The sequence below is a fragment of the Prinia subflava genome, chromosome 1 (genome assembly GCF_021018805.1).
Source record: "Prinia subflava isolate CZ2003 ecotype Zambia chromosome 1, Cam_Psub_1.2, whole genome shotgun sequence".
Taxonomy (NCBI): Eukaryota; Metazoa; Chordata; class Aves; order Passeriformes; family Cisticolidae; genus Prinia; species Prinia subflava.
The window spans coordinates 147,610,601-148,187,316 of NC_086247.1; the positions used below are offsets into that span (position 1 = coordinate 147,610,601).

The 576,716-nt window shown below is 42.7% G+C and overlaps 10 protein-coding genes and 1 long non-coding RNA gene across 27 annotated transcripts in view; 5 read left to right on the top strand and 6 right to left on the bottom strand.

The window, feature by feature from the left end:
- Window positions 1–25,297, bottom strand: part of GALNT11 (polypeptide N-acetylgalactosaminyltransferase 11) — a 48,004-nt gene extending 22,707 nt beyond the window's left edge. Inside the window, exons 1-4 of one of the 4 annotated variants that reach the window (XM_063416197.1) lie at window positions 25,213–25,297; window positions 9,214–9,546; window positions 5,392–5,515; window positions 4,046–4,212 (exon numbers count right to left, since the gene is read on the bottom strand). In XM_063416197.1, coding sequence (XP_063272267.1) covers window positions 4,046–4,212; window positions 5,392–5,515; window positions 9,214–9,508 — 586 coding nt within the window. In that variant the 5' untranslated portion in view covers window positions 9,509–9,546; window positions 25,213–25,297. Of the gene's footprint in view, window positions 1–4,045; window positions 4,213–5,391; window positions 5,516–9,213; window positions 9,547–14,444; window positions 14,621–25,132 lie in introns of those variants that run through there. The other 3 variants (XM_063416207.1, XM_063416190.1, XM_063416182.1) reach the window with 3 other exon arrangements.
- A 25,702-nt stretch (window positions 25,298–50,999) lies between these two features.
- On the bottom strand, window positions 51,000–53,527 carry LOC134560390 (uncharacterized). Its single transcript, XM_063416351.1, has 2 exons — window positions 53,033–53,527; window positions 51,000–52,681 (listed from the first exon to the last, which is right to left on the bottom strand). Exons 1-2 carry the CDS (start codon window positions 53,525–53,527, stop codon window positions 52,289–52,291), a joined length of 888 nt encoding a protein of 295 aa, XP_063272421.1. The 3' UTR covers window positions 51,000–52,288.
- Window positions 53,528–53,774: 247 nt separating this feature from the next.
- On the top strand, window positions 53,775–265,143 carry PRKAG2 (protein kinase AMP-activated non-catalytic subunit gamma 2). Of its 7 annotated transcripts, none has more exons than XM_063416251.1 (16): window positions 53,775–53,907; window positions 119,522–119,593; window positions 130,718–130,997; window positions 199,144–199,358; window positions 219,460–219,541; window positions 237,343–237,452; window positions 249,963–250,044; window positions 251,577–251,635; window positions 253,064–253,109; window positions 253,752–253,806; window positions 255,196–255,322; window positions 255,984–256,149; window positions 256,463–256,500; window positions 259,200–259,346; window positions 261,478–261,571; window positions 264,027–265,143. In XM_063416251.1, exons 1-16 carry the CDS (start codon window positions 53,812–53,814, stop codon window positions 264,056–264,058), a joined length of 1,701 nt encoding a protein of 566 aa, XP_063272321.1. In that variant the 5' UTR covers window positions 53,775–53,811; the 3' UTR covers window positions 264,059–265,143. The 7 variants fall into 7 exon arrangements, with proteins under 7 accessions (XP_063272321.1, XP_063272348.1, XP_063272329.1 ...); XM_063416278.1 differs by lacking the exon at window positions 53,775–53,907 and adding an exon at window positions 71,980–72,000; XM_063416259.1 differs by lacking the exon at window positions 53,775–53,907 and adding an exon at window positions 88,916–88,996.
- On the bottom strand, window positions 214,802–218,971 carry LOC134560394 (uncharacterized). Of its 2 annotated transcripts, none has more exons than XR_010082727.1 (2): window positions 218,834–218,971; window positions 214,802–218,436 (listed from the first exon to the last, which is right to left on the bottom strand). It is a non-coding gene; the product is annotated as an uncharacterized LOC134560394 (long non-coding RNA). The 2 variants fall into 2 exon arrangements; XR_010082726.1 differs by having other exon boundaries at window positions 218,830–218,966.
- A 3,624-nt stretch (window positions 265,144–268,767) lies between the features above and the next one.
- LOC134547917 (tetra-peptide repeat homeobox protein 1-like) lies at window positions 268,768–271,403 on the bottom strand. Its single transcript, XM_063392131.1, has 4 exons — window positions 271,324–271,403; window positions 270,591–271,147; window positions 269,028–269,122; window positions 268,768–268,833 (listed from the first exon to the last, which is right to left on the bottom strand). The coding sequence occupies exons 1-4, from the start codon at window positions 271,401–271,403 to the stop codon at window positions 268,768–268,770; spliced, it is 798 nt and encodes a 265-aa protein (XP_063248201.1).
- RHEB (Ras homolog, mTORC1 binding) lies at window positions 271,308–310,370 on the top strand. The gene is made up of 8 exons (XM_063416219.1): window positions 271,308–271,556; window positions 289,679–289,750; window positions 296,055–296,122; window positions 299,185–299,267; window positions 303,442–303,498; window positions 303,599–303,646; window positions 304,170–304,251; window positions 309,352–310,370. The coding sequence occupies exons 1-8, from the start codon at window positions 271,505–271,507 to the stop codon at window positions 309,442–309,444; spliced, it is 555 nt and encodes a 184-aa protein (XP_063272289.1). The 5' UTR covers window positions 271,308–271,504; the 3' UTR covers window positions 309,445–310,370.
- Window positions 310,371–314,791: 4,421 nt separating this feature from the next.
- On the top strand, window positions 314,792–324,771 carry CRYGN (crystallin gamma N). Its single transcript, XM_063421138.1, has 4 exons — window positions 314,792–317,067; window positions 317,526–317,774; window positions 319,508–319,653; window positions 324,563–324,771. The coding sequence occupies exons 1-4, from the start codon at window positions 317,047–317,049 to the stop codon at window positions 324,696–324,698; spliced, it is 552 nt and encodes a 183-aa protein (XP_063277208.1). The 5' UTR covers window positions 314,792–317,046; the 3' UTR covers window positions 324,699–324,771.
- Window positions 324,772–340,541: 15,770 nt separating this feature from the next.
- WDR86 (WD repeat domain 86) lies at window positions 340,542–362,618 on the top strand. Of its 3 annotated transcripts, XM_063416336.1 has the most exons (8): window positions 340,722–340,889; window positions 341,286–341,579; window positions 344,282–344,423; window positions 345,874–346,113; window positions 346,198–346,306; window positions 354,984–355,119; window positions 359,454–359,557; window positions 361,449–362,618. In XM_063416336.1, the coding sequence occupies exons 2-8, from the start codon at window positions 341,417–341,419 to the stop codon at window positions 361,665–361,667; spliced, it is 1,113 nt and encodes a 370-aa protein (XP_063272406.1). In that variant the 5' UTR covers window positions 340,722–340,889; window positions 341,286–341,416; the 3' UTR covers window positions 361,668–362,618. The 3 variants fall into 3 exon arrangements, with proteins under 3 accessions (XP_063272395.1, XP_063272406.1, XP_063272387.1); XM_063416325.1 differs by lacking the exon at window positions 340,722–340,889 and adding an exon at window positions 340,542–340,671 and having other exon boundaries at window positions 345,874–346,306; XM_063416317.1 differs by having other exon boundaries at window positions 345,874–346,306.
- Window positions 362,619–364,661: 2,043 nt separating this feature from the next.
- Window positions 364,662–378,954, bottom strand: NUB1 (negative regulator of ubiquitin like proteins 1). 2 transcript variants are annotated; one of them, XM_063416233.1, is made up of 16 exons: window positions 378,700–378,954; window positions 378,148–378,390; window positions 376,422–376,559; window positions 376,174–376,335; window positions 374,865–374,923; window positions 374,247–374,317; window positions 373,313–373,495; window positions 371,726–371,814; window positions 370,237–370,343; window positions 369,082–369,268; window positions 368,619–368,726; window positions 368,306–368,458; window positions 367,273–367,419; window positions 366,891–366,986; window positions 365,941–366,133; window positions 364,662–365,332 (listed from the first exon to the last, which is right to left on the bottom strand). In XM_063416233.1, exons 2-16 carry the CDS (start codon window positions 378,160–378,162, stop codon window positions 365,169–365,171), a joined length of 1,872 nt encoding a protein of 623 aa, XP_063272303.1. In that variant the 5' UTR covers window positions 378,163–378,390; window positions 378,700–378,954; the 3' UTR covers window positions 364,662–365,168. The 2 variants fall into 2 exon arrangements, with proteins under 2 accessions (XP_063272303.1, XP_063272306.1); XM_063416236.1 differs by lacking the exon at window positions 378,148–378,390 and having other exon boundaries at window positions 378,700–378,952.
- A 3,358-nt stretch (window positions 378,955–382,312) lies between these two features.
- On the bottom strand, window positions 382,313–388,174 carry C1H9orf152 (chromosome 1 C9orf152 homolog). The gene is made up of 2 exons (XM_063416375.1): window positions 387,755–388,174; window positions 382,313–383,130 (listed from the first exon to the last, which is right to left on the bottom strand). Exons 1-2 carry the CDS (start codon window positions 387,981–387,983, stop codon window positions 382,562–382,564), a joined length of 798 nt encoding a protein of 265 aa, XP_063272445.1. The 5' UTR covers window positions 387,984–388,174; the 3' UTR covers window positions 382,313–382,561.
- Window positions 388,175–400,850: 12,676 nt separating this feature from the next.
- Window positions 400,851–486,905, top strand: XYLB (xylulokinase). 4 transcript variants are annotated; one of them, XM_063416382.1, is made up of 19 exons: window positions 400,851–401,404; window positions 403,566–403,648; window positions 404,465–404,534; window positions 405,889–405,969; window positions 407,218–407,304; window positions 408,430–408,558; window positions 409,839–409,904; window positions 412,746–412,818; window positions 418,176–418,294; window positions 419,406–419,487; window positions 420,506–420,546; window positions 420,956–421,071; window positions 423,108–423,223; window positions 425,897–425,970; window positions 427,314–427,410; window positions 468,770–468,828; window positions 472,605–472,692; window positions 474,893–474,987; window positions 482,756–486,905. In XM_063416382.1, exons 1-19 carry the CDS (start codon window positions 401,360–401,362, stop codon window positions 482,837–482,839), a joined length of 1,605 nt encoding a protein of 534 aa, XP_063272452.1. In that variant the 5' UTR covers window positions 400,851–401,359; the 3' UTR covers window positions 482,840–486,905. The 4 variants fall into 4 exon arrangements, 3 of the variants coding, with proteins under 3 accessions (XP_063272452.1, XP_063272462.1, XP_063272471.1); XM_063416392.1 differs by lacking the exon at window positions 482,756–486,905 and adding an exon at window positions 477,910–478,221; XR_010082728.1 differs by lacking the exons at window positions 474,893–474,987; window positions 482,756–486,905 and adding an exon at window positions 454,986–455,092 and having other exon boundaries at window positions 472,605–472,681.
- Window positions 486,906–576,716: the final 89,811 nt, after the last annotated feature.

The following is a 576,716-nucleotide window of genomic DNA, read 5'->3' on the forward strand; positions in this document are numbered from 1 at the left end:
CACCCAAGGTCAGTGGTTTCTAACATTAAAGCAGAACTACTGAAGAGAAGATGGAGACAAAGACTGAAATAATAGAAAAGCATAAGTTAATAAGCTTATGGAAAAATAAAGAAGAATATAAAATGAGAACGAGAAACAAAAACTCAACTGAGACTTCACAGAGAACCTTGGTATAGATAGACTTTTGTCTGAGCATGTGCCAAAGTAAACATTATTCTGATGAATGTCAGCTCAAACATTAATGTTGCTGTTAAAAAGATTAATGGAATATATGTGGAAGTCAGAGCTGTAACCCTAAGGAGGAATAAGAACTTTCAGGCAGGAGATTCCCAGATGCAATTCCAAATGTTAAGATCTCAGCCTTTTCACTGCAAGGAAACGTGGTGGATCAGAAGTGAGAAGGTAACACACAGCAAGCATGATGCTAGAGGATACTCTAGGACAAAGGAAATTCTCTGGGGAAATAAAGACAGAAATCATTTGGATCACAGGAATTCTCTCCCCTCATCTGGAATAACGACATCATATGCCAGAGACAGTAGGGAAGATATCTTCAGAGAAAATCTCCTAGAAAATTGATCAAATAATCTCTAAAGTGCAATCCAAATGAGATACCCAAACAAACAGGGCACATTTGCAAACCTAAAATAAAATAGTGTTTGAATCATTCTTCACCTGATTCATTACAGCAAGTGAAGAACAGTGTACACCCGCAAAAACAATGGGCCAGCACAAAGCAGAAAAGCTCAGTTATCAAATTCAACTCTTACAGCAGCTGAGGCAAATAAATGAGGAAAGTTTCATATCTGCAAACTCCTGAAAAGAATAGAAAACAAAACAAAACCCACCAAAATAAAAAACCAAACCAAACAACAACAAAAAAAGAAAAGATGTCACATTCACACCAGGAGCTAAACCAGGTCCACAACACTGGCTTGAGCAGCAGAATGTAAGGATGTAAAGGCCAGTAGAGTTTTGACCCACACAAAATGGCATTCTGCTGGCAACTGGATCCATATCACAGATCATTCTTAACAGGCAGGTTTGTCTCAGACACATTTTGGGATTTTAGCTGTTGATCAGTTTTTGTGTGCTGCCTTTATGTCCACTGGGAACACTGATTACTTCTGATATAACCCAAAAATTGCTTCAATTCAGCCTGTCTGAGAAATTTTGCTCCAAAGAGAGAATTCCTCCCTTTTAGCCAGTCTTCAAAAATTACTTTAGGCACTACCTTCTTCCATATCTACACAACAAAGGCAAAATGGGCCCTAGGATGGGAGTCTGGAGTTATTATTATAAACTATTAAATTGGTTTTTGCAGACAATTGGTTCCTTTTCTGTTCTTCAGTCTCTCCTTCTACAGGAGAATGCCTCCAGTAACAGCCTTCAAAACACATCCTTGGGCTTTTCCATAACAGGTTAAGGCTAAATCAGGGACAAGGAGGTTATACCAGAAAAAGAAAGCCTGCCTTTCAGGGAATGGAAAAAAAATACAACAGTGGGCTTGGCTGAGCCATGGTAATGCCTGCTTAGCCAGTAAAACTGTTGATAACTGAGTCCAAGAAGCTTTTTGAGGCAAAACTAGGTGCAAAGGCCCAGGGTTTGCACAACAGCAGTGATGTGTGGCACAGCTCTCATATTTGCAGGTGAAGAACTAGAGAGAATTTCATCTAGAATACTACTTCAAAAAAAAAGGGAACAGAAGGAAAATATTTAATTAAAAAACAAAACAAAATGGCACAACAATCAAGCAATCTGCCCAAGCTCATGACATCCATAGCATAGCTAAAGTTTTTTATTTATTCCCTCAGTTCCCAAACCATCCCCAGTCCTCAGCTTTCTTCTGCTGTAAGAATCCATCCATTAAAATTAAGCACCAGCAAAAACATAGGATCGTTAGCAACAAGAGCAGTAATTCTGTGTTAACAATACCTCCTCCTGCCTTTGTCTTCAGAACATGTTCATTTGAAGTCAGAAAGACAAAAATAGCTACTTGAATGTTTTGAACTTAATTTGGTTCAAATCCACTAATTGCTTCAATTTAACAACAAACCAGAAGAGAGATGGTATTACTGCCTCAACACAGGCATCAATCAAACGCATCCTCACATTCAAAAGACTGAGTTTTGAAGTAAGGCAAGCTTTGAATACAAAACAAATTGCACAAGACACTTTATGGCAAGGCATATGTTCCCAAAACACAAAGCAAAACAAGCTTTTAAATATTACACATTCTTATCATCAAGGAATAGTGTTTGATCTTTGTTCTCTCTTGTATCTCGACATTTGATCTGACCTCAGAGAAATCAACTTCCAGCATAACAAGAGAATGCCATTCTACAACAGACATATCTAATCAGTCTCTCAGAGCAAGTGAGACCTTAAATCAGAAACCAAACAATGAGACCAAGGGAGCTATAATTATATTAAATAAAAATACAATCTAAAAATCATTTTTAAAATGCAAAAAGTTGTGGACTTGTACAGAGGTGAGCAGGGAACTTGCACAGTCCTGCTGGCAAGAACTGCTACGCTAACACATTCCTCAACAGGCATTTGGCTTTTGAAGGGCCAAAATGAAAGGCTTTTGCGGGGCCATGCTTGAATTGGGTGTCTTTCTCTGCCTTGTTTGTAAATCGAGAGAAAAAGCAGCAATCCTTCAACAGGAGCAAAGCCACTCTGCAGGGTCTGTCCCTCCAGGGCCCCTCCGTGCCTGCGGAGCCACAAGAGGCTGTCCCAGAGCCGAGCCCCGGCTGCCCGAGAGCCGCCCTGAGCCCCGGCTGCCCGAGAGCCGTGCCGAGCCCCGGCTGCCCGAGAGCCGTGCCGAGCCCCGGCTGCCCGAGAGCCGAGCCCCGGCTGCCCGAGAGCCGCCCTGAGCCCCGGCTGCCCGAGAGCCGCCCTGAGCCCCGGCTGCCCGAGAGCCGCCCTGAGCCCCGGCTGCCCGAGAGCCGCTGAGCCCCGGCTGCCCGAGAGCCGCTGAGCCCCGGCTGCCCGAGAAGACGCTGAGCCCCGGCTGCCCGAGAAGACGCTGAGCCCCGGCTGCCCGAGAAGACGCTGAGCCCCGGCTGCCCCAGAGCCGCTGAGCCCCGGCTGCCCGAGAAGACGCTGAGCCCCGGCTGCCCGAGAAGACGCTGAGCCCCGGCCCCAGCACGCTGCCGGCCCGAAAAGCTGAGCAAGAACCAAACCCGGCACTGTGCCACAGCAGTGCATCGGCGGGACTGCAGCCGGCAGTGTTGGTGTGCATTCACAGCGAGCATGGCCTCCCTGCCATCTGCTCTGAGCACCTGAGCAGCCCAAGCAAGGAACTGCTGAGAAAACCCGAACTAAGAACAATTGCTCCATGACCCCCACTCATCAGCGTGTGCAAGAGGTGAGATAAGGGTGGAGCACCCGGTGAAGGCAGGGGAAAACTGTGGCTGCTCAGCCTGGTGAAGAGAAGCTTGAGTGGAGACCTCATTGCAACCTTCGTGCATCTGAAGGAACCCTACAGGGAAGCTGGAGAGGGACTCACCAGGAACTGTAGTGACAGGGTAAGGAGGAATGAGTACAAATTGAAAGAGGGAAAATTCAGGCTAGATATTAAGAAGAAATTCTTTACTGTGTGGGTTGTGAGACTAAAATGGGTTGCCCAGGGAAGCTGTGGATGCCCCATCCCTGGAAGCATTCAAGGCCAGGTTGAATAGGGCTTTGAGCAACCTGGTCTAGTGGGAAGTGTCCCTGCCAATACAGCAGGAGTTGGGAATAGATGACCTTTCAGGTACCTTCCAGCCCCCTAATATTATTTGGTTCTATGATTACTAGCTTCAAAACCTGATTTTAAATATTAAAGCCTGTATGACACAAAGCTCATCAGTAAAGTGACACCAGTGGTAGAGAGGATGTCCCCTTGGGCATCTCTGGACACCACACATCTGTACTGGCTGGCACTCTGGTGATGGGCTGCAGTACAAACTGCTGCATCATGACTTCCACAGTTGATTTTGACCAGCCAATGAAGCACAGGAAGGCCCAGAAGTGTGATATTCCTGAAAGAGCCTCTCACCCAGCTCACTGTTGTCATCCACCAGAATGATCTCGTGCAGGAGGTGGGCAGGGGTGCGGTCCAGGACGCTGTGCACCGTGCGGAGCAGCGCGGACAAAGCCTCGTTGTAGAAACAAATCACCACGCTGGCAGAGGGCAGATCAACAGGGTAGGACTTCTCTCTGCATCTGCAAACAGGAACAGAGTGTTTGTCACTGTTTACAGAGGGGTTTCCACACAGCTGGGTCACTGCTGAAACTTCATCAATAACAAGCAAACATTAAATGTGTCGGAGGAACCCCTAAGGTGAACATAATGAGCCCAGACCTGTAGCAGCTATAGGAGGGCTCAGCAGAGTAAATTACTTTCCACATAATACAGACTCTCAGTTAACACTGCTGCTTGTTAGAAAACAGAGGGTATCATGGACTGAGGGGGGAATAAGAACCAGAGATCCTCAAGACAGAGAACAGAAGATAGTGAGGGCTTGTTTCAGCTGTCAAAACCCTCAGGTAGCTCAGACAGTTCAAACATGACATGAGGCTCACAAAAATGACACAGCTTTATTGGGCAGCTGCTGGAGGCAGGGTTGGATATCCCAGAAAACCTGCACTGGTGCTAAATACCTATTTACACAACCAACGTTGGGATTCAGAGGACAGATTAAGACACTTAAGTCTAGTCACTGCTGCTAGGGCAGTCTAAATAATGTTCAGCTCACCCTAAGGCTGTCAAGAGTGTTTTGTCAGCTGAAGAGCTCTGCATGCTTCATTAACTGCACTGACTGGATCTCTGCTAATTATAATAAAAGCAGAGATAACTGGCTAACAAGCAGTTATCTAAGCATCTAAATTTGCAAGATGAATCCCACTCAAAGCAAAAGATCATTCTTTCTTCTTATTTTCAAAGCTCATCCTTACTTTTAATAGGGCCAAGTATCACAGGTTAATGCCGTATGAAGGTGCCAGGCATGGGAGGATCCAATAAAAATAAGAAATAAGAAATGAAAACCCAGAAGTATAGAAGAAAAGCTTTCATTTGCTTAGAATGAGCTCAATTCTGGGGAAAAAAATCAGCAAGTACAATTCATTATATTCCAGAGAAACCACTAGAAAAACTGATGCATGCTTATTTATTTTTCAGTGTTGGGAGTTATTGTTACAGAGGTGAGTTGTCTCCCTCACATGCGCCAGGCAGATTATTGAAAAACATCTATTTTTTAATCGAAAATATTCAGAGCAGTGCACAACCTATCACATACTAAATTAAAATTAAATACTAAATTAAATATTAAATACTACATCAGGTGTAACAAGCCATTGAGCACATGAAACTATACCACATTCTGTCCAAAAATCAGCACCTACTTTGCATCTCTGGTATCAGGCACCTCCCTGTGGTATCCCAGTCGATTGCTGATAAGCATATTGAAAGCATGCTTCTGATAGCCCAAGTCTCTCACTTCCTGATCTTCTTCATTAAAAATCATTCCTGCAAAAGAAACATGCCAAGATCAGCTAACAGGCTCAAAAACATCGTTTGAAAGAAATCAAGGATTGAAGCATATGCTTTAACCTCTCCTAAACCCCATTAGGCTCTTAAAAATCCCCCTGGTTTTGCCAGGTATGTATTTATGCAACTATTTCTGCTCCATCTCACAAACAGGCAGCACTTACGAGTAGCCCTTGCAGCTGTAATAAAATTAAATCCCTCTCCAAAGACTGCTGGCTCCACTGTGTTTATTGCCTCCCTTCACTCATATGGCCTCTAATTCTTAGCACCACCTAAAACCAACATCAAACAAGCAACAGAGGATAGACTTTGGCACACAATGAATCAGCATCTATCCCTACAGGTGACGGGTCTGTAATGGGATTTTTGAGAGAGGAAATACATTTAGCATTGTAGAAAAATCCTCACCGTTCCAGTGTCATGCAGTTCTGAAGTCTGTGGTAACAAAAATAGCTATGCAAGAACTGTAAACTTTTTTTTATCTCACCTGGGACTTTGACAGCAAGTAAAATACCAGCAGAACTGCTGTTTATTGATTATTTTAGCAGAAGTGGCAACTGTTACTGAGCACTGCAGAAGTAACTGTTGGTAGTAGGAAATGCACTGTTATAAACCAAGATGAAATTTTCAATGCCATCCTGCCTGCCCCGACTTAGTGCTGTGGACTTCTCTCACTGAGCCATTCACTCACCAGTGTGAGTGAAATAAAACATTGTGGCACTTCACAAAACTCCATGAGGGAGAGACAGCTGGTGTCTGCCACCACCTCTGCCTCTAGCCACTTCTGCAACAAATCACATAAAGTGATTATTTTTTACTGTCTCTATTCAGCTGGCTGCACAGAATGAGATGCCTGTCACCTCTTCAGTTATTATCAAGCTACACTGAAATTTCACTGAAGTTTCAGTACAAGAAGTGAGCAAGGATCACATAAGTTATCTCCCTCCATTCTGCCCATCATCTCCATATCATTCAAAATCTGCAGAAAATAGTTAACACAAGGGTTCCTCATTCACATGCTACCATCCTTCCAGGAAAATATGTTTCATACATTTACAGATTCATTCAGATTGAAAGGGATGTCTGGTCTAACCTCCTTCCCAGAAGCAGGTCCAGCTAGATCAGGTTGCTCAGAACCAGTGCAGTTAAGTTTTGAAAGCCTTCAGTACATCCAAAGATGGAGATTCTACAACCTCTTATTTCCCTGTTTAAGCATTCGACCACCATCACACTGAAAATGTTTTTCCTCTTCCATAACTGAAATGCCCTTGCTCCAATTTCTTATCATAATCCCATGCACTCTGGAAGAAGTCTGCCTCCATCTTCCCTCCAGCCTCCTATTCAGCTGCTGCTGGCAGCAATAAAATCTCACCCTCAGCCTTCTCTCTGAGGCAGAATAAACTCAATCCTCTCAGCCTGTCTCCACACCTCATGTTCTCCAGTTTTCACCAGCCATGCAAAAGCCAGCTGAGCTCAAGCCTGGAGAAAATGAGTTGGGTTAAACACAAAATAGAAGTAATTTTTAAAGTTTGAAATGGAAAAAAGCTTCAGAACAAGTAATCCATCTGAGCCTTGAGAGCACAGCTGTGTCCCAATGACAAGTCTACCTACGGATACCAGGTGACATTCTGCAGGGAATTCCATGCACCCACATTCCCACCATTTACATTTACCACCCTGTGGCTTTTAGTCTCGAGTCCAGCAATGGCAATGCAGCTGTGATATCAAACAGCTCAAGAGTCAGTGCCCTGACATTTGTGCAGGAGCAAGTGGGAAGTGCTGGGTAGTATGATATCTGTGAGATAAAGGGGACACTCCCACACAGTGTCCTGGGACAGTGCTGCTCAGAGTGCTCCCACTGGGATGAGCTGTGCTGAGGGGGTGGGAATGAGGTCTGTTTGCAGTGGCAGTGTCACCACCCCATCCCTAAGAGCCTAGAGGGGATACTCAATCCTCTAATGAACCACATCCATTCCCAAAAGAACATCTCCAGCTGGTCAGTTCAGACACCCAGCTCCATTATTCTGGCATAATCAGTAGCACAATGTGCTGTGGTCACCTTAAAATGTTTTCTTCATACCAAGCATAAGTTCAAAACACATTCCAAATGTTTCATTCTACAGTCCATCCACAGCGAACCATTAACTACATTTTTCTGATCTTATGAATATATTCAAGGAGTGCTAATATTTTTAAAACCTTCTTATGAGGAACAGTATCAAATGCATGCAAAAGATCTGAAAGATTTCAGTTCTAACAGCAGACAGAAACCCTTGGAAAATAAGGGGTTTGCAATCAAAACCTCAGTTTAGGCTTACGTGGCTCTCACAGGTTAATGAAAAAAAGACAGATTGACCTACCAGATGACAGTTTGGTTTTGACTATCATACACCAACTTTCTTTTCTTTTTTTTTTTTTTTTTTTGCTTTGCAGGATCATCACTGTCCTACCCTAGACAGACTTCAGGAAGCTCTTTCCTAAAACACCTCATCTTAAGAGCTGTCTCCTGACGATTCCTGTAGAATTTATCCTGGCACTGTAACTCCCCTTGGCTTTCACCACCCAAACCAGTCACTTGGTTTGAAGATCAAAGGACTTCTCAGCTAAAAAGCTCCATTTCTTTCCTGGCCCAGACTGAATAGCTGGAAAGAAATGGCCACCTCTGGACTGGCCTTAACCTCACTTGGCACTCAGGCTTTTTGCAGTGAACTGAAAAACACTTGTGATGCCACAGGGCAACATGAACCGCCATTTCTCTAAGATATTCACACAGCTCTAACGACCAGCTCAGAAAGTGAAATTTGGTAAAGTTCTCTAAACTCACAAAGCTTGTGATTCACCATCTGTTCAGTCATGACAGGGGACTTCACTGAGAGCTGAGCATTGAACCCTGGCTATGAAGGTTTCTGTGCTGCATTCCCCAAAGCAGCAGCAGAAACCAACACCCCAACACTTCTGACTCCAGACTCACACCAAGTTTTAAGCCAGTACACAATATGCCTTTTTGCACATCTAAACACAGCAGTGAATATGCTGTAAGCACTAGAATACACGAAGCATTTTCATTTGGAACACAAAACTAAATCACCTCATTGATGAAACATGCTCTAGTGAAAAATACAGACCTTTGCTGGTATAAAATAGGCAGGATTTGGCTCTGAACATTGTCATCTCAATCTTGCATTGTAAGTTTGTCCTACATGCATTTCTTGTAGATTAAGTAATAATCCAAGCATATTCTCCAAATCAGCTGGTCCTCTTCATTGTTTATTGATATAAAGCTATTTTTAATTACTGCATGTAGCTAGAGTTTCTCTGTAGCTAACTGAAGCTCATGTATTTAAGCCTAATTAATACAGGAGTAAGATATGAAACAAGAACACACTGAACCTTCTGAAAGCAAGATGTAGCTCATCAGGGGCAGACCCTGCTGTAACCCAGTCCTCATCAGCACTCACACAGCACAAATGTAAATGCTAGGGGAGTGTATTTTGGGTTAAGGACTGTAGAATAAATTTTAAGTAATTCCTAATGAAGAGAGCCACGAGTACCGCCTGCATTTTAACAAACAAAACTTCATCATTATACACTTTCCCCTGAGAGTTGTTTTACAGAAAAATATCTCATTTCTCTTGTTGTTTTCCTAAGTTTGTCACCAACGCCAAAAAACCACTTACCCATTTCAGGAGAGAATTCGACCTCCCCCTTAACTGGATCCTGGATATGATTTCCAAAAGAGTTTCCTATCTTATTCTCTTTCTGTTGCAATTCAGGTATATGAACTGGCCCTCGTGTAAAACGGGGGTAGAATTTTTTTGGAAATGGCCTCTGAGGCTCCAGCCCCTTGATGGGCACATTCTTGAAGGATTGGTTCTCCTCACTGAAGTTGAAATAAACAAAGAGCAGAAGTGTCCAGGTCACGGATGTGAAGAGGCACCCATAGCAGAAATAACGAAGTGTGACACTGCCCATTGTACACTCAGCATCCTTGAGGGCCCATTCTCAATTACCTGAAAAAGAGTGAGAATACACATTTTGAGAGGGCTGCTCCCTTATACAATATGAAAAACACACTTGATAGGTTACTCCTCTGTTAAATGATTTTTAGAACTTAAACTTTAGGCATAGACCTTAAGAAGTAAATACCTTTCCACTCTCCCATTCAAAAAGTAAACATGACCAGTTTTCACATTTAATATGGATACCACTGCTTTAAACTATGGAGCAAACAATCACTAAGAGCCCAGTGACATACCACAACTAAAGGTAAAAATTATTAATTTTCCTCAGAATAGTTATATAATTCTCTCTGCTCTAGAACAGTATATTTCCAGTATGCCTGCCTTGAATTAAACATATAACTATATAATTAAATATACTATACACAGGGAATTGATTCTTCATGGAATTGTTTTGGCTGGAAAGGACATCTGGAGGTCACTTTGTCCAACCCCCTTACTCAAGCAGGGCCACTCTGAGCCAGAGGAGGTCCACGTGTATCCATTTTTGTAGCTCAGATCCTATCCTAAAGCAAGGAATGAGAGACCACAGATTCAAAAAAGCTACGTGGTTCACTTCTTCTTGCCCCAAATTTAAGAACAGACTTCATAAGTGACCCAGGAGTTCCAGACAACATGGGGTGCAAATGAACAACACACAGAACTAAGACAGTCACATTTACAGATAATCTTCTCCACAGAAAGCAGACAGAAGGGATAGGAAAAGAAGGAAAAGCTCTAAGGTAATTTACTGGGTTCCTCCAGGCCTCTGTAGATTCCAGAAAAGCTTTCATGTTCCCTGGAGGAGCTGCCTATCTAGAGCTGGAAGGAAGCAACCCAGACTGGAGTTTTACTTTAGACATCCACAAGACAATTTGCCCAAGCTATACTGAAAATTACTGTCATAAGCAAAACTGTGAAGCAAATGAAGCTGGTGAAAATATTTTACTTATGGGCCAGGAGAATTGGGTAGACTTTCTGGAGTTCCCCAAATCTAAAAAAGGCTCAGCAACCTCCCCCCACCCTGCAAAAGAAACCCAAAAAAACCAACCAAAACCAACAAAATCTCCAAACAACACACAAAGCCCCCCCACACTAACAAAAAAACTCCACACAACTGTATAGCAAAAACTGTACAGATCAGCTCCCCAAACTCAGGGGGAAAAAACAAATGTTGACTCAAAGAATTTGATTTCTTTCATCACTATCTAACCACAACAAATTCTTTGTACAGTAACAAAGAGTCAGGAAATGTGGCAGTGTGCAAAGGCACAGTGACAAGGAAATAATCACCTTTTAATTAGCAAAAGCTTTATTTTAAGAAAACAAATATTGGGGTGCGAGTCAATCATTTATGCTGATGCATTTTCGAACTACTCAAAAAGTCAGAAACTACCAGAGGTTTTCAGGTCAGTCTGGCAAAGAACAAACCAGAACATTTGTGAGTACAAACAAATTATTCCTTCTCAATATGGGAAACTATTAAATAAAGGTAGAAGCTGTTAATGATCCCAAAGAACATTATAAAGACATCATTTACTTTGGCAATATAACTCTGAGTCCTTAGTGACTTGCATCCAAAAAGAATGTACATCAAAATTCAAGCTTACATTTCCCAGACTGCAGCAGGCCATCATCTCCCGAGAATAAAATATCCACAGAGTAAAGCAAAAAATCAAAACCCACCCTTCTCAAAAATAATTTATCCATTGTTCTTACCATGTCAAACTCCTTCTCCTCTTCAAGACAACAATCTACAGAGCAGTTGAGCCCAAGGAGCTTAAAAAGGTCTTACACAGGGTTTAAATCTCAGGCTGACCCTGTGCATACAGATGAATTGCACTCTCTGTGAAACGGGCTCTAACAGTGTCACACAGAAACCTTGCTGCTTAACTGCAAAGCCATGAAATTAGTCAGGCACTGAATGCTCTGGGGCAGAAATGATTGAAGAAAATCCTCATTTTCACTAGCAGAATAGGTTTACCAGTTAGAGAAGTGCAGATGACCAATTCCCAGTGCCTCACACCCTGTGCTAACACAAGCACACCAAGGTGAACCTTGGCTCAGAAAAAGCACGCAAGGCTGCAGAGGAGCAAGAGCAGATAAACAGTTATATCCTCTCATTATAATAATTCTTCTTGCTCGGCAGGCTGCAGACAATTAATGCTTCTCCATAAAACAGGATCTGGGTGCTTGCCAGGTTCTTTTTGTGTGGCCACCAGAAGGTCATCTGCTGTAAGATTTGTCCAAGCCTATGTACAGTCCCTCAAAAACTGCTAGAGGTGGTTTTCCATTCACTGTGGTAACACAGATGGACAATCCTAACATGCACTGACACTTTGGGAGAGAACTGTCCTAGTAAGATAAAAATTGCTATAACAGAGAAGGAACCTTTTCATTCCAGAGTTGTTTAAGGGTACATCTACACTGCAGCTTGCACAGAAAAAACAATCTACTCTGGTAACAGTCAGAAGACAGGCACACAGAGCAGAACTCCTCACGGATTAAATACTTCCCCAGTTCCTTGCATCTCTTTCATAGCTCAGAGCTACACCTGCTGCTGTGGCACTTCCAGCCACAGTAAGGTTAAAATTTGCTGTGGCTGACATCAGACACACTCAGATTAAAGAGGAAGGGATGAACTGCTAATCACCAGAGCGAGGACATTGCTGTACACCCCTTCCATCACTGACCAGACTAAAAGCTCATGCTTGCCTACTGCTACAAAAGTTACCAATGCAAACCAAAGCTAAATAAACCAAGTATAATTTCCACCTGATCCTTGCTAGATCTGCTTCATCATCTTTTCCTCTCCTTCATCATTCTGGCATTTTGTAAAATGATAAAGATGTTGAAATACTGCATTTAAATCAAATGACAGAGCTTCCACAATGCACAGCCTGTGCCCATTCAGTACCTTGCTATTCAATCAAGACATTTGGTAATTTATTTGGCAGGAAAATACAGACTCACTATGTAGACCATTCTGAAGGCAGAATGGAAAAAAAAGTTAACTCTGTAAATGAAAAGCACATTGAGGCTTATTAGTTTACTTTATTCACCAACACATATGTATTTCCACAAACACTGTCCTTTGGATTTCAACCACTTCTACCATTTCAGCAGACAGAGTCAGATCTGTGTCAGAGCTGCACACTCCACTTTTAGTTTTAGGTTGACTGACTCCTTACAGATGTGCTTTAGGCCAGAGGAGATTTCATGTCAGTCCTGCTTGGGATCTTCCCTGAGGAACCAAGAGAACCTTTCCAGCCCTACACTTCTATGCATACAAAACACTATCACATGAATGCATATCTGCCCCTCCTCAACATACCAAGAAACAAGAACCCCTCCCCTCATTTCAGTGTGCAACAAAAAATAACCACTCTGATAAAGTGCCAGAGGGAGAAGGAGAGGACTGCAGCTGGGCACAAGGACACAGGAGGAAACATTCACTTCACGGAGCCTGACACTCAACCCTTGATTCTTACCTCAGTCATCTCCCTATCCATGACCTCCTTCCATGTAGGCACAGGGAATAAAAGTCTTACTCTGTCCAGACTCCTTTGCTTTCTTTCCAGTGTTGTGAAGTCTCCTAGGAAATTCATTTTGCCAATTTACCCAACAACTGTCTCAGCCTATGGGTGGTCATAACACTTCGATGAGTGTCTTAAACATCCATCCTCTCCTCCTTTATTTCTTCCTCACTTTTTTTTTTCCTTAAATAGAGAAAACCTGTTCCTGAATGCAGGAGATGCAAAGGACATGCCTTTCAAATCCAAAGTATTAGGATCTTTCTCAGCCCTGATACATACTGCATGAAAAAAACAGATTATATGTATTTTTAACTCAACAGCTAAAGCTCTGTTAATGCAAGCACAGCTGGCAGGTTTGAACAGTTACACAGAAACAACTGAAATAAAAAAAGCAGAATTGTATTATTCAAATAACTAATGGGCTCATAATAATAATTTTTACCTATGCAATACTGTAACAATGAGTTCAGTCACCCCCTTTCTATTTATTTATTCAAGTACAAACAAAAATACTAAACGCCACAAAAGAATAATCCATGATCTAAACACAGCAAGAAGAATTGTTTCACAATACAGTTCCTCACAAATTTTCCTGGAAAGAGACTAGGTTTGAGGGTCGATCATCCATCTCCCCTTCATTTCTAAAAAGCAGTACAGCTGCCAAAAGTAAAAAAAAAAAAAAACCACTTCAAACAATTCTCCTTTCCAAAAACTCAAGTAGTAAAGAACATCCAGAATAAACAGAAGGCATTTCCTTTCCCTTGGCAAGATGGGGGCTTCCAGAGCAAGTAATAAATGCTAACACCTTCAAGTATTTTACAGGCATTCATTCTCATGCCCTAGAGATGAATGGAGTTCATGACTGTTCACTCTGGTGTACTCAGGAATCCAGAGAAACTTCAACATAACAAACACAAATCACCCAAGGTGGCACAATCTCCTACATCAGGAAATTACAATCCAGTTTGGAGGCAAGAAAGGAAAAAACATATCACAGAAGCTGCCTCCATCAGCATCAGCTCAGAAGAGACCAAGACTGAAGGAACAGTATTCTGAGAATTTCTAACCAAATATTCAGCCTTTCAGTGTCTCTCTTTTTGCTCTATTTTGACTGTCATTTATTTATTGCATGACAGTTTTCCTTTGGCAAAACCTTGGAACTGAGTTTGCAGACTCACATACCAGAAATGCCAGGAGAAAAATACTGCTCTCTAATTTCCACAAATTCCAGTACACAAGTCTCAGTTCCTTGCACAAGTAGTAAATAATTGATTTTTTTAAGAGAACTATAAAGGTTAAATATTAGTAACTCAATAAAAGTCTCCTAAATGCAATCAATCCCAAAGCTGAGAACCTCTCCAGGAGCCCACCTACCAGACCTGAGCTGCAGTACTCTGTGCAACAGGCTTTCCATGTCACAGCAGCTTCTTTTAGCAGCCTTACACCACCACCATGCCCCTCATTTCACACATCAAGCCCAGGAATATTTCCATTCATTTAATAACTGGCCCAACAAGGATACAACTGTGTTCCCCTGCAAAGCCCAGGAGGGTTTGTTGTTAGTAACCTGTGCAGCTCTCAGAAACACTGACCCAATGTGTTGGCCTTGGATATTTTTAAAGGAAGCAGAAAATGTCAACCACAATACACAATATTTTGGCTTAAAGAGCAATATTTGCTACAGATTCTATGACCTGCCACTGCTTAAGCACTGACATCTGCTTGGATTAACCTCAACAGCTTTATAAACACACCTTATGAGTAGATATTTCATAACTGTGCCAGAACTCATGTTTGTCAGAGGTCAAACAGAGGATCAGACTAACCTCAAGATTTTCGAAATAGGAGTAAAAATTATTTGAGAAAACCTTAAAGTCTGCTTGTAGTTTTTCCAAGAACAGCTTTTCAATTAAAAAAACCAGGGAAAGACAGATACACGACTCATACTACCCAGGTCCCCTTCAAGACTACCTGTGTATTTTGGAACTATACTGAGGCAAGGAACAGATGTGTATAATCTTCATTTTTAAAGAGCATTCTACCAAAAAAAAAAAAAAAAAAAAAAAAAAAAAAAAAAAAAAAAAAAAAAAAAAAAAAAAAATTAAACGACTTTATCTTCCTACAGAGTATTAGGATAATTTGCTGCATGACCTTCTATGGATGCTTCTAGTTTTTACTTTCCTATTTTTTGGGGGAGCAGAACACAAGAATATAAAAATACTCTTCATGAATGCAACTTTGCTCTTTTAACTGCTTTAACTCCTCCTACATTTCTTGGCCTCCAAGATGTTACAGCTACCCATGAACTGGCTTCCCAATTTATTGGCTAAACCACTATCAAACAAAGCATTAATAGGAAAATGAACGAGTTTAGGAAGAAGTAGTGTATTACTGCAATAATAAACATTCATCACACAAACACAGATTCCATTCACACACCTTCTGCACTTGCACAAGAATTATTTTTTTTCCAGGCAACCTTTCTGTTAGAATCTCTCTCTTCAGGGAGAGTCACAGTTAATAGACCAGCAAGATGAAAAAGGGACTCCTCAGGCAGCTTTTGCTTCAGATCCAACACACATCACTAGGAGCAACATCCACTGAATATACAGCCAGAGCAAAAGTAATAGACACTTCCAAACAAAAGTGCTCCAGAATCTAAGCACCAAGCCAATTTAGTTCCTTCTTAAAAAACCCTCCTACAGGATTGTTTTATCACTAAATTGGATCTACCTAGCAGTTTGTTTTTAATTAAAAATCACCATTAATTTTTGACCTTACAGAGGGATGGGTGATTGCACTTTATGAATTAAGTGGCTTTTTTTGACAGAATACAGGCAAGTAACTACTCATGTAAAGACAGGTTGGGCCTCCAGGAAGCTAAATGGTGACATTCTGCAAGGACAGATGCCAAGTCCTGCACCTGGGACAGACAAACTCTGTGGCTGCTGGCACAGCCTGAGGAGCAGCTCTGCAGAAAAGGAGCAGCCAAGGTCTGGCTAAGGCCAGAGCACAGCCCTGCAGCAAGGAGAGCTGAGGATGGACCCACAGGAGCACAGGCTGAGCCAGGAGTGCAATTCCAGAGCTCCCTGCGACCACAGGCAGAGGACAACACCCAGGAGGGATTTGCCAGGACAAGAAAGGCATCAGGAAACTGCAGTGAGGTCAGTGAAAGGCCACCAGGACGGTCACAGGCTGGAACACTTGCCCTGTGAGAACTGAGGATGCTGGGCTCCTTCAGCCTGCAGGAGAGCTTTGGGATGAGAACTAAAATAGCAGCCTGTTGCTACCTACAGGGATATTACCAAGAAAACAGAGCCAGGCTATTCAGTGAGGTACAAGCTAGGAGAAAAAAAGAATTAAAAAAGACTAATGTTAAATCCTGTTAATGTTCAGTCACACCAACACTCATTCACAGAAATATCCTGTGGACCACAGGCTGTCCTCTTGCATAAGACCACTGTTCCCATTCATTTTAATGAGATGACACATAAAGATCTATTTTTAATTGGCCTCTGCAAGTCCCTTCTAAATTCAACTTTCAAAGCTTTGGGAGCCAACAGTTTAGTCATTTCAGCACAGATATACAAATCCATGTCATACCACCTAAAATAAATCCTCCTGGAATGAATACAAAATCTTGAGCAACATTTTACAGATAATCTTAAAATACCAACAATATTCATTATATTTTAAAGATAAAGAAAGGCACATACATTAGTTGCATGAACTGCTGAAGACCTATGAAACTACACTCTGAGTATATGAAGTGTGAAAAGCTTTAAGTGTTTTAGGACAAATTTTTAAATTAGCTTGTTAAGTCTTTACATTCTTAGCCCTCATTTTTTTCCCCAGTGTCAAATGACTCACTTGTATACTGATTTGTATTTCAGTTTTTGGGCTTTAACCAGAGATGTCTAAATATTGCATAGTACAATTTTCAAATCTGTGAACTACACATTGAAACACCTCTTCTAGGAACATAAATTTGCTTATCAAGCTTTTTGGAATTTCTCAACTCCAGTTAAAAAGCTTTACTTAGCAGGCTGCCATTCCAGAGTGTATGCAAACACTTTGGCTTTTTTATAATAAAAATGTGAAATTCCTCCTTTATCCACTTGCATTTAAAAAAAAAAGCATCCTTGAAGAAACATTCAAGTATCTTCTGCATTAACATCTTCCACTTCTTTGTCAACAATAAAACATATTGGGTTTTTCCCTAACTGATAAAGTATTCCTTTCTCCCCACATATTACTCCACTTCATAAAGTGAGAGTATTTCATGAGGGCTCTAATTCAAGGACAAAATTTTAATGGAAAAAACAGTTACAAGTTTGGGAAAGAAAAGCTTTTGTGAGTCAGGATTTCATGTTAACAAACAGCTGAAAAGAACACCAGGTTTAGTTACAACCAGTGGTACAACATTGCATATAGAAAAGTAACATAATAGTTCAGCCTGATTAGAGAAAACAAGGACTCTTGGATTAGAAATACAAGCTTACCAAAATCCTAGTTCTCAGTTCTGGGTAAATAAGTGCTATACTGTACACAGTTTCATGCTGCTGCAGTGTCCTCGTTCCCCTCCAATAAAGCTTCTTATTTCCCAAAGCACAACTAGAAGAAAGAAATTCTTACCTATCCTCCTGACAAACGCTCCGTAGGCTGCTGGGCTGGATGTTCCTTTAAGCCATCTGGCACACAAATACATGTCATGCCATTCCTGGAGTCCTAAAAATACCTTCAGCCTTTTTTGTTGCTAATAAATACTTTCTTTTAATTCAAACTGCAAGGTTTTCTTTTCATCAGTAAAACCAGCTCTGAAAGCCGGAATGTCTCCAAAGAAAACTGTAATGCATTTAGTAATAAAGCCCCTTCCTTCTTCACAGAGCTTAGAAAACAGCAAGGTTAAACACCCCACAAGTTGTTCCTCATTGCATCTCTCTCACATGAAAGATCCACGCATCTAAATATTAGTTTAACAACCCTTCAGCACTACATACAAATGCAGAATGTAAGAGAGCTTGCAAGGTCAACTGCACACAAATAAGCTGCTTAATACCTTTCCTAAACGTTTAAAATCTGCTTAGCTGTTCTTCACATTTTACGTCTGCAAAGCTCACCGAAATAACAACAAAAATGCAGATTCATGCAAAAGAATTAGATTAGTGCCACTTCCAGAGGAGCAGCTGAACTGTGGAACCCTCACCTTTTTCCAGAAGAGTCGGCACTAAAGCAGAGCAAGGTTACACAGGGAGAGCACATTGCAGCAGCAGCAGTGTCTTCATTCCCAGTGAACAATGAACCGCTGAGGCAGAAACTTTAACACTTTGCTGCTTGAGTCCTGCCTGGGAACGGGGTAACAAACACAGGTTTTTCTAGGAAAACAGGCCAGCTTGGATGGTCTGAGGACACCAGAGCTGCATTTGACTGCATTCACTACCCCAAAATCGTCAATATATTTTTCTCTCTGGAATTATTTTTCACATCTCTTTTATTATGTTTTTCAAGCTGATGCAGGATCCACATATCAATGCATGAATTTGGCAATATACACATGGTCGTTTTCCTGCTACTCACATAATCAATCAGTAACATTCTTTGTCATGACTAGACCACAGTAATGCTAGACAAAATGATCATTAAGTGGTATAAAATTTCCCTTACTCCTCATTTCCAAATCACTAGGAACTTCATAAGATTCCCACACTTTGACAGAAATTTTCTAGGTATGTTTCCTATTCATCTTCAGAAAATTTCATCAAAAGTGCATTGCGCTTTTTTCCAGTCTTTTACAAGGAAAGTGAAAACACATTTTCTAATTCTTTAAAAAAAAAAAAAAAAAAGACAAAATTAAAAAATTTTGTGCAACCCTTCTGACAAAAAAAAAAAAAAGCTAGCAGCAAATCTGTTGACAAACCAGACCTCACTGAAGGCCTTTTGAGAGGGACAGTGGTAGAAAGAGGGGTTGGCCAGTCTGTTTCATACCTGTCACTACTAACCATGGAAACTGCACTTGGCACAGGTTCTGCAGCAGCTCCCAGAAGAAATCTGCCATCCACCTGTGCAGAACTCAGTCCTGATATCAACAGCTGGATCCAAAAAAATACACAAAAGACATCTGCCAGCTCACACTGGAAACTCCGGAAGACTCCTCCTGAACATGTATAAAATACAAAATCACTGCTATTATGTTACTATTTGTACTAGACAGTGGGAAACTGCCTTAATGCAAATTGTTACATTGTTATCCTGCAGCATCAGATAACAATTCCTAGACCTCTGTGCCTACTCCTCACAAACCATCCAAGTCTACTTCATCTCTCTCCTTCTCCTTCTCAATAGGCAGAAATGTATATAAAAATACTTTGTTCAGGATCAAACCTCTTTATGAAGCCTCAGTAACTGATATAAGCATAAGGATTCATCTGTTTAAAAAACCCCAAACAACAAAAACCAAACACAAACAAAAATATAAACAATAGATGAAACACAGCCCCAGAATTAATCTTGAGGTTAAAACAAGTTACAGTTTAAATCCTTAGATTGCCTCTAAAGGAAAATATTTAACTCATGCTAAACTGCTTGGAGTTCTTAACCCTGTCACATTTCTCCATGCTGTTAAGGATGGCACTATCTTAGCGATTTCCTAAATGTACCATGTCCTGTGTTTTTCCATGTGAATGGCCATTGTTAAAAAAAAAGTAGAAGTGAAAAAGTACTAAAAGCATGAGTTGAACTTAATGTCCATCTGCATTTTCACATCCAGAAATAAATATTACTTGGAGTTTTTTCCTCCAAGCTTTAGCACAGAGTCCACATTATCCATGCCATTTGGAACTTTGATTTTTCCCCAGTAACAAATTCTGAGATGAACCAAGACTCTGCAATCTTCTTGCTTTGGATTCATTTTCTCATCAAAAGTTTGAAGTATTTTCTGCACACAGGTTTCTATCTACGTCTTTTATCTTCTCACAAATATCTCCAGACATTAATAAAAGAGAGGAATCCTAAGGATATAAACCTACATTGTGTTCTCTCCTCAACTCACTGACTGCACCAGGACAGGTACCAGACTGAGCTAAGGAACACTCTGGTGGAAGTATTTGCTCTGCTGCAGATTTTGATGAGATTCTCAGCAACTCAATGTCTCAGCTCTCTCCTCATGCACCAAGGCAAAATACCTTAATTGTTGGATTGAAAGAAGTCACTAGCAGGAACAGATTGTACACTGCCTGTAAGAAGAGCAAACTTCTACAAGTTATGCCAAAAATTAATTTTCTTAGTCTTTCATGCTTTCTCTGTCATCTTACAGACTCAATCTTTCCTTCTCACAAGAAATCCCTTGGAGGAAAGAGTTGTTGACCACTCCTTTTCCATTCCCTCTTGGTCACTTTTCTTCTACTTATCTACTGCCAATGTTTCTAATGCGAAAACACACTCGAGATTTTGATGTTGAAATAATGGATGTTGCAACAAAATGAATAGCAGATCAAAAATACATTTTCCCACTTCAGTAGGAGCCATGCCTCCCAACACTCTGCTTGCACAGAAGGTTAATGTGCAATCCAGAACTTGGCCATCTCTTGGTTCCTAGGTGAGGAGTCTCAACATGTGCTGACACCAGAGATAAGAGATTTGTGCTAACTGACAAAATTAAGGTATTCCAGCAAATGGAAAACTAAAGGAACCACTTCTAGAAAATATATTCAATAACAAATATGAGAAGTATCAATAGAGACAGTGGCATCCTTTGTACTTGGTGTTATGCTTAAAGAGTTGGCAAAATAGTCAAAATACCTACAAAGATTGATTCATAAGACGTTTAGAATCAAAACAGGATAGTTTGTGCTGCCTGGAAAAGTATCTGTGTTTTAATTAAGGCCACCTCCAAGGTTTAAAGCATCCAATTTAATCCTTGTCTGCACAAGAAAATCTGTGTCATTTAGCCAAGCAACATTTGGACGGTTTTACACAAACTAAAGAGACCTCCACGAACATGCCTCTAACATTCATTAAGTATTTGCTTAAATCAGTCTGGCACATAGCAACCCTTCACTGAGGTACCTTCCTTTCAGCATGTCTCTGCAAGTTTATTAGCTTAGCCTGTCAATTTAAAATCTGACTTCTTAAATGGTGCAGTGTCTCCACAGTTGAAGTCTTGGGAATGACAAAAAGTTATTGCAGGTAGGCAGTTACCCCCCAGACAGCCACTCATGCACATATTCCTTCCCTCCTGAGCAGCAAGAGGAGTTCCTTTTGTCCTTCTCCACGGCAAGAGAGGCTGGAGTACAAATGTGAACAGTCTCTGTAGCAGAGTTGGTAAAGTAGAACTTGTCAGTCACAGCCAACTTCAGTCTCAGAAATGCAGAACTTGCAGTGCCACCACTGCCATGAGACAGAAAACCACAAGAGCTCACCTGCTGCCAAGTGAATTTCAAGCCTCAGAGACCTGTGAGCACTATGGGGTAGTGGCTCTGGACTCCTCCCTGGCCTGCACAACTTCTCCTTGCTCACCCTCTAAAGCACAGAGCAGGCAGCACCAAACCCTGAGGTTCCTGCCCCAGGGGTCTCTAATCCGTGGTGTGAGCAGTGGAAATGCTGATTCACCCCTGAGGGCTGTGATCCAGCTGCAAACATGCAAAGGATCAGGCTGCACAAGGGCTGAGATACAACACACACAACGCATCTTTACAGGAACTTCACCCCTTACTCTACATTTCAGTAACACCATCAGTTACTTAATCTACAATTTAGCATATTTTCACATCTCAGGGAATAAGTTCAGAAGTTCCTACAACAAAATATCAGACATTTAGTATACTTTTAGTCAATTTTTGAATGAAAGAGTACAGTCAGCTTCCTAATTTTCCACCTTTTTTGCTGCTGTGTATTTCTAGTTTTTAAAGAGTTTTCAAACAGAACATTTACACTAATTCTTACACAATGCTGACTCACATGAGAAACATGCTGGAACGTGGCTGAAGGATGCGGTGCATACACAAAGAGAGCTGAACAAATGCTTTTACTCATGCTGCAAAACCCTGCTTGAACAGCACAGACCTTGCCACTGACACTGTACATTAACACAGTAGCTGCAACAGCAAATGCTTTCATCTCCATCAACCACCATATGTTTTGAAAAGAAACCTTAGATAAGAAGACAGTTTATCTGCCTCCCACACTCTAACAGGGATTGAAACAGACTTCACCTCTGTAATACTTTTTGAGAAAGAAAATGCAAATTCATTTCTGCACTTGAAATACGAGAACATACTTTTACTCTGCAAGAGCAAGCAGCATCTCTCCAAAATGAATGGTACCAAAGGAAATTGCTTGATTTGGGGGATACCTGTAGCTGCAGTATCATCTACCAGGCAGATGGAACTCTTTAGGAGTTGACAAACAACAGTCACAGAAAGGAATTATTGTAATCTTGGAAATTTTACTTTTTTCCCTACAGTGGAAGTCCCCTTTTACTTCTCTGCTACAAGATATCAACTCACAGCTGCCACAGTGACAGACTCCGCCGCTGGCTGCTCAGACTGCAGCTGTTCTAAAGGACCTTCAAGGAATGTAACCAAAGAACCATCCTGCCTGTTCTTTTCACCCTGCACCCAGTACCCTGTTCTTTCTCACTGGAAGATCTGAAATCCCCACTTTTACTGTCTGCTCAGACACTTCTAACCTCATCCATGTGATCCTACACCACATGCATGCCCTATATCGACCATTAAAAACTTGAGGTTTCCATCACCTATTGTGAGGAAGCTTATTTTTTGTAGATAAATTTTCAAAATATCAATAATTTATCTTTATTCCCCTTGCCCTGCTGTTTCCAGGCTTTCTGCCACCTAAAGTGCTTCAATCACACCTATTGCTATTTTACATAACTATGAAAATGATCAGACTCACCCATTCTCATAAACTATGGTCACAAAGAAGCTTTTCAGGAACTCTATCCAGTGTTACTCCTGTGCACAATGCAGTATTGATTTGCATCCTCTGGGAATGTGATTAGACAGTAGAAGCCAGGCCACAGGCCCTGAAATCTGCAGTCACACTCTCTTCCAGCAGAACAAATGCCACTTTGCCTGCTGGCATCCTCATCTGAGGCTGGGAGACGAAGGCTCATTAGAGCTGCACTGTTATTTCTTTCCTTCCCTGCTGCAGAAGAGCTCCTAAAACTCTGCAGGAGCTTATCTTAACCCAGAGATGAGGAAAAGCTTATGCAGAAGGCATGCAGTTCTTCACAGACAGTTCTACCAGGGGAGGGCAATTGCTTGTTAATCAAAAGCCTCTTATCTGGAACCACCTGGACATTTAAGCTGTTCTAAAATGAGGCCCAGGAATCCCAGCTGGACTATTTCACATATTTAGAGGTTCTCTAGGGGGTAGCATGGCAGAAACATACTGGCAGGAGGAGGTTGGTACCATCCTTTCCTGGGCACAGCCTGCACTTGGATCAGCTTAAGCTAATCAGAGATACCAAGGAATAGTTTCCTATTAAGATGACATCCACAGGAAAGGAAAAAAAAGCAGATCCTAGCTCATAATGCATGCAAGAATACTTAATATAATTTACAGACTACCAGACTACTCTTTCTAAGGAGAGAGGGGGTTTGATCTTATGTTGAAATACATTTTCCAAGGAAAAACAAAGCATGTTAGCAGAGTGCTGACAACCCTGCCCACCTGCACAATTACTGTCCTGGCACTGAGAGATTTCACCCTCCTTTTGAACAGAAAGCAATGCTCCAAATGCTCTGGACCAAATGGAGAAAACCCTCATTGTTTACAAAACAGCAACAAAGCCAGGTCGTGAGAGTTTATTTTTTTTCTTTGCAAGCATAGGAGTTGTATTTTAATTATATAATGAAGTCCTGTAGGGTCTACTACAGCTGCCCTGCAACAGATATTAAAAACAACTCAGAATACAGCTTGGCAGGAGTGCTATAATAGTATATAGAGTATCAGTGTTCTAATTACTTTCAGCAGCAGTTTTAAGGCTGACACCTGTGACAAAGTGAACAAAGGTGAAACAGCTGTCTGGAAAGGTGGATTCTAAACACGTTTGCTTCCAATACCACATTACAGCAGGGAATTCAGACCTGCTAAGCCCCCCACTGCCAGCAGCACAGGGCTTTTGGTGGCTTATTCAGATCCGTCTGTTTTCTTGCAAGCAAGGGACCACAGAACCTTTATCCTGCCTTGCAAATAACTTTGAGGCAGTCCATTTGCTTCAGTGTGTTCGGCTGCAGCTTTCCCTGTAAGCTTTAACACACACACAAAAAAGGAAAATACCACATGGCAATAATGAGCTGACTAGAAAAGCTGGAGACCAGCCACGAAGAATAATACATATTTGCTAAAAGGAAGAGAGAAGCCTCAGTGCTGCATATAAGTATACACTGAAGAACAAGGGGGAAGAAGAGCACGGGGAGCAGGAGGGGGGAAGAGGGGAAGGGGGAAGAAGCGGTTTTAAAATAAATCTCCCAGTCATAAAGAAAAGAAAGCTTTAATACTTCACGGGTCACACAGAGCTCCAAAAAGCGATGTCTGACCTCGCCCTACAAACGAATCAATGAACGGAGGCAGCGCCAGCAACATCAACACCGATCCTCACATTTCGGGTCAGATTTGCAGAGTTTCAGTCTACCTGTAGGCGGGCTGCTGCTGCTCGTTCACATGCATTTAAACACCGTAAGTAACAGTAATTACGTTATCTCTCATGCCGTGCAGCACAACCCGCTGCAGCTCCTCGGTCTCCCCTCGGGTCAGGTTAACCCCGGAGCCCTCAGCAAGGGGCCGGGTCAGGCCGGGGCAGCCTCCCGCTGTCCCCTCACCCGAGACCCGAACCGGGGCAGCCCCGCACCGGGGGCAGCCCAGCCCCTGCGGCTCAGGAACCGCTGCCTCAGGGCAGGCGGGAAAACAGAATCACACAATCAATTAGGCTGGGAAAGACCTCTGAGATCATCGAGTCCAACCTACGACCGGGCACCACCGTGTACAGAGAGCCCGATACCGCCGCTGAGCCCGACCCGCACCCCCGGGCTGTCCCTCACCCCGGCGCCGGTTCCCCCGCCGGGGCCGCCTCCCCTCACGGCGCCACCACGGCCCGTGTCCCGCGCAGCCCCGCACTCACCGCGGCGGCGGCATCGCCCCTTCGCCCGCCCCGCGCCCGCTGTGGCGGCGCTGGCGCCATGTGACCGCTGCCTCCTCCTCCTTCCCCTCCCCGTTCTCCTCCTCTTCCTCCTCCTCCTCCGCCGCCATGACAGGCGGGGCTGGGGCAGCGGGAGAATATGGCGAGACCTGAGGGGTAGAGCGGAGGGGCTGTGGGGCTGTGTCCTGCATCACTTTTGCCGAGCTGTGAGGGGAGTCAGGAATGCAGGGCTGCGGATGTGCGGCTTTCACTCCCCTCCTCCCCTCAGATTTGCTGTGTATGTCTCTGCTCATCCCACTGGGTTTACACGGTGTCTGGCAGCTCCTTTTCCAGCCTTTTCCAGCTCCTCGAGGTATTTGTTTCGGCCTTTTTGGCCTTAAATGGCCTCATGGAAGTACAGAGTCACAGCATTGTTTGGGTTGGATCTCTGGAGATGCCATCCAGCCCAGCCCTGCCAAGGCAGGTTCACATGGAGCAGGTGACACAGGACTGTGTCCAGGTGGATTCGAATCCAGAGAGAGGAGACTCCATGAGCTCCCTGGGCAACTGTTCCAGTGATCTGCCACCCTCAATGTAAAGAAGGTCTTACTCATCTTGAAGTGAAACTTCTTGTGGTTTAGTTTACCACCATTGCTCCTTGTCCTGTTGCTGGGCACCACCAAGAGTGTCCCAGCACCGTCTTCTTGGCACCCACCAAGATATTTACATGTATTAATGAGATCCCTTCTCAGTCTTTAGACTGAACAGGACCAGTTCCTGCAACCTCCCCTCAGAAAAGAGACACTCCAGTCCCTGTACTTGTCCAGGGACTTTGAAGGGGAAAAAAAAAGGTGTGTAGGTCAGGTTGATGGAGGATGTCTGGGCTGGCCAGCCATGGATCCCTCACCCGATAGTTTGAGTTGCTGTGTGGAATGTGAGGGGGGTGGTTTCTTCAGCTGGAAGAGGAAAATCTACCACAACTACACTGAAATAACCTGAGATTGGTGGTTAATGTGCTTCCACAGCAACAAGACTTTCATCCTCACAGGCAGGGAGTCATGCTGAATGCTCAGATCTTTGATATCCCGAGTAAAGGGTCAAACCACTGGCTTGCTAAACTCACCATAGCACAGACCCATCTTTATGCAGGACTGACTTGGCAGGTGTCATTTCTCCAGGAGAAGGGGTGAAACTGGAAGTTATGTTGGTTTTGTAAATCTTGGTGAGGTTTAAGAACAAACTCATTATCAGATTTGCACGACATAGTCAAGACTGGGAGCTTATTTTATAAATACCCAGATTACAGAACTTGAGCTCCTGAGTGACGCTTTGAAGATAGCAGATGTTATTTTATTGAAGTGGAAATTAAACTGGGTTGACACATCCAAGCCCATTCTTTGGTGGATATTGCCCCCAATATCCAGAGATTATGGCAAGGTGCTTTATAATAACAAAAATAGAGCAGAACCCAGAGCCTGTCAAAGAGCTGTAGCTGCAGCATTAGAGTACAGAGGGCAAAAAGGCAACTCTATAATCACAAGCTGCAGTGAGAGAAAAGGGAGTTACAGCCTGTGGAGTGGTTAGTAGGTGGATGGCAAGGACATAGCAGGGATCAGGATGAAAGCAAGGTGCAGTTCAGTGAGATAGCCACACAGCCAGCCCTCCATCAGACAGCTTTTCACAATTCCTGCTTCATAATGGCTAACATGCAGCTTTGATCTCTCTCTCATAATAATTTAGCCCAAGAACTGCAAGTGTGTGTTAAGCTCTTTCAGGTAAAGGCAACCTCATCATATATGCTATCTGTTTTCTGCAGAACCATTATCCTGGAAGTCCTGATTTGGCCAGTTGTTGCTCACCTTGTAATTCCAGCTATTTAATCTCTTTTAGTTGTTCTTGATGAGAATTCACCTGGTACTTGGATTATCATTTTATTAACAGAATTAATAAACCTGTACTTTTTAGTGTCATTTACTATAAGGTCTTTGAGACGTTTCACTTCTCAAAATTCCTTATAATGGTAATCTGTCCAGCCCAATTGCTTAATAAGATCTGTGATAACTCCTTAGTGTTAATTAATTGACCCACTTCCTATGTGCTCACAGCAAGAGACAAGAACTCATATAGAAGTCCTGGCAAGAAGCCATAACCCAAAGTAATCCTGTGTCAGTGTGGGTTGGGGTCAAAATTTAGATTCCATATGTACTCAAGCACTGAAATTTCGTTTCTGTTGTTCACATGTCTTGGACACAGAAATTATGCAAGAGAAAAAGACAGTCAGCTACAGAAGATATTCTTTAAATCCTGTCTCTTTTCTTAGACTGACCCATCCAGTTGGTGAAAAAGGAGGCAAATGTCCCCAAAACAGAATTAATATTTATTATTTTTCCAAATCCAAATGGTTCAGACCAAATTTCTCCAGCTGATGTGTAGTGCTTGCTGACCAGCTGTGATAGAGAAGAGAGGAGGAGGAAACTCCAAGTATTTCAATAACTGGGAGTACTTGCTTTTGGGTCAGTGGTTTCCTGTCACAATTGTTTGCCCATGGGCTGTTTGTGACTGAAGTCGGTCTGCACATCCCCTAGCAGAATTTCTAAGTGATTCTGGTTTTGAGTGGCATAGAAAAGATCTTGTAAGTGCTGGAGAGTTTATTTAGAGCGTTTGAGGAAGCAGGACATTTGTCTGGTTGCTCTCAAACCTCTTCCTTCCTATTGTTACTTTTGCTGAAGACCACTTGACGTGTGGTTTTTTGCCTGCTTTCCCAAGGAAATAAAGTCAAATGACAACTCAGAATATGTATATGGGTTTATCTATTCTGTTGTCTCTTCTCAAGTACTTCTGAAATCTTGGGCCATATGTATCAAATTTGTCAGTGGGTGGAGATCTCAAAGGGATTATATTCTAAATAGCTTTGCAAAACCAGATGTCTGAATAGGAGAGACTGTTATCCACCACCAAGGAAAACCTCACAGAACAAGGTCATCCCACATACTCTTAAATTTATTAGAAGCACTCAGGAAAGAATCTATGGATCTCTTGTGGCTCATCTATTGAAGGTATCAGTTCTGTGCTTTGGAGTGGATGAAAAGGCAAAAAGAATGTTCAGTACATTAAAATCAGAATACAGAACAAGATGGGAAGATTTGTAAAAATAAAAATGCTTGCACATCTTGAATATTGTGTGGAATTCTCCCTAAAGCACCAAGAAGGGTACAGAGAAAAACAATTAACTGATTGGAGATGTGGAATTGCTTCCTTAAAAAAAACCCCAACAAAACGTGGTTGAATACACTTGAATGGTTTAATTTGGAAAAACACCATGAAAGAATGTGAAGGTGATAATGGTCAAAAAATCTATTGTGATAGAGAAAGTGAATTCTGCGTTTCTTACAGCGTAAGATTTAGATGTCCTGAGTGAAATTTCCTGGCAATAAATTAAAAATCAACAAAAGAAAGTATATTTTCTCTTGAGTCACAGTTGTAAATTGCTGCAAGTGTATTGGAGAGGCCAAAAGTAAAAATGGTCTCATGAGTGGATTAGAAATGGAAATGAGAGAAATGTCTATTGAAGCCTCTTAAGCAAAATGATAATGCAGCTGCCAGCTGAGAAAATCTCCAAGTGAGGGGTGGATTCAGCCACCAGATTAAGGCACCTAAATTTGGTTTTTGGTGTGTAGGTGTCTCCATGTGAACCAGATGTCTGAGCTCCCCTTATACTCAGCAGAGAATTAATGTGAGATTTAGTTACATAAATGCAGGCATCAAGTGCCAGTGTAGGCACTGAGGAGTTTTCTACCTGGCCTCCTGCTCCAAGAAGCAGCAGGTACCCTAAAAAGCCTGTTCTGTCTGCAGTCTCATGTGGAAGCTGTTGATATCTCAGTGCCCAGCTGAGCACAGATGGGCAAGCTGAACCCTGCTCGTGGTTGCACACCAAGCTGCTCAGACAGATCAGTGAGTTCTGAACAGATGAAGAGCTCTGGGCTTCATCAGCTCTACTGAGTAGTTCTGTATCCACTGTAGGAGGAATTTGCATGCAGATGAAGACATTGGCATGAGGACACTTCAGTCTAGGTGTCAGAGCTGGTGGGCTTTGCCAGGCTGGACACAGGGAATATTGCTTAGCTTTTAATGCTGTTTCCTGAATTTCCTTAGCTAGTCAGACCAGTGAGTTGATTCAGCAAGTAGTGATTTAGGGGAAGAATCCAAGAGTTTATGTATGAAAAGCCATCCTAAAATACTCAGATCTGTTGGCAATGAGGCCTGTGTGAAGTATTAGTGACAGTGTTGTATCAAGGTGTATGGATATGGAGTGACATTTGGAACAGAGCTGCATGACTCCCTCAGCCTGGAAGATACCCAGTGGGCAAGAATTCTGGGGCAACCAGAGATACTGCTGCTGACATCCAGAGTGGCCACTTCTTAAGCCATTAAATCCTGTAGCTGAAAGGGATTTTTTTTCCTACAAAGGGAAATCAAAACAAATTTGGTTGATGACAGGCTTTGTACCCTGTCATCTGTGAGTGAGACTAGTTAGGTCTTGTTAGAGTAGTACAACTTGCCTAAGAAGAATTTAGGCTAAGATTCAGGGCAAGGAAATCAAAAAGAAAGATAACTAGAAAAGCCAGATGATAATTAAATGAGTTTTGGAATGCTGAATCAGTTTTTTCCTCAGTCTCTCATGCTTGAAATTAGTTACTTGTTGGAAATACAAACTTTTAGCATTAATGTTCTCTTGGGCTGATGAAAGTTCTAACAAAACAAGTCAGCAAGCTCAAGAGTTTTGCTTTTGGACGTCCTACAACAAGCTATGAACCTTTTTTCAGACTTCATTGGGCACCAGTTGTGCTCCTGCACATTTTCTATTTATTGACAGAATGCTTTGATAGTGCAATAAGTAATAAATAAATAATAAATGATAAATGATAAATAATAAATAATAAATACTTCCTTCTAGCATTGCTGGTGCTAGGAGGACATTGCATCTCTCAAATATCCTGCTCAGACAGAGATGAAATTAAACCTAATACATTACAATAAACAGGTTCTCTCCCTTTTCCCATACACAAGACACAGATAAGAACTACAAAGCAGCTAAATATATTAACCCATGCTAATGAAGCAGGAAACAAGTAGTGAGCTGGAATGATGAGCATGAGTGATGTGGCCCTAAAATCTGCAGGAATATGAGGAAGGAGCTATGAGTTGTGTGACCTACAGAGCCTGGGAGATTTCACAGATCCAAGGATTTTGCTAATAGTTGTTTTGTCTTAGCAAGGAATTGCAGCACTGAACATACAGAGTAGTATTGTTATACTCTCTTCAATTCCCTTCAATTTTTTGTCCTTCATTTTTCAGCCCAGATTGTATAATTTTTCTGTACTTTAACACTTTTAAGTTCTTTTGCAGAGTCTCTCCAAGCTGTGGAAAAGTTGTGTTTTATCTTTGAGTTGTTGCTGACTAAAATCCATCTGTTTTTCTGGTTCAGAAGTTCTCATTTTTAAGATCTGGGAGTGAGATGCTACATTTTCTAGGTTGTTTTTTTTTTACTGAAGTAGAACTTTCCTTGGAATCTGTGGAGGGAGGTAATTGGCTAAACATTCTGTCCAGTGTTGCTCAACTGTGCTCAGATCACTTCACAGGCTCTGGAGTCTGGGCCAGCCTGGGCTGATTTCTTTTCCACTTTGGACTGTTTTGCAAAGTTTGAGAATGAAAACAATCCCATAAACCCAAGAAAGCTCATAATTGTATTGGCTTTTTACCAGTGAACTGTATTACAACTCTACCAAGAGTTTCCTTCCATCGCTGTTTCAACTCCCTGATAAGAGAAGGAAAAAGTTTATTTGGAGAGGAGTTAGTCTCATTATCTTCTTTTTACAGATGTGGAAGTTAAGCACAGAAAGATGAAGTTGTTTGCTCCAGGTCATCCAACAAACCAGTGGCAGACAAAAAAATAGAAGTGAGTCCCTCACTGCTTTTTCTGTTGCATCACTCTGTCTTCCTGTTTTGATGAAAACTTTTAAAATGTTATTTTCATAGGTAAGTATGTGAGAAATATTCAGACTTCCTGAACAGTCTGACAAAACCTTTAGTTATGTCACATAAACTGAGGTTAGATAGAGTTCAAACAGAGCCTAGGACTCCAAGCCTGAATTGGGGCATTTCTGTTATACAGGGGTTTTTTTGGTAATTTTTTCTCATAGCAGGTATAATCCTTCATCAAAAGATATCTCAGCCTCTAGCCCCAAAACTATTGTACAACAGGATGCTGAACCTTTTTCATTTTCATACTGCAGGGTGTTTTTTTGCATTCTCAGGAATGGGCTTTCACTTTCCTGGAACTGAGAAATGTGTAAAAAGGATGTATGTGTAACAAAGCAAGAGTGATTGTCCAGTAATATTCAGTTTCATTTTTGATCTATTTTTCCCATTGGTTTTATAATATTCTGATTTGTACTAACTGGGGGTAATTCCTGCTTCTCTGAACCAATTTTAATCACAGAGTGGTATCCTTCTTTTTTTTTTCTATCCCCTCCTCCAATTTGTCTTTCTTGTCTGTTTGAATAACACATCCTAAAAAAATTTCACAACTTGACAATATTCATGAACAATCAGACAGTGATTTACAAACTTGTACTTTAAATCATTCTTCTTTTTCAGGGGCCTGACATATATTTACAGTAAACCTCATCTTTGTGTTGTTTTTTTAAAGAAGATGTGAAATTCAGTAGTTGTGTTTCCTACCTTATGCACATGTGAAAAACTGCAGAGGAAATTATATTCCTATAGCTAAGAGGACAAGAATTAGGAGACATGACTGTCCCTCAAGGCACTCTCTCCATAAATCTGGATTTATTTCTTGATGTCTTCATTTGTTATATACAGTACGTTGATAAATTCTTACTCCCACAACCTGGGCCTCCTTTTTCTGTTTAGATGAGAACTACTTGCAGCCAAACAGTTTCTTGTTGGAAAATTAAATATCACTACAAGCAGAGATGCCTGACCTCTCTCTGAATTCCCAGGGAAATCAAAAGCAAAACAAGAAAAATCCCCATCAGCAACATACTCTTTGTTGCACCAGCTTGTGGTTTAGCAGAGAAATATGTTAAAGTGGCTGTAAAAACCAGTATTTCTAAAATGCAAGTTTTAGAAGTGTCATAAACCTGATTTCAGTAAATGATGAAAACAAAAATAAGTGTTCTAATTGGTCTATACAGTACCCAAGAGCTGTGCAGTTACATGTAAGTTTACTCCTTAATTTAGCATGAACAAGATTGGTATGATTAAAATGCTCAAGGCAATTTTGGGGCCTATTAAAGTAAATGAATGACTGGAGGAAACCATTATTTCACTATCTGAAAATGTCAGGCTCTGAAAGAAGTGAACTGCCTAAGGAAAATGGTGAAATTGGAAGATAAATATCACAGAAATCTATCCTGAATAGATATTGTGCTGTTCTAGGGAATAGCACATTAATAGCAAGGGAATTCTGTGTGAGCTGTGAGATGCCCCCTGGTGTATTTCATTGTACATGGTCAGAGCAGGAGAAAACACCAGGACAGAACATCTGAAGTATTGACAGAGGATAGGAAAGTGTAAAAGGTACAGGAAACTACGTAAAGACACAAAGCTGCAGCAGAGGGATTGGTATCAATGCCATTTAGCATCTAACTGCCATTTACAATAAGAAGAATTGGCTGTGAGCTACTCAGATTTAGGTAACATTTTCAGTAGTCAGCGTTAGAGGATGCTGTAGGGTGATGGGGATCCAGCTGGGGAAGGGATCAGCTGCATTTTATGGATGCTGTGGATGGAAGAGAGGTTGGAGAGGCTTTGGAGAGAGAAAGGAGTTCCATTCTTCACCCTGATGTCTCTTTAATAGAGAGCATTGTGAGGCTTATGGGGATCCCCAAACTTGCCTGTGCAGCCATGTGTCTGAACTCCTCTCACCACAAATCACAACGTACTTTGTCTTCTTCCTACAGCTAATTCTACTTGTTTGGGGCTGCTATGAAGAGGAAGAAGCAGGGAGGGGACAGGAGAAAAAGAACTATTTCAGCAGAGGAGAATGGAGGAATCAAAGGTACTGCACCCAAGAGGAGGGCTTTAGAGGGTAAGGATTTCTGTTCCTGTCACTGGGGTCAAAACTCACTGGATTTCAGGTAGAATTTTAAGTAAAGCAGCATTTGTTAGAGAAATGCCAGTAAGTAGCAGTAGTATCTTGAATAGAATAAGAAGAGAAAGAAGTGGAAATATTTCAAGGTCTGAGCTTAGACTGGTAGGCACAAGGAGGATTTAGAAGAGTCGGGATTTTTTTGTCAAGGAAGAGAGAAGAAAATTGTGGTTGGAGTGAGATAAATTTGAATTCTGTTGCCTGCAAGTTGGCAGTTCTAGATCCTAGGAAGTTGTTCTGTCATGTTGATTATCCAGGACTTTTCAAGAAATAAAGTCACATAAACCATAAGGACCTAAATATGTGTACACATACTTAGAAGAATCAAAAGCAGGTGATTCTAAGAGTTTGCGGGGGAGCTCCTGCACTTTAAATTACCTGTTTATAACTGGATATTTAGTATTTGGGACTCTCTTCTGGAGGATGACAAAATGTGTTTGTTGCTTCATTCAAGAAGAAAAAGAGTATTATAAACTGTTTTCATAAGTAAATTAATCCCAATATCAATCCTTTTTGTGTGCCCTTGTGACGGAAAAAAAAGAGTATATAATTTTGTATCATTAAGAGACAATACCAGTGGTTGAGCAGGTATCTGATTTTAATGTCTACATATTTTGGAGGTTTTTTACTAATGAAAGCTTTGGTTCTCTTGTGGATGAAATAAGTGAGGACAGGGAATTGAGGAAATGAGGGCAAAATCCCTTTGAATAGATCAATATTGGCTGTAACAAAATTTCATTTCAGCACTTCATTGCATAAATATCTGTTGTAAACCAAACAATCCTGGTGGTGTTCTTACAGCCTTTTTGCCAAAAGAAAGAAAATTAAAAATTCAGCTTTTATTGTAATGAAAGCCTCCAGTTCTTATGAGCACAGAAATAAAGCCTTAAAGATTTGACAAATACATAAAATGATGGCTCATCCTACAGAATCAAATTAAAAATAAAAAATAATTGAAGAGACAAAGGGAAACAGTTATTTTTTAACAAAGCCATTCTTCTGATTTTACAGAGACCAACTCCAGGTTTTGTTGGTGCTCAGGCTGGTAATGCTGAGCATAAGTCCCAAATATGTTGTCTGGCAGTGCACCAGTTTGAGTTAAACCAAAATATATTATCCATTCTCCTAAATGCAAGCTTCTGCTGCACCAGATTTTGAAACCAAGTTATCTGAGAGTTCCAAAGCAATACCAGATGGTGACTGTGGGTTGGCCGGAATTTGCGGTCCCTCTCGTCTTGCCACATGTTTCACCACTTGCAGTATACTAAATTATATCGTTCAGTTATTTGTCTTCTTGGCTCAATATTCCCTTTCTTTCATGTTCTGGACTGGTGCAATTCTTCATGGTTTCACTAGATGGGTCCCCACAACAGTGCACTGGGGAAGCAAATTGCTGTTTAGCCTGAACACACTCAGGTAACTTTATCTCCCAGTCAGCTTTATTTAGCTTGATTTTCACTTCCTTTGGCAGAAGTTCACTACACCACGTGTTTTGATGCAGTCTGGTGATCAGTGTGTTGGGAAGTTGTCATAAAGGGGCTGGTTCTTCACTGGGACTATTGCATTTCAAACTTAGCTGTTTCAAATTGAATTTCAAATCAGTGTAGGGTTTTTGATAGCCAGTTAGGTTCAGTCCCATCAATTTTTGCAATTATTTTACCTTTCAAAGGGTGATGAAAAGCTGGTGATCAGCAGCATCACATATATCCTTCCTTTCAAAAATCACATCATTACTAATGCTTTGATAGTTTTTATACTAGTCAAAAAGAAACAAAAAATCCTTTCCATGTATGTGAAGTATTAACTTGATGCTTTAAAGATCTAGAAATAAAGCAAAACACTTTTAAGACGGTATTAGTATAGGAGGTAGTATAAAGGCTGGTCTTTACTGGAGGCCTCCAAGGGACAGACGTGGAAAAGTGCCCACCCTACATAGGGTGGATACAGTTCTATAAATTTAGCAAATCAGCATAATTGACAAAAAACACCAATTAGAAACATACATGATGAAATAATTCCCCCTTTTTGGTTCCACAACTTCTGTAGCCCCCTTTTAGATAGGAACTGAACTTTTTTTTAATGAAAATGTATCTCAAAGAGTTATTTTCAACCTTGGCTCCCAAAGAGCCAAGATAGGATAGGGGCCTTGGACCCATGGGCTTCGGAGCCTCTGGAATGTGTTTTGTCTTTCTCCCTGTCAGGGTAGGGAAGAGGTAAGGAAAAGTACTGGAGCTAGCTACGAATACAATAATAGGCTACAGAGCTACAAATACATGTGAAAAGAGTATAGAGAGTATATAAAAGCAAAAAAAGGCAAAAAACAATTCAGCATCAATTGACTAGTATTAAAAGAAAGACTTTTTAGCTACAATCTTCAAAAAAAAAATTTCCAAGTGTTTTATATGTGTATATTTAACATGGAAAAATATTTACCCCCTAGACCTGGCCAACACTAAATCCAAACAATGCTTCAGATCTCTGTATCCAATAATGACCCATAGAGAAGAAAAGGGAAATAGTATATTAAAAATATTTTTAATGTTCATGGTGCTCTGTCTCAGATTGTGTCTTCACCCTGCAAAGAGAGAGGATCCTTTAACCTGCAGGGAGCTCTGTACTGTCATGTCCAGGCTGTTTCTGACATTCAAACTTAAACCCATGGCTCTTTATCATGTAGTCTGCAACACTGATTTAACTTAGAATAGTTAACCCTTACTCTGGGAGACTTACCTAAGGATAACTTCAGTCCACTTCTCTTATTTGACACCTACAGAAAACAATCAAAGCAGACAATGTCCATTATTGTGAGGTTTGGGATTATTTTTCTTTGTCCTTTGTTCCCCTCTTATCCAGGCTCACTAAGTGAATCTATTTAATCTCCTTATTTGACCTGATTAGACAATTCATGTGGAAGCCTATCAAGAAGCACAAATTTTGATTGAACTAAAGGTTTTATTCCTTGTGTTTTATGTTTAAAGGGCAAAGAGATGTTTAGAAAATTCTTACTTTATGTATTACAGAGATAAACTGAAAATTAAAATTGATTGTTTTCTTGCTCAGTAACCAACTTGCATTAGATAAAACTCAGAATCATTATTGACTATATTTAAAGTCATAAAAGCTTGGTTTTTCAAATGGAAGATGGGAAAAGCTGTCACAGTACACATAAACATGGTAGTATTTTATGTCAGAGATCTGGCTCAAAATTCATCCTCAGGAGTGACTATAACATCTGATTTCCTGTCTTTAGCAAGTAGGCAGATAGAACTTTCTGTCTTTTACCCAAACCAGTTTTAATAATCTGCTTCTCCTCATTTTGATGGCAAGACCCAACTTGGAAAAAAAGAGCTTCTGTACTGTTATAGTTGACTTGTCTTTAAATGATAGTTATGAGTTCTAGTGGTTCTCTCTCCAATATCAAAATCGCATCAGTTACAGTCCCCTTCTTCAGCTGGGGTCCAAATCTTTCTCTAGTGCTCTAGGAATCCAGGGCAATGAGGAGTGGTGAGAATCCCAACACAACCCTGATTCAGATTTGGAAAGAGCTTGTGTGTCTGAGTCTGGAGACTTGGTGTACATAGAGGGATCTCTGCTCTCCTGGATTAGAGTGACCCTTCTGTGTCCCTGGGCAATGACCGGAGTGGTGGCAGTGCTCGCCATTTCCACTTGCAGAGTTACAGACCCCACAGGCAGACACTGTATGAGGCTGGTCTGCTCACACCTACCATCATTTCCTCTGGGAAAATGGCACCAGCGTGTAGCAACTTGTCTGTTCGCATGTGGGCTGAGCCTCCTGAGAACGCAGGATTTGGCACCGTGCGCCAGCGAAGTTCAAATGTCCCCGGGCTAAGAGCTGTTGACACCTCTCAGAACAGACATATAAAGTACTTAAAGCAGTCTTGGTGCTGCCTTATCTCAACATTACCTTCAAAACTTGTTATGATTCCCAAGTCACCGAGTCACCGTGACCGGGGAAATGTGCTCACAGCGAAGGGTGTTAACATTTGCGTTGTCCCACTCGTCTGCAGGCAGAGGTAACAGCGCTTACAGCCTCATCGGGATCCTGGCAGAGGCAGAGCACACTCCATTAAATGCTGATGTCTTGCTGCCCCACAGTGGCTGTGTTGACAAAAGGAATAATCCCGACAACAAAGGCAGTGGTGAACATTTCAAATAGTAGCAGTTTCTCAGTCAGGTTATTAACTCTGCAAAGCAGACATGGCATTTGCACGGTTCTGTGTTTACTACTCTGGATTTCAATGCAATTAAGCATGGCTGGTGATGTCACACCTATGCTAGCACTGATGGACCTGTCCCTCCTTTAGAAGACGTAGTATAGAAGTGCCAAGTATCACTCTTGTAATGAAATCAGGGGAGGTAAATACACCATAGAAATATTCCAAGGCTTCTTGAGAGTCAGCAAGCAAACTTTGGCTACAACACCAAAAATCTGAGTTGTTAACAGAGAATTAAAGTGGTAGGCATCCTCTGGGCTATATAGCAGGATTTAACAAATACCTGTGAATGAAACGTTCAAAAGGACTCCAAGGCAAAGCTTGACTGCAACTTGGAGTGTGCACAGAGGGAAAAGAGAAAGCAGTCCAGGATCATGTTACTCATCTGATTGGAAAGGGCTCTGTTTTCAGTGCTGCCCCCAGGGCTTTACCTGATCTGTCCAAATAAGCCTGCCCTTCCCACCCTGCAATCATTCATACATAAACAACTCTAAATACTTTTCTGACTGTTCTGCCAGTTTCAGCCCTTCTTGCTTATTCAGTGCCTCTCTCCTGCCAAAACAACAAACTGAGCTCATGTGGGTTGTGGTTGGGGGCAGAGGCAGGCAGCAGTGGTCTGCCCATTTCCTTTGTTTTCAACGTTTCTCTTTGGCCTTTCCTTGGGCAGAATCCAAGGGATGGATCATTGCTGGTTCCATCATGATGCAGACGGAACAGACATCACTTTTCAAACAATGACAGCTTTATGAAGCTTAACAATCTCAGCCAAAGTCTTGATGCTATCATCAGTCATGTCTTTCTTCCCAGTCCCTGCAGGTGACTGCAGCTGGCAGCAGATCTTTTGACTGTCAGATTCTCTATGTTATCTCTTTTGGACCAAGCCTTTAAATAATTGGACAGGAAGATCTGGGAAAGAGATATGCTATTTCAAGGCATAAATAACATGATGCTGAGTGCTACAGAAAGCTTTTATTTAATTTAGTTCATTTTGGTTAAAACATGGTCATCTGGTTTGGCTTGCAACCATGAGTTCTGTAGATTTATGCTCAGTTTCTTCTTAGACCACTGACTGTCATGTACAAATCATTTCACTGTGCCTCCATTCCTCAGCTCTTCAGTGGGAATAAGAAGATGTTCTTGATAGGATAAGGAGTTTCTGTGATTTTCTAGTAAGAGAGATCCGTATACATAACTGAAACACGGGGCTGAAATGCCAAGAGTCTTTGCTATTAACAACAAAGAAATGTGGAGAGCACTGCTGGTACCCTGCCATCAAATCGTGTTTCACCCCTATGGAGAAAGGCAGACCATGCAAAATTAAAACTATTTAAGCTTTCAGAGATCAAGTGAACTTAAATTTTGGGTGCTCTGTCTGACAAAGTCCCTGTGATGGTGACAGTAACAAGGAAGAAATGTTTTGCAGTCAGGGTGGTGAGGCACTGGCACAGGTTGCCCAGAGAATCTTTAAAGGTCCCCTCCAACCCAAACCATTCTAGGATTGAGTGCTTTAAAGAAGTTTAATTCTTCAGTTCCTTTTAGCCAATTGTGATGATTACTCAGAGAATCATTTTAGGTCACAAAATATCTTTGATAGGGATCAACTTCACCTTTTAATCTGCAGATATTAGCCCAAGGCTGTTTTTTTGCTTCCAACATACCAAAAGTATTTACCTAAATGAAAAAAAAAAAAAAAAAAGGAAAAGAACCTCGACCAAGGACACACACCCATTCACATTTGCCCTTTTTTTTAATTCTCCCACCCTTTTTCACAAAGGAGAAATTGCAGATACCTGGCCTTTCCTGGAATATAATCTGGAAGGTGATTTCATTTTTGCTGTGGTAAAAGGAACAGCACAGTCCTAGCAGCAACAGCATCCTGCCAGCTACAGCTGCCACCAGAAAATCAGCAGGAGCCATGAGCCTGAGGATGAGCAGTTCCCAACAGCTACAGATCAGAGGCAGCAAAGCAGCATTAGATTGTTTGACCTATGGCATTTTATGATCTTTACTTGCTTCCCAGAATTCTGGGAGGCTCTGGATTCCTTGGCATCTGGCTGAGCCAGGAAGAAAGATTAACTGAAGGACTGTTACTGTTTTGTCTTGGGTGAGGCCTTGTGGGCAGCCAGCTGTTTTATTTTGTGTATTGCACAAAAGGTTCCTTTAAATCTGTGTGTTCTAGGGATGAAGGCTTGGAAGTGAGAGGGTAAACTGGGATTTTTTTTTCTTTACACAGCAGTCTTCACTAGCCAACATTGTTGGCAAAAGCAGACAGAAGAGAGAAATTCCCTCAGAGGAATGCTCATGCACACTGCCCTGTCATGGAAAGTTTAAACCAGAAGGGTCAGTCCAGTATGGTGCTAAGGGCCTGATTATAAAATCCCCTTGCTGCCTGTCCCTGCCTGTTGCAGGTCACTGCTGGAGCCATGTAACTGCTGAACATATTTGAGTTCTGAAGGTCAGGATCCAAAAGTCTAATGCTGTAGCTGGACTAGAATTACCATCCTTATGTGTACACAGGGAGCTCTGCTGACTTCAGTGGGTTTCTCCATAGACAAAAGTGTTCACCTAGAATTAATGCTTATCAGTTTGCAGGTAGTAGATAATGGGTGTCCTCCTGCCAGGGGACAGCCTGAACAAAACCAGGAGACACTGTGGGCTCAGTGATATTTGTGTAAACCGCATGCAGTGGGCTTTCTTAAATCATCCTTTTATAGTGCCATGTTCTTGTAACACAGTCCTTACTTTTTTCACATTTTAAACCAGAAAAATTATTGTGTGCTCTCTGCAGTATAGCTCTTCCTGCCAAAGCTGCCTTGGAACAGAAGGAAAAGACAGCTTTGCTTTTCCAGCTATGGCTTTTTAAAACATTTTTGTCTGAATCTGTTAGGCTCCCAGAGAATGTTCCATGGATATGTAGCATATTATGTTATTGCTGCAGTCTATCTATGTTAAACCCTTTATCATTCCACAGCCCTTTGAAATAGGGAAAGCTTCTAAGTCCTGGTTTACAAATGAGAAAACAGTAGCACAGCACTTAACCCCTGTAAGATTTCTCTTGGGCAAAATTCCCACACGGGAAGTGTCTGCTGCCTTCTTTGTCCTTGCCTCAGCCCACTAATGTCAGTGATGTGAATGAACCACGTGGGATTGTGTCCATGCTGGAGACAGGGGCCAAGCAGATATTACCAGACCTGCTCCCACATATTTCAATAAAAACTGTGAGCACAGTACTCGGGAGAAGTGGGTCTTAAGTGATGTGGAGTAGTCACCCTCTAACTGCTTGTAAGAAAACTGCCAGGGATTTTGCTATTTGTGTGTAAGTCTTGACCTGTTTTTTTCTTATGCAGTAATGAACAAAAATTAAAATTGATAAACATATTAATAAGTTAATTATTAACTTTCTTACAATGTTGGCCTTCAGATTGCCATTAGGAAGCATTTAAGCTAATAGAGAGGTCTCAGAATTCTTATTCCAGCTTCCTTGCACATCTGTCTGTCTGCACTGATCAAATCTTTGAGGTTTTCCCCACAGCTGTTAAGCAATAGAAACTTTAATAGCATGTGTACATATGTTGTAGAGCTAGGCTAAAGTCCATACAGCTAAAGGAGATTCAGGTCTCAGGTTTCCAGGTTTATATATAGATTTTTTTCTGATGCAACAAAATGAAAAACAAACCCATATAAAGTATGTGGGCCTATCCCAAGCTGGTGAACACACTTCAGACCCCAAGACAATGTAAACAGAAAAGTGCTTGCTACATTCAGGCTTCTGTCTTAGATTCACCCAGACAGTTCCAAACTGTTTTGGCTTTTCCTGACAAGTTTCTGGATATACTTAGATATCTCACTAATGTATTAAATGAATTATATAATACTAGAGAATCTCACTAGTATAAGTTGAGAGGTAATTTATATTGTCAGTGTAAAAACTGGCATTGTAGTGGTGACCCTCAATCTCCAACCTCTCCTTTCCTTTACTGCTTGCCACTGCTTGGACTAAAACTTGCTGAGCAAGCGTAGCTTTTTACCCCAGGAATTTTTGCTGTCTGCCAGTGGCTTGGGCTTTGCAAGGCAGTGATACATTTCCCTTGTGACTTGAGCAAGTCCCACAGTTGGTGTGCAATAAGTATTCCAGGAATTTGCCATCTACCCCCTAAGGAACACATCCACAATGCTGAAAGGAGTGCTGAATTCATATGTCACTTGTGTAGAATTTGTTTTACCACTACAGAAGATATGAGGATAAAACAATACTTAAACCCACAAGATTTTCAATAATGGAAAAAAATTGCAAAAATATACAGGATGGGTCACTTATGTTTGTCAATCAAGCCCTTTCATAGCTGTTCCAACATCTCGTGCAGTAGGAGGCTGACAGGCTGATTAGTTTCTGCTGTCCACATCAGACTTGGCTCACCTAGAAAAGTTGAGAGCTGCCTTTTTCATGTCCTAGTGATAAAGAGGTTACTCAGAGTCTGGAATAGCTGTTCCAACCTGAAGCAGGATATCTTGTCACCTACTCCTGATAACACTTTCCCTTATCTCTTACAACTGGGTACTCAAATTAATGAAGGAGATAAGGTCATTACTGTACTCTGTAAAAGCCTTCTTTTCCTGTTGTACAGTTTGATTAGAACACATTCTTGGTTTCAGTTTTGAATTGGTTTTGGTTTTGGTTGGGGTGGGTTTTTTTTCCCTTACAGGTCCCTTCAGACAGGGTGATAATTTTTGCAAATCATAGCTTATAAATATATAATGTGCAATTCATAAATAATAAATAATTAATAGAATTCCATTTGAAACTGCAGCTGAAATTTGCTCATTTTGGGGAATTTAATGCAATTAAATTTTTAACAATTTAATGAAGATAAGTGGATGGCAAAAATGGGAGTTGAAGTGTCTGGAAGTTTGAAGTTTCTAGGAACTCTTAATTTCAAGGGCCTTTTTCTTCCTTAGCCCCTGCTTAGCAGAGAGAGGGGAGAGTTTAGCCACCAGATATATTAAACACAACATTCAAGGGTTCTTTGTTTTTGTGTAGGGTTGTGTATGGGCGTGTAGAGCCCTCAGACCTTTACACCTCTGCTGTAACCCTTCTCAGGTGTTTTTCCTTCGGTGTGACTTTGAACTTGGTGCAGAATAAACACAGTCCCAGCACAGTGTGAAGCCCTGTAACACAGCCCTCCTTGCATTAACATTGCCTGGACCAGACATAACAGCACAAAGGTCAGGCAGTGACTGTTCTGGTATAATTTTCTTTATCTTATCAAAAGTCCCCCAGTGAGCTGGTGAGTCCAGACTGCTTCTTGGTCCCTGCTTCCTTGCCTCAGTCTCTGTCTTCAGGCTGCATGAATCAGTTTGCAGTTCTCTGGCTACTGGTTTTTAATTATCTGTCTATTTTTTCTCTGGTCTTTTTTTTTATCTTTAACTATATGGTAGGAATATTTTGATTCACAAAACTCTCACTTGCCTTAATCCATCTCAGAATAAAACATTTCTCTCACACATTTTCCTAGTTCTGTCTCTGAATGTAGCCACAAAAATTTTGATTGCTGTGTGTACTTACCCTGGCCATTTAGAGTTCCCTGCCACCTCATTTTCTATGCACAAAATCATATTAAACTTGTTTGCTGTTCCCCACTTACAACTTCTACATCCTCAAAATGATAATTGGATATTAATTAGGAATTGCAGTTTCACAGGGACAGTCAGAGCTTTGGTCAGCACCAGTAGCCTGAAGCAGTGGGTTGTAAACTTGGCCTATGACATTTATTACATCTCTCTAAATTGAGAAGTGTCCAAATCACAGTTTAAGACCATGACAGACAGTTTGGCCAGACTTAAATGAGGCCGATGAGTGCGTGTCAAATGCCAGCCTGGGACTACTACAAAATAAAAATCATTTTCATGTGTTTAGTTCCAATTTTATTTCTCATGATGTGTGGCTACTGGCTCATTTCTTCTCAAAGGCCTGTCTTTGGCCACTTACTTTCCAGCTGACCTTATAAGATTGCACTGTGCGTCTGAAAAATCAATTTTAAAAGAACTGAAATACACTTCTATTATATATTAACACGTGTCCTTGTAAAGAAAGGCCGTGATCTGAGTATGCAAAAGCTAATAATTGACCAACTTGTGGTGCCATACTATTTGTTCTATTTATTTTCTTTGCAGAAAGTATGCAAACCCTTTGCAGGGACATTAAAAAAAATCTGCAGAACACCCACACCAAGTTTAAATAGGCACATTTTAAATGTTGAGCAATGATTATCAGTGTATATCACCAAGGCTGCAAAATTTCTCTCTTCTAACAAAAGAGAAAATTTAGATTTTATAGTTTAATAGTAGTGCATGAGAAATATGTTTACTTTGGCTTATTGTAAGACTTAAAAAAAAAAAGCTCCAGATCTGATGTGATAAAGGCACATGAAACGACAGGTTTGTGGTTTTGTGTTACAAGACACAAGTTCAGCATTTGACTTGAGGAAGTTTCTGAGGGCTCCATGAGGCACCCAGCACTCACTCAGTGTGTCTGCAAACCACTGAACACTGAAGCTCAGCAGTGATATTTGACTCAGAGCAGAAAGTCTGTGCTCACCTGGGGGGACAGAGAGGACAATGCACTCCTGTGTCAGCTGTAGTGGCAGAGGGGACATGGCCTGGAACGATCATGTCCAGCAGAAGATGAGAACTGATTTGCCCTCCACTCTTGTTTGCCTTCCTTAACTTGTCTGCAGCCTTTTGTACTCCTTTTCCTCCAACAAGAATTGCCCTGTGCCCTGGAAGTATTTCACTTCCACAGATTTTCTACCACAGGACTATTTCTTCCCTAAGCTACTTTCATCTACTCTTTTCTTCCATAGAACCATCAGCATAGAATAATAAAATACCCTGGGTTGGAAGGGATCTTAAAAAACACCCAGGTCAAACCTCTGCTTTATGCAGGACACCTTCCACTAGAACAGGCTGCTCAGAGCTCCATCCAATCTGGCCTTAAACACTTTCAGAGATGGGGTATCCAAAACTTTTCTGAACAACCTGTTCCAATGCCTCACCCTCCTCATAGTAAAAAAAAATTTAAAAAAAATTAAAAAAAAAAAAAAAAAATCAGTTTGAGCCCCCTTGTCCTATGAGTACATGCTCTTGTAAATAGTCTGTCTCCACGTTTCTTGAGGGCTCCCTTCAGGTATTGGAAGGCTGCAATTAGGTCACCTCAAAGTCTTCTCTTTTCCAGTCTAATTGGCATGATTTTGAGAATAATTTTGAGTTTCTGTGCTCATGGTGGTGCCACACCTGTTTTGGCTTCATGGTAATTCCATGTGATGCCAGAACCTCTGGAAAAGTCTCATAATGTTCAGAACTATTCACAGTCTGTAGGACTGAGGTTAAAATGAACCACTCTTGCCCATTCTCAGTAATTTTTGGGAGAACTCACCTTTCCTTCCAGACAAGGATATATATTCTTGGAAAACATCAAAGGACTTGGAGCAATTGAATAGTTAACTTCTATTCCCATTGTTGTAAGGGAATAATGGCCTTTCACCCAAATGAGTACATTCTTTAATTCAGTTTATAACTCACAATGGCTGTGAGAGATGAGCTAATCTGTGGTGCTTTCAATTCCAGCTTTGTAACTTCAGAGCACCATGATTTAAGGGTTACTTTATTTTTTTCTCTGATTAAGAGTTAAGGTGGGGGTTGTATTTAAACAACGTCATGACAGGGCAAACCCAGCCCTGGTACCCAGTTGAGAATTGGACACCAGTGTTTTGGTAGTCCTACCTCATTTGGCCTAATTTTCAGATTAACATTTACATTCCAGGTGGGAACATATTCCAATCACCTGTTATTACCCTGTTATCATATTGAATATAATCCCTTTCATTAATATATTGCCATTATATTTTTTGCCCCTGTTTCTCCTTGAAAATCTATTCCAGAACTTAATTGCTCTTATACATAAGAAACAGCTTTCAATCCTAAATGTTTTCATTACAGGGTTTTTTAAAAATTTGTTTTATTATAGCAGCTTTAAATTTCAGCTTAATTGATTTGGCTGAGAACACTCTCAGAAGTCAGGCTGATGTTTTTTGAAAGAGCTTATAAATCTGTGATTCCAGTGCTCTCCAGTTTTCTTCAAGGAGAAAGTACATGTCTCCTCCTGCCCAGCACTCCTTTGATACCAAGAGCTTTTTATTTGCTTAGAACAACTCTTCAGTTTTGGGAGTTCCTTTTAATTTTGCTTTTGCAGCTTGAAATATGTAGTGTCTCATAGCAGATATTAAAGAGAAAATCAGCACATACTACCCAGGAGCAACGTTGCCACTAATTGCTTACCCAGAGAATAAATAATGAAGCAGCTTTGCTGTGAAAAGAATTAATGAGGGACATAATATTTTTATGGGTAAGAAAACTGAATCATTCACTCAACTTTACCATTGAAGTTGTAAATTTTTGTGTGATCGGTGATAAATATGTGTGTGACCTTTGATGTGTATTTGTTTGGGTATTGGGATTCCCTCAGCTTCTCTTTTAGTGTTAATGAATAGAATGCACTAAAAATACTTTTCCTGAACTTGCCCTAATTTTATGAGACATCAGTGCTCTGGTAGGACTAAGCTTTTTACTAAGGGATTACTGTCAGATTCTGCAGAGATGAATGGCAAAAGTTGTTCCCTTATCTACAAAAACCTTAAAATAAACTAAGTTTCCACTCCCAGAAGTGGAAGTCTTGCTGATGAGTTGAATGACAGCAAACCTCACAGATGTGAAGAATAGCATAAATGTTTTATAAACACCAACAAGTAATTTCTGAATATTAGCAGCCTAAGAGTGGCATTTGACTATTCCATTAAATCAACCACCTTGTACCAAGTATTTTGTATTTTATTTTGGCAGTTAAATAATATTTGTTGAATATGGATCCTGAAGTCTTGATAAAAACAAAGCTTCTGTTATGGTAAGATTGCAGGGTTAGCCTCAGCTTTAGTAATTAATGGCCTGCTTCCATCAAATTTCATATGGGATGCTTGAGACTGGTTTGAGATATATGTGCCACATATGTTTATGTCTGCATATCAGAAATTCTGTATCTTTCATATGGTATAAAGTTAGACCTGTTTATGGTGGGTTTTACATATGGGTTGCCCTCCTATATTCTTAATTAGTTATGCATTATTTAATTACCTTTGCAGTGTATGCAGTCAAAACACAAATGTGTTACAGTCCTGATTTGAAGTCCCCAGACACAAAATGCTTGCCATTATAATCTTCTAGATATTAAATATCAGTTCAGATATTCATAATTCTGATAAATTCTTAATAACTGGTAATTTTATTAATTCAGATAATATTCAGAATGTTCAGTAAAGCTTACTACTGGGCAATCAAAATACCTTCCACATGATCAGCCTTGTGCCATGGGCATGAGTGGGAACTGTGTTGGCCACTTCCTATGAAAGTGGGCTGCTGATAGGCATTGAAAAAACTGAGGAACAACTGTAGTTCAGTTTTCAGAGAGCCCAGGCATGCAGGGAAGCCAGGATCTAACATTTCCATCCTCTTGGCACAGGTCTGAGCTGCACACCTCAGATGGTACAGCAAGGCTTTTAGGAAAACTCTTCCCTCTCAGACAGAGCAGCCACGACCAGGCTTCCTCCTGGCAATGATCCCTGGCTGGTGTTAATTCCTGAACCATGCCTTGGCGTGTCCTGGAGAGCTGCAGACAGCCTGAGCCAAAGCTCTGCAGGGACTGTGAACAGTTTAACAATCAGGACAGCTCCAGGACAGTGCTCAGGCCTGTGTCCTGGTGCTCTGGTTTGCTGGTGATGACAGTTCTGAGCCACCTTTCCTACATGTCACCTTTTGTCCTGGGGAGATGTCGTCTTGGATCTGCATGAATTCACACTAAACACCTGCTCATCGTGCTTGCCTGTGCCCATCACACATGGAGAAGCATAAAAACAAATCCTGCAGTACCTCAGTTACAGAGTAGACAACTGGGATCAAAAATAAAAGATCATGGCATTTAGCAAACAAGCCTAGTTTAGAAAGACTGTGCTCTCAGTACAAGAGAAATACAATTTATTGATGAAAACAAGGAGGAGTTGCCATTCACCCCTCATGCTTTTCAGATGTTTGGTCCTTGTTACACAAGTTGTGCTATCCGTGGGTCCTGGATACCAAGGTGTGCAGCCAAGCAAAATTTTGGTGCATTCTGAAGCAATTGTGCAAAGTAGGTTTCATTTGTTCTGCTCTTTCTTCCTGTTTTTATTCAGTCCTCTGCCTCATCCATAAACTGTCACCTTCTCATTGATTCTTCACACAGAATGGGATTTCTGGGGCTCTCCTGTTATTAGGTAATACCATGTGAGAGAACATGTTTGGATTGTTTTACAGCTGTTGCAATTGTGCCCTCCGTAAAGGGAGTCTTGGCACTGGCTTTGGCTGGAGGTCAAGGGGAGAGCACTGCCACAGGTGTGTTCTGGGACACTGTGTCACCAGTACCTTGCACCATAACAAACTTGAAGCTAAATATGCAAAATTTATTTTCTCGGGACCTTACAGACCATCCTGGAGTCGACTGCTTATGATTGCTCTGGAACCTCACCTCTTTTTGCATCTGCACCACCAAGCAGTAACACACTGATGCTTTGTGGCAGGTTCACCCCCTTCACTCCAGAAGGAAAGTGGTGTTCCTGCCCACTGTCCTGTCTGCAGCCAAGCACACTCCATGCCAAGACATAAATTCTGATATTATCACACAGAGAAGGCTCACAGAAAGTGTGTTTATAATTCTTCAGCTCTCTGAATTCTTCCCAGTTCACTGGGAAGAAGATGGAGGTACTTTCATATTTGTGCTGCTGAAAACACTTTTTGTTCTTATGCCCACACGTATCTGGTAGAACCTTGTCTCTGCCTCCTTTAAAAGTTCTTTTAGCTAATGTACTGCATTATGCATATTGTTGGAAAAGAAAATGAAAAGCAGACTCCTCTTGAATTCTATCTGTAATTTTCTGTGTTAATTTGCACTACTGACAAAAATCACTCAATATGGGATATGAATCTTTTCTCACTGGTTTTGCATATAATCTGTTATATTAAATTTTGATTGAGGTTATCTGTCTAATTTGTAGGCCTATATATGTAAATCAAAAGCTCCAAGTATTGTGTTTGGCTAACTGCCAGAAATTCTGACTCACAATCAGTAGAAAACACAAAAGAAATGTTCCTGTATCAGTAAGGAGGAAATTAGCTACATTAAAAAGTCTTTGTCAGTTCTTCTATGACTCTTAAGTACTAAGAAAACTTGAGTGATGCTGTTCAGGATCATTCCAGTTAATGAAAATTTTTTAATACATAGAAACCAATATAGAAAAATAATGTCTCATAAGGCACTTCAATCTTTGGAAGGCTCTCCTGGCTCTCAGAACCCACAGAGGTTGTGCGAACTTTGAAAAATCAGCCTCAAGGTCTTTTATCATTCTTTGTCCCTGTTATGTTCCTGGAGACCTTCTGGGGACAAGAAGCTCCTCTCATTAACCTCATTACCTCACCTTGCTTCAGCCACTCAGGCTTTCCTGGCAGACTTGCAACTTCTCCTGCAAATTTCCCCATGGAAGGCAATTTTAATTGCAGTTTTGCTGCAAACAATGCAATTTAGCTGTCTACAGGAATCTCCTCATGTTGAGCCTATATTCTACTTGACTTGAAATCTGCACTGAGTGTCAGCAGGTAGCAGGTGAGAGTGGGTGTGGGCAGACAGATGTCAGGGCTGTGTCCTCTCTGGCCTCTGCAGAAGACTTGTGCAGGGACTACTGCATCCCAATACTGCATCAGATTAATTAGATTGTACTCGTAATTAAGTTAAGGAGCCCTATGCAGCAGTGTCAAATTCAATCTGATAAATGTGTTGAACAGAAACCAAGCAATTGACTTCAAGCGTGCTCAGAGAACTGAGAGGCAAACTGGAGAAGAGAGAAAGAAGGAGAAAAAAATCAGAAGGATGAGAATGAGAGGTGAAATGTGAAAAGAAAGGGACAGACAGAGGAGGAAGTGCAGAGACCAACATGGACAAATATTAACATAAGAAGAGAATAAAGAGAAAAATAGCTTTGATTAAGGATAGTTAATGCTGGGATACTGAATAACAGCCAGGCAAGGTCTTGGGCTTCCAGATTTCAAAATATCATGATTTTGAAGAACTTGTCTCTAAATCCTGCAAACGTTTTTAAAAGGTTTGAAAGTCCCAAAACCAGAATATATGTATGCATATACTTAAGAAATAATGTGGTTGACCTAAGAAATTACAATATTTACCCTGGCATGGAATACACACATTATTTATGGTAGGAAATTTAGTCACCCAAAATGAGACTTCTGCAGGGTTTTGTGCCTAAAATATACCTACAGATTGCATGTGTGAAAAATCTACAATGAATGCTCACAGTATGATTAATATAACATCTGCAAAGAAAGAATAATAACTTTTTTCAGATAGCTTTTTTCATATCATACAATATGTATGATATTACCAACAACAAACTACAAAGCAGTACCAAAAAATGCTGGTTTTAATAAAGATTTAAAACCACCAACAACTCACATATCTCTCCCCATTCATCATTTTTTAGATATGCTTTTTCAGTGAAATTTAGTCTTTAGAAAATCTCTACATATTGCATGTGGAACATCAGCACAAAAGTTTGCTGGTGACATATTATTTTCCTTACAGCAACTATAATTGATACAACCAAGGCTCAAAGCAAAGTTTTATGGCTATTTTATAAACTTAGGAATGTACTCAGGAAAATTTATTATAGCAAAATTGACTCAACCTGTATTTAAGGATTAACTAGGGCAAGTCCTGTGGCAGGGTGTAGCCCAAAAAGTGCTGCTTCTGCTGAGTTACAGGTAGGGCTGAGTTACAAAGGGGAGCATTCAGGTGGTGTAGGGGAGAGGCAAAGTGTGGCTGGTGTGTTTGAAATGCTGTTCTGCTTTGCTCCCCTGAGGGGCCCTGAAACTTTGAAGTATTTGGGTGATAAATGCGATGCCCCATCCCTGGAAATGTTCACAGCCAGGCTGGATGGAGCTCTGAGCAACCTGCTCTAGTGGAAGGTGGAAAGGGGAAGCCCATGGGAAGGGGGTTGGAGCCAGATAATCCTTAAGGGCTCTTCCAACCCAAACCACTCTGTAATTCTATGATATTCTCCAAAGGGTTTTAATACCCATTTATCCTTGAAATTACTAATTTAGATGCTTACTTGCATCTGAAAACATGGTTGTCGGTAGTCAGATCGATCAAAATAACTTTAGATATGATTTAAAGTATTTACAGTGTTTTGTTATATGCTGCCTACGTTTATCCATGAAAGATAAAAAGCAAAGAGGAATAAAAACATGGTGCCCTACCATCTGAAATAATTGATAATTATTTTATAGCAGGGTGTTATTAATACTTGATTTTACAAGGAGTCAAGCTCCTGAAGTTTAGCAGCTCTAGGGGGATTTAAGCTTTGTTATGTTGTTTGTTGCAATTTTTTGTGGTTTGTGGGGATTTTGTTTGTTTTGTTTTGTTTTTTAACATGTCTCTAATCCTCAGAGCTGTCGTGAAAAAAATTAAAAATATGACTGGAGGATCAAAGGTCATACTTGAGATCTTAGAGGGTCAAAGAAAAAAAAAATAGGATAACCCTTTGTTGTGGTATTCTGAAAGTTATAATTATGCTTAAGGCAATATCCTGATGGGGGGAGGTTGATTTGTGGATTTTTTTTTTGGCTTGGGAGTTTGGTCATGCTGCCTTTATGTTACTTTCTGAAACTTATTTTACAATAGTCACAATTATTCATACAACTAATCTAAAAGAAAAAGAATTAATTTAGACTGAAACTACTACATGTAGAAAATAAATTATAATATTGTGGGAAACAATTTTGCACAAACAAAGGACTATTTACATGGTAGATTTTATTCCACCTTGAATGTTTGTGAATTTAATGAAGAATGGCCAGGAGATCTGCTTGCTTGTGATACCCATTGCTAAAATCCTTCTAAAGAAATTCTACCTTTTCTTCCCTAATTTTTTAACTATCAAGACCACAGTAGCTAGAAAAACGTTGTGATAGTTTTTTCATAGGCATGCTTATTAGTAATTTTTTCACTTCTTTATTCCAGTCATTCCCATATTCCTTGGCAACAGCACTTTGTTGGCAGAGTTTATATAAATGTTTGGAGAAAGCAGGTGTTACAGACCCATCCACATCCCTCCCTGACCTGGTGTCAGTGATGTTAACCCCTCTTTCATTTTCGGGTCTGTTTCCTTCCATCACATCCTGTAGAAACCTACAGGACAGCTGTCTATTACATTAAAGAGGTCATATTTTTATTTAATTCTGTATGTTTTTAGAGATGTGGCTACAGGCTTTACACTCGACCAAGCTTTGCACCTGCTAAATACTGAGACTTCAATAAGGAGGGAAATAAATCTGAATTCTTGTATTTATTGATGATAACCACTGCAACCCTGTATTTTTTCAGAAGATTTTCGAGGAAAAATCAAAATCTTCTCTCCTCAGTCGTTGTTTTATAGAACCCCCAAGATTTGTTGGGAGTGATTACAGTGTAGGCTTTGTGACTGCATACACGCACATCTTGGAACCCAGGGAAAACCTGAGTTCAAGTGCTGTGATCAAAGGTCTGCAGCTGTAAGGGGCTTGGTGTTATCCTCAGATTCAGGCAGTGTAAAAAGGAGCAGAGACTGGCAAAGAAAGAAGAGCCACTTGTGAAACAAGCCCTCACATTTTGATGCAGAATGTATGCTTGTTCAAACCACCTGCTGTCCCAAAGCAAGGACACCTCTCTGTCCCTGCTCCCCAGACTCTCAGCCGTGGTGGCAGCCTGGCAGCAGGGGTGGCACTGCCGTGGGTTTGCTGTGAGGCAGCAGCACAGCCACAGGTGATGGATGTTGGAAGCTTTTCCTTCTCGGAGACCCGGTGACGCCAAATCCACCCGCCCGCCGGGGCCGAGCCGCCTCTCCCGCTCGGCTGAAAGCTGCAAGCGCGCTGAAGGCTTTTTGGAGGGAGAGAGCGGAAAAATCCACGTTCAGGAGCGGACTGCGGCCCTCCTGGGCTTGGCACACGTTCCGTGTCAGCCCGGCGGAGGGAGGGCAGCCTGGGCTTTAGCCCAGCGGGAATGAAGCCTGGCGGGGCCCCTCCTTGCCCAGCGCTGTCCCGGGCCGGGCTGCGGGGAGCGCGGTGGGAAGCGGGGCCTCGGGGAAAGCAGCCCTCCCTCCCTTAGGGCACGGCCAGGAGAAACCCTGCGGGGAGGGAGGCGAGGAGACAGCCTGGGAGGTCGGGAGGGAGAGGAGCCGCGCCGCCTTTGGGCGTTTTTGGCAAGGTGAAACCCAGCCTTTTCGCCCACCTCCGCGCTCCGGCAGCCCGGGGAATGCCGGCACGGCTCCAGCTCCTCTCCCCTCGCCAAGGGGCCCGCGGGGCGGCCCGGGGCGAGCGGCAGCGGGGGGAAGCGGCCGGGCTTGAGGGAAAGTTGCGTGGTGCTGCTTTTGCAGCTCCTCAGGACCCTGCGGGGGCTCCCGGAGAGCCCGGGCACCTCCTCCCGTCCTTCTGCCCTCCTTCCCTGCCTCCCTCCCTCCCCGGCCGGGCTCCCCGCGGGACTCCCCAGCCTGCCGGGAGCGTCGCCCGAGCGCCCTCCCCTTTTCGGGTTTGTGGCCTTAGAGTGTTTTGGGGGTTGGTTGTTTTTTTTTTTTTCTATTTTTTTTTTCCTCTCTTTCGGTGAGAGTGCGGCCGGGCTGGGCGAGGGGAAGGAAACTTTCTCCCCCTCCCTCCCCCAGGATGCTCCGGATATTTTTGAAAGGGCGGAAGAGTGAGAGAGGGAGCAGCGTTTGTGAGGGCATCTCATGCTCTTGCGAAGGTCCCCCCTGACACCTCGCTGCTGGGATTAAAGCCCGGAGCTGGAGAAACTCCTCCCCTTCCCTCGGCTTCTCATTCTCCCCCCTCCTCTTGCTTCCCCCTCCCCCACCCCCCCAAATTTCCTAAGGCCATTAGGAAGGGGGTTAAAAAAAAGAGAGAGAAAAGAGAAAATAAGGAGCCTGGAGTAACTGCGGCCCGTGGGACGGTGGGGAGAGGTGGAAGAGGAGCCTCCCTCTCCAGATCCATCGCTCAGCACCACGCTTGGGTGAAGGCATGGGAAGCACTGCCATGGACAAGAAGAAAGATGCCTCCAGCAGCAGCAGGAAAATCTCCAGCCACAAGAAACTCATGTTGCGAGTGCACATCCCCGTAAGTGGCTCCTCGCTCTTCCTCCCCTTCGGCAGCTGGCGTGGCTCAGGCGTGTTTTCCTCTGCAGGGAGAGGTTCTCCTGCGCCGAGCTCTGGAGCTTGGGGCGTGCTGGGCTGGGGGTGCACCCCGGCCACTCCTCCACATCTGGGGTGGGCTGAGGAGTGGGGTCCTGGCCCCCCGTGCAGTGCTGGGAGCCCAGGATGCCGTGTCCGTGGCACGGAGGAGTCTCCTCACTATCCCAGAGTCAGAAGTGACTCTCACTCGCTGCTGCACAAGTGCTCCTGTGCCCTGGGCTGTGCGTTTGTCTCAGTTTGTCTCAGTTTGTCTCAGTTTGTCTCATTCCCTCTCAGACTCGCAGCACGGTCTAGCAAAAGGTCTGTTCACCCCCAAGGCTGGTCTAAACATTCCCAGGTTTGGCTCCGGGAACTGTCCCTGCCTGTGGCTGAACCAGCGTTTAATATGATTCTTCCCTCTCTCTCAGGATTAATCCACTTCTGAATTTCCCAGGGCTGTGGAACCCAGAGCTGGCTCAGGTTTGGATCTAAGCAGTCTGATCACTGCTGAAAGAGCAGGGCAGTCCAATTCGCAGTGGAGCAAATTAGTGAGCTGTGGACTCTGTTCACCAGCTCTATTCTGTATATTCCAATATAAAGTAACATGCAAGAAATTACAGATACAGAATAACCACAGATCAAAAGTTTCTATTTCCAGTGAGTACTAAAAGCCTGACTGGCTCCGTCTTTAGAATTACATGCCTTTCAAAACTTAGATTTCTGGTTTTCTTTACTATTAGGATGTTTGTGTGATCGATGTAGTTATCAGTTTTCTATTCTCAGTCCTGATGTACTGTTGGTTTCAGTGCTTCTGGCAAGAATTGATAAAGTCCTTTTATCTTTTCTGTTGTTTTATTACGTGTTGGTGTTTGGAGTTTTTGTTTATTAGTTTGTTTTAAATCTCATTATATAAAAGTGGGAAACAGCTCTACCCGTGTCTCTGCCAGGCCACCAAGGAGCAAAAAGATATTTCTGGTTCTAAGATTTTTCCTTTGTTTTAGGAAAGAATAAGAAGTCAAAGCAAATTTATTAAGTGTCTGGAGTGTGTGGAATAAAATGGAGGAAAAGTACATGACTCTTCTGCAAATTTAATTTTTCTCTGGGGAGGAATGCAAGCCCAAGAGCCTAAGCCAAACTTCTGGAGCTCAGAGTGCACTCAGTACTAGAAAAAAAAGGGTCTGTTTCTGCTAACATGGGTGTTGGCTATGTATTTGTGACAGAAGATTTTAGGCAATAAACTTCACCATGGTGCCAGTGATACTTCACAATAGGGATGTAAAATACCAGCAAATAAAATGTACCACACCAAAGCACCACTCCCCCTGTGCTCATTATTCATTCCCACCCTGCCTGCACTGTTGCCTCTGCCGTCTCTTTCCACTGCCCCCCACCTCTGACTCAGTCTAGCCAGAAACTCTTGTGCAGTTGGATCCCCACTGCTGCAGGAGCTGCATTTTCTGCCCACTGCTGAGGAGCCATAAGTAGTTTTGGAGTTTCCTGTGCTTCTTGCAGGATTTTACAGCATCCACTTGGTGTTTTTGAAATACCTGCTGACCACCAGATATCTCTGACCACACCAGAATTTAGAACAATTTTCCTCCTTTTATGGTGTGAAGCTAACATGAAAAAAAAACAACAACTTAAGGACCTCATTAGCACTAAATCATTATTGACAGAGGAATGCTAATGCTTTTTCCTAATTTCCTCCCTAATCCATAGACAACCTTTCTTCATGAGTGTTGCCTTAGTTCTGTCTTGAAACATTTTTAGTAGTAGGTCATAATTTTTCATGTGCATCATCTCTTGGCTTTTTGCTGTGCAGTTTGTCACCTGGGTAATGGTAGTGACTGAAATAAAAGCTTGCAAATGCCTCATGTTGCACTGAAGTCCACATAAGTTTTGTTGCTTAATTGTTGCAGTTGGAAGAATGTCAAGATTTGGTAATAACACCTTCTATCCCTTCCTCTCCATCCCCAAAATATGACCCTTCTCTTCCATTCTGCATCATTCTAACATTCCTCTAATGGACTGTTGAGCCCATGGTTGTACTCATATTTTCAGTGGTTTTCTGTAATCTGCAGAGTTTGAACATAGATGTGCTATAAGAAAGAACATTTTTTGCATTCTTCTTACTTGACAGAGGAATCTGCATTTGAAAAGGTCTGTTTAGACTGTTTTTCTTCTCTTTTATAAGTTGTCGTGGCTGTTGTTTTGAAGCATCATTCCTATTATTTCAGTGGCGCCTGTCAGTGTAGCTGTAGTTGTCAAGGGAGCTTTCAGCAGACAGTAATTTTTATTTTGTTCATCCTCTTTGTGTTTTTGTGAGATCGTGTTTATTGCTGAGACATGTAATTCGTGCTCATTTGGATCTTCAGATTAGGAACAAGAGAAGAACTAGCAAGGTCTGAGTAGGAGGGGAGAGAGGAGTGTGTTCTGAAAGAGAAAGCAATGGGACAGAGAGGTACTGCTGTGATGCAGCCTAAAACATATTTATTGTTATGCAGAAATGCTGATGGAAAAAGTAATATATATTGGGGAAAAAAAAAAGTGAAGGATGCAAAATACACTATAACTGGGTTAGAGGATTGTGGAATGATAGGGCTTTCTGAAAAGAAAGTTGTATGCATTTCTACCCTTTCCTACATAGTTTCATTGGTTTGGGTTTGTCTGTGGGAAAAAACAGATCAGTTGAAGAAAGCAGGTTTGTGGCTTGCAGCACTCCAGGGCATTTCTCAGGTACACTTTTCTCAAGAAAGAATAAGACATGATACAAAAAATCTGGAAACACTCTATTTTCACCTTCTTTCTGTGCTCAGTGTCCTTCAGCACAGGTGGGTGGTGCCCTGCCTGTGCTTCTGGGAGTGGTGGTGGACCACTAAATTCCTGCAGGCTGGCTTTCCTCGCTGCTCTCAGTTTGTGTTCAGTAGCCAAGAATAAAGTAGGGGCCACTGTATTGTGTAGCATGGCAGGGGGGTGTTTGCTGAATGGCTGGGATGATGGAACATCTTGTTGTTTGGTTGTTGTTTTCTTTGTAAATACACAACTGACTTCAGCTAGTAATTTAGATGGACCAGAATATAATTGCAAGCGCCTTTGTAAAGGTCATATCAGCCTCTGTCTGTGCCAGCAGCACATTTAGAACTCTTGAAATTAGAGATGCCTAAAATGGAAATTTCTGGTCCAAATATCTTTGAAAGCTGCTGCAGATTTAAATAGAAACCTTTGCTCTATAGATGCATCATATCTGTAATATGAAGACATTAGCATTATAAAATTCCTTTTTAAGCCATTAGAAGTTAATGCCTGCACATTGCTTTGAACATTTTTGAAACTCTATTCTGAGATGGGATGCAATTGTCTGCTGAGTAGGAGCTCACAGCAGTGAGATCAGAATGTTCTTTTGTCATCTTGCAAAATCGATCCGTTCTAATGTTAACGTTGCCATTGTAGGTCCCTGATGCTGCAAAAAAAAAAAAAAATTAGATTCTGCTCTTGTTTACTTTGAATTTCATCTGGGATGGTCCAGTCAGTGCTAGCAAAGTTATATTGTATTTACATGAGTGAAACTGAGGGCAGAACCTGTCTCAAGAGCTTCACTATGCCAGGTGCCAAGCACCTGCTGCTCCCAGCAGGTGGGAATTGCAGGAGCTTGGCAATTCCTTGGATTTTTCCCAAATACATCGCAAGGTGACTTTTCATTGAAATGAACAAAGAAGTTTTTTCACAATAAGCACAAAAATAACATCTGTGAAAAAGTATCAAAACACCTTTCAGTTCAGTGAGGTGGCGCTTGCCTGTGGTACTTCAGCCCTGACAGCAGAGGTGATGCACTAGAAGGATGTGCTTGGAAATCGGGATCCTTTCTTTTCTATGCCACACAAAGAAACATCTCTGCACAGTTTCTCTATTTTCTTTGTCAGCCTTTTTGATTTTGAAGAGACTCCTCAATGTCAAAATTTATTGCTGTTTCCAGGCTTGGTGTTATGCCGGGATGCCAGGCTGAACATCAGATGGCTTAAATATTTCTAACCCAGTAGATGACAATGATGTTCTGACAGCTACTGTTGGCTCAGGCTCTGCCCCTCCATCTTGCTTTCCACACTTGCAAAGTCATTAATGGCTGCATGCCTAAGAAATCACTGTGAAATGATTTTGTTCTGTCACAGATTTTACAGGGTGCTTGTTGTCTCCTGGTAATTGCAGGGTAGGCTGGTAAGAGCAGCACTTCAGTCTAGCAGTTGCTTTAGGAAGCTGCAGATGGGGAATAATCTAGTGAATTCTTTCAAAGGTGAAAAGAAATCATCTTCCAGTGTGATCTAGGAATGAAAGAAATGTTTATTTCCTTGGGAAGAGGAGGTGAAGGGGGAGAGAGACAGAGGAGAGAGAAATGTTTCCCTAAAACTAAATCTGCAACTATTCTGCCTCTTGCTCTCACAGGGCAGGCTCTGAGTTGTCCTGAGCCTCTGTGGCCTTGAAGTTTAAATTTGGATTCCTCCCTCAAGGGCTGATATATTAAGACAGGAAAGGGCAAGAGGTATTTACTTAGGAGTGTTGGGATGGTACTTTGGATTATCTGAAGGATTAAAAAAAAAAAGGATTCATGTTTACAATCATAATAGCTGCCACTGCAATTAAGGAAGCATTAACCTTTTTGATTCTAAAGCATAACAGAAACAGACCATCAGCACATAGAAACATGTTGTGTCTTACGAAATATTGCTTTTCCTGGTTTGAGATTCTGCTCCTGAAGGGTCTCACCCGTCCTCCTTTATTTATACCTGAGCCTGTGAGGACTGTGGGCTCAGAGTAATGTGAATTTCCTTGGTGAAATAAGTTGTGAATGTGGAAGGACCTTGCAGAAATGTGGGTGGTGAGACTTTTGGGCTCAGGGAAGTTTACACTGTGCTTGTATTGGGAATTAGTGGAGCAGAAGAAAAGTCATGCTCCAGAGGAATCAGGAGTGAGGTGGGGGGTAGTGGTCTCCACCTAGGAGGTTCCAGCTCCTGGTCACACCCCTACAAGGCTCAGCTTGTGCTCAACTTCATCACGTTGCATTCAAGGGAGCTACTCAGATGTGACTGAAACCAGAATTCAACCCACACTTTGTTGATGATATATGGACAATCATGGAATTAGGTTGGTGTGCCCAGGTGCTGGCTTGGCAGGGCTAATGGGAGGAGAAAGGAGGCAAAACTGAGTCAGCATTGATTGCCCAAATTGTGGACATTCATGCTGAGTGAAGTAACACATGTAATTCTTATCCCTTTGAAGAAAAGCCGAATTTCTGTCAAAAGGCATCCCATAGACAGGGAATAATGAAAGAGCAGAGTTGGTTACAGGAGAAATGAAGCATCAAGGAAGTCATCAACAGCAGACAAGAGATGTCACAATGTGGGCTATTATACCCTGGACTGATCACCAGGCTTTGGGAATTGGCTCCAGGGCCTGATGTGGTTGCAGGGCTGCTGTCTCAATGTTCTGCTGTTTGCACTGTGGACACACTGGAGAAAGTGTTACAATCTCACAAACAGGGAGACCTGTGCATGTCTTCAAGGGCTAAAAGAAAAAGATTTCAGTCTTGAATGGAGTGTGTTTTCTCTCCTGAAAACAAAAACTTATGTACCCACAAATATACCATGCCATCAATAAATATAAATTATTATTGATGATGTGGTGGTACAGTGCTGTACTGCTACTGAACTATTTCTCATATGAGTGATATGCTAAAACACCAATGTATGTTAGATATGCAGAATTATTTTTGGGTTTGTAGTTGTAGAAACTGGAGTATAATGCTTCAGTTTAGTGTTTGCCTCTGTAATACTGTCTCGCTTAAGTTGCTTGCATATGAAACCTTTAAAGCATGAAAGCATTATTTACACAGTAGGGAACTGAAACATAATGCCATACTTCAGTTTTTGACACTGAGGATTCATAAAATGGTTTATAACATCCTTCAAATTTTCATAAAATTCAGCTTGACAGTAAATTACATTATGTAAGCATGACCCAGTGGGATGCAGAGCAAATGCATTGCAGTGTGAGTTTCATGGTTGTCATTTATTTCCCCCACCGTGACTCTTCAGACCTTATGGTCATTATTGCAAAGGGTGCCTCTGACTTTCTGCTCCAAAAACAGAACCAATGTCATCAGCTGAAGACTTAATCTATTTTTGTGACCAGGGTGAGAGAGCTATATGCCTTTTTTAAGCTGCTGGACAACATATTCATACATCTGGGGGTTCATTAGGAGGAAGTGTGTGCATTATTGTCTGCCATGTTATGGAGCCTTTATCTTCCTTTATGTACAAGAGCCATTGTGCAATTTTCGGTCAGCTTTTCATGTCAGTAATGCTGCTGGAACAATGAAAATAAGAAAATACATCTGCAAGTGAAGAGAGCAACCTCTCTGAGTGGTCAGAGTACTGCCTGACAGCACTACAAAATACAGGACTTTCTTGCTCAGTTGTGGATTTACGAGGGGTCTTTTATGAATGAAGTTTGGGTCTGGTTTGTGGAAGCTACATGCCTGTTGATTCCTTCAGAGAGGTTGGAAATGTGTTTTCTATGGAATTGTAGAAATCAGTACTTGTTGAGCTAGATTAGGGGTAAAATCTGAGCCCAAGCATGAAAAAACTTTTTCCTGAAGACAGGCTCTCCATAGAAATGGGATAGTTTTAGGGATGTGGTAGACTAAACAGGTGCCATGAGCATTGCCTGTTGACTATCTAGTGGAAGAAATGGATTTTTACCATCTTGCCACTTATTTTGAATGGACTCTACAAGGAAATCTGAAAAGAGGAATTATGTAGAGATTGCTCAACTCAAGTGTGTCACAATGACTCTATCAAGGCTACCTAGCCTTAATCCTTGACAAATTTCCACTGACACAGGACTGTTCTATGTTTGTAAATAGATGTGCATTTAATGTGTTTGTTAGGCCTGCGTTGCCTTGCTTTTGGCCATGTGGTCTTCAAAAGGTGTAACTGCAAGCAAGTGTTTTTATAGAATCATGGAATTATTAAGGTTGGAAGAGAGAGATCTGGAGGTTGTCTGGTCCAGGTGTTATTCCTGACCCAGTGGTCAACTAGAGCAGGCTGCTCAGGACTGTGCCTCATCAGATTTTGAATTTCCCCAAGCGTGGAAACTCCCCAGTTTCACTGCTCTGATGGAACACATTCAAGCAGGTGAAAGTTCCTGGAGACAGACTATTGTTCAGCCACTACACAGGCACATGGAACTGAACTCCACAGTTGGTTGGATCTTGTTGCAAAAGCCTAGAGCCAGTCTGAGGAGTGAAATTGAATTTGGCTGGAAGGAGTGTAGAGACTTCTGAGATGGGTACCAAAACCGTAGGCACAATAGTCCCAACAAGACTTGAGAAAGGAAGGAAGAGGTAAAAAAAAAGGTGCTTGGTCAGTGTTACCATGCTGTGTATGAGCTTTCCAGCTTCTCAGTAGTTCATTGCATCTTCTGGAATGTGGTTTTCATCATGCATTGTCATTCCTTTTGCATAAATTCATTAGAGGGGGATTTGCTGTTACTGAGTATTAATCATATGTTGGAAGTGTGATCTAAACCAAGAAGTGTGAGCATCTCTGAACTTTCCAAGAGGAAGGTTCAGAGATAAGAGCACTAAATCCTCAGCAGTCCCAGTCTCTGTCTGCTGTATGGCCTGAGGACAGAGGAGGGGTAAGCTGTGCATTGATGAATGGCTGAGGCTTGAGGTCCACAAAAAATCAACTTTTAAAGTGTCAGTGTGCCATACTGAAACACCAGAAGAGCTTGTGGAATCTTCTTTCCATCCATGGCTGAATGCTGTTACATGCCTGTACATATGTTAATAAAGAGAGACTCTCTGAAGAATTTCAAGCCTTGACAGATTGTATTGACTAGAGGAGGTGCAAGGAAACAACTTCATCCCTGCAGCACTGATATTCAAGGAGATGCCTGGAGTTTAAGCAAGTTTTCCCATGTTGTACAGGAATGTGACACTTGGACTCCTGAAGTTTTCAGCCCCGTTTCCCTTACCTCAGCCATAAGCCAAACCTTCTTCTTACATTATTTGTTCCATAAGGATCCATGTACAAACTCAACCTAAGTCAGATCCTTGTGTAACATTAACCTAAGGCATCAGTCATGGAAAGTATTTTTCTTTTTGCATTTTGAAAATATGTGTGAAGTGAAAGGATTCCAGGCTAATGCCTACAGACAGTCATGCCATGTCCTAAAATAACACTATTAGGACTCTTGGCGGCCTGATCAGGACAACCAAGGATTGAGGATATTAGATAAATTAGAGGAGACTATTTTAATTTCCAGCATCAAAAGGGGTACCAATGAACGTGCCTGATTATCACATCCTCCATGTGGTTCATGTGGTCGTTGAAAGCTGTGAAATATTAGTCTTTTGTTTTCTGTGTAGCTGGTGGCACATCAGCTGTAGAATTCTTGAAACAAGACATCTGCAGCTCTTCCACATGTAGTCATCTAAAATGTCAAGAAAATGGAGTTTGGGTACATCTGAAACAGCTCTTTACCAGCCATGTTCAATCTGCAGTAGTCTCCAAAGAGTTTACAGGCATTCTGTCTCCTTCCCTGAATTCCACTGACTTGTCCTTCCAGTTGCTGGAGCTGGGCATTCTCTAGTGCTGCTGCCAGCTAAAGCAGGAAAGAAAACACCAGCATGGTCTCAACACCATTCTTCCACTTCACTCGTTCCACTAATCCTAGATCAACTCTACATTTTTGTGGGAAAATGGGGAAATTCTGCCATTTGAAAAGTTGAGCCAACATTATTGATAAACATAAAATTTATAGCCTGAAAAGAATGGGAAGTAGAAGATGTTATTCAGCTGTTCCCTTTGCTCTTTATTTAGTCACTTGATATTCAGGGTAAATACTACTTTAAGATACTTCTTTTAGTTGGGTGATAATTAATTATACATTTTCCTTATATTTTTCTATGTCTTTTAGAATGACTCTACATGCTTTAAGCTGCGCAGAGGCAGGAGAGTACATGCCAGCATTTTTTCTTTATAAAGTAAATCCAGTAATTCAAAAAGTGCAATTACTGCAATTCCTTTTTTTTTCTGTATTGTACTAAGACTTCTGGCTCTTTTCACTGCTGCAGACCTGTGGACATGTCATCAATTGGCATGTAAAAGTTTCTGTTAATGGAACTCTTCTGATTTTCATCTGTAAAACACTGGAGTCAGTAAAAAAGGAAGCATTTTCCTTAACCATGCACTGGGATGGGCTCATCACCATTACTTAGACAAAACTGTTCTTCACCCAGTATTCCTCAGTTGTCCTGGTGGACCTCAACCATTTCCCAAGGCAAAGGAAGCTGCTGTTCCCCAGCTGGATTTCCCAGTAGATTGTGTGCATCCTCCCATCCTCCTGCAATGCCAAACAAGGCACATTGGCTTACAATGCCTCCCTACTTAGCCAATTTGTTTTATTTTGATTGTCAGATAAAATGAGTGGTAACTTGGTAAGCCTTGGTAACTCACTTGCTTTTGATGCCCATCTGTCTGTAGTCTCAGATCCAAAAATCTGCAAACAGATGACTCAAGTTTAATTGAAATGCCATTCACAAGATTAAGCCTTGAGAAAAGAAAATGGGTGCTAAGAAGGCTAGTAGCTCAAAGAGATGGGATTTTCAAAGGAATTTAGGCATCTTAGGTTCTTTAACAGTATTTGAAGATGCTGCCAGTTCATTTATATCAGGATATCCTTAATTACAGTTGAAAATTAAGCTTTACATCTTTCAAACTTTCAAGATGCCATTCTTCCCTCTTTGCTATTTATACCTGCATTACAAACAAGCCACTTTCCTACTTTTCCATTTCCAGTAACATTCTCTTGTGCCTGATAGCTAAAATGGAAAAAACAAACAAACAAAAAATACAACAAAAAATATCAGAAATTGGTTTTTATTTCAGTGGAACAGAGATTGAAAGTAATACTAGGAAGTAATTTGGGAAGAGATAAATAGCAGCTGCTCTCCTGATGATAAGGACTGAAACTAATACTGATACTTGGTGCATTGCAATCTGTTGTGACATATAATAAAATCTGTGTATGTTTGTCTTACATTTGACTGAGAGGGACCAAGCATTACACATGATAAAGACTTCAGAAAGAAAATTCTTTTTCAGCGTAACTTGAGAAAAGGCTGCAATCATTTAAAATTGTGAGAGGATTTTTTTGTTTATATTCTTTTACCTGGGTAAACTTTAAAAGTTTTGTGAGCTACTGTAGGCATTTAATGTGTTCAGACTCTCTGTGGGTAGTTATTTCAAATTTACTTTCAACTATAAATATTTAAAAAATTTTAAAAATATATTTCACTGCTGTAATCTCCATAAAGCGTTTTGCCAGCATGTTTATGAAGAAGGATTTGGGTTGAAGTAACCAAGGAAGAGGCACACATGTAAAAGCAAAGGCTGTAAGATCAATGGCATTGATCAGTATATGCACTTTAGTGAATGAGAGTTGGGACACACAGGCTGAAATCTGGGGACGTGTCTGGGGATCGATCACCTTCTTTTGGAGGAATGGTAAAATCAAATTTCTCGACTTCAGCAACAAAGTGAGAGAAGATATTAACTAACACACTCTATATATTTCTGAAAGATCATTTTCAGAGAGCAATGTGTTCCTTTCTGTGTGTTTTATGGTCTTGAATATTCTGTGCATCTGACTAGGTTAATTTAAAAAACAGGTAAGGACACGAGTCCTTACCGACCGTATGAAGTTCAGCAAGAGAAGGTGCCGGATTCTGCACCTGGGATGGGACAGCCCTGGATGTAGGGAATGAGAGGCTGGAAAGCAGAAACTTTCTGCCACAGAAAGGGACATGGGAGTCCAGGCTGAATGTGAGTCTGCAGTGCCCTGGAGCCAGGAGGGCCAACAGAGTCATGGGGGCCACCAGGCCCAGCGTTGGCAGCTGGGCAAGGAGGGGATTGTCCCACTCTGCTCTGGGCTGGGGCAGCCTCACCTCGAATCCCGGGGGCAGTTTGGGGAGCCATATGACAGGAAAGACATTAAACCATTAGAGACCATCCAAAGGAGGGCAACAAAGGTGATGAAGAGGTTTTGAGAAGAAGCTGTGTTAGGAGGGGCTGAGGGCACTTGGTCTGTTCAGCCTGGAGGGGACTGAGGGGAGACCTCACTGCAGTTGGAGCTTCCTTGTGGGGGAAAGAGGAGGGGCAGGCACTGATCTCTTCATTCTGGTCAGCAGTGACAGGATCTGAGGGAACAGCCTGAAGTTGTGTCAGGGGACGTTTAGATTGGATATTAGAGAAAGGTTCTTCATCCAGAGGGTGGTTGGGCACTGAACAGGCTCCCCAGGGTGGTGGTCACACCACCAAACTTGACAGAGCTCAAGAACTGTTCGGACACCGCTCTTGGTCACACAGTCTGACTCTTGGGGATGGTCCTGTACAGGGCCAAGAGTTGGACTTGATGATCTTTGTGGGTCCCTTCCAACTCTGCAGCATATTTTGTGATTCTGTGATGAGCAGAGCCTGTGTGTGTGGAGGGAAGCTGCCCTGTGTGCAGGTGTTTGCTCTAAACTGAATACATTCAGTGTGTATAGACAAGCTGGCAAATTGCTCATGTTGCAATGAGAAATGAGCTGTGATGGAAAATAAAATAGATGTTTAATTATTTCAGGGGAAAACCCCACGCTATGCATATCCTGTGTTTTCCTGTCACAAAACAAACAGAGCAACAAGCTTGACCTTTAGGCTGTTTTGATTTCTGGTGGTTTTTGGTTTACAAGACTTAAGTAATTTAAAGTTCAATCACCTGGGCTATTGTGCTGAGGGATTAACACACAGTGACTTGCATCCTACTGTCCCAGATGTCACCAGGACTAACTTCTTCCTTGCCCCTGTCTGCTTCCCTGCATACAGCCACTGCTGTAGAAGGCCCCCAAGTCATGTCATGTCAAATAATGCATGGTCTTCAGAGCTCACTGGGGGAGAGAAAACTCTGGGAACAATGTGAACAGGCACAGCCAGGCATTTCCACTAATTGTTGATGTGGATGATGGAACACAAAAGCAGAAGAAGGGAGGGGGGAATGGAAATGTGTCTTGGTGTGGAAACAAATGTGTAAAAACAGATATGCCTGGACTTGCTCACTGGGAATGCAAATGTAGCACAGGAGAACTCCCACGACAGGAATCCTCTGCTTTAGTCTTCCCCTGCCAGATAATTTTAGAAGGTTTCTTTTTTTATTTATTTACCTGTAGAGACTTCTTTGGCTATTTGGGGCTGTGGACTTAAGCAACTTTAAATTGTAACAGGTAGTTGCATTTTACTGCTGAGCTAGCTTGAAATTATCTGTTACTTTTTCGGTTCTGGTTATTTGACATAGCCTAAATATTGGAAATGGCAAACTTGAATTACTTAAAATTAAAACTTGAATTACTCATGTAACATGGCAATGGTATTTCAAAATATCTCCTGGTGAAGTAGAGTTAAATATCTAAGTAACTCTTTTCCATACTGTGTACTCTAATTCAAAACAGGGTGGAGTGATTTCCAGATCAATGGTATAAAATAAGTAAAATAAAATTACATATTTGGACTGGGGAGAGGGGGATTATTCATAGTGACAAAATAGAATTTCCTCTTGAGAACTGTTGTGCAGAAATATCTATAATGAATTTCCTTAAACTCAGAAACACAATAGTAAAGACAGTGATGAAGAGATGACCATTTGGTAGGATGAGCCTGAAAATGGCACACTTTATAGAATGGAAGCTATATGGAATTATGAGCAACTGAAAATGATGTTAGTAAGTTTAGTGAGATTCATAAAGTAAAATTAGTAGATTTATGTTTCATTACACAGTGGAAGTTTTTGTACACAGGTAAGCTACCAGCCCATGCTGGGCTTCCTCATCCCCTGGAGAAGGAAAGGTTTTTACATCAAGGAAGCAGAAAACACAAATGATGCACAGGGCACTTGCATGTTCACCTGTGCCTGAAGGATCATCCTCCCTGTGCTGAAAAGCAGATATTTCTGCAGTGAGATGCAACAGCTGCAATTAGAAATCAGCACAATGCAACTCAACTGGTAGAAATCCAAATGCTTACTTTGTCCATTTACTAAATGAATTGCAAATGTCTGACTGAGCTGAGAACTATTATGGAGGCAAGAGGAAAGGGAATAGCCAGCAGAAACACCAAATTTGTTGATTATATAATGGATCTGTCATTAGTAACTTGATCGTGCCAATGCAATTGCTTTTTCTCCAAGACAGAGACTTGTTCTTACCAGGACTGATTGAAAAGCACTCTGATTATGCCAAAGAGTGCTTTAAATGGAAAGAGGGAGATGGAAAACTATTTAACAGTAGAAATATGATTGCTGATAGCATTGCAGAAAAGTGACAATGCAGAAAGATAGCATGATTTTATCCAATCAGTTAGACTGATCCTTTTTTAGTTAAAAACATGTGAAATTCGGTGCTGTGAAAGTTATCACAAGGATAGCTGTAAGGACTGATCATAGGTCAGACTGAAAATTGAATTCATCCTATGAAATTCATCACAACAATCCATTGTGGCACTTCTATTTTGACAGGCAGGATTGGCCTCCCAGCAATTACTATTGAAAAATATTTATCATTGTAGTGTGGAAATCTGACTTCCTGGCACTGGGCTAGGAACTTCATTTCACAGTAATCTCCTGAACATCTTTCCTGACTAAAGCTGATTCTGAGCATGTTGGCAAAATATCTCATTTTCTCTGCCTTCTTCCCAATCTTCTAGTTTTCACATAAGGTTTTTTTTTATTATGTGCCCATATTTTTGTAATCCTGTGATTTCCAAAAGCCACTGTAACCTCCACACAAGTAGTATTCATTATTTAAACTTCTTTATTGTGCAGATGATGAGACATTGGGACAGATTGTCCAGAGAGGCTGTGGAGTCTCCCTCACTGGATGTATTTCAGAACCATCTGGACACAATCCTGTGCCATGTGCTCTGGGATGACCCTGTTTGAGCAGGGGTGTTGGACCAGATGTCCCTCTGTGGTACCTTCCATCCTGACCTGTTCTGTGATTCTGTGAATATTCCCTGAGCAGTATTCCTTAAGCCAAAAGCACTAGCTGCTATCTCTAGATAGCAAAACCTACCACAGAATATGAAGAAATCAGGCTCACAGAATTACATATTGAGTCTTTATGGGAAAGATTTTTAGATTTGTTTCCATTCCTGAGATGTGGGCAAACTTTAGGGGTGAATATCTCATTTTTCAGAATTTGGTGACTTTGCTTGCAGGTGGAGTACTTAGCACTAATGTGTGCCACAAGGTTCCTGCTGTTTCATGGAGGATACCCATAATTAGCATTTTAGGTGATTTAAAAATTCTTTTATATGGCTTAGGTAACCAGTTCAGTGCAGAGCATGGAGCAGCTGCACCTGCTGGAGGAAGATTTCCAGCATTCTGAGCTGCTCACCACTAGATATGCTGAGTGCCATTCTGGTGTTACTTGCCTTAGCAGGAACACTGGAGCTGCTATGGGCAGTGGGCTTGGAACTGGAGACACTCTTTCTGCACGGGGTGGAAATGTTAGGATTTCATTATGGCTCTGCAGCTCAGAGGGATGGGAGAAGGAACCACCCAAAGTATAAATGAGCAAAATATGGTGTGCCAGAAATATCTCATGAATTGATACCAAAATGTCAGTATTTTTGGTTTTAATTTTGCAATAAGTCCATTTGACGAACAACCAGATTTCTTCTAGTTGTTCTGCTGAGAGCTTTCTCTCCTTGCACACACAAATTTTACAGCTCTGCTTACCACAAGTCTTACCACATGTGAGAGGATAGTGCAAAGTGTCTGATATGAGAGAGCTGTGATGGAGATGGGGGAGTGAAACCAGGGCACTGTGCTAATATTTGTGGCTAATGCTATGGTGCACCCTCTCTGCTATTCTGATTGTGTTACAGCTGTAATTCTGTAGCTCTGGTCTAAAATGGGGAGGCAGGTAAGAGGCTGAACTCACTGTGAGCCAGGAAACCTAAAATATCTCTTTTGCTTTTGGCCAGATGCCCAGACCAGAATAAATACGTTCAGCCTTTCTCTTTCACATCCCCATTGTAGAAACAGAATACAAAAAGGCCAAACAGAAATCTGACAGACCATATTTTGTTTATATAGAGGTTTGGTAACTGTATGAGATGAAGAGGCAGTTATCAAGCTAAGTCCTGTACTTTGTATGAATTTATAACAGCCATTTAAATAAAGTATGCCTTTGTGCTCAGGCTGAGAATTTGTAAATTCAAACTGTTTTATGCGTGTTTGCATAATATATGAGGGGGGTTTATGTGTAGTACATAGACTTGCCTAGATGTTTTTCTTGTTGGAATGATCATGGTGATTTAGTTAATGTTGTTTTCTTTTCTAAGCATCATCTCAGAACTTATCACAATTTCATTGATAGAAAAAAAACCCCTTTTATCTGTCCTAATTTGTACACTAGGCCAGTTTGAGGGAAAGGCTGACGTTTCCAAGAAGCTTCCAGAAATTCCAAGAAAGGTTTATTTCCATCTGGTAATTAATTAAAAGTAGGCCTTAAAACTTCCTATTTTCCTTTCTAGGATACTCTGTTTCTCAGGCCTTTCAGCACGGCTGTCTGTGAGTCTGTGAGTGATGGTGTGTCACTTTACAAAAGTGCTCAGAAAAAGATCTGTGACACCAGTGGAGGCACAGGACTTTCCTCTGATGGCTGGGACTGGAGTTCTTGGTCTGGCACATTGGTTGGGCTTCACAGGAAGCTTATAGCTTTGGGAAGGAAATTTAATTATATGTTCTGGCAAAAGCCTCAACATTTTCTTGCTCTTTTTATTGTTGGGAATTGCATGTAAAGCAATATTTCTGTATTTTATGTATAACTTCAAAGCAGAGTGAGCACAAATGTTTGTCTCAGCAAAGTCTTTTCTAAGTGCATGTATTCATTAAGCTGACCATAGAAATACAGTCAAACATAAGCTCAGCTATTGCTGGTAATTCATTAACAGATTCATCTAAAACTTTGTCCAAAGCTTTAGTTTCTGAATCAGGTCATGAACATCTCATTTCCTCACCAGTCCAAAAATGTGTAGTTGATTTGGTGGTTAAAGCCACGTTTAGCCAGACAGAGCAACAGTGAAACCTCCTAACCACAAACTTGCTTTATCTTGAATCCAGCTGTGCTTCTCCTCCACGTGTCAGGGCTGAGGAGGAAGAGGATAACCCTGAAGTGTGGAACATGGCAGTCTTGACCCTGACACCCTGATGGCTTTGTTCTTCATCTTGAAGGGAGTGTGTAGCCCAATCCAGGCTCTCACTCCACTGACCTTTGGGTGGTTCATTACTTGGCTGGGAACAGAGTGTGTGGAGTAAACTCTGGAGCTGATACAAACTTTTGGATATGAAAAGCCCTGAAGTGCTTTGGGAGTTATGTTTTGTCATACATGACTGACATATAGATTGCTATCTGAGATATCTGTGGCAGCGATCATTAACTGCTTTGCTGGTGTTTAGCAGTGGTGGGAACATTTATGCTGGAATTCAAGGAAGTTACTTCATCTGGACTACATGATAGGGAGGGCTTTGCCAAACAATGCCAGGTGTGGAACAGAGTTTAGAGTAAAAATTCATTTTCTGAAGGAAACTGTTTTGAGATCCTGAATGAACACAAGAAGTTTACTTCTTTGTGTCTGGAGAAAAAACATGGGTTTGTTCATTCCATGTAAACTCAGTTTCTTCTCTAGCACTTTGCCTGCCTGCACTGGCTCTGGTTTGGTTCCTGGTGAACCAGGTAACATCAGTGCCCTAACTAATCTGGAGCAGGAATGTAAGGTATCAGCAGTCATTGAACTTTCAATTTTTGAATACAGGCAAGATCCTGATTTTCCCCAGTCTCATCAAGTTATCCATATGGTATTCAGTTTATCCTCTTGCAGCTCTTATCAGACAAGTGTGCCTTCTAATATCAACCTCCTGTGCACTCAAGGTTTCACTTACACCTTAAACACCAGGAGACCTGCTTTATTTGCTCTCGCCAAAGAAGTGGACTTCTGGAGGATATCCAGGGTTTTATTGAACATGTATTTGATCCAAGCATTTCTTTTAAAACTCTCCTCGAAAGAAAGCCTGGGGAAGAGCCAACATAATAATCCTAATGCACTGCCCCCTCCATGTCTTTCCTTCTGCAAATTTCTAATTGTTTAGGAGAAATGGTTGATTTAATGCTGCCCTGGAAGTATCATTATTTCTGATGTGAAGCTTGGAAAGCAAAAATTTAAGAAGTAATTTGCCTAAGACTATAGCATTCTGGAAAGTAGAGCTCAATGGCTCCCTAGTCTTACATGTAGGCTAAAAACCCATCATGCTTAAAGACCATTGAAGATAATTCAGCACTGCAGATGTCTTGGCCCACTCTGCTCCTGATCCTGCACAGCTCTGTGTGGAGCTTTCCCTGTATAAAATTATCTATAATGGGGTTCCCTTTGGCCTCAGGAGTTTACCTGTGATGAGGTCTGTTGGCCAGACTCCTGTGTCAATTCATTTACTGCCATTTGACGAAGCCAGTTTGACTCACTTGAAGCAAAATCAAAGAGGACCGTGAGCCTATGGCTCCCTGTAAAACCTCCCTTGCCTGCCATTCACTGTTGTTGTGGCTGATGGAAATAAGCCAGTGTTAAACAAGGGGTGGGAAAGCATCGCCCTGCCTTAAACTGAGTACAGCTGCGCTTTTGTTACTCGAGTTCTTTGCGAGGGCAAGCAGTGTTTTGGCATGCTCTGGGCTCCTGAAAGCACTGCTGGGGCAGCAGAGGAAGTTACTCCCACTGCTTTAAAAGGCAGGTCAGCAGAGTCCCAAAATTCCAGCAGCTGAAGCCTCTGGAGAGCCGCGTGTTCCCCAAGCCCTGGGGAGAGCTGAGGAAGAGCCTGTGCTGCCCTCACCGTGGGAACTGAGCTTGGACCTGCAGGGACGGTGACAGATCGCTTCAGAGCTCCCCCAATGAGGGTCTGTCTTTAATAACTGTGATCAAAGAAATAGGCCAGGTGGCTGAGGCAGGTGAAAGTTGGGACTGTGGTGGTGGCTGGTCAAATGCTGGAAATACCAGTGCTGTGTATTTCTAGGTGGTCTTTCCCATCCATTTTCAGGAAGTTGGCTTTTTTCTTTTCTTTCTCTGTCCTTGTTTACTTGTAATTTCACTTTTAGAGCTCTTCCTTCCTCTTTCTGGGCTTCTCTTTCAAGTCTGTTAAAAAGAAATTTCTTTAAGATTCACAGAAACAGTTTGCTTGTTTGTTTTCCCAGGCTGTTCAGTAGGTTACAAAGATAATTCCTCCTTGTTGATTAGTTTACATAGGTAAGATCCTCTTGATTCCATTTTGGAGTAATTATATAGCTCTTCATCAAAACTTGGGGCATTTGAAACTCTTAAATAAGCAGCTGGTACATTTTATGAGCAGTAGCCAATGTTCTGTATATATGTATGTGGGTGTGCCAGCACACACCCATATTTCCATGTGTATTTTTTGCATTTAATCCTTGGGGCACATCTGATCTTTTGAGAAGGACCGGAACCATGGCATCAGGGAGCGAGGATTTCTTGTGACACATCTGGTATGTTTTGATGCAGGTGTAGCCAAAGAAGATGGTTATCACACTCTGAACGTGGAAAAGGTCACATTCTGACATGTAGCCACAGGTTATGGACCAGACTCTTTCTAGATTTGGAAAACAGTTCAGAATTAACCTTTCTGAATTGTCATATATTTTTATGTTGACCCTCACATTATAGCTAGAATGTCTCCCGTGTCTGTAGCCTTTTTTCACTTCTCAGTCATTAGGCATCAGAGCTGTTTTCCTTCTGGAGATCACTCAGTTATTGGGTCTCAACAGGAGGATCAGAATTTCTTGAGTCTAGAAGAAAAATGCTAGAAATAATTATTATTTATTTCCCTTCTTCCTCTAGGGCATGCATAAAGCAAGAAGGAACCTTCTTTAACTTGGCATTTATTTCCTGCCTCCTGCAGGAAAACCCTTCAGGCATTGCCATCATATCTTCCCTGCAATAACCTTCATCAGTTTGCAAACTGCTGATGTGTCTTGCTCTCATTAGAGCTTTCCTCTAGAACATCACTCTTCTTCCCCTTCCTAATTTCCAACCTCCATTTATGCACAATAATTTTCCATTTTCTAATTGCACCCACAAAGTGTCCTTTATCTCTTCTCCCTTGTTGATGTTTATGCACCTTCTGTAACTGTGGAGAAGGGTCACACACATGATCAGCTGCCAACTGCAGAAGCCCTTTAGCAGCCAAGCTCCTTCAGTCACGTCCCTGGAGAGAGACTCTGTGTTCCTCTCCTGGTCACAGCAGCCTGGTGCTGCACCTGTTGCCAGCTGAATTAACCTTCCCTGAGCACATGAGCAGAACTGCACACATTATTCCAGATGAGCTTCTCACTGCTTATATATATCAATATGGGATTAAAGCTTTTTATCTGTTCTGGGGGCCTCCTGATGCCTGTTTTGAACTGTGCTTTATCCATAGCAACATCACCATGACAGCTCCCAGTTAACCTTTTGAGACAGGTACTCTTCAGTTTGTCTCTATGCAGCTGTTGAGTGCTCAAATTTTAGACAAAATTATAGTCCTTGAATACATAAATGAGGGATTAAGGACTAAAATCAAATAATTAAATTGAATTGATTAAATTAACCTGATTTCTGTTCTTCCACTTGTTCAGATTATCCAGTCCTTTTCATGAGAGATCCTCATGTTTCTCTTAGGGAGTGAGCTCTGTATCTTGGTATCATCACCAAGGTGCCTGGCGTAGTTTAAACACACTGTTGTTGTTTACCCAGATTTTAGGAAGTTGTTTCATGGAAAGATTTTTGCTTCTCTTTGCACTGGGGACCTGAAATTCCTTGTTGTCCTCCAAGCTGCCTGGGGTGCCAGCAAGAGAGAGCACAAGAGACTTCCCCTTTTTCTCAGCAATTTTAGCTGGCACTTGAATGGCAAAGAAAAACAGCAAGAGGATGTAAAGGGGGTAACAAGGGTTTTCTGGGTGCAAACTAAATCTTGGCACAATTTAGTAAACAATTGAGCTGTCTCCTACAGCTGTCTGGTTTATTGCTAGGCCAAAGCTGGGCAGAGTGTCACAGAAATGGCACAAGACAGACCAGGAGATCCTACCAGATTTCCTGGCCATAGTGACAGATCTTTGTGATTCAATATTATATTTTCTTTTATTTGACAAATAATGTATTTTTCCAAATTTTCCTTCTTCATCTTAATTTTAGCTAAAACTTAGCTTGAAAAAATTTATACCATAAGGGAACATCTGTCATTTTTGTTGAATTACAGCCCACTAAGACAGGAGTTGTTTTCTAAGTATTTGTGTAGCTACAGATTTTATAGCCTACAGACCTCTTGTTGCAGAACTGTGAATGAAAATAGATCAGTTTTGTGTAGGAAGGCAAAGTAATTATCTGACCAAGTTGTTAAGACAGTATTTAACAGGTTTACATGTTTAGTTAGGACTACATCTGTCATCCTTGCAGCAGTAGTATCTGTCCAGAGCTTTAAATATACAGTGGAGAGAGTGATTAGAGCAAGTGGATGGAATGGATGTTGGGTGGTTTGACTAAAAAACGTGAGCTTTGGAGCTAAACCTGCTTACACTTTGTCTCCCTCTGTTCAGGGTAACCTGCATTCCACACTTTTATTATTAATGGGGTGCATACTTCTTGAAAGGAACTGAGCAGAAGTAAAGCAGAAGTTGCTGAGATTCCTTTTCAGGGTCTTCTTCAGCTGGCTTGAGATGCTGATAATGCTTGGAATAATCTTCGAAGTTTTGTTTCCTTTTTTTAATGCTACATTTTATAAACTTTTCTTATTCCATTTCCCTTACCTATCTCCTTATATTTTAAAATTTTATTTTTGCTATCTCTTTTCTCAGTTCTCTTTGAAGGGTGTGAGCTGTCCTTTTTCAGTGGTGATATTCAAGGGAGATAAAAGGTTAATACAAGATCTGGGCAAATAATGATTCATTTTCAGCAGTGCTACCAGCAGAACTGGCCTTCAGCTGCATTGTGTGCTGTAAAACTGATGACTTACAATTGGCTAAAGCTGACGGTGGGGCTGGAACAGCTGTGGTACAGCAGGGCAGCAGAAACTTGCAGAAACAACTGGTTTTGTTAAACTGAAAAGGAATGTTGGTTTTGTCCCCTCTTGTGTAAGTAGGTGCTCTGAAGGTTTTCTTATGCTGTTAAATACCTGCTGAGAAGCAGCAGGATTTCAAGAACAAGCTGTTTGCATGTATGTAAGCCTACGTAGTGAAATGTTTAGATAATTGATTTGGTAATGCTTAAGCTTCAGTAAAGTTTGGATTTTTTTCTTACGGATTTAGATTGTGGTAAAATTGCTGGATGAACAGCCCTGTAGTAGTCCACTTATCCAGGGAGCAGGTCCTGCCCAGCCCCTGGCCTGGCATTTCCTTTGCCTCACCTGCCAAGATTCCCTGGAGAGGATGCTGCTGTCTGTCCACCCCACCCCATCCTGTGGAGGTGGGAGAAATTAAGCTCTGCTGAAAGCTGTGATAGTTTTGTGTTGCAGACTCTGGACCATACAAAATTCAACCAAGCACAAATTCATCTCCTGGCAGGGAAGCTGATTTACAGGGGCACCGTCAGGGAGGGCATTTGCTGTGCCAAGGGAACTGTGTCTGTGTAGCTCATGCTTCTGGAGAGAAACCAGCTGCTGCTCCTGCCTGTTATTCCTACCAGCTCCTCTTTCTGCTCTGCTTCTATTAGGACCAATGTTCTACCAGAGAGATAGAGCTCTTCTTCTGGGAAAAAAATATTTTCTTCTGGGAAAATACCCTGGTTTGGCTTGGTTTTGTTTTTAGCACTACCTAGAGTCCTTTCATCTGTGCTGGTGATGTTCCTGCTGCCTCCCCCGGGGCTGCAGCACGCACCCTGAAATGCGTCAGTGCGTTGCCATAAATGCTGAGCGCTTCGTTGTTCCCTTAATCCGTGCTGACTCCGGCGTTTCTGGGCATTATCGGGAAAGTGCTCACCTCGCTAGCAATTACACATGGTCCACTGGGCTTCATGTTCTTGCCTGCGTCACCACATGGAGTGGTGGTAGAGCTGGAGAGATCTTCCCTCCAAAGACAGGAGAAAACAGAGGGGAAGGAAGAGCCTAAGTGGCTCTTCTTATCAGCAAAAAAAAAAAAAAGGGGATTTGTTTTCGAAGGCTAAGCTGCTAATGCTGAATGACATAAAGAGATAAGAGAGCTGCTAAGTCTTTGAGGAGGGTCGTGGGGACAAAGTGCGCTCTCCTAGGAGGATACAAAAGACAAAAGAAAAGAAAACCAAAACAGTCATGGAAAGAAAAAGTAAGCCACTTCAAGAGGAAGCTTAGCAGAGAAGATGGGCAGCAATCAGGAAAGTTGTGATGTCAAGGAAGCCAGGGCCAACAGAGGCTGGTGAAGATCATCCTCCACATAACAGAGATAAGACCCATAAACAGCAGGAGAGAAATGTAAAAGGTAAGGGCCCTAATTTTCCTCACCTTCCTCCAAGCTATTTCACTTTAGCTGCACTGTTTGAAAGAGTTACTGCATCAGGATGGGTTGTTCCCATATAAAGTCTCCTGGCTTCCATTGATTGGTAACAAATAAGCTTCCAACACCAAAGGTAAAAAATATCTTCTACTGATGTAATTATTTCCTGAAATAGAAAAAGTATATGAAGTAGCAGAGAATATCTAAGACAGAATGTCTTTCTCAAGGGAAGGTAGTGAAGAACCAGTAAATGGGTTTGAGTATTTAGCTGGGAATTCTAAGTTACCTTCAGAAAACATAAAAAGAAAGAAAAAAATATTTGCAATGTGATGATATTGGATGAACAGCCTGAAGCAGAGGTGGCAGAAAATCTGACCTTTGCTCTTGGTTAAGTAGCCAGCAGATTATCTGTGGAATGAGAAGCTTCCAGTAAAGGCTGTGATGAGATACCTTTGTGTTTCTGATAAGCTGAGAACTTTTTCAGAGTCAAACAGGATGCTCTGAATAATGTCCAGATTGTTGATGTTGTTTTGAGAAGGACATGGTGAAAAGAACTCGTGGAAAAAGCAAGACCAGCTGACCTGAGGATTCACCAGGATTTCTGGAATAAGTGATGTCTGTTACGGAGCCATTTTACTTCATTTCCTAAGGATACCTGGTAATACTGGAAATGGAGATCTAGCACAGCACAGCCATCCACAGCCTTGTGTATTTTGGTATTTCCCCCAGATTAAGTTTATTTTAGTGGACTGAAATTTTGACATGGGCATGATCTATCCTTGCATCTTGCCATGGATGTATTTTGCTATATTTACCATCTGAGCTTCTCGTGTGCTGGACAACACAAAGCAGGGCTGCTTCAAAACATAATAGTCGACTTGTTATTAGTAGCTTGTTTGTTTGTCCTCAGGCCTATTTATAAAAACAGCCCCAGGCAGGGAATTCTGCCAGCAGTGCAACCACTAAACAATTACAGATCTTTTCTCGGAGCTGTGTTTTTCAATCTATGCAATAATTCAGCAGCAAACCGTAGTCACTGCTCACAAGTAGCCATTTTTCTGTGTGGCACTGTTTTTGTTGGTTTTTAAAAAACAAAAATAGGGTCTAAAAAGGTATCCCTGTTAATGCTAAAAAAATACAAAATTTAACTTACAAGTATTGCTGCCAGGTTACTAAAACCAGGCCCAGTATGATATGCAAAACTCAAAAACAAGTCAAAGTGGTCAAGTAGATATTAATCAAAAATTATAGATAGGCTGCAAACTTGAACAAGAATTCAGGTGACTGGTACTTGTAAAGAACCAGGCTTCCCATCTCCCTCCTGTTAGGTTTAAGAAAAACAAACAAAAAACCACCAAACCAAAAAAAACCCACCACCACCAAAACCCAAAAACAACTCTAGGGAAGAAGATGTATCTAATTTTGAAAGGACAGTGTAATGTCTGTTTTTATTGGTGCTGTGATACTTCATAGAGTTCAATTCACAAGTGTGACAGGTGGTTGATTGGGTTTGCATGGTTAATGGTGCAATGCAGATGAGAAGAACTCTTTAATTAATGGATAGGAAACGCTGGAGAACAAGTGATAGTCCCTTGGTGGCCAAAATAGGATAGAAGTTTAAACATTTGGTTTTGTTCAGACTACTGTAACAGCATAACAAGAGTATTTTGTGAAAACAGCCTGATAAACAAGTCAGTGAATGAGTCTGGCAAGTCTTAGGAAAGGTGGGAATGGTCAAATGAGATTTTAGGGGAAGTCCTCTCCAATGAGATAACTTTGCACAAGGCTGGGTCACTTCTCTGTACAAAGTTCAGAAGTCATGAACCAGAACATCTCTGCTTGGAGAATGTGGGTTTGTTAACCAGATTGGTTGTGTTTCAAGGGTTTGAAATGTTCTTTCTGCACTTGAAATATGTGTCTGTGTTTGCTAGATATGACGCAAGGTTTTGGCAGTTTTGCATTTGATTTATAATTTAAGCCTTAAGGAAGACCTGTGATTTGGGATTTAACCCCAAATCACTATGAAACTTGTTAGGTGTTTAGATATTGGGTTTTAAAAACTGTTATTTTATTATTATTTTACTTTATTCTTCCTTGGAGGGAAAAGAAAGCTAATCAGCCTGGCTGCTACCACAGAGAGGTGTGGCAGGGACAATTTGTTCTTAGATAACTTAGGTCTGCTTATATAAATACACCATTCAATCCCTCTATTGATGTCTGAAGATTGAGGCAAATCATGAACTAGCTAAAAAATCAACTGCTGTGCAGAGGACAAGGGCTGGAAATGCAGAAACCCAGTGTTTTCCTGTGTACCTGTGAAAATACAATCTGTTAAAGGTATGACCGAAGCAGAGCCACTGCATCTCCAGGATGTGCAGCAAATTGGAGGGATATGGAGCATGGCCGTGGAAGCTCAGCATCATCTGCTGCTTCTTCTTCACAGCAGCATGGGAATGTGCTTGAGAAAGTTTGTATTTTAGGAAGCAAACTCCATCCCTGTTCACTCCTCAGGTTAATGAAGAAAACTCAAATATGTTGTGTTTTGGGTGTCATGGCTCAAAATTGAAGTCAACCAGTTTCCATCACTGGAAAGTGTCTATGAAGTGTCTTGAACTAGGACGTATGGGAGAGGGAGGAATCCTGTAGCATTTGTAGAGGCTTTTCTCCTATGACTCATTTACTTTCTCAAATGCAAACGAATATATTATATTGTATTAAGGAGCAGATGCAGACTTTAACAATAAAGTTTTAAGTTCTGCAAAATTAGCAACCTTTTATCTTCTTTTTTTTTTTCTTCTTTCCATCCCCTCCCCCCTGCCTTTTGCCTTGTCTTTTTAGAGTTTAAAAATGGGGAGCAGCAGAAATCTGGCTTTCAGTCTCAGTTCCTCCTTTTTGCACAAGGCCCCTGTTGGATTGCCCTGATCTCCCTCCCTGCAGATTATTAAGCCACTCTTCTTATAAAAGGTTAAGATCTGATGGTGTTGAAACCTCTTGTTTACAATCATTGCAGAACTGTAGTATGGAAATTTCCATCTGCAGCAAGATTTAAAAAAAAAAATCCCTGCTGTTTTTGTGAACTTTCGGATCCAAATAAAGAGAGAGTGGTTGAATCAAGCATGTTAATTCTGACTAGCACATACAGTGTGTTCAGCTAAAGAGGTCTAAGCTAATACCCCTATACTCTGAAGAAATTACCTTCTGCTCCTCCAGGAACCACAGTCTCACTGGCAGAGGTATCTAAACTGCTCTGATTGTATTGAGTCCTCTAAAGTGCAGTGCTGCCTTCCTCAGGGGGATATGATCAAGTTAAGAAATACTGACTTTGTTGCCAGCAGTGGGTAATTTTCTTGTTATTTAGGTCTTTCATCTGTTTGGGTAGTGACATGTGCAAGGGTGTCAGTACTTTTGGAGAGTAGTGTTCATAGTGCAAGATGCCTGTGACAGATTGAAGTCTATGATTTGATTGTTTTGGGAAGGAAAAAAATGACTTGTGGATCTTACATGCCTTTTGGAGAAACCATTTAAGTTCTCTAAAAGCAACAGCAGTGCTGTATTTCACATACTGTGTTCTATACATTTCCAGTATTACAAGGGGTGTGATTTCACAGAGAATTTGGATTTCCCGTATCAGTTCAGAGCACACACAAATAAAGCACCCATTGCCCTGCAGCCACAGCTGCCTCTCCTGCTCCTCCCACAGCCCAGCAGGGCAGCAGTTGTGCAGTGTTTGCATCGGGCACAGAAATGCACTGCTTGCATTTAAAACTTGTTCTGAAGACTCTGATATTTCCTCTTAACACAGCAACAGTAATTTAAATTCTGGGCTTAAGTTCCTGGCAGAAGCAGATGACAGAAAGCAAACTTCATGACAAAATGCAGAATTGTGGTTTTGGGAAGAGGTTTTTTCCTAAGTTGATGCATTTCAGTTGTGTACATGTGAGGCTTTGTCACTGGGCCAGTCAGAGAAGGAGCATTTGATACATTTGTGAAGCTGCTCCATCGCTGCAGAGAGGCAGGAACTGACTGGTCCCTTTCTGGTGGGCTCACTGGAGCACCCTTGGCCCCTGAGCTCAGTGATTTCAGCATCTTCAGGCTGCTCTAAGTGCCCGTGTTTTCACATGAGAGCAAAACTGAGGGTGTTCCACTTCCTCCTGTTTTTCTTTTGGGACAAGTTATAATTAATCTCCTCTTGCCTTTGTGAGCCCTAAACCAAAGCACTGCATAAGTAATAATAATTAAGGTTAATAATTCAACACTACAGTGATTTATATTTTCAGAGGCCTCTACCAGCATTACTCTGTTAACTGTCACAACATTTCTGCTGTAAATGATCTTTAGGTTCATTTTTTATGTGGAGGAACCTTTTGCTGATGTGCAGGGCTGTGTTGAAGGCATGAGGGGAAACAAATGATGGTGTTGGGATGGATTCCAACTAAGCCTTTTGCCAGAATAAGGCAGGATGGCTTGAGTTTACCTGGCAAGGGAGAATATATGATAATGCATAACCTGTGTACCTGCTGGGAAGAGCAGGCATCTCCCCAGGGCATCCAAGGGGGCTGTGCTGTTGGTGTTTTCAGCTGTGCTCTGACAGCTGCAGGTGCTTTCCTGTCACACAGTGTGGAAGGTGCCTGGCTGGCTCTCTGCTGTGTTGCTCACTTGCAGAGGGGTTGACCTTGTGCTCATTAACTTGCTGGTGCAGGGCACGCTGGAACAGTCAGGCAGGATTTGTCTGGGGGAATGAGGAAATGCTGTAAAAATCAGGATCAGAATTTGCTTTTAATCTGACTGCCTTTGGGCTGCCAGTCTCCACGTGAAGCATTATCTGTGGCACAAGGAACGCTCCAGTGATTGCTTTTAGTCTGCTTTGGGGGTATTTTGGTCATGGAGTTGTTCCCCTGGCAGAGTCCCTGTGGTAAAGGCAGGTGGACATCAAAAGGGAGAATGAGGATATGCAGAGGAAATGTCAGTGTGAACAATATTCCCACCTCAGCACTCAGGATCTGCATCTCTGGATCAGGTCTGCCCTGTCTCAGGGTACTTCTCTAAAGGATGCTCTGCAAGCTCCTGTGTGTCAGGATACCACCCTTATGCCACTATTGAAGTTGGGCCATGGTCACTCCAGCTTCACCAGTAGTGGGAAAGGCAGTGAAGTGGGAGGGAGCTTTCTGTATTCCCTGCTATTTCTAAAGTCACAGCTTCAAAATCAACAGGAAAATCCATTTCACAGCCTTTTTTCCCAGACAATTCCATTGTTTTTATTTACATCCACAATCTTCCTAGTTTGTATAGAAAGAAAAATCTACAGTGAAAGAGAGACTATCTTAAAAATAAGAAAAATCCCCCCAAGGTCTGGAGGAGATCACAAAAAGTTTTCCAGTTTTGATTGTTGCAGAGAGATGCACTTGTAAGGTACATCTGGGTCTGCTTGTGTGGCTTTGCCTGGTAAAACAGAGGCATGTCAGAGGCAGAATCCTGGCAGTGGTTAAACCAGCGGGGATTTTGCCAGTGATTTTAATCAGAGCCAGAATTTCACCCTAGGTCTATAATCTTGTGTAATCTCCCTTTGAAGTCACATGGATTTTTAACCAATGTGTTATGTAACACCAAAACAGTTCACTATCCACCCAATAATGTCTGTTTCCCTACGTAAACGAAATGTTCCAAACTGTGTTTTCCAAAACCTGGGATAAGGTTGACTTAAAAACCTTTCCCCCCTCTGAAATATTTATTTTTGTGAAATATTTGGTGTTTGTAGAGTCCCTTTGAAGCTATGGCTGTAGTCTTTTTTAAACTCCTTGTCTGACCTTATAGCTAATCACATTTAAAACTTGATGTTTGGGATAAGATTTATGTAGCTCCCTTCCAACCTGAACTATTCTCTGATCTCACAGTCCTGCTTTAGATCTTAGAGAAATGCCTTTTAGGCTCATCTGCTGATTGAGAAACTGATAGGCAGCTGGAAACAGAGTTTGTCCCATTAAAATGAATAAAATTATAAACACTAATAATTCCTTGTAAGATTTTGAGTTTGGGTTTTTTTCTCTCCTTATTTGGGGTCTGTTAGCCAAAGACCAGCTCTAATGAAACCTGAGGAAATTCCATTTCCAGCTTATGTAGCCCCAGAATTTCACTCTATCATCAATGCAACATCTGGGATTTTTAAGACTGCAGGTGTGTCTTGAGCCTGCTGAACTAAAAGAGAGAAGGTGATATGAAGATATGTTCAGTACAGAAATAAAATACTTCCATGTCAAAGACAATTAGAGAAGTATCACACAAAACCACTGTTTGGAGACAAGAACCCCTATGTAATTTTGAAAGGAGTTGTTTCTTTCAGATCTTAAAGATTATGAATATTTGGATTTTCAAGACAAGAGTGGCCAAAGCCCAGTGCACCCTGGTTGAAGTTCCCTGTTGACCCTACTTTCAGTAGGAGCTGGATCTAAAGACTTGGAGGTTCCTTCCCCTTTGAATTGTTTTATGGCTTTGAATCATGCACAGATCTCCTTAAATAAGCATTAGTAAATCCTTGTCAAAAACAGACTATAAATTATCAGATGACAATGCACAGGTTGTCTTTCCAGTGCATTTTGGCTTTAAATTCTCTGTTTACACAGGACTGAAAGCTGGATTTTTACTTTACTTTAATAAAAGTCAGAAGGTGTATCAGTGACAGGGGCAACTCTTAATTCCTGACCTGATGGCCTGATAATACAATCTTCCAGGACTGAGGAATTGTAACCTACATCTGGGAAGATTTTATACTTTGCAACAACAGCATCTTAATTCATGTGATAAACGCCAATAACTCACTTCTTGAAATTTATGAAAATTTAATAAAGAATAAAAATTGGTTACAAAAAAAAATTAATACAATAATAAAAGTTTAAAAAGTTTTCAGAGACAGGACAAATAATGAGACAATAAGAGCAAAGAAGGTAGCCCGGGTCTACCGTCCCCCCTCCCTCTCAGACAAAGGCTGTGAAGGAGAAGGGCCCTCTTTGGGAGGAATGTCCCCTTTTTGAAGACCAAAATTTCACGATTGTGCAATCTTTATCTTAAGACAGACCCGTTTGCCCAGAGTCCCCCTTCTAATCCTGGGCGTTCAGGAGTTGGGCTTGACCAGGTGGTTTGTGTGGATTCAGTCTGGGTTGACCAGGTGGCTTCTGTGGATGCAGGGAGATATGCCTCTTGTCTTCTGAAAGTCCTAAGGGGGGGTCTCTTCTTCTTGTTGTAACTGTTACCTCTGTTGAGAAACACCTCTGGGCCTCTCCTTTTTTTTTTTTCCTTCTTGAACTAAAGAAAATATCTTACACACAATTCTTTTATTACTAAAACTTAATGCTAAAAACTACATTTACTATATTATTCAAATGTCAATACAGCATAACTTTTCTACCTAGCATTATTGTATATAGTAAATATCTGCATAGAGCCACACACACAACAAGCCTTTTTCACAATTCACAAGTGAAATTGCTGTTGACCTGGTTCATATACACATATTTTAATTTTAAAGCAGTTAAGGAAAACTTTCTGGCTGTATTAATCTATTTTTATTGTCAGTTTAATGAGTTACCTTTTTTACCTTATAGCAGTACCTTGGTGGTTTGGCTTTCGTTAAAAATAACCGGCTGACAGTTCCTGTTTCTTTGTGCCTTCTTGTGTGATTTTTATCTTATTTTTTTTAACTGTTCATTTCCTTTTAGTTCTTTTCTTGAAAAAAACCCCTCTGCCATTGCAGATCAGTCAGGTTTGAATGAATTTGCAAGTATCTGACTCAAGCTAAATTTGCTGTAGAGCACATCTTTGTAAAGCCATGAATTTTCTTTGTTGAGGGTTAACTATATAATACTTTGATTTGAATGTTTCAGCCTGGGAATTGTTTCAAGTGGTGGATTAAGAGGTTTGTTTAAAGTACTTAGGAATGCAGGATTTGCAATAGCAGGTGAAATAATTTGTCAGTTATGTATGGTAACCTGCCTCCAGCAGTTGTCAGGCTCTGAGGCCGTGGTGAAAATCTGTTCTTTTCCTCAGCATCCCTTGTACAATTACTGGGCTGGTTACTTGTGTAATGCAGTATAGGATAAGTGTGGGAAAACAGATTGTGCTTTTAAAGAATAATTAAGCTCCTTACACTGCAAATTTGACCCATATTTTAAAATTTCAAATTTGGTACAGAAAGTTTCAGACTGTGAACTTGGGTTTTGTTCCCCTCCCCCCAAAAATGGACAGCAGGCTTTACCCAGTTTTCTAACTTTTCTGAAGTAATGTGTTTTTCTATAGAAGTCAATATAGTTGAAAGAAAAAGAATGCATTAGGCTTAGTGATATATGCAAGAACTACTTTAAGAAAATAATTGGTAATCAAGAGATGACCAGAATTACAAATCTGTGAATCAAAAGTTTTTTAGGCCGCATAATAAGGGCCGCATTTCTAAATAAGAATATGACCAAGGGCTCAGTACCACTTCTGGGATTCATCATTGGTAACCTGAGAGTTAAAATCTGCATCTGATATTTGGGAATTGGGGGCCAGAGAAGCACTCCCTGCTGTCATGACTGCCAGCCCTGACCTGTCACCACAGTGGCCTTTCCTTATTGTCATCCTGAAAACTGCTTTCATCAGGGACAGAAAGATGGACATATAACAGTATAACCTCTCTGTCTAACTCCCAAATGACAGCCAAACAGGAGGGTTCAGGGATTATTTTTTCCCCATTTCTCTTTATTTTGTCTTTTCAGAGAGTGCAGGCTGTAATCAGTCATGTGGCTTTTCTTTTGCATCATGACTGTCAGCACCTGAAGGAAAATCTTAAATTGCCAAGCACTGCTATAAATTGGACAGGTTGCTGCATGGCTGGCTGGGCATTGTACCGTGCCTGTGTTTCTCCAGCTAAAACAAAAGGAATGAAGAATTGTGTTGAAATGAAAGCTTTACATTTCTGGCTGCTTTGAATTCTCTTTCTTCACTTCTACATTTGTAACAAAACCCTTTTGAAGACAGTGTTTACTACTTTGATACTAATCAGGGCAGCGTTTCTGTATCTTGAAACTCCAAAACTTGCTTAATTATTAAATGTCATACTATGCCAGGGTCATGTTTCACCCTTGCACTCTCAGCAACTCTTTATTATATAAATATTTTCACAGCAAGCTCACTGTGGTGGAACAGGGCTTTCCTCAATGTTACCCAGAGAGCGTGTGAAGGAAAATCCATGAGCAGCAAAGCAGACAAGGACAGTGCTGGGGCTTGGTGTTACTGAAAGCCAGTTCACCTCTTCCAGCTCCAGTCTGCAGGCAGTTCCATAATCCATGAGAAGAGGAAGCAGGGTGTGTTGGCTGAGGCACATTAATGAGTCAGGAAGCTTTTTGCTCTTGAGCCTGTGACTGACGACTTTACGGGCACTCTTTGTGCTGTGCTCTTAGGAAACTAAATGGAAAGTGCTTTGGGGTTTTGCAAGAATGCTTAGAGGTAGCTGAAGTGTTTGATGAACAGCCTGTGTGGAATCTTAGCCTGCTTGGAGCATTTTGCAGAGTAAATACAGCATAAAAAAGGAGATCTGATCAGAAAATCTGCTTGGCCTGTTTGTGAGTTGAACCTTGCACTTTTTCTGGAGCTCTCTTTCCTTTCTAGCAAGATCCGTGGGTCTTGCTGGAGGGAAGGTACAGTTTCTGCTAAAATAATGCCGTGTTTGTGGTGCCAAACAAGAGGACTTGAGACACTAAGGTTGGCATCTGCAACGCCTTGTCCATTCACAGTGGGAGCAGAGGATGGCCTGACTCCTGTCCACCAATCTCACCTGGAGTTCTCAGTGCACAGGGAAAGTGGATTTGATGTGTTTGAAGGGGCAGGAATGGCTATCAGTATGTATGTGTTTGCTCATGTGCTTTAGAGGTTATTTTCTTTGTTAATTATGTTATTCATTGAAAACTATAGATTTTGCATAGCGTCCCATTGGTGAAATGTTGTTTGGTATCACAAATTGAATACCTAAGCACTGAATGAAAGGAAAAAAAAATTACATATTTTGTTCTTGTAAGAATATCTAGAAGACTGCAGCATGTGAGAGGGCTCTTGGGACACTTAAAACCAGGACTATTCAAATATATATTTTTCTTTCCATTTGTTATTTGGGGTGAAGGGAAACAGATCTAGTGTGACAAAAACTGTATTTCATTCCTGCTGTGAATCATCAGATTGTCTGTCGTGGGAGAAAATAATTAAAACTAGAATGGATTCAGCCTTTATGAAATCAAAGCCAAGCTCTCAAGCCCCATTGTTGTGACACACCCTCTGGAAGGTGGCTTTCCATTCTGGATCTTAGGAGGTCACTCAGTCCAGGCTCTTGCTTTACAGCAGGGTGGGTGTAGCTGGACTGGACTGAGGCCATGGATGGCAGATAGGTCACAAAAATCCAGCAGGATCAGTGAACAGAGGGAATGGCTGCTAAAGCAGCAGATGGTGCTTCCACAACCAACCCTCCCATCCTGGCCCTGCACACACAGATGTTCAGGGGAAGCTCTGCCTCTGCTGAATCTGGATGGGAAGGGGAGATAATGCTGCAATTTCCCTTATTCAAGACAGCCCTTTCCATGAAAGTGGAGTGCATGGGATGCTACAAAACTTAGATGCAACCTCCAAAGCTATCAGACCATCTCTGGCTAAGCTCTTTTTGATAGAAGCCCTTACTAGAAAGAACTACCACCTCCCAAAGCAGCAGGTTCTCCATCATCCCTTGGCTGTCTTTTAAACTTTGTGGTCCTTTTGACAGGAAATTATCCCTGCTGTCCAAACTAAAACTTACTTCCTGGAAATTAAGTTAATTTATCTTTGTTCTTGGTTTAGTGACCATGGAGAGTATTTGACCACTGACGTATTTATTATTTGTTTCCTCTTTCCTAGTCTGGGAGCCTCAGTTCTATCAATACATAGACTGTTTGTGATAATCCTCCTCTGGTTCTCTGGACTGCTCCATTTTGGAGCACTGTGTTTTGAAGATGCTCTGGTCAAACAAGATCTAAAATCAGACTCACAGAAATCTTATGGAGTGGAAAAATTGCCTGTAATGCTGTCTGACAGCTCTCCTAATGTACCATTTGGATACATTTGGAGTTTTTTTGCAGTTTCATGTCACTGACTCATCCTGAGTAGTTCTCCCTTTTAGCAGCCTGGCTAATAGCCAGCTGTTCCCTGCTTCATATTTAGGTGTTGTCTCCCTTCTCTCTCTAACCTGTTGTAGTTTAGAGTGTTTCATTTCATGGATGAGGATCTTTTCTTGGTTTGCAAGATCACACTGGTTACTTCTACTGTCCCTAAAACAGCTGAGAAATCTCATACAGTCTGAATAAAATTATTTCATCATTACTATGAAGTATCTTCTCAAAACAGTTATCCAGATGATAAATAAGGCACTGCCTACAACCAGACCAACAGTGATGCTAAGCAGGAGATTTCCAGCCTTAGTGACAAGTTACTAATTCCCCTTTTGAGGGCTTTCTGAGAGGGGACACTCCCACAGTGATTTTATATCTGTAGCTGATTGCTCTAATTTGGTTATGAGAGTGTCCTAGGTGAGAACATAAGTTTTACAGCATTCAAGGCATATCACATCTATTCTTCCTTCTTGATCCACAGGCCTTTAAAAAGCTGCTTCAGATTATATTAGATTAGTTTGTAGGAGTTGTTATTTGTAGATTTATTTGAAACCTCCCTGTGTAAGATATTTATCTTACTGTCATATGGCAACAATTCATTGGTCCTCCCAGTATTCCTAAATGACAGGATAATTTTGTGCCTTCTACTCATGTAATTCCATCATTTAGATAATCAAAAATACCAGTCTTAGAGAAGAAAACATCAGTGCAGTAACACTTTTTTAATATATATTTTTGGAAACTTTTGTTTACTGCCTGTATAGAAATTGAGAAAAAAAGAATGAAAGATTTTCTCTGCAGACCTCAGTGGCCACGTAAATGACAGTATGGCTGTCATTTGAGTGGGCAGAAAGTGCTTCTCATGTTGGTGGAGAGCAGAGCATTATTTTCTTTGGAAACAGAAGTGTTCGAGAAGCTTCTAGACATCCTTTTTTTTTTTCTCCTTCTGTGCTTGAAAATGACCAAATGTTGTATGATTTATTATTATTTTGTGTTATTGTTGCCAATCTTAGACTGCTCTGTCATGCAACACAGAATGCATCTCTAGAAATATTCTCTGCTCTGACATCTTACAGCATCTGTGTGTAGGCAATTTTTTCCTGAGTAGCTTTATTTTTTAAGGTTTGAGTAATACAAATGTGCCATTTTTAAGTTTTCACAGGTAAACACAGTGACAGTCTTGAAAAGACTCTGCTGATTTGTGACCTGGAGGGTCTGGGATGGAAACAAACCTAGGAAGGGGCTCTGGTGAGCAAAGGAGAGGAGAGCAGTCCTGTGCTAAGCAGGTAGGAAAAGTGGGGTTTGTGGAGCCCAAAGGTCACTGTGGAGTCTTTCCCTGGGTTGATTCCAGCTATTTGTGGTTAAAAAACCCCTAAACAAAACGATCTCAATGCTTGGCTGGTAGTTTGAACAGTAGTTTGAACTGCTTGTGTGTGTGATATGAACTGCAGAGCTATCCTGGCTCTGAAAGCTGTGTCTTGCTAATCAAGAAGATTCCCAAAAAGCCATTTTCCAAAATCTGCTGGTCCATTTTTTTCATCTTGACAAAGAAATAAAGGGCATGTGTATGTATTCATCTCTCTGGGCAGTTTCTCAGCCTTCACTGAATTATGAGCTTTTATTTTAGCTTTTTTTTTTTTAAGTCCTTAATTCTGTAACAGTCCCTAATCCTCACCTTCCCAATTATCCAGGTGTGACCATTTTTACTTTTAGAGGCAGCCCTGTTAGCAGCAACTCCAAACACATGATGTTTAAATTTATAAAAAGAAAAAAAAAAAAAAGGGGCACAGAAAGAAAAATGTAAGTACAAATAAACTTGCTTGGGAAAGAAAGCAGCATCACCGTGGGCAGTAAAGAAGCTGTTGAAGAGGAACAATGTGGCAAACCTGACATTGATGGGATTTAAAGCTCTAATCACTTTCTCTTGCACATGAGTCTCGTATCTGTTGTTAACTTTAATGAGACTTATGTGCCAAGCCTGCAAGGAGAATTGGCCCTTAATTGTCCTCACTGCCAAATTGTTTCATTAGGAAGTATTTCCATGTCTTCCTGTGGAAGTTTCAGCAGGCAGTACTGACACAGACACAGCGCTGGCAATGAGGAATTCTCCTCGGATCTGGGAGGAGAGAAGGGAGGAGGTGGGAGAAGATCTAAACCTTGTGACCTCCTGCTTGCTCCTGCAGTGACTCTGCAGGAATGGCTTTCTCTGCTTTTCTTTCCTTAGCTTCCACAAAGGAGAGTCATTTGTCCCTATCTCCCTGATGGAGCTATTGGGAGGATGAATTAAGACTGTAGAATTCTGGGCATGAGAAGTTTTATTTAACCCCACCAGCATTTTTCTGAACTTTGATGGTAATCTTTGCCCTACAAATATTGTATGTGATTCCACAGAAATGAATGCCAGGTGAGCAGCTTCACCACATTTTGCAGTGGCTTAATGGGTATGTTTATAGTAATGATCTTATAAACCCAGAGTAATTGAAGAACAAGACACAAATCAGTCGCAGCCTGGAAAATCCTAATTTGGGGCCACTTTCTGCCTCCATCTGCATAACATTTTAAATTTGTTGCTTTTCATTTTCATGCTAATTTACCCTGTGTGTTTCAGAGACTACTTCAGCCTGCTGGCAGCTCAGGAATGGGAGCAGAGCTGCTGCTCCTTGGCAGCAGGTGAATGCCTTGGCCCGTGAGGAGCCGGCAGTTCAGCCTGCAGAGCTTTTCTGGGGGAGATTCCTAACTTATTTTCAAACTTCTGAATAGCATTTTGGCTTCAGAGTTTCCTTCTGCTCCCAGCACCCTGAGGGTTTGTCTGCTGGCCTGCCTTGGCTCCAGAATTCAGATCTTTTTGGCTTGAAGGTGGCATTATTTAGAAATTACTCAAAAACCTTTCAACCATGTAGGATAAACAAAGAGAACTGAATTACCATTTTAAGGTGTTGAGGTATTACAGGAAGGTAGGATGTTTATTCTGGAGTTGTTCTTAGTTGCCATAGTTGATACAAATATTCCTTTAGTTTTATGTAATACTATTTGTGGTCAAAAATATTCATGGATATCAGTAGAGAAACATGACCTGTGGAGCCTCCATCATTGGCAATGTAATACAGACTCTGGGTTGCTATTGGTATTAATATATGATATTTGTTGGCAAACAAATTTGAGAGTTGTCAGTCATTGGGAGGTCTGCTGTGGGTCATTTTGGACTTTCTTGGCTCCTTCACTAGCAAATCTCAATGTCATTTGAGATAACATTAAACTGAATTTTCTAAACTAACCCTGCACTCTTTCAAACTGAAAATGCAATTCCTGTGAGTTGAGCTGGTGACAGCTCTTCAGCAAAAACATGTATTTTGTTTTTCACTAATTACAATGCTCCAAGATCTCCTAAGTGAAACATATTGAGTTATATATGGGCTGTCAATCATGTTTTCCTTTGCTCATGCTGCATTCCTACATAGCAAAATAAGCTAAATTATAGATTGTCACTTCCTTTAGAAGCTCTTACAAGAAATGTGCACATCTCAGTTGCTCAACCTCTGGCCAGTAATGATGCCTATAAAGCTTTACATGGGCGTCTGACGTGTTTTTCTCAGCTTGTTTTTGTGGATATGGATGGTAACTTTGGGATTTTGACTTGTTTTTCTCATACACAACTTTACTGAGGTGTTTGGCTTACTTCAGCCCCTGAAGAACAAAATTTATCTCATAGGCTTGATCTACATGACAACAACACTGAGAAGAGATGTAATCATGCTGGAATATGTGCATTTTATTCCTGTTTTGCCTTGGGATTCCATGCATGTCTCTTCTGTTGCCTGTTTTCTTAATCTCATCTTGTTCCTTCAGTGAAAGCAACAAATCAGAAAGTTTTGGTTAGAAGAAATAGCAACAGAGTATTGAAGTCAGTTGAAATATATTAACTGTTAGTACTTTTGGGATGACACAGTGGCATTATCCTAGGGATATTATGGATGTTTTTTCCCCAAGGGCATCTTTGCATTCCCACCTGGGCGATCTGGTTTGGAGCTGTGAACTTCTTATTGAAATGTTGTACAGCTACAATACTGGGCCTAAAAAGCTGAGGTTGCTGAGATGTCTTTGATTTAACCTTTCTCTGTGTGTGATACAAATCACGTTCCCTGAGTGTGGAGAAAGTCATTTCAGTGCTCACTGTGAGATCTCGGGGTGTGTCTGACTCCTGAAGAAGTTCCTGGTGCTGCCTGGTGTGATGGGCTGGGAATGGGACAGGCTGCCCTTTAGAGCCTCTGTGAAGGTCCACACATCCCATCCATGCTGCAAAAATACTGGGTCCCCTTGAAGGGGAAAAATTCAGCTTCCATTCCCTCTCACAGTGAGTCTCACAGGCTCATGGTTGTTGGGATTTTTTCTTAGGTAAACTGGTGAGTGATAAATCATCTGCTTTTTTTTTTCTTCTTTTTTTTTTTTAAGCTAGCTTGCAGCTGATTTCCTTCCTCTTTCTCTTTGAAGATCTGAACTTTTCTTTTGTAGTTGTTTGTTGAACTTCTGGCCCAAGGTCTGGTACAGTTCTCAAACTTTAGCAGCTCTGTGGTTACAGAACTTATTCTAAGATCTCAGGAACTGCAAACTCACGCCAGAAAGTAAACAGCTCTAACAGCAGTACAAAGAGCAGGGCTTTCTTTATTCTTTTAAATGTGCACACAGATTGGTGATTACCAAATATCCGCATCAGGTCTGGGGCCTGAATTGCTTGGGCTGATGTTTGAGATTTCAAACAAAAACTGTTCATGATTAACATAGTGCAAAGCATGTATCTGTTTCCAGTTGTTGTCTTGACTAGCCTTTTCACAGAGCTTTGAGCTTCCTCTTTGGTCTTCACGAGTTACACAAGGACTTTTCAGTTTGAATTCCTCAAGGAGAGATAAACAGGAGGCAGAGAAATCAAACTAGACTGGCCTTGCTCTCAGTGCCTTGCTATTGGATTTCATAAACCATTTGTTTAAGCATATTTGTCTTTAGTGGTTAGGGAAACCATCTCTGGGGTTGCTTTAGTTGGCAAAGGTACTGATCTGTAGAGAACATGCTGTGCATTATGTATGCCTAGTGCTGTTTTGTGGACTATCACAAATCAAAGAAGATTTGTTCAAATTTCTTCAGATGCTTCTGGCTACCCCAGGCCTTTATATAAGAATATGCAAGTGTTGAAAGAATATTGGTAAGGGTACAAAGTCAGTGCCTCAAAAGCTGAAAAATGTTTAGACACAATGTTTGTCCAACTCCAATTCAGTTCTTTTCTGCATCCCATTAGGATTTATAAATCTGTAGCACTGGAGCTGTGCTAAGGTACCCTGGCAGGTTTTCAGCTTTCCTCATTGCCCCTGGGATACTGCTGCTGTCCCCTCTCTGGAGAGGATATGTCAGTCACAAACTGTAACATATTTTCCACCAAAGGACTCCAGGCAGCTTGGTGAAGTGTTGTCTGATAGAGTGCAGGCCCCATGTAGATGTTGTGGCAGATGTCAGCCTTGTGCCCTCACCTGTGTTCTCTCGGGTGGAAATCAGGACCTCTGTTTCAGCCACTGAATGCCACCCTTCACATCTATCTCCTATCCTGGGAATTCAAACACTGGGTCAAACATTGGCATCTGTGGTGAGACACCTGAACTTAGCTGTCTCAGTCTCAGTTGTCTCAGTCTCCTGCCCATAATGTCACTTTACTGAGTCCTGTTACTTTCTTCAGGAGGAATTGATTCTGTTTAATGTTTTGGAGGTGGACAGGAAGTGAAGTCTCTCTTGCCCATTCCCAATAAAGCTGGAAATAAAGTCTCACTCACATCCTGTGCCTTCAGCCACTTTGCACTGTCCCTGCCTCATGTCTGCTTCTTAATCCCAACTTCCATTCTGTGGATATCTGAACTCAATTTCTGTCTCCTTGTCCAGCAAGTATTACAATCTGTTCTCTACCTCTCAATCCCTTGCTCCTTTTGAGATATTCTCAGATACCACAGCTGCTTACTTGTTAGTCTGGCCAAATTATCTCCCACATTTTCACTCCCATTATCTGAAAAAGCTCAGGTTTTCAGTCCCACTGCTGCCAGCTCTTGTTCAATGTAAGTGTGAAAGTCCCTGTATAAAATAGTTTAATTTAGGTTCATTTTTGTATGGAGAACAGAAATGTTTGCCTTATGCAGTCTGTCCTGCCAAGTCATAACTCTTTGACCCAAACTAAGGAGGAGTTAGAAATCCCCCTCTAAAATTGATCAGAAAATTGTTTCTTATGTAGAAATATTCTCAACATTTTTTAGGAGTGGCTTAAATATTTTGGCTGAAATTTTCTCAGATAGTTCCTCTTCAGGCAGACACAGCTTTGGAAAACTTCTGCTCTTTCTCATTACATTTGGCAAGACTTGAAGGCAACTTAAAACAGGTTGTTAAAATAGCAATTGCAAAATACTAGATTCAGATGCAATCCTTGTTTTTGAGCATGTGGCTTTAGCTGAAGCCATACATCAAGCTTATGACTTTACAGCTAGTTTTCTAATATATTAGAGTCAGTGACTTGCTGTGCAGCTTTCTGAGTAGCTGACACAGAAACTACCTCTCAGTGATTTTCATAAACTGAAGAAATTTAGTAGTGGGGTAAGATCAATATGGACTGTCCTGCATTGTCCTGTTACCTCATCTCCTCAATGGAAAAAAAGAAAAAAAAAAAGTAATGAAATTGTCCAGAGAGTTTAGCTTAAGCTGCTGAATGTTTGTGGTTACATCTGGAGGAACAAGCTGATCTGGTGGTTGCTTAGGACAACAAAATGAATGTCTCAAAAAATCAGTGTGCAGTGGCACTGGTTGCCATGAGCTTGTTGGTGGGGCGTGTGTGGGGATGTTTGTGAGAGACAGAAACTTGGAGATACATCCCTGAAATGCTGTGTTTGCTTTTTGTTCCATGGCTGATGCCAGTTCTTTCCAAGTTCTCTGTCAGCACTGGGAGTTGCCATCTCCAAAGGTTTCATGCTACAGAACATTTATTACACCCCATACACAGGGACCCAGCACAGTCCAGAGCACATCACAGCTTTAATGTAATGCCACTGAAACCAAAATCCAGCACCATGATGTGCTGCAGGAAAGGGGCTGCAGTAATCAAGACTGCTACCAGCGTTTTATTCTGAAATTTACTTTCCCAGCAGGAAGGATTTGTTAGATAATTTTCTGAAGTGGCCCTGGAAATGGGACCACACATAAAAAGATGAAAAGCAACCACACAAAGCACTTTCACATTAGGGCAGAAAGGAAGGAGGAAGAGGAAATTCTTTCTGTCCTTAACACCTCCATTTGTTTTAACCTCGAGCATGTGAATCACCTTTTCTTCTCCCAGTGATCCAGTAATCAGTTCATGCAAGAACATTATGTTTGTCCTTTCAGTACATGAAGCTCAGACTTCACCACTGAGTTAGATAAACCTCTTAATTTTTATAAAACTGAAGTGAGGAATGGATTCAGAAAGGTTAACCATGTCATAAGCCAGTGGATGTTGCTGGTGCTCACCTTTCTCTGGATGGTTCTAAAGCACTCGGCTAAAGTTATCACAGACAGGGTAAGGCTAAGACATTTGAGGGATACTGGCTGGACTGTCTTTCAGCTGGGATGTAATCTAGAGTCTGACACAACATCTGGATCTTCACTGACTGGAGTAGATGTTGGACTTGGACCTGGAGAAGGAAATTCCATCCTGGAAATGCACTCCAAATATCTCCTTGGTAGTAGGAAAAAATAGGTGTTCCTGTAGGCAGCCATGTATCCCCATACTGTGCTCCTGTTGATGTTAGGAGTTGCCCTGGATGACTTTTTGGACAGGATGCCTGTTAGGAATACGTTTGTACAGAAGAAAGGGGAATAGTTGTTATTCTTGCCTAAAAATAAGCACAGTATTGAGCTTCATAATGAATTTAAATATAGTCCAGTCAGTGGTCACTTCCTTCCGTGACCTTGAAATCTAGCATTTGAAATGGTGTTTTCCAAGCAGCTGGAGGGGTTTAATTTTCTTCTTCCAGATGCTTTCTGCTTCCCTTCTTCCTGTCCTAGAGCAAATAAACCAAATTAGCTCCTTTTCTACTGATGCTTGAGATGTAGTCAGTGTATTACACAAGTCTGACTTCACAGCATAGCTTCCAAAGGCAATGAAAGGCTGCACTGCAAAGTTCAAGTTAGATATATTTCTTTTATTCCTTTCCCAGAAACAGTCTCTGCTGATAAGCTTCCAGTGGAAATCTGAACTGATGCTCTGAAGAGAGGTAATCAGACTCTTAACACCAAGAAATGAATTCTGTATGGAAAAACCTTTCGTAAAAAAGCTTTAGCTGAGGTGGAAGCCAGTTTATTGCAATGTCTGTGTGCTGTCAGAGTTTCAGCAGGAGGTCCCCAAGGTCCTCCTGCAACTTGTTAAATGGGCATATTTCAGAAGCATTAGAGTGGAAAGCTGAGGGACTGAGAAATCTGTTTTCAAAAGCTGCTTTGCAATCAAGAGAGGTCCTGGAGAAACAAATATCTTGAGCTGTACGTGGATGGAAATGTTTATTCTATTTTAGGACATTGTAGCTGGTATATTATGCCATGCTTATAATGTTTTAATTCAAGTACTAGGAGAGGGTAAACCCAGGAGTATTTTGTAGCTGCAATTCCTCCTTTTTTTTTTTTTTTCTTCCAAAATAGCTGACTACTTGTGCATTCTTAAGAAATTGCTGCTAAATAACACACACAAATAGTAATTAACATATCCTAAAGCAAATAAAAGTCTCTTTTTGGAATATATTACAGGCCTGTAGGAGAGAATTATCTTTGGCAGGAGCTACAGAGGCATCCAACAACAAGGGCAAGGTTGAGAGCCTTTCTGGAGTTGTTTGCAAAGCCCTAAACCACTGGCTGTTTGTTGATCAAGATCCAAAGCTGCTGTTTGTCATACTTAGTGCTGGTGTTGTGGCCAAATGATTTCTCAGGTTTCTTGGTACTTCCTTATTTAATGCCATATTATTATCTTTATATCAGAATTTCACTAAACAATACTTGTTACTGTATGTTCTGTTAAAAGGTGGTACTTGTGAATAGAGCGTAGTCTAAAAAAAACAACAAAGAACAGCCAGGAGGGGAGAAATGAAAACAGCAAAGTTTTTGGAACAGCTATTCATGATTTTTTCTTTTCATGATAAATAAAGATTGTGGTTGTACCTGCTTGTTCTAAACTGATGCTCCTGCATTATGTGGCTGCACAGCCTGGTGTGGAAGAGTGATTCTTGCTGATGAATCAATGGAATTATTATTATTAGATCTGATATTAGGTCTATCAGGTCTCATTATACGTGCCATAGCAAAGCACAATTTTGCCCAGGTCCGTGTGGGGAATTAGCTCAGAGATTGGGACTGGGACCCATGTCCACCACCCCTGTTCTCACTGGAAAATGTGTATAGGCTCAAAAGTACTGGAAAAGGAAGAAAAAGACATTTTATGAAACACGTAAGAATGTGCTTTGAATTACTGAATGTTGCCAAGAAACAAGATTTGTCTCCAACCTTCAAAACAGATGATCCTGCTGTTTATGGGATGTGTTCCTGTTCAGAAGCTGCTCTGGTGCTGACAGCTGGAGGGAGGTGGTTGGGCACTCACAGGGGGATTCCTGTCAGCTCAAAAGCCTTTGGACTTTTGTTACCCAATGCAGCACTATAACATAGTGATTAAAACCAACACTATATAAATGTGGTATTTGAGGTGTGGAATTGGTCCTTCCAGGAGGTTTTCAAGATGTGACTGGGCAGGGTGCTTGATAATCTCATCTAGGCTCCCTTTCCATGAAAGGTTGGTCTGGATGATCTTTTGAGGTCTTTTCCAACTTGGGCTGTTTTTTGTCTTGGGGAAAGTTGGATCAAATTGGTTGATCTTTTAAACTGATATGACATAATTAATGTTCTGATTACAGTCATCAGTATTTTTTCAGCATAATTCATAGAAGCTCCCCAAAACAGGTTTGTAGTGCTGCCCCCAGTGAAATCTGGGGCATTTGGGGCAGGTTTGGAAGCCCAGATGTGTGTGAAGTACAACTTCAGTGTGAGGAATCAAACAAGTGATGCTTTGTGTGTAGGTTGTAGTTGTGGCTGCTATTTTATTTGTGTGTTTCAGTCAATATTGTGTCAAATGTAAAAAGTTTTTTTAAAAAATCATAGCTTTTTCTTCCAGAAAATGCTGAAAGTATTAAAAAAAATTAACTCTTCCTAAACAAACCTAGTCAAGATATGATGGAAGAGAAAAGACCCATCAGCCTTCAGGGCTTGCTGGAATTTATCTACTGGGAATAGAATGTGGGTACCCTGCCAACCTCAGCCACAAAGTCATCCTTCATCATTTAAAATGTAGATGTAACTAGGAGGTCATGGAAGGTGGGAAGAACTAAAAATATTCACCTGCAGCAGTAGTTTTTATGCATATGTCTGTATTTATATATATATGTGTGTGTGTTTTTTCAGATAGATGTACATATATTCACATACATTATTACTCTTATTAACTAGGCTCACAGTATGAGTAAAATTAGTTGAGTGACAGTTTACACCCTTTTTTTGTAAGGTGTAAAGGTTACAGCCTTTTAAAGACTTCCCCTTTTAAATTATTTCATGAACCTTTTAAGTGAAAAAAGCCTGTTTCATACATGATTGCTTTATGTGCAACTTGTCTTACCTTTAAAAACGCAACCCGAGAAAACAAATAATCAAGTTAAAACCAGGATATTGCAGAAACTGACATGAGTGTTTCTTCTGATGTAGTCATTTGTATTTGATTTTTTTAAATTTTGTCTGTTCTTTATTAGTTGGGTTCTTTGAAATCAAATTGCATTCACTCTTCTTTAGGCAAACTTTGTGTCAGAGTGTATTTAAAGTGTTGCTGTCCGTGGTGAGAGACTTCGAGAGCACATTTCTCTTTCTGGTGTGGGTAGATTATTTTAAACTATTATTTATGTGACCTAATTAGGAAGCAAAACCTAAACTTGTATATGCTCTTACTTGCATGTTTTTATTGTTTGTTTGGTTGGTTTGTTGGTATTTTGGGGGATTTTTCTGTAAATAAGTCCCTGTGGTGGTAATCAAATATTTGATCTTAAAATACCTTCCCTCTCACTGGGTGCATCCTATATCCAGAATGGTGGCTAAATAAACACTGGACTCTTATCATAGATGGCTTTTATTTCACAGCTCAGCACCACAGGGCTTCCACTGTGCTTGTGGATGCCACAATGGGACAGTGGGGCTCTGCCTCAGAAAAGCATTTTGTGGAGGGGATGTGGCTGTGCTGGGAGGGTCCCTGAGCTGCAGCAGCAGCAGAGGGGACCTGGTGCCAGCAGCCCTGTGTGACAAGTCTGCTCTGACACCAGCCACGTGTGACCAGATGTCCATAAAGCAAGTGCATAATCACAGCTAAAGGACCTAAAGGGTAGAGAGCAGCTATTCATCCCTTTGTTATTCAAAAATCTATCACAATATGGGAAAAAGACCTGCTATCACAATGAGGACTAAAATAAAAGTGGATTTTTAATTGGAATTGTTTACTATATTTAGGTCTGAATAATGTTATTATATTTTATTATTTTAATATTCTGTTAAGATTAATTTCTGTTAAATTTGAATATGGTTTAGTTTAAATTTAGGTTAAATTTAAATTTTGCTCAGGGAAATGGTCCATCTGTATTCCAGAAATCCCTGTGATCATCCCTAGTTACAGTGTGAAAGTCTGACTGCTCATTCCAGCAGGAACCAGTGTAATACTGTGGCTGTAACTATTCTGGGGTGTTTGTGCCAGTCTGCAAGTGTTGATGTGGCTCATACCCGTTACATTCAGCCCCAACTGCTGCATGTCTCTAAATTAAATTGACTGGATAAACTCATTTACTTCTTTTTTGGTTAAGCTGACAAATTCTTTCTGGTGAATTTGTAACTCCGTGTCAGGTTTCTGCATCACGATGTATTTAAAAGTATTTCTTTTCTGGCAGTGCTGACCTACTTTAAATGCAGCAAGGTGCTCTTACCTCCTTTTTTTTTTTCCCAACAGCCAATTGATTCCAGCAGAGATCTTTGTACTCCAGCTTCTAAACCTTTGATGACATTTTAACTGTTCATTCCTCTATGTAGGCAGCCACTTTATCCTTTTCTAGGTGAGTCCTTGCTTCAGTACAGAGTTAATGGTTACTATTTATTGCACATCTACAAAAGGTAAAACCTACATAGCACAAAGTTGCTACGTGCACAGAGTGCTTTAGAAAGCCCAGAATCCCTGGCCTGAAGAACATATTGTCTCTAGCCAGGCTGTTCAAAGGTGTGAGGATGTGGGTAATTCACCTGGGCCCTGCAGGCACGGGGACAGCTTCAATGAAATGACCCAACATCCACCACAACAGTCGAACCTGAGTCATGAGGGTCAAAGAAAATAAAACTTGCTATGAGCGTGCAAGGGCATCAATTCCTGGATGGGTGTGCTGTGATGTTATTGTAGTGGGATGTTTTCTTTTGAGTAAATAATTAGTGCTCTCCTGAGAGCTGCAGATGTGCTGTAGCATTATATGTTCTCCACCACAATCTCTAAGCCAGTCTTAAAATGTTACAGACTGCTCAGGTGTGGCTGGGTTTATGGGCACCTAATTACCATCACCTTTTTCTCCTTCCTGCCTCATTTTTCACCCTATTCCCCTGGCTTTTTTGACACTGAGTCCCCTATCCCTGTGGCTGCCACAGCCCCCAGGAGCAGTGAGTGTTGCCAAGGGTGAGAGCACAGAGCAGCCCAAAGGCAGAGATTGAAGAGGCAGCAGCAGAGCTGAGGCATCTCCATTCATCCATGTGGCCACTGCTGTGTCCTCATGGAAGTGCTGGTCCTTAGAGATCCCACTCTGGGACCAGCAAAGCTGAAAGCCATATTGCAGAATTCACATTTTTATAGATCCCAAAAGCCTTTGCACACAGATCTAAAAGGATTTTATGCTGAAGTGCCTGGTTGGAATTCTTACCCATAACCCACCAGATCCTACTTCCCTGTGGTTTTCTCCCATTTCTGGATGCTGCAGTAGCATTCTTTTTTTGTCTCGTGGGACTATTTCTGGACCACAAAGGGTGTCTCTTACCCAAGCTCTTAAGGGATGCAGTAGAAGCAAGGTAAGACTCATCCTGTGTCATTCAAAACTTTTAAAATTCAGTGCCTTTGCAGTGAACAAAAGCAATGGGGGCTCTGAGCTAGTCCACAGTGTTTAAATCTGATCATCCTGGATCACCAATTGTTGCTGATTCAAAACCTCCCAGAGCATCACTAATACCAGTGTGGCAGCGAATGAGGCACCACTGAGTGACCACCAAGTTCCTGACATTAATTTTGCTCTCTGGTTTATTCATCCTCAGAGACCAGGACATCTCTGAGGGGTTTCACCCCCACCACAGAGGATTATAGTCCAAAGTGTTGGTCCTTCACTCACTGCATTATTGAACATTGTGTCCTGGCTTAGACTTTGTAATTCCTCCCAGGCACCCAGAGGCCTCCACTGACCCCAGACACAGCACAGCTCTGCACTGGCACCTCTCCAGAAGTGTCTCCACCCTTTTCCACCCCACCATGATACAGGAAAGAGGCTCCATCCCTCCCTCTGACAGGTGGGAAGGGCAGTGGCGTCCATGTGGAGCAGGCACAAGGCTGCTCTTGTGCAGCCTCCAGCACTGCCTTTGTATGAACACCTCATCATTTCAACGTCATTTACATCTGGATATATATGCAAATACAGAGGGGAAAACCCCTCGGTGTGAGTCCTGCTGAAGAATTAAGTTTGAGAATGCAGCTCTCCTGCTTTTGGTGCCTGAGCTGGCTGAGGCCTCCCTGGTGCAGTGTGATCCATCTTCATTGCAGAGGCTGGCAGGGTGCTGCCTCCCCCGGGAGAGATGGGTGATTGCTCACTGGGGTTGGATGTTTCTCACAGGGATGTTCTCCTTCTGGCTTGTCAGCAGTGAGTCAGGAGTCCCAGCTACTGGATTCATTGCTTGGTAGATCATGCTGAAAAATTGCAAGGAAAAGTTTGTGGCTGTTTGAGATGAAAAAAGGAATAAATTGTGGATTTTGTTTGTCATGGGTTATTTTTCTCTGCTCCTCTCTCTTTCCATTTTGTACAATCTCCATCATCCTGCATTGCAGTTTTGCCTGATTTGGGTTGGGTGGACTCCACAGTTCATCCCTACTTCTTACTCTTGAGGCTAAATGTTTTTGGTTTTTTCTTATACTCCCTTTTCCAACTCTCGCAGATCACAGCTTCCTTTTGCCCAACATCAACTCTTGACAGACCACTTTGGGTGTTCTACTAAGAGCTGGTGTGTTTTGTGCTGCAGTTTAGGATTGTTTCTTCCCATTTCATCTTTCTCTTGGGCTCTGGTGGTCTCCCAGCTGCTGCTGTGGCTTTCCCTGCCCTTCCAGGGGTTGCTTCTCTCATCTGAACATTGCCCAGGTGCTTTGGCTTCTTGGCTGGAAGCTGCACATCTCTGTTCCACATTGCTTTTGGTTGCTGCACTTGCTCAGTAGAAATGGGGATAGGGCAACCATGAACATGATGGTTGTGTTAGCTGTAAAAAATATGAAAAATCTTTCTTAATTGCACACTGGACAAAAGCCCTGCCCTGCCATGCAGAGTCTGGCTCACCATGCACTTCAGTAATTGCTGTATCTGCTGTGTTCTGAAGTGATATCTTCACAGACAGAAGCTCCATTGATTTCAAGGCACTGAAATCAATGGAGCACTGCCTCATAAGACAAAGCAAACTATAATGGAACTCATCTAATTTATGTAGTACTTACAAACCCACCATATCTTGGTGGAAAATTATGGAATATAAATAACAGCAACCAGTAGCCAGACATTTTCAGTCTCCTCTGGGAAATGGTGGAAGGTTGCTGTACTGCCAGTTAGAAATTTATGATACTTTAGGCTTGCACTTGGACCAAAAAGATGAAATAGAATTGGTGTTTTGGAACAGTTCAAGGAAATTGTGCAGGAATTATGTGCAGTCAAATCTGAAGCTGATTGAGCAGTTCTGGCTCTGAATTTTGAAAACCAAACTCTTCAAATGGAAAGAAAAAACAGTACAACAATGGCTGTTTCAGCTGGGCAAGGAATTCTGTAGCTTTATGCTGGTGAAAATGTGACAGTCATAAATCTGCTTTGCTCGAAGTTTGGTCTTTGGGCCATAAGTGAGAGTGTGATTCACAGTCCAAGACACAAGCAGGTTTTGGTGATTTGTTTTCCCTCCAGTGTTGCTGCCTGGTAAAGTGTGAGAATCCTACAGTCAGTCCAAATATGTGGATGATCTAGAAGTGCTCTAAAAGGAACTTTTAAAAAAACCCACATGTATTTATAAAATGAATAATGACTGCTGAGCTTGAGATGCAAGGACTTAAGAATTGGGGGGGGAAATATTGAAAAGATCTGAAAAATCTATTGTCATGGAAAGTTGATCATGTAAAGCATTTTCTGGAACCTCCTGAATTGTCCTTAATATGTAAGGAAGCAAAGAAATGGCTGGAGTTTTCGATCCCTGTTCACAGAGACTTCTAGAACTTGTCAGTAAAGTATGAAAACATCATCAAATAACTTTATTTGTGAGATTTCCCATATTGCACCATCTTGTGCTATATTATGTGCTCACTGCTGCTTTTAGTCACTGAGCCTCAGCATCTCTGATAGAGCACAGGCACTTAAAATCCCAATGTGAAACAGGGTATTTATTCAGAAATTAGTTGGTTTCTCTCAGATCTTCACCACTTGCTTACACAGCCACATATGAGCCCAGGTATTCAGTGTGGGACTATTTAATAAAAATATATAAATATTTACATAAATGTGATTTGGACACCTCAGGCCTGTAGATTCAAGAATCACTTGGGCTTCTTTGGCAGGACACATCAACATAAATGCAAGCAGTCATTAAATAATGGTAAGAAATGCTAGCAATAAAACCTCCCTGCCCATTTTTCATCCCAGAAGGGTGAAAGAAAATGGCAAATTATTCAATGTTTTTAATGGTTGTCAGAAACTGGACAGAATCCAAAAACTAGTTCAGCAAATATTTATGAAATGGTATCTAAACCATTAACTGTTCTGCTTATCTGAGATGTGGTTGTGCAATCTGTTTCATACTCCTTATCCAAAGGTGGGGGAGGAAAAGGCATGTTTTTGAGGTAGAATTTGTGCCAATCAGACTTTCAGACCAGAAACAGTTTTAAGATTATTTAAAAAAAAATAAAATTTAATAGGTCTGGATCATAATTGACATTGGGTACGTCAAACTGAGCCCTGTGAGTGATTTGAAAGGGAGGATTTAGGGATGTGGGACATTTTCCTGGCTGTTTAATGCCCCCTTTTATTTGATCTGATTGCTAATCAGAATAATCCTTAGAAGTTACCTATAGAGAGAAGCATTTGACCTGAACTGTGCTTTGCAGGAGAACTCTTTTTATTCCACTATGAATCCAATCTTCCCTTTTAGCCTCTCTAGGTCAGATTCCTTCCTTTCTCCTACAGCTCAAGGAGGAGAGACAAAATGTGTTTTGCTTGCTCCAGCTGGTTGACTGGTTTTTCTTGTACCCCTTAAACAGAATTTAAGAGGAAGCTTGTTTATTTTCCTAAACTATTTGTACATTCTGCATGCATAAAATATTCATTTAGCTGGGGAAAAAAATCTTCTAAACACCAAATCTTTGTGCATGTTTCTGTTAAAAGGGGGTGCCAGTGATCTTGTCTTGAAAGGATTCAAGTAATATCTGCCACTTGTATGGCATACAAATATCTGCAATTTGTATGCCATTTGTACACTATGTACCATTTTCAGCTTTTTGTGCTCCTGAGGGGCTTGTGTTGTCAGGGGCACTTAGCACACCCAAGGAAGGGAGAGCAGTGGATGGTTCCTAGGATGTGCTGTCTGCCTGGCACATGAGGGATGTCACCTGGACCTCATCTCTTTTGCTGCTAAAGAAAATGTACTGCCAACCTCAGTTATACTTATTATTTCATGTGGACAGAATTTAGGTTGGTATTGGCTGCATCCTCCAGTGAATGGGATAAATAAACTGAGAGTGATGTGTAAGCCAAGTGCACTCCACTGATCTAATGGTTTAGTGACCTGGAGTCATTAATTAAAACAAACCCTCCATCTTGGGGAGTTTTTAACAGATCATCACAAATGGTGTTTTGAGATGACCAAGAAAGGATTGGTAATGCTCTGCAGCTCAGGATCTGGCCACCTCTGTTTCTCCAGAGAGGTGTCAGTTCATTGCACAGTATTTTGATGCCTCTGTTCAAGTATTGGAAGCTGCAGGGATGAACCTTCTGCCTTTTGCTTTCTTCTGCTTTGTTCTAGTGGAAGTGTCCTCATCTGAGCCAACCTTCGACAGCATCTTGGCCAAGGATGTGTCCCCATGGTCTGGGGAACAATTTCCCTGCCAGTAAAGGACACTGTGAGATTGGTTGGAGTAATTAAAGCTGAATGTGGTTATAAAAGAGGGATTTATCTTGATGAAGAAGAAAATTCAAATCCCCACCATCCCTCAGCTCCTACTGGGCACATTTACATTGCTTTGCTAAGCACGTGCTCATATGATGCCCTTTTAAAATAACAATTATCTTTTTTTTTTTTTTTTTAATGGTGATATTTTTGAAGATTATATTTTGTGCTCAAGCACTTCATTTTCCCAGTGAGGTCTTTATAATAAATTAAAAAGTCAGCCAACTCATCCCCTGTTCATGCTGCAGATGGGAAAACTTAAGCCCAGAGAAATAATGGACTTGATGATCTTAGAGGTCTCTTCCAACCTCATTATTCTGTGATTCTGTGAATGTGACTTTTGTGCAGCTACGAAGAGGAGCTGTGGTTGAGTGAGGAATAGGTCTGTTGTGGAGCAGCAGAGACTCCAGCCTTGAAAATGCATTTGCTGCTCTGTGCTGCCTTTCCCAAGGTATTCGATACCGATGCAGACGCAGCCTCAGTCATCTGAAACTTCTGCTGCTGAGAACGGGATCATTCCCCCCCTTAGCTCGCATTAAAAACGCCTGCGGTTATTTGAACCCTCCGCCTTCCCCCGTGCACCCTGAGCATCTCCAGCACCCCCCCAGCGGTGCCCGTGCCCTGCCCGAGCCCGGGGCGGGTTCCGCAGCCGGGGATGGAGCGCGGCGCCCGCGGCGCTCCTGGCAGGGAGCCGGGGAAGGGCGCCCGCCCCGCTCCTCCTGCGGTACCGCTGCATCCCCGCCATGGGAGGCACCCGCACACCCAGCCCTGGGCCCATCTGTTGCAGCATCGGCTCCAGTAGCACAGCCCGAGATGTTTAAATGCGCTTGCCTTTAGGGAAAAGCTTTCCGATGCAGTTCTTCGATGGACGTTTCCAGCCAGACTGCAGGATTTTTCAGAGCTGTAAGTGGGAGTGCGGGCTCGGTTGTCCCTGGGTTTCTCTGGGTTTGGTTATTTTTATTATGAAATTAATCTGTCTGAGCAGGGGAAAATAGGTTTTGCATTCATTTAGGTGGATGCCCGAGTGCACTGCAGGAGTCTGCCAAGAGGCAGGAATTCTTCAGGCTGTGTAAGAAATGCATGGTTCTTAGGTATTTTGGTTTTTTCACTGTGTTTTGTCTCTTTTGTGTGCATGACTGGCACGGGGCTGCTGTCCTGTTTTTAGAGCATTTAATTACAATAGATACTCCAAGGCTGAACAAAATGTTCTTTTATCTAGTTAAAGAATGTAGCTTGGGTTTGGGGTTGGTTTTGGGGTTTTTTTCCCCTTGCATAACTTTTCATTAATGTTTTGGAAAGAGAGATTATCATTTGGGGGGTGTTCATTTATTTTCAGCCTAAAACCATCTGGTCTCTGCATCCTGCAATGCTTGGTTTCTCCTGCTGCTCATCTCAGAGCCTCCTGAACTGCTGAGCAGCTAATTGCCACGGCTAGTCCCTGCAACCCCAAATCACAGGTTTGCAGGAACTGCTGTTTTGCTTAATGGTTTTAATTTGATATTTGATGAGGTTTGTCAGGATAAAGAGGTGTATTACTGGCTTCATGTGTTCCTCCTTGCATTTTTTCCCTTTTTACTACCAGAATTAGAGCTGAACTCAGGCAATTTGCACTGCAATTAATGGATCTGTGAGATAATGAACGTGCAAAGCGGATGAGGCGGCTCCATCCTGGGATGAGAGCCTAAAGGGTTTCAAGATCTTCTGTTAGTGGTGTGATGCTGAAGAGCAAATGAAATCTAGTCCAGTATAAGATGCAGGCTGCTTTGCCAGCACCTTGTGTGTTTTGTTTGTTGTTCACTGGAGAGATGAGGGTGTCAGGCTGTGGGGAGAGGTGTCACCCTCGGCTGTGTCCCCTCTGTGCGAGTGCTGGCTTTGAGCAGCCCCGGGAGGTGTGAGCAAGCCGGAGCTGCTGCAGTCGGGAGCCCGGGGGGCAGGATTGTCTGATGGAGGAGGGAATGATGGGCAGCAGCATGAAAGGGATCCTGCTGACAAGGGGCCAGCCCCCAATTCAAAGGGAGGCAGTGGGAAACCCAGCAAAAGAAGACTTGGTTGTACTTCAGTTTAGTACCATTTTATTACTGGGAGTGGAATACAAATGTGTTTGTTTTTTAAAAATGGCCCAGTTTGAAATAAGCAAAAAAGCTCACCACCCCCCAAAAAATCCACCCCATCTATCTGGACAAGGATGTCTGACGTACATCAAGAAGAAACTAGAAGAATTAAATGCAATATTGTTGCAAGTCTTTAAAGGCAAAACACAGAGTTGATGGAAATCACCTGTAACCAGAGTTTGCTTCAGGCAGCCAAGAGCCATCGGGTTTCCATCAGGAGAAAATCCTGCTGTCATTTCAGCCTGCTTGGCCACCCAAGTACAAGCTGATTTGAAGACAAGAAATATTTAGTCATCCTAAATTTAAAATAAATGTCAGTTTAAAAACTGTAAGAGCTTGCTACCATGTCTGTATGTACATATGATTATATATGCTTCCCATATGCATTGCCCTATATGAGACCATGTTTTATATGTGTGTAAAAATAGTGATGCCTTATGAGTTGAACCCTGTCACATCTACACCTGGGAGGACACAGGCACCAGGGCAGTTTGTTTCTGCTTCTCAGTGCAGGTGCCAGTGCCTTTGCTTTTAGAGCAGATGTATATTTTGATAAAGTTGCCCTTTCTGTGCTGGTGTAAGAGACACTTTCCTAATAGGTATTTGATGACTTCTAGTGCCTGATTGTGGTTCTAACTCAAATTTCCATTTCTACTAGACCTCAAAATAAGTGTTAATAAAACTTGAGTGTAAATATATTCTAATAGTTGTACAGCTGTTCAGTATGTATGGATAGAAATTAATGTTCCTGATAAGAAAAAATACCCAATATTTTTAGGGCCATATTACTGGCGTAAACTTAATTCTTGGTAGTAATGAAAAAATGAAATTGTTCTTCTGAATCAAAACTTCCCGCTTGTGGGTTTAATTTATCTTGAGGGAAAAAAAAAGAGCTTTGCTGTGTTCTACTTCATTTTGTTTCCTTCTTGGGTGCTCATTAATTTCATGGGAGGTTTTCAGTGATGCTCCTTGGCAGGGTGGGTGTCTGTGCCAGGCTGAGCTGCAGGCAGGGGTTCTCCCAGAGCCTTGGTTTGGTAATTCCAGTGTGAGCTTTATTTTTTTGTGACAAATGGGTTTGGACTGTCTGCCACATGGCTTGGAGCACCAGCCAGTTCTAAAATGGCCTCTCCCAAGCCAGGCTCATACTCTGCCCATCTGTCACCGTGTCCGGGTGTCCTGCTAGGTTGGAAATGTTTCCCACACTCTCCAAGAAGGATCAAATGCTTCTTGACACATTTTGATGCACAAACTGTCAGCCAAATCAGATGCAGATTTGCCAGTTTCAGCTCACCAGTGCCTGCTGGGTTTCAAAGCCATTGCAGAGGGCAGAAATGACTTTTGGCGTATGTGGATAATGAGCTTAAATTTTCAGTTGGGTTTCCCTGAGCGTGTGTTTGCTTGTCCTTTCTCCACAGCATGTTCAGATTGGTCCATTGTAATTGTGGTGCTTAAATGGACTCATAAAGAATAATAAGATGGCTAAAATCAGAGGACTCCTGCTAAAAGGGTCAGAATTTGATATGGCTCATTTGTAAGGTTTTCTTCCCTGCGCTGGATCTAAACTAGGAACTCTTTCTGGAAAAAAAAAAATGAAGTCACAGTCCTTGAAAACAGCCTGAAGTTTACTTGGGGAAATATCTTCCTCAAAACTTATAGTACTGCATGTACAATACTTAGAAAAAAAACCCTGGGTATGTGTCATTTCTTCCCTTCCCTTTCCATATGAGGATTATTTCCAAACTGGACCCACTGCAAAAATTTATTTTCAGTGGTGGTTATTTCTGGTGTGAGTAATCTCTTTGTTGTGTTCTTCTGTTTGTCTCATTGTTCACAAGATTTTCCAGATGGGTGAGTATTTTATCCATATTTCTTCCAGAGATGGTCTCTGGTGTCTTCTAATACCTTCTTCTAAGCAGAACTGTGATGCTCTTTGAAGCACAGACTTTAAGGAGTGACCAGGGCTGGGTGTGTGTGGGCTTGGAGTTGTGAGATTTACTATCCCCTGGACATTGCCAATTCTCGTAACAAACATGCTTTTTTCTCAGAAGTTGTATAGCTGGCCTGTTTTCTTAAAATTTAAATTTCTGGGATTTTTCAGTTGGACACGGTGGTTCCTTCATGTCACTCCACTGGGCACTCACCCCATCAGAGAATTAACCCTGTTTTCTACACAGCAGCTAAAGCTGTGCAAAGAAAATGTCATCTTAGCAACACTTGGAATGTCCCCAGAGCCCGGGGGGGTCATTGTGCTCCCAGTGCGGGGATGCCTGGAGTGCGTTTGGACAGCGAGCAAAGCCGGGATTGAAGGAGGGCAGGAAGGATCCCGGCAGGGTCCTGCAGCCCCCAGGGGAGCCGGAGCTCGTCGTGCTGCCGGAGGGTTTGCTCAGCCCCCGGGATGGAGCTGAGCATCCTCCCCAGGCCGGCGTTGCCATGGCTGCGCCGGTACCGCGTGTGGAGCCGGGGAAAGCCGCCGGAGCCGGGCACGCTCCGCGCTGCCGAGATCACCGGGGGAGAGCAGTCCCTGGCTTGGACAGCTCCCTAAATACAGGGGAAAAAATAAACCAAACAACCCAGCTTTATTCACCTTTGCAGACAGTAAAGGTGGAGAGGTGAGATGCAGGGTTCATTTATCCTAGGTTGAATCCTCCAAAGTTTAAGCAAGTTGTCCAGCATCTCCCATACCAGGGAAATGGGAGCATGTTGCCTGTTGGAGATGCTGGCTTTTCCCTTCTCTTTAGGCTGGATAGAAAGTGTGGGGTGATGACTTGTGACAGATATCCTTAATGCCTTCCCAGAGCTCATCCAGGAAGCCAGAGCAGGCAGTGAGAGTCTCATCACTGAAGTGCACTCATGAAGCCGTTCTGGACTGGATTTGCAGTTTGTAAAGCACTTTGGATTCCCACAGCATGAACAATGTACTGTAATTTATTAGCATTGGATGTCACTGCCAACTGAAAATCTAGGAATGGCACAAAATCCCACTATCCATTAGCTGAAAGTCAGGGGTGGGACCTAAAGGACATGCAGGCTGGGTTTGGGCAGTGTGATAAAATCTTCTGGGTTTTCTTTGAGAATTTGAGCTTTCTTCAGTCCCTGTGGGCATTTAATGTTGCAAAATGCACCTTTAAATAAAGAGTTCAGAGTGTGATGAATGAAGGCATCCATTCTTTTGGGAAAAGAAAAAACTAGTTTAGCTTACAAAATAAAGCATATTGTATTTATTGGTCTCTTTTTACATGTGGTGCTAAAGGTATAAGAAAAGCTGGCTGTAGCAAAGTGACTGTAAACTTCATAGAGGTGAAGTTGTTCTCTGCAGCAGCAGAGTGATGTAGGAAAATGCATCAGGAAAGCACCAAGAAGGGAATCTTTCCTCATCTTGCACACCATGTGCTGCTCCCCCTTGACCTCACCCTCAGCTCTTCAGCACACCAAGCACAGAATCATCTTGTTCTTCCTTTCCTTCTCTAATTTCCTCTTTGCTTCTGCTTTTTTTCCCTTTATTTATTTTTTTTTAGTTGAGGGACTAGGAGATCAGAGCAGGCTCCTCACTTGCCTGACTTTCCAGCTGTAAGCTTTCTTCTAATTGTCAAGATTATTCACGGTTATTGACTGACAAGAATGGAAAGAGGAGGCAACAGGCAGCTGTCTTCCTAAATGCAGTGAACTGGAAAAAATAGTTGCAGTTCAAGTATTTCTGGCAGAGATCTTTTGCCTGGTGTGAATGTCACCTTTTTCAGTGATATATATGCAAGAAGCCTGCAAGTCCTTCTCAGATAAGGCCATCAGTTGGGGGTTTTCGGTTCTGAATCTGGTTTGTTTTACTCTTCCTTGAGGACATGATTTTTTAAAAAGATTTGGCCAATAGAGTGGGGAAAACATAAAAAAATACAAAACACAGTGATTTTTAAAGTAGCTGAAGTGTGGAGATGACTTAGTAAGCCCAGTATGATACTTGCATTGAATCCCCTTCAGATTGTTTGGTCCTGTGCTGCAGCAATTCAAGTGTTTTCATTACATTATGGCAAAATCCTCTTTTGTTTCCTGCAGTTCTGCTATTTCACTGCAGCTGAAGTTGTTTTGTAGCAAATGCTGGCTTTTCTCTGCAAATGCTTTTCTCTGTGTCTCATTTATGTAAGACAAACTCGTAAGTATTGGAAAGCATAATGTTGTAATAAACACTTTTATTGGCACTGAGTATGTGCCATCCAAAGGGGAACATTTCCAGTCTCCTGCAGTCCTTCCTTAGAGTTGTGTGTCTTGGTTTCTAAATTCCCTCATCACCCACCTAACCACATTTTCCAGGACTGAGGTGTGTTATCTTCTGCTTTTACCTTGTGTTTCTAAACTTTGGGTGCTCTTGAAGGAAACGTCTTGCCGGAGAAAGGTTGTCTTTGGCTGAGCACCCAGGAATAGCACTCAATAATGGGTTTGTATGTGCATCGTGGTGGTGTCACAGGGAATGCTGGGAATTCTGGTTTCTTCCCTGGCATGCTTTCTCTGGCTGTTCCTCCACTTTCTCTCTCTCTGTCCTTTTTTTTAAGTGACATTTTGTTATTTGCACGTTCGCTGCGTTGTCCATCTGCTGTTGTAATAAACACTCTGCCAGTCGCTGCTGTGCGGTTCGTGGTGTGAAGGAGCTGACAAACGAGGCTGCCTGTGCCTGGGGATCCTCATCAGGCTTTGTCAGGGTGCCTCTGTGATGCTCTGTGACTTACTGATGAGCAGCACCCTCCACCACAGCATCCCCACACAGCCCTGAGCTCTCTGCACATCACAAACCTGATGGGGCTCCAGGCAGGGGGGATTCCATCCCACCCCAGGCTGTCTGTGCCCAGCTCATCTGCAAAGGCTGAATCACTGATGAGGTATGGTGGGGTTTCCAGGCAGGAGGGCACAAGGCTTGAAAGAAAACTTCATTCTTTCTGTAAACAGCATAGGAATGTTCTAGTGATTTAATCTTGAGATTGAGAACAACACAAAAAATAATCCCCGCTCTCTTGACTTTTTTTTTTGGTGGATCTTGTTTACAGCCCCAGAAACAAAAAAAAAAGTGAATTTGCTGTAGACTGCTGGAGACTAATGCCTGTCAGGGTGAGTTAAAAATTTCAGAAATTAAGAAGGGTGTGCTGGATGCTGCCAGTATCCCACGATCAGGATAACTCAGGAAGAACAGCTTGGGAAACCGCTGATTTGCAGGGAAATCACAGAATCCCAGAATCATTAAGTTGGAAGAAATCAAGTCCAACCCAACCCTAACCTCAACTAAACCATGGCACCAAGTGCCACATCTGGTCTTTTCTTAAACACATCCAGAGATGGTGAATCCACCACCTCCCCAGGTAGACCATTCCAATAATTTATTACCCTTTCTGTAAAAAACATTTTCCTAATATCCAGCATATATTTCCCTTGGTGCAGCTCAAGACCATGTCCTCTTATTCTGTTAGTTGCTGCCTGAAGAAAGAGACTAACTCCAAATATCAAGGACTGATTGGTTTCACGGCTCTCTTTAATCCCTTCCCTTTGAAATTCATAGTTTTAGCAGCTTTTTCTCTCCAAGTGGTGGCAATCCAAGCTGGAGGACCTGTGGTGAGAACAGTGGTTTCAGTAGCTCCTTAGGGCCATGTCCACTTCTTGTTGCAGCTGAAAGAAATGCCTTAGAATTGCATACAGGCTGGTTTTCTTCTGCCAAGCTTTCATATGTGAGTTTCTTTACACAGAATATTCAATAATCACCTGATGGATGGGGATTTTCACATACTGAGATCTGGGTTAGATTTCAGTGAGCCATTACTCCCTAACCTTTTAGATTTACATTTACTCCCTAACTCCTCCTCCTAATTTTAGACAGTGCCTCATTGGGACTGAATATTTCCCATTTGTTCCAGGCATGTCATTTAGGGGGACTTACCTTCTATTATTTCAAATCTGATGCATCTCGAAGTGCATACAGCTGGTGTGTCCAATAACCCCTGGACAGGGCTGCCTCTGGAATCTTCACACTGTGGACAAAATCATAGAATCATTAAGGTGGGAAAAGGCCTCTAAGATGAAAGAGTTTACTGAAACCTGCTATCTCCACCATTTCCTCTTGTCCTCCCACTTGTTTTGGTAGAAAAGACCAATCCCCACCTGGCTACAACCTCCTTTAAGTTGTGGAGAGTGATAAGGTCTCCCCTGAGCCTCTTTCTCTCCAGGCTAAACTTCCCCAGCTCCCTCAGCTGCTCCTTATAGGACTTGTATTCCAGACCCTTCACCATCCCCCTTGCCCTTTTCTGGACACTCCCCAGCCCCTCAATATCTTTCTTGTCGTGAGGGGCCCAGAACTAAGCACAGGACTCAAGGTACAGCCTCACATCAAGTCTCTGTATCTTTTTTCTACCCTCTCAAACTCTCCAGACCTACATATTTGGTTTCTTTGGTTGGTTTTTTGTTTGTTTGTTTGGGGTTTCTGTTTGTTTGTTTTTTGTTTTTGGTTTGGTGTTGTTTTTTTTTTTGGGGGGGGGGTGATTTATACAAATAGCCTTAAAAGTAATAGCAAACAAATAAATTGGAATAGCCTTGTGCAGTACAAATTTGTGGCTTGCACAAATCCAACCAGCTTTGTACATCTGTTCCTGCCCACTCCCATTGAGTCATACCGAGTCTTAGTCACCAGCATCCTCAGTCTCACAGTACAACTTATATATTTCTCTCCAAAACACATGCTACAGTCTAGATGGCACGGGGGAGTGAGAAAACCAAAGCAATGAGCAGCCTACTCCTAAAGGAATAAAGGAATGTAGCAAGTCTTATTATACTTTACTATAACTGGTGTATCAAAACAACAATAACAAAAGGACAGAAATTTCTGTGTCTGTCAGTTTTGAATCTTTTCTTGTGCAATAATGGAGTGATTTGATATAAATCCCCAAAGGCTTCTAGATAGGATTGTTCTCAGAAAAAGACAATTTTCTATTCAAGCAGAGCTACCAAGCTCTGCCCTCTATTCCATGGAGATCAAACTCTGGATTCTGCTCATAGGCTATTAGCATATGTAGCATATTTGCTATTCAGAGTTTTACATAGGCTTGTAATAGGTACAAATTCAAGGTTGATCTAAAAAAATCTGCTGGTGTGCAGAATGCAATGAAAGAAACTGTTCACAGCTGATGTTAATAAAAATCCTGACCTTCTTTGTCCTTGCTAGGATACTTGAAGTGCTCATAGCTCAGTAATATCAGCAGAGGAGGAGACTTTGTTAAGGTGTGATGCTGAGGAGTGCAGCTCTTAGCAATCTTTTGTGAGATCAGAGCTCTTGTCAGCACTCAGCTTAATTCCTCTCTATGTTGTTTTCTTTGTTTATTTTATTAAAGGAGCTGTCTCCCCATATTGAAAACTGCCTTAGTAAAGTGTCACCTTCTGCTTGAGTTATGTTGTAAAAAGAAGCTGTAATGTCTGGCAGGCATTTCACATCCTTAAATTTGGTGCAATCCTAGCACATATATAGAACTTGGTGAGGCAGAAAAATAATGCATCAAAGGTGACACCATCCGTAGTCAGGACTGCGTGATGCTACCCACACTGGGACTCTGAAGCTCTTTATAGCTGAGGAACCCAGACTTTCAGCAGAGGCTGCTTATGGGGCTACCATAAAGCTCTTCTGACCTGAGTCACCCCTGAAATGTGGCCAAAGAGCTGAGCATGTTCATGGGGACCCACCACTGTTACAGCTTTCACATCCCCGTGTCCTTCACAGTGATTCATCATGTTTGAATAGACAGCTGCAAAAGATGCCAGCAGGGAGCTGTTTGTGAAATATTCTTTTGATACCCAGCCCTGAAATTTTGGACCACTGTCGAGTGGGACCATAAAAAGGTCCTATTTCCACCCAAAATACATTGGAAATTGGTCTCTGGCCTGTCAGTCACAGCATGCCCCAGCCCTTGCTGGCTCTTTGGCTTCAGCCCTTGTAGAGAAGCTTTATCAGCCTGGCTGCCAAAGTAGCCTTGAAACTAAACAATAATACAATGAGAATCCTGTTTATTGTGTGTTGCTTACTGGATTCAAGGCTTTAGTGGTCTGTTATTTAAATATGCAGCCTCTGCAACAGAATTACTGTAAGCCTTCTTCTTACACCAAGGTCTCCAACTGCAGCAACCTCCAGAGCAACCTCCTGCCTTTTTGGCAGGAATTCTCCCCAGTAAGGAAAGAAACAGTGAAACTGGCTGGAAAAAGTGAAAAATGATTTGGCTAACCAGATCTTGTTCCTGCTATTTGACTGTGCTATGCCAGCCAATATATTTGCTTTCTGCATCCTCAAATGTGGTTGCCTTTCCTATTCTCCAAAACAGTTCTGAGAAAAGCTTCTTTGTTTTCCCAGGATATCAAAGAACAAAAATTTTATTCTTACTTCTTTTCACATAATGCCAAATATTCTGATATAAGAGATGTCTGAGGAAAAGGGGCTGGAATTAAGAAGGATCACCCTCTAGATGTAGGGGTAACCCAGAGCAGAATCAGGCTAGAGTTACTCTCACCTTTGGAGGAGAAATTTGCATGAAAAATCTGTAACCTTCCAGATATCTGTTGTTTGCCCAGATGAAATAGGGAAAGAAGTAGTAGAGAAGAAAAGTGCAAATGCAGACAGAATAATCCACACTTGCACTAGAAAATCACCTGTTGAGGTGGTGTTGTGGGAGATTTCCCTCCCCAGGGAGCCTGGCTGCTGACAGGAGCACTGAGGCACGGTTCTGCTGTGTCACAGCTCTGCTGTCCTCCAGGAAAAGCTTTGCTGTCCCTGGGGCTGTGTTCTTCAGTGAATATAACTGAAGCTGCCATGGCAACCTCTTGTAAATAAAAGTGGATTGAAAACAAAGTAATTCTGAAGTGACTTTGTGGCTGTAAAGTAAATCTAAAGTGCTTGAGAAGTCATTTTTTCTAACGGGATGGCAGGAGTGATGTCTGGCTGTCAGATGGAGCAGAGTGATGGGAGGACTGACTAAGGAGCACAAGCATGACAAGAAAGCCAAAAAATTTCCAAAACAGGCTTTTCATACTCCTAATTCCAGGTTAGCAGCACTAGGACCTGCTTTTTCTCTACACAGGGGTGATCACAGACTGTGATCTCTGTACAGGTTGTCTGTCCAAGGATACAATACAGGACTGGTGGACACAGGGTGTGATGCCATTCTGCAGCCAGGGCTCTGCACTCTGCAGGACTCTTCCTCCTACCAGGACATCACTCTGTGCCTTTGATGGAGTTTTAAATGCCTTGCAGAGCCATGTGGTTGTCCAGGGAGCTGTTTCCAAGTGGAGTAAAGCAGAGCTGGAGAGCAGGGAAGCTGTCTAAGAACAGCTTCAGCCCCAGTCACTGGCAGAGCAAGCCCTCTGTGTGTATCTGTTGGATCAGATCAGAGCAGTCACATCTGTGACAAGGGCAAGGGCTGCACCATTGGTGTGTCAAGAGTTCTGTGGTATTTTACAACGCTTTTGGAGCAGTTTGGGGTTTTGTTTTTTGGGTTTTGGGGGTTTTTTAGGAGTTAGTGTATCATCAGCTGCATCATGACATGTTTCTGGATGAAGAGGAACACAAGATAGAAATTGCTATCTATCTGTATTCTGCAGAAATATTCCTGAAGGGGAAATAACCACCTAATATTTCATTGCTTAACCAACAGATTGGAATTGAGAGAGCTGCGTTTGTAGCCTGGTATTTGATATATGTGTTTTCTCCTTCTGTGAATACAATTATATATAGAATCCTATGAAAGATTAAAAAATTGTTAGGTAGCAGTTACAATTATAGACTTTTTCACAGGGCTAAAAGTACAATTATTACCCACTTTGGAATGTTCAGCAGTGCTCTATTAACAAAAAAAGGTCTCATGCTGCCCAGAAAGCTCCAGCTCCTGTTATTTTGGCTTACAGCTAGAGATTTGTTCTGTATATAAAGACAGATGAAGTCACAACACCTCCATGGTATCTGAGAGTTATAAATCAGAATAGAGTTGTCATCTGGGTTTCATTATACTGTTAGACTTCAAACTTTAATATATATGTGGCTTTAAATTTGGAATTGTAAATGAGAACTGAAATTTAGCTTCTAGAAAAATAGTTTTATCTACTTACCCTCTCCTAGTTTTGAAGGTTTCTGCTTGAATAAAACATTTTGGTTTCATTCCTGGCAGTTCTAGATTTTCTGAACAGCTTTTTCAACCCTGATTAGTAAATAATGTGTCCCCCTAAACTTAGTTGCTGCCATCCAGTCTCCAGCCTTCCTAAACAGCTGCTTTCCTCCCTGGAAGTTACACCAGGGAGTAACACAGAGGTACTAATATGTGGAGCTCAAAGGAGGTTATTTTCCTGATTTATTCCATGGAAAATTACTTAGCACACATCAGATTCCAGCTTCTGCACTGCTGAAGATGGGTAGAGGAAAATGCTGGTAAATCCTTTGGCTAAATTAAACACAAGGGGATATGTTTTTGTATAACTTTCATTAGGCTCTTAAATATCTTCACAGAGATTCTTCAATTAAGTCCTGCAGTAGCCTATGAAATAATAATAATGATGATGATAATCTGTATATTGATGGTGTTTATAAGTGCCATTTATGGCTAAATAATTTATAAGAAGTAATTTGAATATTAATTTTAATCTCTTCTTTTGGTTTTGAGATGTTTCTTTATGGTTTTATTTGCAAACAAAGCTGATGTGAAACACAGATGCCCAGGCAGGAGGGAGGTGTTACATAGTTGAGCTCTGTAGATGGTTCCTATTGAATGTGCATGGATAGGGCTGGGAGCAGATGAATTTGTCAGGAATATGTTTGTTTGGGGCCTAATGGTTTGGGGCCAGCTTGGCCAAGACTGGCTGCTGCTTTTTTTTTTTTTTTTTTCCTCCTTTCAACTTGGCATGAATTACTCCCATGAGTTTCAGTTCCAGTAATTCAATATTTTGTTCCTTATTTTTGTTGCTTCTTATGTAACCAGAATATTTTCAAACACTTGTAAGAATTATGCCTGAGTTGTACACAATTTTTGAGCATATTTTGACTTTAGTATGATTACACACAGTGATGTGATTAGACCTGTGGCTGCTCTGAATTCCGAAGACAAGCCCTGCAGACTTCATGGATGGTGCTAATTTTAAATTAAGCTCTGTTTGATCACAAATTAGGTTTACATGAAATTGCTTTTTATTTATATTTTGAACTCATTTAAATGGATGCAGATGTGGTGGTTGAGAAGCACTGAATCATTGCATGGAAAGGGTGATGCCTCCCATCTGGGAGGTTCTGTGCTGGGGAGGCATTCCTGACATTCAGAACACCATTTAGGACCAAGACACAATTCTTCAGCACACAGCTTTAGGCAACCTCATGCTTCTGGTCATGGAATTGCTCATTATGTACTTTTCTGATCAGACAGATGCTAAACTTGACACTAACATAATTTCCTTATGCATGTAGAAAGGAGCTCTAAAAACCCTGTGGCTGGAACATGAAGTATCATAAACAGAACAGACAGCAGGAGGTGGAATATAATTGGAGTTTGTTTTTGTTAGTTAAAAATGAGCATGTGTGTTTTTCTTACTGCTTTATTGTCTTCAGTCCTGCTGAATTGGGTGCTCCTCTCCCATTTGTGTGAGTGAATTTGTTATTTCCTCCCTCAACACCGTGTCAGTTTTCTCTGTCCTTTTTTTCAGCAGTTACATGTTTCTCATTTTTTCAACAGTTACATGAACGTTGACATACTTTCATTCAGGTTGTGTTTATTGCCATAAATACTCTTTAAGACCATACATCCCACTAAAGGCAAGATAAGCATTTGCTGAGCAAGTAGATATGTTTAAACTATAATTTCCTACCAGTTTTTCTGTGGGATTTTGGTACCTCCCCTTGAAAGTTTTAACACAGGACATTTGGATTTGGCTGTGCAGGTGGTTTTTGATGGTGATGTGGTGCAGGTGCTGCTGAGGGCTCCCTGTTCATTTGTGACTCACATCTGACATTGTTTCACAGCCCAGGATCAGAGTCCCTGTTGTTTCTTGCCAGCAATTGCTACGGGTGAAGCAGTGTGCACTCTGGAAATAGACCTGTGGGCTTCAGTCATGGGGTGCTCTGATGGAAGGAAGAAGGCATTAATAAGAGACATCAGTTTTTCTTCTCTGTCCTTGCAGGATCTCAGCTCATTTGCCATGCCATTCTTGGACGGTGATGTGGAGAGCGCAGACAAAAATGCTTCTCGCAAGGTAGGACATATCCAAAGCTCCCCCTTCTTTGCTGTGTTGAATCCCTTGTGGTACACACAATTTGTTAGGCTTAAAAAAGCTTTTCATCTTCCCTGCCACACCATGAACCTGTTGGGAGTGATGCACTAAGGCAACTCCAGTGGCTTTTGCAGAATTTACCTTGACAGTGCCTGTGCAGTGTAACCTGTAAAGGGTGCAGGCTGCTGGTGGTATTGCTGTAAATACTGCAGGTGTTGTGTGTAACAGCTGTAAATCAGTGTGGTGATGTTGCATAGCTGCTCAGGAATATCTTTATCTTACAAGATGTGAGGTGGTGCTGCAGGAATACACCATGCCCAAAGAGGAAGATCTGGTTTTCCTGGAATTGCCTCCTGATGGCTGCTCTCTCTCTGTGGAGGGTTTAACTGTTCACTGTCCTTGATCTCGCTGTCCTTGGCACTGGAAAAATGAACTGCCTTCATTTGCTGAAGCCATAGTGGCAGAGCCTTCCTGTGAACAAAGTAGAAATGTTCCTCCTCAGTGTGGGATTAACTCAAGGTTATCCTTGTGAGGCATTGATTTGTTTTTGTGATGCTATTAAATTAAGCCAATGAAGTCACAGAGTTGGCTTGCTTTAAGAAGGATCAGGGCAGCACATTCAATGGGTGACGCTGGGGGTGGTTATACAGCCCCCACACAATCTTCAAAGCAATAAAAAGGGTGGGTGGATCTGTCATCTGTGGGCCCTGGCCTCCTCATTTTCACAAAGCACTGCAGTACAAGCTGGGCTGCTACACGGAACCTCCTGCCAGCCACGTTCTGGGCTCGGCAAAGGAGGATTCTCCTCCAACCCACAGACAACCCCAAAAGCTGATCTTCAGCTGCTCTGCAGACCAGTTTCACTAGTCACAGTATTTACAAGGCTGTGGACCTCCATGACCATTAAACCAGCTACAAGCCATGTGGCAGAGAGTCTGCAGCTTTAGTTTAAGGCAGGCAAAGTAATAAATACTCCTTAGTGAAGCTGAAATGCATCTAGAACAATAATAACTTAGCTCTGTTGACAGCATGAGTTTATATTCCTTTGCACCTCACAGCTAAGGACAGATGTTTTAAGAATTTCTGCCATCCATCAGCAGTTGAATATGTTTGTAACATTGGCCTTGTTTTTTTCTGTGTTGGACCTTTTAGACTGAGGTAGGAGTTGCTGATGCTGGGGGGAACTCTTGTAGATGACAGGGATGGTAAAATATACAGTGCTACCAAAAGGTGCCTGTTTGAAGGGTTTGGATAAAGTGAACAATGTGATGTTTTTGGAAGGGATAGTCATGCTGGAAGAAGGCAGGGGTTTCTGGCTAAAACCTGATTTTTCCACTTAGCACCTTCTTTCCACAAAGGAAGGTGAGAAAGATGCATGAATCTCACTCATGAGGAAATATTGTGCAAGGCTAATTGCCCTGATGGGCAGAATTACATTACATCATTTAATGTCTTCCACTCTACCATTCCTGAACCTTGTCATTTTCTTCCAACTGGTCTCAGGACTCTTTCTTCACAAAAACACAGAATCATTTAGGTTGGGAAAGACCTCTGAGATTATTGAGTCCAACCTTAGATCACCATCTGGCCATTGATGTGTTCATGTGGAAGGACATTTCAATAGTTGCCTCTTTTTTTGTAGCATTGCTAAATGCTGGGGCAAGTTCTGCTTATGGAGAGTGCAACTGACTTTGGAATAACCATGGACCTGGGTTTTAATATCTGGAGCTGTATTTTTAATTGGCATTTTTGACTGAGTAAGACCCAGGTTTTTCCCTAATATTATACTTAGAGCTCTGTTCAACACATGCAACAAAATGGTAAGAAGGGAGCTGGCAGTGCCCCATTTCTGATGAAAAACTGGTCATCTTTTAAAATCCATTGCCACACATATAATCCAATATGTCATTTTCCTCAATGAGAAGTATGGGATTTTTGCTGGTAGTGAATGATGAGTAGCATCAGACTGCAGAATTTATTTAATTCTAACTAAAACATTGCCAATCCCTATTGCTGATACATTAAAAAGTGCCCAAGTTACTCTTCAAGGAGGAAGGTTCTTCTTAGTTCACGTTTGAAATCACTGTATGGTGTGTAAGTTTGTCTATTAAAAGTCAGTATTTCATCAGTAGTTTGGCTTTTTCCATTCACTCATCATGCTGGAGACAGGCAATCCATCAGGGCTGCTTCTCTTCCTGCACTTAACTCTTCTGTCACCTGGGCTATAGATCAGGAGTAGTTCAAACCCAGCTTCCCAATCTGCCATTAATGTAATTCTCCGTTCTTTTTGAAAGGCTTTTAGAAACTGAATTAACATTTTTCACAGAAACTCTCAGCAGTTTACCATGCAAGTGTCTCTCAATCATTACCCTGTGACAACAATCCTCATTACACAGCTAGGAAATTCAAGGCTAGAATTATTTGTTCAGGTTCACGTAGGAATTTTTTGGCACCAGTGGTAAAGTGACACACATTTCCTGAAGTTCAGCCTTAATCACTCCTCATTAATATGTCTACTATTATAAATGATGTATTCTTCTTTCCTTTGTGACTAATGGCAGGAAGAGGATAGGGATAGTTTTCACTCTCCTCTTTTGAAGATAGAGAATATAATACTGTGAAGGATCTTGTGCAGAAATGTTTGGCAGGGTGTGATGGAGAAAGGTGCCTGAGACAGATGTTTTTGCCCTTCTTATTGCCAGACAAAATGCCTTAACACTTGTGTGAGTGGTTTTGGCTAAAGCAACTGGTATTGCTGACTGCCCCATGCTCAGAGGTGAGGCAGTGCAGAAATGCTTTAAATCCTTCCTGCACAGAGACCTTAGAGGATCATTAAAGACAGAAATAGAGACAAGAACAAAGTCTGTAGTCTGGGAGCTGAAAAGCAATCAGATTTACTGCATTTGCTCAGCCTGGGAAAAGAGAGTGGAAGAGGGGCAGCTTAGAGACCTGGAAAATCATGAGTGATTGGGAGCATCGTTCAGAAAATAATTCTGGTACAGTGTGGCAGGGCAGCAGTCAGGGGTGAGTGCCCCTCTGCACCCGAATGGCTCCATCAATTTTAGAGGTTTTAACACCTTGAATGTTTATAGACCTTTCATCTCAAATGTAGGTTAAAGGATAAGGTGTGGAAATTGCAGGAAACTGGCAACCATTACCTTCAGCTTAAAGCCCAGGGATGTGAATGATCAAAAAGGAAAAAAATTACACGGGAAACTTGTTTATGAGGAGTCAGCTAGCAAATTATAGATGGAGGAGGGAGGAGGTGGGAGAAAAGACATTTGAAGAATAATATTGATCCATTTCTTTATGGAAATAACAGAATTGTCACAAAAATATAGACAAAAGCTTGGAAAAGAAGTATGCATTAAAAATTCTTGTCTCTATGTGGGGAGAAAGCTGGTGAGATGTTTATCTTAGATTACAAAGGTGGCTCTATCCTATTAATAGCTTAAGTATCTTTAAAGAATAAGCTGTTAAAGTAAGATATTTTAAAATTAAATGCAAACGACTCTGATGAAACACTCTTGAATGAAGTGGCAGAGCTTTCTCTGCCAAGTGTTGATTGTGAATAAATCATGGAGCAGAGATGAAGTTTCTAAAGACTGCAAAAAAGGCAATTACTGTGTTAATATTTATGATGTTTGCAATTAGGGTAATGTACAGGTTTGTCAAACATTAGTCCTGAGCAAAACAATGAAATAGCTAATGTTGGCTAGTTAATGATGCCGTTATAATAGACTCATTTGGATTGAAATTAATTGTAAATGGTTCTTATTGAGCAAAGGTGGGGGTTTAAATGAATTATAAATTTGGTTGAGAAATGTCATAGCATTGGTGTCACATATATAGAAAACTAAAACAAGTCATTTTGATTTAAGAAACTAGAATGAGACTGAATAAACATGGAACCTAGTAAATGAATAAAAACCCAGCTGCTAAAATAAATTGAGACTCACCAGTGGAAAATTTTGTTTCTAGGCAGACAAAACATTCTATTGCTGTACTATATCATACCTTATCAGTGGTTTGAAAGATAGACTCATTACTGGTACAATTTATGGTTCATAGAAAAATGAGAGGGGAGAGAGAGTGGCAAGTTGAGAGTAGTAAATTCTGAGCAAGAGACTCTGATGCAGATGATGACTCACTTAAAACACAATTTGCAAATGAGCAGCCCATCTCCATTTGGCCAACTTGTGATCAGTCACACCCAGGAGCATCTAATGCAGACTTTTTGGGACGTCTTTCACAGAGCTTGGGTTGGATTTGGAGAATAGCTGTAGGCAATCAGCTGTTTGTGGACTCTGGATGTGACTCAGTGGTGAGAGGATTAGTTTGGGTTCAATGAACAAATGTACACTGTACAAGTGAAGGAATAGAAAGTAGAGGTTTTGTTCCCACTGTGTTTGGCACCTACTGACTGTTCTGTTATCAGCAATGCAGGGAAGTGTTGGTGAACTACAACCAGACTATTGGGGGAGTGACTCCAATACTGAAGGATTCCAAGGAGTGTTTTGTCTTGCTACTGTTTTTGTTTTGTCCAGTGACCCATGGGAATGGCACAAGCAACCCCTGGATAAGGGAGGAAAAGAAAAAAAGCCTATTTTCAGCCCCTCCTTCCTCATTCACTGGCAAATAAATCTCCTTTGGATTTACTTTTTTCACAGTTGTTTAATTGTCCACTTTTTATGAGTGATGAAGATGGGGAGCAAGTCCTGGATAGTGCCACAGCCTTGGCATGAGGCATCTGCAGTGGATGCAGGGAGCTTCAGGGCAGGGGGAAGTGTGACAACCACTGCACTGTGATGTGCACACCTCCATCCACTGCTTTAAAATAAATGTACTTCGGGATTTGGAATTGGACAGGGAGCCAGCCCTGCTCTTCCCTTTCCCAGTGCCTGTTTCTGTCTTTGGGCAGCCCTGCTCACTGCTGGAAGCTTTCCCCTGACCCTGTGTGCAGCAGTGCAGAGCTCTCCGAGCCTGCCAGAGCAGCCAGCCTCATCCTGTTGTATTTTAATCTGGGAAAGTGTCATTGTACTTGAGTTTTGGGAAGTGACATCTCTGACCCTGTAAAACACGATGCCATCTCAATTGGTACAGCTCATGCAGAACGAAGGGGACCAGTGGTGGTGAATATGAGCACTGGGAGAGCAAGTCCTTCATTACCTTTCAGTCTAATGAAGTCAGCTCTTGTGTCTCTGTGAGCTCTTTTGTTCCAGCAGAATGAGAGAATCATCCAATTAACTTTATCAAAGGGCTTTTTTGTTGGGATTCAGTGGAAGGGCAGGAAACAAGTGCAGACATCTATCTGGTGTATTGTCTCTAATTGTGTTTACTGTCCCTGTCAAGGATGGTGGGAGGTAATTCCTTTTCTGTTTCTTGCCTTTCAAAAAATTTTTAAGGGAAGAGGCAAAATAAAGGTCAAATAACTCACTGCTGTAAAAGCAAACAGAACTCCATCGTGCTCTGTAAATGTCCTCACTGTACAGGGTTGGAGAAAAAGGGACCAGAGCTCAGGAGCATTTTATAACTTTCACTTAAATTCAGAAGCATTTTGAAAGGCTATTTAGACTGAGCCCATTTGTATTTGACAGAATATCTTTTTCAGCCTATTCTGAGAAATGTAACTAAGAGATATGAGATTTTCCAGAGAGAGCATCCTCTGGGGCAGGCTGTGTGCTCAGTCAAGGATCTGCTGCTGGAGCAGCCTTGGCAGGAGGGCAGAGGGGATGGCTGGGAAGAGGTGCTGTGGCAGGGACTCAGGCAGTGCCTGGATTTCCACCACAGTCTGTGCCTGTCCATGGGCAGGGTCTTCTCAGCAGAGCTCATTCATTTTTCTGGGCAGAACACTTTTCCTGGGCCGAGCATTTTTCTCCCCTGCAGTTCAATGCTCCTTAAATTCTGGGCTGGGACTAGAAATTTCTTCTTAGAGAGGATTTTATCTGGTGAAAAAAGAGGGATCAGATTTTCACTATAAAGCAAAGGATCAAAAATAGCAATATTGGGAAATTTTCTGCCTGTGGCAGGGTTGAGATGGGTGGTGTGAGGATGACAAGAAACCAGTTTGTGGTGAAATATTAATAGTTTGCTATCTTAGCCCATTGCACTGGGGATTATCATATGGTAGTGATTAAATGTAGTGCACTTCAGTATTTCTTGTGAAATAAGATGAAGAATTGCAAGCCAGGTAAGAAAATAGATGAAGGAAAAGATTGGTATTGAGAGGATGAGTGCTGGATAGAGGGACTGGTGGGGTTTCCCCAACGTCATTCCTGGGTCTTTGCCAGTAAAGCTGAGACAAAAAATAGAAGCACAGCAACCAAATTTGTTCAAGATGCAAAGGAAGGTGTTTTTTTAATCATAAGGAGGGATCTTGTACAGGAAGACCTGGATGACCTTCAGGGGGGATAATTCTTAACAGCACAAGATACAAGGTTGTTCTCTTGATGTATATTAACCAAAACAACAAATAAAAGAGTTCAGGGAGTGTTCTCTTGGCCTGAAGATGAAGGGTTTGGGCAGAATCCTGTTGCAGAGCCCAACTCTAGGCTAGGGGAAAGGAAGAAGAGATTAGGAAGAGAGAAAGATTCCATCGTCCAGGTGAAATGACAGGGGCAGCTTTCATAATCTTATTCCTTGTAGTGAAATCTCCCAGAGCTGCTTGACTTGGAGCAAGTGCCCCACTATCACTTTCTGTTTCACTCAAAAAGTGGAATGCTGAGTCTGCTTGATGCTAAATACTGTGAGACATGTCTTGTTTTGTTGGTTTGTTTTCAACAGTGGAAAGTTCTGGATGTATTTCAGAACATGCCTGTGATCACTGTGTGTCCAACAGGGCAAAATCCCTCCCTGGTCCCCAGCTGGGGATCTTTTTGTGCTGTGAAACATGAAAACTGATATCAACTTAGAGCATTTTAGAGCTGCTTTTCTCAGTGCAGTGTGAGATAACCAGTTTAGCCTTGAACGAGTGCAGTCAGTCACTAGAACCAGCACTTCTGATGTAGAGCAGGACTCTGCTCTGTTGCTTCACCTCCCTGGGCACACTGGGCTAGGGTAGGGTTACACTGGCACTATCACCAGCTGCTAATTTAGCTCTCCTCCAGTTCCTCTGTTCTCTGCAGGCTTAAGGTCAGGGGCTGACATTTCTCTCCAGCATAACCAGTTTTGAGGTTTAAGGAGTCCAGAGTTGGGCAGAGAGCTCAAAGATCCCATTTATGCTTTGCACAAAGCCAACACAGGAAATGTTTTGTCATTAGTTGGTTGGTTTGTTGGCTTTTTGTTTGATTGGTTTTGGTTTTTGTTTTTGGTTTTTGTTTTTGGTTGGTTTTTTGTTGTTATTTGGTTGAGGTTTTTTTTTTTTTAATTAAGTGAACAGTCTTAGTACTTAGAAGAATTTTTCATTTTTTAAAATTAGATCTTATTTGTGCATGGATTAATATTGTACTTGCATTGTATGTTTGGCTTCCTTATCTCCAAGAGACCAATTGTCTGTTTGGGATAAAATGAGCCATATACCCATGAGTATTTATATTTGTTCTTAGGTGTGTTTCATATTTCTGCCCATTCTCTTTTTACAACTCCTCCTGGACCAACAGAAATTGATTTACAGTGCTTACTAACGTGAGAAACCAGGGTGTAATACTCTTATTCTGCTACTACAGCTCAGCTGGGGGAAGAGTTATCTTTCCAAAGAACATGTGGGAGTTTTCAGCCCACCTGCCTATCACAGCTTCAGGGAATGAGTCCAAAAAGCACAAAGCTGATGAATGATCTAGCTGTGTAACCTGCCTCTAGCATCACTGCCACAGTTGTCACACCAAGTCTGCATGGGCTGATGGGGTTTATTCCACAGCAAAGATTCTTCTGCATTTTCAGCTTTTGAAGCATGAAAATGAACATTATCTTATGACTTTTGGATATGCTGTGACAACTGTTGCTGCTGATTTTACTTGCAGAAGCACCTAATCATCTTTTAAAACTTGCAATCCATTAGCCACAAATGATATTCTAAGCAAGCAATCCTGTTGTAATTTCCAAAGCAAAATCACAAGTATTTACCCACCGTGATAGTGGGTGTAACCTGTGTGTAATTAACAGGCTGGGGAAGAATTCAATGTAGTAATTTTCTTTAATTTGGTAGCATGCACATGTGTATTTAGCAGCATGCCCCTGGTGCTCTGACAATTAATTAATTCATCAGCCTGGAACGATGGAGAGAAGGCAACTGGTTGTGATTGCAATAAATAAAAACACCCTGCTGCTTCTGCTCAGAATTTGAGAACAATTTGCTTTTGTGTCTGGCTTGCATGTACAAGGGAACACTGACCTTTTTGACAAATTGTATTTTGACATTTTACATCTCTAAAATTGCTTTAGTGTGTAAGGACACCACAGTAATTTTGAAGTGTCTCTTATCAGTGTGTCATTTTAACCAAACAAGCATGCAAAAAAATATAACACAAAGCATTAAGGGCAGTGCCAGAATGAGGTCCTTGGCTTTACAGATGTCATGGCTTGTCACTTTAGGAAAAAATATAATGAACTTACCATCCTGGAAACACACCTAAACTACAGTAGCAGTGGCAGGTTTGTATCATGATTAAAATAGGCTAGAAAATGTTCTTACTCCTCACTTTCAGGCAGGAGGTTTGGCAGCAGACCTATTTATGCCATGCAGAAGGAGGTGCCATTGTGCCACTTGGTTGTTTCTTGAACTGGGTAGTTGTGAGAAGAACAAGGTGTAAATCTCAGATAATTTACAAATGATATTCTAGTAAAGTTAATGAGCTTTTATGAGAAAGCCATCACTTTGGGACTGTTTTACCCATGACAAAAGTGTAATTTGTTTATGAATTTCCTATAGTGTGGTTATTATTCCAGGTCTCAGTTGAGGGACTGTGCCCTGTTATTCTTGATAAATACTCACTGGGAGACAATCTGAGTGCTGGAGGACTTGGAATAAGGAATATTGGACTAAGAAATAAGGAATATTGGACTTGGAATAAAGGAGATACAGTCCTCATGGCAGAATAGGTTTGTAATTTGGAATGAGTTTTCAAGATTGCACATAGAATCTGTGACAGAGCTAGGAGGCAAACCTGAGTTTCAGGCAACTGCATTAAGCATTTATTGCTTTTTTCACTGCTTTTTCTTCTCTTCAGTGGAGACTGTCCAGAGTCTGTTGTTGCTTTTGGTAGTTGCTTCAGTTAGAATTGATTTATCTCTTTCAAAAACTTCCCCTTGAGGGCAACTGCTCCTTTAATTCATCTGTAAAAGGACAGGTATGTGTTTGAGACATTTTTGCCCACTCTGTCAAAAGCAGGAATGCAGTTCTAAAAAAGTTGTTCTGTGTCTTGTCAGACATCTCTGTGCTATGCAGAGGAGCACAGAGCAGGATTCATCATCCAACCAGGGCTGTGCTGGCACACGTCTGTGCCCCTCTTAGTGACCCACCCTGTTTGTGTCCATCTCCCAGACGAGGTGCCACTTGCCCTTTAGGTTAGAAACCTTCCCAAAAGGGATTTATAATCTCTGCAGGCCTTTCTGCATTTCCACACATCAGGACCTGCTCCAGCTCTGTCCCATCCCAGGTGGAAAGAGGAGCTGTCTAAAGTGTGTGTGCAGGACACAGAAGGACTACAAAAATGGGGACCCTGGGTTATGGAGGGAGCAGCTATTTGGCCATTTTGCTGCTTGAACATATTTCTACAAGTGTTTTGGAGCTGTGAATAAATGTAATTTTGAAAAGAGGATTATTTGCATGGGTTTTAAACTTTGCTGACCGTTTTTGGTTGGGTTCATACACACAAGCCCTTCACCAACCCAAAGGAGAGCCTATGAGGTGCTTATGAGGTTTCCTTTCATCTAAATCACCCTGAGGAAAGATGCTATTTTCCCCTGAAATGACCCCCATGGCAGCAATGCCCTTACCAAACTGGGCTGACCCCAGCAGGAGGCATCTTCACAGGCAGGAGGTGCTGCCTGCTCCGTCCCTCCTGGTTTGTGTTGGGTAATTGGGCAGAGAGGAACAGGCATGCAAGGGGCTGTGGGCACATCTCCTTTGGCCTTGGCTAAAGCATTCCCTGGTGACCTGAAACCCACTGCTGCCTTCTGCCAGGAACAGAGCCCTTCATTCATGAGAAATGACCCCAGCTAAAACAGCAGCCTTATAAAAATTAAATAAAAATTATTAAAAAGCAGCCTTATACCACAGAACTGCTCTGTGCTTCCAGAAGGAACTAAATTCTCTGTAAAGCCCAGGCACGTGCAAATCCCACAGAGATTTTGGGTCAGCTTCTGTTGACCGTATGGGGAGGAGAATTTAATCTTAGTTCCTTTTTCTGTTTGTTTGTTTTTTGGGGTTCTTTTCTCCCCCTCGCTTGGCAAGCCTGCACAGTGCAGAGCTGTGCTGTGCACAGATATTTACACTGCTGGAAAGGCAGCACAGGTCCCAAAAGGGATACAGCTGTTAGAAAGGTCATATCCCAGCTCAGGTAATTAGCAGGAGAGCGTCATCACTCTAAAATGGTTCCTCTATTTTTGGGGTAGGAGTTGCAGTCCCACAGTTGTGGCTGTGGCTGGCGTCATGGAGGCCTGTCAGGCACCTGGGGACTTGTGTGCTGTGCTGAGTCACATCATGGCAGGGACATTTAAGTGCTGTGGGTGGCTGCTTAAATTTGTGGGGAGGACTTTGGGGCACCGTGTTCCCTTAACCACGATCATTCATTGCCTTAAATAAATTCATTGCCAGTCAGCTTTCATTTGTCCAAGGAAGGAAGAGGGGTGCGTGACAAACAAAAGCAGCAGACAAATTCCTGCATTATATGTATGATAATAAAATGTGGGCACACCTAGAAATGTTTTTGTGAAGTTCAGGGTGTCTTTAGGAGCAAGGGGCAGCATGAGGCCAGAGGGGAGGCACACACACCCCTGCTTGTCAGTGGAGGCAGCTGCTGGGGAAGGTGAGGTCTGGCTAGTCCCCCACCCCAACAAACAAGGGTTGGCTCTGTTGAGACAAGTTCAGAGATCCTGGGGGCCTGAACTGAACTGAACTGAATTAATGGAGATTTTTCTTTTTTTTCTTCCTTCTTCTCTCCTCCTCAGGTGGACGAAAGCTACTCAGCCGGCAGTCCTTCAAAAGGCCTTTTCTCAAAAGGGCTCCAGAACCGACCTTCCAGCCCCGTTTCTGCCCCTGTGAGATCCAAACACAGTCCTGGCTCACCCAAAACAGTGTTCCCCTTCCCCTACCAGGAGTCTCCCCCACGCTCCCCACGCCGAATGAGCTTCAGTGGGATCTTCAGGTCCTCCTCCAAAGAGTCTTCCCCCAGTTCTAACCCGTCTACCTCTCCTGGGGGCATCAAGTTTTTCTCCAGATCAAGAAAAAGTAAGAAATTGCTCATGTTATTTCAGGAAGATACACGGTACCCCTGGGCTTGGCCCATTCTTTACCTGCGGTAGTGAAGTAAGTGCAGATGAGGCATGTGCTAATTGTTCATTATCTCTTTCACTGACCGTGTCTTGGGGGTTTCTGACGTGCTGGCCATTAGGTGTGGCTTCTGCAGGGCCATGGGCACCTGCACAGGGCTGAGGATGGAGATCACACTCCTGTGCTTTATTAGAAATCCTTTGTCCATCTTAGTGGGAGTTTTCTGGGTGGTTTCACCGAGGCTGGTTGGATGTCAGTGCCAGGACTTGAGAACAGCTGGAGACATTCCTGGGATGTGTGCTGGAGGTGGGCACTCACATGGTGTCACCCAGGAGTTACAGGTTCTCTAGACCCCAAAGGGAATTTTAGCTGTGTTTTTTAATTGGTATTTATTTGCCCTTTTGTAGGAAGGGGAAGGGACCTTTCCTGGATGGAAATAAATTATATTTGTTTCCAGTCAAATGACCATTAAAGGGATATTTGAGCTATTCTGCAAGAATATGAAAGGCAGAGCAAACCCCTTGGCTCAGAGCACTTACTATATGCAGTTTCATATTATTATTATTATTATATTTATTAATGTTATTATTATTAATATAACATTAATTATATTGGGGAAAGATTTTAGCTTTTTAGCAGCCTGTGTGTAATTAACACACTGCTAGAACTCAGAAATGAGCAGGGTTGAGAGTGTGCTTCAATTTTAAAACTTTCTTACTGAATGAAGTTTCCCAGTGCTGGTCAACAAACCAAACCTGGTCTGCATCAGGGTTTAGTGGCTGTTGAAAAGAAGCAGATTTACAGGGGAAAGAGAGGAGTAATAGCTTGCTGGATTTTCAGATCACAGTGAGTTTTCAGTCTGGAAACAGAGGGAATAATGAAAAATTGTTGGCAAATCTTCTGTGACAATGTAGGTACAGAATTGGTCATGCATATATCTCTGTTGGGCTATGTGTTTCCTGCAATGTATTGATAGTTTTCAGTGATTTAAAATAGTAGAGAGGGACCTTCTAATTTTTCTTTACCAGAATTTCTCTTAAAATCATTGGCTTTAATCAGAACAAGTCATTTCATAATGACTTGTGCACAAGAACACAACAATTCAAACCCACACAGGAATTTTCTCTTTGTTTATCAGTACTGCTGAAGGTTCATTGAAATGGTATCTTTTCCACTCCTTGCCTCTCTCTAAAACACCCTCAGGAGATTGAAAGCAGGAGTCAGTGTTTCTGAAGGACTCAGAAAAGGCTGTGAACATCTATTCAAGGATATTTGTTCATCCCTGCTTGAAGTTCAAGTATGATTTTTACACTCCCCTCTTATTAAAACTCCACAATAATTAAAATCCATTTAAGCTCTCCTTGCTAGGTTTAAATATGGCCTTTAAATATTGTATTCTGCTGATGGAGTACACAGAGAAGGGGCTCTCTGCTGCATGAATAGCAGCAATTTAGGCTGCAGAGCAAAGCCATCCTGGGACTTTGTAATCAACTTATCTAAGCAGCCAGCACTATTTAAGTCCTAGCTAGGTACAACAGAATATTAAATAAAGGAATCTTCCAGGAGTCAGCAAAATCCTTTTGATAAGGTCACATCCCTGCCTCAGGAACAGGCTTGGAATGGGGCCATGCTATATTTGAGCCAAGAGAAAATATCCATGACCCTGCTGCTCTGGGAGCCTTGCAGGAATTGCACTGGGCTTGGGTCTTTTGTTCTTAAGGCAAGAGAGACAGCCTCTTGGAAAGGGTGTGCTGATTTTAATTGGTGTTTAAATTGATAACTCTTCTCTTTCCACAGCTTTTTGCAAAACAGAACATTTCTTATCATGCTTTCACAGCATTTAGCTCTCTTACAGTGAGTCTAATGTAGACACCTACCCTTCACTACTAATTTTATTCAGAATGTGCTAAACAGAGGGCAGCAATGAATTAGACTCTTGGAGTTTACAATATTTAATTAACTTTGGTAGGATTTTATTTAGCAAGACCCTTTCAGAACTTCCAGATAAGTATGGGTTAGCATTTCTTCTGTATTATTACATTTTTACAAGCAACACTTCTGCATTCTGCTACTTTGCAAATAGAGTAACCCCATGTACTACAGAACAGTGAGTTAATTAGTTATGTACTACTCAAAACAAGGTCTCTGTGGCTTGAACAGCATTTCCTGAGAGACAAGTCTTCTCAGACACTCCTCAGACCAGCTACCTCACACTTCTGCAGAGATGCTGTGCTGGAGAGCTCTGAGGAAGCTAAACCAGGACGTGGCTCCACATTTCTAAAGGTCCTTAAATGCTTCACTGCTCAAAATTGTCACAACCTATGTGATTAAAATCCCATTTTCTCCAACAGCTTGGGATACGTGTGTTAAAAGGGAATGGGACTCAGGTTGTTTTATCAGTTCTCAAACTGTGAGTGCATTGAGATCAGCTGGACTTGCTCTGTTTGCCTGCCTTTACATCCCTGCTGGTGCTGGATTAATTGCATTAAAATGAGAATCAGCTCTGTGCTGGACTGCATTCTGAGGATCACCAGCAGGTCCAGGGAAGTCATCCTGCCCCTCTGCTTGGCCCCAGTGACACCAGCAGTGCTGGGTCCAGCTGTGAGCTCCCAGTACAAGAAAGATGGGGACACACTGGTCCAGTAAAGGGCCAGTGCACTGGGCTGCAGCACTGGGTGGAGGGGGAGGAAGAGAAGGGAGGACAAGACCTTTGTGCTGTCTGCAGTGTCCTAATGGGATTATGACAACAGTGCCAGGCCCTTCAGGGATGCCCAGAAAAAGTGCAGAGGTCAGTGAGGGAAATGCCAGGAATGTGTAGGAAAAATGTTCTTGGAGGGGCTGCTGTGGCACAGGGGTCCAGAGGGGCTGTGAAATGGCTCCCCTGGCAGGTTTTCATAAATGGACTGGATTAGGCTCTGAGCACCCCAGTTTAAAGTTGCTTTGAGCAGGGATCAGACCAGAGATCTGCAGATGTCCCTCCCAGCTGTGGCTCTTCTGGGAAACTTTGTACTGGAGTCTTCCCTTTGGGTTTATAGCAAATCTGTGTTTTATCCACACAATCAGCAATTAAAAAAATATATTAAAAAAAAGCATCAGATAAAAGCTCACAGGGACCTGGGGTTTGTTTTTGTCCCCCACCTTATCTGAAAGGAGTCTGTGCTGCACTCCTTTCCCGTCATCATGAGCAGTATGTGGGGGAAAGTAGGTGCAGTCTTTGTTTGAAATAACATACCCCATCTTCCCTCCACTTCCTCCTCCCACACATTGTTCAAAACATAGACTAACCTGTTACTCCGCATATTCCTTGTTTTTCTTGGAAGCAACTTCTTCCTAGCTTGTTTTCATTTTAAAGACTATGTGTGGTATTCACAGTGCTTGCTTTCCCATGTAGTTGCTCTTTTCCCAGCTAAGTTATTTTGCCTTTTGAATATACACAGTTTAGGAAGGGCTAGGGTAGGACAATGTTGAAATGGAAATTGATTTGCAGATGTGAAATTTAAAATATTTTCCACTTCATGCTCGAAGTTTAAAGCTTTTGCTCTTCTTCAGTATTTTATCATTGGTTTCAGCTATATCTAAGAGCTCATCTTGGTGCCTCTTCCTTTTGGTTACCCCAGCTCAGTATCTGGTCATAACCCCACAGCTCTGATCTGACAAAAGATTGGCCTTGAAAGACAAAATACCTTCTCACAACATGTACTTGGCTGCCAGCCACTTCAGGTAGTTCATAAGTGCAGCTTCAAAGCAGTAAACTGGGGCTTCACATTCAGCATCCCACCTTGGCAGCAAACCCACCTCAGGCCCCTCTGGGAGAGGCTCTGCTGTGACCTTTTTGGGTGAGGTGTGTGCTTGGCCACTGGTGCAGCCCCTTCACTTTGAGAAGTTCACTGCAGAAAAATCCAAGACAGCTCTTTGCATGCTGGGTTTCTGTGCAAGTGCTGTGAAATTTAATTATCAAATTTATTTAATTTTTCAGTTCTTTTTTGTCTGAGAATTTCTTTGTAACAGCACTGTTAGACCGACAGCTGAAAACTGAATATGGGTTGGGGGTGAATTAAGCCTGGCTTTGGGGTGCTGCAGAGGATTTTCTAGTGCTGTTCCCTGTACTGTGGTGTTTGATAAATGCATCCCCTCAGTGCTGCCAGGTGCTTTCTGCAAGTGGAGATTGGCTCCAGCACCTGGACCCAGAGCTGGCTTCAGCCTGCAACAATCCAACACTGGGTGTGTACATCAAAGGACAAGGAAAAGTGACTGTGATTTATTGGGATGCATTGGAAAATGTAGGACCTGGGCATGACATCACAGCACAGAATAAGGGGTGGATGCCCTCCTGGTTTTGGCTGGGATAGAGTTAATTTTCCTTCTGGTGGCTGGTACAGTGCTGTGTTTTGGATTTAGTGTGAGAATAACGTTGGTAACTGCACTGGATTTTTGTGGTCAGGTTTTGGTAGGGGGGGACTACAGGAGTGGCTCCTGGGAGAAGCTGCTGGAAGCTTCCCCCATGTCCAACAGAGCCAGTGCTGGACAAGGCTGAGTCCATCAGCAGCAGTGGTAGCACCTCTGGAATAACATATTTAAGAACAGGAAAATATCCTGCACAATTGAGGATGTACAGCTCAGTACCACCAACAGCAGTGTGGGCACATGAGCAGCCATGGAACATTAAAATAATTACATTTTAATTGGATATGAGTGCATTAGTATGACCTCTAGCCTGCAGTAGGCTTCTACAGGGCTGACACTGATTTCACAGATTTTCTTCAGGGACAGCAGGAGGAAGGGGTGAGTGAAGAGGTGCAAGTTGAAGTTCGAGGTGCTGTGATAAGAGATTTCAAAATTGGCATTGTGGAACTCCTTCCCAGTTTGTTTTAGGCTGGCTCAAAAGTGCATGAACTGCTCTCATGAGGCACAAGTTGGGACCTGCTGCTCCAAGCCATGGTTGAGTCCTGGCTGCAGTGGGAAGGTGCTTCCCACGTGTGTCACTTCAGTGAGAGGTGCAATGCCAAGAGAAAGCAGTGACACCTCTCAGTAAAGCACACTGAGGTGATCCAAAGTAAACACAGGAGGATGACCTGCACTGGGAAGAAACACAATGCAGATGACACTTTTCTTGCATGAGCTCTCCCTGCACAGCCAAAACATGTACAAATAAATGAGAACAGCTTTAGTTCACCAAGTGGAAATCAGGGAGCTACCCCTGCAGACAGGCTAAAATCAAGTACCTTGAATATTTTATTAGAAGTAGATGGTTGGATGAAATTTAAGTCATGAAAATGTAGCTTTTCTGATGGGTCTGAGTGCCTCATTTGAAGGACATCAGAGCATTTTCAGTGCTGCTTCCCCTTCTGAAACAACTGGTTCAAGTAACAGAAATACTCATGACACATTAATGATGCTGTCAGTTTTACCAGCAAAGGAAATCAATTAAAAGGTTTCCATTGACCTAAAGCTTTGGGTTGTGGTGCATGGGATCAAGAGATAAATTTAGCTCAGAATTAAAAGTTGCTTATGGAACATTGAATTGAAAATTGCACAACTTTTAAACATCTTGATGCTGGTGGTCAGATTTGAATCATGGAGAATTTTCACTGCACTTGAGAACGGAAATGTTTTTCAATATAAAGTTTTAGTGTTCTGCTTCCTCTTAATACTTTTTCTCCTCCTGAAATTCAATACTATTAACTAAAGTAATCCATAAGGAGGATTCCTGGTGCTCCCATAATAATGGTCCAGATGGTATTTTTTTCAAAAGACTGTGAGAAGCAAGGCAGAATGGTTTTCATTTACCTTATGCATTCTATTAATTTATTTTCTTGTAGAACATCTCGTGGTTGGATGATGCCCTCTGTGAGAAAAGCCTATGACTGTACTAATTTTTACCCATAGATGGAGCAAGTAGCTCTCATTTGCAGTAACCCAGGCAAGAAATTGGGAAAACCCTGCCACACTGCTGCCAGATTAAAGGCCTTTGGATTGTGGCTGATCTCTGCTAAAATTTTTCTTCAAGCATTAGACTGAAGTTCTTTCCCTCCCCAGATTTTACTTTTTATTTGTGGTATTTAGGTGCCAGCTTGCAAAGAAGTGAGCTTAGCCCAGCACAGGCTGTTGTGGAGGGTTGGCTGCTGGGCACAGACATTTCACCTTCCCTTTCCTCAAGCTATTTCCCACCATTACTTTCAGGAAGGTTTTCCTGCAGAATGGCACCATGCCATGGAGTGTCCTTCCTCATGTCAGCTGCTGCAAGATACATTTGGCTTTTTCTTTGCTAAATCAATATATTCCTCCCATGGTCTTGGAGCCTCCCAGCCTTCAGACCACAGCTGCAGACACCCATCAGTTCCAGCCTGCCCCAGGACTCTGAACTGCTGAGGCTGCTCCATTTCCAGTTCTTCCCTGTGTTGAACGGGCAGGCAGGGGCACGCAGAGGCAAAGGGCAGGAGGAGCTTTGGTTTGTGGCTGTGACTGCTGTACAGGACAAGGGGAGCAAGCTGGGGAAGAACAGGGGTCCTCAGTCCAGATCCACCTTGGAAGGATGATGTAGACTCTTCCACAGTCATCCCATAAAACCTGGAAAAGGAGAAAAGCTGTTTGTCGTGCTTTATTCTCCAGTACTGGTGTGCAAGGACATCTAATCACCTTTTTTTCAAGCTTGCTTTGCCCTCAGAGGCAGACAAGGGGACCAGCACTGTTCATTTTGGTCTCATCTACACTAGAAAAATGACTTTTTGCAGACAAAATGTGTCAGCACTGCTGCAGCTAAGCTGCTGCAGCACATGTGGCCAAAGACCAGCCACGTTCAGCATCTTTTCTCCTGCCAGTGACTGATGTCTGCTGTCAGCAGCAGATGATTTGTCTGGTTAAAACGTGCCCATGGTGATTGTTCTTCATTTATTCGGGGATATCTTTCAATGTGCTTCCCTTTTCACCTTAGTTCCTCATGGTCAGTGCTGTCTGCGTAGGGGGAGTACATCCAGTATGCTTTTATATTTCTCCCCTCTCTGTCTAGGCAAGAAAGATTTTTTGGACTGTCTTCAAATTCCTAATGATTTATGTTCAGTCACTAAAAAAAAAAATAATTTTGTCAGTCTCTGACTTTCAGGGTATGGGACAGATCTGTGACCAGATTCATTCCCATGTTCTAGCTCTTTCCTGGAGTTTCAGCTGTAGAACATACTGCAAATAACCAAACTTTTTAATAACAACCAAATTATTATTTCTTGTGATATACGGACAAGACCTTAGTTTTATATTTGCTCTTTTAGAGACTGCTGCAGCCATAAAGAGGAAATAGAAACTGCAGTTTGAATATCTCCAAGGGCTGAAGAACTGCTGCTCCTCTTTGTGTCTGTTGATAAAAGTTGTCTGAAGGGCATTGCTGATGTGCAGGTGACTTTTGCACAAAGGCAGCAATATAAGCAATAGTAAAGCTAAAGAGAGTGCTTTGCTGCCTTTAAGCTGTCTAATCACAGGAAATCATTTGGAAATAAATTGTAGGGGAAATTTTTGTGATTGTGAACTGTTTATATTTAACTATCTGTATTTTATAGATCTCAGAATATATGTAGGGGCAGACCTTCAATTATAGTTATGTGCCCATTTTCCATTTTGAGCAATCATTTCAGAATTTGGTCCCTGAGCAAGTTTTGTTTATAAGTGCTAGAGAAATCTTACCTATTTTAGTGGGTTTGTTCACACATTTAAAAGTACTTTGCTTCTCCTGGTTCTAAGTGAATGCTTGTCATAATTCCACTGAAAAAGCATCATGCATCCAAGATATTTTACTTTGTGGTTGGAGTCTGGAGGAGTAATAATGACTTAAAGTATCAGATCCAAGTTTTACAGATATCATGAGTTTTCAGCTTATTAGATAAAGTGCTTGGAAAATGCCTCAAAAATGGGCTGAATAAATATGATAAATAATGACTCAAACGGTTTGATGATTTGGAAAAATATGTAATGGAAGATCACAAGGCAGAAAAATAATTGGATTGAGGAATATAGTGTGTGTAGTGGGTAAAATACAGTAAAATTACAGTAAAATACAGTTAAATCCCAGGCTCAGGCCAGCTCTTATGTAGCCCTTCTTGGGTCAGTGGGAGTTATGACTGAGCTTGGTCTGATTTTAAAAATAAAATAAGCCCCATAAAAATGATGTTAAATCACTGTGCATTGTGAGAGTCAATAGGGCAAGAAGCTGATCACTATCGTGTCTCAATTTATGGACTTTGTGAAAATGAGCCTTTGCTTTTTTCAGCCTTTGAGGCTGCAAAAACATCTTGAAGAAGAGCCCTGCTGATAAGCAGTGATTTGACTGAGAGGGTTTTATAGACTTCACACAGACTCTGCTACTTGCCTGCAAGGTTTTCTAGATCTGTTTGCTGCTTTCACATGTACATTCTCCCATTGACCAGAGAGCCAGCTGAAGGCAACATTCCCATTTTATGGGAAGCAGCCATGGGCAGGCACTGCAGTGTCACAGCTGGGCTGGTCTAAACCATCACAGGAGCCTCCAGCAGCTGCTTTAGCAACTCCTCACTTCCAGCAGCCACTGGCAGAGTCATGAGCTGGGCAGGGAGAACCTGGATCATTTATTTGGGTTCACTCAGGGGCTGGAACACCTTCAAGTTGTGTAGTGATCATCTGGCAGTGGAGTTGTCATTAGCCCATTTGATCTGTACACTAAATTTAGAAGCAGGTTGGTTGTTTACTGGGAGAAGGAAATGCGGAAAAACAATAAAAAGAATAAAGCTCTGCATGGTGCCAGGTTCAGGATTTTTTCCCCGTTGTCATAGTAAGTCAGATAAATATCAGTCTGAATTAGGAGCTCTAGGAAGAAGTCTTTTGTCCTTGCAGTTTGACAGAGGTGAAACTGCTGTGGAAATGGTGTAATTCCAACCTACATCATTGATCTAATTCCTGTTCTCCTGAATCTGTGTAGTACAGCTGAATCTTTCCATGCTGCTTTCTCTTTGACCAAAGTGAGCTCATGTTTCCTTTGTCAAAGCCAAGGAGAGCAGAGATGCCACTTTTTAAAATTAATTAGTTTAGGATTTTCTAGCCCAGTGAGTTAATTGAGTTGAGGTTTATTGTGAGTAGAATAATAAACACACCAGCTGGAGAAGGCTAGAAATCATGTTCTTAGTTTAAAATGACAGCCAAAGTCTTCTACTCGTGTCAGAAAACAGTTCTTGGGTCTAATTTTTGGACAGTGATCTATGAACAATTCCCATCCATCTGAACCTTTCAATAATTCTATTTGATAATCCATCAAAACTTCTGACAAGCTTCCCTGGCACAGTGTGGGACATACTGAATAAACACTGTGCAAAGGACCCAGTTCAGGTTTATAAAAGCATTTTGTTACTCACAGGCACTCACATGTTAGCCAGAGGTCCATGCTCCCCAAATTTTGCACCTTTTTGTGATTTTCCCTCTCTGTGCTGTGCCAGTGTTGTAGGAAATGGTTTGTGCTGCTAAGTGGGTGTGTGTGGATGCTCCACAAAAAAAAAAGTGCAAAGGATGGGGCAGGGAGAGAGGATTTGTGGGGGTACAGTGTGAAGCTGGAGTAAGCAAAAATGTTGTGGTGAATGTGATTTTGAGAGTAATGCCTTGAATTGAAAATTTTCTGAAGGGAAGGTTTTAGTCAGTAGAGTCATCTCTGATTATCCATCTCTGGCAATAACCTGTAATTGGTGTTCTCACACAGTGCTTCCCCTTTGGTCTGCTTAGCTATTAGAATTAATTATCCAGCTGAACAGCTAAACCAGTGCATCTACAGAGCATTGCTGGAAGATCCAAATGCCAGAAATTCACTTATTTGTGGCAGCCCTAAAACCAGCAGTGATGACAGCTAAATGACAACCCCACATCCAGCAGAGAGCTTACAAAGGTCCCTATGCTTGGATCTCTAAGATGGATCAGTAGACTCAACCACCCTCCCACCAGGGAGGGCTGGTTCTAGAAAGGGCACCAAGTGTTAATGAAATCCAAGTTTTCTTATTTTAGTTTTAAAACAAAACAAAACAAAACAAGCAAAAAAACCAAACCAAAACAAAAAAACAAAACAAAACAAAAAACCCCAACCAACCAACCAAAAAAAAAACCAAACAAACAAACAAAAAAAACAAAACAAAACAAACCACCAAAAAACCCAAAAAACCAAACAAAAAACAAACAAACAACAAAAAACCCCCCAAAAAACCCCCAAAACACACAAAAACAAAAAACCAAAACAAAGCCCAAAAAAACACCAAAAAAACCAAACAAAAAACCCCACCCCAAAACAACAAAAAACCAAAAAAAACCCCAAACCAACCAACCAACAACAAAACCAGCCAACCAAGCAAAAAAAAGGTTGTAGATGGGTTCTGATTTGTTGTTCGTTTGGAGTTTTTTCCATATAAACTCAATATGTTTATATGTTAAACTGTTGTGCCCTTTTCTTTTGCAGTTCACAGAGTATTTAAACATTCTTCTGTATCTAAAAAAAAAAAATTCTTGTCTTAGATGATGAAAATATTAATGTGTGTAGTTGATCTGTGAAACAAGCACTCAGAGCTTTTGATGATCAACCATCAAAGCACCTCAGCCCTTCAGTGAAATCATTTTGAAGCTTGTTTTAGGTTTCCTGTAAGCACACTTGACTGCTTGGCAGCTGTGCTGGGTTCCTTTGTAGTTTGCCCCTCGCAGCATCTCCTGCTGTTTGCACTCTCAGCAGTGTGTGCAGGGTTGGGAGCCCTGTGTGGGCGTGTGACACTGTGACACGGGGCTGCGGTGACAGCAGCGTGGGAGCAGCTGTGCCACACGGTGCCACACGGTGCCACACAGTGCCACACAGTGCCACACAGTGCCACACAGAGCCACACGGTGCCACACGGTGCCACACGGTGCCACACGGTGCCACAGAGTGCCACACAGTGCCACACAGTGCCACACAGTGCTACACGGTGCCACACAGTGCCACACAGTGCCACACGGTGCCACACAGTGCCACACTGTGCCACACAGAGCCACACAGTGCCACACAGTGCCACACGGTGCCACACAGAGCCACACAGTGCCACACAGTGCCACACAGAGCCACACAGTGCCACACAGTGCCACACTGTGCCACACAGAGCCACACAGTGCCACACAGTGCCACACAGTGCCACACTGTGCCACACAGTGCCACACAGTGCCACACGGTGCCACACAGAGCCACACAGAGCCACACAGTGCCACACGGTGCCACACGGTGCCACACATTGCCACACGGTGCCACACGGTGCCACACGGTGCCACACAATGCCACACAGTGTCACACAGTGCCACACAATGCCACACGGTGCCACACAGTGCCACACGGTGCCACACAATGCTACATAGTGCCACACAGTGCCACACAATGCCGCACAGTGCCACACAGAGCCACACAGAGCCACACAGTGCCACACAGAGCCACACAGAGCCACACAGAGCCACACAGTGCCACACAGAGCCACACAGAGCCACACAGTGCCACACAGTGCCACACAGTGCCACACAGTGCCACAGTGCCACACAGTGCCACACGGTGCCACACAATGCCACGCTGTGCCACACAGTGCCACACAGTGCCACACAGTGCCACACAGTGCCACACAGTGCCACAGTGCCACACAGTGCCACACGGTGCCACACAATGCCACGCTGTGCCACACAGTGCCACACAGTGCCACACAGTGCCACACGGTGCCACACAGTGCCACACAGTGCCACACAGTGCCACACAGTGCCACACAGAGCCACACAGTGCCACACAGTGCCACACGGTGCCACACAGTGCCAGCCTGGACTGCACCTCCCCGGCAGCTCCTGCAGCGCTGTGAAACGCAGGTGCCCTCCTGTGGGCATCCCCCTGCTTCTCCTTCTTGTGGGGATTGCCTGGCCTGCCTGGAAATGCCTTGGCTTAGGTTTTGAGCTGAGAACCTTTGACTGTACTTGCTGTTGTTTTGTTTTGCTGCCTTTTTTTTTTTTTTTTCCCCCATTTCCAAACCAATTAAAACATCAGGGACTAAAAGCATCCCTCTCTCCAAACTGTAATTTCAGCAGTCGTTCAGGAAATCAGCCTCTCCTCCCCTCATCCCAGTGGAGTTTGACATTGCCCTCAGGTCAGGATATGACACTCCATATCAAGGCAGACATTTAATTGCGTTGATAAATGCATGGACCATAATTAATTAATTTTTGGCTGGGTTTTTTACAGCCTACACACACGTGGGGTAAGCCATTAATCAAATACTCTTCAACAAACACTGTTATTTGGGAGTACAGAGCATTTCACTTCAGGGTCACTGTGAGTGTATCTGCTTCACTGACTGCCTGAGCTGGGCACAAGGTCTGGTGTCAGATTTGTTTGCTTAACCTCAGGATAAGGTTTCCACAGCTCTTCATGTTCACAGTATTTCCATGAAGCTGTTTCGTGGTGACAGAAGTGCACTTGGCCATAGCTCCAATATGATGATGCTGTTTGCAGTAAAGCCTCTGCTTCAATTCCTCTTTCACATTGAGCATCCAGAGGCCAAAACTGGCTTTAATCTGTGCAAAATAGAGGTGCATATCTAAACTCCACAAAGGTCAAGACCTTCTGGGGGAAAGGTGAAAGAATTTCACCTGAGCTAATGCTCAATACAGGAGCAATAGCAGCTATGGGTGTCAAATAGTGCCTGAGTGATTTATTCTGTTTAACACCTATATTAGTGCTGCCTCCTTTGTGTGTGGTAGAGAAGGGGTGAGTTTGGCCATGTCCCGTGCACCTTGAAGGATTTCTGAAAGACAAGAAGCACCAGTGGCAGCTGAAACAAGTAACCAGCTAATAGAAATGGGCTTTTGGTAAAGGAATCCTCAGCAAGGCAGCACCAGCCTAAACTTGTTCAGGAGTGAACCTCAAAAATGAGTGAGGGGTCAGCTGAGTTTTTCCATCTTTAGGAAGAAGTATTGCTTCTTGCAGCAAAGCTGGGTAAAACGTGTTTCTACCTCTGTGAAGATCAAATTTTGCTCTTTATGTGCATTTAAATAAATTGGATTTACTACGTCTGACTTTTTCACAGTGACATGGGGGAAGATTTGATCATTGGGCTCTGAACCCAGTGGAACAATTTCCAGACTTGGGTGCCTGAAATTAATAGTAAATTATTGCTGAGCCATCTAAGTCAGTTGATCTGAAGAAAAAAGCAAAGACCTCCTTAAAACAAAACAAATAAAAACAAAACAAGCAAAACCAAAACCCCAAACAAACAAAAAACCCTCCCCAAACCACCAAACCAAACCAAAAAACTAGAAATATTTTGGCTAATTTAAGCAATATTTGCTACTCCCCCTGTGAAGGTGGTGAACAATAAGCAATAGTTTCCTACATGGGGATCTAAATGTTGGGTTTTATCCTTAAAAGCCAGAGGAAACCCCTTACTTCTAACGCAATCAAAGGGATAAATAGTAAGTAATGAGGAGTATTGCTGATCTGACAATCTTATGTGTTTGCTGGTGTTCACAGAAATCTTTTAAACAAATGGTGGGGATTAGTGCAAACCCATTTGTACATCTGTCTAGATTTTGTTGGATCAGAAGCTCAGTCTGCAGAAAAATGGGTGGATTATCAGCAAATTCTTACTAGTGGCAAGGGAAGACAGGTAGGGAGAGATGTTCTAAATTTAGAGAAATGGCCAAAGCCATGGCTGTGGAGTGACAGATTTGGGCTTTGTTGCAGATGTTAAGAACATTTTTCTTTTTTTCCTTGTTTGTTGCAGAAACAAAGACCAAAAAAGAAGCTGAGATTTAGCATTTTTCTCAATTTTTTTGATGTACATAAAAAGTAGCCATGCCTTTGGGATTCCTTTGTGATAGGCCACATTCCCTTGAAGTTTGCTTAAGCAAAGAGGACTTATGCTCTGATATTATCCAGGCCATTGGAGTGAAGAATGTGTGAAAAACACTAGACTATGAAAATGCAAATAAGAAGATTAACATGTCATATTTCTGCATGTTATATGGAACATCTCCATGTAGCAATAGCCACACATATCCATGCTGCCAGATAAATCCTGAAAGAGAAGGCTCTCCTGATTTTGGAGTGGTCTAGGGGTGTGTGTGGAGCTTCTGTGTAAGGGAGATGTCATCAGAAGGGTTCTGCCCCATGCTGATGTGTTATTTTTTCATTAACCACAGAGTTTAGGGGTGGTGAAGAGAGTTGAAATCTCAAATATTTTTGTAAAGGGAGAAAGACTCGCACTCAAGGATGGTGGCTACCTTGGGATCATCCCCAGCCTCAGAGAATGGTGCTGGAGGAGCAGATGGCTCCTCCAGAAGGTGACATTTGGGGTAAGGCTCCTCATGATGTGTGGCTGTGCCAGCAGCTGGAGAAGCTGTGGGTGGCTGCAGTCCCCTCAGTGACCCTCAGGAGAGGCTGTGCAGCACCCAGGAAGCCACAGCTTAGAGAAGAGGGGATTGAAAACCCCTTGCAAACTGGCCTTAGGTCCGCTCTTGTTCCAACCACGGTTTCTTGGCATGGGTTTTGTTACTAAAGACATGTCACTGCAATTAAATGGCATTAAAGTCAACCCAGCTGCTGCTGAGGGCTGGCCAGAAGTCATGCTGCTGCTAAAGTCACCCATCATTTTGAGATGAGCTTTGAGGCAGAGTGTGTGGAGCTTTCTTTGGGGCAGCTGGAAGCCACAGGGGCTATCACAGAAAGCCCCTACAGCCCCTCTGTTTGGAAAGCTGGGATATGGAGACAGTGAACATTGTCAGTGGAGGAGTTTACAAAGCAGAATGTGTAAAAAATCTGTGCTGCAGAATGGGAAACATATCCAGGGCATGCAGCTGCTTCCTGGAGAGCCCAGCTACAAACTCAGGAAGGGGGAATGCCAACAGATCTACAGCAATGGTGCCAGGGCTTTAGCCATACTCAGCTCTGGTTTAGCTGAGAGAGACAAGAGAGGATCCAGCTGCCCTGGGCTGGGCTGGGAGTCTCACCTGAGCTTGGAAGAGAGAATTGGAGAGCGTGATTATCAGGACTCACACCATCATTTTCACTCCTTTATTGCATTTTGTATTTAAGAAGAGGTGTGCAGTGGGAGAAGGCTTTTCTTGTGCACGAGTTTGTGTTCAGTGGGTGCATCCTGGCACTGCCTCCATGCACTGACTTCTGCATCTTCAAACACATCCAAGTGCTCTGATGGTTCCACCAACATCAGACTTGGTGAAGGCAACAGCAAAAAGCATCACCCCAGAACGAGCCTGTTGAATTATCTCTACCTTTCTTTCCTCTGCCTTTTATTTTGTCCATTTCAGTTCTAAAGCTGAGAAGAAGAGACATAATTTTCAGGGCTTGTTTCTGCATCTAGGTTTCCTCTGTTTTTTGTCAACGTCAAGGTTTTCCGAATAAATTTTTTTGCCAGTGCTTAAATTTTAGGATTTCGAGTGCTACAACAGGAAAGTGTCTTCTCCTCCCCACAGAGCTGCTGAAGTTGACAGTGTCCAGAATCTCATGTCTGCTACCACTGTAATGAGGGGGAAAACAGGATTACATTGAATTGATGAACCTCACGTGTTCACACTGCTTTGTGCTTGGCATCAGCTGGGAAGAGTTATGAGATTGTGGTACCTGTTCTTGTTGCATTCGAGCTTTATTTACCCTTTTGAGATGATGCAGTCATGATGTTTAGTGTTAAAGTATATGGATTTTTTTGATGAGGAACTGGAAGAGGAAGGAGAGTATGCCCTTTGCTTCAGCATGGCTAAACTGAGTCCCCAGGGCAGAAGGACTCTGCAGGAATAAGGACCTGATGTTTGGGGTGGCATTGCTGAAAGACCTGCTTGCTTATTCAAATCCTGTGACATAATTAGATAAATAAAACAAGTGACACTCAACAAAGTATCTGAACAGCGCATAATTTCCTTTGGAAAATAACCCTGCAGGATGGTGAAATCTGCTGCTGTGGAGCACTGGGATAACTGCACATCATTCCTCACTTGGGAACCATGTCAGGGACCAGACTGGAAAAATTGTCTGCAGTGGATGTTTTTTACTTCTCTGTCATCTAGCTGCCAGGAAGAGGAGTTTAGTGCTGTATTTTGTATATCCACTTTGGTCCTGTTTCTGTCTCTGCATGAAGCTCTCTAAAGTCCTTCCAAATTCTTTACCATAAAGGATAATAAAACACTGCAGTACTTCATTAAATGGCATCCAGAACTCTTTCCCTCAAACACTAAAGCACAAATCAGATTGGGAACAGAACAGCAATAAAGGGAAAGACTGGGGAAAATTCACTTCCCTTTGGAGTAGCTGGATTTTTGCCATCAGTGAAAACCTGGAATCCATCCACTGTAACAAAAAATTAGCAGGTACTTAATAATGCTCTTTTTTTCCCAAGACTCCATGGATACCCACCAGTAGTGATTTACTGTAAGTATTCCATGAAAAGCAATGTTAAATCCTGCTGCCTTCTGCTTTGGAGGTCACGGAGAGACAGCTGAGCAAATCTCAGCAGTGGCAAATGCAGGGCATGAAATACTGTCACAGGGAAAAAAGAAGCCAAGTCTTAATCACATCAACAGATTCTCATATACTTTTGCCATGCTATTTTGTAAAGTATTTATATAACTGAAAGGATTAACCTGTTGTAAAAAAAAAAAAGGCTAGCAAAAATATTTTTATGACTTCTTATTTATGGCTTCACTATGGTTGAGGAATTAGTTTGCATTTGACAAAGCCCAAAAGTGGGAGAAGAGAGAGAAGGAGGGATCTGAATAAGGAGAGATATGTGCACGGATCTCAAAATATTAAAGAAAACCTAAAATCCCAAGGAGTTACTTCTGTCAAAGGCAGACACGCAGGCAAATCCAAGGCTGGAGCAGGACTCAGTATCCAGGCAACGTCAACATTTTTTATTAAGCTACTGCCAGTGCCGCTGACAGCTTTTGCCACTTTATGGCCACATTAAAAAAAACAAATGCCTGACATCACTGACATTCCTAGAAATTACTTTCTTGTCCGTCCAGCAGATGCGAGGCTCAGCAGCACACAGCACATGCACATCTTGCAAAAATTCTCAGGGAAAATCCTGGGATGGGTTCATGCCTAGGAACTTGTGTTTCTCTCTAAACCTGGCACTTTGCTTCCCCAAAGTTTCCTATCCTCTGCCTTGGACACAGATACTTGCTGTGCACTGGGGAAGGAATCTTGTTCAATTGAGCCATTTATAAGCAACTTCTGCCACTTCACCGAAAGCTGCAGGATTGGAGGAGCCCTTTGCTCTGCTAAGGAAGCCTCCATCTCTTCTTTCCTTGTTCTTTTTGCATGGTGCAAAAGCCAAGGAGGTAAATGAGGTTAAGAACTTCATTAATATGCTAAAAATGCTACTATAGGAGGGGAAGAAGCCCTTGATTCACAGCTTTAAATGGGTAAGATGGGACAGGTGGGCATAGAGCAGTGCAGCCTGGTGGGCTCAGTGCTGTAAGGAAAGGACACTGCTTTGCCATGTCCTTAGAGGAATCCAAGTGGTTCTGTGCTGGTGTTTTTAACACAGTGGAACTTTTCTTGGAGCTCAGCAGTTAAAACTGTTGAAGAGCCAGCTTCATTCTTCACTGTGGACCAACCCAGGGAGCACTGAGCACTCCCCAGGCATGGCTGCACGTTTTGTGCCCTTGCAGCAGAAAGCAAAACCTTCTGTCACCTCGGAGTGCCTGGTGACAGCAACCAAGGAGAGGTTGTGAAGACACACAGAGCTTCCCAGTCTTGAAGGGGGGCACCACAAAAACCAGCAAAAACTTGCTGCTGACATGAAGATGTTTAGCTCACTGCTGGCTAAGTAGTTAAGCACATTAGGAGGAGATGCCCAGGGAGCTGCTAAGCTGCAGAAAGTCCCCTGGGCTCTGCTGGTGCCCCACGCGTTCCCTCCCACGCTGGATTTGTGCAGGCAAGGGGGGTAAAGAGTGGGACAGGAGCATCCTCCTCTGCTTCCAGTGTCCCCAGAGCTTTGTCCATGACCCTGAGCAGATCTTCTCCATGTTTTGGTGAAGTTTCATTAATTAATGTAGTTTAAGAGTGTGAATTTTGTAGCAGGTGACTGTAAATAGGGAGGACTGAAGGGTGTAGTGGGAATTTGAAGGGCTGATTTAGGCTGGTGGTGTTGAGGGTTCTGATTCAAAGATCAGCAGGACCTTGCTAGTCAGTGCTGTGCTTGGCACAGGAGCTCATGTCACATCTTTTAACACAACCAGGAAAAAACCCACTCAGAAATTCATTTAAAGACATCTTGAGAAGCTCAGTTTTGCTGCAATGAGCCTGGGTTTTGCTACTGAGGCCAGTGGAAGTTTGGTCTCTTGGGTTGAGGGTTGGTGCTTTCCACTCTGCTCTTCCCCCTCTCTGAACAATTCCTGAAGACACAGCAATTTTGCTGTTTGCCTTTGAACTCACAGGCTTGTAATGGATATAGGCAGTAAATAAACAGGGAGGAAAGCCAGAAACCTGTGGTCACCATAAAAATCTACTTCATCTGCTGTGGGTCTTTATTTTCTTTAAGATTTTTAATTAACTTTCTGGTAAATAGGAGTAGAAAAGGGATTAGTCTAAGCATGAGACTCTTGCAGTGCAGAAACATCTGAAAACAGATTTTCATCTGAAGCTCTCACAGAGATGATGTGGGGTTTCCCTGGTTGTGCAATTGCCTCATAGCAGAGTTTAGAATAAAACCAAAGTCTATTAATGCCATACTCAGTCCCATTTCAGTGTTTCTTCCTCTCCTCCTCTGACCCAAAAGTATTTTATTATGACTGGAAGCAACCTACCTGGTTTAAAGGAATATGTGGCTTAGAGCAGTAATTTCTGTTTGTGTCTGTTAGCACAGAGGTTTTTATTTTATTTTTTTTCTCCAGTGACGTGCTTGCAAATAAGCTGAACATCGGATTTGCCAGGCTTTATTAGCTGCCAGGTGAAGATGGAGTGGGTTTTTTCCACAAATATGTAATAATAACAAAAATGTTCAGTCTGGAACTTGGGTAGTTTTTTGCAGGCTGTTTTAGGCAACCTTGGCTCTGAGAGCCAGAATTGCACCAGGTGGGAGAAAGCTCCTAGGCCTGTGTTAGAAATGTGTCCCTGAGAACAGAGGCACCTGAGAGAGGGAGTAAGGATGCAGGAGGCTTTTGGGGCACACCAAGAAATTCAAGGGTCTCTGCTGCTGGATATATCCAGAGCTCTGTGGCCATAACACAGAGTTTCTGCTTTGTTCCTTGATGTGGAATTTAAGAATTAGTGACATGAGAGCTACTGGGTAGAGTGCTTTCTACTTTAAACACTGCATGAACCTTGACAAGACCTGGGGACCTTGTGGCTCTCTACAACAAATTCTGGTCATCTGTGGTACTATTTTAGATCATTTTCAAATGACTTGACAAGGTACAAATAGTATTGTGTTTGACCCAATGTGTTGCTAAGCTAAGGCACCACTGAAAGAGATTCCATGATTCCAGAAGTCTCTCAGTTTGAGGCTCAATGTGTTTTGAGGAAGTGAACAGGGAGAGATGCTGGCTGCAAATTAGGTGTCAACTGGGATGTGCCTGGAATGGTCCTCTGATTCATAAGGGGATCCTAGAACATAAATGAAGGAAGAATTGTGTAAGGAGTGACAGTGGTATTGCCCCTTTCCCACTCTGTCTCTGGCTTTCAAGCAGATCCCCAAGGACACAGCTGACAGCCTTTTCAGTCCCTTCCTTTATCATTAGCTGTTGTGAAAAGTTTTAGACTATTTTTTCTCCTGCCAGGTATTGTGTGTGCAGCCTGGCAAAGCTGGCTTTTCCAGGAATATTCCCTTGCTGCCTTGTAGCTCCCAGGTTTCCAGCCCTTCTGTCGTCTCAAGGCACAAAGACTCAAAGCTTTCTCTAGTTCATGTCTGCATTGGTCCCAGCCAACCCACTGAGATTTTTCACACAATCCTAAAAATAACAACTCTGAACTTCACACTGCTTGGTGTTTTCACTCGTACAATGAATGAACAGGGAACTTTTCACCACCCAAGCTGTTCCACACTATCCTTTCAAGCATAGGATTGTGGCTCCCACAGTCACAGCAGCTTTTTAGCTGGATCCTGTGGATCCTTTTTTCCAAGTCATCTGTCTGCCAATTACACAAATTGGCAGAATCATCAATAATTGGGAAATACTTGGGTGGTTTCTAGATCATTGTTGAGAGTGAAACAATCCAGTTTTCCCTTACATGTCCACTGTGTCTTTGTCCCTTCTGTACCTTTGGAAATTGTTAAGGTGCCTCTGTACCCCCTCAAAAAGCTGCAGGGTTTGTCATTCTCACAGTGCTTTCATCTCTCTTTGAAAAGTCAGTAAGGTTTCTTTTGCTATCAAAATTGCTCGGTGTGATCTGGGTGCAAAAAATGTGGAACAAACCCTATTAAAACAAACAACAACAAAACCTGGAAAAAGAAACCAGGAAGATTTTCCCTTCCAGACCTTATGTGTGTGCTAATGTACATTTTTTCCTCTATATTCCCATCTCTTCTGGTATATTTGGAAAACTAATCCTAGTAAACTTCCTCTCTCTCTCTATATATATATATAAGATGGTGGTGGTATCTGGGGAAGTTAACAGAGCTGGTTTGCTGATTGTTCAGTTTATTATGACATCAAAGCATGCAAAGCACTTGACTTTATTCCTTTGCTTATAACCAATGATGCTTCTGAACCATTAATTTCTTAGAAAAGTAAAGGTAAAAAACGAAGACAGATTTGAGGTTTTTTTTCTGGATTTGTTTTCTTTGGGGTTTTTTGTTTGTTCAGGTTTTTTGTTTTATTTGGTTGTTTGGTTGTTTTGTTTTGGTATTTTTTGGCTTTGGGATTTTATGTTTGGGTTTTTTCCAGCTAGTTCTGGGGGTTTTGTGGGGGTTTTTTTGTTTGTTTTTGTTTTGTTTTGTTTGGATTGGATAGGTTTGGTTTGGTTTTTTTGTGCAGGTTTGGGCACTTTTTTAATCCCTTGCATTGTTTTTTAAAGACCCGAAGTCCTACTGTATTTTGCTAAGGATGTTTTGAACAAACAGATGAAGGGATTTGCTGCAATTCAACAAGACTGTGCAGGGGGTGGATTTCAGTGCAGTCCCTGTCTACATACAGAGGATTCCTTCCCTTCCTATTGTATTCCCCTTGATTCCCACTTGTGTTAAGAATGCAGTGTTGTAGGAATTTTCCCTCCTGGCATCCCTGCTGTGTTTAGTTCATCAGGATGGAGTCCTGTGCCATCTCCTTGGCCATAGATTTAACCAGGCTGGCAGTGGCTGTGTCATTAGTTGAAGTCCTTCCCATGGATGCCCTGGCTAGTCCTTGGGATTTTGTGAGCTTTGAGCTTGAGTTCAATGAGCAATTCAGCTCAGTGCTACAAGACCCTGCTTTCACTGCCAAAATAACATTGATGCAAACACCTATAGGTGACCTCAGTGTAGGTTTCAGGTTCTTCTGCACCATCACAGCACCAAGGAGCAGGAGAGGCACACAAATGCTCCTTTGCCCTTGAGACTCATAGGGAATGTTTCATTCCTCTGGAAGTTGCTGCTCCCTTGCAGCTGAAATATGAGGTGCATTTTTAATCAGTGAAGAATGGGAAGTCATCAGTGAAACTGCTGGAGCCAGGAATGGGAAAGGCTTCTCAAGCATTATTCATTAAGTTTTTCAAGGGTGGTTCCATTTTCTCTTCAGTCAGCATTTCTGTGTTGTCTCACAGGTCTGATAGGATGCTGCTGGCCACTGTCTCTAATTTATATATTTTATATACATGTAGTTTATATGTCTTTATTTCACCCACTGTGGCATAGCAATGGGTCATTTGGGGCTGACTGGTTTGTGTAGGGTTGACATGCAAGGACAGCTGAGCACTGGTGCTGACTGCTGCTAATTCAGGGAATTTTTCTCTTCTCTCCAAATAAATATCCAAAACCAGAATCACTGCAAGCCTATATTTCTGTAGAGTTGTGATGCTCTGATTTTTTGGTCTCTTATGATTCACAGGAGTTCAGCATTGGGATAGTTGTATGAATTTCATTTTTCAGGTGCTGGCCATCCCTGACATATCACTTTTTTTGAGTAATCTCTGTTTTAATTCATTTGCTGACATTCCCTTTGTGATCTATTCAGTGCTGGTTTTAAGACTTTAATTTAAACTGAAGGGGGTATTTTGTTCAGCCCTACAATGCCCATTTTAACTTTAACATCATTTAATCTGTTCCAATTCTGCATGAAAAGTGAAGAAGCAGTAAAGAAAGGAGGACAAGAAGAGAACAAAAAAGAGATTTGTGATGTTCCAGTGAATCCTATCTCTTTCTTAAGGTTTTGTGGATCAGTATATTTGAAAGACTTGACAGAAACTAGAAGAAAGAGAAGCAAGAAGAGATGAGAAAACCCAAGTGGAAAATGCTTCTAAGGAACTTATTATCTCTGCTGTTTTATTGGTGGTTTGTTGTGGTTTCTTTTGTGAAAGTTACTGCTGAGATGTTTTTCTTTAGCTGAGAACTTACTAAATTTTAGAAGTGGTGTTGTCACCAGACATCTTGTACTTCCTGAATCAAATGCTGTTTTGGAGTTTTGAGCACAGCCAGATTGTGATGCATTTAAAAACAGCTCAGTTTTTCACAATAAGATCTGAAATTGTTGAAGAAGTGAGTGCTGGAAACATATGCACCAAGTTTATTAGAAGGATGCAGGGAAATGATAAAATTATCATTTGGATGGGATCATAATCATCAGTCCCAGCTTATTGCTCTTGTGAGATAGATGCTCTGGGTCTGAAATAGTGCTTTTCTTACTAGAAATCACCAATATGCCAACACTACCATCACTGTTACTCCTGTTCCTGCTGGTTTGTGTTACATGCTCTGGAAAGTTAGGATAGGAAAACATCACAAAGACACCAGGACATAATTGATAAGTAATTTACCAAGAATTCTGGGGAATATAGCGTGCACCTTAGGGGACTGCTAGAAATTAAACATTTTTCTGACAGATTTTTCAGAGATTGAAATCTTTCTTAATGTATAGTGAAAGCAGCATGAAGTAGTATTAAAAAGGGGGGACGAAAACTCGTTATAGGGAAACACTTGGTTATGATTATGGGAAGTAATTGAGGCCAGCTTGGAGTCATAAACTTGCAATTCTTTTATGGGGTGTGAGCTGGGCTTGGACCAGATGGAGAAAGTGGTAGTTTGTGTTTCTCTTTGAAAACATGGGCTATGTGTTCTGTTCAAGCAGCCTGCAAGTGGTGTTCAGGCTAAACAGGCTCTCTGTTATTGTGCATTGCATCACCTGGACTCGAGTGGCTTTTTTTTTAGAGCAAAGATCTCTTTTACATATTTATTTGCATGTTATTTTGAAATATTTTCCACATTTTCTATTTATATAAAATATGGTTGCAGTTAAGATCAGTTTGGTGTTGTAAGACATGTAGGCATGTGCCAGCACTACTGACAGCATTAAAAAATACTCAGTTTTGCCAACATCATTATGTAGAGTTTAAAAAAGGAAAATCAGAAAAAAAAATCCAGTTTAGGGAAAACTTTTAGGACAACATAGCAGAGAAACATGTTCTGTGTAGAAATGCAAGCATGATTCATGTTTTACCCTTCTGAGCTTTATTTCTCTTAGCAATGGCAAAAACAGAGGGCATTTTGAACAAGGAAATTCTCAGCAATGGGGAAAGGGAAATACTTGGTTTTGCTGATTTGCAGTCACCAGCCAGTTCAAACAGTAATTGTCACTAAGGGGATACATATTGCTCTTAGCCTTCCTGTTTTGAGCTAAATGAGCTCTTAAATTTTGAGGAGGAAAACATTGTTTTTTCCATTTTCACATCAAAATAAATTAGATAGCACTAACTGGTCCTCACTGCCTGCCCTGCGTTCTGCTGCTGCATTTTTATGTCAGGTTCAAGCTCCTGTTAAAAAAGCAACTGAGGAAATAGTTTGAAATACCAGTTTTCAAAGTATTTTCCCTATGGCACAGAATTTACACATCCATGAGATGGATAAATCAGTTTGTGTTTCAAAGCTCTGACATCTGGTGGCTGCACTTCTTTGGTGTGATGGCATCTTCCATATTTTCTGTATGGTGACTAAATCTTGTCACCCTCAATTCCACCTCACAGAACAAATCTTCACATCAAATCCAGAGGCAAAAAAAAAAAGATTTTTGTTATGTTTGTGCCTGAAGAGTCGTGGTAAATCACTGGGGGCAGGTCCTTTTATCCTGAGAGATGGAGAATTTAAAAGCAAGGAGTGTCAAAAAGAGGGAGCCCAGCCAGGGATGGGGAACATTTGGGATGAGCTCTGGGGAGCTTTGCAGATACAATGGGGCTAGGAAAGTGTTTTACACACACATACACCAGTGTTTGTTTGCTCCTTCCCCAAAAATCATTTTATTAAGCTGCCCATTGCTTGGTATCTCTCAGAGTTCATGTAGGGTTTTTGGAGGGGAACAGTGTTATCCTTATGCAGCTAAAAAACCATAATATGGGATAAGTAATTTGGGAGACTTTAATGCAGCTTGACAAGAGTCCATTTCATGGTTGTTTGGAAGGGATGGAAGGGATTTGTGTTTTCAATCTCCAGAACATAGATGGCCCCAAAGGAACATTTTGAAGCACAGCTTTTTATTATTAGTTTTGCAAGATCCTTGCACTGGAATCATTAAGAAGATGTAGTACCTGGTGTAAATGTGCAAGTATCTGCTAGATCATTAGCTGTGGGAGACAGACTGATTATACCCAAATCACTTAGTGCTTTTTTAATAAATTACTGTGAAAGTCGGTTGTTAAACAGTTTTGTTTCATTTTCTAGTAGCTCTGTGTAGAAACATTAGAGTCTTGCTGCTTCCCTTAATAAGGGGAAATGAGCCCTCCTGGTGCAATGGCCCTGCTGGAAAAGGTCATCAGCCACTATTTATCCTTGGTTTCTATCAAAAAGGGGGCTGTTTCCATGCAGAAGCAATAGCAGTTCTTATCTCATTAAAAAGGGATTTAATTTTTTTGCTTTCTGGTAACATTAAGTCATTCTTAGCAATCCTTTGGCCACTAAAGAATGAGGAATGCTTTTCTGAAGTAGAGAGAGCTTGAGGTTCAGACTGCATTGGGGGTGCAGGCAACACTTCTTGAATTTTTGGCCAAGCTAAGACTGGGAATGGAAATAAATACCTGCTGTCAAATGTGCCAGGGGTGACTCTTGATCACAAAGGAGCACTGTCTTCTCTGTGTACATGGTAAGAGAGGAGTGACTGGGCTCAGTTTGCAGCAAGGAGAATCCAGGTTTGGATTTGGGGAGATGGTTTTCAAATGGGAAGTATTTATGGAAGTAGGCTGGGAACCAGCACTTGAAATGTGCTTGTAGGGAGAGCCAGAGCTTGTCTCACAGCAGCTGCTGCCAGTCGTGGTGCCATGGGCATGGCAGAGGGAAGGGAGGGGACAGTGCAGATGAAAATGCACAGGTAAATGTGGTGATCACACAAAGCCAGACGGGGTGTGCAGAGCTTAAGACTTCTTACAGCTACATTAAACCAAATATTTAAGTCACACTGACGCTTTCTCCTGTTAATTCCTCAACTCATTGCTCCATTTGCTTCTGCTGTGTGCTGGGTGAACAGTGAGCCTCAAGGGAGGGGCTGGAGAAGGGGCTCTGCAAACACACTGTGCTGACAGGAGATTTTATGCCAAGGATTGTTATTTGGTTAAAAGGAGTGGGATGTTCACTTGCAGAGCTGAAACAGGGCCACAGAGATCAGGGTAAAAGAAAGTGGGAGGACTAGTCAGAAGTCTGAAAGTCTGAGAGCAGCTTCACGTTAATTATCATCATGCCTCACTTGGATATTCAGTTCAGAGCCTTGTGTGGAAGCTAATTAAGTGCCTTGGTAATAATTTGATTGTTTTGGTTGCTAGGTGAAAGAATAGTGATATCCTCTGCACTGTCTTCTTCCACATTCTCCACAGGGTAGGCTTGGGGGAGCCTCTGGTAGCTGAAGATGACAGAGGAACCTGCTGTCACCTCTGCACATATTCTTGGGGTCCCTGAAGGCCCAAGACATCCTTGCATTAGTGCATCTTTCTGTAAAATCGGAGCTTGCAAGGAATCTGTGTTGGTAAAGGCCTTTTCTGAAGTATTCAAGGCTGGGTTTTGTTTTCTTTCCTAATGATATTAAGGCCCTGAAGCAATCATGGGCACAAGGAAAAGGTTATGTTTCTTTGTAGAGGTAAAAGGTGAAATAACCTTTAATTCCTCTTAGGAATAAAGAAGATAAGACTCTCATTACTCCTATGGGGTTTGATTTTTGAAAGAGCTGAGCCTCACAATATAGTGGTGTCCAGAGGAAAGGCTGATGCTCTGTAACTTTAAAAAAGCTTTTGATTTAACAGAGCATTTACTATAATCTTAGGAGGGTTGGCTACGATGGTTTGACCATGCCTTGGTCACGCTTGCACCCCTTTCCAGCTGCTCAAGATCCAGCCCATGATGATCAACCCTTTCCTCTAATAAATAAAACTCTAAATAAACAGCTCAAAATGTACAGACTCAGAGCCCAGCATCATCATACAGCCTGACTGATTGGGAGGAACAAGGGCCTGGTGCATGTTTGTCTCATTGAAAAGACCACCAGGTGGGTTCAGCTGTGTTACAAACAGCTGTGCTGGTGCCTTTTGCTCTGCAGAAAGTGAATTTGAACAGAGCAGTCTGCACTGAGCACAGGGATACCTGCAGCACAGGGAGGGCACCTCACCGAGCAGCTCCATCACTCCAGCTACAGTTTCCAGAAAGTATCAGCCTTCTTTTCATGGATTGGCAGGAGCTGGATCCCATGAATCCATCAGTCATTAGCTGTGGAGGGCTGGCGTTCCTGAGCTCACAGTCAGCTGGGCTCTCCTGTCACTCCCAGGACCCAGCACACGTGAATCAAAATAGTTGGGTGATGTCACGTCATGGTGCCAGTGCGCCTGGGACACTGCTGCCAGGAATTGTCTGTCCAGGGCTGGTTTCCTTTTACAGCCTGTTGAAAGAGCCATCATGCCAAGCTGCACATGACAGTTCCCTTCAAGAGGGCTGGTGGCTCCTTCGCACAGCCAGGATTTTTTAAACAAGGGAGCTCATCAGGCGGCTCCTGACCTTTTCCACATGAGCTGATCCACTGGGAAATGTTGTTCTGGTCTCCGAGGCTCCTGACAGCTGATGTATAAGAGCTGTGTGGCTGCAGGCTAGGCAGACTTTGAACTTCTCCCCGTGTCCACACAGCCTTGCAGGGCAGTTCCTGTACGCCGGAGCTGGGGCTGGGAGCGCCTGGCGAGCCAAGGGTCGGCAGCCTGCTGCAGGACAGCTCTCCACCAAGACCACAGCCAGGCCCCTCAGAGCTGAGCTGCTGGCCAGCTGGGCTTCTTCTGCAGCCACACTGTCTTTCTGGAGATTTATTTTCTCACACCTGGGATTTTGGTGTAAGCAACACCTCGCCTTGCCCCTCGTGCTGCTTTTTCATCTCCAACCCCGGGCATGAGCGACAGCTGCCGCCGCGGGAGCGCATGTTGCAGCTCATGAAGCGCTTTGGCAGTTTCAGAGGGAGCAAGAAGAGAAAGGAGCGATGCAAAATCTTGGAAAGGCGCCACTCCGACCCCCAGGGCCTGTCTGGTAAGAACCCTCTGCATCCAGAAAGGAGGGACACTGCTCTTTGGGAGAGGGTGACAGTGAATAATTCAGCAGCAGTGTTGTGCTCCCCAGTTTCACCGACTGAGTCCAGCATTTGTTGCATGGAGGTTATTTTGGTGTTGGTTTGCACCAGAGATGAAAATTTGAGCTGGCACCTGTAGCACACATTGGCCATACCCTTTAGGAAAAGAGTGGTGGTACAGAAAGCTTTACAGTAAATCCTAGAGCATTCAGAAGGGGCTGTTGCCTGATGTCACTTTAACTGAACAATAATTACTAAGTTATGCCTAATAATATCTATTTATCTATCTAAAACATGAATTTTAAGTAGAGGAAAAATTCTTATCAGTCTCATAACTAATGCATTTAAAAACGTCTTTCTGATACTGCAGTTATTGGTATAATTGTGTTTGAGTTGCAATTAGGGACAGTTCTGTCTTGATCAAAAGCTTTTCCTGGTCACTGAGTATTAGCTCCAATGCTGGTGCTGAGTTGTGTGTGTCAGAGTATCTGTGTGTGTCACATAGGGATCAGCTGGTCAGGAGAAAAGGGATTTTTCAACCAGATCTGGCTGTTTTCTTAATAATGGTGAAATACCAATTTTAATGCATTTCCCATATGGACTAATGGTAGCTGGTTCTCTGAAGACCATGAGTGTTACTGAACAATTCTGCTCTGTGACTGAGAGGGTTAAAAATGATGTTACACTGAATCAGCTGGAGAAGGCTCAGTTTAGAGAGGCTGACATGTACAAAGGGTAGGCAAGGCTCTTTTACTCTCTACTGATCAGGAGTCACTGTGTCAAATCCAGCAGAATGACAAAATTAGGAATAGTGTTGGATCAAATGGACAATGTGGAGACATACATGTACATTTAGTGATGGGGAATTACAGCTGTTGGAGGGGTGGCTGCCCAGGGGGCTTGGTTTTCTATTTAATGTTTTCCAATTTATTTAGGGATTGGTTGTGTAATTTTTAAGTTGTATTCCTTGCAAACACTTCTCTTTTTGTTCCTGTTGTGTACAGTTAAGTGATTTTAAATCTAGAACTGTCTCTTGTTGTGCATTTCCCTAAACCCACCTGAGGGTTTCTGTGGGAGTGGTAGGAAGGTCAAGGTGATGGGAATGAGAAGTGACCCAGGTCTCTGGAGTTTCACAGTGTCAGCAACATAATGACAGAATCACAAAATCACAGGGTTTATGCAACAAGAAGGGGAATATTTATCTTAAAGACATAAAAGTCCTTCCCAGATTTCTAATTAAACATCCTAAATTCTCATGTAGAATAGATAGAAACATACGTGCAATTTATTGATTGAATGTTGAATGGCACTTTGGACTAATACATTGACTTATTGTGGTTTCATCAACAGAGGGGAATAATCAGTATCTGCAAAAGGATTCTCTGCTGGAAGCACTAAACATAGAATTGCATGTCTGCTTCCTCTGAGTCTAAATCTAAACCCTGTCCTCAGCTCCCTCCATGGAGAAAATAATTTGTTCTGCACCAAAAAACCTGACTGTATGAACTGTACTGTTTGTGACAGAGTTATATAAAAGAAATTGGAAGTATAATGCCAGCAGTGCCAAAATCCTTGCTCCTTCTTTTCCTCATTCCTATTATTGCAGCTTTGTAGCCCACTCCAGTGATACACAGCACCAGGCAGAGTTTTCTGCACAGTTTTTGCTCTACAGATTTTGCAGATGCCATTCTTGTAAGAGTGTGACCAGGTCAGCTCCCTGCACTCCCATCATCAACAGAGAACTACCAAGTCACAAGGGTGGGAAAAATCAAATGGGATGTGTCTGAGTTTCTGCCTTCCTTGGGTGCCCTGCCTTGGGGATTGCCTCTGCCATCCCAACAGAGCCTGGGGTCCTCTCAGGGAACAGATTAACACCTTGCAAATGCCTTCCCCTCATGCCCCCCCACCCCAGTGGTCTTAATTAACTGCAGGGAAGTGTCAAAACAAAAGCTTTGCATTATTTGCTACATTTAATCTGTATCTTGTAGCTATTAGGCCTCAATAAACCCTTTCTGAGCAGCTTTGAAGAGGACTGCTGGCTCTCAGCAGGTTTTATGATCAGTATTAGTGTGTGCAGGAGTGCTGGTAGCAGCCAGGCTTGGTGGCTCCTCAGGGCTGGTCACACACCAGCACATCCCATTTGGATGTCATCTACCATCAGGGGTGAGAAATTAAGATAGTAGCCTCCCTGTGGCTAAATGAGCTTGAATTGTATTCAGAAAAGGGGTGGAAAGGGAAACAAGAGGAAAATATCTCCTGATGTTTACCCAGAAGGGGTAATCTTACACCTGGACTGGTTGAATCTGGAATTTTTGCTTTTATTTGGCCACTTCTGTAAGTGTTTTAAGGAATAATCCTCCAGTCCTTGTAAATAGGATGGGGCCAGTGCAGCTTCTTGGCAGGTCCTTTTATCCTGAGAGATGGAGAGCTTAAAAGCAAGGAGTGTTGAAAAGAGGGAGCCCAGCCAGGGATGGGGGAGTTCTGGGATGAGCTCTGGGGAGCTCTGCAGATACAGTGGGGCTAGGGAAGTGTTTTACACACATACACCAGTGTTTGTTTGCTCCTTCCCCAAAAATCATCTAGCCCAGGGCTAGATGCCATCAGGCCACTGCAACTAAAATTTTCAAGTGTATCAGCTGAGCTAAACCCCTTCCCTCCTCTGCACAGGGGCAGAGGCTGCATCTTGGTGGAGAAATAAAGAGTGGCATTGCCAAGGATGGTCATCTCTGCAATTCCCTAGGTTCAGAGTTTTAAAGTCCTTTTATTCCAAGTGCACAGCAAGGGGAGACCTGAATGCAAACAGAAGCAGAGAGCAAGCACAGAGAGGGAAAGGAGATGGACATGAGTGAGTACCAGGAACAAATGTGAGCAGAAGTGAAGGCAGAGATCCCACAGTTTGCTTGGGAGAGGAGCAGCCAACAGGGAGACCTCAAAGCTTGAGCTGTCCACCAAGCAGCAGGGAAGCTAGTTTATGCAATAGGATTTTGGCAGGGCTGAGAACAGGGATTACCCAAAATTTCTCCAGCCTCTAGATCACCAGTGCATGGTTTCCTCCTTCCTCCTGCAGTTGCTGTGCCGGGTTCTGGCAGTTTCCCCTCCTGGCAGCAGCATGATGTGTTGTAAATGGATAGGCTCTGTGGCATTTCTGAAGGGAAAAGCTTTTGACCCCAGAGAGGCTATTTGCTCTGCCCTTTAAAGAACACCATGTATTCCACAAAGGACTCAGTGACATGTGCAAAAGGAGTAATGTTTAAAGTGCTTTTTCCCTACCCAAGTCATGAGTGCCCAGCGAAGGAATTCCTCTGGCTGCTGTGAGGCTGCACCAGGGCTGCCTCATGCTGGGCATTTAGCCTCAAAAACTTGTTTTGGAGTCTTTTAGCTGCATGGAAATGCTCAGGAGCTTCTCCTTGCCCATGCTGCTCCTCTTGGGGATTGTTACTTTAATCAGGAGGCTGCTTTTAAGCATCAGGTGCCAAAGCTGAGCCGCAACAAGCCAGGTCCAAGGTGCTCCTAGCAAACCTCAGTGCTGCCCCTCAGCTCTGTCCCACTCAGTGGCACTCCTGAGGATAATTTCCCTGTCAGTTGTTATAGTTAGGTGCATATTAGGACTAAAATAGGAGCCTGCTGGATGTGTCAGATCCCAGGAAACACAAGTGCAAAGGTGCTTCACCCCCACATGAACCAGGAGGTCTCAGAGCTGTTCTGTGACTTGCTCAGTGCATGTTTTATCTCATGTCTCTGTAACCACCATGGAATGGAGGGCTGCTGAGGCTCTGGAGTGCATCTGAGAGGTGCTATCACTAAATACTCAAAGGGGAATATCTTCCCCTCTCAGTCAAAAACTCAAGGGGCTTCTTCCATCTTGTGTCATGGTCCTTCCCGGACTCCTGGGTGTGAGTGTGGATCTGTGTCCAGCAGAGAAATGATGCTCTTCCTTTCCAATGATGGGGATGTGGTGACTGCATCCATGATCACCATGTGCAGATATTGTGCCATGGGGTGTGACCAGCTCACACAGCTCTCCATGGGCAGAGACCTACCCCAAACTGAAGCTTCACAGCCTCTCCAAGAGCAAATGAAAACCCAAGGGATAATTCCTCCTGCCTCTCATCACTGTTCATTGGCACAGGCCTGGGAACAGGGCCAGAAAACATGGGAGAAGTGCAGGGTGAAAATGTGAAGCACAGAAAACACGATGGAGAAGCAATTGCAAAAAGGAAACAGGACTTTATCTCCTTCTCTTCCAGCCTGGAGAGCTGCAGCTCACCCAGCGCTTCACTCCAAGTGGGTGGTGCTGCCTGTGGGAGGATCAGAGATATTTATTTTTCTCATTCTGGTGGGATGTTTTTGTTATGAGGCAGTGGGGGAGAAATCATAGTGAAAAAATTCTGAAGTAAATGAGAGTGAAGGAATTGCTGCATGTTCCAGCGCTGCCATAAATGAACTGAAAGAGCAAAATCCTGTTGCTCCAGTAAAGCAGCTTAAACCCACCATCATGAGAGACTGAGCATGAGAAACTGAGACAGCTTTGGTTTGTTAATGATTTTCTCTGCTGGTTTTCATGCTCTGTTGAGCTGACAGTGATTTTAGAAGATGTGCAGCCCTGGCTGATCAGTACTGATTAATCTTGTACTACAGAGAGCACCAAGACCTGAAGCTGTGAAATTTCTATAGTTGGTTGTTGGGAAGGAGAAGAGCAATGACAAGCCTGATTAAATGTTTTTAATTTTTCATTTTCTGCTTCCTGTAGTCACTGTCCTGGTGCTTTCTGACACATCCTGGCTTTGTGCACAGCTTTGAGGCATTCTGAATAGGGGGAAAAGGACTCTGGCCATGGAGCAGCAGAAACAGCAAGGTGTTTTCAAGCAGGCACCTGTAAATTCAAATGTCAATAAACCCCATAAGACCTCCACTGATTTGGTGGAAACTGAAATGGAGGTGGATTGAGCAGAGTGCAGTATCCTGCCTCTGCAGCCCTTTGCAGGCTCAAAGAAGATGTAGACTCTGCCCTCACGATGAGTTGTCCAAGAATGCAAATTCTCTGAGTAATTTATTTTCAAAGAAGTTATTTTTGCCTGGAGGGCAGGTTAGACATGTAAAAATACAGTGTGTTCTCGAGGCACAAGTTTCCAGATCAGTGCTGCAAATGAATCTGCCCACTTACTCTTCTTCCCAGTCCTGCTCCAGGCAGCTCTGTGTGTCTCATCACAAAATTTGGTCAAAAATATCTGTATTACTATAAATGACTGAATTACTCAGCACTGACATGCTGCTGTCAACAGCGTGGTGAGAGCAGCAGGGCCAAGCCTCCCTTTTGTTGGGCTGCTTTACAAACTGTGCAGGGCTCTGGGCAGGGAGATCTCCTGTCTGGGAGGAGTCCGTGTGGTTCTGGTCCTTGTTGCTACTTGTGGGTGCAGATGTTTGTCCCCCAGACACAGCAAAGGCAGAAAGACTTCATTTTTAACTGTCTGAAGGACACTTTCCTGTAATTCTGCAACTATTCAAGTAGTGATATTTGAAAAGTGGGATAAATGTTTTTCCTGAGAGAAAGAAATTAAAAGCAAATCTTGGGATTGAATCTGAGCAAAGGTGTGAATTGCAAGTATGGGGAGGAGTTTGAAGTGGGAAAGGGGAAACTGAGACAAAAGGAAGCTGGATACTGACTGTGAGTGAAAGAGGGTGCAGATCCTGCCTTTTTCTGACACCAAATAATATTTATGTATTTATCAGCATTTCCTTTTTCCATCCTCCACTTCTGTTATCTTCGGGTAACAAGTCATTTCTGATATGGACGTAAGGCCAGAACACTATCTCTGTTACTTCTGATATAAATAAATATCTGAGTCATTTTTGAGGCTGAAATAAAACAATGTAGATAAGAGTTTCATATGTGGCACCTCGGTTTAACAAACACAGCCTGGAGTGCCTTCATGATGGATGCTGGAGGGTCACAGCCTACATACTAAAAATGATTGGAATTACTCATTTCCATGCATCCTCTCTCACTCTTATTATTCCAGTTGGGAGTAGCACAGAGATAATTTTTCCCTGCTTTTCCTGTACTTTCCAAGGGTTCTCACTTCAAAAGAATATCTGCATGAGAAGCTGTTATCCTAGACTGACTTTCTACTTATTTGAATGTGCTAAGCTAGACCACAATTTATTTATACTCCCATATTACAAGTCCTGTTGCCAGACTTTAAAAGCAAATTTCAAGGCCAGGTCTGTTTTTACAGCCTAAAATTGCACTTGACAGTAGCATTTAGATAGGTGGGTACTTTTGTTTAATTAGAAATCAATGTTTTGGACTATTGACTCCTTGCTCAAAGTTTCAGAGAATTGCCCAAGACTGCAATTTTAAAGATGTTGTTAAGGCAGTTTTAGTGGATCAGCAAATCCCAGGAATTACCAAGATTCAGCTGTTTTCTACTTTCACCTCTATTCACGTCCAACCTAAAAGCAGTTCAAGGACTTAAAAGTGCTCGTAAGGCTGAGATTGAACACCTTGAAACTGTTCCAGCTGTTTGATTGTCACTGCAGAGTCACTGCCACGGGAAGGCTTCGCTCAGGGGGATGAAGGGCTGCTCTGGGAGATCTCAGAGGGCTCAGGGCCCCAATCCTCCCTGCTGGAAAGGTCACCCAGCCTCGCTTGGTTTAAGGACAGACCCCTGTGCTTGCACCAGAGAGTTCCCATTCTCTCCTTTTTCTGCTCCTCCTCTGATAAAGCTGGCGCGGTTTAGCTGGAGGAGGAGCGATGGGATTAGCTGACATTAATTAATAGCATCCTGTTGTTTCCTGGGAGTTTTTTTCCAGGCGTTGGAAAACAGCTGCTTTGCAGTGCTCTGTTCCCTGTGGGACAACAAGGACCCTTTTGACACACTCGGAGCCACAGTCACTGGATTGTTTAACAGATCCTGCCCATCTGGCCCCGTGGTTTTACTTCAGTCAGAGCAAGAATGATGGCAGTGAACCCAGGATCCCTGTGACAATCCTGCCTTTCCTGGAGGGCGATGCTCCTGGAGAGGAACAGATGATTTGTGACATTTTCACTGCTTGTGTGGAGTATAATTAGGGATAATAAGCAAGAACAGGGCAATACATCAATTTAAGAAATACAGATGAGGCAGAAATGAGATGGCAAGTCAAACTGAGACGTGAAGGAGATGGAAAGCTTGCAAGGGAAAGGTTCTTGCTGCAGGAGTCACTCCAAAAGTTGGGTGGGTGTTCAGAGGTGAGGGTTGCACCAGTCTTCCTGAGAGCAGGACTGAGTTGAAAGGATGAGAAGCTGGAGTAACATTGACATTTCCCAAGGGAATTAATTGTCTTACTGAATTTAGGGATAGTTAACATCCAGGGATCAGGGGACTGGAAATGTTCATCAGGGACCTGGGTGATGAGCTGAGCCTGCAGCAGGACGTGCTGGGTCCTGACTCCCAGTGAGTCACTCACCCCAGGACTGGGGATTGTGGTGGATACAAACTGGAAAATGATCCAGGAATGTGCTGTCACTATCAGCAGGTGAACCACGTACTGGGTTACACCAGGAGGAATGGAGCAATCCAGTCCAGGGAGTTGTTATCCCCTTCCCCCTTGGCCTGCTGGGCTGTACCTGGAACAAGGAATCCAATTTCCCCCCCAACAGAGGGACAGAAGGAGGCTGGGAAACTGAAGAGAGTTTTTCTGGAGGGCTATCAAAATGTTCTGTGACCTACAGCAGATGTTTTGGGACCTGTGAGGAGATGCTGAGGAAACTGGTAGGGTTTTTTGTCCAGCAGACAGCAGACTAAGGTGCATTTTAACAGAAGCTTGCAACCACCTGAAGGGCAGTTTCAAAGGTGATAGAGCCAAACTCATCTTAGTAATCACAGATGGTAAAAAAAGGAGGACACAGAAAGAATTTGTGCCTGAGGAGGATCAGGCTCAGCAAAAACTCCCTCAAGAGGTTGGAGTGGTGCTGGCACAGGTGACCTAGAGAGGCTATGGCCTCCATCCTAAGAGATTTTCAAGACTCTTCTATCCAAGCCATGCTTGACCTAGTCTTGGTTGACACCAGACCTGTTTTGAGTGGGACATAGAAGAAGGGGCCTCCAGACCTCCTCTCCAACCAACATTTCTGTGATGCTCACTTGTTCAATTGCAAGGAAAGCTGAAGTTGCAGATATTGTGGCTGTACATCTTTTCCCACCCAATTCTCAACACAGGCACAAAATTGTTCTTGTTTTCATGAACATTCAAGAACAGAGGGACTTTTTGGTGGATGTATTTGTGCAGCTGGGTTAGAGAAGGGGACCACTGCAAGGCTGAAGACTGACACCAGCACATTTAGTGGGCCAACAGAGGCAGCAAGATGTGTTTCCTAAACAGGTACCCAGGCTGCTTTCTGCCTGCTTCAGATGCATTAAGCATCACCCTGAGAGTCCTGGGCAGTTTTTAATGCCCCCTGAGCTGAGCAGTGTCTGGGGCACCCCCAGCTGCTGCCCCACTTCAGGGAGTGTTCCTTTCCCAGCCCCAGGAATTGCAGTGGGACTCAGTTTGTATCAGTATCTGTCACTATAGCAACTCCTCACTTAACCAGTCCCTGCACTAAAAATAGATCACCTTGATCTCAAGGAAAGAAAACCAAAAGAAATCAAAAGGGGCAGTGGTAGCAAGAGCTGTAGAGTCAGGTATTGACCGAGCCTGGAGCATCTGAAACCTCTTAGGAATAATCTGTCACATGAAACAAATTATTTCAGAGGAATCTATTTATCCAGAAGCCCCCCCGTGTCACTGGGTTTGGAGCTTTAGCAAAGGACGTGAGTTTTTATCAGCGGGATGTGTTTGCAGCTATCACCCAGCACACGGGATGTGAAACCCTGGGGGATGTTGTTTAGCTGGTTAAGGGATCTTATCTTCCCTATAAGCAGACCTGCAGCTCTGTCACTAGAGCTGATAGCCTGCTGAGCTCTTGTGTCTGAGTTATCAAAATCCCTGCTCGTTTGTGAAATTGCTGCTGGTGTGTGCAGGAGCCTGTGAGGGACCCAGCCCTGAGAAAAGCCCGGTGCTGTTGGTGAAGTGAAGTCGCTGCTGTCTCTCGTTGCAGTTAAGGGGAGCTGAGTGTTTTTGGCACCTGATAGGGACAGGGCTCTCTGTGAGGGATGTGTAAATGATCCTTGATCCTGTTTTTCCTTATCCTCATGGAGATAGGGGAGTAGGTGTGAAGGTAAAAGAGCGACAAGATTAAAAGTTTGTTAAAGAACTACAGAATTAACTGAAAGTGCCTTTGATGGGAAAAGAAGAGAGTTTGTATAAACACAGCTCTTACATCACAGGCAGCACATATGATGCTCAGGAAAGAGTTAATTTAGCTTGTAGAGATGACTGGAATTAGCATCAGGTATTCAGAATTATCAGTCAGCAAGAGTTTGTTCTTGATAAAGGGCCAGATAATTTTAATGACCTTTTAGAGCTGACAGTTTGCAGACACAGCTGATATTAAAATGTGTTGGTGCTTTACTGCCTCTGCCCTCAGTATATACTGATTCTTGTTTTATTTAGTATTATAAATTGTGTCTTTTAGTTAATCTTGCAAGAACCAAGATAAGCAGCTTTCAATGCTGGCATGCACCTGGGCAACAGGGGAGGGTGAGAGGTGGCACCAATCCCCAATTCCCTCCATCCTGTTCAAGGATATTATTGCAAAATATAGAATTAGTTCTTAGCACATTTTTGACGTCACTTGAGATCCACTGCTTTCACACTATCTGGGGATCAGACCCATATTCCTCACCTCTCTCTTCACCAGAGGATCTTTTTAATCAGCTTTGGAGCTGTGAAGGAACTGCACTGCAAAGTTAGTAGATATCCTAAGTGTATTCCCAAGCAGCAGTCATGGAGGTGTGAAAATAGAGATGTAAGTTTTGTAAGCAATAGAAAATCACTCATTGAAAAGGTCCTGAGATGCTAAGCCCAACCCAGGCATGACTCCAGCCCTCTGTCACTGCATTTTGGGGAGCAAAGTCTTTATCAATGTTTGGATGAATGTCTCTTAACACAGAGATATTAATAAGGAGGAGAGCCAGTGAACTGTACACGTCATTCAAAGACTTGTACAGGAGTAGTCACAAGTCTTCTGGAGACACTGGTTGCCATCACTCAGTGATGACAGAGCTATATTTGCCAAAAGGCAGAAGTTCCCCCAAACTGCAGGAGTTATAAATGCAAATAAATGCCCTCTCTACAGCTTTTATTCCCAGCTCCAGCCTGGCAGCAGATTTGGCACAGTTACAAAATTTGCTGTAGAAAAAAGCAGGGTACCCAGTACCAGTATTCTCCTCACATGATCTTTTCATGGCAGTAAACTGTTTGTTTCCTTATTTAGCTGGAAAGATTATTGGAAGTGCTCCTTCTGCCTCTAAAGAAGCTGCTGTTTCCACTGAGATGCAGTAAAACTCCCCTTCATACCCCAGAGCAGGTGACAACTTTCTACTGCTGTCAGATTTGGGTTTATTTTCTTCCCTATTTTCTCCCCTTATCCTATAACAGGACACCAGGGTTTTCCTTTCTATCAGCCAGGTCCTTGTTTAAAACTTCATGGAGATCCTTCCGGGCAGTGGTAATAGGAAAATTGGAGACTATGTGAAGTCTGTTTGAACTTTGGGGTTGTAAACAAGGCTCTTATTGTAAATCACTACAATTTTTCCTCAAAATAAACACCGGTCTGATACAGAGCATAAATCAAAGCAGCAACAAAGCAAGAATCAGAGCATAAAGCAAAGCAGCATATCCATGCAAGAAATTCCAGCAGCATAAACAAACCTTGAGATGTAGGAGACTAATAGAGAAAAACAAAAATACTCAAGACTGACAAAACTAATCCTAGCTGAGGAGACTTGTAGAGATATGATGATGCTATGGGTTTGAAGTTCCAGCTGAAATGAAAGCCTGGAAAACAATGAGTGAGCAGCACTCTTTAATATTTAATTACAAAACTCTCTGGGAGATCAAGAGATGCTGCTCCTCTGTTGGGTGGAGCTGGTGAGTGGTCAGGACCTGGAATGATACACCTGGTGCTGGCTCTCAGCCACAAATTAGATCTGTGAGGCTCATACATGAAGGGGAAAGTCAGCCTAAACTAGAAAAGAATTAGGCTGAAGAAATGCTACTAGTATAAGTTTTTCCCTCCACGTGGGGGTAGGGAATAGCCTCAGTCTCACTGCAGCTGCCAGGGTGGGTTTGTGTCCCTGCCTCATCCTTGGGTGACCACACAGAATTGAGTGTGCCTCTGCTGCAGTCCTTCTGTGCAAAATGACTCCACAGAAGCCAACTTTAAATGAGCTGGTTGCCAGTTTAAAGGAGAGCAGCAGCCTCCTCACTGCCCCTAAAGGAGCTGGTAATTCACCTTGCTTCCCAGGCAAGCTGACACGGCGTTATCCTGTGCTGTGCTTAGAGGTGACTTGGACCCATCCTCTCTGCACTGCAGGCAGGACAATTCCAGCTTCTTCCTCCCCAGCTTCTTTCCTAACAGGAGTCAGGAATCCACCTGATCCTGTCAGTGCTGTTGCAACATCTTGTAACCATAAACAGGCCACGTAAGCTTGGACTTGACTCTTCACACTTCCGAAAACAGCAGCCTGAGCCTCTCATCCTAGGTTCCAAAATAAACACAAAAAGGAGGATCTGGCCTCAAAAGGCATGACATACTCTGCAACACCTGGGGCTTCTGAAAACCTAATTTTATGCCTGAGGTCTTTTTACCCCTTCTTTTAAGACCTTTCCACAGATCCTTGACTAATTGGACCAGCACATATCAACACATTTAGGTAGCTGGAAGGTTTTGACTAATAACACGAGCAATTCCTTGTCCTTGTCACTGTGTTATTTGTTCAGTTGTAGATCATGAAGTATCTCTAAAAGATGGGCAGCATTAGTATCATTTCACAAATGGTAAAGTTTAGGCTGTAGAAAATGAGGTGTTTTATCATAACCATCATGTGGATGGCACCAGGATAAAGGCATGTCCTGCTTGGGTGTAAGGTTACATTACTATTTTTACAGCTTTGAAACTCACTTTCAGTTAAAGCACAAGAACAAGTGTACCAGGCCAATTATCCATCCAGCTCAGTCTCTTTGTGCCAATTGCCACTGACACAGGTAGGATAAGAACAGGAACATAAGGGACACGTTTCCCCTTGTACTCTCCCAGCTCCAACACTTTGTGGCTCACATCCTAAGCTAAAGCTGATGTTTGGTAGGCTTTAAATAGTTTCTTTCCAGGATCTTGTCCAATTTCATTTCACAACCAAACTTCTAGCAACTACAACAGCACCTGTTCTGCTGTTGAAGACCATGATATATCAGAAGTATTTATTTGTATTTGCTTTGAGCCACCTGCTTATTTTATCTGAAGCTCCTTCCCTGTTTACCATCTTCATCCCATGCCTGATTTTACAGGATCTGTCATATTCTTTGCTCACAGTCATATTTTGCCTAAACTCAAGAGTCACCCTGGACCTTCGATCAACCTCATCAGCCTTTTCTGCATCTTCTCTGGCTTTACTGAGTCCTCTTTGAGCTTGCTCAGAAGAAAGCCAAGGTCATTTATTGCAGTGTGTAACTGCAGCTCACTCTGCACCTCTGTATGATGTACTGCCTTTGGGCACAGCCTGTAAGTGCCCAGTGAGACAGGAGAAGGCCACCACTGATGCCACCCTTGGGCCTGACCCGTAGAGCTTGGCACAAAAGAAGGTTATTTTTGTTTTGCAGCCCATCCATTTACCTCTGTAGATTGTCCACTCTAGTATGCAACCCTTGGCCACTCTTGAGTGGCCTTACTTACCTGAAAAGAAGTGAGCTTGGCCCTTGTGGTTCATTTTTCTCCTACAGTGAATGGGTACATTCCCACAAGGAATGGGTACATTTGCAAGGTGGGATATGTAAGGGGAAAAGCATTTCTTGGTTCTCTGATAAGGAAAGAAGCTTTGTAAGACCTGTAATAAGGGTAGTCAAAAATAGTTCCCTGTCTGGCAGATGAGAAAATGATAAACCCAAAAAGTGTTATTATGTGATTTATCTATCTGGAAGATTTAACTCAATAGCTGGAAAGCTTTTTGCAAAGAAAAGGCAGATCAGACTGCCTTGAAGACAAATTCAACTCTGCACACAACTGTCCCTAGAGAAAAATATTTCTCTGAAAAGTGGAGTTGTATATTTATTATTTCCTTGGCTTGTGTCTGACTATCTAATCAGTCTTTGTACATGTCAGCAGCACATCCATAATAAGAAAGTGCTGTGTGGATTGTGTGAACTGGAATTAGAAATGTGACAATCAGCCAAACCGTTGGAGGCAATGTAAAGGCTGCCTGGTATTTGCATTCCTCTAGCTGAGGAGAAAAGCCTTATACGTGCAAATGAGTTGTTGGGTTTGTTTTTTTCCTTCCTGATATGTTATAACCAAATTTCTCCTGAAGCAGCACTTCCCTGACAGCAGGCCAGCTCACACTGGAGTGCCTCCATGCCTGGTTAGACCTGTTCCAGCCTGCTGGTGACAGCTGTGCTGTTACTCACATGCCAGCTGATGTGGCAGATAGAGGCACAGAGATGTACTTATGCCATGGAAAAAATTGCTGATGTAAAGGTGGGCCCCTGGTTTCGTCATAAGGGCACTACAGTTAGGATCAGGAAATCTATTTTCCTGTCCCTGTAAAATTCTGATTAATATTCATCCATCCCATCAAAGTGTTCTGAAAGTAACTAAGAATGACAAAAGAAGCCTCACTCTGTGATCCTCATGGTGCTTCAATATCCTAAATTATCAATCCTCATGTGAGCAATCTGCCAGTTACCTGGTTATTCTCCAGCCTCAGGATTTTCTGTCCATATCCTCCTTGGCTCCTTTCTACCCAAATTTGAATTCACGTCACTGTTACAAGGTTATCAAGGCATGAGGACAGATTGTTAGCACAGGTCTGATGTTGCAGAGGGAAGGTGTGAAGTGCTGAGCAGGTAAAAGCAATGTTAGAAATGATGAGTTGAATAAATTCTGCAAAGTTTGATCCTAAATTCAACAGCAGCTGTGTATGGTTACCACACCTTTCCTGGGTGGAGAAAGGGTTAGAGAAAGGGTTTCTCCACCTTTCCAGGAGGAGAAAACTGTGGGTGAGCCATTGGTGTGTTGCTGTTCAGTCCCTGTGTTCAGCCCTGCCCATATCCAGTGTCTGCTTGTCATGGTAAGAAAATGAGACAGAAATAGGTGAGACTTGAAGAGCTTTTTCATTTTAAAGGTTTTTGTGACAAGACCTGTCCTGACATACACCCCAGGGCAGACATTGCTTATCAAATTATTCTTTAATGTATATACTTCTAAAACATTCCTGGAAAGTATTTATCCATATTTATAAAATGCAGAATTTGACATTGCTCTATACATAAAGAAAATTCTCCTCCCAAAAGCTGCTAATCAGCTAAATGGAAATGACAGGGGTTTTGCATGTTTTAATGGTTTGAATAACTAAAAGATAGATGAGGTGTCACCTCACCCTGCATCAGGGCAGACTTCTGTCCCTTGTTGGGTTACATGACCCAACACAATCACCCTCCTGCTGTGCAGAGCTGGATATTAAAGTTCTCAAGGGTACAACCTGAGAGAGAGAGACAGAACAAACTCCCTTTATGCAGTTCTAAAGGCATAATAGAACAGGTCTGGATCCATGTTTTGGTTTCTGAACTTCAGGCTCATTATCCCAGCCTGAACCTACTCCCTGCTCACATTGATGCTGTGTTTAGTGGCAGGTGCCAGAGCTCATCCTGGCTCCACTGGAATCTGGAAGAGCAGGAAACACAAAGGGAACTTCAAGCCTGCAGTGTAGGAGACCATCTGAAGAGCTCCTAGCTAAGACACAGTGCACTGATGATTGGAAACAGGAATTCACAGGAGCTCTTGGATTTATTCCATTGTCTAGTGCCAAAAGGAACATTTCAGGACAGAGGAAGCTGATTACATTCTTTGCAATAATATTCTTCTTCAAAGAGGCTGACATGTCTTTCTGGTCAAACAGAAATATGAGCTGACAAATGTAGTTATACATTGAAATGCAGCAAATCTCAGCTGTTTGTTGCTTACTCAGGCATCGTGAAGGATGTGAGAACAAAACAGCTGAGTTGTATTCAAATGCAATATTTTGCAGGAAAGTGATATGGTGATACAGATCAATTCCCCCCTTGCTCTCAGTCTCCTACAGCTCTTTTCAGCCTTGAGAAAAGGCTTGACAAAAGAAATCTGACCCATTCAATTTTAAAGCCCCTTAAGTGAAGTCGTTCAGGAAAATGTGTTGTCATAAGAAGATTGATTAATGTAGCAGCTGAAAATCAGAGTTGTGTTCACTGCACTGGGAGCTTGAGTTTCACCCCAGCTGACTCCTACTCATGCAGGAGGTTCCAGCTTCGATTGAGGGATGCTCTAAAGCTGAGCTGCTTTGCTCAGAGGGGCCTGTGTTGCTGGCACTCAAACTGGAGCAGGGAGGGGACAGCTGAATTGCAGAGGAGCTGCTGTCCCTGCTGGGAAGAAATCAAATATAGTAAATCCTGGCTAACAGTGGCAGACAGCTCCTACAGGAGAGGGCAAGGAGCACAAACAGGGTAAGAGGAGATGTAACAGGGTATGAGGGACTGTAGCAGAATGGTTTCAATAACTGGAGAATTTGACAAAGACTAATTGTTTATACATACAACGTTTTTAGTGTTACTTACCCAAAACATATTTTGCCCAAATATTTCTTTTCAGAAGTCTTATTGTAGCAGTTCCAAAGAGTCTTTATGATCTATTTGCTCTCTGCCATAATGTGTCATGGTCTAGAGTGGTAATAACAGTTTCAATCTTTGTTCCCTGTTTTTTGCAGAGTATGATAAACCTCATCCACAGAAAGCTGTCAGGAGGGATTCTGTATCAAAACCAGAAATGAAATTAAAAAATTTTCTATTTCAAATTGCACTTCTCTGCTCACACAAAGGGGACCTTTTCTGCTGGCTGGCTCACCTAGTTTGTGTGTAACAGGTGCTTCTATTTAAATTAGCATTCCTGAACTCCCATTTTTCTTGGGCTTTTTTGTATTATAGCACTCATTCACTCCTGGTTGTTGTTTGAGAAGACTTTGGAGAGTAGCCCAGACAAACTACATCTCCTCTTTGGGGTCACAAAGCAGGTGACTCAGGGCCTGGCTTGCTCAGGATGCCTTCAGTTGTATCAGTGCCTGTTTTCCATCCTCATATCCAAAGACAGTGTTTTGTGCTCAGTTATCTCATCAAGTATCTCATCCTCAGGTTTCCCATCAGTATGTGTTTCCCATGGGCAGGTGCATTTGCAGAGATCTTTGTTAATTTTTCCAACAGAAATAGTTTTATGGAGGGTAGAAGCACAAACACTGACTTCCTGCTGAACAGTGATTTAGTTATTAGTGAGTAAGAGCAAGCAGAGAAACTCAGGCAGAATGAGATTTTTGTGGGTGCTGTGTCCCTTTAAATGTAATATTATATTTTGATGTTTGGGAAAACCAAACGGACCCATGGAATAATCCTTAATTTTGCAATTATGACAGATCTTGCTGAGCACACAGAGGGGAAAGCAGCATATTCTAATGCATTTTGTTGGCTCTCTTGGAGGAAATCTGAAGGCCTGTGTGAGTGTGTCTGCCTCTGCCATGCTGTGATGACACACAGCCACCTTGCAGGTGCACTGAGTAGGCTTTAATTTATTTAAATCAGGTAAGCCTCTGGCAGGGAACTCTCTGCATAAATACCCCGAGGTGTTGGCAGGCCTGGTGAGTGCATGGTTGCATTTTCACATCTCTTGGTTGTGGTGTAGACACGCTCTTTATTGCAGTCAGTATGTTGTTTGCCCAGATTTTTTTGTATTGTGAAGTTTAAAAGGATGCTCAAGAAAATATTCTGCTGAGTTTCAGATGACTAGGACTGCCATTTCAGATTGGGGCGTTGATGCATGTACTGCTTAGAAAAGAGAGAGGATAAGTGAAAGGTTTAGATTTCGTTGATCAGAGCTTGCTCAATAATTTTGGATAAATCAGATAAAAATTTTCCCATTCAGGTTCTTGCATCTCATTTCCTAAAACCCTATGGCAAAATGCCAGAACAGTCTTCAGTAGTACAACGGAATCCCTGAATCCAGTGAGTGCCCTTTGCCTTAGCTAAGGTACTTGGGCAATTATTTAAATAATTAGTATGGATTTGGGTGTCAGATCAAGTTTAAAGTTCTTGCTTTAAGCTCTCTGTTTACCCAGCTGGTGAAAAACGTGGAAGAGGGAGCTCCCTACTGTGAGGCTGCATTTCACAGGAGTGCTGAATGTGGAGGGAGAGCCTCATTTGGCAACAATCTCACTGCATTCACCAGTGAGATTGTTCACCATCATCACCAATCCTCCCTAATTTAATTTAGCTGAACTCTCAGCATGTGATGCACATTAATATAGGATGGAGATTTGATCAGTCATTGATCTGAGGCAAATAGGAAATGGGGGTTGATGCATTGTGAGGCTTTTGGAAAAGGTATTTGGTGTCCCTTTGCTGCATCCCCAGTAAGCTTTGAATCATCCTGCAGTTCTGGGGATGAGCCTGCAATTGCAGAGTCCTCTGCTGTGGGTATTTCTGTAGGGAGAGGCAGCTGTGCTGGAGCTCATGGACTTGATTTTACCAGTGCAGTCAGTGAGGGGGAAACAGGACACATAACTCAGAGTCTGAAAGTCAAAGGCATGCTGATGCTTCTGGAAGGAGGTGTTGGTAGCACAAGTAGTAATGCCATGTGTCATCCAAACAGCAAAAAAACCAGGAACAGGTTTTCTTCCCCAGGAAACAAGTTTCTGAGAGGTTTCTGAAAAGGGAGGTGGAAGTGTCAAACTCCCAGAACTGGAAAGGAAGGAGCAGAAACTGTGAAAGTTGTTTGGCTTTTTGCTTTCTAACTTGCTGTGTTTCATTCTAATGATTTAATGGGCTGTTGGAGGTACGTGGGTGAGTTCCTGGAATCTAATCCACCTATAAAAATCTCAACTGGTCCTGTCAGTGCTCATTAGCTGACATAGACCTTCCTTCATTTCAGCCTTTCATCTCATGACAGGAGAGGTTTGCAGGTGAGGCCTCTGGGTAGGTTTCCTGTCCTGCCTTCTTGGGCACATGCTGAGCATGACTCTTCCAAAAGCAGACTCAGTGTGAATCAAGCTCATGTGATGCTTGAACCTGAAATACATGAGCTACGGATCACCAACTTGCACTCTCCTGTGATTTCATTTTATATATAAAATATATGTGACTAGGCTGTCCTGTTGTCATATGGTTTCAACCCAAATATTATGCCACATTAGGCACAGAATTTTAGTTGTGTCTAGGGAATGGTAAGGCACAAGATTCTAAAGCAGTGTGGATGTGTACAAGCAACTGGTGACAGATCATCTAATGACACAGCCCATTGTGCTTTTCAGGGAGTTATTCTGTGTCCATATGGTTTTTAATGCTGTAAGTAAATGTAGGTTTTCGTAGCATTAAAACTCACAGCAGAATTTTTGGTCTTAGCTTTTCAACACTGTAAAAGCTTCCATATGTGAATAACTCACGGAGGGACTATTCATAGCAATAACTGCTTCTCCCAGCCCTAAGGATTTCTATTTTATTTTGCAAAACCTTGCCATACAGAGGGGACAGGGAGCATCTGTCCTGCTAACATTATGGAATTCAACTTTTTATAGGAGATAACATTGAAATATAGGCTTGAGGGTGGAGGAGTCGGAGGTGGCAATCAACAGAAGAGTTTCAGGGCAGAAATATATGGCTGTTTCTTACTCCAGGATCATATTTTCCTGGGACTCCTGCTTTTTTCTTCTCAGAAGATGTAACAGGAGCTGAATTTTATTTCCTGTTTAAAAAGCATCAAACTGCACTGTTCCTTCTGCATAACCAGCAGTGTTACTTTAGACTGTTTTTCAGCCCTTGTTAAAAACACGGGGTTTGGCAGGCAGGCAGGCTGGGTTTCAGGATTTTCTGTGACTAAATTCCTGGTACTGTTTGGAGTATTGAAGCCTGGCAGTTATCTGTAGCAGTCTGACAAACGCTTCTCTTCAACTGTTCTCACAGGCAGCTTTGCTTGATTTCCATGAGGGTTTTTTTGGCAGCCACTTAGGTCTAAGAATACATTATCAGTCTCCATCCAGATCCCCATAACTTGTAAGCCAGGCTGCACCCAGGCTGTCTGGAGGGAGCAAAGGGGAGATTCTCCTCTGTGGGCTGTGGAGCAGCAGGGATGATCCAGGGCTGTGGCAAATGTTCTAGTGGCTGTGAAGAATGTTTTGGTAGCCTCTGCCCCTTTGTGAGAGCATCCTTAGCCCTTCATCAGCTTGGATCCAGTGCAGCCACAAAGTTGGTGGAAGACAAAAAACGACTTGCCAAGGCAAAGCTGCTCTCTGTGCTGAGAATATGAACACAAAGACCTTGCTGGGGAAGGGGAAGGTTTGAACTCATCCCTCTGTCCTCAGCCGTGCTGTGGCTGGTTTGGCCCATCTCTGCCCCATCCTTGCTGCAGCAGAGGCCAGAGATGTCTCTTGCAGAGCCTCTCCATCCCCTGCCCTTCCCAAACTGTGTTTGCCTGGTTTTATGGAGACCTTTCACCTCTGTGTCCTCTTTCTTGCCATGGCCAGCCAGGTTTGGCCGTGGCAAGAGTGCATCTGCTCAATTCTCAGCACAGAGCAAGGAATGTAAAAATGGGAGGTTTAACCTCGGGGTGTGTCACCCAGGCATGCCCCAAGCCCAGGTGTCTCTCTGTATTGAGTGGTATAATTTATATATTTATATAATTTATCCCACTGCAGCAAGGCTGCCAAGCCACGTGGCTTGGCAATCGGACACGCAGGCGGATTATTCTTTGACATGTTTAGGGAGGCACACCTACCAGGCAGCATGTTTGCCCACATTTGATTTAAACAAGAGGGATTACAACATTCAGTGTTCAGTCTCAGGCTGCAGGAGTGATTTCAATTAATTAAATGGCATCGGGACAAGTTTGGGAGTTGTGTAAGAACGCAAAATTGAATATAAAGGAGTCATGGAAAGGCATCTCAGCGCAGCTGTGGAATGAGTGAGGCACCTTCACTGCCCTGTTCTGTTGTGTATTTGGTGCACAGGATTTAGAGAAATGCCACTTCATGTAGTGGCAGTCAATTAGACAAATAGTGCATTAATTTAAAAATATTTCCACAGTTGGTGGAATTACTCTTGCTGACTTCTGATGGATCTGGGTTCCACAGTATACTGACACATACAATACTATTTATACTGCCTGATGGGATTGTAATTGCGTCTTCTCATTCTCCACATTATTGGTCTATAAATCCTTCTATTTCCACTAGTGAGGGAATAATTTTTTTTTAAGTATCACAGGTCTTTCTATTTCAGTTTCTTTACCACACATTATGGGACATCAGAAAGAATGGCTTATTTTTTTTCTTTTTTTCTTAGACATGGCATTATATGAAGTCCCCAATCTTCTCTAGTTTAGTTTTACACATAGGAAATCTGAAAGCTGTCCAGCCTGGGTTTTTACACAGAATGGTTGTTCTGAAAACCTGAGTTATGATTTCTTTTTTTTTTTTTTTTAATTTGCATATTTATGTGTACAGGTACAGTCAGCTGGAAGTTGGTAACCTGAAAATCTGGTTGCAAATCAAATGTCACAGCCAAATCAAAATACAGTCCCTGACCATGACTGAAGTTATAACACACATTTCTATAGAAGCTGATGTATGCAAGGCAAAGACCAGCTATACTTAAGTAGAGGCAAAAAAACCCAACCCAGAATATAGTAGTTTCAGGTTTTTTTAATTTTAAAATAACAGGCAATAAAAGTGGCAGAGACTGTGTGAGTCAGATAAGAACAACTTGCTCTAGAAGTTACTCTGAGGCAGGAAGTGCATGAGCAGATATGTAGACTGAATTGTTAACTCACTTGAAGTCCAGGTAATGTTCACTGGAAATGTCTCTATTGATTTTTTTATTGGGATTTAGATCAAGACTTTTGCTTGAGAGTGGAATGAGAGATGGAATCAATCTCAAACCATTTCCCCTCTTCCAAAACACAGCCTCACTAAATGACAATAATAATTAAACAAATCAGCTTATTGTGGCTTGTTCCATCAGTTTTGTAGATGTGGAGCACACATTTCAGTGTTGCTAAGATGGTGTCGTAATCCATTTTACATTTTACCAATATTTTTTGTATAAAATTCAAGAAGTTTCTTAGATATTCATAGCATGATATAGCAAGTCATAAATCATCACTGTGTGGTAGGTAGGAAATGCCCCCAGGATTCACAGAAAGGGAGGCAGAATCAGAGGAAAATAAGATTGTGGAGCTGGAACTCTCTTTAATTTCCCTTGTTTTTATATCCTACACCATTTTTTCAGTTGAACATTTACAATTTTTCATGATCATAACTCATGAATAATTGCTGGGTTTATGATCATATTATGTACAATGGAAGTCTGATTCTTGCTTCATAAATAGGTACAAATCAGGAGTAAGTTGAGGTATTCATTTTTCATATGTGTCTATAAATGAGAAAAGGAATCAAAAGTAATTTATGAAGCAGAATTACCAGTCTAAATTTATTGCAGCTTATTGAATCTATAGTCTCTAATGTCTCTGGCTTCTGGAATCATGTTACTTTATAAAAGCTTTAATTTTCCTTCTTAAAAAAAATGAAAGAAAAACAAAAGCTTTTTTTTTTGTCTCCTTGGAATTTATAGTCCCTCAGAGTGGAGAGAAATATTGGAAAGACTTAATGTTTCAAAGGAAGAAAACACAGGAATCCTGACATTTATAGGCTTAGATACCATGACACTTTAAGGGTTGAGCTGGTGATTTTTTGAGGCATTTGAAATCAGTCTTAGTGATGAATACAGTGTGTTCACACAAACGTTGTGTTCATCACAGAAGGACAAATGCATTAAAATGTCCAATGGACTTCTGTTTGTTTAATCCTGGGAAATGTCCATGGAAAAATAGGAAGCTAAACCAGAAGGTGGCTTCCTCATCAGAGCTGCATTACACAGACTCCACATGCACAGCTTTAGGCACAGTTCTTTGGAAATTTTGGCTCTTGTTCTGGGTTGTGCAAGCTCAAGCAAAGGTGGCTGAGGTGCCTGTGATGCCAATCAATGAATGAGTTAAAATTGGGTTGGCTTGTGAGACATCCACGTCTAATCCAGTGTTTTGGTAGCTCTGCTGGGGCCATATCAAGCCCACTTATAACAACACAGCTATTGAATTGTTGGGTTATATTTACGTTCAAGAGGGGAATGGTTTGTTGGTGTTGCTGTACCTAACTCAGAGTGTGAGATCCAGCATTTGTGCCAGGGGATCTGAAACACCCTGAGCAGAACAAGGTGTTTGGGAGCACGTTCAGCTTGGCCACGCTCTGGTGTTATGGGCAGCAGAAGCCACAGCTCTCAGATATGACAGTCTTCCCTTTTGCATGGAATAGACAAACAGCCTAAGAATCCAAACCTAGATTAGTTACATTGACTTATTAATGTATAAATGACCCCCTGTGAATCCCAGAGGGAATTTTTTTAAAGAACTGTTTGACAAGGTCAGCAACTCAGTTTGGAAATCGCAGAAAAACCCATCCTCAGCTTCAGCAGGATGGCTGGGGAGGTTTTTAGGCCTGTTCACAGGAGTGAGGGTGGATCTGGCATCCTCAGGCAGAAAGGGTAAGGTCCACATTAGAAACAAGGCATGAAGATCCCCTGGGAGTAGGACTGGAGCAGGGGGAAGTGAAAATAGCATATGTACTTTATTATTGGAATAGGTATGTATTACAGATACTCATGTAAGAAAGAAGGTTTCATGGTGTTTCAATGAAATTCATTGTTCCTGTCTGCAGCACAGACCTGTGCATTGCAGCTTGGCACTGGTGGGGAAGCCCAGGTGCCAACTGAAGTAAGGAGAAATCAGAATCAGTTTCATTATCCAAGTGGGATGAAATGTACAGAAGATGGAAAGCAGATGAGATCTGAAAGCTCCCTGAAAGAAGACAGCCTGTCTTCAGGAAAAACCAAATAAACAAATTAGCCATGATTAGCCACATTTCAGACTAGGCTCATCCCATGTGTCACCATCATGATAAGCATGTGCTTTTCCCGTGAGTTTCTGTGGCACGGTTTTGCATGTTCTCTGCAAGCTGGCCTCTCACAAAGCCAAACATCTGAGCAGGAGTCATGTCCGTGGTGGTGGAGGGATCAGATGAGCACCCCAGAGCGGGCGGGGGCAGCCGAGTCAGTGGCAGGGGCTGACCCCAGCAGCCTGCCAGGAACGGGCAGCTCCGCGTTCCAGCGCCGGGAACGCCGCCAGCCCGGCTGCCCAGGAAAACTCATGAATTAATGCATGTCTCTGCCCAGGAACAGGGGTGTGCTGGGGCCTCTCGGGAAGGAAGGGAATGCACTGGTTTGTGCTTCTGTCCCCCATTCAAAGAGCAACTTTTAACCCTAGGGAGCACATGAGTATTGGGTTTGTAAACTGAGATGTGCAGGTTGTTATTCTGGTCTGCATCTCGTTGTGGGTAATGCTCTACATATTTGATGTAAATGGTAAAATGGGTCTGGCTCCAAAAGAAATGTGTAGCTCAAGGGATAAATTGCATCTCTGGTCTCAGGGGAGTAAGAGATGCTGCTCTGGTTAAGTCTAATGCAAGCTAATTTCTGCAGAGCCCAGTGTATTCTGCTGCTGCTGTCTTGCCTTTGTTGGGTTTTGTTTCACATGATTAATTAACCATATTGCTGCTTCCAAGCACCTGAGACCCCTTTGAAGTTGCAGTTTGATCAACTGATATGTGTTGTGCTACAGGTATAAACAACCTTGGTGCATTAAACTGTACTTTAAATAGTTCTGCAGCTGGAAAACTTTCCTAGGAAGAAGTCCTCCCTGCTGAATCATGACTTCATGTTCTAGCAAATTCTCCACCACCAAATGTTGGCTTTGGTCTTTAAAAATGCCTGTTGTTCTAAGCAAACGTATAATAGCCTTTAAGAGACAAAACATGCATTGCCACATGTTTAAGAGAGTTGTATTGGCAAATACAACTCTCCAGAGAGAAGAGAACTGCAGCCTGAAAGGGATCTCTACAGTGATTAATAATCTACTGCAGAAGAGCTTATTGTGAGGGCTACCTGGTTATTTTTTCTCTGCAAAGTGCTCAGTATTAGCTGATCCGTGGCAGTGTTGCAGAGCTGAGTGGACACGTTTGTATTTGACACCAGTTCTCCTGGGATTTGCAGAAATCTGTGCTTTGAGCCATCTGCCCTTCCCTCCTTTGGCAAGGCCAGCTCACCGTTGGTGCTGCCACCAGGGAGAGTGATGGTGTGAGCACACTGTGCTTCCTCTTCCTCAGCAAACCATGGCAGCAGCAGCACCGTGAGTGCCAGGATGCAGGAGGGAAGGAAGAGATTTGTTAACAGAGTCTGGTAATCCCCACAGGAATATAGAAGGCGGTAGCAACATCCTCATTTTCAGGAATTGTCCCTGTAACCTCTATGAGGGAATGAAATCCCTCAAGGACAGCACCTGGCTGCCAGCAAGGTCCCCATCTCCGCTAGTGATGTCATCAAAGACACACATCTTCTGCTCATGTAATTGCAGGATCATTACCAGCCTCAGTCCTGAACCCGAATTCTGTTCCCCTGGTGCTTTAGCCCTTGGCTAAAGATTTTAGACCTGCCTGAAAGGCTGCTGGGAGAGCCCAGAGCTGAGTAAAGGAAGGATGAAGTGGCTGTGGATAACTGTGAATATTGAGGCATTTCCTGCACCCTTTTCTTCATATGTATACCAAAACAAAGGGTGCAGACAGTTTCCCTGTGTTCAGCACACATTTCTGCTTTCTTACTTAATTTTATTGAGATAAATCCCCTGTGTCAGCCAAAGCAAAGGGCTCCAAGTGTGAGAGAGGAAACCCAGCTCCACAGGGAAGGGGAGGAGGAGAGGAAGGCAGTCGAGGGAGAGGACTGAGCCAGCTTTCCTTGATCACACTGTGGCACGTGGCCGGGAATCACAGGGTCCCCGCTGCGTGTCCTCCCCTCTGCAGTGGCCGTGCACATGTCTGTCACACTCTGACACTGGATCTGCAGCAACTGTGCCTTCAGCAGCTGCTGGCACAGACTTATCAGCAGGGGTGTTGAAAACAGAGCCAAAGCAAAATGTCATTAAAACTCCAGCTCTGGACACCAACAAGAGAAAAATGGAAAAGTATCAATATAAGGTACATATATTTTTAAGTGCGGGGTTTGGGATATTTTCTTTTGGGTTTTGATTGATTTCAGGTGACAACCAAAGCAATGAAACAAAATATAGTTAGCAATGCATTCTGTTGTTCCTGCAGGGATTTATTTCTAACTATTTCTTGCACTGTGCCATAGTGGGAAGGTGTGCAGTGCCTGGGAGCCCTGTTAGCACTGGTGGGACACAGGGCTGGGGACCAAGGTCACTGATTGGTGCTGTTGTGTCTCAGCAATGACAGAGTTATGTAATTATGTCCATCAGGGATCCTTTTTCGTTTTGCATATTTCTGAGGGACTCTCACAGATGGGGCCTTGTTTGCCTTGGCCATTTTAGTGGCAGGGCAGGCTCTGGTTGATACCCGTTTGTTTCTGCAGCTCTTGCCTCCTCCTGTGGCCAGCTGTGCCCCCTGCCCAGCTCTGATTATTTTCCTTCACACTAAATAGTTTTGATTCACCGTCAGAGCCCTTTATTTTCACTGTGCCTTTGTTTATCGAGATGAAGCAATGCACTCAGAGCCCAGAGTAACACAAATAATTGCAAGTTTGGGGAAACTGGTCCCCCAGCTCCTGAGATCTGAAGCTTCCTGCTCTGCCTGGTACCACCACACCCAGTTCCCATCCTGTCTTGGTTTAAACCCACAGCCACTCTTGCTGCTGCTGCACTTGAATGGAAGTCAGTGCCTTCTCCAAAAACTGTTTGCTGGGTGCAAAGTTTCAGGTTTGTACTTTCATACAAACTCCAGGACTTTGTGGGGTGGCAGAACTCGGCACAATCTGTGCTTGGAATAGAGCTGAGCACTCTTTTGGCATCACTGAGATGGACAGGGCTGAGGCAAATGCTATCACAGATCCCACACTTGGCTCCACATGGTGTGAATACCTTGGACATAAGCTCTGCAAGGCCAGTGGCCAGCCACGTGATAGTCCAGAGGTCTCAGCTGGCCTGGGCTGGTGTTCAGCTTGTACTAACCTCTGATACAGCTGAGCTGTTCCAAGCTGGATTCTGTTCAAGTTCTACACAACTTCAGGGATGCTTCAATCCTGTATCAAGAAAAAGTATCAGTACCATCTGCCTTCCCCAAAACAGTGACTGAATTGCTTTTACAGTGGTGAAACTTCAGCAGACTACATCTGTTTAATCAATGCAATAGTTGGGATTTTTTTTTAAGAGAAAAAAGGCTTCTTTTGGCCACAGCTTTACAGTGTAATGGAACAAGTGGTGCAAATGAACTGCTGAAGCTCCTTGTTCCAAGAGCCCATAAGGATAAATCTTAGGGAAACTTATGGAGAGCCATGACCATTATTCTGTACCATCCTGTCCTCTCTCACAAGAAGAACATTGCAAAAATTCCTGATGTTCTTTGCAGTCAATCTGGAAGCTCATGGTTGATAGGAATTAAGGATCTCATGCTGTCTCTGCAGTATCATCTATTTTTTCTGAGGTATCGAGAACATACCTCAGAAAAAACAGACTTGGGAAAGGAAAAGATGTGGTTTTCTTGGCAAGTGCAGTCTCCTAATCTGATGTCCTCCGAGTCTGGACTGGAAGGACTGGAAACCAGTCCCCTTTTCTAATTAGTTTTTGCAAGACCTGGCTCAGCTCATGGGCTGGCAACCACTAACTCTTGTCTGGGTGGCTCTTTAAAGCCAGCTGGTCTTTTACCTCCTGACTGATTCATTTGTGTTCAGCAGCAGCAGCAGCAAACTCCCAGCATCAAATACATTTTCACCAGTGTTCTGTAAACTGGGATAATATAGAGAGGTTTACTACTTGCAGAAGTGCCCGAGAACTTGTCCCAGTGTTTGTGGAGGCAGATTCAATCTAAATGACTTCCTGAGCAGAAGCCCTGGGTATCTTGGGTTATGCAGACACTGAGATAGCAAAGCACTTGTCCCAGAGCTGCCAGTGCTTCCAGGAGCAGCTTGCAGCACTTCCGTGCTGCAACAACTGAAAGCAACCAGTTTTCCACTGCAATAATACTTGTTACAAAGAGAAAATAACTCATAATTTATTTTCAGGAATGAGGGCAAAACAGTGCAGCTTGGGAGGGAAGCGATGAGAGCCTTTCCCTGCTAGGTTAAATCCTAAATTAGCTTCGGTCAGCAGTGACTGAAATCTTTTATCATTTCACAGTTGTTCCCCATGGCCTTTGCAGTGTTGGCTTTGCTCCCTGACATCTGAGTCAGTACTTGCATAAGCACCCCCTGCTTGGGCCTGCACAGGGCTGGGGCAGGTTGGCAGGGAAGCATCCGCTGGCCTTGCTGGGATCACACGTGTCCTGTGAAGAGCCCTTCTGCTCTTCAGAAGGCTTCAGGTGGAATTTGAAGCCCTGACCCCTGCCTGTTTCCAGCTGTCTCAGTGGCAGGGTGGTGGGGTGCATTAATCATCTGCTGCAAGCTGAGGAGCAGCGTCTGAGTGGCTCTGCCAGGGCTGTCACAGCAGCCTCACCCATTGCTCCATCTGGTCCCGGCTGGTGGAGTCATCCCTTCCCCAGGAGAGCTGGTCCTGCCCTCAGGTCCCTTCCTCACCACCTCTTCTGAAGCCTCTCTCCTGTGTGCACAGATTCTCACAGGATTAAAGCCTTAACTAGAAGAGCTTACAAGCCTTTTGTGCATTTCCTTTCCTTGACCACTGCAGAGTTACAGAAGACAGCAGGGCAGGCAGATCTCTGCCCACAGGCTGCCCTCTGATGAGAGCTTTGTGAGTAGTGTGGCTTCCATTCTGATCCATCTTGGGTGGGAAACACTGGGAGCAGATACTTCAGAGCTGTCTGTCCAAGCTTCTTTTCTCTGGCACGTTGACAGGCCAGAACTGCTCCTGCAATTGCTCCCCTTTTAGTATACTAACATTCATATTGTAGGCTTGGTCTGTGTCTCTTGTGCCCAACATTTTGGATACGGTGTTGTCCCTAGTCAGAGAGGCAGCAAACTTCAAGGAAGAGCCTTGGCAAATATATCTGCTTGGAGAGGCACCAAGTTTTATCCTGATGCACAGGAAACACCAAACAGTCTCTTCACCTTCTGTCATTTTTATGGCTGCTGGCTTTGCCTGGCTTCTGCAGCTTCCAGTGTGCCAGTCCTCCTGGCTGGCTGTGGGGGACATGGCTCAGCCTTCCCGAGTCCAAGGACTGAAATGATGCTGTAAAATCCCTTCCCCACTTTGGAGCATTAACTTGAGTGGGAAATGAGGCTGGGTGGGGTGTCAGTGTGAGCTGCCTGTCCACAGCTGATGTTCAGGAATGGGATCAGAGTCTCTGGAGACGTAGGGAGACACCTGCAAAAGATGAGAACTGGGGTGATGGAGAGGAGCAGAATGAAAGGGCAGGGGTAGATCTGCTCAAATACATTTCACATTTCCCACTGAGCCAGGGGAATCTCTGGCATGGAGGTGTCCTCTGCTCCAACAAGCCTGCTGTTGAGGTATTCATTCTCAGCATGCCGAGTCCTTTTGGCTCCTGTGTTTTCCTTTGCTTTATAGCAGGAGGACAGCTCTGGGGAGTAGAACAAGCCAGGAATGCGACTTTATCATGTGCTGGAGGCACACTGTAATAGTGACCTGGGATGGGCTGTGGGGTGAAGCTGGGGTTGGATGACAGCGGAGGGGAAGGATTTCCTGGAGATGCAAACTGCCTGACTACCCCTTGGAAAAATGTGCTCTGCCAAAGGGTTTTCGTGCTCTTTCCTGCCAGGGGTTTGCAGCATCACAGGGCTGCGTGTTGAGAGGAGGTATCAGCTGTAATCTGTTGGGCAGCCAAGCAAAGAAAGCCACCCTGTGCATGCTTTGGGGGCTCGTTTTGCAGGCACTCTGCTGACTTGGCAAGTGGAGGAGATAGGTCTAAATCAGCATGCATGTTGAAGATGAAACTGCAAGAAAACAGTAAATGTGTGAGGAATTCCTCTAACTTACTCTCATAGCGTTGGTCTGTACTGGTCCTGAAATAGGAAGTCAGATGTGACATTTTAGCAGGAAACATGGAGGGGAGAGGAGATGCTTGGTCTGAAGAAGAAGGAGGCAGATCGGGAGTGAAGAAAGCCCACATGGCTGGGAAGGCACAGGCCAACCCTGTGCCATGGAAAATATTCTGCCATTGATGCAGAAATATCAGAAATGCTGTGGAAAATAGAAACACTTGGCAACAGAGATATGAAATCCCACCAGGTGTTGGCTGATCCAATGCAATGGACATCACTGAAATGTCCTCTCCCATGAATTTTATTCATGGGCAGGTAAGAAGAACAAGATGATGGAGTTTAACTTGATAGGATCGTTGAACATCCCAAGTGGAGTTTTTATTCATTCCATGTAACTGATACTTATCCAGGTATGAGTTTGGAATTCCCTTTAGGCTTATGTTAACAAAGTTCACTGTGTTAACAAAATTAATTTCTGGCTGAACTCCTTAAATGGGTCGGGCCCAAGTGTTCATGGCTCTCTTGGGCAGGTAGCACGCTAGCTGAGCCTGCTTGACTTCACTGGTGTGGCAACACCAGCATCTAAAACTCTGTAGACATATCTTCTGGTAATCCTTGGATAGCTTTGGGATACTTCCTGGCTCCATCCTGAAGTTTAAATGTATAGATATGATATTGCTGCTCCTCAGCCTCATTTCATTGCTGGGTATTACAACAGTACTTTATTGGTAAGAGTGAGGAAAGTTGCAGCAAGAGGACAGGGCTTAATTTGATTTTAATCTTACCCAGTTTCTGTGCTGGGAAAAGAAAATAAGATGGTAACTGGTTCCTCGTGTATGGGCAGCGTGGACTTGCCTGTGGTTGGTAAGTAGATCCCAGTTCAGGGTGTTGATATAGCTGTTAGTTTGGTGCATGGCTATGCAGCTGTCTTCTCTCTTTTTTCTTCCCTTGTGCCTCAGCCAGATCCTAGATGGACAACTCTGTCCCACAGGAGAACCTGGGCTAGAGTTTCCTGCACAGTTCCAGGGCTAAACCTCAGCAATGCCACTGTACAAAGTGATTGTGCTTTGCTCCTGGCCCCTTTCCCACTGTGCCTAGCTGTGCCAAGAGGAGTGTTTGTACTGTGCTGGAAAACCAGTCTGATTTAGAACTAACCAGAGGGGAACTGAGGTTCTTTATCATCCACATCACCTTGAGATCTAATTGTGAAAGGCAGGAGAAAGCTGGTGCTGCATGGATCATTTCAAGGGAAGGGGAAGTTCTGCTCTCTCTAGACACCAGCCACTTACTGCACTAATGTTCTGCTAAAAGCACCAAGCAGTACCAACTAAGGCAATGGAAATTATACTACCAAGTGGCATAAGGAGCAGGAACAGTCCCACAGCAATTTATTTTCAATCAGACAAGAGCCATGAAGTCATTAGTTATTTCTTCAGAAGGCTTTGGTAGGTGTGCTAGAGAGCACTGTGTTGTCTCTGCCGTGCCATATGTGCACAAAAAGATTAATTCCCAGGTTAGCAAGAGAGGAATTATGATGAGGCACAGGTCTGACTCAGACTCAGTGGGAAGAGGCAAATGCCACAGGCTGAAGCAGTGCTTGGACTCTTGCTGAATTTTGAAAAGAGCTAGAATGAGAGATTTTTCTTTCCTTTTAATAAAAGAAGAAAAGAAGGTTTAAAAAAATTAATATCAGAAGCAAAGAAATGTAAAATCATGGCTTCTTTCTTTAGCTACAGCTTTCCTGAGGATTTGGAGTACTTTGCAAATATTTAATTACTCACATCTCAGTGCCCTTGTAAACACTGCAGAAAATAAACAAAATTAAACTGTGCTGCGAGACTGACATTCCAGCTGTACCTCTGGTGCTATTACTGGCACCTCTGGAGCTATCCTATTCATCGCAAGAGTAGGAACCTGAGGCTATAACATAAACCTATAAATTAAATAGAGAACAGGTCCTGGGGACTGAGTCCTGGAGTCTCTGCTCTGATAGCTTCATATCCTGCTATTCCCAACCTCGGGAAGTGTCACAGTGTGATCACAGCCTCTAGTTGTAGGCACAGTACAGTGCACGTTCCCCTGGCACCAGCCCTGGAGCTGTCGTGCCTACCCTGCAAATAGATGCACCAGTGGTCTTTATGTGCATTAATATTCTGTCTCTCAGTTCCACAGCGGGTGGATGTACCCTGCAGATGAAATCACCCACAGGGATTTCAGTGGGGTTCTGCAGACTCTTATTTAGACTGTTCTTTTCATCAACTTGCACCTCTAATGACATATTTGTAAAATGTTTGGAGCTTTTTTTTTGATTCCACGGAGTGTTCCTCTGCTTTAGTGTGTTACAGAAGTAAGGTAGGTGGTTAAGGCGCTGTTTTATTGCAAGCAAGTCTTTGCCTCAATTACCTCATTTTTTTAGATTTACACTGGATGAACATATCATAAATCATAGGTGAAGCAACAATTTACTCTGTTCTGCAACCCCTCAAGCAGCTGCTTTCGAAAAGCTGATGTTTAGTGCAGTGATTAAGTATGAAATCCCTAAATGTGAAGTTAAGCATCAGAGCAAATAAGTAATTGCTTCCAAACCTGTCTTTATATACCTTGCATGCAGCATTCCTCCTCCCACCTTTCCCCCCTGATTTTCCTCCTCTTTTCCTTTGCCTGTCAAAATGCAAACCCTTCAGGGCTGGGGCCTCTGTTTCCCCCTGTGTCCGTGAAGAGCTCTGGGGTGCTCTGAGGAGGAGAACATGAGCAGTGAGGATGGTGGCTGTGCTTTGGGAGCTTTGCTGTGCAAGGCCGGGGAGAGAGGCAGAAGGCAGTTCTGGCACAGGGCAGGGTGATGGACGGACAGACAGTGCTGGCCACCAAAGTGTCTCCAAAACGGGCAACTTGCAGCTTTCTCTAATGGCAGGGGAGCATTTAGCTCAGCTTGGCTCCAAGCAGAAGAAAGCCTGGATAGGACAATAGAGGTTAATGTGGAAAGAGCTGTTAAATGCCAGCCCGAGCAGCCAGCCTCTTTGCTAAAACAGAAAACAAAAGTTATTTCATTAAAGGCTCTGAACACAAAGTACCCAGTGCAAGTTTAAATGCCAGGTGGTGTATTAGGTAAATACAGGCGTCCCGCTGTAGGCATTGTTCCTCCCAGCAGCCGGCTGGAACCAGCAGCGGGCCCGGCGGCCGTGGAGCCCCTGCCGGGTGCGGTGGGGCTGAGCCCGGCCGGGCGCTGCGGGGCCTTCCCTCCGCAGCTCCGGCACTTCCAGGAGGGCCGAGCGGCTCAAAGCCTGGCTTCGCTTTCGCTCCTCACTCCTCTGCTTTGCATCGGGAAGATTTGCACAGATGTCGTGTGTCTGCAGCGCGGTTCGAGTGAGGAGCAGCGATTGATTTTCATTGCACAGTTCGCTGTTGTTCCAGCCCGGGGGCCATCCCCAGGAGCGGCTGCGGGGTGTCACAGCCACCGCCACAGGCCCGGGGCTGTGTGCAGCAGGAGCTGGCCCTCCTCACCCCTGCTGCCCTGCTGTCCCTGGCAGGAGAGGGGACACGCCTGGCTGTCCCTGGCAGGAGAGGGGACACGCCTGGCTGTCCCTGGCAGGAGAGGGGACACGCCTGGCTGTCACAGTCCCGATCACTGCCCCTGTCCGTCCGGCAGGGTGAGCGGGGTAGAAATGGAGAGGTGGGAACAACCGAGTTGCCCGAGAAATCAAGAACTTTCATAGTGAAAATAACTATGGAAACTACGATCTGAGGGGCAATATGCAAAAACCAAGGGGTGTGGCAAACAAAACAATTTATGAGGATATCTGAGGGCAGGGGTCCAACCCCAAACGCAGAACAGGAACGTGACCTTAAGCAGGCCTGAGATTTTTGGGCCTCAGAGATTTTAGCCTGCTGGTAGCTGCTAAATCCTTTCCCAAGGGAAAAGTTTCTTAGGAAAGCCTCTTCCCAAAACAATCTTGGCAAAACCATCATCCTTCCCCAGTAGTGTAGCAGCCAAAGTCCCTGCCTACCACGCAGGAGACCCAAACTGGATTCTCTCTGAGAACCAGAAGGGCAAACACTACCTGGGAAAGATTGTTTTGGGAGAGTTGTTTTTGCCAAGATTGTTTTGGGAAGAAGCTTTCCTAAGAAACTTTTCCCTTGGGAAAGGGAAAAGCTACCAGCTGCTAGCAGCTACCAGCAGGCTAAAATCTCTAAGGCCCAAAAATCTCAGGCCCACAACCTCATATGTGACAGGTCTAGAACTAACTGAGAACTCGAACCAGAAACATGGCCTATTATGGAATGATTCTATTAGCAGACCAACTTTTATCTTCTCAGTATCTCGCCTCCCGTGGTCTCAGGGTGAAGTCTTCCACACAAGCTGCCTGAGCTAAGCCACTGTTCATCCCAGTCAGTTCAGTTTTGCCAACCCTGGCAAAATTGAAAAGCTGATATCTGCAAACTTCTCGACCCCGTGCTCTGTGATGGATACACAGGAGGGTGAAGCACTCTTTGCTCATGTGTGTGTTTCTCCCAGAGATTTGTGCCTTTCTTCTGCTTCTTCTGGTTCTGCAGGATGTTTCCCCATCAGGCTGTTACCTGCTGAGGATCTCTGTTAATACTTTCTCCTCTCACTGGCACTTGTGCTGGCAAGGTGCACGTTGTCTGTGTTTCTAACTGAGCCTTGGCCGCAGCCATCTGGTGTCTGACGAAGCCTTGGTGCTGAGTCTCTCAGTATAATTACCACGCCGAGTTAATTATTCGTGCCAGCCCAGGCACTTATTCAGTGACTACCTCAACCATTACCAGGACCTCTTCATTCATCACCTGTCAGGCTGTCCAACAGCAATGGAATGTGCATTTGGCCGTCTCAAAAAAAAGCCATTCTTTGCCATCAAGCTTGTGAGTGATTCCCCCTTTCTTTGCTCTGAATTATTTGGCCTGGTCTTTTCTCCAATATTTGCAAGACAAAGGAGAAGCACTGGCAGAAAATTAGCAGTTAGAAGCCAGGCTGGAACCTTGCTGCCAATGAGAACAAGAAAAAGCCCATTGGGAGGGATCCTCTCCACCAGGATTTCTGATCTTGGATCTCATGTGTCTGTTGCTTTGTGAGCTAACACAATGTGTCAAGTCTCTCCAGATTTGACAAGTACATTTAACAAATGTAAGATAACCAGTGTGTGGTTCTGGTCAGGGTGGAAGATCCTCTGTCTAATCCTCATTGCAGGAGAGATCTTCAGTAAACCTCTTTAAGGATACAGCATCATCTTTTTTTAAAGGATACAGCCAAGAGTTTCTCCTGATCAGACTTTCCTCAAATAAGGGGCCTGGGGATCTTCGGAAAGAACAATTCTCAAAACTTTGCTAATTTAACTCTTCAGCTGTTGATTTTCTCATTTTTATGAAGAAAAGGTGGTACATTGCAGATTCCACAGATACAAGCGTGGTTTTGGCACATAAATAGACCATAACTGGAGTAGAACAGGCTGAATTCTGGATACCAGTGGGGCTTTGTCTTTGGTTTTCCAGAGTGAAATAGCATCTGAAGAAAAGCTGGAGCTTTCAGATATCTCTATGGCTGAGACCATTTAAGAAGTGGTTTTCTTTACTATGTTCACACTACTATAAATAAATCAGATTTTTTTTTTAGATTTTTTTTTAGGTTGCAAAAATATACATTTTCCTGTGAAATTTCCTGACAGCATATGATATTTTAATTACCTCAGAGGTGTATTTTTCTCTTCCTCTTATTCATAAAAGCATCAGAAATGTGTTTTTGGAAACAAGTAAGCTTCCCAGTGAGTGGTGTGCCTGCTGCATGGAAAGCCACAGAGCTGTTTCAGTAAGATTGAAACAAATGCGTTTGCTAATGCAGCTGGGATAGAGGCTGCTCAGCTGGAACCAGGGAGCTTGGAAGGGCTGGAAGGCCTGGCCATTCCATGGGTGATGCAGTGTCAGTCACACACAAAAGCTGGAGGGTTCAAGAACAGGAGCTGTAACTCTTACATGATGGGAGGCACCTGAACTGGCGGGTAAGAGACAACGTTAGATAAAACAGGAAATTTCATCGGCAGTATCCATGAAATTTTTGGTACAAGAGCTCTTCAGATTTACTCTTCTGGCTTAATTTGTTATTTTTTAAACTAACAGGTGTTTTACAACATTTAGTGCTCCTGTCACCAGTGCTGTTTGGATGGAAGCAGGCAATAGCCATCTACCTGCTGATGGGTTCAGAGCTTTGCTGCCATTAAGTGGCATTAAACCTCATTTCACATCATTTGCATTGATTTGCTTATGTGTCAGAATTAACATAGTATTGTGTCTGAAGAGTGAATCAGCTTAATGAACCAGCAGCTCAACTCAGATTCACTTGTGCTGCAGGGTACTTAAAATTCAGCAGCCACAGCCTGCAGCCTTCTCTGTTTCACTGCCAGCTGAGAATGTAAATGAAAGGACAGTGTTGTCCTGGGAAAGAGTCAAGACAAAAAGTGTCACATGGAGACACTGCAAATGGAGATTCCTTTTGGGTTTTGTTTTGGGGGTTTTTTTGTTGTTGTTTGGGTTTTCTTTATTGTTGTTGTTTTTGTAGGGGTTTTTTGTTTTATTTTTGGGGGGTGTTTTTGTTTGGTTTTGGCTTTGTTTTTTGCTGAGAAGTTTCTCTTTAAATGGTAAATGAACCTGTCATTATATATAAATTCAGAAAACTGTTTTAGCCACAGCTTTATGTATTAGGAGTGTTGTTATTTGCTTGATCAGGTACAGGATGAGAGAATACTGAAGTGTGATTTGTAGGGAAAGTGCAAAGAGTGGTTTCATTTTCATGGCCAGTAACTCTCTCCAGTTTCAGCAACTTAAGCACAAAAATGTAAAAGTTTGAGGGCAGGCTGCTGGCTCCATCCTTAGGGTCCTCAAACCTTTGTGACTCTATTACTGTCCCCTGAAGCCAAAATTCTGTTTAGGAGTGTTAGCACAACCCTGAAATCCCTTCCAGCATCCTGTGGGGGCAGGTGGCTCCGAACGTTCATGAGGCCAGCAGCTGTTTTTCTTTCTGGAAAAGGGTTGATGAAAAGGGAGGCTCAGGCAGGAATCACTGGGCTGTGAGCATCCTTCCTCCCAGAAACCACCAGATGCATCCTGCCAGGTCAGGCATGAAATGTAGGTGACAGAACTCATTGTGGGTGTCACCCTGGGAATGTAGGAAATGTAGGAGGGCATCCACCCTTCTTCCCTGGGGAGTAACGGGTGAGAACTTCATCCTTTCCTGTTATGTACCACTGAAGGGCTGCTTTGGACCAGAACGCCCAGAAGTATGTGGGTGAAAAACTTAATGCTGTGCAAAATGAGGGCTTCATTTAGGAGAAATTGTTGTAAATATCCAGAGAAAAAAGTGAAGGGAGCAACACTGGTTTTGTATGTCTGTGCCCAGCTCGATACCAGCAGGTGCTGGGTGTGGCTTGAGCCAAAGGCATGGGCACTGCCATTCCAGCAGCACTTCCTTGGGACTTTTGCATCCAACTCATGATCTGTGGCTTGATCCCGGCTCAAAGTTGCTCAAATAGGGGCACAGCACTGAGTTCTGGGCCATCCCTGAGTGCTGTCCCTGTCACAGAGGGAAGGCAGCTGGAGACAGCCCCATTCTGCTCAAAATCTAGTGCTGTCTGGTTCTGTTGGGATCTCACATACACATTCCATGTAAAGTTGTAATGTGAAAGTTGTTTTGAACCACATATTCATATGAATCTCATGAATATTCTTATTCACATGCATAATCAGTTATGCAAATGTTAGTACTTATGATTCATCAATTTGGAGATCGCAAAGTTATCCTCTTTATTTGGTCTTGTTTTGTCCAAGGAAGGTAAGGTGAGAATGAATCAGAACAAAGTAAAACTCTCAGATTGTTTCAGAAGTGGATAGGATTAATCAATAGGAAATACAGAATCATTGAATCATCAAATGTTTTGGGTTGGAAGAGACCTTACAGATCATCCAGTTCCAGCTCCAAAGGACAAACTCTTTTGTTAGCCAGAGACACAGCAACCGACCTGCTAGACCTTTTTCTCTCTTTTTAATTTTTTTCCAAAATTCTTTTGTGCTGTACCAAAAGGGACATCCATTTAGTTTCATGACATGAAAACACCACATTTTGTTCATCTTGTTACCAGAACTAGTAGGGTTTGTAGCCAATGTCAAAGTTAGTTTCTTCCCCCAAATCCTACATACATACTGAATTGTTTCAGCTTCATTATAGAAGAATCTCGAATTGTTGTCTGGTTTTCCCTACTTAATTGTTTTAAGTACATTCTCCCAAATAAACTGGTTTTAGCTATGGGATAGAGTTGTATCTTGTCTCTTCACTGGATTCTTTCTGCTGTAGTAGAGCAGGGCACCTACTGCATGTACAGATAACAATATATTTACACCAGTGCTGCTGTTTAGTTGTCAGTCCAGTAGGGCTAAAGTTAATACAAAGTTCTGTTACTCCTAAACTGATTTTGTTCTGGAGATATATTATAGATCTTTATTCTTTGATGTGGAAGGATTTTATAAAAAGCTTCATAGAGTTTAGGGTGTTAGGCTGTATCACAGCAGTCAAAAGTATTTTGTTGTAATATTTGTAATAAATTTAGCATTTCCTGTATGATTATTACTTCACTCTCAGTATTGTACAAGTGTAAACAACATAGATATCACAATAATGCTATAAGGTAGGCTTCTAAAAGATTGAAAAGCTTAATTACATTAATTTTATCAAACACCCTGCAAAATAATTATATTTTCCTCTCCAACTCTGTGCAGAAACTGAGTCACAGACAAATTGAATCTCAGATATATTAGGTTGTGCCTCACAGTGAGTACTTCATGTCTGGTCGAACAAACAGTTCTAAGGCTCAATGTGCTGGAGTCACAGATGCTCTTCATCCATAAAAACTCATGCCAAATACCCAAGGCTGGCATCCAAAAGGAGATTCACCACCAGTGAACGTTCTTACAGGATGGAAACCACGCTGTCTGTCCTGCCTGGGCTGTTCCATGTCTGGGATGAGGTGACAGTGGTTTCCACAGGATGCAGGAGATGTTACTTCATGGTCCCCTTTGATCCACGTGTCCCTGTGTCCTACAGATGTCCTCTGCGCTTGGCAGGCCAGCCCTGCTGGGCTGCTGAGTGTGTGGTTTCTGTGTGTCTGGTAAAAGCTCTCCTGGCAGAGCCTCTCGGCACTGGAAATGCTTCTTGTGGAGTTGCTGAATGCATTAGCACACAATGAACCCATCCCAGCAGCAAGACTTTAAGATCTAATGGTGTTTTTCTCCCTGTTAGTGGTTTGCTATTTGCATCGATTACAGCTATCTCAACCACCAATCTGAGCACTCAGGGAATGTTTGTTCCATAAAAACACAGTGCAGCATCTTCCCCAGAACTGCTCATTTAAATTGGTGTGTAAGCAAAACCTTACCAGGCAAGTTAGGTGTCCTTTCAATCCTTATGGAAGTGGAACTCAATCTCCAGTCCCCCTGGAATGAGCAGAACTTGAGGACATTCAGAATGCCATGGTGGTTACTCTTGTCTCACTCCATGTCACATCAGCCAACATCTGTACCTGCCTCCAGCCCCACTCTCCTCTGGGCATTGCTGCTTGACTGGCAGAGCTGCTGGCCTCTTTAAAAATCAAATTAAATGGAAGTCCAGCTGCAAGTTTGGAAAAGGACCAAAGATAGGGACTGAGTAGGGGGTCCTTTTTGATTCCAGCACAGCTAAAATTTATCAGTGGGTATTAAGATTTTCTTTGAAAGAAATAAATACAGTCCTCTGTACCACTAAACCCACTATTAATAAAACATATGAGAGCCTAATTATTTTGCAGGTTTCATGTTGAGTGACTCTATTATTGTAGAGTTAAGTCTCTTATTATGTAAAAGCAATCAAGAAAAGTTGTTTTCAAAGAAGAACAATAGATAAAGAACAGTTACCCATATTGCATGTTAATTCCTTTAAACACAGAATATGCTAACTGTTCTCTAGACATGTCAGGAGTAAGAGTTTCTTCAAGTAATAAATCTCTCCCTGAGTTGTTGGATGTCCAGAGTTCCAAGTCCAGGAACTTAGGAAAAAACCTCTGGTGCGATAATCTCTGGTGGAGCCCTGAAGGCTCACACCAAGGAGCCAGATTTACCATGAAAATGGAACATTGTGCTCTTAAACACTCCTTTGAGTGGCCTGGGATTTTATTCTCAATAATCTGCTCTCTTTTGATGGGTTTGAGGCCCCTTTGGGTTAACTGATCATCTACACAAATCATGGAAGCACAAGAAATGAGCCAAATTCAGAGGTCTTACAGCCCACTAAAAAATACATATCCCAGTTCAGCCTCGTGGTTTTTATGCATCTCTGTCCTGATTTATGCTGGCACCAGAGAACCATCCTTGGTTTGCTGATCTACCTGTAACCAGAAACACAGATGTTGGAACCTGAATTTTCTGACTGCTGGTGGATGTTTGCTGGTTCTTAAATGGATAATAAACACAGTTTAAATCTGTTTGTTCACAATTCAGAGCTGCCCTAGGAACATAACCAAAAATACAGCTGGGGTACATACACGTGTCAAATAAAAACAGGGTGCTCACAAGAGAAATGATCTGCTGCTGACACTGATTTTTGGCAAAAGATAAGATCAATCTTTCTCCTCAAAGGTGGCTGAAAACAATTTTAGTTTGTACAAAGGCTGTACAAGAGCTTTACAGAAAACAAACTGAGGCTCAGGAGATATATGCCCTGTTCCTTTTTGTCTCTTCTCCTAATTGTATTTTAACTGCTGGCTGAAATGCTGTTAAAATAATAAAAAAGAAGAAAAAACAACCATTAAAGGTTTTGAGCCATGTGCCATGAGATAAAGGTAATCCTGAGACTCACAGGAGTATTAAAATGACAACAATAAAGTAATACCCGTGCTGAGTGTCATTTTAGAAATAAGCAATTAAGGAGGTTAATACAACACAAACCTCTAGCACTGCCATGCTGCCACTGTGCCTCCCTGTAGTGGATCAGACAGCTCAACCAGCTTAAAAGAGTTTTAATGGCAAGGCACATAAACAAGGAGGTGAGATCCCTACCTTTAGTTTGGGGAAATGTGATGAAGAAGTACAGGATCTCTGTAAAGCTGGGATGGTCTGCTTTTCACCTGAACTGATCTTTGGTCATTTTTGTTGTTCACAGCCTCTAGCCTCTCCTCCTCTCCATCCACCCCAACACAAGTGACCAAGCAGCCCACGTTTCCTCTGGAATCCTACAAGCATGAGCCCGAGAGACTCGAAGCACGGATTCAGTGTTCCTCGCCTCCGGACACAGGGCAGAGGTTCTCTCTGCCTCCACCCCAAAGTGCAGCCAAGCCTCCCATCATGACACCAGCTCCCTGTGCTACCTCAAAACCAGTAAGTAAAGCTTGTGTCCAGTTTTCCACTGGGAAATGTGCAGGGTTGTGCGTGGACTGTGTCTTGTGTTACAGCTGATGGGCTGCAGTGTGTGTGGCCATGATGTGGCACAGAACCAGAACAAGGCCTTTTATTTCATTTTACTGCAGAGTTTGGCTGAGAGGGAACTGGGAATCCAAAGGTGCTGGCTCCCTTCTGATTCACCCAGGTAGTAACTAAATTTTGCACTACCTTCAAAGTGAGTTTTGCAATGGCTTCAGATCCCAGGATACACTGCTGAGATGCCACCGCAGAGATGGATAAAATTTTATTTAGGATTGTCTTTTATCTCCCTTAAGAAGAGCTGATGAGAGAGTTAGCAGCCAAAGAGAGCATATAAAAAAGAAATTCACAGTCTGAGCTGTAGGGACTCTGAGTTCCTGCTGCCTCTGGAGTCTGAGATGACTGGGACAGCTGGTGACTAATAGCACAAGTTGCTATCACACCTCCTGCCCCAGCTCAGAGAGTACAAAAAGAAGGGCAGCACTACCAGGGCATTTATCCAGCCTCCCACATAGCGAAGGTGTCTTCATAAGAGTGGTTTCTTCAGTTCCTGGTAATGCATCAACTCAGTTCCTGGGAACACATGAATTCCAGCCTCTGATATTCTCCAGTGCTGCACAGTTCTGTGCCTCCTCCCCTCTCCCTTGGCCAGCCTGAGCCTCAGAGGCATCATTCTCCTTTTCTTTCTCCTCTGCCTTTTGGCCCCCTTTTCCTTTTGTGTTATTTCCTTCACATTACCTGTATTTTTCCATTCCTCTGACTCACGGAGCCAGCAGACCATGATTTGTCACCAGAGTAAACTACCCTGCATCTGCCTTGCCCAGCTTTTCTTCCTTTTTTTTTCCCCCTCCAAAATATAAATTTTTGTGTATCTAGAAATCTAGAACTGCAAAGGGCATACAGGATCATGAGGTCAGTTGCTCTGTTGAACAGCCATGAGTTGTGTTTCATTCCAGTTCTCAATAATTTATTTAAAAGCAGGAAGTTTCCTCCCACTCACCCATGGGAAAGCTGTTCCAGGATTTGCACCCAGTAACACAGCAATCCCAAAGCCCTTTTTGCTTTTGTGTGAGGTACCTCCAGTAGCAGCAGCTGTTGTGATGCTGAAAGGGTTTGGCTGCTGGCTCAGATTTTATCTGCTACTTTCAAGTCATTCACACACATCCCATAAAACACCTGCCCTATTTTGGGGGGGGGCCTTCTGTAAAAGTTAGGAAACCTTTGATTTTCAACATCATTTTTTCATGGATGGGTTATAACGCTTTGCTCTTATAATTAATGGCAGTTTTCATTCATTGTTTGCTACATCCTGTTGTACCAGTAGCCAAACTTTGTTTTTTTAGATCAAGCAAGCCAAACTCTCCCTACAAATGACAGACTTTCTGTTCTTCTGCTATGCAAAAGTAAATCAATGAAGTATTAAATACGATAAGTCTTACATTTATAGTTAGGGAACTCCAGCTGTCACTTTTCTGCAGCCAGCACACTGCCTTTCCATATCAATATATTCTTGGGATACAGAAATTATTAAACCCAAAGGTTTGTAGGATACAAAAATATTTTGGGTAGGTTTTAGTCAATCAGTCATATTCTTTGCACATGAATGTGTTCATCTGTGTTATGCAGCTACAGAAGAGTCTTTTGTACCTGTTAGAATAGAAGTGAGGAAACAGCATAATCTTAGCACATTCCACTGCCTGAAAGACTGAAGTTTGTTTTGGTTTTGATTATTTGCTGATTCAGACAACATGAAGTTGAGTAGAAGATGCCAGAATAAAGAAACAGAATTCGCAGCAGGTTTTTATGAACAGTTGTGGTTGTATATATGTACAAGAGGGAGTCTGGGGGGTAACTCAGAATGCTGGGCTCGGTTCTCTCCTGTTCAGAAATATGTGGGATGTGTAGCACCTGATTGTCTGGTACCCTCTGTCCTTTGTGTCTGAGAGCAGTGAGTGTGCAGGGCTGCCAGGGAATCATTGGGGGTTTGGTTTACTTGGCAGTAAATGTCAGCAGCCACAGATCAGTGAGGAACAAAGCTCTGGATGTTTAATTTTCAACAGAGACTGGAAAGAGAGATGAGATTTGCCATTCTCTTCTAGAAGGAGAAACTGTTAGAGGGAAAGGCTGAATTCCTGCTGAAGGACATGAATCTCAAGCTGATGAGTGTTCTCTCAGCACTGTCGTGTATTTTGATCCCTGCAAATTATTGACCCAACATTCCTTTGCAAATACAACAGCAGTAGGCAAACATTCTTGACTTGAGTACTGTATTTCAAACATTTCATTTATTCTGAGCTGTGTGTTAATAAATACATCATTTCACAATCATGTACCATAAACAAATCTGTGAGAGGCAGACTCAATTTCTTCTTTACATTCATCACAATTTGCTGGCAAACCCAATTCAGTTATTTTAAAAACACACTATAAATGTTATGGTAAATGGTTCATAGAGGCCATGCTGTTAGGTGATCAATTCAATGATATGGAAGCTTCTCTGCTGACATCTGAAATGAGAAGTTGACTCTTATCTCTGTCAACTTAAATCCCATTTACTTATCATATTGCCTAACTGTTAATGATAATGTGTGAGACCCCAGAACTATTATAAATGATTCATGATTGCTATATATATTGCAGTAGGAAAGAGGAACCTTTAGACCCAGACCTGGAAACATTATTTTAAAACAAACAAACAAACCAGAAGAACAGATAATGAGAGGAAGATATATAGTATCAGGACTTGGAATTAATTTTAGCCCATTTTGATTATTAATGACATTTGAAAGTGGCTCTGAAATTGTTTTTTACTTGTCTGAGAGTCAGTTGTAGAAATGTTAAATTTTTTTAGTAAGACAGAAGACATAGAGGGAAGAATAAAAATACTTATTTCCCAGCAGATGTAACCAAAAGCTTTCATGTTTTAGTAGCACTCCCAACAGCGAGTATTTTCATGGGATTTTTAAGCCTTCCATTCTGGGGAGGGGAATAAACAGTGGGAGACAGTTCCTGAGAGAGGGAGATCCTCCTTCAGCAAGCATCACCTCGACATGGTACACAAAGCTGAGCAATTAACCTCGTGCTAAATGGGTGTCTGTGGTAATCACCAAGGTCTGGATTTATCCCACCTAACTTTAGAAACCTTTCTGAGCTGCTTAAGCTGGGGGTGCAGTAGCTCCAGTCGTCTCTGCATCCCCCAGAGAGGCATTTGCAGGGATGGATCAGATCCCCAGGGGCTGAGGAGCCCCTGGGGCTGGCTGGGAGGGAAGGGATTCACTCCAGTGCTGCATTTCTGATCCTGCTGCCCAAAGCTGGGAGTGCTGGGGCTGTCACACACCACTGCAGCAGCTCTGCCAGGCTCTGCCCTGCCTGTGGAGGTGCTCCTGGTGGCTGAGTTAGAAGGTTAGAATGAGAAATGCAGCTGATAAGAGATCAAAGCCGTGCCTGTGGATTACCGTGTGCTGCATTAAACGGCAAAGGAGCAATTTGATTTCTCACAATGCAGTTCACGACTCTGTACTTTGGCCCTGTGTTGTTTGGCTGGTGTAACCTTCAGGCAGTGAGTGGTAAATGATAACTCTTCTCTGGTGTGACATTACGAACCATGAAAGGAATGCAGAGAGGTTGCAGATTCAGTAAGAACCTGTTTGCCCTGTTTCCGCCTTGTCTGTGTTTTGGAGTGGAACGTGGGACATTGGGCATTATGTGGTTGTGTCCTTTTCTTTCATCCTGTCTTCTTCCCCTGATGCATAGGACACTGTAAAAATAGCTCTACTCCCTGCAAACACGAGCACTGCTGTGGTACCTCATCTCCTGGTTTCCCCTTTCCCAGCATGAGAGGAGCCCAGGCCAGAAGGGGCTGCCTCCAGACTGGAGAGCTGCCCCTGAGGTCTCTGTTGGTGAAAAACAAGGCTGAGGGTTCCTCACAAGAAGTCACAAAGGCAGAACGTGCCTACAGATGGTCCTTTCCATGTTATTGTGTTGTGAGCCACTGTCCTCCAAATAACTTCCAAGCCAAGTAATTTCCCAGAATATTCTTAACAGAGGAACAGTCAGCCAGAAGGTAGCCAGAGACTCTTAGCTGGTGTGAGTGTGTCCTGTTAAAGCTGCACACAGAAGGGAGTCTGGTCTGTATTCATTTTGCACAGTCCTTGCTGCTCCAGCACGTGGGACAGGAGAGATGTAATGTACAGCTGGGACTCTCTTCCAGTCCTGGATGAAAGGGAGAAACCAGATTGTTCCCGCAGCTCCTCGCTTGTTAAACAGCAGCGCTTCCCCGCAAAGCTATTCATGCTGCTTCTTAGCCAAAGTGTAGTAAACTCCAAAACAGGGCTGTTAACTTGTTCAGCGTGAGAGAGAGGCTGTTACATCACACCCTGTGCTGGCAAGGAGCCTGGGAACCAGGATGTGTGCAGCAGCTCCTTTGGTTTGGCTCTCCCCAAAAAGCCATACCACCTATCAGAGCTCCATAATCTGCTGGGTGAGTGAAGAGATTGCAATCTGATGAAGAGAACAGAAAAGTGTTCTTTGATTCTGAGGTTGTCTTAAAAAAAAAAAAAAAAGAAAGAAAGAAAGAAAGAAAAATTACAGGCTGGGGAAAAAAAAAAAAAAAGGAATCCAGTTTTCCAATGTACCACAACTCCTTATTTCAGTATTTGTGTGGTTTAAGGCAGTGTATGAGAGTGCCAAGACATTACTGTGATTCAGCTGTGATTCACACCAGAGGAAAGTGATCACCAAAATTAGAGCCCCAAAGGCTGTCATTTACCATGACAAAGCTCTGGCAGTGCTGGTGTGTCCAGACTCCTTTTTATGCCTTAACAGCAGCACTCCTGGCAGATGATTGTGTTCCCTAAGAGATCCCATGGGCTGGAACAAGCTATCCTTGTTTAATCCTTTTTCCCTATGGGAGCTGTTGCTATCCGTGTGGAAATGTGTTTAAATTTAAAATATTTCTCCAATAGGGGGCACATAACTAATTAGTTGCAAACCTAGTAAAGGAATCACTCTGTGATGAACCCTAGAACAATTATGAAAATATTACTGGGGAAATGTTTGGAGCCCACCTGATTTGATTTCAGTCTCCTTTGACAGAGCATGATGGTGGCTCCACTGAATCGAATAGAAGCTCATAGAATAATTATTTAACATGGTTGGAAAGTCCATAGTGAGATTTAGTGGGACATAAAGAATAAATAAATCTGAACTTTTCAAAAATGGAAAGCTTCAGCTATATCACACTACTTTTTAATTACAGCTCCCATTTTATTAATATTTTGTTTCCTCATTTCACTTTCTCCCTATTAATTGTACCTTTTGTATCCCTTTTGGTGATTTTCTCGCATTTTAGATTTAGAATACACAAACAGCATCTTGCTATCCCATTTATATTGGTTAATTTGTTGGGGTTTTTTTTAAAGCTACTTACTTGTTTTAAAAGACAAAATATTAAACCACAACCTCCTGAAACACTGGTGTCCTCATAAATTTGCATTCTGGTTGCAGTGTCCAGATTCGTGCAATCAATCTTGCAATGCAGAGAAATTTTATTGCATAAAGATGGTTTTTTCTGCCCTAAGGAAATGTGTGTCTGTGTCAACTTGTGGCTTTTTCTGCAGCTACAGAAATAATTTAAATAACTATCTGTGGGTTCACTCAGAGGAGAATTTATTTTAATGACATGAAATCCTAGAATTCCTGTTCCTCCTAGTCCTAGATCAAAAGGAGGAAGGTGAGGTGGAAAGGGTGAATAGCCAGAATGCTGAGTCCAATCAATTCCCAGCTGCTTTGACAGCTCTCATAAGGCTATAAGTAGCTAAGGCAATTAAAACTAGAGCATCTCTGGGGCTTTTTTAAGATACTCATTGGTACCGAAATCATGACCCCAGCACCCTAAAGACAGAGTTAGTAGCTTAAACCTAAATTACTTTCATCGCCCTAAATCCTGCACTATGCATGGTATAAAAAGGCTAAACCTGAGGATCTGGCCTCATGTGTCTATATAAATAGATATCTTTTGGTTAAGTACCATGATGTAAGAGGGTGCTGGAGGGACAGCCTCATTTCACCCATTGAACTGATTTCTCTTGGCATGGTTTATTTTGAATTTTAGACTTGTTAATTTAATAAGCATCCTGTTATTCTGCTTAGAAGATCAGAAGTTCTGGGAGGAGTAACCTCCATCAGTGATTAGAAGCCGGATGCCCACTCTGTGATTTAATACCAAGCTGCAGTTTCATGCAGGGTGACTGACAGTTTCTTACCAGCTGTATCTGGACAGTTTTGGCACACTAAAATTATTCACCATCAGGGCTGTTCATTCACAAAGCAGGAGAGATTATAGACCAAGGTTTTCCCATGAGAACGGAGGAGAGAGAAGCAGCTTTGAACCTGTTTGGTTGTGCCCTTCCTGCTTCTGGATTGGACTAGAGAGAAAGTGACCTGAGAATAAGGAAAAAATGTTTATGGAAGGGGACTCTTAGAATTCTTAGCCACCTTCCTCTCTCTTAACCCAGTTTTGTCTATATTTTATTTTTAGATACACTCTTTAATGGCCAACAGAGCTTTAAAGAATGTAAAAGGCTGGTTGATACCATGAGGAAACTTTCTGCATAAAGCAGTCATATTCCTTTCACTCCTCCTCACAACATTCCCCAATCCCTTTCTCTGACTGCATGAAATAAACTGGTGAAGTTGGAAGAAATAAAGGGGACATCTCCCAAAAAGGGCTCACTCCTGTTTGGCTTCTTTCTCCCAGCTTTCACATTTTGTAGTGTCACTACCTGCTTGTGCAAGAGGAGAGCAATAGAGCTCTTTAAAAATGCAGCTGGTTGTTGTTGGGTGGTTTTTTTTCTTTTTTTCTTTTTTTTTTTTTTTTTTTCCTTTTAAGATTACAATCAAGCAAGTTTGGCCATTTGAAAGTCAGCTGCATGGGCTGCTGAGTCAGAGGAGGACTAGATACCATCTTGGCAGCAGCCTGGAAAAATGTTTCCATTGTGCTGGTGAAATGAATGCAAAATATTTATTCTTTGAGCTTGTTCACAACAGCAGCTCAGTTCTCAGCTGGAACTGAGGGTGGGGCCATGTGGAAGACATTTGTAGGAAGACAATAATGATTTGTACACGGCTCAAGGTGTGCATAATCTTATTTTATGATTAACAAAGGACAAGGCTCTAACTATATGGGACTCATAAACTGAAGTGTAAACCAGTGAAGTAATCAGAGAATTAAAGAGAAAAAGTAATGGAGGCAGAAGGTTAGCAAAAGAAAGGGAGGGAGCAGAATTCAGGAGGGGAGGGATTACTTTAGTCTTTTTGCATATTTAGGGTTACAGTAAAGTGCCAGTGCTCAGGTTAATACCATGGACTTTTGAAATTTTGATCTATCATACTTTTTCACTTACAACTGCACAACTCGGGGCATCTGTGCTATGTAGAGAATCTTCTTCCTTGTACCTCTGAACAGAAAGTTACTGATTGCTATTTTGTGGTATACGAGCACATATGATTCAAGCAGAAAAATAAACATGCTTTTTGCCCTGGGAACTTTGTTGTCCAAGAGCCTGAGCTAGCAAAACAGGCCAGGCAAATTCTAAAACCGTAAGGAAGCATTGGCTTAAGCAGAGCTGTTCCTAAACACTGCAGACTTGCAGAAGAGATCCTAAGTGTAGCCATAACAGAGCTGGCAGTGACAGGAGGCACTGAGGAAAGGTAACCTGAAGGTTACAGCTCTGGCTTTGGTGGGGGTTGCTGTGTATTTATGGTGCTGAGTCTCAGGTGCTGTTTTTGTTCTGGCTGATGTCAGTGTGGTGATGGCCTTGATCCAGGAAAACACTTAAATGTGTGGTTGGATTTAAGCACAGTGGAGTGCTCAACACTACTGGAGCACTTAAAGCTGTGTTTCAAATCACTTTGCTGGATTAGGGTCTTTGTGCAATTTTAATGGTAGATTAAAATATTTTAAAATGACAACAGCGAGTACTGAATATGAGAAAGGAAGGTGAAGGACAGAGGATGAAAAAAAGAGCTGAGAAAAATATTAAAGATTAAAAGGAGAGGAGAGGAGAGGAGAGGAGAGGAGAGGAGAGGAGAGGAGAGGAGAGGAGAGGAGAGGAGAGGAGAGGAGAGGAGAGGAGAGGAGAGGAGAGGAGAGGAGAGGAGAGGAGAGGAGAGGAGAGGAGAGGAGAGGAGAGGAGAGGAGAGGAGAGGAGAGGAGAGGAGAGGAGAGGAGAGGAGAGGAGAGGAGAGGAGAGGAGAGGAGAGGAGAGGAGAGGAGAGGAGAGGAGAGGAGAGGAGAGGAGAGGAGAGGAGAGGAGAGGAGAGGAGAGGAGAGGAGGAGCTTTTGGTGACAATGGAAAACTGCTGCTGAGTGAGTGGCAGGGAGGGCTGCAGCTGGAGGATTGCCATCTGCCTGCTGTTGTGTGTCTGGCATTTCTTTGGGTGTCAGGACTGTATTTACTTGGAAACATTCATGGTGTGTCCTGCCTCAGGACTGAGCTCTTTGTGGAAATGGGAACAGTTACTGATGGACATTTGGTTTATGAGAGAAGACACCTGACCCCTTTGCTACCCCTTTCCCTTGAGCCTGCCAGAAACAACTGCACAAAAGTAAATCCCAACAGACATCCTGCACACAGGAACAGGACACTGCCAAAGCTGATCTCTTAGGAAGCACTGTGAGGAATACAGAATTATTCAGTCTGGGAAAGACCTCTGAAATCATTGAGACCTCTAAGATCAGATTTCACTGATCACTGAGTGCCACATCCAGTCATTTCTTGAACACCTCCAAGGATGGTGACTCTGCCACCTCCTTGGGCTTCCACTCCAATGTTTAACAACCCTTACCATGAAGAAATTCCTCCTTGATGTCTAGACTGAACCTCCCCTCATGCACCTTGGGGCTGTGTCCTCTCATCCTGTCTCTGGGAGCAGAGCCTGACCCCCAGCTGGCTGCACCCTCCTGTCAGGAGCTGTAGAGTGAGAAGGTCTCCCCTGAGCCTCCTTTTCTCCAGGCTGAGCCCCCTGAGCTCCCTCAGCTGCTCCCCATAGAACTCACTCCCTAGACCTTTCTCCAGCTCTATTGCCCTTCTCTAGACACGCTCCAGCCCCTCAATGTCTTTCTTGTTGTGAGCTCAGAACTGGACACAGCACTTGGGGTGTGACCTCACCTGTGCTAGAGGGACAATCATCTCCCTGGTACTGTTGGCCACACAACTCATTATACAAAATAGTTGCACAAAAAGAGCACAACATTCTTCCCTGGGGCAAGCCATGAGGGCATGGCTATTGCACAATATAAACTGGTCACTAAGTAGTTTCTTCCATCATCAAAGATTTTATGGGTACAGAGGTTACACTATGAAGATACGGATGCATTCTTCAACCTTCTTTTTCTCACGCCCTCGAGGATTTGGCTGTTGCTATTTCTTGGAAAAAATCTTGGAATTCAATGAATGTTTCAGTTGCAGAGTCATTACGGAAAGCAAGAGTTTGAAGAAGAGAAAAATAGGGCCAGTAGCTGATCAGAGAGACCTGGCTGCAACCAGGTCTGCCCCATCAGAGATCACTTGTGCAGCCCTATATTCCTATATTTAAAAATTGGGGCTATGCTGCTCTAAGTCAGAAATGTTATTAAAAAATCCTACATAACTCAGATATTTTTTGAATAGGCGCTTAAGATAAGCTCACCACAGATAGAATCTTTTGTGCTTAAAGTTTGTAGCAACAGGCTTTTATACTGCAGGCTCTAACTGTGGCCAGCCAGCCCTCGTGTTTTCAGAGCACATCGAGATTTACACAAAAGATCACTGTGAAGCTGGCTGCTCCTCTGAGCCCCAGGGAGGCATGTCAAGAAATAATTTCAGCTCTTCCAGATATTTAGCTACAGACTCAAACTGCATCTATGTGCTGTTACATACTGTGCTGTGAACCAGCATTTTCCACAGTGAAAGCACCTTTCACTGAATGAACCTTTGTACCTGCACCTCTACCATCTCTGCAGGAACATGACTGTGGTGGCTGGCTTGCTGGAGGTGTACCCCTGGTCCTTAGCGTGGAACTAATTTCAATTTTTTTTTTCAATTCTACTTCCTGGAATACAGGGCAAAGCCTTGCCACTATTTGCATGTCCTTTATGATCTTGTTTGTAGTCATGAAATGTTGTGCTCATGTGCTTGATACGCCTCTTGCTCAGCACAGCCCTTGTTTCAGTCCTTCCAGAGGGGGTCAAACCACAGAACCAGCACTGAGCCCCAGCTGCTTTCACTGGCAGTGCACCTGGAGTGAGGGAAGGATGGAGTTAGGAGGCTGTGGAAAGGGAAAGGATGCATGGCAGAAGGAAGGGATCCATTGCAGATTTCTTTTGTGCATAACAATAAAAAAAGAAGCGACACACAAAAACGAGGCCGGGAGTGATCAGCAGTAGGTGTGGAATGAATTCAGGAAGAGGCTTAGGTTCCTCAAGCTGTACAGCTTTTAGTCAAAAATTAATTTACTTGGCGATTACAGGTCAACCATAGTCTCTGTGTTGAAGGAAGTTTATTTGTGTATAATAATATCTCTACTGTGAGATAACAGGCCTCACAAGCCTTAGCAGGGCCCCTGATAGCACTCATGCCTCCACTTTGTCAGCTGTGGGGTGGGCTTGAAATCTACTGCAAACACACAAGCCCCAAGTGCTACAAGTCCTCCTCAGTGCTCAAAGTCCTCCTAGAACTGCACTGAAAAAAATACATCGTTGTCTTTGCCTGCCTCTTTGAGACAGCTTCCAAAAGCTCCTTCTGGAGCCCTCCTGGGATCCTGATGTGAGGAGCACTGCAGAAAGTGGCATTTTCTCTTCAGCTGCAGTCCCCTGCACCTTGTGGCACAGCAGCTCAGGCCACAGAGGGAATTATTTGTTCAGTCCAGGTCTATGCAAATGTTTTGAAGTTTTATTGAGGTTGTGGGTGACTCAGCTCTGAGCTGAAGGTTGTCTGTATTTCTCAGAAAATCCCCTTTGTAACTCTGCCCTACATCTGATGTCCAGGTTGGACAGATCTGATTTCAGCCTTTCAGAACTGCTGATGGTCATGAAAATGACAGGCTGGGAGAGCTGGGGCTGCTCAGAATGGAGAGGAGAGAGCCTCAGGGAAACCTTTAGAGCCCCTTCAAGTGCCTTAAGGGGCTACAAGAAGGCTGGAGAGAGACTCTTCACGATGGCATGTAGTGGTTGGACAGGGGAAAATGTTCTTGAGCTGAAGGAGGGAAGGTTTAGAATAGATTTTAGGAAGAAATCTTTTATTGTAAGGGTGGTGAGGCACTGGGCTTGAAGCTGTGGACTCCCCATCTCTGAAAGTGTTCAAGGCCAAGTTGGATGGAGCTCTGAGCCAACCTGGTCTAGTGGAAGGTGTCCCTGACCAGGGCAGGGGGTTGGAACAAAATGATCTTTAAGGTCCCTTCTGACCCAAATCATTCTGTGAGTCTAAAATAACATTTTGATGTTAAGACTACAATTAGGTTACTAGAATTTTGTGATGTTTACTCAAGCCTCAAGTGAAGTATCAGCTAATTTCAGGGTTTTTTAGGGGGAATGTGTTTCATTTTAAGTTTAAAAAATATCACTGAAAGCTGGTGTAATAAATGTTCACACAGTGAAATCACTATTCATGACTGAGCTTTGAAATATAACACTAAGATGAAGGAAGCAAAATGGTAGATAGTAAATGTGTTTATTTAAATCAGATTTGGCTCTGAGTCTTTTTTTTTTCATTTGTTATTCTCAGTGGCCTCGGTCCTGCAGATTACTCATCAGTACTCTGGCCTCAATCCAGCTAAAGTACTTAAGTAAGTGCATAACTTTAACTAACACAAATAATCCTGTGTTCAATGCCAGCAAATGAAGACACACAACAATGTGGGCTCACTTTCTTCTTTCTCATTCACTTTAAATTAGTGAATGCTTACCTGTGTTTTACCATTAGTAGTGTCTTAATTGGTTCTGGTTTTTTTTTAATGTACATTTTTCCCAAGAAAATATCTGCTTTAATCATCCTTAGTGCCTGACTGCTGCAGCTCTCTCCAGCAATAATTCCCCCATGCTCTTAACTGAGCCCCTGAGTGTGATGAGAGGTTTGTCCTGTTTCAAAGAACCTGAGGAGCACTCAAGCATATGTGTAAAAACAGCTGAAGTACATCTTTTTGATCATATACAATAACAAATATTTAAGACAAGGACACTTAAAAACTCTGGAAGAGATTAAAACTAAGTGGCATCCCTGTGTTTGCAGTCAGGTAGAACACTTGTAACACCTGTATTCACAACAAACTCAGATTAGTTCCTCACAGGTACTTGACTTCTTTGAAAGTTTTGTTCAAAAGGGCAGAATTTAAATTATTGGGCTGTTTGATCAATAGCGTCACACTGATAATTTTGATTTGGCCTCCACCTATACTCAACATGAGTAATCTGAGGAAGGAATGTTGGCCACAAGGGCTTGTCTAGAGAATGCCTCTGATATTCTTGACTCTAAACTCCACCTTATCTGAGTAGCAGAGTGATACAGGATCAGACACAGCTACAGATTAGAGGTTATGTAAACAAATCCTGCCTCTTTTCTACTCCTGCCTTGACTTCTCTCTAGGAGTTGAGCTTGGAATCTAGTCTATTCCTTCATATTTTACTTTCTTTGAAGTTTATTTGTCAGAGGTGCTTAATTCTGCTCTCACTGGGACCATTTTTCTTTGCCTTAAACTGAGATGCTGGAGGACACTGTTTATGTGTAAAAGAGGTTCTTTGTTTCTGGTGCTAGATCAAAGGAAGTTCTGTAAAGCTATTCTATTTCTCAATTAAGTCAGAAACTTACTGGGATTAAACTTCATTTCCATACAGAAATATTTAGGAAGGGCTCACCATTAAAAATGTGAAATCTCTCTGTACGTTTGTTTCACATATCCCCAGGATAACAGATTCCAATACTCTCTAATGCAGTGAGGATTTAGTAGAAATGAAGATTGTCCATTTCATCATCTTTCCTAGTGCAGCATACACCATACACTCCCTTTTTTCTTTTTAATTTTTTTTTTTTTTTTTAGGATTTGGCTAACATTTATTGTTGTTACATTTATGTTATCCATTTGACCTGCTAAAGATCCCCTACTGCTTATCAATCATAATTAACTCTGTAAAGTAATTAATACCATAGCTGTTAAATGTGAGGATACCTGTAGCAGGAGGTTAGTTACTAGTTATAAAATGTAAAAGCAATATGCAGTTATTCTGTATTTCAGGCCAAAAGACTCCTGCTTAGGACCACTGGTCGAGTCATATTCTGATGGTGTTGGGATGAAGTAAAAAAATCCTTTCAGGGTAGTTCTTACCCAGTGGCAAACTCTGTCTGAAGTATTTGAAATGAAATCATTAGTTTTTTCAGCCTCACTGTGCATGCTAGAAATACATTTAGAATAGACACTCCCTCACTTTCATACCTGCTGTGGGACTGTTGTGTCCCTAATTCATCGAGGGCCTCTCAGATTAGGGACAGAGCACCCAGCTGACTCCAGTAAGGATCAGTGCCAGGCTTGTTTATGGGGTTTGGTTACTCTGTTCTAAACAAATTGTAAAATCTGAGCTGCCACCACCTTCATTTAAACACGCTACACACTGGTGTGATTATAGCATTTGATATTTCAGAAGCCTTTTAAGACTACAGCGATTTTTATTGCATTCTTTCCAGATCTGGGAAATAAAATCTCTAACCCAGTATTCTGTATGAGGTGTTCCCTTCCTTACTGGCTTGCTTGGGGCTTGCAGCAGAATTTCCTTAGAATAAATGGCAGAACCTACAGTTCCTGTCCAGCTGCTCTGGTCACCCCGAGGTTTTGGAGGTGAGGACTCTGTGAGGGCAGAGCTGTGTCCTCAAACACCCGACAGACCCAGGGTTTCACCCACAGGTGGCATTTTCAAACACAGAAGGGATCCAAGCTGGGATCCTGACCTCAGCCTCCCTGATTCAAGTGTTCTCAGCTGTCATCAACCCCCCGGTATCACTTACCACTCTCTAGCAAAAAACAAGTAGAAGTTTAATTTACAGTTTAACCAGCAGATGAAACTTTTTATTTTTTCCTGATAACTTATCCTTTTCCACTTCACAAACCAGGCTAAATTAAAGCAAAAAATAAGCAGGAAGTGTTCTAAATTAATTTTGCAAAGTTGCAAGAGAATAAACGTATTTATGACATACATTTGGGAAGAATTGTAAGTTGGTCTTTGACAGCTCGTCAGGAGAAGAGTTGTTAACTACTTCAGTTGTGCAGAACTGTAATTGGAGTACAGAGCAGTAGCAAATGGTGGGAAAATTACCATTCCTAGTTTACTCTTGCATTCAAAATGGCTTTGCCTTGATTTGCATTTAGATGGGAATTCCTTCTGTTGCTCTTCAATCCATTAGGTTTTATAAGGTAAGTGGCCTTTTTTTTTTCCTTTTTTTTTTTTCTGAAGTGCTGGGAAAGGCGTTTAGTTTTACTGCTGAGCTGTGCAGGTGGCACCCCAGCATATCCATATTAAGCCATCAGGAAAGAGAAAGGCAGCCTTGAATTTACCTGGAAATGCCTATTTCTAAATAAAGCACAGGTGACATTTTTGTTGCAATGCCTGAGTAAGTCTGCTCCACACAGACTTGTATTTGCAGCAGAATTTCTTTTTTTAGGTTGTTCTTTCTATTCCTACCCAGTCACCAAAGACTGATATATAATATTTATTATTGCTCAGAAAATATTTGTTTTAGAATATTTCTATTTCAGAATTAAGGCTACTTGTTGGAAGGGAAGGGGAAAAGATAATTTACATTTGTATAGATGGTTAGTAAACTGGGTTTTGTACATAACATACATATCAAGAATTCTCATTGAATTACCATACTAAGACTATATATATTTTGCTAAAGACTAGACAAAAACTGAAACTAAAAAAAAAAGTCTGGGAGAGGCATAAAAAATTGATTTTCCCCATCAACTATATGGAAATAATAATGAACAAATGGGATTTTTTTTAATCCCTTGCTTAAAACCTCCTGTGATAAAGATTTTAGAGGGGTTTTTTTGGCAAAACGTGCTGGTGCTTCTCTTCTGTTACACTCAGAAAGTTCTCCCAAAGTCCAACCTAAGAGTTCTTTACTAAAGGCTACATAGGTAACTTCTCATCCCATAACCAGTGGACCCAGAAGATAGTTAATCACTTTTCTTCTTGCAAAAACACGTCATGTTTGGAGGCTGTTGAGGTATTTTCCTTCAGTCTTCTTTTTCTGATGTTGTGGTTTTTTGGGGTTTGGTGGGGGAGGGGGTTTTGTTTGTTTCTTTGGGGTGTTTTTTGATTTGGGTTTTGGCAGGGCTGTTGTTTTTGTGTGGGTTTTTTTTTGTTTTTTTCCTTTCATAGATGAAGAAATTGGGAAGTTTTGAAATTCTTTACAGGTCATGTTTTCTGAGTACGTAGATCATTGCTGTTCCTTTTTTTTTTAGACTCTTTTAGTTCATTCTTGAGTTTAGTCCCTAAAACTGAATGCAGTATCCCAGCTGGCATCTAACCAGGGAATGTGTAGCACAGATGCTCCATGTCTTACCTATAACACGTTTGTAAATAGTGTGATTTTTTTTTAAATTTCCAAGAAACTGACATTGTAGTCTCACATTTAGTTTCACTCCAGGTCTTTTCCTTGCATGACTGCTGGAAGTCAATCCTTTCCCAGTTTATTTTTGCATTTGATTATTGTATAACACACTCTACTTACCCATATCAAAGTGCATCCTGTTTTTCAAAGCACTGCAGCAATTCTCAAAATTATTTTATGTTCTAGGGCTGTCCATAAAAGAGCAGCTTCTTTTACCATTGAGTCACTTTGAGTAATTTGAAAATGTGGTCAGGTTATTCATTATTTCTTCATTGAGTCATCAGTGGAAACACTGCATGATGTTAGGCAGAACACAGGCCTCTGTGGAGCCTCTCTTAAACCCTTCCAGTCAGATAAAGAAATCTTAGTACCTTCCTAGAGAATACTGTTGTGACCTTTAGCAGTCAGACAATCTGGTTTGCTGGTGTGTGTGTCAGGCAAGAGAGTGGGAGAAATCCAGTGAAGTCCCACTGCACCCGCTGCCCACAGCACTTCCAGCCTCTCATCACCCAGCCTGAGAGTGCTTTGGCTTTGGTCGCACACCTCGACTCTTGCTGATGATCCTTTTTTCCTATATCTGCTTAAAATGGGGGTGGTTGTTCTCTTACACATCTTGGAATCAAACTTACACCCAAAAGTGTAAGGCAAGATGGCAGGAAACTACATAAAAAATGATCTTCTGCTGATGTTAATTGTTGTTCACATGCCTGAACCATCCCTATGACTTAAACACTTAGCATGTTCTTATGAAAAGGATGGGATTCCTACAGTAGGACACAGGACTGAAAGGACTCCTAGATTATCAGAAAAAAAGAAACAAAGATTATCAGATAAGTTTTAATGTATTTGTTGGAAGTGCATCTATAATTTACAGGATTGATTTGACTTCCACAGAGTATTAGTCACTGCTCACTCCCTTTACCCTAGGAAGCTAAAGAAAACAGCCAAAGTGAGCAGTTACCTATTAAAATTTACATTCCAGCCTTCACAGAAATCCTAAAATCTCTTTGGTTTACAGCTACTTTTTGTGACTTTTGCTTTGTATCAACCATGAATTCTTTTACTCTGTGTCTACAAAGGTTGATGCCACTGCTGGATTAAGGTTGTGTTGTAGGTCCATGTTTTTTGGCATAAATAACGTTCCTGTAAAAATGTGGCAAAAAAGGAATGTATTCAGGCAGTTTGGGGTTTTGCACATATTTCTTTTCTAAACTTTTTTCTCTAGCATTTATGTCACCTGGCAATATTTAGGATACAATTGTGAACTGTCCTGTCACAGTGGGTGTCTCAAACAGTTAAATTGGGTTACCTGACACACTCTGATAGCAAATTTTGAAGCATAATTTGGATAAATCCCTTGGTTATAGTTAAGGGAAGCCTTCTGTGGCAGTAGAACAAATAGTCACAAAAAAACCCAGGTAGGAAATGTTACAAGATTTAAGATCACCCTACTGGAAATTACAGCTCCTTTTCAATAAATACTTTATCTTTAGCCAGTAATCTTTCTGTAAAATGACAGAAGGAGTTTGTTGAGAGACAATACTGCTTAAAATGTCTTTTAATTTGTCTAACCCTGTTCACAATGAACTGGACAGTGTTTTGACCTTGATTTAGGCTGACTTAAGAGTGGGTTGTTCCCAGAAGGTGTGGTCCCACTGCCTCTCCTGCCCTGAACAATTCGTGTGCCAGTGCTGATACAACTAAACAGTGAGTTGGATCAGGAGCTGATCTGGATCAAACCCAATCTTTTCTTTCAGTGCCTTTGGTTTTCAGCTGCATCAGTTTCCTGTTCTGACTCACTGTGTTGCCTACAAGCCAAAAGGAGCCAGAATGCAAAGCGAGGAGCAAAAGGGACACCATGATCAGCAGCTTGCTCCAAAATTGGTTTCAACAAATCGTGAGACTGCAGGCACGTTGAAGGATGGGGTTTCAGTCTTTAGTTCTCCATTTCCCTTGGGTTTCTTTTTTTGAGCAGTGTGGATGGAACATGTTTCCATTACAAATCTCTGTTGTATATTAAATTGCTGCCTTTTTATTATCCTGAGTTTTCCATAGTGCTCTTGGTGTGGATGTAGGTTCTGCCACTGCAGACCCCTGATCTTGCAGTGAGCTCTGAGGTTCACAGCACACTGTAGGATGAAATAGGCTGAACTGACTTCTTATAAACATATCGTGTTCTGTAGCAGTGAAATTCAATGCACACCTTTCACGTCTCAGTGTCACTTCCAAACAACCTCGGAGTTGTATTTCCTCCTGGCTGGTGCTTCCTAGATAATTATGGGGAGCAAATGAAAATAAAAAGAAACAAAATCCTGGCAGTTATTTCCAATCAGATATGTCATCTTATCTGCCTTTGATTAAGAAAAGATGTTAAAAACTCTTATCACTATCAAGGTACACGATAAGAAAGATAAATAATTTAGAGCTCCTAAAGCTAACTCTCAGAAATAATTAAAAGCTTCCAATGTGTTTTGATTAGTAGGCTGAAAATATTATCAATTAATATGAACTGCTTTGGTATCTTGTGTAATTGGTCAGTTAGAACTTTACTGAAACCCTAGAAGCATCTTAAAAATACACCTATGAATGAAATATTTTAGGGTTTTCTTTTCAAGGGACCTTTACAGTAAAGAAGAACTGGCTATTGTCAACTTCCTCATATATCCCTAAAAGTGTCCTTAGAAAGAGGTAGCTTGGGAAAAGAAAAAAGCTGTCACCAGCAGTTTGTTTCCTTGCTTGAAGCTTCGCTGGACTTGAGAAATTACAAGACAGCTTTCTGTTTTCCCATAAATATTGGCTCTCTCCCCCATCATAGTTTTATTGTCATTATCTTTCATATTTCCCTACGTTTCATGCGCATTACTGTGCTCTGCTAGGTCTAATCAACCTTCCCTCCTTGAAGGGCTTGCTGAACTTTTGAAGCCTGAGCTTCCCCTTGGGACCAGTAGGTTTCAAATGTTCCTTGGTGACTCTTGTGGCTCCTTTGGAGTATGTGTGTGTGCTCGCAAGATCTGCAGCCATTCCCAAAGACAGAATCTGTTTATCCCCTTCGACAGCATCCGTGTGTGAACCGGTCCTGCTGAGCTTCCTAAGCAGCCAGCGCGGACCTGCTCATTCCAGGCAAGGAACCCCGCTAAGGCTTACCACACCTCAGCGTCAAAATAAATGCAAATGACGACTCTATTTCGAATATTTCCTTATTTCCCTCGCTTCTGCCGTAGCCTGGCGTAGGGGCTGGGATGCAGATTTGGGCGCAGTAAATCCCATCCCTGGTAAATTGAAGCCTCCCGTGGTGCCAACCCCGTCCTTCAGTCTCTGCTGCCGGGGCGGCTTTGGGCGGGCAGAGCCGCGCCGCTCGCCCGGGAGACGCCGACATTCGGAATTGTATCTGGAATCTGGAATTGTAACTTAGTCTGGAATTGTTCCAAATGGAAACGAGCGCGCCCGTGCCCACAGCGGGTACCGCGGGATGGAGCGGGTACCCCTGGGACAGAGGGAACATCCCGACATAGGGAACACCCCGGGACAGAGGGTACCCCGGGATGGCGGATACTCCGGGATAGAGGGGGTATCCCGAGACAGAGCGGGTATCCTGACAGAGGACACCCGGGATAGAGCGGGTATCCCGGGATCATGGGCACCCCAGAGCCGGGATAGCGGCTCGGCGCACTGCGGGAGCTCCCGTCACACACAGGGGAAACCCCCTCAACACCCGTACACCCCCCGGCGGGCAATGGAACCGTCCGCTTCCCCGCCGCTGCCTCGCAGGTGAACGCGCGGGAGCGTACCAACCCCCGCCGGCGGGGGGAACGAAGGGTTTCCCCGGGTCCACCTTCAGTCGCACCGCTCTAATCCAGGGCAGCCCGGAGAACAACGAGGCTGTAGATCAGGCTGCGAGAGGCGGCTGCCCCGGCAGAGCTCTCAGGGCACTAAACCTCCCCTTCCTCCTCCTCCCTTTGCCGCGCGGAAGTGGTAGCTCCCTCCCCCTCCCGCCGCTGACCAACGGGCTCGACTGCAGCAAAACGGAACGTACCAACCGCTCCGCCGGGGGGAGGGGGGAGCGGCGAGGCGTGGCGGGAAGCGCCGTCCTGCGAACGGGCGCCCGGGGAGCCGCTCCCGCCGAGCGGGGAAGAGGCGGCGCCCGCAGGAGGCACGGCCGGGGAGCCCGAGGCTTCACCCGGGGCTGCCCCCGGCGATTCATGGGCTGGGGGAGGGCGAGCCTCGGTTCCTCCCCCCGGTTCCTCCCCCCGCGGTGTGTGCGAGCGGCAGCGTGTGCGGAGGCCGAGGGGCAGCTGCCGCCGTCCCGCCTTCCCTCCCCTCCGCCCGCTCCGCGCCGCCACTCCCCGGCCGATGCCGCCGCGGGGCCGGTGAGTCCGCGCCTGGATGCTCATCTCCTTCTCCTCTCTTCCCTCCCGCAGGCGGCGGCAGCGGCTCCGGCTCCCTTGCAGCTCCCGGCCGCCTCCGAAGGGATGCTGGAGAAACTAGAGCTCGAAGATGAAGGTAAAAATCCGCGGCAGCAGCGGGGGCCGGGGGCGGGCCGGGGACACCCACGCGGCCGGCGGGGTCCGGGCGGGGGCACGGGAGCGGGGGATCCCCGGCGGGGAGCGGGGGATGCGCCGTGCCCGGGCCATGTCCTTGCGGGGCCAGCCCGATCCCGCTGCGGTGCTTTTGTCCCGGTGCCGTTCCCGCTGCGGCGCTTTTGTGCCGGTGCCGCCGCCGGGCCGTGCCCGATCCGCGGCTGCCGCCGCCCGGGTCCCGCTCCGGGGGAGCGCAGCCTTCACGGCACCCCCTCCTCCTCCCCGTGAAACACCCGTTCTCCTCCAATACGTCTGCGATACCAAATATAGACTTTGAGAGCAGCGATGGAAAGCTCTTTCAAGTAAAGCTTCCACTCCGTATGGCAGCACATACATCTGTTCAAAGCGGCAGCTGTACGCTGAATTTTCCTTATGTGGCTGCGCTCTGTGCTTGTTCCTTGCCGTGCTCTGAGGAGCTGCAGTTCTGACAGAGCGTGCTGTGCTCGCACAGGGCAACTCCTGGCAAGTTTTTCCCTCTTGCAGACGCTAAACCGTGCTGTGGGGAAGCATGGATGGTTTTTTTTCTCCAACTTGCACCAAGCAGCCGCTTCACCTCTGAAAGATCCGTGCTGAATATCTGGAGCTTTCATTTTCAGAAGGGATTAGCTTAGTGGATGCAAATGTGGGTGCATGGCTTAATCTCCATGCTCAGCATTGTGAAGTGGCTAAGACTTCATGGGATGTGTTTTTCTGTAGTTGGTAACTCCTGTTGTAAAATGTAGGACAAATATTTAAGGAAAACTTTGAAAATAGCAGGCTGAGTCATTTTGTGAGAAGATAAATCTAAGCCGGTATGCTAATAAGGCAGCTTCTTCTTTACTAGCATGCTGCCTGCAGTTGTGAGACTGGTCTGGAAAAGTAACACCTTTTATTTTAATCTTTCTGTGTGTGAGAAAAGGAAGCTCTTAACAATTGCATTCTTTGAGTTTGAGCTGCCTTTTTTTTTTTTTTTCTGAGTCCAGACAGAGTTTGAATTGCAATGAAATGTTTGTGCCTGTGTGCATCTTGAACATGCTTAAGTGTGAGTATTTGGAGCAGGGGATGTGTTGCTAACTTGTAGGGCTTTTTTCACGTACTGTTTAACTGTTTTTAGTTAGGAATTCATGTTATGCTTATGGAGAGGTAGAAAGTTACCGATTTACTTACTTTTACATAAAGCTTGCTACTGTGAAATACAAGTTCCTAAAACCTGCTGAATCATTAATAGTTAAGCCATTTAAAAATCTATTTGAACATCTTACAAATTTAGGTACCTCAAAAGGATCTCTAGGTTAAAAAAAATCTGAAACACCAAAACTTGAGTTTTGAAACACCTTTATGCTTTTAAAAGTGTAAGATGGAGTTATGTGGAGATGCTTGATAAGGGTGAAGATCTGTGTGTCTTCTAAAACCCAGCTATAAAATAATCTAAATTCTTTGGGAGTTTAAGAGTTTAATTTTTTTTTCTGATTTTCAAGCTTCTGTTTTGCTTTGTCTCTCTTTTAGCTCTAAATTTCAGGCTTTGTGGATGCTCACGCTGGGTGGGTGAGAGCAGTTCAGGGGCCTGTCAAAAGGTCATGTCTAATAGCAAACCTCTGGCCGGTTTAAAGTAGGGTGTGGGTTTTGAAAGGAGCAGTCACCTCATTAGCCTTTTAGACTAAATGAGAACCTGGCTTTAGGCCTAATTTTAAGGCCAAGTGTCAAGGCTGTAGAGTGCTGTATTCAGAACCCAGGGTGTGAGTAAAAGTGAGAGAGTCAGACCAAAACCTGCTGCCCACAGTGCTCCTGTGTGAGAGGGCCCAGAGCAGGAGGATCTTAGAAAATCGAGATGCAGCTGGAAATGCGGCAGCTTAGTTGCAGTACCTGGTTTATGACCTAAATTTTTGCACTGGTTGCTGTCATTGTATTTGTGCTAATACTGGGGGTGGGAGAGTAAAAGAGATCTGAGATGTTCACTTTGTTGTTGGATGGCAAGTGGTACGTGCTCAGAAGTTGAGAAACACCTCTGAAATCTTGATAAGGTTTCATTAAGTGGTTGTAGCCAAACTGTAGCTGATGATCTTTTGTCAAACTAAGTTTTTCTGCTGACACTTAAAATTGTGAGTTGAATGAGAAGTTTGAAACTTGTTTTGTAACTGCTTTCCTGACTGCCTCTACTTTCGAGTAGTTGCTCTTATGAACTTTCCAGTTCTGTGTCCATCAACAGTTGCTAACTATCTTGTGTATCAAATTATGCTGCAGTTCTGTTGAAACAGGGAGCTTAATAAAATGAGCTGAAAAATGAAGCTCTATGTGTGTGCTGAATGCCATCCAGTATGTGGATTTGTTAGTCCCTCTCCTCAAAGGTTACACAATTGAGAATGTGAAAGCACAGAAGGCATTCATTTAATTTGGATTCTGATTAAGAGGGTGAAATTGAAAAAAATAATGCTAGAAAGATTTATGATCTGTGTAGTACTGTAATGAAATATCCAGAGTCTGACCTGATGGTGTGACTTCTAAGTAAAACAGTGGTGTCACCTGAAGAGCAATTTTAATTTTCATTGTGTAAAAAGAATGTGTTTAAACTCTTTTGTACCTAGTTAGGATGGACAGGGTTAGCTAGGATACTCTTGTTGCAGAGAGAAGTGCTGTTCATGTTTTTAGCCTGAAACATGTTCCTGTATCTGTCTGAGCTCTCTAAGATCAGTGTAACTTCTTACTGGTAGGTCTCTGGTTCTGTCTAGGACTGACTTTATAATGTTACTTTGGTGATGTGTAAGTCTAATTGTGAGTGAGATGATGTGAAACAGCACCAGTGCATCACAGCTGAAACAGGCTGTAGGCTCAGGATGTGCACAGAGGAGAAGCACTGGATAGGCCCGGGATATTTATTTTATTTAGGGCTCCCTGAAGGAGCTTTCCCCGAGCAGCAGTCAGAGCAGGAAAGAAAAAAATTCCCATGTAAGAAGTCCAGAGTCTCCTTTTAACTGAAGGGTACTCAGCTTAAAAATAAACAGAAAACTTTTGAGTAAAATATTCTGAACTCATCCTGCTTAGTATTCCTTGGATGGGAATGACCTAAGTACATTTCCTCAAAATAGGTGAGAGCTACCTGTTGATGGGTGTGGAGTTTTTCATTGTAGCCTGAAATACAGTGCTGAGAGGCCTCTCATGGACATAATAATTAATCAAAAACTCGTTATCTTCACACACATTATTGATTTTCTTCTTCAGATCTAATGTATGTGCAATAATGTTTCTGTAGTAAGATTATTTCTACTTCTGATCAGTGTCAAGAGTGGTTCTGGGTTTTCTTTTATGGATGATACGATGAGCTTGGAAAAGGACAAGGAGAAATTATTCCGAAGATCTAATATGAAAAAGGACTTTAGTTAATAATTTACACTTACAGGCTTTATTTTGTTAAGCTGGAATTCCATAAATGGTTGTGTTCCAGCATCTACCTGGGCTCTGAGAGGAGAAACTAGGTTAGAGCAGCAAATGGATGCCTGTCAGGTGTATTGATTCAGTGGGTATAGTTTCAGTGTGTTATTTTGGAAACCAGTTTTGCTGCAATGTTGTCTCTCATCCATGTTAATCTCTTCCTTCTGCTCACCTTGAGTAGTGAAGTAGCAGCTGCTGAAGGCAGAATTAACTATTTTTCTGTAGCGTCTGCAAACCCCCCTTGGAGGTGCTTTCTGCAGACTGAGTTAATTTAATTGGAGGGTTCTGCTGTGTCTGTGCTCAATTCCTAGTCTGGAAGAAGGGAATTCTGCAGAGTGTGTGCAGCAGTTGTAGCATCAGCATCATGGGACTGATGTGCTCCCTCTTGAATGCTCTGCTTCTCTGGACTGTAGCATAAAGCAGCATTTAGACATTGGATAAACAGTTTGCATTAGAGTGGAATCTCTCCTAGTAATGCTCTGGCCTTCATCTCACTCTCCCTGAATCATGCATCTCTTCTGTTCTCTGCTCCTATCTCCTGAAATGGACTGTCACCAGGAACTGCATCTCCTCTTCACTGCTTTTGTGTCTGGGGTCACTCCTGCCCTGCTCTGCGGGTTTTCTTTCTGTGTCTTATTAAAAGTAGTTTCTTGAGCTCTTCCTGCCTGCCAGCCTCCCGCTGTCAAGCGAGTATCTGAATCAAGGTATGAAAACAGATGTCACTCTGGGGCCAAAAATAATTAAAAGGCGCTTGTAATAAAATTCATGTTAATAGGCAGGTTGGGTTTTGTTTCCTTCTTAAGACTGAAGGATCAAGTGCTTGGGTTAGGAGGTGGTAAAGTTAAGCCGTTGTTTTGCAACTGTAATTAATTTCTAAGAAACATTCATTATGTGGTTGTTGAAGCTGATGCTCTCTGGCACATAGAAACGGTATTTTGCCCACAAGATGTGCTCTGAGATACCAGGGGACATGGTGACAGTGATAAGGGGGTGTTTTGTATTAAACTTCCCATAGTTTAGAATCCTGAGTGAGCATAGAAAGAAATTGTTAAGCAGAGATGATAATTGGTATTAACAGATTTCATAGAGTCTTTCCTATGATGTACTTCCCAAACTTGTTAAAGAACAACACATCTGGGGTATTCAGAGGTGCAGCTTTATTAGTTTATGCAAAAAATCATGATCAAGTGCATCACTGTCCTGGGCACCCTTGTCCTTTGCCTTCCAGTTGCCTATATTGGAACATCATATGTGATTTTTTTTTTCCCCTAAGAAATTTCCATCTTCATAATTTAAAGATGAAAATTATGTATAAAGTGATACATAATTAAAAGTATAAAACTTCATTGAGCAGTGCAAGAGAAGCTGTTGGAAGTGTTGTTGTCTCTGATCCACACACGAGTCTTTACCTTGTGCAAGTATTGCAAGGGGTCCATGCCAGCCCAATGCTCAGTGTGTCCAAACATTCCTGTTTTCCTGCCCCTGCAGAAGATACAACTGTCTTACTCTTGACATGGTATTTAGCCTGACAGTGAGCAAAGTCCTGCTCTGTCTTAACTAGGAAATAACCCATTTAACAGCTAAAGTTTGCACCCTTTCTCAGGAAGCAAGAATTTTTAAGCCTTACAGATCTGGGAAGTGATGTTTTAGTACAGCAAAAGATACACAGGACGTGCTTCACAATTCTGCTCTGGGTCTTGAGGGATGCAAGAGCTTCTTGATGAGAAAGCTTTCATAAAATTTTAATGTGGTTAAAACATGTATTTTCCCTAACTTGTTTATGGGAACAGGTGGCTGAGACTTCCTAGAAAATGCTTACCATGGCAGCGATTCCATGTAATTGCTTTGGCAAAGCTGCAGGGAACACTGAACAGTTTTACAGGAAATGTTGGGGCCCATTGTGTCCTGCCCAGTGTTGCACCTGCATGATTTGCAGACATTATCTTCCAAGTGAAAGCTCTTGTTGGCCAGCACCTATCCCTGAGAAATATGGGGACAACAAGGTGTTCTCTTACACTTGAGTGGCATTGCTGCTTCAGGCTGTGCCCGTGTGTCTAAAGGACAAGGACTGACTTACAGTCACCTTTACCAGCCACTCCTGCTGGTGCTGCCACTTCTGTGTGCACCAAATGAGGGACAGCATCAGCTCTGTGAAGAGCTTCCCTGCAGAACTTCCCTGATCCAAAAGCTGCTTTGGTAGTGGGACTATCACAGCTGGTAAAGAGCTGCTTGTAGGAGGTGGAAGTCTTTGGCCAGTGTCATCTCAATTTCCTGCTTTAGAGCTATTGAGTTCACAGTGTCCTGTGCTTGAGCAAGGATAGACCTGGAAGATGTGACAGTGTCAGTGTGGCCTTGTAGGTGACTCCAAATGCTGTTTGTTACTTGTGACTGCTCTGCTGAGCATTACCAGGATGCAGGAGGGTGACCACAGAGTCCTGCCCTTAAGAAACCTCCTAGGGGTGAATTCCAATGTTCTATCCAAGACTGTTCTATCTAGACTTCTTTAATGTCCTGCACATAACATAGGCAGGACAGTACAGATGGAGCAGTGGAACTGTCTTGGTGCTTTGATACCCTCTGCTGTTAAATTCAACTCATCCAGTGAGTGCTCTTGGAAATCCTCCTGCCTTGGGGCATGGCTGAGGCTGCATGGAGGTGGCTTGGTTTGGACTGAAGTAATGCCGGCGTGACAGGAGTGACAGCAGAGTATCTGCATCAGTTGGCTCAATGTAACTGTTGGTGAACAATCATAAATGTTTCTGCTTATTAATCATCTGCAGCAGATGTGGGTGTTCTGTGAGAAAGGACCTTTTGTAATGTGCACTGTGGTTTTGAGAACTTGGGGGTGCATGATCACAGCATTTGGAGCCTGAAGTCATGACGGTGACACCAGTTCTGCTGTTTGTTAGGAGCTTGATCTTTGGGTAGGAACAATCTGTCTGCAGGAACTTTGTTGAGTTGGGTATTTTTAGTTTCCAGAATGTACCACTCTATTAGCATTGCATGGATTTGGGGAAGTAGTTAAGTCTGAAACGTGTTAAGAAATGCAGCATTTCCAAAGTACAGGAGTTAATGGCATTGTTTTTGGGAACAGTTCTTGTATCTTGAACCAAAATGTTCCTCTCCATGCTGGGACTGTTTGCCTTGGATGCCTCTTGTGGTGGGCTTTACTTTGGCTCTCCTATGAGTGAAGAAGACTGACAAATGGAAAATCTGACAATTCAGGGGAAAGTCCTTCTGTGGAAGGGTTGCACTAATGGCTGGGATTAACAAAAAGCCCAAGCACTTTAATACAAGCCTAACTATGTTAGAGCAAAGTCCAATTTGTATTTTAGGCATCCAGCTTGGCATCTAGATGGAACTTTGGAAAGCCTAAATAAACTTGTCCTTCTAAGAGTGGACCATATCTAAAAGGTTTTTGAGTATGTTGTGCTATCTTGGAGGTAGCTTCTGAATGCTATTCAAATAAAAATAACTTGGTTTTAGGTTCTTTCGTCCTCTGCTGAATTTTTTGTGTATTTTACTGTTTCAGTGAACCAGCTGGGTGATTTTACCAATTTTGACTGTGACAGAATTAAATGACACTCCTACATTTTGTCTAAAAGCAATTTTCTTGTGCTATAGACCCCTGGTTTTACTTGTTATGTGATTTTCTTTTTGGGTTTTTTAGGGTGTTTTTTAAGTTGTGTTAGGGGATTTTTTTGGTTGGTTTGTTTTTGTGGGTTTTCTTACCATATTATATTATTTTGCTTTTCTCTTTGTATTGTGACAGAGTATTTAGTTCTGACACTGGGCATTATGAGAAACAGAATCAAAAAGGCTTTTTTTTCCTTACCAGTCCCTTATACTGTGGCATTCTTTTCTGCTGCTTATTTTGAATTTCTGCTGATGTAAAGACAGAGAGAAAAAAGATGTCTGAGCTGCTGGAGAAGGGAGCAAACTGAGATGGGCATAGAAAAAGGCCATAAATGAGGAAACCTTAAGGCTTTGCTCATTTAACTCAGTAAATAGAAAACCAAGAAGGAAGGGAAGTGTTAACACTCTATGTATGACAACATCCCATAAGGGGTGGGAAGGGGGTAAACACCAGGGAGGGAAATGAAATGAAGAACAATATTGGCACTAGAATAAATGGGTATGAACTCTTCCTCTAAGAGCTTTGACACAGTATTCCAGCTTCCAGCATAGCTACTGTAGGATGGGTTGTGGGATAGACTTGAAAGCTTTGACTCAGTTCAGGATGGAGCAGGATCACTCGGGGAAAGGGATTGTGTGGCTGCCTTTGATGGAAGTCCCTGAATGCCAGAGTGCAGAGGGTGAATGCTCTGCTCTGCATGGATCTCTCCTGCCACAGTCTTGCTTGAATTTCTCTAGTATAATTTTGAGTCAGTTCTGAAAAAAAATACTGCAAAAAGAACCCCTCAAAAACTCCAGTGCTACCCTGCATAGACATCAGGTCAGCCCAGAGGAAGGTCAGCTGTGGGAAGAGTTGCATTTTATCTGTGGTATAGAGAAGGAATCAATAAAACCTGTGAACTGGGTTCCAGAAAACTGTTCCCAAATGCATTGAATGTGTGTTGGATGTCACCTGCTTGAGTTCCAGAGCTGTTGGTTCTGTTTCTGTGTAGCTCCAAGCTACACCTGCTGTAGGTAAATCTCTTCAGTGGTACATTGGAACAGAACATTCAATTAAAGTCTATTAAAGTCTGCATACAGATTCATAAATTTTTATGAGAAATGCCAGTAATAGCTGTTTAGAAGGTGTTGGCATGCTTAGGGAGGGGAAGAAGAAGAAATGTGCAAGGGCAAGCTAGAGAGAAATGAAAATGTAAATACCGAATTATTAAAAGCTTCAACTTAAGATGTTGTAAGTAGTTATTCAGGATTTGAGACCAGCAATTTAGTAGACCTCACAAAACTGTTTCTCCAGCAAACATAGTCCAAAGTCCTTACGGCTGAAGTCTTAAAAAATCATTTTTCTCTTAAAGCATTGATACTTTGAGTTTAGTCTTCAGTGGAAGATAGCCTCCAGATTAAATATTTGCCCTGTTCAGTAGGGATATGGCTGCAGCTTGTGAAGATGCTGTGTGCTCATTTTGAAAATGCTTGTTGTGTGATTAATGCTTTGGTTAAGCTGCATGTTGGGCTTTGATCTTAAACTAATTTCTAGAAGACTTAAATGACTATTTCTTTTCTAAAAGTTTGTGCAAACTGTGTATCTAGTGGGACTTGGGCTTGTTTTAAAGATACAGCAAAAATTCAAATTGTTTGCTAATCTTGCAGCACAGATACAAGATACAGGCTGGTTTATTCTCTCACTAATCACATACCTTAAACTTCCCTTGAATCCAGCTCTGCACAGAGTGGTTGCTGATATTAATATTCAGAAGTTTAATACCATTTTTAGTTTCTTGCGTTTCGTGTCTCGCAATCTTGAAGAGCAGGCCCACATTCCAGACAGGCGACATCTTAATTTAGATCTCTGTTTGGGATGCTTAGGGGAAAAAATCATAGTGCCTGTTGTCAAGGGAAAATCTTGAACATGTTTTAGAAGATTCTTCAGGTCAGCTTATTCTTTGTTGTGGTGAAAATCCTAGAAGTGTTAAGTTTGCAGGCTGAAGTTCCTGCCTTTATTCACAAAACCACAGTGATGCTTTTCTCAAAGTACAAACCTTTGACCAGCAGTTGATTTAAGAGATACTGAGCTGTTTCAAAAGTATTTTTCAAAAGGATTCAGTTGGACTTATGACACTGTTTACCAGTTAGTTCCTAAACAAGGCAGCTCTTGCTCCTACACAAATAAGTTTCTCTGCCTGCCTGGACAAGGAACTTCAGAGTTACTATGATTAGCTCTGGAATGTGGAGTTTCTTTAGCTGCCCATCACTTTTTTTTGTCTGTCTCAAATCTCACAATAATTTGCTTATCCACACTCCCACTGGAGAGCTACAGTAAAACAGAAGTGTTAACTTCTCAGCCCAGTTACCAGGACTTGCTGACACCAATAATGGGAAACAAATCCAGTGCAGGATTTTGAAATGTACTGTGAATGTAAGACTGCAAGACAATCCAAATCTTGCATTGTTTCAAACAACTGTTTGTATCAGTTTTCTCTTACAAGTCTTAGGTACTGCTGAAATTTGAAGACACGTGGGTATCTAAACCTCAAAACCAGAAAAGTGGATCTTTTGAAATACTGTCAAGAACTAATAACTGTTTTGTTCTAAGCAGGATGTGCTTTTGAAGACACTTCTCTCATTCCATGTTTAGGACCTGTAAGGAAGGAGGTTGTACAGTGTCCTAAGGTTGCTTTGTCCTGCCTAACTAGCTTGTGGAATGCATTAATAGCTCTCTAACACCTGTGGTGGTTTTTTTGTTTGCCTATTGTTTTGTTTAAGCAAACTGCCTTTTCTTCCCTACTTCTGCTGTAGCAAAATTAGTTAATAACAAGGTACTTCTCTCTTAGTAGTGGTGGTATTTAGTTACTACATAATTTGCACTCTTCCAATTGAGTGTTTCTTTCAGATTTCAGTATTTCCTGAAAAATTGTATTATCTCCAAGCCACTTATAATTTCAGTTTGAAGATATTGTGAAGTTTTAAGTCTTGCAACCATTTCTAACTCTTACTGCAAGCTCTTTGAAGCATGCTCTATTCCTGTTTTGAAGATCACTAAAGAGAATGTTGAATAAAATGAAGTCTTGATCCCCTGATACTCTGTTGTAATGGGAAGTATCAAACTACTGGTAAAACACTTCCAGAGGGAGTTGGAGAAATGTAAAGTTCTGCACTATGAGCTTGCATGCCATTCTGCACTACCTGATTTGCATAAGGTGGGCCTTGCAAATGCTCCAGCTTGGGGAAGAATTTGAACTGGAGTCCGTGTCTTGTTAAAAACACACAGTTGTCATCCAGTCTTATAAACCTGCTGGGAAAAAAAGCATATTATTAGTTTTGCTGCAGCTGGGATTGCTTGTTAAGGCAGATGCCGTGGGGTGACTCTACTCTGTCTTCTCCTCATGCAGTGATAGCCATGCTTGCTTTAAAATTAGTGTCTCAAGCATACTGTGACATTTTTGTTATTATTTTTATTTTGTGTCTACCTTCTTTTTCATCCAGTTGATGTTTTTATTCTGGGTAAAAACTGATTAGTCTGAACTGTTCCTGACACAGCCGTGTTGCCTTTTTTCTTTGCTTTTGATGAGCTGCCTTTGTAGGTGCTTACAAATACACTGATTTTAATAACTTGCTTCAATACACTCCTAGGAATCCTGACTGTGTTTGAATTTGTTTGGCTTTCCTGTTGACTGGTAGTGTATCTTCTCTTTCATGAACTTGCAGAGTTCAGGAATGGTTGCTTTTAGCTAGGGTGACTCCTCTTGTTTCCACACTTGTAATAACCTGCTGTCTCTGCATGAAGCAACTCCTTGTGACAAGGGGAGAAAACATCTCAATTACCGTGGTGATCCAAAGTGACTGAGCAGTTGCACTGACTAGGATTCAGAAAACACTAAAATGGGTGCCAAAAAAAAAGGTAGATGTATGGAATACTGAAGGTATGTTTGAAAGTGCCTTAAGCAATTTTGAATATAGTTCTTAAAGATGTGTTCTGGTTTCTTGTAGCTGGTTACTGTTATTAGAAGGATTAACCTTTTTCTGAAGGCCTGAGCAACAAGGCAGTGCATTTACTTCTCTATTCACTGTTATTTATCTGTTCATGTACCTGTTCTCCTCTCTTATTTTCTGTGCCTCTAGACCCTCTTCTTATTTGCAGGGTGAGGTGCAGTTAGCAAGGGAGAGCTCATTTCCTCTGGTGTTGTTCCTGTGTGCTCACACTTCTTTTTAAATCCTTTTCCTCTGTCACATCATAGATCCGTGCTATAATATGCAATTGAATTAATCTTGGAACACTGAAGAAGCTCCTGATACTGATCTCTTGTTGCATTCCCTATCAATTCTTTGTATCAGAGTGTCTTACATCTATAAACTTGCTGTAATCTTTATCTGCCAGCTCACACATTTCTTTAGATCAGGGTGGGAAATGTTCAATCTCCAACATCCATATCCCATAGCCTATGGCTGCATGAATAATGCTCCTGTGTAACTTCAATGTGTGGTCTTCCAGGATATTTTAAAGCTCTTTGCAGTTCTCAGAAAGAAAAATAAAGTCTTGTTTCTGTCTCTACATCCTTCCTTCCTGTTCCTTGCATTCGAAAGCCTTTCAGCTTGTGATGGAGTTGTCAGCTCCTATCACTGTCATCATATTATTTCCTGTATATTGGACTGTAAACCTGTTTGTTTTTCCCCCTGTATAATTGGAAATAGTACATTGCTAGTCTTGGCTCTCATCTCTGCAACAAAGTTATGTCAAGCATGTTCTAAAACTTTGGGGCTGTCGTGTGTAGAGCCAGGGGCTGGGCTCTGATCCTTGTGGGTCCCTTCCAACTCAGGATATTCTCTGTTCTCTGATTTATCTCCTGCCACATAGAGTGGTTATTCTTGTGACCATCTCTTCCTGCTTTTTCTGTCTTTTTTGCCACTTAGTCTTACCCTGTGGCCAATTACATGGATAGTTATTTTGGTGGTGTTTTGTTCTTTTTCTGAGATGAATTTCCTCATGAATAAACAGAAATCAAATGATGCAGCACAACACTGCTTCTTTTCTCCAGTGCTTGCCCTTCTAAACTATGTTAGTATTCCCTTCCTACCAAGTCTGACATTGATTCAGCTTCTGGTGTCTGGTTTCTTGTGCACTGTTTCCTGTGTTCTTGGCTCTTTAGCAGACAGCTCAGCAGACTGAGCAGTCATGCCCTCTTACTGCATTATTCTGTGACAAAATTGCACTTTCTTGCACTTCTCTGCCAGCCCCTCAGTTCCTAAGCTTTTCACTGGATATACCATGTACATTTGAATTTGTGAAGCATTCAAACCTAGCTAAAAATCTGCTAAATGAGCCACATTTGTGTAGCAGAAGGTAGCTGAAGTCAAACTAATGCTCATGATCACAGCAGCGTCCTGTACACAGCGAGTGCTGGATCCCTCTGCAGAGTCTGTTCCTGTCTCCTTTGCTGAGGAATGCTGATAAAATCCTACCAGGGCATTTGATTATTCCTGAAAGCCTGCTTCATTCAGATGCCTCTATTTCCCTTAAAAGCTGTGTTCCAGGGCCTGGTGGTGAGGAGTAGTTCATGGTTCCTTCTGAGTAGTGTCACTGTTGCTCTTGGAGTGGATGAAGTGTATCCATCGTGGATTTTTTTTCCACATCTATGTTATGTTAGTGACTTATACTAGAACTCCTACAATTTCCAGCACTGTGAAAGTTGTGTGGGAGGTTTGCAAGGATATTAAGGAACTCCTTCAGTAAATTCAGACCAGGAGTTATCAGAAACTTTAAAGCCAGTTTTGGTGACAGCTTCCAGATAAAACCACGGTCAGAAAAACAATTCACAAGGTTAATGATGGCTTTTACCTGTTGTGTTCTCTGCCAAGGGTTATCTGTAACAGGAGGGAGAGAGGGTAACTTGTCCTGGCTTATTGAAGTGATTGCTCACCCTGGTGTCTTCTGGCAGATTTGGCAGAGCTAAGTTGATCTTTGCTGTGGATGCTGTCATTGTCCTGGGCAGCTTCTGGTGTAAGGAAAGGGCAGGATAAATATAAATATAAATATAAATATAAATATAAATATAAATATAAATATAAATATAAATATAAATATAAATATAAATACGTGTGTTTATATATCTATCTAAGAATAGTATAGAGTACTTTGGCATGACACCTTTTAATAAAGTTTATCAGTATAATTACACTAATAAATTTGACTTAATGTATTGCTGTTGGATCAGTTCCATAGTAAACATTGCGATGAAAAAAATCTTTGGTCTTTAGTATTTTCATTCTCTGGCATCTGAAATGTGATATTCAGCATATCATGAGACTTGTGAAACAGAAGGATGGCTTGGAGTGCCCTGAAGGGCAGATATATATATGTGCACTAACAGAAAATAAAATGTTTCCCCTAACTAGGTTGTTCAGTACAAGTGAGAACATCACAAAACTGCATTTCTACTTCCCCATTTCCTTTTATCCATTGGATCTGGCTGAGGAGAGATGATAATGCCAATTCCAGTTAAAATTCAAGGTGAAAAGTAGAGCTGGGAGTGCTTAGCTCAGCTCCTGCTGCTCTAAGAAAACTCTTAAGCTTTTTAAGTTGCACAGTTTCCATACTGATTGTTATTAAAAAAAGTCAGGGGGAATGGTGCAATTACTGTGTATATTTGTGGTTTTTGTCTCCCTCCAAGCTGTTCACCAGGCTGGGCAGTTAGCTGAGTGTATTTTACACATATTTTACATACTGCTTTCTGCTGTTTTTTCCCTACTTTTTAAAGGGCCTTTAAAATTTGGCTGTTAATTTCATATGAAACTTTGAGAAGGCACTTATACTCACAGTTTTTTAGGTTAATAAGTTTGAGTTCTTCAAATTATTGAGAGTTGCCAATCTAACCATGAGGACAGGGATGCTGTGGAGAGCTGCTGTGCTGTGGTTGTGGTGGAATTAACACTTAAAGAAGGTGAGAGAACCCAGCCTCTGTGGAACCTGTATCTTTCTTTAAAATACTCCTGGAACCAATGACTCAACTTGAAATATGAGTAGATAGCAGGAGCATAATACAGCTGTAACATAAAATATAATAGGAAAGGTCGTGATGTTGTATTGCTGAAGTCAGGAACCATGTCTGGTCCAGGATCCAGCACAGTAAGAACCCAGCCCAGAAATGCAGCCTGTGGCTTGCAATAGACACTTCTGAGGAACTTTCTAGAGGTTTTTATGTTGCAGCATTTGGAAGCTTTTCCATAAGTGTTGCCATTATATTCCTATTCTCCATCTGCAGACACTTCTTTTTTTTTGTTTGTTTGTTTTTCCCTCTTCTTTTTTTTGCTTTTGAAGACCTTGAAATTCTGAGGGGAAAGCCATAGCAGGAAAGCACCCTGTGTGGTGGCAAAGGTGTGGCTGGAACTGAAGGCATCTGTTCAGCAGATCTGTGAGGAAATGGCTTCAGCAGTGCTGCAGAAGTTTCTGTGTCACTCATGAGTATTCAGATGGCAGTTCTACCTTAGAGCTCTCTGAAGAGACAATTGTGCTTAGGTCTGAGTCCCACTGCAATCTCTGAGTCAGTATTGTTGAATAATTAATCCGTCCAAAAAAAAAAAAAAAAGTTATGATGCTCTTAAAAATAACATCTGCCGAGTTAAATAAAAAAACTAAAGCATGTCTCAGTGAAGGGTGGGAGAAAGGAAGAAAGTAAGTGTCATTTTGGTGAATAAGTTTGGGGACCAGAGTGGCAGAAATACAAATAGATTGATCTTCTGATCTTTAAAGGATCTCTAACAGTAGGAGCCAATAAAATGCCAGTGCAGGGAATTTACTCTGTAAAAGCCTTTATGACAAGGTGCTCAGCTTCAGGTGTTAAATTGTCTGACAGGGTTTATTTGTAACCTTCCAGGTGACCTCCCCTTCTTCTCTGTTAAAAATGGCAAAAAATAGCACTGGGAATTTGGATATTTTTGCCTTCACCTATGGCTTGGGGAAAGGGGATGTACATGGGCAATGTCCACTTGCAAAATAACTTCCAGATGAATCTTCAGGAGATAAGCTTGCCTGAGTGAGCACCCCCACAGAAATACACATTCAACTGCTCATTAGTGGATTCTTCCCTCCCCAATCCTGCTGTAGATTCAGATATCTCCTGCTGGGAATCTGCTCTGGAGCCAGCTGATTCCAGACCAGGAGCTGCAGAGAGCTGAGGTTTGGCTGGAGGCAGTCCTGGGCTGTATCTCCTGCTTGTTGGGCAGATGATCAGAGATGATGTGCACAGACCCAGAGAGGCTGGAAGTCAAGCCAGAAGGGATCTGAGTCCTTTGCAGGTGCTGCAGAAGCTTCAGAATGAAGGGACAGTTATTGGGAAAACAAATAAGACTGGGACAAGAAACTAAGAATATAATAAAGTAAATTTATCCTCATGGAGATGAGGGTGCTAATTGATCTCTTATATCTGCAGCACTTAGATACAACCCAAAGCAGGAAGTTTGTCCTTTGGAAGGGGAGAGAAACTGTAAAGATGATGCCCTGTGCAGGAAAGATGGGTGTGAGAGCATCCCTGAGATGTGCTGAGCCTTAGGTTTGGGAGAGCTTTTTCTCCATTGAACAGCTGTGTATGTACATAATATATACATAATACACAATACCTGTACAAAGAACTGGGCTGTGGCAGCTGTTGAGTGTTCCCGGGTAGCTGAAGGTGTTAGAAGGTCTTAAATACCCTAACAGGCACTTGATGGAGCTGTGTAGGACATGAGAGTTAAATCTGTGCTGCTGATGTTTTGCATGTTTAGTTAGTAACTAATAAAGTGGTGCATTGTACTTATTTATAGTATGAGTATCTTCCATAGAAATCAACCTCAGTTCCAGCTGGACAATTGGATCCTTGTCCAGATCCTGCTGGAGTTTCCTAGCTACAGGGTTGTTAACAGTGCTCACAGATGGCTACCTCATGCTTCTGAGTATTTTTAGTTGTAATTCTCCAGTTTAAATTAAAGGGAAGCAGTCATTTGGTGGTGTCTCCCCTGAACTGGAAGACAGCACAGGGTGAGATAACACTGAACCATTCCTCTGCATCTGGGTGGGGATTGGTGAGGTCCAGTTTAAATTGTGTTTGGAGTTGAATGGGAATGTGTGGTCAGTGAGAGGAGGGTTTATGGGCACACCTTCACTGTGCTGGTAAGAGTTCTGGTTGTGGCTGCTCCCCTGATTGAATTGTTCTGGCTCACAGTTATTGTGCTTATCCTGATACATTTAAAAATTGTTAGTGAGTTGGCAAGACTCAGTGGAGCCATGATGTGCTCTAAGAGTGTTTATTTTTTTCAGCTGGTTGTTTTGTGGTTTATAGAATCATCGACTCATTTAGGTTGGGAGAAACCTTTTAAGATCATAAAAATCATGAAGTCCAACTGTTAACACTGTGTTCACCATCCCATGTCCCCAAGTGCCACATCCACACATTTTTGAACATGTCCAGGGATGGTGATTCCACTGTTCTGGTGAAATTTGAGGTGTTCCCATGCTTGTTTCTACCTGTAGTATCTTAATTGTTTACAAACTTGAGATTGAAGTAAATAAGGACTCTTGGGACTGCACTTAGGATTGTGGGAACAACCATAACTTTCTGAAGACCAGGCTTATTGATTATATATTTATTTATGTATTTTAAGAGTTATGGGAGTAGGAAATGAAGGACTTGCTCAGTGTGTAGAAGATGCTGAATCCTGGAGCAGCCACTTGTAGTGGAGATCCAGCTTTGCTTCTGTAAATTTGGACTAAAAATTTGGAGCCATTTGGTGGAAATGACAAATATTTTATCCAGAGCAAGCTAACTGACTTTGAGCATATCTAGCAAATGAGGATTTTGAGTTTATAACTCGCTGCTGTGGGTTTCTTTAATGGTCAGTAGGTATTTCAATGGGTTTTTTTATTTGTTGTCTTTTTTTATTGTGGTCTTCAAAAGTGTAATATATGTCCAAGTTTCTATGGAATCATTACAGGGTCTAAAGGGTCTAAAAAAAGAAAAAAGTTAAAGTACCTGATAAGATCTGGGGGTTGTATGCACATGCATCTGAACAAATGTAAAGGAAATTTAAGGTAATATGGATGGGATTGCATGTCCTTGCTACAGACATGCAACACTAAAACCATTCCAGCCACGTGAATCCTGGTTGTATAAACAAATTGTTGGAATTATGATGCTCTGTGTAGCCTGGAGAGAATAGAGCTGATTATGGAATTTGATTGCTGCCTCTTTAGGAAATAGAAAATGACTATGTGAAAAGTGAAACAGGTAGCAGTAAAGATTCAGGAAATATTAATTTAAGGTGCTTGAGTTAGTGAAGCCCAAAACTACTTAAGTTTCAAACTGTCTTCCTCTAGATATAATAGTGTTGAGATGCATATTCCAGTAGGTTGCTGTAAGGTTTTTTTAAACCTAGATTATTTTTTTTTTAAGAATGTAAATCTTCAGCATGGAAGTCCTTTCTCATCAAAGAAGAACAATGCATTTTGTCTTTGTTATATTTAATCTGAAAGGAAAGATGAGTCTGAAATGCAAAGTGCAAACCTGTGACTGTCTGTCCGCATCTGAAAGTGTGAATTTGAGTTTTGCTTTAGGGTTGTCCTTCTGCAGTGGTATTCAGTTGATTTGGCATGTTTTTCTACTACTCTTTTTCTTTTAAGGTTACTTAAATAAAACAACATAATGTTTTTACTTGCAGCACTTGAAGAATCGGAAAGTGACATTTATGTGCGATTCATGAGGTCACACAAGTGTTATGACATTGTTCCAACAAGCTCTAAGCTTGTTGTTTTCGACACTACGCTACAAGTGAGTATTCTCCTTTCAGTCTGCCTTTGCTTGCAGTTCACTTTTGGTTTTTTAAATGAGTTTCCTGAGTGTTAAATGAAATTTGATCTCTTGAAGAGAAGTACTGCCCTCACGCTGTGCTTTGACTGTACAGAACTGTATTGTTTCAATTGTGTCTTTCATGTTCTGCTAGAGGATTAGCTAGGGGGAAGATATCCTAGCAGAACAGAAAGAGGGGATGTGATTTGACTTGCAGTTTAAATCTCTATTTAAAAAATAAAAATTTCAGATAACCCCAAATTCGTATTGGCTTCTTCATGGCTACCTGAATCTACATAAAGACATTTGCTTTAAGATCTTGTTGCACAAGATCCTTGTGCAACAGCTAAAGAGTACCCAGGTGCTGTGAGCCTGTTCCTGCTCTACTGATAAGACAGTTTAGGACTCAAGTGGATGGCTTAATTATGCAAAGTATTACATTCTCCAGAAAATTTTTGTTTTCAGCTTCTCATTTTGCATTTAATCAGTAAATCATCTGCTAGACTCTTGGCTCTGTCTGAAGAATTTGTTTGCCAAAAGAAGGCATTAGCTGCCTGCTATAGAAACAGACTAATCTGTTCTGCAGTGTGGTAGAAAGCTGTGGCTTTCTTTGTTTCCTGGATTTTGCAATTGGTGTTTTTTTGCTTGCTTTGGTTTTTGCTGTTTCGGTGTGTTTTTCCTTGTAAAGATGCTCCAATTCTGACTTAACTAAGCCCATTTAGTAATTTTGGTCTGGAATGCACTACTCAGACCTCAGCTTTCCACAGTCAGAGGCAGCCGTGTAATAGATACTCAGTCCCAAAACATTCACAGAACCATCTTGTGTAGCAGATAATTTTATAAAGTGCTGGATTGAGTGCTATGATCTGAAAGGTGGAAAATCTACACTGACTTTTTCACCATCTTACAGGGGGGAGAGTTCTGCAGTGTTTCTTTTCTTTTGCCTGAAAGCGAGGATGTGTTTCAGCTCTTGATTAAAAAATTTAGACCTCTTTGACCTGAAAAATCAGATTTAGGATGATGGGGTTCACTGTCACTCTTTCAGCTCTTCTCAGAGACTGTTGGCCTCCTTTTCATTCCAGAAGATATTTTTTCCTCACACTATGAGCTAATGTGCTGGGAGTTGGTATCTGCAGTGGGCATGACCCACAGCCTGCACTGGCAGTGCTCACCTGGGTCAAAGGCTTGGTCCCTTGCAGTTGGAAAGATGATTGTTCTTTATTCCATTTACCAGTTTATCTTCAGGCCATTGGGGCAGGCCACTGATTCCTTTTGGAGTCTCCAGATCTCTTGATAAATGACACCATACCAGGTACCAGTTGTCATTGCTGGAGCTGTGCTGAGAAAATGATATTAATGTCAAGAAGTGAGGGTTTCCAGGTGGTGAGCCAGTGTGAGGTAACCCCTGGGGAAACAGAGTGTGAGTGAGTGAACCTTGTGAGTTTTCACTGTAAAGGAGAACAGGTGACTTAATGGTGATGGAAAAACTTCACCAAAATTCCTGTCTTATTTGGCACTTCACCAAAATCCCTGTCTTATTTGGCATCCCTAATGATTGTCATGGATTTCAGCTACAGGAGAATAAGGAATGCCCTAGTCTGTGGTCATGGAGTCATATTCTCACTCTGCTTCTCCAGGTATTTTAAATCAGTGGTGGTAGAAGGGAGGTCTGGAGTGTCTCATTCAGACTCTAGTATGCAATAAATATGGACCAAATCTTGAGTTTGTATTGCTGGTGAAGAGCTTTTTTTCCCCCTCTAAACTGCTTTTTTTCTGACTTTGCATTATTTCATTTAATTCACTTGCATTACTTTTAATTTATAAAGTCATAATACTGTAAAGCAGGAGTCCTCTTCCAGCATGGGCACCATCTTCCATCTTAGCAGATTTTGCAAAACTATTTAAGAAAACACTAAAAAGGCAGCTCTGAATGCTGTTAGGAGGTCTTTTAAATATTTCTGTTCAGTATTTCTGTTTAGTTCTTTACCTGGTACCCTGTGTTAATGTGCCACCATCAGTGTCTTCAGAACACATTGTGGTCATTGGTGCACAAACATGTATGGAATATAAAAATAGACTAGCTTTTTAAATTTGTGTAAAACAGAAGAATAAGCACACGGCAGAGAATTAACCCAATAAGGGTGAGCAAATAAAACTTTTAAACTGGTCCCTGCATTTTAATTTTTAATGTATAAATTACTTACTGTCCATCACCTCAGGATTTTCTATCATTTCATACTTTGAAAACACAGCTCTGAAACATTCAGCGTCCATGAATGCTCTCAAATGGTTTTTTGTCTTTCCTGGGTCTGTTTCATCCTACCCACATCAGTGTTTCACCCAATATAAAAACAAACAAACAGAAAACACCCACCAAAAAAAAAAGACCTGGTGCCTTGAAAAAGTTCTCCAGTGATTTGAAGTCGGGGTTTTAATAATATTAGAGCTAAACCACACAATTTAGGAGCTCACTTCTTGCCTCCCTCAATAAAAGTTAGTAACCATCAGTGGAGGAAGAAGGAAAAATGGATCTGGGTTGTGTTCTCAGGGCATCCTTTGAAAGATTCATGAGTTTGGATTTTTGTTTGGCAGCAGTATCCCGTCTCCCTCTGCTGGTCAGCGATCACAGCACACATCACATGCTTCCACCGTGGAAAATTATTCATGAGATACTTTGGAAAGTATTCTAAACCTGTTGTTAGTTGTGGGAAAATGGAAGATGTTATCCTTAGGTAACGAGGCACCAGAAGCAACACTGGTTTATAAAAGTAAATGTTTAGTCTCAGTGTCTGTGAGGGAATTAGTATGAAGTTTCAGAAGGAATCTTGTTCTAGCTCTAAGAGAGGGGATGGTGAGATGCCCTTACACTGGGAATAAATAGAAGGAAGGCTTGAAATAGCAGAAATAGCAGCTAATAAAGAGCAGGAAAGGGCTGAGAGTCTCTTAGGTGTCAGTCAGAAGCACGGGGAGCTTGATTCCAGCAACTGCCAGCGTGTGGCAGCTCCCAGTGCTGGCACAGCACTTGTGGAGTGTCCAGGGCACACGTGGGGTGTGTGTCACCTGTCACCTGTCACCTGTACGTGGCTGTGACACCTCTGCTGTGGCTCTTGCACCTCTGCTGGGCATCAGCTCGTGTGGTGCAGGAGAGCTTCAGCACAAGGTGCCCCTTGGCACCCAGCAGGACAAGGTGCCCCTTGGCACCCAGCAGCCACACCAGACACACGCAGTGTGCTGAGCCCTGCTCTGTCACCTGCCTGAGGCCAGCCAGCACAGCTCAGTTTGCCTCAGTGAGGTTTCACCCAGAGCTTCCCCAGAACAGCATCTGCATCTGCTCTGCCTGCCTGCAGTGGTGCCTGTCCCATGCTGAACCCTGCAAGTGGCAGATGTTGCCTGGGAAAGTGCTTGCTGGCTCAGTTTTCTTGATTTACACTGACAATGGACTGTTCTTTCACCTTTTCAGTTTATTAATACTTATTTGCTGCTCATAAATATTTATGGAATCATATTGAGCTTCATGGCTGTGGCTTTCCCCTGCCTGTGAGCCACGAGTGCTCCTTGTCTGTGACAAGCTTTGGCTTTTCCCAGGAAAGATACTGTCTTTGCTTGGCACACATTAAAGAAACTTCATCAAGTCTGATCTGACCAGGAAGGGAGTCAGGAGGCAATTAGATGTTATGAGCTTCCCTGTGAAGTCTGGAAGTTTGACTCTGTGGAGGATGGGGAAATTGGGCAAGTTGCAACAGTGTGCAGCTCACAGTGGATGAACTTTCTCATCTTTTACACATCTCCTGGGATGTAAACAGAATAAACCCTTCACAGGCCCTAGGAAGGGTTAGGGAGGTTGTCCCTTGAAGGGCTGCTCTAAGCATTAACTTCTTCTTCTTCATTCTAATTATGTTAAATTTAAATGGCTCTGGATTGTCTTTGTGACAGACTTCAGGAAATCACTGAGCTGAATGCAGATTTATTGGTCACCAGCTTGTGTCTTCAGCACAGCGTGTGAGCACTGTACCAGTGTTCATGCATTTGGTGTGCAGGTGATCTGGGGAAAGGAGGGGACACCCAGGTCTGCCTTTCCTTTCTTTTTGTTGGTTTTAACCTGTATCAGGTAAATACAGTGACAGAGCAATCTGATATTTTCCTTTCATGGGAAACAAAACAATTCCTGTATTAAATTCAAAGATAAATGAAATATAACACCTGTTATATTGTTCACATTCTGTCTGCCAGGTTACTTTGTCTAACATCATCTAATGTGATTTCAATTTTTCCTTGTTGCTGCATGCATCTGGTTTTTTTAGAGACCAATGCATTCCTCCCCCCCACCCCATCCTGAACTGTATTAGCATTTTTTAAGGAAATGCCTCTTACCTAGCTTATAGCAATCTCTGAAGCTTAACTCCAAAAGCTTTCTTAAGGCCAGATTTTTGTCTGACCTTGAAAGAAATGTATTAATTTGTTGTGGCTTTGCCCAGACTACACAAAGATGAGAAGGATTAGCTTGTTTTCTAGCACAGAGCAATTAACCCTTGAAGAGGAGTCTAGAAGGTGAATATTAGATGGGAACTTCCTTCTTTGTATCAAGCACCAATCTACAGTCCCAAAAATGATCTGTTAGCAAATGTAGTGGCTGTGCCTGGAGTTTGCATAAGCTCTGTTTGGGTCAAAAGCTGTATCTAATCTTTGACAAAATTAAAATCTTACCTGTTACAAATAAATTTGGGTTTTAAAAATAAAACAAAGGTAGCTTTTGCTCACCTTGACCTTGAAACTGTTTTTAAAGCTTTTGTCCAGCACTTAATAAACTAATAAAAATCATGTTTATGTGGACACAGTCATCAGAATAAGCTTTCAGAATCCTGAAGACTTTCCTTTTATTTCCTTTTGTATGCTGAGGAAATCTTTGCGTGACTTGGTTATATTATTTAACCTGTCTGTTTAATGAAATTACTTAAGTTGTTAATGGACCAGATGTTGTTATCACCAGTGTAGGCTTTTGTCAGAACCTGTCACTCTAGTAAGAGCTCAAATAATTTTCTACCACCTAACTAAAAAAAAAAAAAAAAAAAAAGAAGGTTTTAAACAATGTTCTGGAAACTTCTTTAGTGATTTGACAAGCTGGCAGTAAATATACCTTGAAACTTCTGCAGAGCACGCAATAGATTCAACATTAGAAGAATGGAAGAGGATTTATATTTCTCTTCCTTGTGCTGACTCTATTCAGTAAATGGATTTATTATTGTGTTTCTCTCCAGGTCATTCTTGACTGGGGTGTTGCCTCTCTCCAGGGTAATGAGATAAATGAGGAGTAATGCTCCAGAAGGGTTTGCTCCCAGAACCACTCAGCAGACTCTGGGTCTGCTGTCACCCAGCTTTACAAAAGGATTGACTGTCTGTTCCTTGGCTTTGAGGTTTCTTCCTGATGAAGCTGCTGCTGTCTGCATTTCTGAGGAGTGGGAATGTCCCTCCTTGCCTACCCTGCCCACAGAACTGTAAGAGAATCATCTAATTTAGCCTCTCAGCAGCATGTGGGCTGAGGCAGTTGAGCAGCCACATAAAAGTTCCCTTCATTGAGATCAGGCTGGAATCAGGAGCATAATATGGGAAGACTTGGGTTTTTTCAGAGCTTCTCCTGTTGCTGGTACACAGTCATAGGAGTTTAATTCCTGCAGCTCTCCAAATCAATAGGAAGCTCTCACTTGTGGATCTTGAAGGAATGATAGGTGCCATTTAAACAGAAATTTCTACACAGGCTGTAGGTGAGGTGTTTGTGCTTGGCTGAGTGAAAGTTATGCATCATTCTTCTTGCCTTCTCTGCCCCATCACCACTTTTTGAATAAGATCTGAATCTGTGAAGGAATTTCTGTGTCCTTCCCCCTGCAGCTGATCCCACTGGCTCTGCCCATCAGATTTAGCTGATGTTCCCTCTTAGCACACTGTGGTGTGAAATCTGACAGCAGAAAGCTCCAATTTGGACACATTAACACAGAGCATCAGTGCAGGTCTTGGTTTGGTGTCTTCAGCTGGCCTGGGACCTTTCCACAGGCATGTTGTGTGGACATGGCACCTGCTCCTGAGGGAGAAATCTAGAATATGTGCGTAGTTTTAACTTGAGGATAAGACTGTGCCTGTTAGTTCTGGGGTTTAGCTTGGCCCTAAAAGGTATTAAACAATCACATCTTAAATTTTACTCAGCTATGGTGATAAGAAGTGCATGATCTACCCAGGAGTGTTCCCTTTCCATCACCTGCAAAAGATAAATTAATTTTGATCTGGTTTTCTGCTTTCAAAAATTTAATCTGAGCTTTAGGACTTGATTGTGAATGTTTATTGGTGGGGTTTTTCAGATGTTGAAGGAAATGTAGCTGCCCAGTTAATAACAGGTTTGTCCAATGTTTCTCCAGTCTACTTGGTAAGGTAAAGGAGGAAATTCTACTTGATATGGTCCAAGACATGTTTTTGCCATAGGCAAAAGTCTTTATTGTCCTTAAGTAACCTCTTTGTTTAACAGCATAGTCCTTTGAGGAGGAAATGCTTCTAACAAATTCATAGACCAAAGAAGGAAATAATTGGAAAATGAATTTGAATGCAGCAGTCATAATGCTGAGGTGGTTGGTTGTGTTCTTCATTCTGTTTTAGTCTCCCCAGACAAATCAGTTTGTAGAAACACTCAATTATATAAATGCACCAGAAGAGAGATTTTAACTTTTCGAAATAACTCCTTTACAGGACTGTAGTTCTCTGTAACTTAAAAAGATGTCTGGACTGGTCATCTCCACTTTATTTGAAGAACAAAAAGAAAAAGGAATATGTTGCCCAGTGTGAATTGCTTCAAAATGAAAATGCATGATGGACTTGGGGAATATTTAGCTTATACTGCTTTTGTATTATCAGGATGGTAATTGTGGGATCTGGAGATGAATGCAGGAGTATTCCAACTTAGCTCTTAGAAAAAGTCCTTTGAAGGTGATGCCGACAGCAAGGAAGAGGAGGGCTGTCCAAAGAGCTCTGTGGCAAAGTTGTATTTTCAGCTTAGTGATATGTTTATAACATGTTCCCAAATAACATTTCATGGGCTTTGTTCAGGTGGCAACCTTGTACAGGGGCAGCACTGCCTGAAGGTGGTGTGAGGGAGGAGCAGGGGAGATCTGTTACACACACATCTGATAGAGTGAGACCATCAGCTGTACCAGCAGTAGCTTTTTCTTTTTCCTCTCTTGGAGACTTACTAAGATATGGGCAGCCAGAGAACTAGCCATGCTGCTGAAAGAAACAGTCCTGTTTATGTTGGGCTAGAAACTGTTGCCTCATTCGGGAGTCTTGGCTCATAAACACACTTGAACCAAGGAGTAAAGTGTGGGTTGCCCAGGTTTTACACTGTACAAAGGTTGCAGCAGAGCCCTGATGATTTTCCTGTTACAGCAAAGACCAGCTGTGCTGCTGTGTGTCTTCCTACTTGGTCAGAACTATTGAAATGGGAGTGTTTGGCCTCTTGAGAAGGAATTCTCAGAGTAATTTTTTCCTCCACCTTCATGCACTTAATGGTGAGAACAAAGTCTGGGGTGATTTTGCCTCATTTGCTCACGTTGTGAGGATAGAGGTAACACCATTTTCCTTTGAAAGTATAAAAAACTTTTCCCCCTTTGCAAGGGGAAGCCATTGAGAAGCCCCTCCATGCTTTGGTGTTTGGTACTTAAAACATGTGAGTGTATTGGTGTAGAAATCCAACCTTCTTTAGTTCTTCAGCTATTCCTACTGAGTCTGCTAAGACTGGATGCCTTCCTCTTGTAAATTCCTTTCAATTATATGTCAAACTTTGTACCTTGTTAGGCTAGGAAGGGTGGTTGTTTCTCAGGAACTACCTGAATGATTTGGGTTTGATACTGTGGTCTGCATGTATATTTTTGGAGGTATTTGTCCTTTTTAGTTTTGTACTTTTTAAAAATAGATGGGAATAAAAATAAGCTGGGAATTTGTCAATTTACCCAGTGAAAATGATGATGAATGTTCGTGATCACCTTAGAGCATCCATCCATCAGGAATCAGAAATGATGAAAATGTCAGGGATTTGCTGGGTCTGATACTGTTTTCATTTTAGAAAGATTTAGAAAGATCATTTTTAAAGATTTTAGAAGGGGCTTTCCAGGCAAGTGCCTGATGCTGGCTTACACAGTGAAACAGAGGTACACACTTACCATCCTGCCTTTTGATAGCAGCCACACCACAGCAGTTCTGGCAGGGCTTTAAATGCTGTCCATGCTACTGGACAATGATCTGCATCACCCTCTTGCTTGGTACTGGCATATCTGAAGGAGTTCTATAGCTTTGTTTCTTACTTTTGCCACCTTTGAGCCTTTTCAGTGCATTTTGTCACGAAGCAGTAGTGCTGAGTTGTGTTTTTCAGCTCAGTAAGATTCTCTGCTCTGACCCTTTAGCACCAGGAGCTGTGACAGCCCTTTTCTCACAATAATTTGTCAAGGACAGGAATCCTTTTGCAAGGCAAATGAAGCCAATTATTTCCTTGTCTTATGGGACAGTCCTGGAAGATAAGTCTGAGACCGCTGGATACTTATGGACATAGTTGCAGTTTTCATAGCACAGGTTTAGGTAAAACAAACAAGTGTGTGTGTTGTACACACACTCAACTTTTGGAAAAAAGCTCAACTTGAGTTTCCTTTCAGGTGGTTCCCTCATTCACAGATGTTTACTGGAGAGAGCATTTCTGCAAGGGTTTGTAAAATCCCTGGTATCTCGTAAGAAGGAGTGTCCCTTCAAGTATTTCCCAGCAGTGAGGAAAAACTTACTCTGCAGTGTGGGGAAATCTTCTACTGCTGTTCCTGGTTTCCCTGCCCAGTAATCTAGTTATTTTAGGAGCTCACTAACCATAAGGGATGAGGTTTCCAAATACTCTACCTGAAAAACAGGGTGTTTATGTCTGGGTCTCTTTGCTTTCTTGTAATGACTGTTGTATTGGAAGAGAGGCTTTGTTCTCCTTCAGACTTGCAGTGGAAATGTTTGAATGGTGTGCAGGAACAGTGACCTCCAGAGGCTGTGTGTAACCTAAATTAGTCTGTTCTTTTATTGAGCATATTCACAGTGTAATGAGTTCCTGTAATAAGAAAGGCTTGTTCCTGTTGTGCTCAGTGTAGTGGAATAGCAGCTATTGTTGAGGTGATCTATGATACATCTAGGATTTAATTGCTGTGTTCTTTTGCTGAAGTGTGACTCTTCTGCTTAAAGGGCAGAATCTTGAAGAAGACAGTCACACAGAGTAGGATTGCTCTTCTAATTGTAAATGTCTAGACATCTTAGTGAGGGGGGAGGTGGCATCTGTGGGATACACTTTAATCCCTGTGGAAGGCTGCTGGGTCGTTCACAGCCCCAGCTGACTGTGAAGTCAGGGTGAATATGCAAGGTCAGGGTAAATGTCAGAACAACCTCTAAATTTGGGCAGAGAAATCCCATTTTTAGTGGCTCATTGTGTGTGTTGGGACATGGTTAATAAGAACAAAAGTGCTTTGTTTAAAGAGTGTTTGTACATGGTGTTGAGCAGCAACAATCTGTGGGTTCTGGCTGCTGAACAATGGGTTTGTGAAGGTCAGGCCAGTCAAAAACTGTGGGGTTGAGAATAAACAACGCTGTTGGAGGTCCAAAGATGGGACATGGTGGAGATCTTCAAAGGCTACTAACTATATATCATCAGAAAGCAAAGTCCTTGTGGGTATTTTCTGCAGGAACATCACTGAAACATCTAAAAGTGCTGGACAGCAGCCCAGCTCCACACCCCTGTGCTTTGGCTGGCCACCAAGCAGGACTTGGGGCAACTGGAATTGGTCAGCCACAGAAACTGCAGGGAAGTGTGAGTGGGTGAGTGGATGTTTGCCCTAGCAAGCAGTTTTAGCAAAGAAGATGATGTTTAAGGGTTAATTAACCAATTAAGGGGTTTTGCTTTGTAATTATCTTACTTAAATAAGAGACAAGTAGTAACTAACAACTGATGGCATTATTACTTTATTTAAAAGGTGGCCATGTAACACTTTCTACAACTGAAGGCAACAATAGCAGTGTCACTTGAGCTGTGGTCTAGGAGCACAGCCCAGGGGGTTGAGTTTAAGTATTTCTTTACTAAATTTTGGTGATTTATTCCTTCAAATGTTTAATATCCTAGTGCTTAAGCTAAATTTTTTTTCTTTTATGAAAGATTTAATTCTGAACTATCTTAGTAGCTGTATCTGTTCAGCAGCCCTCAGGTTTTCCAAAATATTTCTTTTAAAGCTAGACAATATGGCACCTAACTGAAGATTCTTGTGATTCTTGGAGGCAAATAACTTGCAAGTAAATCAAACAGGATCAGGGCAAGAACTTATCCTTTGAAGAATCCTTTCTTTTCCTTCTGGACTGTCTACAAGCTCAGCATCTTGAGTAGTACATCTTTGGGACTCTCTCTCAAAGTGTCTTTTCTGAATCTCAAATGCTACCTCAGCCTTGCTGTCTCCCCCATCTGAGCATGGTGCTAGCTGGTGTTCTTTGCTGCTGCTGTGTCTGGGAAAGAAGTAGTAGCAGGAATTTGGAGACTGCCTGAAGTGCTGTAGTTGGCTTTCCCCCTGTTTTCTGCCACAGGGGGAAAAGTTTCTGCCACTTCTTTTCCAGGTTATCAATTAGAGGGTTTGTAAACTTGCTGGAGGAGTTGCCTTGCATGATTGCTATCTGGAGAAAGCTTTTTCCCCCTGGCTTCCATAGATCAGCTGCTCCCTTCTTGCTCTGATCCAGCCTTGAACATCTTTCTCTTGTGAAGGACTGGGGACATGAGCTGACAGTGACTGTGACCTTGTGTGGTGGCTCTTGTTGGGGAAAGATCCCAAAGCTGAAGGCTTGGGGTTTTGGGCTGTGTGAGTGTTCTTTCCCCTTTTTTTTTTGTTGAAGAATGGTTAGAACTTATTTTTCCCCATGCTGGAGTTGGTCTGTGTGAACTCACATCTGTCTCGTATCTGCTCCCCAAATAACTCCCTGCTTTTGCTGCATTAACTCAGAGTGTGATGCTGTTATGTGGGAACACTTCATGTGTTTTGCCCAGAGGGTTTATTTGTGGTTTCAGTCTTCCTCATGAGTTAGGATGCTCCTGTGGTGGATTTGGGAATGTTTAGGCTGACTCCACCTTGTGTCAGCTGAACACCTCTGGCACCTTTCTCTTGAACCATTTTCTAGATCAATCCTGTGTATTGAGTCCTAGTTGTGGCCCTGGGGTTTTGTTGTTGTTTTTCCCCACGTGCTTCTTCAGTTTCAGTGCAGTTCAGGGATGATGCTGGTGGATTTTCCTGCTCATTGGTGATTTGGGATCTCCCAGGTCAGGAGGCAGCTTGGAGATCTGGCATCTGCTGATGTTTTAGGGTGGGTTTGCTTCTCATGGTCAGGGAGGAAGCAGACAGGCTGCATGGATGTAGCAAGAAATGCAGATACTGCCTACATTCTTCTTTGCCACTGCTTTATTGGATGCTGATTCCATTGACTGTAAAAAGCCCTTTTATTCCTGTTAATCTGTTGTGGAGAGGATTCCCTTGGCACATAATTTAAAGTAGACCTTTAAGATACTGATGTGAAATCATGATCTGTTCAGATTGCAGTCAACAAATAATTGCAGTTCTGTGTTATTTGGATTGAGGATGAATTTTACAGAAATAAAGATTGGTTGTGTCTTGGTTTTGTGCCAGGTCAAGACCTGGGCAAGAACCATCACTTCTGTATTGTGTCTTCTTCCATAGGAAGAATATTTAGGGATGGGGGCAGGACAGGAGGGGGTGAAATTCCAGCAGGTCACCACATCAGGATTCTGAGGTGCAGCAGTGCCTGAGTCCTTCATTTTCAGAGAACCAGAGTTCACAGGGAAGTGTTTCTTTTCAGAATGACACCATGACCTTGTAACCTCTGATTCTGGGGAGCATTAATTCATTAAAAAATTGAAGTACTTGGCTGATTTCTTTAGCAGCAAAACAGGCTAGGTAATTCTTTTAACTTTCAGGCATATTTAGAATAATCTAACTTTTATTATTATTATTAGTTGTATAAATCAGATGTCTAAAAGCTGTAGGGGACATGGAACTGCTGTTGTTTCAATCTCATTTTTAACAACTTTCGTAGTGAACATTGACTAGAACGCAGCACAGTCTTCATGTGTTAGATTTAAGGCCCTCTCTAGTTTATGGATATATCAGAGGCCTTCATTTAGAATATCCACAAAATAAAAGAAAACCAGATCTGCTTTTCCTAAGCTTTTTCTAGCTTTTTAACCATTTTAGAAGTAAAAGGCTTAAGGTTTCTGTTTAGCATTGTGCTTTCTGTTCCCTTTTGAATGCCAGCTACCTGTTCATACTCCTTTTGGGTTTTTTCCTGGTGAAGAAGGGAACCCTTCTGTTGGTGTCTGCTATGCTAAATCAAGGCAAAAATTGAAATTTGTTTAGTTTTTCTTTGTTTATTTTTTTATTATTATTTTTGCAGGTAAAGAAAGCCTTTTTTGCCTTGGTGGCAAATGGTGTGAGAGCAGCTCCACTGTGGGAGAGTAAAAAACAGAGTTTTGTAGGTAAGTAGTTCTGACATTTTTCAGGATTACTTGAATTTCCAAGGTGCTTTATTGTTTCAGAAGGTGTTTTCAGCCTGGCCATCCTGTAACATCCTAGAGAAGTACTGGCAAGGAGAGTTTCTTTTCCCTCCTTGTGAGGAGTAAAATGGTGCCAGCTTTCACAGCAGTGCTGTGCCTTGAGAATCATCATGCTTCTTTTAGGTCCCAGCCTTCTGAAATTCACTCTCTAATATTTGCACTTCACTGTGTATTTAAAAATAAAGACAGTGGTCACAGAAAATTTGAAATCAGGAACTATAAAGAGAATAATTTAATATTGCAGTATCTCAATAAAAGTGCACTACAAGCCTTTCTCTGGCTGTGTTCAGTAAGGTTCAGCGAGGATCTCTAAAACCAGAACTGAAGCTGCAGAGATGTCCCATGTTGGGTGAAAAGCATTAGATCTATGTGCTGCTTTTTAAAAATCATGTGATTAATTACCACAACAATAATCTCCCCAAACTGGATCTCTCTGGCAGTTAGAAAATGCGGTCACAGTGGCAGTGACAAATAGAATTATGTGTATGTCTTGTGACCTGGAACGTTGAGGATTCCTGGAAATAAATGGTAGATACTTAATAAAGCATTTATTAAAATGCTTTAAATCCAAGAGGGGAGGAGCAGTCTTGCAATACACCATAGGACTGCTGTGTTTTTTCTTTTCAATTGATTTCATTTCATGTTCTGTCTGTAACTAAGCTCTACTGATTTAAAGCTGACCTCCAGATTAATTTTTCCCTTCCCCATTTCTTAGTTTCTGCAGTTTAGATGTAAGAATAGTAAACAGTGGAGCAATTGCATCTTCTCAAATCTAGAACTTGAAAGCTCAGAAAAGATTATTATTTTCAGGTAACTAAACTAATCATCAATATTATATTACATAGCTTGGTGTTGGTGCTTAAAATATATATATATATACACAATGGATATGCTATTTTTTTTTTCTTTTGAAAAGTCACATTTCCATACAGACATTGAGGATTACCATGGAAATGATTGAATGAAGTTCTGTAATAAGTAAAAGTCAAGAAAAATGTATTATACTATTCCTTTATTTGAGTCTAGGAGTCTGCCTGACTTGGCAAGTACATAATGAGAATGTGTCTTATTCAAAAAGAAAATGAAAGGCAAGAATAGTTCTCCAACCTTGAAAGATGTTCTAAATCCCCTTTTTTCTTTCCATGTTTTTGGTGTGGATGTGGTCTGAATTCAAGGGGTTTTTTGAGTCAGACTGAAAGTGAGGAAAAGCACATGGATTATAATATTGAATAGTACTTCAGATTTTTTTTATATTGAAGCACTGTGACAATGTGAAAGGGAACAGACATGGGTTTGAATCCTACTGTTAAATAGTCCAATAGCAGTAGTATTTTACATGGATTTAACATTTATCATATTATATATTGTGAGTATAAATTGAGAAAATAGCTGAAAGTTCTGTATGTTAAGTATGTATCTAAAGACCTGTATTTTTTATGTATCCCTTGTTACAGGAATGTTAACAATTACAGATTTCATTAACATACTGCATAGATACTATAAGTCTCCAATGGTAAGTATGATATTAAGCTGTAATTTGATCATTTGCCATACAGTACAGAGACTGAAATACCAAACTGAAAGGTTTATGATGATTGTGACTATTGTTGAAGTCTTTGGATGTTGACTTACAGAGTCTTGGATGCTGTAAAAAATTACTGTTCTTGGAGTGGTGGTATGGAATGAACAAGTTAAACTAGTTAAATATATGCAAATATTTTAGTTATGTGGCTGAATTGCACAATCAGTTGGAGATCTGTTGACTTCAATTAACTGTAATTTGAATTTCCCATTGGCAGTCAGTTGATGAAATTCTCTAGCTCGCATGTTCATACAAACATTTACATCCCTTTCTTGTTCCTGTCAAATCACAATTCCCCCTCTACCAATTAAAACATATGTACTATGTTTTACTAGCTAAAAAAATCAAGAACAGTTGGATGGAGCAGACATCTGATTTATTTGCCTTTTCAAAGCTCATGTTACTTTTTGAAATTTATAATGAAATTCTCATCAGATGCCAATAGTGTGGTGCACTGTCCTTTCTCCATGTTAAAGAATTCTTCTTTTCTCCGTGGGGATTGACAAGGAGTGGGGAGAGGAATAAATGAAAAGTGCTTGCACACTGGTGACTTGTTTAATATTGTTTCTGTGTTGTATGACCCTCTACATCAATATTACTGATTTTTCCATGAGACTTTACCTAATGAGTTCTCATTTACATTGTCTAAGGTCCTGTTCATAGGTTCTGCTTAAACTGGCAGCAATAAGGAGGAACAGGAGGGACAATATCTGACTTAAGTGACTGATGCAGTCTTCTGTAGGAAAAATAAATAAATGAATGTTCCATCAGGGAATGCTCTAGCTTTAATAGGTGAAATTCTCCAGAAAATATCATTCTTAAGGTGTTATAGTCATTCTTTGTGAAAGCATCAGGACATACAGTAGGGTAATGTGCAGATACAGTAGATGATATGCACCACTGAGTGATGAGGAGCATGCAGGTAGTTTCTCCCTGAAGAAGTGCTCTTGCCTGTTAGAGATCAGGTAACTTTATTCTGTCAGCATTAAGAAGTCAGGTGGTCAGGGTGAGCTTTTTACTGGTGTGGGTGTGTGAGGAATCACCCAAGGGTGTTCCCTGGGTGGTTGTTTGAAGGTGACACAAATTACTGAGGTGATGCCTTTGAGTCCAGGAAAGAGCTGGACTGCAAACCTGGGCCAGTAAAAGGCTTTCCCTAAATGATAAATCCAGGCTTGTACTCTGCTTTAGGGGCAGGGCTGCACCCTCTCCCCTTGTGATAAAGAAGTGTTGTGTTGGACTGTTCTTACTCTGTTAGATTTTAGACAATGAAATAATAGAAAATTACTCAGATGTTTACAATGTTAATGATGGATTTAACATTAAATTACTTCAAGTTGAACTTCCATCTACTCATTGTAGGTTCAGATTTATGAATTGGAGGAGCACAAGATAGAAACCTGGAGGGGTAAGAATATTTACTACTTGGTTGATAATTTCTTAGGTTCTGATGTTTCTCAGTATAGTGGATTTGAATTCATCATAGACTTCTCCCAACATAATTTTCAGTGAAAGCAGGAATAGTAAAAGCTTCTCTTTTGGCTTCTATTCCTTATTTTTCTATCTGAAACAGCTACAGACTGGTGATCTAGGCTGTATAACACTTTGCCCCTTGTTCATGGCTCCTTAAGAAAAGAAAAAAAGGAGTGGGAATGAACAGAGCTGTGCCCCAGTGAGCTGCAGAAATTCCTGCAACACTGGGTGTGAACAGAGGCCCTGAATGCAGGGAGGCAGCTCCAAGCAGAAAGTTGTCTGTGTCCCCTGGAATGATCCATGGGGGTGTCTGTGTGCAGCAGGCACTCACAGAACCAGAAGGGGTAAAGGATTATTTGTTGTAATTGCAGTGACCTCTGCTGGTATCAAGCTTAGTGCTGCTTTTAAATTTTATGTCTTTTTAATGTCAATATAGAGCATTGTGCATAAATGGCAGAAATTGCATAAATTGCTGTCTGCCACTTAATTTTGTATGAATGAATTAATGAAATGCTTTCATTAAAAAGCTGATGTTTTTGTGTGACGTGGTAACAGTTTATTAATTTTCTGTCCACAGAGCTTTATTTACAAGAGACTTTTAAACCTTTAGTGAACATCTCCCCAGATGCAAGGTAGGGTTTCACTGTTCACTCTGCTTAATTTGAAATACACCAACACCATCTCAACTCTGAATTTAAGGCCTCTTTATATAAAAACTGTAGTTTACAATGCAGTACAATAAAGAAGGACTTTAATATATTAATGTCTTTTAATATAATCAAAAAGGGATGAGAACTTTTTTTTTATTGTGAGTGAAGACTTTAAATTATCCAAAGAAGGGAATTTTTAATTGAACTTTTGTGGTTTATCAGCATAACTGTTCTGGTAAATGACCTAGATGTGGGTCAAAATTAAAATGCAGAACAGGCAATAGGATGACCCTTCAAGCTAGCCTGCACATCATCTTTATTTCATGAAAATCAAAAAATTTAGAGCCCTTCAGCTGTCTTGTTCTCAGCAGTCACAGTAATTGGAAACTTTTCAAAGTCCTTTTCAAGGCAAGTAACTTTCCTTAACTAAAGGAAAGACAATATCTCTGTGGTTTGGTCTGCTCTACTATAAGGCTCTGTTTCTTAAAATATAAATGACTGTCCTTTTCTTTGTGATGGAAGTTGAAAGAAATACTTTTTAAATTGTCATTATGCCTCATTTACTAAATAACTTGAGAGAGAGATTTAGTTGATCACTTAAATCTTGACTACTACTTAATTGCTGAACTGGAGGGTGAAGTTGCTGCAGCAAGTAGGTGTTTATCAGAGTTTTACCAACTTTATTACTTGCTAATTTACTGGAGTTGCTGGTCAGCTGCTTTATCATGGTCTTACTACACCAAGGGAAAAAAATAAAGTGTCACTTGCAAGAAGAGCAGACTTGCACAGGTTGGAGTGTTGCTAAATCCCAGCCTGCAGTGCTGCATGGGAATGTTTTAGATCTCCTAAGGATATTTTTTTTGCCAATCTCCAGTGATAATCCAGTGAAATTATTAGATAATTGTTTGGGGTTATTTGCATATATGTAGCCATAAAAATGCCCTTTGTAGAAAATGCTACAGAAGTTTAGGATTGAGATTCATTAAGTGTAAGAACTCCATTTTTCACAGTTTGTCTCTTAACACTAAGACCCATTCTGAGTGCAGGGGTACTGCAAGCACAGCACTTGCTGGAAAAATAATTTACACTTTTAAAGAAATATTTTTTCTATACTTTATAGCACAAAATGAACTTCCCATCACATTTTCTTTAATGGATTTAGATTTCCATGAGCATATGGTTGTTGGTGTGTTGCAAAGAAAAAAGCTGCAAAAGTTAATTTGCAATCCCTCAACTTTATAGTATTAAAGATAATGCAAATAATTACCACATATACTTCATGTGGGTTTCTAAGTGTGTGCATATATATCACTTGGCATTACTGGTTGTTAGCTAGAATTCAGTAAAAAAATAAAATGTTTTTCTCCTCAGCCTTTTTGATGCTGTATATTCGTTGATCAAAAACAAAATCCACAGATTGCCAGTTATAGATCCAGTCAGTGGAAATGCACTTTATATACTTACCCATAAAAGAATCCTCAAGTTCCTCCAGCTTTTTGTAAGTATTTAAACCTATGCTGTGTTTAACTGTTTGTAGACATCTGTTATAATTAAGTAATTAAAGTCTTAGTGCAGAAATTTCATAATGAGCTTCCAGATTAATTGTGTGTCTTTTATTGGTAACAGGGAAATGAAAGCTTGATTTGAGGCCTATATTTTACCTTTACTTTGTTTTACTCCTTTAAAGAAACCTAAACACCAAGGACTTGTCTGTTGGAGTAATTTGCTGTCATTTCTGGAACATCTCCTCAACTTCAGGAGTTTGTTTACATGAAAAGAAAAATGAATTGTCTCCAGAGATAAGATTGTCATTACTCTCTGTAGTAATGTTAGTTACAGCAATGAGCAGGAGGCCATAAAAAGCAACAAGAGTTCAGAATAAATGTTCAGATCAATGTTTTCTATCTTCTCTCTCCACTTTTAGTGGGAATGACACAGCTTAGGATCTACAGCTTTTAGTGATGTGCACAAAAAAGTGGAGCAAAAATCATAGTTGCCTTTTCTTAATTTAGAGCTGCTTTGAACAGAAACCCCTCAGGTCGTTTGGGTTTTTATTGATTTGTATTAATCAGGAAACTGCAGTGCCCTGTAAGCATCACTTGGAGTGTGCAGGAGATGAGTGAATGTCAGTGTAAACCCATTCCTCCTGCCTCCCCTAGATGTCAGAGATGCCAAAGCCTGCCTTTATGAAGAAGAATCTGGATGAACTTGGAATAGGAACTTATCACAACATTGCCTTCATACATCCAGACACTCCTATCATTAAAGCCTTGAATATATTTGTAGAGCGAAGGATATCGGCGTTACCTGTCGTGGATGAGTCAGGTGGGTGAAGAGTGAGGGAAGGGAAATGCTGTGAGCCTAGACTGAAGGGGAGAACACAAGAAAGAATTAAAAAAAAACATTAAAAAGGCATGGGGGAAGAAAGGGAATATAAAGAAATACTTATGCAAAATGTGGGTTGATGGGCTTAGAAGAATTTCATATTTTGATAGATTGTTTGGGTGTTTTTTTTTAATCTTTCCTTCTTGACCTGTCATTTCTTTCTGTGTAATTATAACAGATGAAAGCAGGAAGCAAGAAAACTGATACTGTATTTTAAGCACTTTGTTAACTTTTGTTTTTCTTTTCCTTTTAGGAAAAGTTGTAGATATTTATTCCAAATTTGATGTAATAGTAAGTATATCTCTTAAATTCTATTTAATGTTTTATATGTAGTAAGCATTTGCAAATTAATTTGTTAATATGACAGTTTTGTTTTATTCCTTTGGCTGTAGTTAACAAACTGAATGAAAGACATTCAATTCACCCTGCACACCATTTTTTTTATTACTACTTTTATTTAAATTATCCTCCCTGGAGTGTCAGGCACTTGGACCAGGTGATCATTGTAGGGCCCTTTCAGCTGAATTGTTCTGTTCTTGCTGGTTTCTGGTTTTGAGTGAGGATTTCCTTTTTCCAGCTGCTGCCACTCTGGTCTGTTCTCAAAGAGAATGCAGATTTCTCTGTGCATCTGAGTCCTTTGTACAGCTTGACCTTCTCAGTGATGTATAAACTGCTTGCCCCACTCTTTTGTGTCTCTAACTCCAGATTCTTGCATCTGTATTCCTTCTGCTTTAGATCTAATCCAGGACACTATTTCTGCATTTCCCTCAAGATTCCAATTGCATACTCAGATTCATGCCATGATTTACCAGCCTCCGAGGGCAAGGGCTCTTCCATTCTCATGACTTTCAGAAACTTGAAAAATATCTATTTATTTATTCCAGTCCCCTCCCAGCTGTGTGCACCTGCTTTCTAATTGCAGCATCTGACAACTGCATTATTTTGTAGAGATTTCACTGCCCAGGTTGCCACCAACCATCTGCACTAATGAAGAATGCAGATGTCTGAAAGACTGCCTAGAAGGCCTTCAGTAAATTGTAGAGAAGTCCCAAGTGGAAATACTTCAAGCTTATAAATATCTCTGGCTGCAAACATAGTTCTTAATACTGAAAATTCTGTGATGTCACTGCTCTTGTCTGTCATTTGTAGGCATTTGTCTTTGTTATTTGGGATCCTCTACTGTGTAAAATCTGTTCTGCCATAAAAGCTTGTCAGGGAACAGGCAGCAGCTGTAGAGAGAATGATCTGATATATCAAAGACAATGAACTTTCACAGTTGGTGGAATCAGTGTTTCAGTTTATTTTGTAACTGTGTTGGATTTTGAGGCAGGACATGTTTCCTTCATTTCCTGTTCTTCTTCAGAAAGATACCAGAAGGAGGAGGGCTCCTCATATTTTTCACTTCTTTTCTCATTTTAAGTGATGAGGCAACAGATAGGATTTTTAGAGATGTTGGATCATTTATCTGGGAAAAAAATATGTATTTGGAACTGGATAAAATCCCCACACCACAAAGATACAATTTTTAGGATGTAATTGTTTGCACCCTACTAGTAACAGGGGAAAGAGTTAGGGCATCTGTTGATTACTTGGGATTTTCCTCACATGTCCTAGTTTTCTTATTAAGTTGGGGGAAAAAATTCTATTCTTAAAAGATAATCACCTCTGAGCTTCCAGATTTCATCAGGCTGCCTTCAGGTTTAAAAGAAGAAAAAAAAAGTAATCTGAAGTGTATGATCTGATCTTCCAATAAACACAGAATTTCCAAAATGGTGATTTTTAACTTTTAACCATGTGGCTAATATCCTTGCCTGGTGGTTGAAGCTGTGCCTGTGTATGCAGCTGGCTAAGTTGATAGATTTCTTTTATTTTAAGAGTTCTGAATTAAGTTTCAGGTTCTTGGCTGGGGAAGCCTGGGAATGGAGTGGTATATAGGAATAGCTTTATATTGCACCAGGTATTGTGTGTAGGTTGACTTCAGTTTGCAGAGGCTTTTTATGTCCTCTCAATCTCCTTCATTAGGACCTGGATACATTAATTAACTAAAATTGGTTTTTGTGATCATCTCAAACCTGTCTTGTCACGTTCGGTGTAATTCAATCAAAAAACTTGACCCGAGTATCTTCAAACCAAAAATTAATTTCATTTTATTGCTTGGTCCAGTGCTTTTATTTAAAAGCTCTGCCTTTGTTCTTCCTTCAGTGCCTCAGCAGCCAAATCAGTAGCCAGGGAGTGCCAACACTACTAAAATACCACCATGGTCTCACCTACAGAAAGCTTTTGCAGGTCTGGACAGAGTCTTCTCACTGCAGACATGATCCTGTTCTTAGAATGAAAGTTAAAAATGTCAGCTTTCAGATTCTTCTAATCTCTTCCTTTTAGTGGTGGGGATGGGATTTCATTGTTACCATTCTTACAGTATTATTAAAATACATCCAGACACACAAGTTGTCATCTCATGACAGCACCAGCTGAGTCCAGGAGAGGGAGTTTGAGCCCACAGATCAGAAAGGTGAAGAGTGAATTTGCTCTACACTTAGCTCTCAGCCACTACTATCTGCTCTGTGGGTGGTGTTCAGAACAGTTGGTGTCTTCCCCTGCCCTGTGAAAAACAAACAACAAAAAAAAGGTTTATTTTGTGTGATGTGAACTCTGAAGAGCCTCATCTTTACATTTGCTGCTGGTTGCAAAGCAGGATGAGTGACACCAAGCCAAAGATGAGCTACAAAGTAAGATTTTCACTGGCCTGATGGTATCACCAGTTTTATCAATTAACCCAGGGTGTCAGATGGTGTTTAGCATCATTGTGCTTGACAGTTCCCAGAATCTGAAGCTGAAGAGCATCTGCTTTGTTTAATATGTGACTTGGAATGGACTCAGCTTAGACCAGAAATGCCTGTCTGCTTGGTGCCAAAATATTTACTTTATTGAGTGCTTTGTTACTAAGTACTGAGCTGTCTGATGTGGCCTGCGTTTGTTTTTTTTTGCAGAATCTTGCTGCTGAAAAAACATATAATAACTTAGATATCACGGTGACACAAGCCCTACAGCACCGCTCTCAGTATTTTGAAGGTGTTGTAAAGTGTAGTATGCTGGAAACACTGGAGACCATTGTGGATAGAATAGTGAAGGCTGAGGTGAGTCCCTGCAGAATAAGGTACAATTTGTGTTATGGAACTGATAAACAGTACACATTTATCCTCTTGAAGGTGTTTTGATTACTTGGTGAAAGTAATTTTTAATAATTATGTGTGTTAAATTTCAGTCTGCTCTATAGACTCAGGATTTAGATGATTACAGGGATGTGAAAAATATTTTACATTATACCTATAATAATATTCAGTTACTTGCATTTCTGGTTTGTGACATTAACTAAACTGAATGCAAAGATTTCCCAAGTTTCTTCCAGGCCTGTATTAAGTTCTGCAAACAAATAATTTATTGAACTCCAGTTTATAGCTTGGCTCAGGAAATTTATTGGGTGCAACTCATTTTGATTCATGATGGAATCCTGCACTGCTCTCTCAGAAATGCAGTGAAACAGGGCCATAAAGTAAATTGTTTTACTTTAAGTATTAAAGCAAGCTTCTTTAATAAAAGGTCCTGTATTAAAGGTTGTTTAATAAAGAACCCTTTACTAACTGCTCATGTAAATTTTTTATCTGTGTGTTGTCCATTCTTTTGGTGGTGTTTATCCTGTTTGTTAGTAGTGAGAACTTCCTCACACACAGAGGTGAATGAGTTTGTGGATCTTCCTCCCCTGTAAGGCTTCTCTGCAGAAGAAAATCTTTATTCCCAGTTTCACTCATCTCTGGGGTGTGATCAGCTCCATTTAGATGCTTTAACTCAATCAATTTCAAGATTTATTTATTTATATTTCAGGGTTGTAAGCAGGCATATGAGGAAAACTTCCACTTTGTAAAGAAGCCCTTAGAACCTCACTGAGGCATTTCTACTTTTAACTTTCTGCATTTGCTTGAGCTTCCTCCTGAATGGAATAATTTTAGCATTCCTGATACACAGACTTCAAACTTGGATTATTTTATTACTATCTTAAGAAGCTTTAGACATTTGGGTTTTAAGAACAACTCCTACCCTCTCGTTCAGTCTAAACACAGTGAGATTACATGTAAAAATGAGTCAGTCAAAACTACTACAAAGCTATTTTTAGCTGCCAGACAACTGCTTGATCTTACAAGCAATTAAACAAATGAAACATTGTCCATTTTTCTTGAATTCATTACACTGAGAGAGGAATAAAATTATTAAATATATGCATATGCAGAAACTAATTTAAAAATTAAAATTATTAAATATGTGCATATGCAGAAACCTGTTTAAAATATCAGCAGCACAGTTTTATCAGAAATAAAGTATTTTCTCTCAACTTAATAGTGAAGAGAGATAATTCACTTGGGTGAAAGTAAACATGTAGTAGGCTCTGAACTTTGGACAGACACTTCTTACTTCTGCAGTGGCTTTTCACAGCTTGCTTTGGCCAATAAGCCTCAGAATACAGGAGCATCCACCTAATTTCCCTACAGTTAGAACAAAAGTTTTGTGGTGTAAAATGTTCCATACAAGAGGTTTGTAAAGATAAGGTCATTATTTGAAAATGTGGTCTTACTGCTGATAAACCTTTCTTCTGAGTTGTGTCCTTGTGTTTATTTGCATAGATAAATGGAATAATTTTTCTGTCTTAAGCAGTCTGTTTAAAACAAATTGTTTTAAAACCAATCTGGCACTCACTTTTCATTGAGTAGCCCTGTGAGAAAAATTAAGCTAAAACAAACTCAGAGATGTCAAAATACAACAAGCTGTTGTGCTATGCATATCTGCTGAGGAAGTTAGGAAGTATTTTTCAGAAGGAATCCTCATTTTATTACTGCATCTCATTTTTTGGAGACCACAGGCTGAGCTGGGCAGAGACTGTAACTTGGGGAGAAGTGTTTTGATGTGAGTGCCACATTTTGAGAGCAGAAGTATTTTCAAGACCTAGATCTCGACTTAGCTGTCACTTCATATCAGACTCTGTTGCTATGTCAGGTAGCTGTGTGCTTTTTAAACATGAACTATTTTCATTTATGTAGGGCAAGCACGTTTGTGTTGCTGTGAGAGAATTGCTATCCCTGACATTTTGAAACATTTTGGGTTGGGTTTTTTTTCTACTTATCTTGATGCTGCTTTACTTTAGGGGTTTTGTTTGTTTTCTTTGCTTTGTCTACATTAATCAGGTAAATATATCTCAGGCTCTTCTCCCTGCTGCAGGTGCATCGTTTGGTGGTGGTGAATGAGGCTGACAGCATCGTGGGTATCATCTCCCTGTCTGACATCCTACAAGCTCTGGTACTCACACCTGCAGGTATGGATCTGCCACGGGGCCCTGCTGGCTTTCAGCTGTTTCACACTGATAAATGGCTGATTTCCAGCTTTTGTAACTGATTGTAGTTCTTAAATACACAGGTCATTTCAGGAAAGAGCTGACAGAATATTGTCAGTCTCCTGTTCACTGAGGAGGGCATGCAGAAGCTTCATGAATGTCCCTGCTGTTCATGTATCTTTTCTAGGGGGAAAAAAAAGGTCTTGAGTAATGTTTTAAGTGGATGGAGCTGAATGTGTAGACAACATCTACAACAGGGCACCTTCCCCACCTTCTGAGTTTCTGTACTCTGGCCAAGTGTGGTCACAGCTGTGTTTTTCACTAAAAATGACTTCTTGGAGCCTTGCTGTTGTCCAGCTATGCTTGGCTGGCACAACTTAATTCAGAGAGGGCCCCTCAGCCCACCAGAACTCTTCAAATATAAAACTCTCTTATGATCAGGTTAAATCTAGCAATCTAAACACAATCAGGTGCCTTTTAACAAGAGTATCCAGCAGGTTTATTTCTGCTGCTTTTATCTTGGTTGTGGAGGGTTGGTTTGGCTGGGTTTTGTTTGGTTTTGGTTTTAAGTTTTGCTTGAGTTCTTAACCTGCTTTATGTTCTTAATTGTAACTTCACTTTGACCTCATAAATTACTTCAGTGTCACAAGAACTAAAGCAAAGCCCTGTTTTGGCTCTGTGAGGAAGGCAAAATGTCTTGAGGATTGTTACCATTTTGTATCAAAAAACCCCATCAGACAAACGGAGCCAGATACATCCTTAAAAAAAACTCTACATGTGAGCTTAACTGAAATCTCTTGCCTGCCCTGATAGATAACATAATAATGTAAAATTGTTTTTTTCATCTGTAGGCTTAAAAAGGTAATGCATCTTGTTTAAATAGAAATATTTCTGTTCTGAAGGGAAGTAATCAGCAGTACTGCTGGAGATGTTGTGTCAGTACCTCTGGTTCCTTTTAATGACTGGAAGAACAAGAGCAGAGCAAGGCTCTCTGTGAAAGCATGGATGAGAAATCAGCCCAGAGGTCTGGGTCAGATGGAATCCTGGAGAAAGAAGAGGGAGGTGTAAAGACAGGCAGCCAGTGCCTCTCCAGGCAGAGGAGGGAGTTCCATCCATGACTGGAGGGCAGAGGGATCCCAGGAGGGCAGATTTTAGTGCTAATTATGCAAAGCTCAGACAGAAGGATGCATTTGGATGCTGACAAACCAAGAGCTTTGTTGTACTGGAGTTACATGGACACACCTATGTTGGAGCTCTGAGCTGAGCTAAAAATGCTCTGGAATTATTGCAAAGGGCAGTTCCTGCTCCCACTCTGGGGCAGCACCCTGCTCTGACATCCCTGGGCTGCTGGAACTCACTGAGCTAACAGGAAACTGAGGCAGCACAAAGCTGCAGTTTAGTCAGCCTGGCACATTGAACCTGCCACAGAACAGTCTGGTCCTGGGGACAGGGGTCAGAGCAACAGAGAGGGAGGATTCTGCCACTGCAAGTGAGGAGGGGAGGGAAGGTGTTTTTGCGGAGCAGTTGAACATCAGATTGCATTCCCACAGGCAACTGCCCAATTTTAGATTAGAATTTGTCTCATGCAGGGAGGATGTCTGCCATGTAAATCTGATTTGTAGAGTGTGAAGGGTGACTTTGCTCCTAAGAACACCAGATAAATCATGTGTCCAGTTCTCTTCACAGACTGGAAAGAAAGATTTATTGACTGGCAGGAATTAAGACCAGCCTGTGTTTGGGAAGAAAGTAACAGTTGTAATGTGAAAACTGGATGTACATAATGAATCTTTCAGTGTTGGATTATACATTACAAGAAGCAACTCTAGGCTTCTGGCAAGAGATTTTTATTCTGTAGAGTTGGATGCTGAATCTAAGCTCACCATAGGGTTCAGTCATTGCCCAGCATGTTTGAGTACCTGGAGAAGAGGTGAGATGCTCCACAATCCTGCTGGACAGGTCTCTCACATCCCTGCTGTGAGCAGAACCTGCCTCTGAGCCAGGAAAAATGAGTCCATCAGCACAATGTAGTTAAACAAAATTCTTACATGGCTTGTGCTCAAGCAGGACTCATTGTTTGGGGGCTGTTATGTTGATTAAGCTTGGCTCTAAGCTGAGGGACAGGTTTGGGCTGTGGGTTTTAGCTGCGAGTTTATAAACTAATTTTTTTTTGTGCTGGGGAGAACCTTCAAAGGCACTTGGAGTAACTTCCCAGGAGGGTTACTTAGACTTAGCAATGAAATTAAAGCAGTGATGGTCTCAAGCCTCCCTTGCCCTGTCTCAGGTTTGTATTTAACAATCCTGCAGTTTATTCTTTATCAATGTTGTATTCAGTCCTCTGATTCTGGTAATGTGATCAGGGAAAGCTGCAGCAGTTGGAATGAGCTTCTCCAGTCTGTGTGCCCAAGGAAATGACAGCTGCTTTCCTCCTGTGTTCCAGGTGCCAAACAGAAGGAGAACGAGAGCGAATGACTGCTGGGAATGTACACCCTTGTAGGAGAACTTGAACAGAGTTTCTGGGTCGTTTGTCTCAAGAGCAGTGACTGCAATGGAACAGAGCAGGATGGTTGGGAATGTGTTTTGGGACTTAGTGATGGATGATGAGTCTCTTCCCCCCAGTGATGTCGCAAAAAAAAGCAGCATGACAAAAGCTTATGTTAAAATGTAGGCTCGTATTTCAAAATGTCTTCAAAACATTTGCTGGAAGACTTCACATGATGTCCTTCATTAAAATGCACTGTATTCTGAAACTTTTTCATTTTGTATTTGACAGAAGTCACTGGTCAGCAATGGATATATGTGACATAAGGCAAGTGTATGGCATATTCATATCATAGTGCCTTATGTCAAAATACAGCAATATGTCATCACTGTTGCCCATCACTGTCAAAGGAAGTGTTGTGCTAAACGAGACACTGTATTTGAATGTGAAAGTCTTTAAACCTAAAACCAAATCAGTTTCAGTTCTCATTAGATTTGTCATAAAAGCTGTAATTTGGGTATCGGTAGACTTCTTTAAAACTTCAATGACAGTTTTGTGTTCAATGTTGCATTCTGAACTGAAATGTAAAACAAGACTGATTTAAAAACAGCTTTATTTATTTTTACTTTCATGACAATTTTTTACACATCTTTGGTGGATAGCTAAAATTTCACCATATCCATTAATAAACTGTTGATTGTTATACAAACAAGTGGGAGATTTTTCTCATTATTTAAAACTTTGGAGTTACAGAAGCTGTGCCCTGTTCACCAGTCTGTGTTACTTGAGCTGAAGATTTTGGAAGCATGGATTGAAAGTGCTCTGTCCTGTCACACACAGGCACCACGGAGGAGATGAGGTGCCAGAGGACAATATTTTCACCTGTATTAAAGTGTAAAATGATGTTTGTACAATGAAAACCCGAAACTTTTTATTGTATATGATTTGTACAGAAGCGGAGGAGTGAGGAAAGCTGTGGGGTATTTGCTAATGTAAATATACTGTAAAGTTTGAAGATGAGACTTTTATAATTGTAGATTCTTGTAGATGGAAGAAATTAAACCCTACAACATCAGTTTGGTTTTAGCAGTTCGTGCCAAGTTCTTTTGCATGTATGAATGTACATGCCTTGGGATTAGTGCAAACCAGGAGCATTCTGATTTTCCTCTGAATTTAAAGGTGGCTTACACTGATGGAATACTGCAGGTAGGACTTCTGTACTGTGTTTCCAGCCTGAATACTGCACTGGAATAATGCAGGTAAGGGATCCGTTATTTTTTCATTTATAAACATGGAGGTAAAAGGCAAACAGTTTTCAGTTTGCTTATAAAATGTAAATGTTATAGTAATGAAAAACTTTCTTCAGAACTTTACCTCTTTCCACAAGAATTTAAATTCTGAACTAAATGTGTGAAAACTTCCTTCTTACAGGTATCTTTCATGACTAAAATATTCCTGTAGTACACCATGGAAACTGTTCACTCTAAACTTTCTTCCACTTTCCTACCTTGTGAAAAACATTGTATTCTCCAGCATCTTTTCTGACTGGGTAAATATTGACTCTGCTCCCTGCAATTCCTGCTGATATTGAACTGGAGCAGCTGCTTTGTCCTGAGAGCAACAACCTGGTGCTGGTTGCTGCTATCAGAGCTGACCCCAGGCCAGCTCTGATGATCCTCGTGTGGGAGATGGAGTGATTCAAACTAGAAATAATGGCTCTCATTCTTCACAGGGTGTGTGGAGGGGAGAATTTGTGGTAGAACTGATTTAAGGGTAAGGGGCAGTAGTGCTACCTGCAAATGCCACACAAACCACAGGGATGCAGCTTTGGGAAAGGCAGGGTTCTGCTCCAGCACAGGCACTGCAGCCTCCTCTGGGATGGGGTGGAAGGGAGGTGCCCAAAAGCATCCTGAGATCTCTGTATCACTCGTCTGCATGAGCACATTCTTTGGTCCTCTGCTCAAGGTATTGTTAAAGATAAGGGTTGAACCACTGATAATTTTTATTTATATTTTATAGCACAAATTCTTCTGTCTTTGTTCATGCAGATGCTGTGGGCCTGCCTGCATGCTGCAGTGTGCAGAAAGCCAGAATGAATTTGCAGTTTTCAGATAACCATGTACAAGCTTCCCATTTTCACATTATTACAACTGCTGTTGACATGTTGTGGACACAGGACTAACAAAATTACAGAGAACTGTCTCCTCAGTGGTACAAAACTGTGTTCAGAGAATTTCCACCCTTTCTTTCTGGAATTCAGCTCTGAAATCTGCATTTGTGAGTGGCAGGACCGTGATGTGACCCCACCAGCACAGATAAACAGCAGTGCCATCAAAATACACTCTGCTTGTGCTGGCACAAGGGCCAGTGCTGATGCAGTAAACAAAGCTAAAGAAGTCATGTCGTTTTTAATACAGATCAGTTTTCTACAGAGCTAGAAAAATGCTTGTTCCAGCATAAGGGAGAGACAGGAGTAAGTAAATGAGGGTAGAGAGAGGAGGGGTGACTCAGCAGCACTGCTGCATGTTCAGATTAAAGGGACACTGTAACTAAAGCTTGAGTCTAAGGCTCTTCATGTAGCTCATTAGAGGTCTCAGCCATGAAAACAAATTAATAAAATGTCATTAGATTCCAGTTCTTGTGCATTCTCCCCTCCGGACAGGCAGCAAGCAGTACCTATGGATCTGAGAGCACAGCAACAGCTGCAGAAGCTCCTTTCCTTTTCACACAGGGCCATGCTGCAGATGGAGGTGTCAGTAAATGTCCCCTGTGACTCCTGAAAGCCTGCTCAGTAGTGCAGGTGAGGAAATGGGTTCTAATTTAACCAGCAGGACTGTAATAACACGGGATTGATGCCTTTGCTTTCCTGTGCATTTCCTTGCCCAGCAAGAGATGTCTGTGAAAGATAATTATTCTGAAGGGCTTGTCTTGGAAGGGCTTTTACTGACTCTGGATATTTTTAACTGCTTAGGTATAAGAAAATGTTTCTTAGTAGACTTCAGCCCTCAGTATTTTTCAATACCTAGAGATGCTCTGAACTGAGAAAAAATCACCCTTTGCTGACACTGATCCAAAACATTTTCCTGTTTTACTTCTGGAATCCTTTAGGTAAAAGGTCTGAGATCAGAGAGCATTTGCTGCTTGCTAGGAAGGGAATTCTGATTGTTGTGTATCCGAGGCCTATTCATCTTTTATTAAGGGATACTGTTGTGCAGGGAGTGTTGGAGTAAAACAGAAAGAACAAGCCTTGATTTCCAAGGGCTGAGCTCTTGTCCTCACAGCAGACAGGAGGAATCTGAGTGAAGCAGTTCCAAGGCTCCATGTGGAGAACACTCCTTGCCAGTTTTAGAGGGAGCACTGGGCAAGTTGGAATTTTTCAGTTTTGGTCCAGCTAGAAGTGAAACCACACATGCTTAATCCTGTCTCACAGCAGGCCCTGTAACTGCTCCCACTGAGCTCTCCAGGCAGCTTTAGAAGTAACCAGTTTACCTCTAAAGTTTCTGTGAACTTTCACCCACATTGAACACTTATTAAGGATAATTTCCAGAGGAAAATGCCATTCCAGATAATTTAATGCTACCTCTGTACCCACATAATGCATTTATGCAAAAAGAATGTTCTGCAGACACTGCTCTTTACTCTTCACTTCAGGACTTAATTTAAATGTGGTTTTGAAAGTCACTTTCTTGGTACTCATTTGTTTTCTGGTGGTTGCAGTCAGACCTGTTCCTGCTGAAGGGAATGGGCAGGAGGTGACCTGTACTCACACATCAGACTCATTCCTTTAGAAAAAACCCTATGGAACGAGTGTCCCTGCCAGCTGCACAGCAGGACCTGTACGGCATCAACTCGTGGTGTCAGCAGCCTGTCTGCATTGAATTAGCCCCTTAATTTGCTTCTACTAACACTTTGCCAGATTTTCTATCTGAATATTGCAAAATACAATCACTGTGAGAAGCAGGAGGGAGCAGGAACAAGTGCAAGGCTGCACCGAGTGTACTTTGTAACCTCTGTGGGCAGCGAGGGCTGTGCTGTGCCTGTGGAAGCACGCCCAGAGCAAACACTGGACACACTTCAAAACACTCCTGGGGAAGGTCCTGCTCTGCTGAAGGACAGAGCAGGTAATTGTGCTGGTGATTGCTGCTGCAGGAGTTGGAGGTACAAGTCAGAGCTGTTCTGCATTTGGGAGCTGAGGAGCTGGGTGGCTGTGGGTTTGCACGTACTGGGTTAGTGTAAAAGTACTTGGCTGTTGAGTTACCTTTACTGCATGAAATCTGTTGTGGTTCTTCAGCAGGAAGAAGTAGATACAGAAAAAGTAGATCAGGAAAAAGTAGCTTTGTCCAGCCTCCCTCAACATCCTGATCTCCCCACACTCACTCCATCCCTGCTGTTTTCCCCTTTCGTGTCTTGTCTTTCAGGGCCACATCTGATGCGTTGCATTCTTTGAGCATGTTATCTCATTTACAACAACACTGATGTCATTTCTCATCTGAACTGATCCCAAGGCTGTGTTTGATTTGAGGGAATACCTGTCAGAGGGGGACAGGGAAAAGGCCTGGAGCACAGCCAGTGCAGAGGCACACGGGGCACGTCCCTTGTCCCACAGTTCTCTGGACTCCTTTGGAGCTCACAATTTGCAAACTCTAAACATGAGGAGGCTGCAGCAGGAGGAGGGAATGCACAGGCAGAGCCCCAATTCCTAATGCAACCGATCCAATGGAACGCTGCCCTGGGAAAACACGACCTGAGCATCACACCTGGATTGCTACAACAGGGAGAAGATTTTAGCAAAGGGTGTGTGAAGCTGTTCAGCCCTAAATATATAAACAGTAAGGGTTCAGATAATGCACAATGCCTGGATTAGACATTCACGGCCACAGGTGTACTGTCCCTCTGCTCAAAGCACTCCAGAAGTGTTTAGGTTTCACCTGGGCAGGAGAAAGGCAGTAACAGCCTTACCACAGTCCAGATCCTCTCACCTCTGCTTAAGCTGCTGCCACTTGAGTAGAGCGTCCCAGAACGCTGCCAAAGGCCATCAGCAGTGTTAGCCAGCCCTAGAGCATGGAAAAACAACAAACTTCCCTGAAAGCTCTGTATTTCCCTGTATTTCTAGTGTCCCAGCCAAGACAAAAAGAAGCATGTACAGGATCCTGCTGGAGGGAGGATTATTAGTCAATTCCCTCCAAAGGAACAGTGGAAAAATAGGAAGTTAAAAGCTTCTCTTCAAAATAACCCCATGCCCAGGAAGGATGAGTTCTGTGTTGCTGCTGACGAGCATCCTAAGGTGAGACAATTCCATTGCACTTTGAGGTAATAAAGCAAATAAAGGGGGAGGAACAGAAACCCTGCAGTAGTGAACTCCCCTAAACAAGCACAGAGTGAGCCAGGGGTAAGTTAACAGAGACCAGATAAATAAATAGACACGGCTCCAAAAGGAGAGTGGGAAAAGGAAAGAGAGAGTAAGGGAAAAGACCTAATCAAAAGAAGCGGAGGAAACAAAACCAGAAACTCCCACAAATGAAAAAAATGCTGATGCTGACCACTCTGATCATGTGGAGGGGTATGGATATATATCCTGAAAATACAAATTAAAGTTTCACCAGAGTAAAAACCCCAGTGCCAAAATATGACAGGCAAGTAATAAGAGCAGTAAGGAGATGGTTTGGAAGGTAATTCTTATCTTGGTCCTCTCAGTCTTCTGGCTCAGTCAAAAGCCCAAATTCTGGACCATGGCACGGCTCCAGAGGGAGTGAATGTAAAGATGATGGCTATATCACCACAGCCATCACTGAGAAAGTACAAAAACCCCGTGTTTCCTCACAAAATAACTATTCTTCCATCATGTACCTATTCACTGAAAGCTGTTATTCCTGCTGTTTAACAGGTTACCAGCACTTGTCCTGTAAAACCCCATAATCCAGAAGACGAAGGGTATGATTAGACTATCCCAAAAAATGCAGGTATCTCCTAAAAGCCTGTCTGCTCCTTCAGAAGCGAATCGTTTTTGTGTACAAATGGCTTTCTTTTGCTTTAGCTCCTTGCCCTCTCCTGGGTTAGATGAATATGTGGGAGTGGATGGGTGAGAGGAGGGAAAAGCCAATCCATGGCCCTTAACACCATCCAGCTGTTAGGCTGGTTTGTTGTGCCCTGGCACAATTGCATTTTAGGTATCAGTGTTCCCCAAAAAGACAAGATGGACATTAAAAAAATTTAATTCTAACTAATATTAATTGTTCAAGAAAATGTGGTAAAGGGTAGCTATTAACCCAAAATGTTCAAAATCAGTAGTAGAGGGGAGAAATATGACTTTCCCGTTTTCGTGTCGTTCGCCCTTAAATTCTGCACCATTAAGTGCTGCAATCCCCACCAGTACACGCAGCCCCCTTTTCACAGCGGAAAACTCTCCACCGCTTGGGTTTCATAGTTAACCATCCCCAAGCTCCCAAACGCCTCGCCGCCTTGCCTTCCATGCAATCCCAGCACTTTACCGACGCTGGGACCCGACGTTTCTCCAGAAATCACCTGCGCGCACGGGGAGCGCTCTGAAGAGGCACCGACACAAACTCAAATAAATTGGAACCAGCCCGGCCGAGCGGCCCTTCCCGGCACGGGCAGCGAGCCTGAGGGGCTCGGGGCACGGGAGGGGCAGCGCCAGAGCCCAGAGCCCGGGGAGGAGCCCCTGGGATGGAGACAGACAGGGACGGGGATAGGGCCGGGAATGGGCTGGGGCTGAGGACGGCACTGGGGTGGGGATAGGGACGGGGATAGGGCCGGGAATGGGGACAGGAACAGGGATGCGCACGAGGATGGGGACAGGGACAGGATTGGGCTGGGACCGGTGCCGGTGCCGGGACTCGGACAGGGATAGGGACAGGGACAGGGACCAGGACCGGGCCGGGGCCGGGGGTGCCCACGGTGACGGGGCCGGGCCGGACGGGGCAGCGCGCGCGTGACGCACCAACCGCCGCACGCTGCGCGCGCACGCGCGCGGGGCCTTGGCGCGCGCCTCTCCTCCCTCCCGCCCCCCTCCCCCCCCAGCGTCCCCGCTCGCCCTTGCCCGCCCGGCCCCGCCCCCTCCCCTTCGAACGCGGCCGTTGCCGCTCCCCGGCCAATCCCCGCCCGCCGCCGCCGCCGCGCCGACCAATCGGCGGGCGGGAGTGGGGGGGAGCGCGCGCCGGGCGGGGGTGACGCAGGGAGTTTTTTCCTGTGACGCGCAGGTGCGTACGCGGGGCCGGCGCGCGGCGGCGGCGGTCACGTGGTGCGGCCCCGCCGCTGCCAGCGCCGCGCGTCCCGAGCGCGCTCCGGCCGCCGCCGCTCCCCCCGCGCCCCCCGCATGTCGCTGGCGCCGCGCCCCGCGCCCCCACAGCCGCCCGCCGCCGCCCTCCGCCGCAGCCGCCGCCGCCCTTGATGTGGTTCGGGGCCGGGCGGGGGAGAAGATGCCGCCGTCCAAGTCCCGCAAGATCGCGATCCTGGGCTACCGGAGCGTGGGTGAGCGCGGCGCGGGTGTCGCGGCGGGGGTGCGGGCCGGGTGCCCCCGGTGCCGCCGCATCGCCCTCCCCCGCGGCGGCGGCGGCAGGTGCAGCGGAGGCAGCGGCGCTTCCCGCCGCCCCGAGCGCGCAGCCGCGGCCCGAGGGAGGGAGCGAGGGAGGGCCCCGCCATGGCGGCGCCGCAGAGCTGCGGGCCCGCGGCCGCCGTGCCCTTAATAGGAAGTTTCACCCCCCCACACGCCCCGAACGCAGCCTGGGAAAGCGGGATCGGGGGAGATGGGGAGAGGCTTCCTGCCCCGCCGGGATAGGGGTCCAGCTCCATCGAGCGCTCCACATGGAGCGAGCGCGGAGAAGGGAGCGGAGCTGGGGAAGGGTCCGGAGCGCTGTGCTGTGGGGAGCGGCTGCGGGAGCTCAGCCCGCAGGGACGGAGGCTCGGGAGAGGCCTCCTCGCCCTCCACAAGCCTCTGACGGGAGGGTGCAGCCAGCTGCGGCTCGGGCTCTGCTCCCAGCAATCAGCGACAGGGCAAGAGGACGTGGTCTTAAGCTGCGCCAGGGGAGGTTTAGTTTGGACATCAGGAAGAATTTATTCTCAGAAAGAGTGATCAGACACTGGAGTGGGCTGCCCAGGGAGGTGGTGGAGTCACCGTCCCTGGAGCTGCTGAGGAAGGACTGGCCGTGGCACTCGGTGCCGTGGTTGACACGGTGATGTTGGGTCGACCTCAGAGCGCTTTTCCATCCTCGCTGATTCCGTGCATTAGAGCCAGTTTGAAGCGCTGGGGAGGCCGGCTGGGTCTGTTGCCCGTGTCCAGCCCATGTTTGGCCCCATGGAGGAGGTGTTGGTGCCGCGGCAGCAGCGCAGCGCTGTTCCCGAGGGGCCACCTCGGCCCCGGGCTGTCCTGGCTCATCCATCGGGACGAACTTCCTGGAAGCGTCCAGCACGAGTCCATCGCAGCTGATAGCAGCTGATAGAGGGGTTTGTTCCGTACAAAAGGTGTGATCCTTTCTCCTGCGTTCGCTGTCTTTGGTGGAGAACGGTTTCAGATGTTTCAGCTTTCGGGTTCTTGAAGCAGAGGGGAACAAGCTGTAGTACAGCCGGTGCTAATCGATCAGACTTAAAAGCATAGATCAATGTGGAAGATAATGTGTGGTTGGAAAAAAATATGCTACGGAGAGATACTACTCTGATATAAAAGGGCGTTTCACATTGAAAGTAGTGACTATATCAGTAATTTGTCTTCCATGTCACACAGCATAAAGAGCCCTTTAGAAAAGTTTTTTTTAAAATATATATCAAAAAGGCTAAAGGGGGCTTTTTCTTGGATTTTGTGCATAGCTGCAGCCAGGTTGGTGTTAAAAGGATGATGAGTTTGTCCAGTCCTTAAACAGAACAGTGAGCAGTAGATTGATCAGTTTGCAGTCTGTGTGACACCACTTGTTGCAGTCTGTCCATTGTGTCGTGTTTTTCTTCTTTGAGCACTGGTGGGAGCAAAGCAATGGGCAGTGTAAGTGGGAAGGGGGAATGCTTGAAATTCTGTCCTTTGGAAGTCTGTGGTGGAGACTGGGTGTACTGTTGAGCTTTGGTCCTTCATCTGTTGACATTGGCAAGCAGCAGTCAAAAAATCAGATATTATTAAGGGTGTAAGACCAGTTGAGGAGAAAAAGAGAAGTAGTATAATGTTGTTAGTTTGGTTGGTGATGTGAGCAATAGTACTCATGAAAAGGATGGCCAAAAAGTTACCTTACTGTTAAAACCTACTGCTGAACTTATTCAACTAAAGTTTTCTGGGACTAGTGTGGAACTGGGCTTGATAGGACAAGACCAGTTTTATTAGGAGAGCTCCAAGTTGTATGAACATGGAATAAAAGGGGGGGAAAATCTAGTTTATTGGAATTTTCCTTTCATTGTCATTAAATTTCTAGGCAATTACTTAGGTAAATGTTCAAGCAGTAGAAGTGGGCCATTGAGCTCTTACTTCCATCTTGTAAAGCTGTTAGAAAAGCAGGAAGGTTAACCTGTGAGGTTTAGGCTGTCCTCTACTTCCCCAAATATGCTTGGAACCGAGTTTGGCTTCAGGGAAACTTTTGATGAAGTCTTGTTTTGTATTATGATGGCAAGAATACCCTCGAACCTTGGGTAAGAAAGGATATAATCTCGTTTTAGGACAAGTGTTTGGGTGGTAGAAAAGGAAGTACGTTTCATTTGGAGGAAATGTTGCATTGTATAGAGGTAATACTCATTAAAGTGGGGAATAATTCCAGAATCTGAAGGACTGGAAGGAAATGCTTTCTACATTTCCTTTTTTAATTAGGGAATGGCATTGTTTTGCCATTAACAATTATCTTGACCCTGGAATTAGAGAGGCTAACTCTGGTGAGTTGTAAAATACTTGCAGTTTTGTAGGTTGGCCTAAATGCTTAGGTGACCTGCTCTGAGAAGCTGGGTGCTCCCCCTGTAACCACAGGGTTTGAGATAAAGGTGTCATAAAATGGGGAAATCTTTTTCCCATGTCTCTCTCAGGTGCTAAAGTAACCAGGTTTTGATGATACATTTCAAGCAGTGAACTTTTCCCTACAGATTCAACACCACCGTGGGTCTCTCAGGTAATGAGTGAAGGGTGGGCCTGCCCTCCCATGGGCGTTTGTGAAACAGGGTCTGAAAATTGTACTGATTTCGTGCTAATGCCTTGTTTATTTTACTTACATTAAAATTTAATCTTATCCCAGTGCTGTTGTCAGGTAAACTAGAGGTTGGGAGTGGTATTCTGGTATAATAGTTCTCAGAATAGAAAATTCAGGAGTCTGCTTGTTTGAATACACTCCCTCTATCTTTCAACACCACCGTCAAGCCTTTCATATGTGAAAGACTTTCTTTGCTGATGGGAGAGATCACAGTGGAAGCCTCCTAGGTTCCCAGGCAGTCATACTTTCTGAGATGCAGACAGAGTATTTGCCAGGAGCTTCAGGAGTTGTTTTTTGGTGAGGAAGGCTGATTATCTGCGGATATAGCATGCAGGTTGTGGCATGACATGAGACAAAATCGCCCAAGAATGTCTCTGTTGGGTTTTGCTCAGGCTTAAATTGGTCAAAGAAAGTGAAATTCCATTATGTAAGTGTGCTTGTCTCAGCAAGGTTCTGAGTAGAAATCAGATGGATTTCATCCCAAGACCTGAGTTTCACAGCAGAGGACCTTGACTTCCATTACTGTTAGTTGGGAAATGTCCAGGGTGGAACAGCTATTTGAGATTTGATTCTGGGAGAAATCTGTCTTACGCGTGATGAAGCGTAAAATTTTATGAAATTCCTGCCTTTACTAAAAAGAATCTTCATACTTGTATTTTGGTCAAAATTTAATATCCCAAATATAATTGGAAATAATGGATTTGCTTGGAAGTAAATCAAGCAGGGCTAAGATATTCTGAATCTTTTCAGAGTAACAGCCACTCTAAAAAGCAGTGTAGTCGCCAAAAATGCTTTGTGCTCAGTTTCATTCTCTTTCTGTTTATAGAACAGATATGCAAATTCAGACCACAAATGCTTGTATGAAAGAAGAGGTTTCTTAGATCATCTTGTAAAGTACCTTATTACTGCGATTCTCTGTATTATATTGAATGGATGGATTTAAGATAAGCAGGAAGGTGTTTGGATCAACTGTTTCAGTCGTAGACCTATCTCAGCCTCATTTATTTTCTGCTGTTTGTATAAGTTGTGCTGCTGGTTTTACAGATGTACTTGCAGAAACAGGAATTCTCTCTCTGAATTTTACACGTTTGGACTGGTCATTTGAAAATGTTCTCCTGGGCAGTTTATGGCTCTGAGGGGAAAATCCAGTTAATAATAGGAGACTTACCTATTTTCTTCCCAGGATAATAAATCAACTTCTTTTGTGTGTGTAGGTGTAGAGCAGACCATGCTGCAGGCAGAAGTAGTCATGGTCTGACTGCGGCATGCAGGTATCAAAAAAACTCTGAGGGAACAGAATCATCTGTCAGGGTTAGATCTGTATGGAAAGGCTTCCAAGGTGATTATATCGAGCTAAAAAATGCCTCACTGCCCTCCACCTTGCTTGAAAAGCAAGAAGGGCAGAAAAAGCAGTACCTTCAGTACGGACCTGTAAATAGTAGCAATAATTATGGCCAAACGTAGTTTGAAAACGCGAGCTGTGTGAATATGAGGAGGTTTGCAGTGTAAAATGGAGCTGAGGCTTTGCTGTTCGGTCTGAAAGATGGCATCTGCTCGCACAGCAGCGTTCCGCCCCGAGCAGGGATCCCTCGGGGATTGGACGGGGGAAGTGGTAATTTTAGCAGGCGATAAATTGCCCGTGTAAATGTCAACAGAGGAGGAATGGAGAAATTGCCGCTGTCGTGTGCTGTAATTTGGTTTACACAACCGGCCGTGTCCACAACATGGGAAAGCCTGAGATTTAACAGGAAAATGGAGCGGTTTGGGAGCCAGCTGATAGGGAGGGTGAACATTTTCCCGAGTCCCTTGTAAAGTGCCAAGATGACTTCCACAGCCCTTCCCCTGCCAGGGCCGCAGTTGGCTGTGCCAGGGTGCGGCAGTGCTGCGAGGAGGAAAGGTTGCAGTTCCCAGGGGACTGGGCCGAGGCTGGAAATGCCAGCTTTAATTGCATTTCGGTGTTAGTGACTGCGATAGTGGCTGCAGCAGGGAAAGTTGCTACCGAGCGTTTGATAGCAGTAGCTGGAAGCACTAGAGGCAGCATGTTCAGCTGTAATATCAAGCCACTGTAGGGTTATTTGAGGACACTGCTCCAGGATTAACTCTTAAATTGCCTACTCAGATCCGTCAATGGTAACACTTGCACGTTTTGCTTGTATGTGTGGGGGCATTTTGGTGTTTGATTACACAACTTGAAGTTAACATCGACAGGAAAAGCCAAATGAGATGCAGATCCTCTAATTTATTATATATATAAAGTGGAGCTCTTCATTTATATATACTACACTGCCTTAAGTGTAGGTTCTGGCTCAGGCAGCCACCTCTGCGGTGCAGGCTGCTGCGGAAACTCAGCGTGACCACGCAGCCGGGATTAGAAGAGCAGGCTAAAAAGTGATAAATGCCGATTATGATTAACTTCCTGTAGCTCTCCTGAAGGTGACATCCAAGGGCGTGCTCTAAAAACTGCTCAGCTTAATTGTGTATTCCATCCAAAATCGAAACAGCTTCTCTGTGGGATGTTCATAATACACTCAAGCTCTGCGAAGCCTGCATGAGTCAATTGGCTGGTGTCATCTCAAATTTTCCTAAATCAGAAGCTGCAGACATGAAGTGCTGTGTGTAAAAACACGAAGCGACCCTTGTCAGTCGTGAATTGGTCTCCTTAAGGATTTGAGAGATTCCCTTTTGTTTTCCATGGTCTGTGTTTGAAGTGAATGGAGATTTGTTGTGATTTTGATAATGTGAGAAAGGAAAATCTGCTTCCTGAGTTGGGGGGATGGTTGTTCCTTAAAATTTCTCTCTTCCAATCCTGGTTTGGACACTGGCATTCCAGTGTAGTTCCTGCCTATTGAGGGCAACTCTTCTGTAAATGAGGGTATATGGGATGGGGGAAAAGAGAACAAAAATCCATGTTTTATGTTGCCTGGCAGACCTTTCAACGTGATTTCAGATTAATTAAGTGTACTAAAAGCATACTAATATGCTTTTAGTAAACCTGAATGTATGAATCTGCTGGGTTTTTTTTCTTTTTGAGAAATACAAAGTGCAGTGGATGCTGGATTGGGTTTTTTGAAGAGCTGAAACAGACTTTCAGGTGCAGCTTTTCTCAAGAAGCATTGAAGCCGTTTTCTTTTTTGATTGCCACGTAATGAAGGCAGATTCAAATGAACTCTGTAGGGTAGGGCACCTCTTGGCCCCAGTTTAACTAATCCTGCTCTGTGGCTGGAAGTTGGACCTTGCTACCCCCAGGTAGCAGGTCCCCAGTAGCTGGCACTGGGTGAAGGCCATCCACCGGCTCAGGGAAATGAATTTGTTGCTAAGTGAAGTAACCAGAAGGGAAAGTTTTGGTATCCTTACCTGGTCAGCTCAGTCAGTGCAGCCCTGATGGGGGAGTGGGGTCAGGAGCACAGCTTTTGGGGAAGGGTGGTGTAGGCTCTGTGCTGTGCAGACTTCTCTTCAGTCAGTCTGGTTATGGAACCACATCTGTAGGTGCTTTCCTCCACCACCTGGCATAGGCATGGATGCCTTTTGGTCAACTTTCAGCAGTGGAACTTCTGAACTGGACCTGTTCTCTTGATGGAAAAAGATGGCCTTGTGCAGGTGGTGAGATGTGTGCTAGGGAACGGTGGAGAAATCCAGTTTTTCAAGGTTCTTGTTTAAATAACCTTCTGTAGTCAAATCTAATCAATTCATGTGAAGTTGAAGAAAAAAATGTTTGACCTGGGGTAAACCTAAACCTTGTTCCAAAAGTCTTTAAATTCAGATGATGCCTCAAGTGATACAATCTGGAATTTTCTGGAAGCACGTGCTAGTAAAGATGTTGCAATGGATCAGTGCCAAAGCTTCAGGAAAAGACCTTTAAGAACATGGAATCCAACCCTTAACCCAGCACTGCCAAGTCCACCACTAAACCATATCCACTCATCTTTTAAGTACCTCCAGGGCTGGTGACTCAATTGGTTCCCTGGACAGCCTGTTCCAATGCTTGACAGCACTTTCTGTGAAGAAAATTTTCCTGTCATCTGATTTAAACCTCTCCTGCCTCCTGTTTTCTCTTGCCCTGTTGATTGTTGTTGGTGAGATGAAGCTGATTCCCACTTAGCTACAACCTAGGAAGTGAAAGGCATTCAGAGTCACTGATTTCCTTCCTACCTGGAAAGCCAGTGGAAACAAATCTAAACTGTGTTGCTCTTCAGCATGCTCTTCAGTCTTCCATAGGATACCCTACAAAGTATCTTTCTTTCAAATTTGACTCCTCTTTTGGTTGTGTTTATCAGCACTTGGAGCTTAGGGTTGAATCACAGCTACTTAATTGTTGAAATGGTTCTTCCTCAGTTTGCCATACACACGTGGGTTGCTGGACATGTACAGTTTATGAATATTTGTGTGAAGGATGCTGGATGAGACAGTGGTGAATGAGGAATTGGTGCATACAGATGACACAGGTACTGAAAATGCACGTTTTGGATTATCAAGCACAATGTTCCACAAGATGAAGTTAGGGCAAGCCAAAGATCAGCTTGAGCCTTGGGGGCTCCTGCAAAAGGGAAATATTCTAGAATTTCTTATGGGACTTCTTACATGAATTAGAGAACTTGAGACTAGAACACAAGGAGGAAATGTGCAGCAGTTTGATTTGGGTGGAGTCATCAGGAGTTTGTGGGTAATGACCAAAGGTTATGAAGCATGAGACTAAGTGCATGATTTCTGAAGGGCTTTTAAGGAATGAAAGACCCTGTGTGACACTTGAAGGATTAGTTCAGAGAAGTTGTAGTCTTTCTATGTTAAATAGGTATCAGCTGCAGAAATCAATTCCCTGATAGATTATGATTTAAACAGTGAATTTTTCTTCCAACACTCTTTTTTTAATATGACTGAAATCTCAAAGATTGAGGAGTTAGTATTTCTGGCATGGTTGTCAGTGTTCTTGGGTATTTTAGATTACGGGAGCCAGAACATCATTTGTGCCAAACCTAGTTATTTGTGTTCTGTGGGGTATGGAGTTAAATTAATTTTAATTTGGAAAAAGATGGAATATATAAGTGGTCCTCAGTGTGTGGATGTAAACATGTGCAAGTGTAATACAAAATTAGGATATGAAAGTGTCTCTTGACAACATTGTCTCCAGAGTTAGTGGGATACATCTGTCTAGCTTCAACAGCTTGTCAGATTTTATTGCCAAAACTTCATTCAATATGTATGACCTCCTTTAAAGGTACTCTTGCTGTATGCAAAAGAGCTGGGATGCATAATATGTAGGAAAACTCCGTTAAATCTGTCCTACAAACTGTCAAAACAATCAAGCACTTGACATTAATGCAGTAAAGTGTATTTTGCTTCAAGGCTTGTTATTCCATCAATAACAAATTTTTGGTCTTCTGAAATCTGTTTCAAAATTAGCATTTTTTAATTAGAACGGGAAGTTTCTGCTTTGAAATGTGCATATAAACAAGCACTATGTTTCTTAGTGTGCTGAAGTACCTTGTTCTTCATTGCTTTCTTGGAAATGGTGTTTGCTTCTTTTGTATGGTTTGACCCTGGCGAATAAATTCTAAAGGAAGGTGTTGCCTGTGCTGTTTCAACCTTCATATTTTGAGAAAAAACATCAAAACTCTTCATAAACCTTTTGAGGTTGCTAAACTTAAATATAAAAATGGCTCAGTTGGAAGATAATGCAAGTTTTTCTGAGCAGTGAAGGTAGAGAGAATAAGTCTGAATGTTTCAAAATCTAGTTCCTTATACAGAGTGTATAGGAGTCTTGGGGCACCTAAACCTTTTTTCTGCTTGCCCTTCTACAACTGCACTTTTATCCCCAAGCATAGTGATAGGACAGAGGAAGAGCTAATGTGAAACTTGCAGAACTGATGGGTTGATGTGCAGACAGACACCAGTGCAGCAGACAAATAGAATGTTCTGCTGTGTCTCCTGAAGCCTGACCTGACTTTAGGTTGTGTTAGGGTGTAGTTCAATATTCAGCTGCCTGGTGCTTGTGCTAGTGGGGCCCTGGGAAGTGAAGAATCCAGCTTGTGTTTGCAAGGGCTTCCTCAGCTGCTGGAGCTGAACTGGCTGGAAGATGCTTGACTTGTGAAAAAATGGAAAAATATTTTATTTTCAAGTTGCATCCTCATTTATCCCCCTGGGATATGTTTAAGTGGTTGAGGGAAGATGGGAGTAAGATGGCAGTGGTGGGGTTTTTATGATTTGTTCTGTGTTTGTCTTCTTTCCTCCAAAGGTCAGAGTTTTGTATTGTGACCTTTTAGTACTACAGAATATGAAAACTGAGAATAGGAAAGTATCATTCTTATCCAAAACCTCTTAATTTGAAGTACCTTTTGAGCCAACAGATGGATATGTGCTAGTTAGGAAGGTAAGAAAGCCAGCTGGCTGTCATGGCAGGCAAGAACTTGATAGAATAAGTAACCCTTGTTTGCTATATCTTACCATCTTCTCTGCCCTGTGGCAAAATCAACTGTCATGTTATATCTGACAGATCTTTGGCTTAAATTCCCTTAATATTTCCCAAGGTTGGGGGCTCTAATGATTCTTCTGGTATTCTGCATGGTGTTATTCTTACCCTGGAGTCCTGTATTTGCCCTGCTGTTTTACCCGTGTGCATCAGGCAGAGATTTTGGTGTTATTACTTTAAACCTTCCTTACTGTTGATGGATTGTCCTCTGTATTGAGCAGCTCCTCCTGGTAGATGGGTAAGTGTGTAAATGCAGGAGGCTTGCAGCCAGCGTTGGTGGGGAGGGGTTCATGACTAATTCCAGCTGGGTGAAGTGCAAGGCTGTGAAGATGGTATTTAACAGATTGTGGCTTTCTTCAACCCTGATAAATAGAGGGAGGAGCTTCCTGTGATAGCAGAAGTAACATGGAAAGTGCCTGTGCAGTTAATTCAGAGAAAGTCTAGAGCTAAAATGGAGAAGAGACGAGAGTAACAACAAAAAGTGATCAGAACCTGCTGGTGAGGAGCCAGTTGTGTAGAGGAGGGAGCAGTTCAGGTACAAACTAGTTTTTATGTTGGTGTGGTCATGTATAGATCCACTAGGTTAGCACAGGAGAAATGGTCAAGGGTCAGTGATATGAACATTAATCTCGGTGTATACCAGGACAGAGATGTGATGGAGTTGACCATGTCTTGCTCTGCTGGAGGAAGAAGAAGTCAACACAACTCTCTGTCAGTCTCCCCAAAAACCATCTTCCCTGTTCTGCACCAGGAGATTCTGGTGTTGTCAGGGTTGGTCCTGCAGTGCCTGATGCTTCCTGCAGCCTTGGAGACGTCCCCCAGTGTGGGAGTAGCAGGTGAATAGTGCTGGGTGCTGATGCTGGGTGCTGGTAGCAGCTGTCCACGAGTGTCAGGGTTCATTGGCCACATGCACTGCTGGCATTGGATTTGTCAGACCTTGGACCATCAGTGGTGACACCAAGAGCCTGAAACTTTGAGTGACCCACCTTGCCATTATGCACTGCTGCAGAGTAGAGCTGCCTGTTGTTGCCAAGATCTTCTAATGGTTATTATGCAGTTTGGTTTATGTATCTTTTTTATAATATGTTGTACAAGTAGCCTGCCCTCATTGGCACAAATCAGCTGTATCTTCCAGCTTTTGCTGCATTTGGTGGAGAGCTCTGTGGATTTCCCTTCAGAGTGAGGCTGACACTTCTTACCAGTAGTTACAGAATGTGCATCACATGATTTGATTGGGTGGTGTTAACAAGAGAGGGAATATTACCACTACTGTCCTGTCAGGATTTGTCAGGTAGTTGCCTTCTGCCAGCCTACAACAAGGAAAAGAGAAATTCATCTCTTACTCTTGGTCTTGCAATTCCAAGAAGATTCTGAGGCCCTCTGGTCATAAGCATTTCAGTACTGCCAAGATGGTTATTCCTCACCCATTTCAGCTGCTTTTGGTGTTACTTGGTCTTACAGTATGCTCAGGGTCATGTTCCTAGACTTGTGTTTTTAAATGATGCCAGAAGAGGTTTAATGACATTTCCAGAGACCTGGCCCTCTGCTTCGTGGTGGCTGTAAGCAGTGATTGATGGATGGTGGCCACAGTGTTGGCAGCTGTGAATCCTATGGCTTTAGTCCTCAAGGTCCTTTTAGGGAAGACCTGCATGTCAGTGGAACTGAGGTCTTTCATCTTGGTAAGGCTTCTCTTTCTTATTGGTCTGAAAATGCAAGTGAGATTTGTGGAAGGAAGAGCTTATCCTGTTTCTTAATGGAATTTGAAGGTTTAATAGGCAGTGTCTGTGCAGGGGATGGAGAGCTGGTGCTGTTACTGCAGCTGGAACAATCCACTTGCAGAAAAAAAGGCAGTTTAGGTTGTACATCCCAGAAATCTTCGGCCACAAGAAAGAAGTGACCGGAATTTGAGAGTTTGATCCCTTGCGTGGAAACTAAAATCTTGAAGATAGAAAAGGGGAATGTATAAAATGCATTAAAGCAAGAGAGACGTGGTATTTCTAATGACACAGAATTTAAAACTGATTTAATGATGAAACAATAGCAGTTCCTAAATGGATCTTTCAAAGACATTTCAGTTCATGTTGTACATACCCAATGATCCAAGGAAAGGTCAAGTTTATTCAAACACCTAATGAGCTGCTTGAAGTCTGTGTATAGGGAGAAAGGACTTGGATTCTACCCAGCAGCAGTTGAATTTTGCCCCTTTGGGTAGGAAGTCAGCACAGATTTCAGGTCTTTACCTTTAGGTGTGTCATAAACTGGAATGTTAGGGGCTGATCTTTAAGCTTGATCAACTTCCCTTTAGAAATTGTTACGGTTTAACCCATTGGACAGCTGAACACCACACAGAGCCATCCATTCACTCCCCAGAGTGGGCTGGGGGACACAGTTAGGGAAAAAGATAAAATGGAATTTGGATAAAGACTGTTTAATAGAACAGAAAGGAAAGGTAAATGATAGTAATGGTAAAAGAATACACAAGTGAGGCACAACTCAGTTGCTCACCACCCACCTACTGATGCCATTGAATTTCTGCTGCTGCCTGAAATATTTTAGGCCTTGTGCTGTGGGAAGGTGCTACAGGGATGCACAGCTTCTGCAGGAAGTCTGAAGGGAATACAGAGGATGGTATTTATCTGAGAAAATACAGGTTGACTGTCTGGGATATGAATGTCTAAATTTCCTTTGCAGCTAGGGAACACCAGGATGGAGTTCTGACCTATTTAAAGCATCTTGGATGCAGCCAGGTATGCATGCATTCCATGGGCAGGTGAGGTATATGACCCAGAGGTTTTGGTTTTCTTGGTTTTTTAAGCTTTGTAACAGTTGTCCCTATCTTTGACAACTGATGGTAAACACATGGAATTAAAATTAATTTAACTCATTAAAAGGGTAATAGCAGGAAAGCTGCAGGCCTCTGCTTTTCTGTGAGCAAGGGTAACAAGCAGAGGTAACTGGACTGTGTGCTAAAATAACTAAAAGATTTGTTTTGACAATCTTTTGCTGTGGTTATGGACTTTATTGGAGGCAAAGTGGACTGCATGGAAGTATAAGCTGTTGCAGGAATGCAATGGAATTTTTCTCTGCATACTTGCTTGGACATGTAATACATTGCAACACACTTCAAGTGAGCATTGAGGAAGGAGCACTGCTGTAGGATGGAACAAACCTGCTGCTAAATATCAGGGAATAAAGCACATGCTCTATTATTGCTTTCTCTACAGGAAATATGATCTAGATAGCATTGGGGCTCTTGGCTTGTGTTCAGAAGGCTCATTGCTGCCGACCTAGCAAGGGCCTGCAAGTGCTCCTGTGAGTGTGACCGATTGCTTTGAAATCTGAAGAAAATAAAGGAAGCCATGTGGCTTTGTTTCTAAATGACTGCTCGCAGATTTCCTCTGGCTTGCAGAGGAATACCTTTGATAAACCTCAAGAAGATTGTGCAATGCAGATGGAAGGGAAACAAGCATCTCCCAGCAGGCTCATGGGTGTTACAGGCCATCATGAGAAACTCCTCTTTTACAGCAGAAATAGTTCTTGCTACAAAACCTTGCCTTAGACTTCAAATGTATTTCCTTATATGTAATTAAAAAAATAGAACAGGAGATGGCAGGGAACAGTTTTAGCAATGAGACAGAGTCCCAAAGAAGTTAAAGAAGAACTCCTGTTGTCCTGAAAAGCTGATCTGGTGTTTGGTTTGTCATGAAAGGTTTTGCAGTGTTTGAGGCTCCCTATAACGTTACCAAAAGATGTCATTGAGGTTCCCTGACTTCTACTCTTACAGAATTATAACCTTTAGTCTGTCCTCCAGAAAGCTCAGAGAGCATGTTGAGAGAGGAGTGCCACCACTGTGTTGCAAATCAAGCACGAATATCATGAGCAAGGAATTAAACTCTTTGCAGGAATTGAGGAAGAGTTTTGTCTCTAAGCATCAGAGAATAATTTTTAAATCCTGTTATCATAATGCTGACATCACGAGGAAATCACTACAAAAATGTATAAAACTACAGCTCAACATAGATGTTTATAGAATGTTGCCCGGAACGCAAAATCAACAACACGGAGGCAGAGGTCTTCAGTGAAAAGCTGCTCCCCACCCAAAAGGGACCCAGCCTGTTTCTTTTCCTTTTATAATTTTGTGGGTCTGGTAGCAGATTGGCTTCTGGGGTTACTACCCCTTCACCCCACTGGCCAGACCAGCTGTCAACCAACATTATTTTCAGGCTGGAAATATGTAAGCAAAGGACAGTGAACAAAAACAAGAAAGGTTGTTTATGTTCCAAAGTGTGAGAAAGTGAAAAACTGACCCTTAATATTGTACAGTAACTAAAGAACTGACTCCATCTTATAAGCAAGTAGAAGGCTTTAAAAAAATCTCAGAAAAACCAGGGCAACAATAGAATTCCTCACAATTAAGTCTAATAGCAGAATTAAGTTGCATCTGAGTAAAACACAGACTGCTCATTGTACTGCTGTCTCCAGAGATTTAGAAACAGAATTCTTTATTGACCCAGATGTATCATTTTTATAGTCATTAGATTAATTCACCAAATACAAAGCAGTGATCAGCAAAACAGCAACTACACAGCCATAATTAGTACCTGGGGGGGTATCTTAATTAACCGTAGAAAGTTGCTAACGATGTGGCCTGATATGACTGATGAGCTAGTGATGATGGGTTCTGAGATAGTCTTCGATCTTGTGAGAAGATCTTTGTTGAGGAGGGATGCTGTCATCCTCTTTGCTACCCAGTCAACCTCCATGGGCTCCAGGAAGTTGTTCAGTCCCGCTCTGTGCTCTGACAATGAATAGATAATCTGCACTGTGGAAGTGCCAGTGCCTCTGTTTTGTGTGTCTTGGTATTGTGGATTAAGAAGATGAAGATCCCAACATTCAGGTTAAATCAAGTGTATTGTTTGGTATGAAAACTTCGTCTTTGTGCAGTGTAGTAAGTTGAGTGTGCAGCCAGAGTTAACTGATTTGACGTGACTGACAACACTGCAGTATGAAATTTGTTGAGTTCTTTTTGTGACAAAGCCTGAAGTAGTTTGTTCTGTAGGGAAGACTAGGTTGACCTAAGCAGAGTCTAAGGAGATTAACTAGGTAAGTCTAGTTAGTTAGTCTAGAGTCTAGCTTAGATAAAGTTCTTAAAGCTTGTGATAGGAGTAGATGAGATGCTGCCAGCTGTTAAGTGTTTAATGATTATGCAAACTACATAATCGTGCATTTTAATAGCAACAGATGGGTTAAAGAAACTCTGCATCTACACTGCCAACAGAACCGCAGCTCTTCAGTAGTTGTTGTTCTTGAGCAGGACAAACTGTTTACTGATGGCTCGTGTGGGCAGTTTGAGGGGTTGAGAAACCCTTCCTGTTGAGATAAGCTGCACTGTGCTGCCCGTGGCCGTGCCACGTCCGAGGGCAGCTGTGCAGCCCCGCTTGCACAATGCCCTGCTTGTGGAGCTGTTGTTTGACTTGCTCACTGCCTGGTTGCATCATTTTTGTCTCCTGGGTTTGGGGAGAAGTTGGCTGCCCATGAGAGTTGAATCTGGGCTTTCCCCTTGCCTGTTGCAGGGAGAACAGGGTGTGAGGTGGGGACAGCAGGCAGGTGGTGGTGCACACAAGAGGAGCGTGACCTCTTTGGGGAGGCCAGCTGCCCCGAGCCCGCCCAGGTTACTCATCTGTTTGGTAAACTGCCTAGTGTTGTAAAGCTTGAATTTTACGGCTAGATTATAAATACCACAGCTCTTGTCCAAGCAGTAAAAGGATGAGTAAAACACAATTTGGCAATTGTTCTGCCTTGACAATTGCAATGGCATTTGAAACTGATGTGCTATGATTGGTCTAGTCAGAGTGTTTATGGGATGTTCTGCTTTATGGTGCAAGTGGTCTAGTGTATGAACAGAAACACGACAGCTTTAGTTTTTGAACTGGCTTTCTGTCTGAAAATCTGCTCCTTTTCTGTTTTGACAGTGGAAAACTCTTTTCTTTACCACTCTCACATAATACCATAAATAATGAATTGTGTATGCAAATACACTTGGGTACTTCTGGACAAGTTGAGCTGAATTTTCAGCCACCTGGGACTTGTATTCTAAACATTCACGAAACCCATTTCTTGCAGCCCTTCCCTTCTGCCCCATTCCTTTAGGGAGGGGGAGAGTCAGTAAACTTGGAGGATCTTGCTTACAACTCTGCCATGGAGTACCTGGTGCTTTGAGTTACTGTAGCAAAGCTCTGCACCCAGCTTCCTGCCCTGCTTCAGCTGATATCACTTCTCCTTTTGGTCGCAGTGGATGTGTTTGTTTTCTTAAAACTCAGATACAGTGGAAATGTTGAATTTACCAGCATGAAGGATGCTACAAGGAGAAGCTTAGCAAACTGCAAAAATGTGTGTCTGCGTTCCAAAGGAGGCACATTAGAGTTGAGCCTCTTGGAGGTGTGCACCCTTGAGTAATCAGCTAATCAAGCCTTTGCTGCTGGTGTCAGACTCCCCAGTGCTGTTGGGGCTGCAGTGTGCCCGTGGTGCCTGCACATCCAGACTCCGTGTCCTCCCTGCCCTGCTCTGGATGGAGTTGGTTTATTGGCAGGTGCGGTTGCGTGCGGTCCCTTGGCCTCACGGACGCTGTGTTTGTGTTGCAATCCTTGCTGAAAGCCTTGCCTGATCTTCCTGGGACAAGAGCAGATAGGAGCTGAACTGTCAACTTGATTTTCCGCTCTGTCCATGAGCATAGGTCAAAGGCCTGGAATAAAAGGCCTGTGGGACAAAGTTCAAGCCGAGCTGTTGGTCACAGGGCTCTGCCTGCTGCTTGCTCATGGGCTGAGACACATGGGCGGCAGGGTGTTAATGACTCAGGGTTTAGATTTCTCATCTCCATGGAAGCCTTGGGGTTGGGTGCTGAATCCCAGACTGGAGAGTTTCCCTGTGCCTTATGGAAGAAAGCAGGCTTCCTATCGTGATCACGAACACATCATTACAGGAAGGCTTGTTATAAAGCTTGGAGGAATTTAGGAGGAGAGTGTTGGAACACTGATTTTGTCTGTTTCCTCCTCTTTCACTGTTGGAGGAAAGCAGTAATTAATACAGCTGGGTGTGAAATGCAGCATTTTCTGTTGGCTCTGACTTCTTTCTGCTATTCAGTTTCCAGGCTTAGCACAGACAGGCGGCAGCAGTCAAGTCTTTCAGTTAGTTCAGAATCCTTCTTAGCAGGAAAAAAAGTTCAATGGTGATCTTTACTGAACTTAGCTCTCGTATCTTGAAGATCTAATAGCCTAATATAGGGGTAGTTAAACTGTTTTTTTAAAATGGAGTGTTTAATGTGCTGGTATTGGCAAAGAATCCGGGAGCATGAACTCTGGGTAGCAACTTCTTAAGTTTATAGCTGAAGGAGAAATAGCTTGAAAGTTTGGTCACTTTCTAAATGGTGTCCAAAATACACAGTTTCAGAAAGTTCCTGGGAGGGAGTTTCAATCCTTAATCTGACTTTATTAGAATGATTTGGAGGTGCAGTGTGTGTGTGCCTTGCTGGAGCAACAAAGTTTAAAGTGAAATGTCCTCTGTCAACTCATGCACTGTGAGCATGACACCTTCTTCAGCTGTGGTGTTAGGTAAAACCAGAAAATGGTAGCTTAAGAAATGGATTTTAGAAAAAGCAACTTGATGAAACCTTGGTGATGGTTGGTCTTTGTGAGGTTTGTCTGGAATTTTTTTATAGCATCATTTCTTGAATAAACTGTCATAATTGATAGGAGATGGCAAAGGGGTAGGCATGGCAGAAAATGAAATGAAAGATTGGTTTTTTTAGTATCTCCTGAAGGAATGCTTAGGAAAGAACATTTTCTGAGTCCTGGAAGAGGGCAGTTTTTCCCCAAAGCAATTTACTCGTGAAAACAATGATACTGTATATTTCCACCACAATGTTGGTTACTTAAGAGGTCATTTGATAGGTTTCTACTGAGTCAGGTGGCTTTGAGTCAAAATTTTAACTTGAGGTTGTGTTTTGTTTGTGCTTCTTGATGATTTGAAAAGCGTATAAAGGAGCATGAAGAATGTGCTCGTGTCCAAAAGCAGCTAATGCACTTGGCAATCTTTGTACGAGGGTGTTTGTCCAGTAAACATAATGTAATAGGATCTAGGAGATTCCCAAATGTAGATGATGTGCTGTAATGGAAATTGTGTTAAGGCTTCAGTAATGCTTTGAGAAGTCTTCAGTTGCAGAGCTTTAAAGGTGCTTTTTATGGTTAATGTATGTGATTCATCATCTTGTGAAATCTTTGAAGACTAAAGAAGTTCTCATTTTTTCAGTCTGATACTAAGTTCGGTGCTTTGCATTACACTTTAAGTGAAATGGGGAATGTTGTCTGTTAAAGTAGCAGTTTAATTGCTTTAAAGAAAAATCCAATTGTACCACCTTAGTCACTTCTTAAAATACAGCATCCACTGGTCTGTTTTGGTATGACAGTAGGAGGATTAATAGGAGAACATATTGGTCTCAAGAATTTTGAGGTCATCCTTTTGTCATGGAAAATCTGTCCAGTCTCCTAGTAAAACAAAATTTGGCTAATTCTGTCCAAGTTTTCTCTGTGGTTACTGAAAATTATTTTGAATTTTACTTCCTTCTTGACACAAAAACGTTCCAAGTATATCAGTTTGTCAAATTTAGTTCTGTGAGGATTGTGCACTGCTGCTTTTAGATTTATTTTAAAGTGGAGGAGTCAATTAAATTATGCCCTGTTAAGACAAAAGCAGAACACATGCCTACTAGCTTTTGCACTGCTTTTTATATGTTCAGGAGACCCAGTTACTAGAAATAGGCACTTAAATAAAAAATAGGTCAGTTGTCATGTATAGATAGTTTAAACAAACCACACGGAGCTCATATTGGATAGATAGAAAATTAGTGTATCTGCTAGTAAGCAGTGAAGTGATAACAACCTGAAGGATTTGTTTCATTCCAGATTTTTCTTTCTGTTATTTTACAGGAAAATCGTCACTGACGATCCAGTTTGTGGAAGGACAGTTTGTTGATTCATATGATCCAACCATAGAGAACAGTAAGTAAATAACTGCCCAGCTCCTCTCCTGTGCCAAACTAACTTGTATCAGAAGCCATTGGAGTTATACATATAACTTACGTCGGTATTTGCATATTAACATTAAAGTCCAATAATTACCTCAGAAGTTTTCTTATTCTTTTAAGCCAGTGCTACATTATTGCAGCATGGAAATCACTGTGTGCGTATTTCTCCAAACAGCTGAACTTCTAACACTAAAATGAAGGGACACCTAATGAATCTGGTTAAAGTGAACCTCCTTGTATTTTATGTGTCTTGTTGAGCATCTGCTTCCCCCAATGTACTTGGGGCAGTCTAAATTCCTTATATCACACAATATGAAAATGTGTCACCAAGTACAAGTATTCCAGAGTCTCACAGAGGATCAGTATATTCAGATGAACAGAAAGCCAGCAATACCCATCAGGATAAAACCACTACCTTAGAAGGTAGACTATGTGGCTATGATAACATGATAATCTTTAATTATTCCTTTCCAGCAGCTGGATAACAAGGCTGGTACACGATCACCTTGCTGTAAATACTGGGTATTTGACTTCTTAAGTGTGGGGTTTTTTCTCTTAGTAGTTTTTTTAAAAATATTTTAGTGTCTTTGTGAGTAGCTGGCATAGCAGGTGAGTAAAGACACTAATGCTAAAAATGCTGCCAAGCGCAAAAAGTCATTTCAGAGGTTACCTGGCATTCACTGCAATCCAGCCACCTCTTTCTGAGCTTGCAGTGGCCATAAAGTACTGAACAACTGCAGTGCTGGGCTAACTTGATCATGTTGGTTTATTTTAGTCGTGTGGCAAATAAAAGTGATTTCATGATCATGGAACCCTGGGGTTCTTGTATTTTAATGACTTCTGAAATGCAGTGTTGTGGCACACATTTGTAGTGTTTTGAACTTCTGCAGCAGATGTTAAGCCTGTGTGATACTCTGGAAATTTGAATGAAGCAATCAGCAGAGAAAGATTTTTTTGGATATATATACGTGATATATAATTACAGATCAGTAGCTATCAGGATGTTTTAGGGTTTGGGATTATTTTGTTGCTTAGAATTAAAATTCAAATGCTACTTTTTGAGAAACTCTAAATTTGCTTTAGCAAGTCAGAGTGGATAATTTGGCCCTTGGTCTGAATGTTAGCTGTTATACAAATGTCATTAGTAGTAACACTGCATCAGCCTTTTTTACTTTGAATTATAAACCAGGTGTATCTTGAATTAAAGTTACTAGCAAAATACTGGAGTTTAAGTTTCTGTGTTTTAAATCTTAATGTCACTTAGGACAGGTTATTTTTCACTGTCTGTGCCATATAAATACAAATTATTTAAAGTAATCTTTTAGTTTTATGCAGCTACATGTGAATGAATAAAGATTGAGAGAGATGGGGTCGAAACCTCTACAAAATATTGAGTCGTCTGTGTCTTGTTGTAGGATTTTGACACGTTGGTACAAGATTTGTTGTGTTTCATCCTTTACCTGTTGTAGCTGCTGTTGGTAACTCTGTGGTTGTCTGTCTCACAACTTCAGCATTTCTGAACTATACAAAAATACACTGTAGATGAATTTTGCCTGTATTTGACTCTCCTAGTCTGCACTGTTTGCTTGATCTGAGTTCAAAGCATTGAGCATGTCCTGGCCATGAAGACTTGTTGGGAGGGGGCATCTTGAAAAGCCTTAACTTTTCACTTGATTTCTTTCTTGTTTGGAAAACAAACAACATTATTCATTTGGTGTAAGTCTTGTGATCTGTGGCATGGCTGAAGGAATTTGCGTTCTTAAAGGTAGAGAATTGAAGGGTCCTTCTGACATCAGAAAACGTTGCTGGGAAGTAAAGGTTGAAAAGATAAAATATATGCCCTGGGGCTCAAAACAGTGGGAAATCCGTCCCATCTTTAAGCCTCAGAAGGCCTGATAGATAATGTCTTAAAAATGCTTCTGTGAGGGACAGACAAGAGAATACATTTTAATTTAACACTAAAATTTTAATCTTATAGAAAAGTTTTTAAGATGGATGTGAAACTAGTTTTGATGGGTTAAGCATAAAATAATTCTTCTGACCTAAAAATGTAATACATTAATTTTTTTTTTCTAAATATAAGTCTTTGTTCAGTGAAGTCTTTGGACACTCCCAGCACTGTTTCTGATTCTATGTAGGGTCATAAGATGCAAAGTACATGATCAGCTCTTAAACTTTTCCTAACTCGTGATTTCACATTTGCTGGACAATGTTGGCAAAAAGGGTTGAAAACTCCAGATTCTTGTACTAGGGACAATGTTGAAGAATGTTGCATTTTTATAGGGCATTCTAGTAAGTTGTAAAACCTTTTCAGTTTCATCTGGTTGTTGGGTGTACACATGTAACAAAACTTGGAAATGAAAAAAATATGTGGGAAAGGATAGTCCAGCCTATGGGATTTCTGTTTCCTCTCCAGAAAATTATTGTTGATAATTTGTTACAGGATTCTACCAGCAGTGAAGAAGGGGTACCAGCAGTACTGCTGGTAATGCAATCTTTCTAATTTTTGTCTTCAAATAATAAAACTTGCATAAAATGTTGACTGCAAAGCTAAATTGTATGTAAGGCAAGCTGTAGTCAAGCTCTTACAGGAACAAGCTGTGTAGTTCATAAGCCTTGAGTAATAGGAGTAAGAACTAATATTTTAGAAATTTCAGGTTTAAAGTGTGGAAATCGCTACCTTTGGAAGTAATAAAAAGAAAAAAAATAAGGTGCTTTAGATTTTGCTTAGTGTTTGTGAAGATTAGGACAGCTTCACTGCTACATTTTCCTTTCCTTGTATTACATAAGCAAGGAGCATGTTGAATTCAGTTGCTTCTTCTAAACTTGTGTGTCAGGAAGAATAATTTGTATCCTTTTATGGCAGCAGTGGAGGTAAGAGATAATTGTTTCAGGAAAGAGACTTTCCCTGTCAGAAGGGCCCAGCTGGAGTGACATCTCAATGGGTGGCTGTTCTTGAGACAGCCAGGTTGAGAAACGAGTGGAACTACTGCTTGCAGGAGTGTTGGAAAGAAGAAGGATCCTCAGAGAACGGGAGTGTGTGCAGGGAGTCTGTGTGCACACTGGGCTGGATGGGGCACTGCAGGCAGATCAGCTCACAGGAACTAAGACTAGTGCAAAGTAAAATGCAACAATTTTACAGGAACAAAAACTAGAACCTGAATTTGAAACTCAAATAGGTCAGAAGGAACAGGTAATGAAGATGTGCACTTAACTCCCCTCACATCATCTTTGCAGTGATGTCTTGTGTTGCAAAGTAGATGACTTGACTGCCCAGGTCTCAAATGTGTCCTTCAAAGCCTGCCTGCCTCAAAGCTTTTTGATTTTTGTTGGGTTTGAGTTTTAGAAGGCCTTCTAGCAGTGTTTCACAGCTCTGTGGTCTTCCTTTCTCCCTAAATGGCCTCACTAGCTCCCTGAGAAAAGGAACATCTTCCCTCATATTTCTTACCTCCATCCCATGATTTTTTAACACAAATGTGAGTAGAGGCATATTAGAAAGGGGCAGGGGGCTGGAGAACCCCTACTAGTTGTGGAGGGGGCTCCTGTAGGTTTAGATGAGTCTGACAGAGAAGGTTCAGGGCTAAACTTCTACACACACCTTGGCAGCTGCACTGGAAGCTGAACTGTGCTTCTGCTCAGGAGCTGCTGGTGAGCAGCCTTCTAAGGGGTGCAAGTGAGGCTTTGAGGAAAACTAAAAATAGCTCTGTTGCATCCCACATCTCAGTGTTGTGAAAGATGTCCTGGTAGATCAGTGGCAGGCACTGGCTTTGGAATGCAGGCGAGTGGAAAGGGATGCAGGAGGTGCTAACCAAGGAACTCTTGTGAGGTAGTTGTATTTAGCTACCAGCCATATTATGGCAATAATGTTACAGCACTCTTGTACCTCTCCTCAGTACCACTGTTGATCTGAAGGCCTCTATTTCTTTGCCTGTTGTTGTTTGGGGGTTTTTTATCATAATGGCTTGTTTCCACAGCAGCTGTCATTGAGCTGCACGTGCAAATCATTTCATTCATGCTGGTCTAATTGCAATGTACCTGATCTCAGGTAACAATGATCACTAGAGTTACATGTTGCAAGGTGTAAGAATGTCCTGTTCCAAAATCCGTGTTCCAGTTGATGAGCATGGTTTGGAGATGCTCACATTATGATTTACTGTCGGGTCAGGTCTGCTGGAAAGTGTCCTTGGCCTACCAGGAAGAGGCAAATTGTGCAGGGATCATATTGTTGTTTGTCTTTTGCACAAGCACAGCAGAAGTCCCAGGATGATAGGTTATGGAAGTGAACGCTTAGGCTGGATCAAGGCTTTTCACAAAATTAAATTCTTAACCAGGAGTGTTTTTAAAAAGCTTCAGCAAAGAAATGGAAGTCATTAGTTGAGACATCACTGAAGCAGATTTGTCTTCACACAGTGGGCTCTGCTTAGTGCTGCAAGGCTCTGCACTGCACTAACAGCTCTCCTCACCAGGCTGTGGTGACTCCTTCACTGTTTCACTTCTCCTGTCTCTGTCACACTCTGCTTTCAGTAATGATGATGACATCGTTGCTGTGCCTCTTCTAGGCTTCTAGAATAGTCTGAAAAAACCTGCCATCTGTCCCTTTTTAAATATTAACTTCATGATGCCCTTGAAGCTACTTTGACTGCAGAGTGCTTTGATGTGTATGTGGAGTGTGAAGATACTGGAGAGGCTGTTAGCTGCACACACCTGTAAATGCAGTGTGTCTCCAGAGGAGTCTGTTTTCCCTCTGACTGCAAGCAGTGATATTGTATATAGCAACGCTGCCTGCTAACATCTGTTCAAAGTTTGTCCCTATCATAGCATTCATCCAAGGCAAAAAGCCATTGTGGATCTGTGTTTCATAACCTAAAACTTTTGTGCAGCAATAACAACAGCATTTAGACTGATCTGAGGGTAGCACACGTGCTAAACTTTCTTAGGGGATAACCAGGGAAAGGCAGGAGCTCTCTTTGAGGCTCCATTTCAAGTGCCAGTTGCTGATTTTGTAATGGAAACTATAGGTACACTTTACACTGTTGATTTAGACACTGTTAGCCTGGCTTTGCTGTTTGAACTGCTCCTTTTTTTCAAGGATTTGATTTATGAGGTGGGTTGAAACCTCCAGTTTCAGCTATTTCAGCCCACTTATTCAAGATAATGCTCATATTGTGGGGACTTGACAGAGTGACGAGCTTTGGCTGGGAGGAAGAAGGTTGGCCAACTCCATCTCCTTCAGGTGTGGGCAGGCACTGCACAGTGGGGTCAGGAACGTTCAGCTGGGCAGCTTTGGGAAGCCCTTGGCCAGTTCAGCTCACCTGAGTGACCTGTTCATGTGACTCTGTTTCCCTGCTCATCACTGCAGCGGCAGAGGAGGTTTCTGAGAACTGGTACTAGTTGGGAAAAGCACCCCAACTAGAGGATAACACAGATTTTACTCAGTGTATCATTTCTGTCCAGCAATGGTGTTTGGAGTGTGTCTCGAAGGCCACATGAGACCTCCAGAGCCGGCTTTGTGTGCTCTGGTTGGGACATTATTCCTGCAGGAGCTGTGACACTGTTTGCTTTTGCAGTTGCATAACACAAACACTGAGTAAGATTCCTCAGCTCCCAGAGCATTGGCATTTCATGAATCTAGGGAAGAGCAGCAATTCTCATCACTTTTAGGGACTGAATGTACTTTGTGACTGGGGACTGCATAGGCTGGTAGCTGCAGCAAATGTGAAAGCAACACGATGAACTTAGCTAATTGTCATCATTTAGGTTTAATATAATCATAAGTTCTGTGTGTTTTAGCCCCCAAAGATTTTTCCTTTTTTTCAATCCAGATCACTTACTTCATGGTGTTTACATTTAGGAAATTGATCTTGCTAAACTGCTTGAAAAGCAAGGAAAAGATCCTATAATTAGTTCAAACTCAGCTTTGATGCCAATTGAATTTAAGTGTCTTGTGTTACCACAAATTACAGTTGTCTGGATCTTGTAGAAATGCCTGCAAATGCCCCTTTTTATTCCTCTTATTCCCTCTTTCCTTTTAAAAGTGCAAAGAAGAAACTGCTGCATCCAATGTGAGAATCATCTGAAATCTTAAATTTCTGAGTTTTGCTATCTGCAACAGACTAGTTAAAAATACAGTACCTGCTTAGCCTTTTATTGCTACTTAAAAACCTGTAACTGGAGTTCTTTTTCTTCATGCCTTGGCTGATGATAGCACAGATGAGTGACATCTGATCTCTTCTTTGTGTGTAATTCTGACCTGTTTATGTATTTCTTGTTTGTTCTAGCTTTTACAAAACTGATCACAGTAAATGGCCAAGAATATCATCTTCAGCTGGTTGACACTGCTGGCCAGGTAAGTTTCTGTCTTTGAATCTTTCTTCCAAGTTAAAACAACAGGTATTCATACTGCTGTTGAGCTAAATTAGTAGTGACTGTGCATTCAGAGGTGAAAGTTAACTTAAAATTATCCTGACTTGTTCAGTCACTTAAGAACTTCTGTAGTGTTTATTTAAAGGTTTTGGTTTGTGTTTTGTTACTGGGTTGGTTTTTTTTTTTTCCTATCTATTGAATAAATGTCTAAAAAGGGGAAGAGGAAACTACCTGAACTCTGATGTCCCAGAAGTTCATCAGTAGCTTGTGATATTTACAGAGTAAATGAGCAGTCTTGCTTTGAATGAAAAATGGCACTTCAGTAAACCATGGGGAAATTTTTCATGGCTTTTTCATATTTGTCTGCCCCAGCTACACCACCATGACTTGTATCCATGGAGCAGGCATGGGGAGCAGACAGATTCATGTGGGTGGTACTTACTGAGTTAGCAATAAATGCTGCAGTTTGTCTGCATTTTAGCGTGGTGGTTCACGTGTGCGTTGAGCTCCGTGACAGGGAGGGAGGAGGCAGGGAGCACCTGCAGCGTGCTGGGAGCTTTGGGGAGTGCAGGTGCTCATTATTTACAGGTACGGGTGTTCATTACACAGAGCTGCTTAGCTGGGCCCATGCATCTTTGGAGAGACTCTATATTAGGAAAAAAACCTCATCAGGGACCACTAAACCCCTGTATTTTTATCCTGAATTCTTTTTTTTTTGCTTACATGCTCTTGCCTTCCATGATCTCATACTATGCCTTTGGGTTTTTCCAAACTAAGGGTAGTGTTAAACAATGTTAGTGTTGTAAAGTGCACTGCCAGTACTTAAGGCTTTAAAGCTGCAGGATGCCTGCTCATAGCTGGGAGAGTGTTCAGAGGAGTTGTAACTTTCTAGGTATGTTTGATTGCTTTCTTGGAAGAGAGCTGTGTGACTGGGGAATAGCTATGCTGTATTTATGTGGTGTCAGCCCTTGGTGCTCATCAGCAACCTCTGTAATTGCTCAGACGTGTCCAAACACAGCACTGCCACACGTCCTGGGGCAGAACTGCTGGATGGGGAATGCTCTGCAGAGGAGAGGCAGAGAGAGGGGCAGGCTGAGGAGTGTGAGCAGCAGGATGAGCTCCATCGGTGTCACTGCGTTACAGCTCCGATCGTGTAGCGTAGGGAAAAAAGAAAAATTCCTCTTTGAGGAGGGAATTGCCTTCTGGGAAGGCAGTGTGACTCACCACTAACATACCTCTATTGCTGAGGATTGATTTAATGTTGTACAGTACTGTGGAACCTAAATAGCTTCTTTCCCAGCCTGTGGTTATTTTCAGATTTAATTTTTCATGGGATGATTTGAACTTTGATTTCTGGCACACGGAGTTAGAGGGGAGAGATGATGTTGGGCTATGGAAGGTGTGGCTTGGGCAGATTTCTTTCTCAAGTCTGTCTTGCTTAATGGCCCGTAGGGAGTCCTCATGTGTATAGACCACATCAAGTGTTGTATTGCAGATTTGTTACATGCTTTTAAAAACCTGGCTATGGCTTGAAAAGTTGTAGCAACATTGTTTTATCACTTGACAAATTTCTTAATTTGACCCCTGAGTTGCACTGAGCATAGCAGCTTTCCTTCCGTCTCCTAACAAGCTAAAAATAATCATAAATTAGGAACGGTTGAGATTATGGCACTTATTTTTCTTGGTATTCCTCCTCTGTCCTGTGCCTCTTTTCTTTCCTGGTTATTTACTGAGGTTTGTGCAGTTCTGTTCAACAGGGTTCTTGATGTAGGGTCACAGAAGAGGGGTATAAAAGGAAATCTTACCTAACACCAAATTCCAGCTGGGGCAGTCCTTGGAAATTCCTGGTAAAGTCAAGCCACTGCAGAGTTGCACTTTCACCTTTTTTTACATAGACTTAGCTCTGATCCCTGCTCTGTTGACTTTGGGATTTCACATCCAACTGGAGTGGCACTTTGACATTTCAGAGAAGATGGGAGAGGGCTGCCCTCAGTGTGTAGCAATAAAGGCAAATGAGGGCAGCTTTGCCAAGTGTTATTCTTTCAAACTTTTTTTTGGTTGGATCTGTGTAGTTGATTTATAAAGAGTTTTCCCTCTTCTGCCATTGAGGGAAGTTTGATTCCTTTTGGCTGTCTAGATTTAAGCTGTGTGATTGCGCTGCTCCATCTGTTCAGCCATGACAATAACAGAGAGGTTATTTGATCTCCAGCTAAAATTAACATCTTCAAAGGCACAGGTTTAACAATTTGAGAACTCGTACATTAGGAAGTTTGACTCTTGTGAAAATGGAAACATTTCCTGGGAGTATCTGTTGGAACAGGTTTTTAACATTGGATTTATAATATTTGTGTTGCATTGCCTGCAATATGTCAGTCTGTTTTGTTTGCCTATTTGGTCAGTCCCTTTTCTAGAGGGGTAATAAATTCACTGAGTAAGTTTCTGGTGGTTTTGTCTGGTTTTTTTTTAAATTTACGTAAATACTTATCCTATAATGTAAGCTTATAGTTGTCATAAAGCAACTAATAACTGTATTTTTTGCATTTGGTGAACATTAGTTAGTAAGCCACGGTTATTCACTTTGTACCCCATTCTGTAGGTTATTTAGATATGATCAGTATCACTTGAAATTACAAACTGCTAGATCCTGTTGTCAGCTGTTGAAATTAAGATTTTGAGATGTATCACCAGCAAGATAAGAGGCACAATTGCTAATTAGTGGTGAGACAGAGTAGATGTTTTGTACTAATACAAACAGATAATTAAGGAGAGTAAGAGGATTGGGAAGAGCTTCAGCTCATCCATAGTCTTACAGGGAATAAACCGTAAAAGCTGTAGATTAAATTGTAGAGTTTACAGATGGACTTTTAGCTTTCTCTTGGTTTGGTAAGGATGATGCATATGACATTATGATGAAAAAATTGTGAAAGTACTAACTATACAAAATGTCTTAGAGGTATGACCAACTTACCTGATGTGATGTGATGTGATGGCATCAAGGTCTGAACTATGGCACCCTTAATTTGCAATGCAATATTCCTTCCACAGGATGAATACTCCATATTTCCTCAGACGTACTCCATAGACATCAATGGCTACATTCTTGTTTATTCAGTCACGTCAATAAAAAGGTAATAAAATCTGTTTGTATTCTTCTCTTTAAATATTTTCTGGGTTTAGCTCCTGCCTCTGCTATATTTTATGTGTGATTATTTCAATGAATCTCTCTCCCTTAGAAGTATAGTAGGAGTGAATACTAATGTTTTTTCAGAAATTTCCTCTCAGACCCAAATGTCACAGGCACATTGCAGGCTAAAGTGCAAGGTACCATGTAAGAAATGAGACAGTGGTAAACTGCTTTGTTTTGAGGTGTAAGTGAAAGTACAAAGGATCATTTCAGAAATAAGTGGAGTTCATTGCTCTTGCATCAGACACAAAGGCAGATGTAAATACGAAGCTGAAGGGCACTGTACATTTAAATGAAATACCCATTTAGTTGCAAGATCAATCCTTCAGCCTTGTAGCTTTTACAGTACTGAGATTCCTCTGACTTCTTGTATTGATTAATACATAGAAATTAACCATATTAATGATTAATTAATCATAGAAATATTCATATAAGCAGCAGTAGATGACTTTCAGACTGTAGACCCTCTCATGGTGTGCAGCAGCAAATAATCCTCCCTGAAGGTTGTTCCAGAGTATCCTTCTTGTCCTTCTGTTCCCTGTCCATAGTCCATCGTACCTGGAATCATGTGAGACACATCAGCCTTTGGATGGCTTTGTCATCTCTGTTATTTCCTCCCTTCCTCTGGCCATCTTGCTTTGTTTAAATACTGCTTATCCTTGAACAGGTGCTGATTTTCTAATATTGTACAGCATCCTTATTAGGTCAGCTGAATATTTTCTGAAATTTCTGTTTGAAGAAAGTTTGAAGATTAAGACCTTAGACCTTTCAGTTGCATCAAGTACAAGAGAAGTTGATGCTTCCCTTCTCCTTTCAAGGCAGCTGATGAGCTTTTTACAAGTGCTGAAGTGTTTCATGTATTTTCCTCTGAATCAAACAGAACTGGTCGTTTCAAGCTCTGTGATAGACTGTCATAAAATACAGGTAAAGCAACTTGCCTGTTGGCTCTTTTTCCTTCTCAAAGGAAGGATACAATCTGGTTATAAACTTCTGCTGCTTGCAAGGTCTTTCATGTTGAACAGATTTCACAGTTCTTCATTCTTGGTTTTCATCTTCACTTCTGAAGTAGAGAAGGGCAAGCACATGTTAGGCTTTTATGTGTGTCTAGAGATACTAAACCCCCAAACTCTGTTGGGTCTGGGTTTTTTAGTTAGAAGTTCAGTGTTGGTACTGAGTAACCTGTATGAAGTAGGAGTCAGTATTCTCTGCCTTGAGTAGGCAATGCTCCACTCCTAAAGCAAATACAAAAAAGTTCACTGATAAATGGGTGCTGTGAGGACAGAAGTGCCTTAGACTGAAACCAGTGTGCATCACTCAGAGGATTCTGCCACCTGTGCTGTTCCCTGTTTGGCAGCTAAAGGACATGTTCTTTCTCAGCCACTCCAATTGTTGTTGCCTCATGATGTCTTGAGCTCACCAGGTGAAGAATTGAACACATGTTCTGTGGTAGCATTCAGTCTGTTAAACCAAGTTATGGAAGAATACAAACAGGACAGACAGAGTTAAGGCTGTAGGTCAAAAGTCTTCATCAGTATTTCATCTTCATTGGTTTGTTCCAAGTTTTTATTGTTGTTGTTTCTTCCTTAAAATTTTGAAGTGTCCATGGTCCTGTCTTGTTCAATTCCTTATGTCCCGTGTCAAGACAGTGTTTAGGTGATAGGAAAGATCTTTCACAGTACTCTGGTAGCTTCGATGACTTGCCCAGACAATGAGATCACAGTCGTCATCTGTCCTGACTTCTGTCAAAGTGCCTGTATTGATCCAGATATTGATCCAGCTGGGCGAGAGCTTTGACAGCAGACTTAATAGAAATGCTCTTTTTAAAGTTATCAGCTTCCCTGCTAACCTCCACTGGGAAGTTTAAATGTGACTTGAATGAAAGCTAATGCCCTACATTTTTCATATTCCCAGGCTCTCAGCAGCAAGGTCACTAGAAGGCTTTTGCTCTAGTTCAGCTTAATTAAATTCCAATTTTGTATCTTGCTAGGTTCCATGATTTTGTGTAACACATTTATCTGACAGCTAGCAATGGGGTTTTTTTTGTATTTCACACATTGAGCTGTTTGCTGTAACCCATTTGCTTGACAGAACTGGAAGGGACATCGTACACTTTCCAAATCTCAGTTTCACAGTTTGATGTGATGGTGCTATTTTTGGACTGGTCAGTCCTTGCTCCTTTTTGTCCTTGCTCTTTTCAACATTATTAATTTGGAAAGCTTTCTAGAACATTAACTGGCCAAGCCAGTTTCATTCCTGGCAGTTCTTAGCAACTCGTTTCTGTGTCAGAATTGTGTTGGAGTTTAAATAGCACTTCTGCGGTTTCCACCTTGGTCTGTTAACAAAGATCAGCTTTTTATTCGTAGTATTTTCACTACAAAAGGAGGCTTGTGAACAATCTTAGACAAGCAGATAGGCACCCAAAGGGAGGCAATGGAGAGCCCAGGTTCAAGAGCACGTGGCAGCCTTGTACACAGGAGCCCCAGGCAAGGGCTCGCCAGGGTGCTGTGCTGTGGTGTGGCATTTTTCTATCTTAGCTGGAAACAACACACCGAATAGGGGAAAGGAAATAGTGATTGTACTGTCCTAGGGATTCAGTTAGCCTGTGGATAGGGTGCCAAGATCTTTCTCCTTGCTTCAGACTGAGAAACAGTTTTGTGGTCTGTAGCAGATGGGGTTTTTTGGTAGCATTTTTATTGTTTCAGTTTGCAGGGTCACGTAGTTCTGTTTGTAGCGATGCCTCTGGACTCTGTCACAGCCACGCTCCATTCAATTCTTATTTTCTTAATAACTGTGAGCATCCAAGATGAGTTCTCAAGACTAAAATTTCACTAATACTCTTCCAGCATAAGCTCCTTGTGTCCCTAAAGTCCTTTCATTGGTTCCACATTTTCCACAGTGCAATCTGTAGTATCCTGCTTGAGTTACCAGTAGCAATGTGCCAGACTAAGTCACACTTCTGTTTACAAAGGACTCGTTTTCTTGATAGGATACACTGAAACTATGAGCTAAGCATGGAAAAGCATTGTGTTCCACACAGTCTCAAATATTATTGCTGGAGTCAAACAAATTGACCTACTTGACAGAAAATCCATCTTAAATGTGGTAGAGTTTATTGTTCTAGAAGTGAGAGGTTTTACTGCTTTGAATGGTATTTTTAGGCACCAGGTCTTTGCTCTGAGCTGGAAGTGTGTTTGAGTGCTGCTCTATTTTTAAGAGTTTCAATTCTAATTGAAATGCAGTGCAAGTCAAGACACTGCCTGTAGCTAACAACCGTGGAAACTGGAAAAGTTTGGTCCCTTTTCTGTTGTCTGGTTGCATGTCTCATCCCTGAGCCTCTCTTAAGTTATGCACTTCATGTACCAGCCTTTTTTCCATAGTGTAACCAGAGGAGTGCAACATCTGCTCTTCGACCCTGTTTATAGCTTGTTCTCAAAAGTACTGAATGTCAAATGCAGTGGATTTTTTTTTAGTGAGGTTTTTCACTTGATATTCTACAGTACTGCTTCTTACCTCCTGTCATCCAAACTTCACCTACGTGGTGGGGAAACAAACAAAGAGTATTTGAATAATCACTCTTTCAGTGCCATCTTGCAGATCAGTTTACTCACTTTCCATAGAAAACCAGGATTTTGGCTCCTTTTGGCTTTTACATAAATAATAATTATATATGAACTAAATGTTCATTAAAAAATGTGTTCTTTTAAGATGGAGCTTGCTTAACTAATTACTTTTTCTTCCAATTTGCTTTAATTTGACATATTCATCCAGGGGTATTGGACTGCAGCAGTTAGATTTCTCACTGCAGATACAAACCAGATGAGAGGTGGGAGGGACTTGGGGTGATTCTGTGTTAGATGCATCAGTCCTGGGTAATGTTATTTATCTCTGCAAATACCATAACTGGTGAGGCTGTAAGGGTAGGCTCAGGCTGGTCTCTGCTGCTGCTGCGACCAGTTTGCTGTTGTTACACAAATGGGTAAGACTTCCAGCATCTTTGTAGTTGTACATACATAGAATAAGTTTTAAACACAACCTACATATGCATTTAATTGCTTGTGTATTGGGTATTGAGGATAAACATCAGAGTGCATGTGTGACTTCATCCCTTTATTTTGCAGTTTTGAAGTGATAAAAGTTATCCATGGCAAGTTATTGGATATGGTGGGAAAAGTCCAGTAAGTAGTGACACTTTCATCTCATTTCATTGCAGGCATGTTGCTAGTACTTTGTTCAGTATACTGTAACTGTTCTGAAGTTCTGAACTTTCTTTCACAGAATACCCATTATGCTGGTTGGAAATAAAAAAGACCTGCATATGGAACGGTATGTGAACTCCAGAATGTGGGAAATGCAAGGCAGCAGCCCACATTCCTGTGGCTGCAATGTGCTGGGTTTGTTCTGGCTTCCCAGAGCTAAAATCAAATTGTAGGTTAAAATAAGTTACTGGCAGAGGAATTGTGTCCAGAATGTGAACTACGAGCCATGAACTTCTGTTGTAATGTTGATTTTTGCTGTGAGGGTCCAGGGACAGTCATTTAACACTCTGGGTTTTTTTCAAAGTAAGTAACAGAAGTGTGTTTGTCACAGCAGCAACACCAGATGATACTACAGATTATGAAAACAAAGCAATACTTTGGGACAACTGCTCTTCTGGGTCACAGAGCAGTTTTACCTGGCCCAGAAATGCATTTGACAGCAGCCAAAAGCAAATGCTTTGGATCAGACTTCACAAGACATTCCTATTACAATGCACTTAAGTGCTTTGGTACTCTGAGGTATTTCTTGACATATCAGATTCCAATTCTTCTGCAAGTTATAAGAAACATATTTTTCTTTCTCTGATCAGGGTGATCAGCTATGAAGAAGGGAAAGCTTTAGCAGAATCTTGGAATGCAGCTTTCTTGGAATCTTCTGCTAAAGAAAATCAGGTAATGGATTTAAGAGTCACTTTATTCAAATAGCAGTGTAATGGATGACTCAGAGTTTTACTAAATAAAGGAAGCTAAAATATTTGCATGCACTGTACAGATATTTTGTGTAGATGGAAGCAGAACGGCTGTCTGCACTCAGGTTTATATACACAAGTTTTTCCCTGCAACTGTCAATGCGAGGAGGAAATGAAGAACTGAAAGTTCAGCTTCACTGAACATATCAGAACACTTAGTGACAAATTAAAACTCACATCCTTGGGGTGGGTGGAAAAGGTTACCTTAAACCTCTGCCAGGAGTGTGTGCTGCAGAGAAGTGGGTTGGTGTAAGAGGATGAACCTCGTGTTTTAAGGTGCTGGGCAGGCTCAGTCTGTCTAATGGGGGAGTAATCATTTTGGCTGATGTTTATGGTCAACAATTCTACAAGTTACTTGAGTAAAGTTGGATTTTTCCCTGAAAGAAAAACTTGGATTATTTTTTGCCACCAGATATGGAACACTTGGAGTTAGTTTATCAGTATTTCTGTTTCTGGCTAAGACGTGTGTTAACCTTGTCAAAACTGGGTATGAGGGAAGCATGAAATTTCTCAATATCTTCTCTGTATGCTGAAGAGCTTCAAATGCATACCAAAGGAAATTAAATTGACAGTGTAAAGAATAAACCTGTTAAAAATGTCTGATCTTTTTTTCCACCCTTTACTTTAAATGACTTAGTACTTCTGGATTAGGCAAAGCTGTTGCCTGTGCTCTTTTTCATTTGGCATATGTTCACAATGTGTAACACCACAGCAATTCATATCCAGCAGAAGAATAGCTTACTGGTAACTTTTCTGGAGTTCTTATTGTTCTTGAACCAAGAATAAAAAGGTTATGTTTATTTATGTAAAGAAGCTACAAGCTTTGTAGGATGCTTGGTATGTCCTGTGTGTTAACTTGCTGCACTGACAAAGTCCTCTGTACTGCCATGTATTTGTGCTCCTGTATTAAGTTAAGCTGCCAGCTGGAGTTTATATCTCAAACATGATATCCTTCAGGGAAATAAAATAGCAGTTGTATGTCAGATATTCAAAATCCTGGACAGTCCTGTACAAATCCCACCAAAAGGATTCAGAGGTCCTGTGCATCCTGGCTGTCAAAGGTCTCCTCTCTGCAGGATCCTTCAGAACGGTGATCACAGGTCGCTGTAGATTCCATCCCTCTGGATTTTGCAGCAGGTTGTTAGAGGCAGGTGCCTGAATACAATTCCTGCTTCATGCCTGCTCTATAATACACTTGGTAAATTTGTCCATCCTCAGAGGTCTGGCAGATCAGATGTCACTTCTGAGGCGGGTGCCTGCAGCGTGGGACCATCCCTCAGGCTCCCTGGCGTGTTTCCTTTGGAGGCTTGGGATATGTGGAATAAAGAGTGAAGGAGCCCAACACTGGCACAGCTGCCTCAGTCTCCTCACACATCTCCAGCTCTAAAGAGGTGAAGGATTGAGTTTTGAGAGCCAGGTGTGGAGTCTGGAGCTGTGGGGTGCTGGGGAAGAGGAAACACCGGGCATTGTAACATCCCTCCCTGTGAGTTGGACCAGGAGCACTTCTGAACTAGTTTGGGTTTTTTCCTCCAACTCCTAATCTGACAGGATCGAAAGAGCTGACACACAGACTTCTGTCAGGACAGGGCATCTTCTCTTACTGTGAAACTGTTTTATCTGGGAGGTAAAAAAGGGATTGTTTTGACCTTGGTAACAAGCTGTGTTGTCATTTTCCTGGTACTGTGTTCACCTTGCGTAAGCCAGCGTTACTGGGAAAAGGAGTCTGTTGGCACTTTTTGCATTGAAGTTCATCCAAATAATTACCTGTACTAGCTTGGTACTGCAAATGTAACTTGATCATCCAGATTAATTCCAAACTTCTTCCAAAAGTGCTTCAGCTTCTGTTTGCTTAACAGAAAGCTGTTTAATTCTTAAGGCGTGAGCTAAACTGGATGAGGGATTGGAACTTGAGCAGAGAGCTCAAACCTTCTTGACTGAAGGTACATCTGTTAATTCTCTCTGAAACTAAGCCCATCTGTATTTGGAGGATTTGGAGCAGAAATGTGACAATTTCAGATGTGCTGGTCTGAGATTTGTTGTGTACATGTTCTTCACAGTGGTGAGGAGAGGGCGTGTCCCTGATAGCAAAGGCTCTTTTCCCCCTTTTCTACCTCCCTGCTCTAACCCTCCAGCCCCCCAAAAATCCTTTTTGGAGTATCTGTGAGAGTCCAAGGAGTCCCAATTATACTGGGCCAGTAGAAACAGTTCTATAGGTTAATTTAAACAAACTATGCCTATTCTGCCAAGAGTTATCAAAAGGTAACATGTTCCAGAAGTGGCATGACTTGGAGTAGATGGGAAGTGAGAGAGGCAAAGATCAAAGCTGCAGTGATGATAAATGATGGTGGCTGGCAGGAGTTCTCAAGGTCAGATAGATCTGAGTCAGTGCCAGCTCCTCCAGACATGGGTGACCTGGTAGGACTTTGGGAGGAGCCTGCATATCACCAGCACATCAGTCAAGGGAAATCCCTGGGCTTTGGGAAGGCAATCCTGACACTTAAAGGAAAAGACCTCTCTGAGATGACTGCTGGGCTGTTACTGTCATGTCTTCTCAAGCTGCTTAATTATTACCAGGCATGTTGTACTGCTTTGGCTTCAGAAACTTCAAGTTCTTTCTTGTGGAATTCCCTGTGCAGTGTCACCTAGGCAGTAGCAGAGTGCTTCACCTTAATACCAGTGCAGTAAAGTCACTCTTGGAAATACCACCAAAATCCAAAGTGGTCTTAAACCCAGATGAAGCTGGAAGCCAACTTCTACTGGAAGAATTTAGGAATTAACAAGCAACTAAATTGTGTTCATCATGCCTTAGATAAATTGCAGAAGGAGCAAGGAAGTAGCAAAAAGTTTGCTTCTTACCACAATGGAGCTCTCTTAAAAAGCAATTGCTTGGTTGTGTGTCTTTTTTCAAGGACAGCTTCATCTTTGAGTTGAGAAGATGCACTTGGTAAATGCTTCAGAGTAGTTTGGAATCCAGGGATGTGACATGTTTGGACTGGCAAAGGATGTGGCAGAAAAGCCCTCTTTTACCTGGCTATCCTTCAAATTCCTGTACCCATTTCTGTGCTGGAATAAACCAGTAGTGAGAGCAGCTGAGAGTTTCCTCTCTGAAATAATAAAACAGTTGCCAAAGGGTGACTCTGGCACCGTGGGCTGGGTTTGGGTGGTTGCACCTTCCTGCTGGCTGCTGGCAGCACATTCCCAGCTCGCTGGCCATGCAGGGAATCTGCCTCCCCAGCTGCTGTCCTGCCACACTGAGGGCACATCTGCAGCAGCAGCAGCAGCCTCTGGTGTCCCCTGCTCGCTGCTGTGGGCAGCAGGTGTTGCCTCTCTTCTGTTTGCTCGGGGAGAAAGGTAGAGGGAAAAGCCAGATGGCTTCCTGTGGGCTAGGTGTGACCCACATTCCATAATTGGACCATATGGAGGCACATGCATGTAAAGTCTGGCTGCATCCTTTATTCCTTGTCACGAAACATCCTTCTGTGTTGTTTAAATGCTCAGTCTAAAACTCTTGAGCACGTTTGAGCTGAATTACAGATTCTGAAGCGTTCACTGTAGGACAGTAATTAAACCTTCCCAGTGAATATGTATTTTCTGTGAAATGAATTAACAAACCGTGTGAACACCTACATCTCTGTGCTTCAAACAGCACTTCTTTGACAGGGAATGTGCAGCTCTTTGGTTGACAGAATAAATTGTAGAGGTTTTTTAAGGGCTGCTGTGAAATGTGGGCAAAAAGAACTTGTGTATTAAAATGAAACCATTGAAAATTTCTCCTCTAAGGAAACGGCGGTGCCGTATGTTTGTAAATCAGTGCATCACCAGGTTTTGATTAAGGGAAACTCTTCATTAGTGGAAGCAGTTTGATAGCAACTGCAGTCCTGGCCATGGTTCTCCTAAAGTCTGAATTTGCCCAGGAAATGTGTTGTATCATTACTGAACTAACGAGCCACTTCTGTCAGGTTCTGTTGGGACTGTGGGAAACTCCATTATAGGGAGGAATACCCTGTTTTCCAGCTGGTGAAGTACTTGAAATAGTTCCAGAGATTGTACTGTGCACAAACAGTATAAATGTGGGAAACTTTAACATTAAGTCTAATCTTGTTAAGATTGCTGTGGGGCTTCAGTCAATGAGATTAATTTGGAAGCGATCCAGTCAAGAATTATATCTTGTGGAGGTGGAAAAACATCTGTTAAATCAGAATATGTAGCCATAAATCATAAGCTGCTCTTCAGCCTGCTGGTTAAAACCAACAAAACCCCCTTTTTAGTCTCTTTCTAGCATGACTGTTTTTATATAATGAATATACTTTCCTGTGCTTGGAATTCCTGAAGTGGATGGCCAGAGGTTGGAGCAAATGGCAGTGTGAGATGGTCAGGAGACTTCCAAGCTGAAGATTCACATACTGAAGCTCTAGTCATGCAGTTTGGGCTATTTAAAATGTAACTCCTTTTCTCTCAGGAGGGCTTTATCTAAGGATATTGTTTAATATTGGTTCAGCCTGTGCTTTCTGCTCGTGTCCTTGCACCGTGTCCAATACTGATCTAACTCATAGGGACAATGAGAAAATCAAGAGCAGTAAATTCACTCCTCATACTGAGCTGAGCAAAGTCAGTGTTGAGAGCTGAAAAATCTGCTGCTTTCTGTAATTATTCCTTGTCTTAAAGATACTGAGAGCAAAGGGATTGTTTTATTCTCCGGAGCAGCACAGCATCCAAACCTCCCGTGCTGTCAGTCACTCAGGGCAGGCTCCCCATGCAGAGTAAGGTGATTTACAGTGATGAGCTCAGTTTGTGCCTGCCCTCCCTGCGAGGATTGCTGTGGATGGGGGTGTGCATTCCCTTTGACACTGAAATGGCTGTGTGTGCCCTCCTCACTTTGGGAATAAGCATTGGATGTGCATTTATCTGCTGATGTAGTTTATCTGCTGATGTAGTTGGTGGAACTGCTAACGATCTTTTAGTTACTCTTTCAGTAAGTGGGCAGTCCTGCCTGCCCTGCTAATGGTGTGCTCTCTCTTTGCAGACTGCCGTTGATGTCTTTAAGAGGATAATTTTGGAGGCAGAAAAAATCGATGGGGCAGCTTCACAAGGGAAGTCTTCATGCTCAGTAATGTAATTCCACTGCAGAACCTGAAAACACTGGGAATACATTCTACCTGAAGAAGCAAAACTGCCCATTATCTTTAAGGATAAACTATGCTTCTTTTTCTTTTTTTTTTTTTCCTTTTTTTTTTTTAATTTTTTTTTTTCTTCTGTTAACCTGAAAGATAAACAGTTGGTTTGGAGCCTTTCCCTTCAGATTATGTTAAACTCTGACTCCTGTGCAAATGGCTTCACTTCCATTTTCAAATTTTAAGCAATCATATTTTCAATTTATATATTGTATTTCTTAATATTATGACCAAGAATTTTACTGGCATTAATTTTTCAGTGTAGTTTGTTGGTTAGAATAATCATCAAAATGATGCATATTGTTACACTACTATTAACTAGGCTTGGATATCAGTGTTTCTTTGTGTTAAATGTATACTTGTAAATAAAATAGCTGCAAACCTTAAATGTTCTGTTTATAATTTTTCGTTGATTACTCCATATCAACTTTTTTTTTTTTTGGTTTTTTTTGTGAAAAATGTTCACCTGCTGACCTTAAGAGGAGGCGTGAGATCCTTGGAGCCAATGGATTGTTTGACTCTTGCTCGGGAAGTTGTTTGCGAGTGATCCCAAACGTTTTTGCTACTGGAACTCCAGGCTGGCCAAGCAGCTCTGCTTTGCTTTGTGCCCGGTGACGGGAAGGAGAGACAAGTGGCAGCTTTATTTGGAAGGGAATTCCTGGGTTTCAGTCAGAACCTGCTCTGTGTTTTTCCTCTGTAACCGTTGAGTGAAGGGTGTGCAGAGTTCCCGAGTTCCTGCGCTGCGGACTGTTCACGCGGACTTGTGACTGGGAGTGCTGTCAGGATGGAGTGGATTTATCCAGGTCACAAGCATAGACTTGTTAAGAGAACAAAAAATGTCATTTAAAATAAATTGCACGTCCTGAACAAATCGGTGTGGGCTGTTTGTCGTGAATTCCTGTGCTCCTGCTGGAGGTGAGCAGCCTCCTGCTGCTCGGCCATGCACAGTTCAGGGTTCCTGCACAGCTTTCCCTGACCAGCTCCAAGCTTTTCCTTGGCTTTTGGACTGGAGGCTTAGCAAGCCCTAATCTCTCAAGTCTGGAAACAAACTACTTACAACTATATATTTAAAAAATTTGCAGTTGACCTACTTAGTATTGAAAATCCAAAACAGTAAAAACAAACAAGGCTGACTTGGGGAACAGCTAATTAAATGAAGTGTTTTGCCTGCTTTTTTTGTGTGCATTTGAAAACTTAATTTCTGACAGGAGAACATAAGAAGGGAAAATTTGGAGTGTTTTTGGAACCAGAATTAGCTTTTACTTTCCAGTCTGTGCTAAAAGATACAAATGAAGCATTTTGTTCCTTTATTTTCTTTGTGCAGTTGTTCCCTCACACGATACAGAAAATGGTCTAAACCTCTCAACAGTGTATGCAGGAAAATTGGTGTTTTCTTTGGTCATCATGAGAGTACCTGGTAAAAAAAAAAAAGCCTTTTTTCTCCACTTAGGATATTTCCGAATGTTTCTGAAAACCCATTTTCCATGAATTCCCACACCTTGTGCCAAGCACAGGTTGAGTAGCTGGATGTTTGTTATGCATGATGGATTGCTGCAGTTCACAGAGAGCTCGTTCAGGGAAGTGAATCCATGCTTTGATTTTGGAGCCAGGCTGAGCCGGGGCTGTTTCCTTCCCAGGAACCTGCAGCATTGGAGTGAGGCTTGCTTGGCTGGCAGTGGGAAGGCTGAGGATGCAGAGCATGGCCTGAGGAGCACAGCACCTCAGGGTGTGTCAGTTCAGTGTGAGCCTTCAGTGTCCAGTCCCTGGAATTGGTGAGCACCTCAGGGTGAGTTCAGTGTGAGCCTTCAGTGCCCGGTCCCTGGAATTGGTGAGCTGTTGCATGACCCGAGGCTGTGGCACTGCATCACGGACACAACGTGTGTTCTGTGTCACAGGGTGGGAATTCTGGAGTAACAAACCTCAGTGACCACATCTGCTCCGTTTTTTTGTCAAACTGTCTGCAGGTGTACTGGCATCAACACACCATAACAGCTGCTGCATTGCTTCTTGAGTGTGCCAGCTGCTAAGAGTTTTAAAGGAGATGCATGAGAGCGTGTGCAGCTTAACAGTCTGGGATAACTGAGGTCCTGCCTTCCAGTGAGGCTTTCCAGAAGGGCTTAAAGGCAAGTGCAGATTCTCTGGATGACTTGTGGTGGGAGTTTCTGAGACATGAAAGGGACAATTCACAAGGCCATGTATTGATAGGACAAGGGGCAATGGATTCAAACTGCAGGAGAGAAGGTTTAGAATAATTAATAGGAAGAAATCCTTATGGGCAGCGATGCACTGGAACAAGCTGCCCAGAGTTTATGGCTGCTCCACAAAGCCAGGTTGGGGCTCTGAGCAACCTGGTCTAGCCAAAGGTGAACCTGCCTGTGGCAGGGGGTTGGAACTGGCTGGGCTTTGGGATCCCTTCCAGCCCAAACAATTCATGTACTCAGCACTGAGATGAGTACTGCTTTTTCCATAATAGCTGAAGTATTGAACTCATATGTGGTTCCCTTGTTGCTCTTTCTGCTTCATCCAGTAAAAAATGGAAATTATTCCACTTGTCCAAGCCTTTCTCTGCTAATAAGACCTAAAGAGCAGCCATGTGCAGTAGTCTTGCAGTGTTGTTGACAGATTTAGTCATGCGTGATCAGTGAATTCCTCCTCGTCCTTGGCTGTAGAGACTTCACTTGGCTTCTCAGGATGGCACCTTCAGCAGCTGGAGTCTAACAGAGGCTGGGGCAGCCTTGTGCTTCCTTGTACTGAGCTGGCACAGGTTGGGTTCTTCACCCTGAGAGCCCTGAAGGGGAGAGGTGGGCAATTTTGGAAATCCTGTTATGTGTAGAAAAAATAATGCATTGTAGCAAACTACTGTTTCCCTGGAGTTGATGAATTTATACAGCCTTGTATAAATTCTCTGATCCAGGCTAGGAAAAGAGTTATGTAGACTTAACCTTATTCTTAAGGGATGATCATTTGCAAAGGTGAGAGTGCAAAGATCCTTTCCCTGCTGAGGAAATAAGCAAAGTTTTTTCACTGTGAGGTTGAGCACAGTCCACCAGTTTCCCTTGCACATCCTCAAAAGCCACTTGGACCTGGTCCCAAGCAACCAGCTCTGGGTGATCCTGCTTAAACAGAGGTTGGGCCAGGTGTCCTCCAAGGGTCACTGTTGACCCCAGCCATTCTGTGGTTGTGTGATTAACTACTCTAAGTCATGTTAAGTTTTCATTGACTTGTGTGAATTTACAGTGGTTTGGAAGTGACTCCTGCCTTGCTTGTGCCCCTGTGCAGCTCCTGGCTTTGCTGTGTGAATAATCCTGAATCCCAGGGCTGGAGCTGCCCATCTCCCAGCCTGCCTGGAAATGCTGGAGAAGAAAAAAGCTGGGAAATTGTTTTCATTGTTGCTGTGTGTCTGCAGTAGCTGTGCTGTCATACCTGGACGAGGTGCAGATGTCTCAGGTGTGAGCATGGTGCAGGTGGTGATGATGTGCCCAGGCTTGCTGGGCTCACTCTGCTAATTACCACTGCTGAGCCTCTCTAGAAGGAGAAATCAACAACTTCTAATTAGCCCTTATGTAATCAGGACTGCTCATCTTCGGAGCATTTTGCTAATACTGACTCATCTTCACAACTTCATCTAATAAGGTCAAAGGGAGAGTGAAAACCTTTGCACAGATCCCTTCAACGATTGTGAGTATGCAGAAGCGTGGCTAAACTGGTCAGGGTGATGGGTCCTTAGTATTCAGCTTTTCCTTGGATATCCTGTTTTCCTATCAGAACTTTTACTTTTTTGAAATACAGTGAAAACTGAAAGGATTTCACCCCCCCAGGCTTTCCAAAATGAAGTCAAGAGTCCCATCTCAGTCAGATGCTGAGGTGTATGATGATCCCTGGACAGAATATTACTGCAAACAAGACAGTAATTGGCTGAACCTGACCAGCAGGTCCCCTCTCCAGGGTGAGGAGCTGTTTTTCCTAGCAGGAACCTGGCCAGATCCATCACTTTGTGACAGGGTTTGCTGAGTCTGAGTGGGTTTTTTGGAGTCCTTACCTCACATGGGTGACACAGGCTGTTGCTGGCATGGGATGGGTGCTGGGTCAGGGTGTGGGATGGCCACCCTTGATAGAGATATTCCAGGGATTTTTATGTTGTAGTGCATCCATGCTGAAGGCAGCACAGCACACCAAAACCATTGCCTGGCAGCTGATTCCCATTTCCAGCAACAGGGGATGAGTTCTGCCAGTGAGGATTGAATGTTTTGCAGAGATGTGCAGTCAGTGTACCCAGTCCCCCTGGCAGCTCTGGGAGATGGCCTGTGGTGCACTCAGGTACAGGGAGTGGGTAAATCACCAGCAGGAATTGGTTCTTTTGGCAGCTGGTCTGAGGTGGGCCTGGTCTTCAACAAGCAACGTGTATCTCACACAGAAACTCTCCCTTGAGTCATGAGAGGGTTTCTCTTTCAGGTCTCCTGCTGCTCTGAGGAGGCCCACGGGATATGCTCATCATTCCCAGCAGCAAGCCAAAGCAAGGTTGTTTCATATGTAATGAGCTCAAAGTATCTCATATGAGGTATGTGAAAAATCTATGAGCTTTTCACAGCAAGGCGGTGTTTTGAAAGCCCCGAGCTAGAGATTTTCCGTGCCAGGTCTTACACTGCTTTACAAATATTGCAGGCTCCTCCAGAAGCTGAAGCGCGTGGCCCTTTCAGAGGATGTGGAGCAACTCCTTGGCTGCTGCTCCAATAATAATGGTTATTTGTGTGGGGCTGTACCAGCTGTAGGAGGTACCTCTGAGCAGGATGCTAATCCTGCTAAACCTCTGACATGGAATATTTCTGTTCACATAAGTGAGGTCACTCCCAAAGATTCACCTCCAGGAGTCACACCCTGCTCAGCTCCCCTGGCTCTGGCCTGGACAATTTGGAGAGCAAATTGTCTCTCACCACTCCTCAGCCTTGTGGCAGCAAAGGCCAGCAGGGATAGCACAGCCTGGAGCTGCCCTTGTGGACATCAAACCCAATTCTCCCTCTAAACCAAACCCACAAAAGAATCTCAGATTTTTGGGTTTTGACTGTTAAAGCCAAAAAACTCAAACCAACAAGTTCATTTCCAATGTTTCATCCTTTAAGCAGCCCCAGTGGAGGGAAGCTGCCCACAACCCTTTTGCTGTGGGACTCATGGTCAGATGCAGCTGGGCAGGAGCAGGAGGCGAGGTCAGCCCCAGCAGCACTTGCCTGAAATGCTGTTAGTGGCCACAGGCTCCTCAGGCTGCTCTTTTCTCTCTTCCATTGGCAGCCTTAACATCTTTGGCAAGGAGTTAAGGGGATTTGTCCAGGAATTATGATTATGATAATTTTCCTTTTTTTCTAGAGATGGGTCCTTTCTTATTTCATATCTTTAACGTGGTTTCTCAAAGAAATGAGGATAAAATTGCTACAACCTCTTTCCATCTCTCCTGAAATAGCTTTTGAACCTGTTGGACAATTTCTAAGAAATCTGACATCTGGGCACAAGTCTCACATTCATCAGGCTCTTGCACATTGAATTAAATGTCACACCTTAAGAGAAAGAGGAAAATCCCCTCATGAGACAGAGGAAACCAGGCTTTTGTGGTTCCATAAAAATCTCCTGAGGCAGTATTAGCTTTCCTGGGTGCTTTGGGGTAGTGGATGCCACAGGTCTTCCCCTCCAGGCACCCAACAGCTCATGGCCAATGCAGAGTGTGTGAGCTGTGACCCCAATGGAACCCAGTGGAGAGTTGGTCCCAGTGCCAGTGGTGCCACCCCGTTGTCCTCGTGCTCCCAGCCATGACCCAGAGGAGGAACACTTCTCCTTCCCTCCCAGGGCACCGACTGCAAGGCCACAGGGAATGGCTGGATTTTGGAAACACCACTAATGTCCCCCATCCTGGCTGCAGCTCTTCCAAGGGGGACTTTCTGTGTGCTGTTACTTTTCCCTGCACCATCTGGTGATTAATTTAACACCTTAAAATTAGCACCAGCATTTCAAAGAGGTTTTGGGCAGGGATTTTTTTTTTTTTTTTAAATCAGATGAGGGTTTTTTCATTGTTTCCTGCCCCACAGCACAACACACATGTGTGAACCGTGTTCCTGCAATGCCAGGGCAGGTTTGCCTGCATCAGCTGGAGGATGTGCTTCCTCTCCCAGCACAACGTGCCACCTCCCTCCTTCCTCCTCCAGAGCGTCCCAGTCAGCGACATCTCCAGCTCAGCCTACGTGTGTCTGCACATGCACTTATTAACTTTTACATCTTAATTGAAATAATGACATGCTTTCTCCTGAAGCAGTCTGTAATCTCGAGATGAAGCGGTGAGCAGCAGAGCGGGGCTGCCCAGCCAGGCTGCTGGCACTCGTGAGGATGGGAGTGACCTGCCAAGAAAGGACGGGCCAGGGAGAGAGGCAGCAGCAAGGGGAGGTGATGGGGGCCCAGTGAGTGAGGAGGAGGATTCAGTGAGCAGGAGCTGCGTGTGAAGTCTCTTCCAGAGCTATTAAAAAGCATAAAAGACAAATCTTCTTTTAATGTGGCCCCTCTGCAGGCTGTTCCATGGGCCACCCCCATACATCTGCCTTACCTCTTCCTAGCCTGGCTTGTTAGTTTAAACTGATGGGGTTTATGGGCTGGGAGCTTCCTCTGCTATTTGTCCTGGGATTATGACATTTAAAATCTCTGGATATTCTTATAACACAGGTGAGGACTTTATAGTCCCATGTAGCTGCAATGTAAATTACTTTAGTATGGTAACTTCATGGTCCAAAAGTCCCTCTAATCCTGATTTACAGATGTGAGTCAGGGCTTCAGTGCTGGAAGATCAAAACATTCCTGAGAACGATGCTCGTGAGTAACATCAGTGGGTTTGTGAGCCCAAACTTTGCACTTTGGAGGGGATCAGGTCCTTGGCTTTTGGAGGTGCCATTCAGAGAGCTTCAAAGGTTAAATGAGAAACCATTGGCTTGACAGATGGAGCACAATATTTGTTGGTGAGGAGTCATCAAGGACACCCTCTCGGCTGCCACACTGCAATAGGTGGGAAGAAGCTGGGAAAAAGCAAACCTGACACAGAGAAATGATGTGCCATGCTTAGAGATGCTGCTGTTTCCTCATTTACTTGTTATTTGTTCTGAGGAAAAAGAAAAAAGATGGGGAAAAAAAGGAAAATAGGGGAAAACAGAGGGGGGATGGAAACAAGGAACAAAAATAAAGATGGAAAAAAAGATCAAAAAAGTAAAAAAAGAAGAAGTCCTCCAAAAAAGAGCAGTAAATGTGCACTGCTAATCAACCAAAGCCCTGCCAAGCAAATCTTTTGTCAGATCATCTGCCCGAGATCAAAAGCCCGGACTCAGCAGCCCCGTTACCGGCGCTTCTGCCGACGAAGCAGAACGGCAAAGCCCCGGTTCCCGCGGCTTTGTTAAAAAGCCCTCACGGCACCCCCCCGGCCCGGCCCGCCCCCCACGGCCCCTATATAGCACCGAGTCCAATGATCTGCCCATCGCCCCTTGGGCTGGCTCCCGCTCTGGGTCCTGGATAGCAGCCAGCAGAAAATGTCTCAGTACTCAGGAAAAGTAAGTAACGACCCGAACGCTTCCCTTTCAGCCGGGGCTGGAGAGCCCAAGCATCCTCGGGGTGGAAGGAGCTGATGATGGAGCCAGCAGTGGAGTGAGTGGTGATCCCGGGAGCAGATTTGGTGGCAGGGATGGGGAGGGTGAGGCAGAAGAAGCTGCTTTTTGGGAGCCGAATTTCCTGTTTAAACATTCCTGCTGGAAATGTGTGTGAGAGAGCACGAGGAGGCGAGAAGTGTCATAAACGCGGGGTGCACCGCGTTCCCAGAAAAACAAATGCGCTTCTTGGGAAAAAAATGCCAGCGATGCCGTGCTCCTTTTGCTGGGAAGCGGCTAAAATAACCCAAACCACCCTGAAATGATGCATCTTGCAAATGATGCAAGAGATTCCCCTCTCCTTGGAATGGGAATCTGGCCGTGTCCTGCTCCTCACCGCGGGCCCTCTCTCCTCCCTACCCCAGATCACATTCTACGAAGGCAAATGCTTCACGGGCAGGAAGCTGGACGTGTGTGGCAGCTGCAACAGCTTCCAGGACCAAGGCTTCCTCAACAGGGTCAACTCCATCTGTGTCCAGAGTGGAGCCTGGGTGTGCTTTGACCACCCCGACTTCCGAGGGCAGCAGTACATCCTGGAGCACGGCGAGTATCCCGACTTCTACCGCTGGAATGGGCGCAGCGACCACCTGGGCTCCTGCCGGCCCGTCGGGATGGTGAGTGGGATGCTGCAGCTCTCCCAGCCGGAGCAACGTGGGGGTTTAGTTCATCCTGGTCACAGGAGCCCTGGGAATAAGTGCCATAAAAATTTGTGTTCTTTAGAAATAGGGTGTCCTGTTGAGCAGCAAAGAGTTTTTGGTTTGGCCCCGTTCTTGGCTACAAAGCCAAGACAGTTTCCTGTGTCCCCAGATGGAGGAAGATACTTCTTCTTCCTCTCACAGTGAAATGCAGTGCCTTTAACAGGATGAGATATTCCCATGGTTTTCCAGATGAGATGGCAAGGTCCTGCTGGTACCATGTGCCTTTCCTTTCAGTGTAAGCTGCCATGAGATATTCATGGGGGAGTTTAGAAGGACATTCATTGCCCAAGGCAAGTTTAAGCAGCAGCAGCTCCATCTCCCCACTCACCCAAAGGGGGAGAGGGCAGCCTGAGGGCTTTCCAACCAGATCATAGGGCTGTTCCTAGCAAATCTTAGTTGAATTCTCTGCAAACCACCCTCTGACCCTGGTAATGCTAAACTAAACCCATTAGTTTCCCTTCCTCTTATCAAGCTTTTAAAAGCACTGTCCAGAGGAAGGTTTAAATGGTAAGATTAAAAAGTAACAAAGAAAAATGAATATATTTTGGGTCTTTCCATTGGTTCTCCTATCAGTGAGGGCCTCCAGGGCAATGATGAGCCCAGCTGGAGCTGCTGGGATTTCTCACTGGCCCTGAAACTGCTTTTGGCACGGCAGTGGGTCTCTTACAGGTCTGTAACGTCATTCCCAAAGCACCTCCATGATCTGTACGTGGAGGGATTCTCTGGCCCAGACCCTGGACCCTGGCCAGCACAAGGATGTGCTCCTCCTTTCCTGGCCCAAGATTTTTCCTGTGAGGTGCCAGCAAGGGCTTTGAGGCATTTGTGCAGCTATTCCCAGAGGAATGTTTGCTCAGGCACGGAATCTGCTCGGCTGCTGCTGTGGGGTTTGGCACCGCAGCCCGGCCTTCCCCTCAGGCACAGCCCCTGTGCACTGACGCTGTTTATTTGAAAAATGCGTTGAGGTATTCTTTGAATTTGGCTGAAAAATATCCTTTGAGCTCGCTCTGTCCCACAGAGCTCTGCTGCAGGCTGCAGAGATCTCCCCAGAGTGATTTGTGCTGTGTGACCATCAAGGGCTCACGCAGCAATGATGATGCTGGGAAAATTTCCTTTTCTCCCCCCTGTTTTTATTTTCCTAAACAAAAGGCACAACACCTCTCACCAGGAACAGCAGCTATGCATGAAACTGGAGGCAATACGAACTGGTTTAGAGGAATAGTCCAACATCTTTGTCCAGTATCTTGGGATATGTTTCTTTTTCCTGTTTGGGTGTGCAGAGCGTTGGGTCTGCAGCTGATGCTGCATTTGGGATGGAGGGTTGTGGGCTGGTGGGGGATCTGCAGATGGACGAGGGGCTGTGTGTGCCTGAGCACTGGCACCCCCGATGTGTTTGCATGTGGGCAGCAGAGCAGGAAGGTGCAGCCAGGCACAGGGATGAGGGATTTTTGGCTGCTTTCATGGTTGGTGTGCTGGGAGGCAGCACGAGTTTGTGTGTGCTCTGCTCATGCTGGCACCAGTGGGCTTGGATTGCTCTCCACATTCCCCTTCCAAAGCACCCTTCTGTCTCCCTCTTTGTCTTATAAAAGCCAGGGAAATAATTTGTTGTGCTTTTCTGGTGTTGCTGTTGACTTCAATCCCTTTGTCCCCAGCACGGCGAGCATTACAGGATCGAAATATTCGAGGGGAGCCACTTTAGGGGTCCCAGCCTGGAGCTGACAGAAGATTGCTCCTTCCTGCAGGGACAAGGCTGGGACAAGACCTGCATCAATGCCCTCAAGGTGTACGGCGACGGCGCGTAAGTAATTCCACATATCCTGCACTGGCCCCTGCTGTGCTCCCTCCCCTGGGCACTGCAGGGGACAGGGCTGCAGACACTCCTCCCTCATGGAAAACCCTGTCAGTGCTGGGGGCACTTGGAGAAAGCCTAGAAGTGTTTGTTAAGCCTGTTGTTCAAGGTGAATGTTGGTGCCTGCCCACTGAGAGCTGCTTCAAAGGGGTGAGACTTTTGGAGGGTGGCAGCTAAGCACGAGCTGCAAGAACTCTGTGAGAAGCTTAAAACCATCTCCTGCCTTCCTTCCTGCCTTCCTGCCTGCCTGGCTGCCTTCCACACCCCTTTCAAATCCACCCTGAAGCTCTCAGGGAGGTTGGATGGATGGCTCCAGGTGATGCAGGTCAGGGCTTTTGCTTTGCAAGTGGCTTCACCACACCTTTTCCTACGATGGCAAAATTGAGGCAGCAGCACCTCCCCTTTACCTTAAATCCTGCCTTGAAAGACAGGGCTGACAGAGGTGGTGATGCCTCCAGCTCAGCCCCACCCTCCTGCCCCTGCAGATGCTCCTGAAGGCCTGGGCAGGATGGCAGTTTTGTCTTTTCCTTGATGCTTGTATTTTCTCAATGGTGTTGGTCCTTTTTGTGTTTTTTTCCTGTTATTGTCTGACAGGTTGTTATCTGTCTGTCTCCCCTTTCCTCTGTCTGACAATTGCATTTTCACTGCAAGCGTGCTGGGAGCTGGGGAATACCACAGCACCTTCCCAGAGCCATCCAGAGGGTGGCTGGAGGGGTCCCTGGGGCAGAGGAAAACTTCTGCAGAGGAGGGAGCACAGAAACCTTGTTCTTCACCTGACCTGGACTGGAACTGTGCAGCTCACAGACACCTGGTGTGAGATGCTGGGCCCTTTGTGTCCATTTTTTTCCTAAGAATAGGGAAAGGTTGTTGCCATCCAAGCTCAAGACACCCTGACAGCAGCAAGTGTCCTGCAGGACCCTTTCTGATCCAGCCAAGGCCTCTCCTCTTCCAAAAATCCAGGCTTGTGATTAGGCAATGTTTATTAAGGAGCAGAACTACCCATTCCTGATGGGGAGAAATGGCTGGAGCCCACCAGGGACCCTGTTAGGGCTGACCCTTTGAGTACCAACACCACAAAGCCAAGAGGGAGCCTGTGAGTACTCTGGCAGGAGCTTTAGGGCAAATTTTCTGCGTGGGTCCCTGTAGCAGAGCCTGGAGCTTGAGAAATTGGGAAGCTGCCCAGAAACTTTCAAGCACTTGAATTTTTCAGATTGATTTTCCCTCTGCCCTACAAAATATATAAAGGGCACAAAGCTTGCTCTCCCTCACATGGGAGTCTGAATTGTTCATGTTAACATTACAGGACTTCTCAAGGTCTATGAATAGTGAGAAAAAATGGGAAAAAATAAAGCACAGAGAGGAGTGTGTTGAGGAAACTCACTGAGGTTTGTAGCATTACATTCAGCTCCTGGGAAGATCAATGTTGGACATGCTTGGAAAGGTCTGTAAAGGCAATTAAAAGGCAGGACAATGCAGAGGGACCTGCTGTCCTGGGCTGCAGGAGGAGGGAGGGAGGATGAGATGCCACTGCAGAGAGGTGAGAGCAGGCAGAGAAAGGGACCCTATAGCACATCTTTTCTCCTGTGGATGGACCATCCAAACCCAGGTGCCTCCAGAGGTGCTGTAGGTGTAGGTGGTGCTGGGCATCACCTGGTAAAGCTGTCCCAGGATTCATCCTTGGCTGTGTGGGGAGCAGAGGAGATGGGGTCAGTGGAGACAAAGGGAGTTTCAGCCACAATCTCACTCTGGGATTTTCCCCCTCAATTCCCACAATGTGACCTCTGTTGGATACAGAAATATTTGTTTCCATTTCCAAATCCGTGGCTGGTGTCATGTGCTGATAAAATGTTGCTGCCTGCGCTTTGTGGAGGTGGCCGTGCCCACGGGAAGGGATGATGGATCATCTGGAAACACAGGAATGGAGACAAACATCGGCCTTTGCCACGGTGCAGGGTGAGCCTGAGGGGCTCCAGCACCTTCCCTGCTGCCCTTCTGGGGTGGGCAATTGCTCCACACACAGCCAAAAAGGGTGATGGCAATGGATTGCTATTTCGGAGCAGTTTTGAGGAGTCACCGCCTCCTCGGAAGCTGCTGCAGGTTTGTGGTGAGTGGCTTTGCCTGTCCCACGGGCAGAGCCAGCTCCAGTATCACACATGGCACCATCTGACTTCAGATGAAGATTTGGGCTTCTTGTCCCCCTTTGTGCCTCTGCCACTCCACAGAGGATGGCCTAGAAATAACAGTTTTAAAAAGCTGAATTTGTTTCATGGTCCAGAGAGAACACCCCAAAAAGAGCTTTTCTACACTGCAGTGGAATAACTTGAAGGAACCAGTCCAACCATTTATCCTGCTGAAGCATTCATGAGTGTTTGGTAGCTGTTCTGCAGTCAGGCTGTGAAATACAAAGCAGAACAGGTACCCAAATGCTGCTGCCCAATGAACATCACATATTTCTCAGCAAAGGCAGTACCTGCCCATGGCACTGCATGGAGAATGAGTGACTTTGAGCTCCACTGAAAGCCTTCTCCTTGGTTCAGGCTGATGCTACAGCCTTCCCCTCCTCATTTTCCAGTTTGAGCAGCCAGTTTTGGCTTCTAGAGTTTGAGTTGGCTCCATGAGCATTTTATTCCCATGTCCTCTGGGATTATGTGCTAATGAAACACAGCACTGAGATGTCTGAGGGCTGTGTGCTGTGTGCCTGGATCAGCTCTCCCATTCTGGGCTTGAGGACAGGATCATCTCTTTTTTTGTTGTTTTCTGGGCTTCTGACTGCCTTGATTTCCCCTCTCGCCGATGGTCTCAGAGAACGTAAATTTTAGGCAATAAAGGAACAGCTAAGTAAGCCACACAGTCCTTCACTCATCACCTTGCACTGCAAACACACTTCACTCCCATCTTTCTGCTATTCCTTTTGTTCCTTTGGGGTTGGGGTTTTTTCAGCCTTCCCCTAGGCAGAGGAACAAGCCAGTGGGGGTTCTTATCACCACACCAGGTCACTCTGCTTCCATCTACACCAAAGCCTGTCCCATTCCCTCCATGCAATGGTGCAGACACATCAGCCACGTGTCTGGAAAGAAATCTTGGGAAAGACAGTGACTGTGAGGGGCTGCTCTTCCCCCTGCTCTATTCCCCAGGGTCCACCTGTTGTTGAAAGATGTCCTAGAGCAGAAGAGCTGCAAAGAAAGAGGGGAAATTTTTAAAATTGTTGTTAATTAAGCTGAGGACACTTTCTGTCACTGCACACTGGGATGTGGGGTGGGGGTACACTGCACCCACAGGTGAGCAATGGGCAGCCTTCCCCTCGTGCTGCAAAGTGAGCATCAAAAGAAAAGGCTGAGGATGACTTTGTAATTCCCGTTTGGATATAAACTGGCTGCAACAAGTGCCAGAGAATGAGGCTGTTTGTTTGTAGGGACCACGTGTCAGTGATGCCTGCACAGGGCTCTGATACTACAGGATGCTCTTTCACAAAACCAAGGCACAGAATTCCATGCTGGTATCCACGTGCTGGTCCTGCTCCTGCACAGGGATCTGAGAGAAGGGACCACCACAGTCCCACCTCATGTCCTCTCAGAAACACACAAAAAAAAGTCAAGGAACCTGTAAGGTGCCTTGAATAAATACCCCAGACTTCTACTGTATTATTTTTTAAATATTGTCCGTGGGTGGCTGGTTTCATAAACAACTTTTTTGCTAAGCCCCCAGCTGTTTGCTTTGGGTTAGACTGATCTGAGTTCAGCAGCTGTTGTCTGACCCTTAAAGCCCAATAGTCTTTGACCCCTCCAGTACTTGAAGAAGTTTCTCCCTGGAAATCCCACATTAAGTCCCAACCCCAGTGTCCCAGCTGAATTCCTGCAATGACAGATCACAAAAAACAAATGGTTTGGAGGATTGCATTTCTGCTTTGCTGTCATTGCTGAGCACACAGATGAGAAAAGCAGCAGAGATCTTCATAAAATCTTCAGAAATATGGGGATGAGAGGAAAGAGGCAGCGATGAGCAGTGATAGGGTGGAAACCTGACTGTAAAACTGTCAGAGCAATGGCAAAATTTGGTTAAGAAGCATGGGAGACTCAAATAGAGGGCAGGTGTGACACTTGTGACCACAGTAAGATCATGTGAAGTGTGAGAGAGAGAAAAGCAGCAAAATTGTCTTTCTTGACCATCAGAATTTCTCCTGATGGGGCTCCTGATGGCTCCAGGGTGATGGAGAATGATGTAGCCCAGCCAGGTGAAGAAGTCGGGCATACCAAAGTCAGCAAGGTTATTGAATGTTGTATCCATTTGACAGCATTCCAAGGGAAAGTGGTTGTTAACTCTGGATGTAGAGATAAAGTAAAGATAACCAAGCCAAGCCCTGCTCTTTGTTGAATTAAGAGTTACTAAGAAAGAGAGAAATTACTAAATATGGTTCCCATCATAGCCAATGAATCAGTTCAAAGAGTCAGAACATCCATCAAGCATTGCATGTTTCTCCTTACAGTCCCTAAAAAAGGGGTTTATGCAGGGGCTGAGACGACTCATGTCCTTCTTTAGCACTACCAAATGCTATTAAATTGTTTCTGCTGCACATGGTGAAGCTCACAGAGATCCATTCCTACAGTAATGTGAAGCAGGGAGCCCTTGGGCCCAGGCTTTATTGCTGGTGTAACCCAGAACCTTTTCCAAAGGTGGGGTCCAGTCTGGCTGTGGGTATTTCCCAGGAGATTGGGGAGAAGCTCCCTCAGTGAGCTCCACCAGGACATTTCTGTGTGCGGGCTGGGACCGGCGCTCATCCCCTGAGGTTTGCAGCGGTGCCTGGATGTGGCTGCCATGCAGGGCACGGGGCTGGCACCCAGTGAGCCTCCCCCTGTGCCAGGTGGGTGCTGTACGAGGAGCCCAACTACCGGGGCCGCATGTACGTGGTGGAGCGCGGCGAGTTCGGCAGCTTCGACGAGTGGCAGGCGCGCAGCGCCAGCGTCCAGTCCATCAGGAGAGTCGTCAACTACTTCTAGCTGAGCTTCCACCCCGCCAGCCATGGCCCGCTGAGGCTGAGCACCACCTCCCCTCCACTCACTGACCCCTGGAATAAATTGTCAAACACCAGCTGCTGGCTCTAGGCACTGTTTTTTCCATGAGTTAAAGAGGGAAGAGGTTTGTAATCGTTCAAGGCTTGGTTTACATGCTGTGAATTTGCTTTCTTATTCTGCAGTGGTTTGTGAGGAGGACACGGGAGGGTGGGTCAGAGCTGGTGGTGGAAAGCAGATCTAGGAACATGCCTGCTGTTGTGGCTGTGGTCTGGCACGTTCCCTCTGCCCCAGCCAGGGCCACCATGTGATGGCTCCAGCTGACTCCTGGTGCCTGGAGGGGTCACGTTGATGCACACGTGGGTGGGCAGCGCAGGCGCAGAGCCACTGCAGGCCCTGTGAGGACACACGTGAGGGTCACAGCAGGAGCTGAGCCACTCGTGGGGTCTGTCTGAGCATGGCATGCTGATCTTGATAAAAAGGTGAAAGCAACCATTCATCCTGAGCTACTTTAACTTTAGATCAGCACACATAAAAATATATATTAAAAAAACCTCCAAGCCTGAAGACACAAAACCTGAGCAACCTTCTCTTTGTTCCCTGAACCCTTCAGATGACAATGACATTTTAAGGGACCACCAGCAAAGGAAAACAGCCACTGTGCTGCCATTTATTTCAAACTCTCTTGCCATCTTTCTGCCCCCTCAGTGTTTTGGGATGCCCCTGAACCCCATTCCATGGTTGGCAACTGGGATGGGAACCACCCTGCCCCTTCAGCTATGGACTGCAGCCTGGGCACTTCCCCTGGCATGGAGCCCCCAATAGTGCAGCAGCCTCCCTTCTGTAAAATCATAAACCGTGTTCAGCGTTAGCTGGGGTGTTTCTGGCTGTTTCAGAAAGGGGTTATTTTATTCTCTTCACTCTGTTACTCCATTAGCTGTTAAGCCTTGGCTGTCTGATAGATCCTGACAGGCGCAGGCATGGTGCCGGCAGAGCTGCAAAGCTCTGTGTTAATCCAGGGGGAAGGCTGCTGGTCTAACCCCAGCCCTCTGAAGGGACATGAGCGAGGCTGAGAGGTCCCCAGCACACTGTGTGCCTTCAGGTCTGCTCTGCTTTGCAGGCCTGGATGGGAACCTGCCCTTCCCTGAGTGATGGGGAGGAGCAGGGCTGAGCTCTGTGCCAGGGGCTGGTTGGGCTCGTGCTGCATCCCAGTGTGACACTGGACCCACCTGCCACTCACACCCATCCACCTTGTCACTCATCCTCCACTTGGATCTTGGCTCCCTGTGGCTCTCTGCCAGTACCAGGACTGGGGTGACTGGTAACAACTGGGCCTGTGTGAGGACATGTGCTGTTCCTGACACCCTTGCAAAAGTTGCATCAATTGAGATTTGCCCCAGCTGCACATATGCTGTAAATGTGTTAAGAGGGGATATGGAAATGCAAAACAAATTGCACCTTGTGAATTTAACAGCAGTCTGGGCGATGCCTGCCTTAGCAGTGATACAGACAAGCATGTTCTCTTGTAGACAGCCTGTTGTCTGGATGTACCCTCCGTGCAAATCATCACATAAGCACTTACAGTTACACCAGCTTAGCTCTGGACTTCAGTGGCCATGTCCTGGGTGGTTTGTGGTGACGTGGTCCATTAAAGCTGTAAAAATATTTAAAATCTTTAATGGGTTTCAAGGTATTTCTGTGTCAGAGAAGGCAGGGAAATGATTCATTCATTGAGTGGGATGCACAAATGTACAACTCGTGCATCAACTCTTGCGTATTTCATTTTCTTTTAATTAGATGCAGCTTATGAAAGATTTTAGGAGTCCTTCCAGGATTAGCATTGCTCTTGCCTCATGAAGAATGTAATCGGCTCCTGAGCAAAATGCACTCTATTAAAAGTTAATATTCAGTCATATGCAGTGCTCTCAGTTGTGACCTCCTGGACATTATTCTGTTAAAAAAAAACAAAACCAAAGTGGTCCCAGAGAAAGACAAGCATCGAATTGTGATGAGCTTTAAAGGAGGCTTTTCATTCATTTGAAACACATTCAGTGTCACGGTGCAGCATGAAGGATAAAGGAACAAAGGCTTTAAAATATACAATAACTGGAGTCCCAGATGCTCCAAGTATTTGAAGGACAAAAGAAAAGAAAATAGAGAATAACCATCCACCCACATTCCCCTGAGAACAATAGCATAAGTCCAGACACCCCCACATCTGGGTTTCTGAGCACTCTGTGCACACAGCCAGGGGAGATGAGTGTCCCACTGCTGTTGGGGTCAGAGCTGTGACATCACAGATATTCTGCTGCATGGCTCCCCGTGCTTCCACTCCCCTCTGTGCAGAGCAGTGCTAGAGGGACCCACGGACATCCCTGCCCATCCTCAGGGAGCCTGGGGCTGTGCATGCACACACAGGCTGGCTCCAGCATCCAGCCACTGTGTGCAAGCCCACTTCATCCACACACTTCAAACTAATTATTTGTTTATATGCTCTACTAGATTAATATTTGCTGCTTAAATTGTGGAGGTATACTTAGGATCCCAGTCCTGGACTGAGCCATGCCTTGTGCTAGGAGTTAAAAGTACAAAAAAAGCAGTCTGGTTGATCTGTGCAGATGTGTGGAACCCTGTTTTTAACCAGTGAGTGTTTAGCTACCTATAGCACATTTTACACAAGTCTGTAATATGCCTACAGAGTAAACATTCATCATTTATTGACATCTGATATCCCATTTATGAGCACAGCCTCAATGCAAAGAGCTGGTCCCGTGTGAAGGCTATTTAAAAAACTCCTCTGTGTGCACAAGCTTAATCTCACTAAAAACTGGCAGCGGGGAATTGAATTCCATCTATTTTTTGCTTATTTGAAACCTAAGTAGGGTGGCCATGGGCCTAATCCAAGCACTGATGCTGCAGGAACATGCATTGCGTTGGCAGTAGGGGAACGTGGCTCTCGTTCTCTTCCTTTTCCCTCCCCCTCCTTGCTAAATCTGCACTTGTTTAAAGGACAGAATGTACAGATCCCATATGCTTGCCAGTGGCTCGTTGGTGGGTTTTTCCCCTAGAAAAAAAGAGATTATTGACATTGCTCTAGTATGAAATGGTATGATTTGTGAGTTTATAGCGCATAAAATATAAATGACAAAAACGCCAGCTCGATGTGAAGTGGATGTGAGATGGTGCAGCAGAGGTTTGAGCACATTAAACTGCACGGCTGAATGAGCTCTGCTACATGAACTGAGGAGGCAAGCAATGGATTAAGGAAATTGGAAACTATTCCACAAAATGCCGAAGATAAAACAAAGATTCAAAATGAACAAAAGAGACAAGTTATTAATTACAAGAGAGAGAACTAAATGAAATCAGCTCCATCTGGAAAACCAGGAAAACCCTAATAATCAGCATTACTGTGCTTGGCTAAGCTGCTGCAGTGTAATATTCAGAATAACTTTGAATTACATCTGGCCCCAAAGCAAATAGCTCCTGCCAGAATGCCTGCACACACAAATGTCCCTTCTTTGTAGCTGGATAATGTGCAAATTTGATGGAATATCTCTTTCAAATGAATGCTTGGGAGATATCTGAGGAGCTGCAGTGCTTTTGCCTTGCTATCCTACTTGGTACAGGTACATGTAGTGAAGGTAAGGAGGAAACTGCCTGCTGAGCCACTGCTGGCATGTGTGATGTTGTCATGTTCAAATGAACCTCTCCTTACTGCTCACAGAGGTGGAAGGGCTGCACAGCCACCTCCCCTCTCTGGGAAATCAAAGAGGAGGTACCCAGCTGTTGAGGCTGCCCCACACTCACACCTTCCTGTGCTTTTTGTCTCTCCCCCTCCAGAGACACCTCTCTGGACCTGGCAGAAATGAATTCACTCCTTGGTGTCTGCTAGAGCTCTTTTATTACTTCTTTAAGTAGAAAGTCTGGCTCAACTGCGACCTCGTTGACTGAGTGCAGAAAGGAAATGAAAAGCTTCAAAATGTTTCTCCAAAGTCTGGCACCAGGAGGAGAGCCCTGGTCATTGTTAAAGCCTAAGCAATGGCAGGGTAAAAATGTAGAGAGAACACAGTGACTGGGCTCTGGAAGAAGTTTCCCAGAGAGGTCGTGGAGCTTCCTTCCCTGGAGATATTCAAAAGCTCTTTAGACACAGTCCTGAATGATGTGCTGCAGAGGACCCTGCTTGAGCAGGAAGCTTGGACCAGATGACCTCCAGTGATTCCTTCCAACCTCACCCATTCTGTGATTCTAGGATATTGGGCACCATTGATGGCTATTCTGGCTCCCATGCTTCATCTAGTTTGGTTTTCACTCTCTTTTCTTTACACATTCTCTTCAATGTTGTATTGAAGTCAAAGGAAAATTAACTTGGATGAAAACACATTTGGTCTTGAAATTTTTACTATGCATGGGCTCACACTCCTGTCCAGCAGTAAATCTGATATAGTTAACAACTCCTGAACCAGATAATGTCTGTCTAATGTGGTCAGCATCATCAACATTGCAAATGGTAATATATTTTTGGTTTTAATTTTAAATAATCTGGTTTATTGGAGAGGTCAAACTCAGTTATTCAGCCTTCTGTGGTTGAGGCTCATGTAGCCTGGTGTCCTTTTTTTCTTCCAAGAGTCACCCTTCAGTCAGCAGAGGAGGTGCAATAACATCCCACAAAATCTGAGCTGTTCCCATATTTACTGGTGGCTGTGACAGAAACCACACATGGAAAAAAGTGGAAAAGAACAGAAATAAAACAAATACTAATTTTCCATGGAGTAACAGGAGCACTGAAGAAAAAGCAAGCGGGTGTACCAGGTTTGCATGGACAGCTGACCATCTTTACATGATTCAGAATGAGACAGTTTGTAATCAAGTCAAGCTGTCCTGGTTTGAGCATGAGAACATATGGAGGAATGTACCAGTGAATTCAGTCAAATTGTCCGTGAAGTACACATGAAATCGTACAGAAATTGTTAATGTAAATTCCTTCTTTGGATATGATGATCTCTAGTGGATTGCAGTAAATCCATATGTCCTGTAGGCATTCACACCTGCACTCACACACTCCAAAATGCACGGAATGCTGCCTCTCAGTCAGAATGGTTTCATGTGCTCCTGCTAGGGAGTTTGGAATTGTGAAGGGTCAGTCCCTGCTACTCCATGGAAAAAAATGCAATTTTAAAAACATTTGGTTAACTCATTCCAGCACTTCTGGTGTGTTGCCACTCAGTTTGTTTAGCCTGACATAAACTAAGCCCTTTTCTCATGTAAGTATTTCTTGGTGGCCACCAGTGCTTCTCATCATCTGTGATGGGGTAAGTGAGCAGTGCAACTCCTTCCCTGCAAGACACCACACCAGGCAAGGCTCATGGGCAGCACAGGTTTGTTCATGTTTTGGGAGAGGTGCTTTCAGGCTTTGACGTTGCTGCCCTGTGATCGTGGTGCTGAGGAGGTGGGTGAATGATCATGACTCACAGATGGGCAAAACTCTGTGGTTTCAGCTGACCTCACCCTTGGTTTTTGTGGGTTTTTTTTGTGCTGTTAGAAACCAACAGCTTAAAGAGAAATAGCAAAAGGCTGTTCATGGGACAGACCTCTTCCTTGCATGCTTTGCTGAAGGTGGCCACCACTAAACCCAGTCCCTTACATGCACATGAACTGGTGCCACAGGAGCCATAAGGTACCAGCACACATCTGAGCCTTCTCCAACCCAGAAACATCCAACACTATGAGCTTCCTTTAGTTCTGCAGGGCAGGCTGTACAGAAATCCTGCTCTTAAATCAAGTTTTCAGGAAGACAAAGCACAGTGTGGGCCACTCCACACACAGAGCTGACCTCCTAAACTCTGTGAGTGCAGCAGCTGCTCCAGCAATGTAAGTGGGAATCAAAACTGCTGAGATTTGCAAAACTTTATAGGGTTGTCTTTGGTTTTCTTGGCCGGTAATGCAAGAAGAAAACAATAACATTTGAGTCATATGAACCAATAATAATAGTAGTAGTAATAATAATAACAACAACAATAATAATAATAGTATTTCAAAGGTTTTATTTTGTGTGAGTCCTGCTATTATTGACTTGCCCTTCGAAATGATTCTTCTGAAAATAATAGAGCCTCTTTTTTTTCACTGAGGGTTAAGGCCAGGTTCATTTGTCATCTCCCTTCTAAAAAGAGAGTAAAAAAACCCAGGCAAACACCGTTTTGACTTCTGGGATTTATCGTTTGTGTTCAGGTCTCTCTGTAGAGTTGACAATCAGCATTTCAAAGGTTTCAGACTTCTCTTCTTAAAACTTATTAATAAATGATATTTAGTAGTCAGTGACAATTAAACATCACACATCCCATCAGAACCAGGAGCTTCCACAACGCTGGAAATACTTCTGCTTATACTGAATGATTCTTCTTTTCAGCTGCATTCAGACAATACAGGTTTGGAAACACAAAAAAAATCTGGTAGGAATCCAAAATCTCTATAACAACCCCCCAGGCCTGGGATTTGTCTAATAGTTTGCTATTAAAGGGTTCTTTGGCTGGAAAGAAGAACCAGACAGAGTTTCCCTTGTTCTAGTTCTTTGTTTATTTTTTCCTTTTTCTTTTAATTTGGTATTTGACTCCTCAGCATGTGCTTGCTGTCAAGATGATGGAAGCTCCAGGGGAGGACAGAGATTACCAGCTTCTCAAACCTTGCACTGATTTATTGCAGGAGTTGTTCCTTCCCCCAACACCTCCCAAGCAAGGCAGAATAATAATAGCATGAATAATTGTGACAATAATAATAAAAACATTCAAATCAGTGATTTTTCCATTTAGGTTCAAATCACCTCTTGAAAGACATAGCAGAGCATTTTATCTCGTGTGGAAAAGACCCAAAACTGTGTCAGGAGTTGTGAGTCCCAGTCCTTTGCTGTTGTTGCCTTCTGCTGGGTGCAGCAGTGATGGGGACGCTCTGATTTCCCGGCAGCACAGGGTGATCACCCAGCACTGAAGGCATTCTGCAATTAGTGTGAATTAGGGCAGGCCCAGAGCTGTGCCTTGGCTCCTGCAGACTGTTCCAGAGGGACACCAGCTGCTTTAGGAGCCTGGTGCAGAACTGGCTCATCAAGCAAGCCGGATAGTTCAATCACATTTATTTAGCATGACTGCACCAATTTACCGCAGCTGAATAGCTGGCCCACAGCGAGCACATGTTCCTAGATGGTTAAAAGTCACTCTTCACATTTCCCTTCCTGTTCAAGTGCTCCAAGGCTGCATATTTCAATAGTGCCTCTGGAAAGCAGCTATTGTTTTTTATCTTTTCAGTGGTTTAGTTGTGAAATTCGTGCTTGGAGAAGGGGTGGAGGAAAGTCCCAGAACAGCCGACCGAGGTAAATAGCATTTCCTCTGTCCTAATTCTCTTCTTCTGTCACTTCTGTGCCTTTGCAACTCCCTGAGAATCTATTTCCATGCCTTAAACATCAGATATTTGTTGACACCCTTGTACAGTGCTGATTAGATGAAAACAGTATGCCAGATTTAAGGCTGGAATTGAATTAAGGCCATTAGTCTAATCAGCTTCTCTTTTCCTTCAGCAACACAAAAATCAGAGTAGAAAGCACCTTCCTCATTAACAAAGAGTAATGGACACCAAAGCAAATTTAGAGTGGAGAGAGGAAAAGTATATTCCCTAAGTTAATAGCCTCAGCTAATGCAACTGATTTGAGGTAATTGAAGTCAGTTGTAGAACTGGGCTCTGAATCTTTTCCTCATTGTATGGCTCAGCCTAACAGGGAACCCAAGGGTTAACAGCACAACTGCTGGTCCTTTTTGTATATATCTGTATGACCATTACTTATGGTATATAAGTAATGCATATTTTGAGCAATTTCATCCAAAATGAACAGATCTGTGAGAGGAGATGGATCACTCACAGAGCAGAACAGGAAGAGCCCTCAGCTGCCTTCCAAAAGCAGGGGGTTGTTATTTTCTAGGTCCTAGTGCCTTTCCCAGCATATCCCAAGGCTCAAACACTTAATCAGCATGATTATCATCACACAAATGCTGCCAGAGGGTCCGATTTGCACAGTTACTTCTTTGCTAAATGAATAACCTTTCCAAAACCCTGTGATGCTGGAGCCTCTGTCATAATTCTTCTGCATTTTGCACAGCTTTTCTGCCTGCTTGGGGTTTGGTGCTTGTGTAAAGAGCTGTAATAAGAAAAGTTATTCACAGAAGATTGCAAGATAAAGCAGGCAGCTCAGCCTGATGGAACCAAGGCCTCATCCTCCTGGGGCTGAAGCCTGGCCATGGTGTGAGCAGATGCAGCAGCTCCTGTTGCTATTTCAGGGGGAACTGATCTGCTTAGAACAGGAGAGGGATTTTATTCTGGGGGAGTAGATGTTTTGTTGAAGTGGGGTAAGAAGCAGGGAATGGTGCTGGGTCTGTGTATTTCCTTTGTCCTTGGATCTCAGTGGGTGCATCATGGCTGCTTTGCCACACTTCCTTTGTTGGCATGATCAAGGGCAAATTCTGTGTGAGCCCACCCTGCCTCAGACCCCAGAAGGTTCCTGGTGTGACAACAGTCCAGGCTGAGATTCATGAGGGTATTTCAGCTTCCCAAAGCACCCCTTCAACTGCAGTGGACAACCAACAACCCAGGAGTGACTTGGCTGAGCCTCCTGGCCTTGGTTTCCTAGCACAGGCTGTCTTTGTTCCCCTTCAGAGGTGCCCTGCACCTCCAGAACCAGGGCTGGGCCCCAGGACACTGTGGTGATTCTTGCTTATCCTTTCCCAGAGCTCCATTTCTGCTGCAAGGGCTTCACAAGCCATGTGTAAGTGACTGTGACTTTTCTCTGTGCCAATTTATTCTTGAATGTCACCAGAATGTAGCACCAAGCCTTCTAAGGAGCCCAGGGCCCTCTCTCTCTCACCCTTTACAGCCTTACTTCTTGGCTTCTTCTCTGAGTCACAAAATGTCCCTTTCCCTGCAGACAACTCACTGCTCTTTATCTCATTTCTTTTCCATTTCTCTCTCGCTTTCTCTTAAATAGTTGGCAGGAGGCCCTTTCTTTCCTAACTTCCAGTCATTTTTGCCAGGTGACCCTGTGAGTAATCTCCCCCAACAAATAAGTGAAGGCCTAGTTAAACGACCACTTCTGGCAGGAAGAATACTCCTCTTTTGAACCCCCTCATTATTCTCTCCAGTGGGTCTCTTGGGCAAACAACACAAAATCCGGATCACCCGCATCCCCAGAGCAGACACAGCTCTGGGGCACACGCACGTGGTTCTTATTGCCCCCCCAGAGAAGGGCTCTGGGAAGAAGTTAACCTCTTGAGGCCAGGAAAAAGGCAGCAGAAGACTTAATAGCTTCAGTGGTTCACACACAATATTCCATAAAGTGGCACAGCAATTGCCTTTATTTTCCAGAGTCACGCACAACCAGTATTTTTTTTTTTTTTGTCAAGTTTAACCCAGCTGGCATTTTAAATGTCACGGTTTATATCCTCGATGAATTTCACTTGTGAGTGTTGTTGCTAAGACAGACCATATTGTGGCATCAATGTTTAATCAGGCTGCTCCCTCAAACTCATCAGGGAGTTCTGCCTGAAATCTGGTGGTATAAATCAGGAAGTTTTGCTGTTAGCAATTTTTATTACTCACTTTATGCCTCTTTGTGAAAAGGAAGGGAAGATAAAAGGAGAGGGAGTGAGTTTAACTGGAAAATTAAATATTACAACCTTTCTGATGAAATCTGTCTACTCAATATCTGTGAAAGTGCAGCATCAGCCCTCCTTGGAATTCAGTTTGTTTTTCCTCCTAGTGCTTGGATGCCTGAGTTTGGTACTCCTGACACTTGCTCAGCAAGGAGCTGCATGCTTGAGCCCAAAGTCTGGTGCTGGGCCACATGTGGGTTGGGGTATCAGCAGATTGCTCCTTCACCATCATGTTTCTGATCATGTCATGCCAGTGTCTGCTCCATTTTCCAGGACAAAGAACACTCCCCGAATCTCCCAGCGCCACCTAACCCTTTGTTCTGGAGGTGGTTCAAGTCTGCACAGGGTGTATCAGTGCATTGTTTTTGTGGGCAGCTGGAAAACCTCAGGAATGAATGGAAACAGACGGTTACAGACCAGCTAAATTGCAATCCTCCAGTTAGGGTGCCTTTCCAAAACAAGGGATGAACACTACTGGGAACTCAGGAGGGAGATAAAAAGGAGGGCAGACACAGAGAAAGATTTATTCACCAGGAGACCTGTGGGCTATTACAGAGGAGTGAGGTGACATCCTGACACCTGATTTGTAATGCTGGCATCAGTGCATGGCATCAGGCTTCCCTTGTCCCTCCTCAGTAGAGCATCAGTCACTGTCTGTGTTCTGCGCTTGGACTGTGGAATTGAATTCCGTAGGATTTTGCCAGGCACTGGCACTGTGGGCCCGATGATGCTGCTGCTGTCCCAGTTCTCTTCAGCCCAAGAGGAACACGAGAGACACTGATGAGCCCAAACTCACACGAGCAGAGGTGGAGGTTGTTACAGCACACTTTCCCTGAGCAAACCTGTGTTAGATCAGGCAGAAGTAAAATCCAGTCCTAAGGGTGAGAGTATCTGAGAAGGCAAAGCCACGTGTCTTGTGAAGTGAGAAATGCACAAAAGAGCATAAAGTGCCAAAAGAGAATAGGTGCATCATGAGAATATTTTCTCTTCGAATCCAACTTGAGATATTACAGCTGAGCAGTTCAAGCTTTGGAGGTGCTTGTAAATCTCATGATGGGTTGAATGTTCACCCTGGTGTCCTTCTCTTTACCAAGGACCACTCTCATATTCGGTGGAGAAAATGAAGAACAGCATTGGCTCTAAACATGATCTGGCAGAGGCACCGAGCGGGGCAGAAGCTTTGACCTCCCTTGGGATGATATTATTTACACCCACCACCAACTGCACCCATCTAAGACCTTCCCTGCTTTTCTCAGACTCCTGGAAGAGCTAGCTGTGCACTTCTTGTGGGAGTGTGTCAGAGCAGGGGCAGTTTGGCCCTGAAAGCCTTGCACAAAGCTCAGTCAAGGCTGCTGAAGATTATTCTGTGGTCAATGGGTTTGGTTCAGTTGTTCGTAAAACTTTCTCAGCAACAACGAGGTGTAAGAGATTGTGACTGCTCTCCCCTCACCCAAGGTTTGGCTCTGCTAATAACGAGGCAGACAAACAACTGAGAAATCTTCCAGAGGCCAGATGTGAATGCAATTGTTAAAATACTGCCTGGGTCACTGGCTGCAGCTTCAGCATTTTTGGAAACTTGTTTTTGTACCAATGTCAAAGGCACTGGGGCTCTCTGCTTGCATCAGTACAAATCTGGATTAATGCAGTTAAAGCCAGCAGAGATGTATCCATGCAAAAGCAGTTAAAATGGGCTCAGAATCAAATTCAGAAAGTTACCCTAGTGTCACTTAGTAAGATATATTTCTTTTGGCTTCCATTTAGATTTGGTCCTTAAGGAGACTGTCATGAGAGATATATGGTCTGGGCAAGAGGCCAACTTACCGTCTGGAAGAAACAGCAGGGCTCCTATCGAAGCAGGGAACAGGGTAAAATGAGTTTTTGACTATTATTTTGCAATTTTGTAAATATTTGTGATTTGGAATTATTCTGTAAAGTTCCCACTATGCCATGACATGATGGAAGGGCTTTGTCATCTATAGACAGTGTGGGGAGAAACCTATTTACAGTGATCTTTGAAACAGCTGCCGTGAGATCTTACACTTCCTGGCATGTCACAGCTCAAAAATTTCTAGGAAATTGCAGCTGCTTTCTTAGCCAGAGAGATAAGATGCCTTTGCAGCAGTGCTTTTAAGCCATTGCTTCATCACAGCAGAAAGCTAATGCAATCCTCTCTCTGCCTACTCCACAGTTCACAGCTAAATTCCCATTGCTACCAGGGCCTGACACTGGAGTCAGCTACTAAGAGCCCATTTGTGCAACATTACTGTCACCTACCCATTCATTATTGGATACCAGTTGAATCTCCAGATCCCAGGCTTTTCCCTGGCATTGATTAGGGGCACCCAGGTGAAGCAGCAGGGATGTACATGACATTTTGCAGATGCGTGTTCTTGTTAGGAAACTCATCAAACCAAGTATTTCTGGAAATAAATGTTTTGGAAATACAGTTTCAGATCTGGTTAAAAACCAAAAGAATGTTACATATTATTACAGGAGAATCTAGTGTAAGTGACAGTTTCCAAGCATCTTTTGTCCTGTAGGAGAATTTGCTAAATGTTTATAGTAAAATTAGATTTCTGAGCACTCTGGGGCATTTTAAGCAGCAAAGAATTCACACTCGAATGAGGGAAGGAAAAAACTCTATTGCCTGTAAAAGAGGCCAGTTGCAGAGGGGTCAGAGGGAGCTGCAATGCTGAGTTCAGCTGGGTCTGCAGGCTGAAAGTCTCCAGTCTCCTCCATCCTCACTTCAGAGTAAGGCTACATCTGCTCCATGGTGATAATTGAACCCATGTAAACTTGATTTGCCTTCACCAATGTCAACTTTTATTGCAAAGTGAAGCCACTTAGATGTTAATAATGTTTTGGATTAAATCAAACCAGTAGAAGCTACGCTTAAATCTATTTAAGGTTAAATTTTATTTACATTGTACCAGTGTAACTGGATTGTTTTTAAAATCAAATTTAACTTTTGCAGGGAAATTTTCTTAGAGTAGTTTGCTCAGTGAAGGAGCTTGCCTCTGGAGACACCATGTAACATGCTTTTGTTTGTAGTTCTCATTGACTGTAACGATTTGGCTGAACCAAAAAAACCAACAAAGGCTGGATGTCCACACAGGATGTGCCACTATAGATCTTTCAGGTAGTTTTAAGAGTTATTTGGCTTTTGCAATTTTCTGAAGTGAAGGAGGAAGTAATACTTAATTATCAGCAATTTTGAAAGTGATTGAGGTTGACAGCCTGAAGCAGAGCAATAGATGAAAGAGAAAAGAGATGCTGGCAGCTGCAAAGGCCCTTCTTTAGAGAAGGAGGAGGGGCTGGGATGATGGAAGGGGTTAATTCTCTAAGAAAGATAATTTGCATTGCTGCACACTTTATTCTTTTGTTTTTGGTGAGCTCTCTGTGCTGACTTCTTTGGGGCGTTATTGGCTCTGTGTCTTTGACAGAACAAAGAGCCTTTGTTGTCCATCAAAGACCATTGCAACCCATCCAGATACCCAAGGCCCAGGAGGGGGAGGTGGACAGGGGGAGCTGCCTGTGTTCCTCCCTCCACAAACAACAGCAATAAAATTAGCGGAAGCATTTGCAGCATTACTGAAATATTTTCAAGGGAAATGTTCTTCAGCATTTATATCAGTGCAGATAGTGATGCAAAAAATGATTTAGTAATTTCTGAGGCCTGGGAGCCTGCGCTGGGTTTCTGAAGGTCTGGCAAGTGAGTCTAAGCACAGATAATTTGGGATTAAGTTGTTCACAGAGGATTTTTCACCTGGTCATCACTGTCTTGTGCATGTGGGAACTAAAGTGTCTTCCTATACTCTGTTGTAGCTGGGTCAGAGATGTGAGAACAGGTTGAACCTTCAGTGGAATGAAGGTATGATCTGAAGATAAAAGTCTCAATTTGTTCTACTTAATTGCAGAGAATTTGGAACCTCCTGATGTTGGAGCCCTTTCATAGTCCATGGTGAAGGGCAGGGGCATCACTCTGCTTCCAAAAGACAGTGTAGCTCAGTAAAGCATCCTTCCTTTACTTCTGATGACTGCCTAAAACACTAAACTTGGCTCCAAACTTAGCAACAGCCACTGGGTCCTGCAAATTGTGTATTATGAATCCAGCCATAAACATCTAGAAGCTTTCTTAAGGTTTTTTAACTACCTGGATGTTATAGGAGCAGCTCTTGCATCTGTGTATGTACACATCTGTCTGGATTAACTACAAGATTTGGGCCCTGAGGAGCAAAATCAAGCAGCAGGTAATTTTCTTTTTACTTTCTTCATTGTCCTACAATTAAAAACCTGCCACAAGAACACAAATATAATAAAGAAAACTTACCTAAAATTCAGGCAGATAAAACCAACTGAAAAAAGATTAAAAAAAAAACCCTCAAGAAAAAGAATAAATATTCATGAAAATATTCATGAAAATATTCAAAAGCTCAGACGTTTTCATTAGTCACCACAGGAGGGAAATATTAATTTGAAATAATAATAAAAAACCTTGAAAAGGCTTTAAAAAGAGCAAGGGGAGGAACAGCACACCCTCTGCTCCCACAGCTGATGCATGGCTGAGCTGTGGCCAAGGGTTTCCCTTCTAGCTCAGCTTTCCCCTTGAGATTTAAACCGTGTGGGTTTCAAATGTACAGACCTGCTTCAAACCTAACAAAATATCCCTTCCCTCTGAGCTTTTCCTCTTATTCACACCACAGAAACACAGGAAAATAAAAAGGAGTGCTAATCTATCCTACAGTTTCCCAAGCAAGGACTCTGGGCAGGGGTTTGTGAGTGGATTTGACAGATGTACGAGCAGATGGTGAGGGACACTCCCTGAGAGCAGCCGATTCCCAGGCCTCCATGTCCAAAAAAATATCTTTTCATAGATAATGTGATTTTCAGAGGGAAGAAATACAGAATTCACGTCTCACATCAGAACTTCTCGGTCATTTCTCGAATGCACAAGGGTTGTGTGGAAACGTTTGCCTTCAGCAAAGAGCTGGCTGGGGACCATAAACCACAGGGCTTGACCTGACCCTCACAAAAACCCAAATTTGCAGCCCGACAGCTCCGTCTGGCAAGTTCCTCCATGGCTACAACTGGCAGCTGAATCAGGATCACCTCGTGTTTACACTGGGTGTGACATATTGGTCCTGTTTGGCCTCTGCCAGAACGCACTGTGCAAAATAACACATCCCAGGAGTTATCCATTTAACTTCACATTTTAACTTTAACACGCATTTCTGTCCAGCCCACACGCTGGGGCACCTCGTGCAGGGCTGGTGCCTCACTAAACATCAGTGAGCGCCTGCTGAACCCCGATACTGCTCCAACGCTGTGAGACCGAGCTGAGGGGCTGAGATTTGACACAAAAAGGTGCTTTTCTCATCATATGGGGCAGAAGCTAGGAGAATAAGTTTTGTGGTTTATCCTACCCCTGCCAGCATGTTTTTAGCTGCAAATTAGCAGCAGCTCCCTTTTCTTGTAGAGGAGATCCACGTCGGACCCTTGCTGCTGGCACTGGGAGCTCTCGGCCTCTCCACGTTACTTTGCCTAGGGGATTTATCCTTCCTACATTTAATTGCACCGCGGTGGGACAGAACCCTACAGCCCGTGTTTCAGAGCCCTCGGCCAGGTGGTCTGCGGCAGCACAGAGCTGGGGCCCACCGCAAAAGCCCACGGCATGCAAGGGGTGGATGGGCAATGAGGAAAAGCCCCAAAACCTTCGGGTCGGGGTTTGAGAGACAGCGGGTTTGGGGCTCCTGTGGGGGGCTCCTGAGGCGAAACGTGGCAGGAGCTCGCCCAGAGGGAGAGGGGCGAGAAGAGGAACAAAAGGCGATGGCTTCCCTCAAGCCAGCTCCCAGCACAAGCCTCTGCGTCCCCCCCGGGAGGCACCGGAGAAGCCAGGGAGGAAATGCCGGTGTCCCCGGGCGTGCTGGGGGGCGAAGGTGCCGCAGGAAGCGCTGCTTCCCCCGGGACGAGCGCGGGGGTGCTGTGGGGCTGCTGTGGGGCTGCAGCGCGGCTGTTAACGAGACCCCAGCAGCGAGAGACCCTCCCGCCCCCGCGCTTCCCCGCCCCGCCGGGACACCGAACCGCGGCGGCGGCGGCTGCAGCCCCGGGGAGGCCGCTGCCCCGGGAAGGGGGAGCGCTGCGGGCAGAGGCCGTCCCGGGGGGTCAGGACGAGCCTCCGGAGCGGAGGACGAGCCGCGGAGCGGCAACACGGGGGAAGCTGGGCGGGCTGGGCGAGGCGGCCGCCACGGGGGAAGCGCTCGAACGTGGAGCGGGAGGTAATGGAGGCAGGGCCGGGGCGGGGGGTGAGGGCCCGCCCCGGGGTGGGCTGAGGGGGCACGGCGGGAGCCCTTCCCGCCTCCCCGCAGCACGGAGGCGGCGGTGGCCGGGGGGACCCTGTGCTCGGCCCGGCTCTGGCTCCGGTGCCCCGGCGGGAGGAGGTTCCCCTGCCTGGAGAGCGGGTGCGGACCGCTCCGTCGGAGCCGTGCCCGGGGCGGTGAGTGCCGAGCTGCCGGGGGGCCGTGCGGGAGGGATGGGGGCAGCCCGGGGCGTTGGGGCTGCCTGAGCCCGGGCTCCCCTCTCGGAGGTGTCGCCTCCTCGGCGTGCCCAAGGTCAGCCCTAAGACTGCTTAAAAAGCAGCAGCCTGGGCGAGGGCGCCAGGTAGCGGTACCGCCACCCGGGCTCAGTGCCCTCAAGGGGCTGGATGTGCCCCGATGCCCGTGGAGAGGCCACGGCGGGCAGCGTGTGCGCCCATCTACCGCGGGGCTTCGGATCCTGCGGGGGAACGGGCGCTCGGTGCCTTCGGCTCGCCCTTACTGCGGGAGCGATGCAGCCGCAGGGAGATGAAATGATTTAAGGCGCTCTCCCGTTCCCCCTTTGTGTCCCTGTGCAGGAGCCTGGACTGCCCTGCTGATGTCTCGGAGCTGAGGTAATGGCAGAAGTCGGTCTGTGGGGCACGGCCGGAGGTCCGGAGCACGGTCTGGGGGCTGCAGAGCGCCCGTGATCTGCGCCGGGGGAGCCGCGATGGGGAACGGCGGCTCGGCCGTGAAGGTCTGCACGGATCACCAGGGCGGCATCAACTGGCTGAGCCTGAGCCCCGACGGGCAGCGCCTGCTCACGGGCAGCGAGGACGGCACGGCGCGGCTCTGGAGCACCGCCGACAGCCAGTGCCACGGGCACTTCCAAGGTACGGCCGCTGCTTTCCGCCGGGCTTTGGGTCTGAAGCACGGCACAGGCCACACAGCGTGTTCTGGTCACTGTCTGCCCTGCCAGGCAGCGAAAATCGTGCTTGTTTTGGTGTTTATTACAACAACTTTAAGCAGGAGCTGTTTCAACCCAAACCAGGTTACCAGCACTACTGAATGCCCAGATCCTTTTATCTCAGGGCGTGCGAAGCTGTTTAACTTATGTCACTTTCTGGAAACCCTGTTTTACACTGTGAAAAAACCCCGACTTTTTGTTATTCTCTCTCTCTCTTTCTTTCTTTTTTTTTCTTTTTTTTGTCCTTTCAATCATCTCGTTTCCAGGTGGTTTTTATTTAGAACCTCTTGACCCAGAAGTCTGGAAAGGAAACTTGCCAAATAAGTTGCTTTAGTTTCCCCTCCTCATTTGATGCACAGAAATATTAATTGCTGGGCTTTTTCAATTTAGATTAATTTTACATCTTAAAAAACATTATTATCTTTAGACTTGCATGTCAGTAATTGAAAAGAAAAAAACCTGTAGACAGTGTGGTCATGCAAAAGTCTAGATATGGGCTAAAGATGTTTGTATTCTCACTCATGTTCTTTTCATACAGAAAAAAAAAATCTGTTAAATTTGGAATTTCTAATATTCTTTTCTTCCAAAGAAGAAATCAGATTGCTGGGATTTCCTTCTTGTTTGCTTGCTTGCTTGTTTTTCACTATGGAGTATTGTCTTTTTTCCCCCACATCCTGCCATGGTTCTAGCTTCTGGAAAACTCACTTCATTTGCTTTAGGCTTAGAAATCCTTTTAAACCACTAATTAACTTTTAACTAGAAAGAGAAAAGTATTGGATAGCATTCATTATTATGGAATCTGTCAGTACTGCCAGTGTTTGGGGTAAACTCTGAAGAAGGTTGGGCCGGGTGGTTTGTGAGCTGTCAGTCGAATCAGATAATTGTATGTATTTTATATTTATGCACACACACAGCTGTCGTGTCAATTTTAATTTTACAAGCTATAATTACTGATAAACCTGTATCTCTAATGCAGTTTCAAGCTCCACCACAGCACAACCAGCAGACTTGTGTGGTGGCTGCTTTTGGCCAGACCAGCACCAGACCTTGTCTGCCACTTGGGGTTTTTGGCACCCTGTGTGTGGGTCGGGTATTACTGATGGTTAAAATCTGCCTGGCAGGCTTTGGTGCACTAACCAAGATGCTGTGAGAAAAATCCCAGTGATTGAAACCTGACCCATTCGGGCTGCTTTGCAAAAATTTCACAAATATGGGAGAATGAGTGTAGTTTTGCTTATAGCCCTGGTGATCTGTTTAATTTTTGGCATCTGATGAGTTTGTTTTAGAGGAAACAAGCCATATGTTTGTAACGTGGATTCTGGTTTGCTTTTGAACTACAACAAGGCTTTTGAACTTCAGGAATTGTAGTGAAATCTGTTTGTTGCAGTCAGTGAAACAGTGTTTTACTGGGCATTTTGCTTTCCCTCAGTTTCTGTACCATCTCTTTATTTTATAACATTCTGTTTCTCTAATACCTTTGTCCATCTGTCTCTCTTTAACCACAATTGTCCTTCTTTGATTTTTTTTTCTTTTTTTTTCCTCAAAGAATAGTATTTAAGTCATAGTAGGGCCCACCAACTTCAGCCATAACTGTCACGCTTGTAATGGTGACTTAATTGGAAACAGTTCTGCTCCTGAAATTTCAGTCTTAATGTTAAAACAGAAGACGTGCAAGGTAATAGTAGTCCAATGATTAGGTAGGTGACAACAATTTCACACAAGAGATCTTGGATGAAGCTGGGACTTGATTCCTAAGGTGATTTTTACATGTGCTGCATTTAATGTTACAATAGAAAAATGACATATTTTGCTAAGCAGCAACAAAAGCTTGAGGTGGTAATATTGATTCCTCTTTTTTGGTATTGCCTTGTATGTCAGTATGACATTTTTAGAGCAGTGCTTGTGTCTGTTTTTATTGTAACTGTAGAATCCTTGTGTACTCTGAATCTCTGAATATTGTGTAAACAATTGTACTTTAATCCTTCCCTCCCCTCTCTCTCCCCTCCTTTCCTGCCTTTCTTTTCCTTAAAGGTATACTGATACTTAGAAAATTGTGGGGTTTAGTCATGGGGGGAAAGTATTGGCTGACTATTTACCTGGTATGTTTTTTTGCTTGCTTTTCATTCTGCCTGGACAATGAAACCAGATTTGCTGGTAAGTCTTAGGTCATTTTTTCAGAGTTCCATGCTTTGATTTATGACTGTTTTTGTCCTGACAATCAGTGGGCTGGGTTGAAATGCAGCCTTTTTTTCCCTGCTTTCAGAAGAAGGAAGGAAAAGCCTTTTTAAATTAAATTATTTTTTCACTGGTTTCAAACTTCATTAGTCTGAATTTTATTATCTTGATATTAGTCTATCTCATTGCATTTTTATAATACTGTTTGGTTTACCTGATTGGTGGAACTGTACTGTTTTACTCTTTCACTTAATCCTGATATCAGTGAAGTTTTGTGCCGTGACTTGAAATGGTTGTGTTCCACACAAATCTTTAAACATGAAAAGCACGGCGGTGCATTGAAAACTGGAGTTTTGGTGCCTTTATTTGTATTTTTCTTTTGGTTAAGATGAAGAGCTGGACTAGCCTGTCCTTTCTGCTTGCACAGTGGCTGATTTCCTTTGTTATTCCTAGGACATGAGAGTTACATCACCTTTTGCCACCTGGAGAACGAGGCTGCCTTCACGTGCAGCGCTGACCACACCATTCGGAAGTGGGACGTGGTGACCGGGCAGTGCTTGGCCATCTACCGAGGCCACACCTCAATTGTCAACAGGTGGGACCCTCCCCTCGTGTCCCTGTCATCTGTCATCACACACTTCATCATTTCACTGCAGAAAAGGGGCTGTGTAAACCTCTGAGTTCGTGTTCTGGGCTGCAATGATGAGTTTTTCTAGCAACGCTGCTGACACAGATAGGAGAGAAATGAAAGGCACACAGCAGGGGAATGGAATCCAGGGCTAGGGAATGAAATTCCAGAAGAAATTACCCAATTGATAACAGATGCTTCTGATAAATAGGTTTAAAAACATCCTGTCAAGCTTTTGTGTCAGCAAGAGGGATAAAGTCAGGGATTTTTCTGTAATTATTATTCCTGTTTGGGCAAATGAAGTTTAATAATAAACTTACTGTGTGTGGCTGATTGGTCTTTCCATTTAAAGTGCTTATTAATAGTTGGACTGGATTTAATTAATGGCAAATAGAGCAGTCAAAGATTGGTATTTTTTTAACATTTCTTTTCTGGTGGGCGTGTGGGCTTCTTAGTTCCTTTCTGAACTCAAAACACATATGATGTGTAGTGAGATTCTGTAAATAGCTAGGAAGGCTGGTTCTGTGTTTTGGCACAGGCCTGATTTTTGCTTGAATCAGCAAATGGGAAATGTGTTCCCCATTCATATGATTTTGTTGCCTGCTTGAAAGGTTCCAGAGGACCAAGCTCAGCTGACAAAGAAGGCAGGTTATGGAAGTTTCTTATCTCTGGTTTGGAAATATGAACTGTAGCATTTTTTCTGTTATTGTATGTTTGTGCAGCTACAACTGATTATTTGGAAGGCCCAGGAAGTTGAATTTCTGAGGTGTAATCTTTGTTTGCTCTTCAGTTATGTAATAAGTGGCGTGCTCTTTCTTTACCTATTTGAGATCCTGAGCTAAGTGAAATTGAGTGCATTTTTTTTCTTGCATTCTCCTTATTTGATGATGGAAAGATGGTTATCTTCCACACTGTCAGTTACAGTTCAGATTGCTGGAATGTTATTTTGTTGCTTTGTTGTTATTTTGATTCCAAGTAATTGTCACATTAAAATAATTAAAATTATTAAAATAATTTTCAATAAAAATATTAATGAATAATTACCAATAATTAGCTAATAAAAACCCCCCCAACAAATACAAACCAAACAACAAAACAAACTTCTTGGTATTATATATAACTTATGAAAGTTCATATTCCTTGCTGGAAGGAATTTTAGCCAACAAAATACACCAAATTACAATGCTATAATGTAAAAATATCTGCATCAATGTACCTGAATGAGGGATCTCAATTTTAAAAGTAGAAACAGGGAAGTGTTTGATTTTAAAAATGCCAAGGATGTTATGTTCATGCTGCTTTGGGGTACTTGGCACTGAAATTGTACTTTAGAGTACTTGGCACTGAAATAGTGACAAAAGATGGTTATGTAAAAAGAACAATACTGTTCATATACACAAATTTTATTTTTTTACAGAATCCTGGTTGCTAAAGACTATCTCTTCAGTGGCTCCTATGACAGGACAGCCCGCTGCTGGAGCGTGGACAAGGAGAAACAAATCCAGGAATTCCGGGGCCATAGGAACTGTGTCCTGACTCTGGCTCACTATTCCTCCAGGGATGTGCTGGAAGAAGAGGAGGAGGAAGAGGAGGAGGAGGAGAAGATGAGCAGGGACCTGCTGGTGACAGGGAGCACGGACTGCACTGTGAAGGTCTGGTGGGTGTCCAGCGGGCGCTGCTACCAGACCCTGCTGGGACACACTGGGGCCGTCTTATGCCTTATACTTGATGCACCAAACAGGGAGCTGTTCTCTGGCAGCACAGATTACACCATCAGGACCTGGAATATTGTCACTGGAGAGCAGCTGAAAGTCTTCAAAGAGCACCAAGGATCAGTAATTTGCCTAGAGGTAAGGGCAGACACCCTCAAGGGCCTTTGGGTGTCTGTATCTTAAGTCATGTGGGTCTCAGTTGTCTTTTCATTCATAAAGAAGCTCTCCTGACACGGGTTGTAAATGGTGAGCTTAAATATTCATATAATCAAATAATAGTGCTCTCTGCTCTTGAGAAAAACCCTCTTTCTCTCAAACTCTTAGTGATCTCCTCCCAGCTTCTAGTGGCTGCCCTGGTCTAACTTCTAGCTCAATATCTATTTAGACTCCACTATGTCACAGAACTCATGAGTAGGGGTGCTGAGAGCACCGTTCACCTGAGTGGGATTGTGTAGTCAGGCTCACCAGGCTGTGAAGAAAATAACCTGAGCAAGTAACACAGGGTCAGGTAATTTAAAAAGGGGAAGGGAAAAACACCCAGTAAACCAGCTAACTTGAAAAAACCCAACCCAAAACTCAATGCAAAACTGTGGGCAGAAGATAACAGGAAAGCATAAAGCTGAGAGAAATCCTACATTAAAGACCACACAGACAAGATGTGAGAAAAGAAAGGGAGAAACAGGTGGTGAAGACAAGAAAGCAGGCAAAGAAAATAAATAAGAAAAGCAGAGCATGGGGTAGAGAAAACAGGAAATGATGGAGGAGAAAGGGGAGAAAATGTAATGTGATCTGAAAAACTACACTCTTGTTTTTCTGTTTGCAGTATTTTTCTGTTGAATGCTGCCAGCTTTGTTAATATTGCAGGGGAGAGGAGGAGGTCAGGCAGATGAAGCAAGAGGGGAGCTATCACACAAGCACATATCCTGTATGCTCATTAGCCACCAGAAAATGCTGATAGTGGATTTAAAGAGAGTACATGATGGTCTGTCACTCAGTTTCAGCTCAGCATAAATGTTTATACATGGATGTGTCTGGCTGAAGTTAATGACAGTAGTTTTTCTCCCTGCTCTCCCTGTTTGTGTTTTTCCCTTACAGAGGCTACAGGTTGTGTCTCTAATAGCTGTTTAATAAAAGTTGCCTTTGTTTCTAAATAAGGTAGTACAGCTGACACTAGCAAACTAAAAACCTGGGAATACTGAAGGAATTCTGTTTTTCTTCACTTTTAGAAAGGGGAAAAAAACCCGAAAACAAACCACACAATATCATATTGCCCCAGAGTAATGTTTGTCTTGCTTGGGTAAATTCTCAGTGTTAAATCTTGTTTTTATGATATTGTGGTAATGTACTCTGAGGATGCTGAAGTAAATCTGTTGCTGTCCTTAGTGTCACACTATGTTTTGTTGTTTAATTGTAACCCTTCTCCAAGGCACAGATTGGCAACAACATAGCTTGCCTTAATTTAATTGGGTTCTTGCTAAAATTGCTACACAAAGCTGGCTTGACCCTCTCCCAGAAGCCTGGGAAATTCAATTATGCCCTTTGAATGCTCAGGAATGAGCAATGCCTGTGAGCACGCAGTTAAGCAATGGCTTTAAACAGAACTTCTTGTAGGGGAGAAGAAAAGCAAAACCAATACATCTATTTGGAAAACCTGAACAATTCAGAGTACACAAGACTACTGCTGCTGCCAAGACTGTGTTGGCAACAGTCCTGGGCAAATCTTCTTGAGTGACTGGTAGCCCCTCGCTTCTCTCATCACCAGTTAATGTTTGGGGCTGGGAGGGTGAAGTTGAGATACAAACAGCCCCCACAGAGAGCATTTAGTGTCCAGGCCTCTCAAACTTATCCCAGCTTAAGCAGTCAGTGCTGTTGAATAGCTTTAGGCTGTCGATCTTTCCTAATTCCTCCCTCTGCTTTTCTGGGTTCAGCATTATCCCTTCTGTTCCACTTGGCTGCCACTCAGCACAGCCCACATGGTATTTTCATTCTTTTAGAAAGGGGTCAATCACCACAATCCATACAAAGATGTTTCAACAGAAAGGAAACTTCCTCAGTAAAGGTGGGGTTTTTATTATTATTTTTGTTTTGTTCTCAGAAAGCTTTGGGGGCCTTTTTTGCCTCAGGCTTCCTATCAATGACTATTGATATCTGTGGCAGTGAGTTGGGATGGTATTTTTTAAACTCTGGGTCAGGAAGGATTGGGAGGTAGCTATGAGTTGCTCACAGTAGCCAGAAGTTTTAATTGTTGACAGTAATTAATTTTCTTTAGTGCAGCAGGGAGCTGCTAATTACACCAGATTTTCACTCTACTGTACTGGAGGAGCTGAGTTGGTACCAGCAATTGAAGGCAGTTACCTGTTCCCTGGGTGGTGCAATACTTGTGTGGGGAGAAAAAAAGGGAAAGAAAAATAAAGACTTCTTCTCATTTTATTTATTCAAATAAAAATCCCTAAGGGAGGGTGACCTTTCAAAAAGTTTGAGAAATGCTTAGTGTGATTTCTCATCCTGGACACAGATCAGGAAAAATTTGGATATTGAGACCATATTTTCCCCAACTTTAAAAAGCTGTTATTAACGGGAATGCCCTGGGATGTTCTAAACTGCTCAAATTAGGTCTGGCCTGTTCCAGTCATCTCCCATTACTTTCCAGTAAACACCAATAGTGTTATTGTAGGAGTGAATGGAAATTCCTGGAGCTTCTTGAAGGAGTTTTCTGGGTAGATAGCCATAAAGCACACCCATGTTTCCCACCCAGCTTCCTGCAGTGCTGGTATATGGAAAGCAGAGGGGTGGTGCCAAAGACACGTTCAGATTTTAACATTCCCCAGTTGCTCTAAGATCCTTTAAGGTGTTGTTGCTGTTAGTGTGAGTAGAGGAGCCTGGAAACAATTCTCATCTAGCATGGCAGAACAGAAAGCCTTGGTGAGCTTTGGGCTTTCCCTTGTCCCCTGTGCTTGGCTCTTCTGGACAGGGCAGTGATGAGGGTGAGCTGTTCATATTCCCCAGGCTCCTCCTGCTGTCTGGGAGTCAGCCTGGTGAAGGTGCCCAGCTGAACCCACTGTGCTCTGCAGCTTGAGATAATGCCACTTTTCTCCTCCTTCCACCATTTAAATTGGGCTGGGAGAGGTTCTGCTGGGAAACTTTCTGTCTGCTGTGGGAATTGTGTCCCTGCTAGGTGCTTTGGCAGCACTGATTACTTGACTTTCCCAGTCAGGCAAGGTAACTCGCAGTGGAGCAGCCAGAACTCTTCACTCTCCTCCTGCAGTGTGTTGATCTCTTGGCAGACAAAGTACAGCAGCTGTTTTGGGAGCTCCCTCGTCATATAAGAGCCAATAATGAGATTTTATAGGAAATGATGGGAAAAAGCAAGGGTGGGCTGAGTGTAATCACATAGCTCATGCTCATTCTTCCACTTAAAATTTCAGGCCTGGCTAAAGACCAATATTTACAATTAATAATCAAATATGCATTTTCATTAATGTACTGCCTGCAATAGACTGAATAACCCTGATTTAAATATTTACTTGTGTGTGTTTTTCTAAATGTCTTTCCTAAGTAGCTTTGCAAACTGTTCACAAGGATTGCTTTGTCCTTTGCTGATTGTTCTGCCTCCAAGTATTTATCAAAATTGTGCTGCCAAAAGCTGGCAGAGAGAAATGATCCAGCTTGGAATTTAGCTTGGATCCTACAGCAAGCATTCTTGTAAGAAAACTCCTTTTTGAAGAACATGAACATGAGTGGGCAAGGACTTGCTTCTGGTTTTCCTGCAAAAGTTCCTTTGTTTGGACCATTCCCTTCAGTTGCCTTTTAAAGCTGACTAGAAGAAAAGAATGCTTTGAACAAAGCCACTGCCTGAACTCTGTTTATGGGCTTAACTGTTGTGATCACGGGGACAGAAATGTTTTCTTGCCCCACTAGTTAAATTAAGTGCACATACTTTTTATAATTTGTGTTTGTTGCATCAGAGGATGAAGCTGTGAATGAGTGGAATGTGAAGGTTTACAACACCTGTAAGAACGAAACATGAGGCCATCACTTTGCACTGCAGTAAAAAAGTTGAAAAACATTCTCTTAACAGCTAGCCCGGAGAGCTCATTCTAGTTGGATTCTCAGGAAAAAAACCCAACAATTTCTTGCCCACAGGGAGTTTGTTAGCTCGTTAAAATGGATGTGGTTTGAATGGGATCCTGAAACTCTTAACTCGGCCCAAGGCTTGCATAGTTGTGACTTGAGATCGGTCCAGCTTGGTGATTTTTGACTTAGAAGTGGCTGTGAACAGAAGACCCAAATTCCAGCTTGTAGGAACACTGACCCCCATGAGAAGAATAAGCTGGTGATGGGGTGTGTGGTTGCTTGTGTGAACTCATCCTGAAGTTCGTGAGGGCCAGTCTGAGTGCAGTGACCCTTAGCAAAAGGACGTGTCCAAATCTCTTTGGAAAATCAATTGCCTCTCCTTGGCTCTCCAAAAATTGGTTCTCATAGCAAAGGTTAATTGGAAGGACAAAGTCCATTCCTATAAGGTTGAAATATCTGCTAAACAGCTCTTTTGCAGATATTTTTTGGCATTCTTACAGGTAGAAATTGTCTTAAGCTGCTGCATTTATGCAGTTCAGCCAAGCTTGTGAAGCAATAGGGTTGTGATTGTCTTGAGAGACCAACCCTGGATGTGATAATTTGTTCTTTATTAAAATTCTGGTGTGTTTGTGGGTTACAACTAAGTTTTTTTCTTATTAATGAGACCTGTAACTACTAAAGCATTTACAACTTGTCTTTTGCTACTGCTGTTACTCTGCAACTCACAAGCAGTTTGACTGAACTTTTTCAGGAATACTTACGTCTCCAATACTTTGGCTTGAGGATTAAGACAAATTTGCTCCATTCACATGTCAGTGTTCCATCTGGTTCAAAGCAAAACCTCTCAGAGCCAGAGAAAAATTAACAATGCAGAATTGCAAATATCAATGCAGTCAGTAATTTTTTTCTGCAGTCTGGCTGAGTCTTTAGAACTGAGCATCAAACTGCTGTAAGGTTTTTAATGTTTTTGAAGCTACCTGTGTTTGAAATGTCCACTCAGCCCATTGGTATCTGAGCTGCAAATATGTTCTGTGTCGTCCACTCTGCTACAGGTGTCCTTGCCTGGTTTTCTGTGGTCAGGAGCTTTGTTGGGCAGCTGGCCAAAATGAACCAAGTGCTCAAGAGCCAGCCAAGGAAAATAGAGCTTTAAAAACGTCACATTTTCTCTGGGCAGTCACAGATTGGAATATGTAACTGTGTCTGCTAAACATTTTGAAACCACAGAGTGTGGGGCCAGCTTGTAAGGTGCTTTTGCTGGGGAAACAGTGAGTGATGGTAATTATTATTTTAAATACAGATTAAATGCAGATATCTGAAGTGTTGCAGCTTAGGCTGGAGTTGTAAGCTAGACCTATCTTTAGTCAAGTGAAGGAGTGATCTCACCTAAACTGTTCTGGCCACAGCTGAGAAGGCTGTCCTTGTTGGGTAGGAGAAATAGCGAGTTTTAAGGCATCATCTGTTTCAGACGTGCCTCAGGATGAGAGGAATTATGCCCTAGACCACAGTGACTGTAAGGGGCTGTCCTTAGCTGTGGAGGTGTGAACCAATTTAGATGAGATTATGCCTATCATAAAGGCAGGTCTGATTTGCAACTTCAGTCTGAGCTGAGAGCTCTTGAAGGTTTTCTTCACTAACAGCCGTTTCAAGCTGTTTTATAAAAACACCATGGGAATGAGGGGCTGTGTGACACTCAGAGCCTGCCCTGGGTTTTGCTGTTGGCTCTGCTGCAGGCTCAGTCTGTGGAATCTGGTGGATTGTTTAACCTGTTACTATTTCCTTTTATGTGCAAGACTGAGAATCCTGTGCTACTGTGCTCACCTGCTTAAACTGGTGAGGGGAAGGAAGGTGCAAGGAAGTGTTTCATGGGGCAGCACAGAGGCTTTGAATTTAATTGAGGTGGTTGGTGTGTGAACCACCTCACCAGATCTCAGACATTGGAAAGCCAACCCTATCCAGGGCTGCAGCAAAACCAGTGCAGGCAGCACGTCAAGGGAAGTGGTTCTTCTTCTCTGTTCTTGCCTTGTGAGACCCCTCCTGCATTGCTGCATCCAGCTTTAGAGTCTTCAGCACAGGAAAGACATGGGTTTGTTGGAGCATGTCCAGAAGGTTGTGAAGCTGATGAGGAAGGATGGAGCACCTCTGCTGTGGAGACAAGCACAGAGAGTTGGGATTGTTCAGCCTGGAGAAGAGAAGGCTCTGGGGAGGCCTCAGAGCCCCTTCCAGTGCCTAAGAGGCCTCCAAGAGAGCTGGAGAGGGACTTTGGACAAGGGCATGGAATGATGGGACAAGGGGAAATGGCTTTAAAGTAAAAGAGGGTAGATTTAGATTAGGAAGAAATTCTTTCCTCTGGGGGTGCTGAGGCACTGGAACAGGTTGCCCAGAGAAGCTGTGACTGCCACATTCCTGGAAGTGTTCAAGGCCAGGTTGGAAGGGGCTTGGAGCAACCTGGGACAGTGGAAGGTGTCCCTGCCCATGGTGGGGGTTTTTAACTGGATGATCTTTAAGGTCCCTTCCAACCCAAACCATTCAATGATTCTAAGCCTCTTAAGATCCTGATACTATAAATTACCTCAGTAAGTCTACATAACTTGAAACACTTTTGTATCTAAGAAATTATCAAATCTAGGCAAGCTGCAGCCCTCCTGTTCATTGATACACTCACTTAAATGTAGAAATGAAGTGGTATAACCTAATGTATCATTAATGCAGAGTGCCATTTACCTGTGGGAGGCTATGATTTAGTGTTTTTCCTTGCTCAGTGGGTGGGTTGATGCTGCTAGCAAGATGTCAAAAAAAAAAAAAAAATGCAACAACTCGGCCACGAACCACGCAGCAGGATCGGAACTCAAAGCTTCCTCTTCCATTTAGCAGGTGCACATGACAATGCTCTTCATGCCTGCTCAGGGAGAGACTGAAATTTAAAAGTCCTTCCTCAGGCTAACTTGTGGGTTTTGGTTTTGTTAGTGCTGCTGGCCATTCGTTCTCTCTCCTCTTGGAGATGTAACATTAATGCTGTTGCTGAAACAGCTTAAAAGTAATAGGAAGTGACATTTCAAAGTACTGCTGGCTTTTTACAGTGGTTTGTGCTTTACAAGCTCCTGGCATTCAGCTATGAAATCTCTCCCATAGGCCAGGTTCTGCTGGGAGGAAGTGTGGCATGTCCTGCTCCCGCTGAGCTGGTGGGAGCTGTGGTCAGGGAGCCTCTTGGTCTGCCTGCACACATTTCTTGTGCGGGTTATCACAGTCCCATCACTGTAGCTCCTTTGTATCTTAAAATACCCTTTGTTTCATGTTGTAATACAGCACAATGTGGTTGTGTACAAAGCTCACTTCTGATGCCTTTTGGGAATGGGGTTATTCCTTTTTGGATTGGGAGTGGAGATGGAGGAGCGTGAAAAACATTCCAACCTTACAGAAACAGAGTGTGCAAAGTGGGGACCAAATCTAAGGTGGCAAGAAAATCAACCCTTAAAAGTGCTCTGTGAGCAAGACCCCAAGTTGATTTCTCATTTGCTGGTTTTCTGGAGATACTGGAGAAGCATCAGTGGTCTGTGCACTGCTGTTTATTCAAACCTTCTGACACGTGTGTCTGGTGGGCAAACAGGGTTCCATTCATTACTCCTAGGGCAAATTCCACTTCTTGGGGAGAGTCAGGGTTCTCCCTCCTGAGTCTCTATTTCTCTGATACAGAGGTTCCTGCAAGTCCATAAAACTTACCTCGAGCCACAGCTAGGTGTTGGAGTGACTGGCTGCTTTCAGCAGGAGTTGGGCTCTACATAACAATGGCTGTGAAAACCTTGATGTCTTTACACAGACAGAGAATGCCAGATTTTTCCATGCACTATGGAATTTTTCTATGCAGTATGGAATTTTTCTATGCACTATGGAATTTTTCCTTGCTGAGCTTCCAGGCTTTGTGTAGTTTGTTTACTTTGAACTGGTTGGTGTTGTAGTCTTGCACAGGTCAGTTATTTTCTCTCTGTCTCTGTTCCCCAGCTGCAATCCTTCCTTTCACCATTCTCTGTCCTCTCGATGTGGAACAAACCCCATCCTCCCCACCAGTGAGTTCTCACAGTGTGCAGGATGACTGGTGCAATAAAGGGTAACACACAGCAGAAGACAATCTGCTTGAAGATGTTTAAATAACTGTGTCAGGATAGTTACTTATTTAATCATTCAATAACAGTCTAAAAAGACTTGTGGAAATGCAGATACAGAACAATTTCAAGGAAGAGTTACTGTTTGTGAAGACTGACCTTGTGCAGAGTGATCATACTAAACATAAACCCCGGTTTATGGTGTGTAGGATTTTAATTTTAATTTACCTTTTTTTTAAAAAAATGCTACTAGTTTTTTTTTTTTGTAATTAAAACATAACAATCTGGTAAGAGTTCTCGTCAAATTATGCTGTGCAGAAACAACACTGCTGGGAGGGTTTAGTAATGTAACTGATTACAATGCAGGGTTAGCATTGTTAAGCTCCCTGGAATCCTGCCTGCTGGCACAAGCAGATGGGCTAAGATTTTTATGTTCTGGAAGCTGGGGGCTGTTTTTAAAACCCAGAAGTTAATGGGAGATGCGACTATGAGGAACTCAGGGTTGGTTTGCTCACCACTCCTCTGTTTCAAGGCATGGCTTGTTGCTCTCTCAGTTGGAAAATGTGACTTAGGATGGGTCCCTTCAGTTCTTTCACCAAGGGGCCTTTAGGGGCCGTTGCTGATGTGTTTTTCTGTCCCCTCAGCTGGTGAATCGTCACCTGTACTCGGGGAGTGCGGACAGGACAGTGAAGTGCTGGTTTGTGGACACTGGGGAGCGGATCCAGACCTACAAGGCTCACAAGCACAGCGTTAGCACTTTGAAATACCACGCTGGCATCTGTAAGTTGCCTTTCCTATGTTCTTCAGCCCCCTCCAGTCTCCTTTTCAATGTTTATCTTTGATTAAAGGATATTAATGGAGAATAATTTTGAACACTTGTGAAGTTGTCACTTTTTTTCAACTCCAGCATGTTTATGTTCCAAACTGCTGCACCACTCCATGTGGGAAGCTTAGGCCTTCCCTCCATTTTCCACCTTCCTCTTCTTACAAATGAAGAGGCAGTTGTTTTGTTTCTGTTGCCAAGGGAAGTGGTTTAAATCCTGAGCTCTCTGGGGGTTGTTTGTGTAGCTGTGGTTTAACCTTACTCGTCTGGTGTCTGTCACCTGCTTCTGCTGCATGCTGGGGACAGCAATTGCTGCTGCAGGACACATAGCCCTGTGCCTCTCTCTGCTGCCTTGCAGGCTCTGTGTAACACCCTGTCCTAAGCTAGAATCACACCTCAGATGCTCACTGCTCCTTTCTAACTGTTAGGCTTCCTTCTCAGGCTCTGACCACCTCCTAGACTCATTTTCCACACGTTCTTTTCCTGTTATCTATCATCATTCACAGATTTGTTCCCCAAATCACTTTCCTCCAGTAGCCAAGCAGTGCTTGCCTTACTAATGCTCAGGACTCAGCTCTCCCACGTTCAGTCCTCCTGTTTACAGTGGGTTTTGTACATCAGTGCCCATTGCTGACATTACAGGATATTCTGACCATCAAACCTCCCTCAATAAATCCCTCTCTGTGCTGGCTTTCCTTCTGCATGTCTAAGTTTGGGTTGCCAGACAGCACCTCTGTTTTTATCAGTGAACCTCTCTCTGTCATCTTGGTCTTATCCTGTGGTGTTTGACTTGATGTACCTTCACTTGCTTCCCAAAAAACAACTTCTTTCCTTCTCTCCTCTCCTGAAGGAGGTGGCCATGGCTGTCTTAAGCTAACCTAGACGTTCACAGCGCTTTCCTGATTTTGATTTCTGCACTTCAGCTTTGAAGTGAACACACATCACACTAAATGGGTGGTTGCTATCTGGGCCTTGATCTCTCATTTGGCAGCTCCTCAGTGTGGTGGTGATAAATGGCTGACAGATGCAAGATGGTGCACGTTAGCAGAGTTGTACCTGCACACTTTAGTGGCAGTTGTCTGGCACTGTGCTTGCCTGACTACATTTATAACCCAGGAACTGAACTGATTTCTTAATTATGTTTGGAAACTCAGCATGTAACCAAGCCCAGAGGTAGAATTTTAGTCAGGAAACCTTGTTTTGGTCTTCCTTTCAACATGAGTCCCACATCACTGCTTTTCTCCAGTAAAATGTTTATTTATAATTTATGGTTATTTCAGCTCTCCTCACCTCCATGGCAGAATTACTCCATTCTGCCCTACCTGCAGGTTGTAATTTCTGCTGATTTCAGCTTTCACCATTTGCTAGAAGGCTGAAATGGAAGGGGAAAGGGTCTGAACCTACACTGCACCTTCAAGTTATTATTGCTCCAAGATGCAGTCAGGGAGAGCAAGGGAAACGAACCAGAAATTGGAATCTGGGATGATCACTGGCAGACAAAGTACTGATGATTTTGCTTGGGTGTTTTCCCCCTTTGATTATAAAGACACAAACCAAAACACTGATTTTGTCAAGGCTAGCCAAAGCTAAGTTGATGTTTGCCTGATCCTGTGATGAGCATTCATGTCTGGGTGGGAGACAGAGATTGTCTCCCTCATTAATGAGACCTCCAGAGCTGCATTTTTTCAGTGTTGATACTGCTGTTCATGCAACCTCTAGAGACTTGACCAAACTGCAAAGAAACAAAAGTTTTAGCTCAAACAAAAGTTTCATTGTGTGATGCCACCCTCACCAGCTCTGCAGCTTTCTCTCTCTTCCCCCTCATTCTTCTACCCTGCCATACACATACATTATTCTTCCACCACTCTTTTTTTGAATTAAAATGCAGACAATATTGCTGCATTTAGTCAGACCTGTGAAGAACATCTTGATAGTGTGATAGAACAGTTCACAGAGTTATTTAAGACCTTGTTTTAAATCAAATGCAAAAATACTAAAAGTGTCAAACAGGGAGTATCAAATTGTTCCACTTGAAGGGTAGAAAAAAAGTTCTGGAAAAATATTAAGAACTTGTTTGAATGCATTGTATGCACTTTAATCAATGAAAGAGGAAATTTCCCCTTAAGAATTAACTTATATACTATGATTGCTTGCATTATTGTGGTGCATTCATCATTTATTTCCACAATATCTAATAATTTTGTTAGAATTAGAATTATAAAGACATGTTAACTGGATACCAGTTTTGGAACTAGTAGCTTAAATTTAGTGTAGCTTAAAATTCTATTTGTTCACCTGGGACAGATCAGAACTGTCTCTCAAAAATGTGGAGAAAATTATTTAAATTATGTTTGTTATGGTTTATGTCACATTTGAACCAGTGCAAGAACATGAAAAATCATCTCTGCCAAAACGTGGTAATCTTCTGTTAGATCTTAATTCTGCTGCTTTCTCCCTGATCAGTGCACAAAGGCTCATTGCCCCAAAGTGTTTGTGGCCTAAATAAGAAAACAGAGTGAAGAAAGAGAGGAAAAATACATGTATGTTTCCAAAATCACTTTATAGTACACAGGGAGTCCAAAAGATGTGAAAACTAAGCATTAAATCATCAGAATGTGTTTCCAGTGCCTTTCCTCAGTCTGCTTGTGTAATTAATAGCACAGGGAATATTACAGCTGGTTCTCAATCTAATTTATTTAATGATATGTTGATTATTTTTCTCTTAAAGTATGTGCACAGCCGTTTAAAATTTAATGTGGTTTATATTTTTTCATGTTGCAAAAGCTCCAGGGGAATGTTTCAAAACTGTTCTTCCAAGAGTCTGTGAAAATTAGGTAAAAAATGAAAATAAATTTTATTTTGTTGTTGTTTATTTCACAGGTGGTATATATAAGTATATATTTAAATGCTAAATCTGGATTAGATCAACAGCTCTTATTTGAAATTCAGAGGTAGGGAGAGACTTTCTAAATCCAGAGTAACAGTTCAAAAGACATAAAGGATGTCTGTCAAAAGGGAAGTTCTGATAGCAACAGCTGAAGTAAACAGCTGCATAGTGAAAACAGCTCTTTATTGGTTCCTACTCTGCATGTCTGTAACAGAATTAAGTGATTTCCACTCACTGGGAAAAAATCAGTGCCTGTTCCCTGCTTTACTTTGTTGCTGCTGTTTTTATTTTGCAGAGTGGGACACGATGCTTTTTCAGGACCCTGCTGGAAATTGAATTATAGTGGCCCATGTAAAGTGACATTGATTTTCCACACCCAGATATTTCTTGGAGCTGTACCCAGGAGGTGCCCAGCTCGCTGCTGTTTCATTTGAATTTAAAAAGCTCGTGGCAGTACATAGTCTGTTCTCTCATCTGTTGTTGTAGTCCTGAATTTACAACCATGATAATTTCTTCACCTCTCTTTAGAGATTCAGTTCCTGACTTCTCCCAAAAGATAAGGAATCTTCTGGCTTCAGGCACTCCAGTTTTTCTTTCCATGCTAGTGACTTTTACAAAGACATGAAATGCAGGGAGCAGTGAATATATTGCTTTTTGCAGCTCTGAAATATTTATCTCTGGATAAACTTGAGGAGTCTGAGTTAACTGAAGGAAAGTGTTTATCAGGAGAGTTTGTAACTTTTAAAGCACAAAAATGGGCTCCTTTTTGGGCATATTGCTAAGTGCAAAATCTAAATAGTAATCCTGCCTTACAGTTTCTGGATGCAGCAGTCTGAGGCTCTGATGTGAAGATCCTGAAGTGTTGAGAAATTGTTCTTTGAACATGTAAGGTACTCTAAGAAAACCTGATGAATAGCCAAAATTCCTGGTCATGCTCAATTTAGTTACCCCAGCCCTGCCTCTCTTGCAGCAGCAGAGGTGATGGAAACACTGCAGTACTGAATAGAAAGCTGTAAATAACTCTGGTAAAACAAATGAAAGGTTTAGTGGAAATCCTTAAAACCAGACTTGAGATAAATTGCCTGCTTAGAATTATTGAGGCACTTCTAGGCTGGGAAATAGCTGTGGAAGAGAAGAGCAGAAATAGATACTTGAAGCATGTGTAGAGTGAAATTCTGGTGTGTGTAGGAACTTCAGGTTTAAATCAGTTCAGTGTTTCAAAAACTGTAACAAAACAAGCATGCTGGGGTCAGCAAAATGAAAATGGTCTGGTTTGTCTGAGGAGAGAATCAAAATGATACATCATGCCCCTCTGGGAGCTGGTTTTAGGTGCATTTTTGAATTTGTATGAAGTGTCCTCACGTGGCTGCTCACATCTGGCTGTGCTGTGTGGTTGTGTGTCAGTGTTCACAGGAAGTGGTGATGCCTGTGCAAGAGCTTTCAATTCCAGGAGCGGGGTCCTGCAGAAGATCTTCCGAGGACACAAGTTCATCATCAACTGTATCCAGGTCAGCAAGGGGTTTCGTGGGGGGGTTTCTTTCTTTTGATTGCTCCCTCCGTTGTTTTGTGGGTGTGGCTGACTGCTCTGTGCGTCTTGGATTGGATGTTGTTCCAGCATAAGACTTGAATATTCTGTATGTAATTTTAGAAAAGCATGGTAATAATATTAATAAGTGAATAATAATAAGGATAAGTGAAACGATGGAATGAGTCCCCAGGGACAGCCCTGTGTCTGGGATTGGGTTTTTTTCAGGTCAGGTTGGTAAGCAGCCACAAGAACTGAGACAGATGAACTGATGCTGTGTGGGGCACAGAATGGACTCCAGCCTCATGAGACCCTTCCCATTACAAGACACTAATGAGAAGTGTTTCAGTGCTCTAAGGGGAAAAGAGGTTCCTGCCTTATGCAGGCAGAATAATGATAGCATCATCCCCCAAACCACCCTGGGACATGGCATCCCTAAAGAGTCTGCAGCAGCTCAGTTGTGATATCTGACCCACATCCTGCCACTGGCTTAAAACTGAGAGTTAACGTTGTTTGCGCATTGTCGAGGCTCAAGTGAGACTGGCATTTAGTAGTTAAAACAGGAGGAATTAGTAATCCTTGGTGGCCGTGCAAAGACCATGGAATCAAAGAGGGGTTTGCATTGGAAGGGACCTCATTCCAACCCCCCTGCCATGGGCAGGGACACCTTCCACTAGGCCAGATTGCTCAGTGCCCCTTCCAATCTGGCCTTGAACACTTCCATGGATGGGGCAGCCATTCCCAGGATCTGCATCTCCCTGCATTGGGATCTCAGAGTAAGCTTGTGCAGGATGAAGATTTTCATTAACAATGTGAGACGTTGGTAATTCTGACAGGCTAACAGTCCAAAGAAAAAGAGAGGAGATAAAATTCCTTTTGCGGCTGATCCCAAGCACATAAAGTTGTAAATACAGTTTTTTCTTGTATATTCTTCTGAATTAGCAAGTGGCTGGATGATCTTAAACTGCAAACTCCTGGCGCTGGGCAGTTGTGGGGCAGGCAGGCACCTGGATGTGTTTGAGGAGTTCCTGATAAAATCACCCTGGGTAGCCCCGAGTATTGACCAGACCAAAGCTTGGCTTTGTATTCTTCTTTGTAACTTAATTTCCAACTGTACTGGGGCAAAAAAAAAAAATCAGGAAGAGAGAGGACTGCAGAGTGGCAACCTTAAGAAGATCTTAAGTATAATAACGAGGGCTGGATGAGGGGTGTGTGGTGCTTGTGTGGTACTTCCTGGAAGCCAGGGAGATGCTGTCACAGCACAGACAGGCACCCATGACTGATACAGGAAAAGGGAGATCACCAGGACTGGTGTCTGGTTTCCAAGGACAATTGGAAACATTACCAATAGCAGAAATGGTTCATAAAGGAAATGGAACCAGTGAATCCGGGTGAAATTACTGCAGGTTTTGAAGAACAATGGAATTTGAAGGAGGAATCGTACCACTAACTTAGTGCAAAGGAAGAAGGGAAGTGAGAAAGGAAGCATTCCTGAACCCCCCACTGCCCATTGATGATGATTTTGGTGCCCCCTTAAGCTCCACATCCAAACCAGCAGTCTGAAAACAGTGCAGAAACTCCCAGCCACAGCCTGCTCCAACACAGAGTTTAGTTCTCCATTGCTTTTCTAGAGAGCCTGGGTTATAAATAACTCTTGCTGTTTATGGCCCTGTGAAGTGGCTGAGAAATGAGTCCTGCCTTGGTAATGTCTCATCCCACTTCAGCAGCTTTTGTGATAATTTATACTGGCTCTTGCAAGGAGCTCAGGCCTTAAGTGTTGGGATCAAGCTGTGTTTGCTCTGATTTTTTGCCAGTTTAATTGTGCTGATTCTGAGCAGTAAGGCTCAGTATTAAGCATGACCCTGTTGTTCCAGATCCACAACGAGCTGCTCTACACAGCTTCCCACGATGGCACGCTGCGGATTTGGGACATCCGGGGGATATGCAAGAGAAACAAGCGGCGCTTGAAGAAGGAGAGGTCTGTGCAGGGCAGGAGCTCCCAGAAGGGGAGTCTGTCCCGGCTCTTCAACAATAAAGTTGGCTGTATGGTACAGCAGGAGAACAGGGAACACGAGGCTGTTGAACTGATGTGACTGTCCAGAGCAGCCTGCATGTCAGTGACCAAAGCTGAACCTTTTATTTTCTGCACCACTGTGTCCATGTAAACCAGAGCTTGGAAAGAGATGGGAAGCTGCTTTCCCTGAAAGCTCCCTTTCCTCTGTGTGAGGAGCCAGGATTGTCTGTGGCTGCCAGATGGACTCGGGTCAGATGCTGTGGCTGTGGTGACTCAGCTGAGCAGCTCTGGGGTCGGGAGGGAGGCAGTGCGGTTCAGGTGAGGCACCACTGTGTGTGTGCAAGCAGGAACCTTTCTTAGATTCCTGGCACACAGATGTTTCACCTCTGGCTGCCCAGTGTCCAATTAGATGTTTCCCATCCCTGCTGCCCGTTCCATGGCCCCTGTTCAGCCCAGGGTGGCAGTGGGAGGTGTCCTGCAGTGAAAGGTGGCCTTGAATTCCATCTTCACTGCCAACCTTTGGGTCAGCCCTTGGCTGACAAGGCCAACGCAGGAGGGTTTGGCTCTGCAGCAGGAGTTTAAAGCAGACATCTGCACATCTCTCTTGGAAGCTGGGAGCAGTAGGACAGAAATTATTTAATTCATTTTTTGAACAAAACAAGAGCCACAGAGCAAGCTAAACCTCAGCTCGTTTGTGCCAAGGTCTGCTGTTTGCTGACCTTGTGCTATCTTTCCTCTTCCCAAAGCTGGGTCTTGATAGGTTGCCAGTAGCATTGGATAAGCAGTCAAACTCAAGAGTTTTCCCAGTCTTTTTCCAGGTTCATCCTTCTCTGATAACCACTGAGCCATGAATTAACGAGGGTTCTTATATTTTTCTATTTGCAGATATAGCTCTTTGTAGAACCAGTACAAAAATATCTAACCACATGTTTTTATTTTTATGGCTTTATTTATTCTGTACTACAGCAAGATAAAAATGCTGTAATCCTTTTTTAGAATGGATTAATAAACATGTGGCATCTCCAGACAACTGACTGTCTAGTTTTTATTTTTATGGGGCAGAGGGTGTGGCCTGGCAGCAGAAGCACAGCAGTGAAGAACGGATGGAATAGGGGGAAAACCCCCACAAACACTTTTGGAAATATTTCTTGCCTTTCTCTCAATGCTGGGGGTGGAGTTGGGTGTGCGTGGAGCTGTCCTGCCTCCCACCAGGTACCAAAGTGCCAAAGCTCAGTTCCCCTATCAGGGGAGGGAGGCAGACACAAAAGCACAGACTTAAGGGAAGGGAGGGATGACAAAGAGCTACAAGCCCTGACTCAGCACTGCCAAAGCCTCCTGTTCTGACACCTTAACACTGTGTCAGTGGCTCAGGCCCATCACAGACCCTGCTCTCCTCTCCTGCTGAGCAGCTTTGGTAGTTCTTACCTGGCAGGTTTTCACACCTAGTAAGAAACAGCATTTAAATTATGTGAAATCCCTACCAAGAGACTAATGTGGGAGGTCATCTGCATTGTGCACTTCGTTCCACTGTGACCCTCTCAGGGTGGTCATTGCAGCTCAGTGACACAAGTCTGAGCTGGTGCTGGCTTGTCCTGCAGCTGACTCTTTGTATTTTTCTCCTGAGGACAACACTATGCAGGAGGCCTTTAGGAGCTGGACAGAGTTCCCCAGACCCCCTGGGCTCTATTTTGTGTTTGAAACTTCACACACACTATGTGAGACACAAGAGCCTATCTGGCCACACAGCAGCTGCACATGCAGGCAGCAGAGAAAGATCTCAAAAAGTGGAATTAATGAGTCATTAGCACTTCTGCCTGTTGCTAAACATATCACAGCGCCTCCAAATGCACGGTCAAAATTAACTTACAGCTTCCAGCCAATGCCTCCTGCTCCACTGATCACTTACAACTGCGCTGGCAGAGTTACATCACTGATGAATGGCTGCTCTGACAAGCACTGCATGTTATGATGCTAATTTTAAATTCCCCAAGGACAAACCTTCTCTTCTGAAGTTGTTGCTGCCGGTTTGCTGCGCAAGCCACTTCAAAAAGGAGAACTGCTGCCTGTGCACTCAATGCTGCCTTCAGTGCATGCCCAGGGGCTGGCAGCCAACGCCAGGATGCCAGGAGGCTTGGCAAGGGAGGAGTAAATTCGTGTTTCCACCTCCTTCTTGTTAAAACTACATCCATGAATTGCATAGTTTCAGTTCTGAATTCTTTCCTCTGTTCTGTTTTTGCTCTGCATTTTGTTCAGGAGCTCCTCAGTGCTGGCCTGTAAAGAAACAGGATCCAACTGGGGCTGGATTTCCCTCAGAAGCTCATATTGTTGGCTTTGGAAATCCTTCAGCTTTCAGGGTAGAGATACAAAGCCATTCAATTTTTACAGCACTTGCCTTGATAGCGAAGAACGAAATACAAATAATTCCTTAACAGTATAATCACTGCCTGCTTTTTGCTGTGTTTGGCCGAGGGATAGCCTCAAACCCAGGGCTGTGCTGCAGCCCGTTCGGTGCCCGCGCTGGAGCCGAGCAGTCCCTGCGCGGGCACGGCGCTGCTCCCGCAGTTCACGCCCTCATTTCCCGCCGAGCAGACACCGGCACCGCACGGAGCGTGCACGTTCCGGGAGCGCGGCCGCTTCCCGGCTCCAGACGGGGCCTGGGCTCCCTCTGCCGAGAGCGTGGAGTCATGGAAAACCATAACCCGCATCCCAGCAAAGCCGCCAGGCAGAGCGAGAGGCTGCTCCCGGCGCAGGGGAGCGCTTACACGGCAGGAAATGGGATGTAACAAAACCACAGCGGCCCCCAAGCGCCTCTTCAGAACGCTGCAGCTGGACACAACTCCTGAGACAGCGCCCGAACCAAGCTCTGCCCAAGAGCTGATGGCAGAAAATCCTGAAATCCCCCGGAAATCCAACCTTAAACCACACACCTGCAGAGGTCAGACCGAGCTGCTCGGGGAAAGTGGCTGTTTAGTTATAAAAGGAAATTCCAGTGGATCCCTCCCCCAGTCCCAGGACAGGGCCCTGCCGGGTAGCTCCCACCTTTTTAACAAAGCACAGAGGTCTCTCACCGAAGGCAGAAGCAGCACAGTTGCCTTTATTACCTGTGTAACACCTGCAGGAGGGGACAAGCAGAACACGGTATAAACCATGCACAACAGATACATTAATGTCTCTTAGAAATCTTTCAGAAGAAAAGCTGGAAAGTTGATATACCTCTACAGCTTCATGAGCTAAGGTTTCTAATTTACAAACTCATGTTGTTCTTTTAAAGCTGGTATTTTAAAATGGTATAGAAATGCTTCTTTACTAAGCGAGTTAACTTATTTCACAATAAAAATATAGTTTAGTTCTATTAAATTTTCTTCTGAAAATAAATGTCTCTATTTTTCTATGACAATAAATTACAATGTATCACAAATGTAGGCTTTAAGCAGAGTTACAAATAAGCAGGAATTAAGTATTCCAACTAGAGTTTAACAGAATTCAAGGCCCTTAGTAAGAGATAAGCTGAAGGTGCATTTATAATCCAAACTCAATTTGACAAGGTAAATACATATAACTGAAGTAGATTTAATGGGATTTAGTGCTGCGGTACTTGTATATAGGATAAGTATTCATGAATTATCTGTTCTTCTTCCTCGAGTGTTAAATCCAGATAATCCTCTTCATGTTCAGGAATATCCTCTAGGATTTCATTGACTGCATCAGTATCCATGTCTTCATCTGTTGGTGAACTAGAGGAACCTTCCAATAAAAAGCAGCAGTAGTGAATTCACCACTGGAAGAAGTTGGTGCCCTCCCTAATTCACCAGTGTGGCTGCTCTGCCAGCCCCCTCCTACAATTATTCTGCAAAGGACAGGGCAGGATGGCCATTTTCCTTATTATTTAAACGTGGTGTAGGAAAGCCATTAATTACACAGCAGAGATCACTGCAGCTCTGACAAATAATGAGAAAAAATATGTGCAAGTTTCCTCTTTGTTAAGTGGGAAGTTATCAGTTATGGTTGTATCCTGCAAGGGACACGATGAAGGAGTATGGAGGCAGGTCAGGAGCTGCAGAGCACAGATCTGGAATGAACTCCTCAGCCCTGCCCAGGACACCCCGAGTGTCACCTTTCCTCCTGGTGACACTTTCACCTGCCTGCAGCTGGTACCTGTCTCCTCTGGTGCCTTGGTGGCTGTCACCGCAGGGAATAACAGCTGCCTTCCTGTAACTGCTCCCAGTAAAAACACCCCGGGGCATTCCTGGAACCCTGTGCCACTGTTTCAGCAGGAATTGCTCAACTATTTCCTGCAAAATCCAGAAGAGCCTTGCCTTCCCCTCCCATCCTGCTGGAAGCAGCATTCTCACCTGCAGACTCTGTGAGCAGGTCCTTGGAGGAGGTGGATTCCTCTGATGGACTGGACCCCTCTGAGGACAGCAGCAGCGACGGGGGAAGAACTCCCCCATAATGGGCAAGGGTTTGGGAAGCCACGTGGATGTTCCCTTTGAAGACCTTTAAAGCTTGCTCTGCCGACTCTCGGCTGAAACCCATGTACGTCAGCTGCAGGGGGGGAAAAAGGATAATAGAGAAAATCTGGGAAATTCAAGCTCATCCGACACCAGGGTCTGACAGGAATCTGACTCTGCATCTGACAGTCATCCCCTCACACAGAGAAAAGCACTGCATGCCAGGAATTCCAGGACACTGACTCTGCTTTACTGGAACAGTTGACAACAGGGCAGTGACCTATTAAAGGCACAGGGATGTTGAGCAGGATCAGAGCCTCTTGTCTAGTACCAGACCAATTATTTTTCTGTTTTCAAAAGGAAACTTCAAAGCACTCCAGTGTATCGGGGGGTGCATGTGCTGTTTACTTTTCCTAGGCAATAAAGTTTTCTTGCCTGACATCAATTACACAGCCACTCCAACTACTGACAAGCCTGTCAGACAGCCTGTCATGAGAAATACACATTCCAACTCTTTCCCTTGTGCACTACAGAGCTTAGAGACTTGAATAAACTTCTCATTTGATGTCTTTTCTGGGACAGAGCATTACAGTGCACACACTTTCCCTCCACATGCACGTGTGGCATGTTGGTGCAGTGGGCAGGAAGTACACACAAATTACATGTTAGTACACACAAATTACATGTTAGCACCATGAAGAGTGGATGCCAGATCCTGGAGTGTGACAGCCTGATTGACATGGGTCAAAGAATATTTGCACAGCTTTACTTAAGGAAAAACCTGCAGTCTTGGAAAGCACAACTCAGCAACAAGACAATCAGCTCACAAGAAAGCAAGTCCTCTAGCTTACTTGCTCAATACTTTCTTGGGAAACCTGAAACCGGTCCATGGCCACAGAATCATCATCATCATCTTCCAGGAGTAACTCAGGATTGTCAAGAATAAACTGCAAGAAAACAGAGAGAGATCAGAATAGAGCAACAGAGCTATCATAGTCCACCTCAACACAGTTGTGTATGCAGCCCAGTGGTTGATATAAGCAAACCTCAGCCAGCTTAAGTGATATCTGATTTATTGGGTCAGGAAGTGCAAGTTCAGTCACTACAGTTCAGAAAGGGTAGCTATGAACTAAAAAATGTAGACTACAGAAAATAAGAATCTGCTAAACAATAAAAAAAAACCCCAACCAAATTTCTTGTGTACAACACTACTTCTACTGAAAAATCACTTACCTTAAAGGCTTGGTCCAGGTTTCCTTGTGTCTTTTGAAGAGCGACCTGAGCAGCTCTCTCTGAGTAGCCCATGCTTTTCAGGGTATTGATGTCTTCCAGCCGCTGCCGCCTTTTAGCCCTCTCCTCCCTCCTGATCTGTGCCTTTTCCTGCAAGAGCACAGACACTGCAAAGCTCACTGTGCATGGGAATGCTTTAACACACAGCCTGTGCCTGTAGGGTTTCTTGGATTTTTGTGCTTCAAGTTTGAATCTCTTGAGGAAAAGGCTTTTTTTTTTTCCTTTTTTTTTGTAAATACAGCCTGTGCTGCCAGACACTGGTTCCTAAATAAAGCTGCATTTCCATGAGCCAGCCCTGCCGGCACACTTCCGCTCCGCACATGGATCTGGTGCCATCACAGCTATTCCAGGCCCTGTGTGGTAAGTGACAAACCCGTTTGGCAGATGGGCCCACAGACAAGACTTGCCAAGGACAGACAGTCAGAACTGGGCAGGGAGCCAGGGAGTTCTGCTCAGCCTTCCCTCAGCCAGTTGGCTTTTCTGTCCACACTGCGCTGTCTGAAGTCTAGAAGTGCCTCCTCAGCTTACCAAACATCACTTCAGATCTGGACAGCACTATCTTCACTCACTCTAGCACAAAAAAAAATCCTTTTTCCCTCCTGGATCTTCCAAGTACAAAACCACAATAGGGGGCAGCCAAGCCTGGGAGTGACAGCTTGGTCCTGGTGGTTTATTCCCATACAGATCACTGCTGAGTAACAAACACTGGTGCAAAGCCTTCCCATGTGCCTCTGTAGCACAACCAAAGGTCTTTGGCGCTCTCATCCCATCTGTTTTGAGACAGAGCTTCCCTTGTCAGTGCATGAAATTTTGGGTTCAAACTTGTGCCAACACGTCCAGCTGTCAGCTACACCAACAGAGCAGAGTGGGATAATCCAAGTCCTTAACCTGCACCACACTGCTCTGGCCACACAACACACATCTCACGGACACCACAGCTCAGGGGATCCGTGATTTAACACTTCCACTGCCTCACCTCTCTCCTGTTGGTGATCAGATTGGCAGCGTGCTCCACATTCCCGTGGCACGCTCGCAGGGCAAGGCGAGCTTCCTGCTCTGAGAATCCCAGCAGAGACAGGCGATCCACCTTGTCAGGGTCTATGGACAGCTCTCCGTACAACGAAGATGCCTGGATATGAGAAGCACAAAATGACACCACTTATACCATTAAAATACAAACAGAAAATGCCTCCCCGTTTCTCTGAGTAAGCAAAGAACAGGTGCAAGATGGAACCCAGACTGAGGGGCTGGAGTGAAGGACTCCAGAGTTTTACCTAAAGGTGTCTTACCTTCTGAATGTACTCTGCAGCCTCCTTTTCTCTGCCACTGTGGTAGTGCCCAATCCCTTGAAGGAGGTAAAGCCGTAGGAATAAAACCTTCTCACGACCATAGCTTCCCTAGGAATTGTTTAAAGGAGAGGGGACAATGTAGACAGAAGCATGTGGTAGAGAACCAGTTCATTACCAACAGAACACTACACATTTAGAGAAGACACAGTCAGGGCTTTGTGACACTCAGTGTGCAGATAAAGCACCACACCTAAACCCCTGATAATGCCCGTGCATATAAACACAGGTTTGCCATGACTTTTTCGCCAGGCCCAGTGTTTTCCCTGTGCTGGCAATCACAGACAACAGGCTAACGATACAGAGGAAAACTTTAAGTTTCTAAAAGCCAGTCTTGCAATACTTGAACAGTAACTGAATACATGTAGAAAAAATTCCCACCCTAATGAAGTCAAACCCAGCATACTTTGATGTCAATAAGCCTCTCGTGGTTCTCCCCATAGCACCTCTGGAAGCATCTCTGTGCTGTGGACAGCTTTTTCTCTGCATCATCCAGGCAGTCCAGCTGCTCCAGACGGAAGTAGCACCACACTATATCCAGCTGCAGCACTGCGTAATTATCAACCGTGTTCAGCAGCTCTGTGCTACACTCACTGCAAAATAAAACAAAAATAAAACAAAAATAAAACAAAAATAAAACAAAAATAAAACAAAAATAAAACAAAAATAAAACAAAAATAAAACAAAAATAAAACAAAAATAAAATAAAACAACTGATTTTTTTTTTCTGGGAGAGGGTTGTTTATTCTGCCCTCCCCCCACTTCTTAACATTGATAAAACACCATTAGAAGTGTGCACACTCATGTTGGAGAAAGCACACTCTGCATTTCTGAGGCAGCAAACTGAGGCCAGGGGAACAGGAATCAAATGCTGACCTCCCATTCCATTCACTGACACACAGGACTGATGCCAGTGCTACATCTTAAAGCACTACAGTAACAAAATGAGCTGTGGCTACTGTTTAACATGGCACCTCTAAAAGCATCATGGATTAAACCCTGTGTAATCTTTGGAAGGACCGAGAAACTGCCTCAGTGCCCACAAACATGCTGAGAACTGTGGCAGTCTCCTTGCACTCCCACACAGATGAGAAACAGACAGGAACAGTATTACATTTGGGACCTCAAAAGAACAATTTAGGGCTCTGACAGCTGATAGGAAACTAATTTACTAGCAGAAGCCCTGGTATGGTTACTGACCTCAGCTATCTGCTCCACCTTTTACAAGAAATTATTACTTCACAGGAGCAAATGCAAATGAATATCCGTAACTGTCTCTCAAGCTAATGCAATTTATAACCTGGTACATGAATATTGACAGTTTCTGTTTATGTTGTTATGAAAGATTAACTTGCCCAGTGGCAGTATCTGTTTCAGCTGTTCTACATGAAGCCACCTGTCACTGCAAGTCAGAGCTTTATCTGCTGTTCCTCATCTGCAAGAGGGGGTGTGAAGCAACCTCAGGCAAAACCATCCCTGATTTATATGCACAGGTAGAGGCTGTGCTGTTCCTTTATGGGTTGACAGTAAAGACAGACACAAGGACTCAAAATGTTCTTACCAGAAATGTTTATCAGCATCCAACAAATATGGCAGTGCTATTTCATATTCTTTCTTCTTCATTAATGCTCTGCCCTTCTCATGGCAGCCCATAGCCAGCACAAGCGCCTAGAGAAACAGATGGAGACTTTTGACTGCACCTTCCCAAATTAAAGAGCCAAAAAGAAATATCCACGTAATCCATCAGAGTCCTTGTTCTTCCTAGAGAAATACCACTGTATCAGTTCTGTAAGACCAGTGCTGTTTCACCCTGCTCCACACTTTTTTCCCTTCTGATAATGTCAGATACTGTCTAGCTAAAAGCACTGGATGTTACTGGCACATGAAATGCTGCACCAAGCTTCCTTTAAGTATGCAACAAGAGAGATTTTCAATAGTGAGTGATACAAAGCTCAGCATTTTTCTGGGAGCTGCACTTCCTTACAGCACCAAACTTGTTTCGCTTTGCTATCACAATTACCTTGCAAAACCTAGAAGTTCACCTCCTGAAAAACCTCAGAACTGAAAATTAAATTTTGAATGTGTCAGGGAAACACTCCTGCAATATAACAAATGAAAATGTATTAGCAATTCTGGATAGAAACAATCTGCAGGATTTCCTTTGATCCTTGATCAATACTGATGAAATCTCATTCACTTGAACACTGGATTCTTTAGCTCTTCAGGTGAATTATTACATTTAGCACTGCATCAGAACAGCTGCACTATGAGAGTGACAGGGTCGTGCCCATCTCCCAGAGACTCCAGGTGATGCAGAAATCCCAGCAGGGATTTCTCAGGAGAGGCTGGAGCAGCAGCTGGAACACACTGGCTCATTTCTTCACATTTTTATTACTGGGTATAATTCCAAGTATTTGTAAAAAATTTATTTATCTTCAGAAAATGCAGTAATCCTGAAAGGCAGCACCTATCACTATTCTTCTGCTTCACTGACCAGCATCAGGTGTTTCACTCCTGTAACTCAATACTTGCACCAACCAAAGATATTTTCAGCTGAGAATGTGGAACTTTTTTGAATGATGAACAAATTTAAGTTTGAAAGGGGACACAGTGAAAAAGATCTAAAAACTGTTTTAACGGAGTCACATTTAGAGAGACTCATCAAGTTTCCAAATGGAAATAAGGCCTAAGAATCAAGTTACTTTCGTGCCTTTCTAGGACACCCAAAATTTATAATAGGCACTAAGATCAAGAAAATTAAAGCTTGTGTTAAACCCCCAAATAAGATATGGACCACACAGGGGTCAGTGCAAGATTAGACCTGCAATGAGATCAGGAATCAGAGGTTGTCTCCAGATGACTGAAATATTCCCCACTATACAGTGCTACTTCAATTGTATTTCAAAATTATTTGTATTAAACAAACATCTAGCGGGCCCAGGATTACATCCCCAGAAAGTCTGGCTTTATTTCAATCCCATATTTTAAATGTTTCACAGATCAAGCTTTAAAGAGCCATCTTAGTGGCAATGTAAGATGCTTTCACCTACTTTTTTAGCTTGAGGAGGAATCTCAATTGACCTTCCAGTTTGATTAGCTATATCTAGGTATGGGACAGAGTCTGGATCCAAGTACTCCTCTGAAAGATACAAAAAAAATTAGAATTTAAACACCACCTTCAACAAAGCAACTCTGCCACCGTAAGATTATTTTAGTAAGTATGTTGTTAAACAAAACAGCAAACAACAACAACAAAAAATCAGAATTACATATAAAGGCTGCATGTGTGTTTTTCTGGACATACCAACCAACAGGGGCTCTGGCCAGGTAAACATGAGGAACCTCTAGAAAGTTCACTGTGGAAAAGGCCTTGTGCATGCAGAAATTTAAATACATTAGAAGTTCCATGAATTATAAGGAAGTTTTATTTGCAGAAGACAACACATCTACATTTTATACAACATAGCATTTGAAATGATTTATCAACTAAAACATAGAATATTTTAAAAATACAACTGAGCACAGCTGACAAAAAATACAGCTCATTATTTGTGTTGCCCACATCTTTAATGCTTGTTATCAAACTACCAATTTTGTTTTCATTTCCACTCGATTTACAATGAAAAGACGATTTTCCTGTAGACAAAAGATAATTAAGCAAGAGTTTGTTGAGACTAAAAGTTTCTGCTCTGTGGTTTCTCTCAGGGGAAATGAAGGGATTGTTAAACCCTTGCTACACTTCCCACAGGACCTTCAGCCTGGGAGCCCTTTACAGACTCTGCTCTTTACTCTGGCATTGGCTGTAACTGACAGTGGCAAAATCCATCAAGAGACCAAACTCAGGGTTCAAAATGTGGGGTCTAAACCACCCCTCAAGTCCAAAAAATCAAACATTTGTCATGTGTTCAAAACAGGATATTGTGGTTAGAAACCAGAAGTCATCAGTTGTGAAGTGTTGTTTGGGTGCTTCTGCACTTGGCAGGAATTTGTCACCTGCGCAGCTTCTCAGTTCCTTTCTTGTGGATGTGTGAAACAATGGAATAGAGAAGTGATTTCAACTCACCATCAAGCACTACAGTTCACAAACACAACCTCATTTTGAAGTTATCACTGTTAAATTAACTACATCCCTTTAACTTAATGCAAGTTGCCAGGAATCAGCATCCAAGGGAATGAGAGCACCAAAGCCGTGTTGCTCTCACAGTGACAAATGAGCTGCTCTGCACAATGAAACCATGGTGACACACAGCCACAGCTAAACTACCAAAAAAAGAGTGTTCAATGACTTCAAACACATTATGTCACTGTGCTTTTGTCTCCAATAAATCTAAAGCTTCTCACAAGTCATCAGTGCCTTAACTGCCAAGTGCTAATTAAACAATTGACTCATATTACATCCTTCTCAAAGCGCCAAAGTTTTTTGTAGCATTCCAGTTGTGTAAAAAGGGTGGGGAAAAAAAAGTTTTAGCCAACTAAAAATCCAGTTTTCAAGTAGGTAGAAACCCAGAAAAGTGTGAATTAAATTCAGCTATGGTATAGTCACTCTTCCAGGTTGAAAGGCCTCTGAGAATGTAATTTTTGATGCACAAAAATTAATGAACACCCACTTGCTCCCCCAACCCAACAAGCCCACTTACCTCTCTCTGCTAGAATTTCCAAACCCTTCTTAGTTCTTTGCATCTTGTCATTAATTTCTTTTTCTTTCTTACACTGAAGCTCCTCCTCCTGAACTTTTCTTTTGGTTTCCTCATCACTCTGTTCCAGTTGAAGCACCATCACTTTTGCATTGTGTGTGACACCCTGGTCTTCAAGGGTTTTACCTGCAAAATAGAGTGTGATTAATACAATTCAACTACTGGAACTACTGAAATTGCAAACCATGAGAACTCAGTCAAAGTCCCTAAAAATTACTGACTCAGTCTGCAAAATTTAGAATCAAACTTCCATCTTAAAAGTGCTCTTGAAGTGACTTTCCTTGTATGTTTCTTTCCTTGTTTGTTTTTTTTTAACATTCAAAAAATACCATTATTTATATTTCAGTTTACTGATCTTCAGGTAAAAAACTGCAATAAGAACATGTCCAGGTTCATAATCCCCAAGAGTACAGGACAGAGGAACTGGGAACTGAGTCCAAGTTCCTTCTGTCAGTTCTGTGGTTTGAATTCTGATATATTCCAGGGCCATCAAAAAAGAAAAAGCTGCATCATCACTCCTCACATGTTGGACAGGTTGAGCATGGGCAAAGCATTACAAAAAGTCCTTAAAAGTGCTGTTATACAATAAGGTTTTTGAAGAAATTTAGAGTTTCTCTAAGTGTGCTTTTTCAGTGTTTCAACATTACAAAAGGGGATTTTCTACATTGATTACAGTATTCCTTTAACTGATTTAATTCAATTTAAGAATTTGGATTGTTATAATTTAATACATATCCTGTAAAGCAGAACCTGACAAATATAACAGCTGTTTTTTGGAAATTCCTGACATTTAATAGAGTTGCAAGGCAGCTTTTCTTCTGAGAATCACAAAAACTAGAAAATTATCATACAAATATCTTTAACTAGAGATACATACCCAGATCAAGCTGCTTCTTATTTATGATTATTTTGACAGCATTTTCTTGTAATGCATATTCCTGTGCTATCCTGTGAAATAAATAATTTCATACATGAACATAAATTTGCAAGATTATACAATATTGTTGTTACAATAGCAATCAACCTAAAAATTAGTGCTTATAAATGGCTTAAAACTTTTGCTACAAAAGGCTACTAGAAGTAAAATAACATTGTCAGAGAGCTTTGTGCACTGTATAGAGAAAACCTGGGACACAAAAAGGAGAAAAGCAAAACAGACTTTCCGTCTGAATCTGATTTTTTTTAGGCTTAAAAACAAAAAAGAAAGAGAAGGTAATGTTCACTGTTCAGAGGATCTGCCTCATTACAGATTTGGAACATTGGTACTTGCTGGGGATTTATACAGAACTATCTTTTTCCTGTTTTCCATCTGTTAAACCACAGCTGTTCCCACGAAGAACTGCCCTACAGGGACACTGGACATCCTGTTCAGAGAATACATGCTAAGAAAAAACTTAAATCAAACAAAAAAAAGGGGTTTGTTTGCATTTTTTTTTAAATGCTCTATGACAGGGTGGTGTCTCATGAGAGAAGCACAAAGGGTGATTGCACTTACTGGGATCTGAGCTCTTTGCCTGTGATGAACAGACTGGTTTCCAGTGGGATTTTCCGGCTCTGTAGTAATTATATTGGGTGGAGAAAAGAAAGGGGGAAGGAAAAGCATGATATCAAGATACTTTGGACATTTTCTTAATTAACTTTCTACAATAACATTTCCAAATAACAATCATATTTAGAGGGTTATGGATTGACATACATAGAAGTAATTTCCAGTTCTGCGTTTGCTATACTGCTAAAAATAAGCATTATAACAGCAGAATATTCAGAATTAAATAAATCTAAATTCAGAACCAAACAATTTAAATTATTTTAATTATGCGCCTCCAATCTTAACTGTGCTTTGCAATTATGCCACTCACCTGTGACTGGCTAAGTCATGATTAATTCCTATTAGTGTCTCTGGTCCCAGATTAGATAAACTGGAATTTTAAATTAATTCAGTCCTCTATTTGCCCAGCAGCACTATAAAGTAGAATTATGAAACTATTTGGTTGTTGTAACTCCATGGCAATCACTTGAAACTCTCTACCCTTTAGCCCAGGTAATTATTTTTCACTACAGGAGTATTTTATGCATGAAAATAGAAGTTGAAACCTGACTTCAAAAGGGCAAAAATTAATTCAATTCTCTGTTGGAGAAGCTTTTAGGAGCCTGCTCTAGAAGGTTGAGCTTTGGAATGGGCTGCCCAGGAGGTGCTGGAATCTCCATCCCTGGAAGTGTTCAAGAAACAAGTGGGAGAGGCACGGAGAGCCACGGTTCAGTTCACAAGGCAGTGGCTGGTAAAGGTTGGACTCGATGACTTTGGAGGTCTTTTCCAACCTTAATGATTCTGTGACTCTGTAATTCTATGAAGGGAACAGGTGAGTGCCATCACAGCAGAAATTCCTGCTCTCATTTCCAAGTTCAAGTGATATTAATATGCTGAATCAACTTTGGGTATTCTACAGCTGAAGAAATACATCTCCTTCTTTATTGCTAATACAAGGAATTACATCAGAAGGAATCAAATCGAAATAGACACTTAAATCTAATTTACCTTTCTTAATTGCAAGATTATTTGCCATTAAATCCTAAAGGGAAAAATTACTCATCTCCTCAATATTATATTCCTTTGCCATGATATTCCCACATACCTGGGAAACTAAAATATGTAATTGCCCTCTTCCCATTTTTATACACCTGACACAGATCACTCATACAAAACACCTGAAAAAGTTGTGTGAAAATATCTGCACAGACACCTATCCAGAACTCAAACCTCAAAGTAAAGCTACTTATGCAGACTTTTCTGCAGTGTTACTCACTTTCCTACGAGGCAGATATATATCAAGTCTTGCAATCCCAGTCACTTTAAAATTCTCATTTCCTGTCCCACGCTCAATTGCTTTACACCGGATTTCTTCCAGCATATTCTCTGTATCATTCTCATTGATATTCAGCTTGGATGAATATTTTTGTACAAGCTCCTGAGAAAATGAGAAGAAAAACCGGGAAAATGCACCAGCAGTACAACGTGGAAGATGTATGACATCAACTCGGAGAAAATATTTACCTTCATCTCTTCACCAGCTTCTTTTTTTTCATTTGTATATGGTGGCTTCCACAGCTGAATTTTGTCCTCTCTTAAGCAGCTTGTCAGTTTTGCTATCAAATACTTCTTTTGCGCCATTCTTTTCAAATAAAAACACAGCTGGAATGGAAAAGAGTGAAAAATAAACAATCTTTTATTATAGCTTTCCTGTAGTGAGATATTATGCTTCCCAAGAAGTCTAAGTGACCACTTATTTTGGAATTCTGGAATAAATTATGAGTATTAAATGCATTCCATGCAATTTGGTGGGCAGGGGAAACTGAGGCCAAACTATGAAAAAAAAATGGGGGAAAGAAATTATTGAAAAGAGGGTGAAATTTGGAGTAGAACTTACAAGGGCCCTGCCATTTCAAGACAAACCTCTTCCTATCCCCTCATGTGAACTAAGATTGCAGAAAGTGTCAATACATCAAAATTGACAATTCAGTTGTTCTGCCCTGCTCTGGATGCAGCTGCTCAATCCACCACTTCTGATTCAGCTCAGACAAAAACTCAGGAAACTCTGAGTTTGTGAGCCTGCCCCTGGGAAAGAACCAAACACCCCAAAAAGCAGGGAAGCTACACAGAGGGCAAGGAAAGGAGGGTGCAGAGGTCTCAACAGAACAAAACAAATTCTTAAGTGTATGATAAGGCATGGGAGAGTTGTGGCTCTTGGACACTGGGAATCATATGGAAAATATCCTTTAAATTACACAGAAAAGCATTTAAAATGTTGGCATAGATGCACTAAGGTGGCCATGAAATTTGATTAATAAGTTTCACTTTTCTATCAGAGTGATTTCCATCTTTCATTTTTGTTTATTGGCACAAAGCTCTCAGGAAAAAGGGAAGAGCTCCCCCAGCTTCAAAAACTGCTCCTGGCTCAGAAAAACACTATTTGAGGGGAGAAAAAAATTAGGCAAATGTCTGATAGGTGGCAAGTTTACCGGTCAGCCTTACCTCAAGCCTGGCTTTACTGAGCTACAAAGAATTCCCTGGAAGCTGCACTGACAACAGTCTGCTCTAAACAGGAGTCAGAGGGATGAACTGGGGAGTGGATGGCTTAACAACCCTTCCAGTGGGATGCTGCAATGTGCACAGTGTCTGGCAAAATTAGCAGAGACAAACAGACATTCCTTTTCCTGCTGGGATGTCGCTACTATTATTTTAGAGCCAAGGCAAACAATGGCTTTTACAAAGCTAAAAGTGACAAAATTGCTCAATTTTCAAAACATTGCACTGTAGCTATTAATGTAGCTTTCCCCCTTTCCCAAATCACACCAGGGAATTCTTATGAACAGCTTATAACCATAATTTCCCCATTTTTAAGTTATGCTGAAGTTATTTATTACAATTCTACATAACATTTACAAAAAAATTGTCATGGTTTTGGGTCACCCAGATAAAACTTAAAATTGCAATTGATGCTTAAGACTAAGAATTGTAAATACTGACATTTATAAACTGGTCAGTCATCTGTTTATCAATACTATAGCTTGGTAAGTTTGTGATTTCTAATTAAGTGATCGAAACAGGAAACAATACTGCAGTCTACAATTAAACTTATTCTTACAAACTGTCTATTTAAAAAACAACCTTTGCTTTCAAACACAAAACCTATGATTTTATATGCAACATTTCTAACACTTACAATAAATTCCATCACTAAATTGCATTAGAATCCACAGCAAAAACATTTGTGACTTACTCTTCCATCAGCCATGAAATGCCACAAGCACTCCTGACGCAATTTCACTTTCGGTATGAGTTTAAAGGGACTTTCTCAAAACTCATGTGAGTAAAAAACGGGGGTATTTCCCCAGAAACACTCCGAATGCAAGACTCAGCTTTTGTAAATAACATGTCATCCTCTAAGGCCAGATTGCCTTATACGTGAAATAAAACAAGTGGAGAAGTAAGACGCGTGACATAAGATGCAGCAAAAGGCAAACTGTCGATGGAAGGAACAGGGGATTGTCAGAATGGTTGGGTAACAAAGCAGGACACATCAATTTTCCCTAAAAGGGAGGCAAGCACAGCTCTGACGTTTCTCCGCGGCTGACGGAGGGGAAGCACTGAAGCGGCGTCATGAGCACACCACAGGGACTGCAGCCCCATCCCTGCGGGCCCGGGGTGCCCGGGCATCCTCCTCCCTCCCCAGGAGCACATCCAGCGCCTCCCGAGCCCGGGCAGCGCCGCCACCGCCACTCCCCCGCTGTCACCGCGGCGGGCTCAGCACGGCCCGGCCTCGGGCACCCACCTGCGCCCCGCGGGGTCGGCACGGCCGCTGCCGGGGGAAGCTCGGGGGCGACGCGGCTGCTCCCCGAGCTGCTTCCCGGGAGGGAGGGAGGCTCGGGCCGCTGTCCCTGAGGGAGAGGCTCGGGAGCGGCTCCTACGGCAGCCCGGAAGGCCCAGGGACTGCGGTGTGACGTGCGCGGAGCCGCGCCCCGCCCGCCATGGCCGCGCCCTGCCCTCGCTGTGAGGCGAGCGCGCCGCAGGACGCGCGCTGAGGCGGAGTTCGTTTCAGGCAGGCTGTGCTGTGGTGTGCGGTCTCTGCATGCTTTCAAGCCTAGTGAAAAAGAAAGGAAGCACAGAGTCACAGCATCAGTGAGGCTGGAAAAGAGCTCTGAGGTCATCGAGTGTGACATATGACGGGACACCCCCATGTCAACCTGACCACTGCACTGAGTGACGTGTCCCGTCTTTATCCTTAAACATCTCCAGGGACCGTGACTCCACCAACTCCCTGAGCTGCCTGTTCCAGTGTCTAATCATACTTTCCATGAAGAAATTCCTCCAAATATTTAACCAAAAGCTCCCCTAGCACAGCTTAAGGCCTTGTCTTCTGGTCCTGTGGAGATTTATCCCATCAATGTGTGTAAGTGCCTAAAGACGGGTGCCAAGAGCACGCACCAGGCTCTTCTTGGTGGTGCCCAGCAACAGGACAAGAGCCAATGGGCAGAAATTGATGCACAGGAAATTCCATCTGAACATGAGGAACAACTTCTTCCCTGAGCAGTGGCCGAGCCCTGAACAGATTGCCCAGAGAAGCTGTGGAGTCTCCCTCACTGGAGATATTCCAGAACCATCTGGACACAACCCTGTGCCATGTGCTCTGGGATAGCCCTGCTTGAGCGAGGACCTGGGACCAGATGGTCACTGTGGCCCCTTCCAACCTGACCCGTTCTGTGAGACATAACCCATGAAACAACAACTTACAACTACATAACCCATGAAACAACAACTTACAACCACATAACCCATGAAACAACAACTTACAACCACATAACCCATGAAACAACAACTTACAACCACATAACCCATGAAACAACAACTTTCTAAGTGATGTCCAGATTTAGAAAAATAAATTAATTGTTGGTAGAATTGCCGTGTAAAGGTTTAGGGCTCGACAGGTTTCATCGATCTCAGACCTTGGGGAAGGTTAACAAAGCTTGGGAAGAAGGAGCTACTACTGATAGTGGATACAAAGAATGCAGAATTTACAGGCCACGAGGGCATTTGGCAGAACTCCCAAGATAAGGAAGAAACAAATAAAACAAACTCAGTAACTGTGTTGAAATCAGCTCCAACTGGGTAAAAGGTAATTCTGGCAGGGACACATCACAAATACTGACCCAAGAAACCCACAGACTCAAAAGATGAGAAAGTACTTATTAGCATCAGAAGCGAGAGAATTATTAACAGTAGAAAATAGAATACTAATTAATAAAAGAACTATCTAACTTGTAGCAGATGAACAATAATGGCTTTGTTTGCTAAAGTGTATAAATAGTAAAAAGTTTTGATAGTGGGTGGGCTTGATTTGTGGAAGACCACCAGCACCCAGGTTTATACAACTCTGAAATAAATAATGTCTCTCTCAAACTTGTAATTATTGGCTTGTTGCACACCAGTTAATGAATCCAGTTCTGTGACAACAGCAGGAGCTTCTGGCTCCAGAGTATCTGATGGCTCATCCCTGGGACGTGGTGGGGGTCCCCAAGGCTGCCTCAGAGACTGTCCCTCTGAGAGTGGCTGGAGCTGGGTTGGGGTTGGAGCATTCTGCAGCCACCTCTCACCTGACACCTCTGTGTGTGTGAGGCAGAAGTGTGCAGGTTGGGGTTTTTTCTGTATTTTTTGAAGGCAGCAGTGTTGTGCCTAAAATTTATCATGGGAGTTTATGTTTCCCTGTCAGTTGTGGGGCTGTCAGAAGTTAACCTGGGTTCAGAGACTGGGCTGGAAGAGAACACGAGGGGTGTGGAAAACCTGATGCTAAACCCCACCTGGTGCTGAACACCACCTCAGGCTGACTGTGGCTCAGTGTCACTTCTGGTCCCCAAAATGTCCTGGAATGGGAGCAGGGTGGGAGGCTTCAGGGATTTGCCTGTACAACATGGGTTGCTCTATACTGTGCTTTGTATTTGAGGTTCTCAGGGGGTTGGGGCTTGTTCCTGGAATGTTTTTGGTGCCTGTAAAAGACATAAACTTTTCTTTTAATGGGTAACCAGTTACAAGTAACTCATGTGGGCTATTTCTTTCATGTGATCAGCAGCATGTTGTCCCAGCAGCAAAGGGATTTAATTCTATTTTACTCTATTTTATTTATGTATGACTGCAATAATTGCTCAGCAGTGTGATTTATTCTAGAATGGATGGACCAGCAGGATGGTCCTAACATTTTCTTTAGGAACTCAGGCAAACTACTATGAGGGAGCTTTGGAGATGGGAACCTCAGAGGGATCATGGGCTTGTGAACAAGACACTGAACTAGAATTTCAGGATTCCATGTTCCCCCATGTGCATAAATCAGTCAGGCTTGCCTACTGATAAACTCACAGTAAACTTGCTTTATGGCAGTCTTGAATTCAGTGCTGAAACTGGTTACATCTGTGGTGACAGTGATGACAGCTCCTGCCCATGGTGGCCAAACATGAAGAAGTTAACAGGGAAGGTTTGGCAGATCAGGTGCCCTTCAGAAGTGAGACTTTCTAATATTTGAAATTTTGGGCTTTTTTCTTATTTTCTGTTTCATTTTCACTACAGCTGCTTTAGGAAAAGACACGTAATTTTCTCTTGAAATAGCAACTTTTAGTTAGTTAGTTAGTATAGCAACTTTTCTCATTACTTCACTAACAAGTGAAAACTTACTGAAAATACTCTTTCATAATGTCCTTGGAAATTAAATGGAAAGATTCTCCAAAGGAAAAATGCATTTTCTAAATTAGTTCCAGTCAGTACAAAGCACAGTAATATGCTAGAGAAGCCTGAGGAAAGGACAAAGTGTTGGTATGAAAGAGTTTACAAAGGAGTTAGTTACTTAGTCCATGCATAAACCTGCACTGACTTTAAAACCAAGGTTTTCAAGGTCTATGTTTAATTAAGATAACTAAATCAATCAAAGGACAATGAAGTATTTGAAGTATTTCCTTCCAGGTAATTTCTTGTTTCATGTGGACTAATTGTTATCTAGTATTTTTCCCTGTTATACCTATTAGGTATATCTATGTTTTACCTTTTTTTCCCTTCCTAATCATTCTTTAAATACTGAACTACTGTGAAGAAAAAAAACCAAATACTATGTTGTCCCATGGCTACACATTATGAAATGGGGAGACATTTCCCATCTCCAATTTTTGTCAAGGCTACATTTGAAAAAGAGATCTGTCTGAACAGTTGCAGCCAGAAGTGGTGATACAGAGCTCCTGTTTGTGTCATTGAAAAGCACCTGCAGGAGAGGGTCTCCTCCCTCTAAAGATCTTGCAGAAGGGGAGACCTCATTAGTTTTCTAATGAAACACTTGGAATAGATGGGAACCAAAAGTATATTATGATAAAATTTATGTATAAGAAAGGAATAATATTTACTAAGTCTCATTACAACAATAGAAATAAGCAGAGGTTTTATTAATTGATTTTAAAAATACATCAGAAATTACCTTGAATATCTTAAAAGTGAATGATGAAAATTATAAAGATATTAAAGATTATATAGTCAGAATCTTCCATGGCTAATAAAAGTAGTAGACTCTCAGCAGGTCGATCCATATAACTAGGAAGACTACTTTGCTATTTTAAGTTTTAGTCAAGTTTTGGCTAAGTTTTAGGTATTACTGAATATCTTCATTATGAGACATACAACCCAAGCCTCCTTGCAGCTTCAGAAATTCTGGGCCCTTTCCTGTTTGGGAAAGGGTAAAAGTTCAGTTTGTTGCAGGCTGCCATGCATTTTGTGTCAGAACTCTGCTGATGATCCCAAAGTGCTGCAGTGGCTGATTTCAGAGGAGGCTTTTGGCAGGAGCTTGAGATGTTGCAGCCGTTCTCTTTGGTGAGAGTGTTCCACACGCCTGCGCTTCCCAGCTGCCTGAGCTCAGACAGTTCACTTGCTCCTGCTGATTCCTTGGTCTGTGATGTGTCGTTTGCCTTTGAAATCAGTCTCTGGTTGTCAAAACTCCATGGTGTGCTGCTGCAGTGGGGAAGATGGCAGGAATCTCCCTGTCCCGGGGCCTGCCGCAGGCGGTGAGCTCCCAGGTGGACACGCCACAGAAAGTCGTCTTCTGAGTTGCCACTGGTGGTTGTCTCCAGTGTGACCTTCCTGACAGGGGTGTCTCCTCTACATGACTTTGACCTTTTAACTTTCTTATTAATTAGAACGGGGTTGACCATTGATTCTGGCAGAACAGATTCATATCCACCTGCAGGGGAAATACATTTGTGCATGTTACTATGGTGGCAAAAATCGAGGGTATGATTTCTGCAGCATAAACTCATCTGAAATGCTTTGACATCAGTTTTAGCTGTGCTCTTTCTCTCAGTGGCTGAGAGTAGTGCAAGTTCTTTTGATGCCAGGTTAATGAGCAGACCTACTTTGTGCTTGGTTTTGCAGTTCTAAGGGCATAAATGGTATCCTAGTTTTAGTCAAATGAAAATGGAAATTTATCAAGACAATATTGATCTAACTGGTACTCTAAGACTCATTAACAGCACAGATTGAGAATTGACTTTCAGTAATTAATTGCTTGTAAGCAAAAGTTCTTAAGGTGAGTAGGGACTTGCTCAGGGTGTTGGCAAGTGCTGTAATTTGAAAGACAAAAATGTTCTGTTTGATACTGTTTGAAGTTTGTATTCACAGCTTAATAATATTGTGACTATTTCCAGATGAAACAAGTTGTGAATGTCTTCTTCTTCTTAATTAGGGATCATTAACATTACAGGCCTGTATCTTAATATTTTACTGCAATTTTACTATTCCAGTCAGTATAAATTGTGTAAATAGCTTATCACACTAGTGTTACCTGAATGATAACTTAGAGGAATCTGCTTCCTCTGTGAAAGCTATAGAGTAGCTGTAACAGTTGGAAGTCTCCTTTTTATTTTTTTGTTCTTCTACCCCTATAGCTTAATTTCTAAAGCACTATGAAAATTATTGTTAAAAATGTTTAAGATATTAGGGACAGAAATGCTAATGCTACTTTAATTACATGTAGCAGTCATCAAATTGCTGGACATGAATGGTTTTCTGTGTGCTGAAAAGGAATAGAAACTGATCTATTACATTAAAGATGATCCACTGACACTAATGAAATATACTTCAGTTGGTATAAATATAATTTAAAGTAGGGGTTGTGCAGAATGCTGGCATTATTTACAGGGTTGACTTGTAGTGATTTTGTCTGTTGCAGTATAAGTTCTGAAACACATTAAGAGGAAAAAAGTAGACTTAGAAGAGTGCTGATTATATTTTGAGTGTCTCTGGACAACTGTTTTAAAAGGATTGTAACCCTGAATTTGAAATGAAGTTAGTCTGAGTAGGATGCTGCCTGCACAAAACCCCAACAGCACAACCTCTGCTTTATAGCTGCCTTTTGTGCCATCTTTAGGAATAAGTATTAGGAGATGTCAGACCCAGCTGATTTACTGGCAGTAAATGAATCTGTACAACAGGGATTTTGCTAAGCAAGGGCTTTCACTGTTGCCTTTAGCTCCCAGTGCCAAAACAACAATCCCAGCATAATATCACAGAACTTTTTCTGCTCCTTGGCCGTGAAGGGTTAATCTGATAAGAGCTGTTTTGCAGCAGGGCTAGGAGGGAGAAACGTGTCAGGCCACACTGGCTCTCGTGCCGTGTTACCAGGAGAAAGGAGACTGAGGCACGTGCAGAGCTTTGGGATACAGGTGTGTTTGTGCATCCATCTGTACAGTGAGGTGTGTTAACAGAATTTCTTAGGGTGACACCACTTCGAGAGATTAGAGCACACAGTTCTCTACCATGCAACAGTGAGAATCAAAGTTATGACTGGACCTCATCCAAGAAATAGAGCTGAGCTTGGCTGGCTACAAAAAGGTCCACGTGCAAATCAGAGCCCTGTGTGTTCTGCAGAACAAGCTGTGAAAACCAGGGCTTGTTCTCTGTATGTGAGAGAAAAACCAAGAGAGAATGGAACTGAGAGACTGAGGTGAAGCACCTTTGCATGTTCTTGTGGTGTTAACTGTGCTCTTGGGTGGCCTGACATTGATAGGCAGCATCAGAACATCTAGAACCTTATGAACTGGTCGTCAGAATAATTATGATCTGTCTTGAGCTGATCAGAAAGTTCAGAGTGACAAATCTAGTCCAGTTTTAATAGTGTGCACTGGTTTTGAGTTCAAGGTTGATTTGATTCCTTGCTTGGCTACAGCTGCAGCACACAAAGTTGAGCAATGACCTTGGATAGAAATGTGATAGTCCTGAACCACTGGGTGTTGAATCAACACACCTCGAACACTGTCCAAACTTCTCAAGAAAGCTGCAATTATACAGACCTTTCTTTCTGTTTTCTGTATTTTCTTTTTCTCCATGTAAATTGTGTATTATAGCCTTGTTGCAGAGTTGTTTACCATCTGGCCATATGCTGTCAGCATTAATAGATACTTTTAAGATTTTGGAGTGGCACAAGTTAATCTTATTCTCAAGTTAGCTTGGGAAATACTTGGAAGAGATTTCTGCAGTCAGAGCCCCAGTATTTATTCTGTTGTGACTGCATGTGCTGAATACTCCCACTTAATTCCTAAAGTAAATACTGTTTTTCAGCTTCTTAGCCAACAAGTAATGAATACATTACTGTATTATCCCCTAACTGGTGCCTTTCAAATCTTGTCATGGTCTTTGTTCTCACATAATCAGGAGTGGGCAGAAGCATGAGTGTGGCTGTATGTATTGGGGAAGAAACAGAACAAAGTTGTTTTCATGTGACTTGGTTACTAACCCCTCTGTCGAAAAATAAGAAACTTAGAGTGTCTTAAATTCTGTTTAAAGGTCCACAGTTTTGTGACTACTGCACACAGGAAGAGACATAAAAAGCTAGAAGTCCTCCAGAAAACTTGGAATTACCATTCCAACGTGATGCAACAAACCTACAGTGCTCAAAATCCCTGTGGTTACATGGAGGGACAGCTGCTCTGCCAGGCAGGAGCAAAGCAGGGTTTTACTGGTAAGAACAAAGACCTTTGGCAGGGATTTCTAAGACCACGAGGGACTGAAGGTGCTCTCCTTCCATGAGGGTTTGTGTGTCTGGCCTTTGAGCTTTGTGTGTGTATGGGGTTTGTGGTGGTGCTGTTGTTTTCACCCCTTTCCCAGCACAGCCATAATTTTGCCCTCTAGGCAGGGAAGCAATTTGGTGTCAGTACAAATCACTGATGCATGCATGAACTGCCTTTTGGAACTACCTGGAATTTCAGGATAGTGTAGGGCAGTTCTGATATGGCAGAGTTCATTTCTGCTCCACACAGTCCTGAAAACTGGTGCAATGTGCTGAGCCATGTAATAGGTTTTCCCAGCTTCCACAGGAATGTATAAGATAAACTTTTAGGACCTGGAGAACCCAGCATGACAAAAAGTGCCTAAATTCCGATTGCTTCTAACAGTGACATGAATTCTTTCCACACATTGTTTGAAGACAGAAGTTCAGTACAGCAGGTTATGTGGTTTTGCGAATGTTTTTGGGAATGTGCATGTGTATAAAAATATTTGTATGTGGATTTTTAGCCCTACTACATTTTAAACTACCCAGAAACTGTGCAGTTCTACTTACATATTTTAATCTTGCAAAAAATCTGCTCTGATTGCATTCATTATAGCTGAAACTTCATTTGAATTAATCTGAATAAAGGCTTCTGTTCCCTTTCTTTAACTAACATATTTTTGCTATAACTAATTAGATGGTCTGTTTTGTCTTCAAGTTAGCTGCATTTTGATACGTGATAAAATAAGCTTATATATATTTTTTTTTTTCTTCCTCACAAAGATTTTAATTCTTTTGACATGAGAATTTCAAAACATTGGGATGAAAGAATATTGAAGAAGAAAAACTGTTGTAGAGTTGATAATTACATGGATTTTTTTGATTGTTTTGATCATGAAGTCTGACATAGTCAAATGCTAGAACTGCTGAAAAAATAGAGAAAAGTGTAAAGAATGAAATAACCTAAGTTCTACACTTGTTGAACTAAATACTGAGAGGTGAATGAAGCATGGGTTTTATATTAACATTAAATTCAGAAAACAACTTCATTAGTTGTCTTAGTATTCTCAATATCACTTTAACTTGGAAACCTAATGTATCAGTTTAGTATTGTAAGTAGTAGTCTAACTAAAAACTTTAAAATAATTGCAAATTTCTTATATAAAATCTGTTAGACATGGCAGGTAGATGAGTGATACATATTCTCACTTGTTTTTCTATTTATGCACTTTCCAAGCAATATGCACTGAAAATACTTTCAAAACAGGATATTATGTTCAAAGCTTGTATCTTATTTACCCACTATGACTTTTAATTAAAGTTATTTTTTAACAAAACCCCAGCTTGTGCTTGTTTCATGATATTTGCCGTTGCTTCCTGTAGTCTTTCTTTACACAGATAGAGAAAGGAAAAAGAGAAAGATGACCCAGAATTGGTAGTTCTGATAGAAATATTCAAGAGAAATATTACAGAAAACATTGCACAAATACACTTATCATAGACATGAAGAACATGGTTGCTGTAAGGGTTACTATTTATGTTTAGAACTTTATTTTACTGATATAAACCTGTAAAACCTTACCTCAAATATGTCCATCTGTTTCAAATACATAATAATTTCACTGACATGAAGCTTATTGATAGAAATATAAAACCACCTTTCAGCAAAGTGAATAAAACCCCAAAATGACAGAAAAGGAATTTACTTCTACCTCTCTTGAAGCTGAACACAAAAAGAACAAACTAGATGTTATTGAAGATTTAAAGAAATAATCTTCACATTACATATGCATTTTTTTTCCTACAAATATAAGCGTACCTGTTTTATATACAATAATGTGTGGTTGCAGTTTTTGCTTCTGTTTTATGTGGTCATACTGCTCCTCAAGTACGCTTACATCCATCTTGGTGAGCTTCTGATCACCATCTGAAACCTGTGGCTCTGAGCTATGAGTCACTGAAAAAATACCAGTCACGTACTTGTAAGCCTTTACCATCTGTTCCAACAAGGAAGAAAAAGTCAAGCAGAAGCAGGACATTTCCTTCATTGTACTGGTCAAAAAAGCAAATCAAGTGTGAAGCATCTGAAATCTTCCCAAATGAAGGAGTAACTTTCTTCCAAGCACGGCGACTTGTTTCAGGAATTGCCTGCTCTGCACTGAGGCTGTGGATGTCCCTCAGGTTGTTTTCATGCCCGGAGCTCCTGCTTACAAGAGTTCACAATCAGGACTGCAGAGCTGGATTTAACGTTTACTCAAGGTTGTGAGCGTATGAACCTTTGCCAAAAAAAACAGTGAAGCACAAACTCTCGTTGTACACAGCAAGTGCAGAAAAGGCTGGGTAATACTGGTGTATGTAGCCATGCTCATTTTTAAAGGCATGCTCTTGTGGAGGTATCCCCAGGCCAGGAGCTCACCTGGGAAATATTTTTCTTTTTTCATGTATATTTTGTGTTCCCCCCCATCCTTTCCATAACTTTCAGTTACATTCTTGCTAATGCTTCTTGGGCCAGTGGGGTGGGAGGGGAGGATTTATGAAGCTTTCATACTTTTGTGCTTATTGTTGCCTTTCAAATAATATATTAAAAGTATTCAAGCCTGGGTGCAGAGTCAAAAAAATTTGGGCCAACAACACTTGGAGTTGGGAGGCTGGAGAGAGGAACACCTTACTCTGACTCATTCAGGACTTCTGCTGTTCTATAAAATGAAATAAACTACAGAAATAATAGTTTTGTTAACAAGAGCTGAGCAAACTCTTAAAATGCATGGTAAGCTAAATTTTGAAACTAAATGAACTTTTAACAGTATTATCTCATAATGAGGCAAAAATTTGAAAAACTTATCAAACATTTGAAACAATCATATCAGGTGAAGTATAAAGCTTTGCCTGGGCTGTTTACTGCAAGTTTTTGTCCCTGAAATAGGTACATCAAGGGCCCAAGACAGTTGTATGTGAAAAAATGCAGTTAAACTGTGGTTTTAATACAATTGTGCATCTGCTCATTTTCATGCAGTGGCACATTTTTGATAAGCGTTTAAAAGCACTGTCTCAAAGTTAATATTAGTAAACAGTCAGAGGTGTTTCCTAAGATCCACATGGAATGCAAGACTGGGGTTTTGTAGCTAAAATGTCATCCTCTACATTTACCTTTTGTCTGGCATAAACCAAGGGGAGAAATAAGGCTTGAAAGCTAAACTGTTGATGGGAGGGGCAGAGAATTGTCAGAATGGTTGGCTAATAAATGCAGGCTACTAAACCAGCATTAATTTTTCCTAAAGACAAGGAGGAAAGGAGGAAAGGCGCTGACACATCCCTCGTGTCTGCGGGAGCGGAGGCACCAAAGCAGCGTCCTGTGCACCCCCTGAGCCGGGATTGCCCCACAGCAGCCCTGGGCACCCACCTGCACCCCAGGGAATCGGCAGAGCCTGCGGGGATGCTCGGGGATCCAGCCGGGTGCTCCCTGAGCCCCTTCCCGGGAGCAGGGCGGGAGCTGCTGCGGGCACAGCAGCGGCGGCTCCGATGGAACCCTGCCCTGGGGACACCGCGCCAGGCGCCATTGTCACAGTGAACAGTGTGATGTGTGGCCGGAGCAAACAGCAGGGGGTTCCACCATGGATTTTTCCGGTTTTGTGGGCTTCAAGTCCTGCGATACACTTAGAGCTGTGAATCTCCTGTGCTGGAAGTGTAGGCTCAGATGGGTCCGTGCAAACATCTCCAGATGTAGTGTCCTCCATCAAGCACAACAGAATCACAGAATCACAGAATGTCCTGAGTTGTGAGGGACTTACATTAAGTCTGAAGTGAATGGTCCATACAGGGATCAAGCCCACAACTTTTGTTTTTCTCCCAGTAGCTTCAGTCGGTCTCAGCTGCCTTGGTTGTTCCTGGTTAGGGGTGCACCTACGTACCCCCCTGCCCAAGCAACTCCGGCAAAGCTCCCAGGCACAGGCAACACTTAGCAAGCTTGGTTATAATGATATTCAGCTCTTAGCAGTGATCAGCTCTTTTGCAGTGATTCTCAGCTCATAAGCTTGCTAAGGTGCCTTGGCAGACGCAGGGAGAGAGAGGAGAAGAGTTGTATGAAGTTCCACAGATGAATCTTTATTGGCATCCTCCGTGAAGGGTTTCAGGGACAGCACTTCTACTGAGCTGGGGGCAAAGTGGGGTTTTTATAGGGTACCAAGGTTTTGAGAAAGAGTCCAATAGTATGGGTCGGGGTAGAAAGTGACCTATTGTCTTACAGGGAGATAAGAGAGGGTCCAAGCACAGGAGAAGGGTTATTTTGGCCTAGTCACCATGACTAGCAATTCTGCCCTTAGGCTACTGACTGCCAGAGAGCCCTACCAGGCCTCACGGCTGCAACACACAACCTTGGTGTTATTAGCACCATGCTCTAACCCACTGGGTTAAAGTCAGTGGAATTGTAAGGAACATTTATGGTTTGAAGCTGCCTTGCATGAAAGAAAATGGTAGTTTATCTTGGAAATGGATAACACTCCTATCACTTTGACAATAGGCTTTTACTCATCCACTGGTTACTTTTCAAGATACTTTGTGAGGGAATATTTTATTTTTCTGGCTGAGACGAGCTTGTGTCTAGAAGGATGTAAACCACAGCTGTTAGACTGGTAATAACCACTCAGTTATGAAAACTTGCACAGGTTTGTGGTGCTGTTGTGGTGCAAGAGAAGTTTATAGAATCATGGAATGTTAAGGATTGAAAGGGACCTTAAAGACTATCTTGTCCCAACTCACCCTGCCATGGGCTGGGACACTTCCCACTAGACCAAGTTGCTCAAGGAATTGTCCAGGCTGTCCTTTAACACTGCCAGGGTTGGGGAATCCACAGCCTCCCCAGGCAACCTGTTCCAATATCTCACCACCCTCACAGTAAAGAATTTCTTCCTAATATCCAGCCTAAACTTCCCCTCTATCAATTTGAACTCATTGCTCCTTGTCCTGTCACTAACAATCCTGATGAAGAGTCCCTCTCCAGCTTCCTTTCAGATCCTGGAAGGTTGCGATGAGGTCTCCGCACAACTTTCTCTTCACTAGGCAAGATGTTAAATCCTGTCTAAAAAAAAAATCAGTTGTGCTACTACAGTTACATTTGTGTAGTTGAAATGGTTACATTCCCTGTGTGCACACACGGTAAGAACAGAAAGATGTGTTATGGTTAGATGGTATCAGAGAACTGAGAAATAAATTCCAAGTTGTGTTTTCTAGCAAAATATTGGGGGTGGTTGGGAAGCAACAATATGTTACTATAAAATTTATATATAAGAAGAAGATGCCATTTACCTAAGACTCATTAAATAACAACAGAAATGAGTAGAGGTTGTATTCCTTGATTTTAAAAGTTATAAAGATATTAAAGATTATGTAGTCATGATCTTCTGTAGCTAATAAAAGTAGTAAAATCCCAGCAGGTTGACCCATATAACTAGGAAGAGTACTTCACTATTTTAAGTTTTAGTCAAGTTTTTGACTATGATTTAGGTGTTACTGAATATCTTCATTGTAAGAAATATAACCCAAGCCTCCTTGCAGCTTCAGAAATTCTGGGCCCTTTCCTGTTTGGGAAAGGGTAAAAGTTCAGTTTGTTGCAGGCTGGCATGCATTTTGTGGCAGAACTCTGCTGATGATCCCAAAGTGCTGCAGTGGCTGATTTCAGAGGAGGCTTTTGGCAGGAGCTTGAGATGTTGCAGCCGTTCTCTTTGGTGAGAGTGTTCAACACGCCTGCGCTTCCCAGCTGCCTGAGCTCAGACAGTTCACTTGCTCCTGCTGATTCCTTGGGTTGCATCATAAATGACTGACTGAATCAGGATGAAATCCTGCAGATCTTGGGAATCCCCTTGGAAGTTCTGTGTCTGCAGGTGACAAGACTCCAGATATGCAGTGCACAGAGCTCTGGGAAGGCTCAGCAGGCTCACATGTGTAAGTCTGCTGTAGCTGACTTGTTAATAATTACTCCTGCCCTCCCAATATGCTTGTGTTATAGTTGTGTTACCTACCTCAGCTGCAGTCCTTTCCTGCCTTAGCCAGGGAGAGAACAGTAAACACAATACTCTGTCAGACACTGTGGTTACTCCTGAAGTTGGTTTCTCTTTACCTCAGAAGAAGCATGTCATGTTAGAATTGTTCTGATGTGTTGTGGCTTTGTTAGATCTGCTTTGATACTCTGCCTTCAGCAGGGACAAACACTGGTGCTCTCTAGCAGGCAGTGCCTCAATTGCCTTGTTTGTCCAGTGTTCTGAGTTGTTGTCACATGGAGTCTGCCTCTGGACCTTCAGGCAGTTGGCTTATACATTGGGACAGGAGATTTAATTAACCTCATTACAGTTTGAGCTGGCATTCGATACAAACATTATTAATGGTCATAAAAGTTACCCAACCTTTTTAAAATTCCAGTCACGCTATTTGACTCCCTGACCTCCTGTGAAAGTCACTTGTGCAGCCTGCCTGTGTGTAGCAGGAGTGACTGGGATAGCATCCTTACACCTGAAAAATGGGCTCTGTCTTCAGAGACGTGAGCTTCACTTCTCATTAGAAGAGCATTTAACATGTAACGAGTTTGCATCTGATCAGAAATTATTATTAATTATTTGTGCTGTGCCATTCCCTCAGGATCACGGAAGAGCCATCACACACAGGCACGTGAATGGTTTATACAGGCCAGTCCCCTCCCCAGCAGTTGCAGGGGTGAGCAAGAAAACCACAAACCAGGTAAAGGAGGCAGATGGCCAGTGAAACGAAGGGAATGAGCCCAGGTGGTACAGCAGAGTGCAGGAACTGCAAACAGGATTAGCTCACACAATCTCATATATGCTGCAGTTTGTTTGCTTTTCAGGGAAAACTTGTGAGCAGTCTTCACAGAATTGTTAAGGCTGGAAGAAACCTGTAAGATCAGCAATGCAACCCAGCACCACCAGGTTCACTGTTAAACCATGTTCTCAGGTGCCATTCCCCAAGTTTTTTGAATACTTCTGGGGATGGTAACTCCACCATTTCCCTGTGCAGCCTGTTTCAATGCTTTATAGCCCTTTCCAGGAAAAGATTTTCCTGAAATCCAATCTGAACTCTCCTGCAATGTGAAGCCATTTCCTTTCATCCTGCCACTTGTTACCCAGGAGAAGAGACCGGCCCCACCTCACTATGACCTCTGGTCAGGGAGTTGTTGAGAGTCAGGAGGTCCCCCCTGAGCCTCTTTTTCTCCAGACTGAGCCCCCAGGCTGCTCCTCATCAGACTTGTGCTCCAGGCCTGTTCCCAGCTCAGTTGTTCTCCTCTGGATGCACTCCAGCAATGTCTTTCTTGTTGTGACAGGCCCAAAACTGCACACAGGATTTGAGATGTGATTGATTCGGTCTCTGGGGGTGTGCATGTGTTTGTGTGTGTATATATATATATATACACGTGTGTGTGTTTTCTATGAATAATTTGAAACCATGATATGATTAATAAAATGAATTGCAGCTCTAATCTGCATGACATCAGAAAGTACATGAGCTTAATTGTGACTTTGATGTGTAGTGAGCTGATGTAGCTAATCCTTATTATGCCACTGGGATAAACTTCAAAACAGATTACCCATAGGTCCTGTTCTTACATCATAGTGGAACAACTTCCTTTCAGGTATTGCCTGTTTAGGTATTACTTATAAATAAAAATAAATTCGTGTTGTCATACATTGCCACCGTGTGATTTCTTTTTAAATCAGTCTTTAAATCGAGTTACCTGGAGCTCCAGAGCCCTGTACGCTTTCCCAGTACGCAGCAGGTGGCACTATTGGAGTGGCCTGGCTGTGTTTGCCTGAGACTGAAACAGAGATCTCCATTTGGGATGCTCTAGGTTGCTGAGGAGTACAAGCAGCCAAGCTGTTTTCTAGCACTGGCACATCTATCTCTGAACAGCACTAAAGGTTCTGAAAATTTATTGCCGTGATTAGGTTTGTGTCAAAACTTGTTCTTTTTTAATTGAACAAATTTCCTGATCAAAACATCATCTGAGTGGTTTTCACTTGATTATCCACTGAAGTCTGAAGTGCCCTATTTCCCTTTGGTCTTTTCTTCCTTCACAATGGAACCAATTCTTCATTTCCTTCAGGCAAAAAAAAATTGAGAATACTTCATAGTCCAAAAGCTGTGGCTTTTAGAACCTGAAGTAGATATTTACTGCCCTTGACCTTGGTTGCAAAATCTCATTTAAAAAGATGCAACTAATTTTATCTCTTCCTAATTAATTTGTGTGTAGTAAATTAGTTTTTTATTAAAAATTGTTTGGAGGACCTTTTAGGAATAATTGTTGATTTAAAGATAATTAAAAATGCTCATAATGGTTAACTGATTGAATGCACTTCCTATAACACTGGGTTTTACTGCACACCTGAGACTAGAACTATATTATTCATGATATTCATGTGCTGAATTATAGACATATTCAGCACTGTTCGTGCAGGTTAAAAAGACAGAATACAAATATCTGTGTCTTAGCTGGCACTGAGAAGGAAAATCAAAGTTACTGTGATAATCCCCTTTCTCCAGCTTTCTACAGTGCTTTTAAAATTTTTATTTACCTGCAGTCTTGAAGTGTAAGAAAGTGACTATTTTATTGCTTGAAAATGTAATAATACAAAGAGAGATAGAAACAAGGTGGCTACTATTATTTGGATTCCAGGCAGTATTAGCAGAATCAATAGGAATTGTTTACTTTTTAGTGAGATTTTTGATAAGAGCACACACATTTCTATTGTTTGAAAGCACAACCTTAAAGCATGCCCCAGTTACGGCGTGTTGTGAGTAGAGCACAGGACTTTCTGATGCTGCAAGATTATTCCTGGTGCTCTCTGTGTGTCCTTGCTAGTGGGGTGAAGGATCCTATGATGGAAGTTTTCAAAATGATCTTGAGATGTTTCCTCTGATCTGATCTTTCCTGTGCTTTCAGACCTCAAGGGTTCAAGTCTGTCAAAGGAAGGGACTAGCTGTCCTTCAGGTCCCTCTGAAGGTTTGGTGAGCTTGGGTTGCATGTAGTCCATTTTCACATTTCCTTGATAGGATTCTAAATACCCATTTGATTCCTTGTGTCTTTAGATAAATATAATCAAGTAGTGCGTGTAGGTAGGCATATACCAAATATCTCTGATCCTGCACTCTGCCTGGGTGTCTCTAAAGGCTTAAATCAAGCACACCAAGTTAGCACTGAGGGTTTCATACCAAATATCTTGTGCTTTACATGCTTTTGCCAAGAAAGATTAGACCAGCTGATCCTTGAGGTCCCTTCTAACCTGGTATCCTGTGATTCTATGATTTAGTATTCACTTATCTGGCTTTGCAGGTGTCAGGAGCTTGGTGCTATCCAGTCTCCTTTACATTCTTTGGTTTTTTTCTTTTTATGGATGGTAAATGTGGTCAAACAGAAATTACTGTATTCCTGCATGTCAAATTCAGTTGTGCTGCTTGAGAGGAGTTAAATGCAGCAGATGTTCTGCATATGTTTTTTTGTGCCTGACATAAGCAGCATTTAAAAACCTCTGTTCTTATGTCTTGACTTGCTGAGGATTAAATCATATTTCTTTGGAATGTTAGTTGCTACAGAAAGTAAACTAAAATGATGAAATTTACTTTGTTAGAAGGCTGCTCCCTCTGTTGGTTGTCTCATTGATAGGACTGGAATTTCCTGGGCAAACAACCAGCCTCCAAAACCGAGGGTCAGGAATTGTTCATTTTACAGCTCTGCTATCCTTGCCCACCAAGAACTTATGAAATTCCATTTTAGAAGTTACAATGTGCAGAGACAAGCCTAAGAAAAAAGTGATCATATTTACCAGCTAGAGATTTTAAGTAAATGAACTTCTGACAGCTTCCCTCACAGTTCCCCTGGCCTCTTTCTCTTCTATACCAAATATTTTTCTGACTGTTTCCTATCCATGGAGTTATGAAGGTTACAGTTCTGGGAGGTGACAACAGCCTGTGGTTATTTGTTCTCCCAGGAGACATAATGGGCATATAGGAATTCTGTGGGAATTTCAAGCAGGGTCTAAAATAAATTGTATAAGCATTGTAACTTTTCTGCCTTGATTTTTCCACCTAAAAATGACAGGATTTTGACTCACCCTTGATTGCAAGATTTTTGGTCCTTGCAGGATGGTGCTGAAAAGAGCAAGGTTTGTCTCTTATTAGTTTCCAATTCAGAGATTGTTTGAGTAGGAATGAGTTTATCTTTGATTGCTTTTAATCAATAAGATGTACTTATCAGTAAGTGAAGTTTGATAAGAATCAAGTACAGCATGAAAGAACTGGTTAATCTGTTGTTAATGAAAAGTTTTATCTGGATGACACCATCTTACTTCTGAGATATTTGCTTTTGAACACTGGAACACAAACCACTTTGGTATTCATCTTCAAGAAACTCTGCTGGGTGTATAAGTTAACTTTAATAAGCCTTGTAAATGGCTGTAGTTAGGATAGTCCTCCAAAGAGGATGGTTAAGTACTGTTACTATTGTGAGAATGAATGTGGACTTGAAGTCTGTGCAGAGGAGGAAAGTATACTAAACATAATTTGTTATTCAGAAGCATCCTTTGCTTGGCTTCCATGCAGAAGTCTCTTGAGGACTTTGTACTGCACTTCATAATCACTGGTAGCCTAATCGAGTCAAGGAAATTACATCTGTAAAACCCGAGTATATAAAACCAGATACAATTCCACAGCGCCTGATTCAGTATCCACTGAAGTCAAAACATCTGCTGAATTCAATAGAAGTGAAATTGGGAGATGTTATGTACATGATCAAATAAAAGCTGCAAATTGACCAATACCCACGAAATTGATGGTATAGTTGAGATTGTGTAGTTGAGCCATCATTTAAATTCTTTTCTTGTACTCATTATTTGTGTGCTTTTGTATGGAATCCTGCACCAGTTCCTCATGAAATTCTCTGTTCTCTGTAAAGGGCCTTAACTGGTTAATGCAGTGCCACACCTGGCATATTGAATATGCACATGTAAAAAATTAAATCAGCCAGTAAGTTTGTGGAGTAATTACTATACTTAAATAATCTACATTTTTAGTCTCTACAACTGCAACAACTGTGCTCTGGGCTTCCTTTTGTGGAACTCATTCACAGGAATTTTGCTGGATCTTAGTAGATGCCTTCACAGAATCACAGAGTGGATCAGTTGGAAGGGACCACAGTGGGGTTGTCTGGGCCAACATCCCTGGCCAAGGGGTGTCCTAAGGCACATTGCACAGATTTGTGTTCAGAGGGTCCTGGGATGTCTCCAGTGAGGGAGACTCTACAACTCCACAACCACTCTGGGCAGCCTGCACAGCAACAAAATTCTTCCTCACGTTCAGGTGTTCACAGTACAGTCAGTAAAAAACTAGCCATCTCAATCCATTGCTTTTAAACATCAAGTTCTTATTCTTACAGAGTGAATAATGAGACTTTCCACTGCATTTGGAGGTATGGACAAACATAGTGGTTACCACAAGACCATGTGCAAAAATAACTTCAACAGATAAGCACATATTTAGGGAAAGACAAACACTTTTGCTGTTATAATGCCATCTCAATAAAAATAATAGAAACTTCATCTTTTAATTTTTGGTACTGTGGTGTTTTATATTCTCAGTACTTGGTTAAACATTGCTGGAGATTTTGTGATAAGAGTACTTGCAATGCCAAGTAGAAAGGGAATGACCTTTAGAGCACTGCCATTGTTCAGATATTTTTCTAGCAGGTAGGTCTAGTGCTCAGGCTGAAATTATTTTTTTAACGTGGTGTGTTAATGTGTTATTGTTGTGTTCCTTGGAGCTTAACATTGTAAACATCTCCCTCCTCATGAGCAGCAGTGCACATGATTCAGGTTACTTGGCAAAAAGGTTGGCTTGCATCTGGCCCAGCTTACTATGTTTCATGTTTCTGAGGCTAATTAAAGAGCCACAAGATTTCTTATTGGGAAAAGGATAATTCTGCTGGCAGACTTAAAAATGCTTATACTAACACAGGCTGCTTATTTGATTTATTGCATGTTCATACTTAAGTCTGTTTGCAGTGACTCTTACCTGTCCCATTGCTTCTGCTGGGCCCACCCATGCTGATCCACCAACGTGGAATACCTGCTTGGGGCTTAGAAACTCTTGGCTGCCCTGCTGCTTGAAATAACTAGTTAGGTGCCCAAAATCTACTTCTGGAAGCAGGAAGATTGTTAGCTTTGTAGTTGCCCATGGGCTTCCTGTGAAGGTGTGAGTCCTTCCACATCCCATTAAATTATGTAGCCAGTGTAAATGAGGTTAGCTGGACTGCTGTCAATGCTGTCATCCTAATTTATAGCAAAGGTCTGGTCTATCTGCTCTCTAGCTTGGCATGTCTCAGATGATGTGATGATAATGAAGCCTGGAATTTAGGCTATCACTGTTTTTGAAGGAGTTCCCCTGTGCAAAGCTGAAAAGTGCAGTTAAATCTGAGTTCGTATCCGGGTGCAGCTGAGATCAGAGGCAGGTTTTGATACTGAAAGTGAGAATAAAAAGTGAAAAATCTCAGTATGTATGAATGTGGAATACAGTTAATTTATGTTTTGCAATGAATTGATATAAATGTGCAGTTGCAGTTAACTTGACAGTGGGGTAAGAAAAAATAGCTTTAATTGGCATCCTAGTTGTAACTTATCTAAACAGCCAGGGGCCTAGGAAAGCATGGAAGTATTGCTTCTCCATCAGGTCAGAAACTAGTTAATAAGAAAAGGAATAAACTTGCCTTTCCCTTTACCCTGCTCCATGTGTCTTGAGTGATTAATCTGTGCTTTGCCTCAAGCTGTTAATCTGCAGTGGTGACATTTCAATTATAAACGGCATTTTGTCCATCCCCTCTGGAAATTCTGGATTTGTCACTGCTAAAACATCACTAGTACATGAATGCAGCCTCACTGATAAATGCACAGCTAAACCTTCTTGGCTTTCAGGAAACATTTTTGGAGGCTATGGCACTATCTGTAAGCATGAATTTGAGTCCAGGAAGAGCAGCAGCAATGCCCGTTTTCCATACTCAAAGAACACATTTGAGACAACACTGCCTTGATGAAAAGATGGGCAAGAGTGATTGGGTAAGGCATTGATTCCCCAAACTTCCTTCCTTTCTTTTGAGAAACATGAACAGTGAAAGTAGCAACAATAACCTTCCTAGTTTGTTCTCCAGTGGATTCTCCTCCTGGCTTGTCTTGGCCCCTTGTTCCTAATTAATGAGATCGATAATACAAGGGAGGCTATTCCAGCCCCAGCTTTTCTGTGCTGTTTAAGTCAAGCAATTTCTTGGTTTTTTTGAGAGTATTCTGACCTGATTGCTCAAGAATAAAACTGATTCTTACACCCTCATAAGATTTTTTTTTTTATTTGTAAACTCTGGTTCCCTTTCTACTAGCCAATACATCCTTTTAAAAAATTAAAATCTACTAATTTCTCTTTTCCAGAAATCATTCATCATTCTTAAATTCAGACTTACAGACTTCAGGTTCTTTTTGTTTTTTCAAATCTTTTGAAACTTGCAGCACTTGAAGTCTCAGCCTTTGAATCTGTTACTGTTTACAGGGACTGTGCAGCCAGTGAAAGGGCTGAGCAAACCTCTCCTCCCTGGCTCACCAGCCACATTCTACATTAATAAAAAACCCAGCCTCTGTGTGTTATTTGATCCTTTGTTTTCTGGTATAAATTACACTGAGGAAACAGTTCTTGGTAACATTTCAAAAACATGAGCCTTCACAGCCTCTGGTTAAGTGAGACCTTTGTTCAGGACAGGTTCATCCAGCATGAGCTCTTCAGGGGCAGGAAATTCCACCACTGCCTGGTGGGCCATTGTTCTAAAGGTTGTTCTTTGCAACACTAACTAGAAATATTGAAAGTATAAATCTATGGGTGTTAGGGCTTTGAGAAATCGCTGGATATATTTTGAAATGCTCACTCTATGACAAAATTTCATAATATTTTATAATTAGAATCATTGAATATTCTGGGTTGGAAGAGACCCACACGGATCATCAAATCCAACTCATAAGTGAATGGCTCATAAAGGAATCAAAGCCACAACCTTGGCATTATTGGCACCATGCTCTGACCAACTGAGCTATCTCAAATTAAGTGTTTGTACTGCAAAAATAGTTTAAGATCCTGGGCATGCAAAACCTATTTGACTTAATTAAGGCTCTGCTGAGATACTGCCTTGACTGTGGAATGGAAGTGTATTTTAGATGAGTCTTCTTTTGATTAAAGAATATCACTTTGCTTGTCACATGGTATAGCAGATAATACAAAACTCTGAAACCTCCCCAACCCACCCAAGTGAAAAAAGGCGAACTAGAAAACAATACTTCAGCCAAAATAACAATACTGTGTTTTTTAATGGAATGCTTTGTGCTGATTAGAGTGTGATACTATGACAGGGCTGTGGGATATTAATTGCAGTAACGGGATATTAAAATTTAATTAATTCCTTGGGACTGTGGCTTGAGGTGGCTCGTTTTGATTTGGTTCTGGTTCCTGGGTGGCTCCTGCCTAGCAGCTCTGCTGTTTTCTCTCTCACTGGCCTGGGTGCTGCTGCTGGGGATGCCCGTGTGTGGGTGCTGGTTATCTGTGCTCAGCTGCCCCTGGCACAGTGTGACCCACCATCCCATCATCCCACCATCCCATCATCCTGAGCCCAAGCCCCTCAGGATTTGGGCAGGGGTTTGTATCAAACTTTGCAGGTGTTTTGTTTTTGTTGCTTACCAGTGGCTGCAGCTGGACAGTTATGATTAAGCAGCTGCATTGTGAATTCCGTGTGCTTGGCTGATCTGCTGTTTTAAGGAAAAGGGAAGACAGTCCCAAGATGAATGGGCTGGGCAAGAGCCACCCGCAGTGAATTCAGCGGAATTGAGGAGTAACTGGAGGAAAAGTGATTACAGCAGTGGGTAATCGCGACCATCAGCCCAGGGACTGCCAACTCAAAACGCACCCAGACTCAAATGAAGGGAAAAGTCATATAATTTGTAACCATGGACAGCTGACGCCTTTGTTAAAATGTATACACAGTGTAAAGCATTGATGATGTGTGGGCCACCACCCAGCTCCCTACTCCGCGCAAACTGGAGCGAAGGGACAGCATCACCTCGCCCCGGTGTGCGACCCGGGGCTGCGCGGCGGGGAACGGGCCCGCCTTCGGGAAAATCCCCCGCAGCATCACCCCACCATGGCCCCTATCCACCTTCCGAGCTCCTCCCGGCCCCTCCGTGCGAGGGATGGAGCCCTCGTCCCGCTCCCTGAGCACTCATTAACCGCGATGCCGCCGCTCCGCTGGGCCGGGCCGGCCGCTCCTGCCCGGGGAGGCCGGGCCAACAGAGCCGCCCCCTTCCCGCTCGCTGCCGCGGCTGCCGGCTGAGGGCTGGGACCGTGCCGTGCCATGGCCGCTCCCTGCTACCTGGGCTGGGATTTCAGCACGCAGCAGGTACCGCGCCGCCTCCCCCGCCGCTCCCCTGCCCCGGCCGGGCCCGGGGCCGCCCCGGCCGCTGCGGGCCCTGCCCTGCGGGGCTGCGCTGCCCGCGGCGCCTCCGAGCGCTGCGGGCTGCGGAAGGGCGGCTGCCCCGGCGGCGTGCCGGGGATGAGCTGGGCGCTCCCCGCCGCCACCGCGCCAGGCCTTCCTTCTCCCGGCCGCTTCCGTCCCCTCCCCGCGCCTTCCGTGCCCGTTCTCCTCCTTCCCCGCCGGTTTCGCCGTGCGCGGCTGCCCGCGGTCCCCGCCCCGGCCGGGGCGCTGCTCCCTGCCCCGGGCTCGCACCCGACACTGCTGAGGCCACATTATCCACGGAATCACACAATCCTTAGGGTTGGGTTGCCCGGGGAGGCTGTGGGGTCTCCCTCGCTGGAGATAGTCAGTAGATGTCTATACGGAATCGTGTACGATGTACTCAGGGATGAACCCCCTAAAGCAGGGAGGTTGAAGCGGATGATCCCCTATGGCCCCTCCAAACTGACCAATTCTGTGGGAGGGACCTCTGAGATCATCCAGTTCAACCCTCCCGCCAAGGCAGGTGACACAGGAATATGTCCAGGTAGGTTTGGAATGTCTCCAGAGAGGGAGACTCCCTGTCCTCCCTGGGCATCCTGTTCTAGTGCTCTGTCACAGCCACGAAGTTCTTCCTCATTTTGAGGTGGAACTTCCTGTGTTTTAGCTTATGGCTGTAATAATTCTGAGCGATTTGTGTGTTTTAAGATGTCCATGGCTTGCATACAGTGCATGCACCTGGCTGTTCTCATATCACCTTCAACTTCATCCCTTTCTGTTTGCCCCATCTGAAGCAGTGGGTTCTATGCCTGAATATGTCCTGCTTCCCCATCCTGCTAAGGATGGGTTAAATCCTGGAGAACAGGGCTGTGGCCCTTCTCTACATGTAGGCTATAAAGACCCCTCTGCCTGCTGCTATAAGAGCTGAGATTTTCACCCAAACCTGGCTTCCCAGTGTACTTGTGTGAATCAAGACTGTGAGCCTGGATGCTCAGGTTTCTGCACAGCCAGGTATTGCTGCACTGCGAATAGAAACTATCCCGAAATTGTTCAGAGGCCTGAATATGTTAAAAATAGCTTTTCGAGCATAAATCACCATTATGGTTATGCTGAAGTTTGGGAGCTTGAAAAGACACATCCAGGTTAGGTTGATCAAGTGTTTTTACGGGGACATGCTGCAAGCAGAGAGCCAATTAGGCTGCAGTGGGTCAGTGCCATTTTTAAGCTAGTGCAGGTTGGTAATGAGTTGTGCCAGGGCACAGATAATGGCTCTACACTGCTATGGTAAAAACGGGGCTGGCTTTGTTGTTCGAATGCAGCTCCTTGAGATGACAGTCCTTGTAGGTTTCTTTTAATCAGTTCCTTTAACAGCAGTTTGCACTCTCCCCCTGGTTGAAATAGGCACAGAATGTGAGCTTCCTTCTTGCTTTTCTTCTCAGCTCTTACTGGCTTCAGAACTAGGTGAACTTCAGTGAAGGTAGATGAGGAAAGGTTGTGGTACCCTTCTAATTCATGCTTACAAGAAGGCTCAGCTTTGTGGAGTTGAGGATGTTGCCTTCTGTTGCAGTACCTCAAAATACACTTGTAATGCCCTCTGAGCTTTGCCAAACGGGCAGAGTTTGATTTGCTCATCATCTGGGGAGCAGGAAAGATGGTCAAGGTACCCTAAAGGGTCTGTAAGGTTCCTGGGTAAGATGAGGCAAAAAAGAGGAGGTGACAAAAAGAAGGTGTAGGACATCTTTAATCCGAGATACTGTATTCTTTGGAGGAATAGGAAAAACTGGCTACTGTGATGCAAGCTATGAACCTGGTAACATGTTTGCTGTTCTTTACCACATGCCTGTAGCTCAATCTTGTGCATTACAGGAGAAAAAAAAAAAATACAAACAAACAAACTCACATGTTGCTGAATAGGTAACATGCTGGAAACTCACATAACTTTTTAAATGTAAAATTATGCCCTACTTTCAGTGAGTTGTATGGATTGGGTTTGGTTTTTTTTTTCCCTTTTTGATTCTGTCTGTAGGAATTAAATTATTATAAATGAGTCATCAGTGCTATTCAATTATTGCTAGATTTTGTTAACTTCCTGTTTTATATCTTCTAGTTGAAAGTCATTGCTATTGATGAACAGCTGAGGGTCATTTATGAGGATAATGTTCATTTTGATAAGGACCTTCCGGAATTTAAGTAAGGCTTTTTATATTTTATATTTTACTTGACAAATGTAATTTAAAGCTTTGGAGATTGGGGTGAGGGTGCTGTTGCCCTACTTGGTCTCACTGATATGTATGGAGGAATAGAAAAAGTCATGCCATGTTCATGTTTCCCACTTTGCAAGGGTAGTATGTGCTTGTGCCTTCCTTGCATGTAAATATAACAAGAGCTCCCAACAGGAAATAAATTAAGAAAATATACCCCAAAATATTACATATAAACAAATGATTCTTTTTCTTTTGGAACTTCAGACTTGTGGACATGACTGGGTTGGATGCTCTCAGAACAGCGTGTAAATTGCATGAGAGGGACATCTAAAAGATATTTGGAATTAAATTCAGTTGTTAAGATGTAGGATGACAGTATTTACTTACTTAAAAAATAGACTAGGATTGACAAATATCATCCTCCAATCACAAATTTCAGTAAAACACATTTATTTAGTTGATGGTTTAACAGCAAAAATTGAGCTTCATCTTTGAGGTTCAAGTCACTAATTGTGATAGAAGTAACTAAATTTCATGGAGCCAATGAGCAATATGAGCAATGGATTCTATCACAGATCTTAGGATCAGGGCCTTTCCTTGAAAATCCCTTGCTTTGCAATTGGGTTAAACATGTCACTTCCTAGCAGCTGGCTTTTACTTTTTCATGTTTCAAAACTGATCCTTGCTCTTAACATAAAAGCATTGCAAATTCTGTTTGGTCATTAATAAACTTGAAGAAGTCTGCTTGGCAAGGAAAAAAAAATTGCTGAATTTACCAAGAAAACATTCTGTTTTTCTGTAGGACTCAAGGTGGAGTCTATATTCACAGTGACAGACTGACAGTCACTTCACCAGTGCTTATGTGGGTCAAGGTATGAACAAACTTTATATGGATCAACTTTTTCCTTGCTGTTACAGAAATGAAAGTTTATTCTGAGCAATAGTGGAACCTGTCACTCAAATCAACATCATCCTTTTGCTTACATTCTGTTTCTTTGAAGTGTTGTTCTGTGTCTTTGGTATGCAAATAGTAATGCTATCAACAAACATAGCAGAAATTGCTAACATTTTGATGGGTTTTTTGTTTGTTTCTTCACTCTCTGCTATTACAGCATTCTATGCATGAGAAATTCCTTCCTGACTTTCCTTCATTTGAAAAAAAACCTGTTTTTTCCCCCTCATACATAAATGGGGCAGCTGTCACTTTGCCTTCCTTAAATCTGTGTTTTTGTAGCACCCAAGTTACTTAAACTATTTTGTTTAGAAAAAGCTTTGATTACCAATTGATGTTGCAAGTGGTAAGTGGTGAAAGGTCAATTTATTCACTGGTTTCCAGTAACTTTGACTGATGTTTATTTTGAAGTACAGCATTTTTTTCTATTTTAAAATAAGGCCTTACTTACTTCTGTGCAGGTTCTGCAACACTTACATGGTACTATGTAAATTTGTCTTACTAGAGGGATCTGAATAGTTAAAATATTTGAAAATTCACAGAACCCCCAGTTGGTGATCCACAGTAGCTAACCCAGGTTTGGTAAATTTGCTTGCAGTTGGTTTTTTTAACCATATAATGAAGAGGAACAGTTGTAATTAATAATATGATGATATAGGTATATCTGATGTTTCTTTGGAAGCCTTGCAGTGGTCCATTTGTCAAGAGAGTCTGGGAAATGTTGATCTAAATTAAAAGATTTAAAGGTAGATTAATTTTTGGTTTTAAACTTTAGGAAAATGTGTCAAGAAAAAAATTTACCTAGGTAAGAATTGTGAATTTGTTGACACTGGGGGTACTGGTATTGGGCTTACCCAATATCTTGTAGGATGGGGTCCAGGGTGTACCCTATTAAGATTTCACGGATTTTCAAAAGTAAGAACAGAAAAAGATAATCTTGCTTTGTGTCTAGCACCCTTAAAGTGCTTTTTAATGAATTGGAATTCTTTAATTTTTGCCTCTTATTTAGGATTCAAAGAACAGATCTTTGTGATTCAGCTTCTTTAAAGATCTTATTTTTCCCCTGTGTGACTCAACTTTTCCTTTATGGACTCTCACTTAATAAATTAATTTATGCAGATTTTTGAGAAGTCCATAGTCATTAACTAATTTCTCATTATCTGCCAATGAACTCTTATCAGTGATGACATGAATTTATGGTTTAATTCCAGATTGTGAGTATGCATAATTTGATAGCTCGTTACTGTCACCCGTGATTCTGTTTGTTGTTGCAGGCTCTGGATATGATCTTGGAAAAGATGAAGTCTTCAGGCTTTAACTTCTCTCAAGTCAGAGCTTTGTCTGGTGCTGGCCAGGTTAGTTTATACAGAAAAGTTCAGATTTACTGTATTTCTTTGATAGAGTATAAGGTAGAGTGATAAATATAAACAATTGTATGGCAGAAAACTGTAATGGCATAAAATAAGACCTAAACTTCTACATAAGCATCCACAGACATTCCTCAGGGGAACTGGACACCTGAAGCACACAGAGCAAGCACTAGAAGGCAGTGGGAGTGGAGGATGAGGTTTGCAGTGCAGTTGTTTAGATCAGCATAGTGCAGAACTGCTTGCCTTCACATTGTTTTAATTCTTGGTTTATTTTGAATTTCAGCAGATTCAGGTGCTTGTGGAAAATGGGGTAGAGAAAACAGTGAGGAGCACAGTTTACTAAAAGCACAGCAACATCAAAAAACTGAGCAGTTTTTTGGGCTAGGGCAGGGATCTGCCCAGAAACAACAAAAATCAAATGATGCAGAAATGACAAAAATGCTGCCATGATTTAGCCTGTAGTGCATAATGCCTTTTTTTTTGAGATTTATAAAACCCACCCTGATTTTTAGTCAGTTAGCCAGTCTCCTCCTGGTACTCCAGTGAGCCAACAAAGGCTTTTATAGCTTTCACAGATGATATTCAGGGTGAGGACAGCACCAAAGCAATAGCTAATTCTGACATGCAAGGTTTAGGTTATTCATCTTGATGTATCTGGGACTAATTAATCAAAACCCTTGCTTTTATCTCCATGTTTCATTGATTGCAGTTGAAAGACTGAGCAAAGTGTCTGAAAATCAGAGCTGGTATCAAGGCTCTGTTATGAATTCTTCAGTGGAGCACAAGTTGGGGACTGCCAAGTAACTCCACCTTGCTCAAATGAAATAAGGGAGTGCATTTCCAACCTGTCCATATTCCCTTTATTTTGCCCCCCTCCAGCAAGGGGGAGTAAGTGATGGATCAGAGGGCAGGGCTGAAATAGCACAGAACTAAATGTTGACTGTGGAGCCCTGGCTACAGCTCAAAGAGCCCTCAAATAAGTATCTAATGCCATTAGCAGTACAATAATTGTTCCCACTAGAAAAATCTGCAGTTCAAAATAATGTTCTGGTTTAGTGTCTGCTTTGCTCAGTCTTGAATAAGAGCTTTTTATGAGACCCTTGGTTTGAAATGGGCCATGTTTTCTGTCCTAGTTTGGTAGAGAGTTCTTTTGTTCCTTGGAGTGTAAGATCAGGATATGAACTTTGAAGCTTGGGAGGGCATCTCCAGCTCCTGTTTCTGTATTTCCTGCAGCAACATGGGAGTGTGTACTGGAAAAAAGGAAGCATCCAGATTTTAAAGAATGCATCATCTGAACTGCCTTTACATCAATCACTAAAGGTAAGGTGCACAAAAGCTCTCAAGGGAGGGCTACACTGTCCTTTTTCTGATCCTTACACATTGCTTTCCTTCTTCCTCTTCTTTGGCTGGGTTGCAAGCCCCTGCAGCATAAATGAAGTGTAGTAGTTATTCCTTCAGTTGCAGGGCTTTTGACATTTCATTTTTTTTCTCAAATGACAATATGTTCTGCTTTAAAAGCTTACAGGTGCCAGTGGGTGTCCCAGAATCTTTCTGTGTCAGGGTAACAGCCTCTTTGTTCTTCTAGAAAATGTAATATTTTTTGTAAACAATCTGTAAATATTTTATATTTTTAAATATATTTATATTAAAAAAAAAAAAGGTGAAAAAGACTGCTGCACCTGAGTTTCCTTGCAGGATGTGCAAGTGATTTCATAAAGAAATATATGTACTTAAAAAAGACCAGTTTACACTTACCTCTGAAAGGATGTAAGTATGATGTTGTGTGGACTTAAAATCCTAACCAAGTACCTTGTTGAACCTCAACATTTTGTATGTGTGTGATTGGCGAGCTTTGAACACAGACTTGACAATCTTTTATGTAAAAAGAAAAATTAGGAGGAATCAGTTTTCCTCTTTCCTTACTTCAGGGTCAGAAAGGACAGATATATATTGAAAGGGAGATTTTGTGTAACTGATTTGTTAAATCATTTGTTTTGTAGCTGTCTCATCTGTGCAAAACTCTTGGAAATGGCGTTAAAATGCTGGAATAAATGGTGTATTAAGCCTCAGTTGTATTTCCAGGTGGTTATGCCATGCATTAAAGAGAAATGTGTTAGCAGAGCTGTGGGAAGATAATCTGATGGTTTGCAGTTCTAGAAGGGGCTGGGGTTTTGGCTGCCAGAGGATGTACTGAGATATCATGCTGTAGGGTCTGTGAAGTGACAGCAGAAAAAGAGTGCTGCTTCCCTCTGATGCAAAATTTGGGTTGAGCTTTTCATCACTGACCAACACTCTACCCAATATCTGCTTTCTGTAATTGCTGAGAGAAGGGCAGGAGGCACGTCAGAGAGCTGAGCTGTGCTGATACGGCTGCTGTGTCTTTATTGCTCTAGCAGGGACTTCTCAGAGATCAGGCTTCCTGATAAAGGCTGTTCTCGATTACAGGGCTGTTTTTCAGTCAGTGACAGCCCCATCTGGATGGATTCCAGCACAGCCTCCCAGTGCAGAGCTCTGGAGAAAGCCGTGGGGGGAGCCCAGCACCTGGCGAGTGCCACTGGCTCCCGGGCCTATGAGGTAAGGAATGGATGGGGAGAAAGCTCCCAGCAGAATCCTGGGGTAGAAACAGTTCTACCATCCCAGGGAACTGCAGCAGGTAACCATCACCCATCAACCATGAAAGAGCTTTGGAAGGAACTCCAGCCATGCTGTGCTTTGCATTAGTCTCACAAAGGAAGATACGGAAATTTTACAGTGAAATGAACCAAACACTGGAAATTTTGATGCAGGAGGCAGCTGGAGTGAGCATTTGGCCAGTGGTTCCCAAATACAGTGTTGGATGGCCATGCCTAAAGTCTCAGGGCCTGATTGTCCCCTGGGAGCATCTTGTGTAGCCACATTTCTGTTGGGATGGAAACTCAGTTTGTGTTACAGGTTTGTTTAGGGTAAATCCATCCACCTATTTGTGGATCACAGCTCTAGGTTACTCCTGCAATTAAAAGATTGGCCTTTCAGTATTCCCTGGATGTTAACAAGCATCTGTTGACCGAACAGAAGTGTTTCAGAAGTTTGGGACACTGTCAGAGGTACATTGTAACTTGTCTCCTCTTCCCGAGTTTTCCCTGCTTGTAACTGTGACAGTGAGTTATGGAGTGGGAGCAGGGCTGCCCTCCAGGCACCTCACACCTGGCTGCTCATACTCTTGGTTCAACAGAATAAAGCTTTAACCTCCCAAACTGACATTTCTGTTTCTGAATCATCATGCAAGGTTTATGGTCAGTGCTGAAATCAGACTTTGCGTACCACTAACCTTGCGTACCAAGTTTATTTTTTACTTGTTAAATGTTAAGCTTTCAGTGCTAGAAGGTTTTTTGATTATTTGACATAATACGTGCATGAAAAATAAATATTCTTACATCTGTTTTTAGCCTGTGCTGGAGTTTCTGCTTTGAGTGTGAAACTTCCTGCTTTAATTTCAATTCACCTGCCTCACAGGCAGGTACATAGATTGTGTGGCTTAAACCTTTTCAAGGATTTGAAGGCAGCATTTGAATTGTGCTGGTTCCTGTGCACGGAATAAGTGTGATTCATTCCATTGAACTGTCATTTCTGAAATGTAAATTATGGATAGTAATGCTTTTCCATATGCCTTTTTTTCAAAAGGTGAACAAAATTCTCATAATGAGACTATGTGTTATACCCTGTTTAGTGCAGATTGCCTGCTGTGCACTGACTTTCATCATGCATCAGGCAAATTAAATATCCAAAGTGCAATGTTCTGAACTCATTACACAGAGTTAATGATTATTGACTCCATTTAGGGTTTGTGTTTCTAAGCATTTGCATTTCTTTCTCAGCGTTTTACAGGAAACCAGATAGCAAAGATTTACAGCCAGAATCCTGAAGTCTACAAGCAAACTGAGGTTGGCTTAACTTCAATTCCCTTATTGGAAAATACTGTTGAAAATCTTTTAAAATTAATTTTGTGTGGATGTTTTTTACAGACCTTTTTGTTAAAGATTATCCTGATTCTTGTGTTTGAATTTAAGATGATTTTATTTTATTTTTTAATTTTGTTAAATTATTAGTAGTTAGGTGGATAAAAATCAGACATCAGTTCTACTTTAAGTGTTATATTTCTCAAGCTGATGAACAGAGCTTTAAACTGAAGTTGTTGGGGGAGGAGAGCCTCAGACCATCCCTCTGCTATCAGACTGATGCCAGTGCCAGAAGGAGATACCCAGAACTGGAGAGGGATGGCAGGGGAGCACCTGAAGGACAGCAGCAGCCACTAAAGTCACCTTCATTGGTGATCCAGCTTAAATGTGGGCAAACACACATGGCATGGGGAATAAACAGGAGAGAGAGGGCTGTGATCCTTTTGGCATCATGGAGACATGGTGGGATGCCTGCTGGAAGGATACAGGCTCTCCTAAGATGGTTAATATTCAAGGATCACCTCCTCCAAGCTCTGAAGGGATGCATCCCAACTAAGATTAAGTCAGGCAAAAACATCAGGAGGCTTGTGTGGATGAACAAATTGCTCCTGGACAAACTCAAACACAGAAAGGAAGCCTAGACAAGGTAGAAATAAAGGCAGTAGCCTTTATTTCCTTAATAAAGGAATACAGGAAGGTTGTCTGAGCAGTCAGGGATCAGGTTGGGGAAGCAAAAATCCTGACAAAATTAAATCCAGCCAGGGACATCAACAGCAACAAGAAAAGTGTTGATAGATGTGTCAGTGATAAAAGGAAGACTTTGAAAAATGTAGGCCCTCTCCAAAGGGAAATGGGAGACTTAGTTACCCAGGCTGTGAAGAAAGCCAGATATTCAATGACTTTTTTGCCTTGGCCTTCACTGGCAAGAGTTCCAGCCACATCACCTGGGTCACAGCAGGCAAAGGCAGGGACTGGGACAATGAAGAACCACCCAGTATGGAGAAGATCAAGGTCAAGGCCATCCAAAGAACCTGAAGCTGCACAAGTCCTTGAGGCCTGATGAGATACAGCCATGGGTTCTGAGGGAGCTGGTGGATGAAGTGGCTAAGCCATTATCCATCCTATTTGAGAAGTTCTGACAGTCTGGTGAAGTTCCCAGTGACTGGAAAAGGAGAAACACAGACCCCATTGTTACAAAGGGGAGTAAGGAAGACCTGGTTTCCCATTACTTCTGTTCTTGATAGCATCAATCTTTTTTCATGTGAGTGTTTTGGTTTTTTTTTAATCTCACCCCTGTATGAAGCAGTTTATTTCATGAGAAAGTGAGCTGCAAAGTTGACTCTGTATTTTGTTGGAGAATGCTTAATTTTTAAGTTTTTTCCTTCTTTTCTTTCACATTCTCCTAGTAACTAGTAAGGTATGAGATGAAACAGAACACTAATACAGTCTGATCCTAAACAAGATTAAATTTAGAGAAAGATATTTTAATGGGGGAAAGTGGGTCCATGGAATTGAGAACTGATCAGGCTGATTTCAGACTTTGAGGGCTGTTTGAACTGATGGCAACTTTTAGCAATAAAGTTTATGCAAGATGTGTTCAAGCACAAAATATCTCTCTGCTCTTGGGCACCCTCAAGGAGCACTTCACAGCTTGGCAGTCTCAATGACATGTGGAAGGTGGATGTTTTTGCTTCTGTAGGTCAGCTTGTTAAACTGGCTGGCTGATTCACAGTTTAACTTCATCCTTTTTTCCTTCCATTTCAGGCAGCTAGTGCCCACTGGGGCACCACAGAAGGTAGGCCTTTGTTATCTGAGCACAATGTGATATATTCTTGGGGAGAGATGCACGAAGAGCGAGTGCATCATTAAATTTCCTGGCCATTACAACCATTCCCTCTTAGAGCTCTGACTATAGGCTGCCCTTGAATGCTGTGTGAAGCAGTGGTTTTGTGATCATTAATAAAAAAGCTGTCATTTCTGGCTCACTCCACCAGCAGAGGTTTGATTCTGTTTAGTTATTGGGTGACAACCATATTTCTTCTGAGCGAGTCACAGCCCAGAATGAGGAATTTGGCTGCTTTTGTGCCAGCTTCTTGGGAACAGACAATACTTGGTCATGCAGGGAGCCTGGTGGTGGCTGGTTAACTTGGTAATTCACAGAGCAGATGTGAAGGGGAAGCAGGTTCGTGGTGGATCAGTGTCTTGTGTCATATGGGGCATTTTTTGGGCAGCCCTACAGCTGATTTCATGCAGTTGGAGCATGCCCTGGGGCAGAGCTGCAGGCAGGGCTCAGTTCAAAGCTGATTATTACCAGCTCCTGGGAGTAACTCCTGGGAGCTGTGGGCTCTCTGCTGGAAGGAAGGCAAGGGGTCATGCAGAGGTGCTAAAGGTGCTCACAGAGCTTTGCCAGAGCTTCTAAAAGCTGACAGCCCTGTGCTGTGGGTGGGGCAGAGCATGGTTCTGTGCTTTTCCTGTTATCAACACACAAGGGGTTTTGTGTGGTTGGTTATTTTTTTTGTGTGTGTTTTTCTTAGAAAGTGCTTTTCTTTGAAAGTGAGGTTCTGTGAGAGACTGAAATTTTGGATTCATGCTAACACAGGGTGTGCTAACATACAAGGTGTGTTCTGCATGTTTCAGAGGGCAGAGCTATTAACACCTTTTATCATGGGGTTACTTTTAGGTTGATATGTGCTGTATTACTGCCATGGTCAGAACTGAGTAATCTAATAATTTTGCTGCTTCCAATTACTTTATTTGCTTTCCAATTATTTTCTTTGAAGTGAATACTGATGTGACTTACTATTTCTCACTATTTTTTTTTTGCAGAGAATCTCTTTGGTCAGTAGCTTTGCAGCTTCCCTTTTTTTAGGAACTTATGCACCCATTGATTACAGTGATGGTGAGTGTGGGCTTTTTTCATGGTAACAGTTTAACAGGGAAATTTTCCTTCCCATCCCCACATTACATAAATAGGGGACAAGTTTTTTTTGTATTTGTTTTCTTTAAATTTTAATGACAAGTATATTAGACTTTAAGCTAAATTACTCCTTTCAGTTTGTTAGCTATGCTAATCTATCCCCATCATACTGATTCTCACTTCTATCAAATGGACCCACAGAAAAGATTCTTAAATGTAATTAGAGCTTGTAAAATTATTTTTGTGATGTATAAAGGAGTGGCAAAAGATCTTTTAGAGGCATCAGAAGGTTGTGGAATCTTAAACTAAATCTCAAAGTTCTGATATTTGTTCTTTGGTTTTCCTGGTTTAGCTCAGAGGTGCACAGGATGTGGGCATGATGTATATTGTGATTTTTCCCCACCTAACTGGAGTATGGATCTCCAACAGAAGTAGATTTTCAAAATGAACCTGGAAAAGAAGCATAAATAAAACAAAATGTACTAAACCCAGCTAAAAAAAAGAGATCTTCCATACCTCTCCATTCATCATAACAAAGACAAAAAAGTGCCAAGATTATTGTCTCTCTTTTCTGTTGTGTGTTATCTCAGTTATCCAGCTTTTAAATGGCAATTTTAAATGGCAATTACAAAGGAGAGCATTTTCCTGGGAGCACTGCTGTTATTTCTAAATAGCATTTCTGATTTCTGCTCTAAAACTAAGAGAAGATATATTTCAGAGCTGAAAGGTTAGATAACAAGGCTCTCCACAGAATTTTTGCATTATAGAGATGTGGTTGACACCCATGTGTTAAGACCAACTCATTTTTCTCCTTTGTTATTCCATCAAATCTTACAGGAAAAGACAAGACACTTCAATTTTAGCTAATGGACAACTAAGTTGCCATCAGAGCTTCCAGTTACACTTGAGACCTCAGAAATGGCAAGGCAATCCATGCTTATTTCATAACACTTGTGAGATTATTATTTCTGTTTTCTGGTCCTGTCCTTTTAGCCAAGCATTTCACAGCTGAATTTTATTTTTTTGTGTATTATTGGCATCAATAACTCTTTGGAGATTTGCACTTTGCTCCTCACCAGGTCCAAATACTGAGCACTTGAGCTGCTCAGCCACCTCCTCTGTTTCAAAGAGAGATAGTGAGATCTTCAGGTGCTTTTTCTGATAAAGAAGCATATTGCTTTTCTATTTTTCATCTAGAGTGAAGTGTTAATTTTGATTCGAATATTTAAAATTATAAGCACTAGAAATGTCTCCAGTTTTGTTTTGTTTTTTTATTTTTTGATAATGTTACTTTACCTTTTCTTCTTGGAAGCAATTGGAGGAAAGCCATCCTTCTCCAATTTCAGAACATGAAAAATTGTTGGAAACCAAAATATTTTAAAGTAAAGAAAATTAAAATTTCCTTAGTTGGAAAAAATTCTTAGAAAATTAGTCACATTTTTCAAACAGCTCCAGGAGAGCCTATTCTGTTACACCTATGGATATTTACAGAACCTGAATAAATGTTATGTGCTGTTCAGAGCATGTAAGATTGTTAAATCTTTATGTGAATAAAAGATAAGACAACTAAGCAGGATGTTACAGTTCTCTTTACAAGACAAAAGATTTTTTTTTTGCATTGTAAGCTATATTTTACCTCATTCATTCCTTTCTTCTGTTAATATAATGAGAGAGAATTCTAATCCCAGTAATGAAATATAAGTATAGTGGAGGCAGTAGTTATTTGGATGCAGCTGAAAAACTTGTTTTCTTGTCATTTACAATTTTTTGCAATTCACTTGATCTTTTACTTAGCACCTGTGTATTGTAGTTTAAAATGCATTTCTCAAAATAATATTCAGATTATAGACTTATTCTTCATTTCTGTAGGTTTAACTTCAGGTCATATCATCTTTAAAAGACCCTGTCATATTGTTTAGCTCTACACAATAACTTATCTCTCTAAATTTGCAGGTTATTGTGGGAAATGTGCTATTCAGTTTTGGGATTTTTTCCTTTTCTTCTTAAAAGTCCAATCTTTTAAGGTTCAAATCACTTGTGAATGGCTGAGCACCCTGACTGATGGATTTGAAAAAAAAATGAAATTACCTTCTGGTGGAATGAAGAACGATTTTCATTTGTATTGTGCAGATGTTAAAAGTAAGATACATCTGGGACCTAAAGTAGTTGAACACTTGGGGCATTGTTTCTTTTAGAAGACACCTTAAAGAACAGCAATTCAGCTCTTGACCTAGAGAAGCTTTATCTTTTGAAATACTTTTCTAAGAGCCTTAGGCAAGTCGTAGCTTAGCAAGCTTGTTTTTTGTTGTTCTATCAAAAAAGGATGTGTTGGACTGAAGCCTTTTCAAAAGGAGTGTGGTGAATTTACTCCTCCTGTAGCTTGTGTGGTGTCAGCAGTTACACTTCTCATGGCTTTAACTCACTGAAAAGGCAACCCAGAGGGCTGTAATGCAGAAACAGATGCACTTAAGTGCTTATATATGTATGCAAATATTGATCTTTACTTTGTTGATTAATAAAACCAGTTAGTCTGCATTGCTGGGTCATTGTAATGAAAGTGTTTGTATTCTCCTCTTCCCCCCCAGAGTGTTCAAGCACTTACACTTTTGTATTTGTAGTAAATATTAGCAAGTCCTGATTGTGCTCCTGGTCATTTCTGTGCTAAAAGTCAGCGATGTTTGCAGTGAAATATGGAAATCTGTTAATCCATGTTTTGACCCTTTCCTCAGTTCTGACTGTGCCATGGCCTTGGCTGTTGACCTTCACTGATGGGGTGACGAGCCAAAGGGCTGCCTTTGATTTTTGCTTGTTTTCTTCCCTTACTCCTCAGATTATTATTGATTTTGTATGTTAAACTTTGTGATGTAGGTCATGAGCAGAGGGGCTAGAACTTGGTGTGCATCACTCCTTGTATAATCAGAGGAACATTCAGCTCTGGTTTCTTATTTTCCACTGACTAGAGACTCTCATGCCCACATCTGGGTAGGATGAATCCAGCCCAACAGATTAATAGTTCCTCTAAAACAGTTGTTTCACATTTTAAAAATGAGTTTCTGAGCAAGTTGCTTCACCTCTCTTTTCTCAGGGCATATCAAAGTCTTTTTGCCACTGCATCTACCAGTCAATAAACTGAAGTATTGTTTCTGTATAATATAAACATTCAGTTATAAAGATTAGAGGCTTTTCTGCTTTATGCAGGAAAGGTTGAAGGCTGCCCTAATGTCATGTAAAATTGCACTGGAGGATTCTGATGAAATGTTTCTCTAGGCTTGTGGGGTGTGGACCAAAAAGGATAAAAAAAACAAACAAAAAACCACAGGAAACAACAGCTAAGCTTTCTGTAGAAAATTCCTATTTATTTAAAGATTCTGTTCCTCACTGCTTTAGTTTAGTGAGGAGGTTCTTGGCCTTTTAAATCATGGACTTCTCCAGGAAAATGTATAGATTTGTGTTTCCTTGTGGAAAGCCCTGGTGTGCCTGAGAGCATGGAACATGTGGCTGCTCACACCCTGCACCTCTGAAAAGTGCAGGTGGTGACTCTGGGCTGAATTTACCTTGTCAGGACACAGCTTAGCCTGGGAAGGAGGGGATGGCTGGATTTAAGAGTGATCTCTCATAAGGAATCAAGATAAACTGGAGTAAATGTTACCATCTTTCCTTTTCTGGGTGTGTAGTAGTGATTTTGATGGCAGAAATGGGATTTGCATCCATTGCCTGTGGGAGGGTTGTTGCACTTCATGCTCTGTCAAATTCCTGCTGTTGCATCATAGGCCAAATATGTTTAGGCCAAATATGAAATGGGATTGATTGATTTGAATTAATTCTGGTTTTATGTCATTAAGTATAATCCAAATATCCTGCTCCTTGGCTTGGGTTTTTCCAGTGTCTCAGCTCAAGTGTGCAGCACTTTCAGTTCACAACACTGTGGAGCACAAGGTCCAGACCACGCTGGTGGTGCTTAGGATTGTACTGATAAATATAAAGTTTCTTCATAAATGCTATTAAACCCATTTTTAAGCCTGTATGAAAAAGGGATGTTGGGACATGATAGGGTGGGCTCATTTGTGCTTGTGTAAGCAGCAGCAGAGTGTGTGTGGAGTGTGTTGAAGGTTCTTTCTCAGAGTGGGAGCACTGCTGGAGCCTTGTGATGTGCTGCCTGAGATGGGGCTTGGATCCTTTTCTTCCTCTGCATCCCAGCACTGCAAGCAAAGTCTTGTTGCACAGGCACTGCATGAGGCATCAACTTCACCATCTTTAAGATTTAAAAAGCTTAAAAATGTACTGAATGGAAGGAAATACCAGGTGTTCTACTGTGCTCAACTCAGAATGGGGCTGTGTTTCTGAAATAAATAAACTGTGGGCTAAACAGTCTTTGAAATGAAATTGGTATTAATCTAGAATAAGACACTGTGTCCCTGAGCAGCACTAACCAGAAATACATACAGATTTTGAAGTCTAATGAAATGTGCAATTAAAGGCATCTTAGAATCATAAACCAGGGGTGTGGAGTGCTCAGTATGTGATATAGATTTGGCCACTAACCAACTTCAATTAACTTTTAAACCAGCAATAAAACAGTGAGGAAAGAGCAATGAGAAACCAAACCAAAGCTGCTCAGGCCTTTGACAGATCTGCTGATAGTTCTGGTGAGGAAACAGGTGACCAAATCTGTTATTTAGGTTTTTTACATCCTGTAAATTAGTTCACCTAATCTGGCCTTAAGAGGTTTGCACACTTGGAGGTGTTGCAGATTTTGGTTGGGCTGCTCAGCATTCCTGAATATCATGGCTTTGGTATTCAAAACTGGATACCAAATTATCCTCCAAATTAGAGGCTTTGTTTGAAAAATTGAAAAGGGAAACATTGATATGGAGGAAGATTAATCAGCGTGGATTTAGATGCTCACAGGATACTCTGCTCAAAGGTGGGAGTAATGTAAAGCCATCCCACCCAGGGAGGAATTCCTTCACTTTTAGGTCTCTGCTGAGCACAACACATCTTCAAGGGACATTGCTCCATCCCTTTTAGTTATTTGTATGAAGTCCTTGTCTAAGGTGGAAGATTTGGGGGGCAGCTGATGGGGAGGCATTTATATCCTTATCTTTACTCATAGTTTGTGAATGACTGAATTGCCTAGTGCATTGTGCATCAGAGATGCATTTTCTGCTACTTTTGCAGGGGAAAGCTCTCCAGAGGCTAAATTATCAATATCCTGTATTCTTAGAAGAGCTGAAACCATTCTCTTTAAATGCAAAGCATACATCTGTAAATTTTCTGTTGTTGGACTTTCCTGGTTTTTGCTTAATCCTATGCACTTCCTCTTCTGATCTGTCTTGTAGGTTCTGGTATGAACTTGCTGCACATTTGGGAAAAGGCGTGGTCAAAGCCCTGCCTTGATGCTTGTGCCCCTGGATTAGAGGAGAGACTAGGATGCCCTGTACCATCCCACTCAGTGCTGGTATGTGCCTGGCCAGAAGAGTTGTGAGCAGCACCTGGAATGTGTTTGTGTGTGCAGTGCTGCTGGTTTAATATTCCCAGCTGTGTTGTGAAGGTGTTTTCCAAAGCAAATGCAGACAAATCTTTGGAAACTGGCACCCATCATAGCTTTGGTCTCCTTGGATTCTTGCATGCCCTGGGCTGTGTGGGAGACTTTTTGGTAGATGCTCCAATGATAAGAATTTTTGGGGTCCTCTCCTATGCCCCAGAGCACGTGGTCACTGCAGAGCCATGCAGGGGTGTTCATTGCTGCAGAAACAGAACCCAACATTTGCATTTCTCGACAGAGATCTTGTTTTCAGCTGTTTGTAGAGTTAATGAGGTAATCTTTGTGAATAATTTGGGATATTTAAAGCTCCTCACTTCACGTAGCATAATGCTGAAATCAAATCAAGCCTCACATCTCCTGAGTAAATGAGTTTAGTCTTACTACCCAGCACAAAACCAGCTATTCTTTAGCTGTGCACATGTGAGGCAGTAGAGATACCCATCACCTGAGCCCTCTGAATTCACTGCTGATCTGTAATGGAGAGGAACATCCAAAAAAATCCTTATAGATGTCCTTGTATTTTTTATGGATAGTTTTCTTCTGTTGTTTCTCTATGGCTATCAAATGTGGCTTAAAAGAATACAGTTCTTGACCTCTGAAACAATAGGGGTCATATTCCAGCATTTGATGCTGTGATGTATATTAATGTTGTGTTTCCTCTTATGTTTGCATTGAATTTCTAATTTCTAGCTATTAATATTCATGTATATGTGCAAAACAGATAGATGTGTTTATGTTACTTGATATGAATAACTGAAGAAAGACCCAAAGCTAAAATACTGCTATTTACTAGCCTATTTCCAAATCTAATCTGAGGGTATTTCTGTGAGGTTCTCAACAGCTACAATGAAAAAAGTGCATTAAAAAATTTTAAAATATTCATTTATACCTTAAATGTTCAGAAATTATTTTTGTAGCTTCTCTAGAATTTTTCAGTTCTATGTTACAATACATTATGTCATATATTGCAAGATTGCATTCCATTTTTTTGAGCATTTTTTCTCCTCTTTCTTTTGTTCCTTAGGGGCCCATTTCTCCATATTATAGTCAGCGTTATGGGTTTAGCCCAGACTGTAAAATAGTAGCATTTACAGGAGACAATCCAGGTGAGATGATTAACTGTGCAAGATTCAGTGGATATGATTATGTATGTACTGAAACTCTAAATCTATCTTACTGGTTCTCAGATGCTGCCTGTAAAATGAAAGAATATTGTTTTTATCAGAATTAATTCCTCTTTCCAACACCCTTCAGAGACAGAGATATCTTGGATAGGCTGTGTATGACAAATTAATTCTCTTTTGCCAAGTAATCAGAGGTGAATTCATTTGCCTCTTGATAACTTCAGTTTTTGTTTGCCTGCCTATGAGACACCATTCCTACTGTGAACTGTTAACATTTTAGCTTAGCAAATATGAATTTAAAAAATGCTTTAGTATCTTTTCAAGCAAAAAGGTGGAGGTGGACCTTGGCTTGGCTTTCTCTAAGAGTTAGAGCTTTCCTTTTGTCAGACTGATAGATCTCAGTGTAAGGGAAAATGTTAATTTAGTTTTTTGAATCTTGGAGACTGTTTCAGTGTAATGCTCACTCCAACTATTTCTGTTTCTCAAGACTGTGAAAACTAAATACTTCCCATATTACAGTGGCTTATGCAGGTTTGAATCATGATAGAAGCTTCATCATGATATATTTTGCATTCTTATTCTGGGAGCTGGGTAAACTCTGCATTTCCCAAAAGTCCATTGTTTCCTTCTAGAGACGCAAATTCAGCTTAGTCCAATAAATATGTGAATTATCTGATGGAAATGGGAATGTTCCTCCTTTAAACTGTCTTGTTAATCAAGAGTCCATTGTGTATAAAACCTGAACACACAAACCATTAGAAAAATCATGCTGTTCTGTAGTCTTTTGTCTTGAGCATTTTGATTTTATTAAAAATCACTCCCTCACCCAAAAGTTTTGCCCATCTTTTGTGGTGGATAACCCAAGGCCATCAGGAGCACAGTTGCCATTTATATTGTATTTGGGATGGTGTTTGTAATGTTCTGTGATGTCTCTCAATTACAACAGGCTGTAATTGAGTCAAAGACCTACCTTGGTACCTGGTGTTCTTTTTGCTTTCAGCATCACTGGCAGGGATGAGGCTTCAGGAAGGAGACATTGCAGTAAGTCAAAACACTCTGCTGAAAACTGTCCATGTCCTTGGAGGCTTGAAATACTTGAAATGTAAATAGCTGCAGGTTGCCAGTTAAATATACCTGCAAGTGTTGATTTACTGCTTATTGGATTTATGCTTGTTCTATTTCTATCAATCTGTAAGCTGCCTGAAAGATTTTAAGTAAACTCTTGTGACTATTTTTAACTAATACTCCAGACATTAAAACCTAAGTCTCCATCTAGTATGTATTTCACTGGCATGACAGCCTAAGTCAGAGCTAGCTTCAGCACGAATCCAATTGACTTAATGTGTAATTTAAAAACAATTAGTGGTAATAACAAATGGTTTTAATTTAATTTCTGTATTGCTTTCCATGCACATTGTGATAAGGCTTCAATTATTTTTTTCCCCTCCAGATTAGCCTTGGCACAAGTGACACATTGTTCCTGTGGATCCAAGAGCCAACTCCTGCCTTAGAAGGTCATATCCTCTGCAATCCTGTTGATTCTCAAACATATATGGCACTTTTATGGTAATATCATTTATTTTTTTTACATCTGGGATCGATAACATATATTTCTTTCTCTGTGTTAGCGCTTTTTATTTCTTTTGTGAAATGATAATGAATAGAACATTCAGCATTCTCCACGGTATATGGCAATCTACTGCTGAAACATTTCCATCAGTGTTATAGCATTCCTGTTGTTTAATTTGAGGAACTGAAGCTGCAGAGTTGTGCAGGATAAATTCTCATGGCAATAAAAACTGAAATTATTTCAGCATACGGATAGAGCCAGTTCCCTGTGTATCTCAGGTAATAATACATTTAATGTACAGGAATAACAAATCTGCTGAGATAGAATGTGAAATGTGTGAAGCCTGAGCAGGCTGTGAAACTTCTGTGCTCCTCTAATGGCCCTGGGGGTCAGAATGGACGAGGTGAAGATTCCCTTTCCTATCAGAGAGGAGCATAATCAGTGCTGTTCAGGGATGGATTAGGAAAATAAGTCCTTAAGGAAAATACTTGGATCTCAAGAATCCCAGCTGAGGAGATGATTCTCATGGTAGCTTTTGATTTGGGAGTTGTTGGGCCCCTTGCCAGCCAAGTAGGTGGAAAGGTGATCTGGAGCTGTGTTTGCCCTCACTGAACCACTGTATTCTGGATCAATATTTCCAATCCAGGTCATGGTGTTTTGGCAAATATTTGCATTAAATATGCAGATAAATTTTGTGTCTAAATCCCCTGGATTGCAGATGTTTGAAACTCAGAACTTCAGCAAAGCTCAAATCTGCCCTGGAGCTGTGATGTTAAACCCCACCTGTAGAGCAGTAGATGACAGTGGGAACAGTGCTCATGAAGTTGAGTTCAAAAACATGGTGTTCAAAAACATAACAATTGCAAGTTACTGAGTTTTATTTTGTGATTTCCCAGCAGGTTTTGTTTATTTTGTGTGGGGTTGTGTTTGTTTGTTTTATTTTTAATTTACATTTGAGTTTTTCTTTTACCCAGTGTTTTCTTTACTTTTGCTGTGTAAAAGAGCTATATAAACAACCTGTTCATAACAGGAAAGCAGATACTGAGGCATTTTTCTGCATAAATGTTATACTGCTGTTCTTTCAGTGCAGCTTAACATGTGGTTTGGTGATGGCCTTGGTAGTGCTGAGTTAATCCTTCCTGTTCCTCCTGTGCAGTCATTTCTGACCTGACACTGCCCCTTTGGCACCTCTAGGCCTCTTTATTTCTAGAATATTAGAGTTAATAGGGGACTCTCAGCAGAAAAAGAATGTCTGAGCTACCAGAGTATTTGTATAGTAAACTCAAATAACTTCAGCTGGTGCTACTGAGCAAGTTCAGTGATTTCCTTGCCCTCATTTTTGATATTTTTGTGCCTCTCCTGCTGAGTTTCTCTGATAACTCTGTGCTGGAGAGTGTTCAAACTGCTTTCCCCTGGATATGAGTCCAGTGCTGCAGTATTTTGCAGGAGTGTGATATTCACAAAGAAGGTGATAGCATGAAGTGTGCAGAGACCATAAAAAATGAAGAGATGCACATTTGACTGTAGGCTTTGTTTGCTGGCTGTGGTGCTTTCCTTTGCCAGATCCTGGCACAAAGCCAGACCTCATCATAAGCCTTGTTGGACCCCAGCTGGTTCCACACTGTGTTCCTGAAATCATAACTGCAGTGTGGAGACACTCCTGCTGCTCCTTGCAGAGTCACCTCAGAGTGAGGAGGCTTCATCTCAGGGCACTCCTCTGAGGAGATGTCTCATCTGTTCAGAGCTAGCCTGGGTTTGGCATGGCCTGCCAGCCTGGATCTAACCTCACCCACTGGAGAAAAGCAAACCCCCATCTCTGCACTGCGTTCCCCAGCTCCTCCTGTAAAAGTTTTCTCTTACCTTGTTCTTCCTTCTCTATCTCTTTCCATAATGAAGTGATGATATCTTTTAACTTGCCCAGCTTTATTCGGCTGATAAATCAAACAACAATATCAAGTAAAGGAACAAAATGCTTTAAAAATCTAGTGCTAAACATTTTAGGAAATGCACATGGTGTGTTTGTGTGTTTCAGCTTTAAGAATGGTTCTCTGATGAGAGAGAGGATCAGAGATGACTGTGCTTCAGGCTCCTGGGATGAGTTCTCCAAAGCCTTATCATCAACTGTTGCTGGAAACAGTGGAAACTTGGGTATGAACCTTAGCAGGGCTGGGACTTGGAGGGTTTGCTTAGACACATTCTGCAAGCTGCTTTTTACTTGGGTCATCATAAAGGTCAAGAACTAAGTTAACTAGAGCAAGAGAAATTCCTGCTGTGTACTTGGAAATGCTCTGTTGGCAGCCTAAGTGTCATCACAGTGTTTTCCTTCAATATTCACTGACTAAGAAAATTATATTTATGGATCTGCTTTGGTCATTGGAAGGGTGTTAGTAACATCTTAGCTCTAGAATGTTTAAAACTAGTAATTTCTGAAGGAGGCTTTCATTAAATTTTATTTCTTTTTCTGAAGACTCAAACCAAGTGAATTAAGTAGCTCCATATTATTTCTTTCTCATTCCTTACTCTAGAATCTTGTTCATGCATGTATCTTGTAGAATCTTGTACAAAGCAATGATGTCAGGGGGTGCCCAGATTTCCTGCATTTTCCCCAATGTGTGTCACAGAATCATTTCACCCCTGTTTTTCCCCCCATTTTATGGTTAGTGAATGAAGTGTAACAAAATTAGGATAATGGAAATATTTAAAAAATACTATTAAACTCATGGATTTGAAGTTTTACATTATTTTCTTTCCCACACTTTAAAATTTTATAAGTCTAATATGTATCTCTGAAATAAAATGTTGAAAAGTGAGCACACACCTCTTCAAGATTAAAAAGGACCCATTGCAGAGCAGGGTTTAAAATCATCACCATCATCTCAGGTGTGAATTGATATGAGTAAAATTAATGTAAAAATTATAGGCAGCAAAGTTTTTAAATGTAGATATTTAAGCTATAGAAGACTTCACTCCTTAGCAAAGTGAATTTAAGATAGAGCCTCTTGACACTGTGAGATTAGATTTTTCATTTTTAGAAGCTCTGTTATGTTGTCTGTCAAATCCAGTCTCTGTGGGGTATTAAAATGACCAGGAATCTCTTTTCACTAGAAGACAAATCAATTCCAGTGTTTTAGAAAATGGGAAGAAATTATGCTAAAACCCCAAAGTCAGCCAGTTTAGACAATATTAAAAAAAAAAAAAAAAGGATGTTGATGAAAATATTGTTACTGAACCAGGACAGTGCCTTTAAGCTTTAAAGTTTGTGTTGTAGTATATTCACTTGAGCATCTCACTCCTCTGTAAAATGGATGTTTCATGGAAGTCATCCTCAAAAATACACTAGAATACACTAGAATAACCTCTGGGTATATGTTGCCTTGGTTTTTCTGAGATTTTTTAAAGTCTTCTACTTGTTTGTAAGATAGAGTCAGTTCTTTAGCTACTGTTGCAATATTAAGGGTCAGTCTTTCACTTTCTCACGCTTTGGAACATAAACAACCTTTCTTGTTTTTGTTCACTGTCCTTTGCTTACATATTTCCAGCCTGAAAACAATGTTGGTTGACAGCTGGCATAGCCAGTGGGGTGAAGGGGTAGTAACCCCAAGAGCCAATGTGCTTTCAGACCCACAAAATTATAAAAGGAAAGAAATAAACAGGCTGGCGCTCTTTTTCTCGGTGGGGAGCAGCTTTCACTGAAGACCTCTGCCTCTGTGTGGTTGATTATTGCGTTCCGGGCAACAGGTATATCTGTAAAAATGCAGTAATCTCCATAATTTGAGTGCCTGGGGGAAGCAAAGCAAAGGCACAGCTGGTTAAATACCCCCCTTTTATTCCTGCACTCCCTGTTTGGTGAGGAGCTGCCTCTGCAGAGGTTTGGAGGTCAGCATTGGAATGTTGGGATGTGTATCCCCTGGCAGGCCCTGCAGGTCTGTGACACACAGAGCTTTGCAGCTTTGCAGAAAGTTTGACCAGAAGGGTTGTGTGTGCTAAAGCACAGCATTATTTTGGGTTTTGTTTTGCCAGTAATCACAGGTCTGATAGGCCAGCACGGTTTTGTTCCAAGGTTATAACCTCAGAAACTCTCCTTAGTTTATTAACTATTCTGCTGAGTTTTTCTATCCTCATTTTTTCTGGTCTCCTTTCTTGAATGTCTTTTCTGGCCAGCTCAAAGGAGTCTTTGTCTAGCTGTCTACAAAGCATTGCAGCATTTCCTCAGATCTCATCAAAACCATTCAGGGACCAGCTCTGCTTCGTGACTTAAAATATCTGATGTTCTCTAATAAGCTTATGAAATCTAATCCAGGGTATGAAATGTTCCAATATTCCTGTACTCTTCTTACCAACTTGCCATTTTTTCTGTGTGTGTGGGTTTTTCTTTTTCTCCTTTCACCCTTGCATATGACCCATTCTATTTCTAGTACATATTATGTATTATCTGTGTTACTTGCAAATGTGTGTATTGTGGTGGTTGTATCCTCTTTTATAGGCTTGGTGTTTATTACATTGTTTGGCATGTTTAAGATCCACATTTTGTAAACTGAGAGGATTATAGAATTATAGAATATCCTGAGTTGGAAGGGATCAATAAAGTCCAACTCCTGGCTCTGCAGAGGAGAGCCCCAAGAATCCCACCACATAGCTCAGAACACTGTTCAGAAGTTGATGTGTGGACTGAAATCAGGAAAGAAACAGGCAAAAAAGTGTGGTGACTCTATGTCCAAATACATGATAAACATCTATTATCATTTCAGCTGTGTGCAGAAATAAGATTCCAACTTTGGGCCTGGGAGCAAACATGATGCTCTTTGATGTTCCTTGATGCAGGTTTCTACTTTGATGTGATGGAAATTACTCCTGAAGCAGTTGGGATTCACAGATTCAACAGAGACAACCAAAAGGTAGTAATAATCTGGTTAATGTCTCAAACTTTGAAGGAGTGCTGTCAAGGCTTCAGACCTTTGCCATTATATATTTTTTTCTTTCTGTCTGAAATATTTGCTCTCCAGTTTCATTTATTGATGCAAGTCCCTGGGCTGATTTTCATAAGGAAGTATTTGGTTTGTAGCTTGAGAGCATCTGCAGAGCAATGTCTGAACTAGAACTTATATGGTATTGTTTTTATGACATACCTTCTTTACTGGAAAATGTGGATTTACTGAAACTAACACTGTCTTGGAGGCAGGATTAACTTTAAGCTTACTGAGAACTTAGTACATTAGATGACTTAGTCCTTGTTTTTTAAGTTTTAGACACATAGATAAGGGTGTGTTGAATCTTTGGGCTGTAATATTTTGTATATGTGTGAACCAAAGACCTTGTTTTGCTGTCCTGCATGACTTGGAGTAACCTACAAGCCACACAGTTGTATGTAAGTAAGCACAGGCTCAAGTCCAAATGGAATGAAATAGAAATTAAGTTATGGGAAGTTGTTTGTATTTTTTTAAATTTTTTTTTATTGGAGGAATGAATGTTGTTTCAATGCCTGGCTTTCTGGGTGGTGCTGAAACTCAGGAGAAGTCTTTGATCAATCTTGACTCCCTGTCGATGAGACCTCACGTAGGTGAACAGAGATTGATGCTATCTGGTGTTTGCAGTGCAGCTCCACTCTCTTAAGTGTTGGCTGTTAAATGAATGCTTAATCACTTCTAGCTGTTACACAAATGTAGGCACTTACTGCAGTGCATGGAGAAACTCAACTTCGTGTGAAGGATTCCCTCTGTTTGCTGTTCAATATTCTCCTGCTTCTGTTGCCAGTCTCGTTGATGAAAGGACAGAAAAATGTTACAGATAGAAACGAAATAAATTAATGGAAAGATTACATGGTTTCACTTTGGTGCAGACAGAAATAGATTTAAACTTCTGTGACATTGCTTTATTCGGCTGAATTTTATCTTATTGCTTTAATTTTGTGTTTTTGAGATGTTGATTTCTTAACGGCTCTTGGTGATGGGAAATGCTTAGGGAAAAGTTTACAACTTCCCCTAAATTTCTTCCCATTGTGCATCAACTTCAAGTTTGATGTAGCTGCCCAACAGCATTGAGGATATGGGTTGTGTTCTCTGTCGTGAGTCCTTAGGCCCATCTTGTGTGCATGAGTGAAGAACTGGGCCTAGAGGGGAGCAGAATTCAGGGTGAAGGCAAAGATAATCAACCATAAATCTGCCTTGTGCTTTTAACCACTCTGCAGCGTGGCATTGTGTGCTGGGCAAGGTGTTGTTAATTCATTCCCTCTTTGGTCCAGGTTTCAAGATTTCCAAAGGAAGTAGAAATACGAGCATTGGTTGAAGGGCAGTTCATGGCCAAGAGGATTCATGCTGAAAAGCTGGGATATAAAGTCTGTAAGTATGATGGGAACTAATTGCACCAGAGGCAGTAATGTCAGTTCTGTGATTCCTGTCCTGCCTGATGGATACAGAAAGTGGTTTGAATTCTGAGTTTGGTCTCTCAGAAAAATTATCGATGGTGTGTTGGGTGCAAGTTTTTGCAGATGTTAACATTAGAAGGACTGAGGAGGTTTAACTTTAGGAAGACTTATTTTTCAAGTATTCTTGCTGTTTTGTTGTTTCTGAGCTGTGTTGTCCATTTTAAAATAAGAGTTTGGCTTTCAATAGCTTGTTAAGTGAAAAGAAGTCCAGCCTTCTGCCTGAAGTACAAGACTGGAAGTCAAAAAATCTGAAATCTGTTCAGTTCTTGGATCTGCCATAGGCTGGTCACATACCTCTTTACCTCAGTTTTCTGTTAATCAGGCAGAAGCCCTTTCTCTGCCTTGTGATTTAGAAAGCAAGAGATCCAGCTTCCTAGAATTTATGATATGGATGGTTTTTAGCACATTAGAACAGCAAAGTCAACCAGTATTTTGCCTAGAGAAATGGGTTCAAATAATTACTAGGTGTACAATTCTACAAAAATAATACAGACAAGCCCGTAAGATTTTTGTTGATGTTTTCTGTCAGTGTATCAGCCAGTGGTATCTTAAATATACTCAATTAATTCAACTGGAGGATTTTTAATAAATATTTTATTTTTAAAACTCATATGATTTTTATTTACATATTGACTTCCTTCTTCACAAGTCATTGCTTGGCTCCTACCCCCAGGATTTTATCAATAATCATGAAGGACAGAATATTTTTATTGTTTATTTTTTAAGAGAGAACTCCAGGTTTTGAAAGTTGAGAAAATGCAGAGATACTGGAACAAATCATAAGGCTTGACAACACCACCTCATAAATTTACGCTGTAAAGATTTTTGTGTTTTATATTTTCTTATATAGTTGAAACTGTATTTATTTATGGAGGTTATTTATGGAGACAGGCAGAATTTCAAATAGACTGTGTTTAAAATACCTGTTTATCCTTCATTCTTAGTATCTGCTGCACCAAAATCTTGGCTTATACAGCCTAGAAAGCTCATGGCTGAGGACGTTTCTGCACTCTGTAAATGTCAGGGGTTAGACAAACACCAGAGTGTGAGAAGAACTATTTGAGATATCAGAAAACCCTGACACAGGAACAAATGGGGATAAATTATCTGTAAACACATTTAGGCTGCGTAGGACAGCCAAAAATCCAAATAGTTTTAGGATGTGGCTTAATAAGCTTTAAGAATTCTTCATTAGTATTATTTTTAAAATGCTGTAGATGCCTAGAATGAAAGGAGACAGGTGTGATTGGATTATATGCCTGTGGATTCCTTGGAATATTGTATACTTTGTTTTGTTGCATCCCCTAGGGCCTTTTAGCTATTTGTTAACTTAACAGATGAGTTGCTTTAAAAAAGAGCTGCTGTACTTAGTGTAGGCTGTGTGCATCTCCCACTTCTCCTTAGTGGTATTATTTAAATGTCATACTCTGTTGTTTGTGTAGTGATGGCAGGCTCACGTCTGCATTTGTTGTGTGACAGCTCTGAAAACAGGGTGTGTTCTCAATGTGTTTCAGGGGATGGATGAGCATTGTGGGAATTACTCCAGCACTGCCAGACTTTCTCTTGTTTAAAAGCTGCTGCTTTTCAGGCTGCCTTTTATTTTTTTTCCCCTTCCTTTTAATGTGATTTAAAAGCTTATTTATTTTTTGGATTAAATATGCAGTCAGGACCCTTGTGTTTATTCAATTCCTTTTAGGCCTTGCCTGTGCGGGGGATTTACTTTGATATTTCCAGGAATCAAGCTGATTTACATTCAGAAATATAATCACAGCAGGGTAAATCTTGGCTTCTTTTTTATTTTTTTAATTTTTTTTTGTTCCTGTTGTTTGCACCGATGGGAGAGTACAGTAGGAAGTGCTCACAAGATCTGGAAGGTTCTATGATGACACCTATTAAATCAATGTCAGTCACAACAAATGCCTTGCTGGGGTGCCCTGAGGTTTGTGTGGTGCTGTCACAGTGGTGAATATGAGTCAGAAACCTGGCTAAGAACTTCCCTAGCTCTGGCACCAAGGTGCTGGAAAATGATTTTGGCAGCTTTGAACCTGCCTCTCTGTTCTTGGGCCAAATGCAGTTTGGATGGCTGCAATCAGAAAAGCAACAGCATACGTGAGAGAGAGTTTTGGAAAAATTAACAAATAAAAACCTACCATATAGAGTTCTTGGTTATGCACTGTGAACACGACAAACGTTAGATAATCCCCTAGAATTAGCTTCCAGTTAATGAATATATTATCTTGCAAGGAGCAGTGTTTTGTATCCTCAGTCTAGCTGGTGCTGTGGGAAGGAGTGCAATGATGCTGAAAGAGCTTTTTATATGTGAGGGTTTTGTTCCCAGTTGGATGTGTCTGGCACATTATAGATCTGATATAAATGACAAATAATAGTTTAAAATATCCCTTAACACAGCTCCTCCGGTGCTGTTTGTGCTGCCTGTGACATGAGCTCAGATTTCAGTGCAGCTTTGGTGCCAGTAGAGGGCAGGGGATTCTGTCTCATGAATTTTGTCTCCGAGGCTGGGACGTGTCAGCCTTGTTCTGAAAATGGCACACAGTCACCAGATGATCCTTAGGAGAAAGGTTAAACCTTATATTAATTGTGATTTAAAGGCTTTCAAAGTGTGTGTCACCCTGTTCTAATTGCTCTAATCTTTCTCAATCAGGTTTCAGAGGAAATCATTCAGTAACACCCTGTATCCTGTTTTGCTTATGTGCTTAAGGGGTGGACTGAGTGTTGAATCTAGAAACAAACAAGTGAAGTTTGGTCTGTCCCTGTTGTTTACATCCTCCCATTCAGAGATTAATGAAGATAAGGTGAAGGTTTGCTGTTCTGCCTTTATTTTCCTGAATTTTGATGGTATCATGAACACCTATTTTTTCACTTCCTTTTACTGCTTGCAGCCATCCCCCTTGGAAAACCAGGCTCACAACTGGAGTTCAGAGGCTGGACTTTCTTGCTGCATGGTTAGGGGACTCTCTGAAGTCAAAGCCATGGTAACTTTGTGGGGAAATGACAGTGTCTGCAGCTCAGTGGCACAGGTGATCACAGCAGCTCTAAAGCTGTCAGTGGTACAGACTGATCTGCCAGTATATACTTCAATAATTTGATGGTCACTTCAGAGTTGCTTCTGTTCCTGACCAAGCAGTCCTAAAGTTCATCCTAAAATTGACACTGACTGGAGAATGTTGCCATGGTCCTTGCTTGGACCTGTTGAGGCTGTCCTGGTGAAGACCCACAGACCTGATTAATTTTGGGAGCAAAATCCATCCCCCACCTTACTGCTAGGTGAAGTAAATATGCCATGATTATGTTACATTTGCTGAATGAAAATAGCACACAGGTAGGGGTTCTGTGTTGACCACACAGGGAGTCAATAGATATTTAAATTACTTTCTGCTCTAGAGGAATACTCTGGGTAGGAACCTTCATGTCAAGGGTGATCTGAGCCCTGAGTCAATACATGTTGGGTCAGATGTGTGCTAGATTTAAGGAAGCTTCTGTGGTACTGCAGCAGCAATAATGAATCCTGCCATGTAGGAAGTCTGATTATCTGGGGTGGGGTCTGTGTTGAAGCTGTTAACTTTGGACAGGGCTTTCTGTCTTCATGTTTTTGTGCCTATCAGTGAGTTCATAACACTCCAATTGCCCAATGTGCTGTTCTGTCACCATCATCCCTTTGGGAATCTGATTCTGCCACCAGCAGGGGCAGGTGCATACAAGGTGCCACATTTCACAAGTGCAGGCTTTGTCCATAAAACCCTGTATCTGTGATTATTGTGTAATTTATAGTTCCTTACATCCATAAATCTATCACTCACAAATAATGTTGGTGCCTTGAATTCTAGAGACTGTATTGGTGTTAAAGTGCTGGCTGGGGTGACACTGACAAAGCCTGGGGTTTTGCATTGCTGTAAGAATGAACTGATTTTTTTCAATGGGGTGCATTCCTAAAAAAAAAATAGCAGTCCTGCAGTGCTAAGAAGAAAGAGGAATGTCAGAGCATGCTGGGCCTCTTTTCTCAGTGATTAGAGGGGGGCCTTACATTTTTGAGGAATTCATCTTAAGATTACATGAGGGCAAACTCCAAGGTGACAAATTTTCTTTTTCTTCAGGTGGTGTTCTCTTCTGATGCTCTTCTCAGCAGGCTGGAGGTAGCAGTAACGTGTGGCTTTTTGCCTGCAGGGAAGGCAGTCTGATGGAGTCAGGGATGCTCAGAAAATAGAATAAAGGAATCAGTAAGGTTGGAAAAGACCTCCAAGATCATCACATCCAACATTTGACCTAACACCACCATGCCCACTAAGACATGTCATGTAATGCCACACCTACATGTGTTTTGAACACTTCCAGGGATGGTGACTCCACCACTTCTCTGGGGAGTTTGTTCCAAACTATCTAACTAACTATCTGAACTAACTATCAGTTAGTTCCACAGGGAGCAGTTGTGTTTCATTGCTCCTGTTGTCACATGGAGGCATAGAAACCCAAAGGTGAGATGTGGGGCTGTTGCTCCACAACAGAGTTGGGCTCATTGGAGGATGAAGTGGCTCTCCTGCTTAGCAGGGCTGGATGCCACTGGTCCTTGGGATGCTTCAGGGATGCCTTTGTGTCTGGCTGTGAGACAGATTTTCCTGCTGGTGGTTGTCCTTGACTTCTGGCATTTGTGACTGTGCTCTCCGAAACTCTTGTGAATTATTTGGAACGTGGGGATTCTTGTTCTGTCTTTGCCTGCACTGCTGAGTGTGTGTTTACTCCAGTTGTAGCAGTGTTTTGGCTGAAATAAGGAACACTGGGAGCGAGGCCATTTTGTAGTTGCATACAGATTAAATTGATGTTTATGCCCTGCGGGATTTAAATTTCTTAGAGAAATCAATACTAAAATGTTGTGTTGGCTTCGTGCTTGTCTTTTGCTGTTTACTGCTGAGAGTGCTGATGGTGTTTCAGCAGCACGAGGGTGCTGGCTTTGTTAGGGGCCTTTTGCTTCAGCAAGTTTGTGAAAACAGTTTAAAAATTATTAGAGGCCAGTGACAGGTTGAAGTTTTCTTTTTGAAACAATAGTGAATAGTGGTAACAGCCAGACTGGAACATGTGGAACAGAGATGGGGCAGAGTGTGCTGCTTGGCATGCAGTACAACCAGACCTCAGAAATGCCTTACCATTACATCTTAAACCTATATTTTTGAGGGAGGAGGGTTGGCTAAGAAGTACTTTGAAATTCATCAGAGGCAGGATCTTCCTCTCAGATAAGCCAGTCATTCTGCTGCAGAGGATATTTGTATTTTCTGATGAAACTTCTGGCTGATAAGAGTGCCAGTGTGAGACGGGCAATGGCTTGCCAAGAGCTTGACTCTATCCCCTTTTATTTTTCACAGAGCATCAGACTTTTATCACGTAGCTGGGCTTCAAGGCATGATCAAGCAAGGCTTGGTTTTAAGCCAGTGAGCTGGAAAGGTTGGTTAGCTCATTACCAATTCCCTGACCAAGTATTTCACAAAAAAATGGCTTTTTATTATTACTTGGCTCAAGAGAGTAAAGTATTAGTTTAACTAATTTTTTAAAGGGTTAGATAAAATGTCTCTGAAGGAAATGACCTCATGTGCTATAAGGAAGCTGCTTACGTGCTCCAGAACTTTTCTTGCAGTGGCTATTGTCTTGCTTTTATTTTGCTTTATTGTTGTCATACATATACAGGAAACACAATGAAGACAGAAAATCTGAAGAGTTAATAAAAAAGATTGGAAAGGGTACTATCTGTCTTTCTTTTCTGACACAATGATAAAATGTTGTCACTGTTTGAACAATTGCTTTTAATGTTTGGTCAGCAAAAGACCAAGTATGTAAATGGTTCAATTCCTGTGCCCTGATGTTAGGAGAGATTGTTTATGGCTCTGTCAGTGGATGTACTGTTCAGGCAGTACTCAGGAAAATAGCCAAGCTGTCAGTTCTCTGGGTTTGTTAGAGCTTTGTGGGTCTCTGGAAGCTGGGAACCTGGAGATCAGTTGGGTTACCTACTAAATCTCCTTTTATTGCTTGTTTTTTGAGGCTGATCTACAGTTTTAAATCCAATTAGATTAGCAAGGGAATGACATGAGTGCAGTCTATAAGTACCTTCTTGGGGAAAGGAAACTTGATAGTATAGGACCCTTGAGCCCTACAGACAGAAACATTATGGTTCAATAACTGGAAGCTGAAAGCAGGCAAACCTCCAATGACAAGGAAGGTGCAGATTTTTAACAGAAACTGAAATCAAACTGCAGCAATTGACAGTGGTGTAATGAATTCTTTAGCACTGGCAGTTTTAAGAACAAGATTTTTTTTCCTCCTAAAACTAGGTGCTCTGGCCTAAAGAGATCATTTCTGTTATTGAAGAGTGAGTTTAAAAGATGAGAATTGTTCATTCCATCTTGGACACATGGGAGTCTGTAAGAAATGCCACTGCTGGGAAGTTCCTCTGATTCACAGCTATATAACATTTCTGTTTAGAAATCATTTATACCCATAGCAGCTTCTGATACCCCTGTAAATGAAGCCCTGTTTTCACAATTATTCTGCTTGTAAAATACTACATTTACCTAGTGAAATGCTACATATTTATTACTTTAAAATCTTTCTCCAGGTGTGTTCCTGTATTTTCATTTTTATTGCTCAAATGTGACAGTCCTGTTAGTGAACTCTAATCAGCTCTCCCAAGACTTCCCTAGTCCTTCCAGCTGTTTTTCCTTTTTTTTTCTGCTTTAAGGTTATTCAACTTCTTTTATACATCTCAGATTATGCATCACTCCTGAGCATTGTCTCAATGCTTTCAGCTGCACCAACCCACACTTGAGGTTTTTAATGTTAACAGGGGTTCCCTACTAAACAAGTCATTCTTTCCTTGCTTCCTCTATTTGCCTGCACATACAGTAATTTTTAGCTGTGATTGTTGGCTGCATGAAATTAGGCAAGACAATTTTCCCTTACTTAAAAAGAGATTACTGCCTAAATTTTAAGAACAATTTTGATATCTAAAGCTTTGTTTCCATCCAGGTTTTGATTTCCAGAGGACAGCAACTCAGTGCTTACCCAGCTTATCTCAAGAAAAAAATTGCCAACCAGCTCCCACATTTCTTAAGTAAGACCCTAGTAAAGTTCACACAATTGTGGACAAGAGTTATTTTGCTTTCCACTTGCATAACTTCAATTCTCTTCAGACATAAAGAACTAATTTGGGCGCTTTTTTTTCTTATTTCTGGCCTGTGGTTTTCAAGAACAGGCATGAAGGGTATTCTTTAAGCTATAATGTTATTTAACGTTTATGTGATGTGTCTAACTTATGCACTAGCACAGGCATGTGGGGGGCATGTGAAATGACAGGACTCAGCCCAAAGGCTTTCACAACTTCAGTTTAGTCCAAGTGTAAAAAGTGGCAAAAGGTGGAAAGTTAATGAAAAACAACCTTCAAGTGCAGCGTGTGCTTCTCCAGTTCTGTCTCTGAGGTAAGAACAGAAATGTTTTACCTTTGCTATTTGAGGCTGGAATTGGGGATCAGTGACAGGATCGACCCAAGGAGGAAAATTTGGTGTGTGGAAGAGTGAGATTAGAGCATCCACAGAATTAAGTCCCTTGATGACATGGTGGGTGACATGAAATTCCTCATCCCAGCTTCTGGACAGTGATATAATTTTTCTCTTTGATGTTCAAAAGACTGGACCTGACAGTGTCTGGCAGTGACCTCCAGCTTGTCAGTGCTGTAACTTTCCTGGCTGGAAAATCCAAAGAATGGATGAAAGAACACAAAGAAAGTTTGCCTGAATCTGAAATTGTCTTTTTCTGACTGCAGTTAGAGTGATTGTAGAGCATCAGACAAAGTAAAACTAAACTCAGGAGTACCTGCTGAGCACTGAACATCAATTACTACTCAAGTAGAAAGTGAGTTTAAAAACGGCCACTTCTCTACCACTTCTGATGGTTTTAAAGTATTTGTGTTCCATTTGACAATATCTGAAGATTAACAAGAAATGTCAAGAAATCTCTGAAAGCTGGAAATTTGAAATTAAAAATAGAAGTATGTATATACATACAAGGAAGGGGTGGGTTTGTGATGGTTTTATTTTTCATAGTGTCTCTCAAAGTGAATTAGTTCTTTAGAGGATACCTCTACTGCAGATAGCTGCACTTGTCAGTATTTAACTGAAATGTTCCTAAAGTCTGGCTTAGCACTTAATGTTTCACCTCTGCTTGTGCCTATTTCTGTGGATTCTTCAGAAATGCATATTTATTAGACATTTTCAGAAGTTCTGGTGGATGAAAGTTCAATTAGCTCCTGGCTGTAGAAATCAGCTGCATCTTTCTCAAATATAAATCTTTTCTATTTCCACTTTTTAACACTAACAAATGAACTGACTTGTAAACACGTTCAATTTCTAAAGTTGATAGCCAAAATTTCAGCGTGCTTGTCTATCTTGCCAAGGTACTCCATCATTTAGCAGCTTCCCTCAGGGTGTTCTTATGTCTTGTTTTCAACAGCTTAGCATCACTTTTGTTGCATTTTGAATATGGGCTTTGTGTGCTGGAGGTATCCACGTGCTGAGGGAAGGCTCCTGGACTCCATTTCAGCACATCCCTGGCTGCCTTCTTTGTGTTTCCAGGAGTGGTCACTCAGCTCCTGCCCTCTCCACTGCCCACATCTGTTACTGAGCAGGGCAGAGCTCAGAATTTATCTGCACATAGTCATTTTCTTGGTGGCCAGCTTAAACATACAGAAATACCATATATTTTATCCTGTGTGGAAGCAGCCCTGTGGGTAGTGTTGGAATGAAGGTGGTCACTGGTCACGGAGCCAGAGGGATTTTGAAGGATATTTTCAAAAGCATCCATTCTCTTCAATTAAGGTGCTCTTGATCTTTTTTTTTTTTTCTTGTGTTTATTCTGGTCAAAAATGAACTTTTTGTTATTTTGAAGTAGTTCTAATTATAATGGCAATACAAATGTACAAGTGAAGAGCTGCTTGACTAATCTCTTCAAATTAAGTGCACTTCTAGTTAAATGACTTAAGGTTACCTGCAAATGAACAGTTTTGCTGCAGAGAAAGAGATGCAAAGCTCATATTGGGTACTTAATTTTGTGAACACAAAGGCCTGGTACCCACTGAAATGGAGGTGAACATCTGAAACTATTGTTTTTAAGTATGACACATTAGAATAAGAAATTGCTGGCATACCTATTTGAAAATGTGGAACTGTTTATAAGTAAACTGCCAGTAATAACTCCTCCAATAATCATGTGCATCTGATGCTTTGGAGCAATGCCACAAAAGTATGGAAAAAGTGATCTAATGGATGGTGTGTACCTAAGAGCTTCACATAAAAGGCTCAAAGAACAATAATCTGAGTTGAACGCAGTGTTTTAAAAACAGCTTCATCCATTTTCCTGCCATTTTTTGTGCTTTTCCTCTAAATAACTCTAATGTATATTAATTAATTGCTTGAAATAATACCAATAAATCTAACAAGGTTTGTCTAAAGCTTCACTGCACAGAGGAAACTTCATGTTTGTTTCAGTGGTGAGAGAAAAAAATCATTTACTGAAAATATTAAGAAAGCTAATATTAATTTAGATGGAACTTAATGAAATCTTTAATGCCTTTTTAAAATTATTTTCCTTAGATTGTAATTTGAATTAAATCATTACTATTGTTAAATTAGTTAAACACTAAATTAAGAAATGCAAATGAAGTGAGCTCAAAATCCAATGTGGTTATTGTTTTTATTGATATATGTAGGCTAGTGGTGCGGAGCAAATTCCAATTATATCTGATCTGTTATTTGCACTACAAGTTCCTGACTCTTCATTAAGTGTAATACATTAGATTAAATGCTTTGTTCGATAAGAGCTTGGAAAATACCAGTATCACAATAAACCTCTTGCTGCTCTTGCCTCTTTGTTTGGGCTGTTAGCACGGTGTGTAATGCAGGCTTCAAGGCTTTCTGGTTTAAAGTTTGCAAATCCTGCCCGGCTGTGATCATCAGAGGAAGATAAATGTAGGTAGCAGAGTCACAGGAGGCCCAGGAGCGAGGGAGAGTTGCTGAAGGCAACTCCATTACATACATGAGTTCACCTGAATAAATGTTCAGTGGCTTCTGTTTTGCTAACTTTAAATACTGGTAGCTAGCGAGGAAAATGCTCGTTTCACATGAGATATCTCTCTCTATGATTAAAACATCCAAAATAAATGAAGCGTGCCTCCACGTATCGGAACTGGATTGATCCAAGTTGTTCATTATCCTTTGGTTTATATTTTATTTTTTTATCATTTTTCTATTTATAAAACACTGACTGGAATCAGTAGAAATCCAGGGAGGAAAGAGGAAAATGTGTGTGCCATTTTGGGCTTGCCTGCTTTGTGCACAGCCAAGGTACTGGCCTGTGTAAAAGCTCATTTTTCATTTTTAAGCTGCTGTTTTCCTCAGAAGCTGTTCAGGAAGGTGAAATGGAGCACACCAGCTGCCAGACCTCCCTGTGGCTACCCCGTGACAGTCCCATGTGGAGGGAGGACACCATAACCAGGGGAAGGTCTGGGCAAGCTGGGCACACGTGGTGGGACCAACATTCCCGAGCTGTGCCAGGTTCTGCAGCTGTCCTGGGGCTGCATGGCTCTGGATCAGGGGATGGAGCTTCTCAGTGTTCTCCAGAGCTCCTCTGTGAGCTGCTGGAGGAATCAATTATTATACACTGTGGAAGAACTTGCCTGTCCTGTTAAGCCCCCATGCAGAAGTGTTTTTTAGTTTGTCAGATAAAAAGACTTTCAGCCCAGCGTGCTCCTCAGCTCAATTTATTCTGGGGGTGTCAAGACGTGTCCAGCCCGAGTGGAGGAGCTGCCTCTGCTGTGGCTGCTGTGCATTGAGAGCAGGTTGTAGAGACAAAAACCATGAGACCTCATCACTGTTCTTCAGCATTCTGGAAAGCACTGTTGCCTTTGGGAATGCATGCAGGCAGGATGCTGGCACAGCAGTGGTGACAGCTGATGTTTGCAGCAGTAGCTCTGGTTTCACTCTTCACAGATCCCTTTTTTCTCCCTGTGTATGAGGTGAGCAGTGCAAATAGCTCCATAATCCTGTGAGAACAGTGGATTCCTCTTCAGTCCATGGTTAACCTTTTCCTGGCAGAATAGCTGTTGGAATTGATGTCATAGAGGCTTGTGAGGTGGTTGCTGCTCTATTTTAGCCTGATGTGGTAGGCATGGCTGGTGTATCCAAAGTCTTGTTGGCTTCAGGAAATGGGATTCCAATGCTAGCATTAAGTTTTTTGCAATGCCCATCTAGAGCAGGAGCATGTGGCAGAGTAGGACAAGACAATGAGCACTGAGTGTGTTTTGTGAACCTTCTTCCCAGTTACCAGAGAAATTTTTGCCCTTTGTACTCCAAATATTGAAACCCAGTCCTTTTCCCATGCTGTCTCTGTCGTCTTCCTCTTGTTTCAGTTTCTTGGAATTCTGAATCATCCTGAATCCAGAGCCATTCAAAATAGTTCTGTGAAGGCACTGAAAGACATCAAGTTTTATTACTGGAAAGAATTAAAAATCCTTTGTTTTCTGCATCATGATGAGGACCCTAAAGATATTTGCCATGTTGCTTTGTTTCATGCTTTGAATGCCCAATAACTGCTACCACACCATTAGTAAAATGCTTCCCTTGGTTTCCTCCAATGCTCCCCATTGCACAAGTCCTTGGAGTGAGGCTGCAGAATGAGTCTGAAATGCTTTTGTCTGGTGGTGTAGTCTGTTCATCCCACCCCATTCCCACAGTCATCCCTGATCTGTGCTGGGGATAGAAATGAGACCTGGCTGAAAAGCCTCATGGGTGGATGCTGGCTTTGTTGCTGAGGGTGGTGGCAGCTAGTGAGTGTCTCCTCGCAGTGGTGATGTGCAGAGAGGAGTTTGTGGGTTGGAGACAGAGATCTTTACCTGCCAGGAGATGTCTTGTGGTTTTGAGGATGACATTGCTTGGCCTATTCCTCTTGAAGATTTTTGAATATGCTCGTACAGAGATGTTTTCAGGTACTTCATCCAGGCTTAGGGGCATTTTTGCCATGCTGCTGTCAGAGGATAACTGGACTTCCAGAATGATCCTCTGGCCTTCTAGGAATGCTGCAATGGCATCACCTTGCACTTGAACTGAATTGAATGGTGTGGCACCAGCAACCTGCACAGAACGAGGATCTCAGCACCCAGGCAGAGCAAACAGTGATTATTTTCAATGGATGCTGTTGAATGGGAATCAGTTATGGAGAAGCCCTGGAAGCACTGGCAGAGAGGAAGCGTGGCTGGTGTTGACCTTTAAGGTTTGACCATGCTGCACAACAGGAGCTCGTGCTGCTTCCTCCTGCAAAACAGTATCAATGAAAGCACTGGGTTATGAATAGTGCAGCTGCTATGAATAGTGAGGATAAGTAATGCTGGATTAGAATATAAATCTTAATCAGGATTAAGCCTCAGCAAATATGTATCTATGAAGCAGAATGTGCTGTATGAATAGGGAACAAGCTAGATAAACAGATTCTGTAAGTTCAGAGACAGCTCTGCTTCAGTCTGTAAGTGGTCGTGCCCTTTTAGACTCCAAGGAATATTCTTATTGCACTGGATGTGAGGCTTTTCTTTGAAATCAAATTTGTTCACAGAATCACAGAACTGTCTGGGTTGGAAGGGACCTCTGGAGATCATCCAGTCCGACCCCCCCTGCCGAGGCAGGGTCACCTGGAGCAGGTGGCACAGGAATGTGGCCAGGTGAGTTTGGAATGTCTCCAGGGAGAGACTCCACGACCTCCCTGGGCAGCCTCTTCCAGTGCTCTGCTCTGTTTGTTGGCTCACAGCTGAGAAAAACTTGCTGCAGCATTTGTGAAGGATTCACTCACCCCATCTGAAATTCTATCAGGGCTGAAATGAAATGTGAGCAAGAGGAAGAACCATGTAGCAGTAGAGGCTCATTTGTTTTCACATGAATACATTAGAGCAAAATCTCATTTTCATGAATCAGCATTTCCTTTGTCAATAACTTTCAATATTAAACAGTAAGGTGACACCAGGATTACATTGGAGGAAAAGTAAATTAAACTGCAACAAAAGATTCTAGAAGGTAAATTGACACTTCAGGTCTTGATTTAGGTTCATCTACAAAACAGGAAGGGAATAACTGTTTCCTCCCCACCATGTTTCAAATGGTTTTGTGACTGAGAGATAAAAAGGGCATTTCCAGATCCTTGGTGGATACCAGCTTATCCAAATCCCACACAGTGTTGAGAAATTATTCTGTTATTCCCTTCCATGTTCTCTGAAAATTGTAACACTCACTCAGTTTGCCAAGACATGGAGCATGTAGTGGTGCACATCCCTTGTTGCCTAGAAAGAAAATAGCTGATGTTTTAATATCCTCATGTGCTGAAATGTCATATTCTTCTGCTGAAGTGCACTCTTTCCTCCTCTTCCTTCTTGCCAAATCCATTTTGTGTTTCCACACATTAACCTCTTCCTGACCTAGTACTGCTCATGCATGAAATGCCCAAGTGCTTCTAGGCTGCAAGCACAGCAGTTATCTGATGTGTTAGTCTTGACAATGATGCAAAGGAAATGCCCAGGTGTATGAATGTTACCAATAATTTTAGTAAACAGTCCCTGGAAGTGTTTTAGGGATGTGTATTCTGGTGGAAAGGCAGTCTTTAAATCTCCTGAAATTGTTTTTAAAATTACACAGGTGTCCCGTTATTCTGGTCTTGGCAACAGAAATTATTTTACCTTGAGACATATTTGGTTGATACCCATAAGTATCCATAGGTTTACATGAATACAAATAAATGTACTTCTTGATTTGTCAGTGTAGTGGCAGCTTCTCCCTCACACTTAATTGTGTGGGTCTCCTGTATTCTTTCAATTGCCATTAAAAATTCAGAGGGCCACTCCTAAGATGTTTTCAAAGTTCACGGAAAATTTAGAAGGCAAACAAAACCAAGAGGGAACACTTTCTGCAGGACTGTTTGTGGAAATTCAGCTGCTTCTTTAGTTGCAGAATAATCCAGTTCTGTGGAGCCAACAGCACTGAACTCTTCCACCATTCAATTGCAGCTGTGACTTAAGGAAGCACCTTTAGAAGAAAATGTGCATATTTTATAAAAATGGACTTTACCTCTTAGTCTGGCCAATTTTTTTTTTTGTTGTTGTTGTTTTTATTGTGATCTTAGATTTAAATACAGACATTGTAATCTCACTGACTTGTTGATAATAATGGTATTACTTGTGTTTAAGCATGTTCTGAAGCAGTTTCCTACTTGAATTTTTCACCTCCTCCTGAAAACCACTGAGAAAACGGGAGTTGTGTCACTTGTGAGCCACGTAGCAATGCCTGGCAGAAATCCCTCCAACAGGGATGTGACTCTCTCAGAACAGAGAAGTTTCAGCAGTGAGACCCCTGTGTGTCAGTCACTGTATGAACATTGAGAGAGGTCTTGTGACATAATGAGAAAAGGCCGAAGAGGTGAGCTGTGCAACACACTTCTCCATGCAGCGTACACCTAATCCTGCCTTACACATTCAGCTCTATCTCCAGGCTTATCCTCTGCTGTGATGATGAGAAGCTCATGCTTGTGCCTTGAATAAATCATGGAAGTTGCATGTTAAACAGAGGAATGGTCCGCTGGGAGCCTCATCAAATTCAACAAGGAAAAATGTCAAGTCTTGCACCTGGGGCACATGGACTCCCTGCCTCGATAAGGATCTGGGGGAAAGCTCAGCTGCAAGGGATGTGGGAGGTCTAGCTGAAAATGAGCCAGCAGTGTGTTCTGGCAGCAAGGAGGGCTGAGAAGGTGCAGGCTGTACCAACAGAAGCATGGCCAGGCAGTTGAGGGAGAAGAATTATTGTCCTTTATTAAGCAGCCCAGCAGATGACATCTGGAGTGCTGTGCCTGGTTTGGGCCCCCTTAATGTAAGAAATTTATTGACAAACTGGACCAAGTGCAGTGGGGAGCCACCAAAATGCCTTGTGGCTGGAGGACCTGCTCTGGAGGAGCTTGCTCAGCCTGAAGGAGACTCCAGGGGGGCCCAATGGCAGCTTGTGGAGGTGCTCTTATCTGAGGTACACAGCAGAAAAAGGTGAGATAGTGTCCATAAACTGATAGAGGAGAGTTTCCAATGAGATATATATTTTAAAAAAATCACAGGGAGGAGTATAAATATAAAACATTTTATTAGTGAGCTCTTGCTCACGGAAGGTCTTGAAACCTTGTCTGGGAAATGTAACATGACAAGGCTAATTTTCTGTTGTCCCCCTTCTGAACAAAGTTGGTATATTGACCTAGTTCTGTCACTCTGAAGCCACAAGCCAATTGGATGCCTCAGCTGGCACCCCATCTCATTGTGCCTTCTTTGGACAGATAGAGCTAATTACAGTAGGTACTCCATCCAAATTTTTATGGATTAATTTACAGCATGATGAACAGAGTCAGTGATGGAGATGCCACCAAGGAAGTGAGGGGTGCTCTGACCTTGTCACTCACATGGATGTGGAGACGCACTGCTCTTTTCCCAGATGGCTTTTGAGTTTTACAGAAAGTCAGTGACAAGTTTAATTATTTCTGACAAACAGAGAATGCTTTCCCTTCTATCTGCATTGTGTTATGCTCTTCATGAGAGTGGAAGAAGGCAAAGCAGCATCTTGACCAGCCACTCTTTGGGTGAGGTATTGTGGGCTGAAGTTTTGGGGTTGAAGTCCAGAGCTGTGGCTCCAGTTGGCTCAGTGCTGCCAGGATTAGATATTTCTGGATTAGATATTTCTGAGTCAAGAAGGTGCTTAGGTACCTCTCAAGTCAATGAAACTTCAGTGCCTGCCTAAATAATGTTCAGCAGAGTGATGTTTTCTCAGCAATCAAGATCTAGTTTACATACTATATGGCATTTGATAACTCCTGCTAAACAGAGAAGATTAATGTGAAGTTGCATTAGCACGTGGGTAAAAAGGTCAAGATTGTTGCAATCTTCAGAATTATGATAAATATAATTAAGGTTGTAAGACTTTTGTCTTTTTATAACTTATGAAACAAAATTATTGAGGGGGGAAATGGCTGCACTTGGACATTTGGTGCTGGTAGAATCAAATATTCCTTTGTAAGATTTGAGGGTGTCTTATTTGTTGGCTTGATAGTGATTTTTTTAAACACCCAATGTAAAATACTTTGTTCTGTTTTGTGACAGGGAAAGGAAAATTGTGCAAGCTGTATCTTCCCAGCTGAGAAGTTTTTTGGATCACCTCTGGCTTGACCTGATTTGCAGGCTTTTGTTCAAAAGAGAATTAAGGAGAGGTTCTTTCAAGAGTGCTCAAAGATGAAATAGCTTTGCTGCTGTTTGTGAAAGCAAAAATGGTTATCCTGAGCCAGGCTGAAGGCACAGCTAGGCCAGAGTCTTCCTCTGACCGTGGCCAGTCTGTAACACACAAGCAAGGCTTGAACATCCTCCTGGTCTGCAGCTTAGCAGCTTCCCAAACCTCAGGGTTTTTAATGTAACATTTATTGACAGACTTTTCCCCATGATTTCTTTAATCACTTTTTAAAAGTATGTAGGTTTTTGCCCCCCATGATATCCTGCAGCACTGAGAGCTTCACCTGTGCATTGTGAGAGAAGTCCCTACTTTTTGTTTGTGTTAAACATGTCACTTGATAACTTCATTTACACCTTGGTAGGATTTGTACTATGAGAAAAAGAGAATAGTTGTTCTGTATTTATTGTCTCTGACTTCCTGAGCTCTGCTGGCCTCCTCCTGGTATCCCCTTAGCCATTTCTTTTCTTGGCTGAATAATTGTAATCTGGGTTTACTCATGTCTCGTTGGAAGCTGTCCCACCTTTGATCAGCCTTGTTGTGTCTCTCTATATTGTTTCCATTTCTGCTGTGTTCTTTTTGAAATGTAAGAGTGGTGCTGCACTGAGTATTCAAACAGAGACTCAACTTGTATTTAACTGGTGGCCTACTGCTGTTTCTGGCTTTATTCCTTTTATAAAAGTTTTTAATCTACTTGCCTTTTCCATTTCTTTAAGTATTGATCTGGTATTTTCATGAATTTTTTAAAATTTGCCATGCTTTACTCAAAGATAATACTTCAGAGCCTGTTGAAATTTAGGTCTCTTCAATGTTGGGTTTGCTGTCTAATTCTCTGCTTTTTTCCAGATTACCTTTCACTATCAACTGTGAAAATTGATCACTTCTACTCCTTGTGTCATGTCTTTTTGAAAAATGATCATTAATTTGTGAGACCACTTCCATTCTTGTCCTGTGGCAGCCTTCTTTCTACAAGAAACTTTGGTGAAGGAACTCATCTAAATACCTGTTGGAAATCTATGTTTATGCTTGTGTAAAGCATTTATATTTTCCACCATTTATATTTTCACATTATAATAATTGGGCACTCCATTTGTACACAGCTTTTGCATGGGTAACATGATTTGTTCTAAACATCCCTTGTTGACATCCTGAACCCATGGATTTTGTGCTTAAGTCAAGAGTTGCTTGGGTTTTTTTTTTTCCCTAGGATTTTTGAGAAGTTGTAGCATAAGGCAGATGTGAACATGATGTTTAGCCTGACATTTATTAGTTTATTAGTCCATCCTGATACAGGGATAACTGCAGTGTGTTGTGGTTCCTGTAGTCCCTGTCCAGGCAGTCTGTGAGATCTTTTTTTTTTTTTTTTGGTGTTTTGATCATTGCCATCATCCTGGGCGAGGGAGCTGTTGTAAGGTGCTGGTATTGATGGGATATTCAGACCCTATGGATTATGTTACAGGTTGGTACAAGTAACTGCTTTGTCTGCTCTGCTTCAGGTTTTCATTAGTGTATAACAACACTCACTGCTGTGGTTTTCCTATATCTTTGCAATATAATTTGTTCTTTTATTTTACAGCATGTAATGATTGCCTGCCTTTCACCAGTGTGTTGCTTCTATCAATATCCTCAGTGAAAATTAGGCATTTTAAGCCTTTCTATCTTATTTTTTTACATTTCTAATGTCAATATAACAGCACTTCCACACTTGGCTCAGTAGTTTATTTTTGTGCTATGATTAAAATGTAATTGTGTCTTCTTGGTGGTTACTTGTTAAGATTTATTAATGTCTGCCCTATCTTTTATTTATAGATACAAAGTTTTAATGATTTCAGCCCTAGAAAATGTGTCATGTCCATTCGTGCCAGCCTTACTGTACTTCTTAGTTTAAAGATTCTTTTGTAAGATTATTAATTGTAAATGCTGGTAGTTTAGTACCAGTTTTGGATGAAAACCATCTTTTATGTATAAGCAGAACTTCTTCCAAAACGTTTCTGCAGTTCCTACTGAAACAAAAGTTTGTAGTAAAAACAAGGAGAGAGTTACATCAGTACTAACTGAAATATTTGACAGACTTTATTAATGGAAAGAGATTTGTTAGAACAGGTGAGTATGGTTGATACACAGTAATCTGTGGATACTGGAAATGCAGAGTGGTGGTTACCAAAGCAATGGGCAGTCAGGGGTTGGCTATGACTTTGGAAGAACTAAGGTATAAAAGAACATTTTGTTTATACTGGTGACTTGGCAAAAGACATTCAGAATCCTCAGCAGAGGGGAGAATCAGGCTAATAAAGACAGATTCGTGGTATATGGGTAGGATTTGGTTGTAGGAATTTGAAAGTTGAAGACAGTAAGCTAAGCAGCTTAACATCTTCAGAATAAGAGGGAGTGAAGCTTGTAAGTGCATCAAGCTGTTTGCTTAGATCTGGACTAAGGAGCTTAAGTAGCTTATAACACCACAAGCTCCCGAGCTCCAGAGGAAGGGACTTACAAGCTGTGCAACAGCCACACTTCAAAGGCCTGACAAGTACAGCTGATGGAGCCTACAGGGAGTGTGTCAAGTCAATGTGTCCCTCTGTTTGTTTCCGTGCAGCATCCAAGTGCTTCCTTTTGTTTCCTCCTGACAAAGTTACAGACCACTCTCCCCCCTGGAGTTATCACAGCGTTAAATACCAGGCACTTCGAAGTCAGCAGGTTCTGAAAATCAATTTAGTCATGTCCTTTATACATATTCTGTCCTTTTTACTCACTTAAAACCCGTGGTATTATGCATGCTGGGCTGTACCACTTGTTTTTCTGATGAAATGTATGAGGACCTTGAAAATGATGAAGAGTTCCCTGCTTATGATAGGGGATAGAAAATTATCTCAATTGTATTATCTCAGAATGTAAATTAGCTGTGTTCAAGGTCTTCAGCTCTGAACATGTTTGGTTCTTGTTGAAATCCTTAGGACTAGATCAGCACAGCTCACAAAGTGGCACCGTGTTGCTGTGGTACCACCCAATTCCCACTGAAATCACTTGGCTGGGTTGGAGTCAAAGGCTCCTGCAAAGCAGAGGTGACTCCTTTGACAAACTTTTCTCTCCAAAATAGCTGTGATGTCTTCAAGAGTGTCATTACTTACTAGTCAAAAAAAATTACCTTCATAATGGTGCTTTCTTAAGTAATTTTGTCATCTTGAGTTTGTTCTGTCCTGATTTCATTAGGCCTACTGAAGATGCACTTTGAATTAGAGGCATATGACCACATTTCTGTTTTGCTCTAACTCTTTGCTCTCCAGCTATTTAGTTTCTATATATTTCAAAGCAGATCCTTACATGCAGCTTAGTATTTTTGTCTGTACAGACTGAAGCATATGATGATGAAAAATGGATCTTTGTACATTAATGTCTCACCCAGACTGATTTTGCAAAGTAGTCTTTCAGGATATTTTGCACTGTTTGCAGTTACATGTAGTGTTATTCTAAGAGTAATTCAAATCACAGTGTGGAAGAGGATGGAAAGGATCCCTGGAGCTCCCCTAGCAGAGCAGGGCCAGTTGGAGGAGATAGCCCAGGACTGTGTCCAGTTTGGGTTTGAATCACAGAATCACAGAATGGTTTGGTTGGAAGGGATCTTACAGGTCATCTCATTCCACCCCCCTGACATGGGCAGGGACACCTTCCACTATCACAGGTTGTTCCAAGCCCTGTCCAACCTGGCCTTGAACACTTCCAGGGATGGAGCACCCACAAGTTTTCTGGGCAACCAGAGGCTGCCTTAACACCCTCACAGTAAAGCAATTTTTCTTCATAGCATATCTAAACCTACTCTTTGTCTCAAAGGGTGGAGATTCCAGAGCCTCTCTGGGAAATCTGCTGCAGTATTTGATCACCTGTACAATTAAAAAAAAGTTTATGTTTGAAAGGATTATTTTTTTCTATTTCAGTTTGTGCCCTTTGCCTCTTTTTCTATCACTGGACAGTACAAAGAAGAATCTCTTGTCTTACTCTCCCTCATCAAGTATTTATGCTCCTTGATAAGATTCCCTGTGAGTCTTCTCTCCTCCAGGCTGAGCAGTCCCAGCTCTCTCAGCCTTTCCTTGGCTGCCAGATGTTCAAGTCCCTGAATCACCTGCACATTCCTTCACTCAGTGTGTCCATGTCCCAGCAGTGCTGAGGTGTGTCCCCTGTGCTGGGCAGCATCCTGGGAGTGCTGTTCTTTCTGTACCACCCAGGATGCTGTTGGCTGCCTTTTCTGCAAGGACACATGGCTGGATCCTCTTTGCCTTGCTGTACGCCAGAACCCCCAGATCTTTTTCTGCTGCTTCCCAGCTGATCTTCAGCCAGTTGGTGCATGGAGTGTTTCCTCCCCAGTTCCAGAACTTTCCATTTCCATTTGTTAAACTGGATGGGGTTCCTGGTCCGTTCCTCCAGCCTGCTGAGGTCCTGCTGATGGCAGCACAACCCTCCTGTGTGCCAGCACTGCCCTCAGTCTTGTGTCACTGCAGACTTGATGAGGAAACACTCTGTCCATCAGCCAGGTTAATATTGAACACCATCACACCAGTGCTGACCTTTAGGATACACCACTAGCGAGCTGCCTCCAGCTGGGCTTTGTACCATTGTTCACAACCTTTAAGTCCAGCAATTCAGCAAATTTTCAGTCCACCTCACTGTCCATATACCTAGTCTGTATTTCATCAGAATGTATTTCAGTGAAGATCTTGTGGGAGACTGTGTCTAAAGGCTTGCTAAAATAGAGATAAACAACATCTCCTGCTTTCTCCTCATCCATCAAACCAGTCACCTCATCTTAGAAGGCTGTGCTGACTAATGCCAGTCACATTTCTATCCCTCATGTTTGGAAATGGTTTCCAGGAGGTTTTGCTCCATCTTCCCGAGGATCAAGGTGAGCCTGACTGACCTGTAATTCCTGGTGTCCCCCTCTTTGCCATCACTGAAGACAGAAGTGACATTTGCTTTCCTCCAGTCCTGAGGAGCCTCCCTGAATTGCCATGACCTTTCAAAGATGAAAGAGTGGTCTCACAATTATGTCAGCCAACCACCTCAGCACTCAGGGGTGCATCCCATGAAGTCCCATGCACTTCTGTGCATTCAGTTTATATAAATGTTCCCTAACCTGGTCTGTTCCACTGAGGGTTTTCTCTGATCTGGGTTTTCCTCCTGGCCTCATGAACTTGCCATTCCTGAAAGCAAATCAGACTGAGGCAAAGTCAGCATGGGGATTTTGGTCCTTTATCACCCAATCCTGTTCCTTAGCTGTCTGTGCTGCAGACCTTGCTCTATGTCTGTGTGTGTGTGTGTGTTTACTCGTGGGCTCCTTTCCAAACAAACAAGCCTGAGTTTTGTGCTGGTTTCCCAGACAAGCTTTTCCTGTTGGTGGCTCAGGATGTCAGCCAGCTGCCCCAGTGAGCCAGCGATTCAATTCCAGGGGAAGTTCAGCTTGGGTGAAAACAAAGACAGCAGTACACGTTTTTCTTTGGCTTTTTAATTACTTCCCTCTCTGTATCTGGAGCATTTTTCTTAAAAATACTTCACTTTGCAGGTGTTGCCTCACAGACTTTCTCTCATCATAACTTTTCTTATCATCTGTAGCCATTAAAGAGTTCAAAATACTTTTGGCAGAGGGGTTAACACAGGTGCCCTGGAGCAACTCCCACTGGAATAATTGCATTCTTTTTACTTAAAGTCCCCTTTTTGTCAGGTGTTATTTTAGGGTTCATTCCATGTCAGGAGTTGTGCTGTGCTGTCTGCCAGAGAGGGATGTATTTCACTGTGGAGTTTTCTAGGGCTGAAACTTCTGTATGCAAAGTAAATTTATTTATTTTTTTAATACTGGAAGGACAATCCAATAAATCTTTTTTTTTTGTTTTCTTATTGGAAATTGAAATAATGTTGCTTTTTTTGGATGGAAAGAAGTGTACAGGCTGGATTTTTATGTCTCATTGATTGTCAAGCAGAGCCATGGCTGCAGTTCACAGTGAAAACATGGGGTGATTTTGGTGCTGCTTTGACCCTCAGGAGACTTGACCTACAGTTCTAGTTCATCTAGATGAGGATCTTCTTTTTTCTCACATTTGAAATCAGGATGCTGATAATTCCTGGCTGTCAAGGGTGTTCTGAGCACGAATTGACTATTTTTGGACTGGGATTATCAACTCCCTCAGTTGTTAAATGGGAAATGAGATTCAGACCCGGCAATTTCTTTTTTTGGTGCTTAATTCTCAGATGAAAGTTCTGCCAAGGACCCTGAACACCAACATGCACAAGGGTCCAGACCTGCATCACTGAAGTTTTCGGGTTCACAGAGGGTTATTTGCAGCTTGGATGAGATGTTTGTGTACAAGCAGAGGAGAATAAACCAGGTTGACACTCTCACTTCTGGAGAGCAGCAGTTGTTGCTTCTGCAAACTTTGGAGCATATGGTTTGGATTTCTGTGTGGTAGGAAAGTGGAAGATGCTTGGTAGAGCTCCCATGGTTTCTTCTGGGAATTAGTGGAAGGAAATAGCAGCTGATAGGCCATGTAGCCTTTGCATGGTGAGCATGTCTTCGACATGTCACATCTCTGACACACGCAGTGCACAGGAGACCTGGGCCCATATGGTAAACCCTGATGCATTTTGTATTCCTCCCTTTCCAGCCAGTCAAAATTTGAGCTTAAGAAAGGAAACATGAAAGCAGAAACCTGACCATATGGCAACCCTAATTAAGGGGGTGATGTTAGTTTTTTCCACCTTCAAACTTGATGCAGGCATGGTGACCTCAGTGCTCTTTGCTTTCCTATGGTGCATTTCAGCATGAAAAGTTTGCAGGGAGACTGAGGGAGCATTTGCAATCCAACACTTGTGGTTTTGTTTCATATTATTTTTGTTTCAAATTATGTACTTTCAAAATTTCTGTTCAAACTGTCTCATAGTTAAAGTCACGTTTTAGGGGGCTTTTGTGAGGAAACATGAAGGATGCATCTCCTTTAGGAGACTGAGATCCCTTTTGTGAGTGATAACAGAAATGAGTCTTGAACCAAAATTTAACATAAATCAAGCCACTGTCTTTGCTGTTGGGTTTTGAGTGTCTGTCTTCTGCTTGGGGCTATTCTGCCTCTTATGAAATATTCACCAATCCAGAGAGACAGTGTGACTTTGTATAAACTTGCTGGTGAAGGAAAATCTGCAGGATAAAGCAGATCCCAATTCAGGTTCTGTCTCTGCTCCAAATCCAAATTAGGATTTATGTCCTAACTGAGTCCATAGGCAGCAAGGTGATGGTGTTAATTTGCTGTCTTTCTGATCTTTCTTCAGTTGCACATTTTCCAATGGGGCCTTGAGAAACTCCTCAGTTAGCTATTCTGGTCCAGCAAAATGTATCTGGCAGAAAAAGCCTTGCCCAGCTCCTTCAGGATTAGTTAAAAAGTTATGAATTACAGAACAAAGGTGCTAATATGCTCCAGGTAATAGTACATAGGGTTTGCCATTTTATTTAGTCGGTCTTTGCTGGAGTCAGTGCCTCTCTTCAGATTTTTTGGCTTGTTTGCTGTTGCTGTACTCCTATTTTGCATAAGACCATACAAGGAGAGGGTCTAACACTGTCATTCTCATGACCAGACCTTTGTTTTTCCCTTTTTGTGTGATTTTCCATAATTTAGATAGCTTGACAGTGTGTCTTAGTGGATTTTTAATTTTGCAGAACTTGAGTCGATTTGCTGTTGAAAAATTAACCAGTCCATGCCCTTGAAAAGTCATTGCATCTGTTATTACCTCCACATGTGATAAGTTTAAGAAAATGATTAGCAAAGGTGTCACTCATTCCTGCATGCTGTATATCAGATCGGACTGGCTGTGAAGTAGTGAACCATATTAAAGCTGTGAAATCAGCCCTGCTCTACAGGGACTACAACCAGCTGCACCAATTTTACTACTTTTTTTTCTTCCCCTTGCAGATTCAGGAATGATTGGAATGGAGTTTGACAGTTTATTTACAGATTTGCTGTGACTGACAGGATGCCAGAGGGGAAATGTTTGTACTCCCTGAAGATAGTTTTTAGTAACTAAGGCTAAATATCTGACAGGACTTCTGTTACAAAACAGAATGTGATCAACAGTTGTGTTACTGCAGAATTCAGTGCAGTTTTTCATTTAAAATGCAGCTAAAAATACAGAACTAAAGCCAGCATTGGCTTTAGTGTAAAATGTCTCCAGAGAGAAGTGTGACACTGGTGAATTCAAGCCTTCCAGTCCAGTTCTGATCCCTCATCCCTGTAAGAAATTGGGGAAAGGAGGATGAAAACTGCTCACATGCCACTGTCTTTCCTCTTGATCATTGATTTTCAAACTTTCAAATTTCTAGGGTCCCTAAATTTTTCAGTATAGGACTGGCCTTTCTGCATGGCAAGTTCAAATCTCCTTGGCAACCAAAGTGTTTCTCTGACATTATGGGCTGCCAGCAGTTCATGGACCATGCACTGAAAACTTCTGCCCATGTGTGAGATGTTAAGGTTCCTTGAGGTTTAACCTTGAAATGAAGAAAACAAAATTAATCTTGTTTTCCTCTTACACTGGCTTTTAAACTAGTGCAAGCAGGCTTTTTCTTTTTTCATGAGCATTATTTTTCTGATTCCTGGTGTAAACCTGCAGTAACCTAAAGAATCCTTGTGGTGTATAGAAATCTTATACAATGGTAATTTGAAAACAGAAACCTTTTAAAAGAAGATGCATGAGATATATACTGCATTATGTACAATATATGGGTAGTAATATTATACTTCATATTCCCAGAATTAATATTAAACTTTTAGTCAGGAAAGTATTTTTTGTTCATTAGGAGCTCTTTGTTCATTTATGAGGCACAGAAGCTTTTGTACATTGCAGAGGTTAACTGTGCTCAGAGTAAAGGTACTTGAATAAATTGTTTTATGGGTAGCAGAGGTTGAAGGTGGGCAGATTTGTCTAGCACAGAGAAAAAAATATTTTTATTAGATTGTAAGGTGTTAAGAAGTGCTGCCAACTTGCCAAATGTAATCTGAGTATTCATGAGCAAGAAATGCTGAAATATTGCAGGGGACAGAGAAGAGGCACCTGGGTGCCTGTGTCCTTACTTGTATTTAAGACAGTCTTGGTTATGCCAAGTGTGACAGATTTTAGCAGGGTTAATTTTTTCTTAATTTTGCTGTTTTTCTGGCTGTATTGATAAACTACTGCAGACTATTATTTGCTGTAGGTTTTGTCATAAGGAAGAGATGTAGAGCCCAATGAGCGAAGAATAAATGAGAAAAGGCAAAATGAGCCTTTTTCAGTCAAAATCTTCTAGGGAATAAGTCCCTTTTTAATATTGATATGTGAAGAATGGCTTACAGAAAGACCTGAATGCACTGTGCTGTACCACAGCCCTGGAGAAGATTTCTCTGGCTCTCAGGTTATCACCAGGCTGAGCTCATCTCCCCAGTGACGGGGCTCTTCCACCACAGTCTTTATTGTGGATGCTGCAGATGAATTCCTATGTGCCTTTTAAAATTGTTGGTAATAAAAACCATTCTTCTGGGAGCAGAGGCTGGCACCTGGGAGAGTGCTCAGCCCTTTCCTGGTGAGTTCTGGTTTTTTTAGGCTGTATGGCCGTGGTTGTTGTGGACCTGTGGCTCTGGCAGTCCCAGCAGTCACTCAGGCAGAGTGAATTTTCTGTCGTGGCAGAGTGAAAGTTTTCTGTGTCTGCACCCCTGTCATCCACACAGTCAAGGGGTTCCTCAGGGAGTGGGGAAGGAACTTATTGCTGTTCTGACTATCAAAACCTTTTCTTGCAACAAGCCAAATTTTTGTGTGTCACAGCTTAATAGTGCCAGGCTCCCTCTGCCCGTGCTGGCTGTGGAGTGGCAGTGAGGGCTTTCTCTGCCCCCTGTTATCCAGGCACTTCCCAGGGAATGGCAATGGTGGTTTGTTGGAGTCTAGAACATCCCTCTGGCCACCCTGGAGGGTTTGAAGACTGTACAGGAGGGTTTGGAGACCGGACAGGGGGGTCTGGGATCTGTACAGGGGGGTCAGTTAGACCCACACGGATCCCAGGAGGACACTGACTCTGATTCCTGTCCATGGGAGTGAACACTCACATGCAGGAAGAATCACAAATCCTAAGAATTTAAAATAAGTAGTAACTGGTTTATTATAGAATATAAATATAGAAATTAGTATTCTTAGTAGATGGGGCTGAAGAGACAAGATGGAGGAATTGGGGAGTGGCCCCTGTCCTCCTTGTCCTTGTTCTCGTCCCCCATCTTGTGCTGAGTTGGGTTTTAGAGATTGGTTTAGAGTAGAACTGACATGTTAGCATAGGTAGTAGGCATTGGTACAATTTTGTAAATAAAAAATACGTCTCGGAGAGTGGTTGGGTCAAGGGGACTGTACATAAGGTGCGGGGCTCTCTGATCTGCCCCAGTCCTGCCGCGTGTCCTGCTCTGCTGGGGACGCCTCACAGAGCTGAGAAAGAACTAAGATAAGGTTCCCTGCCAGGGAGGCCTGGCAGAGCTGAGAAAGGACTGAGATAATGAAGAATAAACAGCCTTGGAAATGTGCACCGGCGGACTCAGCTTGTTGTCTCTACCTCTGGTGTGTAACACTTAGGGCAAAGAGAAGACTGAAAACCTGATTACCTCTGGGAACAGCAACCCAGGGGAAACTCCCAGGGAACAGCAACCCTGGGGGAAAACCTTAGTACCTTGGGGAACACCAACCCCAAGGAGAATCTCAGAGAATTAACAACCCTGAGAGTGGTTGTGGCTCTGTGGCTCCCTGGTGCCTTTTAGGACTTCAGAAAAGTGACCAGAACGCTTAAAGAATGGTCAGTGAGCAGTGTGCCTGATATTACAGCTGAAGCTCTTCAGCAGTTGGATTATGTTATTAAAAAAGGATTAGATGATCTAGCAGGAATGGAGTGCTTTGAGATCAGCAGCAGAGCTGTGAACTGGAATCATGGGCATTACTAAGACTGTCATCCAGTGCCTAAAGACAAAAGTATAATTACCATCAGAAGGTCATTTTTCTAAGCAAAGGACAGTTGTAAACTGCCTTTACCAGGGGAAAAAAATCAGTATTTGTTGCATTGCATCATTGAATTATTCATCAAGATCAGACACTTTCTTGTTCAATTTACTTTGTCATTTTCTTCTAGCTTATTCTCAGCAGTTTGGATGAAAATATAACACAGTAGCACCTGCTTACAAGAGACATTCAATTCACTGGATGTCTTGATTGGAAAGACATTTGCTCTGGTCCAAGGTAAAATCAAATGCTCTTTGTTTTAATGGGATATTCATGTTTTATGGACAAATAGCTAGAATTGGTGTTATGATACCTTTCTGTTAACCTGGTCTTATTACTTTAGTGAGTTATTTCAGACCCTTAATTTAGAATAAATGAGATTTACTCATGGATCAGGTCCTGCATCTTTTCTTCTGTTCTATACAGCCTGTGTTGAAACAAGTGTTTTCCCAGCAGTAAGATTTGATTGTGTAGAAAGGTGTAAACATTCCTTTTTCTGAAATTGCTTCATGTATATAGGTGAAAATAACACTCTCTTAGGAAATTCTAGGCATGGTTAGATTGTTTCAAGACCCTGGTCAGAGTACTGAGATGAGTAAATAATAATTTCTCTGTCACTTTGCAAGCTTTCCTTCTCATACACTTGTATATAGAGAAACTCAGAAACACAAGATGATCAGAATCTTCCCCCATATGTTCCTCTCACCATGATCCCTTTTTTTTCTCTTTTGTTGCTTTCCCCCATAATTTACTTCGTTTGCATATTTTAGTGTTTCATACCGTGGTGCCTGAGTCAATTTTCTTTTGAATAATTAAACAGGTACATGCCCTTGGAAAGTCATTGCACCCTTTATTGCCACTTAATGTGTTAACTGTGAGGAATTGGGAAAAGATGTTGTACGTTTTTGTTGACTGCTGTTTCATGTGAGGATTGGATGTGGTGTAGTGAAAGGGACTCAGAGACTATGCTGGATTTTGGTGAACCACGTCTCAGGTACCCAGAGGATGTACCCAGAGTAGAAAACCTTGTCCTTTTGCATTTGAAAGGAAAATCTGAGCACCCTCTTACTTGAAAATAACAACAGCAATGATGATAATAAAAAAAATAATTAAAAATTAAAATTGATTGATAGATTCAGTGGCTATTCACTGATGTCCCATACTTAGCTGGGGCTGGGTTTCAGGTAGTGGAAGATTTTGGCCTTTGCAGAAGAAAACTCAAAGAAAAGAACTGGCCCTGAGTCCTCTGTGCTGTGTTTCTGGGAGAAGGGGAAGAGAGAGGGAATGGACAGGAGAAGATTTTCAGCTTTTTAATGAAGGTAGCTGAGACTTCTGTGAAGGGATGTCAGAGGCAGGTGGGGATTGGGGTGGGTGACACACTCTGAGCTGCTCTGGGCAAGGCTGGGTTATCAGGGCAGTTTCTGAAAGCAGTGGAGAGCTCCAGGTTGTCATTAAAATCCTGAGCCAGGTGAGCTTGAGCATAGCTGTGCTACAGATGCAGCTCTGGCAGGGATATTACAGGGATTTGTTAAAATTGTGCTGGCTTGGATAAATGAGTCGCTGTTTCTGTTGTAGGAACAAGGAGCGTGCGCCAGGGTAGGCCAATGACAAAATGTGCTTTGCTAAATTGCATTTTATTTTACTATTGTCTGGTAGTCATGCTTTACTCTACCCCCTCTTTTATCTAGAGAATAGTCTTAATTGTAAACATATTTCAGTGTCTTTGGTCACTCTAAATGACATTTAAATGTCGGTTTGCTCTCATTGCTCATTCAAGCCCTACTCTTTGCAATTAGGGTGCTACCAGAAATTTATATTGATCTCTATGTGTTCCTTCTTTTTCCTTAGGATAGGACACATCTCTGCTTAAATGCTACAAAATAAACCAAGGCAGTTTTTGGTTTTTAATGCCAGCAGATAGGTTTTTGGGATTGTGTGGCTCATTACTCAGCATGCAGAGAGGACTGGGGAGAGATCCCAGCTGATCCAGTGGCCAAGGCAGCTGCTGGACTCCAGCTCCGTGGCAGGGAGGTGAAATTCTTCTCCAGCTGTCAAAGGCTGAGAATTCCTTTAAAACATAAAACTTCTGTCTGGTTAAGCTTGAGAAAAAAGTGCAGAGTGCAGCTTATGCTTTTGATGTGTGAGTTGATTAATAAATGCAGAAATGGGATGAAAAGGTTATGGCAGGGTGGGTTTGGGTTCAGTGCAATCGATAGTGATTTATCCAGAGAAAAGGGACTCCATCCATTGATACAGTTCTCTTCTCTTGGCCTTTGGAAGAACTTTCCATAGAATTGCTCAGCTGTGCTTAAAATATCCCCATGGCTGGTGTGTTCAGCCAAATGCTAAATGAAAAACGCCTGATTTGGGGGTTCATCAGTGGGAGAAAACATGGGGAGTATGGCAGCAGTTTATAAAAGAGCAGCCTCTTGAATTATGGAGATTAACATCTCAGGGAAGGCTACAGGCACAAAGCATACCTAAATAATGATCATTGGTTAAAAGGCATCAATGCCTTGGAGATAAAGGACTGCTATAGATTGTCAAAGAGATTATCAAAATCCCTCAGACCAGACAGCGTTAATGATGCAGATCATGAAATGTGTGGTGACTGAGACTTAAATGTGAATTTTGATATGGATTGTATGATCACTCATCAAAGGATTCAGACCTGTTGGTTTTTTATGATTGTTTTCTTTACTATCAGAATCAAATATGTCAGCTCTGCAATCTGTGGCAGGTTAATTGAAATGCAGCGAGAGTGCAAAATCTGAATCAAGCATGACGTTGGCAAACTTTGTTTATCCTTTTATTTTTGCAGATCTCTAGAAGTAACTGCTTAACTTTTGAGAACTGTTGGTGAAATCAGTGTGATTTTCCATCCTTCCTCAGATAGGAAATATTTGGGCCATAAAGGAATAATTTCAAAGATATCTTATTTGGCTGGGTTGAGTGAAGGTATATCAAGAGCTTGAGGAACATCTTATTAGATTATTATTTCATCTTATTATACAATTAGTAGAATTGTAGTTAAGTTTCAGTGGCCAGTGATGGACCTCATCTGACTTGAGTAAAATTCTACAAGCAGCATGCCAAAAATATGCCATGGTAATTTTGGTTGTCTCCTTTTTTCTCAGAAATGATTATTTAATTATACTTGGTGACACTGAGTGCACTTTAGAGGGAGGCATTTACAACGATTACTAAAGCAAAGGGTATTTCAGGTTCATCCTTTGTGAGCTGTTCCTGTTGTCCTGCCAAAGCCATGTGCACCCCTGCCTCTCAGAAATTTGTGCCATACCATGCCAGAGCTTCTAATTTGGCTCCTGCCAAAATGCCAAAATGGAGTGATATCCTCACACCCCATCAGCAGGAGGAAAACAAACCCACCAAACATGAATTTGTAAAAGCCTTTGAATTACCCTGTGAGGGGCTGAAAATGGTCATCCTTCTCCTGAGCTGGACCTTTGGTTCCCATTGCAATGGACTCTTTAACTTTTATTGATTGTGTGGGAACATGAGGGCAGCAGAGGATGGTTCAGGTACAAGGATGATGCACCAGGTCCATGTATGCACAACATAGCTGCTGGGGATTGTAATAAGAATAGGAATTTAAAAAGCCCATTGTCATCAGAAAGTCCCCAATTTTCAGTGGCATGAAGCTATTAGGGTGTGAGAGAGACTATTTTTGTACTGAGGGGTTGTATTGTTCAGTACCCAACAGTGTACCCTGCCTAGATCTAATATTTCATTTAAAAGCAATTTGCCTGAATGAAATAAAATATGCATGATGGGTGAACACAGATGAGCTCTGTTAATGTATTCTAATTAACTTGCTAAAAATATTTTAAAATCTTAATAAGCTTAAAGAGAATTTCTGATGATCAGATGCTATGTTAATGAGCATGGTATAAAAACATAAGAAGGTAAAGTGTAAAGCTGATTGGCAGTTGCAGTGCAGTCTGTATACCTAACACTTTCCTTGGAAAAAGAAAGATCTTTGGGTTAAATTTTACCTTTTGTCTTGGTAGCTAATTTCTCAAGATCTATTTCTAGAAAGCTTAATGAGCAAAACATTAAAAAAAAAAAGAATTTACCTGTTTGATTTGGGGTGTAGTGGGAATTTTATTGCTTAATTATGCCATAGAAAAACATGCTAAGGACATTTATAATAAAGTATCCGTGTTCTTTGTGTGTGGGAGAATGACTCTTTTCCTTTTATATATGCCATAAATCTCTGATTGTAGTCCTTTTTCTCTCCAGGCTATTAGGTTTCTGCAGACTGTATTTCATTCCTTAGCACCTATAGTTGCCTGGCAACAACATCTGATTTACATGAACCCAGCCCCATGAATGAATAGTTACCTGGAACCTTTCTGTGCAGAAACCCTCAGAAACGTAGCAGTTCTCCCATTCACTGTGACAATTATTAGGAAATATTAATTGCTTCTCTCTATTCATCTTTCCAGAGCCTTTGTTTTTCAGTTAAAGGGGAACAAGCTGTGTTCTCTGTTTAGTTCTAGCCTGCCAGAGGTCACACAATTCATTTATAAATAATCCACTTGGAAAGGGGGAGGTTTATTAATAACAGAAGGCTTTAGTGCTGCTCAGAGACCCAACTGGTACAAGTGGTCCCCAGTGCTGTGTTCTTTAGGCACAGAAAGAATGAGTTCAGAGGAGTGAAGTAACTCAGCAGAGTCACACAGAGCAGGTCAGTGTGATTTTTTTCCTGAGAGCAGGTCTGGTACAGTTTTTAGGGAGAAAAATGTTACCTCCTCAATTTATTTTCTTGTCTTCTTGATACATGGAACTTAACCGAACAAACAAAATAAACAGATTTTCTGCTGCCTCAGCTAGAGTTTGGTGAGCTGTTACACCCTCCCATCAATTAATTTTTTTTCTTGTGAAGTACTTTTCAACCTGTAGGTTATTTCTATTGAGAGGAGTAGGAGGTATGAAAGAGAAAAATCAAGAGGAAAAATTCTTCACCAGGTACTGCATGAACACAAACCAGTCTTGCTGGACTAGGAGATGAAAAGCTACAGGCAATATTTGTGGAAGCCAAAACAGTTCTAATAACTCTTCTGAAAAAATGTTTAAAGAAAACACTGAAATTGCCTTGTTTTGGGAGTTCTTTTCTGGTTTTTATCAGGCTTATCCTTTTCAAAAATAAAATATTGCATGGGCTTGACTCTGTTGCATTTCCAGGGGCTTTTATTGCTGCTGTTGACAAGACACAAAGGCTGGTGTGGAGGGGAGCAGAGTAGACCTGAGATCTGGTAGAGATCTGCTTTGCAAATCTAGATCCAAAACAGATTTTTCCCCCAGGTTTGTTGTGTTTTGGGTTTCTCTGGAATCAAAACACTTGATTTTTCTCATCACTTGGGTGGCATTCAAGGTCAGGTCATTGCACCCTGTGCCTTTTAATTATATCCTGTGACTTTAGGTAATGCTGAACTTGCAGCTCATTATTATTATTATTGTATTTTCTCCTCTGGACATCCTCCTGATGCTCAGACTCTGCAGATTGACTAACGCAGAATCAAATTCATTTGTGATCTAAGTAATGAAGAGGCCTTTGTTCTATTCTTGGTTGTTCTTCTGATTTTGTGTGACCTTGGGTGGCTCATTTATCCCCTTGCTTGCTTTTCTCATTTTAACCTTCGATGGATGGTGTCATATGTTGATTTGCCAATGTAATTTTCTATTTCCCTTAGAAGATTTGCAAGGCTGACTGTTGGTGTTTGAGGACAAATCTTGGTTAAAAATGGAAGGTTTTGTCTTCCTAAATGACTCAGTAACAAGCATCATTTACTGATGTGTGATCTGTAAAGCCTCATGTGGTACTTATACATCACAATTGTGATGGGCATGGGAGGGTGTGTATTTGGCTCAGTTTCAAGCACAAGTTTCTCATGTGTCAGAATACTTTGAGGAGATACTGAACTGTGCTGCAGAGCTGCCTACAGAGCATACTGAAAAAAGTTTTAGTCAGCAGAGAATGCCTAAGGTAGCAGTGACCTTTTTATTAAAACCAATTTTTGACCATGCCTGGAATGTGCCTGTCTGGGTGAATGTCTCACCTTAGCCTGGGAACTGAGCAGCAGGAATTGCCAGGGTTGCCAGAGGCACTGGGATGTAGCTCAGTGCAGAGCTCTCCAAAGCCCTAGGGACCACAGGACCCCTGAATTCTTCTCACATGGCACTGCAGGGGATGTGCCTGTTGGAGCTACAGACATCCAGAGCCGGAACATTCTCTCCAAAAAGTTCTCCCAGGCAGTGTCCCAGTGCAAGGTCCTCTGGGATTTATCAGGAGCTTTTATAAACTGGTAAATATCTGGATAGGCAAACTGAAAACATGCAGTCAGACACTTCTGGGACAGACTTTTTTAGTGTTCTTATCAACTCTGCTCTTTTTTGATTGTAGTTTCAGAGGTGAAGGCATTTCTGCATGGCAGTGGTATTAGACCAGCAGCACTAAGCATCAGTGGTTTGTGGTCTTGAAATTATGCCTTTTAATGAGTGGCAGAACATAATATCCTTAGCTTACTAAAAAGAAATACAAGATGTAATTTAATTGTGGTCTGTAAAGTGGCAATATGTGAAGGGGAAACCTAATTTTAATAATAACGTTTTAACTGGAAGGCTAAAGCCACAAAGATCTAGTGACTAGAAGTTTAAAGAATAAAAATATAAATTATGGGAAGAGTGCAACTATTTAAAGGTATTAAACATGAAAACAGTCAGTAGACACAGTAAGCTGAAGTTCTGTGTCTTTCTAAAGTCACTGTAGTTCAGTGATTACAGATCTGGACTCTGGGGTCACTGTGTGGAATTTGTGTGATCTTGTTTAGGCAAATGGTCCACTCTGATCTTTTACTATTTTGGAGCTGCCTGCAGGTATGTTATTAAAAAACTGAGTGTGATGGCCAGATTTAAAATGCCTGGTTGGCATCTCCTCCAGGTTTTGTTTTCAAACTGGTACCACCTGCTTCAGAACATTTTTTGAGAATCAGTTGGTTTGTCACACTGGCTTCAGATCTCTTGTTTATTTGCTGAATGACAGGAATTCTGAAGTGGAAGGTGGAGATGTTGCCAAGAGTCTTATGGATAATTGTGGCAACATAGGGTAAATCAAAGCAGGTTGTTCTTTGTTAGGTTAAGCCTTTAATTGGAGCCTTGGCTACTTTATAGATGTTTGAACAACTGCTGAGTAGTTTTTGTGGTTATTAGTATTTTCCCCCAGCATACAGTTATTATAATATCCAAACTTTGGGTAACAAAAGAGGAAAATTGCCAAAAAATAAAAAATTAAACTTGATGTAAGCAGTTACATTGGTACATGAATCCTTTTTATCTTACTACTTCATGAAATATGTTACTTATTTTTTCTTTAATGAATTGATTCAGAAACTAGAAATTAGATGAGCAAGAGATAGCAAAATTCATCAAATTGGTTTTAGTTACAATGTCTTCAGGAGAGGACTTCCCCCAATACATTTTCAGTGTTGACCAAACAGATTTTAAGTGTTCATAGAATCACAGAAGGGTTTGTGTTGGAAGTGACCAAAGTGATTTGGTTTAAAGATCATTCAGTTCCAACCCCTCTGCCATTTCTTCCATCTCTTTCCTTAAAAGCTTCAGAGAAATATTTTTTCCAAAATATTCAGCCTTTATCTACAAAAATGACTTGTCTGAATCTGCTGCTTCCCCCCCACCCTCCCCCTTTCTGTAAGCTCTAGTGCTGAGTTGCCGATTTTTTTTTAATACCTTTGGAATTTGTCCCAGGCTTCATCATCATATTCTGTCAAATAGAGATCTGTGTCTAAAAAATAATAAATTAAAAAAAAAATCACTGTGAATTGATAAGCAATTGCAGCTCTGCAGTATTTCTACAAGAATTGCAAATATTTCAGGGGCCTTGTTGCGAGCGTGTCAATGTCTGTGTTATAACAATGTTATGACTATTGATCTGCTTGCTCCCAAAGAAGTCTTTACCACTCATGCACCAAAATTTTCCCTGCAGTATAATTCTGCTGCAGTCAATGAAGCTGAATTGTATCTTGAGTAAATTTTGTTTCCTCTAGTACCTCTTGTGTGGGGTTTTTGGGGGGTAATCTGCAGTAATTTAAACTGCTGTTAAGAGATAATTTATGTGCATGTTCTTCTTTGTTTATTTCTTCCTGAAATCCATCAAGAAGGAGAAGGCTTTGAGTGAACATTAAATTTTAAATGAATCTCTGAGCTGAGCTAGGCTAGGAGGATTTTCAATAAGGTGATTTGGTGTCTTCAGGCTTCAGGTTCTGAAATCCTAAGTTTTGTCTTGTTTGAAATATGGTTTTAGGAAAGCCAAATTTGACATTTTCATGAACATAATTTGACAATATCTTGAGAACATAAGGTGGCCTGTGACTATCAGTGGTACATGAGCCTTGGTTCCTGAACTGTTCCTATTCTGTTTCAGCTTAGCTGTTGCTCCTCTGCTCATTTTAGGGGTGTTATTCTTGCCTTGCAGCAGTGTGAGCAAGAAGAATCATGCCTGGTCTCCCTCACATCACTGTAGAGACTTTATCTATGTAAGTAGCATAAATGTTGAGAATATTAGGCAGATTTGTCATTGCTCCTGAGAAAACCCAGGCTTTTTTTCCTGTCTGTTGAATTACAGCTGATTTAATGGTAGCTCTACTGCAGCGGCCTTAGAGGCTGATGATCAATTCTATCTGTAAAAGTTGTTTTCCTTCCCCAGGCACTGCATTTAAAAAAATAAGACTAAATTTTGTGTCTGGAAAATTCCTGACAAACATTTGAGCAACCCTCAGTGAAATTAAAGCGTGTTACAAAATAGATGAAAACTTCTTCACTTGCCAGTCAGGAAGCAACCATCCTCTATGGCAAACCTGGGTTGCTTTTGCCTGTAATAAATTAGCTGATTAGCTTCAAAGTGAAAGTCAGAAACACTTCTAAAAAATAGCTTTTGAATGGCTTTTACTTGGGCAGTTGTATTTGTCTAAATATTAAAAAAAAAAACAAAATGAAAAGGAGAAAAAGGGTATATTCCAGTTTCCATTACTTTTGCCTCATTCATGTAGATATTGTTTAGGACCCAGTCCTAGAAGTGTCAGGGACCATAAAAGGCCATATTTAAAAGGGTTTAGATAAGAGAAATCTTTTACCATAGCAGGAGTTACATTTTAGTGTCTTTATATGAATAACGAAAATTAGCATGAATTTTGGAAGAGTTAATAAGCAAGGAGGATGATTTTAGAATAATTGTTTGATAAATGGGACAAAATAACTATGTAGTTTTGTTTTGTTTTTCTTGAATGGAAAGCTAGCAAATACTTTTTTAAAAAAATTACAGTGTTTGAAGTTAATCAGAGAAATAAAGGACGGGCTTTTCTTGTTGCTTGCAAATTGTAAATTGCAGTTATTTGCAATCATGCTATAACTGGCATGGGTTCATGTGCATAATCAGCTGCTTTTTGAATACATGTTCTATTGTTCTGTTTTGTTTATGGATTCAGTTGTGATGACAAAGATGTTATGAAACTGTTTGGATGAATTCTTGGAATTGTCTTCTAAGAGTCTTGAAAGTCAGTGAGTGCCTGGAGTTTGGGGTACAAACCAGGACTGTGGGTAGCACTGAAAATTTAGATGACAAAGTTGGAGGGTTTTCAGCTTCAAAATGGAAGGTGAAATTCTGGTTATGGACTTTGAGGTGAATGAACCAGCAAAATTCTGTAGTGACACAGTGACACAGACACACTGTTTCTGTCCAGTTAAAATACAACAAGATCCCAAAGCCCTGAGGTCAGGGGCTCATCCCACCAATTTCAGCATCTGGATCTGCTACCAGTCTGATCTGACCCACTCCTGGTGGAACAGGAGGCTGAATTTCTGCCTCCAGTCTCCTTGCACCAATGATGTGGCAGAAGACTTTTGGTGATGATTATTGGTGTTACCCTTCTGACTGGTGAGAGTTTGCTGATATAATTGTTTTTCTTAATATTACATCTATCATCATAGAATTATAGAATGCCCTCAGTTGGAAGGGACCCACAAGGATCACTGAGTCCAGCTCCTGGCCCTGACAGGACATCACCAAGAGTCACACCCTGTGCCTGTAGAGCATTGTCCAAACACTTCTTGAGCTCTGTCAGGTTTGGTGCTGTGACCACTGCCCTGGGGAGCTGTTCCAGTGCCCAACCACCCTCTGGGGGAAGAATCTTTTTCTAACATCCCACCTAAACCTCCCCTGACACAACTTCAGGCCGTTCCCTCAGGTTCTGTCACAGAGCAGAGATCAGTGCCTGCCTCTCCTCTGTGTTTGTAAATATACAGTGATGCAGGACTGCAGGCTTTTTGGGACCACTGACAATGCTGAACATTTATAATTGTAATTTCACTCTATTCTCAGTGACAGATTTTTTTTTCTTTTCCCTATGTACGTTTCAAAGACAGCAGTATTCTGGCAGAAAGCAAGAGACAGGAGCTGAGCTTTAACATCACACAGCTCTTGCTGCATCTCTGTGGAAGACACAATGAGTATTTTTGTGTGTGTAGTAACATGCTCAGTGTGCTGCCTTCTCAGCCTTGTGTGGGAAAGTGCCTTTTGCTCAGAATTCCCACATAAACAAACTTTATTTGTGTCTCCCTCCCTCCTCCTGTCCAGAGGGAACCATTACCTTAACTCTCTTTTGTTAGGTCAATCACCACGTTCCACAGAAGAGAATAGATCTCCAGAAGATGTGCCTATGGCAGAACAACACTGGGCCATGTGCAGCTGCAAACACTTTCTACATAGGGTTAAAATCCAGCATCAGCTCTCTAAAAAATGATTAGTTTTTCAATAAGAAGGAAATAAACTGGTTGGTTAGGTACTATGCAGGGAGCTTTTAATTAAAAGATGTTTAAATCTGATTCTCTCAACTGTCAAAGAATTGAATTCTTGAATTATGTTTGCTACAGTTGTTGTTGTTGTTGGGGTTTATTTTAGTAACACTGTGAGGTTCTCTTTGTGCAGTGCTGTAGGGGATGGATGGGAGCTCCTGACAGATTCAAACACAGCTGGCTGAGAACACTGCTGGTGATGGATGAGCAATGTCTCTGCTAATGCCTTTTATACATAAATGATGGGCTTGCTTTATTTATTTATAAGATGTATCCAATTACACATCTCAGAGCAAATGTCCACTGTCCAGTAAAGCACACAATATTGGCACTAAAAAGACAATCCCTGAAATCAGTGATCAATGTATTTTCCTCATTCTCCGGAGAGAGACTGAAATAAGAAGTAAACCTAAGATTCAGCAAATTCGAGTAGTTCCCTAGGGACCTTGTCTGTAAGAAGTGACTGAAACTCAACAAGGGATGATGTTATCTCTGCTCTGGCCACTTGCAGAGCACCACATTCACCTGAGATTTTGCTTCCATGTGGCCTGGATGGATCAGTCCCCCCTGTACAGCAGCTCAATCTGTCATCCCACAGTGTGGCTAAAGCTCACTTGGCTGTAAGCTGCTGGGATGTGTTTCAGTGAAGTGAGCCCTCTTGTTTACTCAAAGAGGAGGAGAATGAATGGCTTTGCCCTTCATGTAGCTTCAGCACAGGTTTTTGGGTGCTTTTACTCTGTGTCTGGGTGTATTTGTACTCATGAGTGTTTCCAATTTAAAACGTGAGCTGTTTAACCAATGTCAGAAACTTTGCAGTGTAAATTAGTTTCTTTTATCAAGCAGTTAGGTATATCCTGAACAATTCATAGTGTTTTGCTACAAAGGAATTAGTCTGGATTAAGGTGGGTGTGCAGATAGCAGCATGCTGAACAATTTTAGGCTTGAGATCTGGTTTGGCCTCTTGGAAGACACCTAACTCAACTGATAGCGGGGTAAATGCTCACTTGTGTGCATTAAATAGCAAATGCACTGTAAATTTGCCCCTATAACTTATTGATATTGAAGTGGCTTGAATTACAGTGATGGCATGAATTTATAATGTAGCCAAAACCTGAAGGCTCTGACCTAGCAAGGAGTAAGTCTCCCATCCCTTTCTGGATTCCAAATGCAAACATTTGGGAAATTTTGGAGCAGAAGCCCCAAGACAGAGAACTGGCATGCTGCTGGCAGTGCAGGAAGCAGTGAGCTGAGCTGTGTTTGCTGTCCTCACAGGGGTGGTTGCTGTTTGGCTTTGGAATTTTATTATTATTATTATTATTATTATTATTATTATTATTATATAATTACTGCCCACTGTACTTTCCTGATGGTGAGAGCCCAGCCATGGGTTCAGCCCCTTTCCAGAGGCACTGGAGAGCAAGCCTGACTTATTCTTTGGTTTGAACTGCTGGGAAGTGTGGCCAGTGTGTTTATTTCTCATCCTCTCTTGCTGTCTGTCTCTGAAATGTGGTGTTTTCATGCTGGATGGGATAGTTCTGCAAGAATTTATATTCGCAACAAGGTTTAGCAAGACAGAATTGTGACTACCAGGCAAATAATTTAGAGTTTGGTTTGGTTTCTAGGAACAGAGGCTTACTAGTTATTTTTCACTGGTTTCTGTGCTATTATGTTGTTGTGATAATCTTGGCAGGAATCTGTCACTCTGTGTTGGTATAATTGAAACTTGTTTTCCCTGAGGAATTACTCTGCTGCTTGTTTTATTTGTTTACTGACATTGACAGAGATCCTAATGGCTTTTAAAACCCAATTTGTGCATCACTGAATATCCTCCAAAGAGGAAAATAAAATTAAATTTATCAGTAAAATAGGGTTCCCCATGCAATGCTTTGTCTGGGTCTTGGGCTCCACCTGAGCACCCAGATGGGGGTCTGGGAATGGTGTGGTGAGCTGCATCTTTTGATTATTTCTAATTCTGTCTTCAGGGCTTTTGTCTTTAAGATACTTGAAAGGATAAATGACAATAAGTTATTTAGGGCATCAGTGTAAGCTGCCCAACTTCGCCTTGTGAGAAATAAACTATCTTTAGCTTTTATTAAAAAGGAAGTTAAGATAACAAAACAATAATCACAGTGAAATTTCCCTTTTGGGAGGGTATACATGATGGTATCACTTATTATTGTCATAAATCAGGGTAATTAAGTGTTTAGACTTTTTTTAATGTGTGACATCAGAGTATTTATGCATTTATTTTGTTTTAAGCCTTTGAAGAACTTCAGTGAGACTGTTTGGACTATTTATGTTCGTAATGCCTTGCTGGATTGTGATGATGGATAGATGTGTGCCTTGTTGCATCCTGTGCTCCAGAGGAGCACACACACAAATAAATGGTGAGGCAGACATTCAGGAATGTAGAAGAAGGGATGGGTTTCTCTAAGCCTAAAGAGCACAGGATATATTTTTTTAACTCCCCCAAAGCTGTGGGTTTGCACTGGATGAAGATTCAGATTTATTTTCTTTCCTAGTGAAGTGATTTAGACCATCTCTAATTGCCTTTTGACACACTTCCTTGTCATTCAAGCGCACAGGGATTGCCCAGGTTTCAGTGAACTCTGACTGTGAACGTCAGGAGGAGATAAGTTTGGAAAATACTGCTGATTTTAAAGGTTATCTGTCAGTTTGTATATATACAGCCATGAGCCAAACCAATCTGACCTCAAACCAGAGCTGTAATATAATAACACTGCCTTTCTTACTCTGTATCTCCTTTGCAAATCTCCCTGACATTGCTAGCACTCCAATAATAATAGATCTGCAATATTTATGTTGCCTCTTCTAAGGAAGTGTTGTAATGTGCCTTGGAAAAGTGGGTAATTAGTGTTATCTCCTTTTTTACAGAAGGTAAATTAGAGGTACAGAGAGAAAACCCTGACTCCCACCTCTGTGTTCTCACTGTACTTGGTTCAGTGGCACAAATCTTGACCATATGCACTGTCAGCCTGATTTGTACTTTTTATTGCATTGCAGTACCCAGAACAAGGATTTTGGCTACTGGTGGTGCATCCCACAATAAAAAGATCTTACAGGTAAGCAGAAAATTAAATCTTGAACTGAACTTGCAGTTACATCTCCATTTTTATTTTGCTGTACTGAATCCAAATCACTGCAGCTGCACAGGAAGGTGTGGATATGGAATTGTGAATCTGCTGCAGGTCTTTGGGGTTTTTCTTTAGGTTTAGAGTGAAAACCTTTAGCCTAGTGCTGATTTTACATTGAACTTAGCGTTTTTTCACACTTGACTAGTTTTATAAATGTGTATCTGAAGCACTGGTGATTTCCAGATCTCATCACTTAAATCAAATCAATCAGCAAAGAAATCACAAAGAAACTTCTTATATAATACCTGAGTTGTTTTTTTTTTTTTATTGTTATTGTTCAGGTCGAAGTTGAACCATTGGTTTCTTTAAACTGAAGGGGAATTATGCTGGTGTCAAACATTGAAAAAAACCCAACAAACAAACAAACAAACACCCTCATACAATCCTCAACCTCTGCCTTTGTGTCTTATTAGCATCATATCATTTGCTGGGAGGAGGCTGCACTTTCGTAGGGTTCCTCTCTTTTCCCAACCTCTTCTTTTGCTGCTGCTGCCCATCCAGCCTGGGTGAGATTCTTCACCCATCCTGCAGAGAAAGGGAACAGTGTTCCTGCCCACTGAGACTTGGCAAAGCCTCACTCACAAATGGTGAGAGACCCCTCTCCTGGCTTTTGGCAGACATCTGGACTGGGATTCATCCTGCCCAAATCCAGTCATCCGTGATGTGATGGCTGTTCGTGAACTGCCAGCCCTGTAGTGGTTGGGGCAGATCCTGTCTGTGGCAGTGCAGAGGAAAATGGATGGAGTTTTAATTTAACAAATGTAAATGCCTTCCTCTGGGTGATCCAAGGAGCTTTCTGGGCTCCAAGGGCTGCCTCGACAAGCTCTGCTTTAACCACAGGCTCCAACTCTGTCCTGGAGGTAGACATGTGCACCAGAAGTCCTAATCTTGGGCCAGGTCTTATCACTGGTGAAAGAGAACACAGGGGGAAAAGTTTTCTGGGGATTCCAATCCCTTCCCATCAGCTCCAGAGAGTCGAGGCCAGCCTTGGGTGCACCCTGACAACTGCATTCAATTCTCTGCTCCACAAAACCTGAGCTGGATAAAATGCAGGTGGAAGAGCAAAAAAGCAAAAAGCTGTTTTCTCCTAAGGCACCTAAACCACGTGTGTGTGTAACTGCTGGTTGTACAGCTGATTGGGGAGCAGCAAATTGGGCATGTTTTGCCTGCAGATGTCACTTCTCTTCACCTGCTTTGGTTCCTTTGCCTACAAATGTGACAGTGGAAAATTAACTGATTGGTTAATTGCTTAAAACATTGGTCCTTATAGGAGTAATTCTGCTAAGGGTACGTCAGGAAAGATTGGATTCACAGATGAGTTTGTTTTTAAAGCTGTATTTCCAGTTTGGGTGCCAGGAGGATCTCGTTGCTGTGGAATGAAGGCAGAGAAAGAAATGTTCTTAAAATATGTAATTTGGTAACATATTCAGCTGAAAAATCATGGGATTGAGAGAGTGGTGGCTGGGGTGCTTGCTCTTCACGTATAACAATTCAGCTGGTTTTAAAACTCATTAGAAATGCCTTAAAATAATATGATCAATACAGTGTCATTCACTTAATTCAATCACTGGTTAATTGGATCTTTCTTTTTAATTTAATCTAAACCTCAGAAACCATATCAGTTGCATAAAGAATAACAGCTTCCACCCTTATCATGGTCAATTTTGGATAATTTGTTCCAGGGCTACAAAAGTCTATCATTTAATTAATCAACGTTCAGGAACTCCTATATTTTACACCACAAAGGAGACAACTTAGGAAAATCTGTTAAAATAAATTTAGTAGGGCCGCTTTCTCCTCAGTTCCAGGAAGCTTTTTATAACATATGTAGTGCTTGATTAATGACCACATGGAACACAGCGAATTATCTTAAGCAGTAGAACCTCTAACAGTTTCTTTTAAAATTATTTGTGTTGGATGCCACAGTTCCAAAGGACTTACCAAATATATGAACTTTGTATAATTTTTTGTAAAACTTTGTAAAAAAACTTTATTTGTTAAATTGTTAAAATGTTATTTGTAGTGTTATAGCACTTCTTAGCAATCAGTATAGAGTAGAGCTGCAATTTATGAGTCTTTTCAGAAATGGAAAAAAAAAATTGTTGTCCAAAATATTGTACAATTTAAAGTTAAAACAAGAAATGCCCATTAGAGATGAGGTGAAGATGCAGATGGGGAATGTGTTGAGACAAAGTGGTAGCATTGGCTGCCAGGATGGGCAGTGGGACTAGAGCTCTGTGACCTTCTAATATCCAGAGAACTTTTTTATAGATAATCTTGATTAATTTTTCATTTGTTCTCTAGCATTGAATCTCATGTATTACTCAATGCTTGCTTGCAAATGAAATTAGCCAATCCCAACTTTTCTTTCTTACCAGAAGTATTTTAAGTGTATAAACTCAGGCTTCCACTGGGTTCCATTTAGCAAACAACCACTTCCAATTAAATTGTGGAAATCAGTGGTTTTCAAAGGTTTTGATTTGAAGATTCTCCACAAAATTTCAGGGAAAGAAAAATCCTTTAGAAATTTCACATACTATATATTTCTGTAGGTGATGTGGATTGAATTCCTTAGTCATCTTTTATGAAGCCCTGGGGTCCATCCACAGCAGGGTTATAAATTCCAGGATCAAGGTTGCCTTGCTCTAATCCAAATGATTTGGAATGCTGGACATTCTGGCTTTATTTTAGACTCAATTGCATGGACTTAAGTCAGGTGAGACACTTTTCCCTTTGGCAAAAGCAATAAAACCAGCACAGGTTATATCTGAATTGTTTCCTGCTTCTCACGTTGCTCAGCCTGAGGGGCGCCTGCAGTCCTAGAAGTGATGAAACCAAAATGGAAAGCATTTGTTGACAATGTTTTTGGAAAGGAGTTATTGAACCTCCTATGTCCCTATCCAAATATGTCATAATTTTTCCCCTTTTGTATTGTTTTTCTAAACCTAAACTGTGGGGCAGAGCACATTTACTCAGTGGATGTGTGGTGTTGATGGTGTTGATTTCAATGCAGAATGATGCTTGGTGCAATAAATTTCATATCTGTTGGATACCATAATAAATTCTTTGCCTGTAAAATTTTGTTTATATTACTCAAGCCAAGTGTCTCACTATATTTCATAGCTAAAGTTCCCTTAAAAACAGGAAAACTGGTAAATTTAGAGACTATGTAATCAGCTCCTGTGTCATTCTCCCTGCTGATCCTAATAGGATGGAAATGGTGGAGATGAAGAAGAAAAGCTTAGCAGGCCTTCATATTGCTGGAGATTTATTTTTATCCAAGTATAGAACAGAGAAGCCTGACTGGTTCTTCTCTCTTTCCCTCCCACTTGAATCAGCCTTAACATGATGGAAGGACACAGGCCCCAGTTGTGTCTTCCTGAGCAGTGTCCTTGCCCTGACATAAGCCTTTGGCTGATTCTGTGACCTTTTGAGGGATGACACTTGAACCAGGACTCATCTGACCCCTAACCAAGAGATCTGGAGAGAAATGGGACTTTATTTCCTGGCTAGAGTTATACCTGTAGCTCAGAATTACCAACACCCTGTCGTGTGACAATTCAGGCCTCATTGTTGCCTGCAGTGCTTCTTTCCATGGGTTCCTGAGTGCTTGGCTGGGGCTTGGGACAGCTGCTTGTTTTCCTGGGCAGGGATGAAGGATTCCTTTTCCCTTTGTGTTTCATGGATGCTTTGATGCTCCTCAGGTCCTGTCTGACGTGTTCAACGCGCCCGTGTTCACCATCGACACGGCCAACTCTGCCTGTCTGGGAAGTGCTTACAGAGCAATCCATGGTAAGGCTCCCAGGAGATGCTTGTGAGCAGTCAGGGAATTTAATTTCACTTGGTTAATACTTGGGATTAACGTTACTGGGCATGAGGGGGGAGTAAAGCTGTGCGCATCTGACTGGAAGGTCACACAGGTCACACAGGAGGGATTTTTGCTCTTAGTACACTTGGATTAAACCAGAAAATATAATTTACATTGTAATTCCAACCCTGGTGGCTGCTTCTCAGCCAAGGGTTGGGGTGTGGGAAGTGTTGGTTCTGTCCAGGGAAGGTCTAGGACCTTCACAGTTGAGTTGCTACATCCATGGAAGAATACAGCCAACTGAAGGTGCTGGTGCAGCTGCTGCCCCAGTTTGTGGACTGGGCTCTAAACTGGGTTGCTGAAATGGCCAAACCAAACAAAAGGTTGATCCCAGCAAAGAAGATCAATGAGGGCAGGACAACAAGACCTACAATACTGATGACCAGTATTAAACCTATATTTATTTTCCAGCTTTTAAACATCAAGTTGAAACGTATTCAAGGTGTCCTGGGCTCCATGCTCTTTCTCTGGTAAAAGCATGAATCTTGGGATACTCTTAGGTTGACCAGTCATCTTGCTTGCTGTACTGCATCACTCACTGTAATACAACAGTCCAAGCCCCAGGATTTACATGTTAATTAATTTACATCTTTTAATGCATGTGGGTGTGTGTTAAGGGTGGGCTGTCAGGTATTTAAGACTTGAATCCCAACCATGAATTTTTATCCACTTATTTTAAAATGGTTTCCAATATCTTACAACTAAACAATTTAAGGAGTGTGGGAGTTCTTGTTTAGGTCAATTTTAGTTAGCCTCAAGTTTTTTTTTTTGATTAGAATCTTTAGGATTTGGGCCTTAAGACATAGGAAACTTTTCTACAAGTTCATGTAAGACCATGGAATTGCAGCAAGCATAGAAAAGATAGCATCAGCCATCAGAAGAAATCATCCAAGTTTTAATTTTAGAAGCAAATTCTGCTGTCACATTATAGCATCTAAAGACTACATGATCTCTTGCATTTGAAAACAGCACAGAAAATTGCACGACCAAAACCTGAACTGGTGTGTTTAATGCACACAGCACGCTCTCCTCTTTATCTCCAGAAAAGGCACAAGGGTTCTGTCAGGCCTAGTAGGCTTTTGCACATCAGTGGAAACACTTGGATTATCTGTGTATTTGAAGCCACAATAGGACCATTTTTGTACCTCATGGGTCGAGTTTACAAACCATTTTTGTTTTTACTCAAACTTTGCCTTCTGCTTCAGAAGCCTCCCAGCACCTGATGCTGCAGGCAAACTCCTTGTCCTGGAATTCATGTGAAACATGCAGCCACCACTAAATTTTGTGCTGGTGTTGTGTGTGTGTGTGAGATGTGCATTCCCTCTGCCAGTGTGGCATGTGAGATGTGGAGGCTTGGCTGACAGAGCGTCTGAGCGAGGATTTCGGTGCCGTGCTGATGGAGGGCTCACGTCCTCTGCCAGCCAAGCCCCAGGGGGTTTGCTGTGTGTGTTCCTAAATGGCATTTTTGATTGATGCTTGCAGCTGCCTCACTCTTGGCCAGGCAAAGGAATTGAGGGAAAGTGAGGACTTGCTAATATAAATGAAATACTGATGGCAAGGGCTCTTTAGTAATATTACAGTGTGCATCTGGGGTGTTTCACAGTTAGCCTGGGGTTCTTAGCAGGTGTGCAGGGAGCTCCTGAAATGCTGTGATTTGCTCACAAAGTAAAATGCTGTCTCAGCAGAACTCCCCTATTATTCTGCTTCCTTACATATAAATATATTTAATAATTTGTAGCATATTTTCTTGAAAGTGTTTTCATTTTTCTTAATTTTTATGGTTAGTCACATTTTGTCCTTGAATCTCTTGCTCCTTCCACATATTTTCACTGCTGTTTACTGTATTATTGTAACCATAAATAATTACTGATATTGTTGAGTAGCATTTCTGCTGCTTACCTGTTCCCCAGGGTACGAATTGAGTGACTGGCAAAAACTCAATCACAGAGTCCCCACTTCCCAGGCTAGCTTATAGGAATGTAAGATCTTCTGCCATTTATCCTTCAATCCTGAATGCTGACCTGACCAGGGAAGATCAATATAATGTATTAATTTGCCAGGGAGTCAAGGCACATCCCTCATGGTGTTTCTTTGCATTGATCAGGATTGTGATTCTCATTGCAGGACTTGTAGCTGAGAGGAATGTGTCCTTGGCTGATGCTGTGAAATTAGCACCCGAGCCCAGACTGGCTGTTACACCCACCCCAGGGGCTGAGGAGGTGAGCAAGTTTGGGAATACCATTTTTGGTTTTATTTCCTGTCTGCTTCAAAATGTAGTGGTTTGCTAACTCTTCTGGTAAAATGGATTCGTTTAGGAAACACTTGGTTACTCAGTTCTTATTCCTTGTTGTAAAGACAGATTTGATTCTGAGAGATATTTGGTGTTGCAATGACACAATAATCTGATCTGACCATCCAGGTCTGTGAGAATGAATTTTCCAAACAAGGTGTGATCAGAGAGAAAAATCTCTTCCTTAAGGACAGAAAAAGTTGTAAAATAGGTTGAATTTGGATACAGTTCAGTCAAGTTTTAACTGATAATCTTGACAAGATAATCTGGATTCCTTTGCAGCAAGCAACATGGAATAAAGGGTGGTGACTGTGCTTTCTGGCTTCTTGGAAAACATCTCCAAAATTCCTTCCTGTCTGTAAACAGTGGTCAGCAATTTTATATCCTCACTGGTAGCTCCCACTTGGAACCCATGCCAGCTGGGAGGATTCCGTAGGCACAGGTCTTTGGTTCTGTGCCCATCCTGTGAATTTCGGCACGTCCGAAGGTGAGGCTTGTGCTTTATGGCCCACGTAGACAAAGCAGAAGAGATAGTCATTGTTGGTAACTATGTGCTTCCAGCCCTTGTAAAACCAAGGAAGAAATCATTGTCTCAGGCTCTCCAGTGCAACCCTGCACGTCCCACTCTCAGGCAAAGGCTTTAGTTTACAACAGCTTTTGAAATGTAATGCGCAGTAATAAATAAACAATACAATATAGCAAGGTTCCTGGAGAACACGTGTTTAAATAACAAAGCTGATTCTCACCAAGGTCTTCAGCTGGGCAAAAACTGCTTTTACATCAGCACAGCCTTGCACACTCCCTTGTTTATGAGATTTGGAAGTGGCCTAACTACAGGCAACAAGGTTTTAAAGCTTTTAGTTAAACTGGGAAATTAATGATCTGCCAAAACTACTAACTCCCAGCTACATGTGTAGAGGAGCACCAGATATCATCATGAGTAATAACAGAAATGATCATGCTGCATTGTGCCTGCCAGCGTATTATTTAATTATTAACTGAGATGGAGGAGCTCAGTAATCGAATAGAAGTCCCCTTCAGAAATATTAAGACATTGAATAATTTAAACTTGATTGATCTGATCTCATTTACTCAACCTTCCCCCCTCATTTTAAAAGATAAAATAATTACCAGCAGTGGCCTGTGCCACGTGTGTTGCAGCTGAAGCTCTCTGCAGGGAACACACCGCAGGAGCAGCTCCCTGGTGTCTGACCCAACCTCACGTTGCTGCCCTGTCCCCCCCAAAAATGCTGTGTGCTGAAAAGCTGCCAGCCTGGCTGGGGTGGAGGTGGGGAGTGCTCAGAGACCTGCTTTTGACCCCTGGTGCTGCTTCAGCTATAAAACTCAAGGGCACAGAATACAGCTGTCACTCACAGGGGCCTTGCAAGCACCTTGTACCCCTGCAGGGGCCGAGCAAACCTGGAGAGATCACTGGGGAGTTCAGCTACCTCTTTCTATTTTGCTCTCTGCATAAAATGGCCTGGAAGCTAAAAGAGTTAATTATCTCCTCCTCAATACTTTGCTTTTCCACATGGTTAGACCTGGCTCTCCTTGCACATGTTTTTATTGGTTTTAAATGATGTACAGTAGTGAATTGTTGCCCCGGTAGAGAGGAATGAATGACAGGGAGGCAGTGGCCAAACTGGGAAGGAATAACCATTCCTGCTCTTTAGCTCAGCTTTCCAGCTTCATTTCATTAAAATCATCTTCTTGCAATTACACATTCCACACCATTTCTTTTTTCTTCCTGCCTTATAATTTTGCAGTTGATGGTGGATTCCCTGGCTAGTTTCATGGCCGTGAAAATGCAGAGAGCCAGAGGGCCTGTCAGTAATACAGTGTGTTAGCATGAACAGTGCAGTAAAAATTCATAATGCAATGAGTCAGTTTGATTCTGTTTTATACAGAGCTGCATCTCCCTGTCCATCCAATTTTATTCTGTTGAGGTTAGAGCCTTTCACTTAAATGATAGTTCTTTTTATAAACTTCAAAGTCTTCCTGAGGTTAAGTCCTGTCTTGCTGAGGAGCTCTTCTGAAAGAGTGGCTCACCAATGTGAAATTCCCCCAACCACTTCTTTACATTTTTTGGATGGCTACAGCTAGATCTTGGCAGGGTGGAGAAAAAACAGGTCATAACACAGCAATCTGCTCTGGTTTCATCCTTTCTTCCTGGTATAGGTTGGAGACAACGTGTTAGATCATTGGAGAGAGGAAAACCTCCTATAGACAGAGGTCAAATGGGACAGTTTGATGTAGCTTCTCCTTCATTGCCAAGGCCTATGCCCGCAGCGGGGGATTCCAGGAACCAAAAATGCAAAAAGCGTTTCTTTGATATCTGAGGGATCATTTGTGATAATGAATGTGATTTAAAAAAGCAAGGGCAGGGCGCACAGAGCAGCTCTTCTGGTACAATTAAACTGATGGGCAGGTGAAATAGAATAAAGTCACAAGATGGGGAACACAGAGCTTGTGGTGGGTGATGAATCAGTCCTTAGTGGAAACTGAAGTCTCAAAAGTTCCAACTTGCCTGGCAACAATGTGGCTTTATCCTGTAGCAGACCATCCTGCCTTGAAGAGACCATTTCAAAGAGGATGAATGCCCTCTGTGGGTATGATCCCAGGTCTCTCAGCTGAACCTGATTTCCCAGTATTTTTGCAGATCTGGGTATTAATCTGAGCTTGTTTCTAATTCTGTCAATACCCAAACGGGTCATGAGGTGTTCTGGTGGAAACCACTGTGGTGATAGTCCTTGGTCACTCACCAGCCAGACTAGCTCAAGCTGGTTAACTGTGTCAGGTTAACTCAAGAGTTAATCTGATGATCCTTCTTCCTTTTTTTTTTTTTTTTTAGAACAGCAAAAATTAAAGAGTCATCTCACCTCTTTGGGGCTTCCTCTCTTCCCCCAGGAAAAAAAGATTAATCAGAACCACTAAGCATGACAAAAATAACCAGGAGATTCTAGAGCAATAAATATATGTTAACAGACAGAAATAATCTGTTATTTCAGCATTAGACTTCAGATCTATTTTAGTAATCTATTAAAACAGGGATGGTTGGCTAGTTGGTTAATTAAGCAAAAATAAAACATGAGAGAGAACATGATTGTCTGGGAGCTGGTCACTTTATACAAGCTGTGTGCTTGTGACAGAGTGCCAGATTGGTTGTGATACTGTCCTTGTGGGGTTTTGTAGGGAGAAGGCACAGAGCAGCTCACTACCTCTGGGTGTGTGATTTTTGATTGCATTATTGACTCTGCTGAGATGTATTAATCTTGGAAAAATTTCAGGAAAGGAAAATGTAAACCTAACAGGTTTTCTTGACTTTGGTGAATTGCCTTGTAAGTGGGTGGATTTATAGAAGTGACCCTATTACCCAGGAAGGTTATAATGACCTATTTATTGATTTAAAATAATTATATTTTATTGAGTTAGATTTTGGAGGGGGGAGGTTGTTTTCTAGAATTGGTTTAGGTTGGTAATTTACTGCAAAGTAGGTAATAATAATACAAACATAAAAATATAATAGGTATTGATAGAAGTTTGATTAGGGTGATTTGTGCAGCCAATCATTTTTTAACCTGTTAAACTGATTAATATAGGCTTGCAGAATGGCTGAAGTAAAGAATGTAGTTGTTTCAGGTGTGGTTCCTTGGAGAAGTCTTCAGAGTATTTCCAAATACTGTTTTATTGTTTCTGCTTTATGAGAATTATTTCTCTGTTAAGAAAGGTGAACAACCACTATGATTTATATGAAAAATAAAACAACTCTTGATTTCTTAAGACAATCTCTATGAGTAATTTGACTTTGGTTTAAAAAAAAAGGGACCTATCAGAAGTGTTTGTGAGAGACTGATTAATTTTAATCTATTCAGGGTAGATCAAATGTACTCGGGTAGATTAAAATTAGATAATCATCAGCATCATCTTTGTAGTTTGTAAATTTTGTGTTGCTCCAGTGATTGGCTAATGGAGCATTGCAGGAGGTGGGAGGATCCATGTGGATTGTCACTTGTAATAATTTGTGGCTGCTTTTGCTCTTAGAAGGTGGCAGGGACAATGTAAAGAGTAAAAACCCTGTTGAGGCTGGGAATGTGGTGAGATGTAGTAACAGGATGGCACATTTGACTTGTTCTAGAGAACAAGGTAGCATTGTACAAATGTGTTTTTCAGAGTGGGCAGGTTAAATTATTCCCTGTTATAATGTATTATTTATCATTAGCATTTTCTTTAGTTGTGGGACTCTCAGAATGTGACCAAATTGTCCCGGGAGAGAAGTTTAGGGTTTGTAAATGAAGCAGTCAGACTGCTGTCACTGTTGTGGAGTAGGGTATAAAGATAAGCTGGACAAAGGGCCATAATTAAGCAAGGACAATTAAATTATGGACAGTAATAAGGTTTGTGTTGTGATACGTGTAATTACTTTTGTTAAATATCATGGTTTGATAGATTAGGTTTGAGGCTATGGCAGAGAGGAAATTTATGTCCTTGGGTTTTTATGCATTATTGAGAGTCCTTCATTCCCTTTGGACCTCAGTTATAAAAATACATCTATATAATTGCCTCAGGAGACAGACTCCCAGAATCACACAGGAGGAGCTGCCCAAGGTTCTGTGGAGGCTCTTCAGTCACAACAGAGCTGGAGAATCACCTTCCACAGACACACCTGAGTGCACACTCAGGCCATGCTCTGGGTTGGTGCTGTTTGCCTTTTCTTCCCTGTGTTTCATGGGAGCTGCACTGCTCTGGCCCCAGACCTCAGCTGGCATGAAAAACACTGCTTGTGCAAAGCCTGTGGTACTGCTGCACTTATCAGCTAAATGTACTGCTGGTATTACAGCCAAGCTCCCTGAGGAGGAGGAATTTAGGGCTTTGCTTATCCCTCTGAGCTACGCAGCTTTTTACCCCCCAAAAACAGGAATAGAGTACAGGAAATATTCTTAGTTATTTGTTTGCAATTTTTTTTCATATGGTCCACAATGAAGGATTCATTTAAACTAACGGCTGGAGAAGCTTATTGCAAATGCCTGAATTTTGTCAATTAGCAAGCTAAGTGCTTAAGTCCAATAAACAGGAAAAGAAACTGTGTCAGTAAATGTGGTTGTTCATTTATTTTGACACATTTTAATTTAGAGTGATGTATTAACAATAATACTTCCCAGCCTTCTGGTAAATGCATTGTGTGTATTTTGTAAAAATACTGGTGGGCAAGTAATATGGAGCCTGCTTTCTCAGTGCCTGAGCTCACTCACCACTGCAGCTTTGCTGTGCTGAATCTTCGGTGTGAAGCACTCAGGGTTTATCAAATTTACAGAATAGTGAAGTAAGAAATAGCCAGTGTTCATTACAGATGCTCCAGTGAATAGAGGAGCTGGTTTTGTTTGAATTACTGATACTCCCAGTATAGCCATAGTTGCCTGCTCAATGTTTTGTTTACTCTGATGTGCATATTTACCAGAAATGGGAGCAATAATATTCTTTGAGAACATAAAAAGAATATATATATATATATATATATATATATATATATATATATATATACACATATGTACTTCTCTGGGCCCTCCAGGCCCTCATGTAGTTAGTTAAAAATACCATGCTGAGTAATGTGACATTTTGAAATAGTGGTGCATTTTATTTTCTAACCCCATAGATCTGCATAAGCCTCCAGGATCTCAATATCACTGTCCTGTGGAGAAGAGGAGGTGGGGCACACACACGTTAAATGCCTGGCCTGAGGTCACTGAATGAGTCTGTTGCAGAGGCAGGAGTGAGCAGGATTTAACAGTTGAAGGCACTGTAAGACTCAGTCCCTGTGAGGTGGCTTTAAAAACCATTTTATGATGTTTTGGCTGATGAACAGTGTCTCTTTCCACTTGCTGTGGATGCTCCTTCTCTTCTACCCCTTCATATACTTAATCTGTTATATAAATGTAGAAATGAAACTTTAATTTCTATAACATCTGGTTTGTAAAATGGGAAGAGTTGGTCAAAACTAGATCCATCTGCAGAATGTGTCCATTAAGTCACTTCCACCTGCTGTTATGGAAGGTGGAAATGGGAATGAAGAGATAAATCCAGTTTTTACTGGTTGGGCTTAAACTGTCATTCAGGAGAAGGGAAAGATAAAAACTGGGTATTTTGACATCAGTTGAAAGACAAAAAGAAAAACTCACTATTGTTATTTCCTAGATGAGAAAACTTTGTGATTTCTTTTTGTTTTTTTCTGGGGAAGTGTGGCTGTTACAGACACTGCAGGACTGTAGAGAGACCTGCACAAGAGCAGGCAGGTCTCCTACCACATCCCCAGAGTTTACATCTGCAGCCTTCTCCTCCTGAATTTTTCATCCGTGTGCACACACTGTTGTTGGCTGTCCTGAAAAGGATAAATGCATTGAAATGCTAGCTCTTGCCTCCTGATGAGAGCAGTAATTCAGTTTGCTGGGTATGATTCATTGTGGCTCTCTAACCTCTCTGAACCTGGAGCCAGCAGCGAGGCTGCCCTGATTGTGAGTCAGTGCAGAGGGCTTGCAGACCAGACTGGCAGCCTCTAGGATTCACTGTGGCAGGGAAATGACCTAATGGCATCCTCCCAAGGACTCGAGCCTGTCCCACACCCTGCACTGGCTCCTGGCAGTCCCCTCTTTGTGCTCAGGCCAGCAAATGTGCAAAGCTGTCCTGGTGTGGCTCTTGTCACAGCACTGATTTTATTAGAGGGACAGTTAGCACCAGAGGGAGGAGATAAGGAGAAAGGGGCATCTCCAAGATCTAGATGAAGTGCAGTTTCTGGCTGGAGCTGGAGCAGAGATTTATTCAGAATTTCTCATGTCGTGGATCTCACCCATATCCAAAAGCGCAGGATGTGTCGGAGTCTGGAGTTCTGAATACATTTGAGCCTTGATTCTTCTTTTTTATGGTTGTAACAACACTGCATCCATAAACTCCTGGAAAATTCTATCTAGGAAAATACAAAAAAGCTACTCAGATGCTTGGTGTAGCTGTGGATAGAAGGTAGGTCTGCATTTGTCCCTGTGGGGAGTGAGGAACACGGCCAGGGAGCAGAGTGTGGCTGGGAAAGGTTGTGGCTGGGAAAGGTTGTGGCTGGAAAGGTTGTGGCTGGAAAGGTTGTGGCTGGAAAGGTTGTGGCTGGAAAGGTGTGTATGAGAGGAGCAGCTCAAACAGCACAGGAGTCTGAGAGCATCAAGTGCATTTTAGAAGGCCCTGGTCAGCACACTGGCCAAGGAGGACCCCTCTGGCTGTGCTGGAGGGTGGCAGAGGAGGAGGGGACAGAGGCAGTGAGCCATGGTGGGGCAGTGGAGGGAGGCAAGGACAGGAGTTCTGCCTGGGTGAGTAGCACAGCCATTACTGAGGGGGCATGTCACACTGGGAGAGGTGACTTTAGCTGAGCTGCTTCTGCTGGAAGTAATGGCTTCTGCTTATAGCAAGAACACAGTCACAATAAGAACAACCTGTGCGTGTCTTAAAATTAAGCTGTAAAGGTGATGGTAAAAAGGACTGTGACATTTAAAGAGGGAAAACTCTGCAGCACTTTCATGAGCAAATTGGGGAAAAACCAGGCCAAACCTTCAGGCACCTGTGAAGAGGCTACATTTTTCATGTCTGAAGATGTTTTTTAACTGCAGTGTAATTTAAAAATCTAATTTTTCAATGAGACATATTTATTTCTTTTTCCTTTTTAGCTGTATCGTCCACTTCTGAAAAGATATGCTGAGCTTGAACAGAAGGTTATCTACAACCCAGCCTCTTCTTGTCCTGCGAAATAGAAGCAAACAAAATTTATATGTTGGCTGAGTGGACTCCAAGGAGAAGATCAGAAGAGATTTGCTCAGAATTTACTGGAGCCATTTAAATCATTTCGCTCCTGGTTGTAGACAAATAATTTTTAAATGTCTGTGTTTGAGTGTGTTGGTGGGGAAAAAATTACATTGTGATTGAAAATCTTCTTTTTCTGACCTAGAGACAGGGCTCTTGAGAGGTGTTTTAAAAACTTTTATTTCATTTTCAGTCTCATGTGAAGGGTGAGACAGTACAGATGTTACAATTCACGCCATCACAATCAGAAGCTAAATTATTTTTTAATTACAATACGTTATAAGCATTTCTTGGCCTATCAGCTTTTGCCTTAAAGCCAATCATCTGAAATTAACCCCTCGTGGGTCCTACTACAATGAATCTTCCATAGTTCTATTTCTCCAAAGTATCTAGTCTGTTTGCAAGGCCATCCTTTGAAACTTGTTTCCAGTTCCATTTCTCCCTCAACAATATTTGTCCTATTCCATGGAATTTCTAAGTCAATATATTTTATCTCAGAGTTTGCATACAGATGCACAAGACTATGTGAGCGTTCTGTCTGGCTTTGAGAATCCTCTACAAATCCATTTCTCACAAAACCTGATTAAAAAAGCATCACACTGCTCTGTGTGTGGCCTCAATTTTTCTAGGTGCTTTTCAGACTGTGCTTGCTGTTTTGGAAGAGGTGGGTGACAAAGTCAAGCTTCTTGTGTATGTGAGTCACTCTACCCATCTCTGTCAGCTTTGATTCCATGTGTTTGGCATGCCAGCCTCTGCATACCTGTCTAACAAAGTATCTTAATTCCTCAGCTTCTCTTGCTTAAATGTCTTGAGACTATCTTTCTGTTCATCTGTAACTTGGAGATGTTTATACCATTGCCTGCACAGAAAACATAAGCACACTGACTTAATCCCATCTTTCTTTAATATGTGGAGGATGAAAGTCTTTAAAGACTCTGAGAAGGGAAATTCCTGTCACATGACACTATGGAAAGCCTGTTGTGTGATAAAACATGATATGGCAGGGGTTTATAGATTGTGGAAAGCACAGAGATCTTATGTGATACAGACACCACTGCACAATGTTTTACTTGACATCAGTTTTGTAAAAAAGAAAATAAGAGACCAAACATGGGAAGTTTCATGCATCCCCTTTCTGCTTCAAAAAGCAGTCAGTTCATCTGCACACCAGCTTGGGGTTATTGTCCTTCTTCCTCTTTGTCATGGCTGTGAAATTCTGTGTTGTGCTCTGCTTTTAACAAGGCAGGAAGTTAATTTTTTTCTTACACCCCAAATATCTCATTTCTTTCTTGGAGATCTTTAGTAGAACAGCTTGATTGTCTTGCTCTGTTGCCACTGTTTCACTTCAAATGTTTTAGTCCAGATTAAGTAGCCTCTAGCTGAGAAAATCTTAGAAAACATGAGCCAGAGATTTTTCTGCAAAGATGTGTGAAAGTTGAAGGATTTGAATGAACATCCCTGTGCAAGTGGGAACACTTTACTGCATTCTGTGGAGCTGGTATCCTTCCCTTAGGATAAAATTTCTCCTGGGAATAAAGCAGATTGTTTAATGAAAGTGACTGAAGCCTTTCTTCCCTTCCTGTAGAGGCTGTAATGTGTCTTGGGAGTAAGCCAGGGAATTGTAGAGGGTAGAGGATGTCTTTATTGACTGAGAGCTGGATTGTGCCCCTGCTGGAGCTGGATGACTCAAATTCATATTCTTCACATCTTGGGGACATAGGAGCACTCTCCCTATCCCTGCCACATCTCTGTTGAGAGTGGAACCCCTGGCCATGACTCACCTCTGGAGTGGCCAGGGAATACTCACATTCCTCCTTTGGTCTCCCTTTTATATTTAAGTGCTTCACTTTTGAGGACCAGCAGTACCATTTTTTGTTCACTGCTGAATAATTACAACTGCTCCTGATATTAGCATGATTACTCAGGAAGGTCAAGAATTACATTTCCGAGTTGCTAAAGCAGGCTTCTTTTAAGCAATTGCTTTAAAAGGTGGCATTAGAAATACACATCTATCTCTTTTATGTGCTTATTATTCTGGGTCCAAAGGTACAGTACTAAAACATATAATACTTCTTGCAGGCCTCCACTGTCAGCAGTTGCTTTGTCATTGAGCAAGGCTGCAGAGAAATGCAGGAGGATTAATTAATACAAGTTAAACAATGCCTGCTAGTTTAAGCAGCATTACCATCATTGTTAGCCTGAAGTTCTGCCAGGTTACTGGTTTGATGTCAAAGTTAACCACACAGGGAAGGGGTTTGGAGAGGTCACAATCACAGAATGGGTTGGGTTGGAAGGGGCCACTGTGGCCTCACCTCCCTGTTGTTCCAAGAGGGCTACCCCAGACCACATGGCATAGGATTTTGTCCAGGTGGTTCTGGAATATCTCCAGTGAGGGAGACTCCACAGCCTCTCTGAGTGATCTGTTCCAGTGCTCAGTCACTGCCCAGTAAAGAGGTTGTTCCTCATGTTCAGGTGGAATTTTCTGGGCATCACTTTCTGCCCATTCCTCTTGTCCCATTGCTGGGCACCACTGAGGAGAGCCTGGTCTATGCTGAGGCTGAACAGCCCCAGCTCCCTCACCCTTCCCTCGTAAGAGAGAATCTCCAGACCCTTGATGACCAGAGGAAGGTGTTCCTCCTGACATTCATTTACCCTGGTCTCCTGGGTCAGAGATTCCTGAGGGCTGGTCTTATTGGTGAAGACTGATGAAAGGAAGGCATCCAATAACTCTGCCTTCTCTAAATCTTTCAGCTTTGTGCAGTTTTGGTGACAATATCTTGAGTAGCTCATTTGTTTTGTCAGGGTGAGATGATTATTGTCTCTTGTAGCTTTCTGGCTTTATTTGCTTGTGAAATAGGAGGCTCAAGATCAGTTTTCTTACTCAGCTGAGGAAGATTAAAGCTCACATTTCCCAGCTCACAGCACACTGCAGAACATTTCTAGTTAATATCTTGGCTCCTAGCAAAGTATTATGTGGTAGTAGGATATTGTCTGCATGATTTAACTACTTTCTGGGCCTGAGCTCTTCTCTGGATAGGGAGAGGAGATACTTCCTTGTCTGTTGGGCTGGGCTGGGGCTCTCTGACATGTCCCACATCAGCATTAAAGCACTGTGTGTTTGCAGCAGGAGTCCCTGAGAAGAGGCTGGGATGCAGGGCTCTGAAGAGTGAGCCACCACTGAATTACAGAATTGCTGTGGTGATGGGTTTATTAGGGCTGGCCTCTGAGGAACAGTGTCTGGAGTACAAGAATTTATAGACAAGCTCTTTTTTTTTCCAGCTCACCCAAGTTGCACATGTTCACTGACTAGTGTCTGATAGAATAAGACTCAATAAATCTCCTCCTTGAAAGGTCCTTTGAAGAAATTCTGCTGTAAGACTTCTACTACTCTTTTCTTTTTTTCCTTCTAGGAATGCACATTGGCTCACCAAGGAAACACAGGCTTCTTGCTCTCATGTGCACATCTCTTTTAAAAAGTCCCCAGTGATGGAAGGATCTGGTGCCCTTTGGTTTCCAAAACCCTGTGGGCTTTTTGCCAGCTTGTCTGCCTTGTGGTACTCTGGTTGTTGGGAGTAGAGGTGGTGTTATGGTATCAGCTGAACTCGATGATCTTGGAGCTGTTTTCCAACCTCAGCAATTCTATGACTTAATCAACAGCTTATCTGAGAGAAATCTAAAGGCAAGGCAATAGTTTCTACCTCTAAATATTTGATAGAGGTTGATTCCCTCCTTCCTCCACAGGGGACTTTACTGTTCTTCAAGGTGAGCAGCATGGCATGCCCATCTTGCCTAGATGAAAGGTTGGCTTCTGTGTTTAAATATCTGATGAACTATTCCCAGTCTAGAATAACTTGATGGAAAATTGATCTCACCTCCTGTAAAAACAAAACAAAACAAAACAAAACAAAACAAAACAAAACAAAACAAAACAAAACAAAACAAAACAAAACAAAACAAAACAAAACAAAACAAAACAAAACAAAACAAAACAAAACAAAACAAAACAAAACAAAACAACAAATCCCTTGATTTCCACAAGGAGATTGCTCACTGCTTTCTAGCCTGCAGCTCCTGTCCTGCACAAACAAAGCTACTCTAGGTTGGAGGTGGGTCATGGAGTTACATCAAAAAATCCAAGCACCTTCCCTAGCTCAATGGCCCTGTGCTCTAGCCAGTCAATCAGAGCTTCACTGGATTCACCCACAAGCTCTTGCTGTACAACAACCCAAAGACAAACAGTTTTCTTTGCAGCCTGAAGTCTTTAAAGTCTTTTGTGGTGCAGCTGGAAACAAACAGGGAAAGATGTTTGCTTTTTCTTAAGGGATCAGTCTGAGAGTGTTGAAGCTCTGATTGAATAAGTAATGTACTGAAAAAAAAAATCTATGCTGTGTAGGTGCTTTAATAAGTAATTGAGCTGAATACCACTGTGTGTGATCCCAGGGGGACCTTTTTGTTTTTCAGCTTGCCTTTCCTTTGGAGTTGAGCTACCACCACAGATCACAGAGCAGTGCAGTGAAGGATGTGTATCTAAAGCCACAAAAAGCCAAAGCAGGACTTTGAACAAACCATTTGTTTTTATCTTCATTTCTATTACCTTGGTCCCCAGACTGCTGCATGCAGGGTGGGGGCTGAGGGGAAAAAAGACCAACATTTTAGAGAACTAAACTGTCTGATCTTGGTGTTGTCATAATGTGAGGCCAGTTTTGAACCTCCCACTTAGGAGAAAGGGATTAATTTAGATTTTTCTTCTCCTTGGCTGATGATTTTTCATGTAACCTCTCCAATTTGGTTTTGGTGAAATCTTGACCCTCGTGTTAAAATGAGCTGAAATTGCCAAACAAATGGCAAAAGACAATAGGCAGAATATTCACTCATCTGATACCAGGGCATCACTGTTCTGTGAGGAGTGTTTCCCTAACAAGCTTCTCTGAAGGTGACTGTAGTCCTGATTCCATGTGGCTTGGAATTTTATACTCCTGTGCAAATTGGGTACAAAATCATGTCTGCACTGAAGAATCCTACCTCTTTATTACTTTAAGCTCATTTTGTGCCGGTCAAAAGCACTGTGTGATGTGCAAGGCAAAAGAAGTCTGAGTGAATTCTTTGGGTAACCCCTGCTCACCTTCCTTACTTTGCAGTCTGGATCAAGCCTGTTTGGTTGGTCAGTTCAAGTGGTTTAGCTTTCAGCCATCACAGCTTACATTGACAGAATGCAAGATTTTTAGATTATTTTTTCCCCCTAGAATATTTTTTCCCTCTTTTGCAGCAGATAACTACCTTTTCTTGTAGATGATTTACCTTGTTGGCTGTTTCCACTTCTGAGGGATGCTGAGAGCTTCTCTGACATGACACTTTGCTGAAATCCAGCCCCAAGAGTCATTTTGCCTTTCTTGTTCCTCTGCTTCTCTGCTGCTTCCAAACGTTGGCCTTGACAAACAGAACAATGTTTCTGTGGTGATCCCAGACTTCTGGGAATGTCTCAATTACTGTGGGAACTCAGTGACTTGATTCAGTATTCTTGAAGCACATACCCTGAGGGGAAGGGTGAAGGAGCAGCTATCACTGCCTGTGGATACTGCTCCAATCTCTGATTCCAGTCCTTTACTGAGTTACCTCATCCACTGATGTGTCAGCCTGCCCATTAGACATGATGTTCAATCACCAGCCTGATTACTTTGGGGATATTATTAATTGTGTGCAATGTTTTTTGCTCCAACATCTTTAGATGACAGGTATTTGTGACACATTCTTAAGATGCTTTTCTGTGGTAGATGTTGGCAGAGTGCTCTGTAATGCATCCATCTGGTTGTCCTTCCTCTTTTAGCATCTCAGCAGCCAAACAGGAGTCTGGTCATTCAGCTCTGGGGTTCATCTGACCAGTGTGGGCATCTCTGTCTGCTGTCATATGGGCTCCTTCAGCAATCACAGGAGAGGACCACGAGGGAGAGGAGTTTCTGGCTGTTGTTCATCTCACCTTGTGGCAGATGTCTACAACAGATCAGGTGATTTATCTCTTGAATGAGCAGTTTCTCCCTACTGAGTAGAAAGGCAGTGGTATGGAGAAGAGGATGGTTCCTTTTCTTGTGCCAAAACTCCTGAAGACCTGATTGAAAGCTAGTCTCAACTTTGGAGACAAGATTTGTCCCCAGTTACCACTGTAAAGCTGGAAAGCTTTCTTGTTCCAGAACTGCTCTGTTTTTGCTGTCAAATCTGTGAGACTGACCTCCCCAACTCCTCTCAGACTGCATGGAAGTGTCCAGCAGACACAGTTTGAGAGGTTTGTTGCTTTGCATTCTTCCTTTTTATCCTTCAGTTGCATGCCCTTGCTTGTGTTTATCCCCTCAAGCTGGACTCTCTCAGGCATTTGTGTTATGCCTGCAAGCTCAGAACCCTGGTTCAGTGAAAGACAGCTCCCCTAAGACTGAGACAAGCTCTGCACAGGAAAACAAAGGTCTGCTCAACTTGATGTTTGAGAACACTCTACTCTCTGATTGACATGTTTGCACTGCCCTCCTGAAACCTCAACTGTCTTCCAGGTCTGATAAATGCTGGTGTTTTGGAAGATGGAATTCTCCTTAAAAAGCATTCGAAGCCATGCTGTGTAACAGAAGGACCTAGAGAAGAAATGGAGCTGCTTCTTAGGTGAAGACTTTTATCTTAAAATGAAACATCTTGCAGAAATCAAGTGAGAGGCAAAGGAGTCACACAACTTTGATATCACAGCTTATGCCACCTAGGAGCATCTCTTCACAGGGCTGTCACAGCTTGTTAGGCTAGGATGGGACATTCCCCTGTCACTGCTGGAATAATTTCTTTGCTGGGTTACTGCCCTGCTTGAGGACAGTTGCATATAGCAGAAACACCCTTTTGATCAAGAAAGATGTTGTCAAAAGGCAACAATATGTTTTCTCAATTTCCATTTCTCAGTTAAATTATTTGGGTCCCCACAATTGTTGTCCCTTAGAAGGAACACCTACTCAAGCAGAGGAAAGAGAAGACATTGAATGCAGATAATGCAATATGTAATTTAGTCAGAGAGTTCCACTGAATGAATAAGCAAATAAGCTGCATTTCAAGCTCTCCCTCGCTGTGGAAGTGTTATTTTCCTCAGAGTGATTCTTGGCTCAGAAAATACAGCTGTTGTTTTTCATTTGTGGAAGGTGTCCCTGCCCACGGCAGGGGGATTGGAAGAAGATGATCTTAAGGTCCCTTCTTACCCAAACGATTCTGTGATTCTGTGTTTAGCAGACTCTCCCAAAACCCTTTCAGCACAGACTTGCTTTGCTGTTTGTCCAGTGAATATAGGCTTTTTGTCTTGATCTGTGTTGTGTGTGGTTTTGGCATGATTTATAAATGGACTGGTTAAACAAGTGTTGCTGCAACTGCCCCTGCCTCTTGTCAGCCCTCCTTGTTCATGGGCTTCCACAGCAAGAAAGATGAGCCTTGGTGGGACAGGGGCTTCCCATACAGACCAGAGTAAATGTCAAGAGGCTCTTTTCCCTTCCCTCTTGCCCAAAAACTTTGTTGTAACTCAGGTTTTCTGGACAGGCAGTGTTGGATTATCCATAGTACGAGTAGTTTGAAGTGAAGGATGCTAATGTTCGGCCAGATTGTCTGGATGAGAAAGCACTGAGGTGAGACTGGGCAGGCAGTTTGTATCAAGTTCTGCATTTTGTAATTTATTCTCTGAATCTTTAAATGACAAAGTAAATTAACTTGCTCAGATGACTGAGAACCATGTTTAGAGGGGGAAGTAGAATTCATCCGGACTCAGGAATTCTTGGTGAAGGGACCCAGGCACTCAGGCTCTTTTTTTTTCTGTCCTGATGCATCCTGACTTTTTCCTCTACAGCAGCTCAGGTTTACAGCAGACATGGAAACTTCTCCCTCCCTGAGCTCTCTGCAGCCTACCAAAGGTGGATTGAAAACTGGCACCTGGGGTCAAATCCAGCAGGCAGGGGGAGCACCCATCACAGTGCCAGGCTGTCATCCTGAGGGTGTTGTCCAAAAAGTTGGCTGCTTTGCATCAGTTGGGCACAGCTGGCTCTCTCTGGGGGCTGAGTCCTGGTGCCTCTTGGATCTCCCTTAGGCTGGGAGTTCAACCTTCAGCAGGAGAAAAGGTGGTGAAAGGTAAAAAACACAATAGTTGTTTTACATGAAGCCTAAAAACTGTATGACCTGGCCATGAATGTTATCCTGGATTTTACCTGTGTCCCTTTCCAGGTGAGATGGAGCATTGCCTCATGCAGGATTTTGGTAAGTCCTAGCCAGATCTGCTGAAGAAAGAAGAATTAAAGCTGGAACAGATGAAGGAGGGGCTGGTACCTTGATCAGGGGAAGGGAAGGGCTGTCCTAGGAGAGGATGCTGAAAGTTTAACTTGCTTTGCCAGAAGCACAGAGAAGTTGGGTTATTCAGTAAAAATTTTTTGCTGGGTTATTTAGTAAAAATCCTTCAGGTTGGAGGGGGAGAAAGCTCCTCAAGCCAAAGAACAGTGTTGGCACGAGCAAGTGACACATACTGATTGGGAATAAATTTGCACTGGAAATTAGGAGCAAGGTGGGGGCAAGGCTCTTAGGGTCCTCTGGTACTCTGTGTGTGGTTCCAGGAACACAAAGCCCCACACCTGCAGTCCAACATGCTGAAGGGTGGTAACAAGGTGTTAGAAATCCTGTATGAAAACTGGTCTGGACCAACAGTGACCTTTAGAGAAGCTGTTGTTTGCTGTGTGGACAGAGCAGGGTTTCACACCTGACCTCTTCCTTCTGGACTGTTTGGTTTGTGGGAAGGAACAAGTAAGGAAGGGACAAATAATGGAAAGCTTCCAACTCTACTTCTTAACCTTGGGACATGTAATAGCCCAGTTTGCTATCAGTTTGCTGGGCTGGTCCTCTACAAACAAGAGGAATTTACCCCATGGCAATCTTTCTTCACTAGAACCCTGCAAAAGAAAGTGAGGTTGAATTAGCATTTTAAAGTGGACAGCCTTGAAGTTAATGATATTCAATAAAGAAAAATTGTTTTAACCTTATTTGCACTTTTCAATTTACTTATTAGAGGCCATCTGTTATATTTTAAGCAAGAGCACTGGGAGCTAAACTCTCAGATTGTCAAATGAGGTTTTAACCGGCTAAGCAGAAGGGAAAGAACAGGCTGCCTTAAATGAGCAGTTAGGCTGTTTTTCTTCAATTTCTCACTTTTGTGTCAAAAAGCAAATGGTCACCCTTTCAAGAAACAGTCAAGCTGCGACAATGACATCTGTTTTTACAGGTGCTGATGAGTCTTGGCCAATGTCACTTGTCCTCAGATCTCAGATATGCTCTAAAATGGATGAAATTCAAAAAGCCAAAAGTGAGATGAAACTGGTGAGGGTGTTTTACATGATGGGCAGGAATAAGGATTTCTATAAGTAAATCCCCAGCAAAGGGAAAATGGGAATATACTGATTTGCTGCTGAATGTGTTGGCCAACTGAGTGGCAAAGGGCATGGGGAAAGCTGCTCTTTGTCATTACTGGCAAGGTCTGCTGTCAAACCTCTCCATTTTCATGCCCAGTAGAGGGGTTTTGGAGAGGCAGGTGTCATCTGTTGTAGGAGAGGATCAAATTAGGGACTGGTGAAGCAAAATGGGAATACAGGAGTGCATGGGACCACGTGGGCTGTGTCCAAGGGTGCTGAGGAAGATGGTTGATGCCATTGCAAAACTGCTCAAGGTGATCTCTGAAAGGTGGGGGTGATTTTGGAAGGTCCCCAGTGAATGGGAAGAGGCTGATGTTGAGGTCATTCTCAAGCATGGATGGCCTAAGAAAACTACAGACTGGTCAGCCTCACCTTTGTCTCCATGAAGGGCACAGAGCAAATCTCCTTTGGGACCATTTCCAGGCATGGGAAGGGAAGAAGTCACTGTGGAAGGCAGGGACCTGATCTCCATCGACTGTCACAGGATTCTGACTCCTAAGCTTAGTTCTCTTAAGCTTGAGCAGATTCCCACCATACCTCTAAGAAACTGGGTGTTTTTCCTGAGTTCCTGGGCAAAACAGGAACCTTTGGTAGGACAAGAGCCAAACCTTGGTCTCCCAGGTCTCATGAGAATAATTTAAATACTGGGCAACCCATAATTCGTTCTAGAGGACTGGGAAAGGAAAACAAAGCATCCCTTCCATATCTACTGAGAAATTTATGGGATCCAGTATAATTGCTGCAGTGCACCTGGATTTGGGATTGTGAATTAATGTGTGGCTGTTTGAATTCAGAGGTGCTGCTATCACAGATAAACTGCTGTTCACCTGAGCAGAGGCTCTGAATCCTGGGCTCTGGGGAGTTTGGCTGTGGTGGCTGCAAGGTTGCCATGCCCAGAGTGGGGCTGGAATAATCCCTTTAATCCCTTTTGCAAACGAATGCAAATTGTGATCAATGCCATGGAGCAGCAAGGTAAATTGCTTCAGCCTGAACCCCTCTGAACAGGAAATTTGAAGACAGATCCCACAAACGCTTGAAAATTTAGCTCTTAGGCTGAAGTTGTGAGGTTTTCCTTCCTCTGTGAGCTTTTGTGTGTATCCCAGATTTTCTGGGGTTTGACCCAGCAGCTGCTGGTGGTGCCAGGCTTGCTCTACAGCCAGCTGTGAGTCTGTCCTGTGTGGTGGGTTATGGTACAGAAGGAGGGAGAAATGATCCAAACAAAAGAAACAGGGCAGAAATGTAAACTAGATCACATTGATTCATGACTCCACTTGATCATTAGGAAGAAAATCCCCACTAAACCAAATGAACTATGAAGTATCTGTAGCAGTGAAATCTGGCTGCCAAAAATGTTATTGTAAAACATAGTCATGGGTACTGTTAGTTTGCTGTAAGCACTGAAGCTGAATGAGTGGGTGATAAAATAGCTTTTATAAAACCTGTCTTTTGTGTCATTCCAAGACAAAAATGCTATTTTGTGTTCAGATCTATAGATTAAAGAAACCTCACACCACAACTTGGGGTGACTTTTGTTTTAAGATTGTTTTAGATTTATAACTGAGCTGGCTAAAATGCTTTTCATCAAAGTACAAAAGTTTCATGCTGTAATTAATGGCAAGTGATATCTAATGCAATAAAACACCATCATTTGAGTGTTCTTACAAGACTATTTATGACTGGATATTGAAACTGATAATGATTCTGCCATTTGTCCTCATAATTTATTATTCCAAGGAGAGGCAAGTGGTGTTAAGGGTTCACGATCCGTTTTATGGAAAGAGTGCTGAATTCAGCTTTTTATTGGTGTAAATGACAATGTTTGGTTCTCTCTGGAAAATGAGCTTGTGACAGCAAGTGCAGGCCCTGCTGAGGGGTCGAGGTGGGGGGTGCTCATGCTCTTTTTTAGAGAGCTGAAGCTCCTGGCTGTGATCTTGTTCCTGGTAGCCTTACTGGGAACAATGCAAAGGCTCAGTTGCCATCTCAGCAGGATCCCTTGGAAGATCAGGGCAGGATTTTTCTGAAAACCTTCTACCTGGTTTCTCAGCTAGATGATCTCTTGGGGTATCATGTTGGGCAGCCAAAGCTGAATTCACTATAAGGAGCCTAATCCAGAGCCCATGGAAGATAATGGAAAGAATTAAAGTGATGCCTTAAGTTTTAGCTTTCATGTTCAGGCTTGGGTAATATCTTATGTCAAGCCAAAACAAAATTCGACTCTGGGGGAGACTTCCCTTGGTCTTGAAAATTGCCAGCCAGGCTGTGTCTCTCTAAGCACAGCCTCTCATATTGTGCCAGGCCAATTTTTGGAACTCTCAGGCACTGATCATCACCTTTTTCAGGCTCATGGAAACATGGAAGAACTTCTTTTAAGTCAATGTTGATGCAACTAATGGAAAATCTGAATTAAGTTAGACCTTGTCTTTTTTTTTTGACTGGTATCTGAAAAACAGAGATTATACTTCGTTCTGACAGACTCCCAGCCTTGAAACTACAGATTTTTGGTTTTTCCCAGCCTGATGTTAATTTTCTGTGGAATAAGGTCCTGCAGGTAAAGATTTACATTTCCATCAATAGTCCTAGCAGCAATCTAATGAGTTTCTTGCTGTTTTCCAAATAACTTGCAGTGAATCTGATGGCACAGAGTCAGGGAGCAGGATGTGGCCCGTTGTCTTTGCTTTGCAAGAGCTGCAGTCACCTTCCCCTTCCCTTCCGCCTCCCCTCGTTCATTCTAATCAGTGTGTCAGAAGGGAAGTCACTCCTTTATTGGAGGTCATCCATGTCAAGGGAAGTTATGTTTCCATCACTACCTGGGGGCCCATCAGCAGATGAAGATGGAGAGCAGTGACTCAGAATGACTTTGAAGCAACACCCAGCAGCAACTGAAGACAAGAACATAACCTCACCTGACGTTTAAAATAACCTGATACACAAATAAAACCATTCTGCTAAATTATGCATCTTTTTACTCCTGGCTGTTTTTAAAGGAAAGGGACTGGGTGAGTGTTTTGATTGTTTTCTGTGTGTGTCTCTGCTTTTCCCTGTGCTGGGAGCTGAGTGACAGATGCACAGTGATGGAGCAGACTGGATTGATTTTTGTGGCTGTGGTACTTTATGCTGAAAAGAAATACAGCTTTTAAAATGACAGAGGGCCCCTTTCAGAGAAAAAAAAGTGATGTGAATGGGTGAGTTTTGCTGAATGTGCCTTAGTTATCTGCTTTGAGTTAAGCATGTGCCTAAATGCTTTGTTGACCAGCATTGATGGGAGTACACTTAACAGTGAGTTTGAGCTGAACTAAGTAATGGCTAAAGAAAAAGCAAGAAGAATAAGATAATAGGGAAATCGAGGTAAAAAAATCCATCTCTGTTTTAGTAATTGAAAACAAGAAATAACGTGCTGTGTTTAAAGCTTTTTCCCTAACGGCACAAACACAGATAAGTACCACTGCTTGAGCACTCCTCTTTTTCCCAGCTGAGATGTGGACAGTGGGATACTGGTTAGTAGTGGGCAATGAGTCAGCAGTGAGCCTGGACAGCCAAAAAGACAAAATCCATTCTGTGGTGCCTCAAACACAGCATGACCAGCAGTACAGAAGAGGTTGTTGTCCTGCTCTATTCAGTGTTGGGGTGGCCTCACCTGGAGCACTGTGGGCACTTCTGGGCCCTGCAATTTAAGAAGAGTGTGAAGATCTTTGAATGTGTCTGGAGGAGAGCAACAAAGCAGAGGAGGGAATGTCCTCTGCTGAGGGCTTTGAGTTTGTCCTGTTCAGAGAAAAGGAAGCTGAGAGGTGACCTCATTGCTCTCTACAGCTTCCTGAGGAGGGGAATGGGAGAGCGAGGTACTGAGCTCTCCTCTCTGGGATCCAGTGACTGTGTGGGAATGGCTGAAAACTGCACTGGAAGAGGTTAGATGGGTCACTACAAAGCATTTCTTTACTGAGAGGGTGGTTGAACACTGGAATAGGCTTTCCAAAGATTTAGCCCATGCTCCAAGTCTGTCAGTGTTTAAGAGGATTTTGGATGGTGCCTTAGTAACAGGCTGTACCAGGCTGTCAGCCCTGAACTGGTCAGGAAGTTGGACTGAGTGGTCATTGTATGTCCTTTCCAACTGAAACAGTCTATTCTTCCCTTCCCTTCCCTTCCCTTCCCTTCCCTTCCCTTCCCTTCCCTTCCCTTCCCTTCCCTTCCCTTCCCTTCCCTTCCCTTCCCTTCCCTTCCCTTCCCTTCCCTTCCCTTCCCTTCCCTTCCCTTCCCTTCCCTTCCCTTCCCTTCCCTTCCCTTCCCTTCCCTTCCCTTCCCTTCCCTTCCCTTCCCTTCCCTTCCCTTCCCTTCCCTTCCCTTCCCTTCCCTTCCCTTCCCTTCCCTTCCCTTCCCTTCCCTTCCCTTCCCTTCCCTTCCCTTCCCTTCCCTTCCCTTCCCTTCCCTTCCCTTCCCTTCCCTTCCCTTCCCTTCCCTTCCCTTCCCTTCCCTTCCCTTCCCTTCCCTTCCCTTCCCTTCCCTTCCCTTCCCTTCCCTTCCCTTCCCTTCCCTTCCCTTCCCTTCCCTTCCCTTCCCTTCCCTCCCCAATTTAACAGATGTGTAGATGTGGCACTGAGGGACACAGTTAATGGTGGAACTGTCGGTGCTGGGTTGAGGTTTAGGCTTGATGATCTTAGAGGTATTTTCCAACCCAAACGATTCCACGAGGGATGAGGAGAGGAGCTGGTTCCTTGCTTGAGAACCATGATCCTGGGAAATATATGTGTGTCTGTTTGCCATGCATGGAGCAGCACTGCTCCGATGACACAGCGTGCATTACCCAAAAGTTCACTGGAGGATGGTGAAGGTGATTTGGAACAGCAGAAAGTTGTTTTTCTTCCAGTGACTCGAGAGCCAAATCGTAAAAAGTGAAATGTGCTTGGGTGGCTGTAGCTGTGCCTGCACTGCTGGGTACGGGCTGCACTGGGACACCCTTGGACATCCTGTCCTTGGCGGGTTTGTATTTTAATTTAGACTCTCCTAATGCAAATGTCACACAGCTGAATCTGCTCTCTCCCAGCTTAATGCTCTCCAACAGCAACGTGTCTAATTTCCCAGCATGTGCCCTGGGACTTGTCTGTTGTCATGCCCAACCTGCACATGTGGTGCTGCGAGTGATGGTGGCCCTGATGCCCTGGCACTGGCACTGCTTTACCCTCAGCCACGCCAGGTCCCCAAAGCTTTGAAAATCTCATTTAAAGCCTCTCTGGGCTGTGCATCTCCCTCTGATCGGGCTCACACTTGCTGGATATCTTGGGACACGACAGGCTCATCACGAGGAGATGCCGCTCGCACTAATGAGTTTCGTGTCTCGCTACAGTGGATGGTAATTAAAGGGGGTTGATGAGACGGAGCCTGCGGGCACGGGTGGTCGGTGTGGGGGTGAGGAAAGAGGCTGCTGAAAACAGCGCTGGGTGCGGAGGGACGAGCTTTTCTCAGAGCGTCACACTAGAGGGTGCCAGATGGCTTTCCTCCACCCTGCTGCCTTCCCTCGCTCACATTTGGACACGTTTGGCTTTGTGCACCTTGAAGGCTCCTTTCACCCCCTAAATGCTCATCGTGAGCACATAGCATTGCTGCCAACTGGGTGCAGAGCACTGGCCACCCCGAAAACCGTGCCATGGATGTGTGGTGTCCTCCTCTGCACAGCCTGGCTTGGTCCCAAAGCCAGAGCTGCATCCTGAAATTCAGCAGTGGGCAAAGAGCAAATTGCTCAGATTGTGGGGTGTGCAGAAAGCTGATAGTTTCCTGATAGCAGGAAGTACCCCTGGTCTTCAGTAGGGAGCCCAGAGGCTGTCCTGGTCTTGGATAGGGAGTCACAACAGGAAAGTTGGGAGCTATCCCCCATTGTGCCATGGCAGGTTCATGTGCTGCCCTGTGGATCCCCTCCAGTCAGTATATCATAGCTCTGATGGGATGCTTCAGTGTTGGCTCTTTGTGGCCCTTTTCCCTGTCCCCCAGACCATAAACAAGCACCTCTTGTTGTTCCTGTGCTCTGGAGATGTCCCTCCCGAGGGCAGGAGGTTGAACTCATTCCTCTGGATTTCCTTCTAGCCACTTTCAGATGAATTTCAGGCTGAGGCCTGTCTGAATTCTGCTCCTGTTCTCTTGAACATTTGCAACCCTTTAGGACTTGATCCCACCAGGCATTTTACAAACAAGTTCTCCACCCTTCATTGAAGGCATCAATCAAGATGCTGGCCACAACCAGATCTGAGACAAACCTCTGCAGATTTGGGAGTGAACCATAGCTAATCCTTTGCATCTTGTCTTTCAACCACTTGTGCCATTACCCCCATAGCAACCTGGGGCCATCACCTCTCTGGGCCCAAAGCATCCACAGGATCAATTAACCAAGATCCATGGATCTGCCTGTGGACTCTATCCAGCAGTCCCAGTCCTGCAAGGACAATCTCACCCTGGTGGGGATCTAGGCCAAGCTTTGTGAAGTGACTGTAATTCACGGGGACAGCAGATTTTCCTTCCAAACTGGTTGATAGGTGTATTCAGTGTACACAACTCTCATCCACATCAACTGAAAAACCCTTGGAAGTACTTCTTCCCAGAAAGGTGGGGTTGGAATTGCTGATCTCTGTAGGCTTGAGATTGTCTCCTAATTTGAGACACGTAGAGTCTATAAAAGAAGGGGACATATATGAGGCAGATGGGAGGAAAAAAATTATTAACTTCAAATCCCTTGAACTTCAATCTCACCCATGTACAAACACACTCTTCCTCACATTCCAAGCAGAATTTTTACTCCCCAAATGCCTATAAGGACTCCCACTCCATAAAATCTCTCGTAATTGAGGCTGGATATTGCAGGGGTGAGTAGCAAACTATTGGGTAGGTAAAGCTTCATAAAGGTAAATTAGATACAACCTGATTCCTGCATACTAGCAGGATAAGTGTTTCTTCAGTGGGGAATACCTCCAACTCCACTCCTGGCCATTGTGCCATTGTGTTCAAGGGATTGCTTTCCCTCTTCCTCCTGCTGCTGTCACCATTGGAGCCAGACCTGTGTGTTACCTCTTTCTCGCCCCATGTGGGTAAATTAGAGCAGAAATGATGTGGGGTGTAAGCAAAGCTGCCAATTACAGTTATGTTATACAAAATAAACCTAATTAGAACCCAGTGTGGATCTGCTGGAACTCAATGAATTTGCACTGTGGATGGATTTGGCCCTGTGTTTCCATGCCATTTGCATGTGTCTGTAAATGGCTAATGTGTGACAACCCAGTGGCATCACAGAACAATGCAGGAAGGGGAGATGTGTCTTTTATCCCATCCTCTCTGCTTGCTCCTTCATCCAGCATTTTGCATTCATATTTGCCCACTTTTATTTTAGAATGTGGACAGTTTTAGGAATGACTGGCTTATCTAAACATCTCATTTGATTTTTTCTAGAGTTTTAATAATGCTGTTTTATCATCCTCTGAGCTTCAAAGGGGTAAGAAAGGACTTTCCCCCAGCTTCTTCACCCCCCCTGCCACATATTCATTGCTCCTTACAACAAGCTGAGCTCAGAGGGGTTTTGGAAGCAGCTGTGGGTCCTGCTTCTCCTTGCTGTGTCAGCTCATCCTCTCTGGAGGTGAATCTTTCAGACCAGTGCTCAGCATAAACAACACCTTTCTTCCCAGGTTGTCCCAGTGCTGCTAGTGAAGGTGTTGGATGAGTAACTTGTGGCTTGGTGAGCAGCAAGAGGATGTGACATGTCCTGTGCTCTCTCCATCAGGCTCAGCTTGTGTCCTGAGCCATGTCCCTTGTCCCTGCATGGATCAGAGTGGCAGCATCCCACTGAAGCACGGGCAAGGAGCCTGCCAAGAGACTTGGGGACACTGGCTGATGGAGAGCCCATAGGAATTTTCTTTCATTTTCCAAAATGTTGCCTGGGACTGGCTGCTGAGTACCACAACTTTACTCTTTGATTCAGCATAATTTCCTTAATTTTCCTTATGATTATTGCAGAATAAAATTCAAGGTATTGTCCTTCTCTTTCCTGAACTGAGATCTCACTGTTTGAAAAAAAGTGGTATTTCTCTTGTGCACTCCTGCCTAGTGGGTTCCTCTAATCCCATCAAATTTTGCAAGCTTTAAACCTTCATGCTTAAAATGCAAAGGAGAGCAAAATGGGAGTGTTCCCTTATTTCATCTCCCTTGCAGCCCGGTCTCCCCATTGTCAGTGAGCAGGGATGTCTCTTAGGTTATGCTGGCACAGGAAGCAGATGTCCAGGACCCTGTAGTCTACAAAGTGAATGGCCAAGGCTTTGAAATAAGTTATTCTTATTGTGATTCTTGTTTATAACACCAGATTCATTGTTTGTAATTTTGTTCAGTGGCATCCAATCAATAGCAGACAATAAAATATTATTTCGAGTGGTGTAGACATTCCACGAGAATGTGATTGATTGCTTTAATTTCTGCCTTCCTCAGTGTTTTTACTAAGCCCTGTCTTCATTTCTTTCATTCTGCCTAGTTCTCTTCAGCATCAGTTGTTAAATAAAGTGACATATTTATTATATCAGCTTTATTTGACAGATTGCAGGGCGACATATTTCAGATTAATTTTTTCATTTATAGATGTATGCATGTGTGTGTGTGAAATTATACATATATATATACACACACTGTATAAAATCACTGAAGGCTGGAATTCCCAGCACAACTGAAGATTTTAGGTGGTAGTTTTAGCTGCCTAAATTGACACCCTCTGACTAGTCTAAAATCAATTGCCAGCAAGTATATGATCATGCAATTTAAGTGACGTGTTATATGAAGTTCTCAGTGGTCAGATGAGGTTTATTATCTCTTCAGATGGCTGCAGAAACAGACCACACAACACTCCTGGTTTTCCATGTCTGACAGGATTGATTAACAGGCCACCACTGAGAATTTTTATATTAAAACAAGCCCTGTAAGGTGGCTTTAACATGTGTTTTACAGAAACATTTCAGAAATGTCTGGAAAAGTTCCTTTTTGTCAAAAATCCAGGGAATTTTTTGGAGCTATTTCTGGTAACCATCAAACCCTCTTGGAGCACCTCTGTTCCCGTAAGTCTGGTGTGTGCAGGACATGGAGATTAGGATCAAGCTCTTTGGGTGGTGTACATCGACTTAATCCACTTATTCCATGCAAGGATACGGGCCATGAGATTCAGTGCACCTCCTATATTACAGCCTAAATGAGCTCTTTTTCCTGTAAATATTGCACGACTTTAAGTCAGATGCTCCAGAACCTTAATAACCTGTCCCAGAAATCCAGTGTTGTGGGGAACATGACAGCTGTTTCCAGTTTTATATCGGGTCTTGATATTGGGCTGTAAATCCTAGCCTTGGTGGAAGACTGAGCATTGCTTCAGAATGTGCCCAGTGTGCTTTGGGTAGGGAATTTCATAGCTGCAGAACATCTGGGTGCTGTTAAACATCCATTCTTGATCCTCAGACGACTCCTTTTTTTTTGTGCTGATCTGAGTTGCACATTTAAAATGGCAATTGTCTGAACTTGTTTAGCAATTTAGGATGTTCTCATAGCAGGGAAGCATTAAGACTACGCAGGCTCTGAACCACATATTGAAAATGGAGCACATTCATGTTTCTTTTCTAATCCTTTCAAAATGTTGTTGGAGTAGGGTGTAAGCCCAGCCAGCCCTCTTTTCATGAACATAGCTTGTTGTCTCTGAGCTTAAAAAAACCCCACAACCACCAAACAACCAACAAATAAATCCTATTACTCCAGAATATGATTAGTGTTCTGGTTTGAGTTATAAATCCCCTTCATTTAAAATGCACTGTTGCTACAAGTTAGGATTTGAAAGTACAATCATGCAAATGCCATTTGCAATGTTTTCACTCTAGTAACCTTGGCAATACTGCAAACAGCTCTCCTGTTTGATACACACAGGTTGGGAATCTCAATTGTAAAGCAGAGAGGGGGATGCTGACAATTTGTGCTGTTCCTGGGAGGGGAAGTGGTCGTTTCTGGGGTAAAATTTGGTTGCTGCAGGAGCCATCCCTTTTTAGTCCACCCCATTCTAGGTACTGGTGCTTTGTTTTATGTAGTTTTATGCTGGTTATATCCAGCTTTACAATATTTAAACCCCTTGTATAAATCAAAATCACGGAGCATAAATATTTATCAGCACAAGGAATACACTGCATAGGAGACAAGCTCGGGAACAGAACAAGCCAAGTATTGCTCATAAAGGCAAAACCAGTGAGGTACACTTTAATACCATCTAGAATTAGTGTAAAGCAGTCACAGACCCAAGCACCTTAATTCCATTTTGACTTGATGTTAAACATGATTATTGATTTTTTGATATTTATTATTATGATTATTTGATATTAAACATCCCAGACCAGCATGGATGTTCATGCTGTGGCCAACTGTTCCTCAGGGCACATCTCCCTTCTGAACAAAGCCCCAGCTCTGCAGGCTCACAGCCCCAAGCATGGGCCCTGTCCAGCACTGCTTGACCTGCCCACGATGGCTGGTGGTTGTTTTTGGTGGCCCTGGCAAGGCTGGTCACACCTGCTCACTGTTTTCTGCCTGGTGGAGTGTGGAGGATGCTTTGTAGGAGATGCCTCCTTGTGAATGTGGGAGAGACAGAATTTTTTCTTGCAGGTAAAAAATAAAGCCTCTGTAAGATGTGGCAGGAACCTTGTCTTAGTCAGCCGTTCCCTCCTGACTGTCAAGCTGGTCTGACATTTCCCCTTCCTAGAGACTTCTTCCTGATGTTGATTTTCTGACAGCAGCCTCTCTGGAAATTCCTGCACCCACTTTTCCAGGCCATGGCCCACTGCTCCTGGATGCCAGCCCTGCTCATAGAATCAGAATCATTAAGGTTGGAAAAGATCTTTAAGATCATCAAGTCCAATTGCTGATCATCTTTGAGCCTGAGACACCAAACCCTCTTGTACTTTGGAGAGTGGGCAACACCACAGAATCACAGAATAGGTCAGGTTGGAACAGTAGGTCATCTGGTCCAATATCCCTGCTCAAGCAGGGTCATCCCAAAGCACATGGCACAGGATTGTATCCAGATGGTTCTGGAACATTCCCAGTGAGGAAGCCTCCACACTCCCTGGTCAATCTGTTCCAGTAATTGGTCACTGCATAATAAAGAAGTTCTTCCTTATGTCCAGGTGGAACTTCCTCAGTATCAGCTTCTGGCTCTTTTCCTATTGCTGGCACCACCATGAAAAGCCTGGTCCCTCTTCTTGGCACCCACCCTTTAGATATTTTTACACATTTATGATGTGTCCTCTCAGTCACCTCTTCTCGAGACTGAACAGTTCCCTCAGCCTTTCATCATTAAGAAAGGTTGTCCAGACCCTTGATTCTCTACTGGAGCTGCTCCAGCAGCTCCATGTCTCTTGAAATCTGCAAAAGGCTTTGTGGGAGATATTCTGTCTGCTCTGATCATAGAAAGCAAGCAGAAAAGAACAAAAAGGTGAAGAAAATGTATGAAGACTTCTAAGGAAAAAAAACCAGTGTTATCTGCATGTGTGTTTGCAGGAAAAATTATTGCTGACTACAAGTATCAAATCTAACCTTACAGATATTCATGGCTGCTTGAATTTCAGCAATGAATGTATTAGCAAAAGCATGAGTTAAAATTTTGTCTTTTTTTATACAGTTCACAGGACAATCTCCCGAGGTCTGAAAAACTCATCCAGAACCACAGAAGAATGGAAGTGTCACACCTTGAAGGTAGCTGCAGAAATGCAGCAGAACTAGAGATAACAGAGTTTGGCTGAGCTCAGGAGGGGCCGTGTGGCCAGCTGCACACATGCTCATGTGCTTCGCACCTGCACACAAGGACAACAGGAGGGAATCCCTGGGCTGAGCTGACAGCAGAGAGTGCCTTGAGGGCAGAAAGCAGGACCTGGGCGTGGGTTTTGGAGCAAAGGGCTCTTGCAATTCCTGTACAAGGGGATGCCTTGCCTTCCTGCAGTGCACACTTCATTCGGACAGATTTCACTTCGGAACAAAACACCTTTCCTGCACCTTTTCAGCATGAGCATGAAAGAACCCCACACCTGGGCAGAGGCTGGGTAGGGGCTGTCTGGGGGCTCTTCCTGCCTCTGCAGGGGCTCTTTGTGTGACCATTGTTTTTTATTGCCTTTTCAGACAGCGTTTTGCAGCCTTTCACATTGTTCGAGTTCTTACAGCAGAGTCAGATGTTACTAGGTTTGTTGTAGAAAAAAGTTTTATGGCACAATTTAACTTTAGCTGTGTCCTCCCCCTCTTCCCCACCTTGTTTTTCTTTGGAAGGGGAAAGGACCTGCATGATGCTGCTTGTTGGGAGGGAGAGGTCTCCTGACCATGCTCACTGTCCTGTCCCACTCAAGCAGGGTAATAATTGGGTAATAATTTCATGTACATGTGGGATAGGTGTTTCTTCCATCTGTGGTCTGCAGGTGATCCTGTCTGGATCTGTGGGCTTTGAGGGAGATTCACACACACACAGATACCCAGCACCCCAGGGACAAGGTGTTGTGCTCAGGAAACTTTTCCTCTGTGGGAATCATGTTTTCCACCACTCCCCACACAGGCATGTCCAGTCCTTCTGTCATCACCTGTGGCACAGCGAGGGTCAAAGTGTTGGAAACATTCCCTTGTGCTCCCTGCAGTCAGTCCAGGCTGAAGGGGCAATTTGGGGAATAGTGAAAGTTTCCAGGGAAAAATCATTACTTGAAAAACAACAATTCATCATTTTGGAAAATCGTGTTTTGAGCAAGGGAGGGATAAGGCACTGAACCAGGCTTCTTGTTGTCAGGCTGCTTAATGTCTGTTCTCCAGCAGCTTCCCCAGGATTACTTTCCTCCTGATAAGGTCTCAGCTGTGCTTGGAGACTGTCTCTGGGATGCTGAGATAATTCAGGATCCATGGTCATGTTGTCTGTAGCTGACTAGCTTGTGGTTAAAAAGCTACCTGGAAGTCAACACAAGTGCTTTATGGACTCATTGGAACCATCCCTTAAAGATTGTCAGGTCAGTATTATTAAATTCAAAAGGGTTTGGAGCAGGATGTCTGGAAGCAGACACCTTCCAGGTGTTGCAGCCACAGGAGTGAAGCACGCATCACCTGGAAACAAAGACATTATTTGGATGCTCTCCTGTTTATGGAAATCCCATAAAATTCAATGACAACAGGAGCAAGAGCATTCTCTAAACATCAGATAAAAAGCTATGGTTTTTTTCTGCATAATGTAGAATTTAATACATATAAAGATTGCTTCTATGAGTGCCACTAACAACTTATTTTCTATGTTCTGTTGTCAGGGTCTGAAACAAAACAAACAGTTGCTATTACAACATGTAGAGCATCTTCCTAAGGATTTTTTCCCTCTGTTATCTATAAGTGTGTTTCAAATCAGTTAAAGCTACCCCTTTGTCATATTTTCCATTCTCCCCTAATCCTCCTGTTGTCATAGGTCTTCAGTCAGCTATGAAGAAAATGCCTCCACTTGGTGGCTTAGGATCCAAAATTCACCCTCTAAACAAAACTATCCAGACATGATTTAGCGTTTTTGAGAGATATTGTAGTGTTGAAATGACAATGTGCAAACACATCCTGTCTAGTGCTTGTATTGTGGACAAATCCCAAATCATGAGCTTCTGCAAGAAAAAGGGCTGGAGGGAAAATTTCTGTGCATGCTGGCAATGCAACAGGCATGCTAATTAGCTGGGCTGTTTGCTGCTCTGGATCTCAAAGGACCTGGGTCTGCCCAGGGATTTCTTAATTCTTTCCCTCATTTCCCCCTTGTTTAGTTGTTTTGCTTTTCTCTTCTGGCCTTCACCTGTTTGGTCTTGTGGGAACAGCTATTAAAGACTCTGAGGAGGCCTGTCAGTGAGTAATTGCTAGCACCCAGTAATTAGTTGAACTAATCAGAAGTGGTTAATTGTGATGGGATAATAAATGTGGTAGCCCACCACTGTGATTTGTAGAAGGGAGGTGAAGATGTTTGGGTGATTTGAGCACTTACAAGTAGGTGATGAATGGGGGGTGCAGGGGCTGGGCATGGGGCTGGGTGAGGGCTGTGGGTCCTCATTCAGTAAATCTGGTGACTCCTGATATGCTGAGGTTAAGCTGTGTGGCTTCCAGGTTTCTTTACCCCACTGTGCTTTGTCATTCCTTACAGCAGCTCTGGAGTTCCAGTTCAGAGGGTTGCAGTGCACACTGGATCAGGAAACTCCTCCTGTCTTTCTTTCTCCCTTGGTTATAGAGGTGGCTCTGATCTGGAATGAGGTCTTTGAAATCACCACCCTGGATGTTGATGAGGATCTCTACACCCTGAGTCCTCTGTTTGGAGAGCTGTAAGCCCTGCGTACTTGCAGTGCCCCTTTTTGGCCTTGGCTTGCTCTGGGAATGCTTTGTGATCCCTGGCTTGTGAGACAGGCACATTCTGAGACACCAGTCTCTTGTTTCAAAGCTCCTACATCGGGCAGTGAGTGAGGTTTTATACCTAAGAAGCAAGTGCACACACTACACAGAGAATGGCTGGGGTGGGCAGAACCCTTCAGCAGAAAGTGTTGTGCTATATCTTCTCTCCTCACTGAAATTTTAGACAGTACCCCTGTCTCCCTTCTACTCCATGCCTTTGATTTGAAGAAGCATGGTCTGTTCTTTGCTTGGACTGTTGCCCTGATTGTGTTCTTCTTGCTTATGCATCTCATCTAGAAGTAACCTTTGTATTTCGCTCTCCTATTGCTGTCCAAAACTCCAGACCATGGCTTGGGTGGGCCACTTGTGTCAGCTTTCATCATCTGCTGCCATGAGGCTTTGTTTGTTTTTTCCTTTTACAAACAGCGGCTGCAAATGAAGTGCTGGATTTAAAGCAATAATGGGGAAACAAACCACTATTTTTACCACTCCCTCTCCTGAGGATGGACCTCATTTGAATGGGGGCTCCTGTTGCTGTCCTATGCAGAGTTTGTGTAGAAACTTCTGACGGGAGTGTCAAAAGTAGGTCACAGAAGCTGGAAGTTCATGTTGGAAGGGCAGAATTTCTGGCCAGAGAGAAATATCCTCATCTGGAGTGCCTGAAGATGGGATGAGCTTGGTGATCACCCCAGAGACGAGAAATTAAACCTCATGCCAATACTATGAAATTCACTCTGCTGCATCCTGCACTTCTTCCTGTGAGACTGAGCTCTCCTGGGACATCTGTATCCTGCCCCAGGGGAGGTGAGGGATGTGAGTACATCTCTGTATCCCTGTGCCTGTTTCCCACATAGAACCATTCCTTTGACACTGGTGGTTTTTTTTTTTCCCTTTGGTCACATTATTAGTTTTTCATTTTTAAAGACCACTGATACATTGCCTCCAACATTAACTTGCCACTCCTCTCCTGTGATGTGTTGGAGACCATTTGGGACAGTTTATCTTCAAAGAAAGTCAGTTTTTTCTGTTTTACCTGTGGACTTTCATCACTCCTTCAGTCTGGGAATAAAACCCTCAAGCCCTACACAAGCCCACACACAGGAGGCCAGACAAACTGAATTTTACCAAAAGGACAAGACACAAGCTGTACCTTACACTACCAAGCCCACAAAGCTCAAATCCATTCCAGTTTTAATTCCTTTTGAACACCTAGATAGCCTGTATGGCTTAGAGAAAATCTAGTTTTCCTTGTCTACACATAGTGTTTGCTGTTTGCCTTTCTCTTGATGTGTCCTCTTCTCTGCCTGTCCTTGGCAAGAGGGAAACTGTCACTTCTTGATCATTAGAGAAAAGCTTCTCACACTGTAGACTTATAAATAATAATAGAAACCTATAAGTGTTCATACAGTAAATGCACATTAAGCACCATCCTATCTGGAAGAAATATTCATATTTTATGAGGCACTCTGCACAGCCACCTAGGCACACATAATACAGGGGTGTCCTGAGCAGGTGTCCAGATAGCAATCTAGGCCATAATCTTTGTTTTTTTCTCCAGGTGTGGGAGAAAAAACTCCTGCTAGTTTGCCCAGAATCACTCCTGCTTCCTGACATCAACTGTGGCACAAAGTTCAGAGGGTACATGCCAAAGTGCGGGGTTGTCTTAAGTTCTTCTCACTAAATCTCAACATAGACAGTTTTGCCACAAATGTAACATTAGAAACAATCAACAGATGTTAAAGATGTGTTGTACTAATGACCTGTTTCATATTCCAGTTCAGTTCTGAATTCCCTTCTCAGCCACTAATTTGCATAACGTTTTATTCACGCTCATTAGCCATCAGGAGATTCTAACTCAGCAAAAGTGGATATTCATCAATTTCCCCTTTGATAATGAATTGATACGACACCAAAAACCATCACAAGGCTCCCTGTACCTGCTGCAGTACCTGGAAAGAGTGTGTTGTGCAGCCCAGTCACTTCATATCTGACAAGGGTGCCTCGGGGGAATTCTTGTGTTTGATTTCAGTGGAATAAATGAGCCCTGCAGAGAGGCAGTAAAAAATATGAGACCATGAGCGCATGCTAATGAACCTGCCTAACTGTGAAGGTATCCAAAACCTCCCCAAAATGCTGCCTGAAATCCAGCAACCTCTTACAGTTAGAAGTTAAACCCTTCAAATCTGCAGGAGTATTACCAAGAGGGAAAGAGAGACAGGGTAAGAACCAGTATGACCAGTAATCAAAAACTGGTTCTAAATCTGACGGATGGACCAACTTGCATCCTGCCCCTGACCTAGTCCATGTCAAACTGCATCACCAAAACCAGCAGCCATCACTTATCTCGTGAATGGAGAGCAAATGACAGCCCAACATGCATGTCTGGAGAAGAACAGAAAATTTTCCATGACCAAAAGTTGTTGAGTAGCCTAGATTTTTTTTTTTTTTTTGGTCCTTATTTTTAACTCTGTTGGAAACCTTGATGTTTGGGCTACACTGAGTTTATTTTCAGCTCCAAAGGCAGATGACTTGATGTCAATGAAATCTGTAATGGTGATGGCACAGAGAAACCCAGCAAAAATAAGGATGGCACTTTGTTAAGGGAGGGAGACTCCATCATGAAGATTAATTTTGAATGACCTGTTTCTATAGAGTCCAACTAGACCTACAGAAACTTCAGATTCTGGTGTATATTTTTGAGTGTGTCATGCTAAGCATGACAAACCTTGTTTACCTTCAACTGTCAGACCTAGGACAGGGTGGATTTGTCTCTGCATGGGGGAAGAAGGTACTGGGGAAGGTCTTTCTTACCCCCCTCTGCTCTGGATCTGGAGGGACTCTGTGTCTTACAGCTCTGAGTTGTGATTTTAGGTAATTCCAGGACAAAGCCAAGGCTAAGTTAATAATGTAAGACAATTCTGGGAGTGGGGGTAGGGGGCAGCCTGCTGTTCCTTGTATTGATCAGGAATTAATGTCTAACCTTTGAAAATGCAGTGGAGAATCTCAGTGTGATTGTGAAACCCTGCTTTGTGCTGTGATCAGTTACCTCTGGGGACCCGTGGGGCTCAGCCTGCTGATTACAGATGCATTTGGAAAAAACTGAATTTTCAATTTTTCACAAGAATCTTATAAAGTGAAACGGACTCCTGATGGGATTTATGGAAACTGGTTTACTCTCCACTGCACTCAGTACATCTACTCAGCTAAGTTGGGAGAGTGCTTCAACCAGAAAGGCACTGCAAGAATTATTCCACCCTCAGCAAGTTAATTGCTGCATCGTCAAGTAGCGTGGTTATCCGTCCTCTTCCTTCTGCTTTCTCTCTCTTTTTTCCCCCCTCTTCCTCTCCAAGAGCTGATGTGTGATGTCTTTTATTTTTTTTCCTCCTCCTTGCCATCTGTTTCATGTTTGTAACTTGCAGAGGGTGGGTGTGTGGTAGTGGAGCTTGTGATGAAGTTTGCTGGTGGAGGCATTTCTTTCACTCTGTTAATTAGATTTGTGTTTTTGTTACTCCCAGTTCTAAGGGCCATGCAAATAGGACTAAATTATGCATTAGTGATATGTCCCAGTGTTTAAAACATTCTTATTGTTGGGGGACACCAGCTTTGTCCTGTATTCCTCCCTTTCATAGAATTCAATTATATTTAAACTATTAACATGGAAAGTCTAAAAATTCTATTAAAATGTCAGTTTAATAAATCTTCCTAGGTTTAATCTTTCATTTCTGGACCGCGGGAAGGGGAGGATGAATTATGACAGTTTTAAGTTTTCCCTGAGCAGCTCCTATGTGTTAAATTGTCTGTAACTGTCAGAGTGTTTCTGAACTTATCTCTATTGGTAAAACAATCTGAGGCAATAGGAGGCTGCCCAGAGTATTCACTGGAATCAAGCATTTCATGTCCAGGTCTAAAACACGCCACAACTGGGGGAATTTGGACCCAGTTCTTTCTTTCAAACCATTACAGAGGAGCAAGCAAAACGGGGTGCTTCATGCCTGGTCTCCACTCCCTGCTCCAGGCTCTCAAAGATGGGTTTATCTGTCTTTAGACATGTGATTTAGACTGAGCACTATCTAAAACGGATTAGATTGTTGTTTTTAATTCCTCTCTTCTTCCATGTGCCACTTCAGAAATACCAAGGGACTGTCCATTGTTCTGGTTGGTACCCCATGGTGCTGAGCACCACGTGAGCATCTCCTGTAAGCAAAGCTTTCTTCTCTCCCTCTTTCTGTGCTGTACTTCTACTTTTAATAAATGCTGAAATCGTGTCTCTTCTGTTTGCTTCAGCTAACTCTTGATTTGAAGCTGGGAGTTTTTTATTATTTCCTCTCAGCATTCCTATGCTTGAAAATCAGGACTCACACAGGACCATATAAAGAGGTCACACAGGACCATATAAAGAGATTGTGATGGTTTAGCCCAAATAAAGGAAACCCAGCTCTTGGTCCTGCACTCTTATGGCTGTAACAGAAGGATGCAGGTGTAGTGGTGGTTTTGAGACCTGGGACATGAACAGAGGTGCTTTGTGAGAGGGCTGCTCCTATCAGGTGAAGATTTGAGAGCAAAACATCCCTTGTTGGGGGGTTTTGTGGGCACTGTCTGGTAGGGCAAAGAAGATCCAGGTGGTGATTTGATCCAAGTGAGTCTGCTTGCATCTGAATTCCTCCTGGATCTGATGTGGAGACAGTGATGAGGACAGTGGTGGGTGATATCTGCAGGTGATATTTTTTATGAGGCAATTGGTAGTCCTGCTCTGCCTGTCCCATGAATATGTGGTTTGCTAGTCTGTAGATGGTGATGGTTGCAGAGAACTGGGAGTGTCAGGTCTGACCAGCTTGAAGGGGCTCAGCTGGGGTTCCTCTGGACAGCAGTGGATCATGATTTGTGCTGGCTCTGCAGGCTTTGCTCATGTGTTGGGGTGCAGATCCAGCACTGGGAGAAAATCCAATAACTGTGGGCTCTTTAGAGGATATATGCTGAGGAGAAAAATCCAGCTGCCCCTCCATGGTGCAGACTCGTGCCAGAGTCAATGCACATGAGGATCTATATTGAAATGGAGGAGACTTTCATTATTTTCTTGGCTTTGCTGGGGATCCCTGTGTGCTCTCAGCAAAATGCCTGCACAGCAGGAAAATGTGGTTGGCATGGGCATATGGCTTATGACATCTCTGCCATATCAGCACTGAAGTACCTCTGACAGAAGACAGTTCCATGTGGGAAATGCTGCTATGTAGGCTGGTGACATAGCAGTGAACGAGGAATAATTCCCCCCAAACAGTCCAGCTGAATAGTGACCCTGTGAGGACCTAGCATGTCTGGCATTGCTTCTCCAAAATGGAAACGGGTATGGTCTGGAACTGCATACCAAAAAAAAAACCAAACTCAAAATGTTCTTGCTTCCCTCTTGCTCACATTTTCAACTTCTCCCAATACTTAAGATAAGTAGAGCTGAATTGTCCTATTCCAGCCATGGAAATGGAGAAAATCAGTGACCAGCAAGAAGGATCAAAATGTTCCTGGTGGATTCTAGGGAGAAAGAGGTGATAAATGGTGCTGGTTGAATGCCTCGGTCAGCTGGGCTGTGGCACGTAGCTAATGCCAGGCTGCAGGGAGAGTGTTGGGGCACAGTGCTTTGTTTGGGTGAATAAACCATGCATGTTCATGGAATATTAATTAATAATAAATGAACATGCATGAATTATTCATGCTCATAAAAGCAAATTTGCCCTGAAGGCATAACACAAGATAGGTTTTAAGAAGGTTTGTTTTGCTGTTTTTTTTTTTTTTTTAAGTAAGGGATGGATTTGTATAGGGCATAACTGATTGGTGGTAATTTGAATCCAAACGCAGTGTGACTGCCACGGCCAAGCCAGTGTATCTCAGCAGACTGAACAGGCACTCCTGCCCCCACTAATGCTATTTCAGTCATTCATTTGGCTTCCAAGATGCATGCAGGGACCTACTTGCTCTGAGTCCCATTTCACTCTGGCAGGCCCCAAAGGGTCCCCTGGGTTAACACTGTTGCTGTTGGAACAGGGATAGATTTGTCCCTGCACGTTTGTTCTGCTGACAGATTTGTTCCACCAGTGTGCAGTGCAGATGTCTCATACATGATGCAGGATTCAGGTGAGATTTGAAGCGGTGAGCTGACGCAGGAAATGCTGCATCTCTATTTAAACTCCAGGTTATGCTAAACAGGCCAGCAGAACCTTTTGCTGCACCAGTGATGAAGATGAATGTCCCTCCTTCTGGACAGCACAGTAAACCCCATTAAGAAGGATTTAAACAAAAAAATCCCAGTGTGTCTTAGTGATGTGCCACTCTGCCATAAGAGGCTGAAAATTGTCACTAACTTAGGAGGCATCTTGACTCACCTTGGGCTTCACTTTGCCAAGTGAAAAATGGATGACTGCAAGCGCTGTATGTAGGACAGATATCACTGTGGGACTGCCACCTTGTTCACTGGGCTCTGTAAAGGCTGACCTTGCAGGAGCCAGGGGCATAATGTGTTGTAGCCATGCAAAGAAATATGCAAACATGTGCAGTATCTTTCTAAGTGTCCTGCTCTGTCAGTGCTCTACAAAGTGAAATGCAAAGTTTTTCTCTCCATCTGAGGCCATTAAAGATTCTCAGGCTGCCATCCTGTTAGATCCTAACACAGAAACATAGCCCCCAACTATCTACATCCCAGCACAAGTTTCATGTCAAGATATTCTGGCTTCTCCTGATCAGATGTGAGAAAACTCGGTAAGCAGGATATTGCTGCACATGTCCAAAAGCTGCCTATTGATGGTGGGTAATTTATAGCTCTCTTTTAGTGATTAAACCTCTCCAAAATATCATCCTGTTGCTCCCAGGAAAGGAGCTGTCTGGGCTGTGTACATGTGAGACATTGTGGCTGAAGCCCCTATTCTCCCTCCCTGGGCTCCTTGCTCCTAGCCTTCTCATATTTTGCACTTCTAATCAAAAATTGCAGCTGGCTTCTAAGGTGCACGGTCCCTGCTCCACAAAGACACCACAATTTGGCCAAAATGTTGTCTCTGGGCAGGCAAATGTGGCCGTGGTGCGTCAGTGACCAGCTGGAGAAAGGGCTGCCCACATCTCTGGAAAGTGGGTAAGGAGCTGTGAAAATAGAGGATGGTTTGGACATTTTCTCAGTGCTGCTGGATGGATCTTGTGGGCTGGCAGGATGGCAGGTCCACAGGAAAGGATGTAGAGTGGCACACCATGGTGCTCAGCAGCCTCCCATCTGTCATTTCATGGGAAAACATCAGGGAACGTTAGAAATAGAGATCTCCAGACACAACTCAGGTCTGCTATGAATCTGGCCTCAAGCCATCAAAATAATTTTAAACTCCTTTTTATTTCCTTTCCTATTTTTTTTTCCCCAGAAGCGTGCGTTGACTTCCTCAGCTAATAAAGAGCAGGGCCATAAACTCTGCTGCCTTTCCCTGGCAAGGCCATTCCCTTTGGTGAGCTGTTTCCTCCCGTCTTCATCTTCCCGTTATTACATTTTTAGTTTCTGCTTTTCCAGCAATCCTTCTCTGCTGAGCTGCAGCAGTTTGATCTCTTCTTTTTCTGATTCCACAACAAACATGTTTTAAAGCCGTTGCTGCTGGTCTGCAGACAGTTTTTCCAGGAAAAGTGCTTCATGTATTACAACTTAAAACATGGGTGGATTTTTCAGGATTTAACGTCTTGGGACCTAAGCCTTTGGTCTCCTCTTTCATATGGTCATGAAGGCAGACAAATGGGAATGATTTGAGTAATTTATATATTAAGAAGTAATAATCTTTGCTACCACTTTATCCATCCAAATGCTTTTAACTTTGATCTTTCTGTTTTCTAGCAACACCCTGTATTTTTTTCAGACCTCTTCACCTTTCAGGGATAACCATCCCTGATGACTCCTTTGAATGCTTCCCTCAGCTAAATAGAAGCAGTGTCTGATTGCCACTGCACCATGCATGTATTTCCACAATTAACTGAGATAGTTCTTGGTGTTTGAGGGTAGGGCAGAAAAGGGGAAAAAAACTCTCTAGACCTTGAAAGCTGCTTTGTCCTTGGACAATGGTAATCTGAAGCCCTAAGTCTTGCTGTGTTTAGAAGTCAGTAAATTTACTAATTAACGTTCTTCACTCAATTAAAAAGCCCTTGATCTAAGCCGGTCAATAGATTTTCAGTATCTATAGAAATCTTGGCCTTGTGCTGAAAGATTTAGCAATTTCCTTGTCCCCCTTCAGACTAAGTCTCAGTAGGGATGAGATGCTGTTTGGCAAAATGGGCTTGGCCGCTCTGCTGGGCTGTGTTGGGAGCCCTGCCGGGAGTCTGTCCTCAGCTGCAGCTGGGAACTGGGCTTAATTGCAATAATTTACTGGGCTGGGTAATTATTGGATTAAGGGTCAGTGTTGTAGCACTGAGGGAAGGCATTGACAGAAGAAGGGGTCTTGTCCCAAGAAGAATCTGGCATGGCTGGTGTAAAAGCAGCAAAGGCATCTGTGATTCCTACCTCTGAAAGGTCCCACGGCGTGGGGAACAAGGCAGCTACAGACCAACACTTACTTTACTCTATTTAGGCTACAAACAACGAGGGTTAGAAGAGAAATATTTTTGTTTATTTTTATTTCACCTTGTAACAGCACAGAGACAGGCAGTGCTATGTTATCTCTCTTTCACCTCTTGCTATAAATACCTTCCTGTGAGAAGGATTTTCTCAGCCCACTTGGTTTGCATTTTAATTATTTTCTCTGTCTGGCACTTTTCACCTGTTGAGCTGTCTATTGTTGTTGATGTTTTGTAAAGGCAGATAAAAGCTGAGCATCACTGTGAACTGGACTTCCCAGTTCATGTTGGAAGATGGATGAAAGTTTTCCTCACATGAGAAAACCCTGAAGTGAAACCTGGATGAAGTCAGTTTTTCCTAAGACCACTAGCACAGAATGATGCATTGATGATTTGACCTAAATCCAGCATTTACAGTGTTAGGACCTATTTCAGTGACTTTCTCAAGAGGTTTAGGCATATGTACCCTCCAGTTAAAATCTCTGTCCTCTTGCAAGACCCTGCTGAAGCTGTGAGCCTTAATAATCTCTAATCATGCTCCTTTCCTGAAAAACACTTTCATCATCAGTTGTCTCATTAGACCAACTCCCTGTCCTCTTTGCAGGATGGAAACTCCTTATTAGTCTTGTGTGTGTGGCATATCTGGATTTTGGAGTGTTGGGAGGTGGCAGTAGAATGTGTGATGGGGAGGTGACACGAAGAAGCCAATTCCTAAAGCCTGTCCTCATTTGGCAGTGCCGTGGCAGAGCTCATTGGATAATGTTCTCTGCACTCACAACTGCCCCAGCTTGGCGTGGGCAGGAGCTGGAGAGGAAGGGTCAGACAGGGCCAGGGAATGAGCCTCTGTGGCTTGAAGGGAAGGCAAAGTTCAGGGACTGTCACCTCTCAGCTCTCACACTGAAAGTGAAGGGGCAGGCGAGGTGTGAGCAGCACAGGCCTCTGCAACACCGTCCCCCTTCTGCTGTGCTCTTTAGCAGCCCAGCTCTAAAGCCAGAGAAATCATCAGCCCTGGGAGGCTACATGGTTTCACATCCAAAAATATAGCTCAGATGTGATTCTCTTTTGCCTGCCATGTGTTTATCTGCTCTTCCTAAACCCTGGAGTCTCTCGGTCGGGGTGGATGGGACTCGTCTCATCAAACTGGCATCTGCAGTGTCGGTGCTGACCTCAGCAGCAGTCACCCGGGGCTCCCAAAGGGTCTGTGGGGAGCCAAGGCAGCCGAGGGAGTCCAGGGCATGATTCATCTCTTCTTCAACTGGATGTCTAAAATAGGTCTGGAAAGTTGTGCTCGGGAAGTGCTGATTCCCTCGGCTGCCTGTGAAAGGAGCTGACGGTGATCAGCTCAACATCCCTGTTGAGGATATCTGTGTCTAGTCAGATGAATCCTACCCAGATGGCTTTTGGCTGTGTTTGTACACAGAGCTCAGCACAGGGGGGCCGTATCCTCAGTCACCGTGGATGTTACCATGATATAAATAACACCACCACCACTGAGGACACGTACTGTACATCCCTCGTTATTCCGGCTCCATAGACATACATCTTACCATCTTCTGGGGTTCCATATGTATTTGTTAATATAAAAATGGGGGGGGTGGACGTGTGTGGGTGGGCGAGTGTACGGCGTCCTATATGAATAGGTTGAGATGGGCTGATATCATCAGACAGCTCTTCTGCATCCTGATTGATTGAGGTGTTCTGTTTCCACATTAACTTGCAATAAAGTGCTCTCTGATGCCGATACGCATTCATCATGTGCAATTGTGGAGACTGTTTATAACTTAATTTACTCCAAGGTAATGATGATTATATCTAAATATTTATGGAGAGGTCAGTGCAAGTAAATTTCTCAGTAATTTTGTTTTGCTTTTCTTTTCTTTCTCTTTTCTTCACTCAGCCAAATTATCTCAATGCTCCCTACAGACCTTTTGCTAATTCCTTTGTTTGCAGTGACAGTTAGTGGAGAAAGAAGGCTGATGAACTGCAGGCAACCTCTGCATTGAGCAAGCCAGCAGTCTAACCAGAGGTGCATGCCGAGTCTCTGCCTTTTATTTTAATTTTGACCTGCAGGAATGTCATGGGCCAGAGCTGTCTGTTAGGATATATCTGAATTATGTGTGTGTTTGTGTGAGTTAGCAATGCTATGCAAAGCTTCCCACTAACACTTAGAATTGATACTTTCTGCAGACATGAGAGGGGGTGGCATCTGTGCAGCACTGGTTGTTCATCTGATGATGATCTGCTCAGTGCAGAGCATGGGTGATCATTTTTAGGGTGGGCTCAGTCAGGAAATTAAGTTATTTATGGCACCTTCGGGTGTTTGTCAGTTTTGGGGTTGGGTTTCTTCCTCCATCTCTTCTGTTTGTTCTTTCTCCATGCTCCTTTTCTCATGTGATATAGTCCACTAAGGGGATTCCATCTCTTCTAGGAGGATTAAGCCCAGTGGGGCTGTGGTCTGTAGGTGATTCCCAGCCTATCTGCTAATATTTAGGACTGACTGGAGCTGTAATTTTTCACCCAGGAATTTTTTGAGGCAGCGTGGAAAATGGACCATTTTGTTATCTCTGAAGGAATAGGAATTTCACTACATTGATATGAAACAGCTAAGAGGATGTTTCATTTTGATGTCATGAAAAACATCTGTGGATCCCTGCACTCCTTGGCTCCCCCTGCACCATATGCAGAGCTCCAACACATCACATTATCCCTTTCCTTATTCTCCTCCTTCAGCAGTGTCTATGTATTCGTGTGACCCTGAGGGCTGTGCTTTGTGCAGGAGCTTTGGCATTGGGCAAACAATGAACCCCAAGTGTGTCCTTCAGGCAGTGGAATGCCTGGATCCTGGATGAGTGCTGGACCTGGAAACAAGATGGATGCTTATATCCTCAATCCCATGAAGGTGGCATTTCATGGGATTGAGGATAAGGGTGGGTAAGGTGGGTCTGTAGAATCTGATTGTAGCTGGATGTCTCATGCTCTCTTGGACATCAGCAGCAGCACAGGACGATTCATTTCTGCTCAAGAGGTGCAGCCACCCCCAGCTAATGGCTATTACCAGCTTTGGGGGCTGGCTGTGAGATGTGGCACTTTTGGACCTAAATGCTCTGCAGAAAGATGCTGCAGTCTTCCCTTGAGTTTGGCCCCCACTGGTACTCTTACTGCTACATCATATCACACAGTGGTCCACCTTTAGAATTTACCCTCATCCTGCTTTAAATACAGCTTTTCTTCCATCCCTGGCATTAACTTTTCAAATATTTTCTCCTTTTCCCTTTTCCAGTTCTGTTTTCCCTGGAGGAGCAGTAGCAGCCCAGCAGCCATGCCTTCCTGAGTAAGGACCACTGCCTTTTGTCCTCACCCTTTGGTATGCCACAGCAGAGGGATGCCCAAGCCCTGTGACTGCTGATAAATGATTGCTCCTTGCAGCTATTGGTGATGTGGTGGTGAGGATGTGCTTTCAAATGTTCCTCAGAACATTTGATCATCCAGCTGTGACTCTCAGCTGCCTGGATCCAGCTGGAAAAAGGACCTGTCTTGCAGTTCAGTCTTTAAGGCGAGAAGAATGGCAATTGTATAAATCCACTGTCATCCTGAATCAAATGGCAGAAGAGAGAAAAGGTATTGAAGTATATTGAACCACAGAGGGGAAAAAAAATTATAAGTGCAATCTGCTCCATTAAAAATTTCATAGGCCGTTACCTTTACAGTGCAATTAGCTGAGTGATTCCGGTGCCAGTGGAAGCAGAGCAGTGGATAATCAGAGGCAGAAATGCCCGTGCAGGTACATTGGCAGAAAACCCTGAGGTTTTAGCTGCTTCTCACGTGTTCCGAGCGCACTCCTAAGTCACCAACTGTTGATCCCTTCCCTTCAGCCTCACTTTTCTCCTTTGCTTGTGTTTCCTCCCACAACTCCAACAAGCCCCTGCCCCTGTGCCTTGATGTCTTTGTTCCCTGTGCAGCTGCTGTGGGACAGCGGCACAATGGGACCTGTCAGCGCTGGGGAGTGGGGCTGCTGCAGGCAGGCAGAGGGGGGCTTTTGTCAGCAGGGAGTGTTTGCTACCTTTGATGCCAATCATTTTGGAAGAGTTAATGCTGACACGGAAAGCAGCGAGAGGGCTTTTCATGTGAATTCTGACGGAGAGAAAGGGATCCTGGGAGGCACATACGCAGGTTTCCATGGCTGAGAGCTTTGTACCAAGTTTGTGGTTTCTTTTTAATGCAAACCGATGGCCATTTCTTCACTGCAATACTGGGGGAAACTGCCCATTTCTTTGATAAATGGTCTGATTCCGGTCCTGCTTGCACCAGACATGCAGGAGGAGGCATCAGGGGATAGGCTTTCCTCATGCAGAAAAATGTTTGGGGTTAATTCTTTGCATTTCATCATGAGGGCTCTAAGCCTTGAGACTTACATCAAAGCAGAAAGTTTTCACCACATAGTGTTTGACACTTGAACACCCTGACTGTGTGCTTGTGTCCAAAGGCTCAAGTCAAACCTTAGAAATTTGGAGTTGGCAGGGAGATAACTTCACTTAGTGAGCGCTGAAGACAAAAGTGAAGGCAGACCCCAAATTTTACATGTGCTGTCTCTTGTTCTGGCAGCTGAGGGGATGCTTTTGGCTCATGTAGTTGTGCAGCATGGGAGATGAACTCTATGAGTGGACATGCACGGTGGGAGCACGAGTCAGGCCTGCATTTATATGCATGTCAATGACCAGCCAATTCACTGATTAATTTGACAGCGAGCCCTGTGAAAGGTGCTGGAAGCTTTCTACCCCCGCCCCAAAGCCTGGAGTTCAGTGTCATACAACTGCACAACAATCACTAATGAGAAAAAAAATGTTCTTATTCCTTCTGGCCGAAAAAGATAGATTTCCTTAAAAGCCAGACCCTGACATTTCAGTGAACTGTAGCTGAAGAAAAAGAATGTGCATTGTTTCTAAACAGATGCAAAAATAATAATAATAAAAAGTCTTCTGCTTTTCAAGCCAATCTCACAATTTCCAAACCTGGCTCATGGTTTTTCTCATGCTTCACAATGACAATGCCAAGTCTCTGTTGTCAGACTGCTAAAAAAGCTCATTCAGTTTCACCCAGCTACCAAAGACATGAGCAAAATCAGATCAGTCTCTGCGGTTGGGATGGGGTTTATGTCTCTTGTTCTGATTTGTGCCTTAGAAGAAGAAGCAAAGGCAGGATGCTGAGCTCTGAGATGTCCTCCTGCCACCATTCTTCTGTGGCCATGCACATCCCTTATCTTCCCTCTCTCCTAAAGTATCTCCCCACAACACACTGCTTACCAGAAATGATTCATAATTCAAGATAATTAATTTCTCAGTGTGAAGCTACATTGCAAAATACAGACTGCCCTGCACAACAGCTCTACCCTGAGACTTTCCCTTCACTGCTGGTCCTTCTGCCCCCTGGATATTTCCACACCATTTCAAAACTGAAGTTTCTCTCCTTTCCTCCGGGAAAGAATTCCAGCATTCAGGTCCACTTCCAGCTCTCTTGCGTGAAAGATCCCCTAGCTAAGTTTTGGACTCACTTTTGGAAATGTGGTGGACTCCCCAGAATGCAAGATGTGTGTTTTCTTTCTAGGTTATTTCACTAGCACAGCTCACAGATCCTGGGCTGCTTGGGTGCCCTTTGCTATTTGGGATCAGACAACTGGCCAGAGCTCCCAGAAACAGCCTCAATAGGGCCTGGCATGAAAGTAGGACCCCAAATCCCATCCTGGAAGGGAACCAGTAACACTGCTAACTTGTTAGCACTCAAAGAGCTCTGGAGAGGAAAAGGAAAATTCAGGAAAATTCTCCTCAAGTCAGGAGTTACTGCACTCAGGGTATGAGTGGCTATTACTATGTCAGCTATGGAGTAATATTGGGAGATCCCAGCACCTGCACCTGGTAGTGGGATGGGGCTAAACTCCATGAGATCTGCTTGAGGGTCTGGCTTGCATAAAAATCCTCATTGTGGTACTATGTTCCTCTACATACAGGCACTGTTGTGCTTCCTGCATGTTATTTGCAGAGGATTAAGATAAATCAGTTTTTTGTTGTTGTTGCTATCTCTGTGGGCAGCCTGGTACTGCTGAACTCTGGCCAGGGTCTCCAGTCCAGCATGTTCTGCTGCCTCCTACAGCTCTGCTGGAAGTTAGCTGTCAAGCCAGATGTTTAGCAACCATTTTCCTAGTAGGAAATTAGTCCCTATCAGGTAGCAGGTGGCATTTTCTCTCCTCACTGTACAGTCAAAGGCTTTGGAGAGTGAACATCTTCTCTCTCACCTACAGCAATTTTCAAGGGGCAGCAGCATGGAATTGGCACCAGCAAAGCCTATTACTTGGAAGAGCAGAGAGGAAATGAAGGTAAGAAAAATAAGTGTCTCTAATGGACCTAGACCAACAGCAGAACATCCATTAAATTATTATTTACAGTGACTTTGACTTTTACGAATATAGTCTCAAATAATGAGGGGTATCTATTTTCTGTTGGAGGCACCGGAGCATCTCTCCTTAATGTTAAAAAAAAGCAGTGCACACCTGGAGAGAGGGCAAATGTGCCAGACAGGCGATGCAGCTTTTCTCTCCCAGCTGCTGCTGCAGAGATGGGTGGGGAGTGGGAGAGCACGTCTTGCAGAGGGTTTTGGTTGCAGCTCCAGTGAGCACATGTGAGATCCCGAGGTGTGATTCCCTGCTGATGTGCACCTGGCATCTGCTTTACCTGTGCCAAGCACAGCCCCTGCCAGGGCTGGCTCATGGAGCAGCAGAGGTGGGGCTGAGCAGGGGCTACAACAGCTGCTTTCCACAGGTTTAGGGTGTGAAGGAAAAGAAAACATGCTTTGAAGACTCCCCAGAGAGCAGACTTAGCAGCTGATGTCCCTTGGGGATGCTCGATCCTGGATATCTACTTAGCCATAGGAGTCTGTGTGCAAGGGGGCTTACAGTTTTCCCTGGAGATTTGCAACTTCTGCTGGTTTCCCCAGCATGTAATATTGGCTTGAAAACTGTAGCTAACTTCTGGTTCCACTTGCTTTTCCTGTTAGCTGTGAGTATTGTGTGCAAAGAGGAGCAGACCCCGTTTATGTCTGAAGAGCTGAGGGAGGTCAAAGGCAAGTCAGGAATGGCCCCAGTTGCCACTCAGAGCTTGAGGACAGAGATGTGGGGAAAGCTCTTTGTGAGTAGCCCTCAGCTGGAGAGTGCTGTGGGGATTTCAGTATGTGTATTTATGCCCAGAGCTGCTGCGTTTGCCTGGTGGGAGCATGAACAGAGGTACGTATTTGCATCTGCCTGTGGGCACCCAGCAAGTTATCATGTTAGCTTGCTTATCAGTTCTGCCTTTTAGTGGTTAAATGCTTCCCAGATCAGATCAGATTGTACAGAAATGAGCCATGTTTGAGAGGGTTTTGGGATAGACCAAAGGGTTTGGAGACTCTGGTAGTGGGGACTCTGATGAAAAACAAGCTGAAAGCCTGGCCCCTCGTGGTAGCCAAATGTCAGGACCCTCACTGGGCTCTCCAGGCACTGCTCCATCTTTATGCCAGATGTCTCCTACCTTCTCTGCAGGGTCAGCATGTAGTCAGTGATTTCATGTGATCTTTGTCTCTGCCACAAAATGTCCCCATGGGTCAGAGGGTGACCTCTGAGGCTGCTGGCAGAACACAGTCCTTGAGGGACTGGGGAACCTTGGTGTGTCCAGTGATGCTGCAAACCACAGAGACACCCTGGCCCTCACTTGAACTCCAAAGGGTCTGGTTTCCAGGGGGATGCAGAAACAGACTTTAAAAGGGCATCAATCAGGATATCTCTGTTCTCACAGACTGCCACCCCATGGCTTGTACTGACTGACTCTCCTGAAAAATCTTTGGAGACCCTGAGACCAAATGTGAGTTCCTACTAGCTGCACCAATGTCGAGGATTTTGGTAGGGCATTGACAGAAGCACAGTGAAGTGACAGTGCGGGGCAGCAGCCCTGGCTCCACAGTGTCTGATTGTCACGTTCTTGTTTTGGGCTCCTGTAGGGGAAGGATGAGGAACGTGCCTGCTGGTGACTTGGGCTGTCAGGTGTGACTGAGGGCTGTCTTCAGCCGGGGAATCAGCAGAGACCCACAGCACGACATCAGGACCAGGAGAAATGGAGTCTGAAACCCTCTGCCATGGAGGCAGAGACATCAAGACCCACGAAAAGCTAAAACCTTGTGCTTGTATGCTGTCTGCTGGAGGTAGAAACTGCAAAACAAGACAAAAAAAAAACCCCACAGCCAAAAAATCCTCACCTGGTGCCAGGAGCATCCTGATGTCAGCTGAGGCTCAGCCCTGTGCTGGCTCCCGTCCGTGCAGGCAGCTGTGGAGCGGCAGCAGTGTTGGGCGGCAGAGCTGCTCCTCTCTCTCCTTCCTCCCCTTCCTTCCCAGCCCCCTTCTTTACGGGGTTAATTTTATTTTTTCCTCCAGGGGTTTAGGAACAGCCAGCTGAAATGCACAGGCCAGCTGCCTGCCGGTGGCAGCAGGAAAACAGGCAGACAAAGCAGATGGACGCAGCAGGGGTGAGGGAAGGAGCGCTGTCTTCAGCGGGCCATGGGCACCACGAAAGAGTAAACAGCTCTCCAAAGGGAGCCGGGAGCTAGCTCCAAACCCCATCCTCTCCCAAGTACTCAATCACAGCACATTAACAAGAACGCTTGGACTGCTGGGGGAGAGTAAACAATAAGAGGCCATGCTGGCAGGAGAGTGGGAAAAGCAGAGCCCCCTCCAGCTAATATTTATTGAAAAGGGTGTAAAAAGTGGCTTGCGGCTCAGCGTGCTGTCAGCGAGCTGCAGCCTGTGCTGCTGCTCATCTTCTTTCGGGACGACCGCCCTTTCCCTATCTCTGTCCCTATCCCCTGGTGTGCAGGGGATTTGTTTGAGAGGAGGAACAAAGGAAATCCAGAAGCTGGAGGTGAATCCCCTCCTCCTGAACCGGCTGCGGCTCAGTGAATGCAGCCCCGCTGCCCAACCCCGGGCTGGGCCTGGCACTTGGGGACCGGACTGCTCCCACACGGCTCGGCCGTGCTGCCACCAAGGAGCACCGCTCCCATGAGGGAGGGGAATCGTGTTTGTGGGGCCAGGGCTATTGTTCAGCAGCAGGAGGGGGCGATTCTTGTCCCGCTTGTGCCGGCGTGACTTCCTTGATTTAGCTGGAGCGGCTCCTGATTTATGCCGAGGAGCTGGGCCCCGCTCGCCAGGCGCTGCTCTTTCATCTGCAACATTGCAGCGAAGTTTGTTTACAAAGGTTTTGGCACGGCCGCAGATTCCTTCTCCCCTTCCCACCCCCTCCCTCCTAATCAGCTGCAGTTTTCTCTCTCCTTTGGCTCCCACTGAAAAACTGATTGACCTTTCCGAGCCGTGGCTGACACATGAACCATGCAAAATCCTTTCTGCTCCCTCAGCCCCCTGCTTGTTTGGGAACCCGGCCGCCTGCAGCAGCCCGAATGGGTGGCCTCGGGCAAATGAGTTTGCTGCCTTTTGGGAGAGACTTTGCTTTTAATTTTGGGCATCCTTGACATTGGGCGAATGTGTGTTTTGTGGCAGAGCCTCCCCAGTGCTCTTTGCAAATGATGACATTGCTAAAAATGTGCCTCCTGACATGCTCTCAGTCCCACGTTGCCTCTAAAATGGACCCATTTAAGCAAAACTGAATTTCAAGGCAGAATATGAAAACTTCTGGCCCAGTGTCTCCCTCCATCCCATCAGGGTGTATCCACATGGAAAGTGCTCAAAGGCAAATTAATCCTTTCCAGAACCAAACTCAGCAGAGCCCTTTACTTTAGCCACAGGGTAAGAGTTTTCCATGTTTGGCCTGTTGGGCTACTAAAAATCTAATGAGAACCATGAATTTGCCCTGAATATGCTTAAACTGTTTTCTTTTTTCTATGTTTCATGAGGATAAAGAAGCATGGGGTAAGAGGTGGCCTAGTGGTTTGGCTAAATTATCTTTGCAGCTGTTCCTACAGACTCAAAGTCTACTGATATTGGGGCCTAAACACTCTTTTACACCTTCTTGAGCACATGTTGGACCTTATCCCTTTTACCGCATTTCAGTGGTGGTTCAGCTTGCTGTTGTGTTACTTGTCTGTATGGCAAGAATAAGGTTCAGAAGCAGCTTTCCACTGCTGGTAGAAACTGAGTTGTTTTTGAGGCAGGCCAGCCTCTGCTAGAAGCCTTTTGCTGTCTGCCTAGTGTTTGAAAAGCTGGAATTGGAGGCAGGTGAAAGTATAATCGAGATGTTTTCTTGCTGTTGTCCAAAGCAGAGTTTTCTTGTGCTAACTGGAGTGTGTTACACACCTTGGTGACATCTGAGTGATGCTCACCTTGTCCAACACAAATCAGAGGAAATATAAACAGTTATCTGTAGCACACACAAGGACAGAGCTCTGAGAAAAGTGCCAAGGCAACCAGGGATGTGTCAAAGAGTGAAGGCTGCTCTGGAGGCAAGGCATGAAGTTCCTATTTCCACAGAAAGACAATAAATTGTCCAAAAAAACCCTGCACAGTAATCACACAGGCTGAGCCTCCTCAGTCTCAGCATGTAAAGCACAAGGGTCCCATGGGGCACCCAAATGTGTCTGGCCTGAACCCAGCCAGGGAAGCTCTCCTGGGTTGTGATGCATCCCAAATGACCCACACTCAGGACATGGATGCCAGCAGAAGGCTTTTACTGGACTCCAGGAGAGCATTGGTGTAACTTAACAACAAGATCTCCCTCCCTTTTCCAGGAAAAGATATGTCCTCAAATCAAGTAAAAAAAAGTAAAAGCACTTTTTTCTCTTATCTGTCCTACGATCAAATTCCTCTGGTGCTGATGGTAGGCTTCTTCTTTCCCTGGGAAATACATCAATTTGATTTTCTCTCTCAAAGGATAAGTCACTGAAAGATGCTGCCACCCAATTTCCCCTCAATTGTGGCTGCCTCTGGGTGCTAGGGGAATACCAATGGAATGAGCTCTGCTTTGTTTCAGTCTTTCTATACATGCTGATTTTATTTCTCATGCTTTCTTCCTCTCTGATAATTTTTGGGGTTTTTTCCCCCAAAACATCCTTTTCATGACCGAGCGCTGGTGCTGCCTGCGCTGTGCCTGTAGCAGCTGAGCACATCCTGGTGTCTGTCCTGGGCAGTCTGTCCCTGCCTCTGCTCTGCCATGCTGATTCCTCCATCAGAATAACATTATCAAAAGCAGCAGCAGTACCCATGTGTTTAGACCCTGCTGGAGGGAAGTTGCACTGGATGTAAGTGTCAAAAAATTTGACATCTACAACTGATGGTGGCAGAGCCCTGACATGGTGAACAGGACCAGCCAGCGATGGAAGCTTTTCTCAAAGGGCAGTAAATATTTAGCCCTCCATCTTCTCTGGGCAGCAACTGAACAAGGTTCAGGGCTCCAAAAATATCCTGGAGCTTTCAGCACACTGTACTGGTTTTCATGTGGTACCGCTCCATCTCAGCCTGGGGTTTAGCTCTTATTATGATGCTTTCTCTTTTACCCCATGACCACATAAAAGCTCCCATATTTTGGGATTATAAGGCAGAGGACAATGGGGTCCCTTGGAGGGCATCAAGGGAGCTTTATCTTTGGCCTTAGTGATTTAAGAATGTCTGTCCTTGTCTCTGTGACTCTTAATTTCATCAGATTGGATGTTTTATGGATTTAGGGTATGTTTGTGCCCTCCTGAGTTCTTCCAGGAAGCACCCAAGGCAGATGTACCTTGCTTTTGGGAAAGAGTCTGGTCACTTCTCTGGGATACAGCCAGTGCTAGGTGCCACAGTGGCCCCAAAGAGTTCAGAGGGAAGGCAGCTCTGGGCTGGAAGACAGGGGCTGAGGAGCACACTGTGCCTGTGGTTGTCTTGTAGGGGTCTGTCAGCCCAAAACAGGCATGATATCATTTTAAGAGCAAGAGATTTCCAGTCAGTAGTTAGGGGTGCTGTGAAGTTTCCTTACTGAAGGACTGTGGAGTGTTTTGGGGTCCTTGGAAGAGAGACTTTTTCTGCAGTGAGTCCTATGCCCCATTGTTTTTCTCAAATGCTGTTTGCCAGCAAATTACCTGGATTTGAAATTCAGGTGAGATGTTGGATGAAAAAAATATTCTTTCCCATGTTGCTCTGACCTCTGAGGTGGCTGATTTATTTTTTAAAGACATCACTGCTCCCCTTGGGAATGGTGTCTTGCTCTGTTTTTTGCTCTAAGGAGGTAGCTCTTTTCATGTTTATCTTTGATTCAAGCATTGTAAGGAGCAATCCCCCGCACTTATGCGCTTCATTGTATTCTAGCCATGAGAGATTCTCCCCTACTGTTTGTAGTTCTCTTTTCAGTGTAGCTAGTAAAATATTTGAACAGAAAATAAAAAAAGAAAAGAGAGAGAGAGGAAAAAAAAAAAAGACACTAAACAGCCTCCAGCATTTAGAGGATAAAACAAGATGTAAGTGGAGGGCTTACTGTGGTTAATGCACAGGGCTGGGAGGCCTCAGATGGACCATGGCCTCTCTTTGCTGCTCCTCTTCTGACTTCTCCTGTGACTTTGTCTCATTTATTTGACTACTTTCTGCTGCAGCTCTGGGATCTTTAACATACCCCATGTTTTCTGCCTGGAAAACCCATGCAAAAGCAGAGGGACAAGCAGAGATTTGAGGTCTGAGGTGGGAGGGAAGATGCTCTTTGTTAGCTGATGACAGATGAAATATTGGTGGAAGAGTTCAGACAGCATTTTGATGGATTGTTGGTACATGTGAGAGGCTGTGCACAAGCAAATGCAGCCTCCAAGGCCAAACAAATGGGGAATTTCCCCCACTTCAGCCTTTTCTCCCCTTGCTGGCCAAGGGAAGACTTGGGAACCAGTTAGCCTACAGGTAGCGAGATATTTTGAAACATGAGGTGTTGTCAGTGTCAGGATCCACACTTGCTGCAAACATTTATGGGAGCTGTTTCAACGTGGTTGCACATCCATGCATCTGTTGAAGCCTAAGCTAGGCTGAGGTCTCTTCCCCTGCTGATTGTTTGGGACAAAAGCAGTTTTCAAGACATCTCTCTGGCAGGTCTAATGCTGCAGGAAAGCTGTTTTGCACAAGGTGGTTGCAAGCCAATGGCTCATCCACTGAAAAATAAGTTAAACCCCAATGGGCTGTAACAGGCAAACATGAAAAGGGTCTTAAGGTTAATTTTGCCCTTCAGAGACCTGCTGTGAATTCAAAACTGAGCCAAACTGGCATGAAGGGGCATCACAGGGCTGAGTGTTTGGAAAAGTAGAAACTCATTGTGATCATGCAGCAGTTTGAGGGGAGGCCTCCAGCAGGATCTGGTGCAGTCCAGGTAATTAAAAAAAAATTCCCAGATTTTTGAGGGTTTTTTTAACTTCTGGGATGTAATGGCATGTTGGGGGATGGAGCAAAAAAGGGGACTATTTACATAAATAAGCAAATGTTTCTCAGTGGGAGAGGGACTGAGTGAGCCCGTGAATCAATTTTTAATTTGTCCTTTCATTGGGATCATTGAAAATGACAGAATGATTGAGGTATATGTGCTCACACAGAAGATGTGAGCCTGAGAGAATGACATCAGGTCTATTTTTAATATATTTTTTTCCTTGAAGAAGGTACTTCCCTTCACCTCTAACACCAAAAATGTGATAAGAGAAAGCAAAAGGGCAGCCTGAAATTTACCCCTCTGTGGGAGCTGGTCTGAAGGTAGTGATCTCTTGAGAGAAAAGTTATTTATCCTGCACTGCTGTGTTTGTTATGAGTAAATTTCTCAGGAAGCCTGGGCAATGCTCATGTCCCATCAGAGTCCTGAAGTCCACCATCCCCAGGCTGGCAGCTGCCCTTGGCACAGGATTCAGCCTCCTTGGTGCTGTCAGATGCCATTTTGCTGGCTGCAGATGTGTGCTGTTGCTCTTGCCAGTGCTGGGCAGTTCATGGCTGGATGTGTTTCAGGACACCAGGGGGACAATGAGACACTGATGTTTCTGAAGATCCTGATTTGAAAAGGCTGGTGAATGTGAAAAGTTGGAATTAATGTACTGGAGGCAAGACCAGCCTCCATGGAAAGATTTGAATTCTGATTACTGGGAGTACTGATGTTTGATCCCCACAGCCACATCTAGTTGTGCAGTACAACATTACCCTTGGCTCTGCACAGGGGTGTCACATTTCCCTCTGTGGAATCAAAAGGACTAATGAGATTTTAAGTGTAATGAAGCTTTTTGAGGGTTTTCTTCAAGAGTAAGCTGTTTACCCAACTTCATACTTACAGCCATACATTCACAGCTAGAATAGACGCCTTGTTTCAGCCAAAATAAAAAAGGTATTGCTGAGTCTTGGCAATGCTTAGGCTTAAGGAAACTCTCTTTTTTGGCTGCTCACTTGGTGCTCGTATTTGTCATCTGTAAGTCAAGTTTTTAAGTGAATGGTCAAGGGTTTAGCTGCCTACAGGAGTGACCTGGGTGGGAACAGTGGCTCGAGGTTGTAGACTCCTTTGTGCATCCCCCATCTTGATGGAAGCTCTGGAGCAGTGAGAACGTGTCTGCAAACTGCCAGGCATGCCTTGGCCTAATTAAATATTCATTGTGACAAAATACCACAAACACAAGAGACCTTCCAGCGATTGCTTCACCCCAGGTAACAAACTGACACTGGCTCACTCCATGGGGCTCCCACAGTGCATTTCCTTCCTCCTTCCCTCCCTCCACACTCACTGCTCACCTTGCTCAGCCTCTCGTTCCTTGTATTGAGCAGGGAAATATCCAGCTGGGCTCTTGTATTTCATGGCTGCATTGTCTTAGGGCATCTATCCCCACAAATGCTTCTATTTTTGTCTTGTGGGTGCCTGATTACATTCCACACTCTGTTCTGTGGCCTCTGCCTTTCAGTTGAGGTCTTCACCAGGGGGGTTAGCTGCAAAACTGGACCTATAGCCTCTCTCTTCTTTCTGCACTTTGGTTCAGGCTGGGTTTTTGTTACAGAAAATTTCTCATTCTCAACACTCCCAGACATGAGCAATGCAACTGTGCTGCTGCCAGCAAACACAGCCCCCAGCAGGAGTTTTTATGACAATATCACCTCAGCTCTTGCCACTTAGCCAGCCCCGTGGTGCAGTCTCAGGAACTGACCTCATCGTTTCCTGATTTCCAGCTCAAAATTTGGGGCATGGGGCACAAACGTGCACAGCACTGATTGTTGTGAAACCTTGGTAGCCTGGTGAGCTCATCCTGTGTGAAACCTTTCCTCAGCCTGTCCCTGCACTCCTGAACCAATGTCCTGTGTCAGGGACCATGAGCTTCCCGGGTGGTCTCAGCAGACACAGGTTTTAGCCAAAATAAGGGTCACTCTTACACATAACTGAAAATAGAAATGGAAGGACTAAGGGTCAGGCTCCTGGCTTCAAGCTACATTTCTTTTCTCTTTTGAGATGAATATGCTTCTTGGGGAAGGCATCAAGCTGGACTATCCTCCAGTCCAGCTTAATTCCCATCCCACATCCTGACCAGTTCTTCTTATCCAGGGCAGATGCAAAAAAATCCTGCTGTTACAGAACAACTTAATCACAGAGAAACTTTTCTACAAAATCCTTGTTTTGCTTTCTTCTCATTCCCCCATCCCTCCAAGCAAGGAGTTTTATATCTATTATGACCTGCTAAGGCTTTTTTAACTTCTTGCTTTTATTACTCATGAGGCTCATAGAATCATAGAAGAGTTTGGGCTGCAAGGGACTTTTAAAGGTCATCTAGTCCAACCCCCCTGCAATGAGCAGGGACATCTTCACCTAGATCATTCTTATTGCTGAAATGTCCATACCTGCCCTGGACATGTGGCTTGTAGAGATGTACTTCTGCAGTGAAATGCACAGAAAAATTATGCATTATGTCAAATTTGGGGCAGAAATCCTTTAACGAGCTGATTTTTAGTGACTTTATTTATTTAGTTTTCCAACTGATTATTTAGCTGTTTTACCAGAAAGTTGTCTCAGTGAAATGAGAACTCACCCACATTCAGGATAAATTCACAGTTTGAGTTTTCTTTTAGGTTTGAAAATGTCGGGTTGTCTCTGGTGGAGGATGTGTGTGCTAGTTTTATTTTGTGTGTGTGGCATCCCTGCATATGTTTTGGATTTGTTTAGGAGCCGAAATAGCAAAACAAGGTTTTCTTTATTCAGAAATGGAAATGAAATGATCAAACAGCTGAGACAAGAGCTATGTGTAAATGCTTTATGTTTTACTGATTATTTAGTAGGTATCAACAGCAGTAATTATTAGAACTGACTCTTTCTGCTGTTACTTTCCCCATCACTCCTGAGTTTTTCTAAGTGTGTGAAACATTTTGATAGCTCGTTCCTGTTTGTTTTCCACCCATTGAGGGTGTTTTAAACTCTGCTGGAATCTGCCTAGAGGCTGTGGCAAGCCAAAGACAGTGGTTTATGCAGTGCACTGGCAGAGCAGGAATCCAGATCCCTGCACAGAGGTGGCACTGGCACTGCTTGCTCTTACCCTGCCTCTGTAGAAGTGTGCATTTGACTGATGATTAGCTACCACGCAGCACCTTAAAGTCCTTTTATACCGGGTCACAGAGATGCTCTGATTTTTGGGCTAGGAATGCCAAGACTCAGGAATGCAGCAGAGCTTGATTGGCAGGCCATAGTAGGGGGGAAACTGAGGCCTAAGGGATGGTTGTTGACAACAGAGGGCAGCTTCAGAGAAAGTATTACAGGAAAGAAGGTGTGGGTAAATAAGGGAAGAGATCTGAATAAATCAACGTTCTTTTGCCTAATTTCAGCCAGTAGAAGCTGGGGAAATGCAGGATGGAAATCGTTTCAGGCAACTAGGTTTGTTGCAGCTACACTGCTAAGTGAGTTATGAAAAGAGAAAAAGTGCCAAATCAAAAGTTTTCAGGCTCTATATTTTTGAATGGGGCTTTGCTGAGCATTTTAGTAGATTTTTTTCCCCCTGAATTTGGCACAGATAGCATGACAGAAGCTAAGATGATACATATGTTTTATAACTGTAGCTCACATTGGGAGTTTAAAACCAGTTTGTCAATGTCTCTTCTCCTTTCTCTTTTTTCAGGTTCTTTGTATTTGCTTTTACTCTTCATGAAAAAGTTTTGCAGCCTCAGCTGAGGAATTGGATGTCATTTTGTTGAGGGAACAGCAATGACATTTTGTTTGGATGGGACTGACATTCTTACAGTTCAGATGGCCAAGTGAAAATGACAATCAGAAAAGGGTTTTTTGCTCCACATCATTTCTCAAATCCTGGCTGTGGTCGTAAGAGCATTTATTTAGAAGAAAATTAACTTTCAGAGAGGAATTTCCACAGTTAAGTCTAATTAGGCAGAGCAAAATGCCTAGGGTGGCTCATGGCACATTTGGATGTGAAACTGAAAAACACCAACTTCAGCTTCCCCAGAGGTGCTGGCCACTGCAGATGTGTTGACTGGATTTATGACAAGGCAAAAAAACCACATGCATTCAAATCTTCAGACATCTCATAGCTAAAGGTTCACAATATCCTGTATTTCTACATTGGACAGCAGGATATAGGGTAAAGTCTAGCACTACAGGTGTGGGAAGGTTGTCCCACATGTAGATCTTGCTTTAGATTCTCAAAAGTGAACATTTTCCCAGTGAATCCAATCTCTGTACATGAGTTATAAACTTGGGAGTGCACCTATCTGCCTGGCATACTGACATGCTCAGAAATGGGATTAAAAAGGGTACAGCATTGGTTTAGGCTGTTGGTTTATGCTTGCTTGGTATTATTCTGTTGACTTCCATGAAGCTAAGCTGAATTACATCTACTGAAACCAAATCCATCTAATTTTCTCCCCTAGCTTCTTACCTTCAGGCTTGATGTATTATGTCTGGAAGCAAACAGTTAGAATAAGATGCATTTGTTAGATTGTGTCTTTTCATTATCCAGACAGAAGGAAGAGGCAGTTGACAAAGTTTCAGCAGACGGTGCATAGTTGTTGTTTATGTTAAACAAAACGAGAATGTGCAGCATTCAGGGGTATAAACAGCATGACAGCAATAAGCATAAAACATAAGATTGGAAGCAGATTTCACTTTCGGGCCTTGGGGAGCAGATGGATCTGAGATCATTGTGCATTTGTGTACAACTCCAAGACCTATATAAACTCATTTATTCCCCATGTCTATGTGTTTTACAAGAGTCAAATGTAGCACGGCTACAAATGGATGCAGCTCCATTGAACATAATGGGCTGGACCCAAGCACCTAGATCTGTCTCCTAAACTGCTCCAACAACACTAAAAGGATGGAGAGATGCTTTAGTTTTGCAATCAGAGATTGTCTTGTCATCTTAATGTTCAGGTGGCATAAAGATGAGGCTGCCCCTATTTGCATCTCCTCTGTGTGCAGGCTGGAGGGAGCTGAATGTGAGAGGAGTCACAGCTGGTGAGGTTTAGACTTGCTGAACTTGCACAGAAGCTGTTTTCCTCCCCGTATCTTGTATCTGTATGATATATAGATACAGAAGAAGGCCTAAACTTTTCCCTTGATTGCTGTTTTCTTAACTCTCAACCCCTGAATTCTCATCCCAGATCTTGCAGCAGGGTGAGCACAGCTGGAAGAGGAGATGTGGCTCAATCTGCTGGTACATGTGTGGTTCAGGACTGATGCTGTAAGTTGGAGAGGAAACCAAGCCCACCCTCTGTACATTGGTGCAGATAAAGTCTTAATTTCTCAGTTTCAGTGGGCTGACTGGATCCGTTCAAAAGCTGCACTGATTTAGTACTTACAGAGGCAGGACCACACGGGATGCCTATTATTTATGGCCCTGATTCCACGGCAGATCCATGTCATTGAAGTGAAGCACATAATGAGGGATTTCAGGCCCAAGCAGAGACTATCCAAGCAGGTGGGAAAGTGACAGGCCAGCATCCAGCCTTCAGAGCACAGACCAAAGCGAAGCTGTTTTAAATAGCGACAATGGCCCTAATCCCCCGGCAGGATGGAGAGATGCAGATTGGTAAAGACAAGAAAGGGAAAAAAATAGCAACCACATCAAGTGTGTGCATGTGAGAATCCCTTTCAGGATGCATTAATAGGATGCGCTGAATAGGAAGAAGAGACCCTGGGGTGTGTTTAAAACTGATTCCTGCTATGATATGAACCACTGTAAATGAAACGCTGTACAAAAGAAATAATAAAAATATATCACTGTAGTCAGTACCCCTGTCCGGGTCAGTGTTTAACCACGTCAGGGCTCATCATTAACTCAGAGGCAGAACAACACGAGCAAACAAGGTGACAGCTGGGAGGGAGAACACGAGGACAACCCCAGCGAGGCTCCTCTTGCCTCCACTCCAGGGAACAGGAGCCCAGGAGGGAGAGGAAGCCACGGGCCAGGCACAGCTCTGCAGACACCTCCAGCAGCAGCGTGGGTTCGTGCTCACCTCCTCCGTGCCCAGCCTGCCGGCAGCAGCCGCTCGCCTCCGAGCGAGGAGCTTCAATAAGTGATCATCACGCGCAAGCCGTGCCTGCGTGTGAGCCAGGACGGGGACGGGTATTTTTAAACCCAAAAACTCCCACCAGCCGCACTTCGAGCCTGGACTGCATGATCCTCGGGGGAAGGAGGAAAAATGTGCTGGTTTCCTCCAGAGCTGGACCGTTTGCTGCAAGTTGGGTTGTTGACCTGAGGAGAGTTACGGAAAATGCTGTCCGTGGTGGCTGGTAATTTCAGGGTGGTATTCATTTTAGGATGGTCTGCCAAAGGCCCTGTCCCAGCAGAGGTGTTTTGCACTTTCTGGAGATGAAAACATCTCTAGATGCTTCAGGCTGGATTGCTCTGACACAGCAGTTGAGAAAATAAATCTGTATGAGCGGGTTCCCAATGCTGGTTGTAAATAATTAGTACAACCCTTAGAAGAAGGGTGAAATTCTGCCTCCAGCTGTGTTAATAGTACATGTGCCACTGACTGCAGTGGGGTGAGGACTTCCCTGGGCTGCCTGACTCTGTCCCCTTGTCTGACTGTGGTCGTCAGCTGGGATCTGAAGCCATGCCAGATCCAGAGCAGCATACCCAGTGTCTCAAAGTAACAACTCAGGCCAGTCAAATTTATCTACCCTTTGTGTCCTGGGTGTTTTACTCCTCGTGTTTAGTACCTTGCCTGATGTAAGCTTTAGTCATGCTGAAGAAAGCAGCTTTATTGAATTTAGCTCTAAGTTAGCATTGACTGGACAGACTGTATCAATTCAGAATGGACTATTACCATCCCTTTTGCTACTTATCTGGAGCTCGAATATCCTGAACAACATGCTCTGATGATGTCAGTGTCTTAGGGTCAATATCTGGTCATCAATATGAGATCTGCTGTCTCTTCCTTCTCTTCTTTTTGGGTGTGGGAGAATATACATATATTGTGTGACTTTGACATTGAAGACCATGCACAGAAGCTGAAGACTTGCATGGAAGTCACAGCAACCATGTCCTGATCCACTGGTCCCCAAGGCTGGCTGGGCTTTTGTTGCCTGACAGCCTCCACCATGAGGCTGCTGCCTTTGGCTCAGCAGGGTTACTTCAAGGGCAGCTCGAGCTGCATTTGGGGTTCTTTGTCTGTGACTCTTTGAGGAGGTTGGGAAGGTAGGAGGTGAGATGAGGAAATACATACTGGAGCTACTAAACCTCTCCAGAGAGTGCAGTGGGATGGAGGATGATGGGAGCAGGAGGAAGCTCGTAGGAAGGAAAGGGGAGGACAGGCACAAGTACAGACTTTATGAAAACATGCCATATAGGTTTAACCTAAACACCCACCTGCTGCCCTGGCCTCTCATGGCCTCTGGGGACTTATTATGGTAGTTACAGGGGGGTTGTGCATGACAAGGGATTTTAAAAATGAGCTGTGGAGAAAGTCTTCCCCATGCCCTCAGCCTGACCTGCCAACCCCAGGCCAGTGATCCTCTACATTTCTGCACGTCCCACTGGAATACCTGCATGCCTCCAGCAGCAGACAGAGCCCCGGGCTGGTGAGGCAGGTTTTAAGTCAGCTTCTCAAACCTACTCATCTGTCATTTGTGTGCATGGTGTTAGAGCAGCATTTCATCCTGATGCTGGAGGGCTGCTCAGAGATGCTGGGTGGCCATCATTTGCATCTCTAAGTTTCTCCAAATCCAACCAAATAGAAAAAGAAAGACAAAAAATGGTTTCTGCATCATTTCTGCTGAGGAGGCATTTCATGACAAGAGCAAATACAAAAGTTGCTTTGACTTCTGGACAGATGCACTCTGGAATCTAAAGGATGTTTGAGGACAGATTTTCAGAGGTTGGAACGTACATACTGACTGTAAAATTACTTCATTGTGCCTGGCTGTGCATGTTAAGCCTATATTTGCCTTCACAAACAAGGTGCTTATGCATGCAGTTAGAGGTTTTGCAGACACAGAGGCGAAGGCGAGTTTGAACCCTGGATTTCTCCATCTTTATGACTTTACTTAGCAGCACTCTCTCCTTGCCAGGAATGCCTCCCTGGGATCACTGCTTGCAAGGAAGAACTCATGCCATGTCCCCTGATGGAAAAGATTTAAGCTCATAGTTTGTGTTGATAGACTGTTTTAATTGGGGTGGTTCCCTAAGCAAAGAATAATAAGCCTTGAGTTTTAAATTATCCCAGAGGAAAGTCTCTTTGGCACACGGTGGGAAGGTGCCTTCAGCATGATTTCTCACTCCTCATTTGGTGCTGCAGCTTCAGCTCCCAATGTCAGCAGGAAAAAAGCTCAGGGTGGCTTTTAGGAGATGCTCAAAATTACCTTCACTTGTGCCTCAGGGCAAAGCTCAGGCCTGGTGTCTGCATTGTGAGACAGACCCATGGGTGGTGCAAGTGGTGACAGCACTCCTGTCTCCAACTCCAGACCCTTTCAGCAGTGGCAGGTGGCTTAAGCTGAACACTTCTGTAGTTTTTAGGGTGAGCTGAACTTAGTTTCCTTTGTCCAGGCTGCATGCATGGGGTTTTGGGTCCACTCTCTTCCCCTGCCAGACCCTCTGGAGCAAAGCTGAGGCACGGGACTGCATCACAACCAGGCTGATGCTGGGACAACCTGGATGGAGGGCAGGTTCAGAGGTGGTGGAGATGGACAGCATGAGGGGAACAGAGTTATATCAGTCACAATATAACATGCAGAATGTCATCTCTGTTCGATCCCATAAAAACTGCCTGGGCTTTCTGTGTATGGGGAATTAAAGCTGCAAAAGCAGCTGGTCACACCTCGGTGTCTGGAGGCAGAGAGAATCCGTGCTGCTCTTGGGGAGATAATAAAGGCCTAAACATCCACAGGCTTTGAAAATAATTCTCTAAGTAAAGCGTGCTCCTAATCCTGCTTCTCCCGTGACATTCCTGCCTCCCTCAAGATCTTTGTCTCCTGCTTGGCTGTCTGATGCAGCTCAGTGAGAAAACTCGTGGTAGTTAATAATAGCAGCTTGGGGATAGAGATTACAACCAGGGCAACGTAAATAAGACATTTATTTTCAACAAATGGGATAGGGTGTCTGCTCTTCCATGTTTGCATTTGGCACTCATGGAAATTTAAGGCCTGATATTTGGTGTCAGGCGTGTCCATAACAATGTGGATTCATCACGGCCCTAATTATAGCTCGTGGGCAGCTCACATGGGGTAGCATGGCTTATTTATAGGTAATATTTATAAACAGACCCTCAGTCTTCCCAGGAAAAGGTCTCTTAAAGGGAGACACATTATGGTGATTACTCTGAGAGCCATCACAGTGAGCATCACTGCCAAATCTTTTCCCCTTCCCAGTCAGACCATGCAACATCGTTCCCCTGCAGCAGGAGAGGGCCAGTCCCCCCATCCCACCCCAGACACAACCCCTGCAAACTGATTTGCTGCACTTTCTGGTTTCCTGAAGGGGAAAAGGAGATGTCTGTGTGAAAATAGTGATTTCCCAATGCCACCGATTGCATGTGACAAGCGTGCAATTTTATCTCAATAGGCCACTGCAGTGTTCAGCCACAATCATGTGCCTTAATCACCTGACTGTATAAATGAGTTTCCCTTGACAAGATTCGATTCCTTTGGGCCCCTTGACTAATTACCTGCTATTGTGAGAGGCCCTGCTTGTTGGGAAAAGCAACTTTTGTCCCCCAGCAATAGCAAAATAGAGAAATAAACACAGAAGTCTGGAGATCAGAAGGTGCTCATTTACTCTCATATTTAGTGAGACATAAAAGGGATGTTAATTATGTTCCTCTTTGATGACAAAAGTAGCTTTTGCAAACATTTTTGCTTGTTTATTCTCTTTTTTTTAAACAAAGGTACCTATACTTTTGTCTCTCTAATCACTCCATAGCACACAGCAGCCTTATGAGGAGAAGCTGGCAAGTAACTGTGCCACCCAGCTCTGTATGCAGGGGTTTCTCAATGCCCTGAACACAGAAAGTGGAGCTTCCTCTCCCTTGTACATCCCCTGGATCACAGCTGAAGGTGCTATGCAGATAAAGGATCTGCCTGGCAACTTTCCTGCACGTACACAGAGGCAAGAGCTGGCCAGAGAGTGCAGGGCAGGTAGGAGTCAGGCCAAAGAAATGTTGCAATATCTGAGCTCTGGAGGGAAAGTCTTCGAGTGTCTGCTCCCTGCTCCCAACTGTGCGTGCTCACAGGCATCATTTTCCATGCATATGGGTGACAATGATGTGCAAAAAGCATTTGAGAAGGTAATTCGAGTTGCCCAAGAAGAGAGCTGGCATCTCTTCACAAGAAGGCCTCAAGTCTGTTGTACACGTTGAGACCTCTCGTTTATTCTGCCAGGCTCACCCCATTCATTTCTGGGTACGTGGATCTGGAGTGGAAGGTGACAGAGCACATGGCTCTTTGATCCTGCTGAGTGGTAGAGAGGGTGTTGAGATGCCAGAGCTTTCCACACCCTGCACATGTGTGATAGCTGATTTACAGCCCCTGCCAGAACAAAGCTACCTACAAACTTTAAGAGACCAGGTTCAACTTTTTTTTTCTTTTAAAATTTTTTTTAAAAAAATTCTTCTCTTTCTTTTTTTTTAAATATGCAGAAATCCACCCCAAATTGTCCTAAATTAACCTCTCTTCTGACATGCTGTCTCACACCTCTTTGGTGTCAAGTTCTTTTTTAGGTAGTGCTAGAAATCAGAAAGATGAAAAGAGGGGAGACGTCTGACCTGTGCCTTTTCTTAGGGCATCACATGGTTGTGGCTCACAAGCTGGTGTAATCCAGCTCCAGCTGTGTCGCTCACCCTGCACCAACCTGGATCTGCCCTGGGATGAGCAGAAAGTCTTCTTCTGCCCTTCTTGGGGACAAGGGGCCTCTTTGGTATTTCCTAGTAAGGAGGGTCTATTTATAACTGAGAATCTCCTGAGAAAATGATCAGAACAGCCTAAGGTCATTTTCTATTCTTATGTTTTTTGCTGCTTTAAGCTCCACGTAGGGTAATGGAGCTGCTGTAGGCTTAGGAAGCAAAGCTGAAGTGCAGCTGGAATGGACCCTTATGAACGTGCAGTGATGCATTGGTGCAAGGTTTCTGTCCTGGATCACTTTGTCCAGTGAAAACCCTGGAGAAAGTTCTCTCTTCCAGGGTTCTCTTTGAAAGCACACACTGCGTCTGTGCTTTGAAAATGCAGTTTCTTTTCCACTTCTGTTACAATTTGCTCTTAATGGGAATCTTCCAAAGAAATCACCACTCAGGAAACATCCATGGTTCAAAAGAAATTTCTTCCCTGAAACAAATATACTTCAGTGAGACTTTTGAAGGGTGAGTTTCTTAAGGTAAGGATGATAGAAAACAAGAAAAGGATGTGTGGATACTGACTACTGCCAACTAAGAAATCATACATGTGAAACACTTGCCTTGGAAGTGCAAGGGTTACATTCAGCACCCTGTACTGAGCTGTGAGGTGTCACAAGCCCAGTACCCTAACCTCTGGCTTTTTCAGTAGTTTGATGAAGCAGAGCAAATCAGTCAGCATTTCTTTGGTTTGTCTGACTTTTAAGCAACCTCCTGCCTCATCATTCACTGCAGACAGTTGTTTCCCAAGTTAAATGTTTGTATTTTCACCAGCCTGAACATGGGGCTTTCACTGTGTCTGCTCATCAGTGAGCTGCCCTTGGTATGACTTGTACCTTGACCACCTTGCTGCAGCTCTGGCTCCAAACAATCTTGTGTAGCCATGCCACACAACAGAGATGTTATTCCACATCATTATTCCACAAAATGATGTTATTCCATCATTATTCCCTTCCCCTGAGTTCTCACACCCCCGCAGCTGGGTTAACGGTACCAACATCTTCTTGGAGCCTTTTTGACTGACTTCAAGGTTTCTTTCTTTGTATGTTTAATTTCTTGCTGCCCAAATTCATTTCCCTTGTATGAAATTTTCCCCAATTCCCTTGTAATTTTTTTCTACTGACTTCAGTGAAGCTTTCCCAAGACTCCTAATCTTGATGACCTTTCAAAGAAGAAACACAAGTCAGCTTGTTTCCCCAGGCAGTTTTTCCTAATTTCTTACAGCTCTGTTGACAACACATTGCCACCTCCCTCTAATTTCCTCTGGATATGATGATGCCTCTCCCAGCTCTAGAGAGACTAATCAATGTCAGGAGGAAAACCAATCTTTTTGGCTGTTTGCAGGGGAAGCAGTTTGTCTTGTTTAAGGAAACTCTGGAGAGGGTCTGTGAGACAAAACCAGAGTGAATTACCACCTCTCATGAGCTGACAACTTACATGTCTACAGTTTTTCCTTACAATGATTCTTTCAAAGTGTCTGTGAGCTACAAGCATCCCCACTGAGGTTGCTTCTCACTTGGCTGCTGAGATTCCTGTGGAGGATCACCACATGACATTTTTGCATTGCGATGTAGCTTTTTTGCTGCCATATGAATTAGAAGGCATTTGGAGATGACCAGCTGAGACAAGAGCTGAAGCTTAGGTCTCCAGGCATGTCCTTCTGTTGAAATCAGCTTTAAAGAACCAGACTAAATGACTTGCCAAAGATCACCCAGGACATCTGTGACAGTGACAACTGAAGTTTGGTCTCCTGTGTTCCAAGCCCATGACCTAAATAGTGGTTTATCATTAGGCTTTTCTGTAGGACTTGGGGAGAGAAGATGTAGAGATTTCCAAGGAAAAAAACCCCACAACCCTCTCTATTCTTCAAACCTCTTTAAAGGCTGGGAAGCTGTGTATATTTTTTCTGCAATGGGACCAATATAAGCAGGGCATAAATAAAATTAACCTTCAGCCCAAGCTGGTCTGCAATCAGAAGCCAGCTCAACCCCTTTCTTTTCCCCCTTCCATATTGAGGACATTTAAAGAACAACAAAGACTCAAAGGCTAGTCACAGGGTCTGGATTTCTGGCACAGCCTGAGCTACTGCAGAGAAGCAACATCTTATATTCAGATGACTCGCTGACTCTGTCATAGCCCTGATAAAACATCATTAAAACCAGTTATTTCTAATGACATATTCCAGTGCATTGGAGATTCCTGTGTACACTAATTTGCTTTGAGGATTGCATCATCCCGACGGAAGTGTAGCCAGAGAGATTTAAAACAAAAGCGGTCTGTCTCCAGGCTGAGCTGTGGTACTTGGCAGAAATATTACTCTCCAGTGAGCCCAACGTGCTGTTTTAGCACACTGCTCCCCTCTCTGTAATGTCACACTGGACGGATGGCATTTCTGGTCTCCCGATCTGTAAAGGATACTGGACGAGTTATTCAAGCTACCAGTGTCCTTGAATGAGGTTATTGGTCCACGTGGAGCCTTGTGCTGTTAGCATTACCAGGATTTCAGGGGAGATATTCAGGAAGCAAATTGTTGACATAGAGCCTCTCGTTTTCAAAGCAAAAGCCATGGAAAGCTGCTGATAAATTGGTTAAAGGGCTGACATATTTATCCCTGTTGCTGTCTCAGTAGTATATTAGGTAGGATCATAAGTTGAGGTGAATTTCAAGTGTTGAATGTCCAGGATGGGGGAAGGATTTCCTTGCCCACCTCAAGGATTCACACGGTGGAAACAATCCCATGGCACCCATTTTCAACCCCACAAGCTGACATGTATCCCTTGCTGCCTGGCAGGACAGCTGTGGATATTGACCTTAGGATAGGTGAAATTGCAGAAGGTATCTTCTGGGTGTCTGTGGAAGAGCAAAAAGTAAAAGTAAAAGAAAAAGGAGAAAAAGAGAGAGAAAGAGAGAAAGGAAGAGAAAGAAAGAGAGAGAAAGAAAAAGAGAAAAAAAGAGAAATAGAAAAAGAAAGAAAAAAGAAGGAAGGAAGGAAGGAAGGAAGGAAGGAAGGAAGGAAGGAAGGAAGGAAGGAAGGAAGGAAGGAAGGAAGGAAGGAAGGAAGGAAGGAAGGAAGGAAGGAAGGAAGGAAGGAAGGAAGGAAGGAAGGAAGGAAGGAAGGAAGGAAGGAAGGAAGGAAGGAAGGAAGGAAGGAAGGAAGGAAGGAAGGAAGGAAGGAAGGAAGGAAGGAAGGAAGGAAGGAAGGAAGGAAGGAAGGAAGGAAGGAAGGAAGGAAGGAAGGAAGGAAGGAAGGAAGGATAGATCTTGGCTTTTATCATTCACTTATTGACAAATCCACCATAAAAATCAGTGGGGTTTATGGTGAAAATTAGTAGGACCTGGACAAAGAAAGAAGAAACTTGGCTTGAAGAATTTTACCCTTTTGTAGGCCTGACACATGAAAAGTATTTGTTATGGTACAATCCTGATATTAGTTGTCATGTGATGGGGATGTGAAAGGGTAAAATGCTCCCAGGATTTGTTAGCTGAACCTTCTTCATTTGGAAGAAAGGGAACTCCTAGAAACCTGTCCAGAAAACAGGTGACAACGTGTCCTGTAACAGACAGCCTCCCTCGAGTTCCCTGGTACATCACTCCTTGCTGTCCTAGCATGAGTAAGACTGTAAAAAAGTGATTTTTAATCAATCTCTGCTGAAATGTAAGGCTGTTGCAATTATATTACATCTTCCCTCCCACTCCACAAAGTGATTAATTAAATTGCATACAAATTCTGCCTGGTACTTAAATGTTGTGCATGCATTATCTTCATAGTTCATTATCGATTCCTACGGAGATCAAAAAGCATGGCTCTAACTCTGAGGAATATCTCCATTAAAAAATGTAATCTTTTTATTGTGCTGCTCTGCTGACTACCTGTCATCAGAGCTTCATCTGCCCCCTCCCTCAGCTGGGGGCAGCTGCTGCCTCTGCAGCTGAACATTGCATGAGAGCTGCCTGGTGGATTTAGGCTCAGGTTCAAAGGACTTCTGTGGGGTGATCAATCAATTAAAAGCAGGAGCCATTTCATCTGCTCTAGGTATGCTTTCAATGGCAAAGTTTAGTGGTGCTGAAGTTTAAAGTTGGCAATTGTGGGTGTTTTTTATATTCACTGGAAAAATCACTCCAGGATCCTTTTACAGTTTCTCGGTGGAGAAAAATGACCCTTTCTAGAGGATGGTTCTTCTGACCTCTCTTAGATACTTATTTTAGGATGAGATCACTTCCCATCTCGCTGTTGGCTGTAAATGAGGCCAAGGGTGAATATGTCTCTGTTGGACATTTGGATACTTAAATTAGGGTAGATGGGCTGCTCCCTGCCGTGTTCCTTCAGGTCAATTGGGCCATGGGACTCCCCTGCCCCCATATGAAGGCCAAGCAGCCTCTTGGCTGATGGTAGCCTCCTCAGCAGATTTGTTTCCTGAGCTCAAGCTCTGGACAATTTATTGTTCACAGAATCATAAAATCGGAATGGTTTGGGTTGGAAAGGACCTTTAAGATGATCTTGTTATAACCCCCATGTCAGGATCACCTTCCACCTGACCAGATTGCTCAAAGCCCCATCCAACCTGGCCTAGTTTGTCAAAATATGAGCCATAGGACATCCAAAACTGAGGATCAATTTGCAAGGTAGGTGGCAGGGTTGGGGGGAGACACTTCCTTTTCCATTTATTTGGAAAAGGAGCACATCTGGCATAACCTTGTTGGAGCACAATAACATGAGTGTACCCCAACAGAGTCAGCCTTCAGAGCAGCTCCCACACCCGACAAGAGTCTGGCTGAGCTGGGAATACAGCCTGGGAGGCTTCAGTCTCTCTCCTGCTCTGTAGCACAGGCTTCAAGCAAAAGGGATCGTGCTCCTCACCTGCCAGAGTGAGAGGAGCTGAGGGCAAGGCAGGAGCTCAGCACAGTAACAAGCCACATGCCTTTGTTACTGAGAGAATAGAAACTCTTTGCACCAGCTATTCCTTTCTGTGCCTATTTATAAGTGTTTCCACAATACAAGCAGTGTTCAGAGTTCACTGCATCTGACTTTTGTTTTTTAAATCTCTGTTATACTATTATCTGGAGCATATTAACCCCTAGGTGCTTAGGTTTTTAAATGGATAAGAGATGCCACAGGGAGAAAGAGGGGAAAAAGAAAATATCTAATCCTTCTTAAAAAAGGACCAGAAGGTGAAATAGCAGATTAATCACTCTTTAACACAATTTGCTGTCACCTTCACCACAAGTTCCCTTTGCTCTCATACCCAAAATTAAGAGATAAACTCAACTAAGTTGCTGCAATTCAAAAAACTCATACATACACACACACACAAATAAATCCAAACCATTCCCTGTGGTACAATTGTTGGAAGCACAAACCATTTTTAAACTGATACCAGAAATGAAGTTTTATTTTCAATCATATTTACTGTAAATTAGAAATTACTCAGTAAAATGCAATCTGTTAGGCAAAATGCATCCTGTCACTTTCAATTAACCAGCTAAAAGGTTGTTAATGAATAAATATTGACTTCTAGAGGAAATGCTTCTTAACCAGCTGCAGATACATGTGCATGATATTTGACAAGTGATCAATACAGAGCTGATACACTCCTGCTAACCTGCAAGTAGCTGTTCCAAATGCCTTGGCACAGCTTTAGATTTTGCACGGTGCCACGGATGTAGGGGCAGGGCAAAGAGGTGCTGAGATATAACAAAAGTGCCATGTGTTGGTGAATCCAGCCCTACACCTTCTTCTAAAGCTAAGCACCCTGTAAACCTGGAGACAGAAATCAGCCATTCAAGCACCCTGCAACTTTCACTTGATTTTTCAAAGCCTTGAACACTAATGAGAGCTGAGACAGCACAGCTTCCTTTTCACGGGAGCTTTCAAACTCCCTTTTTATTAGTACCAGAAATGTGTGTGTAGATGCTGTCCACAATGACTCTTTAGTCTTTTAGCAGTTTGTCTGACAACTGTGTCTAGAAAAACTATCCAAGGATGACTCCAGGTCTGTACTGGTTCCTGTGTATGGTCACCCACACTCAGCTCTTTGCTAATCCACAAAACTGAATCCTTCAGTCAAATGCTGTTGTGGGACATCGAATCTCACAGTCCAGCAGAACTAGCTGGGTTGTGGCATGTGTGGATAAAGGAGAGCCAGGCAGAGAGAAGGATGCTGTGGTGAAGGAGCATGGCTGCATTTTTACTCCTGAACTCAGGCTTCACTCTCAGGGATGGCCATACAATTGCCTTAGTTCTCATTTGTATGTAAAAGAGTGGGACTGTTTAGCTGAAGGCTGTGGGTTGGAGGGGTTCCTGGTAAGTCAGAATTGTCTGGATCCCAAGTATGGGGTTAATTAAGTTTCTAGAAACTTCAGTCACTTTGTTAATAATGGCTGATGTGCCATGCTATGAGTAATCCAGAGCATGGAATACAAAAGATGGTGTAGTTTCACATGAATTTTCTGCAAGCACTAAAGCAGTTCCCACAACACAGTTGGGCACATGATCTGGGGAGAGGTGGGAACATAGAAGGACTTCCATATCATGGGGGGTTATTTGAGCTTTTTGTAATGACTATCAAATGAACACTGTCACTGTTTTTCTTCCCTGTCCCATATGCATGACAATAAAGGTTTCTGGTTTCAGTGCTTTAGCACTTCCAGTTGTTCCTACAATAACAAGTACTTTTCGACCTATCATTTCTAAAATTAGAGTGTAAAATGTGATAGCTACTACTGGGCATTGTCTGGGAGTTTAAAGAGTTAAATGTTTTCCCCAGGTTGGTGCTTCAAGTGTTTTTCTTGCTTGAATGGAAACAATTGTATCTGGCTTCCTGGGCTGAAGTTGATCAAGATTATGAAGTTCAGAGATGCTTTTCTGCTTTGGCATCTAAATGGAAATGAGTCCATAGCTGGGACTCCTCAGGAGACCATTGCAAGATTATTGTTTGAATGATGCCAGTTGCTGCAGAGGTTAAAAAGGGCCTTGTGGAGATGTGTTAGCCCTGTGTCAAATGGGCAGGATTATCTTTATCCTACATATCCTGCTCATCCTGCTAATGTGGTGGGTTTGATTGGTTTTGTTACATGAACTTATTTCAGTTGTCCCCATGGTGCTTGTGGCCCTTCAGGAACAGAGGGCTTTACCATCTTGCCATTGCAGATATATTTGCTCCTTTCTTTCTGCCTGTCCCATTTACCTGGTTTAGTTTTTCCTTTGAGCAAAACAACATGGTCTGATATGTGTAGGTTGATTCAATAGTTGGAAAACCTTTGGGGCCTGACTGGAATCCAATGTTGTTTTGGTGTGGTGCTGTGCCCAATCTAGCAAATCCTATTTCTCAGCAGGACTATTTCACACACTCCTGATGGTCCAGCTTTGGCTGCTGGCTCTGAGGTGGCTCAGTCAGGATTCACCAGAGGATTTTTTACATATGTACCCAAAATCAAGATCAAGGGACTCTGCCTTCCAGGTAAGCATATCACTAGATTTTTCTCCACCTCTAATGCACAGCAAGAGCTTTCATGCAGTGATGCTCTCTCTCCATCTGCCTTAATTCCTGTGCCTCAGGTGCACCTAAATGCCTCTCATATTCTCATTTGGGTGATGCAGCACGAATGATGGGAATGGACATTGGGTGTATCAACAACAGTAAAAGCTAACAGCATTGCACAGGGACCAATAAAGCTGAGATAAGAACTGCTGGGCTTTTCTCTTCTTCATTGGCAGTTAAATGTGATTTCTATTATCTCACTGTTTGCTTTAATGTTATATGGAACCTGTCAAGGCCCCATGGTTTTGCCACTTACTGTTCCACTAGAAGGAAAAGACTGTAAATTACAGAACCTTTTGCTACTGAAAGGTGTGTAAAACTATTCCATCTAATTCATGGTCCCCTTTATCATAAGTGATAGTGGAAATGCTGAAGATTAGCAAGGTCAGATGAGTTTGGGATATCAGGCCAAATCTGTAAATCTTCTGAGCTTGCCATATTCTCACTATTATCCCTAGACCTGCCAAAACATGTATGTGCTTCTGGCATGCTCCACCTCCAGTTCAGCTTTTCCCCTAAAGTCACCCATTTTGGCACCCTGCTGGCCAAAAATACCAAAACTTCAATAAACCAATGCATGCCATAGAGGATGTGATTTATGGGATTGTAAATCTTGTATATCTCTGCACTCAGACTATTTTCTCACATCCCTGTGTAGATAACAATGGGAGTCAGGTGTGTTGAAGAAAGAGAAAATCATTACCTGTGCCTCAGCTAATGAATTCAGGCATAGTCTCATGCTAACCTCACTACTCTGTTCTTCCAGTGATTGTTCCTGAACATGTGCATGAATCTGCCTTGCATCGTATACAGGACCTCAGATACACCTCAAGGCACTTCAGAACCTCTATGTGTCTTTGTTCTACTTGTGGGGAGGAGCTTTGTTATTAACCTTTGCACAGTAACATCACACATTAAGCAAGATGGACCATTATTCTCCTGTTTCTACAGTTCTCATCACAACCCAGCCTCTGCCTGGTGGGATTTCACCCAGCAGCACTGAGTCAGGGATTGTCTTTGACAGCACAGTTGAGTCCTTGCTGTGGGGCTTAAGAGCCCTCCCTGGAGCTGTGCCAATGGTGGCTGTAAAACAGCCAGAACAGGACATGAGTGTATAAGGTATGTGTGATAGAGGAAGGAGACTCAGTTTCTTTGGTAACGGTCCAGATCTTCAAAATGATCAGATTTCTTCAGCTGGCCGTTTGTAGAGTGATTTAAATATCAAGGGTATAATGAAAATCTCCCAGGACACATTGCTCATCCTGTGCCAAGATCCTCATCACCCTGGTGTTGTTATCAACTAAAGGTCATAACATTACTACTTAATATTTATGTTGCAGAATAAATTAGGAACAATTGGACCATGTTGGGCTATATACTGCACAAATAAGTGGGATCACATCTCTAGCCCCAGAAGAATTCATAAAATGTGTAGGGTGTGTAAGGCATGCCAAAGGTTCCTGGCTTGTGGGGGGAAAATCTGCAAGCAAACGATGACATTTTCCAATCTCTGGAATCTTTCCTTAGCTCCCTACATGGACAGAACAACCTAAAGAATTTTTGAGTCATTTTTAATGGAATAAGGGTTACTTTATGGGAATTGGTGTGGGCAGTGAGAAGGAGCCAGTGTGTCATCTCTGGTTCCAGACCAAAACAGAAGGATCCTTTCAGGTGAGTTAAAGGCTGTTGAAGGAAAATACCAAAGGGGTGAGGGATAAAGTACCCTGTGATTACTCCAAAATGGTGCATGGCTTTTTCTAACCTACTCCTGACTTCAGTATTACTCTCCTACCATTGCAAACTCACCCAAGACAAGAGATGATCCCATGGGTCTTTGGATGAAGACCACTGATGTCCTATAAGCTCTGGTGATGCCCAAATCTACAAACAGATTGGCTACCCAGGATCTAGTGACTCCTCTGAGTGAGGAAGGAGACAGTGACTTGCACCCTGGACCCAGCTCTGGGAATTGAAGAGAAAAAATGGAAGATAGGTGTTGAGTTGGGTCCTACTGGAACCAGGATGAGGTCTGTGCAGTCCTGCTTAGTCCTGCTTAGTCCTGCTTAGTTTACACCTGTTTGTGTAGGGAAGAAAGATTAAGAGAGTCTGATTTCAGACTGGGAGAAAAGGTAATTTTTGAGCTGGCAGACCTATGGAAGGAGAAAGAGGCTGAGATTCAGGGTCCCCTGTGCACCTGGTGGAGAACACAGTGCAGGAATGAGCATTAGAGAGAATCCAGTCCTTGTGCTCACAGCAGGAAAGGATAGAAACCTTGTCATCCTCTCAGGAGTTTTTTTTTCTCTGACATGTTCTTAAGTAAGATAGTAATTAAATTCCTTCCCTGGGAGCTTGCCCTTCTGGGACAAATGAAACAAGGAAAGGAAACATGTAAACAAATATTAAACAGACAGAGCCTCCCAGATTTCATCAGGCTTCAGGCTGTTGCTTGGCTTATCTTCTGAAGGAGGTGTTTGTGCCTGTGTTCCTGGGCTTGCTCCCATTTTCCCTCCCTCCTTCCTTATCTCTGTACCCATCGCTGCTTCTCCTTGTGCCTGAACATCAAATTGAAAATTCTGGAGCGGGACTTTTGCTGTTAGGAGTTCCCCTCCAAATGGATTTGGAGATGATGTTTGATTATTCAGAGCAGCTCTGGAGCCCATGCAGAGGCTGGGCAGTGAGCATGCTGCAAAGGACACGAGGAAGAGAGCTGCTAGGAGGTGTTTTGGCACGTAAAACCGGCCCACAGTGCAGGCAATGCTGTGCCTGTTAGGTGTTACAGATCTGCATCTTCCTGCATCCAGCTGCACGTCCAAAGAACGTTCTGTTACATTATGTCAGGAGCTGCCATAACATGAGGTAATTGGCTTTGATATGACATAATCCACCCATAACACAACATGTGATAGATGAAAGGACTTTCCCTGAGGCAAGAAGAAACCAGCTGGTACTGTACAACACCTGAAAAGAATGGGAGGTTTTTAATCATCTCCTCCTGCCTTGATGGGGTGGCAAGTTGTTCAGTCTATGCACATCCTTAATTGAAAACTCAAGATGATTAATTGTTTTTTAAAATACCACAGCGTGTCTTATTGCGTTTGAAACAAATTAAAGTTTCCATAAATTCGTATCAGCCATCCACATAAAAAGAAGAAAAAAGACAAACCAAGCTCAGGTGAACATCTACAATATATGAGATATGATCAGTTTTCTTCAAGCTCTTCTGATCTGAAGTATCTTCTGCTCACTCTTGGCATGTGCCCATGTTTAACCTCAGTTTTGCTGCTCAGGGAAACACTGATGGGCTGATGTCCATTCAGATCTGATCTTGAGCAGAGCTTCTTCTGATGCTTCCTGCTGGTCAGAGTTAGCTTCAGAGGAGGCAAACTTGGAAATGGCAGAACTGAACTGAACTGAACATTTGATCATCTTTTCTCTGGGGACATCCCAACCTGTGATATCCCCTGAGTGGAAAGGGAAAGCCATGAACAGATGATTGTTCATGTCCTAGGAAAGTGTTCTGGAACCTTCATTTCTGGATGAAGATATCCTGTGAAAAGAGCTTGATGGAATGGTGGGAGACTTGCTTTAGATAAATTAAAAGGGATCTGATCCTAAAGGGACCTGTCCCCCATCTGATTTGATTCAGGTTACTGTCATTCAGCTGTTTTACAGGTTTTCCTTTCAACATTACTTCCTGGAATGCTGTCACCTCTTCATTCACTGCAAATGTTTCGGAAAGGTTTTAAAAAAGTAGTAGTATGAAATCCTGACAATTATAAGGATGGGAAGAAGAGGGTGTCATTTTCAATGTACATGTCCTAATTCCTCTTGGCTTTGATGTATAGCTCGTGTCTTAAGGAGTTTAGCATGTCTTGTACGTGTGGCACTCACACTTTCATGACCACATTGCTTAATTTTTGAGGTGCAGCCTGTGACGTTTCATGTTATATCACTTCTCTGTCAAAGAGAATAAATACTCCTTTTAGTCACATTTCAAAGCCAACCGTAGCCTCACTAGTTTTGTCCTAGAGAAAATCAAACAAAAATTGCAGATGATAAGACAGAAGTGTGTACCACTGTCCAAGAATCTGGTTCACTTAGGGGGAGGAGGATGCTTTTTCCATCATTGGTACCAGCACCCTTGCAGTCCCACAGACTTTCCTCTCCTCTTTGCAGGCCCTGCAATGTCCAGGCTGGGCTCTCCTGAACTTTTTGAGTTCTTTTGTAAGCAAAAGCAGCTTGACTACAAAAATGAGACTTATTAAGAGGATCTGGGAAAAAGAGGAAATTCTATATTCCTGTGCAAGGCTCTGCTGCCATTTTCTCTTGCTGGCGTTTCCAACTTCTCCTGCTAAGTGCTGCCATCCCATCAGATGCCCTAGTGAGCAAAGGCAAACTGTGTTTCAGTGCTGGCCTTGAATGTCCTTCTAGTGGTTGATAGAGATGCTGAATGTTGTTCTAAGCTGTTTCTTTTGTAGTGCCTTTAATATAAATCTCTACCCTCTTTCTTAAAAGCTAGCTCAGCCACATGAACGAGGCTTTATTTTATGAGGCTCATTATTTTTATATTGATGTTCATTTTCTGAAAATAGTGTGAAAGCTAAATGCATACAGCCCCCTAGATGTTTTAACAAAATCATATTTCAGTTGCAGTATTGATTGTCTATCTATAAAGCAATATATGGCCAGGAGTTAATGTTAACCGTGCACTATGTTAACTGAAGTAATGTAGTGAAAAACAAAAATGAGAGTTGGACTGCCTTTACTTTTTGCTGCAGTGTGACACCTCCAGCTGAGCTTTATTGCTTCTCCTGAGTGTTAGGTAATCACAGAGATGACCTATGGCTGTTTCCCTTAATGGATGATAAGCAAAATCAGCCAGAGTTCATGGTTGCTAGTATGTGGGTGGCACATAAACAATACTCCTTTCATTGTGTTTACACTCATTTTTTTCCTGTCCTTTGAGCAAGAAACAGCCGGGTGGAGGTTCAATGTTAAAGTGGTGCCTACCCTTGGTGACTGCTCTACACTCCTGTGGTCTTGAAACTGTTCTTGCTTTGCTGCAAATGGGTGGGATTTTTATAGGAACTGTATTTGTTCAACCATTTTCTCTGAGGAAATGAGGCTTTAAGGCAAAATCCAGACAACTTTTTAGACTGCAAAACCTTTCTTTCTTCTCTCACTACTGCAGATATGCAAAATGGGTTGGAGGACCCTGATCTGTACTATCACTATCCATAGTAGGGTGGATCAGCTCCCATTTTTGGAAGTCAGCTCCATCCTGGCAGATCCATGACCAAATTTTCTAGGTGTGTTACTTTTTTGTTTCCTGGAAATGGATGAGAATTTTCTTTCTGTATATTTATATAATATACGGGAACATTGATCAGTAGAGGAATGTAGTGATCTGACCAGTCACATTGTCCCACCAAAATGGGAGCAAACCAAAAACTCTTGGTGTAAAAAGACTCTGAGGGACCCCAACCAGAAGTCTAATCAGTTCGCAATCTATTTGTTTCTTCAATTCAAACAAAACCTTTTGAATATTATTTTTCAAACACTCCAGTGATAATAATTTCAAAGACTACCAGGTGATAATTTTCCATGTTCTTTTCTCTGGTTTTCCCTGTTCTTGTTCTACAGAAATCATGATATCTGTCTTTCTTGTAATGGACTGGATTTTCTTTTTCTTTTTCTTTTTCTTTTTCTTTTTCTTTTTCTTTTTCTTTTTCTTTTTCTTTTTCTTTTTCTTTTTCTTTTTCTTTTTCTTTTTCTTTTTCTTTTTCTTTTTCTTTTTCTTTTTCTTTTTCTTTTTCTTTTTCTTTTTCTTTTTCTTTTTCTTTTTCTTTTTCTTTTTTTTAATTTTAAATTTTTATCTCCTCTCTCTCACACATTAATCCAACTTCTCCTGATAAACAGAGGCTGAAACAAGAAAAAGTTCTCCAGTGAAGCCTTTACCAGCAGCAAAAAGAGCATAAGGCTTTCTTCACACATCTCAGACATGATGGTGCTCTTTGCATGCCTCAGCAGGGTGTTTGCTGTTTTCAGCACAACCCTGTTGATTCCCATTTAGCTGCTGATCCACTCCAGCTCTCCTGTCCTTCTCTGCAGATCTCCCCCCCAGTCTGTTGTTGCTGGCCTGTGGTCATGCAGTTGTTGTTCCTCTCAGATCCTGATATTTATTGAGGACAAAAGCTCATTTGCATCCTGCTTTTTCAGACCTCTTCTATCATTTGCCAGGATGATTTTAAACTCTAGCCCTGTGTGTTCTGGTGTGATGGTAGCCCCTCCCCACGTGGTGTTGTGTGTGAATATATAAAGATTATGTTGTTAAGGAAAATATTTTGTAGACTTACATCCCAGTCAGAACCTTGAAGATTTTTTTTCTTGATATACACCTCCTTCTTGCAAGTGAGCTGCTGATTACTATTATACTGACTTATCTTTTTTCCCATGTAGTTTTGCATGCTCCAATAGCAGTTTCACCTAGACCGTATTTCTATACCCTGATACAAAGTGTTATAAGATGGTGAAGTTGAGGTATTATCTCTACTGCTCTTCCTCCATTCACTCTGCCAAAGTGAATCAGGTTGGTTTAGAAATTATTTGATTCAAACAGCAAAATAATCCAAATGTTGCTCAGTGTTCCTGGGTATCCATAGATATTTAGAATCATCTTCAATTCTTGTATTTTTTTTTGGAACTTGAAGTTAAATATTTTTTCCACTCTCTCTCTCTCACTTCTTTTTACGTTTGCTGTTTTTCAGTTCCCTGTAATCATCACCATTTTTCAGGAGCTCTGAGTAGGCACTGCCAAAGGCTTGGAGATCTTCTAGCCCACTTCTGAAATGCTGTGGTTTCTCTGTCTCTGCTCAGTCCTTCAGCACTGAGCTGCTGGATGCTCTTCTGCTGTGTAAATCCTCGGGAGATGCATAGGGTAGATATTCACAGTCTGTGTCTGAAATTTCTGCTGAGAATTCATTCTCAGCATCCAGGAGACTGATCCATCACATCTCCAGAGAGCTGTTTCACAGTCATGACAAAGGGCAGGGAAAAAAAGTTGACCTTCTCTGTTCCAGCTGCTCAAAGGTTTCCACTCTTCCTGTTTAGTGAGGAGCTGTCCCAAGCCAAGGAGAAGGCATTTGACTGTCATCCAGGGGCCTTTTCTGAGGAGGAGCAAGCCCCAGCTTTCATTTCCTTCTGCTCCAGGGACTGGTTTTGTCATTTAATGTGTTGTTTTATGCATTTTTTGATATGTAAAGTGGATAATTAAACCACATTAAATCTCTTCATAGACCCTCATTCAAGTTTAACATAGCGTAATTTGGCTGAGCTTAATTTACTTTGTAAACTGAATTAGTGGCACTTTAATTCTGAATGAGAGTGTGCATAAAGGAGTCTAATGTGGATTAAATAATCCAAATTAAAGTAAAGTGTGAGCGGAAAATGAATTAATTTCCCTGAATGTCCCGGTGTAAATTCAATGCTACCATCATCCTCTGCTGTGACAGTTCATCTCACGCAGGTGAGGATTCATCCCCAGTGGTTCTCTCCCTGTTTGCTGCATGGGTCTCTTGCCTCTCCATGACCAGATCCTCTTGGAGCACTGATGGTGAGCTGGATTGGCAGAAGGGAGTAGGGCAGGGTTCTCAACAGAAAATGATGTGAGTGCTCAGAGCACACAGGTAAACCTCAAATAATGGTTAAATGAAGACAGGAGCAAGGAACAGGAGCTCTCCTGGCCATAAAAAGGAAAATAAAAAAGCTCTTCTTCCACTCTCAACTTTGTTCCCCTTTGCTTTAACCACCACTCCTCATTTACACTGAAAAGAGAGGCTGGGTTCATGGCTCCTGAATGTGAAGTATTCCTATAGGACACCATCCTTTACTGTGCTGGGTAAGCACTAATAATCCCATTGAGTGTTCTTTCACTTGTGCCTTGATGCTAATGCCTTGTACACCAGCTTCCTCATGCCTGCCCCTTCACTGGGAGCTCTGGGGAGAAAACTGAAATCAGCCACAGATTACTCAGACTTGCCAAGTGTGCTCTGCAGAGCAGGGAGTACATTCTCAGCACACTGCCTGTGCACAACTCCCGTTCACATTAATGGGAGTTATGTGCTTACATCCACAGGAGGCTACTCCCCAATGCCTGACATCTTGTTTTATCATTTAAGATACTGAAGTGACCTGCAAATTGTAGGGGATGTAGTGATTGCAGCGAATTCCAGGACACTGGAGTGGTGCCATGGTTACATGGACTGGACATCCCCTCTCCCTTACATGACAACATTGCCTGGCATGGGACATCTCTGCTCACTCACTGCTAATAGGACAACTTCTGGATAGTTTTGCAATATTTTCCCCATGGAATTGAAATAAGACAAAACTCAACCTCTCAAACTCTTTGACACCCCTATAGAATAGATTTATGCCAACCTTATGTGAAAGGAAATTCGCCCTATGGCAATAATCAGCAATCAAACTTGCCAAAGAAGAAGAAGAATTGCTGCAAAGGGGATAATTAGGAGTAATGTGACCAATGGGGATGGGGGAGTTTAGTCTGGATATTAGGTCATGCTTTATACTGTTGCATTTCTCAGGCCATGGAATAGCCTCTAATCTTGACACTTTAGAAATTCAAGTTTGCACAAAGCTGGAAGCCTCTGAAGGGACTTTACTTGTCTCAGCAGTAGTAGGGTAGGATCTGAAATGGATTGGAGCCTTCTCACAATGAATCAGCCCTCTGTCATCTCTGTGTGCCCTCCTCATTGCTGAAGGAGACATGGGTTGTGGATAATGGAACTGCCACACCAGGAAGGTATGAAATGTCCATGCTACGAGCAAGAAAAATACAAATCAGTGACCAATGTCTTCCTTTCCTCCAGGAGTGCTGAGGTCTTGTAGCTTCACTGACCTGGACAGGCAGTTGGACAGAGGCAAAACAGTCCTTATGACCACAGTGGGAAAAAAAGAGGTGCAACTGGGTAGAAGATTCCTGTCTGCAGGTCCTGAGACACAGTGTAAGAGGAGGACTTGGTAGATCTGCTCTCACATTGCTCCTGTAACCATAATTACATGGTTCTGCAGCTGGAATTTGTTTGTACCCCAGAGTGCTTACACAAAGTTTTTATTTTGTCTTGAGTCTGGACCATCCTGCTCTTACCTTGGGAGAAACACATCCAGGGTGGAGACTTGCACACTGTCCTATAGTGTTCCCCCAAATCAGGGGGCAGAGCAGGCCTTGGCCCAGCCTCAGTCAGGCTGATGATGTGGATGTATGCAATATTTCTCCTATTAGGCATATGTAGATGTTCAGTTATAACTGTGCAATGGTTCAGTTTTTAAAGACAGAACTCACTTTGTATCCTTTCAACATCCAGACAGGGGACTGAACAATCAGCTGTTCTAACAGTGGACAATGTTGGTGGTTTCTTGCAATTCTTAAGTGCTATTGCCCAAACATTTTTGAATCTAACTTTTTTGTGTTCTCCTGGGTTGATTTTTTTGTCTCTGAAAAACTGAGTTGGGTCACTAGGGCCATGGGTGTGTCTCTTTAAACCTGAATATGTCCACGAGTTTTATGTTTTTGTTGTCATGGTATGTTGCAGCAGATATGTTGGCATACACCATCCAAATTGCCTTTGTCTGGAATTTGTTAGTTCTCTAGTGATAGCAGATGGTAAGAATATTCATCTTCTCTGTTCAAAACCATGAAGTCTGCAGGAGTAATAATCAAACCTGGCCTGCTACTCAGAGATCCTCTCTTTACTTGCAGAAAGCTGCTAGAGCAGGAAAACATCTTCCTACACTATTTGTACCCTTTAGATCTGTCCCTCTGCTCCCAGCCTTCCCTCCCATCCACAGTGATATGTCTGCAAGGACTGACAGCTCCTCAACATTACACCTTCAGCCAGGTGAAGGTCTGCCCAAACCATGATGGTGCTGTGCTTTCAAACTGACAGAGCATTTATTTATAGTAAATGGCATTTTTGACCTTCCCCATCTCCTTACTGCTCTTTTAAGTCTGCTTTAATCTCATTACATAAGAAAGTAAGAGCCTTAGAGGGAGAATCTGTACCCAAGCAGGCCAGCTCAGATAAAGCTCTTAGCACTGTAGGGTGAAAACCCCCAGTATCTGGTTGCTGGCTACATGGGAATCAACAGGAGTGAAGATGTGACCTGGCAGCCAAGTGACAAAAAGACTTAGAATAAGGCTGATTCTTCCCTCTTCTTCTCTTTTGGTTTAATCAGACTTTTTCCAATTCATCTGGGTAAAGAAAACTAATAGAACAATCAGACTCTGTCTCCTGGGCTTTTTCCTGAACGAGCCTCAAGAAGCAGATTCATCCTTGGCCTGGTGGAACACCAGAGAGGAGGTGTGTTGCTATGGTTTTCGGACGGCACAGAAATAACAACATGACTCTCCATGATGGTAAAGATGAGAGCAAACTTTATTCTTCTAAATTCTACTTTTATAGAGTAGTTCGGTACAAAGAACATGATTGGTTATTCAGCGTCTACACCCTTTAGTAAACATTTCTTTCCAGTAAACACGTTGGAAAAACACCACCTGCGGATGGTTTCTCACTTCCCAAGGTTTGTTTGAATTCCTCCTTAAGATTTCTCAGGCTAACATGAGAAAGTTGTTCGCCTGCCTTTCACACAGACACTAGCAGAGCCTGAAGCCTAAGTTCAGACCAATGTCAGGCCCACATCTCCCCCTTTTAGTTTTTGCTGAGGGCGGCGTCTGTGTCTGTGTCCTCTCCTGCAGGGCCCTTGCAAGAGAAAAAAAGACAAACATGACACCAGAAGTCCCATTAGTAATCAACCAATTACTAAACAGAACTTTCATTGGGCACCAACTTAAATGGTCAGGGAAGTTCTGTGGCATTTGGTGTTGACCCTTCATAACCATGTCCATGCACCAGCGTCAAGCTTAGCTATTTACTAATTCTAATACAGAAAAAAACAAAACATCATTAGCCTGCTCAAAAATGGCAGTCTAATTTGTCAAGATCTATCACTCTAGGAATCATCCTTTCAGATAACAAGGGCTTTTTCTGCCTTTTAGCAAAAGACAGTGGTCCTTGCATCACACCTGCAACAGCAAACTGATTTTATTTTCCAATTATTTGGACAACCTGAGTTGACCCTTTTTTTTTTTTTTTTTTTTTTTTTTTTTTTTTTTTTTTTTTTTTGATGGTAAAATGCATGTGATGTTTGAAAGGGCAAAGACCCATTGCAAGATGTGCAGGACTGGACCACTGGTCACTCAATTGGCCCATGATACCTGTAGGATGTCACCTAGAAAGAAAGAATAAGAATAATAAAATTAATAAAAATATCAATAAAAAGATATCTGACTCCAAAAAAAAATCTACATGATCCCAAAGACCAGAAAGGCAAAAACCACAAAGTGAAATAACAGCCCTTAATAACTACAAAACATACACCGAAGGCACGTGAAATATTACCTAAAATACAACTACATCTATGTAGGAAACTTAAATGAAACAACATCTACTATAAAATTAAAACACATGAAAAGAAAAAGTCCATTGAGACAAGATGTTGATCCTTAGCATCACTGGATGTCTTCTTGAAGCCTGGAGCAGGGAGTGACTCGAGGATGATCGATGAAAACAGGACCATGCTGCTGACACAGGACTTCTGTTGTCTCCATAACTTCCAACCACATGGTCATCTTTGCAGTCTATGTGACAGCCACTAAGGCTATGCAATGTCCCTTTTCACTCCTCAAAGGTGATGGGTAACACGACTGCTGAACCTGCTAATGATAAAACACAGGCACATCTTCCCCTTAAATTAACAAACTTGTCAGGCTCCATTGTCTAAATTCAACATCCAGGTTTCATATTTACTCTTTCTTCAGGTTCATAACATAAATGTTACATTGTTGCAAGTTATCTTTTTAATAATAATTTTGATCAGCCCAGGAACTGCAAAAGATGAAGTGCTTCTTTTCCAGTGACAACCTGTTCATCCTTCCCGGGCAGGAATTCCAGGTTCACCTCAAAGATCAATTCAGCTATTATATTTAAAGGTCAAATTGTTGAGTCAAATAACTCATATGTAATTTTTTGCTAAAACATCTGGGCAAACAGGCAATTCCCATCCAGAGAGAGCCAAGGCATGGCCAGTGCCCAGCTCTAACTGCAGAGGAATCCCTTACACCAATTTTAAAAACAAACTTCTTAAAAATCTTATAATAAGAAACTAATATGGTAATTGACACCTCCTAAATTTGTCAGGGTAGAGATGCTCTGAGCTCAGCAGGCTCTTGAGATGGTCTGTGACCAGGATTGGAACTGCATCCCAAACCGTCAGGACAGAGGAGGCATTCTTACAAACTCAGATAACCTTGTCTGGAAATCTGAAAATATTTAGAAAATCATGAATGCAAAGCTAGCATAGACAGCTAGAAAACAAGGAAAAATTCTTGGGTGACACGTGTCTTACAGGCAATTATAGACAAATAGCAAAGTACATGAGAAGAAGAAGCAGAAGCAGCAGCAGTAGCAGCAGCCGGCTGTAGAACTGTGATAACTTTATCATATCTGTGAATTCACATCAAATATCTTAAAAACTGAGATAACACTTAAAACATAACTGATGGTTATACTGTAGAATTATTAATAATACTTGTGTTATCTGCGAAAGGCAACAGAGGTTGCTTATTTGTTTTTTGTATTTCTTGTCATTTTTCTTCTATTATGAACAGGCATCTGTTCACAGAGACGCCTTGAGAAGAAATGTTTTGAGGGAGGGGGGGAGGGAAAAACCCAAACAAAATTCAACTGTCCCTCTAAAGGGAAAAGCTTCTGCTCACCTCAAAGGCAACGAAGCTATTTGGCCCTCCCTCAGTGGGGCTTTGGGGGCTCAAGGGCCCCAGGGCCGCCCCGCGGAGCTGGGGGAAATCCAAACAAACGTGGCCCCCATTTTTCTGTAAAGGAAAAAGCTTCTGCTCACCTCAAAGGCGACGAAGCTATTTGGCCCTGCCCTGAGTGGGGCTTTGGGGGCTCAATGGCCCCAGGGCCGCTCCGCAGAGCTGGGGGAAATCCAACAAACGTGGCCCCCATTTCTATGTAAAAAAAAAAAAATTCAAGCGAAGCAACTCCCACAGCATTATCCGCTGTCTAGAGGAACGGCAAGTTCCTCATGCCCTATTCGCAGCCAGCCGCTTGGCCCGCAGGGAAGGAGTGGGGGAGCGAACCCCGCCGCTCATGGCGGGGGGAAGGGGGAAAAGGAGCGAGGAGACCGCTCCTCCGTTCCTATGACGACTTGCTGTGCAAATTCACGCGGGAAGGAAATGGAGGGGATACGGAGAGGGGACAACGGAGCGGTGCTCGGCGGAGCTCAGCCCGCCGCCGCCCTGCCACCGCCTGTCTCAAGCGGAGAGCCGGTGGCCCCCCTCACCGCCCTGGGGGGAAGGGGGGGGGACGAAGAGGCAAAGCTGCTCCAAGCCGCCCGTCTCAGCGGCACCGCGCGGGGAAGGGACCTGCGCGCCCCCCCCCTACCCGCGCGCCTGTGGGGAGGGGGGGAAACCGAGTACGGAAAAACGAGAGAGAGAGATTTTGCAGCCGCTGCAGCGCCCTGGAGCAGGGCGGGAGAAAAACCGAGCGAGAGAGAGAAGGCAGGGAGATCGCATCCGTGCTGCCATGCCTCTGTCTCACCGCACCCCCACCCCGCACAAGGGAAAGAACAAAGTTAAAACACAGAGACACAGAGAAAGACAAGCCCTAAACTCACACAGGCAATCATAAAACAAGCACAGGTAACGTTAAAAGCATAAAACACTCATAAAGTGAACTTTTCGCCCTGAACACACAGAAGGATACAGAGGGATCAAAGGTTTTCGATCCCGGTCCCGTCCGCAGGCCAGATGCTGGGCCACGCCGAGGAGGAAAGGATCGTTGTGTCACACTCAGGGTCGGAATCTGACCAGCTGTATCTTGGACGGGCTAGCATCTTTTAAAGTCACGGTACAGACTAGTCGCAGTGGATGATAGCGCAGGAACCACTGCCAGCCATCCGTGGTATGAAGAAAGGAGAAGGAAAAGCCAAGGAAGCGCCGTCTCTGCCGGCCGGGAGAGGCTTACAGACGCTCGCTTTGATCTCGGCCAGACAGAACCGAAAGAGGTCGGGGGAGTGCTGGGCAAGCTGTCGGCAGCGAAGAATTCCAGCTGCTCTTGTCAGGAAAGGCACAAGCTGTCCTCTCTCAGGAGAGGGGTTCCCCAGATTTTTCTGGAACCTCTGCCCGGCTGTCTTTTCTAGAAATTAAAGTCCAGCTGTGCTGGGTGCCGTCCGACCTGCTGTCTTTTGGCAGGATGGATCTTTTTCCATGGTCAGCAGGACCAGCATTCTTTAGAAAAAATGTGGAGATATTTCGCTTACCTCTCTGAGGAGGCAGGTAGCAATTTTTCAAGCTTTGCTGCATGAATCAGTCCCGGCTGCGCTGAACTTCTTCGAAACGTCGGGGTCACCAGATGTTGCTATGGTTTTCGGACGGCACAGAAATAACAACATGACTCTCCATGATGGTAAAGATGAGAGCAAACTTTATTCTTCTAAATTCTACTTTTATAGAGTAGTTCGGTACAAAGAACATGATTGGTTATTCAGCGTCTACACCCTTTAGTAAACATTTCTTTCCAGTAAACACGTTGGAAAAACACCACCTGCGGATGGTTTCTCACTTCCCAAGGTTTGTTTGAATTCCTCCTTAAGATTTCTCAGGCTAACATGAGAAAGTTGTTCGCCTGCCTTTCACACAGACACTAGCAGAGCCTGAAGCCTAAGTTCAGACCAATGTCAGGCCCACAGAGGTGACCTCCTGGATTCTGTTGGGGAACTGCTGAAAGCTGTTTTGGCTCCTGGCAAAATTTGCAGCAGGTCTGACACTTTCTTCTGTTACAGGAGGAATGCCAGCTCTGCTTGGCCATTCCCAACCTGCCCTGAGACAGGAGGCCACCTCTCTCCATGCAACCAGGGGAGGTGGCAGGGAGGCACTGGGAGTGCAGGAGAGAGAAGTTTGTGGTGTTCATGAACTCTGTATGGACCTGAGTGCTCTGGAAAGAGTTTGGGGTTATGTGCTTGCAGCTGTTGTTGGGGCTGTGGGAGTTTCTCTGTGCAGAAGTCTCAGTATCTCCATTTGAGCTCCTTTTTCAGAGGTAAAAAAGGAACCATAGTATCAGTGTGTTGGGAAAATTTGAGATGGGTGCAATAAATATTTCTCTCCTGCATAATTCCCCAGTTAAGGGTTTTTTTTTTTCCTCTATTCCTGCAGGCTTTCCTGGGGTACTGTCGTCTCTGGTCTTAAATTTGGCCTCTCAGCAACACTCAGTAAAAGCAGAAGCATTTAATCTCCCCTCCTGCGTCCGGGCTGATGCTTCACTTTTTATTGTCTACATATATCTGTAATTATTAACTTAGAGCAACATTTCATTGGCCAATAAATGTTAGTTATGGTATATTTGGTAGCTTTATGAAATGTAATTAGTGCTGGAATAGTGTGAGATACTCATGAGCTTCTGTGCTGGTAGATGAACCTTTTATCAGCTGTGGGCATTTAATTCACTTTAACAGAAAAGCTGTAAACAAATAACAATATTGCATCCTTGGACTGGCCTAGTTTCATCTTGTTTGCCTGCCTGGCTGCTGTGTTTCTACGGTTTCCTTATATGATTTTTAGCTCCCGCAGGCTTGTAGTAAATTGATCATTGTTAGTTCTGAGATTCAAATTTCCCTTTATACCATCCACAGTCCATTTATTACTGCTTATCGTATTTCAGTGGAACCTAGGAACCCTCTGCTAGTTTTAGAGGACCTTGCTCAAGATTTTGAGAAGTGTGGGACAGAAAAAATTGGGAAAATACTATTACCAAAGCTTTGAAAGGATGCAGTTTGACAATCAAAATAAAACATATAACCTTTGGATTAAGCTGAATTATGTTTTCTTTCAGGTTTTCTGGCCAGAATAAATAACCCCAAATTGTAGAATCATAGAATTGTTTAGATTGGAAAAAACCTCTAAGATCATTGAGTCCAGCCATTAACCCAATGTTTACCTCTAAACCATGACCCAAGTGCCCCATCTATGTTTTTTGAACACTTCTAGGAATGGGGATTCCACAACTTCCCTGGGCAGCCTGTTCCAATGCTTGACAACCCTTTTGATGAAGTAAGTTTTCCTAAATACCCACTCTAAACCTCCCCTGGTACAACTTGAGGCCATTTCCTATTGCCCTATTGCTTGTTACTAGGGAAAAAAGAAAAACCTCCACCTGGACACAACCTCCTTTCAGGGGTTATAGGAAATGAGAAGGTCCCCCCTGAGTCTCCTTTTCCCCAGAGTAAACACTCCCAGCCTCAGCCACCCATCGGAAGACTCCAGGCCCTTCAGCTGCTTTGCTGGTCTTCTCTGGGCACACTCCAGCACCTTAAAAGCCTTTCTTCTTGCTAAAGCTTTGCTGATCACACAAAGTGATCTCCTCAGCAAGAGGAGTGTAGAAGGGGAGGAGTATTTCCACTGCCCCTCACTCTCAGGAACTTGGAGCATTGTTAGCTAAAATCCACAGGAATGTGCTGGTCCAGTGAAAAGAGGAAAATAAAATGCCTTTAATCTGACTTTATTTACCTGGTAACACAGGTAACACAGATGCTCTTGGGAAGCCTTTTGGAGCTGCCAGCACCTGTGCAGGGTTATCAGCAGATTGTGGGGCTGCTCTCGGTGCAGGCTGGCAGAGCTGGCAGCAGAGGGAATTCACTTGTCATCTGCCGGATTATACCTGATTTATGGCTTCACTCACTGACTTCAGAAATCTCACAGTGGCAAGCTGCATTGTCTTAACTTTGCATTTGTAGATTATCCACACTGCAGAGTTATAAATCCTCCTGAGCACAGCATGCTTCCAAGGTCTAATTATATTGTCAGCGATAGGGTCTGGAGCGGGAGTGGATGCGCGACAATGCTCTGCCGGCCCCAAGTTCAGGAGGCATTCATAGAGGCATTTTATCAGTCAATTTCATGAGACATTAATTAATGAGATACTTCAATTAGATCATTTCTGTCACTGGGAAGGAATTATTCTTCATGGTCAAGATTACATCATCTTAATTAGTCCCTCTCCAAGTAATTTGCTTCTTTTCAAGCCCCGAAGAAGGGTACATTCATTATAGATAATTAATATTCAAGTTAATTGACTGTACCCTACAATTCATGGAGCCCCTTTGAAACAGATTTTCTAGTTAGGCATCGGGAAGGGCTGTTAAAGTTGCACTGTGCAGTCCTCTGTAAAGCTTCTCAATCATCAGGGGGACCAAATTATAATTATCAGCCCTGGGCCTGCCTTAGCCACTCCAGTTAATACACACAATAGAATTCCCATTCTGAGCAGCTACAACAGAGATACAAAAGTTGAGACCAGAAGGTTAAGCTAAAATCTCTTGTATTTATGTATACAATGTGTAGGGAATCTATTTTTTTTGTTGTTGTTAACACACATTCTTCATAGCAAAATTGCTTTGATTTGTCTGTTTCAGTTTTAAAAGGGAATTTTTATAACAAGCCAATCAGGAATAACAGGTACTTGAAGCTCGGATGCTCTGTTTGTTTATTCTCTCCAAAGAAAGGTCATGCAATATTAATGTTGTGTCTTTTAATGTTACAAATAATCCACAGGAACCACCGTATCCCACTCAGAATAGTAAATTTAAGGCAGCTGGCTGATGTAATCCAAAACTACTCTGGACAATTTTTGAGTGGTCTTGGGAATCTGGAGAGGTCACAGCTGACTGGAAGCTGGTGAATGTTGTCCTGATTTTCAAGAAGAGCAAGAAGGAGGACCCTGACAACTACAGGCCCATCAGTCTCACTTCTGTGCCTGGTAAAGTTATGGAGAAGATTGTCCTAGGTGTATTGAAAAACACATGGAGGACAACACAGTTATTGTTCACAGCCAGCATGGCTTGGTGAGAGGAAAGTCCTGCTTATCAAACCTGATTGCCTTTTGTATCAAAGTGACAAACCTAGTTACCTAGGGAAGCCATTGGGTGTAATCTTTTTTGGATTTCAGTAAAACACTCAGTACTGTCTCTCACAGTATCCTCCTGGACACGATGTCCAGCAGACAGCTGGATAAACCTGTCATGGGATGGGTGACAGATTGGGCACAAAGGGACTGCAGGGACATCAGGCTGGAGACCTGTCATCCATGTGCTCTTCAACATCCTCATAAATAACTTGGATGTGGGACAGGAAGAGATACTAAGCAAGTATCCAAAAAGGGAAGGTGTTGGATTCTGCATCTGGGATGGGGTGACCCTGGATGTACAGTCAGACTGGGGAATGAGATGTTGGAGAGCAGGGCTTTGGAAAGGGATCTGAGGGTCCTGGTCAACAGAAGGTTGAATATGGTCAGCAGTGCCCTGGAGCCAGGAGGAACAACAGAGTCATGGGGGCCACCAGGCCCAGCTGGGCAAGGAGGGGATTGTCCCACTCTGCTCTGAGGCTAGGGCAGCCTCACCTTGAATCTTGGGGTCAGTTCTGGGCACCACAATATAAAAAGGACAATAAATTATTAGAGAATGCCCAAAGGAGAGCCATGAGGATGGTGAAGGGCTTGAGAAGAAGCTGTGTGAGGAGGGGCTGAGGGCACTGGGTCTGTTCAGCCTGGAGGGGACTGAGGGGAGACCTCACTGCAGTTGGAGCTTCCTTGTGGGGGAAAGAGGAGGGGCAGGCACTGATCTCTTCATTCTGGTCAGCAGTGGCAGGATCTGAGGGAACGGCCTGAAGTTGTGTCAGGGGACGTTTAGGTTGGATAAGGGGAAAAGGTTTTTCACCCAGAGGGTTGCTGGGCACAGGAGCAGCCTCCCCAGGGAAGGAGTCACAGCACCAAACCTGACAGAGTTCAAGAAGTGTTCATCCCTTTCAGTTCAGGTTTTTCTCTGATTCTGTATCATGTATAACCACTGGTACATAATTTTTTTTCTAGTATTTCTACTGTAGTTTTTACATTTGATTTAAGCCAAAACTTGACTTTGTTCTGTGTTGGACTAAAGTGGGGATTTGATATTCAAAAATGCTACCTGCCGAAAATCTCAGAATCTGGAAACCTCAAATGCAAGTCAGTGTTTCCAGAAGCAGCTATTAAAAAAGAAAAGAAATCGGTAACACAGGCTAGTAAAGTTACAAGCATCTTCAAACCTGGAACAACTCCCACTGAAGCCAGGGAATTGTGCTGTCTGTGCTCGGATCAGGGCTAAATCTGCCTAATTGCAAGTGGAATATTGCTGCTCTTTATTTTTATGCAGATTGCTGATCCTGTCTGATCCAAGCAGAGCTTCCAAGGAAAAGAGATTCTGTCCATACGTGTGCAAGCCTTTGTTTTTAAAAACAAAACTTCCCCTTTGACTTGAACTTTAAATAACAGAGCCAGGCAAATAATGTGGATAACGTCACTGAATGTGTTCTCAGATTTCAGTGGTTTATAGTTCTTCCTGTCTTCACACCACTTATTAGTTTCCTCTGAATAGTCTTCCAAACAAATTAAACAGTAGGAATGCTAGTGGAAGCAGTGAGATATAAACAAACACTGAATATTCAGAGCCACTATTTTTATTCTCAACAGAAAACCTAGTTTTAAGATCAGACTTTCTCCAACTGTGGAGAAGAAATATTAGTATGAGTACCAAGAATGTTTGTGTGCTGTGGTTTTACAGGAGCACTGTTAGAAGCATGCCAGGAGCAGGATGCTGTTGAGTAAGGACACACAGAGTGAGACTTGGGAAAAATCTGTATGTGAGAGGGTTTTTGGCCAGTATGGTGAATCCACTGCCCTCATGGCATGGACTGCACAGAGAAGGGAGTTTGCTATCACACTATTCCCACCAGGATCTGTTGGAATAGGTTTGCAGCAGAGATGAACACAGTGGATATTTCAATTTAGTAATATTTATGAGGAGCTGTTCTGCTTGCACTGCTCTTTCTGCAGAGCTCCCAACCTCCTCCTGCCACACTCTGAACCTCACTGCAGGAGGTGAGCACCAGACCTGACAGCAGCTGTCCTTGCTGAAATGTTACCTGTCCTGAGTATGAGACAAAAGAAATGCAGAATCCTGAGTATGGAATAATTTTGGAGATGACTGTATTCTGCATTTGGCCAAGTGGCCAGAAAAGGTCTAGAAAAATAGAAAAGTACATTAAACTTCAGCTAGAAAATGCTTTGTTGAGAGTTATTCATCCAGGGCTGTTAAAAATCTAGCTTGAATTAACATCCTGTCACTTGCTTGGTTCCTCTGCTTCATTCTGTTATCTCTGATTGATTGTCCAAGAGCAGTTATCAGGAGCTAGCCCAGTGTTTTTTACTGCTAGTTAGGCCAATGAAAAGCAATCATCTAAAACAATCAAAATAATCTTGTTGTCTGTCCCCCCACCCTCTCCATTCACGTTCATTTTCTCTAGAAAACTCCTCGCCCTGCCTGTGCACCATTGCTGCATTTGACTTGATGATACTTTTTTCCACTTTTTCTACCCCACAGGAAATGGCAGAACCCTTTTGCTGTTGGTTCTAGAACCCCCTAGGTTTGACATTTTGTGGCTCAGATCAAATCAGTGCTCCTCTGTCACCTGCTTATGGGAATACAGGCTCTGCCTCCACTGGCACAGAGAGCTGTGAGTGCAGAGACACAGGGCAATGAGCTGAGCCTCTCCAACTGTCATTTTGAATTTCTGGGGTAAAACAGTCATAAAAAAGCTTTTCTGCTTGTGTTACCAGCTCACCTTCCAGGCTGCCTGTCACCATGGCTGTGGACACCTTTGCTCCCCCAGCTCTGGAGCTGGCAGCACTCTCTGCACAATGACACTCACAGGGTTTGTTTAGGAGGGTCACTGCAATATATTTGCACCTCTGGAACAGCTAATTTGAAGACCTCAAATTGCTCTGCAAACAAAAGTGCAGAATCTACCAAAGGTCAGTAGCATTAACCCTATCTTGACAGTGACTAATTTAATGTCCACAGAGACAGAAGTTCCACACTGTGGAGATGCTCTAAAAGTGCACTTTGAATTGAAGTGTGGAGAAGCTGAGGGTGTTTGATGTCTGTGTAAAGCAGAAATCCCACCAGGGATTTGTTTAAAGGTAAATAGAAGAACAAATTGGGAAGTCTTGACTCCTCTTATCACTGAATCACTCCAAAGGGTAACTTACTGAATCATCTGTGTCTGTACAATACCAGCCTGAACCTTGTAAAAGGTATTTAGTAATTCAAGGGCCTTTTTTTTTTAATGCTGTGAAAAATACTTGCTCTTTAAAAATGTTCCCAGTGTCTGTGCAGTTCTGATGTTTAAATTGGGCACATTTAGGTCACTCACTGCTCCTGTGTGAACACTGGAAGGTGCTGATGGAGATTTTTGCAATATTGCATCATCATACTTGGTAGCCCAGAACTTTGTCTTGTACTAAACTTTCAAACACACTGGTTTCTGTCCCCAGACTTTTATTGACATCTTCAGGCCCTGACTGACTTCAGATTAGGAAGGAAATGTCCTGAGACAGAAAGCAGTCATCAGCACATCCTGCATACTGAATAATTACAGTGAAAAACCATGTCCATTAGCAGAGGTGAGCAAAATCATGGAAAAAAGATAATGGAGTCCACTGGAGCAAAAAATCCATTTCAGCAGAGATCTCTGAGAGCTGGGGAAGCTGTTGTCAATGAAAAAATAACAAATTGCACATTTAAAACTACATTTTTCCTAGCAGAAAAGTTGGAGGACCAGGTAGATATTGTCTTTGAACAGACTGGACCCAGGGTCCCAAAATCCTGCTTAGAGGAACTGGAGATTTGAGAGCTGTTTGGGATGGGAACAGCCTCCTGACATGACAGGGCAAGAGGCAGAAATCAGATTTCTTCTGGAGTGACTGATAGCCTCTGACAACACGAAGCAAGTTAATCACAGATTATGCTGTAACCTTGCCATTAGGCAACTTAAAAGTACTTCATGTCTTAATGGTGCAGTACAGTACATTCAGCATAGCAGCAGATTTTCCCAGCTAAGCATTTCTCTTTTTTTTAATAACCTCCAGCTTTTCATGAGAAAACGTCTTTTAATTAGTGTTGTCTTACGTACTTGGACATTTGCCCGTCGTTGCAGCATCTGCTGTTTGCTTTGTAGGTAGGGACCTGCTGGCACTCACAGGAAGAAGCTTTTTGCAGGTCTCTGAAGAGGCTCAGGGAAGTGTGGTCGTGGCCCAAATCTGTGGCCAGAGCAACGTGAGTCATTTCCATATGGTGCTTTGAGCCTGGCAAACAAAGGGAAAAAGGAAAGAGCTCCCAGAGCACAGCCAGGGGGGCTGAGATGACAACCTGATGGGATCTTTCCAATGAGCACTGAAAATACCCATGATCTGCATTCTGGAGAAAGTCTTTTCAAGCTTTGCCCCCCTCCCTTCTTTTCTCCTTTTGCTTCTTCTCTCTTTCATCCTATCCTTTTCATTTTCAATTTCAGCTACTTGATCTCCAGATATTTTTGAAATGACTGGGGAAAAGGGAGACAAAAATGAAGCTGACATAAGGGAAACTGAAGTGTGGGGAGAAACTACAGCAGTTTATTCCAGACCTTGTTTAATGGATAATAATTAGAAAATTTCAAAACGCTCTGCAAACTGCAATCCCATTTTCTGTTCATTTGTGATGGACAAAAGCCTCAAAGCTTTGGTTTCTTATGATAAAAGCAAGCAATACTTACTTTTTTTTCCTCATTTAATAACTTGAAGGGCTTTTTCATCTGAAGCAGACAATATTCAGAGCTCTGCATTCTTTCCAATTCTTCTTGTCCTGCACCCCCAGTGTGGTTGACATTTACCTTCATGACCTCCATCCTCCCTGGGTGGGCTCAGAACTCAAGCCAGTGCTTGAAGTTACTGGTGAAGCAGATCTGGATGATGGGAGGAGATGACAACTCCTGCATGTGCCCTGTTCTCCCTCACAAGGAAGAGTGGGTGGGATAAGCCAGGCTTTTCAGTTTGGGAAGCAGATGAGGGAAAAATTCAGAAGGCATCAAAAACAGGCATGGAAAGGAGGAAGCAATAAGCCAACAATTATTCACATTTTCTCAAAATGCAAGACCCACCTTCCTCCAACAAAATAATCAGGTGGTGCACCTGCAACAAATAAAAGCCACTATTTTCCATCTAAAGAAAAATGTGAAACTTGTTGCCTCTGGGTGATACAGAGACCAAATGTTCAAACATTCTTAAAATAGACTAAAGAGTAATGAAAAATGTCATTACTGATGATTATTAGTCATGATGGTTCACACCCAACTTCAAGCTCAGGAAGACCTGAGCTGCCACCTGACAGAAGGTGGAGGGATAAGCCAGATCACAGTCTGTTTTGTACAACCTTTCTCCTCCTCCTCCCTTTATTTTCACTGATGGGATGGACCTTTCCCATGTTGGAGCTTGGTGGGTGTTTCATACCCACATGCCATTCCCCAGCCCAGCTGGACTTAGAATCTCTTAACTAAAAATTGAGGCTGAATTAGCTGAATCAGTAGGTAAATTTAAACTGCTGATCAGAGACAAAGATTCCTTCACAATTATCTACCCCATGAGTGCACCAAGTGCTGTGGCAGAAGAGTGAGTTTATTCTTGACTTCTCTAAGATCTTGGATTAAATTGTTTCTTCTCTGATTACCTTATTTGGTAACTTTCTTTTCTCAACTATGTTGGAGGTGAAAAGAATGTTTTCTCACCTGGACTGTTTGGAGCAGAAGTTAAAAATTCTAGAAAATTCTAGATGTCTTCAACTGTTAGTACCAGGACTAGTGCAAGAGAGCTTTAAACATCTAGAGGTTTCTAGGTTCTTCTTTGTTACAAGTAAATAATTCCAGTTTCTATAAACTACAGCATCATCAGTTAAGTCTTCCTAACTATCTTCTAGTAAAACAGATCTTGTAATAAAACTACTCTTGCATCTTACTGAGTCACGAGAAAAGTTCTCTCTTTGATGCTATTTCTCTGCTTTCTCCTTTGAATAAAGTGGGAAATGTACAAGGGCAGCTTCCTGTGCAGGTTTATTGTTTTGCAGGTAGTGGAGTGTTTTTAAAGACTTCTGACCTGGGAACCAAAATGTGTGGTGCAGTCACAGGCTGAAAGGATGGGATGCCATCCAGAGGGACCTGCACAGACTGGAGAGGTGGGGCTGTGGGGACCTCACAAAGTCCAGTAAGGCCAAATGCAAGGTCCTGCACCCAGACTGGGGCAATCTCAAGCACAAGTAAAGGCTGGGTGGAGAATGGGTTGAGAGCAGCCTTGCAGGGAAGGCCTTAGAGGTATTTGTTGATGAGAAGGTCAAAAAAGATGGAGAGGGTCTTTTTAGCATGGGCTGTTGTGATAGGACAAAGGGTGACAGTAGATGTTGCAAAGAAATTCTTCACTGTGAGGGTGGTGAGGCCCTGGCACAGGTTGCCCAGAGAAGCTGTGGCTGCCCCATCCCTGGAAGTGTCCAAGGCCAGGTTGGATGGAGCTTGGACCAACCTGGGATGGTGGAAGGCGTCCCTGACCCAGTGGGGTCTGGAACTGGATAATCTTAAAAGCCCCTTCTAACCCCAACCACTCAATGATTCTGTGATTCCATGAACCCCAGGACTGCATTGATTGAACAGAACTATATATACCAATATCCATGTCAGAATAGAGGTATTTTTTTGCTGCTGAAGATCACAGGCAGAATGGATAATGGAAGCTTTCCACATAATGGTGCCTGATCATACATGTAAAAGAAAAGTTACCTCTCATGAAGTTTTTCCCTAAATGTAAGTAATCTCCAAGTGTTTGTGATTGTCTCTCTTCACATATGGTTATTATTCATCAGCACCAAGTTGTGTTTGGTTGTACACTGCCATGTGGAAGACATTTGACTGACCAGGGTGTGACATTTTTGGGGTTGCTGGTGAAGCAATGGGAAGATGACCTCCTGTAAATTTGAACAATGAGGGTTGAACACAGATTTTTCTTCTGACAAGCATGTAACTCGCACAATATGAAGGTTTTAAAAAAGTGCCTGGAAGACAATTTGGATTCAAATGATGTCTTCTAGGAGGAGCAGCCTGCTGGCATTATGTCTCAGTCCGCTGTGTGTTGACAAGCCCCAAAGCAGAGTTAAGAGGCCCTCTGAAGCTGACTGAAGTCAGTGTCAACAAAGCTGGGATTCCTTCCAACCGAAAGCTGTGCAACCAGTGTGAAATGTTTGTCAGGCTGTAGGGAGGAACAGCCAGAGGAGCCACCAAAATATTTAACTAAGGCTTTCTGAGAGACACGGGGTTTCTGTTGAAAGACACTGAAGTGGCATTCAACACTGAGCAGTGTTTAATCCAGAAATTTCCCTGAGTTTCCCCTTTGGAGAGATGTCACTGGGAGATATCCCGACAGTTGCTCCCTCTGTCACTCACAGACAGCTGCTACCACACTCACATACACAGACATCACATTTCTCCTAACTCCCCCAGAGCTCTTGGTGTCAACTTCTTCCAGTAAATGGATTCTTCTGTAACTCCCCCACTATCCTGGAGTTTAGGATGATTCCCAAAATGAGGCTACTGCACAAAAGGCTATTGACTAACTAGGAATCCACTAATCTGTGCTGGAGCGCAGCAGCTCTGGTGAACACACAGGCTGCAGCACTGAGGTGGGGCTTTGGCTGATGGCTTTGGAACACCACAAATGACAGCCACCTGAAAAGCTGGGAGGAACTCAGTGCAAGCAGATTGGTGAGGACTCTAAAAACAGCTGTCCTGCTCTTGAGCAACTGTGAGCACAGCAGAACACAGAACAAGGCTGTCTTTAGAGTCCTCACTAGTCTACTTGCACTGAGTTCCTCTCAGCTTTCCAGGGGGCTGTCATTTGTCCCCACAGCCCCACCTCTCCAGCCTGTCCAGGTCCCTCTGGATGGCATCCCTTCCCTTCAGAGTGTGACTGCACCACACTTTTTGGTTCTCAAGTCAATGTCTTTATAAACATTTTCAGCTTGATGCTTGGGAGCCAGTTTCTTGCTCTGCAAAATTGTATTGAATGCCCACTGAGGCCATCACAAGGAATATTTGCCTCAGTGGGTGTTTAATTGAAATAGGAGATGGTATCAGTTTTGAAGAGGTAACTTTCCTTAGAACAAGGGGTTATATGAAGCCATTTCTACTTGCTTGGCCCCCTAACTAAACAATTTGTGGCAGATTAAAGTGCATGCTTGCTCAGCATCTGGGACAGTGATGCACAGGGTCTTTGATGGTGATTGTCTGCAGAGCTAACCATGAAGCCAGCATAGTTGATGGACCCATGATACCAAAGATCAGTAAGATACAAGGCTAGAAGTGAAAATTAGATTATTATGTTCTTTTCTCATGAACATACAAAGCAGAAAAAGTCATCTAGTGATGCCTGTGCCGAGCCCAAGCTCTTATGCTTGATTGGGCCATCTGTGTAAATCAAAATCCCTATCATCCCTGTGATAGGTGGTCTGATTTATCCAGGAGTCCCGTCTTGCTTGAGAGTTACTGGAGTGAAAAAGCAACTGATGAGTCTGCAAACAGACCAACATTCTATCAAATATTATTTTGTGATAATATTGATTGAAACCTTTGCCCCTTGGCACAGGAAGAAGAGGAAAGGCTGTATTTACATTGACTGGGGGAAGCATAAATTCTAGATTCTCACGGGCTAATTTATAGGACCCTGTGGAGTGTTGAGGAGTGGAATGACCATGTTGACCTGGCAGGGTTGAAGCCAGTTCTGTTCAATACACTACAATGAAAATGTGTTTGAAGGATTGTCCTTGCTATAGTTTGGTGCTAAATGAAAGGAAAAGGAAAAGAGACAGAGTAAAATCAAGAATAGAAAAAAGGATCAGAGAAAAATATTGGCATGGAGCTCACCATTTTTGGAGGGAGGAGGGCAGGGGGGAAATAATCCCTTTCCTCAAAGATTTTGGGGAGAAAAAAACCCCTGCTGTGCTTGCTAAAATTCCCTTCCAGCTCCCATTGTCAGTGTTAATTGGTGATAGCCCCCATCACACAGAAGCACTGTGGAGGTAAAATGAAAGGAAGTATGTAAGGGTGTGTGTGTGAGTAAGAGGCTGTGAATGAGGAGCACAACAATGGCCCAGAATAAGCTAATATATATAAATGAAAATATCAGCTTGATCCTTCGCTGGACTTTTTGATGCTTTGAAAGTTCACGTTAATTCCAGCTGCGTGGGTCTCTTTATTAATTAAATGGTCAAGGCAAGCTCCATGTGCAGTACCAGCTCCACTAGCAAACGATGAAAGCACCATGTTGACATTCTTATTCTGAGCTCCACAGTCACCTTCAGGGCCTGCATTCAGGGTGAATTACTTTGGCTTCAGTCAACTTAAAGAATCCCAGGCTTCTCTCAATGGGTTTTTAATCCCTCAGTGTTGTTCACCTAAGAAATGAGAAGGTCTTTTGCTGACACCTTTCTTGATGTTCCTGATAGTAAAAAAACTTTAGAGCCAAGTAGGTAGATCTAATTATTTCAAAGGGTTCCCAGCTGCACCACTTCTTAGCTTTCCCTTTCATCCTTTATTTAATCAGGAAAGGGCTTTGTTTTGTTTATTTTTACATGGTATGCCATAGAACTTTATTTTAGACTCCTGATAGCTCATGGGCAGAACAAGAACAATCTGCATTATCATGGATGACTTTGGTGATATAAGAGGATTTGCTTTGTGCCTGACCTGAGGAGCTGCATGTGCAGGTACCTGTGCTCTCTGTGCACAGGTAGGACAAAAATATAAAAGCTGATGGTTCTTGCAGTTATACTCTCAGTCCAAAGGACACCTCTGATGAATATGCAGCCTTTGTTCTTTATCACCTCAGTGTGTGGTGTCTCTGAGTGGGTCTGCAGAAACATACTGAATGCCAACACCAAAGGTGTGCTGAGCAGGAGGAGGGATAGCTGTATGCATAAGAAAAAGAGATGTTCCAGGGCCCTGTCCCTCTGTTTCATGGAGAAAACAATGTAAGAATTGTCCTCCCTCACCCTGCTCTGCCTGTTCAGATCTTGTGACTTTTCCTCACCATTTTTCTGCAATCCTGGAGTTCTGCAGAAACCAATTCTCTCTGTAGGTGAAGTGGTGCAATGTTCAGGTGTTGGTCTTCTTTGGAAATAGCAAAGGATGTAGCTGCCCTCACTAGTGGAACAAGAAAAGTCAATGCCTAAGCTAATCTAAATTTGTGACCCTCTGAGCTGTAGGAAGGACTTCCTAACAGCTCTTCTTGACCCTTGTCTATATTCTGTAGTCTCCTGGAAACCTTTTGTAACAGCACCAAATTGAACACTAAATTAAGACAGTGAAAGTAAGGGCAATGACAGTGACATGTCTGAGGGGGAGCACAGTTCCAGCCCTGGTGGCAGCCACAAGCACAGATTCCTTGGGGACAGGCTCTAACATAGCTGGGACCCTCTGCCCTGGCAGTGCTTGGGCTGGCAGACCCAGCACCTTCCCCTAGCAGCAGCTCCTCAGCATCAGTGTCCAGGTTTGGGTGCTGTGTGTTGAACTTTTAAATAATCACAGAACCATTAAAGTTGGGAAAGACCTCGAGGATTATCTAGTCCAATCACGTACCCAGCACTGCCAGGTGCACCACCAAACCTTGTGCCTAACCACCACATTCACATGTTTTAAAAATATCTTCAGAGACAGCGATCCCACCACTTTCCTGGGTAGTTTATTCCACTGTGAAGAAACTTTTTCTAATATCCAGTATAAACCTTCCCTGGTGCAGCTTGAAGCCATTTTTCTCTTGTCCTAACACTTGTTACCTGGGAGAAACAACAAATATTCCTACACATTATGACCAATTTTGACCGTTAAGTGTCAGAAAATAAAATCTGATCTGATTTAGCAATGGATATGATTATTCTACGATGATAAAATATTGCATGAGCTTTCCCTGATTTAATTCACTCTGTTATTTTACTCTGTCCTATCATGGTTCACTGTCGGCAGTTTGAATCAGTAATGTACAACTTCTTCAGGGGTCAAGTCAATTGTTCCTCCTGATTTTTTTCCTTCCTCTTCTTACATTAATAACAGTAGGGGAGATGGAGGCACTGCATTAGAAGTCGGGCCCGGTGACTGTCCAAAGTGGGGATGGCTTTTTCCCAAGCCAGCACATGCCACTTGCTACATGGTTTAGCCTGCCAGGTGTCCAGAGGGTAGAGCCAGCTCTTAAGCTGCTTGTCATCCCTGGGTGGCATCATTAGTGCATCATATGTTTGGGAAAGAGAGATCCTGGTGAGAGCCCAGCGTGGCAGAGCAGAAGGCGGAATGCTGGTGCCTTGCCCTTCTGCTGAGGCGAAAGAGAATGGTTGGGTGTTTTTGGTGTGTTGGAGCATCTCTCCCATGCTGTGCACCCTGCTTGTCTGGAGCACCAGTCCCACTTCCCCCACAGCAGAGAACAGGGCAGAAATGCTCCCAGGAAAGGATTTTGCTTCAGTTTTCAGTGTGAGGTTTGTGTTGCTTCTCTCA

Coding starts and splice junctions, on each gene's coding strand:
- NUB1 (XM_063416233.1), bottom strand. Junction 376,336..376,421: donor AAGCTGGTGAAGAGATGAAG/GTAAATATTTTC, acceptor TCATTTTCTCAG/GAGCTTGTACAAAAATATTC. Junction 370,344..371,725: donor TTCCTCCTCAAGCTAAAAAA/GTAGGTGAAAGC, acceptor CTGTTTCTCTAG/GCGCTTGTGCTGGCTATGGG.
- CRYGN (XM_063421138.1), top strand. CDS start 317,047: ATGTCTCAGTACTCAGGAAAA. Junction 317,068..317,525: donor TGTCTCAGTACTCAGGAAAA/GTAAGTAACGAC, acceptor TCCCTACCCCAG/ATCACATTCTACGAAGGCAA. Junction 317,775..319,507: donor CCTGCCGGCCCGTCGGGATG/GTGAGTGGGATG, acceptor CTTTGTCCCCAG/CACGGCGAGCATTACAGGAT.
- LOC134560390 (XM_063416351.1), bottom strand. CDS start 53,527: ATGAGATGCCCTCACAAACGCTGCTCCCTCTCTCACTCTTCCGCCCTT. Junction 52,682..53,032: donor CGGGCTGCCGGAGCGCGGAG/GTGGGCGAAAAG, acceptor CCCTCCAAAAAG/CCTTCAGCGCGCTTGCAGCT.
- RHEB (XM_063416219.1), top strand. CDS start 271,505: ATGCCGCCGTCCAAGTCCCGCAAGATCGCGATCCTGGGCTACCGGAGC. Junction 296,123..299,184: donor TGGTTGACACTGCTGGCCAG/GTAAGTTTCTGT, acceptor TTCCTTCCACAG/GATGAATACTCCATATTTCC. Junction 304,252..309,351: donor CTTCTGCTAAAGAAAATCAG/GTAATGGATTTA, acceptor CTCTCTTTGCAG/ACTGCCGTTGATGTCTTTAA.
- WDR86 (XM_063416325.1), top strand. CDS start 341,417: ATGGGGAACGGCGGCTCGGCCGTGAAGGTCTGCACGGATCACCAGGGC. Junction 344,424..345,873: donor CACACCTCAATTGTCAACAG/GTGGGACCCTCC, acceptor ATTTTTTTACAG/AATCCTGGTTGCTAAAGACT. Junction 359,558..361,448: donor TCATCATCAACTGTATCCAG/GTCAGCAAGGGG, acceptor CTGTTGTTCCAG/ATCCACAACGAGCTGCTCTA.
- PRKAG2 (XM_063416251.1), top strand. CDS start 53,812: ATGGGAAGCACTGCCATGGACAAGAAGAAAGATGCCTCCAGCAGCAGC. Junction 119,594..130,717: donor ACAAAAATGCTTCTCGCAAG/GTAGGACATATC, acceptor TCTCCTCCTCAG/GTGGACGAAAGCTACTCAGC. Junction 130,998..199,143: donor TTTCTCCAGATCAAGAAAAA/GTAAGAAATTGC, acceptor TGTTGTTCACAG/CCTCTAGCCTCTCCTCCTCT.
- XYLB (XM_063416382.1), top strand. CDS start 401,360: ATGGCCGCTCCCTGCTACCTGGGCTGGGATTTCAGCACGCAGCAG. Junction 419,488..420,505: donor ATTTACAGGAGACAATCCAG/GTGAGATGATTA, acceptor TTTTGCTTTCAG/CATCACTGGCAGGGATGAGG. Junction 468,829..472,604: donor ACAATAAAAAGATCTTACAG/GTAAGCAGAAAA, acceptor GATGCTCCTCAG/GTCCTGTCTGACGTGTTCAA.
- C1H9orf152 (XM_063416375.1), bottom strand. CDS start 387,983: ATGAAGGAAATGTCCTGCTTCTGCTTGACTTTTTCTTCCTTGTTGGAA. Junction 383,131..387,754: donor CATTATTGTATATAAAACAG/GTACGCTTATAT, acceptor TTTCCCCTGCAG/GTGGATATGAATCTGTTCTG.
- LOC134547917 (XM_063392131.1), bottom strand. CDS start 271,403: ATGCGGGGGGCGCGGGGGGAGCGGCGGCGGCCGGAGCGCGCTCGGGAC. Junction 271,148..271,323: donor CAGCGGCGGGGCCGCACCAC/GTGACCGCCGCC, acceptor CCGCGTTCGAAG/GGGAGGGGGCGGGGCCGGGC. Junction 268,834..269,027: donor GTGAGAGGATCTGGACTGTG/GTAAGGCTGTTA, acceptor TCCCTGTTGTAG/CAATCCAGGTGTGATGCTCA.